The 576,716-nt window shown below is 41.5% G+C and overlaps 1 protein-coding gene and 1 pseudogene across 9 annotated transcripts; one reads left to right on the forward strand and one right to left on the reverse strand.

Annotated features, from left to right (window-relative positions):
• Nucleotides 1–8,339: 8,339 nt before the first annotated feature.
• Nucleotides 8,340–433,482, reverse strand: LOC142436717 (thyrotropin-releasing hormone-degrading ectoenzyme-like). 9 transcript variants are annotated; one of them, XM_075540201.1, is made up of 7 exons: nucleotides 152,326–152,478; nucleotides 133,272–133,419; nucleotides 131,446–131,543; nucleotides 130,888–130,995; nucleotides 100,252–100,383; nucleotides 11,619–11,773; nucleotides 8,340–8,834 (listed from the first exon to the last, which is right to left on the reverse strand). In XM_075540201.1, the coding sequence occupies exons 1-7, from the start codon at nucleotides 152,361–152,363 to the stop codon at nucleotides 8,689–8,691; spliced, it is 825 nt and encodes a 274-aa protein (XP_075396316.1). In that variant the 5' UTR covers nucleotides 152,364–152,478; the 3' UTR covers nucleotides 8,340–8,688. The 9 variants fall into 9 exon arrangements, with proteins under 9 accessions (XP_075396316.1, XP_075396315.1, XP_075396309.1 ...); XM_075540194.1 differs by lacking the exons at nucleotides 8,340–8,834; nucleotides 100,252–100,383; nucleotides 130,888–130,995; ... (1 more) ...; nucleotides 133,272–133,419; nucleotides 152,326–152,478 and adding exons at nucleotides 114,024–114,077; nucleotides 299,795–299,921; nucleotides 432,566–433,482 and having other exon boundaries at nucleotides 11,649–11,773; XM_075540196.1 differs by lacking the exons at nucleotides 8,340–8,834; nucleotides 100,252–100,383; nucleotides 130,888–130,995; ... (1 more) ...; nucleotides 133,272–133,419; nucleotides 152,326–152,478 and adding exons at nucleotides 114,024–114,111; nucleotides 299,795–299,921; nucleotides 432,566–433,482 and having other exon boundaries at nucleotides 11,649–11,773.
• A 67,472-nt stretch (nucleotides 433,483–500,954) lies between these two features.
• LOC142436713 (ribosome biogenesis protein BRX1 homolog pseudogene) lies at nucleotides 500,955–501,964 on the forward strand (annotated as a pseudogene).
• Nucleotides 501,965–576,716: the final 74,752 nt, after the last annotated feature.

Below are 576,716 nucleotides of genomic sequence, written 5' to 3' on the forward strand. Positions count from 1 at the left end.
AATAGATGAATGCTTGTTTGACCCAAAAACTGGGCACCATAGCCTCGCCACATTGATATGCAATAGGAGCCATCACAGGGAGCTCTGTAACTTGGACCTGGCCAAGTGGTGACCAGTAGCCTGGGACTTTGTAGCCTAATACGTTGCAGCGAATTGCTTACTAGTTCTCCTCTAGCTATAGTCTTTTTTTTTAACAATTTATTGGGGCCGATACAATTCTTTTCACAGTTCATACATATACATACATCAGTTGTATAAAGCACATCTGTACAGTCTTTGCCCTAATCATTTTTTTTCTCTTTTCTTCTTTTACATTTTATTAGGGACTCAAACAACTCTTACCACAATCCATACATATACATACATCAATTGTATAAAGCATATCCATACATTCCCTGCCCCAATCATTCTCAAGGCATTTGCTCTCCACTTAAGCCCCTTGCATCAGGTCCTTTTTTTTTTCTCCCCCTCCCTCCCCTTTCCCCCCTCCCTCATATGCCCTTGGTAATTTATACCTCGTTATTTTGTCATATCTTGCCCTATCCGGGGTCTCCCTTCCCCCCTTCTCTGCTGTCCCTCTCCCAGGGAAGAGGTCACATGTGGCTCCTTGTAATCAGTTCCCCCTTTCCAACCCACTCACCCTCCACTCTCCCAGCATCGTCCCTCACGCCCTTGGTCCTGAAGGTATCATCCACCCTGGATTCCCTGTACCTCCAGCCCTCATATGTACCAGTGTACAGCCTCTGTCCTATCCAGCCCTGCAAGGTAGAATTCGGATCATGGTAGTTGGGGGGAGGAAGCATCCAGGATCTGGGGGAAAGCTGTGTTCTTCATCGATACTACCTCACACCCTAATTAACCCATCTCCTCTCCTAAGCCCCTCTATGAGGGGATCTCCATTGGCCGACACTTGGGCCTTGGGTCTCCACTCTGCACTTCCCCCTTCATTTAATATAATATATATATACACACATATATACATATACACATATATACACATACATACACACACTTATATCTTTTTTTTTTGCATGATGCCTTATATCTGATCCCTTGGGCACCTCGTGATCGCACTGGCCGGTGTGCTTCTTCCATGTGGGCTTATTTGCTTCTGAGCGAGATGGCCGCTTGTTCACCTTCAAGCCTTTAAGACCCCAGACACTATCTCTTTTGATAGCTATAGTCTTTGTAACTCCTACCAATGACAGGGTGGAACTATGCCACCGAGGGAAGTAGACAGCATGCTAATAATATCAGTAAGGTGCATGGCATCCTCGAAGAGGTGAGACCATTCAAGTAAGACCTGTAGAGCCCTAATGTAGGGATTGGTCGGTTTGGTCATCCTGGGTGAGTTAACTCAGAAACAGAAAGTGGAGTTTCAAGAGCACCGAGAAAGACGAGCCAGCAGTGGAGTGTGCTCTTTGGACCCAGGATCATTACTCTGAGCACCACCTCTGTCCAGGAGACAGAGATCCCTGACACTGGATGCACCAGGAGACAATGAAAAACAGTGGCAGATAAATAGCTCATGGAAGCAGAGGCAGCAGCACCAAGACCCCAGAACAGGGAGCTGACCAGCACACAGAATGAGAAAGCTGAGTGTCTTTGGGCCAAGGCTTCCAGACAAAGCGGGGTGCCTCAACGCACTTATCAGCAGAGCTGAAAGAACTTTGTACATGGTCCCAAGCAGAGCAGAGGTCAAGGAGCTGCAGGGCAGAGGCCAAGGACCAGAAAAAGTTCTGCCTCTGGGCACCACTGGGAAGAGACTGTCCTGACTGAAGAACTATATCCCCAGTCATTTCTGATCCTGAATTGTCACCTGCTAGGTCCCCAATTAACCCCAGAAACATAAGTATTGTTTGCGAGTTCTGTGTGGCCATTGCCACTTAAGGATTATCAAACCCAGCAGAGAAGAAGAGAGTGTCATGGTAGGGATGGTTGGTGTCAGAAACTGTGAAAAGAAACGAGGGTGGAGGCATTTTGATCTCTGTCTCATAGGAATCAGCCTTGGGCTGTTTATCTTGATTTTCCTCCATTGCCTTTTGTGAAGTTACAGGGGGGGTCAAATGCCTCCACTATGCCATTTATACCCCTAAATTGACAAGTCCTTGGATGAAGGTTAGTCTGGGGAAGGAGCAGACCTTGGATGAGCTCTCATCAGCTGAGGCAATCCTAAAAGGGGCCAGACAGCTGGGACCTTTTCTATCAGTGGCTCTCTCAGCAGCTGGGGAAATCAGTCTCTTGGCCCTGAGAGGAATCTGGGTGACACACTCATCTATGACAATACCCTGAAGAACAAGCTCCCACAAAAACCTGGCTGAGAACTCTCGCCTAGAAAACAGGAGTGCATGCCTAGCTAATAATAGCCATTTACTGAAGGCCCTATGATTGGAACTGTGCCTCATTTACAGATGGAAAACTAGAGGAAGGGATTTAAGGTGGCTAAGTTAATAAGTGACAGAGACAAGATTCAAACACAAGTTTGAAGCTGGTACTGTTAGCCTTTTTTCCAGGGCTGGGTTTTAGATGAGGCAAATGAGACACTTGTGAGGCACACAAGGTAAAGAGGCCTTCCATCTCCTGTGTGACTTTCCCCATAAGTCTGAATCATGGGCCTGGTGTGTCTTATTTGCCTTCCTTGAGTCTCAGAACCTGGTCTAGTCTGATTTGCTATTTGAAGGAATAAGCCAGAATGCTCAAGTACTCTGAGTCAAGACCCATTCTCCACTGGAATTGTTCAGTGGGATTTACCAGCCTCTTCCTTCGTGTTTCACTTTTCTAGAAACCTCCATGGAGGACTAGCTCTCATGAAGAGAGCTTCAAAAAGCTCATGGCAAAATTCCATTATTTTTTCGTATCACTTTTCCACACGCTTTTGAAAGCTCCCTCCTTATCCCTTTCCACAGTCTTTCTCAAGGAAAGAGACTGTTGCTGGTTGATGTCAGATGCCCCTGAGTGTTTTCTACTCAGAATGCTCTGCACAAACTCTATCAACAAATGACGTAGAGTCAAACGTGCTGTGTGTCTTTAAGTTGATATCAGCTCATAGTGACCCTACAGGACAGAGTAGAACTGCCCCCCAAAGGTGTCCTAGGCTGAGATCGTTATGGGACCAGCTCGTCAGGTCTTTTCCCCTTTAGAGCCCATGGGTAGGTTCAAACTACCAGCCTTTTGTTTAGCCACCCAGTCCTTAGCCATTGTACCACCAGGGCTCTTTAAAACAGGGATTAGGTTGATTAATTGTATAATCTCCAGGCACATTTGAAAGCTGCTTCCCAGAACACCCTTCCCCAGATTGTTGATTAAGACGGGCATTTGGGGACTCATTTCTTTCTCATTTGTGTAAGTGCACTCTATGAGAGGGGTTTCCCTTCATAGATAGGTGATCACATACTATTTTTCCAAATTGAACCACTTTTGGTGGTATATTGGGTTAAGAGTTGGGCTGCTGCTAATGGCAAAGTTAATGGTTCAAACCCACCAGCTACTCCTTGGGAGAAAGATGAGGGTTTTCTGCTCCCGTAAAGATGTGCAGTTCTGAAAATCAGCAGAGCCAGTCTATTGTGCCATATATGAGGTCAACCCCATGGCAGTGGATTTGGTTTTGGTTTGGGTCTGTGGGGGAAGTCCTTAAGTCATTCTTTAGTCACATGGAGAAGTCCCTGGGTGGTGCAGTTGGTTAACATACTGGGCTACTAACTCATAGGTTGGAGCTTCAAGCCCAGCCAGAAGTGTCTCTGAAGAAAGGCCTGGTGCTGCATTTCAAACAACAACAACAAAATCAGTTATAGAAAAAAAACAACAGAATGTCGTTCTACTCTGGCCCAAAGGAGTCCCTATGAATCAGAGTTAACTTCATGGCAACTGGCATGGGTTTGGTCCATGGGAAAAAAGAACCCTTCATAATTGCCTCCATGCCCAATAGTTCCTTTCCTGTATCCCTAGACCACCCCAGCACCCTCAGCATCTTGCCTTATAATTGCCATGGGTCCGTCTCTCTTCCCAATGGGCCAGGCCGTGATGCAGCCGCTGCTGATACAGAGGGATTGTGCAGTCCCTGCATGATCTACAGTCCTCATGACATATATCTTGAATGAAGATTAAGTGATCCTCTCTAGAGCTTAGCTCAGGTGAATCCACTACCTCAGCTGGAACCGAAGTGGTGCCTGACCAATATCTGTTTTGAAAAGATAGAAGGGCATTCCTAATCTTTGTGGAGAAACAGAGGATTTAGTGAAATGTTTCTGCAGTTGAGGTTACAGATGATCTGTTGACATGGTCTAAAAGGTTGTAGGTGGTTTAATGTCTCTCGGTACCATCAATTTTGCATCTTGTCCTGACTTAGCAAATTGGTTGGGATTTCGGCTTACTGCCAAGGACCTTCAGAAAGAATGTGGTTGCAGGAGCAAGTTTAAGAAAGGAAGGAGCTTTGAAGCAGACCTCACTGAGTGCCAATCCAAAGCTCTGTAACCCAGCACCTCAGAGGGCTTGATCTGGGATGGACTATGGCAGCATCACCATGAGCCACTTCCTCCAGTGGCCCTGACTGAAGGCTCAGAACCTGCTTCTGATTGGCAGCTGAGAGATACTAGGACCGTCACCTGCCACATCGCCTGTATTTCTCCTGGCAGTAAAAATCCCCAAAGTACACTATGTTCGGGCAATCTTTCCAGCCTACAAGCAGTTGTTGCTTATCTCTGTCAGCTTTTTGCAGGGGAACAATCAGGTTTTGAAATTGAAAGACTTGCATGTGTGTGACTCATGAGGTTAAGAGACAACGCATAACAACTATATTACCAGGTTTCCTTCCTCTTGAAGGATAGGTAAGCAACAAAAAGACCAATTCTCTTAAAACCTCTGATCGAGAGTGGCACACAACTCCTTCCACTTTTATTCTATTGGCCAAGCCCTTCGCTGGCAGGGCAGGGAAGTTTACTCTTTCATTGGATGACTAGGAAGTGAGTGAAATTTTGTCATCTCATACAAAGGGAAAAGGGAAACATGCTCTATGATCAAATAAGTTTAAAAAAAAAGTCAAAATATTCATAGAATCTGCCGAGTGTGGCAAAAGCATGAGCACTCCCATTGTAGAAGAAACACTGCTCTCAGAAACCACAATGTGCCTGGCAAGGGAGGCTGGAAGGATTTATGCTTGCTCACTTTGGCCAAGTCATTAAGCATGGCTGATCAGTAGAAAAGGAAATCGGGTTTGGTGCGGGGATGTGTCATTGGATATGCAGGCGATTCTCCTTGAGATGTATTGGCCCACAACTTTGGACTCACATACAGCAGTGACCATGCAGATGGCATCGGACCTGGCAACATTTCATTTTTGTATATAGAAAGTTGACACAAGCATCTCCTGGTGGTGTAGTGGGTTACACATTGTGTCCCTAACCTTAAACTCAGCAGTTCGAAAACAGCAGCACTCAGTGAGGGAAAGATGAGGCTTTCTACTCCTGTCAAGAGTTACAGGCTCAGAAACCCATGGGGGCAATTCTCCCCTGTCCTACAAGGTCGCTATGCATCAGCAGTGACTCGATGGCAGGGAGATTAAGTTGATATTACCTATTTTAGAAAACGGTTCTGGTTATTCAATTAAGTAAGGCAGGTGCAGCCCTGTCACACAGGGTTTGTTTAGATAGCACAATAGTGTCCACTCACTCATTAGCTCAGTGTGTCTGGAAACCCAATGTGTATTTCCACATGGGACAAGTCAGGTTGAAGACACTGGGGATTCGTGCTTTGTTGAGCAAGCCCTGGAATTGCAAGAGTTCTAAAAAGAGATCAAAGTTCCTGTTTTTATAGCTCTCTCTCACACACACAGACACACACACACACACACGGAGAAAGTGGTGAACTTCACAGAACGTAGTGGGGACTTCACAGAAAGGGGGGTTAATAGCTGTGAACAGGGTTGGGATGGGTCTTGTTCTATCCATTTGAAAGTCTCTAGGCTAAACAGGAATGTCCTGGTGGTATAGTAGGTTCCGTGTTGGCCTGCTAACCACCAGGTCAGCAGTTCTGAATCCACCAGTTCCTCCATGGAAAAAAGATGAGGCTTTCTATTTGAGTAAAGAATTATAGTCTCAGAGACTCATTGGGGCATGTTTATTCTTCCCTATAGGGGCGCTGCCAGTCAGAATGAACTCAGTACAGTATGCAAATAACAAGCTGTGCTAATACCATTCCAGAGAGACAGTGGTGTTCCAGGGACTTTGGTTTCGCCTGGCCCCTGACCCTGAGGAAACATGAGGTCTTCAGGTCCTCTCCTGCTGCTCTTCTTTACCATCCTCCCATATCCTCCTCTGCACTCCCAAGTGGTGGGCATGATTTATAAACACAGAAATCCACTTACTCCTTTGGAAAAGTGGTTTACTTCACCCAAAAATTCGGAGAACTGTGTCGTCTCCCTTTCAAAGTAAATTATACGATGAACATACAATATTGATTGCAGGCATGTGGATTCTTAATCCTCAAGTTCCCATGAAACCCTGCTTTCCATGGCAAATCAGCCCGCCATTTCAGCACACCAGTATTGCCAGGAGAAAGGAGCCTCAGCAGCCACCACTGCTCCACAGCCTGCTTTTCTCGGTCACACGGGGATGTCAAAGTGCCCCACACCTCGTGCACTTGACTCAGTGCTTGCTTGCAGGGGTTGCATTTCGTGAGAGCTCAACAACTTCCGAGCATTGGCAAATTCCCTCAACCAAAGGTGGGCAGCAGCCTCAAAATGTCACCAGTCATTAACCACCAGCAGGGTTGCGTTATGCTCGTCAGTGCCGTCATGTGCAAGGGGAAAAACAATTCCCACAGGCTGCCCGCTGTTTGGGGAGGGAATGCCAAGTGGGGAAGCTGGGGGTCCTCACACCAGCAGCCACAGTTCCTGGCTCCAGGCCCTGCCCCAGGCTGTGCCAGGACGAAGAGCCTGGACTCTCAGAGACTCCATAGCTCGATTTCCACTCAGGTTGTGTTGTGTTGATCATTCCTTCCCTAGGCTGCCACCCATCTGTCAGTTTGTCATCATGTTGTCATTTGTCTATAGCTTTGAGTGCTGTAAGCGGTGTCACCAGCTACGATTATAACCAGAGCAAGCCACTCTGGACACGCTTCACCAGAGCATCCAAGCTAGGACACACTGGGAAGAAAGACCTGATGATGTACTACTGAAAATGAGTCCATGGAACCCTATGGATCAAAAGAGAATACCGTCCAAACAAGTACTGGAAGAGGAGCAACCTAGGTGGGAATACACTCACACTATTCAGTGGGAGGACTCCCTGGGTAGTGTTTGACTAGCACCCAGGAGGTCGGCAGTTAAATCCCACCCAGAATCCAAGAGGTGCCTAAGGAAGGTAGGCCTGAAAATCTGCTTCCAAAAGGTCACAACCTTAAAAACCCTATGGAACAGTTCTACTCTGAAATGTATGGGAGTCGCTATGAGTCAAAATGGACCGAAAAGCAGCTAATAACAACAACACTGTATAAAGAACAACACTGCAAGACCTTAGGACAAAATACAGAGCAGGCACAATAGCCTCGACTCCACAGGATAGGGCAAGTTATTTTCCTTTGTACCAGAGACCGGAACTGTACAACGGAATGACACGCTGCCTGCTCTTGTGTCATCACCACAGTCGTTGGTCCATGTTGAGCCCATTGCTGTAGCCACTGTGGACATCCATCTTATCAAGGGTCTTCTTCCCTCTTGCTGCCCCTGTCCTTTAACAAGCATTATGCCCTTTCTTAAGAACCAGTCTCTCCTGATAGCATGTCCAATGGATGTGAGATGAAGACTTGCCATCCTCACTTCTAAGGGGCATTCTGGCCGTGCTTTCTCCAAGAGGGATTTGCTTGTTCTTCTGACAGCCCAGACGACTTTCGGTATTGTTTGCACATCATTCACATGCATTGATTTTTCTTCAGTTTTCCTTACTCACTGTCCAGCTCTCACATGCAATTGACCATTGAAACTACTTACCTTGAATTCAGAGCTTAGGGTACACTACCCAAAGCCACATACCTTGTGAGCGGCTGAAACATGTCTGCTGCCAGTATCTGTCCAATTCATTTTATTGAAACATCATACTCAAAAGGTGCTTTAGGCAAACATGTTTTGTCTTTTGACTACATGTCCCAATAATATAACCAGGCTCAGACCCTCACATTGTAATGATTCAGCTATATGTCTGAGAGGAAAAAGACTGCAAACCATAAAACTGATGGGAGAATAGGTACTTACTGTCACCTGCAATGCCATTCCTTCAATAAATATTTATTGAGTGTTATTCAAATGACAACATTTTGCAAAGCTTTAAGAAGACCCAGATGTAGAGAACACAGTCCCTGCTCACAGGAGACTCACAGATACTGCATCAGGGCATTCAGATCAGGGACACCACAGATAGATGCTGAAAGAAAAATCATTAAAAAAATATAGCAACCACGCACGGAATCCAGGACAGATAAAATCCTCAGGAACAGCAATGGGAGTAGCGATACAGTGGTAGCTTTTTAATCTCCCATCATCTTGCATAGGGGTGGAGTCCAGACTGTCACTCAGGCCATAGCCAGTGAGGTCTCAATGTGGGCATGGCCTTCTCTTGAGGATTCTGGCAACTTATGTATTCTTTCCTGGGGGCGAGAGACACCCATGACTTGATATTCCTGCTGACAAGATACATGGATCTACATTGACGGCAGCGAGAGCCTTGAACGGGGAGGAGTCATGTGGAGAGCCATGCCACTTTCCACCTCCACTGGGTCCATAAGACATTCCACCGACTGCCCTGTGATCTTCCAGCACTTGGTGTCATTGCATGTGTTGCATAAGTCTGAAAAAAATTTACACACTGTTATTGGATATATGGGTTAATTTCGTACTTATGGACGTGGTCTGGACTGGGCTGGGATGTTTTCTTAATATACAATTATTCTTCTATATAAAGCTTTTTTAGGACACATGAGTGTTTATGAATGTGCTTCTCTGGTCAACTCTAACTGACTCAGATACCATGAGGGCACAGGGTGGCTGTGTAGGGAAGGGGAGGAAAAGGGAACTTATAACAATGATGGATTTAGAACACACACACACACAGCCTAGGGGCCGAATAACATTAATATGGGTAGAGGGACACAGAAGACAGTGTGTATAAAGATATTAATTTATATATAATTTAGTACGGGTGTGAGGGTTGAGGAGAGAGGGAAAAAACAGGAGCTGATATCAAAGGGGTCAAGTAGAATGATAGTGTTTAGAAAATGATGGTGGCAGCATATGTACAAACTCGCTTGATCTAATTGATTTATGGATTGTTATATTATCTGTCAGAGCCCCCATTAAAATGTGTTCTTTTTTCGATAACAACATAAACTCACTGCCATGGAGTCAATTTTGACTCAGCATAGAACACCCCTGTGGTTTCCTCGCTTGCTATTCTTTAAGGAAACAGAAAGCCTTTTCTTTCCCCTGCAGAGTGGCTGGTGGTTTCAACTATTGACTTTGAGGTTAGCAGGCACCATAGCACCATGATTCCTAAGGATGCTGGTAGAAAGGGAGAACCTTGTGGAACATAATTTAAAATTCTTTAATTATCTAGACTTACTTAACTGGAAGAGTCCCAGAGACTATGACCCTGAGTTACTCTTCAAACCTTGAATTGAAACTGTCCCCTGAAGTCATCTTTAAACTAAATAACAATTTAGCTCTTAAAGGATTGCATCCTTGAGTATTGCAGTCTTTAAAAAATCAGCACAAAACTAAATGGGCTACAGATAAGTCAAAATATATGTGAGAGGGTTGTGGCAGAGAGATTAAGTAAAAAGAAACACCTAGAATAGAAAGAACAAGAATGTTAATTCAATATGAAGAGTGTGACCAATGTCAATGAACATTGTGTCCAGAAAGGGTTGAAATGGAACAGATTTTGCTTTGTATGTTTTCACATATCAAAATTAAATATTAGTAGAAAAAGAGAGAGACTCGCATCTGTTTGAGGCAGACTACCAAATACTGGGTTATATATAATGCTAAGTATTGAAATATTATCCCATTTTCATATGCCAAGTATGGAAAGCCAAGGATGGAGTGAGGCATTCACAGGGGAGATGGCATTTGAATGATCCAGGAATATGGCTAAAGAAGATGCTCATTCCCGGGTGTTTCCACTGGGTTCGCAAACACATCAGCAAATGAATGTCAAATAACGCGTCTCACCCTCTAACTCAGAGCTGTGCAACCGAACTCTCTTCTATGATGAAAATGTTCCAGAGCAGTGATTCTCAACCTGTGGGTCGCGACCCCCATGGCGAGGGGGGTCGAACAATGCTTTCACAGGGGTCATCCGATTCATCACAGTAGCAATATTATAGTTATGAAGTAGCAACAAAAATAATTTTATAGTTGGGGGGAGCACCACATATGAGGAACTATATGAAAGTGTCACAACATTAGGAAGGTTGAGAACCACTGTTCTAAAGGCATGACATCCAACCTGGTAGCTACTACATTTTATCAGGAAAGACCAGTCCATGGAAAGGGACATCATGCTTGGTAAAACTGAAGGTCCACAAGAAAAGAGACTGACCATCAAGGAGATGGGCTGACACCATGGCTGCAACAATGGACTCCAACCTAACAACCAAGGCGAGATTTGGCACAAGATCAGGCAGTGTCCTCAAAGTAACATCCTTGATCTTCAGTCTTTTTAAAAGATCTGGTGTAGCACATTTAGCCAATGCAACGTGTCATTTGATGTCTTGGCTGATGCTTCCTTGAGCATTGATCTGGCTTAGGGTTTAAAAATTCCCCTTGGCTTCTCAATCATACAGGAGGCCCACACAGTGATCATCTTTCCTCACTACACAGAGTGTCATGCCCCACTCACATTGGTCTCCTTGCTGTTCCAGGAAGAAGCTTGGAGAACCCAATCACAAGGCCTTTTGCACTGACTGTCTCCTACCTGGAACACTTTCCCCACCGCCACATGGCCACTCCTGTGTCTTCCTGCCTTATTCAAGTACTGCACTATCAATGAGATCTTCCTTGGCTGTGATGCACTACTTGCCCCAAGTTTCCCATCCAGCGCAGTTTAGTGAGAAAAATCTCACTGCTACCTGCAGGGTGGGAGCCTCGGCACTGGCATCTCAGAAAATGGAGCATAATCAGAACAGAAATGTGACCCTACCTCTCATGCTAAAAGGCTGCTAACTGCAAGATCTAAACCACCACACAACCAGCCACTTCTCAGGAGAAAGGCTGAAAGTTACTCTCAGAAACCTACAGGGGAAGTTCTACCCTGTCTTATAGGGTCATTATGAGTCAGTATCAACTCTATGGCAGTAAATTTGCATTTAGGGGGGGCGCGTTCTAAGGAGCTCTGGGTCACATACCCTGATCAATCCAACTGGCAGCTGCATCAGCTGGCTAAGGCTTCAAAAGACTGAGTAGGTAACCCAGAGCTCAGTGCTGTTGGCAGAAACTTGTGGGGGTTCAGAAGGACTTGAGGTGATGGTGTCCTTCTCAGTGGCCTCAGATAATCTTCTCCCCGGTCTGGGCATCAGCATCTTCTTTGCAAAATGGGATGATTGCATTAGAGAACCTCTAAACTCCTACATACCTGAGCAACCAGGAAGCAATTGTGAATCCTGGAGAGGAGCAAAGACTATGCTGGTGGCTCTGCAAATCTTGGGAAGCCTGGATCCGATGCGGCTGGAACTGTCCACAGCGAGGCACCAAGAATCCCGAGAGCTGTAGTTCAGGTCTCCCCCTTGCCTGTGTACCATGGAAGATTTAATAAATGTTCTCCTCATGCTAGGATCCTTGGTGGCAAAGTGGCAAAATCCCTTCACATTGGCCTGTTAACTGCAGGGTTGGCAGTTCAAACGCACCTGCTGCATTCCTGTAGGAAGGGCAGCTTTCAACTCCCACAAAGAATTGTTGTTTCAGAAATCCACAAGGACAGTTGTATCCTGTAACTATGAGTCAGAACTGGCACAATAGCAGTGCGTGAGTGAGCTTTAAACTACGTTTGAGACTGTGGTCTAATTTGAATTCCCCTACCTGTCCATTGGGTGTCATGGGAAGAGAGTAGATAGGAGAAAAAAGGGTAGGCGGCAGTGAGGGAGGAGAGTAGAATGTACTGGAGTAACACATTCTGGCAGAAAATTTTGTGTATGTGTGTGTGTGCGTGTTCTATTGTAATTCACACAGATTATGGGTGGGGGAGGGAACTGAAAAAGTAAATATCCATGAAAAGAAATTTTTTTTTCTTTGGTGATTTTCCTTTTGTTGAGCTAAGGGATGGAGAATGTACTGCATGGGCGTGACCAGCCACTGGACTTGTGTGCTGTTAACACACCCTCCTGCCTTTGCATGCTGGGGGCCTCTCTGTAAACAGAAGTGACTTGTGACTTCTGATTTCCTGGGGCTCTAATGAGAACCCGAGAATAGAAGTTCTAAATCATGAACAAAGGAGATACAAAGGGTTAATGAGAGGACAGAAGTTTGAAGTTTCATTGGATGAAAACAGCGCCAGCATCCAACAAACATGCCAAAGGCTGAACTCTGCCCGGAAGTAATGAATGAGCACTGCCTTTAGCCCGTGTCCTCACTCTCCCCGTTTCCTGCACTCCAAGCCAGCCTCACTAAGAGTAGTCAAAGGTGACATGGTGGTCCTTTCATCTCTCTCTGACCCCTCACGCTGCCTTCACCTCTATCCAAGTTGCTTCATCCTTCCCCCTTCTCCCTGATCTTCCTCGTGGAAAGATCTAATTCATACTAACTGGTAAAAGTCAGTTAGCACACAAGAAAGAAGACATCTCCTTCCTCAGCCTATGCTGCAGAAAAGGAAACTCGGGCTTGAGCTCATTTGCCCAACTGTCAAAGGTCCCATCACGGGCAGGGCCATGATGTGAAAATTCAAGCAAGCAGCCCCAGAGCCAGAGCTCCCAACCCTCATCCACTGCAGTTCAAGTTCATGGGGTGAAGTGGTGAAAAGCTAACCAGAAACTGAGAGTCAATGTAGATGCCCAAGGCTTACTTGCCAGGGCACTCACTCACTGCCATTGAGTCAATGCTGACTCATAACAACCCTATAGGACAGGGTAGAATTCCCCTGTGAGTTACTGAGGATGTATCTCTTTATAGGAATAGAAAGCCCCATCTCTCCCTTGTGGAGTGGCTAGTGGTTTTAAACTGTTGCACAAAGCATAACCATGACACCATCAGGACTCCAAAACATGCCAGGGCAATCAATGGTTCTGTGAGATCTCTCAGGATAGAGATATACCTTGCTCATTGGCTACACACGAGAAAGCATTCACCTCCAAGCCTAGTTTGTGATCCAAGTGAGTTTTATGAGAATTAGAAGAAGTTTCAGGATTATAAAGGCACCTGCAGGGCTCTTCAGAAATGTGCATCTCCTTAGAAGCTTTCCTGAAAGTCACGAGGTTTGATCTGTGCTCCTGCCTTTTAAATCACTCCCAGAGGTGGGGCGTGCTGGTGACCCTGGTTGAACTCATTGGCTGAACTGAATTCACCTGGCCTTGTTGGGCCAATTCAGGTGCAGAACACAGCCAGGTGTACCTCCCCTTCCTGGCTGGGAACCTGAGCCTTTGAGCATGCGCAGTGTACCACTCGTTCATGGGACAAAGGCTCAGACTGCTGACCATGCGTAATGGATGCCTCAGTCCCTAAGGTAAACTACCTAGCAGTTCCAAAACCCCACTGCTTTGTAGTGTTCATGAACTTTGGCAGGAACACATCCTTACCACGAAGAATCCTGGTGGCCCAATGGCTAAGCACTTGGGCTTTAGACCGCGGTCAGTAGCAACACATGAGAAAAAGGTCTTGCCATTGTAAACATTCCACCCCACTGCCATCAAACGCAAAGGACCTCTGGTGACATAGCGGGCTACTCACAGAGCTACTAAATGCAAAGTCAACAGTTCTAACCCACCAGCTTCACTGTGGGAGAAAGATGAAGCTATCTATTCCTATAGAGACATAATATCTCAGAAACCTATAGGGAAAATTCTACCCTGCCATGGACTACTAAACGAACAACCTAATCTGACTTGGAAGAAGTCAGGCCAGAGTGCCCTTGACAGCATATATGGCAAGATTTTGCCTCCCAAATATGTTGGACATATTGTCTGGAGAAGGACATCCTGCTTGGTAAAGTGGAGGGGCAGCACAAAAGAGGAAGGCCCTCAATGAGCTGGATTGACACCGTGGCTGCATCAATGGACTCAGGCAGAGAACAAATGTGATGATGGTGCAGGACCTGGAAGTGTTTGGTTCTGTTGTGCATAGGGTCACTTTGGATCAGAAACCACTCAATGGCACCCGACAGCAACAACAGTATATAAGATCACCATGAGTTGGAATCAACTCGATAGAAAGTGGGCTTTGGGTCTGTCATGGAACCAACCCTGGCTCATAGCGACCCAATCATGGGATTCTGAGGCTGTAAATCTTCATGGGAGCAGAGGGCCTCATCTGTCTCCTGCGGAGCAGCTGGTAGGTGTGAACCCCTGACTTTGCAGTTGACAGTCCAACACTTCCCTTAAAGTACCCCCCGGGGCTCCTTTGGTAACGATGACAGACTAGGAAACCCAATAGGGACATTTCTACTCTGTCACATGAAGGCATCCTGTGCAGAATGGGCTCAACGGGAACTAACACCAAACCCACCACTTTTAACACCATCCCAACCTTACAGACTGTGCTAGGCTCTTGAAGGAATTGACTTTTTGCACTCCCACTGAGTGAGCTATGAGCATGCATGCCAACACGTAACTTCCGGTCCTGAACTAGGGATCAGCTGCACATGTAAGGATGTGCTTCTAATGTGGAAGGAAGTAAAGAGAGGGGATCTGGAAGCAGGAAAAGCCAGGAAGCAGGAGTCACTTAGGCAGACCCCTTTCAGAAACCAACTTAATTAGCATATCACAGATCCTGGCTCAGAGGTGATGTTCAAAGAAGAATTGTTGACTGAATATACAAGGGAAGGAACAGAATAAGTGAACACAGAAATGTGCTAATGACCAAATTGACTCACAGTTCCGACCCTGCTCTTCTTCTTCCAGGTTCTTCTCTAGTTACTAATGGTATTTGCTTGACCTCTCACAAGCACAAAAGGAGCCCTGGTGGCCTAGCGGTTAGGCAGTGGGCTGCTAACCACCAAACTAGCAGTTCTAAATTAGCAGGCATTCTGAAGGAGAACAACAAGCTGTCTGCTCCTTTAAAGAATTACAGTCTTGGGAATGCACAGTGGTAGCTCTACCCTGGCCCATAGGGCTGCTCTGAGTCTGACTCGACTGGACAGCAGTGAGTATGGGTTTGGTTTGGTTTTCACAGGTACCCCGATCCATTGGTGGTCTTGGTAAATTGCACACGCTGGTTCAGTGGACCTTGTGTAGGGCTTGAGAATTTGCACTTCTAACAAGCTCCTGATGTTGCTAGTCTGTGACCATATTTAGGATGGCAAGGCTCTGGACTACCCGGGTCTTCCTGGTGGCTGCTGTCACAGCACAAGTTCCCAAGAGTGCACCGCTACTCATTTCTTTGTAATGATTTGGACTGAGGTTTCCCAGCCATTTCATCAAGGTTTTTGGCTATTTGTTCCATGACACTGAAAAGTTTGGACCTGACATATGCAGCTCAGGCTGTATTATCTATCTTCTCTGCCCTCTTGGATTGGAGATGGATCACCTATGAAGCGATGAGGGTAAGAAGGGTTGGGTGTCCCCGGGTAATGTGAACAGTTAGCGCGCTCAACCACTGCTGATTAAAAGGTTTGCGGTTCAAATCCAAGGCCCCTCAGGAGAAAGGCCTGCTGATTGACTTCTGAACGACCAGCCTTTGAAAGCTCTGTGGGGTCCCGTGGTGCTGACCCACACGGCGTCACCGTGAGTTTGAATGGACTCCTCAGAAACGGGTTTAGTAAGCAGCACAAAGAGGAAACTCCTTGGTGAACTGGAGGACACGGTAGCTGAAACCATGGGCTCCAACATACTACTCCTGAGGCTGGCAAAGGACCGGGCAGTGCTGCCTTGTGTTTCAAAGAAGGTCCCTGTGATGTCAGAATGACTGGACAGCACTAACAACAACAAAGGATGTCAGGGCCCTTCACTTCCCCAGACCACTGACCAGGTTCAAAGACCCGCATGCGAGTATAGTTTCACAGTTAGACGTGTTTAGAAAAAATAATGTTTGCAAAAGTAAAATCTTGGTTTACATTTTACAGAGCATGCACAATGAGTAGAACTCTTAAGGTCCACCGGAACCTGTTTAGGGTCCCCTCCACTTGCTCACCACCGATAAGTCGATTCTGACTCATATTGATCCTACAGGAGAGGTTAAAATTTCCCCTGTGGGTATTTCAGAAACTGTAGCTCCTTATGGGAATAGAAAGCCTCCTCTTTCTCTGCAGCTGGTGGGTTCAAACTGCCAACCTTGTCTTTAGCAGCTCAGGACTGACTTGTATCTCTATGAAACCAAAATCTACCTCACTGCCAGGGAGGTGATGCTGACTCATAGTGACCCTGTGAGGCAGAGTAGATCTGTCCCTGTGAGTTTCTGAGACTGTAACTCTTTATAGGAGTAGACAGACTCTTCTTCCCACGGAGTGGCTGGTGGTTTCAAAGTGCTGACTTTGGTGTTAGCAGCCCAACATGCAAACACTATGCCACCAAAGCTCCTTTTGTACTCCTATAAGTAGATAAATATTTCTCTTATATCTGTGTTTCAACCAAAGGCATGGCTATAAAGGAAAAAAGGCCATGAGTGTCAAGAATGATTTGAAAATGTGGAGTTCTTTTGGGAAAGGATATATATATATATATATATATATATATATATATATATATATATATATATATATATATATATATATATATATATATATATATATACTTGTGTATATAAATAGAATTCTGACGGCGGCAAGAGTGGTCAGGAGTTGGACTGTTAATCTCAAGGTCAGCAGTTTGAATGACCAACCGCTCCTCTGGAGAAAGAGGAGATTTTCTACTCCTCTAAAGAATCACAGTCTCAGAAACCCACGGGGGCCATTTTACTCAGTCCCATGGGCCTGTGAGTTGGAATGGACTTGATGGCAGTGAGGGCATGTAAATATGCAAACACCCACCTCGGACTTAGGATTTGACCTGCTCCCTCAGCCCTGTGAGCATCTGCATCCGAAGCCATGGACTTGGCCTTCTGTGAAGAACCCATTAGTGCACCGCCACAAAGAGAATGAGTTTCCTCTGTGTCAGTCCATTACCCTGCCAACGTTCAGGATGGAGCCAACACCCTTGGTTTCCCAGAGAAATTGGCTCAACATCCCCCTGATGTGGTTGCATGACATAGGCCACTCATGCAATGCACTGCATGTGCTCTATTTAATGCACTATCACCAACAAGTCTACATGGGTGGTAACTCTGAAAACCTTGCCCAAACAGCTGGCTTCACCAAAGTATATGGAACCATGTGGAGTCGTCGACCAGTTCGACTCTGCACTGGCTGTACGTTGGCATTGCCAAGGGGGCTTTCTCACTGACCGTGACCTGAATCCTGCTTCCACTAAGCCTTGCTTCATTGGTCTGGGATGGGGCCAGGCCAATGGGAGGCTTGAAAGCTCCTAAGGGATTCCAAAGTATGACCAAGGGTGAACAGTACTGTTTTTGGCCATCACATCCGGGAAGGCCCTTGGGACTTTGCCACTCAAAGTATGATAGGTCAAGGAAACAGCAACATCAGCATTAGCTTCTCCCATGCTAATGCCATCGAGTTGATGCTGACTCATATAGACCCTACAGGACAGGGCAGAACTGCCCTTGTGGGTTTCCCAGACTGTCACTCTTGCCCGGAGTCTACAGCCTCATATTTCTCCCAAGGAGTGGCTGGTGGTTTAGGACTACTCTCCTTGTGGTTAACAGCCCAAGAGTACCAGGGCCTCTAGAACTGCTGGATCCTAGACCCCACCCTGAACCCACAAAATCAGAATCTGCCCCCCAGCCCGATTTCCAGGAACCTGGGTAAGTGCATGCATGTGAAAGTTTAAGAAATACTTCCTTAGAAACCATTACTTTCCAGAACAAACTCCTCCTGCCAGAGGTGCAGAAATGGAAGCCCATTAGGCCATGCTCGCCTAGAAGCAATTTGAGGTCTCAGTGCTCCTATATCCTGGCTGTCATCCAGATTTCCTTATTCTCACCTGGACTGTTGTCACTGCAGCAGGTATTGGTGAGTCCTCAGCACGAACAGCCCCAAATTCGGTCTAGAGACACAGCTCCCATTTCAGAGTAGTACAATCCACAGTTTCCTGTAGAGTTTCTGGCTTTTACTGGCTTGGGGTAGGGTCTAGTGGGAAACGCATCTTAGCAAGAGCCATTATGTATTCTGGATGTGCACAATGAGTTTGTCTTGAGGCATATTTATGTCTGATGTTGTTATGTATTCTCTTTCTATCCCATGCAACCTTATTTTTTTTGAAAATTTATATTTGCTTTTAATTACCCAGACATATAAGTGATTTATAGCTAGGTCTGATCGATTGGAATCAGATGACCACGCCTGGATTAACCATGGGTCCTGGTGACCATTAGGCACTTCTTTCCATGAATGATATTTTCACCTGAGTGAATGCATTCACGACTTTTCTTCTCTTAAGATAAATAAGCAGGTGGGTATCATTTTGCTCTGCTGGCACTTCCTTGTGCTGTTTTAAGTTCACCCAGCAATTTTTAAAAAGAGAAACATATTACAACTGTCACACACTTTATAATTCATGTGGAAAAATTTGGGGGAGAGCTAAATAGAGGTGACCCGTGGTGCAGTCTTACTTACTGCTTGTTAGAAGGTACTGAAATCTTATATACATAAACACTAGAAACCAGGAGAGAGGAAATGGTGGTTCCATGGCAGAATTCTCACTAGCCATGCAGGAAATTTGGGTTTGATTCTTGGCCAGTGCGCCTCCTGTTACAGCTACCACCTAACTGCTAGTGGAGGCTGGCATATTGCTATGATGCTGAACAGATTTTAGCGATGTTTTCTGCCTACAGACAGACTAGGAGGAAAGGCCTGGTGAACTCCTTCAAGCCATCAGCCACTGAAAACCCCCCAGCTGACAAGGGGTCAAATCTACAACCCATTGAAGGAATGGGGTAGGACCAGTGGGCATTGAGTTCTGTAGCGCATGGAGTCCGCATGAGTCAGCTGGCTGACTTGAAGGCAATTGTCCACAGCACTCTCTAGGAAGGCAGTGGTTGGAGCACATAGGCGTCCTTCATGTGGCCCCATGATCATCAGGCCTTAAGTCATGCAACCAACTCTGGGAAATGAGAGATGCCCGGGGTACCAGGAATATTTGAAAGACCTGGAGTAAATTGGTTCAGCCCAGGGGAGTTCTGGAAACCACCGAGGTAAGCTTCCTGCTGAAACCACTAACTTAGCTCCAGTGCGAGTGGATGGGTGTCTGCACATGTACCCAGCCACCATTAGTGCGTTTGTTGTTGTTGTTGTTGTTGCCGTTCACGTCCGTAGAGTCAATGCCGATTCACAGTGACCCTATATGACAGGGTAGAATTCCCCCTGTGACTTTCTGACACTGTGACTCTTTACAGGAGTAAAAAAGCCTCATCTTTCTCTTGAGGAGTGGCTGGTGGTTTTGAATGGTTGATCTTGCCATTAGTCCATTGCGTAACCAGGTGCTGTCAATTTGGTTCCAATTCATGGCCACTCTATGTACAGCAGAACAAAACAACACGCTGCCCTGCGCATTTCTCACAGCCATTCCTACATTTGAGCCACTGTGTCAACTCATCTTGTGGAGGTTTGTCCTCCTTTTGTCTTGACCAAGCATGCTGTCCAACTCCAGGGACTGGTCCCTCCTGATAACACCCAAAGTACATGAAGCCAAATGTCACCATCCTCGCTTCTAAGAATCAATCTGGCTGTAGTTCTTTCAACATGGATTTGTTTGTTCTCCTAGAAGTTCCTTGGTGTATTCAATATTCCTCACCAGGACCATATTTCAAATGCATCAATTCTTCTCATGGGACTTCCTTATGCATTTTCCAGCTTCCACATGAAAATAATCATGCCTTGGGATAGGATACTCCTGAGTTTTTAAGGTGACAAAGTCACCTTGGTTCAAAAAAAATGTTTAAAAGGCCTTTTGCAGCAAATTCACTGAAAGCAATTTATCCAGTGATTTTTTTACAGATATTTCTATGAGCGTTGGTTGTGGATGGGTCCAAGTAAGATGAAATGCTTCATCATTTAAATCTTTTCTCTGTTTATCATGTTGCTTATTGGTTCAGTGGTGAGGATTCTTGTTCTTTTAACCTCTAGTTGTAATCCATACTGAAGACTATCATCTTTGAACTTCATCAGTAAGTGCTTCAACTCCTCTTCCCTTGCAGCAAGCAAGGCTGGTCGCCTGCATATTTCAGGCTGTTCTCAAATCTTCCTGCAATCCTGAAGTCTCCAATTCAGCCATTCAAAACTCAAAACAGCTCAATGCCATGGAAGTCAAGTCAATTCTGACTCGAGCAACACTGTAGGCCAGGAAAGAACCTCCCGGAAGGTTTCCAAGGCTGTAATCTTTGTGGCAGCACATGGTCACATCTTTCTCACTCGGGATAGCTGGTGAATTCCAAGTGTTGCTCTTTCGGTTAACAGTGAAGTGCTTAAACATTGCCCTACCTGGATTCCAAGTGTGAGCTAGCAGCCACAATTTTCTTCTGAGACCAAAGGGGTTGTTAGCTGTGAATTCTTGACCAAGGGTGGTCCAGCAGACCTGCTCAGTATTCTCCCAGGTGCAAAATCCATCAAGAGGATGCATTGTCATTATTTTTAATCACATAACACACCCAGGTGTAGCAGCAACCCAGCTTTGTAATATCACCCTGGTTTTGATAAATATGTACCATTCCTTGATAACGCTTCCAAATCCTTTAATATCCTGCAGCTCAGTCCCTGATGTCTGGCTGTAACAAAAGGTGTGAAGGGAGACCATATGTCAATAAACTCTCCCCGTCTGCCACAACTCAGCGCATAATCAGCTCCACGGTAAAATGCATGGTAAGTCAGTTATGCGCTGGCGGGGAGGGCAAGGGGCCCCTTTCAGGTTTGTCTTCTGATGAAGTTGACAAAAATGACTTCTTATTTCAGCCTATTAGGAGAGTGAGAGTTGCCCCCCCTCCCTCGCCATTTTTCTTTTCCCTTTTTGTCCCTTTCCCCTTGGAGGGACAGCCTGTTCTGCTATTCTGAAAGGGTTGTCTGTTTTATGCTGCGCTCTCCACTCCATTAAATCACCTTTCCTCACATTAAATACAGGTCTTCAGGGTGGTCAGAGAGCTTTGCTGTGAGGGATAATGATATAATTAGGATGACATGCATGAAAAATCATTTTTCAGCTCAATCCCAGGCAGACCACGGGGAAGCATGAAATGGGAAGGGGGAGAGGTGTACCTCACTTTAGACAAGAGCCAGGCTTCTGAGGGGGCCAGTCTCGACCTGGAAGGCTGCTGAAGGCTTCTTTACCTCACTCACTCATTCACTCATTCATTCAACCAGCTTGCTACTTACTTATTAAATGCCAGACCTTGGGGCTCTCTCACTGAACAAAAAAGACAAAAATCCCCCTTCTGTCAAGAAGCTTCCATAAACAGAGGCATTCAAATACTTCCTAGAGAATGTGTTTAAAGTCCAATTTACACAAAAGCAGAAGAGACTGATGCGAGGGGTTTCACACACACACATGTTCATATATGACTCCCATTGCAGCGACAAAGTGTAGGACTCTTCCAGGAGACACTCTTCATTGGAGTTAAATTGCTCCCCCCAACCCCCTGAGCTCTCTCTCTCTCTCTCTTTTTTTTCTTTCTTTCTGAGAGCAATTGCCCTTGGAAGGGATTAGCTGTTATCACTCTCTAACACCTTAGTGTGAACTTATTTATTGGCTCCTTTTCCTGCCTAGATAGGAGGGGCCTCCAGGGCTGCTAAAAGCCAGAAAAATCCCAAAAAAGGCAGCAGCAAGAGAGGCAGGGGACAATTGGTGCCAGTGTTTCTCATTTGAGTGGGGGGGGGGCATTTGTTAAAGATGCAGATTACACACGCATACAGCACACACACACTTCCCTGCTGCCCCACCCAATATGGCCCTACTAAATAAGGATCCTACCCCACCATCTGTCCGGGAGCCCCTGAACTGGCCCTTCCCATGAAACAAGCCAGGGCCATTGAAAGTGACTCTTTAGGCAAAAGACCAGTGACTTAGGTTTTCCAAACCACGATAAAGCCCATTTGTTAAGCACTTGCATATTAACCAAAAGGTTGATGCTTCAAACCCACCCACAGGTTCCTAGGAAAGCAGGCCTGGTGATCTGTTTCTGAAAGGGCACAGTCTTGAAAAGGATCCCTGGTAACATATTGTCCTGCTAGCCATAAGGTCAGCAGTTCAATACTACCAGCTGCTCTGAGAGAGAAAGCTGAAGCTTTCTACTGTACAGATGTATAGTCTCAGAAACCTACCAGGGCAAGTATACTCTGCTGCCATGAGTCAGAATTGACTCAATGGCAGCAAGTGAGTGGATGGGCAGGGATTGATTGGGCACCAACTAACACTAAGAGCAACTATTTTGGGTGGCAGTGACATTCTTCTGCTTTATCTAGAATCTGAACTCTCAGCGTCATTAACAATGGAGGCAACAGACAAATAATTATAACCTACAGAAGGGTAAAGAAAAGCTAAAGAAGTTACTTCTGTTTGGGGTTTAGTTGTGTGCTTTTTTTAGCAGAAAATATGAACTATGAAGGAGCAGGGACTTGCTGGACTTAAATATGAACTGTAAGATCTCTCTCCGGGCTAGAGTTACATCTCAGTTCTTGGCTCTGCATGAGAAAGAATTCACGCCAAAGCCTGGCTCGTGATCCAAGTGAGTTTAATGAAAGTTAAAAGAAGTTTCAGGTTGTACGCGCCACCCCTAGGATTGCTCCCCACCATGCAGCCTGACAGAGACTGCTCGAGGTCATGCAAAGATCTCTCTCCTAAGTTTTCCTCCAAAAAAAGACCTGTCTCATGTTCTTTCTCAAGTTCTCTCCCCAGTTCCTGTCCCCAGTTTTTCCTTTCTCCCCCTCGCTCCTGCCTTTTCAAGGATTCCCGGGGGGAGGCATGGTGAATGACCCCAGATCGATCCCATTGGCTGAATTGCAATCACCTGGCCCAGGTGGGCTGATCCAGGTTTAACGCCCATCTGTACCCACCAGCGGGAAAACCTAGGCTTTTGTTCTATGCTTGGTTCTCCTGGGCATGCGTCAATGGACATCTCATTCCTGCCTATCTGCCTAACAAAACCTATTTTTCAACCCCAAGTCTTTCTTGCCAAAAAATAATGTCCCATAATAGGAATGGCATGAGCAGGGCTTCTGCGTTGGATCAGATCAAGAAGATAGCTTTCATGCCCTGTACTAAGATCACAAAAGAATGTAATCCAGTGCCTTGTAGACAGTCTCGTGTACACAAAAGTTTTTCTAAGAGTCTCCAGAAGGCTGTGCTACAGCCTAAATAGGCTGAATTGCAACCTAAAACAGAGAGGGACCCATTTCAAAGAGATGTGGGGACATGGCTTTCATAAAATTGAATGCATCATGTAATCCAGTGCAAGGGAAACCCAGTAACTTTGGGAAGGAACTGCATTGGCTTGGACTAAAGAGCCAGAGATAGTGCTACATAAAAAGAAAGAAGATGATTGATAAAGCAACCCAGACATTATTGTGGAAAAGGAAAAGGGACTTAGAAGACAATCAAAAGCTACAAGGAACCTCTCTTAGGGAGAAGTCTTGTGGTTTCAACTTGTGTGCTCTGGGGGATATTTGGCAGTCACGTATTAAATTATGCATTCAATTTAATCCCTTTAAGGGATTTTGTCACTGGGCCTACAGCCCAACTATCCTGACAAAAAAATCTATCTTGAAAATCACCCTGCTGTGAGGAAGCTAAAGGCAAGCACATGATACGATCACATGGAGGGAAATTGGGGAGCCAATGCAACAGCAAGAACCCAGGCCCTAGACCTATGACCCAAAGCAAACCCATCTTGCCGGGTCTCGCTGCTTGAGCTGGTTTGGCCAATGCCACGTGGAGTGGAGATGTGCTGCCCCAGCCAAACCTTCCTCAAATTACAAAATTATGAGCAAATAATACACTGAGTGGGATTGAAAGTCACTATGCAGCAATAGGTAAGTAAAACATATGGGCCTACCATTACCTATCTGTAAAGAGTCTTTGGCAATGGTTTATGGAAGACGCAGGCCCTGATTACCTCCCATAACATGTATTCTTTATCATAGCCACGGACACTCATGGAAACATTAAAGTTGTGCTTGAGAGAGGAAAAGGTGAGTTAAGAACTGAGAAAGATGGTCATGTGGCCTGGATATTGCTCAAACACTCCATTCTCCTTGGTCTCTTGGAAGAAGGAGAGGGATGAGAACCCAAAGCTGTAAACATTGTGTGGATTAGAAACGTGTTAAGTTTGGTGTGAGGGCTGAAGGCCCACGTTGGTAAAATTATTTCTGTGGGATTTTCTAGAACCAGAGCTGCTCTGAGGCCCACACTGGAGAGAATGCCATTGTCATTACCCTTGTATGCTTTATTTTGGCTGAGTCCCTCCACCACCATGTGTCAGGGCTTACTCAGTGCCCCTTCTCAGCCCTGATACACGGTGTTGCCAAAAGGGCTCAGAGATGTTAAGCAATCTGATCAAGGTCATGAGGCTTAAGGTCAGGTACAGAGCCAGACACTGAAATGCAAGAAGACTGACTCCTATGCCCAGACCTGGGACAAATCTCTCTGACAGAGCTGGGTAGATGCCCCTAAACATCCGTCTTGTGTGTGTGTATTTGTGTGTGTGTGTGTGTGTGTGTATCCACATATATATGTTTGGTTTATTTGTCATCAACATAATTAGAGTATTTCTATCCAATTAAAAAATGAATTAAGCCAAGATTGGTGGTTTACAATTTACACAAGTGCCTTTATGAACTATCATGGTTTACTTTCTTTCATTGGGAGGCAGCTCCAAGCTTCAGACCTCTTCACTCCCCAGGTGAGGTGCTACATTCAGACCAGAGTCAGAGGAAAGGATTGACCAGAAAGAGTCAGTTCACTGAATGAGGTTCCTTTTAAAAGGAAGCCAAAATTGCCCTCTAAACTCATGGCCATCAAGTCAATACTAGCTCATACTGAGGGACCCTGTTGAACAGGATCCTATGGTACAGGGTAGCTCTGTCCCTGTGACTCTCCAAGACTAACTCCATGGAAGCAGAAAGCACCAGGTTTCTGCCACAGGGCTGATGGTGGTATCAAATGACTGGCCTTTATGATGTCAGCTCAACTTGTAACTACTATGCCAAAAGGGCACTTAGTCAATCTAACAGGTCTGGCAAAATGTAGAGCCAGACATTATATACTGAAAAGGGCTCACCACCACCACCACCACCAAAGGCTGGCTTTCTGGTGGGGTCTTCTGAAGGGTAAGGGTAAGGGTAAGGGTAAGGGTAAGGGTAAGGGTAAGGGTAAGGGTAAGGGTTAGGGTTAGGGTTAGGGTTAGGGTTAGGGTTAGGGTTAGGGTTAGGGTTAGGGTTAGGGTTAGGGTTAGGGTTAGGGTTAGGGTTAGGGTTAGGGTTAGATAAAATTGATGTGTGACTTGATAGGGCCACTAGTAAGCCAGCATATATAAATGACTTACTCCCTCCCCCAACAGAATGGGTTCTTTTCTCCAAGATTTCACGAAACATGGCATGACCAGGAAAGACAACCGGTCCAAATTCCTAAAGCCACCAAAGTGGAGGCCGTCCCTCTCCTCCCCTCCCCATCCTCGTCCTCTTTATCCCACTTTGCAGGACGACTCAGGAGCGGGAGAGCTGGCTTAAGACCCATTGTGACCGCTGCCTGCCTATCAGTTCATGGGGGCAAAAGGAAGAGAAATACCACTTCTTTTAAAGTCACCCCCCAACACGTGCACTAGGGCTGGCATGTCCTCTCCACCCCCCAAGAAGGATCACTGGTCAGCAGCATTCTCTGCTTAAGGCAAGCAGCCCAAACACCTGGGGAAACCCCAAGAGTCCCTCCTTGGGTCTATGTCCCAATTTTTTCCCCAGGATTGCATAATTGGAATAAACAAACCCCCCTGTCTGAGAAACCACAAGGTCTGATTTCTTTGCTAGACTAGCTTTTCCACATGCAGCAGCCCACCTCAGACAAGTGTCAGCCACTTCTGCAGGTGCTGTTCACAGCAGAGGAAGGGGAGCCCTTCCAGAGAGAGGCCCAGAAAGCAGTCAATAGAACTGATGGTCAGCCAGCGGGCACTCCCCAGTGGAGAGAAACTCTTTTTACCACTCCACGAATAATGTGGGACCCAAACTCCCAGTAAGGCCCCGAGGGCTTAGCCAGGTATCACCAGTCTCTCTTGCAGGGCCTCCGCGGGACAACTAGGAAACCTATGCATTTATCTAAGGTCAGTGAGAATTTTCAGGCGCCTACAAGCGAATGTCTGTCTGCCTGCCTGCCTGCCTTTTTAGAGTGGCTGATGGAAGCCTGCGTTCTTTGTACCCCCAATGACCCAGAGGCCCCCGAAAACAAGAGGGAAATAAGTATTGCCTTTATTACTCAGCCCGCCTCAGACATGAAAAAGAAATGGGAAGCATTTGAAGGGAACAATCATCGTGATTTGGTAGAAGTGTCTTATTGGGTGTATCACAACACGGATGACCCTACCACGACAGAGACAAAGAAATAGCTAAAATACTAGGAATTGCCATGAGACACAACAGAGACTCAGAAAAAGAGATCATGGCCCACTCATGGAGAGACTGACCTGTGGCACCGCCAAGCCCTGAGGAAGGAAGGATCCAGGTGCCTACTACAGAAGAGACAGACATTGGAAAAAACATTGCATTGAAAACTCCAGGAGAGACGGACAAACCTCCACTAGAGAGGACGGGCCTCGTCCTCGCCTAGAAAAACCCAAGTGAGAGACAATAACGCTTGAGGAAGCTGAAGGAATGTCTCAGGGCTCTGTTTCACTGGCCCCCAGGTTCTCGTGCTAACTGTCCAAGTTGGGGGCTAGCCAGGAAATATCTTGGAGGACACAGGGGCCATCTTCTCAGGTTCAAAAAAGAGAACGGACACATGGTCAAAGGAAAGATTGGAATTACTGTCAGCCTATGATTGCTTCCAAAGTATTCACACCAGAAGGTTTGCATGGAGATTGGGGGGCTTCCCAAGCCATCAAGGTAAAAAATGTCTCTCTGCCCTATGTCCCAGTTAGCCACATGGTTTTCATGGCACTGGCTCCCGGCTCGGCTGTTGAGCCAGTGAAACTCTTTTAGCAGGAGTTGAAGTGGCCATCAGTGGAAGGACAAAACCTCCACAGTGGGCTTCCCGTTTCAATACAAAGCCACCTATATCACCTCTTGGACATTATCATTGTCCTGGACTCTGAATCGCCACCCCAGATCTAGAATGCGCCTGACATGTCCACATGGTTTGAATCAGGTTCGGGTTAACCCCTCTCGATCACTTAGTGACATGGGACACTAGACCCTGGAATACCTTTACTTTCCAGATGAGAAAACTCACTCAAAAAGACACAGGTACTGACCAACAGGAACACAACTGGTTAACAACAAAGCCACATTCCCAACCAGTGTCTGGAGCCAGAGCTCAGAGCCCCATATGCCTGTGCCCAGCTGAGCAGTCACCCTCTCCTGGACCCTCGAAAGATCTGAGCAGATCCTCCCCCACCAGGCCCCCCTCCCACGCCTAAATATGTTTTTTCATAGGATGGCACTGAATCTGCAGCTCTGGGAGAGGGACATATCTGATGGAGAATACGGAGCAGACAAAGGGGGAGGAGGGGAGAGTGGAACACATCCTGGCCCACCAGGCTTTGAGGATGATGTTCCCACTCAGAGAAGACAGTCCACACAGAAGACCACATGGCCAGCCCAAGATGAGACACGACGTCCCTCAAAGACCCATAGCCCTAGAAGGGACAACACTGGAGAGACAATGCAGGAACGGATCCCGCCACACCGAGGCATAGCACTAAGGGGGTGCAGCAGAAGAGCAAGGAGGTGGAGCAACAAGGTGCCCAGGGAATACCAAAGGAGGACTTTGGGGGCAGGACTTGGTGCCCACACAGACTGGACTGGAACACACTGCTAAGGGCCAACAAACAGTCCGTGAACTAACTACGAGCTTTCCTTTCTTGAGAAGTTGTGTTTTCTTTGATGGTCATTGGATTTTGGCTGTTTTCTTTCTTTTGGTGCTTGCTTTTGCTCTGTCTTGTGTTTGTGCATGTTATTACCTCTACTATATGTCTAAAAAGAGATGCTGGATGCACAATCTGCAGGAGAGAAAAAGGGGACCAACGCTTCGGGGGAGGGCCACGGGAAAGAGGGAGTTGGGGGGAAAGGGAGTGATGTCAAGAAACCCAGAGACAAGGGAACAACAAGTGGATGCAAATCCGTGGTGAGGGCGATGTAGGAATCCTGGTAGGGCGTGATCAAGGGTGAAGGAACCAAGAGGATTTACTGAAACCCAAATGAAGACTGAGCATGGCAGTGGGCACAAGAGGGAAATGAAAGGGAATAGCAGAGCGACCTAGGAAGCACGGGCCAGTTATAGAGGTCTAAAGAAAGGCACGCACAGATGTAAATATATTTATCTGTGAGCATGGGGAAATACACCTATGTCCATATCTTTATAGGTGTCCTATTAAGGTAGCAGATGGCCTTTGGGCCTCCACTCAAGGACTCTCTCATTGCAAGAATACCTTGTTCTATTACATTGGCATTCTATGATGCTCACCTTCCCGACACGTTCCCTGAAGTCTAAGCGGTTGCATAAGCAAATGTGGTCAAGAAAGCTGATGGTGCCCTATTATCAAAAGATATGGCGTCTGAGGTCTTAAAGGCCTGAATGGTAAACAAGCGGCCATGTAGCTCAGAAACAACAGAGCCCACATGGAATAAGCCTACCAGCCTGTGCGATCACGAGGTATCAAAGGGATCAGGCATCATCAGCACAAAAAAATCTCATTGCGAATGAGCAGGGAATGCTGGGTAGAGAGCCAAAGAGCATTTGCAGTACACTGGACATTCCCTTAAGTAGGATGGCCACGGCCATCCTAGTCATAGAAGCTAGGAAGCTTACCTTGGGACAGGATATTGCTGTGGTAGGGGGACCTATGGTTGAACCACTCCTAACCAGTCCCCCGGACCGGTGGATCTCGAATGCCAGGACTATACCACAAATCCCCAAGGTAGTGGCTGTGACCATGCCATCCCCAGTGTTACAGCCACAACCTACATACTCAGAAAATGATCTAAAGATAAGCCAAGAGCTGGCCTGCCAAAAAGACTGGGAGCATCCAGGGTGGCTGCTCCATCCTGATGGAAGAAGATTCATGCCAGAAGCTCTGGGAGAGATCTGATTCAAGGACTACATGAAGGTATGCATTTGGGATCCTCTCTAAACTGTCTCAGTTGCTTCTCAGGCACTTTTACATACCCAGGCTTGGACACTGGGTGGCAGATGTCACCCACCGTTGATTGCACTGTGCTCGGGTAAACAACCCCAGAAAGAAAAGGAGCAACCCAAACCACGAGCTCGAGGTAGTAGTCCTGGAGATTTCTGGGAGGTGGACTTTATGGATATCAAACTTAGAAAGTATGGCTACCGATATTTGCTGGTGTTCGTAGACACCTGTTCTGGATGGGTGGAAGCCTTCCCAACAAAGAAGGAAACTGCTGCCACTGTGTGTAAATTATTAGTAACTAAAATTGTCCCTAGATTTGGCCTTCCCACCACCTTGGGGTCCAACAATGGCCCAACATTTATTGTTCAAATTACTAAAGTCTTAGAAATGCTTATAAATATTAACTGGAAGCTCTTCAGGGCAAGTAGAAAAAATAAACAGAACCCTAAAGGAATTGTTCATTAAGTTGCATTTAGGACCTGGCGAGAACTGGGTTGATCCTTACTTTACCTTTTGCCCTACTTCAAGTCCGATGCACTCCCTATGTGAAAAGCATGACCCCATTTGAATTTATGTTTGGCAGACCTTCCCCAAGTCCTCCCAAGATTGAAGGAAGTAGAAATAATGGAAGTCACTAATCGTTCCCTCATCGAGTGCCTGCAGGCTGTGCAACAGGTGAGAGACAAATCATCTGCTCTGACACCTTCATTTTGGGTCTAACCAAGGGAAAGGGAACAGGCAGCCAACAACGTGCAACAAGGAAACTGGACATGGGTAAAGAAGCACCAACCTTACACCTTAGAACCTAGGTGAACTGGCCCATACCATGTGATACTGACAACACCAACTGCTGTTAAAATAGTGGGGAGGGGGCCGTGGATTCATCAGTCATAAGGTAAAAAAAAAAAGCCCTCCCTGAGCATATCCTGAAAAGATGGACACCCAGAAAGATGGAAAATCCCTCAAAATTAAGGCTTTACAGAACTTAATTGTTTTTCTCCGAGTATTGCTGACAGCACCCACTGTTTCCCCCAAGCAAAAACACACCTGTGGACTGTTATTCTAACCTCCAGCAGTCTCAGGTTTACACAGGCCCCTCAGGGCCCCTCTGGGCACAGCCTACCTAGAAGCTGCTGGAGAGAAAGTCACTCAGTTTTCTCCGGGATCCTGCCTTGAGGATGATGTTCCCACTCAGAGAAGACAGTCCACACAGAAGACCACATGGCCAGCCCAAGATGAGACACGACGTCCCTCAAAGACCCATAGCCCTAGAAGGGACAACACTGGAGACACAGTGCGCGAACGGATCCTGCCACACCGAGGCATAGCACTAAGGGGGTGCAGCAGAAGAGCAAGGAAGTGGAGCAACAAGGTCCCCAGGGAATGCCAAAGGACTTTGGGGGCAGGACTTGGTGCTGGCACAGACTGGACTGGAAAACACTGCTAAGGGCCAACAAACAGTCCGTGAACTAAATATGAGCTTTCATTTCTTGAGGAGTTGTGTTTTCTTTGATGGTCATTGGATTTTGGCTGTTTCCTTTCTTTTGGTGCTTGCTTTTGCTCTGTCTTGTGTTTGTGCATGTTATTACCTCTACTGTATGTCTAAAAAGAGATGCTGGATGAACAATCTGCAGGAGAGAAAAAGGGGACCAATGCTTCGCGGGAGGGCCAAGGGAAAGAGGGAGTTGCGGGGAAAGGGAGTGATGTCAAGAAACCCAGAGACAAGGGAACAACAAGTGGATGCAAATCCGTGGTGAGGGCGATGTAGGAATCCTGGTAGGGCGTGATCAAGGGTGAAGGAACCAAGAGGATTTACTGAAACCCAAATGAAGACTGAGCATGGCAGTGGGCACAAGAGGGAAATGAAAGGGAATAGCAGAGCGACCTAGGAAGCACGGGCCAGTTATAGAGGTCTAAAGAAAGGCACGCACAGATGTAAATATATTTATCTGTGAGCATGGGGAAATACACCTATGTCCATATCTTTATAGGTGTCCTATTAAGGTAGCAGATGGCCTTTGGGCCTCCACTCAAGGACTCTCTCATTGCAAGAATACCTTGTTCTATTACATTGGCATTCTATGATGCTCACCTTCCCGACACGTTCCCTGAAGTCTAAGCGGTTGCATAAGCAAATGTGGTCAAGAAAGCTGATGGTGCCCTGCTATCAAAAGATATGGCGTCTGAGGTCTTAAAGGACTGAAGGGTAAGAAAGCGGCCATGTAGCTCAGAAACAAAAGAGCCCACATGTAATAAGCCTACCAGCCTGTGCGATCACGAGGTATCAAAGGGATCAGGCATCATCAGCACAAAAAAATCTCATTGCGAATGAGCAGGGAATGCTGGGTAGAGAGACAAAGCCCATTTGCAGTACTCTCTACATTCCCTTAAGTAAGGTCTTGGGGAAGAGACAAGTCTACACAGGGTACGAGACAGCAATGTTGAAACACAACTTATCTCTAGCTCCTCAATGCTTCCTCTCCCCTCACTATCAAGATCCCAATTATAACTTTCAAATCTGACTAGATCAGAGAATGTACACTTGGACAGATAGGAACTAGAAACACAGGGAATTCAAGGTGGATGAGCCCTTTAGGACCAGTGTTATGAATGGGGATGCTGGGAGGATGGAGGGAGGGTTCACAGTCTACAATATCGTCCTGTGGTGGGCTTCGGGACAACACGTGCCAGTTACCTCGCTCAGCCTTCACTGGGTATCCACCGGTCACCTTGCTTGTAGACGATGGGCTCTCGCCACTATTCAACAAGTTGGGCTCCTGATGCGACGTGGTGAACTTTACTCGAGTCACCCTCGTGTTCTCCTTTTCAGGTAAACCAAATACACAGGTCCATGCCCATATGCAAGCAGTTCTTTTATTGCTGCATTTATCCGACCTCCACACCACATGTAGATCCACGTGGACACTCAGGAAGCAATTCAGCCTGCTCACAGGCTCTCTTTGACACACAGTCCCAGGGAGATGTTTTCTCCCTACTCCCAGATTTTTTTTAACTTCTGGCAAAGACATATGGTTCCAGAGTACAGGAAAGCACTGGTGGGCATCAATTTCACTGCATAGCTGTCTTCCCAGAGGTGGTCTAAACCCAGCTAAAGATCACCCCATTTTGGTGGCTCAAAGCAAGTGGGCTTACAAACTTTCATTTTCACCACTTCCCATAGTTTCCCCAGAAAACAACCGAGTAAAGGGTGGCTTTTTCTGACATCTAGATAGACAAGGAAGAAGAATTACCATGAGGGCAAGGTCAAACAAATAGCTACTCTCTATCTTAAGATGAGTTTTTCCATTGCCCCACTGCTAGGTATTCTATTTGTGACTCTGGCTCTCGTAGAGAAACAAGGGCACAGAAACTCATGTCTAAGTGACACTCATATATAAAGGTTAAGTGTTCATCAAGCAGACATCTGAAAGCAGTGTGGTCCAAACCCACAAGTCCGACATTTACCCATTAACCCGCATGTCTAACACCAATTGCAATAGCCTCCTCCAACTTTCAAAACAGACGACATGTTGCCGGCTGAAGGAGGAGAGCCGAGGCAGTGAATGTGTAAGTAGAGCCGCGTGGGCAGTGAATATATCAGCATATCTCTGCACGGCTACTCCAACAGCCCGGGCTTCCTCTGGGTAGGTCCATGTGTCTTCGATTCAGGACGTCTTGCCGGAAAGGAGCCTTGACAACTAAAGCAGGTAAGAAGCTGAGGCAGCTGCACCCTGCTCCCACGTTCAGAAATGAAAAGTCCCAACTAGAATGGCAATGCTCAAGGAGCCATTGATCCCTCCGCCCTTGATTTAACCGCACGTGTGTATCGCCCAGGTTGATACAATCCATGAACTAAATCCAAATTTGGAAACCTGGCACCCGATCAAAATTCTTTAACCCCAACATGGAATTAAGTAACATCAGGACCTTAATTCTAAAACTTATGGAATGTTCCCCGACTAAGAATGTTTGTAAGCCAACTACTCTGTGCCTTTATACGACAAATTTTAGCTATTCACTTAATTTTTGGCACTCTAATATAAAACCAGTGCTCAGAGGAAACAATCATTGCTCGCCATGAAGAAATTTCATTCTAATAGGAACCTTTCAAAGTCTGTGTTAATCGGCAAAATCAAAGCCGGACTGGCTGTGCATAAAGTCAGCACTCTTAGGCACCAGTTCACAGTCCCCAATATCGCCCTCAGGTGGGCTTCTGGTCGACCCGTGCCGGTACCTCACTCAGCCTTCATGGGGTTTCCACTGGTCACCTTGCTTTTAGACCATGGGCTCTCGCCACTATTCAACAAGTTGGGCTCCTGATGCGACGTGGTGAACTTTACTCGAGTCACCCTCGTGTTCTCCTTCTCAGGTAAACAAAATCCACAGGTATCCTTGCCCATACGCAAGCAGTCCTTTTATTGCTGCATTTCTCCGACCTCCACACCATATGTAGATCCACGTGGACACCCAGCAAGCAATTCAGCCTGCTCACAGGCTCTCTTTAACACACAGTCCCAGGGAGATGTTTTCTCCATAATCCCAGATTTTTTTTAACTTCTGGCAAAGACTTATGGTTCCAGAGTACAGGAAAGCACTGGTGGGCATCAATTTCTCTGCATAGCTGTCTTCCCAGAGGTAGTCTAAACCCAGCTAAAGATCACCCCATTTTGGTGGCTCAAAGCAAGTCGGCTTACAAATTTTCATTATTCCCACTTCCCATAGTTTCCCCAGAAAAAAACCGAGTAAAGGGTGGCTTGGTCTGACCTCTGGATAGACAAGTAAGAAGAATTACCATGAGAGCAAGGTCAAACATATAGCTACTCTCCATCTTAAGATGAGTTTTACCATTGCCCCACTGCTAGGTATCCTATTTGTGACTCTGGCTCTCATAGACAAACAGGGGCACAGAAAGTCATGTCTAAGTGAGACTCATATATAACGGTTAAGTGTTCATTAAACAGACATCCAAAAGCAGTGTGGTCCAAACCCACAAGTCCGACATTAACGCATTAACCTACATGTCTAACACAAATTGCAATGTCCTCCTCCATCTTTCAAAACAGACGACATGTTGCTGGCTGAAGGAGGAGAGCCGGGGCGGTGAATGTTTAAGCAGAGCAGCGTGGGCAGTGGATATGTCAGCATAACTCTGCACGGCTACTCAACAGCCACGAATTCCTCTGGATAGGCCCATGTGTCTCGGCATAGGGACGTATTGCAGGAAAGGAGCCTTGACAGCTAACGTAGGGATCAAGCTGAGGCTGCTGCAACCTGCTCCCAAGTTCAGAAATGAAGAGACCCAACTAGAATGGCAATGCTCAAGAAGCCGTAAATCCCTCCGCCATTCATTTTACCGCACGTGTGTATCACCCAGGTTGGCACAATCCACGAACAAAATCCACATTTGTGAACCTGGCACCCGTTTAGAATTCTTTAATCACAACATGGAATTAAGTTACATCACACCTTAATTCTAAAATTAATGGAATGTTCCCCCACTCGGAAAGTTTGTAAGCCAACTGCTCAGTGTCTGTATACGCCAAATTTTAGCTATTCACTTTATCTATGGCCCAAAATATAAAACAAGTGCTCAGAGGAAATATCATTGCTCGCCATGAAGAAATCTTCATTCCAATAGGAACCTTTCAAAGTCTGTGTCAAATGGCAAAATCAAAGCCGGACAGGCTGTGCATAAAGTCTGCACTCTTAGGCACCAGTTCACAGTCTCCAATATCGTCTTCTTGTGTGCTTCTTGTAGACCCGTGCCGAGGACATCGCTCATCCTTCACGGGGTATCCACCGATCACAAGGCTGTAGACCATGGGCTCTCGCCACTATTCAACAAGCCTGGGCTCCTGATGCGACGTGGTGAACTTTAGTCGAATCACCCTCGTTTCTCCTTTTCAGGTAAACAAAATCCACAGGTATCCATGCCCATACGCAAGCAGTCCTTTTATTGCTGCATTTCTCCGACCTCCACACCATATGTAGATCCACGTGGACACCCAGCAAGCAATTCAGCCTGCTCACAGGCTCTCTCTAACACACAGTCCCAGGGAGATGTTTTCTCCCTACTCCCAGATTTTTTTTAACTTCTGGCAAAGACTTATGGTTCCAGAGTACAGGAAAGCACTGGTGGGCATCAATTTCTCTGCATAGCTGTCTTCCCAGAGGTAGTCTAAACCCAGCTAAAGATCACCCCATTTTGGTGGCTCAAAGCAAGTCGGCTTACAAATTTTCATTATTCCCACTTCCCATAGTTTCCCCAGAAAAAAACCGAGTAAAGGGTGGCTTTGTCTGACCTCTGGATAGACAAGGAAGAAGAATTACCATGAGGGCAAGGTCAAACATATAGCTACTCTCCATCTTAAGATGAGTTTTACCATTGCCCCACTGCTAGGTATCCTATTTGTGACTCTGGCTCTCATACACAAGCAGGGGCACAGAAACTCATGTCTAAGTGATACTCATATATAACGGTTAAGTGTTCATTAAGCAGACATCCAAAAGCAGTGTGGTCCAAACCCACAAGTCCGACATTAACGCATTAACCCACATGTCTAACACAAATTGCAATGTCCTCCTCCATCTTTCAAAACAGACGACATGTTGCTGGCTGAAGGAGGAGAGCCGGGGCAGTGAATGTTTAAGCAGAGCAGCGTGGGCAGTGGATATGTCAGCATAACTCTGCACGGCTACTCAACAGCCCCGAATTCCTCTGGATAGGTCCATGTGTCTCGGCATAGGGACGTATTGCAGGAAAGGAGCCTTGACAGCTAACGTAGGGATCAAGCTGAGGCAGCTGCAACCTGCTCGCAAGTTCAGAAATGAAGAGACCCAACTAGAATGGCAATACTCAAGAAGCCGTAAATCCCTCCGCCCTTCATTTTACCGCACGTGTGTATCACCCAGGTTGGCACAATCCACGAACAAAATCCACATTTGTGAACCTGGCACCCGTTTAGAATTCTTTAATCACAACATGGAATTAAGTTACATCAGACCTGAATTCTAAAACTAATGGAATGTTCCCCCACTCGGAAAGTTTGTAAGCCAACTGCTCAGTGTCTTTATACGCCAAATTTTAGCTATTCACTTTATCTATGGCCCAAAATGTAAAACAAGTGCTCAGAGGAAATATCATTGCTCGCCATGAAGAAATCTTCATTCCAATAGGAACCTTTCAAAGTCTGTGTCAAATGGCAAAATCAAAGCCGGACAGGCCGTGCATAAAGTCTGCACTCTTAGGCACCAGTTCACAGTCTCCAATATCGTCCTCTTGTGTGCTTCTTGTAGACCCGTGCCGAGGACATCGCTCATCCTTCACGGAGTATCCACCGATCACAAGGCTGTAGACCATGGGCTCTCGCCACTATTCAACAAGCCTGGGCTCCTGATGCGACGTGGTGAACTTTAGTCGAATCACCCTCGTTTCTCCTTTTCAGGTAAACCAAATCCACAGGTATCCATGCCCATACGCAAGCAGTCCTTTTATTGCTGCATTTCTCCGACCTCCACACCATATGTAGATCCACGTGGACACCCAGCAAGCAATTCAGCCTGCTCACAGGCTCTCTTTAACACATAGTCCCAGGGAGATGTTTCTCCCTATTCCCAGATTTTTTTTTTTAACTTCTGGCAAAGAGTTATGGTTCCTGAGTACACGAAAGCTCTGGTGGGCATCAATTTCACTGCATAGCTGTCTTCCCAGAGGTGGTCTAAAGCCAGCTAAAGATAACCCCATTTTGGTGGCTCAAAGAAAGTGGGCTTACAAACTTTCATTATTCCCACTTCCCATAGTTTCCCCAGAAAACAACCGAGTAAAGGGTGGCTTGGTCTGACCTCTGGATAGACAAGAAAGAATAATTACCATGAGGGCAAGGTCTAACAAATAGCTACTCTCCATCTTAAGATGAGTTTTTCCATTGCCCCACTGCTAGGTATCCTATTTGTGACTCTGGCTCTCGTAGAGAAACAGGGGCACAGAAACTCATGTCTAAGTGAGACTCATATATAAAGGTTAAGTGTTCATCAAGCAGACATCTGAAAGCAGTGTGGTCCAAACCCACAAGTCCGACATTAACCCACATGTCCAACACCAATTGCAATGTCCTCCTCCTACTTTCAAAACAGATGACATGTTGCCGACTGAAGGAGGAGAGCCGAGGCAGTGAATGTGTAAGCAGAGCAGCATCGGCAGTGGATATGTCAGCATATCTCTGCACGGCTACTCCAACAACCCGGGCTTCCTTTGGGTAAGTACATGTGTCTTCGCCTCAGGGACGTCTTGCCAAAAAGGAACCTTGACAGCTAAAGCACGGAACAAGGTGAGGCAGCTGCACCCTGCTACCAAGTCCAGAAAAGAAGAGACCCAACTAGAATGGCAATGCTCAAGGAACCATTGATCCCTCCGCCCTTCATTTAACAACACGTGTGTATCGCCCAGGTTGGCACATCCACGAACTAAATCCACATTTGCGAACCTGGCACCCGTTCAAAATTCTTTAACCCCAACATAAAATTAAGTAACATCAGGACCTTAATTCTAACACTTATGGAATGTTGCCCCACTCGGAAAGTTTGTAAGCCAATTACTCTGTGCCTTTATACGCCAAATTTTAGCTATTCACTTTATGTATGGCCCACTAATATAAAACCAGTGCTCAGAGGAAACAATCTTTGTTCGCTATGAAGAAATCTGCATTCCAATAGGAACCTTTCAAAGTCTGTGTCCATCGGCAAAATCAAAGCCGGACAGGCCGTGCATAAAGTCAGCACTCTTAGGCACCAGTTCACAGCCCTCAATATCGCCCTCTGGTGGGCTTCTGGTCGACCCATGCCAGCTACCTCGCTCAGGCTTCACGGGGTATCCACCGGTCACCTTGCTTGTAGACCATGGGCTCTCGCCACTATTCAACAAGTCGGGCTCCTGATGCGACCTGGTGAACTTTACTCGAGTCACCCTCGTGTTCTCTTTTTCAGGTAAACCAAATCCACAGGTATCCTTGCCCATACGCAAGCAGTCCTTTTATTGCTGCATTTCTCCGACCTCCACACCATATGTAGATCCACGTGGACACCCAGGAAGCAATTCAGTCTGCTCACAGACTCTCTTTAACACACAGTCCCAGGGAGATGTTTTCTCCCTACTCCGATTTTTGTTTTAAACTTCTGGCAAAGGCTTATGGTTCCTGAGTACACGAAAGCTCTGGTGGGCATCTATTTCACTGCATAGCTCTCTTCCCAGAGGTGGTCTAAACTCAGCTAAAGATCACCCCATTTTGGTTGCTCAAAGCAAGTGGGCTTACAAACTTTCATTATTCCCACTTCCCATAGTTTCCCCAGTAAACAACCGAGTAAAGGGTGGCTTGGTCTGACCTCTGGATAGACAATGAAGAAGAATTACCATGAGGGCAAGGTCAAACATATAGCTACTCTCCATCTTAAGATGAGTTTTTCCATTGCTCCACTGCTAGGTATCCTATTTGTGACTCTGGCTCTCGTACATAAACAGGGGCACAGAAACTCATGTCTAAGTGAGACTCATATATAAAGGTTAAGTGTTCATCAAGCAGACATCTGAAAGCTGTGTGGTCCAAACCCACAAGTCCGACATTAACCCATTAACCCGCATGTCTAACACCAATTGCAATGTCCTCCTCCATCTATCAAAACAGACGACATGTTGCCGGGTGGAGGAGGAGAGCCGAGGCAGTGAATGTGTAAGCAGAGCAGCATCGGCAGTGGATATGTCAGCATATCTCTGCACAGCTACTCCAACAACCCGGGCTTCCTTTGGGTAAGTACATGTGTCTTCCGCTCAGGGAAGGCTTGCCAAAAAGGAACCTAGACAGCTAAAGCAGGGAACAAGGTGAGGCAGCTGCACCCTACACCCATGTTCAGAAATGAAGAGACCCAACTAGAATGGCAATGCTCAAGGAGCCATTGATCCCTCCGCCCCTCATTTAACCGCACGAGTGTATCGCCCAGGTTGGCATATCCACGAACTAAATCCACATTTGCGAACCTGGCACCCGTTCAAAATTCTTTAACCCCAACATGGAATTAAGTAACATCAGGACCTTAATTCTAAAACTTATGGAATGTTCCCCCACTCAGAGAGTTAGTAAGCTAACTACTCTGTGCCTTTAAACGCCAAATTTTAGCTATTCACTTTATGTATGGCCCACTAATATAAAACCAGTGCTCAGAGGAAACAATCATTGCTCGCTATGAAGAAATCTTCATTCCAATAGGACCTTTCAAAGTCTGTGTCCATCAGCAAAATAAAAGCCGGACAGGCCGTGCATAAAGTCAGCACTCTCACGCACCAGTTCACAGTCCCAAATATCGCCCACTGGTGGGCTTCTGGTCGACCCATACAGGCTACCTCACTCAGCCTTCACGGGGTGTCCACTGTTCCCTTGCTTGTAGACCATGGGCTCTCGCCACTATTCAATATGTTGGCTCCTGATGCGAAGGGGTGAACTTTACTCGAGTCACCCTTGTGTTCTCCTTTTCAGGTAAACCAAATCCACAGGTATCCGTGCCCATACGCAAGCAGTCCTGTTATTGCTGCATTTCTCCGACCTCCACACCATATGTAGATCCACGTGGACACCCAGCAAGCAATTCAGCCTGCTCACCGGCTCTCTTTAACACACAGTCCCAGGGAGATGTTTTCTCCCTAATCCCAAATTTTTTTTTTAACTTCTGGCCAAGTCTTATGGTTCCTGAGTACACGAAAACACTGGTGGGCATCTATTTCACTGCATACCTGTCTTCCCAGAGGTGGGGTAAACCCAGCTAAAGATCACCCCATTTTGGTGGCTCAAAGCAAGTGGGCTTACAAACTTTCATTATTCCCACTTCCCATAGTTTCCCCAGAAAACAACCGAGTAAAGGGTGGCTTGGTCTGACATCTGGATAGACAAGAAAGAAGAATTACCATGAGGGCAAGGTCAAACAAATAGCTACTCTCCATCTTAAGATGAGTTTTTCCATTGCCCCACTGCTAGGTATCCTATTTGTGACTCTGGCTCTCGTAGACAAACAGGGGCACACAAACTCATGTCTAAGTGAGACTCACATATAAAGGTTAAGTGTTCATCAAGCAGACATCTGAAAGCAGTGTGGTCCAAACCCCCAAATCCGACATTAACCCATTAACCCACATGTCTAACACCAATTGCAATGTCCTCCTCCATCTTTCAAATCAGACGACATGTTGCCGGCTGAAGGAGGAGAGCCGAGGCAGTGAATGTGTAAGCAGAGCAGCGTGGGCATTGAATATGTCAGTATATCTCTGCACGGCTACTCCAACAGCCTGGGCTTTCTCTGGGTAGGTCCATGTGTCTTCGGCTTAGGGACGTATTGCACGAAAGAGACTTGACAGCTAACACAGGGAACAAGGTAAGGCAGCTGCACCCTTTTCCCACGTTCAGAAAAGAAGAGACCCAACTAGAATGGCAATGCTCAAGAAGCCATTGATCCCTCCGCCCTTCATTTAACCGCACGTGTGTATTGCCCAGGTTCGCACAATCTACGAACTATATCCACATTTGCGAACCTGGCACCCGTTCAAAATTCTCTAACCCCAACATGGAATTAAGTAACATCAGGACCTTAATTCTAAAACTTATGGAATGTTCCCCCACTCAGAAAGTTTGTATGCCAACAACTCTGTGCCATTATAAGCCAAATTTTAGCTATTCACTTTATCTATGGATCAAAATATAAAACAAGTGCTCAGAGGAAACAATCATTGCTCGCCATGAAGAAATCTTCATTCCAATAGGAACCATTCAAAGTATGTGTCCATCGGCAAAATCAAAGCCGGACAGGCCGTGCATAAACTCAGCACTATTAGGCACCAGTTCACAGTCTCCAATATCGTCCTCTGGTGGGCTTCGGGTCGACCCGTGCCAGCTACCTCGCTCAGCCTTCACGGGGTATCCACCGGTCACCTTGCTTGTAGACCATGGGCTCTCGCCACTATTCAACAAGTCGGGCTCCTGATGCGACCTGGTGAACTTTACTAGAGTCACCCTCGTGTTCTCTTTTTCAGGTAAACCAAATCCACAGGTATCCTTGCCCATACACAAGCAGTCCTTTTATTGCTGCATTTCTCCGACCTCCACACCATATGTAGATCCACGTGGACACCCAGGAAGCAATTCAGCCTGCTCACAGACTCTCTTTAACACACAGTCCCAGGGAGATGTTTTCTCCCTACTCCCAGTTTTTTTTTAACTTCTGGCAAAGACATATGGTTCCAAGTACAGGAACTCACTGGTGGGCATCAATTTCACTGCATAGCTGTCTTCCCAGAGGTGGTCTAAAGCCAGCTAAAGATAACCCCATTTTGGTGGCTCAAAGAAAGTGGGCTTACAAACTTTCATTATTCCCACTTCCCATAGTTTCCCCAGAAAACAACCGAGTAAAGGGTGGCTTGGTCTGACCTCTGGATAGACAAGAAAGAAGAATTACCATGAGGGCAAGGTCTAACAAATAGCTACTCTCCATCTTAAGATGAGTTTTTCCATTGCCCCACTGCTAGGTATCCTATTTGTGACTCTGGCTCTCGTAGAGAAACAGGGGCACAGAAACTCATGTCTAAGTGACACTCATATATAAAGGTTAAGTGTTCATCAAGCAGACATCTGAAAGCAGTGTGGTCCAAACCCACAAGTCCGACATTAACCCATTAACCCGCATGTCTAACACCAATTGCAATGTCCTCTTCCATCTTTCAAAACAGGTGACATGTTGCCGGCTGAAGGAGGAGAGCCGAGGCATTGAATGTGTAAGCAGAGCAGCGTGGGCAGTGAATATGTCAGCATATCTCTGCACGGCTACTCCAACAGACCGGGCTTTCTCTGGGTATGTCCATGTGTCTTCGGCTTAGGGACGTATTGCAGGAAAGAGCCTTGACAGCTAACACAGGGAACAAGCTGAGGCATCTGGACCCTGCTCCCAAGTTCAGAAATGAAGAGACCCAACTAGAATGGCAATTCTCAAGAAGCCATTGATCCCTCAGCCCTTCATTTTACCGCACGTGTGTATCACCCAGGTTGGCACAATCCACGAACTAAATCCACATTTGCGAACGGGGCACCCGTTTAGAATTCTTTGATCACAACATGGGATTAAGTTACATCAGACCTTAATTCTAAAACTTATGGAATGTTCGCCCACTCGGAAAATTTGTAAGCCAACGGCTCTGTGTCTTTATACGCCAAATTTAAGCTATTCACTTTATCTATGGCCCAAAATATAAAACAAGTGCTCAGAGGAAATATCATTGCTCGCCATGAAGAAATCTTCATTCTAATAGGAACTTTTCAAAGTCTGTGTCCATCGGCAAAATCAAAGCCGGACAGGCCGTGTATAAAGTCAGCACTCTTAGGCACCAGTTCACAGTCTCCAATACCGCCCTCTGGTGGGCTTCTGGTCGACCCGTGCCAGCTACCCCGCTCAGCCTTCACGGGGTGTCCACCGGGCACCTTGCTTGTAGACCATGGGCTCTCGCCACTATTCAACAAGATGGGCTCCTGATGCGACGTGGTGAACGTTACTCGAGTCACCCTCGTGTTCCTTTTCACGTAATCCAAATCCACAGGTATCCGTGCCCATATGCAAGCAGTCCTTTTATTGCTGCATTTCTCCAATCTCCACTCCATATGTAGATCCACGTGGACACACAGCAAGCAATTCAGCCTGCTCACAGGCTCTCTTTAACACACAGTCCCAGGGAGATGTTTTCTCTCTACTCCGATTTTTTTTTTAACTTCTGTCAAAGACTTATGGTTCCTGAGTACACGAAAGCTCTGGTGGGCATCTATTTCACTGTATAGCTGTCTTCCCAGAGGTGGTATAAACTCAGCTAAAGATCACCCCATTTTGGTGGCTCAAAGCAAGTGGGCTTACAAACTTTCATTATTCCCACTTCCCATAGTTTCCCCAGAAAACATCCGAGTAAAGGGTGGCTTTGTCTGACCTCTGGATAGACAAGGAAGAAGAATTACCATGAGGGCAAGGTCAAACAAATAGCTACTCTCCATCTTAAGATGAGTTTTACCATTGCCCCACTGCTAGGTATCCAATTTGTGACTCTGGCTCTCGTAGAGAAACAGGGGCACAGAAACTCATGGTAAGTGAGACTCATATATAAAGGTTAAGTGTTCATCAAGCAGACATCTGAAAGCAGTGTGGTCCAAACCCACAAGTCCGACATTAACCCATTAACCCGCATGTCTAACACCAATTGCAATGTCCTCCTCCATCTTTCAAAACAGAGGACATGTTGCAGGCTGAAGGAGGAGGGCCGAGACAGTGAATGTGTAAGCAGAGCCGCGTGGACTATGGATATATCAGCAAATCTCTGCACGGCTACTCCAACAGCCTGGGCTTCCTCTGGGTAGGTCCATGTGTCTTCGTCTCAGGGACGTCTTGCCGGAAAGGAGCCTTGACAGCTTAAGCAGGTAAGAAGCTGAGGCAGCTGCACCCTGCTCCCACGTTCAGAAATGAAGAGACCCAACTAGAAAGGTAATGCTCAAGGAGCCATTGATCCCTCCCCCTTCATTTAACCGCACGTGTGTATCGCCCAGGTTGGCAATCCACGAACTAAATCCACATTTGCAAACCTGGCACCCGATCAAAATTCTTTAACCCCAACATAGAATTAAGTAACATCAGGACCTTAATTCTAAAACTTATGGAATGTCCCCGACTCAGAATGTTTGTAAGCCAACTACTCTGTGCTTTTATACGCCAAATTTTAGCTATTCACTTTATTTATAGCCCACTAATATAAAACCAGTGCTCAGAGGAAACAATCATTGCTCGCCATGAAGAAATCTTCATTCTAATAGGAACTTTTCACAATCTGTGTCCATTGGCAAAATCAAAGCCGGACAGGCCGTGTATAAAGTCAGAAGTCTTAGGCACCAGTTCAAAGTCTCCAATATCGCCCTCTGGTGGGCTTCTGGTCGACCCGTGCCAGCTACCCCGCTCAGCCTTCACGGGGTATCTACCGGTCACCTTGCTTGTAGACCATGGGCTCTCGCCACTATTCAACAAGTCGGGCTCCTGATGCGACCTGGTGAACTTTACTAGAGTCACCCTCGTGTTCTCTTTTTCAGGTAAACCAAATCCACAGGTATCCTTGCCCATACGCAAGCAGTCCTTTTATTGCTGCATTTCTCCGACCTCCACACCATATGTAGATCCACGTGGACACCCAGGAAGCAATTCAGCCTGCTCACAGACTCTCTTTAACACACAGTCCCAGGGAGATGTTTTCTCCCTACTCCCAGTTTTTTTTTAACTTCTGGCAAAGACATATGGTTCCAAGTACAGGAACTCACTGGTGGGCATCAATTTCACTGCATAGCTGTCTTCCCAGAGGTGGTCTAAAGCCAGCTAAAGATAACCCCATTTTGGTGGCTCAAAGAAAGTGGGCTTACAAACTTTCATTATTCCCACTTCCCATAGTTTCCCCAGAAAACAACCGAGTAAAGGGTGGCTTGGTCTGACCTCTGGATAGACAAGAAAGAAGAATTACCATGAGGGCAAGGTCTAACAAATAGCTACTCTCCATCTTAAGATGAGTTTTTCCATTGCCCCACTGCTAGGTATCCTATTTGTGACTCTGGCTCTCGTAGAGAAACAGGGGCACAGAAACTCATGTCTAAGTGACACTCATATATAAAGGTTAAGTGTTCATCAAGCAGACATCTGAAAGCAGTGTGGTCCAAACCCACAAGTCCGACATTAACCCATTAACCCGCATGTCTAACACCAATTGCAATGTCCTCTTCCATCTTTCAAAACAGGTGACATGTTGCCGGCTGAAGGAGGAGAGCCGAGGCATTGAATGTGTAAGCAGAGCAGCGTGGGCAGTGAATATGTCAGCATATCTCTGCACGGCTACTCCAACAGACCGGGCTTTCTCTGGGTATGTCCATGTGTCTTCGGCTTAGGGACGTATTGCAGGAAAGAGCCTTGACAGCTAACACAGGGAACAAGCTGAGGCATCTGGACCCTGCTCCCAAGTTCAGAAATGAAGAGACCCAACTAGAATGGCAATTCTCAAGAAGCCATTGATCCCTCAGCCCTTCATTTTACCGCACGTGTGTATCACCCAGGTTGGCACAATCCACGAACTAAATCCACATTTGCGAACGGGGCACCCGTTTAGAATTCTTTGATCACAACATGGGATTAAGTTACATCAGACCTTAATTCTAAAACTTATGGAATGTTCGCCCACTCGGAAAATTTGTAAGCCAACGGCTCTGTGTCTTTATACGCCAAATTTAAGCTATTCACTTTATCTATGGCCCAAAATATAAAACAAGTGCTCAGAGGAAATATCATTGCTCGCCATGAAGAAATCTTCATTCTAATAGGAACTTTTCAAAGTCTGTGTCCATCGGCAAAATCAAAGCCGGACAGGCCGTGTATAAAGTCAGCACTCTTAGGCACCAGTTCACAGTCTCCAATACCGCCCTCTGGTGGGCTTCTGGTCGACCCGTGCCAGCTACCCCGCTCAGCCTTCACGGGGTGTCCACCGGGCACCTTGCTTGTAGACCATGGGCTCTCGCCACTATTCAACAAGATGGGCTCCTGATGCGACGTGGTGAATGTTACTCGAGTCACCCTCGTGTTCCTTTTCACGTAATCCAAATCCACAGGTATCCGTGCCCATATGCAAGCAGTCCTTTTATTGCTGCATTTCTCCAATCTCCACTCCATATGTAGATCCACGTGGACACACAGCAAGCAATTCAGCCTGCTCACAGGCTCTCTTTAACACACAGTCCCAGGGAGATGTTTTCTCTCTACTCCGATTTTTTTTTTAACTTCTGTCAAAGACTTATGGTTCCTGAGTACACGAAAGCTCTGGTGGGCATCTATTTCACTGTATAGCTGTCTTCCCAGAGGTGGTATAAACTCAGCTAAAGATCACCCCATTTTGGTGGCTCAAAGCAAGTGGGCTTACAAACTTTCATTATTCCCACTTCCCATAGTTTCCCCAGAAAACATCCGAGTAAAGGGTGGCTTTGTCTGACCTCTGGATAGACAAGGAAGAAGAATTACCATGAGGGCAAGGTCAAACAAATAGCTACTCTCCATCTTAAGATGAGTTTTACCATTGCCCCACTGCTAGGTATCCAATTTGTGACTCTGGCTCTCGTAGAGAAACAGGGGCACAGAAACTCATGGTAAGTGAGACTCATATATAAAGGTTAAGTGTTCATCAAGCAGACATCTGAAAGCAGTGTGGTCCAAACCCACAAGTCCGACATTAACCCATTAACCCGCATGTCTAACACCAATTGCAATGTCCTCCTCCATCTTTCAAAACAGAGGACATGTTGCAGGCTGAAGGAGGAGGGCCGAGACAGTGAATGTGTAAGCAGAGCCGTGTGGACTATGGATATATCAGCAAATCTCTGCACGGCTACTCCAACAGCCTGGGCTTCCTCTGGGTAGGTCCATGTGTCTTCGTCTCAGGGACGTCTTGCCGGAAAGGAGCCTTGACAGCTTAAGCAGGTAAGAAGCTGAGGCAGCTGCACCCTGCTCCCACGTTCAGAAATGAAGAGACCCAACTAGAAAGGTAATGCTCAAGGAGCCATTGATCCCTCCCCCTTCATTTAACCGCACGTGTGTATCGCCCAGGTTGGCAATCCACGAACTAAATCCACATTTGCAAACCTGGCACCCGATCAAAATTCTTTAACCCCAACATAGAATTAAGTAACATCAGGACCTTAATTCTAAAACTTATGGAATGTCCCCGACTCAGAATGTTTGTAAGCCAACTACTCTGTGCTTTTATACGCCAAATTTTAGCTATTCACTTTATTTATAGCCCACTAATATAAAACCAGTGCTCAGAGGAAACAATCATTGCTCGCCATGAAGAAATCTTCATTCTAATAGGAACTTTTCACAATCTGTGTCCATTGGCAAAATCAAAGCCGGACAGGCCGTGTATAAAGTCAGAAGTCTTAGGCACCAGTTCAAAGTCTCCAATATCGCCCTCTGGTGGGCTTCTGGTCGACCCGTGCCAGCTACCCCGCTCAGCCTTCACGGGGTGTCCACAGGTCACCTAGTTTGTAGACCATGGGCTCTCGCCACTATTCAACAAGATGGGCTCCTGATGCGACTTGGTGAACTTTACTCGAGTCACTCTCGTGTTCTTTTTCACGTAAACCAAATCCACAGGTATCCGTGCCCGTATGCAAGCAGTCCTTTTATTGCTGCATTTCTCCGACCTCCACACCATATGTAGATCCACGTGGACACCCAGCAAGCAATTCAGTCTGCTCACAGGCTCTCTTTAACACACAGTCCCAGGGAGATGTTTTCTCCCTACTCCGATTTTTGTTTTAAACTTCTGGCAAAGGCTTATGGTTCCTGAGTACACGAAAGCTCTGGTGGGCATCTATTTCACTGCATAGCTCTCTTCCCAGAGGTGGTCTAAACTCAGCTAAAGATCACCCCATTTTGGTTGCTCAAAGCAAGTGGGCTTACAAACTTTCATTATTCCCACTTCCCATAGTTTCCCCAGTAAACAACCGAGTAAAGGGTGGCTTGGTCTGACCTCTGGATAGACAATGAAGAAGAATTACCATGAGGGCAAGGTCAAACATATAGCTACTCTCCATCTTAAGATGAGTTTTTCCATTGCTCCACTGCTAGGTATCCTATTTGTGACTCTGGCTCTCGTACATAAACAGGGGCACAGAAACTCATGTCTAAGTGAGACTCATATATAAAGGTTAAGTGTTCATCAAGCAGACATCTGAAAGCTGTGTGGTCCAAACCCACAAGTCCGACATTAACCCATTAACCCGCATGTCTAACACCAATTGCAATGTCCTCCTCCATCTATCAAAACAGACGACATGTTGCCGGGTGGAGGAGGAGAGCCGAGGCAGTGAATGTGTAAGCAGAGCAGCATCGGCAGTGGATATGTCAGCATATCTCTGCACAGCTACTCCAACAACCCGGGCTTCCTTTGGGTAAGTACATGTGTCTTCCGCTCAGGGAAGGCTTGCCAAAAAGGAACCTAGACAGCTAAAGCAGGGAACAAGGTGAGGCAGCTGCACCCTACACCCATGTTCAGAAATGAAGAGACCCAACTAGAATGGCAATGCTCAAGGAGCCATTGATCCCTCCGCCCCTCATTTAACCGCACGAGTGTATCGCCCAGGTTGGCATATCCACGAACTAAATCCACATTTGCGAACCTGGCACCCGTTCAAAATTCTTTAACCCCAACATGGAATTAAGTAACATCAGGACCTTAATTCTAAAACTTATGGAATGTTCCCCCACTCAGAGAGTTAGTAAGCTAACTACTCTGTGCCTTTAAACGCCAAATTTTAGCTATTCACTTTATGTATGGCCCACTAATATAAAACCAGTGCTCAGAGGAAACAATCATTGCTCGCTATGAAGAAATCTTCATTCCAATAGGACCTTTCAAAGTCTGTGTCCATCAGCAAAATAAAAGCCGGACAGGCCGTGCATAAAGTCAGCACTCTCACGCACCAGTTCACAGTCCCAAATATCGCCCACTGGTGGGCTTCTGGTCGACCCATACAGGCTACCTCACTCAGCCTTCACGGGGTGTCCACTGTTCCCTTGCTTGTAGACCATGGGCTCTCGCCACTATTCAATATGTTGGCTCCTGATGCGAAGGGGTGAACTTTACTCGAGTCACCCTTGTGTTCTCCTTTTCAGGTAAACCAAATCCACAGGTATCCGTGCCCATACGCAAGCAGTCCTGTTATTGCTGCATTTCTCCGACCTCCACACCATATGTAGATCCACGTGGACACCCAGCAAGCAATTCAGCCTGCTCACCGGCTCTCTTTAACACACAGTCCCAGGGAGATGTTTTCTCCCTAATCCCAAATTTTTTTTTTAACTTCTGGCCAAGTCTTATGGTTCCTGAGTACACGAAAACACTGGTGGGCATCTATTTCACTGCATACCTGTCTTCCCAGAGGTGGGGTAAACCCAGCTAAAGATCACCCCATTTTGGTGGCTCAAAGCAAGTGGGCTTACAAACTTTCATTATTCCCACTTCCCATAGTTTCCCCAGAAAACAACCGAGTAAAGGGTGGCTTGGTCTGACATCTGGATAGACAAGAAAGAAGAATTACCATGAGGGCAAGGTCAAACAAATAGCTACTCTCCATCTTAAGATGAGTTTTTCCATTGCCCCACTGCTAGGTATCCTATTTGTGACTCTGGCTCTCGTAGACAAACAGGGGCACACAAACTCATGTCTAAGTGAGACTCACATATAAAGGTTAAGTGTTCATCAAGCAGACATCTGAAAGCAGTGTGGTCCAAACCCCCAAATCCGACATTAACCCATTAACCCACATGTCTAACACCAATTGCAATGTCCTCCTCCATCTTTCAAATCAGACGACATGTTGCCGGCTGAAGGAGGAGAGCCGAGGCAGTGAATGTGTAAGCAGAGCAGCGTGGGCATTGAATATGTCAGTATATCTCTGCACGGCTACTCCAACAGCCTGGGCTTTCTCTGGGTAGGTCCATGTGTCTTCGGCTTAGGGACGTATTGCACGAAAGAGACTTGACAGCTAACACAGGGAACAAGGTAAGGCAGCTGCACCCTTTTCCCACGTTCAGAAAAGAAGAGACCCAACTAGAATGGCAATGCTCAAGAAGCCATTGATCCCTCCGCCCTTCATTTAACCGCATGTGTGTATTGCCCAGGTTCGCACAATCTACGAACTATATCCACATTTGCGAACCTGGCACCCGTTCAAAATTCTCTAACCCCAACATGGAATTAAGTAACATCAGGACCTTAATTCTAAAACTTATGGAATGTTCCCCCACTCAGAAAGTTTGTATGCCAACAACTCTGTGCCATTATAAGCCAAATTTTAGCTATTCACTTTATCTATGGATCAAAATATAAAACAAGTGCTCAGAGGAAACAATCATTGCTCGCCATGAAGAAATCTTCATTCCAATAGGAACCATTCAAAGTATGTGTCCATCGGCAAAATCAAAGCCGGACAGGCCGTGCATAAACTCAGCACTATTAGGCACCAGTTCACAGTCTCCAATATCGTCCTCTGGTGGGCTTCGGGTCGACCCGTGCCAGCTACCTCGCTCAGCCTTCACGGGGTATCCACCGGTCACCTTGCTTGTAGACCATGGGCTCTCGCCACTATTCAACAAGTCGGGCTCCTGATGCGACCTGGTGAACTTTACTAGAGTCACCCTCGTGTTCTCTTTTTCAGGTAAACCAAATCCACAGGTATCCTTGCCCATACACAAGCAGTCCTTTTATTGCTGCATTTCTCCGACCTCCACACCATATGTAGATCCACGTGGACACCCAGGAAGCAATTCAGCCTGCTCACAGACTCTCTTTAACACACAGTCCCAGGGAGATGTTTTCTCCCTACTCCCAGTTTTTTTTTAACTTCTGGCAAAGACATATGGTTCCAAGTACAGGAACTCACTGGTGGGCATCAATTTCACTGCATAGCTGTCTTCCCAGAGGTGGTCTAAAGCCAGCTAAAGATAACCCCATTTTGGTGGCTCAAAGAAAGTGGGCTTACAAACTTTCATTATTCCCACTTCCCATAGTTTCCCCAGAAAACAACCGAGTAAAGGGTGGCTTGGTCTGACCTCTGGATAGACAAGAAAGAAGAATTACCATGAGGGCAAGGTCTAACAAATAGCTACTCTCCATCTTAAGATGAGTTTTTCCATTGCCCCACTGCTAGGTATCCTATTTGTGACTCTGGCTCTCGTAGAGAAACAGGGGCACAGAAACTCATGTCTAAGTGACACTCATATATAAAGGTTAAGTGTTCATCAAGCAGACATCTGAAAGCAGTGTGGTCCAAACCCACAAGTCCGACATTAACCCATTAACCCGCATGTCTAACACCAATTGCAATGTCCTCTTCCATCTTTCAAAACAGGTGACATGTTGCCGGCTGAAGGAGGAGAGCCGAGGCATTGAATGTGTAAGCAGAGCAGCGTGGGCAGTGAATATGTCAGCATATCTCTGCACGGCTACTCCAACAGACCGGGCTTTCTCTGGGTATGTCCATGTGTCTTCGGCTTAGGGACGTATTGCAGGAAAGAGCCTTGACAGCTAACACAGGGAACAAGCTGAGGCATCTGGACCCTGCTCCCAAGTTCAGAAATGAAGAGACCCAACTAGAATGGCAATTCTCAAGAAGCCATTGATCCCTCAGCCCTTCATTTTACCGCACGTGTGTATCACCCAGGTTGGCACAATCCACGAACTAAATCCACATTTGCGAACGGGGCACCCGTTTAGAATTCTTTGATCACAACATGGGATTAAGTTACATCAGACCTTAATTCTAAAACTTATGGAATGTTCGCCCACTCGGAAAATTTGTAAGCCAACGGCTCTGTGTCTTTATACGCCAAATTTAAGCTATTCACTTTATCTATGGCCCAAAATATAAAACAAGTGCTCAGAGGAAATATCATTGCTCGCCATGAAGAAATCTTCATTCTAATAGGAACTTTTCAAAGTCTGTGTCCATCGGCAAAATCAAAGCCGGACAGGCCGTGTATAAAGTCAGCACTCTTAGGCACCAGTTCACAGTCTCCAATACCGCCCTCTGGTGGGCTTCTGGTCGACCCGTGCCAGCTACCCCGCTCAGCCTTCACGGGGTGTCCACCGGGCACCTTGCTTGTAGACCATGGGCTCTCGCCACTATTCAACAAGATGGGCTCCTGATGCGACGTGGTGAACGTTACTCGAGTCACCCTCGTGTTCCTTTTCACGTAATCCAAATCCACAGGTATCCGTGCCCATATGCAAGCAGTCCTTTTATTGCTGCATTTCTCCAATCTCCACTCCATATGTAGATCCACGTGGACACACAGCAAGCAATTCAGCCTGCTCACAGGCTCTCTTTAACACACAGTCCCAGGGAGATGTTTTCTCTCTACTCCGATTTTTTTTTTAACTTCTGTCAAAGACTTATGGTTCCTGAGTACACGAAAGCTCTGGTGGGCATCTATTTCACTGTATAGCTGTCTTCCCAGAGGTGGTATAAACTCAGCTAAAGATCACCCCATTTTGGTGGCTCAAAGCAAGTGGGCTTACAAACTTTCATTATTCCCACTTCCCATAGTTTCCCCAGAAAACATCCGAGTAAAGGGTGGCTTTGTCTGACCTCTGGATAGACAAGGAAGAAGAATTACCATGAGGGCAAGGTCAAACAAATAGCTACTCTCCATCTTAAGATGAGTTTTACCATTGCCCCACTGCTAGGTATCCAATTTGTGACTCTGGCTCTCGTAGAGAAACAGGGGCACAGAAACTCATGGTAAGTGAGACTCATATATAAAGGTTAAGTGTTCATCAAGCAGACATCTGAAAGCAGTGTGGTCCAAACCCACAAGTCCGACATTAACCCATTAACCCGCATGTCTAACACCAATTGCAATGTCCTCCTCCATCTTTCAAAACAGAGGACATGTTGCAGGCTGAAGGAGGAGGGCCGAGACAGTGAATGTGTAAGCAGAGCCGCGTGGACTATGGATATATCAGCAAATCTCTGCACGGCTACTCCAACAGCCTGGGCTTCCTCTGGGTAGGTCCATGTGTCTTCGTCTCAGGGACGTCTTGCCGGAAAGGAGCCTTGACAGCTTAAGCAGGTAAGAAGCTGAGGCAGCTGCACCCTGCTCCCACGTTCAGAAATGAAGAGACCCAACTAGAAAGGTAATGCTCAAGGAGCCATTGATCCCTCCCCCTTCATTTAACCGCACGTGTGTATCGCCCAGGTTGGCAATCCACGAACTAAATCCACATTTGCAAACCTGGCACCCGATCAAAATTCTTTAACCCCAACATAGAATTAAGTAACATCAGGACCTTAATTCTAAAACTTATGGAATGTCCCCGACTCAGAATGTTTGTAAGCCAACTACTCTGTGCTTTTATACGCCAAATTTTAGCTATTCACTTTATTTATAGCCCACTAATATAAAACCAGTGCTCAGAGGAAACAATCATTGCTCGCCATGAAGAAATCTTCATTCTAATAGGAACTTTTCACAATCTGTGTCCATTGGCAAAATCAAAGCCGGACAGGCCGTGTATAAAGTCAGAAGTCTTAGGCACCAGTTCAAAGTCTCCAATATCGCCCTCTGGTGGGCTTCTGGTCGACCCGTGCCAGCTACCCCGCTCAGCCTTCACGGGGTATCTACCGGTCACCTTGCTTGTAGACCATGGGCTCTCGCCACTATTCAACAAGTCGGGCTCCTGATGCGACCTGGTGAACTTTACTAGAGTCACCCTCGTGTTCTCTTTTTCAGGTAAACCAAATCCACAGGTATCCTTGCCCATACGCAAGCAGTCCTTTTATTGCTGCATTTCTCCGACCTCCACACCATATGTAGATCCACGTGGACACCCAGGAAGCAATTCAGCCTGCTCACAGACTCTCTTTAACACACAGTCCCAGGGAGATGTTTTCTCCCTACTCCCAGTTTTTTTTTAACTTCTGGCAAAGACATATGGTTCCAAGTACAGGAACTCACTGGTGGGCATCAATTTCACTGCATAGCTGTCTTCCCAGAGGTGGTCTAAAGCCAGCTAAAGATAACCCCATTTTGGTGGCTCAAAGAAAGTGGGCTTACAAACTTTCATTATTCCCACTTCCCATAGTTTCCCCAGAAAACAACCGAGTAAAGGGTGGCTTGGTCTGACCTCTGGATAGACAAGAAAGAAGAATTACCATGAGGGCAAGGTCTAACAAATAGCTACTCTCCATCTTAAGATGAGTTTTTCCATTGCCCCACTGCTAGGTATCCTATTTGTGACTCTGGCTCTCGTAGAGAAACAGGGGCACAGAAACTCATGTCTAAGTGACACTCATATATAAAGGTTAAGTGTTCATCAAGCAGACATCTGAAAGCAGTGTGGTCCAAACCCACAAGTCCGACATTAACCCATTAACCCGCATGTCTAACACCAATTGCAATGTCCTATTCCATCTTTCAAAACAGATGACATGTTGCCGGCTGAAGGAGGAGAGCCGAGGCATTGAATGTGTAAGCAGAGCAGCGTGGGCAGTGAATATGTCAGCATATCTCTGCACGGCTACTCCAACAGACCGGGCTTTCTCTGGGTATGTCCATGTGTCTTCGGCTTAGGGACGTATTGCAGGAAAGAGCCTTGACAGCTAACACAGGGAACAAGCTGAGGCATCTGGACCCTGCTCCCAAGTTCAGAAATGAAGAGACCCAACTAGAATGGCAATTCTCAAGAAGCCATTGATCCCTCAGCCCTTCATTTTACCGCACGTGTGTATCACCCAGGTTGGCACAATCCACGAACTAAATCCACATTTGCGAACGGGGCACCCGTTTAGAATTCTTTGATCACAACATGGGATTAAGTTACATCAGACCTTAATTCTAAAACTTATGGAATGTTCGCCCACTCGGAAAATTTGTAAGCCAACGGCTCTGTGTCTTTATACGCCAAATTTAAGCTATTCACTTTATCTATGGCCCAAAATATAAAACAAGTGCTCAGAGGAAATATCATTGCTCGCCATGAAGAAATCTTCATTCTAATAGGAACTTTTCAAAGTCTGTGTCCATCGGCAAAATCAAAGCCGGACAGGCCGTGTATAAAGTCAGCACTCTTAGGCACCAGTTCACAGTCTCCAATACCGCCCTCTGGTGGGCTTCTGGTCGACCCGTGCCAGCTACCCCGCTCAGCCTTCACGGGGTGTCCACCGGGCACCTTGCTTGTAGACCATGGGCTCTCGCCACTATTCAACAAGATGGGCTCCTGATGCGACGTGGTGAACGTTACTCGAGTCACCCTCGTGTTCCTTTTCACGTAATCCAAATCCACAGGTATCCGTGCCCATATGCAAGCAGTCCTTTTATTGCTGCATTTCTCCAATCTCCACTCCATATGTAGATCCACGTGGACACACAGCAAGCAATTCAGCCTGCTCACAGGCTCTCTTTAACACACAGTCCCAGGGAGATGTTTTCTCTCTACTCCGATTTTTTTTTTAACTTCTGTCAAAGACTTATGGTTCCTGAGTACACGAAAGCTCTGGTGGGCATATATTTCACTGTATAGCTGTCTTCCCAGAGGTGGTATAAACTCAGCTAAAGATCACCCCATTTTGGTGGCTCAAAGCAAGTGGGCTTACAAACTTTCATTATTCCCACTTCCCATAGTTTCCCCAGAAAACATCCGAGTAAAGGGTGGCTTTGTCTGACCTCTGGATAGACAAGGAAGAAGAATTACCATGAGGGCAAGGTCAAACAAATAGCTACTCTCCATCTTAAGATGAGTTTTACCATTGCCCCACTGCTAGGTATCCAATTTGTGACTCTGGCTCTCGTAGAGAAACAGGGGCACAGAAACTCATGGTAAGTGAGACTCATATATAAAGGTTAAGTGTTCATCAAGCAGACATCTGAAAGCAGTGTGGTCAAAACCCACAAGTCCGACATTAACCCATTAACCCGCATGTCTAACACCAATTGCAATGTCCTCCTCCATCTTTCAAAACAGAGGACATGTTGCAGGCTGAAGGAGGAGGGCCGAGACAGTGAATGTGTAAGCAGAGCCGTGTGGACTATGGATATATCAGCAAATCTCTGCACGGCTACTCCAACAGCCTGGGCTTCCTCTGGGTAGGTCCATGTGTCTTCGTCTCAGGGACGTCTTGCCGGAAAGGAGCCTTGACAGCTTAAGCAGGTAAGAAGCTGAGGCAGCTGCACCCTGCTCCCACGTTCAGAAATGAAGAGACCCAACTAGAAAGGTAATGCTCAAGGAGCCATTGATCCCTCCCCCTTCATTTAACCGCACGTGTGTATCGCCCAGGTTGGCAATCCACGAACTAAATCCACATTTGCAAACCTGGCACCCGATCAAAATTCTTTAACCCCAACATAGAATTAAGTAACATCAGGACCTTAATTCTAAAACTTATGGAATGTCCCCGACTCAGAATGTTTGTAAGCCAACTACTCTGTGCTTTTATACGCCAAATTTTAGCTATTCACTTTATTTATAGCCCACTAATATAAAACCAGTGCTCAGAGGAAACAATCATTGCTCGCCATGAAGAAATCTTCATTCTAATAGGAACTTTTCACAATCTGTGTCCATTGGCAAAATCAAAGCCGGACAGGCCGTGTATAAAGTCAGAAGTCTTAGGCACCAGTTCAAAGTCTCCAATATCGCCCTCTGGTGGGCTTCTGGTCGACCCGTGCCAGCTACCCCGCTCAGCCTTCACGGGGTGTCCACAGGTCACCTAGTTTGTAGACCATGGGCTCTCGCCACTATTCAACAAGATGGGCTCCTGATGCGACTTGGTGAACTTTACTCGAGTCACTCTCGTGTTCTTTTTCACGTAAACCAAATCCACAGGTATCCGTGCCCGTATGCAAGCAGTCCTTTTATTGCTGCATTTCTCCGACCTCCACACCATATGTAGATCCACGTGGACACCCAGCAAGCAATTCAGTCTGCTCACAGGCTCTCTTTAACACACAGTCCCAGGGAGATGTTTTCTCCCTACTCCGATTTTTGTTTTAAACTTCTGGCAAAGGCTTATGGTTCCTGAGTACACGAAAGCTCTGGTGGGCATCTATTTCACTGCATACCTCTCTTCCCAGAGGTGGTCTAAACTCAGCTAAAGATCACCCCATTTTGGTTGCTCAAAGCAAGTGGGCTTACAAACTTTCATTATTCCCACTTCCCATAGTTTCCCCAGTAAACAACCGAGTAAAGGGTGGCTTGGTCTGACCTCTGGATAGACAATGAAGAAGAATTACCATGAGGGCAAGGTCAAACATATAGCTACTCTCCATCTTAAGATGAGTTTTTCCATTGCTCCACTGCTAGGTATCCTATTTGTGACTCTGGCTCTCGTACATAAACAGGGGCACAGAAACTCATGTCTAAGTGAGACTCATATATAAAGGTTAAGTGTTCATCAAGCAGACATCTGAAAGCTGTGTGGTCCAAACCCACAAGTCCGACATTAACCCATTAACCCGCATGTCTAACACCAATTGCAATGTCCTCCTCCATCTATCAAAACAGACGACATGTTGCCGGGTGGAGGAGGAGAGCCGAGGCAGTGAATGTGTAAGCAGAGCAGCATCGGCAGTGGATATGTCAGCATATCTCTGCACAGCTACTCCAACAACCCGGGCTTCCTTTGGGTAAGTACATGTGTCTTCCGCTCAGGGAAGGCTTGCCAAAAAGGAACCTAGACAGCTAAAGCAGGGAACAAGGTGAGGCAGCTGCACCCTACACCCATGTTCAGAAATGAAGAGACCCAACTAGAATGGCAATGCTCAAGGAGCCATTGATCCCTCCGCCCCTCATTTAACCGCACGAGTGTATCGCCCAGGTTGGCATATCCACGAACTAAATCCACATTTGCGAACCTGGCACCCGTTCAAAATTCTTTAACCCCAACATGGAATTAAGTAACATCAGGACCTTAATTCTAAAACTTATGGAATGTTCCCCCACTCAGAGAGTTAGTAAGCTAACTACTCTGTGCCTTTAAACGCCAAATTTTAGCTATTCACTTTATGTATGGCCCACTAATATAAAACCAGTGCTCAGAGGAAACAATCATTGCTCGCTATGAAGAAATCTTCATTCCAATAGGACCTTTCAAAGTCTGTGTCCATCAGCAAAATAAAAGCCGGACAGGCCGTGCATAAAGTCAGCACTCTTACGCACCAGTTCACAGTCCCCAATATCGCCCACTGGTGGGCTTCTGGTCGACCCATACAGGCTACCTCACTCAGCCTTCACGGGATGTCCACTGTTCCCTTGCTTGTAGACCATGGGCTCTCGCCACTATTCAATATGTTGGCTCCTGATGCGACGGGGTGAACTTTACTCGAGTCACCCTTGTGTTCTCCTTTTCAGGTAAACCAAATCCACAGGTATCCGTGCCCATACGCAAGCAGTCCTGTTATTGCTGCATTTCTCCGACCTCCACACCATATGTAGATCCACGTGGACACCCAGCAAGCAATTCAGCCTGCTCACTGGCTCTCTTTAACACACAGTCCCAGGGAGATGTTTTCTCCATAATCCCAGATTTTTTTTTTAACTTCTGGCCAAGTCTTATGGTTCTTGAGTACACGAAAGCACTGGTGGGGATCTATTTCACTGCATAGCTGTCTTCCAAAAGGTGGTGTAAACCCAGCTAAAGATCACCCCATTTTGGTGGCTCAAAGCAAGTGGGCTTACAAACTTTCATTTTGCCCACTTCCCATAATTTCACCAGAAAACAACCGAGTAAAGGGTGGCTTGGTCTGACCTCTACATAAACAAGAAAGAAGAATTACCATGAGGGCAAGGTCAAACAAATAGCTACTCTCCATCTTAAGATGAGTTTTTCCATTGCCCCACTGCTAGGTATCCTATTTGTGACTCTGGCTCTCGTACATAAACAGGGGCACAGAAACTCATGTCTAAGTGAGACTCATATATAACGGTTAAGTGTTCATTAAGCAGACATCCGAATGCAGTGTGGTCCAAACCCACAAGTCCGACATTAACGCATTAACCCACATGTCTAACACCAATTGCAACGTCCTCCTCCATCTTTCAAAACAGACGACATGTTGCTGGCTGAAGGAGGAGAGACGAGGCAGTGAATGTGTAAGCAGAGCAGCGTGGGCCGTGGATATGTCAGCATAACTCTGCACGGCTACTCAACAGCCCCGGCTTCCTCTGGGTAGGTCCATGTGTCTCGGCTTAGGGACGTATTGCAGGAAAGGAGCCTTGACAGTTAATGCAGGGAACAAGCTGAGGCAGCTGCACTCTGCTCCCAAGTTCAGAAATGAAGAGACTCAACTAGAATGGCAATGCTCAAGAAGCCATTGATCCCTCCGCCCTTCATTTTACCGCACATGTGTATCTCCCAGGTTGGCACAATCCACGAACTAAATCCACATTTGTGAACCTGGCACCCGTTTACAATTCTTTAATCACAACATGGAATTAAGTTACATCAGACCTGAATTCTAAAACTTATGGAATATTCCCCCACACGAAAAGTTTGTAAGACAACTGCTCTGTGCCTTTATACACCAAATTTTAGCTATTCATTTTATCTATGGCCCAAAATATAAAACAAGTGCTCAGAGGAAATATCATTGCTCGCCATGAAAAAAACTTCATTCCAATAAGAACCTTTCAAAGTCTGTGTCAATCGGCAAAATAAAAGCCGGACAAGCCGTGCATTAAGTCAGAGCTCTTAGGCACCAGTTCAAAGTTTCCAATATCATCCTCTGGTGTGCTTCTTGTCGACCTGTACCGGGGACCTCGCTCAGCCTTCACGCGGTATCCACCGGTCACCTTGCTTGTAGACCATGGGCTCTCGCCACTATTCAACAAGTTGGGTTCCTGATGCGACGTGGTGAACTTTACTCGAGTCACCTTCGTGTTCTCCTTTTCAGGTAAACAAATCCACAGGTATCCGTGCCCATACGCAAGCAGTCCTTTTATTGCTGCACTTCACCGACCTCCACACCATATGTAGATCCACGTGGACACTCAGCAAGCATTTCAGCCTGCTCACTGGCTCTCTTTAACACACACTCCCAGGGAGATATTTTCTCCCTAATCCCAGATTTTTTTTTTTTTACTTCTGGCCAAGTCTTATGGTTCCTGAGTACACCAACCCACTGGTGGGCATCTATTTCACTGCATAGCTGTCTTCCCAGAAGTGGTCAAAACCCAGCTAAAGATCAACCCATTTTGGTGGCTCAAGCAAATGGGTTTACAAACTTTCATTTTTCCCCCTTCCCATAGTTTCCCCAGAAAACAACCGAGTAAAGGGTGGCTTTGTCTGACCTCTGGATAGACAAGGAAGAAGAATTACCATGAGGGCAAGGTCAAACAAATAGCTACTCTCCATCTTAAGATGAGTTTTTCCATTGCCCCACTGCTAGGTATCCTATTTGTGACTCTGGCTCTCGTAGACAAACAGGGGCACACAAACTCATGTCTAAGTGAGACTCACATATAAAGGTTAAGTGTTCATCAAGCAGACATCTGAAAGCAGTGTGGTCCAAACCCCCAAATCCGACATTAACCCATTAACCCACATGTCTAACACCAATTGCAATGTCCTCCTCCATCTTTCAATACAGATGACATGTTGCTGGCTGAAGGAGGAGAGATGAGGCAGTGAATGTGTGAGCAGAGCAGCGTGGGCAGTGGATATGTCAACATATCTCTACACGGCTACTCCAACAGCCCGGATTTCCTCTGGGTAGGTCCATGTGTCTTCGGATCTGGGACATCTTGCCGGAAAGGAGCCTTGACAGCTAAAGCAGGGAACAAGCTGAGGCAGCTGCACCATGCTCCCACTTTCAGAAATGAAGAGACCAAACTAGAATGGCAATGCTTTAGGAGCCATTGATCACTCCGCCCTTCATTTAACCGCACATGTGTATCGCCCAGGTTCGCACAATCTACGAACTAAATCCACATTTGCGAACCTGGCATCCGATCAAAATTCTTTAACCACAACATGGAATTAAGTAACATCAGGACCTTAATTCAAAGCCTTATGGAATGTTCCCCCACTCAGAAAGTTTATAAGCCAACTACTCTGTGCCATTATACGCCAAAATTTAGCTATTCACTTTATCAATGGCCCAAAATATAAAACAAGTGCTCAGAGGAAACAATCATTGCTCCCATGAAGAAATCTTCATTCCAATTGGAACCATTCAAAGTCTGTGTACATCGGCAAAATCAAAGCAGGACAGGCCGTGCATAAAGTCAGCACTCTTAGGCACCAAGTCACAGTCTCCAATATCGTCCTGTGGTGGGCTTCCTGTCGACCCGTACCGGGGACCTCGCTCAGCCTTCACGGGGTATCCACCGGTCACCTTGCTTGTAGACCATGAGCTCTCCCCACTATTCAACAAGTTGGGCTCCTGATGCGACGTGGTGAACTTTATTCGAGTGACCCTCGTGTTCTCCTTTTCAGGTAAAGCAAATCCACAGGTATACGTGCCCATATGCAAGCAGTCCTTTTATTGCTGCATTTCTCCGACGTCCACACCACATGTAGATCCACGTGGACACTCAAGAAGCAATTCAGCCTGCACACAGGCTCTCTTTAACACACAGTCCCAGGGAGATGTTTTCTCCCTACTCCCAGATTTTTTTTAACTTCTGGCAAAGACATATTGTTCCAGAGTACAGGAAAGCACTGGTGGGCATCAATTTCACTGCATAGCTGTCTTCCCAGAGGTGGTCTAAACCCAGCTAAAGATCACCCCATTTTGGTGGCTCAGAGCAAGTGGGCTTACAAACTTTCATTTTCACCACTTCCCATAGTTTCCCCAGAAAACAACCAAGTAAAGGGTGGCTTTGTCTGACCTCTCGATACACAGGAAAGAAGAATTACCACAAGGGCAAGGTCAAACAAATAGCTACTCTCCATCTTAAGATGAGTTTTTCCATTGCCCCACTGCTAGGTATCCTATTTGTGACTCTGGCTCTCGTAGAGAAACAAGGGCACAGAAACTCATGTCTAAGTGACACTCATATATAAAGGTTAAGTGTTCATCAAGCAGACATCCGAAAGCAGTGTGGTCCAAACGCACAAGTCCGACATTTACCCATTAACCCGCATGTCTAAAACCAATTGCAATGTCCTCCTCCATCTTTCAAAACCGACGACATGTTGCCGGCTGAAGGAGGAGAGCCGAGGCAGTGAATGTGTAAGCAGAGCAGCATCGGCAGTGGATATGTCAGCATATCTCTGCACGGCTACTCCAACAACCCGGGCTTCCTTTGGGTAAGTACATGTGTCTTCGCCTCAGGGACGTCTTGCCAAAAAGGAACCTTGACAGCTAAAGCACGGAACAAGGTGAGGCAGCTGCACCCTGCTACCAAGTCCAGAAAAGAAGAGACCCAACTAGAATGGCAATGCTCAAGGAACCATTGATCCCTCCGCCCTTCATTTAACCGCACGTGTGTATCGCCCAGGTTGGCACATCCACGAACTAAATCCACATTTGCGAACCTGGCACCCGTTCAAAATTCTTTAACCCCAACATAAAATTAAGTAACATCAGGACCTTAATTCTAACACTTATGGAATATTCCCCCACTCGGAAAGTTTGTAAGCCAATTACTCTGTGCCTTTATACGCCAAATTTTAGCTATTCACTTTATGTATGGCCCACTAATATAAAACCAGTGCTCAGAGGAAACAATCTTTGCTCGCTATGAAGAAATCTTCATTCCAATAGGGACCTTTCAAAGTCTGTGTCCATCGGCAAAATCAAAGCCGGACAGGCCGTGCATAAAGTCAGCACTCTTAGGCACCAGTTCACAGACCTCAATATCGCCCTCTGGTGGGCTTCTGGTCGACCCGTGCCGGCTACCTTACTCAGCCTTCACCGGGTGTCCACTGGTCACCTTGCTTGTAGACCATGGGCTCTCGCCACTATTCAACAAGTTGGGCTCCTGATGCGACGTGGTGAACTTTACTCGAGTCACCCTTGTGTTCTCCTTTTCAGGTAAACGAAATCCACAGGTATCCGTGCCCATACGCAAGCAGTCCTGTTATTGCTGCATTTCTCCGACCTCCAAACCATATGTAGATCCACGAGGACACCCAGCAAGCAATTCATCCTGCTCACCGGCTCTCTTTAACACACAGTCCCAGGGAGATGTTTTCTCCCTAATCCCAAATTTTTTTTTTAACTTCTGGCCAAGTCTTATGGTTCCTGAGTACACGAAAACACTGGTGGGCATCTATTTCACTGCATACCTGTCTTCCCAGAGGTGGGGTAAACCCAGCTAAAGATCACCCCATTTTGGTGGCTCAAAGCAAGTGGGCTTACAAACTTTCATTATTCCCACTTCCCATAGTTTCCCCAGAAAACAACCGAGTAAAGGGTGGCTTGGTCTGACCTCTGGATAGACAAGAAAGAAGAATTACCATGAGGGCAAGGTCAAACAAATAGCTACTCTCCATCTTAAGATGAGTTTTTCCATTGCCCCACTGCTAGGTATCCTATTTGTGACTCTGGCTCTCGTAGACAAACGGGGGCACACAAACTCATGTCTAAGTGAGACTCACATATAAAGGTTAAGTGTTCATCAAGCAGACATCTGAAAGCAGTGTGGTCCAAACCCCCAAATCCGACATTAACCCATTAACCCACATGTCTAACACCAATTGCAATGTCCTCCTCCATCTTTCAAATCAGACGACATGTTGCCGGCTGAAGGAGGAGAGCCGAGGCAGTGAATGTGTAAGCAGAGCAGCGTGGGCATTGAATATGTCAGTATATCTCTGCACGGCTACTCCAACAGCCTGGGCTTTCTCTGGGTAGGTCCATGTGTCTTCGGCTTAGGGACGTATTGCACGAAAGAGACTTGAGAGCTAACACAGGGAACAAGGTAAGGCAGCTGCACCCTGCTCCCACGTTCAGAAATGAAGAGACCCAACTAGAATGGCAATGCTCAAGAAGCCATTGATCCCTCCGCCCTTCATTTAACCGCACGTGTGTATTGCCCAGGTTCGCACAATCTACGAACTATATCCACATTTGAGAACCTGGCACCCGTTCAAAATTCTCTAACCCCAACATGGAATTAAGTAACATCAGGACCTTAATTCTAAAACTTATGGAATGTTCCCCCACTCAGAAAGTTTGTATGCCAACAACTCTGTGCCATTATAAGCCAAATTTTAGCTATTCACTTTATCTATGGATCAAAATATAAAACAAGTGCTCAGAGGAAACAATCATTGCTCGCCATGAAGAAATCTTCATTCCAATAGGAACCATTCAAAGTATGTGTCCATCGGCAAAATCAAAGCCGGACAGGCCGTGCATAAACTCAGCACTATTAGGCACCAGTTCACAGTCTCCAATATCGTCCTCTGGTGGGCTTCGGGTCGACCCGTGCCAGCTACCTCGCTCAGCCTTCACGGGGTATCGCGGTCACCTTGCTTGTAGACCATGGGCTCTCGCCACTATTCAACAAGTCGGGCTCCTGATGTGACCTGGTGAACTTTACTCGAGTCACCCTCGTGTTCTCTTTTTCAGGTAAACCAAATCCACAGGTATCCTTGCCCATACGCAAGCAGTCCTTTTATTGCTGCATTTCTCCGACCTCCACACCATATGTAGATCCACGTGGACACCCAGCAAGCAATTCAGCCTGCTCACAGACTCTCTTTAACACACAGTCCCAGGGAGATGTTTTCTCCCTACTCCCAGTTTTTTTTTAACTTCTGGCAAAGACATATGGTTCCAAGTACAGGAACTCACTGGTGGGCATCAATTTCACTGCATAGCTGTCTTCCCAGAGGTGGTCTAAAGCCAGCTAAAGATAACCCCATTTTGGTGGCTCAAAGAAAGTGGGCTTACAAACTTTCATTATTCCCACTTCCCATAGTTTCCCCAGAAAACAACCGAGTAAAGGGTGGCTTGGTCTGACCTCTGGATAGACAAGAAAGAAGAATTACCATGAGGGCAAGGTCTAACAAATAGCTACTCTCCATCTTAAGATGAGTTTTTCCATTGCCCCACTGCTAGGTATCCTATTTGTGACTCTGGCTCTCGTAGAGAAAAAGGGGCACAGAAACTCATGTCTAAGTGACACTCATATATAAAGGTTAAGTGTTCATCAAGCAGACATCTGAAAGCAGTGTGGTCCAAACCCACAAGTCTGACATTAACCCATTAACCCGCATGTCTAACACCAATTGCAATGTCCTCCTCCATCTTTCAAAACAGAGGACATGTTGCAGGCTGAAGGAGGAGGGCCGAGACAGTGAATGTGTAAGCAGAGCCGCGTGGGCTGTGGATATATCAGCAAATCTCTGCACGGCTACTCCAACAGCCTGGGCTTCCTCTGGGTAGGTCCATGTGCCTTCGGCTCAGGGACGTCTTGCCGGAAAGGAGCCTTGACAGCTTAAGCAGGTAAGAAGCTGAGGCAGCTGCACCCTGCTCCCACGTTCAGAAATGAAGAGACCCAACTAGAAAGGTAATGCTCAAGGAGCCATTGATCCCTCCCCCTTCATTTAACCGCACGTGTGTATCGCCCAGGTTGGCAATCCACGAACTAAATCCACATTTGCAAACCTGGCACCCGATCAAAATTCTTTAACCACAACATAGAATTAAGTAACATCAGGACCTTAATTCTAAAACTTATGGAATGTCCCCGACTCAGAATGTTTGTAAGCCAACTACTCTGTGCTTTTATACGCCAAATTTTAGCTATTCACTTTATTTATAGCCCACTAATATAAAACCAGTGCTCAGAGGAAACAATCATTGCTCGCCATGAAGAAATCTTCATTCTAATAGGAACTTTTCAAAATCTGTGTCCATTGGCAAAATCAAAGCCGGACAGGCCGTGTATAAAGTCAGAACTCTTAGGCACCAGTTCAAAGTCTCCAATATCGCCCTCTGGTGGGCTTCTGGTCGACCCGTGCCAGCTACCCCGCTCAGCCTTCACGGGGTGTCCACAGGTCACCTTGTTTGTAGACCATGGGCTCTCGCCACTATTCAACAAGATGGGCTCCTGATGCGACTTGGTGAACTTTACTCGAGTCACTCTCGTGTTCCTTTTCACGTAAACCAAATCCACAGGTATCCGTGCCCATATGCAAGCAGTCCTTTTATTGCTGCATTTCTCCGACCTCCACACCCTATGTAGATCCACGTGGACACCCAGCAAGCAATTCAGCCTGCTCACAGGCTCTCTTTAACACACAGTCCCAGGGAGATGTTTTCTCCCTACTCCGATTTTTGTTTTAAACTTCTGGCAAAGGCTTATGGTTCCTGAGTACACGAAAGCTCTGGTGGGCATCTATTTCACTGCATAGCTCTCTTCCCAGAGGTGGTCTAAACTCAGCTAAAGATCACCCCATTTTGGTTGCTCAAAGCAAGTGGGCTTACAAACTTTCATTATTCCCACTTCCCATAGTTTCCCCAGTAAACAACCGAGTAAAGGGTGGCTTGGTCTGACCTCTGGATAGACAATGAAGAAGAATTACCATGAGGGCAAGGTCAAACATATAGCTACTCTCCATCTTAAGATGAGTTTTTCAATTGCTCCACTGCTAGGTATCCTATTTGTGACTCTGGCTCTCGTTCATAAACAGGGACACAGAAACTCATGTCTAAGTGAGACTCATATATAAAGGTTAAGTGTTCATCAAGCAGACATCTGAAAGCAGTGTGGTCCAAACCCACAAGTCCGACATTAACCCATTAACCCGCATGTCTAACACCAATTGCAATGTCCTCCTCCATCTATCAAAACAGACAACATGTTGCCGGGTGGAGGAGGAGAGCCGAGGCAGTGAATGTGTAAGCAGAGCAGCATCGGCAGTGGATATGTCAGCATATCTCTGCACAGCTACTCCAATAACCCGGGCTTCCTTTGGGTAAGTACATGTGTCTTCGGCTCAGGGAAGGCTTGCCAAAAAGGAACCTAGACAGCTAAAGCAGGGAACAAGGTGAGGCAGCTGCACCCTACACCCATGTTCAGAAAAGAAGAGACCCAACTAGAATGGCAATGCTCAAGGAGCCATTGATCCCTCCCCCTTCATTTAACCGCACGTGTGTATCGCCCAGGTTGGCAATCCACGAACTAAATCCACATTTGCAAACCTGGCACCCGTTCAAAATTCTTTAACCCCAACATGGAATTAAGTAACATCAGGACCTTAATTCTAAAACTTATGGAATGTTCCCCCACTCAGAGAGTTAGTAAGCTAACTACTCTGTGCCTTTAAACGCCAAATTTTAGCTATTCACTTTATGTATGGCCCACTAATATAAAACCAGTGCTCAGAGGAAACAATCATTGCTCGCTATGAAGAAATCTTCATTCCAATAGGACCTTTCAAAGTCTGTGTCCATCAGCAAAATAAAAGCCGGACAGGCCGTGCATAAAGTCAGCACTCTCACGCACCAGTTCACAGTCCCCAATATCGCCCACTGGTGGGCTTCTGGTCGACCCATACAGGCTACCTCACTCAGCCTTCACGGGGTGTCCACTGTTCCCTTGCTTGAAGACCATGGGCTCTCGCCACTATTCAATATGTTGGCTCCTGATGCGACGGGGTGAACTTTACTCGAGTCACCCTTGTGTTCTCCTTTTCAGGTAAACCAAATCCACAGGTATCCGTGCCCATACGCAAGCAGTCCTGTTATTGCTGCATTTCTCCGACCTCCACACCATATGTAGATCCACGTGGACACCCAGCAAGCAATTCAGCCTGCTCATTGGCTCTCTTTAACACACAGTCCCAGGGAGATGTTTTCTCCATAATCCCAGATTTTTTTTTAACTTCTGGCCAAGTCTTATGGTTCCTGAGTACACGAAAGCACTGGTGGGATCTATTTCACTGCATAGCTGTCTTCCAAAAGGTGGTGTAAACCCAGCTAAAGATCACCCCATTTTGGTGGCTCAAAGCAAGTGGGCTTACAAACTTTCATTTTGCCCACTTCCCATAATTTCACCAGAAAACAACCGAGTAAAGGGTGGCTTTGTCTGACCTCTACATAGACAAGGAAGAAGAATTACCATGAGGGCAAGGTCAAACATATAGTTACTCTCCATCTTAAGATGAGTTTTTCCATTGCCCCACTGCTAGGTATCCTATTTGTGACTCTGGCTCTCGTAGAGAAAAAGGGGCACAGAAAATCATATCTAAGTGAGACTCATATATAAAGGTTAAGTGTTCATCAAGCAGACATCCGAAAGCAGTGTGGTCCAAACCCACAAGTCCGACATTAACCCATTAACCCACATGTCTAACACCAATTGCAGTGTCCTCCTCCATCTTTCAATACAGATGACATGTTGCTGTCTGAAGGAGGAGAGACGAGGCAGTGAATGTGTAAGCAGAGCAGCGTGGGCAGTGGATATGTCAGCATATCTCTACACGGCTACTCCAACAGTCTGGGCTTCCTCTGGGTAGGTCCATGTGTCTTCGGCTCAGGGACGTCTTGCCGGAAAGGAGCCTTGACAGCTAAAGCAGGGAACAAGGTGAGGCAGCTGCACCCTGCTCCCACGTTCAGAAATGAAGAGACCCAACTAGAATGGCAATGCTCATGGAGCCATTGATCACTCCGCCCTTCATTTAACCGCACGTGTGTATCGCCCAGGTTGGCACAATCCATGATCTAAATCCAAATTTGCAAACCTGGCCCCCGATCAAAATTCTTTAACACCACCATGGAATTAAGTAACATCAGGACCTTAATTCTAAAACTTATGGAATGTTCCCCCACTCAGAAAGTTTGTAAGCCAACTACTCTGTGCCATTATACGCCAAAATTTAGCTATTCACTTTATCTATGGCCCAAAATATAAAACAAGTGCTCAGAGGAAACAATTATTGCTCGCTATGAAGAAATCTTCATTCCAATAGGAACCATTCAAAGTCTGTCTCCATCGGCAAAATCAAAGCTGGACAGGCCATGCATAAACTCAGCACTCTTAGGCACCAGTTCACAGTCTCCAATATCGTCCTCTGGTGGGCTTCGGGTCGACCCGTGCGAGTTTCCTCGCTCAGCCTTCACGGGGTATCCACCGGTCACCTTGCTTGTAGACCATGGGCTCTCGCCACTATTCAACAAGTTGGGCTCCTGATGCGACGTGGTGAACTTTACTCGAGTCACCCTCGTGTTCTCCTTTTCAGGTAAAGCAAATCCACAGGTATACATGCCCATATGCAAGCAGTCCTTTTATTGCTGCATTTCTCCGACCTCCACACCACATGTAGATCCACGTGGACACTCAGGAAGCAATTCAGCCTGCTCACAGGCTCTCTTTAACACACAGTCCCAGGGAGATGTTTTCTCCATACTCCCAGATTTTTTTTAACTTCAGGCAAAGACATATCGTTCCAGAGTACATGAAAGCACTGGTGGGCATCAATTTCACTGCATAGCTGTCTTCCCAGAGGTGGTCTAAACCCAGCTAAAGATCACCCCATTTTGGTGGCTCTAAGCATGTGGGCTTACAAACTTTCATTTTTCCCACTTCCCATATTTTCCCCAGAAAACAACCGAGTAAAGGGTGGCTTTGTCTGACCTCTGGATAGACAAGGAAGAAGAATTACCATGAGGCAAGGTCAAACAAATAGCTACTCTCCATCTTAAGATGAGTTTTTCCATTGCCCCACTGCTAGGTATCCTATTTGTGACTCTGGCTCTCGTAGAGAAACAGGGGCACAGAAACTCATGTCTAAGTGAGACTCATATATAAAGGTTAAGTGTTCATCAAGCAGACATCTGAAAGCAGGGTGGTCCAAACCCCCAAGTCCGACATTAACCCATTAACCCACATGTCGAAACCAATTGCAATGTCCTCCTCCATCTTTCAAAACAGACGACATGTTGCAAGCTGAAGGCGGGGGGCCGAGACAGTGAATGTGCTAGCAGAGCCGCATGGTCTGTGGATATATCAGCATATCTCTGCACGGCTACTCCAACAACCCGGGCTTCCTTTGGGTAAGTACATGTGTCTTCGGCTCAGGGACGTCTTGCCGGAAAGGAGCCTTGTCAGCTAAAGCAGGGAACAAGCTGAGGCAGCTGCACCCTGCTCCCACGTTCAGAAATGAAGAGACCCAACTAGAATGGCAATGCTCAAGGAGCCATTGATCCCTCCGCCCTTCATTTAACTGCACGTGTGTCACCCAGGTGGGCACAATCCATGAACTAAATCCACATTTGTGAACCTGGCACCCGTTCAAAATTCTTTAACCCCAACATGGAATTAAGTAACATCAGGACCTTAATTCAAAGCCTTATGGAATGTTCCCCCACTCAGAAAGTTTGTAAGCCAACTGCTCTGTGCCTTTATACCCCTAATTTTAGCTATTCACTTTATGTATGGCCCACTAATATAAAACCAGTGCTCAGAGGAAACAATCATTGCTCGCCATGCAGAAATCTTCATTCTAATAGGAACCTTTCACAGTCTGTGTCCATCGGCAAAATCAAAGCCGGACAGGCCGTGCATAAAATCAGCACGCTTAGGCACCAGTTCAGTCTCCAATATCGTCCTCTGGTGTGCTTGTCGACCCCTACCGGGGACCTCGCTCAGCCTTCATGGGGTATCCACCGGTCACCTTGCTTGTAGACCATGGGCTCTCGCCCCTATTCAACAAGCCTGGGGTCCTGATGCACATGGTGAACTTTACTCGAGTCACCCTCGTGTTCTCCTTTTCAGGTAAACCAAATCCACAGGTATCCGTGCCCATACGCAAGCAGTCCTTTTATTGCTGCATTTCTCTGACCTCCACTCCATATGTAGATCCCCCTAGGTCACCCAGGAAGCAATTCAGCCTGCTCACATTCTCTCTTTAACACACAGTCCCTGGGAGATGTTTTCTCCCTACTCCCAGATTTTTTTTTAACTTCTGGCAAAGACTTATGGTTCCTGAGTTCACGAAAGCACTGATGCGCATCTATTTCACAGCACAGCTGTCTTCCAAGAGGTGTTCTAAACCCAGCGAAAGATAACCCCATTTTGGTGACTCAAAACAAGTGGGCTCACAATCATTCATTTTTCCCACTACCCATAGTTTCCCCAGAAAACAACCGAGTAAAGGGTGGCTTTGTCTGACCTCTGGATAGACAAGGAAGAAGAATTACCACAAGGGCAAGGTCAAACAAATAGCTACTCTCCATCTTAAAATGAGTTTTTCCATTGCCCCACTGCTAGGTATCCTATTTGTGACTCTGGCTCTCATAGAGAAACAGGGGCACAGAAACTCATGTCTAAGTGAGACTCATATATAAAGGTTAAGTGTTCATCAAGCAGACATCCGAAAGCAGTGTGGTCCAAACCCACAAGTCCGACAATAACCCATTAACCCACATGTCCAAAACCAATTGCATTATCCTCCTCCATCTTTCAAAACAGACGACATGTTGCTGGTTAAGGAGGAGATCCAAGACAGAGGATGAGTAAGCAGAGTAACGTGGGCAGTGCATATGTCAGCATATCTCTTCCCGGCTACTCCAACAACCCGGGATTCCTCTGGGTAGGTCCACGTGTCTTCGGGTCAGGGATGTCTTGCCGGAAAGGAGCCTTGACAGGTAAAGCAGGGAACAAGCTGAGGCAGCTGCATCCTGCTCCCACGTTCAGAAATGATGATACCCAGCTAGAATGGCAATGCTCAAGGAGCCATTGATCCCTCCGCCCTTGATTTAACCGCACGTGTGTATCGCCCAGGTTGGCACAATCCACGAACTAAATCCACATTTGCGAACCTGGCACCCGTTCAAAATTCTTTAACCACAACATGGAATTAAGTAACACCAGGACCTTAATTCTAAAACTTATGGAATGTTTCCCCACTCAGAAAGATTGTAAGCCAACTACTCTGTGCCATCATACGCCAAATTTTAGCTATTCACTTTATCTATGGCCCAAAATATAAAACAAGTGCTCAGAGGAAATATCATTGCTCGCCATGAAGAAATCTTCATTCCAATAGGAACCATTCAAAGTCTGTGTCCATCGGCAAAATCAAAGCCGTACACGCCGTGCATAAAGTCAGCACTCTTAGGTACCAGTTCACAGTCTCCAATATCGTCCTCTGGTGTGCTTCTTGTTGACCCGTACCGGGGACCTCGCTCAGCCTTCATGGGGTATCCACCGGTCACCTTGCTTGTAGACCATGGGCTCTCGCCACTATTCAACAAGCCTGGGGTCCTGATGCACATGGTGAACTTTACTCGAGTCACCCTCGAGTTCTCCTTTTCAGGTAAACCAAATCCACAGGTATCCGTGCCCATACGCAAGCAGTCCTTTTATTGTTGCATTTCTCCGACCTCCACTCCATATGTAGATCCCCGAGGTCACCCAGAAAGCAATTCAGCCTGCTCACAGTCTCTCTTTAACACACAGTCCCTGGGAGATGTTTTCTCCCTACTCCCAGATGTTTTTTTAACTTCTGGCAAAGGCTTATGGTTCCTGAGTTCACGAATGCACTGGTGGGCATCTATTTCACTGCATAGCTGTCTACCCAGAGGTGGTCTAAACCCAGCTAAAGATAACCGCATTTTAGTGGTTCAAAGCAAGTGGGCTTACAAACTTTCATTTTTCCCCCTTACCCTAGTTTCTCCAGAAAACAACCGAGTAAAGGGTGGCTTTGTCTGACCTCTGGATAGACAATGAAGAAGAATTACCATGAAGGCAAGGTCAAACATATAGTTACTTTCCATCTTTAGATGAGTTTTTCCATTGCCCCACTGCTAGGTATCCTATTTGTGACTCTGGCTCTCGTAGAGAAAGAGGGGCACAGAAACTCATGTCTAAGTGCGACTCATATATCAAGGTTAAGTGTTCATCAAGCAGACAACCGAAAGCAGTGTGGTCCAAACCCACAAGTCCGACAATAACCCATTAACCCACATGTCCAACACCAATTGCAATTTCCTCCTCCATCTTTCAAAACATTCGACATGTTGCTGGCTGAAGGAGGAGAGCCCAGGCAGTGAATGTGTAAGCAGAGCAGCATGGGCAGTGGATATGTCAGCATATCTCTGCATGGCTACTCCAGCAGCCCGGGTTTCCTCTTTGTAGGTCCATGTGTCTTCGGCTCTGGGACGTCTTGCCAGAAAGGAGCCTTGACAGCTAAAGCAGGGAACAAGCTGAGTCAGCTGCACCCTGCTCCCACATTCAGAAATGAAGAGACCCAACTAGAATGGCAATGATCAAGGAGCCATTGATCCCTCCACCCTTCATTTAACCGCACGTGTGTATCGCCCAGGTTGGCACAATCCACGAACTAAATTCCCATTTGCGAACCAGGCACCCGTTCAAAATTCTTTAAACCCAACATGGAATTAAGTTACATCAGACCTTAATTCTAAAACTTATGGAATGTTCCCCCACTCGGAAAGTTTGTAAGCCAACTACTCTGTGCCTTTATACACCAAATTTTAGCTATCCACTTTGTCTATGGCCCACTAATATAAAACCAGTGCTCAGAAGAAACAATCATTGCTCGCTATGAAGAAATCTTCATTCCAATAGGAACCTTTCAAAGTCTGTGTCCATCGGCAAAATCAAAGCCGGAGAGGCCGTGCATAAAGTCAGCACTCTTAGGCACCAGTTCACAGTCTCCAATATCGCCCTATGGTGGGCTTCTGGTCGACCCGTGCCAGCTACCACACTCAGCCTCCACGGGGTGTCCACCGGTCTCCTTGCTTGTAGACCATGGGCTCTCGCTAATGTTCAACAAGCCTGGGCTCCTGATGCGACGTGGTGAACTTTAGTCGAATCACCCTCTTTTTCTCCTTTTCAGGTAAACCAAATCCACAGGTATCTGGGCCCATACACTAGCAGTCCTTTTATTGCTGCACTTCTCCGACCTCCACTCCATATGAAGATCCACGTGGTCGCCCAGCAAGCAATTCAGCCTGCTCACAGACTCTCTTTAACACACAGTCCAGGGAGATGTTTTCTCCCTACTCTCAGATTTTATTTTAACTTCTGGAAAAGGCTTTTGGTTCCTGAGTACACGAAAGCACTGGTGGGCATCTAATTCACTGCACAGCAGTCTTCCCAGAGGTAGCTTAACCCAGCTAAAGATCACCCAATTTTGGTAGCTCTAAGCATGTGGGCTTACAAACTTTCATTTTTCCCACTTCCCATATTTTCCCCAGAAAACAACCGAGTAAAGGGTGGCTTTGTCTGACCTCTATATAGACAAGGAAGAAGAATTACCATGAGGGCAAAGTCAAACAAATAGCTATTCTCCATCTTAAGATGAGTTATTCCATTGCCCCACTGCTAGGTATCCTATTTGTGACTCTGGCTCTCGTAGAGAAACAGGGGCACTGAAACTCATGTCTAAGTGAGACTCATATATCAAGGTTAAGTGTTCATCAAGCAGACAACCGAAAGCAGTGTGGTCCAAACCCACAATTCCGACAATAACCCATTAAACCACATGTCGAAAGCAATTGCAATGTCCTCCTCCATCTTTCAAAACATTCGACATGTTGCTGGCTGAAGGAGGAGAGCCCAGGCAGTGAATGTGTAAGCAGAGCAGCATGGGCAGTGGATATGTCAGCATATCTCTGCATGGCTACTCCAGCAGCCCGGGTTTCCTCTTGGTAGGTCCATGTGTCTTCGGCTCAGGGACGTCTTGCCAGAAAGGAGCCTTGACAGCTAAAGCGGGGAACAAGCTGAGTCAGCTGCACCCTGCTCCCACATTCAGAAATGAAGAGACCCAACTAGAATGGCAATGATCAAGGAGCCATTGATCGCTCCGCCCTTCATTTAACCGCACGTGTGTATCGCCCAGGTTGGCACAGTCCACGAACTAAATCCACATTTGTGAACCAGGCACCCGTCCAAAATTCTTTAACCCCAACATGGAATTAAGTTATATCAGACCTTAATTCTAAAACTTATGGAATGTTCCCCCACTCGGAAAGTTTGTAAGCCAACTACTCTGTGCCTTTAAACGCCAAATTTTAGCTATCCACTTTATCCATGGCCCACTAATATAAAACCAGTGCTCAGAGGAAACAATCATTGCTCGCTATGAAGGAATCTTCATTCCAATAGGAACCTTTCAAAGTCTGTGTCAATCGGCAATATCAAAGCCGGATAGGCCGTGCATAAAGTCAGCACTCTTAGGCAACAGTTCACAGTCTCCAATAACGCCCTATGATGGGCTTCTGGTCGACCCGTGCCAGCTACCTCACTTAGCCTCCACGGGGTGTCCACCGGTCTCCTTGCTTGTAGACCATGGGCTCTCGCCAATGTTCAACAAGCCTGGGCTCCTGATGCGACGTGGTGAACTTTACTCGAGTCACCCTCGTGTTCTCCTTTTCAGGCAAACCAAATCCACAGGTATCTGGGCCCATACACAAGCAGTCCTTTTATTGCTGCAGTTCTCCGACCTCCACTCCTTATGAAGATCCACGTGGTCACCCAGCAAGCAATTCAGCCTGCCACAGGCTCTCTTTAACACACAGTCCAGGGAGATGTTTTCTCCCTACTCTCAGATTTTATTTTAACTTCTGGCAAAGGCTTTTTGTTCCTGAGTACACGAAAGCACTGGTGGGCATCTAATTCACTGCACAGCAGTCTTCCCAGAGGAAGCTTAACCCAGCTAAAGATCACCCAAATTTGGTGGCTCTAAGCATGTGGGCTTACAAACTTTCATTTTTCCCACTTCCCGTATTTTCCCCAGAAAACAACCGAGTAAAGGGTGGCTTTGTCTGACCTCTGGATAGACAAGGAAGACGAATTACCATGAGGGCAAAGTCAAACAAATAGCTACTCTCCATCTTAAGATGAGTTTTTCCATTGCCCCACTGATAGGTATCCTACTTGTGACTCTGGCTCTCATAGAGAAACAGGGGCACAGAAACTCATGTCTAAGTGAGACTCATATATAAAGGTTAAGTGTTCATCAAGCAGACATCTGAAAGCAGTGTGGTCCAAACCAACAAGTCCGACATTAACCCATTAACCCACATGTCGAAACCAATTGCAATGTCCTCCTCCATCTTTCAAAACAGACGACATGTTGCAGGCTGAAGGAGGGGGGCCGAGACAGTGAATGTGTAAGCAGAGCCGCGTGGTCTGTGGATATATCAGCATATCTCTGCACGGCTACTCCAACAACCCGGGCTTCCTTTGGGTAAGTACATGTGTCTTCGGCTCAGGGACGTCTTTCCGGAAAGGAGCCTTGAAAGCTAAAGCAGGGAACAAGCTGAGGTAGCTGCACCCTGCTCCCACGTTCAGAAAAGAAGAGACCCAACTAGAATGGCAATGCTCAAGGAACCATTGATCCCTCCGCCCTTCATTTAACTGCCCGTGTGTATCACCCAGGTTGGCACAATCCACGAACTAAATCCACATTTGTGAACCTGGCACCCGTTCAAAATTCTTTAACCCCAACATGGAATTAAGTAACATCAGGACCTTAATTCAAAGCCTTATGGAATGTTCCCCCACTCAGAAAGTTTGTAAGCCAACTGCTCTGTGCCTTTATTCCCCTAATTTTAGCTATTCACTTTATGTATGGCCCACTAATATAAAACCAGTGCTCAGAGGAAACAATCATTGCTTGCCATGAAGAAATCTTCATTCTAATAGGAACCTTTCACAGTCTGTGTCCATCGGCAAAATCAAAGCCGGACAGGCCGTGCATAAAGTCAGCACTCTTAGGCACCAGTTCACAGTCTCCAATATCGCCCTCTGGTGGGCTTCTGGTCGACCCGTGCCAGCTACCTCACTCAGCCTTCATGGGGTATCCACCGGTCACCTTGCTTGTAGACCATGGGCTCTCGCCACTATTCAACAAGTTGGGCTCCTGATGCGACATGGTGAACATTCCTCGAGTCACCCTTGTGTTCCCCTTTACAGGTAAACAAATCCACAGGTATCCGTGCCCATACGCAAGCAATCCTGTTATTGCTGCATTTCTCCGACCTCCACACCATATGTAGATCCACGTGGACACCCAGCAAGCAATTCAGCCTGCTCACAGGCTCTCTTTAACACACACTCCCAGGGAGATGTTTTCTCCCTACTCCCAGATTTTTTTTTTTACTTCTGGTCAAGTCTTATGATTCCTGAGTACACCAAAGAACTGGTGGGCATCTATTTCACTGCATACCTGTCTTCCCAGAGGTGGTCAAAACCCAGCTAAAGATCACCCCATTTTGGTGGCTCAAGCAAATGGGCTTACAAACTTTCATTTTTCCCCCTTACCCTAGTTTCCCCAGAAAACAACCGAGTAAAGGGTGGCTTTCTCTGACCTCTGGATCGAAAAGGAAGAAGAATTACCATGAGGGCAAGGTCAAACATATAGTTACTCTCCATCTTAAGATGAGTTTTTCCATTGCCCCACTGCTAGGTATCCTATTTGTGACTCTGGCTCTCGTAGAGAAACAGGGGCACAGAAACTCATGTCTAAGTGAGACTCATATATAAAGGTTAAGTGTTCATCAAGCAGACATACGAAAGCAGTGTGGTCCAAACCCCCAAGTCCGACATTAACCCATTAACCCACATGTCTAACAACAATTGCAGTGTCCTCCTCCATCTTTCAAAACCGATGACATGTTGCTGGCTGAAGGAGGAGAGACGAGGCAGTGAATGTGTAAGCAGAAGAGCGTGGGCAGTGGATATGTCAGCATATCTCTACACGGCTACTCCAACAGCCCGGGCTTCCTCTGGGTAGGTCCATGTGTCTTCGACTCAGGGACGTCTTGCCGGAAAGGAGCCTTGTCAGCTAAAGCAGGGAACAAGGTGAGGCAGCTGCACCCTGCTCCCATGTACAGAAATGAAGAGACCCAACAAGAATGGCAATGCTCAAGGAGCCATTGATCCCTCCGCCCTTGATTTAACCGCACATGTGTATCGCCCAGGTTGGCACAATCCACGAACTAAATCCACATTTGCGAACCTGGCACCCGTTCAAAATTCTTTAACCACAACATGGAATTAAGTAACACCAGGACCTTAATTCTAAAACTTATGGAATGTTTCCCCACTCAGAAAGATTGTAAGCCAACTACTCTGCGCCATCATACGCCAAATTTTAGCTATTCACTTTATCTATGGCCCAAAATATAAAACAAGTGCTCAGAGGAAATATCATTGCTCGCCATGAAGAAATCTTCATTCCAATAGGAACCATTCAAAGTCTGTGTCCATCGGCAAAATCAAAGCCGGACACGCCGTGCATAAAATCAGCACTCTTAGGTACCAGTTCACAGTCTCCAATATCGTCCTATGGTGTGCTTCTTGTTGACCCGTACCGGGGACCTCGCTCAGCCTTCATGGGGTATCCACCGGTCACCTTGCTTGTAGACCATGGGCTCTCGCCACTATTCAACAAGCCTGGGGTCCTGATGCACATGGTGAACTTTACTCGAGTCACCCTCGAGTTCTCCTTTTCAGGTAAACCAAATCCACAGGTATCCGTGCCCATACGCTAGCAGTCCTTTTATTGGTGCATTTCTCCGACCTCCACTCCATATGTAGCTCCCCGAGGTCACCCAGAAAGCAATTCAGCCTGCTCACAGTCTCTCTTTAACACACAGTCCCTGGGAGATGTTTTCTCCCTACTCCCAGATGTTTTTTTAACTTCTGGCAAAGGCTTATGGTTCCTGAGTTCACGAAAGCACTGGTGGGCATCTATTTCACTGCATAGCTGTGTACCCAGAGGTGGTCTAAACCCAGCTAAAGATAACCCCATTTTAGTGGTTCAAAGCAAGTGGGCTTACAAACTTTCATTTTTCCACCTTTCCATAGTTTCCCCAGAAAACAACCGAGTACAGGGTAGCTTTGTCTGACTTCTGGATAGACAAGGAAGTAGAATTACCATGAGGTAAGGTCAAACAAATAGCTACTCTCCATCTTAAGATGAGTTTTTCCATTGCCCCACTGCTAGGTATCCTATTTGTGACTCTGGCTCTCGTAGAGAAACAGGGACACAGAAACTCATGTCTAAGTGTGACTCATATATCAAGGTTAAGTGTTCATCAAGCAGACATCCGAAAGCAGTGTGGTCCAAACCCACAAGTCCGACAATAACCCATTAACCCACATGTCCAACACCAATTGCAATGTCCTCCTCCATCTTTCAAAACATTCGACATGTTGCTGGCTGAAGGAGGAGAGCCCAGGCAGTGAATGTGTAAGCAGAGCAGCCTAGGCAGTGGATATGTCAGCATATCTCTGCATGGCTACTCCAGCAGCCCGGGTTTCCTCTTTGTAGGTCCATGTGTCTTCGGCTCTGGGACGTCTTGCCAGAAAGGAGCCTTGACAGCTAAAGCAGGAAACAAGCTGAGTCAGCTGCACCCTGCTGCCACATTCAGAAATGAAGAGGCCCAACTAGAAGGGCAATGATCAAGGAGCCATTGATCATTCCACCCTTCATTTAACCGCATGTGTGTATCGCCCAGGTTGGCACAATCCACGAACTAAATTCACATTTGCGAACCAGGCACCCGTTCAAAATTCTTTAAACCCAACATGGAATTTAGTTACATCAGACCTTAATTCTTAAACTTATGGAATGTTCCCCCACTCGGAAAGTTTGTAAGCCAACTACTCTGTGCCTTTAAACGCCAAATTTTAGCTATCCACTTTATCTATGGCCCACTAATATAAAACCAGTGCTCAGAGGAAACAATCATTGCTCGCTATGAAGAAATCTTCATTCCAATAGGAACCTTTCAAAGTCTGTGTCAATCGGCAATATCAAAGCCGGACATGCCGTGCATAAAGTCAGCACTCTTAGGCACCAGTTCACAGTCTCCAATATCGCCCTATGGTGGGCTTCTGGTCGACCCGTGCCAGCTACCTCACTCAGCCTCCACGGGGTGTCCACCGGTCTCCTTGCTTGTAGACCATGGGCTCTCGCCAATGTTCAACAAGCCTGGGCTCCTGATGCGACGTGGTGAACTTTACTCGAGTCACCCTCGTGTTCTCCTTTTCAGGCAAACCAAATCCACAGGTATCTGGGCCCATACACAAGCAGTCCTTTTATTGCTGCAGTTCTCCGACCTCCACTCCATATGAAGATCCATGTGGTCACCCAGGAAGCAATTCAGCCTGCCACAGGCTCTCTTTAACACACAGTCCAGGGAGATGTTTTCTCCCTACTCTCAGATTTTATTTTAACTTCTGGCAAAGGCTTTTGGTTCCTGAGTACACGAAAGCACTGGTGGGCATCTAATTCACTGCACAGCAGTCTTCCCAGAGGAAGCTTAACCCAGCTAAAGATCACCCAAATTTGGTGGCTCTAAGCATGTGGGCTTACAAACTTTCACTTTTCCCACTTCCCATATTTTCCCCAGAAAACAACCGAGTAAAGGGTGGCTTTGTCTGACCTCTGGATAGACAAGGAAGAAGAATTACCATGAGGGCAAAGTCAAACAAATAGCTACTCTCCATCTTAAGATGAGTTTTTCCATTGCCCCACTGCTAGGTATCCTATTTGTGACTCTGGCTCTTGTAGAGAAACAGGGGCACAGAAACTCATGTCTAAGTGAGACTCATATATAAAGGTTAAGTGTTCATCAAGCAGACATCTGAAAGCAGTGTGGTCCAAACCCACAAGTCTGACATTAACCCATTAACCCACATGTCGAAACCAATTGCAATGTCCTCTTCCATCTTTCAAAACAGACGACATGTTGCAGGCTGAAGGAGGGGGGCCGAGACAGTGAATGTGTAAGCAGAGACACGTGGTCTGTGGATATATCAGCATATCTCTGCACGGCTACTCCAACAACCCGGGCTTCCTTTGGGTAAGTACATGTGTCTTCGGCTCAGGGACGTCTTGCCGGAAAGGAGCCTTGACAGCTAAAGCAGGGAACAAGCTGAGGCAGCTGCACCCTGCTCCCACGTTCAGAAAAGAAGAGACCCAACTAGAATGGCAATGCTCAAGGAGCCATTGATCCCTCCGCCCTTCATTTAACTGCACGTGTGTATCACCCAGGTTGGCACAATCCACGAACTAAATCCACATTTGTGAACCTGGCACCCGTTCAAAATTCTTTAACCCCAACATGGAATTAAGTAACATCAGGACCTTAATTCAAAGCCTTATGGAATGTTCCCCCACTCAGAAAGTTTGTAAGCCAACTGCTCTGTGCCTTTATACCCCTAATTTTAGCTATTCACTTTATGTATGGCCCACTAATATAAAACCAGTGCTCAGAGGAAACAATCATTGCTCGCCATGAAGAAATCTTCATTCTAATAGGAACCTTTCACAGTCTGTGTCCATCGGCAAAATCAAAGCCGGACAGGCCGTGCATAAAGTCAGCACTCTTAGGCACCAGTTCACAGTCTCCAATATCGCCCTCTGGTGGACTTCTGGTCGACCCGTGCCGGCTACCTCACTCAGCCTCCACGGGGTGTCCACCGGTCACCTTGCTTATAGACCATGGTCTCTCGCCACTATTCAACAAGTTGGGCTCCTGATGCGACATGGTGAACATTCCTCGAGTCACCCTTGTGTTCCCCTTTACAGGTAAACAAATCCACAGGTATCCGTGCCCATACGCAAGCAATCCTGTTATTGCTGCATTTCTCCGACCTCCACACCATATGTAGATCCACGTGGACACCCAGCAAGCAATTCAGCCTGCTCACAGGCTCTCTTTAACACACACTCCCAGGGAGATGTTTTCTCCCTACTCCCAGATTTTTTTTTTTTTACTTCTGGCCAAGTCTTATGATTCCTGAGTACACCAAAGAACTGGTGGGCATCTATTTCACTGCATACCTGTCTTCCCAGAGGTGGTCAAAACCCAGCTAAAGATCACCCCATTTTGGTGGCTCAAGCAAATGGGCTTACAAACTTTCATTTTTCCCCCTTACCCTAGTTTCCCCAGAAAACAACCGAGTAACAGGTGGCTTTGTCTGACCTCTGGATCGAAAAGGAAGAAGAATTACCATGAGGGCAAGGTCAAACATATAGTTACTCTCCATCTTAAGATGAGTTTTTCCATTGCCCCACTGCTAGGTATCCTATTTGTGACTCTGGCTCTCGTAGAGAAACAGGGGCACAGAAACTCATGTCTAAGTGAGACTCATATATAAAGGTTAAGTGTTCATCAAGCAGACATCCGAAAGCAGTGTGGTCCAAACCCCCAAGTCCGACATTAACCCATTAACCCACATGTCTAACAACAATTGCAGTGTCCTCCTCCATCTTTCAAAACCGATGACATGTTGCTGGCTGAAGGAGGAGAGACGAGGCAGTGAATGTGTAAGCAGAAGAGCGTGGGCAGTGGATATGTCAGCATATCTCTACACGGCTACTCCAACAGCCCGGGCTTCCTCTGGGTAGGTCCATGTGTCTTCGACTCAGGGACGTCTTGCCGGAAAGGAGCTTTGTCAGCTAAAGCAGGGAACAAGGTGAGGCAGCTGCACCCTGCTCCCATGTTCAGAAATGAAGAGACCCAACAAGAATGGCAATGCTCAAGGAGCCATTGATCCCTCCGCCCTTGATTTAACCGCACATGTGTATCGCCCAGGTTGGCACAATCCACGAACTAAATCCACATTTGCGAACCTGGCACCCGTTCAAAATTCTTTAACCACAACATGGAATTAAGTAACACCAGGACCTTAATTCTAAAACTTATGGTATGTTTCCCCACTCAGAAAGATTGTAAGCCAACTACTCTGTGCCATCATACGCCAAATTTTAGCTATTCACTTTATCTATGGCCCAAAATATAAAACAAGTGCTCAGAGGAAATATCATTGCTCGCCATGAAGAAATCTTCATTCCAATAGGAACCATTCAAAGTCTGTGTCCATCGGCAAAATCAAAGCCGTACACGCCGTACATAAAGTCAGCACTCTTAGGTACCAGTTCACAGTCTCCAATATCGTCCTCTGGTGTGCTTCTTGTTGACCCGTACCGGGGACCTCGCTCAGCCTTCATGGGGTATCCACCGGTCACCTTGCTTGTAGACCATGGGCTCTCGCCACTATTCAACAAGCCTGGGGTCCTGATGCACATGGTGAACTTTACTCCAGTCACCCTCGTGTTCTCCTTTTCAGGTAAACCAAATCCACAGGTATCCGTGCCCATACGCTAGCAGTCCTTTTATTGCTGCATTTCTCCGACCTCCACTCCATATGTAGCTCCCCGAGGTCAACCAGAAAGCAATTCAGCCTGCTCACAGTCTCTCTTTAACACACAGTCCCTGGGAGATGTTTTCTCCCTACTCCCAGATGTTTTTTTAACTTCTGGCAAAGGCTTATGGTTCCTGAGTTCACGAAAGCACTGGTGGGCATCTATTTCACTGCATAGCTGTGTACCCAGAGGTGGTCTAAACCCAGCTAAAGATAACCCCATTTTAGTGGTTCAAAGCAAGTGGGCTTACAAACTTTCATTTTTCCACCTTTCCATAGTTTCCCCAGAAAACAACCGAGTACAGGGTAGCTTTGTCTGACTTCTGGATAGACAAGGAAGTAGAATTACCATGAGGTAAGGTCAAACAAATAGCTATTCTCCATCTTAAGATGAGTTTTTCCATTGCCCCACTGCTAGGTATCCTATTTGTGACTCTGGCTCTCGTAGAGAAACAGGGACACAGAAACTCATGTCTAAGTGAGACTCATATATCAAGGTTAAGTGTTCATCAAGCAGACATCCGAAAGCAGTGTGGTCCAAACCCACAAGTCCGACAATAACCCATTAACCCACATGTCCAACACCAATTGCAATTTGCTCCTCCATCTTTCAAAACATTCGACATGTTGCTGGCTGAAGGAGGAGAGCCCAGGCAGTGAATGTGTAAGCAGAGCAGCCTAGGCAGTGGCTATGTCAGCATATCTCTGCATGGCTACTCCAGCAGCCCGGGTTTCCTCTTTGTAGGTCCATGTGTCTTCGGCTCTGGGACATCTTGCCAGAAAGGAGCCTTGACAGCTAAAGCAGGGAACAAGCTGAGTCAGCTGCACCCTGCTCCCACATTCAGAAATGAAGAGACCCAACTAGAATGGCAATGATCAAGGAGCCATTGATCACTCCACCCTTCGTTTAACCGCACGTGTGTATCGCCCAGGTTGGCACAATCCACGAACTAAATTCACATTTGCGAACCAGGCACCCGTTCAAAATTCTTTAAACCCAACATGGAATTAAGTTACATCAGACCTTAATTCTAAAACTTATGGAATGTTCCCCCACTCGGAAAGTTTGTAAGCCAACTACTCTGTGCCTTTATACACCAAATTTTAGCTATCCACTTTGTCTATGGCCCACTAATATAAAACCAGTGCTCAGAAGAAACAATCATTGCTCGCTATGAAGAAATCTTCATTCCAATAGGAACCTTTCAAAGTCTGTGTCCTTCGGCAAAATCAAAGCCGGAGAGGCCGTGCATAAAGTCAGCACTCTTAGGCAACAGTTCATTGCTACTTCATCACAACCCACAGGTTGAAAGCCGCTGCTCAAAAACTGGGTCATCTACTCTGTCTTTGCTGGGCGTTGGATTTATTTCCCATCTTCCCCTCCATCCTTTTTGATTGAATTAGTCATGGAAATACATGAAAAAATATAAGCTGGGGTCTTGTCACTAGGGTTCTGACTGTCTCCATACTCTAGCGAAGGTATTTCACTTTTGGAGACTGCTAGTACTTTCCAGGGAGCAATGTAGTTCTCCCCACCTGCACTCGTTTGGAGCCCTGGCTGCATACTGGTTACACCCTGGGCTGCTAGCCGTATGGTCGATAGTTCAAAACCACCAATGGCCCCAGGGCAGAAAGGCAGTGCTTCCTTCTCCTGCTCCCCGGAGCTAGCATGGACTTGATGGCAGTGAGGTTGGGTGTTCTGCTCTCCCCGCATGCACCCACTCTCTGTCCCTGTCCCTGTCCCTGTCACCGTCCCTGTCCCTCACACGTGCACATCTCTGGGAGCTGCAGTCATTCCGTAGATGAGGGTGCTTCAGGACGTTCACAGACACACGAAATTGAAAGACCAAAGAAATTGTCCACCAACTCTTGGAAGGCTGCTCATATGTACGAATAGCAGGTGAAAGGTGAGGGGATGGAATAAATGGTGGGTGCCCTGCAGTGGTGACACGGAGTAGCTGTCCCTGGGAAGGCACAACCATAAAGCTTAAAACATTTCTGGGTTGATGGACCAAGCTTAGAAGCTCCTGGAAAACATACAGGAGGAGACAGCCATGAGGAATAATGAGCAGGAGAGACAGGGGTGATGGCTTGTCAAGCTTTACCAGGCTTCTAAAGAGCTGGAACTGAAATAGAAGTCGCCAGCGAAGACAAACCAGAGGAAAGACAGTTTCACTATCGTTTGGTTGATTCAAATCTTGAGCTTTTAATCCAGGGGAAGGACTTGGAGCAGCAGTTCTCAACCTGTGGGTCGTGACCCCTTTGGGGGTCAAACAACCCTTTCACAGAGGTCGCTCAAGACCATCAGAAAACACATGGTTATAGGAACTGAGACACAGCTCTGTCTCCAGGCAGGTCCGCCCGCATAGACTGTTACCGATGCTACACCATGCTTCATGACAAAGTTTCATTTAATTGTTATTAGAAATAAATATTTCACAATCTATAATTACATATTGTTTTGTGATTATCACTATGCTTTAATTATATTCAATTTTTACCCATGAAAATACATCCTGCATATCAGATATTTACATTATGATTCATAACAGAAGAAAAATAAGTGATGATGTAGCAACGAAAATAATGTTGTGGTTGGAGATCACCACAACATGAGGACCTGTATTAAAGGGTCGCGGCATGAGGAAGGCTGAGAACCACTACCTCAGAGGCATTCCACTGAATTCCAACCTGGCCTCGCACTGAGCACGTTGCTTACATATTCAGTGTAAGTCCAGTGGTCTTACTTGTAGCAGAAATTTCTGACAAATCCAGACGATTTACTAACTGCCAGTACCAGTTTATGGTATGCTACAGGCGGATTCAACAGGGATCAAAAGTAGAGTAACTGCCTGTGTCGTTTTTAATTTTCTCGGGTTCCATTTGAGTAAAAGGCTTGTAAGTTACCCGGGGACCAAATGCCCCTGGTGCCTCTACTAGGGGTAGAATGTTCAGGGAGGGTTCAGGGCTGGGACAATAGTGACCTGAAGTCCAGGATCCCTTAGGGCAGGGGTCCTCAAATTGTTTACACAGGGGGCCAGTTCATTGTCTCTCCGACCGTTGGAGGGCCAGACTATGGTTTTCAAAAAACCTATGGTCAAATTCCTATGCACACTGCACGAGTCGGCTGCTAAGCAGGACAGGCAGTGGCAGCAAAAACACCCCGAGGGTGGGATAAATGGCATCGCGCCACATGTGCCCCATGGACCACAGTTTGAGGACGCCTGCCTTAGGGGTTCCTGGGTGCACTGGGGATGAAGGTCACCTACTGCTCCTCGAGAGGAGAAATGCTCTAAGTCCTGGCATCTCCGCCCACTTTCCCGGCACTCTACCGAACTGTTCCCGGTGAATCACGGTTGGAAGGGAAAGCGTACCATTCTCTGCCCACCATTCTCCTTTCTCAAAATGATACTGTGGCCAAATAGAGTTGCAAAGTGAATCTATCAGCTTTTGTTTGCCCAGCCTCTCTGTATCAACTCTATCCCAATTGCACACGATTCATGCAAGGGGGCAATTCCTGAGCATCAAGCTGCTAAGTCCCATCTAGAAAGCACAAAACAAGGAGGCGATTGACAGCTTGCTGCCTCCAGGTTAATAACCCCCACTTGAGAGCGCACCCCTGGGTTGCCCTGAATCTCATGCCTCAGCCCGAGGGAAGGGGTCAAGGACTAGTCGCCGAGGGCGACCTTTAGGTCCAACCATTTTTCTGGACAACAGGCTAGGAGGACCACTGCTTGGGATGGCCCCAAGGCCCTCCAAGACGCCTGCTGGCGGGGCTGATGCTCAAATCTCTGAAGGGAAGGGACACGTGGCAGCTAAGGGAACCTTAAGGGAAATTGGAATTTCTGGCTGGAACATCATGGCAGAGGAGCTGTGTATTAAGTAAGAGCTGTCCCCAAAAGTGCCTGAAGCAGCATAGCTGAAAGCCTAAAGGTAACAGTGACTCCACCTAGGCTTCCGAACGCCATTGGCCTAAGCCTGGGCCACGGAAAACCAGCCTGTAAGAAGGAACAAACCAAATCTGGAAGAACACTAGCCCTATAACGCCTCAAGTTTTAAATTTAGGAAGTATTTTTTTTTTGGTTTTTATTCTTTACTTTCATAGTTATCAATATATATGGCATTCAAAATATATTTTAAAAGCATAAAATTTTCAGTGTTTTTGAAATGTGACCAAATTGTCACCTTTATAATTTGGGTACCAGATACGTTTTCATTAAGAATTATGACAATTTTGTGCTTGGCGTTATAGGGCTAGAGCAGCTTGTTTGAAAAACCAGGAGAAAGGCAAAGGGAATGGAGGGGAAAAGGGAAACTTTTGGCTCCCGGGACCAGGCAGGGCTAACTCCCAGGCCTCTTCACCCAGCTCCCTAGGCAGCGCCCTTCCACATGTTTGGACTGGTGGGTGCCATCTTGGTCATGGTCACAGATCCTGTTACCTCTCGGCTACAATGGCGACTGTGTAGGATCTCTGGGAAAAGCTGAAACAGCTTTGACAAGAGTGAAGCCATTTGGGGCTGACAGAAGCCACCATGAAAAGAAAATAAGTAGCTAGGAGGTGTAAATGAACTAGCTGATATTGGGGAGGTAGGCTGTGCAGACGTCGCCCAAGGGAATGTCATGAAGGAAATGGGTGTTCAGAAGGCTTGCGAGAACGACCAGAGCAGTTTTGGTTCAACTAAGAATGGTGAACCCTAATATCCTGCTTCTCACTCGCCAAGTCCTGAGGAAGTATCCAGGTACCTACTGTACAAAACAGTGACATTGGAAAAATCAGTGCCTTGAGAAGCCCAGGAGAGGCAGACGAGCCACCACTAGAGAGAACGGGCCTAGTCCTTGCCTAGAGAAATCGAAGCTACAGACAATAATGCTCGAAGCTGAATAAAGGTGTCCAGGCTCTGTTTCACTTGGCCCCAAAGAGCCCATGCTCACTCTCCATGTAGGGAGCCAGCCAGTAAATTTCTAGGTGGACAAAGGGGTCACCTTCTTGGTTTCAGAAAAGACTACAGGTGCCTTGTCAAAAGGAAAGGCCATTACAGGGGCCCCAGGGCAGACCCAAGCACACCCATGGACAATGGCCAGAATAACAGATTTAACACAAGAGACAGTTACACACACTCTCCTTCCTGGTAATGCCTCAATGCCCCTTTCCCCTAATTGATCGTTACTTATTATGAAAAATGGCAGCCATAATTACTTTCTCATCTGCTACAACCACCTTAACACTTGAACTTGAAAAGCCAAAAGTTTTGCTCACCGCTCCAATGTCAGAGTGATATGTGTTTTATCAAGTAGCAGAAGAGACCTCCTCAAAGGAACTTCTTGATAAATCGCTAAAAGATATTCCTTCTATTTGGGCAGAGAAAAACGTGCGAGACCTTTCTGAACTTCAGGTGCCTGGGGTCGTACAACTTCTGAGCTCAGCTACACTGGTCTGTCAAGCTAACCCTATTCCCTGTATAGCAAAGGTGGGTATTTCTGTTCCCATTTGCAGACTAAAGAGGACAGGCATTTGGGTCCTCTGCAAGTCCACATGGAATGCTCCCCTGCTACCCATGCAGAAGCCGGGAACTGAGGACTTCCAACCGGTGCAGGTTCTCAGAGAGGCAAATGAGAGGATAGAAACTGGCCACCCCACGTGCCAAACCCCGAGACCCTCCTGAGTACTATTCCATCAAACTGAATTTGTTATACTGTTTTGGACTTAAAGGATGCTTTGTTCTCCATACCCGTGTCCCCTGCACATCAACCCAGTGAAGACTTACAGGGACACAAGGAGATACACCCCCAAACCACCTTGCTCCAGTATGCAGATGACCTCCTCCTGGCCTCCGAAACCCTGGAGGAATGCCAACGGGCTACCAAGGACCTGATAATAGTCCTTGGCCCATTGGGGTACAGGGTATCTGCAAGAAAGGCTCAACTGTGTGTCCATAAAGCTGTATACCTAGGCTACCAACTGGAGGAGGGAAAACGGACCTTGTCCCCCAGCCGCACTGAGGCGATCCTCAAAATCCCAGTCCCTGAGACTAAGAGGCAGTTGCAAGCGTTTCTAGGAGCTGTGGGGTACTGTCCATTGTGGAATTTGGGATTTGCAAAAACAACGAAACCCCTATATGCAAGTACTGGGGAAAGGAAAAAGAACTTAAATGGACTGAAGTAGAACAACAAGCGTTTGAATCCTTTAAAAAGTCGCTCATATGGGCAACCTCTCTTGCCCTACTAGACATAGTAAAGCCCTTCCAATTGTCTATGTGAGGCCAGAGGCACAGCAAAAGAAGTGCTAACTGAGAACTTGCGACCATGGAAGAGACCTGTGGCCTATCTTTCAAAGAAACTGGACTCTGTAGCTGCAGGATCGCTGAGCTGCATGCGAGCTGAGGTTGCCACGGCCATCCTAGTCATAGAAGCTAGGAAGCTTACACTGGGACAGGATATTGCTGTGGTAGGGGGACCTATGGTTGAACCACTCCTAACCAGTCCCCCGGACCGGTGGATCTCGAATGCCAGGACTATACCACAAATCCCCAAGGTAGTGGCTGTGACCATGCCATCCCCAGTGTTACAGCCACAACCTACATACTCAGAAAATGATCTAAAGATAAGCCAAGAGCTGGCCTGCCAAAAAGACTGGGAGCATCCAGGGTGGCTGCTCCATCCTGATGGAAGAAGATTCATGCCAGAAGCTCTGGGAGAGATCTGATTCAAGGACTACATGAAGGTATGCATTTGGGATCCTCTCTAAACTGTCTCAGTTGCTTCTCAGGCACTTTTACATACCCAGGCTTGGACACTGGTTGGCAGATGTCACCCACCGTTGATTGCACTGTGCTCGGGTAAACAACACCAGAAAGAAAAGGAGCAACCCCAACCACGAGCTCGAGGTAGTAGTCCTGGAGAATTCTGGGAGGTGGACTTTATGGATATCAAACTTAGAAAGTATGGCTACCGATATTTGCTGGTGTTCGTAGACACCTATTCTGGATGGGTGGAAGCCTTCCCAACCAAGAAGGAAACTGCTGCCACTGTGTGTAAATTATTAGTAACTAAAATCATCCCTAGATTTGGCCTTCCCACCACCTTGGGGCCAACAATGGCCCAACATTTATTGCTCAAATTACTAAAGTCTTAGCAATGCTCTTCAGGGCAAGTAGAAAAAAATAAACAGAACCCTAAAGGAATTGTTCGTTAAGTTGCATTTAGGACCTGGCGAGAACTGGGTTGATCCTTACTTTACCTTTTGCCCTACTTCAAGTCCGATGCACTCCCTATGTGAAAAGCATGACCCCATTTGAATTTATGTTTGGCAGACCTTCCCCAAATCCTCCCAAGATTGAAGGAAGTAGAAATAATGGAAGTCACTAATCGTTCCCTCATCGAGTGCCTGCAGGCTGTGCAACAGGTGAGAGACAAATCATCTGCTCTGACACCTTCATTTTGGGCCTAACCAAGGGAAAGGGAACAGGCAGCCAACAACGTGCAACCAGGAAACTGGACATGGGTAAAGAAGCACCAACCTGACACCTTAGAACCTAGGTGGACTGACCCATACCAGGTGATACTTACAACACCAACTGCTGTTAAAATAGTGGGGAGGGGGCCGTGGATTCATCAGTCATAAGTTAAAAAAAAAGCCCTCCCTGAGCATATCCTGAAAAGATGGACACCCAGAAAGACGGAAAATCCCTCAAAATTAAGGCTTTACAGAACTTAATTGTTTTTCTCCGAGTATTGCTGACAGCACCCAGTGTTTCCCCCAAGTACAAACACATCTGTGGACTGCTATTCTAACCTCCAGCAGTGAATATGTACCCTCTTATACTGGGTATGACCCCCTGTTTTCATTTTGATTTGTTTGATTTGCTAGGAAAGAATTGGCATTCTGGATCCTTTAAAGGTAAAGGGCACAATGGGATCTATACTGGAATCCCGTCCTATGGGTGCGGAATACCCTCTATAGAAAGAAGGCTCCAAACAAACCATGACTATATATGCCCGGCTCATGGACTCCCTAACTGCCAAGGGGAGGGACATTACCATTGTGCAGCTTGGGGTTGTGAAACTATCATTTTCAGGGTGGAAACTTGTTAAAGATGACCCTATTATTTTTACAAGAATGAGACTCAAGTCGGAAGGGTTTGATCCCACTACGTGTATGGTTTCCAAATGTAGCCCAATAAGAATTGGATTCAAGCATTATTGGGTTCACTGGGAAAACATGGGGAATTCAACATTATGTAAATGATAGAGATCCCGGGACAACCTTTTCTATCCAGCAAAGTAAAATATGGCAACCTGCCATCCGTACAAAGGCCCAAACCTCGGGATAAATCCTGAAGAGCCACAGCTGGTGTCATTAAGATTCCTTTGCCACACCCTCCAGACTCTCCAGTAACTTTCCCGTTTACTGCCAGCCCAACTCACAGGGCCCTTCTCATTCAGGAGCCACCTCAAGGTTCTGTGTTTGATTCTCGGGATGCTATATTCCAATTTATGAACTCAAATCCTCACCTCACAGCTGATTGTTGGCTTTGTCTGAACCCAGCTTCCCCTTACTATGTAGGCACAGGTACAAATAGCACTATTGGTACAGAGTGTAATCCAATTAGAAATGTTAGTGAAAAGGATTACACGAAGCAGCAGTCTATAGGTGATGTTAGTATGGACTCAAGTCTAAGCTCACTTTAAAAGATTTGCAAGGGCAAGGACTGTGTTTTTATTCATTTAAGTATCCCTTTAATATATCAAGATATCGAGATTTTTGCCTTCAAGCTGTTCCCATTGAACCAAATGTTGATCCTAATTTGTTATCTGCTCCAATGAGTACTTTCTTTACTTGTTCCACAGGACGAACACCCTGTCTCTTTTCCCCAGTATTCATAGCGGACCCGGGTATTTGTGTGCTAGTGCATGTTAGTCCTCAAGTGTACCTGTGTTCTGGTGAAGGAGGTGTAGGGATAACTTTGGAATTTCCGGATGAGTTCAAAGAGCCCCAGTATTGGTCCCACTGGTAACAGGGCTTGGGATTATGGGATTAGCTGCAGTCGGGTCAGTTGCTTTAATACAAGGAAACTTAAACTATCAGACTCTTAGTCAGCAAATTGCTTTAGATCTACAGGGATTAAAAAAAACCTGTCTCCCATTTAGAAAGATCCCTAGACTCCCTTGTAGCAGTTGTGTTGCAAACCCGCCGAGGGCTTGACTTGCTCTTTTGGAAACAAGGAATGCTGTGCACAGCATTGGGAGAAACTAATTCTATGCAAAGCATTCGGGAATCAATAAAGATAGATGAGCCTGGTTAGGAAAGGATTAGAACAAAGAGTCAAGAAAAGAAATGGAGGAACCAATTGGTTTGAAAAGCTACTTAATTGGTCAGCCTGGCTAACACCCTATGAACGGCCCTAGCCGGCCCCTAATCCTCCTCCTGCTAAGCCTCACATTTGGCCCAGTAATAACCAATAAGCTAGTGGCATTCCTTACACAGAAAGTACAAGCCACAAAACTCTTAGTGCTGAGCCCACTATACACTGGGCTGGCTACCGAAGATTCAATGATTTGAACTTGGCTAAGAACAGGAGAGAATATAGCAGCTCTGGGCAAAGCTTAAATAGCCTTGACAAGAGAAGTCATTTTGAGCTTTCAGAAGCCATTATGAATGGTAAATAAACTAGCTATGAACTGCCAATGAACTAGCTGATACTGGGGAGTTAGGCTGTGCAGACGTAGCCCAAGGGAACGTACAGAAGGAAATGGATGTTCAGAAGGCTTGCGAGAAGGACCAGAGCAGTTTTGGTTCAACTAAGAATGGCTAACCACAATACCTCGCTTCTGAGCTCTGCCTGCTTGCACACCTGCACATTGCAAAAGTATAAAAACCTTTGGAAAATTAGACTGGGGGGGCCGCTCAGTCTCCCGTCAAGAGAGCAGATGGTCTGGTCCCTGCGCAGGAAAAGAAACTTGTTCTGCTGAACTTTCCGGCAGTCGGGGCGGTTTGCTGTCTGGGAATGGAGTGCAGCTACAACAGACACAGGTGGTGCCATTCTGCCTGAGAGTGGAGTCACGTGGCTGGGAAAATGGAGGCCGCAGGTTGCGGCCTAGCCGAAAGCCAGCCTGGAGCCGGCCACCCAGCCAGAGTCCTGCCCAAACCAACAGGGTGGACGCAGGCGCCCCCATGCCTGCTGCTTGCCGGAGCCGCGGCACAACGCTGTGTCCCAGTCTTGGCACAACAGACTTCATTTTGAGTCCTGCACCTCCATCTTAGCTCTCAAGGCTGAACCCTAACCGACCTCCCCTCCCCTGCTCAACCCCAAATTCCTGGAACCAGCTCGTCCCAAAGCCAGAATGTTTTCTGAAGATATGGTCACTCCATCCTTCCTTGACATATAGATAAGATTAACGACCTTCTCCCTTCTGAAGCACCTGTGCGTGCAGAACCTCCCCAGCTATGATCCTCCCCAGCTGTGCCTGCCAACAGTGGGCATAAAAACGCCGCCAGGATTTTTTCCCCCCGGCGCAGCTTCAATAGCTCAATATCCTGAGTTGCTGAACCCGCCCGCAAGCTTCTCAATAAAGCCTGCTTCTAAAACTTCGTTAATTGGGTCTTTCATTCTGTTTTCACATCCAAATAGACCTTGTGTTTTGGTGCCAAAAACCCGGGATAGGTGTGTGGCTCCCCCCTTCTTTTGGGGTCCCCTAAGAGCCACCCATCTTCCCCAAATCTCCAGGACCTTTAGGCGCGGCGCTTGCCTACGTTCAAAATCAGTCTATGGCTGCCCTGATGAGTCTCTCCCTCTCACTCAGACCTTGTGAAAGAAAAGACTTGTTTTTCTCTCCCAAGTTGCCTGGCCCTAGTCCCAGCTTAACAACCACGCACATTGGCTTCCGACGGGCATTTTTGATGTCAACGTTCTACAGGACCTGGACAATTTCTGCAGGAGGACTGGTAAGGATTCTGAAGTCCCCTATGTGCAGGCTTTTTGGGACTTGACTTCCCGCCCTGACCTCTGTAGCCATTGTTCCGCCCGCCAAATACGGTTAGCTCTATCTCCTCAGCAGAAAGAACCTGCCATTCAAACCCCAGAAGAGCCAGCCAAGCTCCTCAGCGCGCCTCTCCCGCTGCCCTATCTGTCTCCCCCGCCCGCTGCGCCACCCCATCGCTCTCTCCTGTCCTCACCGCTTGCCTTTCATACCTGCTCCCACAACCCTCCAGCTGCCCTTTGTCCATTAAGAGAGGATGCAGGTGTATAGGGACTCGTTCAAGTCCACGTCCCTTTTTCCTTAAAGGACCTGTCGCAGATAGAGACCCGCCTGGGCTCTTTCTCAGCAGACCCCTCTAAGTTTATTAAAGAATTTACCTACATTTCCCAAACGTATGATTTAACCTGGCATGGCATCCAAATTATCCTTGCTTCTACCCTTACTGCCGAGGAACATACACAGACAAAAACCACGCTATCGACCCAAATGTCCCCTTGGGGGCGCATGCCATCCCAATAGAGGACCCCAGTTGGAGTTACCAGCCCGGCCGGGCGTCTGATCTTCCTTATAGAAACCTCATGCTCAGGTACCTCATTAGAGGTCTGGAAACAGTCTCCAACAAGGTTGTCAACTATGACAAACTGAGAGAAGTTACTGCTCTTTTTCTTAACCGCCTCCAGGAGGCACTCACAAAGTACACTCGTTTAGACCCAGGGTCTAAAAAGTGGGGCCTCTATTTTGGCCTCTCACTTCACCTTCCAGTCAGTCCCTGACATCAGAAAGAAAAGCTAAAGAAGGCTGAGGAGGGCCCTGAAACCCCTATACAGGATCTGGTAAAAATGGCATTTAAAGTTTTCAACGCTTGGGAGGAGCCAGCTGAGGCCACATGCCAGGTGAGGGTCCAACAGATGGTTAGCCTCCATTCCCAAGCCCTGGTAGCAGCCCTAAGGCCGGCAGGCAATCCCGTCCATCGCCACGCTCCCCAGGGGAGCCGGCACCTACCGCCAGGAGCCTGCTTCAAATGTGGCCGGGTAGGCCACTGGGCAAAAGTTTGCCCCAATCCCAAGCCTCCTACCAAGCCCTGCCCACAGTGCAAACAGCCAGGCCACTGGAAGTCGAACTGCCCGACCCTGGCTCTGCCACCGGCTCTGCAAAGCCGAGGTGCCGAGATCCTGGAAACTCCAGACACATAGCTGCAAGGTATGGAGCTGCTGGGGTTCATGGACTGAAGAGGCCCTGGCTCCTCGACTCTGGTAACCCTCGCCGAGCCCAGGGTTGTGCTCCAGGTAGCGGACTACCTTCTCCATTTCGCCCTCTCACTCAGGCCCTACTTCCCCTTCCCTGGTCTCAGTTATGGGAATAGACAGGCCCCCCTCCCACTCTGCAGATCCTGTTACTGACTTAGCCCAACAACTTTCCCGCTCCTAGCTCAGTATGCTTTTTACCTCCCACTTACACTCCAACTTACACTGATCAGGAAAACACCCAGTATTGCTCTCTTCCCCAACAAAAATGGTGGGTACACAAATAGAACTTACTCATTCTCCCAAAGTTACATGAGGAAACAATCATCACCAATATTCACAATTCTCCACACATCGGGCCAAAAGCTCTCTACACGTTTCTAACCCCATATTTCACCCCACTGGACTATGGAGTACTATCAACACAGTACATGCAAAATGCAACATCGGTGCCCTCTCCAATAGCCAGAAAGCTCAACACCCTCATAAACAGCTCCACCAGATGTAAGGGCACCTACTGGGACAGGACTGGCAGATAAACGTTACCCACATGCCAAAGCATAAGTGGTTTAAATATCTCCTCACTATGGTGAACACATTTTCAGGATGGATCAAAGCCTTTCCCACCTCCTCTGAGAGTGCAAGCATAGTCGCCACTCACCTTCTTCAAGACATCATTACTCGTTTTGGCCAGCCTGCTTCAATTCAGTCGGACAACGGTCCAGACTTCATATCTATGGTGCAGCAGGCAGTTTGCGCCTCACTGGGCATCTGCTGGAAACTCCACGCAGCCTACCACCCCCAGTCTTCTGGTAAGGTTGAACGAGCTAACGGTCTCATAAAACAACAGCTCACCAAACTCTCCCTAGAACTGCAACTTTCTTAGCCTCAACTATTACCCTTTGCTCTTATACTCGCCTTGGTGCAGCCCCTCAGGAGCCGTCCGGCCTCAGTCCTTTCAAAATACTCTACAGACAACCTTTCCTTTTCTCGCCTCTTCCTGCAACCGATTGCCCTCTGCTAGCTTTTTACCTTCCATACTTGTGCTTGCTCCACAACCTTCTTAGACAACACGCCAACTCTGCCATCCCTGAACCCTCTCTGACCTCTGCTGATCACCAAAAACCAGTGCATCCTGGAGATGCTGTGTTAATTAAATCCCTTGCACCCAAACCCTTAGCACCCCGGTGGAAAGGCCCTTACACTGTCCCTTACCACTCCCTCAGCAATCAAGGTTCTTAGACTAGATTCCTGGGTACATTTGTCCCAAGTCCAGATGGCAGTAAACTCTGGCCATGGCTCCCAGTGGTCTGCTCAGTCTACTCGTCCTATGTCTCTCTGCCTCACTCACCTCACCAAGCCAGCCAGCTAAACCTAGTATAATTTCCCCTTTTGCCTGGCGATTTTACTTGACTGAAAACTATACCAATTACGCCTGCACTAAGTGTTATGATTATTTGCTGGCCACCGCTAACTGCCCACCAACAGGGGACAGAGCACGCATATACTTAAATTTCACTGATTTTAAAACGCTTCCTATATGACCAGAAGGCAACTACCCAATGTGCAAAAAAGTGAATGCAGAAAAATGTAGGGTGTCCTTGGTCTTCCTGCCAGATACATTACCTTTCCCTTCGTCCCCAGGGATGATTCTACTACCATCAATCTAAATACACTCTCACAATCCCAGACCCCTGGGATAGCCGGTGGACGTCTCCGGTTCCAGGAGCCTAGTGCACCACTCGCCGAGAGAAATTTCTGGACGCCAAACTGTATGTATGGAGGTCGCTACTGCAGGTCCAATCCACCATCCACCATAATATTCAGATCCAAGACCTTCAACTCACTAACTAAATTTCTAAACCTTCTGAGTCTCCCTTCTCCTGGCTCACCCTGCTTCAGCAGGGACTGGCCATCGCCACTTTGCTGGACTAGGCAACCTCTCCACCTGCTTCATGTGTGCGGCCCTAGAACGCCCTCCTCTGGTAGCAGTACCAGGTCCTGCCCTGTCATTTTCATCCAACGTAAAGACCACAAAAGCCATAACCATCCCCAACGTCCCTCTGTACATCCAACCAGAAAACACTCAAGTGCCCTTTTGCTACTCCAATCCATCGACACAGACATGTAATGTCACCCAAATCCCCTCCAAACCACTAACAGGGCCAGAAAAAAATTTTCTTTTGGTGCAACCATACACTCACTATGCATATAAACATCAGTTCTACCTCTACCCGTCACTCTGGTTCCGCAGCTCCCTATATACACTCCGGCTGAGTTCCAGGACAAATACATCCAAGTATACAGTCGTCAAACTAAAAGAGCAGTTTTTCTCCTGATAGCAGTGAGAATCTCCTTCGCCTCAGCAGCAATTGCAGTAGGACTCAGCGGCGGAGCCCTTGGACACTATCATCACAGCAGACAAGTTAACCGCATGCTTCCAGCTGGCAGTCGATGCCTCTGCCAAGTCTCTAGCCTCCCTGCAAAGACAAATAACCTCTGTTGCCCAAGTTGCCTTGCAGAACCACCGCGCTTTACACCTCATCACAGCTGAAAAAGGAGGAACCTGCCTCTTCCTCCAGGAGGAAGGCTGTTATTATATCAATAAACTGGGGATTGTGGAAACTAGAGTCCAGATCCTCAACAAGCTAAACCGAGAGCTGCAAAACAACAGATTCAGAACAGATGGATCTTCCTCCTGGTGGAACTCTTCTCTGTACTCCTTCCTAGCCCTCATACTAGGACCCATAATTTTAGTTATAATTTTGCTCTTAATTGCTCCTTGTCTCATCCAGCTCCGGCAAAGTCGACTCCGCGAAATTACCCGTATAGCAGTTCACCAGCAATACCAACCTCTCCACCCTGTGCTAGGCCGCAACTGTCAGTACTCTGCCTGAAAAGCCCCTCCCCTTGCTTTTTACCCACTACCCACAGGAAGCAGTTACAGAAACGGTTACATCCCTTTTCCCTATAGGGCACAGTCTAAAATGTCCGGTCTTGGCACAACAGACTCCATTTTGAGTCCTGCACCTCCATCTTAGCTCTCAAGGCTGACCCCTAACCGACCTCCCCTCCCCTGCTCAACCCCAAATTCCTGGAACCAGCTCGTCCCAAAGCCAGAATGTTTTCTGAAGATATGGTCACTCCACGCGTCCCTGACATATAGGTAAGATTAACGACCTTCTCCCTTCTGAAGCACCTGTGTGCGCAGATCCTCCCCAGCTTTGATCCTCCCCAGTTGTGCCTGCCAGCAGTGGGTATAAAAACGCTGCCAGGATTTTTTCCCCCTGCGCGGCTTCAATAGCTCAATACCCTGAGTTGCTGAACCCGCCCGCAAGCTTCTCAATAAAGCCTGCTTCTAAAACTTCGTTAATTGCATCTTTGATTCTGTTTTCACGTCCAAATAAACCTTATACACTGAGCCTCGAGAAGGCTTTGGGAGTCAAAATCCTCCCAGCCTCCAGGCAGCAGCGTCCCAGCCCCCTCACAAATGCAGCCCGGGAAGGCAGGCGAGTTCCCGGGAAAGCAGGCACGTCATGTCCCGCACACCAGCAAGAAACGGCGCAAAGACGGACACCAGCAAGAAACGGCGCAAAGACGGACACCAGCAAGAAACGGCGCAAAGACGGACACCGTGAATTCAACCCAACAATTCTCCTGAGGGTGGTGAGGTAAAAGGATCCCAGAGGGGCCCCCAATCCGTGATACCAACATGGGAGGGCCCACTCCTGGGGCCGGCTTGCCTCATAGCTCCGAATCACACAGCACCGCTTCTTTTCGACCTCTCCGGGGACAGGTGTGCCTCGGTCCTCGGCTCCACGCGAGAAACAGCTCACGCTGAGGCCTGGTTTGGGATCCCCGTGAGTTTTATGAGCGGTTAGGGAGGCGTGGTCGATGACGTGGGTCGACCCCATTGGCTGAATTGTTGAATTGAATTCACCTGGCCTAGGTGAGCCAATGCAGGTACAGCCCCACCCAGGCATAGCTCCCCCTCCTGGCTGGAAACTTGAACTTCTGAGCATGCAGTGAGCCACTGCTTCATGAGCCGGTAGCTTGGACCTCTGAGCATGTGTAATAGGCCTGCCAGTCCCTATGCTAGCTCCCTAACAGGTTTTCCAGCCAAAGGTCTGCCTTCTGGAGCTGTTCTACAGAAAGCACTTAGTTCCTGACCCCTATGCATTCGGGGTAATGGATGCCCTCGCTTCCGTGCTTGCTTCTATGTCATTCTGGAATGGTCCTTGTTTCACAGGTCGGCGAGGTCAGGAATTCTGGGCTGGTTGGCTACCAAGCACAAAATAAATAGCCAACAGATTGAAATCTCAACCCCTATATTGGTTTATTATCGACCACACAAACTTGTCTTCTGGAACTTCCCTCCTAAATTTCTGAACCCTTGAACTCCTTGACACATGTACTTGGAAAACAAGGATTCCAAACTCTGATAACCATATCTGACTGCTCCCCCAGTCCCTCTGCACTGTCAACCAGCAAAGTCGGGCCTCTCCATTTCTCAGAAGCTGCAGATTGTTATGTGACATCACCCTGTGTTTAAATGTTAGTGATTATGCCATTTAAAAAACAAATGTGTGAGCCAACTGGGGGTAAACAAGACTCGTTTCAAACACCAGCTCTGTCTCCTCTAAGGGCCCGTGTACAACTGCGACAACACAACAGTGGGTCCTGCTGGGTCTCCATTAGCATCTGGGAGGAAGGTTATTTATTACAGGGAATCCTACCTTTGTCCCTTGGTGTTAATTGCAGACTCACTGGGTGACGGATTGTATCTGACACGCACCACGTTTGCCGCAGCAAACACCAACACTTTGTCAAACTCCGTTTGGTATTGCTCCATCCCTCCATTATTCTCCCTAATGACAAAAATAATTAACACATTCATATAAAAGCACAGGATGAGGATAGCTTTAATTTATGCATCTAGTTCAGGGTCATCCCTCTTATCAATATATGACAATCTAATGAGGCTTAATTAAAAAGTAGCAGTGAAGCAATTTAGGAAACTGAGGGATTGTCACGAGTCCTGGTTGTGACAGCATGTTTTGTGCACCATGGAAGATAACAGATTTGTCTTCTGTGGTATCTCATATCCATCATCCTCAAACTACCTGCTCTTAGGGGTAGAGAGAGCGAGCTTGTCTTTGAAAAAAGTGCCTGGGTTTGGTAGCCGCTCACAGGATGGCAGGTGTAATGTATTATGAGAAATTAACAAATTTCTGAGAAGATGGCTATTGGAAGGTCTGGCTGGAGGGCAAGGTCATGGCCCTGAAGGATTCAGGATCCAGAAGTCAAGTCAGAACTGGATGCCAGAGACTTTTTCAATCCAGCCCTCTTTGCCCCTCCCCTAAGGCCAATACATTTCTAAGGGTTATGGATTCTACTTCAGAATCTTTCTCAAACCCAGGGCCCTCTTCACCATTATTGTCTAGACCTGGTCACCTCTTGCCTTATAAATAAAAATATGGGTTTATTGTAAGTCTGGGTCTGTTAGGTTTCTCGGGTGGGAAATGTCTCGGTCCTTGGCTACACACTGGAAAGAAATTCACACCAAAGCCTGGTTGGTAATCCGAGTGGGTTTATATACATGAGAGAAGAAGGTTCCGGCGTTACACTAAACTGAACACGGGCACCCTCATGACACTGCACACTCAGCTCTGCTGAGTGGAAGGCAGAGAAGCAGCTGAAGGGAAGGGGCGGTGGTCTCCAGATTCCAGCCTTTTAAGGGCTTTCAGCTGGGAGGCGTCAAGTAAGCTCTCCTGGCTAGGGCTTAGCCCGCATTGGCTTCCAACCTCCTGTAGGGGGCCCCCTAAGCATGGAGAGGAACAACCCCTTGTCTTGCTACCTAACCGGTCTACATTCCTGCATGGCTGCATTGAGATGGAACTAGCCCCTTTAGACAGCCTGAGGGGTTCACCAGGAGACACGGGCCCCAGTGTTCCCTGTGACCACCTTAAACCTTAAACTACTGTTGGAGTTTATATTACCTGTGTGGGTCTGTGGGCATGGGACGTTTCCATGCCAGAGACCTGAAGTTACACAAATAGGCATCCAGAACAGAACTCATACAGGCTCTAATAAGATGCTCGGATGCTTCTCGCTAGGATGAGAATTTAACGAAGTGTGTGAGCAGTTCAGATCTTGTAAGGGAGAACAGGTCAGTAGGGTATCCAGAGAAGAGAGCAAAGGTCAGGGGAAAGGGAGGGGGCCACAGACATCTGTGCTCTGTGTTTGGCCACAAGACAAGAAACCGGGTCTCCTTGCAAAAGAAAGCAGAACAGCAAGTCCCTCAGAACTGCGACATTTTTAAACATGACCTATACAACACTCGGCTCTGGGAGGCGCCTTGGAAAACCATAAAAGCCCTAAATGAGGGGCAAGGAGGAAGCCCAAGTCTTTGATTTTCCCTGCTGTGCTTTCAGTGTTGAAATGTCTGTGCACGGAGCCTTTGAAATTTCAGAATCAGAGAGTGGATTCATAAGCCAAGCTCCTGCTTTATTCTTCAATGCATTTTGGCCCAGCTTCTCCTTGGTGAGACATGTAACAGAAATTCTGGACTTAGGAGCCACTTGGTCCTTGGACGCTAGGGGATTTCAGTGGAATCTGAAACAGGGCTCTAACCACCAGCTGGACTGGCCTAGGATGCCCAAGTATTCATTCTCCCAAACACCAACCTCCCGTTGCTCTTCATCTGCCTGCACCTTGTTCAGCTTTAGTTGTCCGTGGAAGCGTTTGGCACCCATCTGATGCTCCGGAACCCAGAAAGGAGGAAAGGTAAAACTGGGATTCAAATGAAACAGACTTAAGCAGGACCATAGCCAAGATGTGCCCAGGGCTCCTCGCATCATTTGTCACCTTCATTTCCCTCTTTGGACTCAGACGTGGCAAGGTTCAGAAACAAGCTTTACCAGAAAGAACAGCTGTGAACCCAGCCTGCTTCCAAGTGAGAAAAAGCCCTTTACACATGAGTTCCTGAGGTCAGCCCAGCCCTGTACGTCCCCACCCCTCCCAGAGTCCCTGGCTCTCTGGCGAAGCATTAAAGCAAGTGGAAGCAGAGATTTGCTCAGAATAAAAAAATCGTTTTTCACAATAGCACGGCACGTTCTGGATGGCAATCACGGCTGCACAAACCATATCCGTCCTCCAGCCATAATGTTGGCGCCTCAGTGACCACGCACATACATTGTGTGGCGAGACTCAGAGCCTATTCTATTTGTGGTCAATTGTTTCCTCCCTCTCCATACTTTGCACTTAGGAGACATGCTCTCTGGAGGTGGTTGAGGCTTGTCTTCTCACCAATAATCATCTCCTACACCTTCCTTTACAGTCACTAATTTGATGTGTTCACTCAAAGAAATGCCAATAATATGAGGTTTCAGAGGAGAGCTCCTAGAGCTCCCCCAGACAACAAGGAGGCCGAGTGTCACCGTCATTATCCTGAGCTGGGAGGGGGCACTAGTGTTCTGGAAGCTGGGGATCCGTCACTGCCTGCCCACCGCACAGACAGAGCAGGTGCTGGTTAAAATTGCTTCTAGACGTCCTGCCATGCTGAGTTGAAAGTCAAACCCGTAAACGCTGCCCGACTACAATAACACTGGAGTACACAGACATTTCTGCATCATTGCTGGGTGAAAATATACTGAGTGGAGTTGGATGAGATGGCAGCAAGTGTCTAAGGAGGGGATGCTGTGGGAATACCAACAAGATGACTGTCAGTCGCCGTTTCCTCCTCTCGTCTGCTTTTCCCCCCCTTTCTTTCAGGACCAAAAGACATGACAAATATGTAAGGAAACAAATTTGTTCATTTTTAGAGGAGTCTCCCACCCCACCCCACCCCACCCCACCCCACCCCACCCCACCCCCATCCAACTCTGGCCTCCTTTGAGCAAGCCAGTAGAACTTTTTTTTTTAAAAACCTGGCTTCTACTATGGCAATTTCCGGAGTTGCTATGTGGCTGTGTTTAAAAGTCACCTTTGGGATCCAGAGCACAATCCTTGTCACAAAGGCATTCTCCCAGTCCCAAATAGCAATGCGACCTCCTTTCAGAAGGTTGTTCTTGTTTCTGTAGACCCATAAAGGAGTTCAAGCTGTTGATCTTGACCGTGGTTGTCGAGTCAGCCTCTCATGGGCACCTCATGGGAAGCGGAGCAAACTCTGCCAGTCTGTGCTATCACCGGGTCTGGGAGGGGAAGCCAACCGTGGCGGGCCAGAGGTCGATGTGTGGATGGAGATGATCAGGTCTTTCGTCCTTATTCTATTTCAGTCTGGAAACATCACATTTGTGAGTGGTGATACTGAGAGGGTTGTGGGAGGGTGGATTGGAAAGAGGGAACTGATTACAAGTATCTACATGTGACCTCCTCCCTGGGGGACGGACAACAGAAAAGTGGGTGAAGGGAGACATCGGAACGGTCAAGATCCTGCCTTTTCAATTCCTCCATAGGGAGGCATGGTTGATGGTCATGGTCAACCCCAATGGCTGGATTGAATTCACCTGGCCCAGATGGGCCAATCCAGGTGTAATGCCCACCTAGGTGTACCACCCCTTCCTGGCCGGAAGTTTGAACCTGAGCATATGTAATGGATGACCCAGCCCTATGCTAAACCACCTAATAGTATTTGCAAGATGCCAAGCACCGTTCTAAGCTTTTTGTGTATAATAATTCAATTATTCCACTTAACAAGCCTATGTGTGGACACTATTTGGCCTCCTTTTACAGATGAAAAATCAGTGGCACAGGATGATAAAGTCATGAGCCTAGGACCACACAGTAAGGAAGTGGGAAGGAGAGATTTGGACCCAGGCTGCAGAGCCCATGCCTTGGGTGCCTACAGCTGCCATGTAGGACACAGAAAAGCATGGAGCAGACTCGGCGTAAGACATTAGGGAGTTGGGAGGAATGTAGCATGAATGTATGTGCTATGACTTCATGAGAGTAGCTGCTACTCAGATCCAGAAGAGAATACAAGCCTTTTGCAAAAAATATTTTTGCCAAGAGAGGGTGGAAAACTGCATCTTGTGCGAAATTCCCCCAACCTGCACATGTGCATAGCTATTTCAGAAGGTTCCAAACAATGTGTGCTGTGCGGCAAACCAAACTGAGCTCAGGGGGAGCTGGTCTGTGGGTTATGTTAGCCAGAAAGTGAGCAGTTTGAACTCACCAGCCACCACTCCAAGGGAGAAAGAGGAGGCTTTCTGCTCCCATGGACTTATAGCCTTCGAAGTGGCAGGGAGCATTTCCATGCGTCCTATGATTAGGATCTCAGAGAGTGAAGGTGGAGTTGGTTGAGACCTGTCTTCAGGGCATTTCCCAGAAGGGCTTCCTGCAGTGGCTCTGCCTTCAGGAATGTCTGATGACCTTGAGGGCAGCAAAGTCCTAAACACACTCGGGCAGTGGTTCTCAACCTTCCTAATACAGGTCCTCTTGTTGTGGTGATGCCCCCCTCCCCCAACCATTAAATGATTTTCTTGCTACTTCATCACTGTAATTTTCCTACAGTTATGAATTGGGTGAGCCCTGTGAAAGGGTCATATGACTCCCAAAGGGGTCGCAACCCACAGGTTGAGAACCACTGCACTAAGGGTTCCCCTCCCAGGCAGCCCTACCAGTGTCTGGTGTGCATAGTTCTGTGAGGTGAGAGAAATGGACTTAGTGTCTGCTTCTGGTGACAGTTGATGCAGGTGGGCTTTCTCCCTATGTCAAATCCCTCTCGAGCCATTTGTCACCACAACAGAGGGAGCCATGCACAAAAAAGCAAGAAGAGGATGCAGCACAGCAGGACAGCAAGCAGAACAATGATTGAATAAGCACAATTCATTTCAATCATGAATCGGGTGCCCTTGAGATGTGAGGAAGACCCCAGTCTAGTGACATTAGATCAGGTTTAGGGATTGAGTGAAGGGACCCCTCTTGGCTCCCCTCAGCCCCTATTTTGCTTTCCCATTGACCCTGACCCTTGCATCGTGATTGGTCCTTATTCCAGCATGATGGTTGGTTTCATAACCACGGCATATGGGAATGTGTTAGTCGATAGGTTATACAGGCACAGCCTCTGGAATGGGTAAGTGAGGAGGCGATTTGGGCTCGTTCATGCAGACCTCTAGTTGTCCTTGACATGACTGGTAGAATGGATCATGTGAAGTGATTTGAGATCGGCGTTGAGATCTGATAGGTCATGCAGACTTCTAGCTGATCCTGGCAGTACCCTATTTTAAGGAAACAGAATGTTTGGCGTTTAAGTCGTATTTGAGCTTAAATTTTGAGCAATAGGCTGTGGCTCACAGAGTCTATGTGGAGACCCTACATCCATTTTGAGGGGCCACAGATTCAGCCACCATTGAGTTCTTTCCTACTGCTGACTGGCAGTGGAAAGTTTGTCCCTCAGGCAGTATGCTTGCGTCCACTCCCCGGGCCAGACTCAACGATATATGGTAGTGTGCACATCCCAATGAAGGTCCCGCTCATGCTCTCACAGGCCCTCCTGAAACTCCATGAATTGATCTGTCTTCAGTCACAATTTTGTGACAAAGTTGTTTGTTTTCTATGTCTTATTTAAGTTTTCAGGAGCCCAGGTGGTAATGCTGGATAGTGTTGGACTATTAAGAGCAAGGTCGCTGGTTCAAAGCCACTAGTCATTCCACAGGAAAAAGATGAGGTTATTGCTTCCTGTAAAGGTAGCAAGTTCAGGATCCCTACACAGAGTCACTATGAGTCAGAGTCAGCAGGACAGAATGGGTGTCATTTTATTTAAGTCACTGTGGCTGTGGGTCCTTCCACACCATTGTGGCCTCATGCGGATGCTGTCCTTCATCCAGAACAGCAGTTTGTGCCTTTTTCTTGTGTAGAACTTAGCAAAGGAGTTCCTAATAAAATATAGTTGAATTGGGAGTCATTTTCCCCTAAAAACAAAGTAAATACATAAATAGAAACGAGACTATGGTGCTAATAACCAGTTGGAGAGTTGAGAGAGCTGAACTCTCAATCCTGATAGAAACCCATTGTGACTGAGCACCTGCTCAAGGTCATCCACAGCCTATGAGGTTGAGCCTATGTGTTGGGGAGTACTTGTGTACATAAAGTTAACAATTTATCTTTCTAAAGATTCTGTCTAAAACTTACTTTAAATAATAAGTTTTCCCCTGGGATAGGTAAAGTTCAGGGAGTTTAACACCCTAGCATCCACCCCCTCTCAGCAATCATCATGTTAGGCCAGAGGAGGCAAATCACACCCACTACCCAGGGAGAACTGCTTCCAAAAGCACATTGCCTGTGCCGGGGCAGAGGGGAGGTACCCGGACCAGAAATGCTGACAGAGTGGAACCAGAGAGCTCAGCCCCCAGCTTCCCGAGGGAGCAGCTGTGATGGTTCACTTCTGGATGAATATGTTTAAGCAAAGGCCAAGGGCATGACTTGGGCAGCACGAAAAGCAGATGTGCAGAGGTTGTTCACTGCATTCCAGAAGTTCACACACTCTCCGGAGGCTCCTTGGCTGAATGGCAGGAAGTCATTGGTGGCTTCCACCTTCAATCCCAAAAGGTCACTGCCGTCCAGTGGATTCCAACCACAGTGACCCTATATGGAGTTTTCAAGACTGTAAATCTTCATGGGAGCCAGCAGTCTCATTGTCCCCCATGGGACAGGGAGCTAGCAGCCCGTTTTGCCACCAGGGCTCCTTCCTCTCTAATTCTGGATCCAGTCCCTCCGAATATCCTGCCCTGCCCTTTTCTAGGCTTCTTAAATGCGTTCCACGCAGCTTATTTTAGTCTGGGTGCATTCGAGAAACAAATCCACAGAAAAACTTATGTATAAGAGAGTTGTGTGTAAAGGGTGAGTGCACATCAAGAAAACATGCTCGTATGTGCTTATGCACCCTCTTTGTCTTCAGCGATCATGTCGGGGTAGGCTGGTGTGCTTTTTCCATGTGGGCTTTGTTGTTTCTTAGCTAGATGGCCCCCTGTTTATCTTCCAGCCTTTAAGACCCCAGACGCTATATCCTTTGATAGCCGGGAACCATGGTGCTTAACTACTACACCACCAGGGTTCATTAGCATGTGACTTATCACCTGTCAAAATAGCAGGAGACCAGGTTTCTCCTTTGTGGCCACACCAGGTACTGACAGAACCAAGAACAGAGACACATTTATATATCTTGATTATCATTTGCATATTATATGCCAGGAATCCTTGGAAGTGTCTTGGAATTGTTCTACTCTGGTTCAAATTTCACACACCCTCCCAGTTTCCATACTTACTCTGCCAAACCCCTAGTAACTGATTTGCACCTCCTATCAACTTGGGGAAAAGACCCTATGCCAGATATAGAAGTGGACATACTTGGTACCCAGAAAACCTGTTCAGTGTTTTGAGGGCGGCTCAGCAAACAAAATGGGCACAGTGATTAAGCATTCAGCTGCTAACACAACGGTCAACTCTCTAGTGGTTCTGAAAGAGAAGGGTATGGTAGTTGACCCCCCAAAAGAGTTACAAACTTGGAAACCCTACGGGTATTTGTATAGGGTCGCTATGTGTTCCAATTGAGATGATTGTCATAGGTTGGGTTTGGTTTAACCCGTCTTACTGAGGAGACTCCTTCTTTACATGCGATCAGTTACTTTAGAGGAAAAAGACATGCCTGTCCCAGAACAATCCAAGGACTGGTAAAGGCAACACCCACAAAGACACTCCCTCTGCCTGCCTAACTCTAAAATGCTGCCCATAAAACACTCTGCCTGGTAATATGTGGGCAGCACCCTGGGGAGGTGCAGCAAATGTGTGTTGAATGTATGAGGCCATTTCATAGTTTGGCTGCACGATCAGGGTGTCTGTCATAAAGCCGATCTCTTTGACTCCACCTCTCAGCAGAGATGAACACAAGCTTCCCGTTTTTTTCTCGGCAATGTCCTTGTCAAATAAAAGTTCCTTGTAGATCAGTAACTTGCCACAGAGCAAAAGATATGGGAAGAGGCTCATCTTTCTCCTGGCTGTGAAATAGAATGGCAAGCCCCTCCCTTCAACACACACACACACACACACACACACACACACACACACGCACACACACGCGCGCACAAACACCCCTGCCTTACAACTACATTCGGTTGATTAGCAAACAAAGCTCTACAACCCAACTATGTGTTTTTCTTCTCCAGAGGAATGACGGACTTACATACCCTGCATTGTCTTTTTTTAATGGAATTGCCCCAGTTCTCCTCACCTTTCCTTAGATAGTGCAGTGAACTATTAGATGACTGCAGGTATTGAAAACTAGTACTGATTTCCAGTTTGTGTCACCTTTGGCTTTGAGCACCCTCCACTTCTCTAGTAAGCTTTCCATTGCTTTGGGGAAAATTTTCTCTTTCTGAATTTATTATGTGAGGGGGGAAGGGTAATAATTAATGTGCCTATGGAGGAGTATCCTTCATGACCTAAACTCATTAAGGGGCAGTGCCTGATGGAGCATCAGGTTGGAGGAAGGCTTATTAACAACCTGCATTATACAGATGACACAATTTTGCTGAAAATGAGAAGGACTTGATTCACTTGCTGATGAAGATGAAGGATTAAAGCCTTCAGTTTGGATTATGACTCAAGGTGGAGAAAGCCCAGACCCTCATAACTGGACCTATTGATAACATCATGATAAATGGAGGAAAGTTCGAAATTGTCAAGGATTTTGTCTTGCTTGAATCCACAATCAATTCTCATGGAAGCAGCAGAGAAGAGAACAAATGACACATTTCACTAGTCAAATCTGCTACACGAGACCTCTTTAAAGTGTTGAGAAGCAAGAGATTACTTTGAGGACTGGGGCGGGTTGACCCAGGCCATGGTATTTTCAACTGTCTCATATTTATGTGAAAGTTGAACACTGAATAAGGAAGACCAAAGAAGAATAGATATATTTGATTAATAGTGATGTAAAAGAGTAATGAATGTACCATGGACTGCCAAAAGAACAAACCCATCTAACTTGGATGAAGGATAGCCAGAATATTCCTCAGGGCAAGGATAATGTGACTTCGCTTTAACTTTGACATGTTGTCCGGAGAGATCAGTCCCTGGAGCAGGACATCGTGTTCTGGAAAGTAGAGGGGCAATGAAAAAGAGGAAGGCCTTCAACAAATGGGATTGACATAGTGGCTGCAACAATGGTCTCAAACTTAAGAACAACTGTGAGAATGGTACAGTACCTGGCAGTGTATGATTATGTTGTATGTATGGTCACAATGAATCCAAACCCTCCCTATGACACTGAACAACAACAACAACAACATGACTGAATCCTCTGGGAGGACTCTTGAATGTGAGAAAAATGGAACGAAGCCAGCGGAAGGATTGGAGGATGTCTTAAGTTCCTGTCTTAATTTCCTTAACCAAAAATTATCCAACAAGTCAGTAGCCTTAAAACACTTTTCCCACTGCTTTGGAGCTTACAGGTTCAAATTTGGGGTGCGACTCTAGGTCAGGGTCCTTCTTTGTGGATACCAGAAAGTTCCTTGGCATTCCTCGCTATCTTTCTCTCCGTACTGTGTGTTACTGGGTCTATCCTGGCCTTTAACTCAGAAGTGTTTAGGTTTAGGCTCAAGCCTATTCTCATATGGCCTCATTTTTTTTTAACATTTTATTAGGGACTCATACAACTCTTGTCACAATCCATACATATACATACATCAATTGTATAAAGCACATCTGTACATTCTTTGCCCTAATCATTTTCTTTTTTTACATTTTATTAGGGGCTCATACAACTTTTATCACAATCCATACATATTCATACATCAAATGTATAAAGCACATCCGCACATTCCCTGCCCCAATCATTCTCAAAGCATTTGCTCTCCACTTAAGCCCTTTGCATCAGGTCCTCTTTTTTTTCCCTCTCCCTCCCCCTCCCCCCTTGCTCATGTACCCTTGGTAATTTATACATTGTTATTTTGTCATATCTTGCCCTATCCCGAGTCTCCCTTCCCCCCCTACTCTGCTGTCCATCTCCCAGGGAGGAGGTCACATGTGGATCCTCGTAATCAGTTGCCCCTTTCCAACCCACTCACCCTCCACTCTCCAGAATCGCCCCTCTGACTGACCCATCTCCTCTTCTAAACCCCTCTATGAGGGGATCTCCAGTGGCCATATGGCCTCATTTATATTACAAAAGAACTCCCTTCTTTTCAAACAGGATCATGTCCACCAAGGCTCAAATTTCTCACATATTTTGAGGGGGCTACAGATCAATCCATAATGGTTCTTTTGGGTAGCTGTAACAAATGGCTACCAATCGAGTGACTTAAACAGCAGGCATCTGTTCTCTCACTTTTCTGAAGGGCAAAGGGTTAAAATTAAGGTGTGGGCAAGATTCATTCCTTCTGAGAGCGCTGAAGGAGAATCAAAGTAGCCTCTCTCTGCTTCTGGTCACTGCTGCTAATCCTTGATATTTCTTGGCTTATAGATGCACTGATCCAATCTCTGCCAGTGTCTTCACACGGGGTCTCTGTGTGCCCAGTCCTCTTCTTATAAGAACACACCAATCAGTGCATGTAGCATCCATCTGAAATCTAAACCCAGAAAGATGGAGCTCTTGAAATCCTTAACTAAGCACATCTGCCAAGACCTCCTCTCCAAGTAAGGCCATAGCCTCAGGTTCCATGTGAACATGAATGTGTGTTTGTGAATGTGATTTAATTACTACAGAGGGTACGCTTTGGCCTCATGAGGAGTGTTTCGCCAGTACCGGCTTCACAGCCCTGTAATTTCCCAGGCATTTGCCACATTTTCTTGTCTTCCCACCATTTATCCACCATTAGGCCTTTTCCCCTAAGTTAGTCAAGCATCAGTTTCCGTCACTTGTGATCATGACCCTCCCTCCCGCCCAGGTCACAAATTTAAACTGATACAGGCAGTTTCTTTAATGAGCACTATGTTATCCTGATTAGCAAGCATTGCTAAGGAGGGAGGATGAATCAGTGAGAACCCGCTTGCTTCATCTAGCTTTGGGGGCAGTCCACAGAGGATTGATCCCTGAGCCACTAACGAATTTTGCAACTGTCACAGAACAATGCAAATAAGTAAGATCCACATCTGCTGAACACCATCATGAGGTCAAACTGTGTGTAAATAAATGCCTGTTTCAAGGAGTGAGTAAATCCTAAGGTAAGGAGTGACAGGGCTTTGTTGGCATAAACCCAGCAAGGCATTATGGGTCGGATATTAATGAACTCATGCTCCTGGGCCTCACAGAGCCCCAGTTCAACTGCTTCAGCTTGTTGACAAACAAGCACTACCCTGAGAGAGCACTACCATTTCGATGAACAGGGTTGGTTGGGGATGATGCTTCCTAACTTGCATTTTAATACAAATTTGATGCTTCATCTGAGCAATGTGGAAAGAGCATTCAGATAAAAGAGAGGGACAAACATCAAGTGACCAGAGGATGAAACTTCTATCTAATCTGTGCCCACTGGAATTGCTTCGTGGGAAGGTATTTTTTGGTGGTGTTGGGTTGTTCCCCTACCTTGCTCCAAGCCTTCCTCCTCATGCCCACCCCAACCCCAGCATACATCCTACTGGGAGAATGTCTCTGAATAATGAAGTTTTAATAAATGAAGCTTTAATGAGCCTGATAGTCTGCCTAAGACCCCTTCAAACTGTAGTCTTTCATTTGTATTCTTCCATCCTTTTTGAAGAAATGAACCTGATGGCAGGTAGTATGTTTCCTTTCCAGGATGAGCTGATAGAGCCTCTCGCTGCTGCAGTGGGAGGTGAAACATTAAAAGGCCCTCTGTGGCCATGAGACATGCCCACTCTCCAAGAGACACTGGGCAGGTTTGCTGAAACTCCTCAGAATTGACTAGTGGCCCTGGTCCACCCATCTCAACCAACCCAGGCTTCATTTGCACTCCATGCCCTCTCTGAGCTCCAAATGCATGCTTCATTTGAGGATGACAAAGCCTCTATTTTCTGAGAAGATGCGCAGACATGTGAACTAATCAATGCTCCCCCTGTCCCCGGGGAGTGTGAAATTCTCCCATCATGACCCACCAGCTTCCCTGGAAATTCCTGTCTTAACTCAGGCACTTAATATCATTGGTGTCTCTGCTTCCTTCCTTCTTGCACATCCCCCAGGCATTAAATGTCATCCTTCCTCTCCCTAAAATATACTTTGAATCTATTCACTTCATGCCATCCCTACTGCCCCAAGGTGTGTCTTGCATTGACTATGAAACTAGATTCTGTATCCATTTTCCAGGGCTGTCAAAACAAAGCATCGTAAATCAGGTGGCTTTTAAGAACAGTCCACCACCTGTCTATCAGTTCGTGGTGCAGTGGTAGCTAGAGTGTTGCTGTGAAATTGGAAGCCGTGCCACCGATATGACAAACCCCAGAAGGGTCAGAAACGATGGGCAGGCTTCAGTTGAACCTCGAGCCCTGTGGTGCTCAACCTTCCTTTAATACAATTCCTCATGTTGTGGTGACCCCCAACCATAAAATCATTTTCCTTGCTACTTCATAACTGTAATTTTGCTACTGCCATGAATCGGGTGACTCCTGTTAAAAGGTCGCTGGACCCCAAAAGGGGTCACAACCCACAGATAGAGAACCACTGCTCTAGCCTAAGGCAGACTAGGAAGAAAGACCTGGTGATCTACTTCCAAATATTAACAAATGAAAGCCTTATGGGTCACAACAAAATATGGTCCTATAGAGTGCTGGAAGATGAGCCACTGACCTGCACACACAGCTACAAAAATAGACTCAAACACACCAACAAAGGCCTGCTGAACTCCAAAGCCCTAACAAACCCACTGCCCTCAAGTCCATGCAAATTCATTGCGGCCCTATAGGCCAGGGGCGAACTGTGTATTAGTCTGGGTATGCTAGAGAAAACTCGAGGGAGACTCATGTGTATGACAGAGAGTTGGTGGTTTTTAAAAATCATTTCCCTATTATTTAATCATTTTATTAGGGATTCATCCAATTCTTATCATAATCCATCCATCCATCCATCCATTATAAAGCACATTTATACATTCATTGCCCTCATCATTGTCAAAACATTTGCTCTCCACATAAGCCCCTGGCACCTGCTCCTCGTTTTTCTCCTCCCTCCCCACTCCCCCCTCCTTATGAACCCTTGATAATTTTATTGGGGGCTCATACAACTCTTATCACAGTCATTCCATCCATCCATCCATCCATCCATCCACCCATTGTGTGTCAAGTACATTTGTACATGTGTTGCCCTCATCATTCTCAAAACATTTGCTTTCTACTTGAGCCCTTGGTATCAGCTCCTCATTTCCCCACTTCCATCCTCCCCCCCCTCATAAATTCTTGATAATATATAAATTATTTTGTCATCTCTTACACATCAAACATCTCACTTCCCCCACTTTTCTGTTGTCTGTCCCCCAGGGCAGAGGTTTTATGTAGATCCTTGTAATCGGTTCACCCTTTCTACCCCACCTTCCCTCCACCCTCCTGGTATTGCCACTCTCACCACTGGTCCTGAAGGGATCATCTCTCGTGGATTCCCTGTGTTTCCAGCTCCTGTCTGTACCAGAGTACATGTTCTGGTCTAATTCTACCTTATAAATCAAGAGAGAGAGTTTTATATCAAACAGTAATTGTACATTAAGCAAACGTCCCAGCCCAGTGCAGATCAAATCCATAAGTCTGATATTAGCCCATATGTCTTATACCAATCTATACATTCCTTTTCAGACCCATAAAACATGTGCAGTGATGCTGAATGCAGGATAATCACAGGCCAATGGGTGGAAAGTCTTGTGGATCCAGTGGCATTGTAAGCATCTCAGTGCTGGCAGCGATCTCTCTGAGGCTTCTTTGGCTTCAGAGGTCTGGTCGCATCCATTTGGCTTGCCTTGTGCAATGTCTCCCAAGGAGTAGCAGAGAGAGAGAGAGAAAGGTGTCTTCCACCTCCAAGCAGGAAGTACCAGATTTCTCAGAGTTCTCAGGAGAAGGCTATGCCCACATAAAAATCTCACTGACTATCTCCAGATTGGCAGCCTAGACTCCACGCCTACACTCCTAATCCTTAACGTGAAACAAGGTTAGGTGACTACCACAGGCTCCTAATCCATAACAAGCCCATTTATTTTTTCCCTGCAAACCGACGCCAATCCAATACCCAAAGCTTTACCCAAAGGGTGGAGATCTACTTCTAAAACATGAATATAGAAAAATCGCTTTTGTTTGAAGGCTCTCAAGGAAATGCTCACCGAAAACTCCATTCCTATTATCTCACCTCCCCCAAATTAGTCTTCTTCTGGGCTTTTAGTCACACCAAGGTCTCTCCTGCCCCAAGGACTTTACATGCACTGTCATCTCTTCCAAGCCCTGAAGTGCCAAGTTCAAAGTTCCAGTTAATCTCCCTGATCCTGAATTTTAAGAACTGTGTGTGTGGGAGGGAAGGAGTTGGGCTGTTTGTTGAACTGCTGGGTTTTGGAGCCATTTGTTATGCAACCTCATTTTGTCAATGACTGGTTAATTAATGCAGCATTCATTTGCCCTTCTTCCACATACAGCACATAGCTTGTATCTTTGGGATCACTCTTCCACCATGCTCCATCTCCATGCTTCTGCTGGCATTGATCCAATCTGCCAGCTCCAGGCCTGGCTAGTCAGGGCATGACTTTCCTCTGTCCAAAGGGACTGGGTCAGTCTCAGTATGTGACTCATGCTAGGTTAATGATATCTAACCCTAAAAAATGCCCCAGAAACAATTGCCCCATTGCCAATGAGTCCATTTTGAATCATAGAAGGTCCCTGTGGGGTTTCTCAGACTGTAAATATTTATGTGAGCAGAAAGTTCCATCTTTTTCCCTATGAGGTAGCTGGTAGGGTAGCACTGCTAACCTTGCAGTTAGCAATCCAATGCTTACCTGATAGTACCACCAATGATTAGAAAGGAAAAGAGCCTCTCTCTAATAGAATTCCTGAGCTTCTAGATAAAACTACAGCTGTCACCAGGAAGCCTGCGTGAAACTCAAAAGGAAACAGCACTGAAAGGAAAAGGTTCAAACTCTGATGGTATCAACTGAGTGCCAGAACCCAGCTATTCCTGATGCTCTGTCCCCAGACCTACAAATTCCATAAACCTACCCATTAATTTCTTCTCCTGTTCCTTCCCTTCATGCCCCAAGGTACTTTGACTTAGCTTTGAAGGCACTCACAACTTCACGGGTTCTGCCTTGCACAGGTGTCTGCTTGCTTCCAGTTCAGTCCTGACATTGTCCCTATCTTTAGCCATGTTAGGCTTGAGTCCTAGAGCTTTCCTTTGCTTGTCTCCCTATTGCTCTTGTCCTATGAAGTCTGTGGCTTTATCTTTAAGTCTAAGTCCTGCCCTTTCGCTTTCGTAGAAATCTGTCTCTGTATCTTGGCTCGTGGCAGGTTGTGTCCTTCAAAGATGACTGTCCTAATGTTTCACATCGCACATTCTCTTGTTACGAGTTTGTGTTCACTTTTCCAGAAACAGGGCCCGCTTTCCCTCTTCCTTGCATCTTGGCAGGCCTTTGACTATGGCAGAAGTGTTGCTCTGTGACTTCCACCTGGTCGTATTGGGTTGTTCACCATTGGGACCCTGTCAGGATGTTGCAAGGAAGACCAGGCCAAATGAAAATGTCACATATAGGGTTCTTCTTGAGCTCCAACCAATAGAAGTATCAGTTGTGTGAGGGAGTGAGTCTTAAGAGAGCTGCAGCCTGTCCTTTGAGCTACCCCAGCTAATGCTTGATGAAGCCAAAACTAGTGTTCTCACTGTGCTCTGCCCAGATTGCAGATTTGTGAGCAAAATTGATATTATCATTACTTTAAGATGTTATTTGTGGGGATACTTTCTGTTAGCAGCAGATCATCAGAATACTGCCTAATCAGACTGCATTGCCAGTTTTACTCTCACTCTCCATATATATATACACATATATATACATACATACATATATATCTATATATCTATATACAGATATATATATGTATATGTATATATATCTCCTCCACTCTTCTGTCAGTTGGTTGTCCTATAATGGTTTGTGTATTGTTATGATGCTGGAAGCTCTGTTACCAGAATTTCAAATACCAGCAGGATTGCCCATGGTGGACAGGTTTCAGTGAAGCTTCTAGACTAAGACAGACAAGGAAGAGGGGCCTGCCAGTCCACTTCCAAAAATTACTGAAAGAAAACCTTATGGAGCACAAGAGAACACTGACTGACTAATGTGTTTTGGACACACTATCAGTGGACAATTGCTAGAGGAAGACATCATATTTGATGAAATAGAGGGACATGGAAGATCCTTATTGAGGCAGATTGACCTAATCGCTGCAACAATGGACTTCAACATTCAGGAATGTGTGACAATGGTGCAAGATCAGACAGCACTCCATTCCATTTCATATAAGGTCTCCATGGATCACAGTAGACTTGATGGCACTCTCTATATGTTTGTCTTCAGTGACTTCCCATAGGTCTGCTCTGCCTGGCAGCCTCTATTCTTCATGCTTCCAAATGGGGAGCACAACAGGTCCATAGTCACTGATATTACCCTCAATCCCCAGGTCAAGTAAGGAGGCATGAAAATAACTATGTTGTTCTCTTTGCCTTGTCTCTCTTCCTTTTCCCCTCCTCCAACAGGGCTAGAGGGGGTAAATACTTACCTTGCAGTCTAGAAGAGAATTTCTTCCACACCAAAATCTTCTCCTTCCTCAAAAGGCACATACATGCTTTTCTCCTTGTTTTGAATTAAAATGGCAGATGGGATGGTAGGAAAGAAAATGAACTAGTCTAACAGAATGGCCAAACAGATTTACCTTCCACATAAGAATGTAAATAACTCCTCAATCTTGTTATAGAGTCATGATATGATGAGCTCCATCAAAGCAGAGTAGAACACCACGGAGGTCAGACCAGAAAGACCATATTGAGTTGATTTTGTATGAGAGATTCTAGTTGCTAATTATACTTTTCATAACAGACAGATGGCAGGTATAGAAGCACAGACTTAAAATGTCTTTATCTAATTCCCTGCCTAAATATATGTTTGCAATATGGTCTTCAAAGGGAATACTTTCTTTACCTTAAATTCCATTTCTTTTTCCGCTCTTTTATGTAATTTTATTGAAGTATCATTGATGTACAATAAACCATAGTGTGTTTTGCTCTTTGAGGTTTTTAAAAAGAATCATTTTATTGGGGGCTCCTACAACTCTTATCACAATCTATACATACATCCACTGTGTACATTTGTTGCCATCATCATTCTCAAAACATTTGCTTTCTACTTGAGCCCTTGGTAGTAGCTCCTCATTTCCCCTCCTTCCCCCTCCCCCTCCCTCATGGACCCTTGATAATTTATAAATTATTATTCTGTCCTATCTTACACTGTTCGACATCTACCTTCACCCACTTTTTTGTTGTCCCTCCCTCATGGAGGAGGTTATATGTAGATCCTTGTATTCAGATCCCTCTTTCTACCCCACCTTTCCTCCATCCTCCTGTTATTGCTACTCTCAGCACTGGTCCTGAAGGGGTCATCTGTCCTGGTTTCCCTGTGTTTCCAGTTCCTATATGGACCAGTGTATATTCTCTGGTCTAGCCAGGTTTGTAAGGTAGAATTGGGATCATGATAGTGGGCGCGGTAGAATTTAGGAACGAGAGGAAAGTTATATGTTTCATCGTTGCTACACTGCATCCTGATTGGCTCATCTCCTCCCAGCGACCCTTCTGTAAGGGGTTGTCCAGTTGCCTACAGATAGATCTTGGATCCCCTAACTGTACCCCCCCTCATTCACAATGATATGATTTTTTTTGTTCTTTCATGCCTGATACCTGATCCCTTCTGCATCTTGTGATCACACAGGCTGGTGTGCTTCTTTCATGTGCACTTTATTGGTTCTGAGTTAGATGGCCACTTGTTAACCTTCTAGTCTTTACAACCCTAGACTCTTTATCTTTTGATAGCTGGCTCCATAAGCTTTCTTCACCTCATTTATTTATACACCCACCTTTTGTCTTGAGTGATTGTGTCGGGAAGGTGACCATCATGGAATACCAGTTCCTTAAATTCCATATCTATAGGCTTAAGTCTTACCCACAGGAAGCTTATTTTTATTTTATCCCTTGAACAAAATCTTGCAATAATTTTCTCTTTTTGGGTAAGTCCATCCTCAATCACATATCCTTTAACATTTACAAGAATTTATCTGTAGCCAACCCCATTTACATAGTCTCATTCATGCTATTTCCACAATAATTGTAATAACCCTATTTTTTAGAATCGGCAGAAAGCATCAGCATTAATATCCCATTGCCACTGAGTTGATTTCAACTCATGGGTACCTTATAGGACAGAATAGTATTGCCTCATGGGTTTCCAAGGCTGAAAAAAAAATCTCTTTATTGTGAGTTGGGTGAAAGTTTACAGAATACATCCGTTTTCCATTTGACAGTTCACACATATTTTGCTTCATGATATTGACTGCAATCTGCTCAACGTAATATCACTTATCGCAGTTCCTCCTTGTATCTCCTGTTTCCATTCCCCTTCTTTCCTGACCCTTCTGAACTTTATCTTTGAATAAATTATATCCTTTTGATTCAAATAGTTGATTAGTGTTACTTTTTATCTTATAGATCTACCTATTGTTTGGCTGAAGATTGAGCCAAGGGAGTGAGTTCAGTTCCAGAACTGAAGGTGCCTAAGGACAACAGTCTTGTGGGTTCCAAGAATCTCTCTCTGAGCAATACCCCTGAACTTTTAAAATAAGTTTAAACTTTGTTGCACATATTTCTCCTATTCTATCCCAAAATTCCAAAGTAAACTCATTATCATTGTGTTGAAGCTGACTCAAAGAGACCCTACAAGATAGAATAGAACTTCACCCTTTGATTTTCCAAGGCTTAAAACTTTACCAGAGCAGACAAACTCATATTTCTCACATGGAGCAACTGATAGGGTAGAACCACTTACTTTGTGGTTAGGAGCTCAATGAGGAGTCCACTCTGCCATTAGAGCTCGTTTAGAATGCTATCCAGGATTCCCTAATGCTATCCCTCTCAGATCAGTTGGTAGTGGTAATAAATGTAAATCTTAAGGGGGTCAGACTTCCACATCGTAACTCTTCCTTGGGGAAGATGGTGGGTTTGAACTGCTGATTGATTAGCCCTTAAGTGCTTAATTACTGCCTCACCAGGGTTCTCCTTAACATCAGAACAGTGGACACTTATTGGTTTATCTTTCTGGTCTCTGTTCCCTAAAAATTGCACTTCATCCACAGGGTTTTCTTCCACAACACACAGCTGCTAGTGTTTTTGGTTTGTTTTTCCACATGACTTCACCTTCCTGGTCAAAGCTGATTTGTCCAGGGCTAAACACACAATGAAAACATAGCCATATTTGCACACTACAAAATTTGAAGTGAGACAGCAAGCTATTTGTTGAGTTTTTTGAATGACAGAAGTCTAAAAGGAAGTGTTGTGATACAGGAAACAGTGAGTTTTGATGTCCAGGATTTATACTGGGGACCCAGTTGGAACTCCGAATGACTATTCAAAGTGATGGTATGAATCCTCCTCTTCCATGACCTACACATATAATAGATATAACCACTATGTCCATGATTTGACAAATGTCTTATGTGATTGAATTTGGGTTCCCCATAGGATTAGATCCTGAGACAAAGGTTTTAATTAAGCCATTTGGGGGGAGATATCAATAAGGAAATGGGAAATAGAAAAGGGAAAGAAGGCAGCCAATGAAAAGTACATTATCAAACAATTTAAAATTGTGAGCAACTGGAGGTTAATCTTACTGGAGACACTCTAGAAAATCCACTAGTTATTCTGCCCAGAATGGGAGGGAGTGTGGCTATTTGTCCAACAACTCCTATGGGTCATTGGTTAAGGGTTACTCCAGGAAGCAAGAATTAACTCCACAACCTCCTAAGCCATGCATGCTCAGGTACAGTGGTCTACAGAAACTAGAGAAAGCAAGAAGAGAGATGTGCTGGCCATTCAGAATTAGGCTAGCATGCCAAGTTGTCAGACATGTCAGGTTCTTGCACTATCATAACTTGTGAGATATACCACTGGTATTTCAAATACAAGCATAGTTACCCGTGGTGGAAAATTTTCAGAAAAGCTTACAAGCTAAATAGACTAGAAAGAATAACCTGCCAATCTACATCTGAAAAAAATAGTGGTGTTTGTGGAGCACATTGATAGCAGTGGAATATTGTTTCATATAGTGCAGGATGATGAACCCCTCAAGTTGGAAGACACTCAAAATATAATTGGGGAAGAGCTGTCTCCTCAAATAGAGTTGACCTTAGTGATATAAAGTTTTCAGGACCTATATTTGTTGATGTGGCAATGACTCAAAATGAGACGAAACAGCAGTACTGCAATAACCACTAACAAGAAGATGGGATGCATGAAATATGGATCTAGAAAAATTGGAAGGCATGAAAAAATGGAACACATAAAGATGAAACACTCTAGGTGATATTGAACTGAAATAGACTGCTATTGGCCATTATGAATGTCATAATAATATGGTTTACATACCAGAGTAACAAATTTGAAAGGAATGGATGACTTTCATGTTAAAAAAGAGAATGTTTCAACATCGATTCCAATGTTCACCATTGTTAGGTGTAGGATATATTACACCTACAAGGATGAATAATTAACAAAGTTATTATTCAAATTTACACACCAACCACTAATGCTAACAATAAAGCCATTGAGGATTTTTACCAACCTTTTCAGTCTGAAATTGATGAGACATGCAATCAAGATTACTGATGACTTGAATGCAAAAATTGGACACTAAGGAGGAGGATCACTAGTTAGAAAATATGGCCATGGGGATGGAAGCCACATGGGAGATCTCATGATAGAATTTTCCAATAAGGATGGCTTATTGATTGAACATTTATTTTTCAGTGATGTAAACAGTAACCATAGACATGGATCATGTATATTGGATAGAAATACACAGGAATTATATCAACTACATCTGTTGAAATAAACTACTATATATACTCGAGTATAACCCAAGGCAACTAATTTTACCCCCCAAAGCTGGGGTGCTTTTTCAGCATAAAAAATGTGCTGAAAAAAACTCGGATTATACTCAAGTATTTACGGTATAAAGAAGTTTAATATCATCAGTCACGAGACTGGAGACCAACTGTGGAACAAACCATCAATGGCAAATTCAACTCGAATTCAAATAAAATTAAAACAAGTCCCCAAGAGTCAAAGTATGAATTTGAGTATATCTCATCTAAATTAGAGGATATTTCAAGAAGAAAGTTGACACATTGAACACAAATCACCTGAGATGATAGGATTTCTGCAATAATATCAAGAACATCATAAATAAAGAAATTCAAAGATAATTAAAAAGATAGAAACTAAATAAAAGACAAAATGGATGTCACCTTGAATGTGGAGTAGCTGAAGCCAATGAAAGAAATGATGAAGTACGAAAAAGAGAGAGAGAGAAATATAGAAATAATTGATGAAGTAAAGACGCTGAATAAAGAAGCTGAACATAAAATTTCAAAGGGGAATTCAAAAAGATGGAATAAAGAATTATATGAAAAGGTGCAAAGACCTGGAATTAGGACAGCAAAAATGAAAAGCATGTGCATTTCACTAGCTGAAAAAATGGAAGAGAAATTCAAAATACAGAATTACACAGATAGCATCAAAAGAAGATGAAAGGGATTCACTGACCACAGGAAGCCCCGGCTCCACAGCGCTGAGTCCAGAAGACCAAGATAGCATAGGGTTCTCACTGCAGATTGCTCTGAAAGTGCTCACAGTAGTAGGCCCTGGATCAACTGGGGAAAATGTAGAACTCAAAATAAGAAGACTAACCTTAGGATATGAAAGGCACTAGTGGAATTCCCATTTGACACCTGACCTCACCTCCATGGCTCAACTTTCAGCCCCCAAATAGGAGACCTATACTGTCAACGATGTACAATTCAGAGCCCAGCATTTGTCAGGGAGTTACTCAGAAGGCAGGAAGGAATGAGAATGAAAGACCAATGGAAACGGCAAACAAAGGGAGGCAATAGGAAAAGTAGTATTGCATTGTAGGTATTGCAATCAATATCATAAAACATTGCATGAATTGTAAGGAAAATCAATTTACTCTGTAGATTTTCCCTCACATGACAATCAAGACAGTGTAAAAAGAAAATAAGTCACATGACCGAGTACACTGGTAGATCTTGCTGAAGATCAATTTCCAGTGTTAAAAGATGTCACTTTGAGGAATAAGGCACAGCTGAGCCCTAGTGGTATAGTGGTTACAAACATAATGCGTCAGAACCAACCCAGTTGGGTTGCTCAACACAAGATCAGCAGTTCTGCTCCCATACAAAGTTCCAGTATTGGAAACCCACAGGGATATCTCTCCCCTGTCCTATAGAGTTGCTAAGGGTTGGAATCAACTTGATGGCAGTGAACTGGATGTAAGCCAGGCTGACTAGAGACACAAATCAAGTGCCACTCATATATGTGCAATAAATAGTTTTCTTTCAAGAAGTCACTATAGTATTTCTATTTCAAGGAAATATCCCAGGCCAGTCCAACTCAAGTCCATAAGTCCAACACTAGCCCATAAGTTCCTTTCCAACTTACGCAGTTACATGCAATGATGTACTGCTTGTTTTATGGAAACTAGGCATGGTTTTATATTTCTCGTTCCTCTCACTGACTGTTGTCTAGTGTAGGCTGATCCACATCAGGCCCGCAGTATGGGGTCCAAGCGTCGCTGTGAGTGGCTGAGGCTGTAACTGTTGATAACAGGGACTCTGGTGGCCTCGTGGTTAGCCGTTGGCTGCCATCCGCAAGGTCAGCAGGGGAAATTGTCAGCAAATCTGCAGAGGAACGATGAGGCTGTCTACTCCCGTCGTGGTCTTGGAAACTCCCGCGAGAGTTCTGCGCTGTCCTACAGGCTGGCTGTGACTCAGCATCACCTTGAAGGCAGGGATGGGCAGTTTAAGGGAGTAGAAAGCCCCGTCTTTCTCCCTCAGAGTGGTTAGTGATTTCAAACCGCTGACACTGTGAATCACAGCCCAACGTGTAACCACTACGCCGCCAGTGTTCCTGACTCATGGATCACAAAATTCTTAACACACGGCCTTGGTGGCCCTGCCCGTTTTTTCATTACTGCCTTACAGTCTGTATTTACTTTGGTCAAAATGCTGGTGCCAGCGACCGAGCACTGAAGTGGCAGTTACGGCGAATGTATATAAGGACTCTACCCTGTGATGATCTGGAGTGGATCAGTGCATTGTGGGAAGACCAGAACAAGCAGTGCAAGGGGAGGGAGAAGACGACCTCCTTACAGGAAACATGGACAATAAGGTGGAATCTTGGTTTCAGAAGGACCACACATAAGCTTCCCGCCCTGATCATACACAGGTCCCAGTGCAAAGAGCCCTTTGTGTCCCTATCTTTCTGTTCTCACCCAAGGATCTCAGCTGATGAACAGCGATCAGTCACAAGGAAAGAGCTTATCTATTCTCTGAGATAAGAGGAGCCACTCCTGATGGAGGGGCAGGGACCACAGATAGCAACGAATTAAGGCGAGCAAAGCAGCAGACATAACGCTTACCTGCAAGTCAGGCCACCTCTCTAAAAGTTGGAGAAAAACTAAAGCTCCCCCCACTGCTCATAATGGAGAATTCCTAAGATAATATTTTGTTTTTGTTAGTCCTTGTAAACCTAAAATCTTATAAAACTAAAAAAAAAAATCAAACGCACTGCCATGGAGTCAATGCCAGCCCAGAGCCCCCTGTGGGTTTGCTGTGGGAGCAGAGAGCCCATTCTTTCTCCCCGACTTGTGGGAGAGCTCGTGGGGGAGTTCTGAAAATCTTCTGAAAGGAGGCTATTCGAATGCGGACGCCTAGACAGTGCGAACATATGCCCTGTTCACTCACCCAACCATTGATGTAAAAACACGTCCCGTGGCACTGCCCGCACAGGCCCTGTGACCTGCTCCTTGGAGCGAAGACAAGCAAGACACCCCCCGGAGCAGTTTGCTTTGTAACATGCGGGGTTGCCAGGAGGCAGAGCCCAAGGAAAGTCAGATAAATCACTGCCCTGGCACTGGGCTCACACTGGCCCTGCAGGCAGCCAGGACCACCCTCACGGCTTCCGAGGCGGGAAATCTCTGCAGGAGTAGAAAGTACGGTCTTTCTTCCTTGGAGCGGCTGGTGGTTTCCCACGGCTGACCTTGCAGGCAGCCCGGCGACAGGGTCCCACCACGCGGCCAGGGCTCCCAAAGAATCGGAACGAATGCATTCAGTGACGGTTACTGTTCATACTTCACCATTAAAAATCACATCGTCAGTATGTTAATGAAAGTTCACCCAACAGCAATAACAATCCCCATATTGATGCCCTGGGGGATTCAAAGTAAGCAGAGGGTAACTCTGAACAGTGTCAGGTATGAAATAGGCATTCTGTCATATGACTCTGATGACGTGAGTTATTGGTAATTATACCGCTATGCTCTAAATAAGGGAACTAAGGAACCTTCTTTAGAAGAACAATTCCATTGTGATCACCAGTGTCGATGACACTGGAGGCAGAAACCTTTACCCACCGCAGTCGTCCCCAAAGTGTGGCCGTTGGGGGCAACGACAACTGGTATTTCCACATGCCTCCATGTCCCGTTCCATCTACTGATCCAGGAAGTCTAGGAGTGGGGGGCGGCGCAGAATCAAGCAAGTCCTGGTAATTCTGAGATGACTTCACGTTTAAGGAACATTGGCTATGGGCATAACGTTGTTGCACATACTAATTGCAGGGAGTACTGGAGTTTGACTGTTGTTTTCTCAAACGATTTTTAAGTAAGCATATATTATTGCCACGTGATTATTTTATATACCATCACAGAATTGACTAAGACAACGTGGCAGGCTGAGGATGGAACTTGAGCTACACCACTTACGATGGTATAATCTTGGCAAATGACGTAATCCTTGTGGGCTTTTAATTTAGTAATCTGCAAAATGACATAAAATGATGAGATCTTGCACAGTCATTTCTATAAACAACTGATTGGAATAAACACTACAAAATCAAAACCTAGAGAGTAACGTTTATAAATCAAAAGAACACATGAATACATATGAGCCAAAATTCACTGCCTTCAGTCAACACATGCATGGGCCAACAATCTTTTGATGAATCTTCATCTTTTCTCTGCCAAAGCAGTTTTCAACATTAAACCCACTGCCGTTTAGTCAACCGTAGCTTCTCACAACACTATTTCGGGTTTCTGAGTCTGTCACTTTTGTGGGGGCAGGTCGCCTTACCTTTCTGCCGTGAAGTGGCCAGTAGGTTTGAAATGCCAACCTTGCAGTTGGAAACCCAATACCAGAGTCTTGGACTAGAGTCAGCATCTACTCTAGTTCTCTTTGCTTTTAAACTGTAACACCTCTTTTCCCTAATTACCCAATGGACAGGGAGCTGGTGATGCACTGGACTGCTAAGTGAAAGGTCCAGTTTCCAAAAGCACCGGGAAGCGAGGCCTAGTGCTGCCCTTGAGAAACTAAGCCACTGGAAACCTCCTGGACCACAACTCTACTCTCACACCTCTAAGGTCCTCATGAGGTGAAATAGAGTCGACTCAGTTGGATAATTACAAGCTACCAGGTACTATGCTGTTTCAGAGTACTTTTTACAAATAGAGTGAAGATACCAGTCATCAATTTCTGGGATAGGTGATCTATATTACTCTCCGTTAATTCTTTATATTTAATAGGCTTCAGGTTTTAAACTGTGCCTTTTAAAATTATTTTTAAAATAATACATTAGTACAAAATTAAAAGTCTGTGTTTTAGACAGGCATTTAATTTCTGGTTAAATTTATTATTCATCGAAAACCACATATTATCATATTGTGATTTCTATGTGGTTAATTGTACATCCCAATAGCATTCTAATTCAGAGATTTTACATTATAATGCATCTGCTGTAATAATGTTTCCCTATATTTTACCCAGCAATACTTAGGGCTATTATTTCTTGTTAATTTGCACCAACCAGTGAAAGAAACCAATTATTGTACCTTTTGTTATGCTTTTTGTACATATAAAAATGGATATCGTCTTTTCTATGCCTTTAACATTTATTTTAGAGTGAAATTTTCAGGGCTCACCAGCTCCTCTCATAGCTCATGTTTTCAAGATCTTTTTATCATTTGTATTGTTCTCCACTGTGTGCTTGGCACTCTGTCTCGTTTCTGAAATGTGGCATTCTGCTGAACTTCGTGTCCAAATCAGAGCCTAACCAGACCTGGATGTAACACAATCCATTTTCATGCATGGCATCGCCATTACAATTCCACACACTGTAACATTTGAATATTTTAACACGGATAAGAATGCTGGCTCATTCAATTTATCATCCACTGTACATCTTAAATTTTTCTCTCACATTTTCTCTCATTGCACTTTTGGGTGTCATTAGCCTCTCCTGAACTACTTTTTTTTTTTTTTGACACCATCAGTTTTCTGGAGTTTCATACCAGGGATTATACACCTGTCCCAATATATCCAGATTATGCTTCTTTGTAATGTAATGTCCACTCCACTGTCATGCAATTAATTTCAACACATAATAATCCTATAGGACAGAGTAGAACTTCCCGGTAAGACTTTCTTGTTTGTAATTGTTGTGGAAGTATATCAGCAAGTCTTTCTCCTACAGAGACCCTGACCCTGACCCTGAACCTAACCCTAACTACCCACTTCTCAGTTATTAGTAGAAAATATACCTGTATAGTATTCCTAACTTTTATGATTATGCTTTTTTACTTGTTACTTAAAAAATAGAATTAAACAAGAAAAAATAGAGCTGACTGATGTTTTGCTTCAGGTTCATTTAAAAAGAAACTATGCCATCCCCTTCATTGATTCAATTTAAGAAAGTTGAACTCAGCATCAGCAACCAGATTCTAGTATTGCTTTACTATTAAGCTGTCATCTGAAAAACACAGATTAAACCTCTGATCTTCACTCAGAGGTGGCTCAGTGGCGCCAGTGCCCTCACTGCAGGAGGTTACCTGTATATGCTGAGATCTGTCATCTGGTCGGTTGAGCAAATCTTAGTAAACACAGTTAGTTCCACTTAGCAGGTTTACTTGCCGACTTGCAAAAGCAAGCGATGCAAGAAGATATAAAAATGATGAAGGAAATGACAAAATCACCTTCATGCATTGGGTCCAAATTTAATTATTTCATTATGAATAAATGACAGAGTTATCAAAACTGAAATGAACTGACATATCAGAAGTGATGGTTTTTCACGTTCCCAACTGAGAAATCACCAGGATTATCCAGCTAAATGTCAACTCAGGTGTATTCCACCTGCAGCCCCCAACCACCTACCTCTACCACCCCCTAGTCACGCTCATGCGTCAGAGAGCAAGTCCTCTAAAGAAGGAAGGCATTTTACACCTTGTCTCTTGCTTAGTACTTGCTTTACTCATGTAGGAAAATTCTTTACTTGGAGCACTGCCTCTCTTTTTAATTTGAACTTCACTTTTTTCTTTGCTTTCCCACCTGGCACTAAGAGGTGCTCAGTACAATATTATAAAACAGTACATTAAGAACCTGTATCTTTAAATGTAGGAAATGGTAATAGACTTAATTGTTTTCATAGAAACAGTGAAAGCAATGGTACAAGCCCAATTTTTGGTTTAAGGTAAAACTATATGATAATGTGAGTATATTCATTGAAGGGTCAAAAAGTAACCAACTCACAAGTTTTTTATAAGCTTAAAATTATATCAAGAATCTTTTTAAAAAATGAAAGTTTAAACTACAACTATCAACTCTAATAAAAGGCATGTATTGATTTTAAGTAGCTCTACATTTTATTTTTATAACCTAGTAATATGTAGTTGAATTGAAGGGCATGATAAGAAATACGGAGGAAAAAACTTCATTTAACATGTTCAGGTCAAATATAATAGTTTCCAGAGACTTAGCAAAAGGATTATCACTAGGAAAATATTTTTTAAATGAAGATTTTTTTTTTAGTTCTTCAGAAGACTGATGAAGCATTTAATCACTGTCATCAATTATATGATGGATCAATTGAGAGATATAATGATAAAATATTTTCCCTCATAGCTTAGTACAAGGCTCAAAATGATTAACTTAACTTAAAGGGAAAACAGAAAAATGCTAGGGGATATGAAATATTATGACAAATTACTAAATATTGCAGTGAAATATTTCCCTCAGCAACCTTTAAAACAGGATAGTTACCCTTTGAACTGGAGCCATTTAGATACTAAATTTAAACATAAGTAACTCCTGACAAGGAAAATGCCAGTTTGTTCCATAGCAGCTTATAGAGACTCTGCTGTTCTCTGTGCTCATCTGGAACGAGACCTTGCCTCTGCTGTCCATGATGGTCATCCCTGACTCACCTATGAGGCACAGGCGTCATCTCGATAAAGTCCTCTGACTCCCTATCCTGCCCTTCCCTTCTGACATTAATAAACACAGAGGCCAATGACTGGAGTGGGGCATGCGTTTGTAGTTCAATGTATGAAAAAAAGGAGTATGAAAATCTTTACAAATATGCTTACAGAAAGTTTAAACACTAGAGTAAGAAGATAAATGGATTTTTCTTTTATGCTTAATATTTCTTTCATTAATATTCAATTTTTTCTGAAAACAATTACATTAAATTACTTTAACCACATATTATGCACTAGTGACCTGTTGGACTGTGAAATTTTCAGATAAGATACAAGTTCAAGGTCGCTGCCAGGGATCACTGAAAGAATAAAGATCTCCTTTCCATTTGTATTTTTTAATATTCATGTTTGTTGTGCTACTTTGCTTATAACATATGCAGATAAATGTTTCTGAAAGAATAACATGGTTTTATCAAGAGCCTTAATGAGATTCCCCCAATTTAATGATTTCCTTTCATGGAATGACGGCCAAGCTATCACAACTAGAAACAAGCCGGTGCTTTGCACAAGGGTAAATAAAAATGACTGCTATAAAACCATATAAATCTCATAAAACAAAAATATCAAAATGAAATCTTTATTAATAAAATATCAAAGTATAAGGCAGTTGTTGGTTCTTGACATAGTTCTACACACTCGTAAATCCAGTGTTTCCATCTCTCTAATTCTAAGGCTTTCCCAGTCCTTTGATTTACAGCCAGTCCAAACAGCATGCTAGGTAACCTGATGGGCTCAAATCATGCCCTTTTACATTCCCTTTGAAATTTGGGGACAAAGTGAAATCTCAAGGAGCAAAATCATGGCTGTTTGCTGGAAGGGGTAAATTTTCCCAAGAAAATTCTCATAATAGCCTCCTCCACCCCCAAAGAATTAGCAGGTGCATCATTCGGATGGAAAAATAATTCCTTGGGGCAAATTTCCTGGTCTTTTTTTTCACAGATGCTGTTTCCATTTTTTTTTCAGCTTCTTCCTAATAAGTCTTTGTAATTGTTCAGTGCCCTTCAAGAAAATCTATCAGAATTACTCTTTTGGGATAAAAAGTATGAATAAACAGTTGCCATAACCTTCTGGCTGATCGCTCTGTCTTGAATTTCAATGGGTTAATAGGGCCCCGCAAAAGCCACTGCCTTGACTGGACATTTTTCTTGACTGCACCTGACTGTCCTAATGAAGGAGCCTGGTGGCCTCGTAAGGTTTGCATTGAGCAGTAGTGTAAAGGCACGGGCTACTTTGAGGGAGAATGGTCTGATGAGGCTGTCTGCTTCCATAAACATCGACCGCTGGAAAACCCAGAGTCAATTCAGCCCCAGTGACCTTGTTAGTCAGAGCAGAACTGCCCCTGTAGGTTTCCAAGACTTTAACTCTTTATAGGAATAGGAAACCCCATCTCTCTTCCACCTATAAGCTTGCTAAACGTCAGAATTGACCGATGGCAGCGAGATGTGGTTGTTATCGTTTTTGTCTTCAGTCTAATGCCTTCATGAGACTAGGGTGAGTATTCAACTTAGAGAACTCCTCTATAGCACTGATGGCAGGGACATGTTGTTTTGGATGGACCCAAGTATGCATGAGCTGAAACACTAGGAACAATACTTGTTGACTTAGCTTCATTCCTGAAACATAAGGGTATAAATTAAGAAAGATAGCCTAAAACTTGAAATATATTGTTATTTTCAAGCCATTGTATTTGAAACTATGAACCAGAACAAACATCCCTTTGCTTTCTCTCTAATACTTCAGCATTGAAAATGGAATGCATCAACTGAGACTCTGAAAGCAGTTTGAAATCATCTGAGCAACACAGGACTGTTTTCAATTTACCTGTTCCTGTTGCTGGAAATCCAATCTGATATAAGTGTTGATGCCTGTTGGTGACAGTGCTTGTTACCAAAACTGCACACCAGCATTATAACCTCTCTGCGTAGTTCTCTAGACGGCATTAAAAGGAAGAAAAATGAAATGAAACAGCAGTGTTACTGTCTGAAGAGAAAGTCGGGGCAACATTAAATAAACAGTTGGTTAGTAAAGAATGAACATAAAGATAGATGCTTTTTAGATTCTGAAATTACAAACTACTTGTGAAGAGACAATTAAGCAGAGATCTATAAAAGTCAGATCTGGAATCAGTACACAGAGGAGGGTATAAGTCCATCTCACTACTTCATTAAGGCAGAGCTCACATTAAACATGGCAAGGACACCTGGGTCCTCGTGTCAAGCAATGGACCTGCTGCCCCGTAGCGATCCTCCCAGAAAACGGAAATGAAAGATCAAGCGTGAAAGAAAGATCATCTCATGCAGCTAAAACCACAATGCCACTAGTACGATTTTATTGTATAGCTCATGGAGAAACTGAAAGAATAATCAAATAATACAGTACTCGTGTTGGTAAGATGCTTGAACAAGGGATCCATTAAAATTATTTTTGGGCCATCCAAGTTTGAGATATGTTGTTGCCACTTGCTTCAAAATATATTCCTAAATGGAACAAGGAAGGTAGAAAGATGGTGTCAGCTTGAAACATCTCTATTCTGACCACTAAAATGTTATAATAACAAAAACACACTTTCTAAATATAGCTGCTTTCAAATAACACTGAAATTATGAGCACAATAACTTCCCAATTACAATGTTACTTAACTTAGCAATTCAAATACAGGACACACAGATCTAATACTATCAAAATTTGGAAGTCTACTTTTCCTATTGGACAAAAGAATGATTTATAACATTGACAATGTTTACAACCAAATGAATAAATAGTAACGTTGATGATACTTGGACTTGATATTCTATAAGAAATACTATATATCTATAAGATTTACTATAGATATGCTATAAGAACGTGAGCACATAACATTTATTTTCTACCAGTAGAATATACTTAAAGTATTATGTAGGCCCAGCCAGCCTACAGACTATTATTGTTGAACTGAAAGCCACAGAATGATCTTCAGTATAATTACATGGTATTTCAGAATCAACAATCGATTCAGCTAATGATATATTCAAAGCAATTTTTAACTTTTATTGAAAATGAAATGTCTGGCATCACACACTATTTAAAACTAAAAATTACACAAAAATGTGTGTTACTTTTACAAAAATTTCATTACAGTGTGTTTTGTTAAGGAAAAAAGAAAAGTATATGTCTTTCTCTAGTAGATATTATTTGTACCACAATGGAAACGCCACATTTCTTTGAGCGTCTGATGTAATAGTTGAGACAAAGCTAATGATAGCCATGGCACGATTGTCCCTGTCCACAAGTAACTAACCGGGGGCTTTCAATTTAGCTTAGGGTAAGAAAGAAGGACCTGTGATGGCTCTCTGACATTTAGAATGGCTTGAATAGCCAGTTTCATGACGTGGAAATATAGTTTCCAAATACGTAAGTTAGTCAGTATAGCCAATATGTCACAAGACGATTTTATAAGACAGAAACAGGCTCTTTGAAGGAGAGCAAAACAGTGAGCAAAGATAATAGACGGCACAGAAACGTATTGTCATATGCAAAGCCTCACAACTGATAGAAAATTTGGAAATCAAAAGCTTATTAACAGTCTTTAATCTGAATCTTATTTAAAGTGATGATTAAATTAGATTAGTTGGTGTTAGCAGTGCAATTTGGTTTCCCAGGCTTCAGCTCTGGAAATCTGGTCAGGCTGTTGGAACGTGTGTCATGTCCTCACGTCTATTTGGATTATCTGTTGTTTGCTCTCCTGTGTCCCCTTGGACCCAATTATGAATGGGCTTTGGCCTCAATGTTGATCTTATCCTCGTTAATTAAGGAAGTGAATTGAATTCACTCTGCCCTTTTGGATAAAAATAATGACTAAGAAGCCTTGCTGAAACTGTCTATATTCTGCTAGATTTTTGGACCCTCTCTAACCAGGGGAAGTCCTTTGTGAACACGGCGTCCTTTAACTATCGGGAAGTCGGTTGAACTTTAAGGATTTGCTCTGTATATTTGTTCTTAAATTCCGAAGCATTCATTGAAGATTAATTGACACTTTGAGGCAGGAAAAAAACGTCGCTTGTAATAAATTTCTTCGAATAATTTTCATCAGTGTGGAAAAGAAAAATCAGGACAAAAGTAATCACGCAAATTAGAAGAAAGAACGAAAATAACGTAGAGTCAATGGTGAATAGCAAATAGGAAAATAACAGCTTATCTTATGAGAGTAAGAGAATATATATGATTACATTGAAGACATTATAGTTCTCCATGCGGTCCAGCAATTTATCCAGAGGATAAAGAGCCCGGCTGGCAGCATGCCAAGGAAGAAAATCCTTTTCCTCAGATAGGTATCTGATCATCTCCAGGGGAATATTCTGAGGCAAGTAGCCGGCTCTGCACAAACAAAGAACAGAATGTTAATGATGTGTGTAACAGATACATGATAAGGCAAAAAGGAAGGTTTTACATATACAAATAACAGACTACCAGCATGATTTGTCACAGAATAAAGAAGCCATTCTTAGTGTTTAAAAACACAATGATTCACCTTTTAAATATATCAAAAGATGGCAACGTCCCTTAATACATATAGTAAGTTAAAAATTTAACGAACACACAGAAAAACTAGACGCTGTATGTTTAAAAAGGAAAGATTGTTGAATTTGGATAAAAATCAACCCTTTTTATTTTCATTCACAGAAATGGTTCAGAGGTAAAAAGTAAAAAATAATTGCTCATTGACTTGAAATTTTGGTTTCTCCACGTATTCTTGTTGCTTTTCATGTAGTTCTGTGTCATGATTGCTTTAAAAAGCAGGGTTAGATAATAGAAAGCAACTCAAGAGTTTTGAGTGCTACCTTGCAGTGTAAGCATTTCGTATCTGCTTTTAAAAATTGCACTGCTTTCTTTAACACTTATAAAAAAATCAGAGTACGATTCTAAAAGAATTCAAAAACAAAAAATTTTAAATATTATCATCTTTGGATTTCTTTGGATTTCCAAGATGATTTCATATTCCTTTGGGGACCAATGTCAGATTTCTTGGAAGATATTAAAATGTATCTCTTGAGAATTATCTAAATATATACGGTTTGTATTTAAAAAGCCAATCCTTACCCCCTGCCCCTGACCTCTCCCCACCCAAAAAAAGCCACAGTAAGTATCTCTCCTCGCTGGTGGACTGCATACACAAGTCTTACAGAACCAAGGCAGCATAAACGGCACTTCTCAAGAAGGCACACCCATTTCTCAACCATCAACCGCTGAGAGATCCAAAGGGCAGTGTTTACCCAAGGACAACATTGACAAGTGGAAATACCGGCAGGGATTGGGATACGTGGTGTTACATGGAGGGAAACGCAATCAGTGATGTGAAACAAAATGTTTGTGGGTTGCTGCATGAGAAACGGACCTTTTCAGCAAACGCTCACCCAATTCATCAATTTTAAAAATCTGAAATGAACACATAATGGTGAACTATACATTTTAAGACTTGAGAACCATGATCATAACCTATTAGATTAACAAAGGAACATTATTTAGTTTGCCACATTATTGAGTCCAAATTTGATGTGTCAAGCAAAAATTATTCTATAAATGAACATTAGCTTCCAGATACATTTATCATATTCAAGATAAAATCCAGATATGAAGACAGACTTCGTGGGGCAAGTTCATCCTCAGTAAAAGGAACTGTGAAAAGTACCCCAAATTCTTAGATAATTTCCAAATTTCCTAGAGCTAATATAGCTTATATATGGTTATATGTGTAACACTCTTCTTGCACAATTTCCATTCTACACATCCTGTCAGGAACAGCATGAAAGTTGACCATGGCAACAAAAATAAAGAGCTTTATGTCTTCCCTGGAGTCACATTTCAATCATATTTAAAATTTTCTTTCAAGAGTAACTTCCTAATGAAAATTGTATACAATTTTTATAGAAATAATTACTAGATTTTCTTTCCCAAAAGAGCCATGTCGTCCAATATTTTGTGCTTTTAAATCATTTGTCTCCCTGAGTTTTTAATTATAAACATCAATTAGTATGTTGGTCATAAAATTGCCTCCACTTAACATATGCCATGGATTATGTTATATTGGCATTGAAAAAAGTATTAAAAATCCATTATTCTATGCTGAAGAAAAATATTTCTAAAAATAAAATTGTTTAGCAATTAGATACATTATTTGGAGTTTTCAAATTCAGTTCCATATGCAAAAATTTTTATCTGCATTTCTACAGATTGTCATGAGTTTGAAAATAAGTAAAGAAGTATTCCTTTATTATAGAAAATATTATTATTGTAACTTAATAATATTAAGTTATTGATAAAAGTTATTATTCCTTGACATATCTTCCATCTAGGTCTATACACTCCTGAAAGAAATGTTCCTATCGCTATAACACTTCCTGAAAGAATTCTGCTCTCTGCTTTACACAATATCAAACTGGCAGTTTTGGTAATTTTGAGGGACTCAATTTGTATTCCTTTTCAAAGTTCTCTGAGTTTTGGAAATAAAATGAAATCTAAAATATCAAGATCAGGCCTATAGAGTGGATAGGGTACGGGCTCCCAGATGAAATTCACATAGGGCAGACCCTGATGTCATTGAAAACAAACAATAATAATATTACTGACATGGAAAAAATTATGTATTTATTTTTAAATTAAATTAATCATTTTATTGGGGGGGCTCTTCCAAATCTTTAACAATCCATTATTCATTAATATTAAGTACACTTGTACATATATTTACATCAATATTTCCAAAACAATTTCTACTTGAGGCCTTGGTATCAGCTCTCTCCTCTCCCCACCCTCCCTCATGAGAACAATTCTTTCTTCTATCATGGTTCTACTTGATTATTGTCCTCAGGGAGAGTTCACTGAAAATATGGGGACAATCCATTACAAAGTGTGGTGAAGAATTCAGATAGTACACAGCTATCTAAAAGAACTGTTTCTGGGGTCTTTTAATCTTAAAATAAGCAGCCATCTGAGAGAGGCTTGTCAATAATCAAATCCAAATCCAGAGGTGGAACAGTATGAGAGCGTACACTTTGAGCATCTACATACTTTGCTGAGGTTACGGATGACAGTGAAAGCCTAAAATGCATTTGCATGTGGATTAAACCTCTGGAGAATCCTCTCTGACCACATACTAGGGAGAGAAATAGTCTTGCTCTTCAAGACAGAGTACATTGTAGCTTATGACGGATATGGCTATCATGTCATCTCTTTGTAGACCCATTTAAAGTTGTTCCAAATTTTAATATTTTCTAATTGAAGTTTTTCTCTGGTTTATTTTGTTGTTATTTTTGTTTACTTTTTTTGTTGTTTTCTGTAAATTAAATCCAGGGTAAGCAAATCTATACAGACACAAACTGCCTCAGGAGTTTCGTAAGGACACGCTGGGAAACTTGGAGGGGAAACAAGGAGCTAACAACAATGAGCACAAGGAAGAAGGAAAGGTTTCAAAATGGACTGTGGCAATGATGTCACAGCTGTTTTTAATATGACTGAACTTTGAATTGAATAATATATAACTTACACATCAGTGAAACTGCTAACAGTAGGCTAAGGATATGAATAAACAGTTAACCAAAAATGATATCCAAATGGCTACAAAACATGAGACAAATGTTAACAATAATTACCCATCCAAGAGAAGCAAGTCAAAATAAAGACTGACAACACAGTGCAATTAAAAACGAAACAGAAAACAGCAAATGCTGCAGAAGGTGCAGTGAGACTGCAATCTCACACGCTGCCGGCCGGTCTATTCATAACAACCGTGGAAAGCAAACGGCACCACCTCAAAGAACTGGGAATATAAATTCCATCTAATACAGCAAAGTGTCTGCTGGGGAGATAAGAGCCATAATATAAACAAACATATGCACTTTCGTGGTTATCTCAATACTGTTCAAAATAACAAGAAGTTGGAAACTACTCAAATTCCCATGAGAGGAAACAGATAAAGAAACATTTGTGCAGTGGAATACTATTCATCACTAAAAACCATGATGAAAACATGAAACGTAAGACAGATGGACCTGGAGAACATTATGCTGAGCAAAGTTCATCAATCAAATAAGGACAAATAACATAGCAGACCACTTCTATAAAGATAAAAGTCAAGGGCAAGATTTGTATATCAAAGGGATCAGACCTTGGAGGTTCCCTAGGGAGAGAGGGTGGGAAGAGAAAGCTTGGAATTTCAATAATGACAGGTAATGGATTCTGTGAAAGGGAGGATGGGCGTCCATAAGAAGGAAAGAGAAATTGGGGGGCTGTGCTAAGGAGTAGTTTGAACTGTTGAATGCAGTTGATGGTATGAATTATAATTCCCTGGTTGAAGGTATGAAATATAATTCCCTGACCTAATTCACAATTGAAAACATTTCTCACACACACACACACACACACACACACACACACATATCTATTAAAAGGTACAGATACAACTGCCAGTGTTTTAATCCTGAGTTCGGAAGTTGTTAATTTTGTTATGTTATTTAAATTATTGTCTTAGTTTTTCATCTATACAATGTGGATGGAAACCGTGTCTAAAGTATTTAGTTGTCATGAGTATTAAATAACTTAATGAATATAGGAAAATTACACAAAATCAACTGGCACACATTGTTTACAGGTTGTTATAATAATGACAAGCGTTGCCATTTCAGGCATCTGTGAACATGGTAACTTTCCCCCAGTCTTACATCCATGCTTTATTTCAAATTTGAAAAAAAATTTCTTGGACATTTTAATTAACACTGAAATTGTTTTAATTGTTTTAATTGCTTCAGGAAGAGCAGGAAGCAACTGAGTCATGAAGTTACTGATATGGCTGATATCTTTCAGGAAGGAAAATGGTGTGGCAACAAAAGGTTTCCACTTCATCAGGATGGAGCTGAAAATCAACTTGGGGACTATATGACAAAGCCCAAACGTTCAACTGGAGGATCTTTTTTTTCACGCTAGCTTTAAGTGCTTACCAAGGGCATGTACACCAAAAATTCTCTACCGTAAATTGGATCTTTTTATATTGCTAAATTAATTGCTTCTCATTAGAAAAGTATTACAATCAGGCTACTGAGATAAACCAGTCTATTGGTTTGGGGTCTGCTCTGCCCTTTAAGAAAGCCTAACCATGCCTGTGGCATCCTCTAGCCTACACTGTTCCATCCTCTCTCTTCCAGATAGCTATTCGGAGACTTCCAACTTCAAGACAGCCGTTGTCTGCATCCCTTAGACTCCTTGTCTAAACAAAAATGGGAGTACACACCAGGAAAAGTTAACTAGGGCAAATTATGTAAGAGTGGGAGAAAGAAAACCTCTGATCAAAAGCGATTTTAGAAGCCATATATGTAGGAGAGCAATTCCCTTGGACAGGCAGGAAATTATACCTAAAGGCCTCTCCAAAACAGAGATCAAACAAATGCTCTGCTAAAAGGTCAATATATATGAGAAGGCAGAATTTGGAGTCAGGTAAACCAGGTTGAAATCTTTGCTCTGCTATTGATGGACAGTATGACCCCAGGCAGACAATGTACTAACCCATGGTTCAGCTCGTTGAAAGCTCAAATAAGTGACGTAAGTACTTACAAAACAGCAAGAAAGACCCTGGAGTAGATGGATTTCCATGGTGGCTTCAATGCTGAGCTCGCCATGACAGTGACTGCAAGTATAGCACAGGACCGAGCGGTGTTTCATTCTGTTGTTAGAACTGACTCAATGTACCAGCAACAATGTAAAAACATATGTAGTGTTTATTTTTTAAAACAAACACAGTACCTTTGTCTTGCTAAAGATGCCATTAAAGAGCAATAAAGATAATTATTTTAAGTGGTTCTCATGTGTAGAATTCATCACTGTAAGAAAAACATAGATTAAGCAAAGTTCTGTTTCTAAGAATGAGATCAGTCTTTAAGGCAAAAACTATAGGTCTTGATGTTAAAAAGCAATAATTCAAATAAAAAAAACAAAGAGTAGAAACATAATGTAAATGAAACAAAGCTTTGGGCCAATGGAAGGTCCATACCTTAGACTTTCTCTTTATCCCCCATTGTCTCTCTTTGATATCTCTTCTCTCTTTCCCTTTATGTTTTACTCTGGATTTTCCATACTCCTGTGATTCAGTTCACAAGTCTCTCTTCAGTTTCCTCTAATCTACATTAAACTTATTTACTGTTTCAAAACATAATTCCATTTTCATTTCCCCCTCAGTTGTTCTCCAAAACTGCTTGCATTTTGGTCATATGTTCAAATATCTTATTTCCTCAATTTATTAATATAATATTTATACCTCATACTTGACATATTCATTATCTTAATTGTATACATGACTGTTTTTATGTCTACTTCCTCTATTAGCATATACCCACACATGGAACCATATTTCTTCGTGTAAATGGTGATTTTTTTACTATAAAGTACTCTTTATAATCTGTAGAAATAATTTGTAATGAAGTATACATTTGGGTTGATCTAGAATGTATTTTGTTTACATTAAGCCTGGAATCTTGGAGCATTTTGATTAGTGAACCAAGCATTTTAAAATAAAGACTTAAGGTTTGTAATGCAATTCCAAATTTTAGGGGAAAGGTTCTTTTCTTCTTCACTCACCACCTAGATTTAGAACAGAAAAATTCTTTGTAGTCCCTTTGCGCTAAAGGGGCACTTTTTCATTTTTCTTTCTGTAAACTATCTCATTAAATTTCTCACCATTGGCTTTGCTCCCTTTCTGTCACTACATGAAACCTTGAAAATATATGTGCAAATGCTCTTCGTTGGAAAAAATGTCCTCAAGACAAAAGCTCACTTCAGTATTTCTTTTAACCTCTCTCTCTCTCTTTTTTTAAAAGTTAAGATTATGCTGTATGAAACCAGGGCCAAGTGTTCTAATACTTATATAAAAAAAACTCACTAAAGAAACCAGAAAGACATTCTATTTTTAAGAAACAGAAAAAGCAGCAACTTGCTATCAGTGTTACCAGGCAATATGCAATAGAATGACTGATGAAGTGAAGAGGTAGTCTCCAGATAATGTTCTCAGTAGGTTATCAAATAGCCAACAGCCTTCCTAAAATAAATCCTGGCAAAACCTGTAAAACTGTGGCCATTTTTTTTCATTATTTCAAAAGAAATAGTATTTGCTTTCAAAAATGTAACCTGAGCCAATAATGGCTGCTTGTTTGTTAGCTCGGAACAGAATTGTGTCTTTCTTGTGTGATACCTCAGTATTAGACCTAATTGAAGCAGAAATTCTGACTGAGATTTTAATTTGTTCAATTAACATAGGTGAACTGTTTGATACCTGATAAGTACTGCATAGCTTTGGATCTACATAAAAAGAGATAATTAAAGTGGGCCTGATGATGAAACTTTTGAATTCTATATGTATCTGGTAATCAGATATAGCTTTCAAAATTTTTATAGTATACATTGGTATATCAGGCTGATTTTAAATGGACTAATGTTTATGATGACTAAAAAGCCTATAAGATGCTAAAACAACACATTATTATTCTACAGGATAATTTGATTAAGTTAAATGTCTCATATTTTCCACTACTATCAGATTATGTATATTGTGAATATACTTATTTAGCGTTTTCTCCCAAAACTAATTTTTATAAAAGATGTTATATCACTGTTCATTTGCTTTTTCTATACTTCTTGTTTGTAGAAATATGTCAACGTTTAATTCCAGTTGACTTGCTCGTTTGTCTTTTAAGCCTCAATTCATTTCTAACTTTGTTATTTGTCCTTTTTCTAAATATTATAGAATCTCTCCATTCTCGAAACACCCTTTACTAAGTATGTGCTGTGGGAATATGCATTGGTTTATTTCCACTTCTTTTCACTGTTTGTCTTCAATATCCATTTCTTCTCTGTATATCATTTATAAAACAATCTGAGATTCAGACAGATTCAGGATTGGATTGACCTTGAAGCTCCACTGGAAATGCAGTGAAGGTACCTCCTAGCCTAAGTGAATTAGAGTCCCATAGATGATAGTAAGTCCCATAGATAGCAGGATAGTAAGTTGTGGGAATAGCATAATCTTTGTACATCGCCATGTGTACTAATTTACAAGGCAAATTTTATTCTTAATTAAAGCTATTGAATACATAAATAAGTGCAAAAGTCATTAGAATTAGGCTTTTCATTACATCTGCAAATACTAAGAATAACAAGAGTAGCCAAAGAAATAGTTGAGAACACTGCAAAGTAGAATTTTACTACAGTCAATTTATATAAGATAAAACTAGGATAGCGGTGTGTGCGTGTGTGTGTCATGTTATCACAATTCCAACTACCAGAAAGGATCATACGAAAGACTAGGTAAATAATTTCAAAACAAGTATTGCACTTATTTAAACATTTTAGTGAAATAAAAATGATTGAACATGATGCAACAAAGGAATTTTAAAATTAATATAGCTAAAACACTAGGTAACAACAAAATAATTTGACCCAAGAGGAGCAGAGAAAGCATTATAATCTCTGCCTGTATTAATCTAGTAATGAGATGAATACAAGTAAGGAGCCTTTTACCTATTTTCACTTAATAAAAGACAGTTTTATCAAATAAATGCTAAATAAGTCCAGAACATCTAGGTAGGAGAACTACAAGCTCAACCAAGTATAAAAAGAAGAAAAAAGAAGCTGTTCTTGGTATTAAATTTTGCCCAAGAAAATAGAAAAAAAAAGCATTCAAACAGTGATGAACTAAATATGGACAAGAGAAAACTTACTTCGTTCAGCAAAAAGCACAAATTAATAATTTACCAGTAAGTGGTAAAGGCATTTATCATAGAAATGCCAATAAAATCATGTCCTTTCACTATGTACATTTTCTTTACAAGAACAAAGAAGCTTTTCCTTTACACTATGTCTTAAAATCACCTCTGGCCTATTCTAACGGTCCTTCAAGGCCAAAAGCTAAGCCAAGACACTCAAGTAATAAAGAATAAGAGTCAAAAGTATATTTCATCTGGAAAATTCTTTTCAAGATTTTTTAGAGATACCAGCAGACAAGCCAGATAGACAGAAATTACTTCAATATTAATTTCTTTTACCTTAGAAGCAAGTAATTAGCTTCTCCTATCATTAAATGTAAATTTATAACCAAAGTAGAGAAGGGATGATGCAAGCAGAAATGTATTCAAGTAAAACTAATTTTAATAAATTAAAGGCTGTGCATTACATGTGTCAACTACCATGTACTATGAAACCAACATTGAGAAATATTTTTCCAATGGTCTTCTAATCTATTTTGGTAATTTAATTTTCAAATACATTTAAAAATCAATTCTTATTATCTTTAGTATTTCACATGCAAATACTGAATTGCTTTTTATACCAAAAAGTTCTTTCTTACATCATCTGAAATTTGCTACTGGAATTTCGGGCCATTTATCTTATTCTGACCCTGATGTTGACAGAACTGTGGTGACTGGTTTTCCTATGGTGACCATTCATGCATTGGAGCCAATTACTAACTCTTAGAATTCTAGCCTGCAGAGGGAATATATGTAACTGCTCTCGCTTCCCCCCGCCACCTCGGATCCTCTTTCTGCCCCTCTCGTCTTCACCTAATTTTTTCAGTCTCTTAATATTATTCACATTTTTGAACTGAGATGATTGAAAATAAAAAAATCAAACCATTATCATTGAGTCAGTTCCAATGTACTCTCTGAATATTGATAGTGACCTCCCAGATCACATAACCTCCATTTCTTAAGCCTTCATTTAATGTAAACTATACATTAATACACTGTATTTACTTATTCATACAGAATATTAATAAAAAGCGCATATGCTTTACTTACATCTGTAGCAAAAGATTACATCTCAAATCATATTTCTATTTAAAGAATGATATACTAGAGAAGTAAAAGAATATATGGATAGATATCTCTGCTGCCTAGAAGCATGAGCACAGCTTTAAATCATTAATTATTTAAATCATTAAGTTATTTGCATCTCTCCTGATTGATAAATTGAATATAATAATATCTATTTTACAGGAGTGGTAAAGATAATAGTGTAAATTCTTTAAAACAAAAGGTGCTAACAAAAATTGCTACTATTATGTATATTAATATTAATACCTTCATAAATCTGACCAAAAGTCTGTTCTCCAACTTTGTTTCTGAGAGTGACCACAGAGACTATGTTAACCAACATCAGGGGCACTCCTCCGCCCAATAAAGGGAAAAAGCTCCTGAGGCAGAGCATTTGTAGTGTGCATTTGCCCCCTACAGAGAGCAACTTGCTGTAAATTAGTGCACCTCTGGTGTTACATAGGGCTCTGTCTGGCCACAGTGAATATCTTCATAAAGGCGGTTTTGCTTAAAGCTCATTTTTTTGTGATGGCCAATTTAAGAGAACAGTGTGAAGGTCAGAAATTTTGTTTCCTGCTTGGGAAAAACGCTGCAGAACCTGGCAGATGTTGAACACAGCTTAGGACAGTGGTATGGAAAAAACAGGTGCATGGGTGTGTTTCTCATTTCTGAAAAGGTACAATGTCAACTGATGACAACCCTTGTTATGGAAAGTCCATCAGCTTCCTGCACAGAAGAAAATGTTGACAAAATTCATGCACTTGTGCTTGAGGACCAGCAAGAGACCACGGATGAGATGGAGGACTAGCTGGATTATATTGCAACTCAGTTCAGTGAATTTTAACTGAAGATTTGGGAATGGGAAAGGTTGCTAGGAAATTGGTGCCTCGGGTAATCATTGGCCAGGAAAAGGAGCAGCCAGTAGAAGCATGTCATGGCTTTAAAAGAACAGGTAGGAAACGACCAGACTTTTCTTTTTTTCTAAGGTAATTACTAGTGAGGAGACATGGTGCGATTCTTAGGAGCCTGAAAGCAAACATCAATCAAGCCAATGAAGATGCCATCTTTAATTGTACCCCCAAAACAAACAAAAAAACACTTATCAAATGAAACTAAAAGATCAAGATGATGCTCATTTGTTTGTTTTTTAGGTGAGGGGCATAGTGCATTTGGAGTTTACCCATCAGGTCAATCAAGCTTCCTACTGAGAGGGTCTGACAAGATCATGTAACAGTGTATGACAAAGAAGACCTGATTTGTGGCAGACGAGGGACTGGGATTTCCACCACAACAACGCACCTGCTCAGGCAGCTATCTCAGTGCACCCGTTTTTGGCAAAAAACAGCATGCCTCTCTTGTCGCTCCCAACTTACTCACCTGACCTACCTCCATGTGACTTCTTTTTGTTTCTATGAATGAAGAAGGACATGAAAGGGCAGCAACTTCAAGGCACAGAAGAGGTGAAGAAAAACATGAGGGAGGTGCAGTCAGCCATCCAAACAGATGAGTTTGGAAAATGTTTCCAATAATGGAATCACAGATTTGACAAATGTATTAAGTTTAATGGAGAGTACTTTAAAGATCATAAGGTTGTTTTGTAACATAATAATAATTAATAAATACATAGCTTTGAAAAAATTCCACTTTGGGGGGCTACCCCCTCATATATACGCCATGTATGGGAACATGAAGAGAACAAAACAGTCATTAACTACATTTGATAGTATAAATGTAGTTGAGACTATGGATAGAGACAGCAAAGGCGAAGAAGGATTGTTTAGATGAGGGTTCAGAATAGCAACAATGAAACACAACTTTCCTCTACTTCCTAAATGCTCCCCTCCCCTCATCAAGATCCCAATTCCACCTTACAAATCTAGCTGAACCAGAGGATGTACACTTGTACAGATAGGAAATGGAAACACAGGGAATCCAGGAAGATGATCCCTTCAGGGCCAGTGGTGTGAATGGCGATACTGGGAGGGTGAAGGGAAAGTGGGGTAGAAAGGGGGAACCAATTATAAGGATCTACATATAACTTCCTCTCTGGGGGTTGGACAACAGAAAAGTGGGTGAAGGGAGACATGTAAGATATGACAAAATTATAATAATTTATAAATTATCAGGGGTTCATGAGGGACAGAAAAGTGGTGGGGGGACGAGGGGAATGAGGAGCTGATATCAAGGGCTCAAGTGGAAAGCAAATGTTTTGAGAATGATGATGGCAACACATGTGCAAATGTGCTTGACACAATGGATGGATGGATGGATTGTGATGAGTTGTATGAGCCCCCAATAAAGTGATTAAAAAAACAGAATAGGAAGAAGTTGCAGAACTCGGAAGTTGATTGTGCCCGAGGCGGAGAGTTCAAAGAACAGGAGGAGAGCTAAGTGAACGAAAAGAGGTCCCCAGGGGTCAAAGCTGAGGGGTCAGCTTAAATGTGACAGGACCCAGGAGACCCCATTAGAGAACAAAATACTTGGGCAAAACAATCTTCATTTCCCCTCCTGAATTGACATGACATAATGTCCTTAACATCTTCATCCTAGTTCAAATACCAACTCATTTTTCTAATTCTTATAAAAAGATGCGATATTTCTCTCATAAATATCATGGCATTTTGCTTATATTGCTTTTTCTGATAGCCACTTTAATTAAAGTCAATCAGTATTTATTAAATATATACTGTATACCATTTAATGAATACTGGATACACATGAGTGAATAGTACGGGCTAATATCTCTCTAGAACATTTACAGTGGAGGTGTGGGATGTTAGTAAGCAGGGGTAGAGCAGTAGACATAGTAAATATAATATAGAATAAAATATATATATGTTATAAAGTGACAAATGCTAAGGGACAAATTGATGTATGAATCAAAATAAGGGAAATGAAGAATGAACGTGTTCGCTGTCATTTTTTACATGGAAGTCGTCTTTGAAAAGGTGGCCTTTACACAGAAGATGCGGTACAGCTAACAGAATCAGGACAATGGTTTAAATAGAACTCTACGTAGAGAAGACAGCCCGTCACAAAGGCCTGACCCTGGAGCGAACTGGATGTAGTCATCAGAAATCAGGGCGTGGTGAGAAAGGAGACCTGAGAAGGGAGTCATAAGAGGCAAAACCACAGAGGGAAGAGGGAAGTTAAGGTCACTGGCAAGTTGGGGAGATTTGGATGAGTGGAGATCAGAGGTTGGGTCTTATGAGTTCACTGTAAAGATTGGCTTTTATCCCCACTTTGGTAGGGAGTCATTGTAAAAGTTTTGACATTAGATAATGCCTTAACAGTTAAAGATGGCATCTGACTTAAGGGTAAAAAAATATATCAAGCTGACTGGTTAAAATTCAACTGTACAGGAGCAGGATTAGTTCCAGAAAGACTATTTGGGAAAATGCTGAAGAAAGAAAACAAAGACCACTGACATGCTGTCTGTCCTGACTCGCAGTGACTCTTTACAGGTTTCTGAGACTGAAAACCTCTGAGAGCAGGTAGCCTCGTCTTTTTCCCATGGAGCAAGCAATGGGCTCGAAGTGCTGCTGACCTCGAGCCCCACCAGAGCTTCTTACGACTAAGGCAAGGGGTTGGTCATTCGAACAAGATAGCAATATTGTTGGTGAGGAAAAGGGTTCAACCTCTGGAATTATTTTGAGGGGAGAGCTGACAGAATGTCCTGGCAAACAGAATGAGAGAAAGGGGGGCTGAAGAGTATTGTGAAGTATCCAGGAATTACCATAAACTGATATAATTTAAGTAAGCACTGGCTTGAGAAACAATTTATTGTTGAAGGTACTGTGGCTCTGAGTCAGACTTGATTTCACAGCACTGTTTGGTTTTGGGTTTTTGTTCACTAGGTTACAACATTCTTGAGAAAGCACTCTCTAATTTCATTTCTGTTCTATAGAACCAATACATTCTGTGCATAGAATTAATCTGTGCACTTTCCCGATTATTAACCAGGGTCTGGATGACGTAATGCTATAGATGGGGAGCCTGGTATCAATAGAACCAGCAGTTCTAAAGGACAGGCTGGCTTTTCATGTCCATTTGTGTAGAAGACATATAAGTTAGATATGTTTAATCTAATAGGTACATGAATATTTAAAAACTTTAGTTATACCACCAGAACATTGCAAGTTAAAATGTCTATTTTTTAAAATTTGTTCCTTGTGAATATTGTTCAGCTCTGATTTTTGTCATTGTAGCTGGTCTCTAAAATGTTGTAATCTTCATATAAGTGATGAAATACGTTCACATTTAAAGGATCGTCTTTAAATTTGCTTGTCATTTAGAAATCTGTTTCTCACTTCTAAGCTTACACTAAACCTTTCCAACTTAGCATCTTATGTAAATTTAATGAGCATTTTCTCACTCTCATCATCCAGGTCATTGGGTCATTGATTCTTATTTCTCTTTGTGCTTTTAGAGCAAAGAGACTGTCTCAATCCATCCTTTCCAGTCTTTCCGGTTTATGGACAGTGCTTTCCTGTTTTCATTGCACTTTTATCATTTATTCTCTTTTTAAAGCTATTATGAAAGATTACTGAGCTAACTAACCTGTTTTCACAGAACAGTTCTCATTCTTCCTCTTTCTATCCTAAGATTATGAAAATATTTAAATCAGGGTGACGTTACAATTCCGGAAGATCAATGAAACAGAAGTGGGAATAATTAGATTAATTATTAAGTAAATAACTACAGAGATGATAATCTAACATAACATCTATGTAATGAGAGGCTTGATCGTTGGCAGAAGTTAAAATTGACTAGCAACTGAGACACAAAGGAAGACGAGTGCAGAGGCACAGAAGTAAAATTTAATTGAATGTAACAACATAATACATTACAATAAAATAAAATAAATGCTGGGTACTCTAATGATATCCATACTTGTTTTATTAATTCCAATATCTATAACACCTTTATAAATATTTTTCTTGAAATACAAATGTAATTCTTAGTCCTCCTTTTTAAACTCTCCATTGGTTCCTCATGATTTTTCAAAAACAAAACAAAAATTAAATATTTCTTCAGGCACATAGCATTTGAAAGAATTTATTATTATCAGATTCTCACTACAAGAAATGTTAAAGAAATCCTTTAACAAAAAACCCACTGCCATCAAATCAATTTTAACTCAGAGTGGCCCTAAAGGATAGAATACAGCTACTCCATAAAGTTACAAGGCTGTGAAGCTATACAGAAGAAATAAAAAACAAATTCATGAAGAATATAACAAATAGAAACTATATAGATAGACATATAGGATATTTCCTATTATTAAAATATATTTTAAATAATTGAATAATAACAATATATTATTAGCTTTTAAATATATGTGTATAAAGGAAATATATGAAAAATAACAAAACTGACAAGAAGAAAGAAAGAGAATTACACTATTGTTAAGCTCCTTTGATGTGTACATAATATTACAAAACAAAAACTCACTGTTATGGAGGTGATGATGACTCACAGCGACCCCTGTGGGTTTCCAAGATGGGAACTGCTTAGGGGGGTCGAGTGCCATCTTGACCTCCTAGAGCTCCTGGTGGTTCCAAACTGCAAACCATGCAGATCCCAGCTCAACATGGAACCGTAAGATGACTTCTATATAGACGTTGACTACCAACCCGCATATTGTTGTTTAAAGTGCTTGCTTGCTGATCAAAATGTTGGAGGTTTAAAACCCCAAGCTGTTCCTCAGACAAAAGATGTGTCAGTCAGCTGCCATAAGCATCACAGCCTGGAAGACCCTATGAGGAAGCTCAATTGAATTGAAAATCAACCCAAAAGCAAGGAGGTTGGATTTTTTTCTATTAAAAAAGTTATGTTTTAAATCTTAATGAGTTTCCTCCTCAAGTTAGAGTTAACCTAATGACACGGATGGAGAACATCTTTCTGCACCTTCATTTACTGGTGGGGCTCAACTCACAATGAGAAGGAACAGCTTCAAAAGAACATGGCATATGTGAATTAAACTCTGAAAAATTAGAAGTTGTAAACAAAAGAAATGAAACACATAAAGTCCAATATCCTAGATATGTAACAGCCAAAACAGGCTAATATTGACCAATATTTTTTTGTCAGATAGTCATAGGGATTATTATTTCTAGTATGACAAATTCAAGAGAATTGATTAGTAGATAATATCAAAAGGAGTATTTCAAGATCTATCTTGAAGTATAACGCTGTCTGTGATAGGATGATATCTACCAAGGACAATGAAGCCAGCAAAATTATTATTCAAATTCATACACCAACCACATAACTCTTCAGCTTGAACTTCAACAAATATAAAATAAAGATGCACTGATAGTGATTCATGATTAAAACTCCAAAGTTGGAAATGAAAAGGAAAAATCAATTATTGGAAAATATGGCCTTAGTGATAAAGAATGCTAGAAATCATATAATAAAATATGTTTAAAAGCAATAACTTCATTATTGCAAATATCCTTGTTCAAAATATAAAAAGCCTCAGTCCATATAGACTTCACCATGAAGAATATGGAAGAATGAAAATGACCTCATCTGCGTGAAATGACAATGAAATAATGCAATAGCATCAGTCAAACCAAGACCAGGGGCTGACTGTGAAACAAACCAAAAACCTCATAGGCAATTTCAGGATGAAGCTGAGAAAACTAAATACAGGTTCATTAGCATCAGAATTCAATTTTTTGGTATATTGTACTTGAATTTAAAGATCATCTCTAGATGTTCTGCCTTGAACACGAAGAACCAAAGAAAAGATGAATATAGGATAACATCAAAGGACTATTAAAAAGACAGGAAAATAGAGAATAGCAAAATCAATGTCATAAAAGACTCAGAAGCTTGCTTTTGAGCATACAGTAGCTAAAGTAACTGGTAGAAATGAAAAAATAAGTGTGAGAAATTTTTATATATTATGTTTCTTCTAAAAGCAAAACAGCACCAGAAAAATTTCTCCATATTGGTGTGAGTGGCTTAAGAAAAGTAAAATTGAAATGGACCTGACATCTTTCATGACAAACAAGTGCATTTCAAAAGAAGAGATAATAAAAGATCTTAACCAAACACGGCAGCTTGAGAAGACAGCGGAAAACAGTTTAACAACATGTGGAAAGTCCTACAATTGGAAAGCCCCAAGGGCAGAAGAGGGTGAGCAGATGTCAAGCTGAACGAACTATGTGCTTTTTATTGCTGGAAAATATATATATGTATATATTCCATGAATTATCCTAAAGATTTTGCAATCCAGCAGTGAAAATTCAGACAGCTGACATTTTATTGGGGATGGTGTGAAATGAGAAAGGCAAAAATAAAGAAGCACATGAACCCTATCGTTTCAGATTGTGATAAAGCACGATAAAATATGATCAGGGGAGAAGGTCCCTTTAGATTGGAAAATAAAACCAAAAAAAAGATCCCTCTAACTAGGTGACATGTGAGCTCAGACTTTAATGACAGAAGGAACCAGCCATGAGAAAGCCATGGGGAAGAAGATTCCAGGCAGATGTAATGGTTGGTGCCATCACTGTGGTAGAAAAGAACTGTTTAGGAAACAAAAAAGCCAACGGGGCAACAATGCCGTAGGCCAGGCGAGCCAGGAGCATTCCACAGGAGCAAGGAAGAGGCGGGTTATAAACAGTCATTAAGAGTCACAATAAAGACTGCGATGACTGAACATTCCACTATCCAAAAGTAAGTATCATTTACCCAAGAAGATCTCTAAGAAAATAAAGTAAGAGAGTACCCTAAAGTTCTTGATCACAAAATATAAAGTTTTTAAAAACAATGTTTACTTTTAAAAATGCACGTTTTACCTTTAAAATACGTCTATTGTAAGAATCACAGGAACATGAGTATTTAGCGGGAATGAAGAATGGCAGAATGGCATAAAATATAAGTAGCAGTAATAGTTGAACATTTTTGGAGGTGTCTCCTATTTCCTGGTTTGTTCTTTCACAGTAAATAGCACAGCACCACTAAATGATCACAAGGAAGTTATGTAGACTATCGAATAAAGGGAATCCAGTTTAATGAGCCACTGAAGCATTAGCAGTGCGGCCTTACCGCTACAGAACTATGCTTCTAACCAGGAGCTCCAGGGGCAAAGTGAGTTACACGCTGGGTGGTTAACTCCAAGGTCAGCAGTTGGCACACTCCAGGTGAGAAAGATGGGGCTCTCGACCCCTGTAAAGATGTACAGACTTGGAAGCAGGGGCAGTTCTGCTCAGCGAGTTAGAGTAGACTTGACGGTAGGGAGTTTGTGCTTTGTTAATGCTTCTAATTTGTCATTCATAGGAACATTCAATGAAAAAGTGCTTTTTCCTGCAAAGAATTTTATGCTTAGGTGAAAACTAGATTCTCCCCCATGAAAGAGAAGCCCTGGATATCTGAGCAATGGCACCTCAGGTAAAGAGGCGCACATCCCCAACGTGACCAGGATGCCGGTACCAGCATCTCTCCATCACAACTTCACTGCAAAAGGCAAATATCTAAGGAAAGGATCCCGAGCTCCAGAATCGTTTGCCAGTTCATTTATTGGTACTTAGCATTTCACTTCTCACTGAAACCTTTTTGCACCCCACTCTTTAAGTTTTGATAGATTATATTTTTGGTGGATTATGATAAATTAGAATCATACTGCAGCATGATAAAATGCCTAATGTTTTCAGCTAAAGCCTGTACACAGTTGTGGTAATCAGGGCAATTATTACTTCTTACTAGAATGAGCGTATGTTTTTCGGTGTGTTTTTTTTTCCTTCAATAAATTCAGGATTCCATAAGCCCTGCAAAAGCTCGACGATTCTTTCCACTCATTGTAAGCAAGTGTATAAAATCAAAGTGAAATTAATTTTATCTTAGCTTCACTACAAAGTTGACTAATTTGCATATGAATTTCTAAACATGCCAAGGCAAAAAATATCAATCATTTGAGAACAAAGAGTCTACGGCTGAGTTAGTGAAAGACTTCCTAAGTGTCTGTGTAATGGGGAAAAGGGAATAGCAAATTGATTTCAGCAAAAGCACATTTTGACACGTACACAAAATTCAGCTGCATCTTGCAGCAATGCAATAAATCATTGCTATCACTGCATTTACCATATACACACCCCAATAATCACAGAGGATAAAGCAGAGCTGACAAGGAACAGTGGCCCGAGAAGGACTCTACACAGGATGCCGAGTGGCAGAGCCGCCTCATGACTCAAGTCAACGGAATAAGAGTTGCTTTTTCAATATACTGTGTGTTTGTTTTGTTTGTGCTGCCATCCAGGGGAAAATGACTTATCTTCTAGGAAGAATTAAGCAGTCCTCAGTGGATAATTAAAACTTAATTAGAAGGATGATACTTTAGCTCCTAATCTATGTATCTGAAATCATTCTACATTCTCAATCGTTTGCACATTATACTTACACCTGATCTTTTTTTTTCTCATACCTGGTGACATATCTCATGAACAATGACCATGGTGACATCCAGCAAATAAGAAATAGATGACATACTGGGATCCAGTAGTATTCTTTGTTCCACAAAAATACTTAGTCCCCAGTTCTCCATAGCAGCATACGGATGCTTAGGCACAGCTAAAAGATCTAGAAACAGAATAAAACAGTTCCAAAGACTTTAATAAAAATACCAGTTTCTAAACCTGTATCCTAAAATAAATTTAGAAATCCTAATTAGAAGGGAGTATTGCTCTATTTTGGTCACTCTTTTTTTATTTCCTAAATTAACCTACCTGTCATGTCTGTATGACAGCAGAAATAGAGGCTATCCCTGTAAATGATGGTCAGATCCATTCATCACAGTTGCTTTTTAAACCCAATGATATGGGTGGCTGGAAGTATTGGCACTATTACTGATCTCGTAAGTTGCAGGAACGTAGAGAAACCCAAGGCAATAGACATCCACAAAGTCAAATGCACTGGGTCTTCTAAAGAAAATACCGTATATGCTCGTGTATAAGCACAAAAAATGTGCTGAAAAACTGAGGTTCGGCTTATGCATGGGTCAGTGGTACCCCAGCGAGGTGTAACATCTCATGGGCGATTGTCGTTCCTCCACTGTTCATTTGAAGCCCCGCTGACACTGCAGGGCTTTGAATGTTTGTTTACTCACATCTAACCAATCAGAGGCGTCCTATGACGTGGATGGCTCCTATTCGCAGAAGCACCCGTAGTGATTCACTTATGTAGACAGTTGAACTGGTAAGGATGTGTCTGTGGCTGCGCTCTGTCTCTCCCCTCGGGTCTCTGTGTTAATTCACATCCTGCATTTCCCACCCTAGGCTTACACTCGAGTCAATCAGTTTTTCTGGTTTCCCAGGTAATAATTAGGTACTTCGGCTTATATTCGGGTCGGCTTATATTCTAGTATATACGGTATTTTCAATTCAGTACTGGGCATACTATGCTCTGACTTTCACTTCCATATTTCTCAAGGATAAACAAGTATTATCTATCAGTCTTAAAATGAGACTTGTCATTTTCTGATTGCTTACATTGATATCTCTTTCCAGGTTCTGTTTGAAGGAAACATGGCACTTAAGGATAGCCTGTAGAGGGTCATATGGCAGTGGACAGAGCGGCAAAGGACACCTGAGGCAGCCCAACACTTTAGCTGTTGTCCTGCCCTAAAATGAACCAGTACATGGTAGCAGTAAATCACGTAACTTCTTAAGACTGCAGACCCCTTACCTATTGCAATTGGCTTATTTGCCTTAATCATCCCTCTAACTCTCTCCAGCTTCAAAAGTCTTTGATTAGATGATTCTAAGATCTGCGTTTAATTTTAAATCACAGAAGTGTGATCAACTTTTGGGTGAAGATGGCACAATAACCTATGCTTTGATGTGCTTCCTCTGCTCCAGACATCTAGAGGTATAAATAAAAGATTAAAAGAGAAAACCAAAAACACCTCCGGACTCAAAAATAAATCTCTCCATGGATCAGAAATGGTACAGACACACAAAATGGTGATTGCTGCGAAGCCACAGGCCTGTGGGGTTCTGGCGACAGAAGCAGGCAGTAGTAGCTGGGCATTGGCTATGACAGGCTGTACCCGAGCCGAGGGAACCTAAGCCAAGCTGATGGTTGGATGGCATGAGTTGAGGTAGGGTATACATTCATGAAAATGGGCTGAAAGAAGCTGTGCCTACGGCTTTCTGGGAATGCTGAAGAGTGACAGGATAGGGGTTTGAACCCAGGCAGCTTGCCTCCAGCACCTCTACTTTTAATCACAATCCTATCGTTTTCTCGGTCTCTGGCTCCGAAGTTTCATCTCTTGATACATTTCTTGTAACTCTCTAAAATGCCACGGAAAACTTTACAAGAATGCCCACTCTAGTACTCACTGGGAGCAGGAATATGAGAAACTAAATGCCTCTGCCCAGGATAATGGACAAAGAAACTATGAAATCACCATGTACAAGAGCATTATACAACAATTGAAATGAATTATCCTACCACTATATTCTAGCCAGTACTCTCCCTAGCAACAGTGATAATTTAAAAAACACTTAAAATTATTGTTTTTTGTTTTTAATTGCAGTCAACTCAGATTCAATTCAGAGTGATTCCATGTACAAGAGAACAAAACACCTCCTGGCTCTATGCCACCTTCAGAATCGTTGGTATGTCCCAGTTCATTGCTGGGGCCACAATGCATTCTGCTAATGGTACTCATGTTCCATTTTTTTATCACACGGTACTCTTTTATGACCCATAGCTTTTTGACTGACTAAATCTTGGAATCAGACAGTCAGGTCTTCTTCTTATCCTGTCTTAGTCTGTAAGCTCCATTATAACCTGACTACCAAGAATGATGATTTAAGATTTTAATTTAAGAACTGGTTTAAATAAGAACAAAACAGACAATAGAAAAACAGTGTAATGACTCTGTCTGCCACCAATATGTGGCAAAAGGCGTTGTATATCTACAGTCATTTGTTTTCAGGGACTACTGACCTATCTTTTTGGATCCAGCCTGTTACACAGTGGAGGCACCTATGCATGCTATAGTTCTCCAAGAGCACAGAGAAGGTGGGTTTTCAATACTAAGTGAGCAAATCTCACGTTCCAAAATAGAGTTTAGATCGGTTCAAAAGACATCAATTGAAGATTCTAAATACAGAGGCTAAATAGTCGAGGGATCCGGGATAAAGAAGAAGATACACACAGGAGATTAAGCTAAAAAAAAAAGACTCATAGCACAGGCAGGTATCGTGAGGGGCAGGGAGGAACAGTTAAAAATGGTGGCAAAGAAATCGATCATTGTGATCAAAACATGTTGCTGGTGACTCATTGGTATCCACATATATAAAAGCACACAAGTCAGGCCAGGGTAATGAAGTTACATATCAACCAGAGGAGAGAATTTTAGCAAGTGCAACTGGATTCCAGATGAAGTGGTTGATGAACAGAATAAAATACAGAGGGTGTGTTAATCCAGGTAAACTAGAGAAGCAAATCCAGAGACACTCATATGTGTACAAAAGAGAACTTATATCAAAGAGCAATTGTATATTAAGGAAACATCCCAGTCCAGGCCAGATCAAGTCCATAAGTCCGATATTAGACCATGTGGCCGATACCAATCTCAGCACTGGTGTGAGTCTCCACGTGGCTCCTTCAGCTCCAGGACTCTGGCTTCATCAGTGTAGCTCCATGTGGCTTGTCAGCAGGAAGACTAAGCAGAGAGTGTCTCTTGTCTCTAGGGAGGAATACAGGAGTTCCCAGAATCTTCACGAGAAGGCCATGCCCACATGGAGGCCTCACTGGCTAGGGCCTGATAGGCTAGACTACATGCCTTTTCAAGATTATGTAACTGCCACAGACCACCACTGGTCAATTTGGCACTTGTACACAACTCTTTAGCCATATATAATTTTCAAGCAAACAATAATAAAATCATGTCTGTACCTAACAGGATAAAACTAAAGGCATACAATTTAAAAATGTGACACCCCTTTTCAACATAACATTCTACAATTGAACCAAACAAAAATATTCTATACTTATGTGAACACCATGATCCTATGAACATATTCCCCCACCTATGAAAGTTTATAAGCCAAACACTTCATGTCTTTACCCTCACCATTTTGGGTATCCAATTTTTATATTGCCCACTTATATCAACCTAGTGCTCTGAAGAGATAATCATATCCTTTGATGTGAAGAATCTTCATTCCAATGGGAACCTTGTGAAGTCCATATCCAGAAGCAAGTAAGATCAGGACAGGCCGTCCATGAAGTTAACAGCAATATGCACCAACTTAAAGGTTCAATTTCATGTGGGTCAACTCAATGCGGTCGTGGTCGCAGCTTGATAACCTCGTTTGGAGCCATAACAGAGATAAATAGCTCACTGGAGGTCAGATACACACCGGCTCTCTGCTTCCTCTCTCTCTTGACAAGACACGTGGAGCTATGCTGAGGCAGCCAGAGCCTTGGAGCTGTAGGAACCAAATGGAGACCCACGCCAGTGCTAAGATACTTCCACTGCCACTGGATCCACAAGACTTTCCACCCACTGGCCTGTGATCTTCCTGCACTCGGCATCATTGCATGTGTTGTGTGAGTCTAAAGAGAAATGTATGGGCTAGTATTGGACATATGGGCAAATATCAGACTTATGGACTTGATCTGGACTGGGATGTTTTCTTAATATACAATTACTCTTTATATAAATCTCTTTCTTATATACATATGAGTGTCTATAAATTTGTTTCTTTAGTCAACCCAGACTAATAGAGAGAGGCTTTACAAAAGGCATGGAAAACAATGTCTACAGATGGTGTGTGTGTGGAGGGTGGGGGCAGGCAATCATTTAACAAAGCATTGAAAACACTGCTTGTCGTAGGGAAAAAGCTACTGTACACAAACTTTCCTGGGGTGAGGACCAGGTAATATGGCAGGAACCAGATCAAATACAGGGATACACATGGTATACAACTAAAAAGGAGGTGGATCAAGGAAAAAATAACAATAATAATAAAAAGAAATGGGTAGCTGGGGCACAGGGTACTAATCTACCCAAGGGGAGGGTATTGCTTATATCTCCACAGGGAAAGAAGGACCACACTTCAACCCAAGCTGCAAGATGTGAATGCAACATGCCAGCATGGAGTAGGGAACCAGTGGAGAGGACTGGGGGGCCGGCCCCAATCCCAACTACTAAGTGGACACCTGCCCCTCCCCCAGAAGAATTTATTTCAAAAGACAGCATTGAATATGCAGCTCCTTGAGACGGACATATCTGGTCAGAGCACACAGAAGCAGATGAAAGGGGAGGAAGAGAGAGTGGAGCACATCCTGAGCCACCAGGCCTTGAGGACGATGACCCCAATTAGAGCAGAATGTTCACAGAGAGGACCACATGGCCAGCCCCACTATGAGACATGACGCCCCTCACTGACCCATGGCCCTACAGGGCACAACACCGGAGACACAGTGTGTGAATTGCACCCGAACTGATCCCTCCATACCGAGGCAAAACACTAAGGAGGTGTAACAGAACATCAAGGTAATGGAGTGGCGAGATCCCCAGTGAATGGTGGACTTTGGGGCCAGGGCGCGGTGCCCCAACAGACTGGACTGGAAAACACTCGTAAAGGCCAACAAATGATCCTTGAACTAACTACAAGCTTTTTTTGTTGTGTTTTGTTTGTCATTGTTTTGTTGTATATTGTTGCTTGGTTTTGCTCTGTCTTGTTTTTGTGCATGTTATTATCTCTGAAGGTCTATCTAAGATAGGCTGGATGAACAATCTGGAGGAGAAAACAATGGGACCGACAGTTCCAGGGGACATGGGAGAGGGGAAGGGGCAGGGAAGGAAGTGATGTTAACAAACCCAAGGGCAAGGGAACAACAAGTAATCCAAATTGTTGGTGAGGAGGGTGTGGGAGGCCTGGTAAGGCATGATCAAGGGTAATGTAACAAAGAGGAATTGCTGAAACCCTGATGGGGTCTGAGCATGATAGTGGGACAGGAGGAAAGTCAAGGGAAATAGAGGAAAGAGCTGGGGGTCAAAGAGCATTTATAGAGGTCTAGTTAAAAACATGTGCATATGCAAATATATTTATGTATGAGGATGGGGAAATAGATCTATATGCATATATTCACAGGTTTAGTATTATGGTAGAAGAAGGACATTGGACCTCCACTCAAGTACTCCCTCAATGCAAGAATACTTTCTTCTATTAAATTGGCATTCTATGATGCTCACCTTCCCGACACAACCGCTGAAGACAAAGAGGGTAAACAAGCAAATATGGTGAAGAAAGCTGATGGTGGCCAGCTATCAAAAGATAAAGCGTCTGGAGTCTTAAAGGCTTGAAGGTAAACAAGCAGTCATCTAGCTCAGAAGCAACAAAGCCCACATGGAAGCACAGCAGCCTGTACGATCATGAGGTGTCAAAGGGATCAGGTATAAGGCATCATCAGAACAAAAAATCTTACCATAGTGAATGAGGGGGGGGTGGAGTGCAGAGTGGAGACCCAAAACACATTTGTAGGCCACTGGACATTCCCTTGCAGAGTGGTCTCAGAGAGGAAACAAGTCAGTCAGGGTGCGATGTAGCAAGATGAAACATACAACTTTCCTCAAGTTCCTAAATGTTTCCTCCCCTGCACTATCATGATCCGAATTCTCCCTTGCAAGTCTGGCTTGACCAGAGGATGTACACTGGTACAAATAGGAACTGGAAACACAGGGAATCCAGGGTGGATGGTCCCTTCAGGACCAGTGGTGTGAGTGGTGATACTGGGAGTGTTGAGGGAGGGTGAGTTGGAAAGAGGGAACCAATTACTAGGATCTACATGTTACCTCCTCCCTGGGGGATGGACAACAGAAAAGTGTGTGAAGGGAGACATCGGACAGGGCAAGATATGACAAAAATAATAATTTATAAATTATCAAGGTTTCATGAGGGAGGGCGGGGTGGGGATGGACGGGAAAAATGAGGACCTGATGTCAGGGACTTAAGTGGAGAGCAAATGTTTTGAGAATGATGAGGGCAATGAATGTACAAATGTGTTTTACACAATTGATGTATGTATGGATTGTGATAAGATATGTATGAGCCCCTAATAAAAATATTTTTAAAAAGTTTAATCTCCCCCCCCCAAATAAAGCACTGCTTGTTCTAACAACTATAGAAAGGCATTTTAACCATCCTCTTCTCTATACCTTAAAAACTCAAGGAATCACCTGTGATAGTTTTAAAATTTAAAAATTCACCAGAGGCTATTCAAAGACATTAATAATAGAAGATCTTAATGCCCCAGGGGATGGTCCATAAGACTCTCTACCACAAAATCACATGCAGATTCTGCATGGCACCCAAAAGCTGATTTGTAAAAACAACAAACATAGATCCAGGAATGAGTTTTGGGTTTATATTAAATATTGGATCCAACTTAAGTACAATTAATTCTTACTTCATGACCCTGCCCAATGGAAGAAAACCCAGAAGTTATGGTAGCTATAGAAGAGTATGGTGAAGAAATTATATGGTGCCTGGGTGTCATATGAAAATGCTTCTTAAAGGCTTGTTTCCACAGAGGCATCCATCTAAGTGAGATGTCACTAAGAGAACATGGAAGAAGCACACCACCATCAGTGGCTGATGGATTTAAAAATCATATAATCCAAAGTCAAAGGAAGGAATGGTATCAGAGCCTAAATTGTGAGAATCAGGTTTGCAGAAGGCTGTGGATGTCAGAAGGAGTCCAAGATACATTTGTGGGATCTACATAGAAAATAAGCCTCAGGTGATTTCCTTTTATCCACATTAGAGGGACAGGTCAAAGATAAAAGAGAGGGTTTTCTGTTTGTTCATATTTTGGTTTAAGATGTGTTTTGTCATTGGAGGTGTCCCTCTTGAATATTTGTCATTATGGTCATTGTTTTTCAGTACACGGAACTTACAGGGACAGAAAGTATAATAAGGGTTTATGGGGGTAGAGTGGTAATGGGGGTGGGAGGATACAAGGAGTTCAAGAAAAAAAAGGATGCTTTGAAACTGTGGTAGCATTTGTACAATATTGCTTGATGTAACTGAACTATGGAATGATATGATATCTGTATTAATGACCAATATAATTGCCTATATAAAAGAATATAAGTATATAAAAACTTTTAAAACAATGCTCATAAGAACTTTATTTATATTGCTTTGTACTGGAAACAACCCAAGTACTCACTAACAGATGAATAAATAATAACAGGGTGATATTTCCATCCAACTAAATACTACATAACAATAAATGGAATTAACAGGATGATACTTCCATACAACTAAATACTATACAACAATAAATGGAATTAACAATCAATATGTACAAAAGTATATGTAAATCTAGACAGTTGTACTTAAAATAAAAGAATGTATGCTGCATGATTTCATTTATATACAAGTGTAGATAATGAAAACTAATATATAGCGATGAATAGAATTAAAAATAATAGGGTGGGAGGAAATTACAATGAAGCAATAGAAATTTTTTGAAGATAATCGATTCATTTTCTTAGTTATGATATGCACATGACTTTATACAATGTTAAAACATCAAATTCTACATTTTAAATATTTCAGTAACAAATATTCCTTTGCTCCATTCTCAAGAAGAAAATATTAATTCACAATATCTGAAATTAATTTAATTTAAAAATTGAATTTTAATGAGGCTGCATCAATTAAAATATGCAAGCACAATTTTTCAATGCCTTGAAAACAGAAAAATATTCAAATATTTTGGAAGCTAATTTACTTGGGAATTCTAAGAAAATTCTGGATTGTCTGCATAGTAATCTAATACCAAAAACTTAATTATCAGAAGCTGATAGGGAACGTTTATTTTAGACTAATGTGATGGTTATTTTTGTATGTCAGTTTAACTAGTCTATAGCGCCTGAGTCAACCAATAATCTTATTTTGTACAAAAGTATTTTGTAGCTGTGGTTAATACAATAATCCATTGACTTTATATCATTTTAGATTCCCAACCTTATCTGGCCTGTCACCTTGTTTCAGAAAATAAAATACTCAGCACTCCCTTGACTATTAAAAACTTTTGTACTGTAGCCCATAATCCACGATAAAGTGTAGGTATCTGTTTTTGCAGCTTCCTTGGATCATTCCAGTGTCCCCCATGGAGTGATGTTGCCTGATTTTGGAAACACTGCTTTAAAAAAAGGAGACTAGCCTTGAAAATGTAGAGAGCCTTGTTCAGTAAAGTAAAACACCTTGAGTAAAGCTGAGGATCCCAAAAGAAAAAATTCAGTCCCCAAACTGCAGCACCAATTTCTGCTTCAGATTATAGACTGCTTACTTATCCTACAAACTTGAGGTTTTCCAGTGCCTACGCATGTGCAAGGCAAATCATTTAAATACATACCATAAACCAGGATACATTTTTAAAAACACTGTTTTAGCATCAGATAACGAGAAGATAAAAATATGAAACTGTTGTTTCTCCACATATTTTCCATCTAGGTCTATACATTTCTGACGATGATGTTTCTCTTTCTAAACCTTCCCATAGGCTTGGGTGCTCTTTGTTTGTTTTCAATTTCGATACCATTTTAATATTTTTCAAATTTACATTCCATAAAATTGTATTAAAATTAAATTTGTAATTTACCAACTGCAAAGCTATTTATTTGTTTTACAAAGCCAGTTTATTCGGGGAAAATAGAAATATATTATTCCATAGGTCAATGCCATCAAACAGGATTGCACACGTTGACTTACACAATTTGTATAAAATTGTAGTTTTAGCATCCTCAGGGGACTCAAACCATGTTCCTTTTAAATGTTCTTGGAGTTTTAGGACATTCTACAGAGGGAACGGGAGTCTAAAGGAGCATAGACCGTAGAGTGGATGGATATGTTCAACAGGGTGCTCTGGAGACGCAAAATCATTGGCACTTGTAGGTGTACATATATAAAGTCAAAAGTCATTCTACTGAGTCAATTCCAACTCACAGAAACACCACAGAACAAGGTGTTTCAAACAAACACACGGTGTTTCATAGAACTGCCTTTTGGAGTTTTTGAAACTATAACTCCTTATGGGGGAAAGAAAGCCTCATCTTTCTCCCTCTGGCTGGTGGTTTTAAACAGCTGACCTTGGCATTAGCAGTTCAGTGTGTATTGATACAGATTTATAACAAGAAATGGCTCACATAATCGTAAAAGTGAGCAAGTCAATTCTGGCTCAAGTATGTGTATCAGATGCAAGCAGAAGACTTCTCTTGACTCTTTAACTAGATAGGTTGATTAACAGGAAGCTAGGAAATGAAGTAGGAAGAGCAAAGATTGATGCATGCCATGCTGATGAATCTGAGATAGGCTGAATGGATTCAAAGTCGTCAGTCTGCTGATGACTCCTGGAATGGACAGACAATAAAATAGGAGGCTGACATACCAGTTGCAGGATCCAAATTCAGCAATAGACGTGAGCTAGTTCCCACACACTGTCAATTTATAAGACAGGCCAAACTCTGAATGAAAACTCCCTTAATTGTATCAAGATTATGATCAAATTAAGGAGTCTTTTCTCCACAAACTGGTTTGATGCTTCACAGAAGATCCTCTCACAGAGTTGATTACACTATGTTAGATAGTATCATAAGAGAGTCCTGGCAAACTTAACACAAACCTATCACAGTTCACCCCTTTGTCAGCTTAGTATCTCCTTAAATAATACATCAGCATTTTTCAACCTGTGGGTTGCAACCGCTTTTGGGGGGTCTAATGACCTGTTCACAGGGGCCCCCCAATTCATAACAGTAGCAAAATTATAGTTATGAAGTAGCAACGAAAATAATTTTGTGGTTGGAGGGTCACCACAACATGAGGAACTGTATCAAATGGTCGCAGCATTAGGAAAGCTGAGAACCACTGCTATATAGTCTACAAACAAAGACAGTAATAAAGTCATACTTGCAGCTAATATTATATAACTAATATGTACAGAACCAAAAAATGCACTCACCCCATTTAAATTTTATATTTTATAACTAAACAAAATAAAACTATTTAATACACATATACAAAGAAAACATTTCCAACAAATCGCTATTTCTGTAACTGATCACATGGCTGTCGGTGGTATTAAGAACTACCATCTTCCACTACTCATTCTTTATTTCCTTTACTCTTGGCTAGTAAATTCCCTTTACTCTCAGCTGATCATGTTGTTCGTTCGCCTGATGGGGTGACCCAATCCTAATGTCAGAATCAGGTTACTACAGTCTACTCTTGACTTAAATCACAGGACAGAGTAATATTAAGGAGACAGTCTAAGGGATATCCTGGTTCTACACATACCCTGCTATACCTCCATTATGCAATGCCAACCCAATTCTCCCTTGGCAATCAGGATCAATCATCCCACTCAGAACATTAACACTCTCCTTTGGCTGTTGATCCATGAGGTATCCAAAATGGCCAGGAGGCATTCATAACTCACGGTTCAATGGAATCAATGCTTTATCTCCAGTGGAGTATTCCTCCCTAAGATTTCCAGACCATAAGAGCATATGGCTACAGGAAAAGGAAGCACAAGTATTATGAATAGGTCATTGGAAATAATAGTGAGTAATGTCACTCACATTTAAACTTTTGGTTCCTGGACTCCATGGACCCTGGCTATTGGAGAAAAAGAACCACATACTGGGTGCTGATTTAGGACATATACAGCCTCCTGGAGTACATTCCCCAGCCCAGCAACAACTCACCACTTAGCTGGCACCGTAATTGTGTCTTTAGAAATCTAGTCCATCCTCCCATCAACTCAACAGCTTCAGGACAGTGGAACATGGGGAGACCAGTGGAATCTATCGTCATGGGCCCATTGCCACAGTTCTTTGCTGTGAAATGGTCTGTGTAAGCTTCTCATGGATAAGACATTCTGTAAGTTTATGAGTGGTAGTATTGACAGAAGGATTGTGTGCAGGGAAAGCAAAGCTAAATCCAGAGTAAGTATCTATTTCAGTTGGAATAAAATACTGTCATTTCTATGAAGGAAGATCTGTAATCAACCTGTCACCAGGTTTCAAGTTGATCTCTCCAAGGAATGGTCCCATATCTTGGGCTCAGTGTTGTTCTCTGCTGTCAGCACATGAGACACTCGGCAGTGGCAGTAGCCAAATCAGCCTTGATGAGTGGGAGTCTGTGTTGCTGAGCACACACTTAACCTTCATCCTTGCCACCATGGATATTTTGTCACTTTGGGCAATGACAGGAATTGTTGAGGAAAGAGAATGACTGATTTCTACAGAACATGACATCCTATCCACTTGATTCTTAACATCCTCCTCTGCATGGGAAGGTAACCCTCTTTTGAGCATTCAAATGAGACATTCAGATAGGCCTTTTCACATACTTCTTCCCCACAACATCTTTGTCATCAATTTTCCAATCATACTCCTTTCAAGTACCTGACTCTCCAGCTAAACCATTAGCAATAGTCATGAATCAATATAAAGTTGTGCATTTGCCCATGTTTCCTTCTAAGCAAGCTCCAAGATGCACTGCTCAAAATTCTGCCCACTAGGAGGAACTCCCTTCACCAGTTCCTTCAGCAAGGTCCCAGAGAGGGGCTACACAGTGTTGCTGCTGTGCACTTTTGAAGGATGCATGCACGCCATGCAGAACCATCAGTAAATCAAGCCTGCATTTCCTGTTTCTCAGTCAGCTGATCATAAGGCACTCCACATGAAATCATAAGTTAAGATTGGGGAAAAAAATAGTATGCTGGCAGGAGTGGAGACCATAGGACTTTAGCCTACTTCTTCATGCCGTTTGTTTGTACCGTCAGATCCTGCTCTAGCCTGGTCTTGTATATACCACTTCCATTTAATGACAGAGTGCTGCCGTGCATGTCCAACTTCGTTATTCTGGACCAGGCAGCGCTCAGGGCATGCTGAAAAACTCTCAGGCTACATGGTGATTGTTGGTGTATGTTGAGGTGTTCACTCTCCACTCTCCACTGAGGCCCAGTAGCCCAGTAGGTTAAAGGCTGTTTTTCTGCGGAGCATAGCAGAGCTTACCTTGAATATTCCAGGGTAGGGGTTTTCTCTGTTACTCACCAATAAGGGTCTGCGTCTGTCAAAGACCCCAACTGTATCTGTATCTACCACTGATACCTCAAGCATTAAACGTTTGAATTATAGTGTTGGAGAAGAATATTGAAAGTACCAAGGACTTCTAAAAGCACAAACCAATCTGTCATGGAAGAGGTACAGCTAGACTGCTACTTAGAAATATGACTTCATCTCACATTCTTTGGGCGTGTTATCAGGTGAGATCTGTCCTTAGAAAAGAATAGTATGCTTAGTCTCATCCATGGGCGCAGTTGTCAGGATGGGGCAGGACTGGGCTGGGTTTTATGATGTTGTACATAGGTCACTGTGAGTCCTAACCAACTGATAGCACCTAACAACAACAGGTTATAAAATGCTAAGGGTTTTTGTTTTGTTTTGTTTTGTTTTACAATTCTTCTTCTTAGCCAAGCTCCCAGCCCTTCCTCTTACTGGTTCTCATTATCTCAACATGTGATCCATTGACCTCTGCGGTGCTCTGGGAACCAGTGTACCCAGTGGCCTGCCTCACAGGCTCAGTGCTGCTCCTCTGCACTACATAGTGGTCTCAATGCTGCTCCTGTTCTCTGTCTCATGGTCTGGGTGGCAGGACCTCTGTTGCCTCCATCGCCTCAGAGGTAGGGATCTTGCGCAAGTTCCCTACGTGGCTTGTCTTTCTAAATTGGGTCTTGATTATCTCTCTTTCTGCTCATTTACATATCCAAAGGAATTTTAAAGCCAATCAATCCCTTCTATTAGTGTTTTAGACACCCTTTTTGCATGGCTCCAACCAATCATTGGGTAAGAGTTACAAGGGCATGGATAGAAGAACCATATCAAGTAACTTCACTTCACCACAAAGTTAATTAACATACTTTGTTTGAAATAAATGCACATTTGTATGAACAAGAAGCCCAGTTGCCAAACCTTTCTGACTTACCCTTACATTGCAAAGGAGTTACATTGTTGGAATTATAGTCAATGCCACAACAGAGGTGAATGGAAAACTAGTTTTCTCTGTAAATTTGTATCCAAATTACAAGAAAAATAAATAAATTGAAAGAGATGTATGTTAGAAATAGAAAAGAATGCAAAGAGTGCGTGATATCTTTAGGAACGATTGATCATTCAACATGATTGTAGCATGAAGCTGCAGCCCTGTTTCTTACATGCTGAGTTTGAGCTGCATCTGCAACATCACCTTAGAGCTGTCTAGTCTAGTAAGCAAGAAGCTTGGTGGTGCTGCGGGCTAAGAGCTGAGGTGCTAGCTACCAGGCTAGCCATTCAGACCCAGTAGCTGATCCAAAAGAGAACGATGAAGCTACCTTCTCCTATAGTGATTTCCCAGCTTGGAAAACCAAAGGGACAGCTCTCCTCTGTCCCATAAGGTCACGCTGAGTCAGTATCAACTCATTAGCTATAGGCTTTAGTCTACTAAGAGACTGACTGCGGAAGTCCAATAGACTGAGGAAATTTGGGATGGGGAAGTAATTGAAGATATGGTTAACAGATTAAGTTGTAGGAGACTGTGAAAAGCACTTACTAGAAGACTCAACCTCATTGCCATTGAGGGAATGCTGATTCAGAGCAACCCTGCAGGACAAGGCAGAACTGGTTCTGTATGTTTCTGAGACTGTTGTTCCTCTTTATAGGAGGACATTTATATATCTGAGGAGAATAAAGATTTAGGAGACATAGAAGTGGAAAAATAGGTACAAAGTACAAAAAGGATATTGAGATTGTGCTGTCATAAAGACAGGAAGAAAACTAAGAGCACGTGACATCACGTTAGTCAAGAATAGTGAGCTATCCAGAAAGAAGGAGAGGTGAGGTGACAGTGTCAGTGAATAGCTTCAGTAAATTTATAAAATACATATAATATAAACTTAAGCAGCTAAATTTTATTAATACTTTTTAGAGAATACTAATTTTCCATGATCATCCTTCCAACTTCATTACTAACAGAATTTCAAATGAGTTATAAAATATTTTAACACATAACACAAAGTCTAATCATATACACTGGTATCATCATGTCAAAGGAAAAACAACACTGTGTTACGGGCAGTCAATAATTACGGATGACGGTTGATAGAGTTGCCAGTTGTAAGAACAGAAGGGAATATTGCATCGTTCAAGACCCAGAAATGGTGGAGGGGGAAGATGGCCGACAGGGACACCCGCATACTCTGAGAGCTCCTCCAAACAAAGCAGGATTGGCGACCAGGTAGCTGAATAGTAAGAGTCTGGTGAGTGAAATATCCCCCTGGGACAGCACCCCAGTCCTACCCCACGTATTTGTCCAGAGCAGGGGTCTAGGTGAAAGAGGACCGGACTAGTGGGACATCTCTGGCCACTAAGCTGCCGTGAGCTCACTGGCGACCGGCTTAGGCTCCATCCCCAAACCGGACGCCAGCCCAGAGCCACTTGCCTGCCCTGCCTACTCCAGCGGCCCACTCCCCACTCCCCACTCGCGGATCTCCACTGGGAGAGAAGCTTTCCTCTCCCGCAGTTCCCCTCTCCCCGCAGGGCAGCGATCTGCCCTCGGGCCCACGTCCCTCCCTCCATTCATCCAAGCTCAGGGGAGCGGACCCGCGGGTTGTCTGGCGACCCCCACGGGGGACCATCCACCCGCACCGCTGCCGCGGACCTCTCCACCTGCCCTCCGTGCGCTGGCCTCCCACCCCCGCCCGCCCCCGCCAGCCCCTGGCAGCCTAGCGCCAGCTCCACTCCTGGCAGGGACCCTGCGCTGAGCACTTCCCGCCAACAGGAGCCATAGCCCAACCCGCGCCTGTCCCGGACCCTGAGCTTCCGCGGAGCGCCGCGCCCCGCGCTGCTGAGTCTGCCCACCAAGGGCCCCCCCCTGCGCAAGGCACAAGAGTAGGTGCCCTCCCCAGGGTGCTGACGGGACCCCGGCAGCCGCGACTCTGAGCCTGAGCAGAAGAAGGGCGCCATTGCCCCCCGCGGTTTCGCGCCAAAAGGGCGGAGAGCGAACACCATTGTTCCCTGCAGTGTCCCGCAGCTGCCTGCACAGCTATCCAAAGGGCCTCCCCGCGCCCGCTCACAGCCCGGGCAGATCAAACACTCCACCTGCAGTGGAGCCTGGGTCTCGACTTTGCAGTCCCTGAGGAGCCGTCAGTGAGCTCCAGCCAGCTCTCACCACCTGGGGCCCTGTTGGGTCCCCAGTGCCAGCCCTAAGCCTGCCGCAGCCCGCCCCAGCCACCCCAGGAGACGGCACAGTGGCCTGAGCCTCCACACAATAAGGTTACTCCTGTCTCCCAGAAGCATGGGACCTATTAAAGGATCAAGGAAAAATCAACAGACCACACCACTCCCAACAAAAAAATCAGAAAAACGAGGCACTTTAACAGACCTAACGTCACTCATAGAAGAAACAGATATAGATCAGCCACAAAAGGAAATCTTCAGAACTCTGCTTGCAGTAATACAGGAGCTAAGAGAAGCAAACCAAAATAAGGATGCAACGATAGAAGGGATGAAATGCACAATAGAGGGGATGAAGTCCACAATAGAGGGGATGAATACTATCCACCAAAAGGAACTGCAGAAACTAACAGAGGAGGTAGCAGAGGCCACACAAAAGGTCACAGAAGCTATATCTAGGCTTGAGGAGGCTGAGAACCGTATCAGTGAACTCGAGGACGCTCAAACCAAACGAAGCAAGCGAGAAAAACAATCAGATAGGAAAATTAAAGAAACAGAAGACAGCCTGAGATCAATGACAGATGCTATGAAGAGGAATAATATTCGATTAATCGGTCTACCGGAACACAACATAACACACAAATCGACCGCCAAGATAGCAAAGGAATTCCTGGAAGAAAATTTCCCCAACCTAACAAAGGAGAATCCGACTCTCATACAGGAAGCAGAGAGGACGCCGGCTAAGCTAAACACCAAGAAGAACACGCCAAGGCATATAATTGTAAAATTATCCAACTTAGAGGAAAAAGAGAAAATTCTTCGAGCATCAAGAGAAAGGAAGACAGTCACATACAAAGGAGCGCAGGTAAGGGTATGCTCAGACTTATCAGCTGAAACCATGAAGAGGAGGAGAGAATGGAGCAGCATCTTCCAAATTCTGAAAGATAAAAATGCCTCCCCCAGAATCCTATACCCTGCCAAGTTATCCATTAAGATAGAGGGTAAGATAAGGGTCTTCCAGGACAAGGAAGAACTCAAAAAATATACTGCAAGTCACCCGACCCTGCAGAACATACTGGCTGACTCACTATGGCCAGAAGATCAAGCTCCAACTAGAACCTCCAGGAGACCACCATATAGCCCATCTCCATCTAGAAGCCAACATGCCAGCAACACGTACCAGGACAACACGGTCTCAGATGGAAAAGAGGACAGGATAGAAACCCTCCACTCAAACGCAGTACACTGATATGAAGGAAGATAGGCAAAGACCCAAAACACAAAACAGAATATGGCAACCATGAAGCCAGAGATTGTAATAATCACTTTGAATACAAATGGGCTCAATTCATATGTTAAAAGAAAGAGGCTGGAGGATTGGATTAGAAAACATAACCCATCAATCTGCTGCCTGCAAGAGACACACCTTAAGCAAGCAGACAAGCATATGCTGAGAATAAAGGGCTGGAAGAAAGTTTACCAAGCAAATGGTAACTCCAGGAAGGCAGGAGTGGCTATCTTAATCTCCGACAAAATGGATCTCAAGATCCAAAACATAAAAAGAGACAAAGAGGGACATTACATAATGCTCAAAGGCTCAGTAAACCAGGAAGCAATAAGCATACTGAATATTTACGCACCTAATAATGGTGCGGCAAATTTCGTCAAACAAACTATTAAAAAAATGACAGAAGAAATCACGGAAACAACAATAATAGTGGGGGACTTCAACACTCCACTATCAGAGAAAGACAGGTCACAGGGAAAGAAGCTCAGCAAAGAGGCCAGAGAGCTAAACAATGTAATTAGGCAACAGGGCCTGATAGACATCTATAGAGCCTTTCATCCAAAAGCAAAAGGTTTCACATTCTTCTCCAATCCACACGGATCTTTCTCAAGAATAGATCACATGCTGGGGCACAAGGCCAGCCTGAGTAAATTCAAACACATAGATATTATCCAGACGTCTTTCTCAGACCACCATGCCATAAAGCTGGAGATTAATAGGAGGGCACCCAGAAAAGCAAGGGTCACCAATTGGAGAATAAACAACGATCTCCTGCGACATGAATGGGTTAAGGTCCAGATCAGAGAGGATATCAGGAAATTTCTAGAAACTAATGAGAACGAGCATACAACATATCAAAACTTATGGGACACTGCAAAGGCAGTTATCAGAGGTAGCTTGATATCACTGAATGCATACATGAAAAAAGAAGAAAGGCGTATGACAGATATGTTAACACAAAACCTCCAACAACTAGAACAGAGTCAACAGAACTACCCCTCCAATAGCAAGAGAAAAGAAATAATAAAAATCAGGGCGGAGTTAAACCAGTGGGAAGACAAAAGAACAATGCAAAGGATTAACGCAACTAGAAGCTGGTTTTATGAACGAATTAATAAAATTGACACTCCCCTGGCAAAGCTTACCAAAGATAGAAAGGAACAATCATCAATAGCCAGGATAAGAGATGAATCGGGGGCAATAACAACAGACCCCAATGAGATAAAAAGGATAATCACAAAGTACTATGAAGGTTTGTATTCTAATGAATTCAGAAACCTGGAAGACATGGATAAATATTTAGAAAAACAATCTATCCCTAGATTATCTGAGACAGAGATCAAGAACCTCAACAAACCCATAGCGAAGGAAGAAATAGAGAGTGTCATCAAAAACCTACCAAGGAAAAAGGCCCCAGGGCCAGATAGCTACACAGCAGAATTTTACCAAACATTCAGGGAAGAGCTGACACCGATCCTCCACAAAGTATTCCAGAACATAGAAAAGAACGGCAAGCTCCCAAACTCATTTTACGAAGCCAGCATTACTTTGATACCCAAACAGGGAAAAGACCCCACAAGTGTAGAGAATTATAGACCAATATCTCTAATGAACATAGATGCAAAAATCCTTAACAAAATATTGGCCAATAGAATACAAAGGAACATCAAACATATCATTCACCACGACCAAGTAGGATTCATCCCAGCGATGCAGGGATGGTTTAACACCCGAAAATCCATCAATATCATACACCACATCGAGAAGAAAAAGGATAAAAACCATATGATAATATCCATAGATGCAGAAAAAGCATTTGACAACATCCAGCATCCATTCCTAATCAAAACACTCATGAAGATAGGATTGGAAGGTAAGTTCCTCAAGCTCATACAAGCTATCTATGAAAGACCAACAGCCAACATCATAGTCAATGGAGAAAAGACAAGAACAATACCACTGAAAAAGGGTACAAGACAAGGATGCCCCCTGTCCCCTCTTCTATTCAATATCGTTTTGGAGGTTCTGGCTAACAACATAAGACAGCGGAAGGACATCAAAGGGATCCAGTTGGGAGAGGAGGAGGTGAAACTATCATTATTTGCAGATGACATGATCCTATACATTGAAGACCCCCAAAACTCCACAGTTGGAATACTTACAGCAATAGAGGAATACGGAAGGGTAGCAGGATACAAGATCAATAACCAGAAGTCGGTAGGGTTTCTATACACATCGGACAGGGCCATGGAAGAGGCGATTAAGAGGGAAGTACCCTTCACAGTAGCCAAGAACAAACTGAAATACCTAGGAATATACTTAACAAAAAATACTAAAGACCTATATAAGCATAATTATAAAACCCTATTACAGGAAACCAAAAGTGACCTTCACAAATGGATGAAGCTCCCCTGCTCATGGTTAGGTAGGCTGAACATAGTAAAGATGACAGTTCTTCCTAAAGCACTCTACAAGTTCAATGCTATACCAATCCAATTACCATCAACCTTCTTCAAAGAATTGGAAAAACTGACCACCAACTTCATATGGAGAGGGAAGAAACCCAGAATTAGCAGAGAACTCCTCAAGAAGAAGGACACAATTGGAGGACTCGCCCTGCCTGATTTTAATGCCTACTACACAGCTACAGTGGTCAAAACAGCATGGTACTGGCACAATGATAGACACTCAGACCAGTGGAAAAGAATAGAAAGCCCAGGAGTAAAATCATCAGCATATAGACAACTGATCTTCGACAAGGGTCCCAAAAACGTCAAGTGGGAAGCAGATGCCCTCTTTAATAAGTGGTGCTGGAAACAATGGATATCCACATGTAGAAAGTTGAAACAAGACGTCTACCTCACCCCATGCACAAGAATACACTCAAGGTGGATCACAGATCTAGAAGTCAAACCCCAAACCATCAGGACCATTAAGGAGGGAATCGGGACTAATCTCAGAGCACTGGCCCAGGGAGCACATAGGCTCACTGCAACAGGGAAGGGGACACACACAGGTGATCTGGAAATCGACAAATGGGATCTAATAAGAATAAAACACCTGTGCACCTCGAAAGACTTTGCCAAGAGGGTGACAAGGCAACCCACAGACTGGGAGAAGATTTTTAGTAATGACACATCAGACAAAGGGCTCATTACTAAAATCTACAACACCATCATGACCTGCAAAAAGAGGAAAACAGTTAACCCCCTAAGGAAGTGGGCAAAAGAAATGAGAAGAACTTTCACTAGAGAGGAGATCAATATGGCCAATAAATATATGAGAAAGTGCTCGAAGTCCCTTGCCATAAGAGAAATGCAAATCAAAACAACCATGAGATACCACCTAACACCCCTGAGGCTAGCCCAGATCAGTAAATCAGAGAGCAACAAGTGTTGGAGGGGCTGTGGTGAAATAGGAACCCTCCTCCACTGCTGGTGGTCGTGCAGATTTGTACAGACACTGTGGAAAGCAATCTGGCGATACCTAAAGAAAATGGAAATTGATCTACCTTACGACCCAGCCATCCCTCTACTGGGCATATACCCGGTTGAAGCAGCAAATAAAACACGACCAGTCATATGCGCTCCAATGTTTATTGCGGCACAATTCACAATAGCAAAGACTTGGAAACAGCCTAAGTTTCCATCGATAGACGAGTGGATTAGCAAACTTTGGCACATACACACAATGGAGTATTATGCAGCACTGAAAAGCACCGATGAGCACATGAAACACGTTATTTCATGGGAAGAGCTGGAAGGAATTATGCTAAGCGAGGTAAGCCAGTCCCAAAGGGACAGGTACAACATGAGTCCCCTGAGGTAAGTACAATCAGCATGACAGAAATGGGGCATTAATCCACCCAAGGGGAGGGTATTGTTTATATCTCCACAGGGAAAGTGGGACCAGACTTCAACCCAGTGTCGCAAGGTGTGAATGCATTATCCCGGCGTGGAGGACGGAACCGGTGGAGAGGTCTGGGAGGCAGGCCCCAGCACCATAAATTAAGTGGATTCCTGCCCCTCCCCCGAAAAGAACTTGTTCCAAAGGACGACATTGACCCTGCAGCTATGGGAGATGGACATATTTGATCAGAGCACACGGGAGCAGATGAAGGGGCAGGAGGAGAGAGTGGAGCACAGCCTGGCCCACCAGGCCGTGATGATGATGTTCCTGAGTAGAGCAGCCAGTCCACAGAGAGAACAACATGGCTGGCCCCACTATGAGACATGATGCCCCTCAGTGACTAAGGGCGATACAGGGGACAGCACCGGAGACACAGTGTGGGAATTGCACCTGACCTGATCCCACCACACCGAGGCAAATCACTGGGGGAGTGCAGCGGAACAGCAAGGGAATGGAGGGGCAAGGTCCCCAGGGAATGCTGAAAGTGGACTTCGGGGCCAGGGCGTGGTGCCCCAACAGACTGGACTGGAAAACGCTCCTAAGGGCCAGCAAACGATCCTTGAACTAACTACAAGCTTTTCTCTTGTGAACTGTTTTATTCTGTTCTTTGTCAGTGGTTTGTTTTGGTTGTTTTGTTGTCTGGTTGTATACTGTTGCTTTGTTTTCCTCTGTCTAGTTTTCGTGCATGTTAGTGACTCCACAGGTCTGTCTGAATAGGACAGGCGGGATGAACTATCTGGAGGAAAAACAACGGGACCGACAGTTTTGGGGGGACTTGGGGTGGGGGGTAGGGGGGTAAGGAAGTGGTGTTAACAAACCCAGGGACAAGGGAAAAACATGGGACCCCAAATGGTAGAGAAGTGGGAGTGGCAGGCCTGGTGGGAAATGATCAAGGGTAAGGTTGCTTAGAGAAGAGGTATACTCTAGCCCAGGTGGCGATGAAGCATGGTAGTAGGGCAGGAGGAAAGTCAAGGGAGATGGAGGAAAGAGCTAGGAGTCAAAGGGCATTCATGGAGGTCAAGACAAAGACATGTACATGCAAATATATATAGGAGGATGGGGAAATAGATCTATGTGTCTATATTTATAGGTCAAGTATTAAGGTGGCGGAAGGACCTTGGGCCTCTACTCAAACACTCCCTCAATGCATGAATACCTTCTTTTATTAAATTGGAACTCTATGATGCTCACTCTCCCGACACAACAGCTGGAGCCAACATGGGTGAACAAGTAAATGTGGTGAAGAAAGCTGATGGTGCCCGGCTATCAAAAGAGATAGTGACTGGGGTCTTAAAGGCTTGAAGATAAACAAGCGGCCATCTAGCTCAGAAGCAACAAAGTCCACATGGAAGAACACACCAGCCTGTGTGATCGAGCGGTCCCAAAGGGATCAGTTACCAGGCATCAAAGAACAAAAAATCATATCATTGACTGCACACCTCCATGATAGGATCACTGAAGACAAATGGGTGCATAAGCAAATGTGGTGAAGAAAGCTGATGGTGCCCGGCTATCAAAAGAGATAGTGTCTGGGGTCTTAAAGGCTTGAAGGTGAACAAGCGGCCATCTCGCTCAGAAACAAATAAGCCCACATGGAAGAAGCACACCGGCCAGTGCGATCACGAGGTGCCCAAGGGACCAGATATAAGGCATCATGCAAAAAAAAAAAAGATATAAGTGTGTGTATGTATGTGTATTTATGTGTATATGTATATATGTATGTGTATATATATATTATATTAAATGAAGGGGGAAGTGCAGAGTGGAGACCCAAGGCCCAAGTGTCAGCCAATGGAGATCCCCTCATAGAGGGGCTTAGGAGAGGAGATGGGTTAATTAGGGTGTGAGGTAGTATCGATGAAGAACACAGCTTTCCCCCAGATCCTGGATGCTTCCTCCTCCCAACTACCATGATCCGAATTCTACCTTGCAGGGCTGGATAGGACAGAGGCTGTACACTGGTACATAGGAGGGTTGGAGATACAGGGAATCCAGGGTGGATGATACCTCCAGGACCAAGGGGGTGAGGGACGATGCTGGGAGAGTGGAGGGTGAGTGGGTTGGAAAGGGGGAACTGATTACAAGGAGCCACATGTGACCTCTTCCCTGGGAGAGGGACAGCAGAGAAGGGGGGAAGGGAGACCCCGAATAGGGCAAGATATGACAAAATAACGAGGTATAAATTACCAAGGGCATATGAGGGAGGGGGGAAAAGGGAGGGAGGGGGGGAAAAAAAGGAGGACCTGATGCAAGGGGCTAAGGTGAAGAGCAAATGCCTTGAGAGTGATTGGGACAGGGAGTGTATGGGTGTGCTTTGTACAATTGATGTATGTATATGTATGGATTGTGGTAAGAGTTGTTGGAGTCCCTAATAAAATGTAAAAGAAGGAAAAAAAAAAAAGAGTTGTGTAATCATTACTACAATACCTTGTAGATGATTTTTTTCCATCTGTGTTCATTGTTCTTAATTCCCCATCTCCCCCACTTCCACTCCCAAAGTCCCCTGCCAAGTCCCAGGTATGTATGTATGTGTATACACACACACACACATACATATATATGCGATATATAAATATGTATCAACTGATATGTTAGAAATATTTGTGTTCCAGAGCAGTGAAGACAATATTTAGGCAATTTCCTGCTCTGTATGATTTGGTCTTGATGTTGGTTTGTTCATTAAATGTGGCAATGATATTTGAGGTATATCATGTTATAATGATAACTTTAAAGGCAGGAATGATATTAAAACTTAAATTCTGAGCAAAAAAAAAAAAAGACCCAGAAATGGTGACATAGTCGCATTATATTTATTTAACCTTTAGGCTGAATAAACAATCAAAGAAGATGGACTTTATGAAGAAGGATGGAGGATCAGGATTGGAGGAAGGCTGACTGACAATCTTCTGGAGGCAGAGGACACAATCTTGCTTTCTGAAAGTGAGGAGGGCTTGAAGCAAAAATCTTGCGAAGATTAAGGATTAAACCTAATTCAAAGAAAGCAAACATCCTCACAAAAATAAAGCATCATGGTACACAGAGAAGCAGTGAAAGCTGTCAGGGCTTCACCTCGCTTGGAACCACAACCAATGCTCATGGAAGCAGCAGTGAAGAGCTCCAATGGCATGTTACATTGGGTAAATCTCAATGTAAAGTATTGAAACGCAAGTATGTTATTTGGATGATTAAGATGTGCATGACTCAAGGTTGGGGTACAGAGGAAGCAACTGGGGTCCTTAGGAGTGACTTTGCTTTTGGGGGCTCTTACAGCTCCTATAACATTCTATACATTGATTGTATCAAGCATATTTACACATATATTGCCATCATTTCCAAAACATTTTCTACTGGAGCCCTTTGTATAAATCCCTATTTTCCCCTCCCACCTTCATGAATCCTTGATATATTTTATATTGTTATTATTATTTTGTATCTTAAGCTGTCTATTGTTTCCCTTGACCTACATCTCTGTAATTCATTGCCTTTGGAAGGGCCTATATATCCAACCTTGTGATGTGTTCCCCCTTTCTCCCCATGCCCCTTCCCCAACCATCCCCCTACCATGATATCGCTATTCCTACTACTGTTCCTGAGGCGTTTATCTGTCATGAAAACCATGAGCTCTTATATGTACCTATGTATGTTCTCCGGTCTAGACAGATCTGTAAGGTTGAACTGGGTCATGGTAGTGTTGGGGAGGAAGCAGTCAGGAACTAGAGGAATGATGTGTGTTTCGTCACTGCTGTACTGAACCTTGGCTTAATCATCCCTTCCTTATAACCCTTCTGTGGGGGGGATATCCAATGGTCTACAGATGGGCTTTGTTTCTCCACTCCAACCCCCTTGTTCACATCGATATAGCTGTTTGTTTTGGATCTTTTGATACCTGATACCTGGTCCAGTCGACACCTCGTGATCACACAGGCTGGTGTGCTTGTCCATGTGGGCTTATTTGCTTCCCTGCTAGATGGCTGCTTGTTTAACTTCAAGCCTTTAGGACCCCAGATGCTGTATCTTTTGATAGCCAGGCACCACCCACTGTCTTCACCACATTTGCTTATGCAGCCATTTTTTCTTCGGCAACCATGTTGGAAAGGTGTTGGAAAGGTGAGTATCAAAGAATGTCAGGTTATTAGACAAGTGTCCTTGTGTTAAGGGGGCCTTGAGAAGAGGTACAAAGCCCATCTACTATCTTAAAACATAAAATATAAATATATTTACATTGGCCTCTATCTCTTTCCTCTATAAATAGCTTTGCCTCCTATTTCTTTCCTCTATTTACTTTCCCCTTCCTCCCAACCCACTATCTTGTTCACTCTCCATTCAGCTCTCCATAATTCCTTTAGGATACATTAAACCCCACCAGGCTTTATACCCCTCCCTCACCATCAATTTTAGATCTCTGTTGTTATCTTATCCCTGAGTGTATAGGCTTTCCATACCCCCTCCTCTCCCAGTCTCCCCTGGAACAGCCAGTCCTTTTCTTCTCTCCTCAGGATTGTCTGACCTGCCAATCTTATCTAGATAGACATAGGGTGAAAGAAAAAGAAACAAAAATAATAAAAATAAGTAGGTAGTTGCAGGTCTGTCTGCTGACCCCTATGTAGGTTTTCTGACCAAGTCTGATGAGGTTTCTAACACTGTCCCCCACATCAGAAGTCCGGAAACCTCAGGGACTGGGTTATTTTGTTCCCCTTGCTGCCCTGCTGCTCTCCCTATGTGTTTCACCCCACTGTGCCAGGGGCAGACGGGCACACTTTCTGCACGGTGGAGATTGTTCATCTAAGTAGAATTGGATTTCCCAGCCCCTGGTTGTGAGGGTAGAAATAAGGCCACATCCACTCTTCTAAGCCCTCAGTTTTCTCCAACCCAAACCATGGTATTTTCATTCGCCTCAGATTCATGGGAAAGTTAGACATCGAATAAGGAAGGCCGAAGAAGAATGAATACACTTGAGCTATTGGGCTGTGAAAATGATTGAAAGTATCATGGACTGTCAAGATAACACACATTTGTCTTAGAAGAAGTGAGGAGGCCAGAATGCATCTCACAGGCCAGGATGGTGAGACTTCATCTCACGTACTTTGGACACATTCTTAAGAAGGAACAGTCCCTGGAAATGGACATTTACTTGGTAAAGTGGCGGTGGCAGTGAAAAAGAGGAAGACCTTTGACTAGATGGATTGCCGCCGTGGCTGCAATAATGGGTTCAAAAATAAAAACCATGGTGAGGAAGGTGCAGGACCGGGTATTTGTCATTCTTCTGTACATCAGAACTGACTCATTTCACCCGACAATAACAGCAGATTAGGGCTGCCCCACAATCTAGAATTCAAGAGTTGGTTATTTTAAAATTCTGATACAGCCGCAGTCATTTTTGAGATTTGGGGTAGCTTCATACACTATTAAATTGACAGATACACATCTGCATGCCGTATAAAAGTATGAAAAAAGAGCACCCTTAAGTTTTGAAATTAGAGTTCTCAGCAAAATGGATTCCCAAATTCATATGCACTTTAAACAGAAGTTATCTCAAAAAGGAATTATTTATGTAAATGCAGCAAGTGGAAATAAAGGAACCAATGTTAGGTTCTTATCTTAAAACTATGTAGCATTAATTTCAAATAAAATAAAATATTTGTTGATGTCAAAATAACAAAATTACTAACAGCCAGTGGCTTTTTCATCACTTCACATTGCAGTATAAAGTATTACCTAATTCTAACTGGCATCTAGGCAATCAGAGTGCTAGTAGTATAAACAGGGATACTGGAATTCACTGTGAATTTAGAGGTTTCTAGGGAAACCTCTGAGGGTATTTGGGGTAATGAAAGCAGAGAGACAAGAAATATAAAGGAAATCAAATTTTTAAAGTACAATTATAAGAAAATAAAATGTGGTAACTTTATGTTACTTTAAGATATTCTAACCTTATCATACAGCCAATTTTCCTTTAAAGGAAAAGAATAACTCTTCTCAATTAGTCCGTGACATGCAAAACGTTTTTCTTTCTATAATCCAAGCCGATAAATTTACCATTTCGATGTAGTATCAAGTCACTCAATGTAGTGAAGAAAAATGAATGTCATGTCCCATTCAGTCTGAACTATGTATCAGTTGGGAGGTATTGATCAAAATATGAACGATGTTTTTCATTACTGAAGGTACCCGATGCTTTGTTATAAATATCTTCTTGAGAATATAAAGAATCCACCTTTTCCACTTTTCTTCACAGAACAGTTTCTAAAGGCTTTTATTCAATGATTTTCTCCCCTCAAAACCCATTACTAGTGTTCCAAATATTTCCCAGTTCAATTTACATTAGATCAAGAAATGAAAAACAGAAAGAACTAATAATGAGCCAGAGACTGAACTGAACCTTTTACCTCTCCAATCTCCAGTATCTAATGTGCATCACTAAGTTATAGTTCTAAAGTATATTATATAAAAAGGACAACATTTTATATGCCTAATGGGAAAATGCAAAGAAGAGAAAATTTTTGTACCTATCATAAAAATGTAGCTTCCTAATGGAATTGACAAGATGGAAATTTGCCAGCAGCCATTTTCCTAGCACCGCGGTTAATTGAGCATGAGCACACCATAGGTCAAAGCCACAGGTAACTGATCCTATGGCAGGGAGACTACGAAGAACAAAATAGTATTGGCCAGCTCACTTGAGATAAAGTTTATTGTGTCAACCTGGTCAATAAACACAGGTGGGGTTAATTGAAGGGCAGAGAGATAAATAGCTCAGTGAGCCTTGCCTTTCTAGTTCTGGAGTCTCTTGCTTTGTGATGGTCAGACCAGGGTGCAGCTGCCTTAGCCAATTTCCTGCTTCAGCTTGCAAGGCTCACTTCCTGCAAGACGTCCCATGAGGAAAAGCCACATGGACTTACCCTGGTGCAGCCCTGGGTGCTGGAGCACCCATGTGGAGACCCCTGCCAGTGCTGAGATGCTTACACATTCACTGATTTGGCTTTCCTCCTGCAGTCGGCATCATAGTGTGTGTTTTGTGAGATGGAGGAGGACTTTGTGGATTGGTTTTGGACCTATGGGCTAATGTTGGACTGTGGGCTTGGGCAGCAGTGGGTTGGGATGTTTTCTTGATGTGAATTTAACCTTTACATGAAACTGTCTTATACATATGAGTTTCTGTGGATTTGTTTCTCTAATGTACCCAGACTAACAGATCACTATTTGTTTATTTTTCCTTCACATCCTAATATACTACGCAAATTTTCTACTGTTATACCTGAAGTCTGTTTGAATAGTAATTAAAATGGGAACCAGTATTCTAATATAAACAACATGAACTGCTGCACTAAAATGCTTAGGTCCAAGAACAATAGAACATCTGCTCATGTTTGACTATAGCAGTTGGTATAGCCAGGCCATACATGGGGGGTGGCACCCATATAGTTTAGCCATCCTTATGGCCTGGGAAGGAAGCATTTGAAAATATTTGTCACGTTTTACCTCAAGGAGAATTATTATTGTTATTGGGAGCTCTTCCAATTAAACAACCCATCATTCAATTAGATCATTATATCAGATAGTATAACAACCCATACTCCAATTAGATTAAGCATAGTTATACAACTGCTGCCACCATCATTTTAAAAACATTTTATTTCTTCTTGAACTCTTTGATATCAACTCTTCTTTATCCCCCCTGCCCTCCCCTAGCCAGGAACCCTAACTATTTTATTATTATGATGATGATGATTATCTTGCCATATCTTACACCACCCAATGTTGCCATTTCACCTACACTTCTGCTATTCATTCCCCGTAAGTGGGGCTATCTGGTCATCATTGTACCAGTTCCCCTGTCCCTGCCTCCCCCCCCCCCCCGCCCTCTTCTAGTACCCTCGGGGAATTCTTACTCCAATTACTATTTCTGAAGTGTTTAGCTATCTTGGATTTAATGTATCAAATGATTTTAGTTATGCAAATGAACATATGCAGGTGCAACATGATTAATGAGGTAAAACTAAGACCATAAGAGTAAGGGGAGGAAATATTGGATAGTTACGTGTTTCATCAATGCTATACTGCCTCCTAGAGATTTTTGTGTGTCTACATCTCTGGGTCTCAACACATAACCCACCCACTTGCCTTGAATAGATTCTGATTCATAATGATCCTATATGATTGCGTAGAACTGCTCCACAGAGTTTTATGCATAAGGTGTTAATTGAACTAAATTTAGACAATGAATAAGGAAAACCATAGAAGAATTGATGAATCTGCATTGTGGTGCTGGAGAAGAATATTAAAAGTACCATGGAATGTTAAAAGGACTAACCAATCTGTATTAGAAATAGTAAGGCCAAAGTGTTCCTTAGAGACAAACATCTTAAAACTTCGTCTTACATACTTTGGACGTATCGTAGAGACCAGTCACTGGAGAAGGACATCAGGATTGGTAAAGGGGATGGGTGGAGAAAAGGGGGAAGGCCCTCAGTGAGAGGTACTCACATAGTGACTGCCTCAAGGGGCTCAGGAATAGGAACAATTGCCAATATGGCTCTGGACCATGCAGTGTTTCTATTGTTCACAGGGTCCTTATGAGTCAGAGGTGACTGGAGGGCTCCTAGCAATACCAACATAGGTTCCAAGACTGTAGCCCACATGCCCACTCTCCACCCACCCCAAGCTAGAACTTTACAGAAGCTGACTGCTGTATTTTCTTCCCTCGGAGCAACTGGTCAATTCACACCAGCCTTTCAGTTAACAGCCTAACACTTCAACCACTGTGCCACCAAGGTTTCTTCAGTAAATAATAGATTACTTCCCATTAAGTTTCACAATATGTATCTATTAGTACACAAATAATAAATTTTACTTATTACATATTGTGTATATTTAAATTTTATGTGTTATATATATAACACTCATACAAATCATTTCCAGATCAAATGTATGTTTGCATATGGATGTGTGTGTGTGTGAGTAAACCATTGTTTCTGAATTGATTCCAACTCAGAGAGACCTGAAGGATGCAGGAAAACTGCCCCCACAGGGTTCTCAGTGCTGTAAATCTATGCAAGCTGACTGACACATCACTCTCTCCCAGAGCAGCTAGTAAGTGTACAGCTAGAAAGTTTGAAATACCACCCTTTCTGTTGAAAGTTGAACTTTAAACCACTATGCCAGATGGGCTTCCATATAAATAAACCAAAAACCAGTATGTACACACAGAGACACATAGAGGCATATATACACTAAAGTTAACTGAATTTAAGCATATAAAATTCTATGAATCCATGATTCTAATTCACACTGGGCATAGCTGTATCTCTGTATGAGTGTGTGTGTGTGTGTGTGTTGTGTTGTGTGTGTTGTATGCCCTCAAATCAATTCCAACCCACAGAGATCCTCTGGGGCTTGCTTTCTTAGACTGTGATCTTCCAGGGTCAGAGCATCAAGCTGTCACTGCTGTGGAGACACTGGGTGAGTTCAAACCACTAACCATTTGGTTAGCAGGTCGGGGCTTTGTCATTGTGCCGCTGGGCTCTTTTCTATCAGTCTAGCGCTGTGTAACTTACAACAGATCTAAGCATTAAAGACCGGTTTTCAGGACAAGAGATCCATTTTGATAACAGCAGGTACTAATATTCTTCAAAAATAATTTCCAAGGTCTCCGAGGTGGCTACAGAAATACTTAGAAGTTTTGCTTTTGACACTTCTAAAAACTCAGCGTGTTTGGTTCCTGCCCTCCTGAACACTACCACCCCTAAATTCCCATCAATTGCTGAGCACTCAGTGTGTCCTCATATATTAATGTAATTGCTGGATCTAACACTGCCATGTGTTACTCAAAACAAATAAACTATGAAAAAATTAATGATGTGGTATGCAATTCAGAAGTAGAGTATAGAAGTATTTCAGAAAGGTGTTTGAATCTATACAGGATAATACAAAAATCATATTAAATAATCAAAAGCTGAAAATTGACCTTTGCAAAAGTATTTGTCAATATTTCAAAATATTTTATTCATAAAAATGTTTTTAAATGTTATTATAAAACACTTGAAAATTCTCAAGATTTTGAGTCATACCACATGTGTTGTGGTTATCATTATATCACAAAGATACATCATTTGTTTATTGCCTCTATTAAGGAAAATAACTCTGAGTAGTTAAAAGAAACTATTACAGTGATTAATTAGAAAATTTTGGCATTTTCCAATTCTGTGAATGGTGTAAGGCATTAAATTTCTAAATATGAGATAGCCATTAACTTTCAGATCCTAATTAAGTAGCCTCCTTTCCCTATTCTTAACTCCACACTCTCTTAAAGAGCTCTTCAAAGTGACGTGCGAAAAAACAATGTATCCACTAGATGGGTCAGAGTGCTCAGCATTGAGAATACCAAGTGTATGAATGGAAATGGCAAGTGGAAAGTTAGAAGGCAAACAAATAAAATGGGAAGAATATGTATAACTTTATATGCCCTGATTCAAGTTTGGGAGAACCTAGAAAAGTATGTGTTTAAGAGATAACTCTTTTCTCGAGTCATGAGCATCACCTGGGAATTTTTTAAAAAGTAGAATCTCCCACGGAGCTTCAGACCTACAGAATTTGAATCTGCATTTTAACAATATACTCAGCAGAATCATATGTACATTTAAGCTTCAGAAGCAAACCGTCCCAACGTGGGGGTGTCTTTCACAACTTTCATAAGGCCATCCACTAAGGTGTGAGAGTAAATTAGAAGTTGTTCTATTTATATTTATTTCTGCTTAATGTAAACGTAAATAGACTAATCGTTTCTATCATTCAACAGATGAGCTGATGTCCCTCCTTGGTTTGTTTATCAAAGAACCCAAAGCGAGAACAGGCACTCCATACTGCAGCAATGGCATGGGCCCCCTCCCTCGGGGCTCCTCCAACTTTACTTGAGGGGAGAAGGGTCTCATTCCACATCTGGCCAAGTATGATTCATAGCCATCCTCCAATCTTCTTTATCCTACCATTACACTACTGTCCATCCAGCCCCCTGTCTGCCACAAATCAGGTCTTTTTTTTGTTATACTATGTTACACAATCTTTTTAGAACCTCTAAATAGAAAGCTTGATTAACAGTCTGACCTGGTGGAATGGACTCCAAATGCACTATCTCCCTCACATCAGCAGAGCTTTTTACAGTTTTTCTTAGGGGGGGGGGCACCTCCTCATCTATTATTGTGGTAGTCTATCCCCAAATATGTTATATCTCTGAAGCATCACTATCTACAGACTTCATATCTGCATCAGGATAATCAGTCAGAACAAAGCCAGGGGCCAAATAGAGAATAGACCAACAGGTTCTCATATGTAAGTTCAAAATGAAGCTAATAAATTAAAACAAGTCCATAAAAGCCACAATAGACCTTGAGAATAGTGTACCTGAATTCAGAGATCATTTCAAGAACAGGTTTGACACATTGTGGACTAATTACATAAAACAACAGGAGTTGTGGAAAGATAGCTAAGGGAGCGCACGTGAAGAAAACAAAGAAGATTAAATAAAAATCAGGAAATAAAGAACAAACCAAAATGGAGTCACAAATAACTGCAAAACTGCACTGACCATAGAGTATACAAAGCAAAGAGATAATTGTTGTTAGGGGCCATTGAGTAGGTTGTAATCTTGTCTTCTTTCCTGTCTTTTTTAATACCTTTTGCTTTTTCATGAATGATGTTCTCGAGTCCTCCAACAGATCATCTGGACTTCGGTGACTTAAGTGTTCATCAAATCAGTCCAGATGTGCTCAAATGCTGGTGGGGTAGACGCATGGCCATATTTCCACTCTGGGGGACTTGTTTTATTTTCCATCAACTTCAAACTTAACTTACATATGAACAATTGGTGGTTCATCCCACTGTCGTTTCCTGGCTTCGTTTTAGTGCTTCTCTATCGTTTCTTCCCAGGGATGTAGTCGATTTGATTTCTATGTATTCCATCCGGAGAAGTCAGTGTGTATAGCAGACTTTTGTGTTGTTGAAAAACTGTATTTGCTATGACTAAGTCGTTGGTCTTTCAAATTCAATCATGGACTTTTCAGCTTTGTTTCTAGCCTCATGTCCCCCTTTCCCCAGCTACTGTTCCCTCTTGGCTTCCTACTTGTACATTTCAACTTTCAATAAGTACAAATGCAACTTAATGTTTGATCAAATTCAGACCGAAGACATTCGTAGAACTAGCCAGTTTTTCAGCACTAGTTTTTGTGGCAGGTGCATACATTTGAATAATAGTATTGGTTGGATTTCCTCAAAGGTGGACAGAGATAACCATATCACAGACAGCATTATACATCAGAGTAGATCGTGAAATGTGCCTTTGGACCATGAAGGCATGCCATTCCTCTTGACTATTTCATTCCCGGCATAGTAAATCACAGGCTTTTCTGATTCAAAAAAGCTAATGACAGTTCATTTCTGCTTACTAATGCCTAAGATATTAATCTTTATATATTCCCCTTTATTTTTGATTAGTTCCAATTTTCCCAAATTCATACTTTGCACATTCCGAGTTCCAAACAGTATCAGATTTTTCAGCTCTTTCTTCCCCCATAGCCCATCAACAAAGGAAGACTCCAAAGCCTACACACCATTCATGCCAGCATGGTTGACTCTCCTCCAAGAAAGTAGCTCCTCCTCAGTCACAGTTGAGTGCCCCTGACCCGAAGGGCTCATCTCCAGCACTATCTCCCACGCAGCCTTCCTCCCATTCATCAAGCCATCAAAAGCTGGTAATGTTTTGAAGCTAAGCATAAGGTTTTCAGCAGCTACTTCCCTGAAGTGGGCAGCCAATTCTTTCTTCGTTGTTCTTAGTCTGGAAGCTCTGCTGAAACCTGTTCCCTTTGGGTCATTGTGCTGACGTTTGAAACAGTGGCATAGCTTCTGAAATCATAGCAAGACACAAGCCGCCACAGTAAGACAGGCTGACTGACAAGTGGGGAAAGCAAGCAGAAGATGTGCTTAAATAAAAAGTTGAACAGAAGATGCCAAGGGTGGCTTTCAGAAACAAAGTAAAGCGTTGTAATGAAATGTGCAAAACCCTAAAACTAAATGAGGTGAACAAAGCCATCATTTCTAAAACTAATGAAGAATCATCTGATTAACTAAAGAAGAAACCCAAGCCTATTTTGCAATATGAAAAGATTCAAAGACTCTGGAAGTATCCAAAGAAGATAGTTATGCAGAGTCAGGATAGCAAAAAGAACGGGCAACTGTCAAACATTTCAGCAGGTAGCATGGGATCCCAAGATGCCAAAGCCCCTCCATGAGATCCGCTATGAGGTATCAAGCAGTTGTAAGAAGATGAGGCTGCATTTGAACACCTCCAACTTCCACTCGTCTGGTCTTCATTTGGTGTGTTGCTTGCCTGCCAAGTCTGCTTACCTTGATTCACTTGTCTCTGCAGACAGAATATGTTGATCCTGGGAGACATCCGAAGTTCCTTCCAACAAACATTATGAACGAAACCAGTTGAGGGGAGTACATTCTGATGAATGGCAACTCCATGACTGTCCAAATGGAATGGTTCTCCATAGGTCTTTTTGGTTTTGTTTTGTTTTTTAATACTTTTACTGGGTGCTCTTATGTCTCTTATCACAATCCATACATTCATCCAGTGTGTCAACCATATTTGCACACATGCCTCCATCATCATTTTTTTTTTATGTTTGAAATGAGCTTGCAGGTCATTCAAGACTCCAAGTCCACTTCAGCTTTACTTTTACTCCTTTTATCGCCACTCAGACCAATACATAGACCAATACATAGAGGGACAGGAATCTGGAGGGTACCATCATCATTTTCAAAGTATGCTCTTGAAACCTGAGACCTGATATCAGCTCCCCATTTCTTCCCCTTCCTCTCCCACTTTCCCTCCCTCACAAACCCTTTATAAGTTATAGATTATTATTCCCATAACTTACTCCATCCTCTGTTGCCCCTCACCCACTTTTCCATTATTCATCCCCCTGGGAGGGGATTCCAATAGATGCCTATGATCGAGTCTTCCTTTCTCCCCCCTAATCCTACAGGTATCTCAACTCTCATTGTTGGCCTGGGGGAGTTATCTTTCCTGGATTCCCTGTGTTGGGGGCTCTTATCTGTAGCAGTGTGCATGCTCTAGTCTAACCCAATTTGTAAGGTAGAATTGAGGTCATGAAAGTGGGGTGAAGGAAGCATCAAGAACAAGAAAGTTGTGTGTTTCATCAGTGCTATTCCCTGAGACCTCTTTGTGAGGGGATGTCCAACTGTCTACAGATGGGCATTGGGCCTCCACTCCATGGCACCCCTCCCATTCACCTTGGGTATGGTTTTATTCTGGGTCTTAGATGCCTGATACCTGATCCTATTGACACCTCCTGCTCACAGGCTGGTGTGCTTCTTCCATGTGGGTTTTGTTGCTTCTGGGCTAGATGGCCACTTGTTTATCTTCAAGCCTTTAAGACCCCAGATGCTATATCTTTTGATAGCCAGACACCATCAGCTTTCTTCACCACATTTGCTTAATCACCTGCCTTGTCTTCGGCGATCATGTCAGAAAGGTGAGCATCACAGGGTGCCTGATAGCTGGTTTTTACTTTTTTGAAAGAGAGGTACCAAACATTTATTCTGAGACATTGCTGGATGGAACCAAACCTTCAACCTTTCCATAAGTAGCTAAGAGTGTTAACCATTGGCACCACCGAGGGACTATTACCATATATACCTTAAATTTTTTTTCAGGTACTTAAAATCTAGGCTACTTTGCTTGAGAAGCTATGTCATTAATCTCGATGCATCTGTTCTTTAGCTAATGTTTATGAAAAAGATATTCATTTAAAGGTCAAATATGTCAAAAATAGGTGGGATTAGCATTTAAATGTGAAAAATCTGTGGTTAACCTCAATCTATCTTTTTATTCTTTACTATACTACATAGCCTGAAGTGAAACTTATTATTTAAAAAATCTTTTTCAAAAAAAAAATCTACCTACCCCCTCCACTATCATGATCCCAATTCTACTTTACAAATTCGGCTGGACCAGAGGATGTACACTGGCACATATAGGAACAGGGAATCCAGGACAGATGATCCCTTCAGGACCAGGGGTGAGAGTGGCGATACCAGGAAGGTGGAGGGAGGGTGGGGTGAAAAGAGGGAAGTGATTACAGGGATCTACATATGACTTCCTCCCTGGGGGATGAACAACAGAAAAGTGGGTGATGGGAGACATTGCACAGTGCAAAATATGACAAAATAATAATTTATAAATTATCAAGGGTTTATGAGGGAGGGGGAGCAGAAAGGGAAGGGAAAAATGATCAGATGCCAGGGGCTTAGATGGAGAGCAAATGTTTTGAGAATGGTAATGGCAATGAATGTACAAATGTGCCTGACACAATGGATGGATGTATGGCTTGTGATAAGAGTTGTATGAGCCTCCAATAAAATGACAAAAAAGAAAAATAATAAAGGCAGTTCGTAACATGGACAAAAGAATTGAAAATGCTGATCACATAGACATCTTCTGTTACTATATAGAAAAAAATAAACAAACAAAAATCTCCAGGTTTATTATATGGGATGCTGGCGATGAGTTCTGCACAAGCCGTCCTTGTAGAATTGTATTGTACCAGGGCTCTCAGTAGACTTCCTATAAATTCATTTGCCCATGTTCCAATGAGTTCATGCACATGTTCAGCTAGATTACTATTTTATAAATGTCGTTGCTCCTTACTAAGTGAGAGCTTGTATTCAGTAGGATGGCATATTATCTGGTGTTAATGAAAAACATCACAACCGTCTTCTCTCATACATAAATACTCTATATTAAGAAGTAGGAAATTTCAAACCTTCAAGTAAAAGGGAAAATTTGAGATTAGATGCAAACCATGCTCTGTTGGCACTCTTAAATTAAGAAAATACATAGGACACAGCTCTGGTGGCTCCACTCTAACAAAGTGACGCTTCCACTCTGTGCATAACAGCAGATGGTAAAGTGGCATTATAAGCCAGTCACTTACACTTCAAGCACAAAGGCAAAGGATCCATTTTACTTTTAGAGTTAGCTTAAATCATTGTGTTACACTTGTCTACATATATTAAAAGACAATAGTAAAAATTTTAAAGTTTGCTTATCTCCAAAGGCAAACACATATGAGATATAACAATGCTCATATTGTTTTTCTTTTCTTTATCTTTCTTTGAATTTTCTTCCAAAACTGCTTTCTTATAATTGGACTAACCCATGATAGCACACTGCATTCTCTAAAATATTTTTAAGATAATAGATATTGTTTTCTTATAATCCCATATTTAAGAATATCATCTATAATAGGCAAGGTGTAGAAAATTGTATGCTTCCTTGAAAGATAGGAAGAGAAATACCATATGATCCAACAATCTCTACAGCTGGGATGTCCTAAAATCAAAAAACAAGATATGTAAGATTAACAGATTTTTGTACACTCATTTTCACGTTATAATAGCAAAAAGATAGAAACAATGTAAATGGCCATCAATCAAAACTGGATAAGCAAATTATGGAACATATACACAATGAGTACTGGACAACACGAAGGAACAAGGATGAATCTGCAGAAGTCTTCGTAACATAGAAAGACCTGGAGTCTATGCTGATGAGTGAAATAAGTCAATCATAAAAGGTGAAATATTCTGAGACCCCTACTATTAAGTGCCATGAAAATTTTTTCACACTCAAATTGAAAATCTTTGATGATTACCCTGGATAGAAGGGAAAAGGAGGGTAAATTACTGGTGGGAAGTTATACAGGTATTCACTTGGGTGCAAAGAAAGGCAATTTACACTAAGAGGGGAGTTTTCAAAAATATTGGAGTTCAGGGAAGACATTGGGGAATCTTCAGAGTTAAAGGAAGGAGAGGTAGTGCTATTATGTCCACTTCCTGCAATAATGATATTAAAGAGATCTATAGATGGGCACATGGGCTGATGGATATGGGAGGGAAAGTGGAAGTATAGCCACAACTTTATACGGGCTTGACACAGGATACTGTCTCTCACAAGGAGACCTAATAGTCCTCTGGCTAAATGTTGGACCGCTCATCACAAGGTTGGAGGCTCAACCTCCCAGCTGCTCCATAGGATATAGAGGAAGCTGCCTGCCCTGGCGACCGTTTACAGTCTTCAATTAATATCAGTCTCATGGACTTGGAAGCTGCGTGTTTGATTATATATCTTTGCTGTAAATATATTTAGAAATGCAGTAAAGTGGACAGGGTTCTGAAATGTCTTAGACATAATCACACACCGAACACCTTGAGTCACAGGTCTAGTATCTTAGGCCCATCATCTCAAGGGGCATCAAGATCAACTGGCATGACACAGTCCTTGTGGCATACTTCGGCGATTGCTGACAATGATTTAAAAAGTTGGTATGCAGCCATGTAAGGTGCAAATATTGGTTTCCCCAGAGGAAAAAGCTTGAAGAAATTGAAATCAGTTATTCCATTAGACTAAAGGTCATGACAACATCAATCTCTACAATCATGACACAAGGAGAACTAGACTGTGCTCTGCCTCCACAGCCACCTGCTGCTAAAAGGGTCACATTAGTGGGTTCCACATAGATGGGGAGGAAAATTAAAAATCATAAAGAAGCTTAGTAGCTGACTAGAGACTGGTGGAAACTACTGCCCCCACCTGCCTCCAGACTATGGTCTTCAGTTCCCTTCAAGTCTAGAAATGAACTCAGCGCAGACTCCATTTTTTAGCTAAATCGATCTCTAAGGAAAATAGGAACGCCATGGAGGCACACACTCCTTAGAGGAATCAAGCAGTTGATGTCCAAAGGGCACCATTGAGCCAAAAACAAAGCTCACACACGTTGAGAAAGGAGGAGGAAGGATAACAGAGAGCACAGGGAGAAAGTGAGATGAGTGATGTTACACTGTCGGGATCGCAACCAATGGGATGAAACAAAATGTGTATAAAATTATTAAATGGAACATTGATTAACTCTATAAACATTTGGCCCATGCGCAACACAAAGGCTTTTTTAGACATTCTAAAGTAGTTAAACCAATTAGAAATCATTACCTAAACTTTAAATAAATTGTACTGGGATACTACTACCCTAAATTTAATGGGCCATTAGAAAATGAAAACACTTAACTTCTTAGCCTTAAAATTCTATTGAACCAATTCTTATTTTCAAAGAAATTGATTTCTTAGCATGCATCTTCATGTAAGGAAAATATTTTTATCGTGAATTTATAATGGTGTTATCAGTGCAATTATATATACCCTATTGCTAGCCCAAATAGCATCATTGTACAATTTAGAAAACATCACCTCTCCCTCCGAGCACTGTTCTGCTTGTTATCTGAAACCAGTATCAGTACACACACAAAAAAAATCTATGCTTATGAACATGATTTCTAGTGTTGCACAATGTATAACTTAACCTATTAGATTATGCCAAAACTTTGTAGAAGATAAATTTTCCAATCCATTCAGATCAAATGTTTAATGCACTCTCCACAAATAGTTGAGGTAACACTCAAAGAAGCTGGATTGTAGGAAAAAAAGCAGCAGAAGCAGAATTTGAGGATGGCTTAGTAGTAGCCTGGTTTTTTGGTTGCTGTTTTTTAAATCATTTTATTGGGGGGCTCGTACAACTCTTATCATAATCCATACATCCATCCATTGTGTCAAGCACATTTGTACATATGTTGCCATCATCATGCTCAAAACATTTGCTCTCTACTCGAGCCCTTGGTATCAGCTGCTCAATTTTCCCCTCCCTCCCTACACCCACCTCCCCCATGAACCCTTGGGATGAAGCACTTGCTAATGAAGATTAAGGACTGCAGCCTTTAGTATAGATCACTCAAAGTAAAGAAGATGAAAATCCTCATGTTTGGACCAACAGGTAACATGATAAGTGGAGAAAAGTTTAAAATTGTCTAGCATTTCATCCTGCTTGGAAGCACAATCAATGCTTATGGAAGCCCCAATATCGAGCTCAAAGGATGTGTTGCCTTGGGTAAATCTGCTGTACTCAACCTCTTTAAAGAACTGAATAAACAAAGATTCACCTGAACCTGCAACAAAGATGCACCTGAACCTGAAACAAAGATGCACCTGAACCTGCAACAAAGATGCACCTGTACTAAACCTCTTTAGAGAGAACTGAGTAAACAATAAAGTGGACCTGACTCAAGTCAGGGTATTTTCAATACCCTGACATGCACTTGAAAGTTGGACATTAGATATGGAAGACTACAGATGAATTGATTCATCTGAATTGTGAAAAGAATATTGAAAGTATCAGTAACTGTCTAAAGAACAAACTGATCTGCCTTGGAAGATGTATGACCAGAGTGCTCCACAGAGGCAAGGATGCCAAAACATTGCCTTCACATACTTAGAACATGTTGTCAGAAGAGATCAGTCCCTGGAGGAGACCATCATGTTTGGGAAGTTAGGTGGCAATGAAAATGAGGAAGGCCCTCAACAAGATGGATTGACACAATGGATCCAACAGTGTGCCCAAGCAAAGGAACACATGTGACCACGGCACAGGACTAGGCGGCATTTCCTTCCATTGTTTGTGAGTTTGCTATGGGTGGAAGCTAATTCGCTGGCACTTAACAACAATGACAACCCAGAGGTTTTGAGATAGGTTTTCAAGTCAATAAAGCACACACACATACGTACACACGTTAACTTGGGAACTACCTATTTTGATCAAACAACATGATAATCATCAAGCACATAATTGGAAACTAGTTACATTTTGCTTGAGAACAAATATAACAAAACACAAATGGACATAAGCTATAAATATAAATTTCTGACGAGAGCTATTGAATGTCAGGTAATGTGTCAAGACAGCCTTGTTATTTAGCCATGGTTCTTAGCTTTGCTGAGTAGTAGGATCAATTACAGCATTTAAAAAATATATTGATGCCTTACCCCAGGCCAGTTTAATCAGAATCTCTGAATCTAAGCATCAGTGGTTTTGAAACTTCCCCAAATGGTTCCTGATACCAACTCAGAGATTAGAAACTCTTCAATAGATGGTTTTAGGTTTAATACTCTATCCTGAAAGAGCCCAGAAGATTGGTCTTTACATTTTAGTGTCATCAGAATGCCTTGTTGTTACGTGGCATCTAATTGGTTCTGTCCCAGAGTGACCCCATGCACAACAGGGACACTACCTGCCTGGTCCTGCACCAGCCTCACAATTGCTCCTATGCTTGAGCCCATTGTTGTAGCCACCGTGTCACTCCATCTCATTGAGGGCCCTCCTCTATTTTGAGGCCCTCTCCTTTACCTAGTCCGATATCCTTCTCCAGGGACTGGTCTCTTCCGACAATATATACAACACACATAAGGAAGTCTCGCCAAGCTGGTCTCTGACCCAAACAGGCTTGGTCGACCTTTTGGCAGTCCATGGTACTTTCAATATTCTTCTTTAGCATCACAATTCAAATGTATGTACTCTTTTTCAGTCTCCCTTATTCAATGTCCGACTTTCACATGCATATGAGGCCACTGAAAATACCATGGCTTGGGTCTGGCGCACCTCAGTACTCAGAGTAATGTTCTTGATTTTCATTTCTCTAAAAAGATCTTGTCCAGCAGATTTACCCAAACGAATGTGTCTTTTTATCTCTTGATGGCTGCTTCCATGAGCACTGATGGACTGTGCTTATGAACAAGAAGAAATCTTTGGCAACTTCAAACTTTTCTCCACGTATCATGACACCACCTAGTGATCCAATTGTGAGGAGGATTCTGACCTTCTTTCCATCAACTTGCCATCCATACTAAAGGCTGCAATCCTTGATCATAAGAAACACTAGGAGGGTACAATAAAACTGTACTTCCTGGGCCTCCTCCCAAATGCATGAGTCTGTAGATGCTGAGGCTGCTGGTCTGAGCCCGACTCTTGAGCAACCAGTTACTCAAATGTCGGGGACAGCCACACTGACCTCCCACAGAGCTTTGAAGGAACGCAGCAGAATCTCAAGCCACAGCACAGAACAATTGGATCAGAATCTGAATTTTCACAAAACCCTCTGGTGATTCGTAGAGAAATTAACATTTCAGAAAGCGTGGTGTAAATTATACCCCTACTTTGGCCAAGAGGACTAGGAATGGGATGGAACAGGATCTGGAACTGCCGGTAACTTGAGCGCTAACCTTCGAAACCCTTCAGCACTAACAGTGTCGTGCAGAAATTCAAGCCTCGTGTTGCCAGGTATTCCAATATCTCAAAAAATGTGAATCTGGATGCTTATGTGAAATCTCCCAACTGTAAAATATTGGCAATTAATTCAAAGGTCTCATAACGTCTTCTAGGCTAAATAAAATATGCCCGTGGGCCATAGTTCGCCCACCGCCTTAATGTAACCCCTAACCTAAAAAAAGTCGATCGTAACTTAAGTTAGTTTGGGGGAAAATGTTGGAGATGCCTTTAGAACACTCTCTTTAAAAGCTTTAGATAAATGGTATCTTTGGTAACATAATTATTTTCCATTGGGCATAGTTTGTCTGACAAGAACTCAGCAAAGCAGCAGAAATGAATGTTAGACAGGGCAGCTTTGAAATATAAGTTATGGGAGAAAATTTATGCAGCTTTAAGGCAGGAAGCAAGAGAGGCTGCCCAATGCCTCGGGAGGGCCTTTGAGAACAGGAGATGTGAGAGCAATCCATCTCAAATGGGAAGGTTTGAGGCATTTGATTATGTTTACTAATAAATACAACCATGGGCATGGAAAATATTTTAGTCACAAGCCTTTAGGAATGAAAGAACAGCCGCCTTATGGATGTAGAATTTATACTCACTTATTAAGTAAGTATATCAGTTCCAAAGTAATATCAGTTCCATAGTATCTCTCCATCTTTATATAAAATTATTGAATTTTATCATTTCCTTTTAAGAAAAAGTAGTTTAGGGGGTGGAAAAACTACAATCGAGATATACAAATAGGCTCAAAGCACTATATTGTGAGGATCTTGGGCCGTCATCATGCCATCCCTTTTTAAAGATACCTTAGAAACTTGTAAACCATCTAGAAAATAACAAGAAGGGATCTTTCAGCAAGGTCAGTTAGGACTAGAAAGTGCACAGCAGGCAGCTAAGCCGCCGAAAAGAACCATGAAAGTCAAATGATGTGTCTGAGAAGGAGAAAGGCGAACAGGAAAGTGATGAGAACTGCTTATTACTTCCCTGGAACAGGAGTAAACAAGCAAAGTTTCCTAAACACATGGAATGAAACAGAAAAGGCTCAGGAAACTTTCCAGTCACCTCTCAGTAGGCTCTGCTTGTGACTATATCTCCTTTAAGAAATGACCCTAAAAATGTTTTTTTTTTTTTTTTTTTTAAAGAAGTGACCCTTTACTCCATAATCTCAAATGACACTCCCGGATCACAAGCCCATTTCTTAGTCTGTCATAAAAGGTGTTCACGATACAAGGACAGTTTAGCTCTAATCCTCTTAAATCAGAAAGCATTAACTCATCTCTTTCCAAAGCCCTCCAATTAGCCCAGCAATTAAGACAATAGGTCCTTGTCTGCACGCTACAGACATATCTTTAAAACGGGCAAGTGTCTGCCATTGGAGTAATGAAGTAAACCTTAAAGTTTAGCAGGATGATTTGGGGTCAACATTTGAAGAACTACTATTATCTCATAGTTGATTCTAACACCAATATGTTTTCATTATTTTTCAAGTTGAATATTCAAGACACACGCATGAGGCAAACATATACTAGATGACATTATTTCCTTTAGCAAGGAAGACGCACATCATATAGAATAGTAAATAGGAGAAGACAGATAGGCTTTGACAGTTCTACAAACATAAAGGGAGTTTCACTTGATGCTGCCATGATTAGCGGCTTCAAGTGTAAATGATCCTACAACCTCACAGGTTCCAACACTTATTTGTCCTACTGCCCCACTCTCAGGAAAAACCCTTCCTTAACGCCTCCCCTGAAAATGAAATCTTAGGTATAGATCCAGATCTAGCTATCAGTGCCCTTACCCAGAACAAAGTATAGCCATCTACTTTTATAGCCCACACCGCCCTCTGGACACTTTCAGTGCCCCCGGGGCAGTCTTCCCACTGTGGAAAATACGGATTCTAAGATAAGCATTCACTTTGGGAGTCTTTTTATAAAGGGCCAAATTGAGTGCATGATGTGTAGATTATTGTTCTGAAAATCCGAAGTCCATTGTGTTTACCTGTGCCTGTGAGAAGCCACAATACACAGTACAACACATTAAAGACACTCTATATTAAAATGCCTTCACTTTTTCAGTTATTCTATGTCAGTGGTTCTCAAACTTCCTCATGTTGTGACCCTTTCACACAGTTCCTCGTGTGGTGATGACCCCCCCAACCATAAAATTATTTTCCTTGCTACTTCGTACGTGTAATTTTGCTACTGTTATGATTCGGGCAGACCCCTGTGAAAGGGTCATTCGATCCCCATAAGGGCCATGACCCACAGGTTGAGAACGGCTGCTCTAGATGAAAATGCACTCACCTCTTATGTTTCTTTATAAGCAAGAAGAAGAAAGACAGTAACATTTAATCATGGCCTAAAATCTCTCAGGCCCTGTGCTTAACAAAATCACCAGTCTGATGGGATGTTGAAGGAGACAAGCTTTATGGTCTCTTTAATTAAAACTCTCTCTTTTCTGTGGAATATTTGAGCAATTTGATATGTAAATCCTAACCACAGTAAGTCACAGAATTAATTGTGACTTAGAATTAATTGCCTGTCAATTATAGCCTTATTATTCTACAAAAAGAAACTCCTTTACCTATGGGTTAATCTTAAATCCAAAACTACAGAAAGGATATGCAGTAGAAAAACAACAATTGTCTCATCCTGACTATGTTGACATAGTACATGATAAAAATAGAACCTAAGAGAGGAGAGAAACAGAGGAGGAAAATAGTATTTTATGTTCATACACAGAGCTTAATGCAAAATGTTTCACTTCACATATTCTTCATTTTTTATCACAAATTCAAAAATATTATTTTAATAGTTCAGTCATTAGCCACTGTTGTGTTCATACCCAGCTACCATGCTACATATCTAGTTATATGGGAAGAAATAAAATGCAGGGCTTTCTGGTTTGTGAAAGGCATTAATATGCATGAGAGTGCAGCTTGCCCCTTGTGGAGATGTAGAAGGTTCTTGTTAGCAACCTCCCAGACGTCTCCATATGTGGCTGTCTCTTCATTTGGAACTTGCCTTGGCCAGTGAATTTCCGAAGGCAAGAAAAAATATGATTGAGCATCCAGGCTTTCCTGATATCTCTTTGCCATCGCCATCAGAAGATTATGCTCCAAGAGGAGAACAAGAAACACCGAGTGGTTCCCCCACCCCACACCCCTATGCTGGGGTAGGGTGGTATGCTGGGATGGCACCATCCCAGAAACCCCAAGCATGATTTGCCAAGACAAAATCAAAAAGGGTGAAATAGATGCATCTCACAGCTCCATATTGCCCTCTTAATAGCTCTATCATCACACTTACCATATCACATCATCTTGTTCATTATTTTCTATTTTTCACTAGGATAATTTTCTATGGAACTGAAATTGCATTTTTAACCTTGGGGGCAAGTGGTTTGAGGGAGCAAAGGCTTCCTAAAAAGCAAATAAATATTGAAGAATTAAGCAACATAAAGAAATAGCAAATATTCTATTCAAACCCTTGCTTGTTATTCAAATGATTATCAAATAGCTGAAGTACATAAGTGAAAAATGTCCAGCATGATAAGAAAACATAAAGTTTGAGCTCTGCCCCGTAAGAGAGTGGAACAAAGGCTTCTTGTAGATGATGCTTGAGTAAGCTAGCATCAGGCCTTGAGTAGACAACTAACTCCATGTGTTGGAGAACCTTGTTTAATGGGTTTCAATGGCGGATTTTTTCAGAAGCACTTGAGGAAGTTTCTCTACAGATGAAGCAGGAGTAAGAGCCACTGGAGAACGTTGGAATGGGTTAAGCTAAGCAGATGGAATGCGGCAAACCAGGACACGGTGGGTGAAATGGCACAGTCTTTGTGGGAAACAAGCTATCGATTGCTATCTTAGTCTGGACTTGGAAGCCAGGAGCATGAGAGTCCAAGGCTGAAGGAATGAATGTCCATGGTTCATCACAGGGGTCAGTGTCTTCCACGGAAAGAGCTTGGATTTGATTTCAGGGGCAATGGGAAGCAAAGAAATGATGCAGAAGATCAACATGACCAGCTTTGTAGCTTTGAGGTTTGAAACAAATCTCTGATGAAAGTGGCAGGAGGAATAAAATCAGTGACTAGATGAAGAAGTGTTTTAAAATATGTGAACCTGAAGGAGTGTTATGAAGAGCTGCAACATGGAAGAATGTAAAAGGCTCCTCCTGTGTTTATTGTCCGCAGACAAGTTTTTACGTGGGCGCGCAAACAACTGATACTGAATGAATAAGAAGAGGCAAACAACGGAAAGCAATGTTTTGTTTGCTGTTGCAAAAACATGAGTCACAATCCATGAGTGGCCAGCCAACAGGCATTCATCAAAAAGGTAGAGGGAGAATCGACAGATAGTGCAGTCAGAGGAAATAAAATCCCAAGAATAAAGAAAGGATCAATAATCCAAATGCAGCACAGAGATGCAGTTAGATAGGACTGAGAAAGCAATTATTGTCTTTGGTCATTTTGCCTTTCCCAGGCAGTTTGAATAGACTACTGGGGGTGAGAGCCAGACAAACACTAGCCTGAAGAATGACGCAGTAGAGAAGAACAAGCAGCACATCCTCCTGAGGCTGCAAACCCACGTGGATGGGGTAGATTTGCCCTAATCTAATTGTCCTATTTTTATGGAGCAGAAATAGCCTTTATGCTTTTAGCACATATCACTGACGATCTTTATCAAAATGGCTCAAAGATAGAGTCATCTTCCTCAGCCTGAGTATAGAACTTCAATCACAGTAAAAAAGGCATTATGGATGAGAAGTACCTCCATAGGTCTCCTAAATGAATGTGCTTGGGACACATGCCTGAGTGGTGCGATCATTAAGCGCTCAACTACTAACCAAAGGTTGGCAGCTCAAACCAGGATTTTGAACCAGTTTGAAAAGTTTGGTCAAGGCTCACAGACACAAGGGTTGCATACATACTGTTTAACAGCCAAATACCTCTGTGCCCAATGCTTTGACCTGAACTGAAGAAAGGTGGCTTTGCCCAGCTCAGACAGGAGCCAGCCCAGACATTCAAAGTTGTGAGGTCTGAGTGGGCCATTGCGTTCCATTTCCACTCTGGTCAAAATCTGACACCTTGAGAGATTTGGTTGCTCTGCGATCTGTATACTGTCCTTATTTTCATGGGTCATGAACAGGCCATTTGAAATTAGTCTTAGTCCCTGCTTTAAACCCAGTTAGAGGCCCCTCCACAGACAAGCCGGTAAACCCCGTAGAGCAGGGCTACCCCACATGTAAAGACCCCTGAACCCAAACTGGCTGAACGGCAACCAACAATCACTTCAGAAATGACAAGATCTTTGTGGGGATGGAATGCTATCCTACACATATGTCAAAGAGTAAAAAGACACGACTGTAAAACGACCTAAAGCTTTATTTGGGCCACCCCATCACATCATTAGTATTTACAAGAATGTGTTAGGTATGTCTAACACTATATTTAACCCATGTGTATTAAAAAAACCACAAATGAAATAGAAGACATGGGGAGGATTCTCATCCAAACCCACTTCTTTTTTTAAATTTCAAGCATTGCCTCGAAAATAACTTTCCTTTCTATTGGTCACACGCATTGGCTTTACTATCTTGCTTATACCTACATGTTAGGGCTGATGTTTAACTAACACTCATGTCCTGTGTTTGCCCCACTGACAGCCAGAGGAACGAAATAGCTGCGGGTTGTCTGGAAATGAGACTGCATCTGTAACATCTGTCTTCATTCAATCAAAACCCAGTGCTACTTACATTTTACGAGTTTACCTGCAACAGGAAACCACTTTAAGAGTTTTAAGACATTCTCCTCCAGGAGGATTAACAGGAAGCTGTACTTTTCATCAAACTTTTCCAACACCTTCTGCCATTTCCCCCATCCTAGCTGTCCAGCTGGATGTCACCACCTTGCGTGCAGCAATGATGGAGTGTCTTATCCAGAGATACTCATTAGAAGAGGTTTTGCTGGAAAGTGAAAATCAGTCATTATGGGAGTAGGGGTGAGGCGAGCAAAAATGTACTGTTTGAACCAAGTTCTGCTCCTAAATCTCTTTAAGTCTAAGTTATATAAAAGTTATGTTCATTTATCATCAAACATTAGTACTTTAAATGATTGTATTCTTATATAGAAACACAAAAGAAACTTTCCAGATACACTACAACATCTTGAACATATTAGTAAATTAATAAAACAAAGAATGCTCTGATGAGCATCACAAAGCAGTGGCCATTTGTCACCAAGAACTATTGTATGTAAGTCAAAAATTTAAATCCACTGGCTTTATAGTCTGTTAGTGACTGCAGGTTGCACAGTAAGTTGGTGTTCGTATTCTGAGGACTGCCTTTCCCAGGTAATCTGAAAAGCTATTATCAAGCGGCTTTATTCCTCCTTCATCCAAACAACAAATTATCTCTTTCCACCAAAATGACGACATGCCGTAACTTCAGTTACATAGAAGTAAAGCCAGTTATTTGGGGAAAGGAGCAGTACCAATTGAGAAACTAAACAAAATAGCCGCGAAAGTCAAGGAGAAAGAAGCCCAGCATAACACAGCCCTTGTTCAATAGATACAATTTGGCCATCATTTATTTTTTTTTACTAAGTTCAGAGCCCTCTTGTAAAGTATAAATATCTAACAATAACATAGCATTTTGATGCTTCTTTATTCATTTTGAATTTTTCTCATTTCAGAGATTAGTAACAGCCATGAATATCCTCACCCCTTCACAATCACTAAGTGTATATAATTTACTGGTTTAAATAATTTCTATTAGTTCCTTGATTAAATCTGTGTCATATGTACACTTCTGTGCTTTACAGACGCCGTGAAGGCATAACATCGGAGTGCCAGTAACATGTCCTGCTTGCTCCCACTTACAAACATGAAGCAACAATCTGAGATACACTTAACCCTGCATGAGACCGCCTCCTAATGGTACAACGGCACCCAGTAGCTGTGCCAAGTAAATAGACAAAGCTGCATCTCTGGATCCTAGAGTCAGGCCGCCCAGAACGGAAACTGAATCCACCTCTTATTGCTGCTACTTTCTCTCTCTATGTCTTAGTTCCCATATTTAATAGCTATGTTGTATATGTATAGTATATATATATTAAAATTATCTTTATATATATGTACATTATATGTATGTTGTAGAGTGGTTATGAAGATTAAGTCGATACATGTGATAGCATATAATGGATGCTCCATACAGCTTAGTTGGCAGTATTAACATGACTGTAGAGAGGTAAATGTATTTCTGGCCCCTCTAAAAGGGAAAAAAAATGTTACAAAAAAAGTCAAGTCATGTCAGATATCAGCTTACTCTCAAAAACATGTATGTGAAAAGTGAATACAGTACCATCCAAGGCAGGGGTGGCAAGGCCAAAAGCAACCAGAAGAGGTAGGCTGTGAAGTACGCATGTAAGGATCCATTAGGATTTAAGCTGTGGAGATGTCCAACATCCCGTTAGTCCATACAAATTTTGAAACCACATAATGACCTAAAAGTGACAATCATAGTTGAAAGCTTGATGGATTCTGATTTCTAAGGAGTTCTTTCCAACAATCTATAATGTGAAACACTTACATGACAAGTCGTATGACTGGATTAAACCTGAAGAGTCCGGAGGGTAGGAGAATAGGGGTAGAATTACAGACCTCTTTCAACAGCCTGAAACTGTCCATGATGAATAAAGTTGAATTACCACGAGAGACACAATGGAGAAATGGGTGACAAATGAACAGGGAAGCGTCTACTTTGATGTGACATAAGAATAAGTCTACAAGGCACAATAATAATTATGGAGTGCTTATTTTCCATTAGACAGTATTTTAAGTGAGTGACTGACTCATATTAACTTATTTAACTCTCATAATAACTTTAATTATAGAAAACAAACCCAGTTCTGTTGAGAATTGCAAAGTATAACAATACAAAATTTATCACCTATTACTTAACCAAAGTTAATACATGTCTACTTTCTAGTGATTTCCCTCCTTCCTTTTTCCATCCCTGGTAATTATTAAGGAACGTTTCTTTCTGTGTAGAAACTTTTTCCTGAAATTTTATAATAGTGGTCTTATACAATATTTGTCCTTTGGTGAATGATGTCCTCCAGGTTGATGTGTGTTATGAGGTGTTTCATGGATTCATCAATCTTAGAGTTGTGTGTACGTATCACAATTGTTTATCCATTCATCCATTAAGGGGCACTTAGGTTGTTTCCATCTTTGCTACTGTGAATAACACAGTGAGTATTAGCATGCATATATCAATTCATGTCTCCGGTATATAAATCTAGTGGCAAGATTGCTAGATCATCTGATATTTCTACGTCTTTTGAAGGAAAATTCAGACCTTTTCCACAGTGCTCGCACCATTGTATAGTCTCACCACCAGGCTGTGAGGAGCTCCAATCTCCCCGTACTCTGACCAGTACTTGTTGCTTTTCGTTTTGAACTTTGCTATAATTGCTTGTGGGAGATAGATCTCATTATTTTGATTCTCAGCTCTCTAATGACTAATGGCCACATAGCACATAGCTAGCTCACTGCCGACATAACAATATCAAAAGACTAGTTTCTGCCAAAGGAAGTCATGTGTGGTAAACAGAGGGTCACTGAAACAAGGGAAACCAACACAGAAAGAATTGACACAATTGCTAATCAATGAGCTCAGATATATCAATGATCAAGAAGATGGCATAAAACCCGGAACTGCTTCAATCGTTCATGTTTACGTATCATTCTGTTATACCTTGACTCAATGGGAAATAACAGCAACTCTTATTTTAATTCCCATTTTAGAGAGGAACAAAGAGCCTAAGCAACTTCCGCAAGGATACAGCTAGGAAGTCTACAGCTATTAAGGGCTGTAGAGAGGAATTGTGCACAATCTGACTTTTATTCCCTCTACTACCTTTCTTCCTTCCAATGTCAAGTGGCTTAAGGAATTAACCAGATAAGGTTGTATACAAGCTTAATTCAGAAATATTTAAAAATAGATAATGGAGTGTGTGTTTCAGGGTAGAGTCAAGCAGATATTAATAGAGAGTTAATTTGATACTGCACAGGAAGCATATGGATAGGTTAACTACACTATAAATTCCCTTCTTGCCTGTGTAGTATCAAATAAGATATGCTTAGAGAAGTCACACAGCAAAAGAATTAGATAAATTACTATGCTCATCGATACCTCAACCTTACAGAAGGTTCATGTGTTCTAAATTATAGGCAGCAGAATGGGCTGATTGCCTTGGAATCTTTTTTTTTTTTATATTATTACTTTTAGTCAGTCATTATCTTACCATTGGGTTTAACCTCATAAGACTACAAAACCCAACAGGGGGTACGTGCTTGAATAAGTAAAACAAAGCACTGTTGTTTTCTAATAGGGTCACAAGTAATGCCGGTAAATTAGTAATTAGGAGACTACCTTTATATAAAGAAAAATTTAAAATTTTAATGGGTTTGAATTACTATAATTAAATAAAGCTCAAACCCAGCAAGATAAAAAGGATGAATGAATGACTTCCCAAGTGAAATAAACTGGTGAGTTATCAGGATTAGGACTAAATCTAGTCATCCACCAAATCTTTATTAATGACCAGGAAAAGCCTACAATATGCTAATTAAATCTATAAATGCAACTGAGCTCACATGATCTTTCCAAAGGTTAAGCTAGGACAAAAGTTAAAAAGAAACATCTTCACCTTAAGGAAAATATTTTTAATAAGTAGAAGTACTGTCATAAACTCTCACTCAAAGCACCATCAATTATCATTCAACAGAGATGCTCTTTAAATAAAGGTCAAATTCCACATAATCAAACTATGGGAACAGACACATGAAGCTGGCTTTAAGAAAGCTTCACCATTTACATTTTCTTTTAGTGTAAAAAACCTCCTGCTTATTTTTTATTGGTCAAGGGGGAAAAAGACATGAACAATGAAAAAATAAATTTTTCACCTTTATCATTTATACTTTTTTCCCCTTTCTAACTTAATGAACCAGAAACTCTCTGTTTGCAAGTAATAACATAATTATGTCCTTGGGAACTTGTTTTTTATAATGTAGCTATTTATTCTTTAGCTCTCAGGTCATTAGTTCAGAATTATATGTTTTTCTCATAACAACTGATAATAATAAATTCTTATATTACATCCCAAAAGAACTATGAAAAAATGCCTACTAGTCAATTCATTCAAAACATATACAATGCAACAGTAGAATGGGGGAGATTTTGACCAAGAAAAGAAGCTCAACATTGAGTATATTTTTATTCAGATATTTTATCCACAATATTGAATTTAGTGTATTATAAATGATTGTCCAAGAAAGCACAATAGAATTACTTGTATCATAAAGTTCATTTTTAGTATTCAAATCAAGCCTGTAACAACCTAATTTAGAAAAACGTAAGGCAATCCTTCAGTTCTGTACAGCTTTCCACCCCAGTTTCCAAAACAACCTCAAACCTCACTACCCTGAAGTCAATTCCAATCCAGAGCAACCCTAACAACAGAGTAGACTTGCCCCTGGGGGTTCTGAGGTCACAGATCTTGACAGGAGTAGAAAGGCTCCTGGTTGCCCCTAGCAGCAGTGCATTCTACGGTTGACCTTGTGCTTAGTGACCCAATAGGGAGCCTATCTTCCCACCCCGGTTTATAGAGGCTTCCTGAGTTCATGCAAGCTATCCACTTGTTGCCCACTGAAAGATGATTTCCCTCCTTTGAGGAAGACATATTATTAAATTACATCTTCAACTTATCTCCTGGGCAGACAAAAAGACAAGCATGCTGTGCTAAACCTCAAGCATTTGGAAAGTTTTATTTATTTTTTAAAGTTTGCTGACAATAGCTAAAAATTTAGGTGTTTTCATCTGAAAAATACATCGTGTCTTAAAATGCCAAGCAATAACAATGGTAGACATTCTCATCTGGAAATGACCAGCTACTGCCAAAAAAGAATCTAACTCTTTCATCCCTAAGTCTCCAGGTCCCAGTTCATGCCTAAAAGGGTGGGATTAATATGGATCACAATGATTGACATAAAATCACCCCCTCCACCCCCAGAGCGGGAGGAACAACAGAAACAGTGGGGAAGGGAAATATTGGTCATTGTAAGGTATAAAAATCCTTATAATCTATAATTTATCAAGCGGTCACAAGGGTGGGGGGTGCGAAGCAGAACTCATACCAAGGGCTCAAATAGAAAATGTTTAGAAAAGAATGATGTACAAATATGCTTGATACAATCGATGTACGGATTGTTATAAGAACTATAAGAGCCCCCAATAAAATTATCTTTAAAAAAAGACTCGACTTTAGTACAGGGTATGAATCCACATCTTTTGTTTCCTTGGCATTCCTGTAAGCATATTTAAATATATACTAGTCCTTTACATAGCATGGAGATTAATGTTCATGTTTCCACTACTCATGAGGGATTCCTGTCTAATTAAAGAGCAACATGTAAGCTCATCAAACTGAAAGCAAGTACCCCCAAAAGTGTGAAGGTGTGCTGAGATTAAGAGTAATTAGGTAGGTAGGGTTCAATATTGCTTCCTTTTGCTGTTGTTGTTGTGTTGTTTGCCTGGGTGCTAGTTCTCCCCATGGTTTCCTTAGTATGGAAATAAATAACCTATAAGGTTACTGAGTCCAAGTCCCCACCAAACAGGGTGAGTTGTAGTCAATTAAGATGGTAACTTCTAGCCACGATTCCCACTTCTGGACTTTATATGCCTGTGGTCATGGTCCCTTGTTGGAGGTCTTCTCTCTACCAGGGGGCAGTACTATAGTGGGAGTTAGACTTGGCTTTTTGTTGAAGGGGTGAATCAAGCCATGCCCTTGGTTTCCTTGAGCCCTACTCTACCTTGATGGAGAGTGTGATTTTAAAAACATCCTTTGTTTTCCTTGGATATTTAACCATAAAACACAAGAATTTTTAATTTCAGGAAAAAATTTTGTTTTTATTCTTTACTTTCATAGTTATCTATCTATCTATCTATATATATATATACATTTAATTAAAGGTTACGAAAATGTCACACTCGGCGTTATAGGGATACTGGTTCCATCATACAGTTATAACACACATAGCCTCACCTGCAAAATCAGACCTTTATTTGCTGGCTGAGCTTTGGTAGAAGCAAGAAACCTGTGGTGAGTTTTGGACATCTTTGGTTTCTGGCTCTGGACCCTGCCTGTGGCTCACTGCTGCCTGACCTTCAGATTTGGACTAAATGCCACCCACCAACCACATGAGACACGTGCTCAAAGATCTAAAAGGCTCTGTGGGCATTGCAGCAAATGGGAGGCCCCAGGGACATTAAGGAATTATTCAAAGGAGGAGGCGGAGGAAAATGGAGTAGATCAGTATCTCAGAAGAGTTGGCTATTAGGCACACCAATGATTTCCACCTCATTTGGACTAGTCTAGTGTAAATTCTTCTGAAAGAAATTATTACCACACCAGGCTATTATCAGATTCAGAATCATTGATAAACTTTCATTAAGGACTGAAAATCTAGTTCAGAAATTCCATTTCTGATATGGCAGCTTGAGCAGTTCTATGGAACCCCGAGAAAAAAAAACCCATAAAAATAATTATATATAAACCTAACCTAACTAATTACCATAAATTAGTGCTGACTCATTGTCATTTTAGTGAGTACATATATGATTGTGTGTCGAAGAGTTTACCCTCAATGATTTTTCAAAAGTAGATAGGCAGGCTTTCCTTGGGAGGAGATGATGTCGTTAGCTTGTTATGTGCAGTGAGGTTGTCCAACTTCTAATGACCCACATACAACAGTGCATTCGATGATCCGGTCCTCCCCAACCTCACACTTGCTGCTACATCTGAGTGCATTCCTTCAGCCACCGTGTCTACCATTTCCTGGGTTTTCCTTTCTCCCACTGCTCCTCCTCTGTAACCAGCACGACATCCTTCTCCAGGGACTGGTCTCTCCTGATAGCATGTGCACGGGATGTGAGACAGAGTCTTAGCATTGATTGCAAGGAGCATTCTGATTTAAGACAGAGTTATTCGCTCTTCAGAAAGACAATAGTACTTTAATATTCTTCACCACCACCATAATTGAAATATATCAATTCTTCTTCAGCCTTTCTTATTTCACATGCACATGAGGCAACCGAAAAAACCACGGCTTCAGGAAGGTACACCTTACTCCACCAGGTGACATCCTAGTTTCTCGACACTTTAAAGAGCTCTTGGGCAGCAGAGTTTCCCAATGCAATACACAATTGGATCTCCTGAGTGCTGCTTTCATGGATATTGATTGTAGATCCAAGCAATAGGAAATGTTTGACAGCTTCAATCTTTCCTCCTTTATCATAGTATTGTCTATTGCTGCCATTGTGAGGATTTGGGTATTATTTACATAGAATTAAATTCTGTACTGAAGGATCCAGTCCTTGAGCCTTATCAGCAAGTACTTCAAGTCCTCTTTTAGTTCAGCAAGCAAGGTTTTGTCATCTACATCTCAAAGGTTGTTAATAAGTGTTCCTCCGATCTAGGTGTCTCATTCTTTTTCATATCATCCAGCTTCTTGGTTGAATAGGTACAGTGATGGGATATAAATCAGAGAAGCAAAACCAATGATGCTTATTTTTGTGTATATAAAAAAAGAAATTTATATCAAGAAGGTGGCTCATACAGTTATAGAAGCAGGTAGGTCCTGTGCAGTTCAAGCTCATGGGTCAGATCTTAAGCTTAATTAATGGGGAAAGAGTTTACTTTATTCTTCCCACAACTGCTTGGCTGTTCACGTAAGACTCCATCAGGAAGGTTATTACATTATGTTATCACATCATGGGAGGATCCTGCCCCAGCCAACTTAACAGCAAACAGAAATTCTCATAGTATATAACCCTCGCGCATACTTTTCCTGATATTAAAACACATAATATATCTTTGTTCTACTCAAACAATTGTCTCTTGGTCAATTTGCAGATTATACAAAAGCGTGTTGAAGTGCTATGGAATTTCTATTCTTGGAAATATTATCCATAGATTGTTACAATCCATCCAGTTTGTTATGATGCACTATTGTATAGTCAATAAAATATAAGTTAAAATTTTTGCTGATCTCTTCATTCAATCAAATCCATCTGCTGTTAGCAATGATATCCCTAAGTCCAGGTCCTCTTTTGAATGGACTTGAATTTCTGGTAGCTCCCTCACAATGCTTTTCTACAACTGTTAATGATATTGTTCACTGATTTGTGCATTCTGCTAAATAACCTTTCTTTGGAATGGACACAAATACAGATCTCTTCCCATAACTTTTCTAAGACACTGTTTTTCAGATTTCTTGGCATAGGCCAGAGATTGATTCCAGTGCTTCTTTAGTTTGTTGAGACATTTGTTTCAATATTCCATCAATTCCTGGATCTTTGTTTTTGGCTAATGCCTTCAGTAGAACTTGGACTGTTTCCTTCAGTATCATTGAAATGGTTTAATATTGACCAGTTCTTCTTGATACATTAAATGTGTATTCCTTCCACATTTTTTATAAAACCATTTTATTGGGGGAATCCTACAACTTTTATCACAATACACACATACATCCATTGTGTCAAGTACATTTGTACATTTGTTGCCATCATCATTCTCAAAATATCTGGTTTCTGCTTCAGTCCTTGGTTTCAGCTCCTCATTTTCCCCTCCCTCCCTGCTCCCCACTCCCTCATGAACCCTTGATAATTTATAAATTATTATTATTTTGTCTTATCTTACACTGTCCAATGTCTCCCTTCACCCACTTTTCTGTTATCTGTCCCCCAGGGAGGAGGTTATATATAGATCCTTGTAATTGGTTCCCCCTTTCTACCCCACCCTCCCTCCACCGTCCCCGTATAGCCACTCTCACTACTGGTCCTGAAGGGATCATTGTCCTGGATTCCCTGTGTTTCCAGTTCCTATCAGTACCAGTGTACATCCTCTGGTCTAGCCAGGTTTGTAAGGTAGAATAGGGATCATGATAGTGGAGGGTAGGGGGGGAAGGAAGCACTTAGGAACTAAAGGAAAGTTGTATGTTTCATCCTTGCTACACTGCACCCTGACTGGCTTGCCTCCTCCCTGCAACCCTTCTATAAGGGGATGTCCAGTTGCCTACAGATGGGTCTTGGGTCCCCAAACTGCACTCCCCACATTCACAATGACTTGATTTTTTTGTTCTTTGATGCATGCCTGATAACTGTTCCCTTTGACACCTTGTGATTACACAGACTGGTATGTTTCTTCCATGTGGGCTTTGTTGCTTCTCAGCTAGATGGCCATTTGTTTACCTTCAAGTCTTTAAGACCCCAAATGCTATATTTTTTTATAGCTGGGCTCCATCAGCTTTCTTCACATTTGCTTATGCACCACTTTGTCTTTAGTGGTCACGTTGGGAAGGTGAGCATCATGAAATGCCTGTTTCATAGAACAAAGCATTCTTACATTGAGGGAGTACTTGAGCCTTCCTCATTCTTTTGATGTTTTTTCCCCCCCATAGAATATTTTAATATTAAAACTCAAGACGTGAGTTTTTTCCATTTCATAGATATGCTAAGCATATTTTTCCATTTTGTTTTCTAATTTCTTGTCTTTGCTCATTTAATTATAATACTTTGTATTCTCTTATCAATGGAGCATTGGTGGTGTAGTGATTACGCAATGGGCTGTAATCTACATGGTTGAGAGTTCAAAGTAACCAGCAGATCCAAAGGAAAAAGACTGGGCTTTCTACTCCCATAAATAGTTACAGTCTCAGAAATCCACAGGGATTGCTATGAGTCAGCATTGACTCGATGGTAGTGAGTTTGAGAGTGAGACTCTTCTATCAGGAGCCAGTCCCAGAGCCCCTTCTGACATCCACTTTGATCTTTTCTCTTTATCCTGTCTTTTTAATGAAATTTGCTTTCTTCATGTTTGATGTTGTTGATGCCATCCCACAGTTTACCAGGTCATTAGTGTTCAATGAGTCAATTCTGTATTAGAGATGGTCCCTAAATTCAGGTGGGATATACTCACAGTTGAATTTTGGCTGTCATGGACTTGTTTTCATTGTTTTTTCAATGCCAATGTGAGCTAACATATAAATACAGTTAGCACTTGTTCTCATCTTGGCTGTTCATATTAAGCTTAATCCATTATCTCTTCCCACAGATGTAGTTAATTTGATACCTGTGTATTCCATCTGGTGAGGCCTACATGAATAATAACCATTTAAGTTGCTGGACATGAAGAAATTGATGGTTTTGCAAAATTCCATCATTCAATCTGATCACCAGCTAATTGTCTATCATCAAAAGGAGGTTTTCTTTTATTACGTCAGTGAGATTATATCAGAATAGCATGGATCCTAAGCCTAATCACATTGGAGTCATGTTTTACATAACAAACAGAATAGCCAGGAGCAAAAATAGAAAGGAATGAAGCACAGATGCATTGGAAGCACACAGGAAAACCAGAGAATGCTGGCAGTTACCAGAAGTCAGAAGGGAGGCCTACAGAAGTCATCAACCAGGAACTTAATTTAGATTTTTCACCTCTGGAATAGTGAGAAAATAAATTGCTACTCTTTAAAGCTACACACTTATATTTTTTATTATGACAGCAGTAGATAACTGAGATGTAGTTCCAAGTTTCACTAATTAGCACATCTGTGGCATACTCAAAAGGATAGTCAAATATATATATGGATAAATTAAAAATCACATTTACTTTTATATTTTTTTTGATTTTCCAACAAGAGTGCAAAATCCAATGGGGAAAGAGAATAATAAAAAAATCAATCCTTAAAAAACTGAATATTCACGTGCAAAAGAATGAAGTTGGATCACTTTCTCGCGGTATACAGGCAACCCCATTAATATTGCTTCTTTTAGAATTTGTAGGTCAGTTGAAACAGGTGTATATAGTTCTTATTCAACCTTAGAGCAAGGAAAAGCTAGAAGCATTTTCAATATTTTAAAAGCTGCATTCATAGCAACTGAAGGTGATTGTGGTAATGAATGTACTGTGCTTAGAGGTTGGTCCAATGATTTCAAAGTGATGGTATTGACATGACACTGAAGCAGAGCTTCAAACAAGGCAGTGCCCTACTCAAAGATCTCAATAGACAGTGATGCTTCCTATGTGTGGTTCTCTTCTAGAAGGCCTCCCTATACCTCTTCCAAGTCTCCCACTCCAGGGCTTCCACCTGTAATGTTTCCTGTTCTGGTCACCTTGACTAGTCATGCATGCTATAAAAAGTCTGATCTTTTCCTGTTTAACTCCTACAGCAATGACAAAGCAAGTTTAAAGCCCTGGATTAAATTTTTCTGTATGTTTATGACAATTTGTAGACTGTCTGTACCAAAAATTCAAAATGAATTATATGTAGGAGCTAAAAGTATAAATCTCTTGGAAAATAAAAAAGGAGTAAATCCTAATAGTGTACTTGAATTAGGCAAAGCTTTATCACTATAGTAATAAAAGCAAAAACAACAAAATAAAAATATAGATAAAATTAGGCCTGATCAAACTTTAAAAAAATGTTATTTTTAAAGGGTGCCACCAAATAAATGAAAATATAACCCACAGGACAGAAGAACATATTTGCAAATCCTGTATCTGATAAGGAATTTGTAACTAGAGTATGCCAAAACTATTACAAGTTCTTGGTAAAAATGAAAAATAACCTAATTTTAAAACAAACCGTATTTGAATAGGTACTTCTTAAATGAGCATACAAAAAGGTTAATAATTACATGAAAATATTCTCCAAATCATGAGTCATCAGGGATATATGTAAATCACATTCCATTTCACAACTCCTCCACTGCCATCTAGGAGATTCCAACTCATGGTGACCCTAAAGGATAGGGTGAAACTTCCCTGTGGGTCCCTCGGATTGTAAATCTTTACGGAAGTAGAAAGCCTCATCTTTCCCTCATAAAGCAGCTGGTGGTTTCAAACAACTGACCCTGAGGTTAGCAGGACCCTTTCCCACTAAACAGAAGCTCTATAATAGAAAGGGTAGGTAATCAGTGTTGGCAAAGATGGGAAGAAATTTGGCTCTCATACATACACTGCTGAGGAGAACGGAAAATGTTGAAACCAATTTAGAAACATCCTCGGAGTTCTTCAAAAAACGTTCAAGATAGAGCGATCATGTTTCCCAGAAAGTCGACCTCCAGCTATAGACCAAGAGAAAGAAATGGATTTCCACACAAAATGTGTGCAGAAGTGTTGAGGCAGCATCGTTGATAGCACCAAAAAGAGTGGAAATAGCCAAAATACCTATCCCCAAAGGTATGGACAGATAAAATATGCTATGTCCACAGTGCAGAATATTATTTAGCAATAAAAAATAATCAAGTACTCATTCTTGCTACACATGGGGGAATCATAAACTTTATGTTAAATGAAAGAAGTCAGACACCAAAAATGTATGTCTATATGAAATATCTAAAATGGGAAAATCTCATAAAAAATTAAGGAACAGATAGGTAGTTGCCTGAGGTGAGGAGAAAATGCTTGGGCAAAATGGAAAATGACTTCTGCATTGGCTGAAAATATGATAAACTTTACCATGACAACATCTGCATAACTTTTCGATATACTAAAATACATTTTATCATACACTTTAAATAGATGAAATGAATGATACAGAACCTGTATCCTAATAGTGTTACATTAACATTTACATGGGCCACCAGCCTCAGAAGCAGGAAGGAGATGGGCAAGAGAGAGGGATGTGGTATCCACAGGGTCTCTTATAAATAGGACACATTGTCAAAGAGAAATCATTAGTCTATGACTTGATTGACAGGTTAGACATTACCCATATCTTTTCACAGGTGTGTCACCATGGCAGAAAACATTAGTACCACAGTATCCACGAGGATTGAATTGTACTCTCTTTCAATATTCTGCAGTTTGAGGAATAAAAAAGACTGAAAGAGCAAAATCAAGGCTGAGGGTATATGGCGAAAGATTTTCCAGTGCAAAAAACGATTATTCAAGAAAGTTTTTTATAGCCACAAAGAATGAACAGGTGAATAATGCTATTGGAAAATAAATTACTGATAGATTGTTTAGCCTTTAACTTGCTAATGTTGCCATTAGGTGACATCAAGTCAGCTCCAACCCAGAGCAACAGAATGAGGCACTGCAAGGTCCTGCGTCATCCTCACCATTGTTCCTCTGCCTGAGCGCATTGACTCCGCCACTGCGTCACGCCATCTTCTTAAAGGTCTTCCTCTTTCTAGCCACCCCTCTACTTTACTAAAAAAGATGTTCTTCTCCAGGGATGTACCTCTTCTGACAACATGGCCACAGTTTGCAAGACTTGACTTGCCATCTTTGCCTCTCAGGAGCACTCTGGCCTTACTTCTTCCAAGACTGATCTGTTTGACTGGCTTGGAGTCCATGACACTTTCAGCAGTATTCTTAAGTACCATATTTCAAATGCATCTGCTCTTCTATGGGCTTCCTTATTCATTGTCCAACTCTCACATGCATATGAGGCAATGGACAATCATGGCTTGGGTCAGTCCTCAAAGTAACATCCTTGTTGTTCAATATTCTAAAGAGGTCTGTGTAGCAGATTTGCCTTGTGTAACACATCTTTTGATTTCTTGATTGCTGCTGCCATGAGAACTGATTATGGATCAAAGTCAAATCAATCCTCGGCAACTTTGACCTTTCCCCCATTTACCATGATGTTAACAATTCATCCAGCTGTGAGGATTTTGGTCTGCCTTACATTGAATTGCAATCCGTAATGAAGGCTACAGTCCTTAATTTTTATCAGCAAGTGCTTCAATTCCTCCTCATTTTCAATCTTCCAATCATATAATCCAGCTTGTCTGGCTAGCTCATGCAATATTTTATTTTCCTAAAACGTCTTTAAAATATGTTCCTTTGGTCACTTTGGAGTCCCGAAATATCATTGTTGTTGGGATTCTGACAGCTATGCCACTTTTATTTCTACTGTCAATTGGATCATACATGGTGGAAGGTTTCAATAGAGCTTCTAGACTGAGACAGACGAGGAAGTAAGATATAATGGTCTACTCTGAAAATGTGACCAATTGAAACATATAATAAGCAGTACAGCATTGTCTGATGTTTTGTCAGAAGATACATTTCTCAGGTTGAAAAGCATTCACCATGTAACTGGGGAAGAGATGCTTCCTCACAGCTCAGCCACACATAACAAACAATAGGATGGAGGACAGCCTTGGGGCCATTCCCTGATGTGGCACAACTCAAAATAACAAAAAAATCTCTTCTAAAATCCATGAGCAATTGGAAGGTGGGAAGTAGAATGTATGAATCCGGGAAAACTAGAACTTGTCAAAAGATAAAAGAGCATTCTTAACGATCAATAGTCTAAGCTTAAATGAACTGATAATGAGTATTTTCAATCATACAGTCTCATGGTCTACTGTGCCTGGATGCAAAATTGAAGCAGAATTGTACCACAATCATGGTCAAACTGAACACGTCAAGATCTGTTTGAAGTACAGCCATGGTAGTCACAGGACAATGCTCATACACCTGCAGGCAATGAGGTAAGATACCACTACTCAAATGAATGCGCCGACCACTAATGTTAAAGGTGAAGCAGTTGGAAGTTTTTATCAAGTTCTGCCGTCTGAAATTAATCAAACATGCAATCAAGATGCATTAATAATCATTGATGGCTGGAATGAAAAAGTGGAAATAAAAAGATCAGTAAGTAGCAAACATCATGTTAGTGGTAGGAACAAGGCCAGAAATTGCATGATAGGATTTTTTCAAAATGAATGACATAAAACATTGGAAACTTCTTTTCAAATACATGAGTGATGACCATACATATGGACCACACCAGATACACATGGAATACACAAAATAAAATCAGTTCTATCTGTCACAAGAGACCATAGAAAATCTTAATACATCCGTCCAAACAAAGCCAAAGGCCTACTACAACAGAGACCACACATAGTTCACATGCAAGTTCTAGTTGAAGCTAATGAAAATCAAAATAAATCTAGATAACCAAACAGAGCCCTTAATATATCCTACCTGAATTTCATGTCCAGACACAAAATAACTCTGACATGATGAGTAATCTTGACTGATGACCAAATAAACATTGAGGACATACTACAGAAAGGAAGGAAATAATCACTAACGAGCAAAGAAAGAAAAGAACAAATGGAAGTTAAGAAAATGCCTCCATACTTGCTCCTGGCTATAGACTCGCTAAACAAACTGGAGGACATGAGCTAAACAGAGATTCCAAAGAGAAAATACAAAAGAAAAAGCAGAGTATTACAGCAAAATGTTAAAGAGCTGTATATAGAAATCAAGGGTAAAGAAACATTCATTCAGATTTTCTGAAGCAGAAAAAAATACTCAAGCCTCAAGGGGCAATATTGAAAATAATGTGGGCAAAATATTGATGGGCACACAAACCATCACAAGAAAATAGGGAAATTGTAATAGATTTTATTTTACCTGGATCCACTACCAACCCCACCAAAGAAGACTGAAAGAATCATCGACTGCCAAAAGAACCAATAAATCTGTCTTGGAAGAAGTACAGCCAGAATGCTCCTTTGAGTCAAGGATGGCTAGACTTTGTCTCATGTACTTTGTTTTTTTCAAGGTTACTCTTCTTTTTTTATCACTCTATTGGGTTCTCTTACAGCTCTAATAGCAAACCATACATCAATTGTATCAAGCATTTTGTACATATGTTGCCATCAACATTTTCAAAACATTTTCTTTCTACTTGAGCTCTTGGTATCAGCTAGTTTTCTTTCTCTTCCTCCCCCAACCTTCAACCCCGGTGAACCCTTTCATAAATTATAAATTATTATTCTTTTCATATCTTACACCATCTACTACCCATGTTTCTGTTGTTTATCCCCACCCCCGGGGGGTGTTATATGTTGATTGTTGTGATTATTCCCCTTTCTCCCCATTCTCCCCCAACCTTCCCCCTAGCCTCATGGTATTGATACTCCCATTAATGTCTCTGTGAGATTTATCTGTCCTGGATTCCATGTCTTGAAAACACTTATCTATACCAGTGAACACACTCTGGTCTAGCCAGATTAGTAGGTAGAGTTGGGGTCATGACAGTGGGAAGGGAGGAAGCATTAAAGCACTAGAGGAATGTTGTGTGTTTCCTCAGTGCTATAGGGCACCCTGGTTGACTCGTCCTAGACATGTTTTCAAGAGAGACCAGTCCCTGGAGAAGGGTATCATGCGTGGTAAAGTAGAGATGCAGCAAAACAGAGGTAGTCCCTCAGCAAGATGGACTGTCACAATGGCAGAAACAATGGGGTCAAACATAGCAGTGATGTAGGAATAGTGCAGGACCCAGAAATGTGTCCTTCTGTTGTCCAGTTCTCATTCAGTGTCCTCCCCCTCCATGGATTGGTTACAGTATACCTGCAGATGCAAAAAGCTGTGGCTGTTCAAGTTCCTGATATAAAATGGCATAGTGCTTACATATAACCCATGCACATCTTCCTGTATTCTTCAAATCATCACTAGCTTACTTATATAATATAGCATAAATACTACTACTAATAAGCATAGAACTTTAAACTCCCTCTTAGCTTTTGAGAGATTGTTTTGATCATTTATTTGTTTTTATTTTTCTGCTCCTCCTTTTTATTTCTTTTGCTTTATGTGATTGATCACTGATTTCTAGAGTTCATGGACATAAAACCCATTGGTCCACAGGGCTGACAGTACACAGGGTCTTTACAAATCAGAGCCAACTTGATTACATCCAGTAACAAGAAAAGCCCACTGCCCTAAAAAATTATTGTGAGAATAAATTATGATGATATATGTAGATTATTTATAATAGTGTTTGGAACATTGTAGTGCATCTGTTTTCTTGTGTCCTGAAAATCTTCAAGGAAAATCTTCAAGGACTATGACTACTGTTAGGTTTTGTGTCGACTTGGCTGCACCATGATTTGGCAGTAAGGCTTTTCCATGTTACCTAACATAATGTAATCAACTCTATTATGAGATCTGCAGTGAGCAGCAAAGTAGCTATGAGATGAGAGTAGATTGCAACCCCTGACTTGGGTTACAGGACCAAATGTTGTTTCCTCAGGGGTATAGTCTACTTGATATATAAATAGAAGCTATGCTAAGCACATTCATTTTTTCTGCTGAGCCTACATCTTGCATTTTATCTGTTGCTCTTGGGTTCTTTGGACTTTAGGCAAGGGTCTGCCATATTGCCTGATGATCCCAGGAGCTATGAGTGATGTGCCATTTGATCTCTTATCTGATCTACCAACTTTGGATTTACTTGCCTCTGCAAGCACAAGCCTGACCTGCTGACATCCAACAGACTGTGATTACTTCATCTTCCTACTTCCTGGTTCATCATCATCACTTGCAACGATATGAGTAATCAAAAGTCTCTAGCTTAGCATTGGGTCTGCGAACTTGAGTCAACTGGATTTTCCACTTCTACACTGTGTGAGTCATTTCCTTGATATAAATTTTTCTTTCTATATTTCTTTCTATCTATCTACCTATCATATATCTATGTCACTGGTTCTGCTTCTTTATTGAACCCTGCCTAACACAACTACTAAAATGGGTGTATTTTTCCCTAGAAATATTGAAACTTTCCTCTTCAATCTCTTTCACAGATTTTAAAGTTTACAGTTTATAAAATTATAGAGCAGTAAAACTCAAAACAGTACTCATTCTTCTGAAGATATTTTACCATTTTGCCTGTTAAAAAATGTATTAAACAGCGAGAATATATATTGCCAATCTGGCTGTTTCTTTTACCAAACTAAAATAAATTTAGTTATCACCCATAGCACTTTACCTGTACCTATAAAAACAAGTGTATCCTTAATTATTCAGGAAAGATGCACACTACATGTGACTGCTGTGTAATTGCTTTTACTTCACCCTATTAGCAAGATTCCTTAGAAACAATAGCTTTTATCCTAACCACTAGCTCAATTGATAGTGACTGTCACAAATGCTTATTGGCATGAACACTTAGTATCTTGTTTCTCCTTTACAGCGCCTCTATTATATAATGGAAATATATATTTATTGTTGATGTTATTAGTCACATCAATGAGTATGGTTGTCACAGAGCCATAGTAAAGGGAAAAATTGACAATAATAATAATAATTAGTCCATTAAATGATCTCATCAATCATATGATACAGTATCATGGCTTATTCTTTAAGTACCTTAAGATAATTACTGTCAACTGGTATTAGAAATAGAAAAATTAAACAAAATTTTCAAATTTAAAAAAGGTATTGTGCAGACTTGATAAAAATACTGATTTTCAAGTCATATTCAATCTTGTCTTGTAATAAAAAATCATTCAAGGGCTATCCATCAGTTGTCACTATGAGGAATCTAAAGTGAACATAAATTACAGAAACTCAACTGATTTGATAACTTAAAGTGTGATTTTAAACTAAATGGAGCCAACACACATACAGGCAATCTGGTTCACAAATCTTTCAAATTCTGCTATAAATAAGAACTTTAAAATATCTAAATGTACCACAGAATATTTGACAACTATGAAACAAAATTATTGGCATTAACTGTCTTAGTTACAATAGTGGTACCTTGAATATCATAAGTCAGGTAGCTGCAAAGACTAGACTTTCAGTTTCCACAGTTTAGGACACTGGCAGCTGAATTCCAGGTATGACTCTAACACAAGTTCGTTCCCGGTCTATATGAGTTTCTAATTGCTTCCAGCAAACATTGGATTCCGAGACTTTTAAATGCACCTAGCTCAGCCGGATATCTTCTTCTCCTCTTCCATATGTGTACGTGTGTGTGTCTTTCTATTTTTATTCTGCTCTGATATAACTCAAAATTGATTAGATTTAGGTCCAGCATGACTCTCGTATGATCTCTTTGATAAATAAAGCCTATTTCCAAATAGGTCATACTTATGGTTCAGAGATCAGGATTTTAATACACATTTTAGGTGGACACAATTCAATCCACAGCATTATATATTTTAAGCATATTTGATCAAGAATATATTAACTGAAGAACTCAAACAGAAAAACAAAGCTGGCCCATAGTAGCTTTTCAAACAGAAAGAGAAAGAGTTTGGCTGGCTAACAGGGCAGAAACCCTTTGGGGCCACACTTGAAAAGCACTCTTGGTCTAGACAAAAATGTTTTAACAGCTCTAAACACACTGCCATCTAGTTCATTCCGACTCAAAGCAGCTCCATACAATAGAGGGGACCTGCTCCAGGGGGGTTCCGAGGCTCGAAATCTTTAGGGGAGTAGAAAACCTGATCTTTCTCGTTCACACAGGCCGGTGGATTTGAAATGCTGACCTTTTGATTACCAAGCCAATGCAAGACCCACTATGCCAGAAAGCTCTCTTTAACCACAATAGCAGTAGCAAAATGCATATGCGATTGCCCTTTATTTTGTCAAGTATCCACAACCCACAATCAAATTTAATGTAAAACACAAGGCTAATATTGCCTTCAGTTCTCTTATAGGAATAAAGATTTTATAGTTGCTTTAAAAGTTACTATAAAAGGCCTTTTCAGTTAAGTTTTAAGGGAAGTTTTCCTTTCTTCATTTTTTGTTTCTATTTTACTTTAGTTTTAAAGTAGCTACTATTTGGAAAGAATGACTTCACACTCTGACAAAGGAAATTATGCTCTACAAAAGAATTAGTCTTTAAATAAGAATTTAACACTCTTTCACTACGTATTTATTGAATGGCTATTAGCTATTGCTATTGCTGGCTATTGGAGCAGGTATAAAAACTAAGAACAAAATGCCTCCTCGCTACAAAAATTTAGTATTAATGCAATACAAACTATAACAAATGATTCGTGGTTATTAGAGAAGTATAAACAAATTAATACTGGGAGCTGGAATTTAATAAGGGAAGATAAAGAACTTTTATAAGGGCGATTGTACTTGTTTAGTGCATATATTAGCTTTCTATGAAGAGTGTAACAAATTGTTACAAATTTCGTAGTTAAAAGCCTCACAGATTCCTTTTCCTTCAGTCTGGAGATTAAAGGAGTAATGAGGTTGGCTTTCAGTATAAATTTTGTGGGAAAGCCCTTCCTTTTTCAGCTTCTAGAGACCACCGGGTGGCTTGGTGGGCAGCAGGTCCACAGGAGAGAGATGAGGCTTTCTACTCCTGCAGAGAGTTACAATCTTGCAAACACGCGGGGCAGGTTGACCCCGTCGTCCTACAGGGTGGTGACAAGTGGAACCACTTTGGTGGCAGCGAATGAAGGTGGCCTCCTGCCTTTCTTGGTGAATAGCCCTTTTCCTCCAACTCCAAGCCAGTGGACTATGTCTTCTCACATCAAATCACTCGGATTTCTGCTTCTATCAGCACAGGCTGTGAGTTCTTCAGTGAGCAAATAAACCCATGCTTACCGTCTTCACTGGGTACCCAGTCCCTGTCAGGAATTGGACATTTGAAGACACATTAATTCTGTAAGATGGTCCTGTGGACTGGGAGAGAGACAGATGCCAGCCAGTCATCAACGCAGAATCTCTGATGTGGTTGTGTGTGTGTGTGTTTCTTTTTTATAAATCATTTTATTGGAGCTCATACAACTCTTATCACAATCCATACATACATCAATTGAGTAAAGCACATTTATACATTTGTTGCCCTCATCGTTCTCAAAATTCGCCTTCCGCTTGGGTTCCTGGAATCAGCTCCTCATTTTCCTTTTTCCCTCCCCCTCCCTTCCCACTCCCACCTCCCTCACAAACCCTTAATAACTTATAAATTATTACTCTATCCTATCCTACACTCCCCTCACCCACTATCCTGTTGCCCATCCTGCAGAAAGGAGGTTACATGTAGATCCCCGAGATTGGTTCCCCCTTTCTATAACCCCTTCCTTCCCGCTGTCGCCAAGGTATGACATTTATTCCCTAGATACACACACACACACACACACACACACACACACACGTCGTGTTTATCTTGTCTATTGGTAACTTGCCCCATCATCACATGTCCTTCTCTGACTCTCAAATCTTTACAGTGTCCCTCTGGAACTTTCAGAGATGAATTTTTCCTTAATCTTTTAAAACAGATAATCTATGGTAATCTTTTTATATCCAGGTCAACAGCAAACATTTCATTTTCAAAATAATTCTTCTCTGTTATTTAGTGTAACATATTCACTAGTCCTGAAGATTAGGATAGGGATCTCTTTGGGGTGTCTATTACTTTGCCTGAAAAAGTTCATAAACCAGTATTTTGCAAAACGTGGTATCCAGACTGCTTTGATTATAAATTGTTTAGTAGCTGTCAAAAAAGAGTTGTTTATCTCCCTTGGTACAGAAACACCACCTACCTTAAGAGTTGAGTGAGATTTTTGACCTTGAGAGAGGACTATGTCCCAAATGGAAGGGGCAGCTCAAGTCTATGTACAGAAATAAGGAAGTGAGGATTATGGTTATAGAAATGTACATGGTGTAATTCCACTATAGCAAAGGTTAGCTTCAAAGATATTCATAAAAATAAGTTTGGAAATAAGATTAGAAATAGAGTCTAAAGAACATTGATGACCACTCTAAGTAAATTTAACTTTACTTGAAAGGTCAAGAAATCAAACACATTATAGAAATAGAGTCCTCTATTTCTTAGACCTGGAGAATTGTATAGGGAATGCCAAATTCACTTGTAGATGTTGTAATATATGATAGCCCTTTCCATTTCAGGATACGAGCTGCTTCTTAACCAATTTTGAAACTCTTCCCATTTTAAGATGCACTTTTAAATTGGCAATGTTTCCACACTCTAATCTTTATTTCTAAGAACCTTAAAATTCCAACTGAAAAAGGAACTATTTCTAGAGATAAAAATTTAATATAAGAGATTGAACAGCAGTAGCTCTGGAGTATTTTAAGTAGTTGCTTAAGAATGAAAAATAATGAATCATAGCTATGAACAAGGTAAAAAATACTCTATATTAGAGAGTGTAAAACAACAAATCTATGTCATGTATTAAGGAATACATGTAGACATACATAAGTATCACCTCTGGGCCATACAAATATCTGGCATTCTGGTTTACATTTCTATATAATTAACCGGTGGGCCCCACCAGACTATAGCCCCTAGCCATCTTTTACATCTGGAATTGAACTCACTCCTATGGTAAAATAAGAATATATAGGATTAAATTTAAATAATTTTTAAAATATAGTTATTTTAAACAATCAAATTAATTCATAAACTAACTATAAAATATGTTCATATAATTATGTACCTACTTGCTGTGTTTTTAAGCAATATGTATATAATAATTTTAATATAATTTTAAATTATTTTTTTAGATTTTTAACATAATGTGTAAGAAAAGAGGATGCAAATTCAACAATGATCTAAGAAGTAAGTTTCCTTTTATTAGAAATACCAAAAGTGATTACATGGTAGAGTGTGAGAAATGTAATGGTGAATTTTCTATTTTGCAGGCGGAAAGAATGATATTTCAAAGCACTTGGAGAACAGAAAGATAAAAGATATTTAAATACTGCTGCATCTTCCTCCAAAATACAGGAATTTTTTTTCAAAAACAACTTGTGGAGACAAAGAAAAGAAATTAGCATTAGCAGAAGGACTTATGTCTTTTCATGCTATTAATCACAATTATTCCTTCAGATCTATGGACTGTACATCACAAGTTGTCAAAGTGTTAATCAACAAAAGTTTGCCTATGCTAGAACAAAATCTGAAGCAATTGTGTGTAATGTGCTTTCTCCAAATGCATTTTCAGAATTAAACAAAAATCTAGAAAAAAATTAATTTTATATCCATATATTCTGATGCATCGAATCATAACGATTTAAAGTTATTTCTAACCATTATTAGATTTTTTTATTCAGAAACTGGAATAAAAATTAGAATTTTAGATTTCATTTCTGTGGCGGGCAAAACTTCTGAAATAATTTTCAGTTCCATTATTAATATTTTGGGAAAAAATTTTAAACATAAAATGATTGCATATTGTGCAGACAACACGGATGCAAATTTTGGAGGAAAAGCAAGAAGAGGTACAAATAATATTTTTAATAAATTAAACAAAAACCTTGATCAAACTTTTTTGGTGTTGGTTGTGCAGTGCACATAATACATAATACTTTTCAAACAGAGGCTGATTTGTTGCCCGAAGATGTGGGAAATATTGTTATTAAAATATATTTTTATTTCTATATATACACTGTGCACGTTGAAATGCTTAAAGAATTTTGTGAAACTACGGAAGTCTAATATTAGAAAATACTTGGGTACAGTAAAACGCGCTGGTTAGCTCTTTGGCCAGCCATCAAAAGAATTTTGAAAATATACGATCCTTCGAAATCCTACTTTCTATCACAGAATAAATGTCCTAGAATTTTAAAAGAGTTTTTTGAAAAAGAATCTTCAAAAATTTGGCTAGAGTTTGTACACAATCAAGCAGCTCTTTTTCAAAATGCAATAAAACTTATTGAAGGTGACAAAATTTTGGTAATCGAAGTAGCAAATGAAGTAAATAATTTAAAATTTCAGTGTCATGAGCAATTAGAAAATAATTTTCTTCCATTAACTATCCATAATAGTATAAGCCAGCTAGAAGAACAAGGTACAATAAATCATGCAGAAATCATGAATCACATTAAAAAGTTCTATAGTAACTACATAGATTATTTAGAAGAGTGGACGGTACATTACAATGATATTGAACATTTTTATTGGGTTACATTAAAACAAGAACTTAATTGGAATGATTTGCAAAAACTCAATCGATCATATTACTAAAAAATTTCCAAAAAGTAATATTTCCTAAAATGATCTTTTTAATGAGGTATCATTATTTTAAGAAATATTGATGAAGTGGAGGGGGAAGATGGCCGACAGGGACACCCGCATACGCTGAGAGCTCCTCCAAACAAAGCGGGATTGGCGACCAGGTAGCTGAATAGTAAGAGTCTGGTGAGTGAAATATCCCCCTGGGACAGCACCCCAGTCCTACCCCACGTATTTGTCCGGAGCAGGGGTCTAGGTCAAAGAGGACCTGACTAGTGGGACATCTCTGGCCACTAAGCTGCCGTGAGCTCACTGGCGACCGGCTTAGGCTCCATCCCCAAACGGACGCCAGCCCAGAGCCACTTGCCTGCCCTGCCTACTCCAGCGGCCCACTCCCCACTCCCCATACGCGGATCTCCACTGGGAGAGAAGCCTTCCTCTCCCGCAGTTCCCCTCTCCCCGCAGGGCAGCGATCTGCCCTCGGGCCCACGTCCCTCCCTCCATTCATCCAAGCTCAGGGGAGCGGACCCGCGGGTTGTCTGGCGACCCCCACGGGGGACCATCCACCCGCACCGCTGCCACGGACCTCTCCACCTGCCCTCCGTGCGCTGGCCTCCCACCCCCGCCAGCCCCCGCCAGCCCCTGGCAGCCTAGCGCCAGCTCCACTCCTGGCGGGGACCCTGCGCTGAGCACTTCCCCCCAACAGGAGCCATAGCCCAACCCGCGCCTGTCCCGGACCCTGAGCTTCCGCGGAGCGCCGCGCCCCGCGCTGCTGAGTCTGCCCACCAAGGGCCCCCCCCTGCGCAAGGCACAAGAGTAGGTGCCCTCCCCAGGGTGCTGAGGGGACCCCGGCAGCCGCGACTCTGAGCCTGAGCAGAAGAAGGGCGCCATTGCCCCCTGCGGTTTCGCGCCAAGCCTCCTTTGCCGGCGCCATTACCCCCCGCGGTTTCGCGCCAAAAGGGCGGAGAGCGAACACCATTGTTCCCTGCAGTGTCCTGCAGCTGCCTGTGCAGCTATCCAAGGGGCCTCTCAGCGCCCACTCACAGCCCGGGCAGATCAAACACTCCACCTGCAGTGGAGCCTGGGTCTCGACTTTGCAGTCCCTGAGGAGCCATCAGTGAGCTCCAGCCAGCTCTCACCACCTGGGGCCCTGTTGGGTCCCCAGTGCCAGCCCTAAGCCTGCCGCAGCCCGCCCCAGCCACCCCAGGAGACGGCACAGTGGCCTGAGCCTCCACACAATAAGGTTACCCCTGTCTCCCAGAAGCATGGGGCCTATTAAAGGATCAAGGAAAAATCAACAGACCACATCACTCCCAACAAAAAAATCAGAAAAACGAGGCACTTTAACAGACCTAACGTCACTCATAGAAGAAACAGATATAGATCAGCCACAAAAGGAAATCTTCAGAACTCTGCTTGCAGTAATACAGGAGCTAAGAGAAGCAAACCAAAATAAGGATGCAACGATAGAAGGGATGAAATGCACAATAGAGGGGATGAAGTCCACAATAGAGGGGATGAATACTATCCACCAAAAGGAACTGCAGAAACTAACAGAGGAGGTAGCAGAGGCCACACAAAAGGTCACAGAAGCTATATCTAGGCTTGAGGAGGCTGAGAACCGTATCAGTGAACTCGAGGACGCTCAAACCAAACGAAGCAAGCGAGAAAAACAATCAGATAGGAAAATTAAAGAAACAGAAGACAGCCTGAGATCAATGACAGATGCTATGAAGAGGAATAATATTCGATTAATCGGTCTACCGGAACACAACATAACACACAAATCGACCGCCAAGATAGCAAAGGAATTCCTGGAAGAAAATTTCCCCAACCTAACAAAGGAGAATCCGACTCTCATACAGGAAGCAGAGAGGACGCCGGCTAAGCTAAACACCAAGAAGAACACGCCAAGGCATATAATTGTAAAATTATCCAACTTAGAGGAAAAAGAGAAAATTCTTCGAGCATCAAGAGAAAGGAAGACAGTCACATACAAAGGAGCGCAGGTAAGGGTATGCTCAGACTTATCAGCTGAAACCATGAAGAGGAGGAGAGAATGGAGCAGCATCTTCCAAATTCTGAAAGATAAAAATGCCTCCCCCAGAATCCTATACCCTGCCAAGTTATCCATTAAGATAGAGGGTAAGATAAGGGTCTTCCAGGACAAGGAAGAACTCAAAAAATATACTGCAAGTCACCCGACCCTGCAGAACATACTGGCTGACTCACTATGGCCAGAAGATCAAGCTCCAACTAGAACCTCCAGGAGACCACCATATAGCCCATCTCCATCTAGAAGCCAACATGCCAGCAACACGTACCAGGACAACACGGTCTCAGATGGAAAAGAGGACAGGATAGAAACCCTCCACTCAAACGCAGTACACTGATATGAAGGAAGATAGGCAAAGACCCAAAACACAAAACAGAATATGGCAACCATGAAGCCAGAGATTGTAATAATCACTTTGAATACAAATGGGCTCAATTCATATGTTAAAAGAAAGAGGCTGGAGGATTGGATTAGAAAACATAACCCATCAATCTGCTGCCTGCAAGAGACACACCTTAAGCAAGCAGACAAGCATATGCTGAGAATAAAGGGCTGGAAGAAAGTTTACCAAGCAAATGGTAACTCCAGGAAGGCAGGAGTGGCTATCTTAATCTCCGACAAAATGGATCTCAAGATCCAAAACATAAAAAGAGACAAAGAGGAACATTACATAATGCTCAAAGGCTCAGTAAACCAGGAAGCAATAAGCATACTGAATATTTACGCACCTAATAATGGTGCGGCAAATTTCGTCAAACAAACTATTAAAAAAATGACAGAAGAAATCACGGAAACAACAATAATAGTGGGGGACTTCAACACTCCACTATCAGAGAAAGACAGGTCACAGGGAAAGAAGCTCAGCAAAGAGGCCAGAGAGCTAAACAATGTAATTAGGCAACAGGGCCTGATAGACATCTATAGAGCCTTTCATCCAAAAGCAAAAGGTTTCACATTCTTCTCCAATCCACACGGATCTTTCTCAAGAATAGATCACATGCTGGGGCACAAGGCCAGCCTGAGTAAATTCAAACACATAGATATTATCCAGACGTCTTTCTCAGACCACCATGCCATAAAGCTGGAGATTAATAGGAGGGCACCCAGAAAAGCAAGGGTCACCAATTGGAGAATAAACAACGATCTCCTGCGACATGAATGGGTTAAGGTCCAGATCAGAGAGGATATCAGGAAATTTCTAGAAACTAATGAGAACGAGCATACAACATATCAAAACTTATGGGACACTGCAAAGGCAGTTATCAGAGGTAGCTTGATATCACTGAATGCATACATGAAAAAAGAAGAAAGGCGTATGACAGATATGTTAACACAAAACCTCCAACAACTAGAACAGAGTCAACAGAACTACCCCTCCAATAGCAAGAGAAAAGAAATAATAAAAATCAGGGCGGAGTTAAACCAGTGGGAAGACAAAAGAACAATGCAAGGGATTAACGCAACTAGAAGCTGGTTTTATGAACGAATTAATAAAATTGACACTCCCCTGGCAAAGCTTACCAAAGATAGAAAGGAACAATCATCAATAGCCAGGATAAGAGATGAATCGGGGGCAATAACAACAGACCCCAATGAGATAAAAAGGATAATCACAAAGTACTATGAAGGTTTGTATTCTAATGAATTCAGAAACCTGGAAGACATGGATAAATATTTAGAAAAACAATCTATCCCTAGATTATCTGAGACAGAGATCAAGAACCTCAACAAACCCATAGCGAAGGAAGAAATAGAGAGTGTCATCAAAAACCTACCAAGGAAAAAGGCCCCAGGGCCAGATGGCTACACAGCAGAATTTTACCAAACATTCAGGGAAGAGCTGACACCGATCCTCCACAAAGTATTCCAGAACATAGAAAAGAACGGCAAGCTCCCAAACTCATTTTACGAAGCCAGCATTACTTTGATACCCAAACAGGGAAAAGACCCCACAAGTGTAGAGAATTATAGACCAATATCTCTAATGAACATAGATGCAAAAATCCTTAACAAAATATTGGCCAATAGAATACAAAGGAACATCAAACATATCATTCACCACGACCAAGTAGGATTCATCCCAGCGATGCAGGGATGGTTTAACACCCGAAAATCCGTCAATATCATACACCACATCGAGAAGAAAAAGGATAAAAACCATATGATAATATCCATAGATGCAGAAAAAGCATTTGACAACATCCAGCATCCATTCCTAATCAAAACACTCATGAAGATAGGATTGGAAGGTAAGTTCCTCAAGCTCATACAAGCTATCTATGAAAGACCAACAGCCAACATCATAGTCAATGGAGAAAAGACAAGAACAATACCACTGAAAAAGGGTACAAGACAAGGATGCCCCCTGTCCCCTCTTCTATTCAATATCGTTTTGGAGGTTCTGGCTAACAACATAAGACAGCGGAAGGACATCAAAGGGATCCAGTTGGGAGAGGAGGAGGTGAAACTATCGTTATTTGCAGATGACATGATCCTATACATTGAAGACCCCCAAAACTCCACAGTTGGAATACTTACAGCAATAGAGGAATACGGAAGGGTAGCAGGATACAAGATCAATAAACAGAAGTCGGTAGGGTTTCTATACACATCGGACAGGGCCATGGAAGAGGCGATTAAGAGGGAAGTACCCTTCACAGTAGCCAAGAACAAACTGAAATACCTAGGAATATACTTAACAAAAAATACTAAAGACCTATATAAGCATAATTATAAAACCCTATTACAGGAAACCAAAAGTGACCTTCACAAATGGATGAAGCTCCCCTGCTCATGGTTAGGTAGGCTGAACATAGTAAAGATGACAGTTCTTCCTAAAGCACTCTACAAGTTCAATGCTATACCAATCCAATTACCATCAACCTTCTTCAAAGAATTGGAAAAACTGACCACCAACTTCATATGGAGAGGGAAGAAACCCAGAATTAGCAAAGAACTCCTCAAGAAGAAGGACACAATTGGAGGACTCGCCCTGCCTGATTTTAATGCCTACTACACAGCTACAGTGGTCAAAACAGCATGGTACTGGCACAATGATAGACACTCAGACCAGTGGAAAAGAATAGAAAGCCCAGGAGTAAAATCATCAGCATATAGACAACTGATCTTCGACAAGGGTCCCAAAAACGTCAAGTGGGAAGCAGGTGCCCTCTTTAATAAGTGGTGCTGGAAACAATGGATATCCACATGTAGAAAGTTGAAACAAGACGTCTACCTCACCCCATGCACAAGAATACACTCAAGGTGGATCACAGATCTAGAAGTCAAACCCCAAACCATCAGGACCATTAAGGAAGGAATCGGGACTAATCTCAGAGCACTGGCCCAGGGAGCACATAGGCTCACTGCAACAGGGAAGGGGACACACACAGGTGATCTGGAAATCGACAAAGGGGATCTAATAAGAATAAAACACCTGTGCACCTCGAAAGACTTTGCCAAGAGGGTGACAAGGCAACCCACAGACTGGGAGAAGATTTTTAGTAATGACACGTCAGACAAAGGGCTCATTACTAAAATCTACAACACCATCATGACCTGCAAAAAGAGGAAAACAGTTAACCCCCTAAGGAAGTGGGCAAAAGAAATGAGAAGAACTTTCACTAGAGAGGAGATCAATATGGCCAATAAATATATGAGAAAGTGCTCGAAGTCCCTTGCCATAAGAGAAATGCAAATCAAAACAACCATGAGATACCACCTAACACCCCTGAGGCTAGCCCAGATCAGTAAATCAGAGAGCAACAAGTGTTGGAGGGGCTGTGGTGAAATAGGAACCCTCCTCCACTGCTGGTGGTCGTGCAGATTTGTACAGACACTGTGGAAAGCAATCTGGCGATACCTAAAGAAAATGGAAATCGATCTACCTTACGACCCAGCCATCCCTCTACTGGGCATATACCCGGTTGAAGCAGCAAATAAAACACGACCAGTCATAGGCGCTCCAATGTTTATTGCGGCACAATTCACAATAGCAAAGACTTGGAAACAGCCTAAGTTTCCATCGATAGACGAGTGGATTAGCAAACTTTGGCACATACACACAATGGAGTATTATGCAGCACTAAAAAGCACCGATGAGCACATGAAACACGTTATTTCATGGGAAGAGCTGGAAGGAATTATGCTAAGCGAGGTAAGCCAGTCCCAAAGGGACAGGTACAACATGAGTCCCCTGAGGTAAGTACAATCAGCATGACAGAAATGGGGCATTAATCCACCCAAGGGGAGGGTATTGTTTATATCTCCACAGGGAAAGTGGGACCAGACTTCAACCCAGTGTCGCAAGGTGTGAATGCATTATCCCGGCGTGGAGGACGGAACCGGTGGAGAGGTCTGGGAGGCAGGCCCCAGCACCATAAATTAAGTGGATTCCTGCCCCTCCCCCGAAAAGAACTTGTTCCAAAGGACGACATTGACCCTGCAGCTATGGGAGATGGTCATATTTGACCAGAGCACACGGGAGCAGATGAAGGGGCAGGAGGAGAGAGTGGAGCACAGCCTGGCCCACCAGGCCGTGATGATGATGTTCCTGAGTAGAGCAGCCAGTCCACAGAGAGAACAACATGGCTGGCCCTACTATGAGACATGATGCCCCTCAGTGACTAAGGGCGATACAGGGGACAGCACCGGAGACACAGTGTGGGAATTGCACCTGACCTGATCCCACCACACCGAGGCAATGCACTGGGGGAGTGCAGCGGAACAGCAAGGGAATGGAGTGGCAAGGTCCCCAGGGAATGCTGAAAGTGGACTTTGGGGCCAGGGCGTGGTGCCCCAACAGACTGGACTGGAAAACGCTCCTAAGGGCCAGCAAAGATCCCTGAACTAACTACAAGCTTTTCTCTTGTGAACTGTTTTGTTCTGTTCTTTTTCAGTGGTTTGTTTTGGTTGTTTTGTTGTCCGGTTATATACTGTTGCTTTGTGTTCCTCTGTCTAGTTTTCGTGCATGTTAGTGACTCCACAGGTCTGTCTGAATAGGACAGGCTGGATGAACTATCTGGAGGAAAAACAACGGGACCGACAGTTCCGGGGGGACTTGGGGTGGGGGGTAGGGGGGGTAAGGAAGTGGTGTTAACAAACCCAGGGACAAGGGAAAAACATGGGACCCCAAAGGGTAGAGAAGGGGGAGTGGCAGGCCTGGTGGGAAATGATCAAGGGTAAGGTTGCTTAGAGAAGAGGTATACTCTAGCCCAGGTGGCAATGAAGCATGGTAGTAGAGCAGGAGGAAGGTCAAGGGAGATGGAGGAAAGAGCTAGGAGTCAAAGGGCATTCATGGAGGTCTAGACAAAGACATGTACATGCAAATATATATAGGAGGTTGGGGAAATAGATCTTTGTGTCTATATTTATAGGTCAAGTATTAAGGTGGCGGAAGGACCTTGGGCCTCTACTCAAACACTCCCTCTATGCATGAATACCTTCTTTTATTAAATTGGAACTCTATGATGCTCACTCTCCCGACACAACAGCTGGAGCCAACATGGGTGAACAAGTAAATGTGGTGAAGAAAGCTGATGGTGCCCGGCTATCAAAAGAGATAGTGACTGGGGTCTTAAAGGCTTGAAGATAAACAAGCGGCCATCTAGCTCAGAAGCAACAAAGTCCACATGGAAGAACACACCAGCCTGTGTGATCGAGTGGTCCCAAAGGGATCTGTTACCAGGCATCAAAGAACAAAAAATCATATCATTGACTGCACACCTCCATGATAGGATCGCTGAAGACAAATGGGTGCATAAGCAAATGTGGTGAAGAAAGCTGATGGTGCCCGGCTATCAAAAGAGATAGTGTCTGGGGTCTTAAAGGTTTGAAGGTGAACAAGCGGCCATCTCGCTCAGAAACAAATAAGCCCACATGGAAGAAGCACACCGGCCAGTGCGATCACGAGGTGCCCAAGGGACCAGGTATAAGGCATCATGCAAAAAAAAAAAAAAAGATATAAGTGTGTGTATGTATGTGTATTTATGTGTATATGTATATATGTATGTGTATATATATATTATATTAAATGAAGGGGGAAGTGCAGAGTGGAGACCCAAGGCCCAAGTGTCAGCCAATGGAGATCCCCTCATAGAGGGGCTTAGGAGAGGAGATGGGTTAATTAGGGTGTGAGGTAGTATCGATGAAGAACACAGCTTTCCCCCAGATCCTGGATGCTTCCTCCCCCCAACTACCATGATCCGAATTCTACCTTGCAGGGCTGGATAGGACAGAGGCTGTACACTGGTACATAGGAGGGTTGGAGATACAGGGAATCCAGGGTGGATGATACCTCCAGGACCAAGGGAGTGAGGGACGATGCTGGGAGAGTGGAGGGTGAGTGGGTTGGAAAGGGGGAACTGATTACAAGGAGCCACATGTGACCTCTTCCCTGGGAGAGGGACAGCAGAGAAGGGGGGAAGGGAGACCCCGAATAGGGCAAGATATGACAAAATAACGAGGTATAAATTACCAAGGGCATATGAGGGAGGGGGGAAAAGGGAGGGAGGGGGGGAAAAAAAGGAGGACCTGATGCAAGGGGCTTAGGTGAAGAGCAAATGCCTTGAGAGTGATTGGGACAGGGAGTGTATGGGTGTGCTTTGTACAATTGATGTATGTATATGTATGGATTGTGGTAAGAGTTGTTGGAGTCCCTAATAAAATGTAAAAGAAGAAAAAAAAAAAAAAGAAAATGATTAGGGCAAAATATGTACAGATGTGCTTTATACAATTGATGTATGTCTATGTATGGATTGTGATAAGTGTTGTATGAGCCCCTAATAAAATGTTTAAAAAAAAATATTGATAAGGAAAAGGTTAAATCTTGGGCATCAGCAAAAGTCACAATAGAGAACAAATGGTTAGAAATGTTTCATCATTTTGAAACAAACCATGTGCCATACAATAATGCACTAAAAATTGTGGAATGCGCGCTGTCCTTACCAGGAACTAATGCTGCGACTGAACGCATTTTTCTACGGTAAATAAAGTGTAAACATCAGAAAAATCACAATTAAGTGTTGAGACATTGAAAGTTATTTTATGTGTTAAATATAATTTAACAAATTCTTGTGAAAAATTTCATGACCTTTTAAACAACGACAGCAATCTACTAAAAATAATTCACTCAAATGAGAAATATGCGAAAGAATAAAATAATACTATACATAATTTTAATGTATTACATTTGTAAATTGTACTTACATTGAAATTTTAAAAATATATTACAATACTATTTTTGCATTCTATGAAAATTTTTGTTGCTCCATATAAACTAAATTTTTAATCAAGAACCCCCCCTCCTCCCCCCCATCAATGGTGTCCTGCTTTACTAATGTTAAAATCTGGTTACCTTACCCTAGACTCAATATAGTAGCCTAACCTTAGTCATCATTGAGTGGTCCTGGGATTGCCTTCGAGCCCTCCTTCGAGAATAATATCAGAAGGGAGTGGGCCCTACTTAGAGAGGGGGCAGATTATACAGTCTGGGTGCTCTAGATACCCTTAAGGAGAATAACCCCTGACCTACTTTCACTGACCTCCTAGTGTACTGTCATTTACCATATGTAGCAAGCAAAGTCTTGGGTTTGCATATATTTGGGGAAGACAACTTGGGAAAAATCTTTGTTTCCCACAGACTGGTGTCCTCTGACATGTCCACGGTATGTAAGAGTCTTAAATCCAGTATCGTTGCCTCTAAGGAATACTCTGGCCTTGCTTCTTCCGAGACAGATCTGTATTCCTTTCAGTGCTCTGTGGTGCTTTGAATATTCTTCCCCAGCACCGCAATTCAAATGACTTCTTCAGTCTCCCTTATTTCATACCCAACTGTCACGTAATATGGAGCAAAGGAAAATGCCACAGCTTGAGGCTGCTGGACCTTGGTCCCTAAAGAAACATCCTTGCTTTTCAACACTCTAAAGAGAGTTACCTGATCAGACACATTTTTTAATCTCTTGACTGATGTTTCCACAAGCACTGATTGTGGTTCCAAGCAAAACAAAATCCTTGACGATTGCAATCTCTTCTTCACTGATCATGATTTTACCTGGTGGTCGTTTTGAGGACCTTGGTCTTCGCAATGAGTGGTAATTGATAGTGAACGCTGTAATCCTGGATCTGTGTGTACACAGGCCTCTAAACGACTTTCCAACCATCCAGGAATCACTTCCAGCTCTCGGGTTTCTCAACCAGCCTCAACTAGCATTAAGGAGATAACAACCGTCCCCACAAAACCCAGGAGCATAATACAATGGTTGGTTGTTGAGTGCTTTCTTCAGCATCATATAATTAGACTACATTATCTATTCCCTACTCGGTGTAGAGACTGCAATAATATCCAAATCAACGCACGTACTAAGGAAGGTGTACTACCTACGTATGAAGGGGCAGTGAATTGTTCAATGTGACTTTTTTAGTCGAAGTTTCTAACTCCCACTTTTTCCTGCATGAGTCTAGAAAGAAGACGGGGGAAGATACCGATAGGATTCACATGTAATTGTGAACAGATGCACTGAAATGCTTTTTTGCTGCACATAAAATGAGCCCTCTGAGACAGAGAAGGGGAGAACCTCACCACTAGCAAGAAGCAAGAGAGCAGTGTCCTCTGGCCCCTAGACCCCTGTGGAGCGAACCTTCTGGATTCAGCAGGCAGCTGTACCATCAGAGCAGAGCAGTAGCAGTAGCAGTAGCAGCAGCAAAGCCAGAAGCCACAGCACGAGTGAGCGGTGGACTTCCTAGCCCATGGAGCATACAAAGGTTAGGGCAGGAGACTGGATTGTAGAGTGGGGGGGGGGGTCTCTGTTATTTGGGGGAGCTGGGCTTGCTGACATAATAAAGTAGAGCTGAGTCCCTTTGTGCTGAGGCTTACAGGAGTAGACTGCCTCTGGATACTTAATTCAGGGACTGGGTTGGCTGACCCACAGAACTTGAGCTGAACGTTTTTGGGTTGAGGCAGCAGCCCAGAACAAACTTTGTAACATGTCCTGATGGAAGACTTTGTGTCTTGGACATTTCTCACTTGCTTTATCACATTGCATGGTCACGTCCTTTAAAAAAAATCCTTGAATCTGTGAGTTCTATATAGCTCTTCCATGCAATGAGTACTAGAACCCAGAATACCAGTTAATATAGCACACAGGCTCAGAGCCATGGCTAGCCCATAGATTGGGTTTGAGAGCCTAGCCTGAGATTTTAGAGATTTCCTCCCCTCCTAAATAGTGAGATCTCCTCATCTGATAACTTAAATGTGTAATCTATCTCAGTATATGTGAAATTGAGCTATAAATCCGCTATATACATTTTGTCCTGGCTAGTCCCTGATTGGCTCTATGCCCTAATCTCTGGTACCCAACCAATCTGCGGGACTCTTTTCAGGACCCATTTTCTAGGGCTGAACTCTGCCCAAGAAGGCATTCGAGTGCCCTCATCTATGACAATAAATAGCCCACTGAATGAAAGAAAATTGATACTATAATGTACTTTGTCCTAGCATGGACTGCGATCCTAGCTCTGGCTAAAAAGGTCCTAAATCTATCAGACTTGCTTATGGCAACAGGTTGCACATTCCAGAGACTGTGACCATTCCCTTTCAAGATTTCCCCCGAGCTAGCTTTGTCCCCTCGTTCTGTGAGTCTCCTTGGTTGTCACTCTTTATGAGAGCCCTGTCTTTCTCCAGTGGGCAGCTGGTGGCTAGGAACTGATGGCCTGCTCGATGGCAGCCCAAATTGTAAGCACCATGCCACCAGGGGCCCTAATGGACAATTAAGTACATTCAAAAGTGGCAGTCTTTTAGACACTGTAGAATTTTACCTATTTTTGTAAGCATTTCTATGTTAGCTGGTGACATCCTCTTCAATTCACTGGGATGCTGGCATTGTGGCTTAGACAGTGGGATGCTAACCACAAGGACAGCAGTTCAAACCCACCAGCTGCTGCACCCAAGAAAGATGAGGCTTTCCATACTCTTAAATATTTACAGCCACAGAAGCCCACAGGAGTAGTTCCACTCTGTCCAGTAGGGTTGCAATGAGTTGGAATCAATCAATAGCAGTGAGTTAATTGTTTAGAAAGAAATATACATAAATATTAGCACCCCTGGTGGCATTGTGTTTACAATTCAGGTTGTGATCTATAAGGTCATCAGTTCAAAACCTTACCAGCTGCTCCACTGGGAGAAAGATAGGGCTCTCATAAAGAGTGGCAATCAGGGAGACTCACAAGGGCAATTCCAACTTGTCTTCTGGGGTGTCTCTAAGTTGGAATCCACTCAATGGCGATGAGTTTGGTTAGACAGAAATATTAAGGAGCCACTATTGGCCAGGTCCTTTATAACAGTTAAGGATCACTGGTGACACTGTGAAGTAGATAAGCTCAGCTGATCAAACCAACCAGCTGCCCATTCCTGTACAAATTGACATAGGGTGGCTAGTCCAAATTAGATAACAATAGGTTGGGTTTAGTTTTATATCAGTTATCTATCTGATTCCCTTAGCTCAGGTTAAGAACTTCCTTTTTTTAATTCCATCTTCCCAAAAAGATTTGGCCATTCTCTTTCTCTTCTTTCTCCACATGATTTGCCTTTTTGATTATTAGTACTTCTTTTATTTATTAAAAATCTGGACAGCTTCTGAACTTTATCTTTCAGAAATATTTCTCATAAGTTCATACTATCTTTCTACATATGATTAACTTGACTAACATGATTAACACATAATTAATTAAGTTGCTTAACTTCCCTGTGGCTCAGCTGTCTCATCTCTAAAATATAAGTAGCAATAGTAACCAATTTACTGTGTGCAATGAGATATTAGCCAGGTTGTAGCTCTACTAAGGTGAAACGAACGCCATCGAGTATTTCTACTGTCATCATCGGTCATCCCCATCTCTTTTCAGCATATGTATATATCCAATTCATCTATTTGCAAACAAATTCATCAGGGAGCTTTCCAAACAGACACATTAATTTCTTCAAACACTGATAGATTCTCTACTTCATTACAATCCTTTATGATTATCTTGTCAAATATTTGAGTATTTTCCACTTCTCCAGATTTATCTCATGCCTAGGTGACAGCAATGCTCGTTGGCAACAGAAACAAAAGACAAAATTCTATGATAGACTTGATCGCTGAGTTAGCACGTGATTTGAAACAAGATCTCTTGATTTTTGTCTCACTTGAAATACTGGGACATTAATGTTTCCCCATTATTGGTATAAGGATTAATGAGGCAATGTTTATAAGGTGCTTTATATGTCGCCAAAGAAAGTTGTTCATTGTCAGTCTGATTTCCCCTTAAAGGATGGAGAAATCAATTCACTAGTCTCTTTGGAACGTTAAAAAATCCACTTTACTTGGGAAAAAACAGAGCTAAAGGATAAAGGAAACACATAGAAAATGATACAGAATAAAAATGAAAGGGGGTTATGCCTCAACCATGCACAAAACGAACTCAGGATGAATTAGAGACCTAAACACTAACCCCAGAGCTATAGGGCTGGCTTGTCAGTGAGAAAATTGGGATGAACTTAAGGTCCCTATTGCAGGAATACGTATACTACTAAATATAAAAGATGCAGCACACAGAACGGAAAACAGATGTGATGATTGGGACCTATTGGGGAAAAATGCACATCAAATGACTTCATCAAAGAGTGAAATTAGAGCCAATGGAATGGGAAAAAAAATCTTTAGCGATGACAAAACAGACAAGGGAATAATTTCTAAAATCTATAAAATTCTGCATCACTTGAAGAAAGAAAATAATCCAATTTAAAGGAGGTGAAATACATGAATTGACAATTCACAAAGGTGACACATGGGAGCATGGTCACAATCACTAGTCATCCAGATGATGCAAATCAGAACAATAATACTACCTTACACCCACAATGAAAGCCCAATTTCAAAAAAAAACAAAAAACTTTACAGCAAATGCTGGGGAGGGTTGAGAGGGATTGAAACTTTTTTTTGCTTCTTGTGGGCTTGCAAATACGTATAAATAACCATTGTGAAAAGTATTATAAGTGGTACCTAAAGCAACTAGGAAGAGAAATACCAGAAGACCGCCATACCTCTACTGGGAATATACTCCAAAGAGGTAAAAGACAACACAGATGTATGCTCTCCCAGGTCCATAGCAACACCGTTTACATTTCCAAGGAAGTGGGAATATCCCAAATGCCCATCGGTAGAATAAAGAAACTCTGATACATACACACAATGGCATCCTCTGTATTCCTTAAAAATACAAACAAAAAAAATCAATGAAACACCCCGTGACAAGAAAGGACATAGAAACCTTTATGCTGAATGAAATCAATGAATTGCAAAATGTCAAATGACTTATGAGTTCCCTACTGTAAGAATAAACACCAAGACCAAGGCAGGCTTTTGGTCTTAGGTCGTATGATCTTCTAATCCTGTCTCCTAAGCAACAAGTAAGGAACCTGCCTATTGACCACGAAGTCCCCTTTATTTGTCCATCTTAATCTCCCTTTATTTGTACATCTTTATTTGTACACCGCCTTTATTTGTACATCTTAAAAAAAATCACTTGATCACGGGAGATTTTGCCTCAGCGGGGGTCAGTTTCTCAAAGTAGAGGGAGAAGGAGAATGCCAATCAGTTGCTGTCATACATTATTCTGAGGTTATGCCAAATCACCAATTCTTTTAAAAGAATGATTACTGGCATTCAAGTCAAGGCATGTTGGAGGTGGACAAGTCTGTCTCAGAGAAGGTGATTACAATTCTGTTGGTGCAAAGACTGGGTGGGACCACCTGACATTGTGAAAAATGCGTAACAATGATTATATAGAACCCCAAGGGGAGAATTTACCCAGTATTATATAACCAATGGGACACTTTCCATCTAGTTTTTCTCCAAATCTTGGAGACCCAAGTTGAATGTTATAGACAAGTAGGACTCTAGAGTCTGTTCTTTCCAGGCTCACAGCATCCTTGATGGGCCACACCAGAAGGACTCAATGGGGAAATCCACTAAGCGAACTGAGCTTTCACTTAAAATAACCTGTAGTACATTGAAGAACCTGACATCCTCCCTAGGTTGAAGGCTGGACTGCCTTAGTGTAAGAAGCAGACCACTAGCTCAAGAATTTGGAATTGCTGCTCACTGGACTTTAGTTAGGATCCCTTGCTTGTTTTGAAGGTGCTCCAGGAAGGCAGTCTGGAATCACCATGTATTTACTATTGTTGTACTTTCTTTGTTTTTTTATGATGTGTTAGTCTGGCAGGCTGGGTTCTGCTCTTGCAAATGGGTGTTATTGAAAACTTTGCCCTTTATCCAACAGTTATTGGTTGTGTCCCGTAACTCATGCTTTTAATCGGTACAAGTCAACAATTCATGTATTGCGGTATGAAAGGCAGGCCTGTACATGTAAAATTTCCTTTCTCAACAGTGCTTTATATTCTATATCAGTGGCTAAATTAATGACACTTTCAATAGAATTGCTTTATGCCCCATGTGGATGATTTATAATTGTTCTCAATTATAAAATGATATCTCTACAATGAACCAGATATATATACATATAAACCATAGTTATATGAATGTACTTGCGGTTCTCTCTTAATTCTAGCCCTAATCTAAGAACAATCCATTTTTATGACATTGCCTTACTGGATACCACCCTCAAGAAGGAATCACTGAAGATGTGGGTGCTACAGAAAAGTGTGAGGAAGAAAGCAAATGGTGCCCAGCTATCAGAAAGAACAGCATCTGAGGTCTTAAAGGCTTGTTTTAAAACAAAAAATCTAAGTGAAAGACAAACTAAATCCACATGGAAGGTGTACACCAGGCTGTGTGATCCAAGGGTTACAAATAATAATATTGAAATCCAGAGGCAGGGAGATATAAGAGCTTAAATTCTGACTACCCAGTTGCAGAAGATTATGGATGACATTCGATGCAAAAATCCATTTGCAAGGATTAAGCCTTCTATGAAAACCCGCTGACCATAGCCTTATTATCAGACACATAGAACCTAAAGTCAATTATTGTAGATGTAGTTAGGTTAAACGTAACACTTTATCATTTGATCTCCCTTTTGACCCATTTTAAGGTTGTTTCAGTTTTTAATAGTTTCTGCTTTTTTGGATCAAAATTTTTGCCTCTTTTGTCATGGTTGTTTGCATTTGTTATTGTTTGTCTTTTATTTTTATTTTGTATGATTTTCTGTATATAAAACCCAGGACAGGTAAATCTATAGAGAGAGTAACTACATTAATAATTATGTAGGGTCATGGCGGGAGGGTCAGTGGGAATGTGGGGCCTAACAACGATGAATACAAGAAAGAAGAAAATGTTCTGAATTGATTGTGGTGGTGATTACACCACTATTCTTTAATATGATTGAATTATTAAACTGTGTGACACGTGAATTATGTGGCAGTAAAACTGCTAAGAAATGACAACCTCAATGACATTGTACTTACCATATGTTGTCATTAAACCACCGAACATATTGGATCTACTTATAAATTCTGCATGCAATTGAAAGCTTTTAAACATGTTAAATATGCATTTACCTTATTATGTAAATATTCTATATAAGCAAGCATTCGCTAGTAAATATTATATATTTTTAATTTATTCATGAAAATATTTGTCATATTTTGCCACTAAAATCTAATACAAAATACTCAAGTGATATAAACGTTAAGCCATGCCTTAATAAGTGTGAGAATTAACATTTTCTCTTGAGAATCATTTTTGATTTATATCTTTATGCCCTAAAGAAAGTGAGCAATACTCTCTCCATGATAGTTGCCTTTTTAGAACAAGAGTTAATAAAGTAGGAATTATGAAGATAAACTAGAAATTTTAACTATAGCATAAGTTCTAAAGTAACATTTAAAAAATACCTAGGGACTTAGGGGAAAAAATCCTTCAAGCTTCTTGCATCTACTTCTAACATTTAGCCACTGAGAACTGGTGCACATGACTGCTAACCAAAAGAAAGGTTGGAAGTTCCTATCTACCAGCTATTCCACAGGTGGAAAAGGTGGTATCATGTTTCCCTAAAGGTTTACAGCATAGGACACCCTAGGGGACAGTTTTACTCTGTCCTGTAAGGTCGCTATCAGTTGCAATCAACTTGACAGTGAAGCCAGCTCAGATAGGTTTAAACTCACTTTATCCAAGTTGTTTGGTGAAACAGTGGCTATTAGGACCAGCTCAAATTGGCTCTATCCATTCCTTGCCCAGCAAGCCTGCACAGTTGGAACGAGCTATGTTTTAACGATGACTTTAAGATATATCCCCTATGAAAACTTCCCTACTGATCATGCAAGATGCCATTTTTCTGAACATGGGACAAGATCAATACATGCATACCAAATCATAGTGTGAAAAGTAAGTCATCCCTCTGTTCAGGAGAAACAGGTGAGTTTTCCATCTGAAAATGAGGCAGTCTACAGTCTGAAACACAACATGTTTTGAGAATCCAAAACTAGCCTGAATAAAGATGACTTTTGGTGTGTCAGTCTGGGTTGACTAGAAAAACAAATCCATAGAAACTCGTATGTGTATAAGAGTGAGTTTTATATAAAGGGTAATTAGACATTGAGAAAGTATCCCAACTCAGTTCAGTCCAAGTCCATAAGTCTGATATTAGTCCATATTGCCCAATACCAATCTATAAAATCCTTTTCAAACTCACAAAACACATGCAATGATGTCGGATGCATGATGATCACAGGCCAGTGGATAGAAAGTCTTTGAATCCAGTAGCATTGCAAGCATCTCAGCGCTGGCGGGGTCTCCACGTAGCTCCTCCATTTCCCAAGGCAGCATCAGGGTAGGTCCATTTGGCTTCTTCAATTCCCAGGGTGTATCACCATGCATCTTCTCAGTAGAGTATCTCCAAGGGAGTGAGTAGCGAGAGAAAGTCTCCCGCCTCCAAGAAGGAAACACAGGAGTTCCTAGAATTCTCAGGGGAAGGTCATGCCCACACAGAGGCCTCATTGGCTATGATCCAATTGACGGACAGACTAGACTCCACCCCTTCACTCTTAATCCTCTCAAGTCTCAAACTGACACCAGATGATATAACTACCACATTTGGGTAAGTCATTTTGTCTTAAGAGTCACCCATTTAAAATCTCATAGGGATTCATGGTGCTGCAACAGACGTGACTGTGATGCCAGGGATGTAGTTCATTCAGCCAGTCCACACCACTCCAGGAGGACCGGTCCCCATTTGTTGCTGCCTTTGAGTTGTGGAACTGGTTTTTAAATGGCATGTGCGATCAGGGGTCTCTCGAAGAGAAAAACTTGTAATCTGTCACTCGATGCGGAAATCACACATTTATTTTCTCCTTCTGCTCATTCCATCCATACTTATAAAAAATAGACAGAACTATGCTTGTAACATTTGCTTATTCATTGTATAAAACTCATTATGCTTTTGATAAAATGCTGCATTTTTTATTCCCTTGTGTTTCTTACTTCAGCAAACATGTAGCATAAAGAGAAACAAACCAACCAGAGGGCGACACGTGGTCCTTCATTTCAGCATTATGTTACACCTCTAATTCCCATGAGACATTGTGAGGGAATTATGCAATTCCTGAAAGGGTTCACAGAGCAAAATATATTGTCACAATAATTGCTGTGAGCTCAGCAGAAACAGGTAGCTTTTCGAAGATGAACATAATGTTTAGAAAACAGAAGTTGCCTGTTTATAGTATATCAATTAAAATGACTATTGTCTAATTGGCCTACCATTAACGGAATGGAATCCTATCTCTACAGTGAAAAGACGGTTAAGGATAAATCACACAGCTGATGATGGTTGTATAAAAGTGAAGAATATTGCAAATGAGGACGCTATTAAAGAAGCAATATGAAAATATCTTAAATTACAATTTAATTATTTGTCAGGTACTATTTAATATTTTTCAATAATACTTTCAAAATTTTATAACAACCTAGCTCTGTGTGCCTCTTTTATTGTTCTTATGTAAGTATTAACTGTATGAAATAATGAACTATCTTTCATTAAATAGATTTTGTATAATTAAAAGTCATTAGGGCAGTGCACTAATTGTTAGTTTACTTGAATCCCACCATTTATGTGATACATTGGAGATTTATCCTTGACTAGACTATAGACATCTCCTTGAACCCATTTTTGAGTTGGAGCCCAAGAAGGATATCCATTATCTCTTTCACCCAGACAGGCGTGGCTTGAGTCCTGATCAGGTTCTATATTTGGAAATAATTCTTGTTTTCTGGTTTTGACCTAGCTTTGATTAAATGTGTGCTGCTTAAAGAATGGGTAATCAAACAAGTAAAGAATTAAACCCCTTGGAATGCATCCAGAAAATTCTGGTATATTTTAGTTATTCAGGAAATATATCACAAGCACCACTTATTAAAGTTGAATCAAGATCAGGCCTTCAGAATTGTAGTAGAAGGGGACTTAGTATGAAGAAATCTCAACTTGTAGAAATCGCTTTCAAGATTTTCAATAACCACCATTAGGCACAGTGTGACAGTTAAGGTTTTATATCAGCTCTGCCAGGTCATGAATGTGTGTTTTGACAGTAAAATAGAAATCCTCTCTGAAGAGATGTCAAGTCTCTGGCCTGTACCCAACGTAAGTAGACACGTGGGAGAGTTTGCTTAGTTCTTGTTGGATCTGGGTCCTGATTTTGGCTCATTAATAAACAGTTCTTTGGTTTTGAGCCAGAGCTTTTCTGTAATGCCTAACAATTATGGGAGAAATCAGTACCCAGTCATCCACCTTTCCATCTTGGATTCGTCCACACCTGCAGACCAAAGTCTGCTCTTTGACCTGCTGATCGTAGGCTTTCAGATGTGTGAATCAGCAGAAGACTACAACCTGACTGTGTTAGTCTGGGTAGACTAGAGAGACAAAGCCATAGAAACTCAAATGCATATAAGAAAGAGGTTTATATACAAGAGGAATTGAACATTGAGAAAATATCCCAGCCCTGTCCGGAAAAAGTCCATAAGTTCGATATTAGCCCATATGTCCAAAACCAAGCTATAAAGTCTTCTTCTAAATCACAAAACACATGCAATGATGCCGAATGCAGGATGATCACAGGCCAGTGGGTAGAAAGTCTTTGGATCCAGGGGTGGTGTGAGCATCTCAGCGCTGGCAGGGGTCTCCACATGGGTTCTCCTGCACCAGGGCTGCATCAGAGTAGGTCCATGTGGCTTCTCCTCAGGGATGTCTCACAGGAAGTCAGCCTTGACAGCAGAGAGTCTCTCAGGGAGTGAGCCAAGAGAGAGTCTCCAAAGGAGTGAGCAGAGAGAAAGTGTGTCTCCTGCCTCCAGGGAAGAAATACAGGGGTTCCCAGAATCCTTAGGAAAAGGCCATGCACACAGAGGCCTCATTGGCTATGACCTGATTGACAAACTAGTCCCACCCCTTCACTCTTAATCCTCTCAAGTCCCAAACTGACAGCAGATAATGTACCTACCGTATATACTCGAGTATAAGCCGACCCAAATATCAGCCAAGGCACCTAATTTTACCATTAAAACCGCATTTAAAATGTGCTGGAACACTCAGTTTATACATGAGTATATACGGTACCACACTGACATCTCACCCACAGACTTGGAACTTATCCACCTCTACAGTCTCATCTGGCCATGTCTTATAAATGACCTTAACGTATACATCCAGTATAAAATCCGCCACCAATAGAGTTAGACTGGTATTTGGGGGACACAAGGTGTGCCACTGCTACACATGGTCCCTGTTGTTGTTCTTAGGGACCACTCGGACACTTCTGATTCATAGCAAACATACGGACCACAGAAACACCACCTGGTCCTGTGCCATCCCCACAATTGTTTGAGCCCTGGCTGCAGCCATGTGTCAGTCTGTTTCACTGTCTTTATATCAAGACTTATGCCTTTCTCAGAGGACTTCTCTCTCACAAACATATCCAAGTATGTGAGATGAAGTCTATCTATCCTTGCCTCTAAGGAGCATTCTGGCTGTATTTCATGCAAAACAGGTCTGTTTCTTCTTTGGCGGTCTATGGTACTTTCAAGATTCTTAGCCAACACCAGAACACACATGTTCCCCCCCCCCCAAAAAAGAAAGAAATCCTCAAACTCACCTGCCATGGAGTCAATGGCAACTCAGAGTGACCTGATAGGACAGGGCAGAGAACTCCCCTTATGAGTATCTGCGATTATAACTCTCGATGGGAACAGACAGCAGGTAACCCTTTTTCTAGCAGGTAACCTCAGAGCTTGTGGTTTAGCAGCCAATGCATAACCATGACACCCCAAGGTCTCAATCCTCCCTGTCACCTCAAGGCATAACACAGAGATTTCTAGAAAAAGGATGTCTGACCACGTACAGCTTCCCATTTTGACCAGCCCACAAGAGTGCCAAAGCCCAGTATGGTAGTTACATAATTTCATGTCACCTTGATAGAATCCTCATGAGAAGGTCACAACCAAATGAAGTGACCTTCTCATGAGGATTCTGGGAACGCCCTCTCTTCCTCTCTGCCCTCATCTTCCTGTGAACAAGCCATGTGCAGTTAAGCTGAAATCTGAGTGAGCCATCCAATGGAGACCTGCAGAGACACACTGGCACCGCATCCACAAGAGTCCTCACCCACTGGCCTGGGACCTGCCTGCACTCGGCATCACTGCAAGTAGCAATGTGAGTCTGAAGAGAAGTTTATGGACGAGTATCAGACATATGAGCTAATATTCGATTTATGGACTTGATCTGGAATGGCTAGGATGTTTTCTCGGTGTACAATTACCCTTTGATATAAAGCTCTGTCTTACACACATGTGAGTGTCTCTGGATTTGTTTCTCTGGTCCAACACACCCAGTTATTCACAAAGATCTCAGGAACTGCCCTCTCCCAACTCCTTGCTTAGCAGTTTGAAATAAATATACTTTCTCGTAAAGACGTTTGTCCAGAGATTGGATTATTGGGCATACCAGGCAGGGTTCCTCCTCTTGATTTCATTTTCTGTGGCAAAGGGTTCTCTTAGTCAAATAATCAGCAACTGCCAAACATGAAATATCCATTTTCTGCTGTATTTGGTAAACAATTAACATACACGTTGATTTGCTTGATTGAGAAATATAAATTCAAGAAAATATATAAGAAAGATTGTTACAATTGGTAGACTTTTACAGTTGGTAGATGACTCAAAAGAAATAAAATATGTTACATCCTAATATTTGTTCAAAGGAAATTATAGGAATCTGGAAATATGAAGTTTATGTATAGGATTAGTCACAGAAGAGGACATAGTTATCTAGGAAACTCAGGAAATAATTTTAATAACAATTGAAATTATATATACCAAATAGAACCTCACAGCCTAGTGACTTTATAAAATGTATAAACCCATCACAGAGTGCTGATGTAAATAAAACTGTAAAAAAATAGTAAAACTCCATACTTCTGGTACAATATTTTCTCCAGAAAACAATTTCAAACTCAAATTCATAAGTTGTATATTACTGCAGATGATATCAGTTGCTTACAAGAACCCAATATGGAAAATACACTTTTTTGTTTTACAAGAGAGTCACTGAGGTCTTGGCTTGCCTCATTCTGTACAGGGCATAAAAGAAAACTAGAGTAATCAGATAAGCCAGATATATCTGAATTACAAGAATAATAAGTGCCTGATTCTGTAATCTTCACCAATGCTAAACTCCCCCTGATTCCCATTATCTTACTATTGAAAAAATACAATTGAAACTTAAGGCTATCAAAGTTATGTCCCAGTCCCCTTGTAGTTACTACCTCACTTTTACACTTTTGTGGCAGAAACAAAAGAATTAAGAACTAAGGAATAGATTAATGAACTATAGTTGTGATTTCTATGTAAAGTTTTGAATCTGGACAATATAAAGCAGTGCTATGGTATGCTGTTTTTATTTATTTAGAAGTAATGATTCATAAATGAACATAACAGTAGGAGACACGTACATAGAGGCAGCTACACCAACTTCAGAATCAGAAGTAACTAAATTTAAATCTTTGTCCATAACCTTAATAACTGTTAGGCTTTGAACAATTCACTTGTTTCTTTAGTCTCAATTTTGTAATTACAAGTAAAAGCATATTAATACCTCCTTCATGGAGATGTTTTAACAATGAAATATTTTAACGTATGTAAAAGAACCATCAAAGAGTAGTAAATTAATATATTATGTTTTACCCCCACCTGCCACCTCAGATTATAAATAGAGTCAAATTAATGCTTCCCTAGGCTTCTATATGTTATACATATTAAAGACTTGGAAAGAAAGCAATTTTACAGCCAAGCATCGCTACTAGATTATCGTCGTGATTAACACACTCACTGACAAGATGCCTGTCCCTACTGCTTTCATAACTGCAAATTAAGTCACTTTCTTCTTGACCTTATTCAATTATCACACTCCATTCTTAATTTGAGGCTCTAGACAGAGAAAAATTTACAACAAAACTCTTAGCCTTTTAAAATTCTTCATTTTAAATGAGTTTCTAAGAATGTCTTTAACTTTTCATTGCTCTTTTTCTTACTTTGTTTCCTTGATGGCATCTTTAAGAACCCACCTTAATACAGGGCGAAAACCCATCCACACCCATTGTTGTCCTTGTAGTTAATGGGGCTACCAAGGAGTTCTAAGACATATTACCTCACCTGGAACGCCAGACCTCTAGATCCTGACTGAACTTCGGTAGAAGTAAGAAGGCCTGCCATGACTTTTGAACATTTTTGGCTTTCGAATCTGGACCCTTTATTTGTCCCACCTCTACCAGGCCTTCATAGGTCAAACTGAACAGCACCTTACCACCGACTCTCAGGCACTGGTGGTATTGGCTGGCCTGGTTTGTGGTCCTCAGAAGGGTTTGGGAAACAAGCGGAAACATGCATTTTTCTGGTCCCCACCCGCTGATTTGTGCACTCATGCTGTGGGCAAAGTGGATTACCAGGTTGCTATCTCTGTCAGAACGTGACTGGCATGAGTTCAAAGTAGCCATGTGGTGTCTTGCCAGCTGACAATTCACCTGTTCCTTAGGTCTTCTGACGCGCCATTTAGTTCAGCTTCTTCTGCTCATTGGTCTTCACACCACTTCTCTATCCTTTCTTCTGAAGCTCAGGGCTCCGGAAGCATCATCCCTAACTTCTTCAGTTAGTCTCGCCTCTCTCTGCAATACACGGTCTGGGAAGCATGTCTACCCAGTCTGACACCTTGTCAGAAATCCACTGCTGAATGGTTTCTGTGGTCAGTATCAGCAAGTTTATTTTTCTGCGAATGTATCCATTTATATAAAAGGTCAAAAGTAGGTGCATAAAATATTAATAAAACCTTTATATTATTTTCAAACAAAACTTCTCTCTCTCTACACACACACACACACACACACACACAGACACATATGTCCCCCATGGACAATCCAGCCTAATATGGTGTATATGTTCTAAAATAATACGAAGGTTTTATTCACATTTTATACACATAATGCACATATATATGTATATATAAAAGCTTTAAATCCAAAAGAGGTTCCCCAGCCTACTGCAGTTCCAGACACGGGCCTGATGCTAGCCAGAGCCCTCTTCAGATTCAAGTAGCTGCAGGTCAATGACCTAGAAGGATGAAGCGGGATTCAGGACAATCACAGGATAATCATGATGCTCATGAGTGTAATTATGTGGATCCAAGTTGAGTAGAAACATGGAAGGGTTCTCACATCTCTCAGGGTCAAGCAGCTCACATGGGGCTGCTCCTAATGGCAGGCATAGAGACCGGGCAAGCAGGAAGGTGAAAATACAGACAGGGGGAGGGGTCCCCAGTAACTCTCTTATAAAAATATCACACTTCTCAGTAGGCACCATCTGGTTTTGACCTGATTGACCAGGTGGAATCTGCCCCTATACAAGTGCAGGTAGACAGAAAACTAACTGCCACAGACTACCTCTTGTCAACCTGACACCTGGAAGCAATGCTTTAATCATACATAATAGTTAAACACAATTAATGATAAAATCATGTTTATGCCTAACAAGGTAAAACTAAACCATACACACAAAAATGCACCATCCCTATTTAAATATATTACATGAATGAACAAAACAAAAATATTCTATGCCTAATTATTGCAGGTTTGTGAACACCTACACCTTAATCCTAGTCTTATTAACATTTCCCACCCATCAAAATGTGTAAGCCAGTCACTTCATGACTTTACTTTCCCCCATTCTGATATCTAATTGCTACACTATCCATTCTATCCTGCCCTGGAGAAGACAAAGGTGTTCTTTGATGTGAAGAATCTTCACTCCAGTTGGAACCTTGTGCTTGCATCCATAAACAAAGTCAAATCTAGAGTAGACCATCCATCAAGTCAGCAAGCAATGGTCAAACATCTTCTTCTGCTCCACTCTGTCCTAGCCCTTCCATGCTAGGTCAATGGGTACCATATCAAGTCAGGGAGTTCCCCACACAAGTGCCCCTCACTTCAGACCACTGTCTCCTCCACAAGTTCTCAACAACCTCAGCCCCCTCAGGCTAGGTCCTATCATAGACTCAGGGCACACACAACTCTTAATCCGTAGGCCAGGCAGCCAGTTCTCATTTCTCCTCTAGTCCCTATGTCATTCCACGGGATTCATGTGGCCACATTTGACCTCTTCTGGCTATCCAAAGATAGGGTCTCTACCTGTCTCTCCATTGCGGCGTTTCCCCCACTTCCACTCCACAGGTGAACTCAAGAGGTCATCTAGCGAGCATCCCTGGCTGTCCACAAGCTCCCTTTAATTGTCAACCCTAAGAGAGGAGTGCTGATAGGCACTGATTTTTCCAAGCTAGGTATAGTCACAAGAAAATCACTTGCTCAATTTTTTTTTAAAAAGTCACTTTTTATTTCTTCCTCCAGTGTCCAAACTGAAGTTCTAGTTGCATGAATTTTCAAACGCAAATAGCTTGGCTCTTAAGGCCCTGAGAGGAGGTTACCTTTTCTAAGCCTTCAACCTTGGCACCAAACAAAACAAAACAAAACAAAAATCCTCTCTCTGGTCATTAATTTCAAATATTCATTTCTATCATATTATGTCAATAACTGTAAGTAAGGGGAAGTAAATATAATCCCAGGATAGTCAGATCCTAAACATAATTCTTTAAAAAATATTCTAATTCAATCCTTTCTTGTCGAAACTATTCTATTCATATGCAACATGGTGTTAGGGTCCAGAACCTGACCTGCTAAAGGTCTTTCTGTCTAAGCAGCAAAGCTTTTACCTCAATAAAGCCAAATGGTGCTATACTTTCCCAGCTTCAGTTAACATTCGTTACATTCCTTTGTTTCATTTCAGGAATCACCAAAGAGAGCAACTAAGAATTTTCCATCCCCATGCCTTTCCTAAAATGAACTGAATACAACAGTGGCCATATGTGACCTCCTCGGCGTATCCGAAGGAGAAGGAAAATCCAATTCCACCCAATTGCCATGAGGCTGAGGTCCGAAAGTCTCCACTCTTCTTCATCATTTATTTCCCTAAAGGCCCATTCCCGTGGTATGAATTTGTGTTAGGCTGGATTCTCTAGAGAATCAAAACCAATGGCAATCATATATGTATAGGAAAGAGCTTTATATCAAAAAGTAATCTGATATCAGGAAGGTATTTCAACCCAGTCCAACTTAAATGCCTGGGTTTGAAGCTAGCAAGAAACCTCTTCAAACTCACATAGCTGCAGCCAATGACAAAAAAAGTTGAAGTGGGACGTGGGAAGATTATAGATTGGTAGGTGTGGGTATGTAAATCCAGTCTGAGTGGAAATATAGCATGGCTTGACAGTTGTCGAGGTTGGGTATGGGCTACCCCTTAAGGCAGGTACAGAGCCCCAGCAGTAGGAAGACTGAGGGGCAGAAAGAGGAATCCCAATGTCTTTTTTTAAATCGTTTTATTAGGGGCTCATACAATTCTTATCACAAATCCATGCATACATCAATTGTGTAAAGCACACTTGTACATTCATTGCCCTCATCATTCTCAAAACATTTGCTCTCCACTTAAGCCCCTGGCATCAGCTCCTCATTTTTCCCCTCCTACCCCACTCCCCGCTCCCTCATGAACCCTTGATAATTTATAAATTATTATTTTCTCATATCTTGCCCTGTCTGATGTCTCCCTTCACCCACGTTTCTGTTGTTCATCCCTCAGGGAGGAGGTCACATGTAGATCCTTGTAACTCGGTCCCCCTTTCCAACCCACCCACCCTCCACGTTCCCAGTATGGCCACTCACACCACTGGTCCTGAAGGTATCATCTACCCTGGATTCCCTGTGTTTCCAGTTCCTATATGTACCAGTGTCCATCCTCTCTTTTATAAAATGTCACACCTCCCAGGAAACAGCATCAGGCTAGGACCTGACTGGCAGATTGTTTTCAATCACTACATACCATATATACTCGAGCACAAGCCAACCCGAATATTTTCCAAGGCACCTAATTTTACCCAAAAAACTGCATTAAAATGGACTGAAAAGCTTGGTTTATACTTGAGTATATATGGTAAATGCAATTTGACATAAATTCTAACTACCACACACAATATCTGTACTGATAAGCTTTTTATTTCTCATATTGAAAAATTATTCATTCTTTTTTATGCCTTTCCTTATTTCATAATACTTTTTAAATCACATCTTTTAGATTCATAATTATTTGTTTATGAAAGACCTTAAAATGCTATAATCCCATTTACATATATAAAATAACTGCCAGTTTTCTTCTTTTATTGGGAATTTTATACTACATAATTATTGTTCTTTAAGACAATTGATGTTATGCCACAGTTGATAGAATTATTTTTTTCCCCTTTGTCATTCCATCTTGTATTTAAGACTTTCCATCTGGGATCATTTTCCTCCAGTCTGAATGACATCTGTATCAATAACGTAAGCCAAATTATACTGCAATAACAAATGATTCCAAAATTCTACTGGCATACAATAAAGGTTTATTACTTTCTCAAATCTATGTTCATAGTAGAGTTACCATAGACCCATTCAATGCATTCTTTATTTTAGAATCTAGGTTGTAGAAGTAACCCCTATCTGGGACAATAGCTTTAAAATTTCTGATCAGAATTATTTTATGTCACTTCCACTCACATTGTATTGGGAAATAAAGTGATATGTTCATTCTGATGGCAGTAAGGCAAGGGTTCCCTGTTATAAAGATCCAGAAACCAACTGACATTAATATTCTCTACTGGAACATTCTTTGACATTTTCATTAGACAAGGTTTGTGGATGACAAACTCAATTATTTGTTTGTCGGGAAAATGTGTTTTATTTACTGACACTCTTGAAATGTAACTTCTCAACGTATATATTCACTAGATTTCCTTTCAGAATAGCAATGATAACATCCTACTTTCATCTCGTACCATTTTTATTATTAACAGAGATTATCACTCTTTAATTTCTGGCTGCCTCTAAGATCTTCATTTGTATTGGGTGTACTGCAGTTTCAGTAGGATATACCTAGATATGTCTCTCGCTCTAATTATAAATCTTGAATTTTTTTGGACATCTTGAACATATAGATAGGAATCTTTTTTCTATTGTGTAAAATTTGCAGCTAGCATCTTCTCAAGAATTCCCTCTGCCCCGTTGCTCTCTAGATTTTTTTCTGGAACTCCAATTACACATCTATTAGTTTCATAGACTAGAATCTCTCTTTCTGTTCTCTGTGGTGTTTAATGTCTCGTTTGTGCATTTATTCTATCATTCCTTCCTAGTATTCTAGCCTTGAAAATTACTCTAACGGCCCTTCTATACAGTTGTTCTCATTGACTTGTTGATTTTTTTTATTTTTGTCATGGACTTTCTCATTTATAAAGTTCCTTTCTCTCCCTTTCCATACTCAGTAGGACATACTTACAATGCCATTATATCAGGCTATTTTGTTCAGCATCCTTAACTTTAATTTTATATCTTTCACTCATTATTCCAAAATGGAATTCTTTTAATGTATGTTGACAGTTAATGTTTTACTTTCATGGATTACTTTACATTGTGGATTCAGTGAGTGTTCCCTGAAGAGACAGATTGATTTCTCTTTCTTTTGATCATTTGAAAATTTTTTTTTAAATTTTGCTCATTGGTGATATACCTCCAGTCTCCGTTCTCTGAGCGTGACCACTGAACTAAACCTCAGGTAATTACAAACTAGTCGATCATGTTTGGGGGATATGTAGACTAAAGGAAATGCTTCCCTTCCCTTGACCCCAGAAAACTCTGGAATTACGGGTCAATCAAAATCCATAACCAGGTGATTATATTTTGCAAAGCAATTGCCACCTTGTTATCACCTCCAGAGTTCTCACACAGGCAACACACCTCACGTGAAAGTCACATGTGTTGTCTATGAGTATTCTAGAATGTTCAGATGCACGAAACACATTGAAACCTCTCCACATTCTCTCATGGGAACTCTTCCTAATTAACTTTTGAAAATGAATAGACCATCTATCAATCCAATGAAACAGACTAGGAACTCATCCTGTGGCAAGAGTTCTCTAATGGAAACTATGTTGGCAGTCAATTCGCCTGCCATTTCAAGTGTCTGATTGTGCTTAGTTGTGCAAGAGTCATATCACGAGTTTTCCATTCATCTTCTATAAATTCTATAGCAGCAATAGCACATCTACTCTTGTTTGGTATCATTGTATCTACTATTTTAGCACATCAGTCAAAAATAAAGTATCATCCTAGACTCTGATGTTATATTTCATAATGATAAAATGATCTTTAATTAAAAAAAATTAATCCTACATTTAACCACAATCTCTGCTCTTAGTGGTGAGAGAGTGTGGTCAATTCTAATTGTTTCGCTAATTTTTCAATAGAAGTAAAACAGAATGATGTCATCACCTGTAATAGACAACATATTTTAAATTGCTAACTTGCAACCATGCCTCATCTGTCAGTTTGCCTTACCCTGGTGAATTCCATGTTGAAGTGAAAACAGAAGATAGGTGACTAGTGTTTCCTATTGCCACAGGGTCACCCATGAGGATCAGAGTTCAACTGAGTTTACAAATAGACTCAAGAACAGACCGACAAGGCAGATATAAAATGTAATCTACTTCTTAACTATTAACCATGAAAGTCTTATGAATAGCGGTAGAACATTGTCAGATATAGTTCATGCTACTCTAAATATTATTGATGAAGAGCTGCTTCCTCAAAATACAAAGGTGTGACTAGAACAAAGGTCTCAGGACCTTCATTACTTGGTGGTGACTGTGTCAGGCTGGGTCTGTAGAACGTAAAAACCAGTGTGTGTGGACACACACACGCACACACACACACAATGAGTTATAGTCCATTAATATGGCCTTTTTAGCCATGGTTCCTTGCATGATACATTATGATTCTCACCTTTATATATCTGCGTCTATGGGCCTATTACAGCGAGAATTCTCTATCATGTTTATGGACAGAAGGGGGGTGGTATTCAGATCTAACCTTAGGGTGTGGCCACACCCTTTGTTTCCTTGGGGTTATCTTTAAGACCCCATTTCAGTAACGGATGTGTCCTAGGATCTTCATTTCTTTGGGAGTATCTTTAAGACCTTTAGGAGAAGTTGTGAAAAAGGCCACACCCTTTGTTTCTTTGGGATCATCTTTGACTGTTACCTTGGTAGGGGGTGTGACTTAAGGCACTATTTTTGGAAGAGCATAAAATGCTGGTTCTAACATACATAACCCTACCTAGAAAACAAGACCTCTACCTTCTGACTCAGTCATGGCAGATACAAGAAGACCTGCTGTGACTTTTGGAAATGTTTGGCTTCTGCTCTGGATCCTGCACTTGGATTAGACCTGCCCGACCTTTGACTTTGGGACTGAGCACTACCTATCACAGTGTGAGACAGTTCCACAAAATGGTGTGCATTTGTGGGGCGTTATAGTGGTTTTCAAAACCCACGAACACAAGGGAATACACCCAAGGGAAGAACAGGAGAGAATGGAGCCGAATAGCATCATGGAAGATGGCCATCTTGGAAATTGGGGACATCATTAATCTCCAAAGAATTCTTCTAAAAGAAATTGTTACCACACACATAAATGTATATCAAGAAAATGCCTCACATACTTATAGAAGCCAGTAAAATGAATCTTTTTCAATTTCTCAGGCCAGATGTTAAGCTGGACTCTATTCTGCTGGGGCTGATGAACCAAGCAGCAGGAAAACAGCACACAAAAATCATGGCTGTTGGATCCAGATGTGGATGAATCCAAGTTCCACAGGACTGAAGGCAGATTCTAGTGGCTCTAAGGTTCAGCAGGTCATTCCCAAGCTTTGGGCTCAAGTCCAAAGAACCAGAGGTTGGTGAGACAGATGGAGGATACAAATTAATAAGGCGCAAGCTAGCTTTGCCACAGTGTCAACTTACATATTAAGTAGGCCACACCAGAAGGAAACGTCACTGGCTGTGGCTTGGGTATAGAGCCGCCTTCTGCCCACAATGGTTCCTCCCAAAACTGCTTGGCTGTTTGATTGGATATGTGAGACCACATCTAACCCTAGACCACATGTGGGAGGGCTCAACAATCTACGAGAATCCTGACCTAGCCACGCTATCACAGGTCCCAACTCAAGATGAGGGGAAACAGTTGCAAACATCCCACTTGTAATGGGAAAGTAGAAAAAATAAAGTCTAAATTTATGGAAATTGGGTTGTGAAAAAGAAAACGAGCCACAGAAAGTTCTATATCGTGAGCCTGAGGACACTGAGAAAGACTGGAGTGGTCACTTTGAACTGAAGTCACACTGTTTCTTATGCCTGGACTGAAACATACGAGAATATCAGCCCCACGTTCTTCCATTCCTCACCAAAATATATTTCAAGATCAATTTGAAGTATCAATTTGAAGTGTCGTGATAGAGCAATATCTATATGAGTATAAGTCAGGTTAATACAACTGTATTCAAATTTATGTACCACTATTAAACTCACTAATGAAGATATTGAAGAAATTTCCCAACTTCTCCAGTTTAAATTTGATTAAAAACACAAACAATTGCTTTGATAATTACTGGTATTTATAAATTATAAATTAATAGGAAGGGTAAGTAGTTGCAAAAAGAAAAAAACAACCCATTACCTGGCAATAGATATGAAGGTGGAAATTTGAATGACAGTTTTGAATTCATATACTTGCCTTTTCCAACAATGTAAAAAAATGACTGTACATATGAACCCAATCAGACAAAATCCATTGAGATCAAATTGACTACATCTGTGAGAAAAGAGTATGGAACTCTATCACTGACCACAATAAGGCCAAGCTTAAGTGAAACAAACCATTATCTGCTCATAAGCAAGTTCAGGATGACATGGAAGCAAATTTTTAAAAGTCAATTAGAATTAAAATATTATACCCTACCTGAATTTAGACACACCATCTCAGAAGCAGATTTGGCATGTGAAAAAGTAATGACTGAAGAGGAATTGTGGGGTCAAATTAAGGACATCACACATGAAGAAAGCAAAAGGTACTTAAAAATACAAGAAAAAAATGAAAGACCAAAATGGGTATCAGAAGGGATTCTGAAACAGCTCTTGAATTTAGAAAACCAAAACTAATGAAAGCAATTACGGCATAAAAGTGCTGAAGAGAAAGTCTCAAAGTAAAGCATTATTATGAAACATGAAAAGATTTAGAGTTAGCACACCAAAATGGAAGGATCTGCTCAGCATGTCTCAAGACCTGAAAGGAAAAGCAGTACTGAAGGCTCTATGTCAGTTTATTGCACTATGCTGGCTTACGTGCTTCTGCGACAGGATGATATCTATCCACACACAGGAAATCCAGGCAATACAACCATATTAAGATCTGCACACTAACTACTAATGCTAGCAATGAAATAACCAAAGAAATCTACCAATTTCTTCAGGCTGAAATAGATCAAACTGACAAAAAGATGATTTGATAATGACTGATGGTTGGGATATGAAAGTGGAAAACAAAGGAAAAACCAATTGTTGGAAAATATGACCTGGGTGAAAGAAAGGTAGAGATTACGTGATAGAGTTTTGCAAGACCAAAGACTTCTTCATTGAACATACTTTTTTCAACAACATAAATGGTGATTCTACACATGGACTTCACCAAATGGAATAGAGAAGAATCAAACAGATTATAACTCTGGGAAAGACAATGGAGAAGCTTCATAGCTTCAGCCGAAACAAGGCTAGGATTTGACTGTGGAACAGACCATCAATTGCTGATATGGAAGTTCAGGTTGAAGGTGAAGAAAACGAAAACAGTGCACCAACAAGAAAACAAAACAAGAAAACAAAATACAACCTTCAATAAGTTGTTCTTTTTAAGTACCATCAAGCCAGTTGTGACTCATAGAGACCAAATGTACAACAAAATGACCCACTGTCAGCACAGTGCCATTCTCTCCACATTTTTTCCATATTTGAGCCTATCAATATAGCCATTGTGGCAAGACATCTTGTCAAAGGGTATCCTGATATTTGCTGTACCCTACTTTGTTAAGAATGATACTTTTCTCCAGGAAATGGTGTCTCATGACGTGACCAAAATACATGAGGTGAAGTCTCATCATCCTTGCTGCCAAGAGGCATTCTGACTTGATCTTTCCCAAGACAATTCCATTTGTTCTTTTGAGAGTTCATGCTATTGTTTTTAGGTGCCATGGAGTAGTTGGCTCCAACCCATAGTGACCATCTGAACAAGAGAACGAGACACTGCACAATTCTGATTAATCCTAACAATTACTCCTATGCCTGAGCCCATTGATGCAGCCACTGTGTCACTCCATCCCACTGAGGGCCTTCCTTGTATACAGCACCCCTCCACTCTGCCGAACATGATGTACTTCTCCAACACTGGTCTCTCCTGACAACATGTCCAGTGTACGTAAGATGCAGTCTTGCCATCCTTGCCTCAAATGAACTCTCTGGCCTTACTTCTTCCAACACAGATCGGTTGTCCATTTAGTAGTCCATGGTACTCTCAATATTCTTCTCCAGCACCACAATCCAAGTGCATCTTTTCCTCTATGGTCTTTCATAATAAATGTCTGACTTTCACATACTGTCATGCAATGGAGAATACCATGGCTTGGATCGGGCAAACCCGAGTCCTCAAAGTAACATCATTTCTCTTCAGTACTCTAAAAAGATGTCTTACGCAGAAGATTTACCTAATGCGACACGTCGTTTGATCTCTTAAGTGTTGAATCCATCATATGATCCAGCTTCTTTGATTATTTGCTGAACATAATGACTGACCAAGTATGGTGCGAAGACACAACCTTGATGCACACCTTTCCTGACACCACGCAGTAGCCCTGCTCTGTTCACACAACGACCTCTTGAGTCGAAGCCCACTTGAAATCCAATGACAATCATTTAGGAAAACATCCAAATTCCAGTGGTTAAAAAGAAGGTAATCACTCTATATATTATAAAGGGACAATAAAAGGAGAAAGCTTCAATGTTTTCTCAAAGATAGGAAAGGTTGTTTTTACAGTTCCCCGTAGATGTTTTTTCAAGGTGGAAAAATTCTATTTACAATATTTTTTAAAATGTGTAACCACTGAACAATTATATATGTGACAACTAAATGTTAAGTTGAAAAATTATAATTTTATATGATTAAATGATGTAGTTGAGGTTAATTTTCTTTTTTAATAATTTTATGGAGGGCTCATACAACTCTTATCACAATCCATACATACATCCATGTGTCAAGTACATTTGTATATATGTCGCCATCATCATTCTCAAAACATTTGCTTTCTACTTGAGCCCTTGGTATCAGCTCATTTTTCTCCTCCCTCCCCACTCTCCCCTCCCCAATGAGCCTTTTACAATTTATATATAACTTCCTCCCTGGGGGACAGACAGCAGAGAAGTGGGTGAAGGGAGATGTTAGATGGTGTAAGATACGACAAAATAAGAAGTAGATATTTTAATGTCTTCTCTGGGAACACTTTCACCCTTAGCAAAGATACCCACTCATTTCCTAGTAAGACAATTCATACCTACTAGCAAACCCCCTATTTCCTGTCAAAGTTATGTGCCTGTGCACCAGGGGAAGCCTGAAGATCTTGGCCTTGCTCAAATGCTGCAGTATTACAGACTGAAGTGTGGCTGGACTTTGCTGGACTTCCACTGGGAGCTCCCCGGGAAACAGTAATCTGTTGACATTACATGGAGCACTATACAATGCCGGGGTAGTTCTAATTCTCGTAAATCAAAAGCTTTACTTGAATGCAACTGATCTCTTTTGGAGGAGGCAATCCTGCTCAAAATCCCATTTGTCACGGCACATTCCTTTAATCCTCAGCCCTGTAAACTCTGTAAATGCAGTATTTGAAATAATATAACACGTTATTTTATACACAAGTCTTCAGAGTCCCGCATCCCTGAATGATTTCCAGTAAAACAGCCAAGTTACTTACTTAAGCTGCTGCTGCTTCCTTTTTTTTTTTTTCTTACGCAGGAAAGTAAAAGTCTTATGGGCCAGTGAGCAAAGAAATGTTTGAATATTGAGGGGAGTTAATGAGACAGAGAAAGAGCTGTTTCCGTTCCTAAGGTCCACAAAGCAAAGATTCCTGCAAAGGTACTAGTGCTATGGATTAAAGAGACACTGCCATCTATTTCACTGTCCTCAGGAACTGATGCAAAACTGCCAGCGTGCTTCCAGCTGTGACCCTCAGTGTGGTCTGTTTCCTGTCCCAGGCCCAACACTCACCTTTCAGACTCATCACAAAGGACCCTAGAGGCCAGGCTTTAAATAAATCTACAGAAAACCTCATCCAAATTAGTAGAGTGTTTTCTTTTTGAATTTGTTTGTCTTGTTTTTAATTTTCCCTTCTAAGGCGCAAGCACTTGGAGAACAGATGTGAGAGAAGACTTTGGATAGAGAAAGCGAGAAATAACAGAAGCCTTCAACCAAAGCTGCCTGAATAAGGGATGACTTTGGGGAAAAGTGTAATTACAGATTAGCCCAATATTAGAGACCAAACTCGCTACTGAAGAATTAACTCAAATCACAGTTGGGAACCATTGGAGACATTTCTAACACAGAAACTCTAGTGGTAATCTCTGGAGAGATCACTTTAAATGAATATAAACAAGCAAGCAGAATACAATTTCTAAAATTCAACAAAGGAAATATTAAACATCATCTTATCCAAAAGGCCACTAACACGGACTAGTACCCTTGTGCTGTTCTCAGCGGGTGCTCTACCACACACATATATATTGCTCTCTTGGTCTCAGTTTTACATTTTTTGTAAATAATTATTTTTAAAACTAACATGTAAAGGACGGAATAAAATGACTCCTGAAAGGTCTTGGTATATGCTTTAAACACAGTGAGGATTTAATAATAAATCATTTCATTATGGTTATGCGGTTTGTTTGTTTTCTTTTGTTGAAATCTCCTGAAGTATTCATAACTTATCATAGCTAATTATATATATATTTTTATCTGAAAACTGACTATACACTGGACTCTGGTCTATGTGCTTTGTTAGTAGGTACCAGTGGTACCTTGGAGTGAAGGGAAATTAATTGCTATTAATCTTCTATCCGTAGTCATTGTAACAAGCACCAAATGACCAAGTGGAAACATTCCAGGAAAGTATGAAGGGCTCTGAGGAGGGAATCAGTCAGTTTTGTCATCTGCCTGAGTATAAGGTGAGTCACATCAGAAGCAGGAAGAAAGAATCTTTTGAGCCCTGTGGCAGAGGAGCAAAATGTATCTGAGGCTTCTGCATGGAGAAGCCTTAGTGGCACTGCATGAGACAGAGCAGTAGGCCTCCTGCCGGCCCAAGAATGAATAAAGCTACATCTCTTTGGGCAAGTGGCTGGCTTGCAGAGTGGGGTACCCTGTGGGATATATCAGTACTCCAGGAGCTTTGCAATGCTGTCCTGAGACCAGAGCAGAGACCAACAGGCCACAAGACAGAAAAGTTGAGGGCCAGAGAGAGACTTACAACTATGGGGCATGGCTAAGAAAAAAAAATATTGCAGACAAACCTTAATATTTCTGACCCTGACATGTAACCTTTTTGTTTCCCCAATAAATCCCACAACCATGGGTATTTTATTGAATTCTGTCAAGCACAGACAGGGTGCACACTATCACGGCAGAGAGTAGAGTATCTTGGGAAGGGAGACTGGGAGGTGAGACAGGTGTCAGAGCAGGGTCAACACATTTGGAAGGTGGAAGCATGTCTGACTTCCACCCACCAGAAATCAACTTTGTGTGGATGTGAAGTCAGCTTCTTTTTCCCCTTTGGGGAGTCAGGCATGGTCACCAGACCCTTTCCTCAACCCTTCATTGCTATGGATACGCCTTTTAATTTAGGCAGTCCAGCTCCTAACAAGGAAACCAAAGTTGAGTACTGACATTATAGAAGTACACAGACATACTTTTGTGTACATTGCCTAGCTCTAAAGAAAATATACTTGAGTGTCTGAGTCAACTTGATATCTTCAAATTATGCTTTCTTCTCAGAGTAGTCCACATGAGAAATACCTACTAAAGTCATCTCCCGAGAACCCCACCTTTCCACTCCATCCCCCAAGCTCTCCATGCTCTTGCAGGATATGTATTTAGGTTCCCCTCCTATTTCATTCTGCCTATCTGACTCATCTTCAGATTAAAGTCTTAACAGGTAACATGTTAGGCCTTCAGCCAAATGGTTCATGGTCCAAATACACCCAGAGACACTTCCGAAGAAAAGCTTCGTGATATATTTCTAAACTAAACTAACATTGAAAACACAATGAAGTATAGCTCTATTGTTAAATAGTTAGGGTTAACTTGAGATGAAACAGCCTCAGGTTGGTTAGCAAAGCAAACTTTCAAATTTTGGTTAGTCTTCGGGTTCAGTTTCTCTTGTTCCGGGGTCTGACTCACCCTACTCCAGTATTCCATGTAGTTCCCCGGGATTCTACTCTAAGCCCTACATAGAATTCATTTTTCCTTGAAGTCTAGTATGAATATTTAGAGTGAATTCAACTTGGAACTAAAGGTCAAAGATAGTAGGCATATTGTAATCTCTCAGCCTATTTCTTACGGGAAAAATATTCGGACTTGCTTGATAGAATTTCTTTGAAAATGAAATAATGTAGGGACACACTTAGAATGATGCTTGATACATAGCAAATGAAGCGAAGGTTTGTTGAATGAATGAATGTTGGGTAATAGATAATTCAGGTTGCTATGTCATCTTGTCTAACTGTCCTTCCAATTTTTACATCACTTAAATTATTCAAGATTCAGCTTAAACATCATCTCTTAAAGAAAAGATTCCTCCTCCTTTCTGTTTTCACAACATCTAAACCAGGTGTTCTCAACCTGTGGGCCACAACCCCTTTGGGGGATCAAAGGACCTTTTAACAGGGTCACCCAATTCATGCCAGTAGCAAAATTACAGTGATGAAGTAGCAGTGGTTGAGAAACTCTGGTCTTGAGGGTCTCACCTGATTTGTTTCATTCAAGTTTCATTCTACACTTTCTTCCACTCTACCTAGGACCCTAATGTGATCCTTTAGAAAACTGGGCAATGGTGGTTGGGCATCATCTCATTCTTCTGGCCTCAAGTTTGGAAACTAATATTTGCAAGGTTCATGGTTTCCTTAAGACTTTTGATTACACTAATTTATTTCCTCCAGATAAGAAGAGATCAATAGTAATAGTTGAACCTTAGGTGTCTACTCATGAGTTTTTAGGACTCTAGTCACTATTCAGAAAAACCAAATGTAGAAGTGTCTTTCGAGCCAGTCAGGGTGTGGTATAACACCGATGAAACATACAACTTTCCTCTAGTTCTTCAATGCTTCCTCCCCACAACTATCATGACCCCAATTCTACCTTACAAATCTGTATAGACTAGAGCATGTACATGGGTACACATAGGAGCTGGAAACACCCCTTATGACCAATAATGAGAGTAGCCATACTAGGAGGGTAGGGTGAAAGTGGGGGGAGAAAGAGGGAACTGATTACAATGATCTACATAGAACCCCCTCCCAGGGGGATGGACAACAGAAAAGTGGGTAAAGGGAGACATTGGTCAGTGTAAGACATGAAAATAATAATAATAATAATTTTTAAATTATCAAGGGTTCATGAGGGAGGGAGGGAGGGGGTGGAGGAGGAAAATGAGAAGCTGATACCAAGGGCTCAAGTAGAAAGAAAAATGTTTTGAGAATGATGATGGCAACAAATGTACAAATGTGCTTGACACAATGGATGGATGGATGGATGGATGGATGGATGGATGGATGGATGGATGGATGGATGGTGATAAAATTGTATGAGCTCCTAATAAAATGATTTTTGTTTGTAAAGAGAACAGTGTCTTCGGGAATGATGTTCTTCAAATTGAGATAGGTGTTCCCAGAGACCTTGGTACCCTGAATCCCTATACCCAGTGACTCGCTCCCTCAGGTGTTTGCCTGCTTATGTCTAAGAAGGTTTCCTAAGTTTGCCCCCTGCATATTCAACATTAATGGATAGAGTATAGACCTGAGTATAAGCCGAGGCACTTAATTCTACCACACAAAAAAACTGGGGGGCTTTCTACTGGAGTTTATATGGTATATTTTCTGCAAAGGTGAAAGCACATTCAGAAATATGCTGCCAAACCTAACAATTTGTTGGTACACTTCCTTCTCCCCCCTACAACGGTTCAGCCTGCTTATCTATCCAAGTATCTTCCATAGGACATTTTTAAAATACATCATTTATCACAATCCATCCATCCATTGTTTCAAGCACATTTGTACATGTGTAGCCCCCATCCATAGACTTCTGATGTCTGATATTTTGGAAGCAGATCATCAGGCCTCTCACTGGGTGGACTCAATTCTTTCGCCTTTTGACTAGTAGTCAAGTGCGTACCTGTTTGTGGCACCCAGGCATTCTTCCACCAGCATAGGCACCAGTTTTTTGTTTTTGTTTTTTTAAATTAATAAATCTTTTTATTGGGGCTCATAAAGCTCTTATCACAATCTGTACATACATCAATTGGGCAAAGCACCCTTATACATTCGTTGCACTCGTCATTCTCATAATTCATCTCCCACATGGGTTCCTGGAATCAGCTTGGCTTCCCTTTATTTCCCCCTCCCCCCCTCCCCACTCCCCCCTTTCCCCTTGGTCCCTTGATAGTTTATAAATAATTATTATATCTTATCTTACACTCCCCGGCATCTCCCCTCACCCACATCCCCATTGCCCATCTCCCAGAGAGGAGGTTACACATAGATCTCCGAGATCGGTTCTCCCTTTCTACAGTCCCTTCCATCCTAGTGTCGCCACGCCTACCGCGGGTGTTGAGGGGTTCGTCTGTCCTAGATTCCCTGTGTTTCCAGATCCCTATTGCACCGCTGTACATCCTCTGGTATAAAAAGGTCCACAAGGTAGAATTGGGGTCGTGATAATTGGGAGGGGAGGAAGCGTTCAGAAACTAGAGGAAGGTTTTGAGTTTTATTGTTGCTATACTGAACCCTGAGTGACTCATCTCCTCCCCCTACCCCTCTGGAAGGGATGTCCAGCTGTCTACAGACGGGCATTGGGTCCCTATCACGCACTCCCCCTCTTTCACAGTGATGTGATTCTCACCACCAAGCACACAGCCTAAGCAAATAAAAGGTGTTGAATGGACCATGTAGCAGACACCAAGGAACAAAAACAATCATTGTGTGATCACCTTCCTCACATAATCGCTGAAGATGAAAGTGTGCATAAGCAAATGTGGTGAAGAAGGCTGATGGTGCCCGGCTACTGAGAAATACAGAGTCTGGGGACGTAAAGGCTTGAAAGCAAACAAGCGGCCATCTAGCCCAGAAGCAACAAAGCCCACATGGATGCAGCACACCAACATAGGTGATCGTGAAGGGCAGAGGAGACCAGGTCTCAAGCAACAAAGGCACCAGTTTTGGTTTTTTTTTTACTGATTTTAATTAATCTGAATAGGTCATCTTATGCCTATACCACCTAATGATGATGTGGTAAGTGACTAAATCATAGGGTTAGGCAAAGCACAGGATGATGGCTGAGGAAGAGACCATCATCTTATAACACAGCCTCTCCTCTCCAAGGACAAACAGAGTTACCCGACACCTCCACCCTTATCAAGTCAGGTCAGCTCTCCAACATGAATCAACTGCCTTCTAGCATAGGAAGTAATGGTGGAAACTGCATGTTCTACTGAGAGGAAGTCAGTGGGACTATTTCATAAGAAGTAAAAGTTTGCAATAATTGAAATGAAATGATCAGTAAACAGAGAAATTTTAAAAAGCAGTAGGTATAAAATAACTCAGTCAAAAAGATAAATGTAATCAGTTTAACCTTTATTCAAACCCAATACCAGTGACTTTACCCATGAATGATACATCGGAAGGTGAAGGAATCTTTGGATTATAGAAAAAGATGTTCCCCATCTCTGGCCAATAATATCAACGATAAGCTCATTTTTCACCTCTGAATAGGCTAGCATCCTCATCTTCCATCATTCCAGTGCTCTTTGTAAATATCCAGTTCATTTTCACTGACCTATTCCTACTCTTTTAACTAAAATTGAGGAGACCTTTTAAGTCCCATGGTTTATTAAAAGGTAGAATAGGTAATGACGCATGTAGTTTTACAATTTGTGTTTTTTCAGTGACGCTGCATTTAAGGTTCAAGATTTCTTATTAATAATGTTCTTCAATGTTTTGTAAAACAATTTTAAAAACTGTTATTAGTGTGAACTCGATCATTCTTGTCACATGTTCAAACGGTCTGCAGGAGCACTGAACTGTTGAATGTGGCTTTTAGGGCCCAAGTCCATAACTCTGACCTAACTGCTTTTTTCCTGCCTGGGTCTGGGGCAGAAGGTGGAAGAAGGGACTGATAGAATTCATCTGTGAGTAATCGTGAGTAGGATTTATTGGAATACCATCCAGGTAGGATAAAAAAGCTTCTGAGGAGGGATGCGGTTGTCCACAAGAGTCCGGAACAGAGTGAATCCTGTAGACCCCAACACCCCTGTGCACTGAACCTCGTGGTTCCAGAAGATAGTTGTTACTTCAGAAGAGCACAAGGAGAACCAGGAGCCACAATGTGAAACAGAGTGATGGACGGGCAGCCCTCAGGGAAAGTAAAGCTGAATGCTTTTGTAAGACAGACTGCCTTGGGGAGTGGAGTGCCTCTGGCCACTTAATTGGAAAAGCAGGCCTTTCATCACCACAAAAGTAGAGCCAAGTGCCTTTGTGCTGAGGCTTACTAGAGTGAGGTGCCTGGGACACTCAATTCAGGGAGCTGGGCTTGCTGACCCACAGACCTTGAGCTGAGGCTTACAGGGGAGTGGCATGACCTTTGCACATTATTAGCAGTCCTGAAAAAAATTTCCAACACGTCACGATGAGAAAAGTACATCACTTGTGTTATAACTTTTTTAACTTCTTCAATAAGCCTTGTAATCATTAAAATTGTATGTGAGATTGCTGTGTAGCAACTGTAATTACTATTAGAACCTAAATGTAAAAGTAGGTAGCGTTTGAGACAACTGACTACCAATCCTTCGCTTAAAAATTTGACTTCTGTCTGTATAAGGATGGACTGAAGGTTCTGGAGCATCCCAATTTGGTTTCAACCCTTATGAGTTTTCTTTGAGCATGACCTTACGTGGCTTAATCTTGTAAAGGCATAGTTCTCATACGTTAAATGTGGATAATATCAATGTCAGGATTAGATGAGATAGTGGATGCAAAATGCTTAGTAACTACTTCATATTCGAGAGCAAATTGTATCACCCCACAATCCATGTTGCAGTCCCATCTCATGGAATTTGTGAATGTGACTCAGCTCCAAAAGAGGATTGTCTTTTGTTATGTTAATAAGATGTCAGCTAGGTCCTAATGGCAATGCTAGGAAACTAAGGCACTTTATATAGAGCAAGTTTTCAGTGAGTTTCAGCCGCGGGTGATGTATCATTTGTATAGATATGTGTTAATATCCTTGTGAGAAATTTAAAAGGTAAAAAGTGTTACAGCAGTCTGCTTTCAAAAAGGATGATCATTTCAAAAGCCAGAAATCACTTAAAAATAAAATAATAGAATTATTCCTCTGATTTTAAACCAAGTGAAACAGAGTATATAACATTAACCATAATGTAAAAGAATGAAAATATGTGAATAGGACTTTCTTAAAATACTTTATAATAATGACTTGCTAAACAACAAACTGGTGGTATAGTGATTATGTATTGGGCTTCTAGGTGCAAGGTCAGCAGTTTGAAACCACTAAGTGCTCTGAGGGAGAAAGATGAGACTTTCGACGCTAGTAAAGGTTTAGTCTCAGAACCCAGAAGGAGAGTTCTAGCCTGTCCTATAAGTCTCTATGAGTCAGAAATAATTCTACACCAGTGAGTTTGGCTTGGTTTTTATAATTAACAACGGCGTCCATATAGAACACAGGTCTAGTCAAGAATACATGGGGCTATCTATAATCACAGTCTCAATTTAATCTGACAGGTTTTGTTTTGGGGGTTTTTATTTAATCTCATTTGTACAGGACATATAATTCATGGGAAAAGATAGTGCAGTGCATTAGAATAATTTTCTAATTGAAAATCGCTTCCTTCAAGCAAAGTAATAAAATATTCTAGACAAGAAGATAGGAGAGTTGTGTGACTTGGCAGCAAAGTGTCTTAGTAGTTATAACTTCCTTGAGGAAAAAAAATCTCAAAGCGAATTGCACATAATGCACGCTGCAGCACAAATGTGAAATTTAACAAAATATATGTCATTTAAATCCAGTCTTATATGAATTCCCTTAAAATCTTCTCTATAAACTTGGTATACAGCTTAGTTAAGCAGCTTACCAATGCATGCTAAACCCTAAGGGATTTTTGCCACTATCCTCCCCAAAGTTCTATCTCTTCCAAAGTTTGGAGTCACTGCATTATCTGTCAATAGAAGCTTCCCCACCACACAGCTCGCAACTGTCTCACTGCCAACTGCGTCAATTTCCATCTCACCGTGACCTGAAGGTGTGCATGCCAAACACTGACTTAAACTGAAAATTTTACTCCCAAAGTGTAAAATATGATTTGGTTATACCGTGATATTAAATAAATTTTCAAGTTGTAGAGAATGTATTTATCCTTTCAGCAAAATAATTCTTCATACCAATAGCAGTTAATACCACTGTCTAGTTTTCTCCATTGCCATGAGAAAAAAAACTCTCCCAAATCAACAAGTGACTTTAATGTTAATAGAACATCAACTATGTGTCCTATCAGTGGATTTTCACTGTAAAAATATTTATTTCTATTAATACACAAGAAAACACACTAATCTGATTTAACTGAAGTATTCACAAATCTATATAGGTATTTAATGTACATTCACCAAAAAGTCATTTTGATACAAATAGCTTCATACCTGTCTGTCAATAATCTGGACAAAAATTAATATGACATAGAGTAAGATCCCCATTTATTAGATTAAGAAACTAAGGTCCATAGAGATTTTTGCCCAAGATTAAACAGTGAGTTAGTGGCAGTGTGGGAAATTAAATCTAGAATCATTGCACCAACTTTTTCCCTTGATAGCCTATTCATCTACATTTTAAAATAGACGACAGACAATTGAGATACCGAGGCAATAAAGAATCTAGAAATTTGTCACTCATCTGTCTTTGAGAGTTTACATTTTTCTAAAAAAAGTAGTCTTCGTAACAAGTCATCAAAATAACTACACTTTAATAAAGTATCAGAAGAAAAGAGTGGTTTTAATTAAACTTGTGCAGAAATCTTCTAAAATCTTGTGGAAGTAAGTTATGTTTGCAGTTTAAATGTCTCATCAATTACAAAGTGGGTTTCATGTGAACTTTCTGCATCCAAATTTGAGTGTTTACCAAGAGCTATAGGGTTGATCAGGATAAAAAACTCTTTCTTGGTGAAAAATGTTATTGCAACATTGACAGTTATGTTACTGTAATAAATAAATCATCTAAATATTCTGTATGGTTATAAGAAGCACAGAAATATTTTTAAATTATTAAACAAAAATAGTTAAGTTCAAGCTTGTATTATTCAGAAATTGATAACATTTGCTGTCCAAAATGGCTTATATTTTTCACAGTAAGATTTAGGAATGCTTCTCTTGTGAATTAAATGTCATGATCTAATTTTGGGGGGAAACCTTTCTAAATTATTTTGTAAAGATTTTTTTCACTATGATTTTTGGTAATGCCCAGAGGATTTGGGGGTTTTGTGTTTTGTTTTTTTCTATTAACCTGTAAATACTCGAGTGGACTAGAGAAAATGTTTTTGATAACATTAAACATATAGTATTTTAATATTCATCTGCTGACGATGGGTAGAGTAAGGGCAGTTCAACCTCCCCTCCTCTCCACATTAAACACATAAGGACTACTTTCATTCATTTTCTATATTGGGACTTAAAAAAAGATTTTTTAAATGGATTCTGTTGATTAAAATTAATGGACAATGTATTCAAATTTTAAAAGTAGTAAAAAATAATAGGGAGGAAAGTTAATTTACAATAAAACACTGGCATTTCAATAATTCATTTACCAAATCCATGTTGAGTCAGCATTTATTATAAACCAAACACTGTTGTAACAGAGACTACCATGCATGGTTAATCCAGTAAAAATCCCTCTCCCGGCAAACCTTACACATGTAATAAACTGTTGCTGTGGTGAGCTGCCACCAAGTCCGTTTCAAACAGAACCACCTTATGCACAGGACAGAACTCTACCCAGAGCTGTGCCACCCCCATTGCTGCAGCCACTGTGTCGTTTCTTCACCTCCAGGTTATTTCTCGATTCCCGGCCGCTCCCCTTCACCAAGCTGGATGCCCTTCTCCAGGGACTGCTCTCTCCTGACAGCTTCAAGTGATCTAAGATGGAATCTGGCTAGCCTTGCTTCCAAAGGCACGCTTCCCATGCTTCTTCTGAGACGGGTCTGTTTGTCCCTGAATCAGTACACGTTACTTTCAATATTCTTTGGCAGCACAATTCCAACGTGCCAGTTTCTCTTCGATCTTCCTTAATCAATTTCCAACTCTCCCCTGCATACGAAGCAACTGAAAATACCACATTTGAGGTCAGGATGACCAGAGTCCTCCCAGTAACATCCTTGCTTTTCAATAATCTAAAGAGGTCTTGTGCAGCAGATTTGCCCAATACAATGGGTCTTGATCTGCTCACGGCTGCTTCCATGATCACTGATTGCAGATCCAGGAAGGACAAATCCTTAACAGCTACAATCTTTTGCCATTTTTAGTGATGCTATCTGTTGGTCTAGCTATAAGGGTTTGGATCTTTCTTGACATTGAATCATAATCCATACTGAAAGCTACAATGCTTGATCTTGATCAACAAGTTCGCCAAGTTCTCATTTTCAGCAAGCAAGGTGTGTCATCTGCATATTGCAGGTTGTTAATAACCCTTTTTTCCAATCTTGATGCCACATTCTTCTTCATATAAGCAGTTTCTCTATTTTTTCAACATATAGCTTGAATAATTATCGTGACGTACACCTTTTCTGATTTTAAACCATACAGTAGTCCCGTGTTCAATTCACACAACTGCCTCTTGATGCATGTATACATTCCTAGTGAGCACAATGAAGTGTTCGGGAATTCCCATTTTCCTCAAAGTTATACACGGTATTCTATGATCTACACAATTGAATGCCTTGTCAAATCAATACAACACAAGTTTTATTGATACTAGAATCATTCTAGTATTCTCTGCTTTAGTTGACATAGGAAAAATTTAAAGAATTGCGGTTTTACACAATCTTTTTAAAGACCCTTCATATAAATAAAATGGCATATAATTCAGTGAAACTCAAAACCAAACTCACTGCCATTGAGTCAGTTCTGTCTCATAGTGAACCTATAGCCCAGTGTAGAACTGCCTCTGTGAGTTTCCAAAACTTTTAACAGGAGTCGAAAACCTCATATCTCTCCCACAAAACGGCTGGTGGTTTCCAACCGCTAACCTTGCAATTAGCAGTCCAATGCTTAACCACTACTCCATGTAATTCAAGAGCACAGAATAACGAATACTGCATAGAAAACCAATATAAAACTCAAAACTCACTGCCATCAAGTTGATGTCAACTCAAAACAACCGCAGGTGACAGGGAAGAACTACAGCTGCGGGTTTCTGAGACTGTAACTCTTTACAAGAGTCAAAAGCCCTGACTTTCTCCCGAGGAGCTGCTGGTGGTTTCAAACTGCTAACTTTGCAGTAAGCAGCCCAACTCAGAACTACTATGCTACCAGGGCTCCTCTGAAAAACTATATAGGACAAGGCAATAGAGTCTAAGTTTAGCTGTATTTGATAAGTAATCAGGGAAGATTGGTTATAGGAAGGTCCCTTTTAGGAAGTGTTATTTGAGTATATTACCAAAATAAATCTCTAATGAAAAAGTACTTCAGATCGAGGGAAAGAGAACAAAAAGCTTCGGAGAAGGAACTGAGACTGGTGTCATATTATGTTATAATACGGTGGCTGTGTATTTTTCTGATGCTGTAAGTTGTGCCATTAGCATTGCAGATAGCAGCAAGGTCACCAGAGACTTAAGCAGACCTTTCAAACTGTGTTAGACAGGGTTCGCTAGAAAAAAACAAAACCAGGACACTTATGATTTGAAAGCTAGATACAGCACAAAGGAATATAACAGCTAATTAGTCCGTGCAGCAGTATAGAGGGCTCAGTTCAACTCACTTCCATGGAATAGTTAATATACTGGAAGTCCTCCAACTCATGAGCACTGCTCAGTCCAAGGTTAAGGAACAGACAGCTGATCAGGCAGAAAACAGCAGGACGGGTCACCAATAGTCAGCAGCTCAGGAGCTTAGAGAAGCAGGCCCAGATGGGACATCAAACTCAAGCAGTGCAAGACACAGGATCCAACAGCCTCAAGCTCAAGCCCTGTATACACCAGCTCCGTGGTGAAGCAGGTCTTGCAGGAACTTCAAGTTCTAGCTACAAGATCCACAGGTTGGCTGTCCCACAGGTAGTGTAGCTCACAAGTTGAGAGCTAGCTAAAGCAGCCTTATGCTGGTCCAATCACCAGAGAGCAAGAGAGAGGGGCCAGGGTTTGGCGAGCCATTTATCTATTTGCCCTCCAAACAAACTGCAACTTTATTAATCCCACATGTTCTCATTGGCCATGTTGACACAATACCTAACTATCACACAAACTAAGATAAATTAGGGAAAAAGTCTGGTGAGCTAACTCCATATATTAGCCATTGAAAACACTATGGGTCACAACACAATATTTTCTGATATACTGCCAGAACTTTACCTCCCTGCATGTAGACTAGAAAACACTACATAATGGCCACAAATTATGGAATCAACCATACCAACAATAATGACTATGATGAAAGACCAGGCAAAGGAGTCAAAGACAAAAGCCAGAGGAGTGATTACAGTGCGACATCACATAATCTCACCTGGGTGAAATGGGAAGTTGAAAGTGATGTCTTCATAATCTATTACCTAGACTACTAATAAAGTTCTAGTGAATATATGTGTATGGATATTCAAGACCATGAAAATCCTCACAACTGAGTTCATTGAAAGCATCGTGATAAACGGAGAAAAGATTGGCATTGTCAAGCGTTCCATTTGACTTAAATGCACATCTATGTATGTTGACGGAGCAGCACTCAACATGCTCCGTGATGCACTGCGCTGGTACCTCTGTTGCGCGGGAGTTCTTTAGAGTGTTGAAGAACAAATAAGTCACTTTCAAGGCTAATCTGCACCTGACCCGAGCTATGGTATTTGCAATTACCTCATATGCGTATAATATTTGGACATTAAATAAGGAAGATTGGAGAACCAATGCATTTGAATTAAGGTGGCAGCAAAGAATATTGAAAATATCATGGACTACCAAATAAGCCAACAAATTTTGAAAGAAATACAGCCAGAATGCTCCTCAGAAGCAAATGGTTAGACTTCGTCTCATATACTCTGGACATGTTATTAGGCGATACCAGTGCCCGAAAGAGGGCATATGCTTGTGACAGCAGAAGATTGTCAATGCGAGGGACTGACACTGTGGTTGCAGCAATATGGACTTGTCAGTACGATGGACTTTGTATTGGACAGGGTTCTCTAGAGAGACAAACCAGATTGCTAGTAATTATATATAAATATATTTATAAAGATAGACATATAATTCAAGAAATGAACCGTTAAATTATATACAGCTATATAATACAAGAAATTAACAGTTAAATTATAAAGCAGTGAGACACTAGCAGTCCTTTAAGGTTTGAGAGCTGCCAGTTGCCAGTCCTCTTCTGTAGAGAGAGCTGGGCTACATATATCCAGGCAGCAAACAGCAAGGCCTGTCCCAAACTGTCATCAACTGTCAGTCCCCCGCTCCAGAGATGAACATTCCAATCGTGTGGGCTTAAAGGGACCTCAACTTACAGCGACACAGTCCACAGGCTAGGCATCCCACAGGTAGTGTACCCCTTTAAACTGAGGCACAGAACAACCAAAGTGAGGGTCACCGAGCCATTTATCCCTCTGCCCTTCAGTTAATCCTACTTGTGTTTATCAGCCAGGCTGGCACAATAAACTATAGCAGACTTGTCGATGCAATGGACTTGATGATGCAATTTGTCGATGCAATGGACTGATACAGTGGATGTAGCAATATGGACTTGCTATGTGATGGACTTGTCGATGCAATGAACTTGTCGATGCGATGGACTTGTCAATGCGATGGACTTGTCAATGAGAGGACTGACACAGTGGTTGCAGCAATATGGACTTGTCGATGCGATGCACTTGTCGATGCGATGCACTTCTCGATGCGATGGACTGACATTGGTTGCAGCAATACGGCTCAAACATAAGGACAAATGTGAGAACGGCACAGGCCTGAAAGTGTTTTGTTCTGTTGAGCGTAGGGTTGCTATGAAGCAGAACCGAATTGAAGGCACTTAAGAACAATAACATACAGACATTCAGATAAATATCTTTAGGTTTTTTCTCGCTCTAGAGCAGTGATTCTCAACCTGTGGGTCGTGACCCCTTTGGGAATTGAACGACCCTTTCACAGGGTTATCCGATTCATAACAGTAGCAAAATTACAGTAATGAAATAGCAATAAAATAATGTTATGGGTAGTGGGTCACCACAACATGAGGAACTGTCTGAAAGAGTCGCAGCATTAGAAAGTTGTGAACCACTGGTATAGGACATGTATCGGGACCACATCATCTGACTTCTAATTCTTTGGATGTGAACCAGAGGCCTATTGTATTGCTTGTTGCTCTTAAGACTCATCTGCTTCCAATAGATGTCAGCAGTCTGTTTGACCTGCCAATCTTAGGTTCATCAACCCTGTAGCTTCATGAGTAAAGAGAAGCCGCCATACTGACTTTTCACCCATGACTTGGGAATTCCAAGCCTCTCAACTATGTACCTAAGGTACACCTGACCCAAGCCCTGGTAATTTTAATTACCTCAAATGCACTGTTGGGCAGTGAATAAGAAGATTAAGGAAGACTTGATGCATTTGAACTATGATGCTGGCTCAGAATACTGAATGTACCATGAACTGCCAAAAGAACCAACAAATCTGTCTTGGAAAAAGTACAGCCAGCAGGCTCCTCAGAGGCAAGGATGGTGAGATTTCTCTCACATAATTTGGACATGTTTTCAGGAGAGACAAGTCCTTGGAGAAGGACATCATGCTTGGTGTAAAGTAGCAAGGCAGAAAGAAAGAGGAAGACCTTCAGCAAGAGGATTGACACAGTGGCTGCATCAATGGGCTTAAGCAGAAGACAATAGGGAGGATGGCGCAGCACCAGGCGGCGGAGCTATGAGCTGGGCCCAACTCGATGGCCCCTAACAGCTAACAGCAACACTATGAATCATTCCCTTAAGATTAAAAAAAAAGTCTCTTTCTTTATTTAGACACATATATAAATTTTACTGCTTTTGCAACTATCTACCTTAACATCTTAAAAATTTTACCAGTCTCAGTACAGATAACTAAATATCACGCCTGAGTGTGTTCACTTAAGAAAGGAGTGCACATTTATTATTTTTACTCCAAACCCTTTTCATTGTCTTCAAAAGAATTTTAGAAACACATGCATGAAAGATACATTGCATATTAAATTTGATTCTACTATATCCTGAAGGGCACAAAAAGACTAATAAATAGAAAACTTTAATATTTTTGTGAAGTTTAAAGTAATATCTTCATTATATTTCTAACACTTCACACATGACATCCACCATAAAGATTCACTTTCTAGGCTCACTATATAAAACAAAAACACAAAATACAACAGCATTATATCAGCCCAAATAAATCAACTGCCATCAAAAAATGAGGATCAGTACATTTTCTTTATTGTGATCATTTATTTGTAGGGTTTTTTAATCTTAAATTTCAAATGACTGATATGTTTGACAACATATATATAAAAGATGACACTGGGTACAGATCCTCAATTTTTATATCCTCTAGCTTTGAAAAATAGAATTCATTCTGAAACATGTTATGTTCTCTCTAAGATTGTTGCATTAAAGACATCCCTTGCCTACTCTGACCTCACTTCACCCGCACTTCGCAGGGGTAAATCCATTGCCATGTGGGGAAGAACTCTATTCTTCCTATGGCCAAGTTCTGAAGCAGGGGCGTTACATGCCTAAGCGTGAGCCTTAGTGAACTTAAACTTTTAAGAAAGATTGAACCAATAAAAATAAAAATAGACAGCACATATTATAAAGTCTCCGGGTAGCTCAAATAGTTAAAATCTTGAGTGCTAGCCAAAAGGCTGCTGGTTAGAACCCACCCAAAGCTATTTTGGAAGAGAAACCTAGCACTCTCGTTCTGAACTCTTAAATATCTTAAAAAATTTAAAAGGGTTTTTAACTCTGAAAATATGCAGTAGCCATGCACCAAAACTGTCTTGATAGCAACTAACAATAAAAATACTGTATTAGTTCGGGTAGACTAGAGAAACATATTCACAAACATGTATATGTATATAAGAGACAGGTTTCTGTACAAGAGCAATTGAACATGGAGAAAACATCCCAGCCCAGTCCAGATCAAGTCCGTAGTCTGATATAAGCCCATATGTCTGATATCAATCTATAAAGTCCTCTTCAGAATCACGAAACACATGCAATGAAGCCAAATGCAGGATGATCACAAGCCAGTGGGTAGAAAGTCTCCGGGTCCAGTGGTGTTGTAAGCATCTCAGCGCTGGCAGGGGTTTCTCTGTGGCTTCTCCAGCTTCCGAGGTCTGGTTGTGTCCATGTAACTTGTCTTCTGCAATGTCTCCCAGGGAATGGGAGAGAGAGAGGTGTCTTCCAGCTCTCCAAGGAGGAAGTACCAGATTTCCCAGAATTCTCAGGAGAAGCCCATGCCCACACAGAAGTCTCATTGGCTATCTCCAGATTGACAACCTAGACTTAACCCGTACACTCTCAATCCTTAAATTGACACCAGATTAGGTGACTACCACAAACACATATTAAAATACTTACAACCTACAAAAAGAAAATCAAAAACCAAACTCACTGCAATTGAGTCACTTCTGACTCACGGCAACTCTGTAAGACAGGGTAGCACTGCCCCTGTGAGTCTCCGGGTCTGTAACTCTTCATGGGAGTAGAAAGCCTCATCTCCCTCTCCAGGAGGGGCTGGTAGTTTTCAACTACCCAACGTGTAATCACTACACCACAGGGCTCCTTGAAACATACCATGGACACAGTAAATCTGTTAACTTGGAAACATTCCCATTTATAGATTTAAATATCTGAATGCCAGAGATCTCACAGACACTGAGTAGCAGACCTGAAATTTAAATCCAGTTCCCTGAGTCAGCAGTATAGAATCAGTCATTATGCTTTACTACCGCTCTTCTTAATTTTCAGCATTATTCAAAGTGGTGAGAAAAATGGGTTTATCGATCCTGAAGTTTCCAGATATTATTCATTCCAGGTGAGAATGTTAAATAAATTAGACAAAAGTATCAACATAAGTCTTTAGATGAATATGCAATATTGATTTTTAATATACTGTACATAAATATGTTTAATATGGTACATACAAATAAATTAATTTACCCATACATATAATTTAAACTTTTCAAAAGTTATATAGAAACAAATATAGTCATTTATCATATACAAATAATATAGCATATGATTATAATTTTGATACATATGTATACTCAATTAATGTGGGTACCATTATATATATTTATAGACAAATTGATTATCTTAATAAAAACTAAATGTACCAGTTATTTTTAATGTGACAGTTGAGTTTTATTTTTAAGCATATATAGAAATGTAGAAAGAAAATACATCCCTGATTATAACCTCTTAGTTTAAAGAAACTATAGGTTTTTGTGTTGTTGAATGAAGGAGGCAATCAAGTAGAGTCCGTGGCCAAATCCACATGCCTACCTGTTTTGTGTAAAATTTTACTGGGACGCCTATCCTCATTCACTTATAAATTATTTATGGCTGCTTTCTTGCCACCTCTACGAAGTTGAGTAGTTGTCGATGTCATGTTATGGCTCCCAAACTGTAAAATATTTATCTAGTGTCTGATCTGTTACAGTGAATGTCCTCTAATCACTATCATATTGATTTTGGAGATTTATTTCCTTGATTGAAATTTATTCTTATAAATTGTCTCAATACAGATGCCAGGAAAGGGTAAGGTAGTTTAACAGATATTAAGATGATAACCCAATTAAATCTCTTAAATGATTAAATAATTAATATAAAGTGAAACTGTGAAAGGGAAGCCTTATACACTTTATGGCTGTCATATCTACATTTGGGCCATATAGTCTTTGACAATCCCTCAAATCTCAGCAAGTAGCACTGAATGTGACCCAAGTCCATGCATAAGTATAGAAGTATAACCAAACTTCTGCTACAGCTACAGAGTGTTGGTTTCGTCCACTGGAGAAGTTTGGCTCACCAGGATTCATACCACTCACTATCTAGTTTTATTAATATTAATAAAAACTTGCAGGGTCTATCTAAATGTACTTAAGCTAAATGATCCTAAACATTATAAACCTACCAATTATTTTACAGTCAAGTGAATGTTTTTCCAGTCTGTAAAATAGAAGAAAATGCTAAACAATTTAAAAGCTAAAAAACATGCTATTCTATCTTATTGAAGAGATACTTTAGGTCATTCATGAATTATTTCTCATAAGGAGACTAAACCCATAGGAGAAAATAAAGCCAATAAAGAATAAATCTAAACTATAAACCATTAAAATTCCTCCAGTTGAAAAATGGCATTTGGAACTCACTCCTTCTTTCAAAATTAGACTCCCTAAAGCTTTAGAGATGCCCCAGGGGCATCATTTACGACTGCCATATTGGATCCGCTCTGCTTATGTATGGCAACCTCCCATGCAGGCCACCTCTCTTTTTTACACTTCAGTCTGTTTTACATTTACATGTGCTGCAGCTGCATCACAGTTCTCAAAGATCGTGAAAGAGGTTGTAAGGCTAAAACTGACGTAGTAATATATTTTCCATTTGAAAATCATAATGTTTCAATCTCAATCTCAGATACTGCAGTGGTACAGTCAATCAAGTAAAAATGTAGTTTGCAAAAATCTTATTTTATAAATATAATTCACTCCAATATGGATTTCAACTCAATCTGAAAAAAGAAACAAAAACCCCAAGTGCTTAAAATTGGATCAATACATAACATCATGTGAAACAGAGAGAAGATTGAAGTGCTCAAGAACAGAATGCTCCTCAGCAGCGAAGATGGTGAGACATCTCACATACTCTGGACATGTTACCTGGAGAGACTGGCCCCTGGAAAAGGGCTTCATGTTTGCTAAAGAAGAAGGAAGCACAAAAATATTACTACCCTCATCAAGATGGATTGACCCTGGCTTCAACATTAAGCTCAAGATAACAAAAACTGATAGGAGGATATAGCTAGGCAGTGTTTCCTTCTGCTCTCTCTATAAAGAAAGTTATGCGTCTGGGTTGTATCCTCTTACCATACTTGTTTAATATATATGCTGTGAAAATCATGAGAGCCTGGCTTATAAGGAGAAGAATGTGGCATGAGAATTGGAGGAAGGCTTATTAACCCCTGCGATAAGTAGAGGAAGGCTTCGAGCACCTGCAACATGCAGATGGCACAACCTAGATTGCTGGAAATGAGGAGGACTTGAAGTATTTGCTGTTGATGATCAAGAACTGCAGTCTATGGTATGGATTACAACTCAATGTCAAGAAGACCAAGATCCTGACAACTGAACTGACGGGTATCAACATGGTAAATGTAGAAACTGAAGTTGCCAAGGATTCCATCTTGCTTGGATCCACAATCGCTACTCATGGAAGCAACTGATGCATTGCATTTGGTAAATCTGCTGCACGAGACCTCTTTAGAGTCTTGAAAAGCGGGGTGTTACCTTGAGGACTAAAGTGTGCCTGACCCATGCAATGGTATTTTTAATTGCCTCATATGCATGTGAAAGTTGGATATGCAATAAGGAAGGCCAAAAAAGAATTGATCCATTTGAACTGTGGTGCTGGTCAAGAATATTGAAAGTACTTGGACTGCCCAAAGGAGAAATAAATATCTGTTGAGGAAGAAATATGGCCAAGAGTGGTCCTTAGAGGCAAGGAAGAAGAGACTTCATCTTACATATTTGTACATATTATCAAAAGAAACAAGTCCCTTGAGAATGACACCAAACTTGGTTAAGTGGAGGAGCATCAATATAAAAGGAAAGTCTTTAGGGAGATGGACGGACACTGTGGCTGAAACAATGGGCTCAAGGGTAGGAACTATTGTGCAGATGGCACAGGGCCGTGCGGTGTAGCATTCTGATGTGTATAGTGGTCACTATGGGTGGTCACTGACTCCATGTACCTAACAGCATACTTGCACTCTCTCTGAGTTAGTGTCAACTTAATGACTCCTAATGATGACAGCATCGATCACTATTTAGAAGACTGTACCTTTGTTATTAACTGGAAAAATATTTCAATTTATTTTTCTTGTGATAATTTCCTCATATCCATCCCAGTTTAATTTTAATATGGTTTGAGAGACAATCCCCTCTGAGATTACAAAAAATAAAAAGTAAACAAAGTATACCTCACTCAGGTGAGAGAGGGACATCTGCTTTTCGCTCCACAAGATTGGGAGTGAATATTCCATGGTTTACAACAAAGATCTTTGTTACTCTTCTTTATTGTATCAGATCAGACAGCCTAAATGCTGAAGGTAAAGGAAAGCCATGATCATGGTCATTCGAAGCCCCTAAACCGCAGAAAGGATCATCAATCAACAAGTAGTCCCTGTCTTTTTTCTGAGAAGCTCAGAACTGGATAAAGAATGCTTAAAATAACACTGGGAAAAGGGAGACAAAAAATATATTTTGACTATTTCTCTCTTAGAGAGCTTTCTGCCTTTATTGGCTTTTAGAAGGGTAACCTTAATTTACATAACGACCCCTCAGTCTCAGTTTCTTGTAATGAAGCTATTTTGAAAAACCTACTGATCTCAATATAAGCTATTTTAGCTCTCAAGTTTATAGGAATGGTCACCTTTCTTTTCAAATTGCCTGATTGGCAGTGCTTCTGTCAGCAGTACTCCCCAGCCTAGACTTTAATGAAATGTTGCGCTTGTCCTCTGAGGCTTAGGATAGCTATTTGGTTATAATTAACTCCGGATTGACCAAAGGCCAGTGAAAGAACAATTTACTCTAAGAAAAGATTATTACAACCATTATTTTGTTCCAAGTACAGCTGCTCTGTTTGGACAAAACTGAAAATACAAATGACTCATCCCACTATGTTAATTTCAAACAACCACGAGGGAATAAGGAAGCATGAAAAGATTGCGCCCCTTCACTGTAGCTATGCAGAAGTGTAAGCTACAAGGGAAAGAAGAAAGAGCATCGTTTTTCAAACTAGTTGCCACCAAATTACACTAAAAAGCAGTTCAGAGAAAGAGGCACCCAACTTCCTTTTTTCCAGATGTAATGCAGCAAACTGTGGTGGGTCTCCTCTCAAAATCCATCCAAAATAAGTTCACTCTGTCAACCTCTACTGCTAGCACTCTTGTAGAAAATTCCATTCTTTCTCAGATTAATGCAGGAGCCTCTCAGCTTCTGCCCTTGATTCTCCTCTATCCCCCAAAGCCATATTATATGAAGCAGCTAAAAACTGAAACTCACTGCTATTGAGTCTATGCTGATTCACAATGACCCTAGAAAACACAGTAGAACTGCCCCTGCGAGTTTCTGAGACTGGACCTATTTATGGGAGTAGAAAGCCCTATATTTCTCAAACCAAGTTTCTAGTGGTTTTGAACTGCTGACCTAGCAATTAGGCAGCCCAATGCGTAACAACCATGCTATCAGGGTTATTTAAGTGACCACTTAATATTAACTCAAAGCAGAGTTCAATTGCTCCTCTGCTCAAAATGAAAGTGAGCCTTTCATTAACCATGGAAGATCTTTGATTGTCAGCAACAGTTAGTTTACAAATCCTACTCTCAGGTCCATGCAGTCTGACCCGGTCCCCCGACTTTTCTCCAAGGAGTCAGACAATGTTCTCCTTCAGGCTTCTCTCAGGTGCCATTGAGTCCATGTCAATTCACAGTAATGCCATGTGACCAAGTAAAATTACCCTATAGAGCAGCGGTTCTCAACACATTTCCAATGGTCTTAGGAACCGAGACCCTTCTCTATCTGTCTCCAGGCAGGTCCGCCCACATGCAGATACACCCACATACAAGTACTGGGCATGAAGACTGTTACCCATGCTACACCATGCTTCAAGACCAAATTTCTTTTATTTGTCATTAAAAATAAATGTTTCACAATATATAATTACTACAGTGATTATCCCTATGCTTTAAATATGTTCAATTTGTTTAACAATGAAAATACATCCTGTATATAAGATATTTACATTATGATTCATAACAGTATCAAAATTACAGTTATGAAGTAGCAACAAAAATAATTTTATGGTTGGGGGTCTGTATCAAACATGAGGACCTGTATTAAAGGGTCATGGCATTAGAAAGATCGAGAACCCCTGCACTAGAATGATCTTAGCTGCAATCAAATGATCTCCAGTTTTTGCTTCTACCGAATGAATGGGTGGGTTCCGTCTGCCAACCAGTTGGTAGGGAGCTGAATAATGAACCATTTCACCATTAGGCCTTTGAGATAGCATCAATGAATATGGTCCTTTGGCCACAATCCTTACATGATGTACTAAAACTGCTGGCCTCTGCGCTGCTGGCTCGAATTCCATTTTGGAGAGAGCTCTCTACTGCACTGACAGTAGATTAGGGGGATGAAGTCTCCACTGCAGCAGAGGGGGTGAACCAAGCCAGCACCCTGTTTCCTTGGGGCTATGGTCTGCTGAAAGATTAAACACCACACCTCAAAATCATTTTCTCTATATAAGAGACACTTCAAAAGCAGGAGCAGAGAGAGAAGTCCCAGGATCACCCATCAGAAGAACAACTACCAAAGGAGTATGTTTGAAATCCCTTTCTAAAGTAGCACAAGCCAAGAGCAAAGACACTAGATACACCAGAAGATATGATGTAGACACCATGGGACTTAGCAAAGAAACCAACCCAACATCAGAGGCTGAAGCAGAGAGATCATGAGAGAGAGAGCAGACACTGAGACTGCGAGGCAGAGCAGCAGGTCAGCTTCTTGGCCGCAAGAGCCAGAGGCCAAGAGATCATGTGGCGAGAGGCTGATACTATAGAGAGAGCTGGCTATTGGCTATGAAGATGCTGCTGTGGACCAATGACCATAACTGTATTGTTTGCTGATCCTGACTTGGGATTACCTCCCAATTCCCCTAATACACAATTGTGGGTCCTATGTGTGACTTCTGCCTCAGCATGAAACGCAGCATGAACGTAGAGTGTCATGGCAGGAATGGTCCGTGTCAGCATAGGATAGAGAAGGACGGAAGGTCGAGGCATGGCTGACGTCTGCCTCATGTCAACAGGCAGGCCAGGGGTCAGGTGGGACCTCCTCCATGCCTTTTGAGCAGCTTTCTCTCCTGACCACACACCTTGTTTAAAACTACAGCCCGACCTGCCAACATTTTATTTTTCGTATATAAGTTATCACTTTCTAACATCATAAATGTTTTGTTTTCGACCTGTCTTTTCCCATTAAAAAGTATGCTCCAGGAGAACAGGAATATCTGTTTCATTAACTGCTGATTTTCCACCAGTTGGCAAAATAGTATCTAGTAAACAGCCAATAAACATATGTCAAATCCATTAATTAATGTGGTTCTAATGCCCAAGAAAAGCGAGATTCTGCATTTTCAGAAGAAAAAAGCATTTCATGCAAAACCACCCTTCTTAACAGTTCCACCCTCACACTGCTCTGATGGTAAACAAAGCTCAATGCACTTGCCCCCAGTCTTCACAGCAAACTCTACTTGGGGGCCCTAATGGCAGGGCTGTTGCAAATAGAGATACCACATCTTTAGTCTCGTTGACATCTTATTTACCGAAAAGGCACAGCTTTGGCAATTATGAGGAAAACCGTCATCATTTTCTCAAACAAGATGAACCACGAGAACTAGATGGTAGCCAGCTACCATTACTGAACATCTTGACCAAAGCTTCTGTGGAATAACTGGACCAAACGGGAGAAAAGTGTGTACCAGCGTTTCAAATGCTCATAGGCTTCACACTACCTGGAGCCCTTGAAACTGCATGAGATCAAGCTGACCAAAGCAACATGAAATATTAACTAGAAACCTCAGGGGCAAAACGTTCAAGTTCCTGGAGGGGAATGACTCGGCAAAGGAGAATGAGGAAGGTTGCAGACCTGGGGTATGTACTCACTAGCATTGAGGTCAACATGGGGAATTGGTATATACTTTCAACAACAGTAAAAGAAAAGGTTTGCTTCTTATCTTCCACATAATACAAAGGGTTAAAATGGAAGATGGGAAAACACTGAAAGATTTGTTAAGTACCTCCCTTGGGTCAGGCACGGCACTCGGCAGTGGAAATCGAGCTGCAAACAAGAAAATAAAACCATCTCTTCTTGTATCGCCTATCTTGAGGTCACATTCCTAACACCCAAAACCAAACTCTTAAAAAAACACAGAGTGAAAACCCCTAAAGTCATATATAATTGGCCCCTTCTGATCTCATCTCTTGCTACCCCTTTCCCCACTGACTTTAGTCCAACCTCACTGGCCTTGTTGCTGTTAATCAGACTAAAACATTGCACACCTCAAAGCCTTGGCAATGGATCTTCCCTCCGACTAAGACACTCTTCTCCCCGCCGTCCAAGTGCCTGCTGTGGGACAAGGGCTAGAGACCAAGATTTAATAAGGGAAATGATAACCTTAATGCTGCATGAAATGAGGGAAAGGGAGAGGAGTAAAACAAAGAAGGAAGATAAGGAGTGACCGCAAGGCTATAATATAAAAAGCGGAAGTCAGAAAACACAACTCTGAAAAACAGATTATTTTAAGTACGCATACATCTGAAGGAAGGGGGGCTTTAGGCTGAAAGAAGGGCAAGTGAAAACACCCAAGTAAGGAGCCTGCGTAGTGCTTGTAAGAAACAGTAGGCTGGCAGTGTAACCAGAACAGGTGTGCACAAGGAGGAGAGGAATCGGAGACGAGGATGGAGCGGCAGCCACACCATCCAGGGTCTTGAAACACCAAAGAATCCCTGAATGGGCACTAGGTGCCAAGGCAAGGTGTGAACTGGAGAGCAGCAGCAGCAGCTAAATCTAACATCTGTCCAACAGAATCTTAAAATTCAGGACATATCACATTCACATACCACTTAACATCAGAATCCATTTCAGTTAAAAGGTGCACAAAGACAAAGAAAGCACGGCGAGTCAGATAACAGTATGAGCTGTTACAATGGTAAATGGCTAGAAGTGATCAGATTTCCAAGATATTTATAATATAGAACCAAAAAGATGCATTATGACTTGGGTGTGTGACATGAGAGACAAAGAGTTTAAATCTAAGGTTGCTACTTTGTTTGTGTGTTTTCTAAACAATGTAGGGGTTCTCTAGCTAGCACACTTCAGTGCTTGGCTCCTAGCTGAGAAGCTAACGATTCATTTCCCCTCAGAGATACCAGCGAAGACAGGGCTAGCGATCTACTTCCAAAAGTTCACAACAACGAAAAGCAAACGGAGTCGTATTCTAGTCTACACACACACAGGACCACCGTGAGAATGAATCACCAGACAGCAGCCAGCAAGAACACCAAACAACTTTTGCAGGAATGGATCTGCCCTGTTCTGAGATAGGCAAAACTTCAGAAGGAAAAAGAAAGTGATTTACAATGTGTACCTCAAATTTGAACATGGTAATTTTCATATACGCTTTAGACACTCAAACAGATGCCAAATAGTACAAAGTAGACATCTGAAATTGAGAGCGAACTCAATTGGAAAGATCAAATTTGGGAGTTGTTAGCTATCAGCAGATAGTAATTAAAGAAGCTAGGTGAAGTCAATAAGTGACTAAAGTTGGTAGTTAAGAAAAGAGCTACGCAACTTGAGACCCGGACACTTCGAGAGAAAATGTGAAGAGAGACGGAAAGGAAAGTAAATACATAGGAAGAGAATTCCCAATGAGCAGCAGGAGGGATGGCGGGCAGGGAAGAGAAATGTGTTGTCTGAAAAGACAAGTGAAAAAAAAGTATCTTAAGGAGTTGAGAGAACAACTGTGTCAGAATCTGCTGGCAGTTCAAGATGAAAACTGGGAATTGACCACTGAAGTTCACAATGGAGAGGCATTCTTGCACTTGACAAGCACAGTTTTAGTGGCGTGTAGGGGGCAAAAGCCTGGTGTTAAGTGCATTCAAAAGACAAAGGAGAGAGAAAAATTGGAGTCAGTACAGACAGCTAACCTCTTAAAGCAGTTTGGCTATAAAAGTAAGGAGAGAAATTGTCCAGTGGCTGGAATGAGTGGGAGTGGAAGTGTGTGGGTCTGTGTGTTTAAGTGAAGAGAAACAGTTCCCCATTTTTAGTGCCAACAGAAAAGGACCCAATAAAAGGGGAAAATCAAGGATTTAGGGCAGGGACAGAACTCCGAGAGATGTCTGGGAGCAGGCGAGCGAGGCTGGGCTCGGGTGATCCTGAGAGAAGGTCCCATCACTGGCGTGGCATCATTAAAGCCATGGGAATAGGGGGGGGGGGGGAGAATACAGAGCATGAGACTTTAGCAATGATTCAAGTCAACATAGTGGAGCCAGTCCGTTCTCTCACTTCACTGCAGAGCTGTCAGGACCGGATACTGCTGCTGGAGTCTGTAAACAACGCCTTGGGGGGCTCCTTACAAACACACCCGAGCAAGTTAAGCACTTTCTGAAATTGCATGTAGTTTCAGGAGGAGAAGCACTCTTTCACAAGACTAATACTAAATTAATGAAAATATGTTTGGGCACAAACCCAACGTTGTAAAGGCCAGACACTCTTAAAAACGAACGCATAGGGGAGGGTGGTAAGCAAACTGAACATCAAACAATGCTGGCAAGCTGCACAGTCATAAAAATCAACTAGGTTTTAGGTTCCTAATGGAAGAGACCATTTATTATCATCGCTGAGGACAACGTTATCTGGTCACTACTCAATAAATACTAGTTGAATTAGTTAATTCAATTCTGTAGTGTTGCATTACATGCTCCTCTCAATGAACTCATGGTTTGCTGGTTTATAGCCGTAATAATCTCATGCAGCGTCCCCACTAAAATGCATTGTTTTCATTGATTTCTCTCATTGTCACAGTGCTATTTTTTGGCTTTGCATTTTTAGTGTAGTCTTGGAAATGTACACTATGCGGTAAATGCAAAATATCTTAACAAGGACTGCTAAATGATCATATTATAATTAATGAAGGGAAAATTGCCTTGCTGGATTGTTGTAAAATGGCTGATAAATCCTGAAGTGACTTGGATTTGGTATTGTTTTAGCATAAGGCAGTGGGGGTAGGAAACGCATAAAAATATTTGCCATTGAAATTAATGGGAACTGCCTTTCTTTTTCCTTAGAAAAATCACCCTATGAAGGACTTTGACGAAATAAATTAGCTCCATGAGGCAGGAGGCGTCTACATTTACTTGATTCCAAATGGGGAGCAAAGATAGTCATTTGCACAAAAGTATTTCCCGGTGGTACTTAGAAAACTGAAACGAGATGGACTGCCTCACCTGTTTCCCTGAGAGCCCACCGAGACAGCTTATGTTAGTTTCCACCAATAACCCACTAGATTAAATAGCTCTATTGTAAGTTTGAAGAGCTCTAGTTGAAATAAAGTGTTTTGAGGATGAAGTCAGAATTAGACTAGGCTATACAGACCTCCCAGAAATTTTATTCCCCCCGACAAAAAAAGTGTTACTTGATCAACTTAAGAAAACACACACCCCCATATACTCAAATATAAGCCGACCCGAATATCAGCTGAGGCACATAATTTTATCATAAAAACTGCATTAAAAATGTGCTGACATATTATTATATCTGCAGGTCCACCTAGATAAGATAGGCGGGACAAACAATGTAAGAAGAAAATAACGGGACCAAAGGTCCCAGAGGGAAATGAGAGTGTGAGAGGTGGGGGAAAGGAGGAGGTATTGGCCAACTCAGGGACAAGGGAACAAGGAGTGGTTCAAAACCAGTGCCAGGGAGGGGATGGGAGGACTGGTAGGGAGTGACCAAGGGCAAGGTACTGAGAGGAATTACTGAAACCAGAAAGAAGGCTGAACATGGTAGTGGGACAGGAGGAAGGCGTAAGGAAATAGAGGGAAGGAGTAGGAGGAAAAGGGCATACCCAGAAGCCTAAATACAGACATGTACATATGTAAATATATTTATGATTATGGGGGAAATAGACCTATGTGCATATATTTATAGGTTTAGTAGTAAGGTAGCAGGTGGACATTTGGCCTCCTCACGTGCATTCCCTTAATACAAGAGCACCTTGCTCAGCTAAATGGTCATTTCATGATTCCCACCTTCCCAGCATGATCGCTAAAGATAGACGTATGCATAAGCAAATGTGGTGGGAAAAGCTGATGGTGCCTGGCTATCAAAAGATACAGCATCTGGGGTCTTAAAGGCTAGAAGACAAATAAGCGGTCATCTAGCTCGGAAGCCACAAAGCCCACAGAGAAGAAGCACACAAGCCTATGTGAACACGAGGTATTGAAGGGATCAGGTAGCAGACACCAAAGAACAAAAACCATCATTGTGTGATCACCTTCCCCACATAAACGCTGAAGATGAATGTGTGCATAAGCAAGTGTGGTGAAGAAGGCTGATGGTGTCCGGCTATCGAGAGATATAGTGTCTGGGGTCTTAAAGACTTGAAAGTAAACTAGCGGCCATCTAGCCCAGAAGCAACAAAGCCCACATGGAAGCAGCACACCAACATGTGTGATCATGAAGGGCCGAGGGGACCAGGTTTCAAGCAACAAAGACAGGTGGGGAAAAAATCATATCATTGTGAAGGAGATGAGCATGTGACGGGGACCCAATGCCCATCTGAGGACAACTGGACATCCCTTGCAGAGGGGTAGTGGGGAGGAGATGAGTCACTCAGTGTTCACTGTAGCAATAATGAAACTTTCCTCTAGTTCTTAAATGCTCCCTCTTCCCAACTATCATGAGCCAAATTCTACCTTGCAGACCTGGTTAGACCAGAGGATGCACAGTGGTACAGATGGGATCTGGAAACACAGGGAATCCAGGACAGATGAACCCCTCAGGACCATTGGTGAGAGTGGCCATACCAGGAGGGATGGGGGTTAAAAACGGGGAACCGATCACAAGGATCTACATATAACTTCCTCCCTGGGGGATGGGCAACAGAAGAGTGGGTGAAGGGAGACACTGGGCAGTGTAAGATAGGATAAAATAATAATTTATAAATTATTAAGGGTTCATGAGGGAGAGGGGGGCAGGGAGGGATTGGGAGGGAAAAAAGGAAAATGAGTTGCTGATTCCAGGAACCCAAATGGAAAGCGAATTTTGAGAATGATGAGGGCAACGAATGTATAAGTGTGCTTTGCACAATTGATGTATGTATGGATTGTGATAAGAGTTATATGAGCCCCAATAAAATTATTTTTTTTAATGTGCTGAAAAACTCGGCTTATACACAAGTATATATGGTAAATGGTATTCAGTATTTGTACATTCCAATAACTAAGCAAAAGCAGAAAAAATATATACAGAGGAAGAAAAAACACACTGAAAGGATCACAAATAATCACTATAATATGCATAATCAAGTATTATAAATCTATTACCTCCAATTAAAAACAACAATACAGCCACTGATACAGGGAGAAGACCCAATCACAGAGTAAGTATGGAACTGTAACCACGCTACCGGATGAGAGACAGTAAGCGTGCCCACCTTCAAGGAGAAGGACTGTCGTTGTCATCAGTGCTGTCAGCATGAAGACATAGATACATCTGTGACAACTTGAGAAACTACACAAGCTAACCTCTCTCATTTACAAAAATTCAAAAGGTACTATATCTCATAATTTGTCTATTATAGGAAAGTAAATCGATCAACATACTATATAAAACCAAATGTATAAAGTGAAATCTATGAGCTTTCCCTAGTACACAACATGAAAACTGATCTCCCATCTACTTCTATCTCTTCTTCTCATTCAATTCCCCTCTCTTTTTCTGGACTTAAGTAAAATGAAGGCTGCTTTTAATAGGTATTTCATGTTCTGGATATATAGTACAATGAGTCACTGTTCATAGCCTGGCTAGCAGGTAATTGTACCGTACATTTGTACCGTACACGTTGGTACTTAATTACATCCCATATTGTGTAAGTCTCTAATTCACACATTCCTATAAATATCTCATTGCTTCCTCATCAAAACCACAATCTCCCTGAAGGCAGATATTCTTGTTACAAAATACCAGTTCCTCCTCTAAGATGGCACCTCTGTGCCAGGTGGGTAATGGATCTTCATAAAAGCATAAAGTGTTGAAAAGAAGTAATCGAGCATACGCTTTAGAGAACTTCTTGATATACAGATTTTGAGCAGTACCAAAAGGAAACTGAAAACTATCAGTCTATAATTAATTGAAATTTAAACAGGGTGAATAACAAAATATTCCAATAAAATTCTGACTCACTTTATCTATCACTGAATTAATTATGAAATGTCCATGAAGAAATCACACTTGAAATACTCAAATATATCTTCGGAGATAAAATTAGGAGCTATCATATGTGTACTTTTAGCTAGTTAAGTTTCCAGTTTTTCTATAAAGAACATGTATTGCCTTTAAGGAACTAAAACAACAATAACAACAAAGGAAAAAGTCTTGTATTATTCCTGAGAACAGATCATGGAGTTTGAAATTCCAGATCCAAGTGTGTAATCTGAGTACTTTACTTCATCACCAAATGCCTAGTTTTCTTCATCTGGAAAATGAGAATATAAGAGGGACTATCTCCTAAGGCCATAGTAAAACACTAAATGGGTCAAAATCTTCCATGTCCTAAGGAGTGACTCATATATAGTAAAAGTGATATAAGTATTTGTTGTTGTTATTTTTAGTATGTCTTTGGGATAGGAGGAAAGAGGACAATTTCATTCTTCAAATTTCTACAACACATCCTTTTAAGAAGCACTCCATGCCTCTGAGGGTTCTCATGAAGATAAAATATAAATAAGATAGCTTGCTGTATTGTATCAAGTAGATGATACACTTTTAATTATAATTGAACAGCTAGAAATAGAAAAGATCTGCCAATCTCATATAAATAGATTACCTACAGATAGGTTAATTATCAAATTTAGAGATTTAAAACCAAATCCTCACATGGTGAACACCAATTACATAATTCTCCTCTGGGGTCTCTCCTGGATAAACCGCATGAGGAGAAAATTCAAACCCTTGGGGGTATGTTAACAGATGAGACCACAATAGAAAAACAGACTGCTCAGTACTACAATTGAAAAAGAACTTGGGAAAGAAGGAAAAGAGAGGAGAGAAGGCATTGCAGAGTTTATAATCGAGAAATAAAAATTACTTTTAAGATTTTTAAAATTTTAATATTTATTAATAGAAATTTTTATTTTAAGGTCATTGGTCATATAATACCCTTACATGCACATTTCGCCTCCATAGCTTAAGTAAAATCAGGTCAACTAGTAGTTTATTATTGGCTCAATTGGTCTAAAATTTGACTTTCTAATGGAAAGTAGCAAGCTCCTTATTCCTCTGGGATTTGGTTGGGGAAAGCAAGTTAAGGCAGCTCTCAGCTCTCAGCTCTGCAGAAGCAGCCTTTGTCCACCAGAGATAAGTGTTATCAGAACATAAGCCTTTCTTCCCCTCCTCCTCTTAGAAAATCACTGGGAATTCCTAGAAACCCATTGTCTATAGCCATGCCCCACATCCATTGTCTCTTCAACACATCTATCAGGTATTTGTTGCCAACATCCCCTGCAACTTGTCAAAGTCACTGTGACAGGTAAGTCGCGCCTCATCTTGGCTGGGTCAGGATTCTCAATACGTTCCCAGTAATCCTCCACGATGTGATCTAACACAGCACAACAATTCCCATCTTGGGGTCTGCTTGTGAGTAGACAAGCACAGGTGAGAACATAAAGGCGGGATGCAACCTCCTGACTTAGGTCACAGCCCTCATGCAATGGGAAGGAGGTTTCTTTGGGGAATGTGTCCTACTACTCATGTACTGGTCAGTTGAGGCTGTGGGAAACTGCCTCGCTTTTTGATGGTGGGGATCCTACATCTGGCTCATCAACCCCTGGGGTTCTTTGGACTTCAACCAAAGACCCACTATCTACATTAATGACCCTCGACGTCACCAATAGTTTGCCATTTGGCCTTCTGTGCATGGATTTTATGAACTCTGCAGCCACAAGCCTGACCTCGGACCTCAAACTCATCCTCCTCTGTAGTCATTGACCTTTCTGTCTTCTTTCTTTCTGTGTAATCAGTCACTATAGTTAGGCAAGTCAGGAGAAGCCCCCAGCTTAACATCTGATCCATGCACTTGAGCTAGACTGAACTTACCCATGTCTACAATTGTATGAGGCATTGTCTTGATATCAATTTATCTCTTTATAAGTGTCCCTAGTTTTGCTTCTTTATCTGTAACACAGTCAGTAATTACCTTAACGTTGCTAAAGTTAATTCTCAGTCAGTCCGCCTGTAACATGACGTGTCAGAATTGTCTGCTCCTATTTGAGATACTCTCTAGACATTGTCTATTCCTGGTTTCCTCAGCACCTCTATTAGCAGCTTTGCAGTTGCTGGAATCCACTCAAGGGCATGTAGATGATAGCCTCAGATGACTGATCTCTGTCAGTGCTGCCTTGTCCCATTCTCTTTTCTACCTTCTTTCACCACCAGGGTGAGTGCACGAAGCTTCACATTTCATTAGATACTGACAAATGTATATCTCAAGCCAAACCACTCAGTCAACTCCAGTTTCAAATCCAACATCTGTTTAAATTTCTAGCAGATATAAAATGTCTACCTAAATGTTTAATAGATATGTCAGTCTCTAAGTGATCTCCTTCTTGGACAGACGATCTTTTGTCTCAGCAAATGGAAATTCCACCCTTCTCATTCTTCAGCCCTGGTGCCAAAGTGACTTGCTTGTGGAGCTAACCACAAAATCAGCAGTTCTAATCCATCACCCACACTGAGGAGAAAGGATGACGTTTTCTGCTCCCACAAAGGTTTACAGCCTCAGACACCCAAAGGGACAGTTACACTCTATCCTACAGAGTCACTGAATTGGAATTGACTCAGGGTCAGTGAGTTTATTGATATATTTATGGTTCTTTCCTCAAAACCTTAGAGTTGGTGCCTTGATTTCTCTCTCTTTCACACCTCATACATCTTCGTCAACAAATTCCAAATGGTTCTGCTACCAACCAGAATTGTTCTACTCCTGTCTATGCCACTGTTAACAGCCTACACTAAGTGGCCATCATTTTGGGCCTGAATTTTAACTGCTTTTCATGCCTCTGCCCTTTCCACCTACAACAAAGTTCTTTTATGTGAACCACTGCTGACATTTTCAGATGAACAGTTGGCCTCACGATGTAAAATGTTTAGCAGCACCTCTGGCTTCTAAATGTCAATATCATCTCTCCGCATTTGGGACCATTGCAAATGTCCCCAAAACCTCCGAATGTTTTGGTTTTTGGATGGGGCAACAAATTTACCCATGATTAAGAACCAATACTATATAGCATGTCTTATCCAAGCCATGGGTCACCTCAAATACACATGAAAGTTGGATAGTGAATAAAGCCACAGAAGAATCGATGCAATTGAACAATGGTGCTGGCAAACAATATGGAAAGTACCATGAGCTGCCAGAAGAACAAACAAAGTTCTCTTCTAAGAGATGGACAGCAATGATGACTGTGTCCCATTTGGGGGATCAAATAACAAAACTGTAGTAAGCAGAAACATTTGATGGTGTAAGATATGGCAATTTAATAATAATAATATATAATAAGGTTTCCTGGGGGGTAGGGAGGGCTAAGGAGGGGATAAAGGGGATCTGATATCAACAAGTTCACGGAGAACATGTTTTGAAAATGATGGTGGCAGCAACTGTACAAATATGCTTGATCTAATTGAAATATAAATTTTTATAATATCTATAAGAGCTACCAATTTTTAAAAAAATAGAATACAGCTAGAATGCTGCTCAGAAGTGTGTGAGGCAAGACTTCATCTCATGTACTTTGGACATGCTACCAGGAGAGATTAACCCATGCCAAAGGAAATTATGTTTAATAGAGGGTCAAAGAAAAGGAGGAAGACCCCCCCAACATCATGGACTGACATAGTGTCTGTAACAACGGGCTCAAAAATAATAAATGATGGCGAGGATGACATAGGAATGGGCCGTGATTCACTTTGTTGACCAGTAGAATAAAATAACGAGGGAGGTGCTCTCAGCCATCCAAACAGATGAGTTTGAAAATGTTTCCAAGAATGGAATCACAGATTTGACTAATGTATTAAGTATAATGGATAATACTTTGAAGGTTAAAAGGTTGTTTTGTAAAAAAATTTAAATGCATAGCTTAGAAAAAAAAAACCTGGGTTATTTTTGGATACCCGCTTGAATGTTGTCATCAAGTCGGTGCTGCACAGTAACCCTATGCACATCGGAACAAAGCACTCGTCTCCATCCCAGCGTCACGCCTGTCCTTCACTTTGAGCTCACTGTTGCAGTCACTGCCAATCCCTCTCTCTCATTGAGGGCCTTCCTTCTTTACATTGCTGCTCCACTTTACCAAGCATGATGGACTTCTCCAGGGACCGGTCTCTGCTGATAATAAGTTCCAAGTATGTGAGACAAGGTCTTACCATCTTTCCTCTAAAGAGCGTCTGGCCGTCCTTCACCAAGATAGACCAGTTTGCTCTTTTGGCAGTCCGTGGGACTTTCATTCTTCTTTGCCAACACCGTAGCTCAAATGCAGAGAATCTTCTTCTGCTTCCTTATCCAATATCCAACTTTCACACGCACAAAAAGTCACTGAAATACCATGGTTTCTGTCCGCTGTACCTCAGTCCTCAAAGTGACCTTCTTACTTTCCAATACTTGAAAGAAATTTTATGCAACAGATTTACATTTCTTGAGTGCTGTTTCCATGAGTGTTGATGATGAATCCCAGCAAGACGAAATGCTTGCCAACTACAATCTTTCTGTTTTTCCTGATGTTGCCTATTAGTCCAGTTTTGAGAATCTTGGTTTTCTTTACATTGAGTTGTAATCCATACTGAGGCTGAAATCCTTGATTTTTAACAACTAGAGCTTTAAGTCCTCCTGTCTTTCAGCCAGCAAGGTGTGTCATCTGTATATTGAAGGTTGTTAATAAGCCTGCCTCCCAATCCTGATGCTGAGTTCTTCACATAATCCCGTTTCTCTGATGATTTGCTGTGCAAACAAATTGAGTAAGTAGGACAAGAGGATTCAATTCTGACACACGCTTTTACTGAATTTTAAACCAAGTAGTAGTCCCTTGCTCTGTGCACACAATGTCCTCTGGATCCATGTACAGGTTTCACATGAGCATAATAGGTAGTTCCTGTTCTTCTCAAGGTAATCCATAGTTTGCAGTGATTCATACAGTGGAATCCCTTCACATAGTGAATGAAACACGCTGCACAACAGCTGGTCTTCTCTGTGTTAAGCCAAATCCATCTGATTTCAGCAATGATATCTTTTGTTCAATATCCTCTATTGAATCTGGCCTGAACCTCTGGCAGCTCCAAATCAATGAACTACTGCAACTGTTGTTTACTACTTCAGCAAAATATTGCTTGCATCTGATATCAAGGATAATTTTCTTATTCTGTTGAGTCACATTTATTTGGAATGATTATAAATATGGATTTCTTCCAGTCAGTTGACAAAGCAGCCATCTTCCAAATTTCTAGAGGAGTGCTACCAGTGGTTCATCACTTTGTTGAAACATTTCAATTGATATTCTATCGATTCCTGAAACCTTGTTTTTGGCTAATACTTTCAGGACAGCTTGGATCTATTCCTTCAGTGTCATTAGTTCTTAGTCACATGCTACATCTTGAAATGGACAAATGTTGATTAGTGTGGTTCAATGACTGTGTATTCCTTCTTTCAATGCTTTCTCCATCATTCAATATTTTGCAGATAGAATCTTTCAAGATTGAAACTGAAGGCTTGACTTTTTTAATAATGAGTTATTTCAGTTAAAGATATGCCAACTATGTTCTTTCTTTTTGGTGTTCTAACTCTAAGTCTTTGCACATTTAATCATAATAATTTATTTTGTCTTCTCAAGCTGTCCTTTGAAATTTTCTGTTCATCTCTTTGTGTCCATCATTTCTTCCATGTATTGGGCTAATTTTTCTACTACCCTAAGTCCTTTGCTCAAAAACCATTTTCCCAATGGTGTCTTCTGTGATTTCCCATTTAAAAACCTCAACACCTTATTAGACATAACCAAACACTTATTAGCAATGGTTAGGGTGACATAGGTAATTCATGAAGGCGATGTTCTAAGGCCTACTTTGGTGAGTAGAGATTGAGGCCTGAAAAACTCATGTGGCCATCTAGGGTACAATTACTGGTCTCCTTTGCTCCCCCACTGGGAGGAGAGAAGACTGATAAAAATAGAAACTCTCATGGAAACAATTAGTCTAATAGTTGTATGGGGCATGCACACATCAGCCTTCACATCCATGAAACACAAAGCACTAGGTGGCGCCTGGCTACCACTTCCACCTGCTATGGAAAGGCTTACACAGAAGGCTCGGGTAGAGCAGAGGAGAATACAGTACAGATTCCAGAATCACAAAAGAGACCGGGCTCACAGGCTGGAGAGAGACTGGTGGCACCCTGAAGTCTATGATCCTTAGTCACTCCTCAGGTCTGTAACTGGACTCACCCTTGTAGTTCACGTTTCAGTCACACATCAGACAGGTCTCAAAGAGGGATAACAGCGCTAGTGTGGTAGGCACACCTGAGTATAATCAACCAATTAAGACCCAAAGGGCAGCATTTCCCCAAGGACAAATTTCAGAGCATTCGAAAAGAAGCATGGATGGGAACGGGTAACAGAAAGGAAGTACATATGTGATGGTACATGAGATGAAACAAAATGTGTTTAATTGTTGAAAAAAACTGATGATCTGCTCTGTAAACCGTCACCCAATTCACAACAAAATCAATTTACAAAAAGAAAAAAGTAAAACAAGTAAAAATATGAGCTTCATCTACAGTGCCACACACACACACTTTCTATTCATCCTTTCTGCCTTTGCTAACCCCAAGGTCAGCAGTTCAAAATCACCAGCCACTCCATGGGAAAAAGATGAGGTTTTCCATTCCTGTAAGGAGCTCCAGTCTGGGAAACCCACAGGGGCATTCTACCCTATCCTACAAGGTCGCTGTGAGTCTGCATCAATCTTATGGCATTGAGTTGTTTTTGTTTTGTCTTTTAATCTTAGCTGATAGGCTATATATTTTACTTAATGATTTAACTTGCCTCAAATTAATAGGTTTTAAATATTAGTATAGAATGAAGTTTTGTATTTTTTATCCACAACTCTATGGCTATCAGAAAGTTAAGTGTCTACAACAGGTGAGTGACCCAACGAACACCTGCAGAGGAAATGAGAGGAGGAGGAAAGGTCGAAGAGAGGGCAGGAAGGGAAGATAGGTAAGGGAAGAGAGGATGGGTGAAATAGACTCTATAGTAAGACAGCCACAGCGAATACCCAAAACGAGTCTGCCTGGGTCATTCATAAAAACCGAGTTGATTCCAAAATATTCCTTTTTTGAAAATACAATTCACAATGTATAACAAAAGCTAAGACCTTGTCAAACTACTTCTGCTTTTACCAAACTTTATGTAGGATTTTATATAGAAAATGTACTTATAATGTCATTAACAGACATATGAAAATATCTATAGAATGCATAGAAACTGAGAGAAATTTTACAAAGCACATGGGCTGTGATATCTTCCCAAGATAACACTGACTATGCCGGGGTAAAGTCAAATCATTCCATGCCATACACCCTAAAGTATGTTAGCGAGTCACCATCACAGTGAACAGCGTCCATTTCTACAGAGAAAGCGTACATGGTTCGGCTGGGAGTGAAGCAGAGGAGCAGAAATGCTCCCTGCTGCAAGCTGACAGTTACATGGGACCCCTGAAGTTTTAAATTGAGTTCCTCTGCTAATTACCGGCCTGAAAGAGACAAAGAATGATCCACATTTTATTCTCTGCTGAACTTGCAACAAGCACTCGTGAATGGGACATTAGGGTCAAGCTGGGAAGCTCCAGTTTGTTTGACCGAGTACAGAGCATGGTGTCACCTCCCGCGCAAATAAGGTCAGGTACACCTCCCTGCCTTGGGTTCCCACCAGGGAGATGTCAGTGTAACCGGGGCTAACTGAGGACTTGAGAGAGAGGATAAAACAAAAACGCAAACAAAACAGAAAACAAAAAATCACGTTGCCTATGGATTTGAAGTTATTTATGTTTTAAAATGAATTCAAATATGTACAATCTCATTCTTTTCCATCACATGCTACACCTAGTGGTAAGAGTGTCAACTATTCTGTCTATTTTCTAAACAGCTCATTGTATGACCAGTAAAGCTACACAGCAGGCAGGTACTTTAATGAAACAGGCCTATTCTCTGGGGACAAGAACCTGTGGTTGAAACGCTAGCACTGTGATCATGAAAGCACTTTGTTCTTGCCAATGAGCAATACTTTTGATGTGGATCCTGATCAAAAATCCCCTTGGGAAGGAAAAACGTGTAGCGGTGGGGAGGGGTGAACAAAGGAGTGTTGTGATGTGAGATTTCAAAACAGATTTTCTCAGAAGAAAAAATACCTTCAGCATTCAAAATGGGTATGCATTCTACCTTTCTGGAAAGTCATAGAATGACGTTGCCAAAGCAGCCTCATTGAAGTTAAAGTAATAAAAGTAATTAATTTATTCATTCAACCAACAGTGTTGAGTATACTACTTTCGTGCATGGAAGAAACATAAGAACACTCGAGAACACAATCCCATGACCAGTGCAATTCCTTTCTCTCTTCTCTTTATTTAACTTACTATAACTCGGCATCCAACATGTGGCTGAATGAAAAAAACCGAGGGGCAGCTTACACACTGTAGCCCGGCATGTGAGAGTTAGGAAACAAGCACTAATCAATGGGCACCTCCTCATAGTGTCACAGTGAAGACTTTGGGGAATCACAGAGAATGTGTTTGACATCCCAGCTCCTTCATTTAATGGCTGTCTGCAGGAATAGGAAACTTCATGGTCTCAATTTCCTTAATATAAAAAATAATCGTGTAGCAGTGCCTACTGTACACGGTAGTTAAGAACATGAAATGTGACACTGCCAAGAACCTTTTATGCATGTTTTTAACAAAGTAGAATTATTTTGGCTATCTTTTAAAATGCTAAACCTACATCAGTTCTTAAATAATTATACACATACTTTGTGGCAAGAATCCAGAAGCACCAAACTTTATTTTACCTCTTGTGAAATCATAGCCTCTAAAAATATAACCCTTAGACTGTTCATGCGTCCTAAGCATCTTAACCAATAAACTCCACCTTCAAGGAGCCCTTCTGAAAAAATAAACAAGAAAATTCTTACCGAGTTTTGGCAAAGAATAGGGCACTTTAAAGTAGTCTTCATAAAACTCAATTAGTCTCTTTGTTATATGGAGGGCGTAGTGCCCGGATCCTCTTCTGATGGCGTCGGGTCTTGCATACAACCGCACCTAAAACATATGCAGACGCAGCACTTTAGCCTTTTGGTCTCAAGTTGTATCTATCGTGCAAATATGAACCTACACAAATTACTTCAAGGACTACAAAAATTAAACAATATCCTTTGTCCATTATATCAAGGCACTTTGTAATTGAAAGAATCAAACTACAACAATTGAAGTAACCAAGGTGAGCAAGTTACAATTTCCTCCCTTTGCAAGACGACAAAGAGAACAATTCTATACCTTGCTTCAAAATAAATATTCAAAGTGATCACTTATGTGCGCCTGTTAGAGATTTGAAGGTATGGTGGATTAATATAATGGGTCCCTAACGATGCTGAAAATAGTCAGGATACGGTGGCTCAGCAGGAGAGAAAATTCATGGGTTGTTAAAGACATATTATAACAAACTTTGAAAGTATTACTGAGCAGGGCAGAAATATAATTTATGCCCCCTTCTTTTCTTTGGAAAAAACCTGTCTTGTTCCCAATCTGCAAACCAGGGATAGAAAATTCTTGCCTGGACATCAACAATCCTCATTCTGGTGGGCACTCTGCAAGTGCTCCTGGCTCAAACCCAGCTGAACATCATTCATATTCCAGCACAATCTGGACCCTTAATATGGATTTTAAATCAAGCATTGTATATTATCTAGTCCTCAGCCAAGAAGGATCCTAAGGCAAGTAACATAAAACTGAACAAAACTAACAATTGTACAGAAAAGGCTAAAATGAGATTAGTTTCCATAAAGCTTTCATAAAGCTATCCAGCATCCTTCTTTCCAAAGGCTAAGTCTATTTTTCACAGATGTGGTCCCTAATCCTCATATCAATTGTGTGAATAAGAAATGTGTATTTTGTACAGCAGTGGAGAGCAGTGTCCTGGGAGTTGGATTTTAGTCCAACTCTGCCACTAAGAACGTGGGATGCTGGTGAGCAAATTACTTAACCTGCTTGGGTCTCAAATGTTCTCATTTATAAAATAAAGGTGTTTGCCACCAGATAGTTCTACAGTGTTTTTCAATTCTAAAACACCTATTCCCAATCCCATTTTACAGATAAAAGGATTTATTTTCTTACTGGTGATTTTCCCAAATCAGTATAAAATATTTTATTTAGTATATGTAAATGGATATTTATGTTCATAAAGACTACAAAGGAAAACTGTAGTCCATGTGTAATGGTTAGATCTTATACTAACTTGGTACTTTTGTGGAGGCAGGGGTGGAGTCAAACCTGTCAATCATGTAGTCGCCTAGTGACGCCTCCTTGGGGGCGTGGCTTTTTATAAGCGAACAGCAAGAACTTCTTTCTCAAGCCCGCCGCCTTCCCTGCTTGCCAAGATTGTGTCTGCCTCTAGCGTCAGCCCCATGTGGACTGCAGACCCTGCATGTTTCAACACCCTGCCATTTCCCACCAACCCTGGATCCACAGGACTCTGCGCCCACCTGTGATCCCCCTGCTTCCGCTAAAGGTACTGGTTCTGTTTCATCCGCCTGCCTCAGCTGGGATGCATTCTTGATGTGAAATTGTTTCTTGATATCAAGGGGTTTTTTTTTCTGATTTCAAATCCATAAACAATCTATGTCATTGGTTTTGTTTCTTTAGACACCCTAGCCTACCCCATCGCAATATAACACATGATTGTACAGGTGACTCTTTACCATCTATATTAAAAGGAGAGAGAAGGGAAAACCAAAGCAGCTGCTCTTAAGTCAATTCTGAAGCAGCGGCTCGATATGTCCCAGAGCAGACCCGCTCCATAGAAGTGTATCACGGTAATTCGTCTGGAAGTCGTTCCTCGGGACTTCCTTCAACAGAATTTCTGGGTAGGGGTGAGCCAATCGCAAACTATCTGTACAGTCAAGATATAAGTACAATCTAAAAGCCTAGAAAATCGAGGAAAACACATTTTGACTTTAGCTTGAAAGACCTATAATTCAATACCAGATTTACTGACTAACACATTTCCAACAAAAATGGCTGACAGAAATATAACCTCTTCCATCAATCAATTCCACAAATCAGTCAAGATATCTGCAATGAATTCAATAACAATTAACTACTAAAATGATGAAGCTGCTTCTCATGCAGCAACTAAGTTAGATATAAAATTGGGTCCAGTCACCACAGATTTAGTCGGCAGCGGTAGAAAGCCGACACTCTCAGGAAAGCCCATCTGAAAGAGCAGCACATGCCACTCTTGACACTCGGGGAAATGCAATCATTCTGAGTCCCTGCTGTGCCTGGCATCAACTATTCTGTATACATTCGGTATTTTAGGTGGAATTCCCAAAGATAGGCCACAAGACAAGTAGGGTGTGTGGGTGATCAGGAAAGAGGCGTGCCCAGGAGATACCTCCGAGGGAATAGGCAAAGCAGCATCCAGAAACGTGAGAATCCAAGCGAGGCTGCAATTTCAGGTGAAATCTGGAGCACAGACTGACCCACAAGGGCCTCCATGATCTGGAAAGTGTGTCCTGCGTGATTGGCTGGCTCCCATGAGCCTGGACCAGGCCTCATTGGCTGCTCACTGCTAAGGGCGGGCATAAAACCTCAGGCACTTCCTGTTCTTGAGACAGCTGGGCAAGGAGCTCCCCTGGTCAATTGCTCGTGTTTTGGGACTCTCAGGTGTGAGCAGTTAGGAGTAAAATCACTAAAACGGAGCAATAGGGACATCAAATAGGGAAGGGGATCTAGCCTATACAACAGCAACTGTCATAGAAACTAATTCACTGTCAACAGATATTTAATTAGCACGTGCTCGGTGCCATAATAATCCGAGAAGTGGTGGACTGCTCACAAAAAGGTCAGTGGTTCAAAGCCACCAGCTAACTGAGAGGTCACCACTTCAAACTCACACTTCAGGAGCAGCATGAGGCCATCTGCTTCCATTGAGGTTTACAGCCTCGGAAATTCTAAGGGACACTGCCTGCCTCTCTGTCCCGCAGGGTCACTATGAATCAGAATTACTCAATGGCAGTTGGTTTAGTTTTTTGATTATTTTTAATAGGGATGAAAAAGACTACAGGAGGAGCAGGTGTGCATGTGTGTGTGAGAGATTGAGAGAGAAATGACTCAATGGCAGTGGGTGTTTTGTTCTTTGGGGGGAATTTTGTACCATGGTCAAGGCTAAGTATTTTTTATTTAATGATGAAGAAAACATGGTCTCTAGTTAAATGAGGTACAAAGCATTAAGGTACAAAGATCAGAGATAATATAATCATCATTATTAAAAAGCTTAACATATATTCAGTAATTTAGTATTTGTATTTTTTAGTTACATTATTTTCATATCAACTTGAAGATATGAAAATGTAGGGGTGGAGTCCAGTCTGTCAATCAGGTCACAGCCTGATGATGCCTCCTGTTGGGCATGGTCTTCTCATATGAAGGATCCTGGGCTCGCGCTCGCTCTCTCTCTCTCTCTCACTCTCTCTCTCTCTCTCTCTCTCTCTCGCTCTCGCTCTCGCTCTCGCTCTCGCTCTCTCTCGCTCTCTCTTTTTCTCTTTCCCTCTGCCTTTACCCTCCTGCTGGCAAGCCACTCAGAGACCTTCCAGAGCCCTGTGATGCTTCTACCACCATTTGATCCACAAGACTTGTCACCTACCAGCCTGTGATCTTCCTGCATTTTGCATCATTGCTTGCAGCTGTGTGAGTCTGAAGAGGAATTTATGGACTAAGATCAGACTTACAGACTAGTATTGGACATAAGGACTTTATCAGGACTATACTGGGATATTTTATTTATGCAGAATTACTTCTTGATATAAAGCTCTCTCTTACACATATATGAGTGTCCTTGGAATCCACTCTGTCCAGCAAACACATTGTACAAGTAACATTTTCCTGTGATATAAATGGCAAATGTATCATGAGAAAAATATATAGCTTTCAGAAGGTTTGAAATGAAGTAACTAATAAATTCAAGTTAAAACTATAACTAGGACCACTACAAAATGACAGAGTAAGGGTCACTGATTTTAATCTTAAGCACCATCACCGATTTTGGTAAAAATGCAGCTATTTCTATCAATCAACTCCACCAGTCTGTCAAGCTATCTGCAGGACCAGACAAGAAAAGCATGATTGAGTCAATCTGGTTGTTAAGAATTGATGGAAATGATCCAATTCCAGGTGAGGAAATAAGACATAGAAGCAGTGTCTTCATTTATTCATTCCAACATGTATTGCATGCCTGCTGTGTACCAGGCACTTTACGGGAGCCTACAAATAAAACAAGACCACAGAGTGCGTAGCCCTCGAGGTCTGAAGTTTGAACTCACCAGCCGCTCCAATGGAAAAAAGATAAGTTTTTGGTTCCTGTAAAGATTTACAGCCTTGGAAACCAAAAGTGGCAATTCTGCTCTGTCCTATAAGGTCAGTGTGAGTCAGAATTGACTAGATTCATACCATGCACTTCATAGCAGTGCCTAGATGTTGATAAGTAATGGCATGGATTAAGTTGTGTATCCTCAAAAGATGGGTGAGCTTGGCTGGATCATGATTTCCTGTATTGTGATTTTATTACTCCCCCACTTCGTGATCTTCTATGTATAGCTGAAGCTGGACTAGGTCATGGTGATGAGGATTATGTTATGTTTGTTATGTCACCGAGGCAGGATTCAGTGGGAGGCAACAGCCCTAGTCAAGATAAGGCCCCTCGTCCAGTGTCAGGAGAATCCTCCGGGGAGATAAGAAGAGAGAGAGGACCCTCCCCACCACAGTGAAAGAAAAGCCAGCAGAGTGTGTCTTTTTCACCGGGATCCCTGCCCTGAGAGCCTAGATTCAGGGAAAGAGGGATGTCCATACAGATGGAAATCTCCAAGGAATGCCAAGCCCACAGATGCTGAGGGCAGACAAGGACTTTGTCTTAGAGTCAATAGAGGAAGAAAGCCTTCCCCTAGATCTGGCATTTTGAGTTCTGACTTCTAGCCCTGAAACCATGAGAAAATAAACGAACTTGTCAAAGCCATCCCGGTGCTTAAGCTGTGTTGTAGCACCACTACTCTTCACGGCATCTTAAATGACACACAGATTAACAGCAAAAGGACAATATGAACATCAAAAGGGCATCTTTTGCTTTTCCTCTCATTCCAACAGATCAACTGATTAATCTCTTGTCCAAGGCCAAGTCCTTATTCCATCCCCTTTTACTTGAACAAAGACGTCACTGCCAAAATGCCTTCCCCGTTTCCTGCATCACCAACTGATGCCTGCCTCCTGGATCATTCTCCTCGGTAGGCACATACTCTGTTTTGTCTCCTTTGTTAAAATTAAAAACCGAAAAACCCTTAACCTCTGTTCCTCCAATTATTGTCCCATATTTCCATTCCCTTTTATATCAATGATACTCAAAAGAGTTTCCTATATTATAATAAACAACATAAAATGTAATATGAACCAGCATGAAAGTGGGCATATAATATAGAGACAATTATAAATGGGGTGTTTTGAAACGTATATCCCCTGCTTTTAAGTTGCTCATGAACTACAACCAGGCTTTTTTTTTTTTTTTTTAATTTTAACAATTTATTGGGGCTCATACAATTCTTTTCACAGTTCATTAACCAGGCTTTTATACCCAGAAAACCAACACTAAATCCAATGTCACTGAGTTGATTCCAACTCCATGTTGGGTTTCCAAGGCTGTAAATCTTCAAGGGTGCAGAAAGCCTCAACTTGCCTCCATGAAGCAGTTGATGCGTTTGAAGCCCTGACACTGTGGTTGGTAGTCAGCCCAAAGCACCACCTGGGCCCCCAACAGTCTACCAGAACTAGACGCACCAAAAGTACCCTACTAATGACTTCACAATGCATGCTTGCCCTGTCAGCAGTGCTTGGGACAGGCGATCATGTGTTCCCTTTGAAACACTTTTGTTACTTGACTTCTATTCCCACTTAAGCACTCCCACGTTTGGCTGGCTCCTCCTCTTTCTTCCCTCAATGGTAGAGAGATCCGGATTGCAAGCCATAGGCTTCTTCCACAGGCTGTCTACACTTAAGATCTTGCTAATCATATATCATATCTAGTTTTCAGATATTAAAACTGAAGACTTTCCCTACAATTTCAGATTTGTAAATGCAGCTGCCAACTGATACCTCCACTCAAATATCTATCAGTCATATTAAAACCAAACCTTGATACCTTGATATCTGTCTCTCTCTCTCTCTCTCTCTCTCTCTCTCTCTCTCTCTCTCTCTCTCTCTCTCTCTCTCTCACACACACACACACACACACACACACATCCTGCTTCTCCTATAGTCTGTTTCATCCTGTTTAAAACTAATCCAAAAAACAAAGCAGCCACTGTTGAATCAATTCTGACTCATCGTGACACTGTAGGACAGAGTCAAACTACTTCCAGGATCTCCAAGACTGTGAACTGTACATGCTGACAGAAAAAAAACGCATCTCCTCTGTCCCTGGGAGTAGCAGGTCAGCTCCCACTGCAGACCTGGTGGTCTGCAGCCTGCTGCAGCAGCCACTCGGTCACCGGGGCTCCCTTACAGGTAATACCGCCCTCCACTCACGAAGGCTCTGATGCCGCAGAGTGATAACATTCCTTTGCATTTCAGAAATATCGTTTTAGGGGCCTAAACCTTAGTGAACTGAAGTACAGGGGATGGCTTCAGGCTTCAAAACTCACAAAAATGAGATAAACACTGAAAGGGGAGGCTAGGGGAGTATGGAACATCTACTCATGCATGTTACAGAATAGACTGTAAACTGAAATAAAGAATAGGAATTTAAGGCACAGATATATCAGTTAAAGATTTGAAGCAACAGGGTGGCGTGACTAGAGTTATGTTAAGCGATTACATGAACTGATCCACTGCCGTGGAGCGAACACTGACACAAAGTGAACCAGGGTGGGTTTCTGAGACAATGACTGTTTACGGGAGGAGAAAACCCAGTCTTTCTCTCCTGGAGCTGCTGGTGGTTTTGAACTGCCCACCATGGGATTCTCAAGCCAATATGTAACCACTACACCACAAGGGTTACAAATCTTAGTGTATATGTCTTATAGGGGCTAGGAATGAGTGAAACAAATAAATTGAGACTATGCCAGCAAGACAGATGAAAGAGAACAGTGATTTGATCTAGAGAGAGCAATTGAGAGGCAGAGAAAAGATGGAGCTATTCAACTGCTCTCACTCGCTTTTAAACAAGTCACTGAGATATTGCGCGTGGTGAATTTTAGGACCATTCGCATTGAAAACTAGCCACTCACACATGCACATACCTTACTCTGTTGTACTAAGTGAACCTGGATTGAACTGTGGAGGGAAGAGTTTAAAATATTGCATAACCTTGTGGTTAATCAATAACATTTTGTATAATAATTTACGTGACCGTACATAAACATTTCTATTTGCTTTCTTCTTCTAGAGTAACTAGATTCTACCTCATCATTACAAACAAACTAAATCTTCATAAACCCGTTTATCACTCAAAAGCACTGAAATATAATTTTATTACACCTGCCTATTTGCATTTTCTGACATGCCATGATAAGCGTGAAGCGCTAAAGAGGCAAATTGCTTACTTTTCCCGGAGCAGGCTTTATCTCTCCTTCTAAAAGCTTTTCCGACCACCAATGTCAACCAGGTTGCCACTGAGTCCCATGTGGAGGACAATGCACTAGGAATTTGCAGGGATGGCTTTCTCTCTGACAACTTGTGTCAGCTTAAGAGAGTCAGCAAACTTCTCTGAATCTCGGCTCCTCAGTGTCTTCCCGGAGCAACAATCTAGAATCCCCTTAAGCCTAGGGGACTGATCAGCGATATAAACCTATTGTCTTCCCCTGTGTAGTCCCCATTTACAAGCAGAATAAAAGAAAAGGTTTTTATTTCCTCAGTATAGTTTGGCTATTTTTACATCTTTCACTTCTCTTGAAAATAAACTATCTTGCTCTCGTTCTCTATCTGGTGTCCTTGAGTATTCCTCTTCTATTCCATGAACTTGAGACGGGGAAGACAGAAATAGCTGTAGTAACCAACACAAATGGAAGAGGCGTGTCCTTATGGCTCCAATCCTGTGGTGATGCATCATAAAAAGAGCTAAAGTTTAAGAACTTCAGACTTTTGATCCCTTAAAAAAAAATAAACTCACTCACTGCCACTGAGTTGACGCCGGACTCACAGTGACCTTACAGGACAGGGAAGAACTGCCCCTGTGAGTTCCTGAGACGGTAACTCTTTATAGGATGACATAGCCCCCATCTTTCTGCCAAGGAGTAGATAGTGTTTTTGAACTGCTGACCTTGCAGTTAGCAGCCCACAGTGTACCATCAGGGGTGCTACTGATCCCTTAAAGCACTTCAATGCCCCAAATCAGTGTTCTTTTGGTAGTGTCTCTCCTTAGACCCAGTGGGATTGACTGTGTAGTTTCCTGGACTCTCCATATTTTATGCAAGTTTCATTTATCTGTAGTATTTTCATTTTTTTTATTCCTGAAAAGGGGGGAGGGATGCTAACGACATCCTTTATATAAAAAAAAAAACCAACCCACAAAGAGTAGATACATTTCAGTTATCCCGAGGACTGAGAGTGACTGCCTGGAGGCTATGTTGGGAGGAATCCTAAAACTACATCTGGACCCAGCAGGGGGATCTGTGAAATTCCTGCTGTGCATTTACAGATAAAGGCCGTTGTGGTGGTGCGGGACATATGCATGATCAGGACAGACTAACCTTTCAGGGAGGTGTAAGGGAAGGCAACTCTGCATAGACTTGAATTGATCTGGCCTTTGGTGGTTGTGCGATTTAGAGAAAGGACAGCAAAGGCTGATTAAGAACGTCATCATTTATTTATGTTTATTAATTAATAGTTAATGAGCCTCTATTAACAAATGCACGGCAGCCTGAACCTGTTGAAGAGCCTTTTCTTGTTCTGTGCCTCAATTTTCAAGCTACACTACCTTTGGGACACCTAACCTGTGAACTGTGTCGCTGTACTTTGAGGTCCCTTTAAGACTTGCCTCGCCAGAGGATTGGAATGTACATCTCTGGAGCTGGGGACTGACTGTTGGTGACCTGCCTTGCTGTTGGCTACCTGTGCTGGGATAGCCCACATCGCTCTACAGAGGACTACCTGGTGGCCCTCAAGACTTGAAGGACTGCCAGTGGCTCACAACACTCTCACAGGAGTGAGTTGCACTGAGCTATTCGTACTGATTTATAATTTAACTGTTCATTTCTTGTATTATATATCTATCTGTCTGTATATAATTTAACAGTTCATTTCTTGTGTTATATATCTACCTATCTTTGTAAATATATATATATATAATTATCAGCAATCTGGTTTTGTCTCTCTAGAGAACCCTGTCTAACACAGATGGTCAGGCTGCCATGCGTGTGCTGAGTGTCCAAAGGGAAGCGAGAGAGACGGGTCTCATTTTTGCAGGAGGGCACAGTCTAGCGGGAACAAAGAACTACAAGAACTCATATTGAGAAGCAGAAAGTGGACCTCAGTTACAGGAGCTTTTCAAATATAGCCTCCCTACAGCGGTGGTGATTCAGCAAAACAGGGTAAGTGGACCAGAGGAATCAGGAGAAACACAGTTTCAGATTCTGGGACAGAGTGCTGATACCTTTCTCTGTGGTAAAGATGTAGGGAAAAGTACATACGCAATTGTAACATAATGCAAAAAAGTTCAAGTCCACACTCGCAAGTGCCCAAACAGTATCATCTCAATTTAAAACACTTCATATAGTTTATCACTTCTCTTTATAAAATTCCTAAGTAACAGATAGGGATTTAAGTAATTAATTCACGTGTTATAGATGAAGAAGATGGAGATAGGGTTTTTAATAGTCGCTGAACTTCCCAAAGCATTTCTACTAGACGGCTTTCGTTATTTGTTGTGCTCGAAAATGAACTGTATGAAACAGTGTGTCGTTACACCATACAACAAAGAACAGAATCTACACCAGAAGCACACTTGTTAAATGAAATTTTCTCTGATTTGTCATCTGTAATTTTGTATTTAAATTAAATAAACCTTCTGGCTTGCTGGAGTTATTCTCTGAGAAAATTTTACACTGCAAGAGTATGTTAGGAATTTTGGGAGACAGTAATTACTTCACACCTTTAAAATATCACTATAATAACAATAATAAGTTTACATTTCCTTTCTGCTCTAATGGAAAGCTTAGTCCCTTTAATAACTGCAAAGCGACAATGTACTGTCCCTAAATTCTCAACCAATAAAGCTGAATTAATGCACCTACGTGAATATAATTTGATTTGGGAATTCTTCACAGAAAATACTAAACCGTAACAAGGCCAGGAGAAAGACACAGGTGCTTCAGGTACTAAGCGCAGAGAAATAAATTGATACAACGACAAAAGGAGATAGTAAACAAGAAATAAAACCCAAACATTTTATAGTTTTATGTTTATCTCATTTTAGCTAAGTACAGTGAGTTAATACACACAAACCTGACAGAAACGGGACCAGTGCTAAGCTCAGGAGGCAATAAACTTAAAGAGGTGCCTGGAAGAAGGAGAGGCAGGAGGCCGGCCTGGCAGGAGCAGCCAAGGATCAGGTAACTGACCAGGGCCTGAACACCCCAGTGAAGAGTCTGGAGGCGCTGCCTGGAGAAGCTCGGAGCCAGTTCTCAGTCTAAAGCAGAGTAATGTGATTGAAAGCAACAAAGAGAGACTATGTAGGCAACAGAATTTAAGAGATCTTGAGCCAGGGAGGCTAGAGTATAGAAAATCATGCTATTAAAAGTGAAAAATGTATCCTATAGATTTTCTTCTTCTTTTTTTAAAAATCATTTTACTAGGGGTTCATACAATCCATACATCAATTGTATAAAGCACATTCGTACATTCATCACCCTCATCATTCGCAAAACATTTGTTCTCCACTTAAGCCCTTGGCATCAACTCCTTACTTTTACCACTCCCTCCCTGCTTCCCCCCTCCCTCATGAACCCTTGATGATTTATAAATTATTAGTTTGTCATATCTTACACTGTCCGATGTCTCCCTTCACCCACTTTTCTTTTGCCCATCCCCCAGGGAGGAGGTTCTATGTAGATCCCTGTAATCGGTTCCCCCTTTCCACTCCACCCTCCCTCCACCCACCCGGTATCATCACTCTCAACACTGGTCCTAAAGGGATCATATGTCCTGGATTCCCTCTGTTTCCAGTTCCTATATGTTCCAGTGTACATCCTCTGGTCTAGCCAGATTTGTAAGGTAGAATTGGGATCATGATAGTGGGGAGGCAGGGGGAAATCATTCAAGAACTAAAGGAAAGTTGTATGTTTCATTGTTGCTACAATACACCATGACTGGTTCGTCTCCTCCTCTTGATCCTTCTGTAAGGGGATATCCAGTTGCCTACCGATGGGCTTTGGGTCCCCAATCTGCACTCCTCCCTCATTCACAATGATATGATTTTGTGTTCTATGATGCCTAATAACTGATCCCTTCGGCCCCTCATGATCACACAGGCTGGTGTGCTTCTTCCATGTGGACCTTGTTGCTTCTTAGCTAGAGGGCCACTTGTTTACCTTCAAGTCTTTAAGACCCTAGACACTCTATCTTTTGATAGTCGGGCACCATCAGCTTTCTTCACATTTGCTTATGCACCTGCTTTGTCTTCAGTGGTTGTGTCGGGAAGGTGAGCATCATGGAATGCCAGTTCAATAGAACAAAATATTCTTGCATTGAGGGAGTACTTGAGTGGAGGCCCAATGTCCATCTGCTACTTTAATAGTAAACCTATAAATATATGCATAGATGTATCCTATAGATTTTAATGAGAAAACCGTCAGCAATAGGCACTATCACCTTAGTTAAAGTCTTAATTCTGAGGAGGGGACTTTCAAATCAGAGGTGAAGGGATCAGAAATAGCTCACGATGAGGAGGTGAGGCACATGGTAGGGTCTGACACACAACGATGTCAAAACTAACATGACGTCAAATCACAAAGCAGAAGTACATACCAAGCCTCCTCAAGGAGTCTCACTTGGAACCAAAACCATACACCTTTCGGGTAGATCGTTTCATAAAACATACCTTAATCATTTTAAACATCTCACAAAGACTCGCCCTGAGTCCCTAGGTGTGCAAATGGTTTGGGCTCAAATACTAACTTCAGGTTCCTGGTTTGAACCTGCCTAGAGTATCAAGATATGTTCCCATAAGCATTTGGAAAACCCTGTGAGACAGTTGTACTTTGTAACATGTGGGGTCACCAAGAGATGTTAAAGCCAGACTTATAATAAATTCCATCTTATCACTAACTGTCATAAAGACAATCCGGAGTATTGGTACTGATAAAGCTGCTCTAACGTCTGGTTCTTGTGCCTACCCCTTTTGCTTCGCACACTGCTTCTAGATACCACTTTGGGTACCTATTGTGATTCCACAGTTCCCATTGACTGGCTCTCTGTAAGTAGATCTGCTGGCCTTTCTGTCTAGTCCTTCTTAGTCTGGAAGTCCCACTGAAATGTATTTAGCATCATATCAATATCCAAAAGCCTGCACTGTGGTTGAGTGATATGAAATGAATAGACAGGTAATCTAAACTAGGTCTCCTACATGGAATGGAAATTCTACCACTGGGCTACCATTAATATTAATACAAAGAATTCCCTAGTAAAGCATTGGCTGAAAATTATGAGTTGCTACTTTTATGGCGTTAATTCTGGATCTCACAGCCTTTACTCTGCAGAATCCTGCTGCTGTTTGCTGTCGTTGTTGCGGCCACTGTTGTCAGTGGCTGTTGAGTCAGTCCCTACTCATGGAAACCCTTCGTACAACAGAACTTAGCATTGCTGAGCCCTGCACCATCCTAAAAATTGTTGTTACATTTGAGCCCATTGTTGCAGCCACTGGATCAATCCATCTTGTCAGGAGCTTTCCTCATTTCCTCTGCCCTTTTACGTTCCTAAGCATGATGTCTTCCCAAGGAACTGGTCTCTCCTGATAACATGGTTCGTAAATCAACCCAAATTCACTGTCATCAAGTCGTAGCAGACTCATCTTGACCTTATAGGACTACCCCAGTGGGCTGCCAAGAGTATAAAGTGTGACAAGAACAGAACGCCTCATCTTCGTCCTATTGAATCACTGACAGATTAGAACTAGCAACCCAATTTGTCACCCACTAGACCACAAGAGGTCCTGAACACGGGTTCACAGGCTCTCTAAAGTGTGTCCTATATTTCTCAATAGGATGTTAAGTTCTTTAAAGAGCAAGTGCATTTTTTAAATTTCTCTTTTCGCTGTCCATTGTCCAGTGCAATGCCTTGCACTCAGCATGGATTGACCACATGTTGCTAGCTCCCATAAACCGATAATAAACTTTCAAAGTCCTTGTCCACTCTGGTACTAAAATGCTGTTATCATAGATTGATTGCATCTCCAAACCGCATTTTGCTTCAGGCAAGGAAATTAGCACTGTGGCAACCTGTGCAGTCTCTTCTTGAAGATCACTTCGCATTTATTCCTAAGCGTAGTATTTGCCACTTCACTGTAGAACTTCCAAGCTGAAGTTACGTACGGGCACTTCACGACAAGACAGGCTTTATCGCAGTCACGCATTCCACAGTGGGATTTTCCTATGTGCATGGGGGAGTGAAAATAGAGAGGTGTCCAAAGATTTGAGAACAAATGGCATTATCATTTGATTCCATTTTCCCCTGAGCATTTTGAAACCTCTTATAAATGTGGTAAACTGAATGTGGCCTCCAAAGATAACTACATCCTCATCCCGGATTCCGAGACGACTCCTTAATGTGGCACAGGAGACTTTGGAAGACGTGATTAAGGATCTTGGAATAGGGAGGTTATCCTAGCTTACCTAAGTGGACCCTAGTCATGATCACAAGCACCCTAAAAGAAGGAGGCAGGCAATAAAAGAAGAGAAGGTGGTAGGTGATGGCGAAGAGAGTTACAGGCGCTACGATGGGAAAAACCTAGAAATAAGGCCCAGAGACACTCTTGTTTCCACTCTCTGAGACTCATTTAGACGTCTGATCTCCAGAACTGTTAAAATTATAATCTGTATTGCTTAAAGGCATGAATTTATGATCATTTGTACTGCAGTACAACATTTTTTATTTCCGTGTCACTAAATACAGCATTTTTTCTTTTCGGATTTTGAAAGTTGGGGCACAATTTATGCTTCTTCCTGTGCCTTACGGCTCTCAAGGTGTTGTTTCGGCACCTCCACATCATTTCACATGATCACCAGTCACACGACATACCAATGTGCATAGGCGCGCACAAGAAAGAGAACGTGCACTGGTTGAATGACAGTAAGAATGATCTGCAGTGATGTTTTTCCAAGTGTGGTCTCAGAATGTTTTGCATCAGAATTCCCCGGAATCGTTGTTTAAAACTCAGATTCCTAGGTTTCACCACACAAAAGTTTTGAGTCATCTCTCTCAGGCAAGGCCTTAAAATCTTCATTTAGCAAATTCCAAGTCAATGCGGCTCCTAGTGAGCCTCTAAGCTGGAGCAGATCTGTCCCTGTGCGTTTCTGAGGCTGTCACTCTTCATCAGTATTAAAACCCTTCTCTTCTCCCAAGTGGCAGCAGTGGTTTTGAACCGCTGACCTTGCAGTGATTACAACCCACAACATAACCATTCTTTTGTTCATTTAGCACTACAGCAAGCAAATCTCAATAAATCCTTAAAAGAAATATGTATCCGAAGCCTAACATATAAGAAAATGTGTATCTACGTATACATCTTTATTCCTTAAATCCCTTGCAACTTCTGTATCCTCAAAGCAGATATAATTAACATGCCCACTATTATTTTTTACAATGACTACTTTCCCCCCTGTGCAATAAACAATGAAGAACAGATGAAACATACCCAATGGTTGGAAAGAAGTTGTTTAGAACTGCCACCGCCCACAGACATGGCGGCGGCAGCGATTCATGTCCTCGGCTGGCTAAGGATCAGAACTGACTCCACGGCAGAGGGTGACTGGAGATAAGTATCTCCTTTGAATCACAAGGTTTTTGTTTTGGTTTGGTTGTTTTTTAATCAAGATAGAATGAACTTATAAAGTGTCCTTATTAAGATATCTATTTTATCCTTGGTCAAATATCTTCAGCAAGAGTGGCTGATAAGTATATATTTTTGTAAATCCAGGGGCTCGGTGCACAGCTGGACTCGGTTTCAATTTACTTTGTCCCATCTGTCTTTTTATTCCCTGATTTCCAACCGCCTGCTGACCTCACTTTTATGTGCACCTTTTTTCCCCTTGGGTTTGGCTGGCATCTCGAGAGAAGCAGAGCCAGCGATGCTTGTGTGAATGTGCACATAGAAAGAGGTTCACATCAAGCTATTGCTCACGCAGTTGCAGAAGTGCAAAGCCCAGTGTGATTCGAGCCTGTGCCGCTGATGTGAACTAGGGGCTGCTCCTGATTCGAGCGCCTGCAGAGACTGACCAACAGGAAATATGAAGACCACAGGCTGGTGGATGCCAATGGAATGAATCTCAACTTGGCCACAGGAATCCAAGGTCCCCAGGCAACTGATGGCTTCTGGGGTCGGCAGGTATTATAACAGGAGGTGATGAACCAGATGCAGAATCCAGATCCAGCAGAAGTGAGCTAGCTTACACATAGTGTCCATCTGTCTGAAAAGTGGGCCATGTTCAAGTGAAACTCCCTCAACTGTATCAAGGCTGTGGCCAGATAGAGGAAGCCATATGCACAGCGTGGGCTCGCAAACCAAGGCTCTCCAGCCATAAGCACCTCTTCCGATACACACGTGTGGCTCTGGTGTAAAAATTAAAATCTCTGTAGGATATTATTCAGGTAATGGTGGTTTCATTGGTTTGTAAACATAGGTTCTGGCTCTCAAACAATTTCTGAAGAGTTGTGAGGGACAAGATTGGCTCTTGCATCTCAAAAGTTGGCCAACCCCTGCTCTCCCAAAAGAAGCCCGTTCTTCCAAAATAGGTCGGCTGCTTCACACGGCAGAGCCCGCCATGGAGTTGAGCACGCTATGTTCGACCACATCATGAGAGAATCCTGACCCACCCAAGTTGGCCTGACAACCTATCACACCCACCTAAGTCAACATCTATTTCAAATGCATCCAGCTCCCCATACCACTCACCTCTCTTCTATTGAAGAGAAAGCTGCTGGCATCCATTTGCAAGTAAGTGCTGTGTTTGCTGCTACTGGGTCTTCAGGAGTTCATTCGGACTCACATTGACCCCGTGATAGCACAGAACAGCTTCAAAGGGCTTTCTTGGCTCTAATTTTTCTATAAGGAGTTCTGGGGTGGACGACTTAGAGCCGTTCAAGCCAAGAACCTTTCCATTATGAACCATGTGCTTCACAGTTGCATCCCCAGGGCTCTTGAACTATGGGGGGAAATTCCAGAATTGGCTTTTTAATTCATTCACTTACCAAAATATTTGAGAGCCTATTCTGTGTTAGTCACTCTTCCAGGCACTGAGGATACAGTGTGAACCAAATGAGGGTAACTCATGGAGAGCGCCTCGTCTTGTAGAAAAGACAAAAAAATAACACAGATGAAATATACAATGTTAAATGGCATTAATTGTGTGGTGAAGTGAAATTTCTTCATGTGGCTCTGCAGGGGCAGTGAATTATTTAATGTGGACTGTCTAGCCAAAGTCTCTAACTCTCATCAGACAACTTTATGCTGCATAGATCAGGAAAGGAGTGAGGGAAGATAGGGATAGGAATTTCCTGTGAGTAATTACTCACAGAATTCCCTGGAGTGCCTCCTGCTATGTATAAAAGGTTTCCTCTGAGCCACAGCAGGAGGGATCTCATTATTAGCAAGAGCCAGGAGTGGAATGTATCCTTGAAGCCCAAGATCCCTGCACAGTGAACCTCCGAGATCCAGAAGACATGTCTAACACTGGAGGAGTGGTAACAGCACCAGGGTCCAGAGTAATTGATTTCCCAACCCACAGAGCAATGCAGTTGAGTGCCTGGGTGCAGGAGGCGGGCTTGTGGAGTGGGCACTTAGTTGAGGAGGTTGGACTTGCTGACCCACAGGAGGGAGCTCAGTGCCTTCAGGCTGATGCTTACTAGAGTGGGGTACCTCTGGACACTTAATTCAGGCAGCTGGATTTGTTGATTCGTGGAGCTTGCGCTGAATGCCTTTGGGTTGAGGCCTATAGGGGAGCGGTAGACCCTTTTGGCATTTAGTAGCAAGACCTAAAAGAACTGTGTAACATGTCCTGATAATCAACTCAACCGTGTGCATTTCTCATTTGCATTACAAATTGTTAACTTTCTTAATAAACCATTCAATCATGAGTTTTATCCGAGTTCAGTGTAGCCATTGCAATGGATAGTAGAGCCCAGAGGCTCTAATCCAAGCCCAGATGCACTGTCATTGAGTCAACGCCAACTCATTGTAACCTCGTAGGGCAAGGTAAAACTTTCTCCCACGAAGTGGCTCAGTGTCAAACCTTATGAGTAAGAGCCCAATGCATAACCCTGACACCACCGGGATCCCTCACAGAGGTACAGTACAGAACACTCAGACAGCACGGATCTTTGATCCATGAGCTCTTTGTAATGTGTTGTAAATTCTAGCCTTTAATCTCATTTTAGAAGAAGTCCTTGATCTTGCTAATAGATAGGATTAAGAGGTATGTATTTTGAATCCCCACCTTCCTTAAAAAAAAGACAACTCACTGCCATAGAGGCAATGCCAACTCTAGTGACCCTCTTGGGTCACTGCCCCTGTGAGATTCTGAGACTGTTAGTAGGAGTAGAAATGCCCATCTTTTTTCCCGAGGAATGGCTGGTGGTTTCAAACTGCTGACATGGGGCTTGTGGCTCCAGTCATAAACACTACAACACCAGGACTCCTAACCCGCACCTTACTGGAAGGTGTGAATCAAGCTACCACTCTGTTTCCTTGTGGGTATGGTATGCTAAAAGGCAAAACAGACACCTCTATCTAAACCATTCCTCTGCATATAAGAAAGCCATCTCGGAAGGAAGAAAAAAAAAAACCACCAGGATCATCAAAAAAAGAACAAGGAAGAGGCCAAGAAACCATGAATCTGAGAGGGTGAGCAACAGACAGAAAACTTGGCAGTGGGTGAGGAGAGGTGCTGTTATGATACAAAGACTGCATCCTTAATGTTTATGATCCTAACATTTGGTAACCTGTTAACGCCCTGTGATGACTAGATTCTATGCCAACTTAATGCGTCTGAGTGAAGGGAGGGCTGGACTCCAATGCATCCATCAGGTCGCAATCTGATGATGCCTGCTTGGTGGTGTGGTCTTCAAGAGACATAGGAGAAACTTCTCTCTTGTTCTCCTTCCTGCTTGACTGGGCCCTGTGTCTCACCCCTGGGACTGGGGAGGCACTGGGAGCACCATGCATGTTAGACCCATGGGACTAACTGCACTCCCGGCCGGTGGGCTCTCAGCTCCTTGTTTCATCAGCTGGTCGCTGCTTGCTTCCTGAGGGCCTCCCGTTTGCAGCTGAGCGAAGAACTTGAGTTGAACTTAGCTAGGCCGTTTCCTTGACATAAATTTATTTCTTACTATAAAGTTCTTTCATATGTGTATGTATACACACACATACATATATGTAGTTTTGTCTCGCTAGAAAACCCAGCCAAACACAATTCCATGATAAGGCCCACTCATCATGAGTATTGTCTGAGAGTTTTGGGTGGCATCGTAATGACTTATTGAACCCAGCAGGAAAGGAGTGTGCTGTGGGAGGGACAGAAGGTATCAAAATAGGGTAAGAAAAGTGAGGGTGGAGGCAGGTCTAACCTCGGTCATGTGGCAGTCCACCTTGAACTGGTGTGGACATGGAGTGTCCCCTTCATTCTGAAAGTTGGAATTGGTCAGATTCCTACACACACGTAACTAAGAGAAGGAGTTAGGGAATGTGGAAGGTCGAGGAAAGCTTCACTGAAAAGGTGATATTTGAATAAATATCTGACATGAGCGAGAACACGAGCAAGATGGATGGTACATCTAAACGTCTGTGGAAAATCTTCATTGTATTTTAATTATTCTTTTCCACAAACTTTTGAAAGCACTTTCATATATTCCTATGGAACATGCATTTCAGCACTAGCTATTAATAAGTCCATTAAATCTTTATTTTTTTAATTCCTTAAACTTCTCTATTCAATTATTTTTAAGTATAAAACGATCCAGATTCATACAAAAGTAGAGGGAATAATGCGACAGTATTCTTATACCCTCTCCAGTATTAATACAAAATCATAGAAAAAATTATTAAATAAAATTATCAAAACGGAAAGCTATTGGGGGGGGGGGAGCTATATCTTGGTCTATACACTTCTGAAGGCAGTGTCTCCATCTCTCTAACCCTAAGGTGACAAGTGTACCATTGAGAGAACTTGTCTGCAGCCATCTTATTTTGTGCCTACTGTATCTGTTGATAAGGCCCCAGCACCTATATCTGCTCCCTTAAGCGAAAGAGCAGGGCCTCTGAGTGCCCCCACCCCACCCCCAACACTCCACCCCCCCCACACACACACACCTCTCCTCGGGATCAGTGCGATGCTGTTGGAACCATTGGAGTGGTCTCTGCAGAAAACAGTTCAGCTTTCTTCCAAACTAGCACAACTCAGCATCAAGACTGCGGATTCGTGACCACACAGGCACAGACTGGTTCCCCGTGGCAGTTCTCTTCCAGCGCGGCGGGGCCTAGGCCAGCTGCCCGTGGCTCAGCACAGAACTTGTGCCATGCTCAAAGAAGAAAGCCGTTTCTGGGTAAGTCAGACAAGACCGCATTCAAGAACATGCTTGCTCATTCCTGGGTTGGGCACGGGAACTGCAGGCTCTTTTGCACAAGGATGGATCTCCTGATCATATGTCTGGTCATGGGCTTGTGACGCCCTTTTGTGGACCTCTTGGCCTCTACTATTCTCCTACTTCATTTTGGACCTTGTAGGTTTAATGCCCTTGTTCGTTTGGTCTCTCCAGGTGGAAACTGTGAGGCTAAGATAATCATGGAGCCCAGCCTGCAGCTCACCCACCTAGATCAGGCTGCTACCAGGCTCCAAACCCATGCCCAAATAAGGAACAAAAGTGGTGGCAACTGGATCAGCTCAGCTCTACGTCTGTGTTCGGCATGAAGTAGTTCCACGAGGACGATCTTCACCGCTCAACTGCTGTGCTAACTACACAATTTCCTGTCAACGTTAAGATATATAAGTGTGTAGGCTGGAGTTTAGTTTGTCAGTCAGGTCACAGGCTGATGGTGACGCCTTGTGGCAATGGTGTTCTCATAAGGAGGCCTGGGGACCGCTCCCTCTCTCTCTGACTTCACCTTCCTGCTGACCCTGATGGCGGCCAGAGCCACTGTCAGTGGATTCACAAGGCTTTGCATCCACCCGGCCTGTGATCTTCCTGCAGTCCGCATCCCGGCATGTGGCCGCATGAGTCTACAGGACTCTGGACTCTAGGACTTATGTGCGAGAGGACTTATGGGCTGGGGTGTTTGCTTGATATATAATACTTGATATAAAGCTCTTTCTTACACATATATGAGTGTCACAGGATTGATTTCTCTAGTCAACCCAGCCTAACAAAACTTACCAAAGACTTTGCATGGTATCACTTGAGGATGGGGATGTTAGCCCGACAGAGGCTGGCAAAGGGAGAAGAGGCAATGATGGCAGGAATATGGCAGGAATGGAAACACAACGGAGCACTAGAGACATATTTCCTCACAGACCCCTCCAGCACAAAGGAAGAGGAAGATCAAATAAGAGACATTTCTGGACAAGACAGACTAGTCACACTATGCCCACAGGGACTGAGTAGGCACTCGGGCTGTGAGCGCAGAGAAGAGGCCAGCAAGAAGTCCAGGTGTGGGGTGCGGGGTGCACATGCCTAGAAAGAGGAGGTGCACTACAGAAGACCAGCCGATAGCAGAAGATGTACCAGAAACCAGGCAATGGTGGGAGGTCCACCGTAAGCAAACTCTAAGGGTCAGCCCTACATTTTGCCAGGCCATTTAAACTAACGAAGGGTCCTTCGGATTTCTTTTTCAAAGTATCGCCTTCAATAAACTCACTCTTCCTGTCAAAACCTTTTCTCTGACTCTGTTCTGACTCTTATCTCTTGCCTAAAATCTTTCTCTCAAGTGAGATAAGAACCTAGTCTGGGAAGGCTGGAGACATTGAGATTCTTCTCAGTCACACAAGCATCAAAGACATGTTTAGATGTGTATGCATGTATGAAGCTAGTAGCATGACCTTCATAATGTTGCTATTTTTTCAATTTTTTATTTTATATAAGCATTAAGTATGTAAAAGACTACACCTCCCCTTAAGGTAGCATGTCGTCTCCATCATTTTCCCTCCCTCCATATGTACCACTGTGGACAAGATAATGGTTTCTATATTCAACATCAGAGTCTTCTATATTCAGAGTTTCTGTAGTCATTTGTGCAGTATATTTTCAATTAATGCAATATTTCTCCTTCAGTTTACTCAATATTATCAAGCTCTTTTAAAAATAAATTATACCAATATACATCCTACCAGCAACAAATGAGAGTCCCTGCTTCCCCACATCTTCATTAAATGTTCTATTTTGATTTTTTTTTTTTTGTTAATCAATGAGCATAAAATGGTGTCTTAAAGCTAACTGTAACTTCTGTGCTTGTGATCATAGGGTGAGCATTCGTTCAAATAGTTCTTTCTGCCAGACTGCTCTGTTCCTTTGCCTAGTCTTCCATCCTATCACTGATCAATTTCTCACGATTTGGAGCAGTTCTTTGTATATTCTGAAGAGTAATCATTTGCCAATGTATGATTTGCAGCAGCCCTGTCCCAGGCTGTGCTAGTCTTGGACAGTATGTTGATGATCAAACAGGTTTTTTTTTTCCTTTTTTTAACTTTGGATGTACTCAAAGATCAAAAGGTCCCTTTAGGGTTTGTGCTTTCTGGGTGTTTAAAAAAAAAGTTCTTTATTTCACTGTTCTCAAGGCCAAAAGGATACGTTTCTCATATTTTCTTCTGAAAGTTTTAAAAGTTCACTTTTCAAAGTCAGGGATTTAATCCACACGGGATATATTTTTGTGAGTTGGAAAGGAAAGCTCTCATTTCGTTCTCCTTAATGTGGATAGTCATTGTCTTAGTACTAGTTATTGAGAAGTCTGACCTTGCCCATTAATTTTAATGTTCTTTTCTCATGACCATGTTCCCATATATAATAGGATCATATTATTTTTCTTTGTTAGTATGGCCATCAGTAAGTCAATAAAACATTCTGTATCACTAAAAGTAAGTAATGTAACGTAAAATTAGTGGGAGCAATGTGCGATTCTTATTTTTTTATTATTATTATAACGAGCAACCAATTGTTGATTCCAATTTATGGTAACCAGGTGTGTATCAGAGTAGGATTTTCAATGGCTAATTTTCTGAGGAAATAGATCAATGGACCTTTCTTCTGACCTTGTGCATCCCCCAGAAGTTCCGGCTATTCTTGGTATTGTAAGTGCCATCAAGCTGAGTGCCACTCACAGTCATACTATGCGTGACAGAGGAAGCAGTGCCAGACGTGCACTTCCTCATGACTGTGACACATGGTTGCAGTCACCCAAGCCGTCCATCTTCTTAAGGGTCTTCCTCGTCGTCACTGACCCTCTGCGTTACCAAGCATGACGTCCCTTTCAGACAAGTGGTCTCTCTGGCCCCTTTGATAAGAAGTGGAGCTGTCCAAAGGATTGTAAATCATATAATCCAAAATCAAATGAGGGATTAACATCTGAGCCTAAATTCAAAAGGCACGCAGAAGGCTATGGATGGCAAAGGGAGCCAAAGATTCATTTGTGGGAACTTCACAAAGCTCTGGTGAACTCCCTCTACCCACAATTGAGGGATGAGAGGAAAGTGGTTACTAAACAGCGTGCATGGGAAAGATGAGTCTAGAAGATCAAAGGCATCAATCTGATTGGAACACTTAAAACTTCTGTCACCTGATCCCCCCTCTGATGCATGCTGGATCTGATCTGGTTTTCAAGCTTTTCTGTACTGTTGTTTCGTTTCTGTTTGTTCGTATTAGGGTATATCTCAGAGGTGTCACATCATTGGAGGTTACTCTAATAAAGTTTGCTATATGGTTTTCTGTGCTTTGGTATATGAAATCCAGTTTGATGAACCTACGAGGACAGCAAGTAGATGAAGAACTTCAGGGGTAGAAGGTCAAAGGGAGATGATGTCAAGGAGTCCAGGAAGAAAGGAATGTTAGGAAACTGATTTTGGTAGCCATTGTACACTTCTGTTTGATGTGATTGAACTGTGGACTATGATACACCTATTAACTCTTAATTAATAAAGAATAAAAAGAAGTGGTGCTGTTGGGTACGTGCTGGACTGCTACCTGCTATGTAAGCAATTCAGACCCCAAAGCAACGCTGTAGGAGAAAGAGGAGCCTATCGACTGCCATAAAGGTCTACAGCCTCTGCTACCCGAAGCCTCGGGCCGTCATGGGTTGGAATGGCCTTGAAGGCAGTGGGTTGGATGTGGGTAGATCCCTCATGGTAAGTTCAAGCTACATGAGTCTAAGTGAGAATGGAAGTGCCACCCTCACTTCTGAGGAACATTATGGTCTTATTTCCTTAAAGGCATATTTGTTTGTTCTTCTGACTGTCAATGGTACATCCAATACTCTTTACCAACACCGTACTTCAAAGGCAGAGATTCTTTCGCTGCCTATATGAAGAGTCTTCTTCAATGAATTTAAAATGAATTAAAATGCCATGGCTAGACTCAGGCACACAGTGGTTCTCACAGTGATGTCTTTGCTATTTAATACTTTAAAGCGGGCATTTATACCAGATTGGTCCAATGCAGTAAACCGTTTGATTTATTGACTGCTGCTTCCATGACGATTGATTGTTGATCTCAATAAAGTGAAAGACTTAACAACTTCAACCTTTTCTCCATTTATCACAATGTTCTTCCCGCTTTTCTGTCCTTTTGCCAGACTGTGGTGACTTACATGCTGTTGCAATGCTGAATGCTATGTCACCTGTATATTACGTAAAAGCAGGATTAGCCAAGTGAACAGGTTTCAGCTGAACTTCTAGGCCAAGAACAAATTATAAAGAAATTATAGGCACTCAACTTCTGAAGGATTAGCCACTGAAAAGCTTGTGAATAGCAATGGAACTTCCCCAGTGCTGGAAGATGAACCAGTCGCGTAAGCAGATACTCAAAATACAATTGGGGGAGAGCTGCATCCTCAAAGTCGAGGCAACCATAACCATAATGCGGGTAGAGCTAGGCCTTTAAGTCCTGCATTTCTGCATGGGCATTACTTAAAATGAGAAGGGCAAAAAACCTGCTAACATCCAATAACAATTGAAATGCAAAGTGCATGAAGTATAAACCTAGGAAAAAATGGAAATCTTCAAATATTAATTGGGATACAATATTCTTTTGATCTTTTTGAAAGACTGTGCCTTGGTTCATTTTCCAGGTTCAACATAAGAATAATGAATTTTCCTGGAATTCTCATTCTTTTCAGCACTATCCATAGTTTGCTATGATCCACATCAACCAATGTCTTTGCAGTGTCAATAAAACACAAGTAAACATACTCTGATGATTTTTCTGACATCAGCAGTGTTATCCCCCCACTTGTCTTCTTCTGAATCTGGCTTGAATTTCTGGCAGGAGCCTGTTGATGCACTATTGAAAGTGTTGTTGAATAATCATAATAATTTTAACATTGTTCAATAATCTCAGTCAGTTGACCAGGAGGCTGACTTCTAAATTTCTAGGCCTAGAGCTTCCAGTGCTTTATCAGTTTGTTGAAACATTTCTATTGGCATTTCATCGATTCCCGCAGCCTTGAATAAGGAAGAGAGAAGAAAAATTGATACAATTGAAGTACAGTGCCAGTGAAGAATATGGAAAATACCATGGATTTCCAAAAGAACAAACAAATCTGTTTTGGAAAATGTACAACCAGTATGCTTCCTAGAATCGAGGGTAGCAAGACTTTTCCTCACATACTTGGGACATATTATCAGGAGAGACCATCACTGGAAAAGGAAGCCATGCTTTCTAAAGGAGAAAAGCCAGGGTAAGACGATCCTCTATGAGATGGATGATCCAGTGGCTGTGACGGCAGGCTCAACCATGAGAACAACTGTGAGACTGGTGCAGGAACGGACTGCGTTTCTCCTGTTGTACATCGAGCCCCTGTGAGTTGGAAGTGACTTGATGGCATCTAAAAACACACACGATCATGGGTTTCGCTCTCACAGACTTGGAATTTTCTTCAGTTTCAATCTGAACTTGATTATGGATAATTGATGTTTTACCGTTACTCTTGCCTTATTTAGAATTTCTCCATCATCTCTTTTCACAGAGGTAGTCAATTGGCTGTCCATGTACTCCATTTGGGAGGGTTCAAATGTATCGTCACTACTTAAAAGGGAAAAATACATATATGATTAATTGATTGATCATGCAAAATCCTGTCATGTGATCTCCAGCTTCATTTCTAATTCCTTAAGATTTCGTATGAGTTTTAAGGTCATTTTTTGCACTTATACAATGCCCTATTAGAAATTTTGCTCAACTCTCATTGAATTTATAGACTAATTTTACATCCTTGCAATATTAGATCTCAATATGTATGCCCATGGAATAGTTCTCTTTCATGACCATCTTTGTCCTACTTTAAAATGTTATCATTTCCTCCATATATTTTATTCAAGTTTATATTCCATATATACTTCCCATAGCTTTTGTATCTAGATTCACTTCTAGTTACCTGATGGCTTGCTTGCTGTCACTCGGATTGGAATTTGAAAAAGCATTTTCAATCTCTTATTACTGATATTAAATTCTTATTGATTTTTTCAAAGTGACTTTGAAACAAGTCAAGGTTCTGAAATAATTCTGATAGTTTTGCTGCGTTGTTTTTCTTTCCTTGGTTTCTTAGAAATAACCTTCGGAGAAACTGTGGAGCCTTGGCATTCCAGGCCACACTTGATGATTGGAGGTGGCCCATGGGTGCTGGCCATACCAGTAAGCGTTCACTGGGAGGCTGATCTCCACTAGCACAGAAAGCCTGATTTAACTTATCATGGTGAGCGCATGCATAAGAGTCTGCGACCCTCAGACACAAAGGGTGTTCTGGCTGACAAGAACATCAGTTCTCAGGAGCAGCATACATCCCTTGGTAATTCTCCATTGAGACCCTCCAGACCCTGCCCTGGCCTCTCTTTGCTCATACCCTTTATGGTAAAAAACAAAACCTTTGTTGCAATTATAGGAAAGCCTCCATTTCACCCCTATATTCTGTGAATTGTTTCAGCAAATTATCAAGCCTAAAGGAATAAAGGGGCAGTAGGAGCCAGCAGATTCGGAAGAAAGGGTGTCCTGTGCCCTCCCAAGCTCGTGGCTTGCAACCTGAAGGAGAAGTGGGACAGAGAGCCCAGAATCTGCAGTCAGCAAAGCTTTAGGTTGGGAAATAAAGTGAACTCCTTAACATAGCACTTGGCATCTGCCTGTTTGGTAATCTGAAGAGTTGGTCGTGTCTTCCTTTGTGAGCTCTAGCCTCACTCCAGGTGGCTACAACCAGTTTGTCTGCAGAATGCTGGTTTTCTAATCGGTGAGCTTTAACCCAGCTCCAAGTGCCTAGGATCAGAGAGAAGGCCCTGTGGGGCGCTGGCAAATGGGCTAGAGATGTGAGAAGGTAAGGACTGACAAATCGCCACATATTGGAGATTTGATTCATGCGTATCACACTGTTGAACACAATGGTGGGTTCGATCCCTCATGAAGTACACTGTGGATGTGAGCTTAGGGGCTCTGTGGCATAGTGGATTATGCACTGGTTTGCTAACTGCACGGTGAGTAGTTCAAATCACCTGAGGCTCCAAGAAAGAGGGATGAAGCCTTTGGTCCTCATAGTGATTTACACCCCTGGAAGTCCACATACGTAGTACCCCTCTCTCTTAAAGGGTTGCTATGAGTCAGAATCAACTCAATAACAGAAAGTGAGAGACAGAGAACAGGAGACAGAGAGACTGAAAGAGAAAAAAAGAGAGAGAGAATGTAAATTTAGTGGGATCCAGAGTCTTTGTGGACGTAGTATAATTGAGAAGAGATCATACTACACCAGGACACCCCAACATCCAATGTCTGGTGTCCTCGTAAGATCTGGAACCACAAAGATAGGGGGAGCATACAGTAAGGAGGGCCTTACAAACATGGAGGCAGAGGTGTGTGCTTCAAATAAAAGATGGTGTGAACCCTCCCAACTTTCCCACTGCCAGCGAGTCCATTCTAAGCCACAGGAACGCTGGTTTAGACTAGAAGTGATCCACAGGGTTTCCCAGGTTGTCATGTAAACCCTCCTGAGGAGCAGACCGCTCCTTAGAAACAGTGAATTACAATCACTGACCCGACAGCTAGCAGCCCGATGTTTAACCTACTGAGACACCAGCGCTCAAGAAATCTCAAGCACTGAAAGAAGAAAGCAGAGAACTGTATGTTTAGAGCGTTCACAAGGAGATAGCAACCTGGTAACATTTTCATTTGGGACTTTCAGCCACCAGAACTCTGAAAGGAAAAAAAAACCTATTATCTGTTGTTTTTAACCGCCTAGGTTGTGATACTTTTTAACCCCAGATCAAGAAATTACTCCAATCACAATCTTTTTCTTTTACCTCTTTGTTTTCGAACCCATTACTTCTCTCTAGAGCCACCACCCCAGTCCTGTGACCCCCATCTCTCACCTGGTCACCTATAGGAATTTCTCACAGTCATTTCACAAACTCCTCGTTAGAGAGCCAGAGGGTCTTTGTAGATACAAATTTTGGTTATGTAACTTCTACTTTTATTTGGTCCATTTGTTCTCAGGTTAAATTTTAAAAGCCTATGAGGTCTATGTGGTAAATCTCTAAGCAGTTACATATAAACGATTCACCTAACATTCAACAGTTCCCCAACCACCCTGTTGTACCCTACAACCCCTTTATAATGAACTTTGACTCAACTGTGTATTTCTAATCCTTCGTTTAGGAAACCTACTCCTCGAATCTAAATCTACGTCACTTTTAGAGAAAAGATGGCACAACTGCAGCGCGGCACCTTCCACTTACTTGGCTGTGAGCGATTTAATAATGCCAGTTGCCACAAGCAACGAGGACTACTCCCTTTTGCATCCCAGTATCTAGAACTGGCACAAAGAAGGAACTCGATTATTACTGGTCAAATGAATGTGGGAGTGCATGAATGGTGCCTAGGGGTTCAGTCTCTATGTTTCCACCCGGCTCTGTAAATTCCTGTCTTAAACTATTTACCATCATTGGTGTAAATCAATTTTCCATTCAATTTATCCAACTAAATTATGAGTCTCTAGAGGGCAGGAAATAGAATTAATATATGCTTAAATGTCCAGCATCTGGCCTACACCCTCTTGTAATAGGCAACCTCATTGTTAGGAAAGAACTGTGGGAGGGGATTAGGATTAGACGCCATATACCTAGAACGTAGAGATCTTCATTGACCTTTTACTTATCCGTGTACCTGCTAACTCTCAGGTACTGATTCAAACACTAGGGACAGAACAGTAAACAAAACCAATTAACTTTCTGCCCACATTAAGCTTATGTCATGTCATGCTTTCAACAGTGGCCTGTGAAAGTTACTGCTTCTGTTTCACGGTTTATTACTGATTTTACCCTTTATCTCATATTCTCACCATCATTCCTCTGACGATTCCTAGTATAGTTTCATCTAAATAGACCAGGGTGAGTGATCACAGATTAACATGCCAGATTGGTTTCACAGAATTCGGATTACTTCCTTTTTCTGCCTTGCTGGGTGATTTTTGTTCACAAAAAATCTCAATATATTTTTAATCTGGTCAATATGCTTTAAATAAAATTAAATTTGTATTCCATTTTTTCTAAGTCAGCAATACACTGTAAAAACCATCGCAGCTATGGACTGAAAACATAAAATAAGTCTGTCTGTGGGTTTTAGGGATAATTTTTTAGAGAGGGAGAGAGAGCATGTACAGATCTATGGGTTCCACCAAATCTTCTCGGTGATAAGTAATCTGTTTCGATTTCGAACTCATTATTCATCTGGAACAATCCCGAAAATGTGCTGTCAAACAGTATCGTTTTCTGCAAGCCTACGCAAAAATCACGGCCACCAAATCAATTCTGACTCAGAAGGACCTTCCTCACGGGGCAGAGCAGGACTCCTCACCGGGATCTGACCCTGCAGCACCTGGTAGGTTCAACCCCCCTAAAAGAACAGCGCGGCGCTTTCCTTTTTAAACGGTTTACCTTAAACTGGGTGATAGCTTACAGAGCGGACCCGTTCCTATTTTTGGTCATTTTGCTTTGTTTTCCTTGACTTGAAGTTTTATTTTTAAACATTACTATTTCTTTTTTCATTTTATTGGTGACTCTTACAACTCTTGTCACAATCCACACATAGCTTGCATCAAGAGAATTTGTACATATGTTGCCTTCATTCTTTTCTGGACATTTACTTTCTATTGAGGCCTTGGTACCAGCCCCTCTTTTTTCCCCTCCATCCCCCCATGCACCTGATAATGCCTTGATAGATTGTACATTGTTAATATATTCATATCTTACACCGCCCGCTGTGTCTCTTCTCCCACATGTTTTCTTTTGTTCTTCCACCTGGAGAGGGGTGTATGGTTATATATCGATCATTGTGATTGGTTCCCCCTTTCTCCCCTCCTCTCCCCTTCTTCCTTCTCCACTTCTGATATCATAGTTCCCACTCCTGTTCCTGAATTCCGTGTGTCGTGAGCTCCCGTCTCTTATCTCTACCTGCATGTATGTTCCGCTCTAGTCTGAATTGAGAAGCAGCACTGGGGTCATGGTAGTGGGGGGTGAGGAGGCCTCAAGGAACCAGAGGAAGATAGTGTGTCTCATCGATGCTTTACTGCACCCTGGTTGACTCAGAGTGGGTCAGTTTTACATTCCACCATGCATACATACTTGGTTTCATTTCATTGGTTACAATCAGAGCAGTATGTCATTCATCTCACTTCTTCCGTTTCCTATTTCAATTCTTCTTCCTTTTCTAACTAACCCTTCTGACCTTAGGCCTTGAGCAAATGCTGCCCTTTTGATCGGAAATGGATGGATATTCTACTGTGCTGCTGCCTCACTAGGGTTCCTGTTCTCCTGAGACATGTCTATTGTTTGACTGAAAACTCAGCTGTGCCCCTTAAGTTCTGTGTGGATGGGGCTCCTTTTATAAGACTAAGTATTATTACTGTTAAAAGGCCACTTGTAAGTGCTCCTTAAGAATCATCTATTTTTTTTAAGTCTTTGAAAAGTTCATAATACACCACCAACAAACATTTGATACAAGTGAGGTTGGTGGGAAGAACCGGGAAATGCATACAGAGAACCCAAAAGTTTATGACCACTTTCCTACCAACTCAAAACAACATTCAAATGGGTAACCTAGCAGCAAGCAAACAGCCTAACCTTAGTCCTACATAGGAAGTCCATAATTACCATTTCAGATTTTTAGGCATTAAACCCAAAGTAATTGTAACTCAAATGGAAATGATAAGCAAACACCACCAGTTCCATATTTCACCAAGATGGCTTTTTATGGCCTGATGGTACTATGCTTTAATTTCCATAGCAAGCGTAGGTGAGGGAGGCAACAATCCATATAACAGTGTCTGTACCCTGATGAACAATATGTTTTTAAACTATATTCACAATAAGTAGATAAAATGGACACAATTAAGAAAACATTAGCCAAATCTTTCCTTTCTAAAAAAATTCCAAACTTAGGATATAAGTTGTTCCAAAGCTTCTCAGTTTAGACTTAATGAGCCTTGACTACATTCTGGAGTTGAAATAATGAGCAAAACACATTGCCATGTTTGTGGTCATGATTTAGCAAGGAAGGCAGACATTAATTTTTAAAATAGCAAAACCATGAATGAACACTGAGCATTATGGTTCTGAGAGCGTACAACAGAAGAAATCTGAATGCATGTGGAATGTTCTAGAATGTTGCTTTAAGTCAATGTCTATAGGAAGAGGAAGAGGTGAGCTGATGATCAATCCAGAGAGAGCAAGTTGGAAGCCACAATTCAAGAAAGAGCAGTGAGTTCCAAACGGTGGCTGTGACAGAAGAATAACAGTTCAAGAGAAAGCTGTGGGGACAGAGGTCTGTCCCAGATATGCTTGGATACTTGGCTCTTTATTAAGTGTTAATTCTTTACTTTGAATGATTTGGAAGGATAATGACGAACTTTTCGATGACAGACTCTACTGGAGAGAATGAAAGGTGGGACAGCAGCAATGGAAAGCACTTTAAGGATGTTCCCACAGTTCCATTCAAATGAGAGATAGTAGCTTGGGCTGATGTGGTGATGGAGACAGAGAGCGATCCAGGAACGTAAGCGATATTGAAAGGGCAAAATCAATATGATTAGACAAGAAAGGAAAGATTTAACAAGAGCCTCTTTCATAATTTCTCCAACAATGTTTTCTTCCAGTGCCCTTATTTCTGGTCTGGCTGCCAGGTAGTCACATCCCTGCTGGTTAAAAGGGCGCCACTCTCTTGAAACTGGAAACCAGGCAGAGTTGCCCATGTTTTCATTAAAGAGGGAGGGTCAATGCCATTTACAATATAAAGAACTCCTGCAGTTGTAGATATTCTGTCCAGAGCTTACACTTCTGTAAGAGGCCAGAACTAATTTTGCAGACGGAATAGGATCCTATTTCACCTGTGAGACATGAGCTATTTTCATCGCTGTTGACCTCATTTCATTCTTCAGCACATTGGATTATCACAGAGAGGATGTCTACTGCCCCAGACTTCACGCCTTCCTTAATGATTTACTCTCGTTTATGAAAAGTCTATAAAACTTGTAGAAATTTTAAAAAATATTCTAAGCTTTTTCTCTGCAGCTTCCATCAGTTTAACAAACTGTGAATGACAGAAATGCAAACATATTTAAGATTTTGCTACAATTTTCCCTTCAGGCTCGCAAGCAGCTATATGTAAATGTGTGCCATGTTCTCCGCCAATTGCAGTTTCTGATTTATTTGTTCACATTCGGGCATATGCTCTGAAAACACACCTATTTTTAATCTCCTTTAGGATATTTCTGTACTGTACATTTTTCCCCTATCGAACCTATTTTCATGAGCAATCCCTGGAAGAAAGTTTAAAGGGAGAAGATCCAAACCTAGTCAACTAGAATTAGCTATGCCAATCCTCTACCCGAGTTCTGGACTCAACAAAAAAAAAAAATTTTTTTAAAGAAAACCTCGCTAGCATCAAGCCAAAGCTGACTCACTCATAGCGACATAACATAACAGACGGTGTCTGTTACTAGAGTAAGAAGCCCAGTCTTTCTTGGGCTGAGCGGCTGGAGGTTTTGAACTGCTGGCCATTCAGATCACAACCCAATGCATAACCATGACACCAAAAGACGTAAAATGGCTCCTAGATAAATGATCTTATCAAAATGTTTCACATCAGCAAAGGCTGGCTCTGGTTAAAAACATGGATCTTCATATAGATCGGCTACATAGACTTGGGGATGTCCTTTAATCTACTTACACTTTTTTTCCTCAATTGTAAAAGGCAGGTTAGAATATATATTACACTATATAAAATAATATAAAGATATAGCAAACAATATTACCTAAAATACATAACAAGATGACATATAGCATAAATAATGCGCACATGTAGTATAAACAAAGCTTAGCACAGATGTCCATCACTGTCATCGGCCTGCTGCCCTCCAAGCCTGATCACCCACTGAAGGAGCAGAGATAGTTAAGAGGGAGAGGCTTTGTCAACGATTCCTGCCTTCTGGCACATCAAAGATTCAAGATGGAGTAAGTCACAGAGCAGCTGCACATTTTAAGAACTCTGTGAATTCAACAAAAATACATGGTGAGAGGGGAAGGAAGGGAGCAGTGCCCTCCCATGTGCTGGAATATGAAGGGATAAGTTGCGTCCTGAAGAGGAGCGTGTGTGAACAACAGAAGTAGTTGTGGTGTACCACTCATGCACACCAAATGATGACAGCAGACTTACAAACAATAGCTCCATTGGTTAGTCTCACTCAGCGTTTCACATGAATATGCATATTCTAATCTGTATTTTTAAAACTTTATTTTTTAAATTATTTTATTGGGGGCCCATACAACTCTTTATCACAATTCATCCATCTATCCATTGTGTCAAACACATTTGTATATTTGTTGCCCTCATCATTCTCAAAACATTGCTTTCTACTTGAGCCCCTGGTATCAGCTCCTCATTTTTTTCCCGTAAAACTTTTTTTTAAATACTGATTTGAGCGTCACAACCCTATGAAAAACATGTGTTTGCTGTTACGATTTTACAGAGGAGCTACTTCATGCTCAATGATTTATTTATATCACATATTTAGAAAATAATAGGCAATGCCTCCATAAGCCAGGCTTTCATGTTCAGCACCCAGGTGTGCTCTTCTAGACCAAAGTAAACCCAAGACCACAAGGCTGGGCCTCTCCGCTCCAAAGCTGTATGTGCAATGAATTTCTGTCATAAATCATGATTCACAATAAGAAGTGGATGATATTTGGCCTCAGTGGAAAGTAAGCCGGGTCTGCTACACAGGACACTAGAAGGGTATTTTATCTAGAAGCCAAAAAAGACCCAAAGGAACCAAAAGACATGCCAATTACCTCTCAGGAAATCTTCTCGCTAGAAGCAAAACATAGGAAAGGAAAGCACAGCCATGTTTCAATCCACTGCTCCCAGGTATCAAATCAAGTCACTCTGACAACTGCTTTGCTGGCCACATGCCTCACTATATTGCCCTATAATGGGCCAGCCTTTCAGGAACATAAAGAACACCTGGTTGTCTAGTGTGGGTCATAGAAGAAAAGAAAGGAAAGGAAGTTTAGAAATAAAGCAAAGTATTTCTGTGATGACTGCATGAGCAAACAGATTTCTGAGATATATATATATATATATATATATATATGGTTAACACTTTTAAGAATGCAAAGATATTCATAGGAAAAATGACGGAAATGCATGCTTAGATAAATTCAACTTTATGTATGAGAAGTTACCACTACAGTATCAAATCAATAGTGGAAATGAAACAGGATTACATCACTTATGATTGCTAATATTAATGGACCAGAGGGGACTAAATTCCCTGAAGCTAGAAACATGTCAGAGGGGAAAGACATACAATTCAACTTGAAAAAGAAAAATCCATTAACCATGAAATAGGAAAACAAAAAATAAAAATCAAACTTTCCATATACCATATCCTACTAGGAAAAACCTATTAGTGAAAAAGACCTTTAACAAACAAAATGTAAAAAACAAACAAACAAATAAAATGTTTCCAGCTAAAAAATAAAAAAATTAAATGATTTCAAGTCAAGAAAATTTGCAGAAACTTCATTCTTTTATATTATTTTGGCCACGTACATGCATCAACGTGCTAACACACTTCTTTGGAGAGCATGGAACTCAAAAGAGTGCGTGTTGACCGGCATTCAGGCATATTCATCTTTTTTTGTTGTTGTTTTAGCTTAAGACAGTATCACTGCAGCCACCACAAGTTTTTATTTCCATTTTTGGAATCACTCAAATGACTTTTAATCTGAAAAGTTAGTCTCTGTCTCACCAACAGAAAAAGAGAAAGAAGTAATAGATTTTTCCTTCAATCTCGTACTTCTACTTGCCAAGACTTAATATGACTCCTAGAATAATCTTATAAAAATGTTTCACACCAAAAAGAAAAGAGATGGCCTGAATCAATTAAGAAGTTGTTCTTATAGCTAACTCCCCAAAGGAAAAGATCAAGGTCACAGTCAGGGATCAAAGTGATTAGCAGCCTCGCCAGTGGTCCAGGGTGATGCAGAAGAAGGGGGAGAAACATACACACACTGAGAATTGGACCAGGAACCAGAGGATTTCTATGGCCTTAACAGGATTAAAGAAACACAGTTCCAGATGACTGGCACATAGCAACTTTTTAAAAAGTTGAACAACTACTTAAAGTTCAAAGCTTTACTCACACGAACAATGGGGCACACGAGGTAGACAGCCTCTGCAATGCTTCCAACGAACCCTGCCTGCTGGTATTTGCCCCAGTCCAATCCCCTCTTCTCCCATATTAGCTATACCTATCAAACTGCTTCTTGGGGGTGGGGGACGGACCGATTTCCATCAGGTCAATTCCACTCCTAGTCACCTTGCCCAGGGCTTCCACGGCTGTACATTTTTATGACAGCAGAGAGCCTCAGCTTTCTCTCACTGAATAGCTGTTGCGTTTGAACCACTGGCCTTGTAGTTAGCAGCCAAGGTGTATCTAAAAACACCATCAGAGCTCCTTCAAAGAGTCTGGTGAAAATGAAGAATGTCAACTCCTAGATTCGGTTAGAAAAGCCACTGGCTCTTCGATCATTCTCCTATAGCCCCGCCCTCTTCCATCTATCTAGCTCTCACACTTGCTTTCTAGCTTGCTGGTTCTCTGGCTCTTTTCACTTGCTCATGCTCATTAAACCAGCTACCATGTTTGGGGTTGTTCTGTGGAGAGGCCACCTAGCTTCTAGCATGATGGCAATAAACAGGTCACCCATTATGACAAATGGATGCGTGGTGGCTCCATCACTGAATCTCACGGTTTCTGACTACAGGCAACCTCCAACCAATGAGGGCAGGGAACAGAGCCCTCAGTCAACACAACTCACGGTGAACACACTCTTGCCAACAATATGAGTAAATTTCCCCTTTCTAGCCTTGAAATGATTGCAGTCCCTGCAAACACCTTGATTGTCATCTTGTGTGATACCATAAGCCAGAGGATCCAGTTAAGCCATGATTATTTTGCTGACCCAGAGAAAATGTGCAATAGTAAATGTTGTGTTCAGCTACTAAGTTACACAGCAGGTACCCATCTACTTGTCATCCTGGGTGGCTCCTTTGCTGCGATGATGCGGAAGTGGTGCCACTAGTGTTTCAAACATGAGGCGGTCGTCCACCATGGACAGGCTTTTGCAGAACTTCCAAAATAAGACCGACTAGCCAGAAAGGCTTGGTAAGCTACTTCTGAAAAAATAAATCAAGGAAAATACTAAGAATGACAGTATAAGATTGCCCAATATAGTGCTGCAAGGTAAGTTCCTCGGTGGGAAAGGACTCAAAAGTGCATAATGACCACAACCATGAACTCGAGCACACTTGGAGTTGTGAAGATGGCGCAGACCCAGGCAGTGCTGCACCGTGGTGTACGAGGGCTCACCAGCAGTCAGAAGCAACTCAGCAGCAACTAGAAACAAGATGGGTGGATAATTTACTACCGAGTAGGTGATAATAATCACACTATGCTGCTTGCACAGCCTCCTAGCTACAGAAGGACATTCTACTGATTTGGGAATAGGAAGATCCTCATTCTGTTCTTAGTCTTACATAACTGTAGGACTCCAGTTTCGCTCATTTAAAGTTGGTGTCTTCCTTTATTATTGTCTCCTCCAAATCCATCTTCCACCTTTTCATTCATTCATTCATTCAATATATACTCAGTGCTTCCTCTGTGACAGGCTCTGAATTGCACACTGGACACACAACACAACACATAAGAAATATAGCTGCAGTACCTACTCGCACGCAGGTTGCCAACAAGGTGCTTGAAACAGGGGACCCAATTCTAAGCACCCACATTTTAAATGGCACCCCCTCCTGAAGGGTGAGGTGACATAAAGATGATTCTCTGGAAGAAACAATTGGGACGCATCTCACCTGGGCAGACAACCCACAAACGCATCCATCTGACCAGAGGAATTCTACTTCACAGGGTTTGCCAACTGGCTTTCATCCTGGATGCGTGCCTTCTTGACTCAGTGTTTTCATACAAGTTGCACTTGAAACACCAATTGGCAGCCCTGAGTGAAGGGTTCTACCTATCTGCCCCTAAAGACCTTTGCGAACGTCCTTCAGTGAATCCTGACCAACTGCAGAGACAGAAGAACACAAACGGCCCAGACTAGTCGGCAACTAGAGCAGATTCCTTCAGCAGTGCCTCTCCCTTTCCGCCGACACATCCCAAACCTCACCCCCTCCTCCAGCAGACTTTGAGGCTGGCTGGCATTTTCTTTTGAAAAATAAGGTTTTGCATGCTAAGTTCTTCTTATTTTAATAGAAAAATCATGGATTTTTCTATCAAATATATGAGTAAAATTGATTTTCCATCAAGATGTGCTATGCTTATTCTATAGCTTCACCCACCTAGGGAACACTTGTCACTTTGGGCAGACCAGAAAGAAGTCTCTGTGTTGTTACTTCATTCCCAGAGCAGTCCTTTGATACAGGCGGCAGGGGGAGTGCGGGAGTCTCTCTGCTCCTCCGGCTCCACTTCTCACAGGTGTGAGAATTCTGGGGGCCAAGAGACTCTGCTCACCTGGCACCCAGGCACCCCCAAAGCTCAATGACTGTCATTTCATGGCCAGCAACCCAGGCAGTAGTTTGCTGAGGTCAAATCTACTCTTTGAAAAAGTCCACTTAGAGTTTTATAAATTCTGGAAGCTTAATGGTAAATGTGCTCATTATTAAAAATTACATAAACGTACAACTAAGTTATATTTAAAACAAAGATAAAAAATATAAAAAACATTATGTACTCATTAGTCCACCATGATTTATGTCCTTAAAGTTATTGAAAAAATGTGAATTCAAAGATAATGTAGATGTGCTGGAACTACCAGATCGTATGCTTATGTGGATTATGGGCCTATGAAATCGTTAACATAAAAGGCAGGGTAATATTTCCATGAACTTTTTTTTTTAATCTTTTTATTGGGGCTCATAAGGCTCTTAGATCTGTACATACATCACATGAGCAAAGCACCCTTATACATTCGTTGCACTCGTCACTCTCATAATTCACCTTCCACTTGGGTTCCTGGAATCAGCTCGGTTTCCCTTTTTTTTCCCCCATCCCCCTCCATCCCCGATCCCACCCCTGGTCCCTTGATAGTTTATAAATAATTATTATATCTTATCTTTTTTTTATATTTAAATATTTTTTTTTATTTTTTTATTTTTGGTTTCTCTTGTTATTTTTTTACAATTTTTATTTATTTTTTTTCCAATTCTTTTTTTTTTTTAATTTTAACAATTTATTGGGGCTCATACAATTCTTTTCACAGTTCATATATATACATACATCAATTGTATAAAGCACATCTGTACAGTCTTTGCCCTAATCATTTTTTTCTCTTTTCTTCTTTTACATTTTATTAGGGACTCATACAACTCTTACCACAATCCATACATATACATACATCAATTGTATAAAGCACATCCATACATTCCCTGCCCCAATCATTCTCAAGGCATTTGCTCTCCACTTAAGCCCCTTGCATCAGGTCCTCTTTTTTTTCCCCTCCTCCCTCCCCCTTCCCCCCTCCCTCATATGCCCTTGGTAATTTATACATCGTTGTTTTGTCATATCTTGCTCTATCCGGAGTCTCCCTTCCCCCCTTCTCTGCTGTCCCTCTCCCAGGGAAGAGGTCACATGTGGATCCTTGTAATCAGTTCCCCCTTTCCAACCCACTCACCCTCCACTCTCCCAGCATCGTCCCTCACACTCTTGGTCCTGAAGGTATCATCTACCCTGGATTCCCTGTACCTCCAACCCTCATATGCACCAGTGTACAGCCTCTGTCCTATACAGCCCTGCAAGGTAGAATTCGGATCATGGTAGTTGGGGGGAGGAAGCATCCAGGATCCGGGGGAAAGCTGTGTTCTTCATCGATACTACCTCACACCCTAATTAACCCATCTCCTCTCCTAAGCCCCTCTATGAGGGGATCTCCATTGGTCGACACTTGGGCCTTGGGTCTCCACTCTGCACTTCCCCCTTCATTTAATATGATATATATATACATATATATACATGCATATATACATATACACATATATACACATACATACACACACTTATATCTTTTTTTTTTTTGCATGATGCCTTATACCTGGTCCCTTGGGCACCTCGTGATCGCACTGGCCGGTGTGCTTCTTCCACGTGGGCTTATTTGCTTCTTAGCTAGATGGCCGCTTGTTCACCTTCAAGCCTTTAAGACCCCAGACACTATCTCTTTTGATAGCCGGGCACCATCAGCTTTCTTCACCACATTTGCTTATGCACCCATTTGTCTTCAGCGATCCTATCATGGAGGTGTGCAGTCAATGATATGATTTTTTGTTCTTTGATGCCTGGTAACTGATCCCTTTGGGACCACTCGCTCACTCAGGCTGGTGTGTTCTTCCATGTGGACTTTGTTGCTTCTGAGCTAGATGGCCGCTTGTTTATCTTCAAGCCTTTAAGACCCCAGTCACTATCTCTTTTGATAGCCGGGCACCATCAGCTTTCTTCACCACATTTACTTGTTCACACACTTTGGCTCCAGCCATTGTGTCGGGAGAGTGAGCATCATAGAGTTCCAATTTAATAAAAGAAGGTATTCATGCATTGAGGGAGTGTTTGAGTAGAGGCCCTTCATATGAACAATGGTGTTCTATGTATCTTGGACTCCACATACCGTGGCATCACCACAGGAACTTGAAGATGGCCCTGGCGACCAGATGTGGCCCACAAAAATCAGTAACTGAAAAACTGATTTATTGTTTTTATGATTGTCCAAATACCAGGAGAAGAATGGGAAAATTTTAAGAAAATCTTTATGTTGGCTGTGATTATTAGTATTGTCATTAAAATTAAATAAGATTTCAAAGTCTAGCCGCTATAATGGCTGTGTTAAAAAATATGAAAAAGAAAATAAAAACCTCAATCCAGGAATCTTTTTGACATAACTATATTCCATGCCATTCAAATGAAGAAAAACAATGTGTTCAAAATTCTATACATACAACTATTTTCATCATCCTGTAATGTTAAAAAATACAATAGAACTAATTCTTCCTTCGAATTATTAACTAAATTTGAGAAAGTTTGACATAAATACTATAAAATCAGGCTTCAATAGTATCCAGTTTATTAACTGCTATTTACCTAGCTAATGAAAATAAAAATTGATTTTTCTAGTTCTTCATCTCAATCACCAAGAGTAACCATATACTCTATACTACTGCCCTCTTTAGGAAACAGAGTTCATTCAAAATCACTGATTGAACAGGAATACACTTGCATTTTCAGAAAGGGCAGGAAACTTTCTTCTTGTTTCTGTGCCTTCAAAACACTAAAATCTATAGAACACATCTAAAGACAAAAGAGTTCTGAGAAATGTTTAGCTCTGGTAGATTTAGCTTGTTTTCATTTATACCACTTTCCTCAAATATTTTCCAATCTAACAAAAAGGTTATATTCATAAGTTTAAATTTTCATTTATTTATGTAATGACACAAAGAAAGAAAAACAATCAAAATATAACAATAAAACATACTGACAATCCAGAAGAAGAATTGTTAAACTTTGGCACTGTTTTTCTAAATGAGCTCTGATTTTATTTCAAATTTTCCATATTCACAGAAACATGGGACTTTTTAAGGTATTTTCATTTTACGTAGAAGATATTTATTTATATCTTGAAAACTGATTTCGAATTGTTTCAATCCTCCTTGCTACTTAATATGTGCTGTCTTTTTGTAGCTTGCCATTTCTCTAGACTACTTGTTCCAAAAATGTTTTCAAATTTGTTTTCACATTCTACATCTATTATTCACTAGACAAAGATTTGAAAGAAGCATTGCACTTGTTTTTAGGAGATTCTATTGGAAGTGTCTTTTAAACACAAATTCATCTTTTGCTAATGAATAATATTTGTCAATAAGTACTACCTCCCAAGAACCTTCAAATCATACTTCATGGATCTAATCACATTGCTATCATAGATTCTGCCGCTCATCTAGATCATGAACTAATCTTGGGACTCTCCAATTCATTCAAACTTAACTCCTTCCAATTCATTTTGAGCTCCACTTAAAAAAAATTAATTTCTAACACAGAAAAATTGATATTATTTTTCTGCTTAAAACTCTTCAGTGCATTCTTCCTATCAAAAATGTCACAATTTTATATAGATAACATAATGTGTTAGAGGTTTGTGTGTGTGTAGGTAAAAGTGATGAAAAAACTTTCTAACTTAAGAAAGATATAGGTTCATTGACAAAAGCCAAAGGGGAAACTGGTGAAAACAGAGCGTTCCAGCTGACAGAGCCCCATGGACAATCTCCCCAGAGCACCCACCACACTACTCTTCATTCATTCAACTTGCATTCAAATCCCGTGGACGGAGCATGGCTTAGCAGGTCTAAATCCCATGCCTACCCTTTGGAGTCTAGCAAGACTGTGTTTTTGAGAGGCGACAGTTTCTACGGCAAAGACTTCCCAATATTTTCTCTTTCACTTATTTAATGTCCTAGATGATCTGTTGCATACATACTATATTCCTACTCTCCCTCATAGGTAGGTTCTGTCCAATGGTACCTAAATGGACATTGTTATATAAGAAGTATCCTTAGGAACAGATGACATGTCTTTTCCTCCTCTTTCGCCCAATGGCTGGCTGAAACACAGAAGGACTATTTGTAGGCTCAGCAGCCAGTGCACCCATCAAGTAGCTTTGGGAATGGAAATCATATGTGGTAGAGTAACAGCATTAGGTGAAGCTAGGCCTCAGACAATAGAGGAGCACCTCTACACTGTGTGTGCGTGTGTGTAAGAGAGTGAGGTCCGTTTCCAATTGACTTACTTGTGGAGTTCACATTTTTGTAGCTAAATCTAATTGGAATCAAAGTGCTAATATTGGAAGAGTATAGATGAGTACAGATGCTGGACAGGAAAACAAGCAAACCAGCAGATGTCCTCTACATGAGCCACTCATGGCTCTGAATCTGTTCACATATTCCCTCCACCCAGAATTCATTTCAGTGAGAATCATTTCAAGTTCTCTTGGTGAAAGCAATTGGCTACTAAAGTACTTTTATCCCTTCATTGGAGTGGCTAGCTCAACATATATCAATGGTCAGGACTTCCCCTGTTGTCTCATGAATCCTCATGTCCCAAGATGAGTTGCTGTATGTTTTTCACACTCCCCCATGCAAATTCCCATAAAACCAAATGTAATTTCACCATTGTGCTTACCATGCTTTAAAAAAGTGGCATATATGTATACTCACTCATGTGTGTGTGTACAACCAACTTTTCCCTGTCTCTTTTCAAAATACGCCAAGTTGCTCGACCGATCACAACTGAGTGGATCTAGTTTCAAATTTCCCCATTACCTATAACAGAAGCTCAGTGTACACTAAACACTAGTTTTATTGTCTACAATCCTAATTGAAGTGTAAACTTCTGAATGGTACCATCTTAGAATGGTTTCTCTAGAAACCAACTCTGAGAAGGAGAGGTGAATGAAGAGGTCTGTTTGCATGTCTTCTCAAAAGACAAATTGAAAAGAAGTGAGATAAATGAATTGGTCTGAAGAAGAATTTCCCTTGCAGTGCTGTTGTAAATCAAGTGTCAGGCTATCCTATGGGGTGCTCGGGAGATGGGATGCCCTTCAGAATTGTCACAGTTACGATGAGAGACATGGCTTGCTATCTTTATATCAATTAGTCAGTATCCATTACCGGCAGAGATTGTACACCCATGTCTTGTTCTTTTTTCAAGAAACAAATTCCTTGTATAGTTAAAACAATTTACTTAAAGTGAATAGATAGACAGAAATAGAGATGAATGAAAAAGGATGTATATTTTCAAGCAAAGGGGATGATATTAATTAAGAAGAAATTGAAATTATCTGAGAAAGCTAGAAGACTAGAGAGGGAAATAACTGCTATAGCCAACAGGACCATCAAAGTTGAAACAGCATATATGTCTCAGTCTGACATTCATTAAAAATGAGGCAAATGAGACCTCAAAGAGGTTAAATGACATTATTGAGGTTCATACTCAGTGTGAAATGACCTAGACAGTAGGAGTGCAAGTTGAGACTTAATGCTCAGAAAATGAGCTTAAATATAAAGAATGAAATGTCATTTGTTGGGCTAATCACAAAATAGGTAATGTTGGTCCTAAGCAGAATAGAAAATAAGATAGAAAAATAAAACTAAAAAAATTTAAGACTAAAAGCTTCACTATTTTCTTTAAACTAGTTGTTAAAATAATTAGCATAAACCAAATAAAGGTGTTTATGAGCTCCACAGGGCAAAAGTTTATAAAAATTGTTAGTTGATTGTCCTAGGCTATTGAGAGAGATGAAGAAAGTACACTCTTCCACATGCAGTTATTCAAACAAGCAGAAAGTTCAAATAAAATAATTTGTTACAATGTCCAATTCTCACAAAAGTAATCCATAGAGTTTTTCTCTCAAAATATGTAAATATATATTTTATACATGGGGAAATACATCTATGTGCATATATTTATAGGTTTAGTATCAACATAGCAGATGGACATTGGGCCTGTACTCAAGTACTCCCTCAATGCAAGAACACTTTGTTCTATTAAACTGACATTCTATGATGCTCACCTTCCTGACATGATTGGTGAAGACAAAGTGGATGCATAAGGAAATGTGGTGAAGAAAGCTGATGGTGCCTGGCTATCAAAAGATATATTGTCTGGGGTCTTTAAGGTTTGAAGGTAAACAAGTGGCCATCTAGCTCGGAAGCAACAAAGCCTACATGGAAAAAGCAGACCAGCCTGTGTGACCATGAGGTGTCAAAGGGATCAAGTATCAGGCATCAAAGAATAAAAAATCATATAATTATGAATGGGGGGGAGTGTGGCGTGGGGACCCAAAGTCCATCTGGTCCATCTGTAGGCAACTGGACATCCCTTTACAGAAGGGTCACAGGGAGGAGACAAGCAAGTCAGGGTGCAGTGTAGCAAGGATGAAATATACAACTTTCCTTTAGTTCTTGAATGATTCTCTCCTCCCTCCCCCTCCACCCACAGCATGATTTCAATTCTACCTTACAAATCCAGCTAGACCAGAGGATGTGCACTGGTACAGATAAGAGCTGGAAACACAGGGAATCCAAGACACATAAATCCCTCAGGACCAGTGGTGAGAGTGGTGATACCACGAGGGGAAGGGGAAGGTGGGGGAGAAAGGAGGAACCAATCACAATGATCTAAATATAATCTCCTCTTTGGGGAGACAGACAACAGAAAAGTGGGTGAAGGGAGATGTTGGACGGTATAAGACATGACAAAATAATAATAACTTGTAAATTATCAAGGGTTCGTGAGGGAGAGGGGTTTGGAAAGGAGGGGTGAAATGAGGAGCAGATACGAAAGGTTCAAGTAGAAAGAAAATGCTTTAAGAATGATGATGGCAACAAATGTACAAATGTGCTTGACACAATGGATGGATGTATGGATTGTGATAAGAGTTGTATGAGCCCCCAATAAAAAGATTTATAATATATATTCTCCAACTAAAGACAATCTTTTTAAACTGCTAAGAACAGATATTATTCTTGATATTTGCCAAAGGTCAAGAAGAAGTTATGCAACCTTCTTAAAAAGAGAAAACGTTTCAACATCACTTCTTCTTTTAAAAGTTTTCAGTATCTTATCTGTTGTGTCTTAAATTCCTGGGCACAGGTGAGGAGTGGGAGTGGGGCATACATTAGTAGTCTCTTTGTGTTTACATCTCATCTTTCCAAAGATAAGTTGTACATTCTGAATAATTACTTAGAATATGTCTTTCTCGTGGGGCATCAATTACATTACCAAAATAAATTACATCGGGAACATCCTCATCATCATCTGCCACTTGTTTACCACACATCACTGTGTGCAGAAGGCTGTGAGTACATGAAGGGGTGGGCTTCTAACTCAGAAGCCAGTAACATGAATACACCAGCCGCCTTACTTTCAAAGACTTACAGCCTTGAGAAAAACCCTATGGGGCAGTTCTACTCTGCGCTCCTGTGTTCCTGAGTCGGGATCAATTAGTTTTGTCATTTTGGTTTGATTTTGTTTGGTTAGGGCTTACATATATCAATTAGTAAATTCTATGTACTGAGTTTTGAACCAGAAAAAACTTATCCTCAGGTATCAACAAACTGGGCAAAGTCATATAACTTGGGGATCTAAAGGGAGAACCTACACTGTCTAACACCTAGTCTAACACTTCCCACCACACTTCAATTCTCAAACAAGCTTTTCTTTACTAACAATAATTCCACATTCTAAAGGCCAACTTAAAGAGTAAACATCTATCGCTTCACTTTCCTGGAATTCTTTAAAATATACTAGATAAGTGCTACAGAGAGAAACTATCCAACTGAGGAGGTGACACTCTATTTACATCACCGACTCACCTTTGGCATAATTTCCCAGCAAAAACACCATCATCACTGCCATCCTCAGAAAATAACAGGATTTTTGCCTGAGGAGGGATGATGAAATAAAGCCTTAAATTGGCAATAAAAGGCTCCAGCAGAAAGCTTGGCATCAAGCTAATAAATAAGTATCGCCAAGAAAGAGAGAAAGCTTTGCTTTCCAACACTCTGTGTGAAAACATAAGCAGGCACAGTGTCACTTGTTCACAAAGTCATATAAAACATATTTTGGAAATCCAATTAGTAAAAAATCCTGCAGATTGGAAATGTCTGCAAGTTACTCTATTCACTGTGTTGGTTTGAGAATTTACTGGATTTTGTTGATGTTTTCACATTTTTCAAGTTCCTACCTAAAAGGCTTATTAGTGTTGTGCTTAACCATAGTTAAGTGCATGCAGCAGGACAATGGTACACTTACCCACTCTATGACATTTCAAAGTTTGCATAGACTGGCAATAGAAAATAATAAAAGAAATCTGCATGCAACTTTCAGATATGTCTCTTATGAAAGGCATTTAAAACAATCAGGCAGATAGCCGTGAATCTAAACCAGCCAAAGACCATAAGCTGGAGCTCTTCTGACCCCAGCACTTTAGTAACAATGAAGATAAATCACAGCGTCAGTAAAGGGAGATAGAATGCATGTCAGTCTTGGCTCCATGGAAAAGACATATGAGACACACTCGGGGAAACTAAATTTACACAGTCTCCAGAATGAGCATCAAGGAGGGAAGCTGATCACACTCTATAAATACCACCAAGGTAACACCATAAATAATTAAGGAGAGGAAATATTCGTCATCTCTGAAGGAGCTCTAAAAATGAAGTTTTAGATTTACTTCTCTATTCCCACTTCTTGGCATCAAAACAGCTTTGTGTTGAGAGTTGGTTGCTCCTGCCCAGGACATATTGGGGCAGAAGAGTTGACATGTGGCTATAGTTACTCGGCCCTGCATAAGAAGAAGGACTCTCCTTTGTCCCACAGACCATACAGCTCAGACCCCCCAGCAGTGGAGGGATTAGACCTCTGCCAATCAACACTTCTGAAGCATGCCTCTAACCACCCCAGGGAGCCAGTGTCCAACCCTCCTAAACACAAGAAAAAGAAATTGGATTTGTGGCTTCTCAAAAAGTTAAAAATGAGGGGTCATAGGGAAGAGATGAGTCAGTCAGGGTGCAGTGTGGCACCAATGAAACACACAACTTTTCTCTAGTTCTTTGGTGTTTCCTTCACCCCACTATCATGACCTCAATTCTAACTTACAAATTGGATTAGACCAGAGCATGCCAACTGCTGTAGATAAAAGCCCCAAACACAGGGAATCCAGGATAGATAAACCCTCAGGGACAACAATGAGAGTGGAGATACCAGGAGGATTAGGGGATAGTGGGGGAAGAAAGGGGGAATCAATCACAATGATCAACAAGAACCCCCTCCAAGGGGGACAAATAATGGAAAAGTGGGTGAGGAATGACGGGGGACAAGGTAAGATATGGAAATAATAATACATAACTTATCAAGGGTTTGTGAGGGTGGGTGCGGAGGGGAGGTAGGGGAAGAAATGGGGAGCTGATATCAGGGGTTCAATTGGGAATAGAATGCCTTGAGAATGATGGTGGCGGCATATGTGCAAATGTGCTTGGCACACTGGATGAATGTACGGATCGTGATAAGGGATGTAAGAGTCCCCAATAAAAGTATTTTAAAAAATGCAATGACCACATAAGACAGCAATTCCACTCCTAGGCATATGTTCAAAAAATTAAAAGCAGGACACTGATACTTATATACCAATGTTCATTGTAGCATTAGTCATAATAGTAAAAACTCGAAACAACCAAAATGCCTGTCAACAAATGAATGGATAAGCAAAATGTCTGTGCATACCTATGAAATCTGCTGTCATCTACGCTGGCTCATGGGGACCCCGTGGATGTCAGAGGGGAAGTTTGTTCCATAGAGTTTTCCATGGCTGAAATTTTACAGAAATAGACTGGCAGGGTTTTCTTCTGCAGAGTTTCTTGATAATTTCAGACAGCCAGCCTTGTAATTATTAACTGACAACTATGTGTCTCACCCAAAGAAGGTACACACATACGATGGAATATTACTTACTCCATACACATAAATGAAGTTAACATACACATACTACAATAGATGAACTTAGAAAGCATTCTGCAAAGTGAAATAACCCAGAGAGAAAATGACAGGTGTTGCACAATCCCACCTAAATAAGCAATAAAGTAGGCAAATGTACAGCGTAGAATGTATATCAGTGGTCCTCAGGCTCAGAGGGGGGGGGAGGAAAGTAAGGACTTAATGTGCACTGAGCTCCAGGTGACCAACGTTTTAGAATAGCACTGCCCACAACTATCCAAAGGAAGAAACACAGTAACAGTGGGTCTACTGCATGTATGTATGTATGTATATATGTATATATATTCTATTTGCTCAAATGAGTGCTCACCATGTAATAACATGGCATTTAGCAACCTGTAAAGTATAGGTAAAACATCTAGAGATTTCATTAAAGTGCAATTCTAAGTAGGTCTGAGGGGATTAGATGTGAAAGTTGAGAACAAAGAAAAATCAGTTTAAAAATATGACTTTGGTCATAGAAAAAATGCTGAATATTGTTTGATAAAACATTTCAAGACCAATTACCTATTCATTGAAATGCCTTTTTTAAACAGAATAAACTACACACGTGGAAATGGTTGGTTAGAATACACAAGAATCAATCAACTTTATCTGTGTAAAGACAAGATGGAAAAAGTTCAATTTCATTAGACAAAACAACGTCAAGGAACAGCCATGAAAAGAGATCATCAATGGCTCATATGCAAGTTCAAGTTGAAGCTGAAAAAAGAAATCCATGAAAGCCAAAATAGAGCGTGGATTTAAAAGGCCATCTCAAAAATAGATAGGACACATTAGACCAGATGAGTTGTGGGATCATATCAAGGATACCATACATTAAAAAGGCAAAGTCAGAAAAATTTTTAAAAATTAAAAACAGAGGGGACCCGGAAATGTGCTTTGGGGCACAGAATGGTAGCTAAAGCCAATAGAGAGATGCTGAATCAAAAGAGTTACACAGAAGGTTTCAAAACCTAGAGGTTGTTATCATGAAAAATTCAAACACCTGGAAATAAACAACTAAGAAGGAAAAACATACCCAATATTTTTCAAGTTGAAAGAACTGAAAAGGAAAGGGTTCAGTCATAATATTGAAAGATTCGGCAAAACAAGAGGGAAACCCTACAAAAGATGGCTTTCCAGAATGGCTGTTACAATGGGCTCATCCATGACAATTATGGAGATGGTGCAAGACCAGATAGTGTTCTGCTACATATAGTGTTTTAATAAATCAAAGATGACCTGGCAATATCACACCAACATCATAGACCAGATACTGAACAACAAAAATATAATCAAGAACTGACAGCACTAAGAAACTAATGACACACCCATTCAGAAGTTTCAATAAATGGCTCCAACCCTGGACACACTCACACATCTGTTTAGAAGATGGCTATCTGTTTGGAAGATAGTAACCAGACTACAGCCTGAAAAGATGCCTATTTGTTCCCATTCCAAAGAAAGGTGAGCCAATTGAATACCAGGCTTTTCAAAAGTTTGTGAAAAAGAAAAGAGATTAGGAAAATGAATTTCCACTAACTTTTTAAAGCCCCCTTGTACCTACATTATCAAACAATATCTTTAATATTGAATTGTCTTAGTGTTCTCTATTTTACTTCTCTAGATTCCAATATCCATTGAAGTGGCTACACAGCAACTCAGAGACCAAATCCACGATTAAATGATTTATTAAAGAAGTTAACAAATTGTAATGCCCATAAGAGGTGCTCAGGGTAGTTGCTAACCAGGACATGTGTGTGACAAAGTCACAGGTCTGTTAATACGGCCAAATTGGCGTACCCTTTTGCTGTAACCCTCAATCCAAAGGCAGTCAGCTCAAGCTCTATGGATCAGCAACCCAGCTCTTTTAAGAACCCAGAGGTGCCCCACTGGAGAAGTCTGCCTCCTGAACAACAGCCCTAATCTCAGCTCGGAAACCCAGCCCTCCCCTCTCATGCTCTAGCTCCTGGTGTGACAGCTGCCCCTCTGCTGCGATAACTGTCATCTGGATCCAGAAGGACCCTATGCAGTCATCTCTGGTCCACTCTTGCGTCCTGCTGATAAGGACATCCCTACTCTTCCTTCTCAGGTGATACACAGCAGGATGGCACTCCCAGGAATCCTGTTTTCAATGACTCACAAGTGAATCTGATCAGTATTATCCCCACCTTCTTACCAGACCCATGCATGGAAAGGTTGTTTATGGGAGTTAGAGACTTTGGCCAGAAGAACCACATTAAATCATTCAGTGCCCCTTCGAGTATCACATGCAGTTAAAGCTTTACTGAAGATAATTCAACCATGGCTGCAGCAGTGAGTGGACAGAAAGCTGCCAAAGCTCAAGCTGCGTCCCAAAGACGATGCTGAATTAGAGACGCCATTGGGGGAGTCGGGGGATCCTGGCAAGAAGCAGAGAAGACCAGAAGCTTATTTACCTGTATTTTATTGACTACACAGAAGCATTTGACTGTGAGCATCCTAACAAATTATGGAGAACACTGCAAACAATGACCACTGCAGAACACTTCACGGAAGGCATGCAGAAGCTGTCAGAGACCACAAGGCAACTGTTAGAACAGAACAACGGAATGCTGTGAGGTTTAGAGCAGAAGGGAAATGTGTCTGGGTTGTGTCTATTCCATCTGTGTCCTGAGCAAGTAATCTGAGATTCTGGATGTTTTAAAGAATATGGCGTCAGGACTGGAAGTAGATTGACAACCTGCAATATATAAATGAGATAAACTTGCTTGCTGAAAGTGAAGAGGACTTGGAACACTTCCTAATGAAGATCAGAGTGTAGCCTTCAGCAGACTGCAAATCCATGTGAAGAAAACAATGGACCCAAGTCAACATCATGATAAACTGAGAAAAGATTCATGTTCTCAAGGCTTTCATTTTATTTGTACCGATAATCAATGTCCATCGGAGCATCAATCAAAAAATCAAATGATCTATTACATTGGGGCAATCTTTTGCAAAAAGAGTTCTTTAAAGTGCTAAAGAGCTAACTTTGAGGACTAAGGTGTGCCTGACTCAAGCCATATTCTTTTCCATTAGCTCGTGTATGTAAAAACCGAGCAATAAATAAGAATTGATGCCTATAAATCATGGTGTTGGTGAAGGATACTGAAAGAACCATGGACTTCCAGAACAAAAACAAGTTTGCCTCAGAAGAAGTACAGGCAGAATGCTCTTTAGATGCAAGGATGAAAAGGCTTTGTCTCGCGTACTCTGGACATGTGATCCAGAAGGTCCGGTCCCTGGTCAACACAGACCGATTCTCACAGAAGTCTACACAGTGGGTTCCAAGATAACAGTGTTTCAGGGTAACCCAGAACTGGACTGCGTTTCACCTGTTGTACATAGGTTGCTCTGTGCTCCATTAAATTGGCAACCCACAATACCAACAACAGATCCGGGAAAGACTTTGAGAGTCTGTTTTTCTTAGTGCTCCTAAATGATCCTGAGGCTGCCGTGTTATGGGCCACTCTTTAATAGTAAGCATCGGAGGAGTTGAGAGTTTTGTGGGAGAGACAGGCACAGAGAGATAAAACTAATCTAACGACACGGCAACAAATAATAGAATTCGCCCTAGTAATGAAAAGAGTGAGGGGTTTGGTTGCTAACTGAAAGGGCGGTAGTTTGAACCCACCCCATTGCTCCACAAAAGAACTACCAGGCCATTTGCTCTATAAAGACGACAGACAACGCTGTATGGACAGCTTTACGGGGTCCCGTGAGGTCCTTGTGGGTCACAATTGACTCAGTAGCACATAACAAGCACAGCAACAACATATTATAGGTCACTAACTAAGCCTGAGGAAGTGCAGTTTCCCAGAGAAGAAAACTCTTCATTCAGTTCTGAAAAATGATGTTATTAAAGATCTTGAAAGGACGCTCAAGAAATTCTCGTGACATTTCCATTCACAGATAGTTAATATGACTAAGTTGAGGAATAAGAGGGATTCAATTAGATCCTGATTGACGTTGGTTGGCCTGGGATTTTACAGTGACTGAACAGAAGACAGTATGGAGCAGAACAGCACGGGCTTTCAAATCAGGTAACATCTCTGAACGAATGTTTCCCATGGGGAAATGGGCACAATAAAACCTGTCTCTGGGGTTGTAGAAGGTATAACAAATGTGAGCTCTTAACATGTGTCACGCTCTCTCCCCTTTTATTGGCATCTAAAATCAATGGCAACTCCAACCTCACCATAAATGCTCTCCCCACCCTCCATCCTTTATAGTTACTTTCATTTCTGATTGCTCTAAATGTGCTTATGTCTCTAAAAAAACACTGAATTTGCAAATTTTCTGTCTTCTAGGGAAAAATGAGTTAAATGTATTATTCCACTTGCTCACTGTTATTATTCTTTAAATAATAGTTCATAAGCCTATTCCTCAAAATAAGTAAAGATGTGGTCATCGTATATCTGCCTTAAGTTTTTCAAGGGAGCTTGGATTTCAAATATTCTGCCCACTCATTAAATAATGATCACCAATTTTTGGTTTAAAAAATGGCTACCACTGACATAAAACAGAGCATAATAAATTGCCACCATGGGTCCGCGGAAGGGTTTTACTAAAAAAAATTTTTTTTAATAATCTCATTCTAATGTTTGTCTTCAATTCCTAACATATAAGGTATGATGGGGCAAACCTCCATGATTACCATATTATCCCTGTACTCAGATTGTGTATAATCTGGGGGTTGGGGGGTGAGTCTGCAAAACCGGTTGCCACAATGTTGGAATTGGTCTGCATAATACCAAACCCAAAACCAAACTCACTGCTATTGAGTCTATTCCAGCTCACAGTGACCCTACAAGGACAGGGTAGAACTGTCACTGTGCATTTCACAGACCCTAACTCTTTATGGGAGAAGGAAGCCCCTTCTTTCGCTTACAGAGTGGCTGTTGGTTTCAAACTGCTGACCTGGTAGTTAGCAACAAATGGATTACCCTTATGCCACCAGGGCACCTTCTTGTGTGCTGAAGGCAGTTATTTCTTCCAGTGACCCACAGACAACACTTGACTCTCTTATTTTGGTTTCCATCTTCTGCTTGCCAGCCAAACAAAGAAAGTCTAGGCATTCTGCTCCCCATTTCTCTCCCATTCTACATGGAACAAAGTATTGTGATCCTAGTTAGAAGTTTGTTTCATGTTGCCTCTTGCAGTGCATAAATCCAGGCAATTATGTGATGGCCTTGCTGTTCCCTTGGTGCATTCTCTTCATACTTGCAGCGTTGGCCTGGTAGTGGCGAATTCCCAGAGCATTTGGTTGCGGAAAATATCTTGATTTTCCACACTTGTTTTTAAGTGACATCTTTCTGGGTAGAGGATTCTTAGTTAGAGATCATTTTTGTTTAATAATTTATACATTTTGTTCCATTGTCTAAAATTGCTGGGGGGTATGTACACTGATTCTATGAATGCTTCTCAGTAAGTTACACTGATCTTTGTCTCTTGCTGCTTTCCGAATTCTTTTGCTTTGGTTTTGAAGAGTTTTATTAGAAGACGGCTGGGAGTTAATCTTTGTCTCTTTTGGTTGACATCCATGGATTGTGTTTGGTTGCAGTTGGTTTGGGCGGGGTGACTGGTTGTGGTTGGGTAGTTGGGCGGTTGTGGCTGTTGGTTGTTGTTGTTGGCTGTGGTGTAAATTCCACTCAGAGTGACCTGTGTACAACAGAAGGACACACTGCCTGGTCTTCCACTATCCTCACAATTGTTCTTTTCAAGGTCATTGTTGCAGTCACTGTGTCAGTTAATCTCTGTGAGGGCCTTCTGCTTTTTCACTGTGCCGACACGAGTCCGTAAGTCCCTCATTGGACTCATGCAGTCACATGCCATGATGCAGAATGCAAGAAGATCACAGGCCGGTGGGTGCAAAGTCTCGTGGTTCCAATGGCCGTGGATCCGAGAGTTCTCATAGTGACTCACCAGCAGGAAGGTGAAAGGAAAGAGAAAGAGGCGCCGGTCTCCAGGCAGCCATTTATTTCATCGCACCTCCTAAGGAGGTCATCAAGTTGCAACCTGGCTGGCAGGCTATCCTCCACCCACATCTTCTTACAGGAGCCAGGTACAAACAAAAAAAAAAAACCCTAACTATCACATTGTGCTTTTTCAGGAACCAGTCTCTACTGGTGACATGTTCAGAGTACACAAAACTAAGTCTCGCCATTCTCACATCAATAAAACACAAGTAAACTACTGGTAAGGATGTTTTCTTTCATCTAAGATCCAGCAACATCAATGTCATCCCTCCTCTGATTCCTGCTCAAAGTTCTGCTCATGTAGCTTCTCGTATTTGTTTCTCTGTTCAGTTCTAATCATCTCTATGGTTATCGCTTGAAAAATAATATCTATGTCTTTACTATTACTATAGAGTTCTGGAATGTCTATATTAGACTGATTCCTAATTAAATCAAATATTACCTTTTCTTTTGTTTCTTGTTCTTGAGGCTTGTTATTTTGTCTTTTAATTCACTCATTCTACAGTTTGTCTGTTGACCTCTACTATGGTCTCTCTCCTATTATATTACTACTTTGCCTTGTTTTCCAATTTTCTTTCTTTTTTAAGTTTCAGTTTCCTTGTTGAATCTCTCATTTTGTTCCTCCATTTTCTTTTTTAACCATTTTACTAGCATATAATTCACATATAATACAATAATTCAATCATATTTTTTAAAAGTAATACAATCATCACCACAATCAATTTCAGAACATTTACCTCGTGTATCCTTTGTCATTAGCTCGCCATTTCCCTACAACCTCCCCCACTGTGCCATGAGGAAACCATTCATCCAATTACTTACTTGATATATTTCTATCTCAGTCGAAATATTAAAAAACCTTGTTGTACTTAGTTTAGTTTAAATTTGTTCTAATTTTAAAAGGCTCAAAAGAGAGATCAAGTGGTAAGGTGATACATTTTTAACCTAATTGTATCTTTAATAATCCACTTTCCAATACACTCCTTCCATTGTTTTCTGTGACTTTTGCTTCCTCCAAACACATTTAGCACCACAGTCTGAAAATGATTGATTCTTGGCAGTAGTCTGACCTCATGGGATAAAATCTCTCTCCTCCATGCTTTTCTTTTGATTGATCCTTCTCTTGTAATTCTGCGTGCTTTACTATTTTTAGTTAAACCTTGGTCATTTTCCTATTTCTTTTTTAACTTTAAATGTCATACTCTAGTTTTCGGTGGGAACTGTCTCTGATTGACTGACCTGGTAGCACCAAGGTCAAATAACCAGGTGCCAATCAAAAGACTCGGGTCCACACTCAACAGCCTCTGCGTGGGGAAAGACCCCTGCCTTGGAAACCAGCGGGGTGCTGCACTCTGTCCACAGGTCCCTGTGTATCCGAATCAAGAGAGCAGCCATGGACTAGCTATCTTTTCCTGAAAGAAGTCATTATTCAGTGCTGATTCAGTTCCGGATGCTTGAATTCAGAAAGACAACAGGTATATATGGAAATGGCGGGAATATTTAGCTGCCTGGACTGTGATGTAAGCAACAGGGCTTGACTATCCAGGGCAAAGACTAGAGGGCTCTTTCTTTCCCTCATGGGTGCCCCTTTACCCTCCTGAGTACCCCTTTACAGGCTCTCCGATGGTGTCTCACAGTAGACCAAAAGCTGGCTCCTTCTCTCTGTGTCAGTAACGGTGTGGACTCTTCCCCCGACCCTGCTGCTTGCAGTTCCTCCCTGTCCTGCTGTCCATTTGTCTCGAACCTCAGCAAGATTCAAGTGTTCTCTCGTAGCGGCACAGCCTCCTGTTAACCCCTCTCAGGTTCAAGGCCTATGAATTCCTATCACCAAGCCACACTGCTTTAACATACCAGGTGACAGCTTATTCAGGTGAGTTTCTCTTTGATGTCCCTTCTCTGGAGGACTGCCCAATCCCAGCTCAAAATGGCTGTGAAGAAGGAGTCATACAACGTTAGTGGGAAGGTTCTCTCGGCTGCTTTGCCATCGCTGGTCCTCATCGTCCCTGCTGCTGGAGTCACCCCAACTCCCAGGTTCTTAGCTGCAGCCCAGAATTCTGGGGCTTCCATCCATGCTGTATTTATTCACTGTTCGTTGAACAGGGTCACATTAGAGTTAGCCTGCCACCAACAAGGTTGGCAGTTCAAACCCACCAGATCTCCACAGGAGAAAGTTGAGACCGTTTCTATAAAGATTGACAGCCTCAGAAAACCTACATAAGATTGAGTCAGAGCGACTCAAGGGCGGTGGGTGGGTGGTTGCACTGAGTCGGTTTCTGGGGAATGAACAGGGGCACGCGCGCACTGCTTCTTCCTCCTCATTCTCTTTGCACTCGCTCTGCTTTTATGCTTCTTAACTCAATTCAATGAACAGTTTTAATTTTCTAAAAGCCGAACTATAGATAATGGTTACATAGGTGCTGTTATCATGAAACCCCAAAAGTTATTATACTTTCAAAATTTTGCAATTTTTCACAAAAGACTTCAAAATACCAACAAAAAGGCGCTGAAATAAAATATCTCTAGATGCCAGAATCATTTCATATGTATATGTGCTCATCAGTTTATCTGGATTTCATATCTGTAGTCCAAAAAATTAATTCCTCATAAAGTAAATATAAAATGTCATTTAGGGCTGTGCAGTCTTAATGTTCCCTAAACTTTCTTGCCAGAGCACAGATGTCGTCCTCGGCAGAATATAAAGTCAACACTCTATGACTGGCAAGCTCTAAGCAACACATAGTCACAATAACAGAATCTGAGTGGGAGTGGATTTGGAAATACACAGTTCTTGTACCTGTTCTATCATGAAGAATCAGAGTGAACCTTATAACTACACCCTAAGTCATTTTTACTAAGGCAAAATTCTGGCAAGAAAGGAAAAATCTACAAATGAGCAAAGTGCCGACTGAGGCAATCAGGATGACGAATGATTTGCTGAACAACAAACGTTACAGAGATTTCTGCTCTCTGTGAGCATCGGAATGTGATTATTTTATACCAGACCCCTTGAGATACAATCCACGCTGGAGAGGCGGAGCGAACGACCTCAGTTCTCCTTCTCCTTTACAAAGATTAGAAGAAGAGAAAATAATTAGGAAAACCGTCCAGAGGCCTCTGTAAACCCAGAATTGTACCCATTCCACTGGATAAAAAAAATCAAAGGTTGACTTTAGTCTCCAAACAACTGAACCATAAAACACTATTTCTCTATGTGCATCAACACTTGTGTTTGAATTATCCAATGCAATATTTTCATTTTTTTATTTATAAAAAAACCTGTTCCTAAAGGAAAATTTTTCCAATATTGTCTATTCAAAATATGATGTAAATAAACAATGAACAAGATACATTTCATCTATACCTCAGTGCAAAATCACTGACCCTAAAAAATGGTATGAAGATATTTTTATCCCTATTTCCCATCACTTGAAGTATATTTAGGCTACATGGACAAGAGGGTCAGACATGGTTCACTAAGGACACAAACGGAGCTAATAATTAATGCTTGTGAATTTCCCCATTACCTGGGCCCTTCAATCTATATCCTTCTGCTTTTAATGCCTAGAGCAAGAATGCTTTAGTACCACACTACTGTTTTAACCTTCTTAATGTCACAAATTCCAGAGACTTTCCAAATTGCCTTGTTTCCTAAGTGGATCTGAATTATGTTCACTCTGATTCTCATTCACTGCCACTGAGTCGACTCCAACACATAATGGCATTCTAGGACAGGGTGGAGCTGTCCCTGTCCCTGGGAGTTTCTAGGACTGAAGCCTTCACGGGAATAGTAACTTTCAGCTTTCTCCTGTGGACCTGCAGCCCTTGTGGTTAGCATCCCAATGTGTAATCATCTTTGATTCATTCTCTTCTAATTCAAATTCCTATGATTTAACATTCTCTCATTCAGATAACTTTCTATCTGCTAAAACTTTCTTTCTGATAAACACAGAGCAAAACTCAACCTGGGGCTATTGATTCGGACTAACAGTGATGGAGGACAGTTGCTCCACGGGGTTTCCAAGGTGGAAAGATTTACAGAAACAGACTGCTTCGTCTTTCTCCTGTGGAGCAACTGCATGGCTTGAACTATAAGCGCCACCAATGTGCCGCCAGGTTCAGCACAGCACCAATATATTTGGTAAATATTCAGACAATCTACAGTTTCTGATGTAATTTGTATTAGGTGTATCCGTGATTCCAATAATCTTCATTCTGCTCAGAGTTCAACTAAAGTGCTTTGCTCTGAAGTAGGTGCTGAGGAAGAGATAAAAAAGGAAGGTGTGTAATTAACGGTGGTCCAAGACTACCGCATACTTACTATTTTAATGTCCTCTTTTCATGATTATGACATGCATTAATCTGGTAGCCCTGGTTATGCTGTGAGGAATGAATATTATTGAAAATTTACCCTGGTGCCAACCTCCATTGAGTATGTAGTGTCCAGTCACTTAAGAGTTCAACATGTGCAAATCAACAATTTATGTACTGTTGGTCTTAGCTAGCCTATACTTGAGTAATTTCCTTTGCTCGATGGTGTTTTTGATTCTAGTGAACAAATGAATGACACTATTAATAGATTTGTCTGATGCCCCTGTTCTGTATCATAAAATGATAACGATGTCTCTAAGGTGAACCAGTGACATGTATTAACCATAGAGACATGAATGGATCTGGAGCTTGCACTTAATGCCAGCCCGGATCTAAGAACAATTAGCTTTTATGACATGGCCCCGCTGGATGCTCATCCACATGAAGAGATCACTGAAGATAAGGAAGTAAGAGCAAAGTGTGGTAAAAACGAAAAAACTAGATAGTGTCTGGCAATCAGAAAGACTCACATCTGGAGTCTTAAAGGCTTGTCTTCAAACAAGCAGCCATGTAAGTAAGTGGCCAACGAAGTCCACATAGAAGAAGCAAACCAGGCTGTGTGATTCAAAAAAATGGTAAGCAATAAAACTCAAATCTTTCTAAAGGTGTTCCCTCCCCTCCTGTTCTCAGAGCCAAGTTCTGAACACCTGCCTGGTTTGCAGAAGGCTGTGCTGAGAGTAGAAGTCCAAATCCACTTGCAGAGCCCACGTGTGGAATAAGCTTCTCCTGAGTCCCCTCTGACCATAGTCGAGGGATATGAATAGACTTGTTATCCGACAAAGAGCATCGTAAGGTTGATTATGGTGGGTATATTTAGGTTAAAATGTAATATCTTATCATTTGATTACCCTTTTGACACATTGTCCAGTTTTTTCAGTTTGTTTTTTTTTTTAAGTGAAGAGACAATATTCATGGACAGAGCTGCCAGTGAATCCTCTCAGAGCACAGATCAGGGCTGTGAACAGCCTTATTCTCATCCAGAGTGCAATGGGAAATAGGTCAGCGCAGATGAAGCTCACTTAAAATGGTCATTTAAAACACCTTATCATTTGAGCTCCTTTGTGTTCTAGTTCTATTTTCTATCCCCTTTTCAACTGAAGTTTTTCTCTGTTTTCCTTTGTTATTGTTGTTAGCTTTGGCGGTGTTGTTTTGTATGTTTTTCTGCATATGAAATCTAGGATATACAAATCTATAGACACAGTATTAATAGTTTCTTGAGGGTACGGCTGGAGAGGCTGGGGCAAATGGGAAGCTAATGACAATGAGTACAACAAAAAAGAAAATATTTTAAAACGGTGATGAGGATTGTACAACTCCTCTTAAGATGGCTGAATTACTGAAGGGTATGATATGTGCATTATATGCCAATAAAACTGTTCAAAAAAAATTAAAAACAGATAAAGCAAATTATTTAAAGGAAAAAAAGATAATTGACGTGCTCCCCTAGAACTAGCAAAGTAAACAGAAACAAATGAGGCTGTGAAGAAAGTAAAGCCTTTGACTACGGTCATTACTTCCTTGAACCGAACATCTCCAGGAACAGATCAAGTCTTTTTACCTGCAGACCACATGGTGGGTTCAGTCTGTGACCTTTGGTTAACAGTGAGCACTTAACCACTACACCACCAGGGCTCTTTCCTGTGTGTGCTGCTGCTAGACGCTGCTGAGGCAACTCTACACCCAACAGAACAGAACACTGCCCAGTCTTGCTCCATCGTCGTGTGTTTGCTGTTTGAGCCCATTGATGCAGTCACTGTGTAAATCCACCTTGTTCGGGTCGTCCTCTTTGCCACTGACTCACTGCTTTACAAAAACGATGCCCTTTTCCGGGGACTGGTCTCTTCTGATAACATGCCCAACGTCCATGAGATGAAGGCCTAAGGAGGATTATGGCTACTCTTCTTCCAGGACAAACGTGTACGTTCTTCTGGCCGTCCATGGTACTCTCAATATTCTTCAGCAATATCAAAAGTCAAAGGCATCAATCTTCTGTCCTCATCATTCAGCTTTCACATGCATGGGACCCACCTGAAATGACCATCGCTTAGACCGCAAAGTCACGCCTTAGACCTCAAAATGAAACTTTAAAGTGGTCGTGTGCAGATTCACCAATGCAAGCAATATGTCATTAGATTTCTTGATTGTTGCTTCCATGAATATTAATTGTGTATCCAAGTAAAATGAAATCCTTGACAACTTCTCTCTTTTCTCTACTTATGATTTTTCCTGTTTGTGAGTATTTTTGTCTTTCTTTTTTATAATTTCATTTCATTATAATTAACGTACAGTTCAATAACTCAGCCACGTGAAGGTTTGTGCAGTCCTGACAACAGTCAATTTTGGAACCTTTCCTTCCTTCTCGTTCCCATTGTTGTTGACTCCCTATTCCATCCCACAGCCCCTTCCCTTGCCCCCGGCAACCATCAGTCTACTGCAGGGCGTTGTCTTCCTTTACCAGTGAACATTTTCAAGTCCTCTTCGCTCTCAGCAAGCAATGTTGCGTCATCTGCATATCAAGAGTTGTTCATGAGTCTTCCTCCAATCCTGATGGCAAGTTTTTCTTCTTAGAGTCCAGGTTCTCAACTTATGTGCTCAGCATACAGATTGAAACTTGAGGGTTGATCAAATCATTTCTGCATCCAATTTCCCATGCTGGCCATCAAGGTCACCCACATTTAACTCCGCATCCCTATCCCCTTGCATTGTTCTACACCATTTCCTTAGCTGGGGCCATGTTTCTCACCGCACTTATCTATTGAACTGCCCGTTCATCTCTCGAGCATTTCACACCTGCTCCCTTTCCCACTTACACTCGCTCAAGTCCTACCTCCTCCATAAAGTCTTGCCCAGTTTCTTCAGTCATACCAGACATTATTCTGCCCCTCAGGAAATGTGTACCTCATCAGTCTTTGAGGGCACTCTAAGAGAGCAAAATGCATGGGAAGCATCTCAGATCAGAGACATTTAGTCTATTTAGGAGCAAAGTCATGAAATGCGCTCTATTGGTGTAAAAAGTTCCCTGCGAGTTCAATGTCTTGTATTTGCACTGTCCATGCAGAGTAAAGAAATGTAACCATCCGAGCGTTTTTCATTCCTTGCGTGGGCTATACGGGCAGGTGAACTCTTTTAAGTATTTTCTTTTTTATTTTAAAAGACACTCAAAATTCTGAGGTGTGGTACTTACAACAAGGGTTTTAGAGACCAGCACTTAAAGATCAATCGGCTTCCTACTTATTAGATCGATAGCTTTGGCCAAGTCCTATAGCTTCTGTAAAGCCAAGAGGCTCTGTTGAAAGGAGCACATGATACCTCACAAAGCCATTATAAATAGTAAATGAGATAAAATACATGCGAGCTGCCTACAGAATACATGCTGCATATAAACTCCTCAAATGTTAACCTGGCTACGACAACCACAGACAAGTTTATGTAGGCAATGGTTCTCCACATACACTCCTGAGAGATGCAGTGGCAGCATCACCTGGGAACCATCTAAAAAGGCAACCCCCCAGGCCCCATCCCAGACTTTCTGAATTAAAAGCCCTGGGAGTGGAACCAAAGAATCTATGTTGGGAAAAGCCCTCCAGATAAATCTACTACACACTAAATACTGCCCCAGAAAATCACCAAGTTGTAAGAATTAGATCATATGTGTAAACCGCTTCGCTTAGTGACAAGCAAAGAGATACTAGCTAAATGGTTCCTATTATTTTTATTAAGATATATTTAATCTAAAAGTGCTTTCACTCTACTTCTGAACACATGTCCTGGCCTGTATATCAGTAACTCTCTAGTTGATTCAGTTACCTCGCTGCCTAATTACCAACCTTTGAGGCTGCTCCAAACTGCTGCTCACAAACGATATCCAATTGCCTGCCTAGGAACACCCCTGGGTCTAATTACAGCACCTGACCTCTGGCTGTAGGCGCATGACCATCAGCTAGCCCATCACAGGGGCGAGCCCCAGTGGCCTCAGAATGGTGCTCACGCAGCTCCAGGCTGGACACCTCCTCTCGTACCCTTAATGTCACCACCCTACGTACACGACATGCAGGGTTCTGGATTGCTCGGATTTGTTGAGGTTTAGATTTTATTTTGTCTTTGCTTTTATTTTTTGAGGATTAGGGGCCTGAGTTGGGGAGAGTTGCTTTTGTTTCCTTAACAGCCGAATAGTAAAACTTTTCCATAAAAACTGTGTATTGCTCAAGGCCAGACCGTTAAGCAGCTGGGGCATTTTTGGGCACTGCCTGTTACTGATTTTATTTCCTTTTCACTGCACTTGCAAGCAAGTCATTTATCTTTAAGTTAGCAAGCAAGAAATGGGAAATAAAAGAAATATGTTTTATTTAAAGCAGTGTTTGGGGTTTGGAATGATGGGGGAAATGGACATGGCCTACGCTGATTTCATTGTCATTCCACTGCACTGACAGCAAAACCATTTATCTTTTCTACAGCCCCACTTCCATCTCTCCTCTTTCCCTCCTGTTTCCCTTGTCTGTCCCCTCCACACCCTACTCCTGCCGCACCAGTGTTCTTGAATTTTGATGAGACCAAACTGGGGGAAAGCAGGACAAGTGATTCCTTTGGGTAACAAGCCCCAAGCTATCCGTCTCCTCTGTGATAAACAGATGGAATAAATAAAACATTATTTCAAGGCATAAATCAGAAGAGAACTTCCTTTTTCCATCCAAATGGAACAAATGATAATCAGAGAGACTGTTCCACTCACTCCCACTACTTATTTTCCTTTAAAATGGAGATGCAACATGCTACCAACTAGCGCTGCACCCTATGATGTAGCTGTAAAGCACAACAGAAACAACGTACAATAGCCTCAAAAACTGATGTTCTTTGATAAGTTCTATATGCTTTGTTTTAATGTAATACACTTTCTTATCATGGAATTGGTAGGTAAAGGTAGGCATTACCAACCTGTAAGGAAAAATGGGTTCAATGTTTTACTATAATTACAGTCACTCTGATTTCCCACTCTGCTTGAGTCATACCCAATATGTATTTCTAAATCAAATGGTATTTTCATAATTTTCAAAACTTGAATATCTTTATTTTTATTAATTGAAGCCTCTAAGGATTTATCTGACCTAGATGGACTCTGTCCTTGTTTTTTATTTAACCTTTAACCTCCCATAATCCCCTCTGCTGGCTTCAGCAGAGTTGACAACGGTCTCTAGTTTCCTATCAGACTTCCAATCAGTCAACTGTGAGTAGGGAAATATGGGCTAGCACCTCAAAGCCTAACAAAAGACAAGAATCTGGTGAGCTTTCCATAAATATTTTTGAAATGTGAACTTTATAAAAGAACTTTGAAACTAGTATTCATATTTTCATATATATTTCCAGTGACATAAAATTAGGATGTCAGAAATTATATATATGATATAAATATATATACATACATACATTTCTTACTGTCAGTTGATTATGACTCATATATAGATGCATATATAATTAAGGTTTTAAAATACACTAGATATTATTAAACATGTTCATACAAATTATAAGCTACATCAATAGCAAAAACTCTAGAGATTGTGCCACTTGAAAAACCGTAGTATAGCAATGCAAGCAAGTCAGAAAGAAGGACAATTTTCCTCTCTGTAAAATTACTTCATCCCACTTACAATCTCATCTTGCCTGGTTAAACTATTTCAACAAATTTATCTCTCACCCAGACCACTTATGATTCATGTGTAGTACCATTTCTCTCTAAAATATAACATGGTGACAATTTAATAAAATTTCACAAGTATCTAGGGTAAAGATTGTCTGTTTGCCTATGAAAGTCTCCAGGTCATAAAAATAAAAAGTATTCTCCTATTGTGTCTGTCCATGATTACAATGAACTAAATCACTGATAATCTAAAAGAAAATATACAAATATCTCTGTAACAACACTTTAGTGCCAGCATTTGCAAAGAAAATGAGTGGAACGTTGTTTCTGAAAAGAATATCGATCAAACTTAAATTTGACCCATTAATGTGTAATAAGTGACCCTACTTCAGAAAAGAAATTCCAAATTAGGAAATTACTTGGAACGCGTCAGTAACACTCAGCTTCTATTTTAAATCTCCTTGAGTCTGCACCCCACCCAATCAGTGACTGCCTTCACAGGAATTTAATTTTAGTAGGTGTCCATATGAGGTGATCCAAGAAGTTCATGGAAATTTTATATTATTTTTCACTTCCATTTTGTCAAAAAACTTTTTGAAGCCTCCTTATACACAGCATCACGAAAGCATACTATAATCATATCAAATTCAGAATGGAATTTGCGAGATTGGGTTGGAGTATTTCGGCTTCGAATGATATAATTCATAACCTGACATTGTTCAAACCTAGTAGAGCAGTTTATTCCTCTCTGATACCCCTGGGTAATTTACAATGTATGTCAATATGCAAAAACCAGAGTGCCTGGTGTTGATTAGGCAAAAGCCAAAACACGCACAATTACTAAAACTGGGCTGCTTGCCCTGCATACACTCCTAGCAAGAAAACTGATGAGAAAACGTGTGGGAGACAAGCAGAAAGGGAAGTCTGAGCAGAACGAATTCCCCAAACAATCTTTTGAAAGTCAAAGCTATATCTTTTATATTTCACCCTGATAGGTAATCAAATAGCTTAGGTGTTTATTTTATGTGTTACATTTTCTTTCTTTCTACTATTAATCCGATAAAAGAGAATAACTGCTAAAAGCTAGCTTCATCTTGGATTTAAGGAGCTTTAAAAGGAAAATAAATAGTGTTAACAATGGCAAGGGGGTGGAGATTGTACGATATGTCTTCATTGTGGTCTCAGCAGTTTCCCACACTGGCAATTTCATGATGGGTAGACGTTGAATTCTGAGAAGAAATATCTCTGGTAAGTGTGTTCTAATAGGTGATCAAAAAAATAATGACAATTTCCCAAAGACTAATAATTTTAGAATATCACTCGTGCACATAACCTAATTACTTTTGTTAACAGCACGAGTTAATGGTATAAGAACAATCGTTCATTCTTTCACTCACTCACTTGCCTGACCAGCACTACTTATTTTTTCAGAAACTCTCCTACCCCTGTGAGGGTCCCACCCTCAAGTTCACATCATATTCTCACTTCCTCAATAGAAGTCTTAATGTGAATTAAGGAGAAATACGGACACTGCCCCTGACTCCCTCCCCTCCGAACTCTATTCCCTCTAATTAAAATCTGTTTCTTTAAGGTCTCCACCTTCTTGCACCTCCTCTCACTGGACACATCTGGTCAGTGCACATTATGAAACATCTTTGCCTCTGTAAGCGGGGAAATGAATAAGGCTCCTCCGAAGGAGCGATCCCACCCCTCGCGTGTCAGTTTGAGATAATGGACGACTCACCGGTGGCTGTGACGCTGTACTTTAAATGCAGCTAGGGCCACCAAAGGAAACGCATTTCAGCGAGCGTTCCCACACAGAGACCCCAAAGCAGAAATCAGGTATTAGCCACTGACCACTATAACGAGGGGAACACTGTTAGCTGCGTACCTGAAGGGGACCAGGCTCCCACTGCTGAGGGATTAAGAACACTGCTCGCTAAAGTGCCAGAAGCTGAGCCCCTCACCTTGGAAGGCCCTCAAAATAAGATAAGGAAGAGCTGCCTTCTCAAGGCAGAGTCCACCATAATAATGTGGATAGAGGAAAGCTTTGGGAAACTTCATTTACAGACAGAGCATCAAAATAAGAAGGAGCTACAAATATCAATTAATAACTAGAACATAGAATGTACAGAGTGTGGGATATAAAAAAGACTTCTCCCCAGCTTTGTCTCCCCCAAAGATATGCCAGACATTAGAGGCTGTTTGCAGGCACATGGTGGGAGGTCAGATGCTTAAGAGATATCCGCCCTGAAGGCATTCAGCCATCAGACTACTGTCTGGTCCCACCACAGGTGGGGCTCACTCCCTGCTGTTAGGGACAATGGAATGCTTCCCCTGAAAGCTTGGAGTCTGCAGCTCAAGGGCAATCAAGGTTAGCCCACCATCATGAGTCTAGGATCTGCCCATCTTGTCACATGTGTACCCCCAATAACTCCCCTTCCTGTTGTGCGTATACCCCTAGATTGTCTCCCTCATTACTGTAGTACCTATAGTACAACCCTTTCCTGTGACATATGTCTTTACCTGTAATTAGGGGGCTTGCACACCCCCAAAAGATATATAAGCCTTGGTTAGTAATAAATCTTCCTCCTGCCCTCTCTGCCCGCGCTGTGCATGGACCTGGCTGTTGAGATCATGGCCATCCAGGAGGTGAGCATGCTACCAAGAAATGTGTCTGACTTCTTTATTTTACTCTCTCCCATCTCTCCCATTTCTCTATGACTTTATTATAATCTTTATATAGCTCAACAGTACAACTGTGCTTACTGAACGCATGATTATTTGTGGGGGGCTGGCTTCCCCCACAACAGAGTATGAATCTAGTAAAGTTGAAAGTCACCAAAAATGAAATGGAACACACAGAGATCAATATCCTACATATTCGTGAGCTGAATGGAATGGTTTTGATCAGTTTGAATCAGGTAGTGATTTGGCTATGGGAAGTGGGATAGTGTCAAACTCATCATCAAAGAGAATACTTGAAGCGCTCCCTTGAAGAACAATGTTGTCCGTGATAAAATATTATCTATACATCTACAGGAAGTCCTGTTAATACAACTTGTATCCAAATTTACAAACTAACACTAAAGCTACTGGTGAAGACATTGAAGAACTGTACCAATTTCTTCAGTATGAAACTGAACAAATATGCTATCAAGATGCCATCACAGTTATTGGCAATTGCAATGCAAAAGCTGGCAACAAAGAAAAAGGGGCAGTCATTGGGAACTATGACCCTGCTGACAGAAACAGTAACAGAATTTTGCAAGAACAATGACTCCTTAAGGATCTCTGTAGGCATGGTGGGCTATGCATTGAGCTTCAAACCACAAGGTCAGTGGTTCAAACACACCAGCAGCCCTGAAAGATAAAGAGGAAGTTGTCTTACTCCTATAGAGATTTAGTCTCAGAAATCCAAAGGGGCAGTTCTACTCTATCCTACAGGGTTACTATGGACTTGAGTTAACAAATTCTGCAATGCAAATACCTTGTTCAACAACATAAACTGTGACTTGTACACGTGGATCTCAACAGGTAGAGTACACAGGGATCAAAGGGACCACATTTTGAAGTTGGAGAAATGCAATATCAGCAGCCAAAGTGAAGCCATGAGCCAACTGTGGAACAGATCACCAATTGCTCACACACAAGTTCAAGTTGAAAGTAAAGAAAATGAAAACAAATTGACATCGCTAAAATACAACTTTGAGTATATCCCATCTGAATTTCAAGAATACCTGTGGAACAGATATGCTCCAAAGAAAACTAATGAGAGAAAATCTGTCATCTGTAGGTTGACATGAAGCTCATACATGAAGAAAACAAAAGGTGTTTAAAAGACAGGAAGCAAAAAGAGATCAAAATCCATATCAGAATAGACTCTAAAGCTAACTCCTGAACATATACAGCTATAGAAAACTGCAGAGAGGATAAAGTAAGAGCTTAAGGTGACCAAAATGAAGATGGAAGTTATCAAATAAAACCATAAGTACCACATGGAAGTAAAACTTTGCCAAAGATAATTCAACAATAGTCAATGCAGCATATTGACAGGTACCAGGCAGAATTTCAAGCTGGATTCAGAAGAGGACATGCAACAAGACTAACAATGACAGAAGATCCCAGAAAGATGTTTACTGGTGTTTTATTGATGGACTATGCAGAGTCATGAAGCTGTGTGCATCATAACAAACTCTGGGTAACATTGAGAATAACGGGAATTCCAAAATACTGATATCATAGTGCTTATGCAAAGCCTGTACATGGACTAAGAGGCAGCCATAGGAACATGAATGGATGTACACATTGGTTTAAAATCAAACAAGGTGTGTGTTAGGGTTGTATCCTTCACTATACTTATGCAATAGCATGCTGATCAAAAGATCTGTGAAGCTGCATGATATAAAGAAGAAATTGGCATCAAGATTGTAGGAAGGCATACTAAGAACCTGTGATATGCAGATTATACAACCTTACCTGCTGAAGGTGAGGAGGAGGAAGAATTTGCTGATTAAGATGAAGGACAGTCGCTTTTTAGTATAGGTTGCAATTCAATGCAAAGAAAACAAAAATACTCACAACTGGACCAATGGGTAACATCACAATAAACAGGGGAAAGATCAGTGTTTGCAAAAATTTTATTTTGTTGGTTTTTTCCCCCAAAAACCATTTTATTGGGGGCTAATATATTGTCATCCCATAGTTCAATCACATGGCGCAATATTGTACAACTGCTACCACAATCAGGTTCAAAACATTCGCTTCCTTCTTGAACTCTGACATCATCTCTCTCTCTTCTCCCATCACCCTCAATCATACTCCCAGAAACCCTTATTCTGCCTGCTGTCTCTATAGGTTCATCATTCCTGGATCTGATCAACAGAAAAATGTAACAAAAATTCAAGATAATTACCCCCAAAGACAAATTGCATCTAAAATAAAACCCAGTATAAAAACACAGACGCACACACAACACAGAAAATATTGAAAACCAGATCAGGCCCAACATTCATCACAGGAGCTTACCCTCAATGATAAAATACATCGAAGATAAACCCCGTAATGAAAAAAAGAAAGAAACTACAGAAAATGATGAAAACCAGATCAGGCTTAACAGAGGGGAGATCAGCTGCCAAGGTTTTCACTGCTCAAGTTAGGTTATCATTTTGATCTCCCTAGAGTCATCTTGCCATGCACTTGGTTTGGCAACCAGTTTCGTCCCATCCCTCAATTATGGATCTAGGGAATCAAGGAAGACTTATTTCCTATGTAGAACTCACAAACGTATCTTGGGCGCCCCCCATCACTCATAGCCTTCTGCAAACTAATGTCTCACAATTTAGGTTCTGATATTGTTGACCTCCTTTGGCTTCAGATGATATGGTTTATAATCCTTTGGTGGTCACTGATATTGGTGTACTTCTAAGTGGATTTAGTTGACATCTCACTTAGATGGCTGCTTATTTGGAAACAATCCTTTAAGACTTCTGATGTTATCTTTTTTCTGATAGTAAAGCACCATCTAATTTCTTCACCACACTTTGATATAGCATTCATATATCCTCGGTTCCCTATCAAGCAGGGCCATGATGTAAGCACTAATTGTTCTCTATAGGATATTGTATGAACCCAAAATCTATTTCTGGATGTATGGATTTTTATCTGCATTTGGCTCCCTTTAGAGACCGCATTGTCAATTTATGTTAGAGAGTCTTATTGATCACCTCCTTGAGGCAAAAAGATCTTCTGTTAATATTGTCATTGATTAGCCCCTGGTACCTAATTTTTTTTAAATAGAGATATCGGTCCAATGTAGACTAACTCCCTATCGCAGGACCTGAATTATTCGCTTGTACAGAATCAATCGTTTCATGGCTGGACGCTACTTATACAAACAATGGGAGTTGGCTGCCAGGGAAAACTTAAAATAATACTCACTGAGAATGTCAGTCACAGGTTTGCTAGAATAATATATATCTTCCTATAGCATATGGGGCATTGATGTGGTAAGACAATGATTGTCAGCCTACTGACTGTTCAATAATCTTGGTATAGCTGCCTTCTGTTTAGTAACCAGGAAATTTAGTGAAGTATTTCATTAGGCAAATCTGCCACACAAAACTACTCTAAGGTATCGAAGAGCAAGCAGGTCACTTTGAAGACTAAGGTGTGCCTGACCAGGCCCTGGTGTTTTCAATTTCCTCATATGCAAGTGAAAATTTGACAATGAATAAGGGAGATGGAAGAATTGATGCATTTTAATTAATATGTTGGAGAAGAATACTGAAAGTATTATGGACTGTGAGAAGAACAAATAAATATGTATTCAAAGAAGTACAGCCAAATTGTTCCTTAGATACTCTAGTGGTCTTCTACTTGACCAGAAGTGCTGTTCTATTCCATAACTCGACCAGTTCAAATCAAACTAGTCTTAAAATGATCAGTTCATATCACTAAGGTCTTCATTGGTTAATGTTTGTATCGGGCCTTTCTTCCTACTCTGTCTTAGTCTACAAGCGCTGCTAAACCTATTCACTGCGGATGACCCAGTTGGTACTTGAAAGACCAGAGGCATAGCTTCTAGGATCACTGCAACACGCAGCCATCAGAGCACAGCAAACTAACAATCGGGTGGAGGTCTAAATCAGGGTGTTTACATCGGGAATTCCAGTTCAACCCACTGCTGATAATTTCAACATCCATCTCACGTACACTGAATCAGAATCTACATTTTAATAGGGTCTAAAAGAATCACATGAATATCTTGTCCAACTATAGAGTCAGTTTCAATTTATCTGGAGAAAAAAAGGAAATTTTCAACAGGAGGTTAACCAGAAAAAATAGGTTGGAAGATTTTATTTAAATTACATCCATATACACTTCACATAACAATATTAATAAAGATGGCTTTCATCAGTAACAAGGAACAATTTGACACCCAGACTGACATTTGTTTTTAATGGTCAGCAAGAATACATTTTCTCCCTCCAAAACTAGACAATTATTTTCTTGTATGCACTGCATCCAATATTGAGCCTGTAGTCCCATAACCAAGAATCAAATATTCTGTAAATGACAAAATGCATGTTACAATAATTAGTTATATACTCGTGTATAAACCAAATTTTCAGCACATTTTTATGCAGTTTTTGTGGTAAAATTAGGTGCCTCAGTTGTTAATCAGGTCAGCTTATACTCAAGTATATACAGTAGTTAAGGCAAATAAAATGTACCATTAAAAAGAACTGGCAGTCATATTTTCAATTTCACTAAATAATCCTTCATTTCAAAGTAATTACATTTATCCTTATAGAACCTCGACATCGGAGGTTCTCAAACTGTGGGTTGCGACCCATTTGGAGGTCGAATGACCCTTTCACAGGGTTCGCCCGATTCATAAGAGTAGCAAAATTACAGTTATGAAGTAGCAACAAAAATAATGAGGAACTATATCAAAGGGCCGTGGCGTTAGGAAGGTTGAGAACCACTGCTCTAAATAGAAAGATTGACTTGACTAACAGTCTGACGTGGTGGAATGAACTCCAAATGCACTACAAGTCAATGTTTCAATCTGTTTGGGAAGTTAATGGATGTCCAGAATGAGTTTTGTCATCAATAGACATTTCACCTTTTTTTTGAAACAAGGAAAACACTCATACGCTTGAGTTTTTCCCATAGTGCTATCCTGTAAGCTGTGTTCAACATCGCAACAGTTTCTGTGTCATTTTTCCCGAGCAGGAAACAAAACTTCACAGCCACAAGCTGTTCACTTAAATCAACCATCACAAGAAATGAGGTTTGAGAGAAACTGGTTTTATGAAAAAAATCCACTGAGACCATAGAGAACCTCCCCAGGTGACACCACTGGATACACTAACTCAGAGAGAGTTGCTCAATGCTTGCCCAGTGGGGAAAACACATACTAAGAAAGCTCTGCCAGCCCAATTCTGGTTTTAGGGGGTATCCCTTTGTATATGACATGATTTGAAATCAAGAAAGGTGTGTGTCAAGAGTTGGGTCTTCTCACCTCACTTGTTCAATCTGTAAACTGAGCAAATAATTAAGGACCCTGGATTGTATGGAGAAGAATATGGCATCAGGATTGGAGAAAGGCTTATTAACACCTATGATATTCAGATGATACAACCTTGCATACTGAAAATGAAGTCCAAGGACTGCAGCCTACACTATGCATTACAACTCAGTGTCAAGGAAACAGAAATCCTCACATCTAGTCCAATAGGCAACATCATGATAAAAGAACATTGAAGTTGCCAGGGGTTTCATCTTGCTTGGATCCATAATCAACATTGAGGGCAGCTTAGTCAAGAGATCAAATGCCACATTGCATTGAGTAAATACGCAGCTCAAGTTCTATTTAAAGTGTGAAAAGCAAGGCTGCTATTTTGAAGAATAAGGTGCCCCAGCGCCATGCCATGATCTTCTTCATTTGCTTCATAGGCATGTGAATGTTGAACAATGAATAAGGAAGACTGAAGAAGAATCTGCACATTGGAATTGTGGTGCTGGGGAAGAATATTGAAGGTACCGTGGACTGCTAACTGGACAAACAAATCTGCCTTGGAAGAAGCACAGCCAGAGTGCTCTTTAGAGGCAGGGATGGTCAGACTTCGTCTCAAGTATTTTGGCTATGTTATCAGGAAAGACAAGATCCTGCCACAGGGCATCCTACTCAGTAGAGATGCATAAATAAATTAATTAAATAAAGCCCTCAATAAGATGGATTGGCACAGTGGCTGGCAACAATGGGCACACAAAGGAACGGCGGTGAGGCTGGAGCAGGACCCGGTAGTGTGTCGTTCTGTTGTACAAACCGTTGCTCTGAGTCAAACCTGGCCTCATTTCATGTAACAACATCAGGCCTCTTCTGAGACTTGCCATTCCAATGCTTTGACCATGTTTTTACCAATGCCTGTTCGCATTCTAGATCCCACTAAATTTTAAAAGTCGAGTATCTTTTACTTCATCACCAAGTTTGGACCCATCCAAAACAGTGCGAAAGGCACTACAAGTGATATAAGTAAAACATTCTTCTCTATTACTTTTTCCTCTCCAGCAAAAAAGGATTGTTGATTGCTGTACTTTTCTTATTAGCATAGTTACTCTACTCTTAAAAATACAAAATTCTGTTTACAAAAACAAAATCACCCTTGTTTTCTTTCTTCACAAAAGTTATTTGATCAACAGAAATGTTCATTTGTTTTACAGGCTTTCTTTCCTATTTTCCCCCTGAGATTTGAGTAGAAACATACAGATATATAAATCTCTCAAGATGAAGTCTAAATCTCTTTAGTGGACAGTACTTGAAATTATGTAAAAAAAATAGTTCGGAGAAAAAATGGTGACTATGTGCAAATAAAACTGGATAAACAGGCTTAAATGGAAAAAGATAACATTTAAATTGGAATTAAACCATTTTTATAACAATGTGATGTTGTGAAGTCAACATAAAAATAGGTGTGAAAATTTCTTTGTTTATTTTTTGTACCAAAGACTGGTAAAATGACTATGGGCAATGTGTGATCTGGGAAAAACAAAATCAGTGGCAGAGATGAGTCATGGGGTCTGCGGTAAATACCCTGCCGCCAGTGTGACTCGCCCACTCTGTCTATTCTCTCATCCTCTGTCAACCAGACTCCCCACCACCCTCATTTTTCTGTGTTTATGTTTTTCTGATAACTTTTTTCTTGCAGAATACCCATCATAACAAACCCAACCTCTCTCAACACCATGACGCCTTTTAGCTGCAACTCCATGTGGCTTATTTAAAATTTACGATGAAGCAATGTGATTGGCCCAGTACACTTTTTTGACCCATGTCATGCTATTAGCCATCATAGTCAATTATTTTAAAATGGTTTCCTTTGGGTCAGATTTTGACAGATAGCTCAGTTATTTATTTGTGTACCTGGGCAATAGGATGGGTTTGGGATCACCTGGAACAAACCTGTTTGTAGTTTGTATAAGCACAGCGCCTTCAGAACCGACAGCAAGTAAGTTGTTGTTTTGTTCTAGCAATTCATACAATATTCATTACAAATGGTTTTCAACCTTATTCAAACCCAACATAAAGAGTCGACAGGAGCGGTATGTGTTTTTAATGCGAAAAATTCTGCTTCTCACCAGATGACTCTAACAAGCTACTCTCTGCCCTCCTCCTCCTCTAGGCTGGAAAGCACGGCTCCATAGGCTCTAATTGATCTCGTTACATCATCTCCGATCTTTGTGTTTCAATTTCAGTATGTTCTCTTACAACTGGTGGTGACCTTCCTCACTGTAAGTACTATGCTTTCTATAGAAACATTTTTGTAACCGAATTTCTTTTTCCCTTCTCCTAGCGCATGGGGAAACACAAGTGGTAATATTTTCACAGACAAATATAATTGTAAGAATAGAACTCTGAAAATCTTCATTTATGCCATCCTTTTAAAGATTAAAAATGAAACCTGAGAAACTGACAATGGCTAATTTGTTAGGAGGCAAAGATTAGCACTAGGTCGGCAAGGGCTCCAAACAGTGCTCGTGTATTTCCAGCATCCATTGCTGATGGTACCAGCCCTGGAGAACCCAGGTCCTAGAGCTCACTTAAAGGAGTGCTAGGGACACAGGTTAATGCTCTCAGGTGGTGACCGAAACACAGAATCCATCAGCTTCTTTGCAGGAGAGATGTGGCAATCAGCTTCCATAAAGAGCACAGGATTGGAGACACAAAGGTGCAATTCTACTCTGTCCTAACGGGTCATGTGAGTCGGAATCAACTCAAGGGCAACACGTTTTTAAAACTCACTCCCAGCTTAGTGTGTGGCGATTACAGAAAATCTTGATCTACTTTTTTTTTTGAGACATACCTGATAAATTCAAGCTCAAAAGCTCATTTATAATTTATCATATGGTGATTACTGACGTTTTCAGATATCCCTTTTAATTCTAAAGTAGTGATAACAAGTCTAATACATGGTGGAAATTAGTCTATTATCTGGTGTTCATATATTTATATATAATCTGGGTAATGTGCTAGTTTCTCAATTTCATTTTTTGATATCTTACCCCGGGGACCTACTATAATAAGATAAGCAGCCAACAGTCCTTTGATGTTCCTGGAATACAGTCCCTAGGAATACCTGTTGTTTGATATCAGCATGTTACCACAACTAGGCAGAAGACAGCAACACCTAACAAAACTGTACATTATTCACAAATAATTATTTATAAATACTGCTTCCTTTGTATGCTGCATGAATATATTAATTGTGCATTTAAAAATATACCTTTGTAATGCATTCATAGTAAAAAGTGCCTTTTAGAAACAAATTTGAATATTTTTAGAACACCATGTATAGAATTTAATGAATATTCACCAGAGAAATGCTTTGTAACACTTAAAAAATAGATGTGCGTTTGCTTTCTACAAAGAACTTAAAAATTTATTCCTTTTTGGGTCCGTGTTGCCTCACACATGAGCCGAATTTCAGAAATACTTTCTGTAACTGAGGTCATGACCTAGTAACCACAACTTATCCTGTCCTCCCTGAACAGTGTTCACCAATATATGTATTTTTAAAATTTTGAATTAATTACCAAAAACTATATTGGGAAGACTTTTTTAAAGGTTTTTTTTCTGCCTTCTCTTTAAAAACAAAACCATTCCCATGTATGCCTGGAAACCACGAGGAGTCACTGACTCGTGGCTGCTGGCTGTATCTGACATTAACCCACCTCCTGCCACTGTGCTGACTTAGACTCACAGTCATCCTCCAGTCAGTTTCCAAGATTGTGTGTGTGTTTATGCGACAAGATGACCTCAGCTGTCTTTGGCTGGTGGGTTTGAACTGAGAAGCTGGAAGTTAGCAGTCCAATGCTTACCTACCGGCCCCACTTGCGCTCCTTGTACAGGACATACAGAAACACGCATCAACGATCTTCCACTGAGTTGACTCCCTCTCACGGCAAGCCTCCCTGTGTGTGCTATAGTGGAATGATGTCCCACAAGTTTATTTCAAGGGTAGATTGCTAGCCCTTTCATCGGGGGTGTTACTTGGTGGACCTTCACTGCCAACCTTGTGGTTGGCAGCCAAGATCATTAACTATTTGCTTTACCCAGGAACTCCTACAGAACAGAGCAGATGGTTCTTCTAAGTATTGTTTCTCTGCTACTTGCTGTTACCCCTGATGTTGCAGTGAGTTTTCTATTCTAATATTGAGAGAAGTACTTCTTTTACTAATGCCTCCATCGATGATGAGAAAAAGGCAGAGAATCACAGGATTCGTTTTCTTGACCCCTGATCGTTCACATTGGTGTTAAGTTGGTGGCTCCTGTTCTAACGCTGTGACAGATACTCTTCTAAGAAGTGAAAATCAAAACTTGGATAACAATATTACCTCTAGCTCTTTGCAGTTTACAGAGGATTATGCATTATCCAGTGTAATCTTTGCAATAAAGGAAAAGTAGGTAGAACAGATATTTTTATTCTCATTCTACCGAGAAATTCAAAGCTCACACAGATTAAGTAGCTGTGTAAGGCCACACAGCTATTAAAAGACCAAGAAGGATGAAATCCTTCTGATTTCAAATCCATAGCTTTTCCTAACACAATCTACACATGAGTTACACAGCTAACTCATTTTTCTTGCATATAGCATTTTAAAATACTTTTTTACTGTTCATGAGATGGAGATTTACAGCAGAAATCGGTTTTATACTCAATTCTTACACACTTTGTTGCAATTCCCCCCAAGGTACTCTCACGTACACCATTGCCTTCCTGTGTGTCCTATTTCCATTCCTCTTCATTCCCCGTCAGCTAAGCTTTGCCTTGAGTATTTCCTGTTGCTCTTAAATGGTTGATGATTCTAACAAAGGAGTTCAGTTCAAAACACACAGAAGGACTAAGGGCCATAATCACGGGGGTTCCACCTGTATCTATCCAACCATTAGAAAGCCTGATCTTTTTTTATGATTTTTAGTTTTGTTCGACATTTTTCTCCTGCTCCATCCAGGACCGAACATAATCCTTTTCAGGGTAGTTGGCAGTGGTGGTGGGCAACATCTAGTTCTTCTGCTCTCAGAATTATAGTGACTGATGTCTGCATGGTTCGTTAGTCCATTGGACTAATGGTTTCTCTTGATTTTCATCACTCTTCTTTCCTCAGGTGAGGAGACCCCAAGATTTGCACCTTAGATGGATGCTGATAGTGTTTATGACCCCAGTCACTACTCACCTTAGTAGGATGTAGAACATTGTCTTTGTCATGCCAATTGACCATGGTATCTCCCAAGACTACCTTCTTGAGAGAGCAGGTCCATTCCCTGAGGTTGTTTGGTTATGTCTAAAAAGTTTTGATAGCTTGATCCCCTGTACACTCAGCCACATTCATTTCTGTCATTGAATTCAAGGTAAAATCACATATACAAATAACCTCTGTCAAATCTCTGTATGTACATGGGCTTACTTCCCCCTCCACCTCCCATAGCTGTTCAGCCTTTGTGTCTACACAAGCATGTACTTGTAGATCTCCACGATTGCACGATGGTGTCTATAGTAGTATTTGCCTCTGGTTCCTTTTAACTCTAGAAAACCTCTTACCCTGCTTCCATTATTCTTTAATATATATATATCTTTGTAATAAAGATAAAACTCCCATCTTATGAAATTAGGATGTTTCTTACATATGCCACACAAAAGAGCCCATTTCAGTGGAATAAAGAGACGGTTTGTCAGGTCCTTGTTAGTGCTTTTACAATGGCATGTGTGTAAGCCTGTGCAAAGGAGCCCTGGTGGCACAATGGTTTCCAGCTTAGCTTCCAACGAAAATATCTGTAGCATGCAATACTCCCCGGTCCCCACAGTGGCTCCACGGAAGAAAACGCCAGATATCTGCTTCCATACAGATTGAGCCTACGAGACAGCTCTACTCTGTCACGTGGAACACACAACACCTATAAGTAGCAACAAAACTGTCGTGTAGGTACACATACACACTCAGGTATTTATAGGACAAACAAGAATGTAAGCGCCTTACCATCTTCCGAGTACCTTACTCGAGTAATGAGACTAAAGAGAACTGAGAAAAGGTGTGTAACAGGAAGTAAAAAGAGGAGAGAATAAAGCCAGAATTTTGATTAGCACTATAATTACTGTTATTGGTAACAGATACTTCATTCAGAACCATATGCTTTCCTCTGAGTTTCCCAGTGACTAACTCAAAGAAGGAAATAACAGCAGCTACATAATTCACCATCAAGGGAGGGGGGCGGTGAATATTCAAGAGAAGTAGAGCACTTCCTGTCATTGATCACTGGAAGTTACTTTTCTCCCAGAGTCCTCATGTAGTCTACCTAGTACACTATCGAGAACCAGATTATTCACAAAACCAAAAGTGAATTAAAAATAAACCATGGTTCCTTGCCAGTTCCTTATAACATCTCTCAGTAAAAATTGGTTGCACCCTGCCAAATCATGGTTTGTAGAAGCAACCTTATTAAGAACCAAATTAATACGGTCCATTACTCAGCAAACCTGATGGCCATAGATGGATGGAAGGACAGATGTGTAGACAGATATATAAAATTATCTAAGGAACTATCTAGAAGAACACCTTATGTTTTTCCATCTAAGCATTTGTGAAAGTATCATGCAGAATTATTCAAAGTTAAAAGCCCCAGACAAGATTTTCTTGGCATAAGAATGTTCTGTTTTGCATCCCTTGCAGAGGGGTAGTGGGGAGGAGACGAGTCACTCAGGGTTCAATGTAGCAACAATGAAACTCACAACCTTCCTCTAGTTCTTAAACGCTTCCTCCCCCCAACTATCATGATCCCAATTCTACCTTGCAAACCTGGTTAGACCAAAGGATGCACAGCGGTACAGATGGGAACTGGAAACACAGGAAATCCAGGACAGATTAACCCCTCAGGACCAAGGGTGAGAGAGGCGATACTAGGAGAAAAGGGGGTAGAAAGGGGGAACCAATCACAGGGATCTACATATAACCTCCTCTCTGGGCGATGGGCAACAGAAAAGTGGGTGAAGGGAGACACCAGGCAGTGTAAGATAAAATAAAACAATAATTTATATATTATTAAGGGTTCATGAAGGTGGGGGAAGCGGGGGGAGGGAAAGAGAAGGAGAAAAAGGAAAATGAGGAACTGATTCTAGGAACCCAAGCGGAAAGCAAATGTTGAGAATGATGAGGGCAATGAGTGTATAAGTGTGCTTTGCACAATTGATGTATGTGTGGATTGTGATAAGAGTTGTATGAGCCCCAATAAAATGATTTTTTTTTTAAAAAAGAATGTTCCATTTTGTTGACAAAAAGCAAATCCATCATTTTTGACAGTCTGCTGATTGTTTGGTATTATATATGAGATCATGGAAACCTCCTCCCTCAGACCTGCAGAGAGCAAAGGGGGGAGGGGGGCAAGGATGAAATGAGTGGCACTTCTCACCTGTGGACAGTTAGGCACTCTCTAAGACAGCAGAAAGCACAGTGGTTAGCGCGCCTGGCCTGTCCCTGAGTTTCGGTTATGTATCACCAGCAGCTGCTGAACATCTCCAGTTGGCTATCATTCTTGCCCTTTAATCTTCCTTGCGATTCCTGTGTTCCAGATCTATTGTGAGAATCTCACCTCCCACCGCACATTCGGGGATAAACATAGGGAGACTGTCGTATAGCCTCTTCTTGTCTTCGCGCCACCATCTGAGGCCGAGTCTTGTCTAACGTCCGTTTGGATTGCCTCTCTCAGAGCCTACTTCTAGCACCCTGGCCGAGCAGTCAACCAGCTCTCCTAAGCATTTCCTTCCTCATGCCTTTGGTTCCAATTCTGATGGAGTAATATTTCCAAAATAATAGAAACGATTATAATTAGTGAAATTTTACTATCTCCCAGACATGATTCTAACTACATATATTATCATCCCATATATTCCATCATAACTCCATGAACTAATCCTATTTTCAGAAAAGGAAACGGAGGCATAATGAGTCTAAATAGCTTGCCAAAGCTCACTCAGCTAAGACAGTGGAGTCTGAATACATAGCTTGCACCACTAAAATCTGGCTGAAGAGACACCCCGGACTGGCCCTCACAGCACAGCTGCAGTGTTGTCCTGTGGGCACAAACAGTCCCAGGGAACACCAACATCACCCAAGGTCACTATGACTTTGATGAAGGGAGAGCAAAGCCAAGTCTACTTCATAATCCTGCCTAAGCATATAAAAAAACAGATGTATCGTGTACTCCGTTAAAAAATGCCAACCACACCCTCTCCCAGCTAATATGAATAATTTCTGCTTTTTCTGAGACCAATCACAGTGTCAGATTTCTTTCAGCACTCCTACTAAATCCAATTTATAAAATTACCAAATTACAGAATTACTTCTGGTTCCTGATAACATCAAATCCATGGTGAAACTCTGGTTCCTTTGACCTACCCTGAATCACCAAATCATATCTTAACTTTTTCTAACATACTCTACAGTAAGAATAAGTCCAGGTTATTCCATTGCAGACGCATTATTTATGGGCTTTGGTTAAAGGATATTGGTGTCACTGTGCAGTACTGATTCTCCTGTTTCCCCCCTGATAAAAGTCCTATAATCACTACAAATTACCTATATGGAAAAGCTCACACTCATTAGCAGGAAAACCCCGTCCTCCTCGTTCTTGTCCATGCCTCACGTCCTTTATTTTTATTCCCCCTTTAAAATCATTTTATTTGGGGCTCTAACAATTCTTATCACAATCCATACATACAACCATCGTGTCAAGCACATTTGTTGCCATCATCATTCTCAAAACATTTGCTTTCTACTTGAGTCCTTGATATCAGCTCATTTTCTTTTTCTCCTTCCCCATCCCCCTCCCTCATGAACCTTTGATAATTTTTTTTCATGTCTTACACTCTCCAACATCTCCCTTTACCCACTTTTCTGTTGCCCATCCCCCAGGGAGGAGGTTATATGTAGATCCTTATGATTTGTCCACCCTTTCTACCCCACCTTACCCTTCCCCTCCTGATATCACTACTCTCATTATTAGACCTGAGGGGTTTATCTATTCTGAATTCCCTGTGTTTCCAGTTACCAGTGTACATCCTCTGGTCTAGCCAGATTTATAAGGTAGAATTTGGATCATGATAGGGACGGGGGGAGGAAGCATTAAGAACTAGAGGACGGGAGCCATTAGAGGGGCCCGAGGGCTCGGTCCCCCATACCAGCTACGTGGACAACTGCCATTCCCCCCAGAAGAATTTACTTTATTTCCCCATTGTCATATAGAAATATATTTATATATGTACATGCTTTTATTGAGACCTTTATAAATGCCCTTTGCCTTCTAGCTCTTTCCTCTATTTCCTTTACTTTCCACTTGTCCCACTATCATGCTCAGCCTTCATTTGGGTTTCAGTAATTCCTCTGGGTTACATTGCCTTTGATCAAGCCCTACCAGGCCGCCTACACTTTCCTTGCCATTGATTTTTGATCACTTGTTGTTCTCTTGTCCTTGGTTTGTTAACACCCACTTCCTTTCCCCCACCTCCTCCTTTCCCATGTCCCACCCCCACCCCACCGGAACCCTGGATCCTGTTGTTTTCTCCTCCGGATTGTTGATCCCACCTATCTTATCTAGATAGACCTATAGAGATAATATGCACAAAAAATAAGAACAACAAAAAACCCAATGACCAAAAAGACAAAAGCCTATAAATAGTTCAAGGTCTGTGTTTTGGTACCCCCTCTGGACTTCCTTGCTCTGCTCACCTTGCTGTTCTGTTGCACACCCTTAGTGTTTTGCCTCGGTGTGGTGGGGTCAGGTTGGGCACAATTCCCACACTGTGTCTCTAGTGTTGCCCCCCGTAGAGCTATGTGTCAGTGAGGGATGTCGTGTGTCATAGTGGGCCCGGCCATATGTTCCTCTCTGTGCATTGGCTGCTCTGAGCAGGAATATTGTCCTCGGGGCTTGGTGGGTCAGGATGTGCTCCCCATTCTTTTCCTCCCCCTCCGTTTACTCCTGTGTGCTCTGATCATATATGTCCCTCTCCCTGAGCTGTAGATCCAATAGAGAGGTCTGAAGGACCAGCCCCAATCCCAACTAGGTGGGCAGCCCTCCCTCTCCCCAGAAGAATTTCCTTCAGAGGCCAGCACTGAAGGCTCAGTTCTACCATGTGCTTTCTCCTGCTATCCTACCCCATGCCCACCTTGAGCTGTAGCTGTGCTCCTCACATCGTGCCATGCCTCCGCAAAAGCACCTGTTCTACTTTGCATGGTTCTTGCACATTCGACCTACAACTGTCTCCCTACCCTGAAGACTTCCATGCACTGATTGCTCCCATGCTTCCATTACAATGTACAGCCATTGTACAAAAGTTCACATTTAAGCAGTCACTTTCTCTGTTTGTATCTCTAGTGCCACAGAATACAAGCTACAGGAAGGCTGAGGTTATGCCTTAGCATGTTTTAAGAAAGTAGAGTTGAACACACGTGGAACTTGAAGCTAAGAAAGCAGCCTAAATTTTGCTTTACCACTTAGAAGTTGCATTGTAGGCAACTAGCTTCAGCTTTCTGAGGCTCAATTTCCTCACACTAAGGAATGACAATACCTTCTAGGATTGTTCTGAAGACCAGAGTACATAGTAGTGTGAACACTCAAGGTGTGTTTAATGAATTTAATAGGATAGGACATGTCATAACTGCACACACTTCTTTTAATGTCTGCTATACACAAATATTTTCATTAAAAATAAATGAATACATCCTACCCTGTCAGAAGTGAGTCTTGATCCTGTATGAACGATCCAAGAAAAGCATGTAGCTTGCATGTGAGAAACTTGAACGATCACTGACTTAGAAATGCACACTACACAACTAGCGCGAAGCTACTTGATGCCACGCACTCTTGCTTCGTTAATGAGCTGTGGTATGTTCGTAATAAAAGGAGACTTGCTGGCACACTGATTGAGGCATTCATTGTTGCTAACCAAAAGGTCAGGGATTCGAACAGCCAGCTGTTCTTCAGAGGAAAGAGGGGCCATCGTCTGCCATAAGGTTTCTCAAAGAATTTCCCCTAGAGCAACCCTTGCTAGTCTCGAGCAGGGGCAGAATCCTGGGAGGCAAAACGTCCCGCTCATTCTTCGAGGGTGGCAAAGGTATTCCTTGAGAATTTACTGAGAAATCTTTACCTCATTCACCCAACAGCCTGAGCTTGCCTCTTCAGGCTTCCTTTTGTTCAACAGGGAAATTCATCTGAGTCCCTGGAGGATGGCAAATCTGCCATTTGGGCATGGTGTAAAGCAAGAGTGCAGAATTTTTCAGGAATGGGTTACAGAGAGGAAAACCAAAGCCCGCATGGAAGAAGCACACCAGCCTGTGTGATCACTAGGTGTCAAAGGGATCAGGTATCAGGCATCATCAGAACAAAAAATTATATCATAATGAATACGGGGGGGTTGTGCGGGGTGGAGCCCCAAAGTCCATGTTTAGGCCACTGGACATCCCCTTACCAAAGGGTTTCAGGGAGGAGACGAGCCAGTCAGGGTGCAATGTAGCAACAATGAAACATACAACTTTCCTCTAGTTCCTAAATGCTTCCCCCACAACCCACCCCCCACTATCATGATCCCAATTCTACCTTACAAATCCGGCTAGACCAGAGGATGTACACTGGTACAGATAGGAAGTGGAAACACAGGGAATCCAGGGCGGATGATCCCTTCAGGACCAGTGGTGTGAGTGGCGATACAGGGAGGGCATTGGGAGGGTGAGTTGGAAAGGGAGAACCGATTACAAGGATGTGTACATTACCTCCTCCCTGGGGAACAGACAACAGAAAAGTGGGTGAAGGGAGACGTTGGACAAGGCAAGACATGACAAAATAATAATTTATAAATTTTCAAGGGTTCATGAGGGACAGGGGAGTAAGGAGGGAGGGGGAAAAGGAGGAACCGATACCAGGGGCTTAGGTGGAGAGCAAATGTTTTGAGAATGATGAGGACAATGAATGTACAAATGTTCTTTACACAATTGATGTATGTGTGGATTATGATAAGAGCTGTATGAGCCCCTAATAAAATGATTAAAAAAGGAAAAGAAAGTATGTAGACCTAGATGGAGAATCTGTTGAAAAGTAATACCTGCACCTTTAGATTTTTTTAAGAAAGGCCACTATTAATTTTAGCAATACTTTTTGACTTAATAATACTTCAAAAAATAGTTTATTTTGAAAATTGGTATCCCCAAGTGCCTTGTGGTCTTTCCAGGTCCCATTAATCCAGCAAAGTCATATAACAAACCCATGACTCAGAATTAAAGCCCAGAAGTCTTATCTCCATGCCAGGGTTCTGGATTTATGTGTGTATAAGGCTATTCAAAAAACATATATACCAGTGTCTTCTCAAGGAAAAAGTTCCTTGGATCTGTACATTGAGAAGCTGGGATGGAAAGTGTTCAGTGGAGCTTGGTTTTGGCCCTATCCCAGCTTTTGCGCTGGCTCGCTGGCAGAACATCCTCCGAATCTGTGAAAATTTGCAAATCAAGGCCAGGCTTCAATCTGCAGCTGGCACAACGCATTTCTGTTTGAAATGGATTTCAGTTGCAGTTTTTTCTGACTAAACTACACATCAAAGGGGGAAAAATGAATGCTTATTCGTTAAAATGACCATGGTGCCAAAGCCACACAATGCAATTAAAACCCTGCGGGCAAGGAGGCTGCATGACAACAACATGGCAGCACCAGCTCCCGTTTTCCGCCAGCGCCGAAAGCCTACTCAGAGACAGCCATGGGTAAAATGGTGCCATGCTGCCCTCCCTAACTAGAGCACCCAAGGCTGACCAGCAGGAAGGTCAGGCCCCTTGGCAGCCACAGACCCAGTCCCTGCTTCCTGCTGCCAACCGCACTCCAGCAGTTCAGCAGCTGTGCCTCCGAGAGGCCTTGGTTCGCAGATCATCTGCTCAGGTACAGGGAGGCAAAGCAGGAAGTAGTTTTCCAGCTACATGCCCTATATCCCACAGCTCTTTGCTGTTTTAAGTATTTAGGTAGCAGGAAGGCTAGGACTGTGCATAACTAGACGCTGATTAAAATGCACAAGACATCATAAATTATGGTGCAGATGGCTACCTAAACACAGCACACGCACACACACAGCACACACCACACACACACCACACACACACACACTCCATAAAAATCTAAAGTATATGTGGACTTTACAAAATCTAAACTACTCATTCCATAAAACATTACCACCTTGAGGAACTTGTGGAACACCTATAAATTTGCTTATTTTTTCCCGAGAAAATTAGTAGGAAGCAGCCAGTAGCTATCATATTGAAATACTTCCTAACAGCACCAAAGTTGAAGGTAGAAGTTTATCTTGCTCGTGTAGAATATACAAATGAAAGATCTGGAAGTTAGTTGCTGAGAATAACTTGTCACTTAAAAAATATATAAAAGTAAAATGCAGTTTTCCTTTAAATATAACTAAAGTTATTCTTTACTAAAGCTAAAAGCAAAATACCCTATATAAAACTTAAGGCTCTATCTCAATATAAATCTATCAATATGCCTGCTGTCTTCTATGTCTAGCACTACTACAATAGAAATACCACAAGTGGGTGGCCACGGCAAACAGAAATTGTGTGAAAATTCACAGGTTAAGAGGTGAGGAGTCAGCGCTGGAGGAGGGATTTTCTTTGTGTTGGTTCTGTGGACGGCCCTGTCCCTTCAGCTAGCCTCCTGGTTTCTTGCAGATCTCCACGTGGCTCAGCTTCAGTCTAGTCCCATCTCTACTAGCTTGCTTCTTTAATTGCGTCTGTATATCAAAAGAGACTGACTGAAATACCACCTACATAAAGCCCTCGTCATAAACATCGTAACAGAGACAGCCCGCCCCCAAGTGGAATTACACCTACAGGCATGGAGGTTAGGAATTACAGCATATGTTTTGGAGAGACGTCATTCAATCCATAACACCTGCCTGAGCATTTCACTTTTATCTAGGGCGCACCAAATTAATTTGGTAAACTTGCGATGAATACATCACTTATATTAACAGGTATTTGTGGTTCATTGACTGCAAACTTGCCACCAAGCTGAGCATGGGCATTCAATGCAACGTCTTTAGTAGCTTTTCAAAAAGTAGCCCCATTTCTAATCCCAATTCTCAATTCCCGTATCAGTTGCGCCACATCTGAAGAAGGAACACAACACCAAAGGGGAAAAAAATTAAGATCACAGTTACCAGGCATCTTGATCTATTAAATCTCTTGCATGTGTTTTATTCATTTGCTAGAACTCAGATATAAGTGCCACCTGCTGCTCCTTTGAGGGCCAAACACTTAAACTGCACAGAACCACACACCATGGACACATCAAGCCTCGAACTATCAGTACTGCTTAGCATTTGAAGCAGTGTGAGTTTATGCAAGTAAAATTAATTTCATATTCATACTCTTGTCTCTGCAATAAATGCTGCCATAAGTTGAAGTTTTATACGGCAAATAGTATATATGAATGCTTCATTCCCAGTGCATTTAGTTTGAGAAATAAGTGCAATTTATAAGGCAGTTGTATTCCTTTTTTTTCTCTTTTTTAAAAGGAAGGCCTGGTGTTCTAATGTTTAGCTACATGTGATAAAAAAAAAAATCAAGCACTGTGAAGGGACTGAGAACTCTATCTGGCTGTCAAACTCCCCTGTTCGCCTGTCACAATTCCATAAACGCTGACGTCCCAGTCACAGACTCTCTCACTCACGGGGGGTGCTGTACTCACAGTGTCTGTGTCACACCGGAAGAATCCCAAATTTAGGAAATCCCCAATTTTATAGAGAGCTGCACACAAACCTGCTAACCTCTCTGCACAGAATCTATTTGGATCAAGGAAAAAATCTCCCCTGTGCCTCAAAGGCAGAACTGTTCCTAGCTTCTAAAGCTGTTTGCTGGGCAAACACCCCTGAAAAGATAGTCCAGAACAACAATGGTCACAAGACGTGGAGAATTCCCATGGGAACTGTCACCCGACCCCCACACTAGCAGTTCTCAGCTACATGCTATATACTTTCTGAAATATGTTTTTTCTAAAATCTTCCACGCTTTACCTAAAAATAAAGGTTTGAACTAGCGCTGGAAGCACATTTTTTCCCCCAGTGATAAAATGGAACAAAGTTTGCTGTTGACAAAAAATAAAAAATTCCCCTTTGATGATAGAATTAATAACCTTACCACTATTATAGTTTATTTGCCTAATACCATTCTTAAAATGTTCACTTCAACATCTAATGTACATTACATTTTTTCCCAAAATAAGCATCTATATTAGTAGTCACTTCATCAGGTGTTCTATAAGGCAAATAAAATATGAAAATTCTAAGAAGCAGCCAAATGGTTTGGCCATTGGAAAGAACAGATACATTGCCTTGTTCCCTGATACAGTTGTTTGAAATTATACATATATCCTGCCAGAAATAATACAATTGTCAAGCTGAACAGCTAAGTCCAAAGTTGAATGCTTCTAATCTAATAAAATTAACCAATGGCTTACATCACAGGAGTGAAACATTCCAAGTGGATAAAACAAGAAAGGAGGGATAGAGGGAGGGAAAACACTTCTTCCTTCTCAAAATTTAAGAAGTTTAAGAAAAGTTTGTTTCAAGACCCACAAAAACGTCCTACAAATCCCTTCAGGTATGTAGGCAGTCTCCAGGTCACCCAGGTCTGACTTGGCTGCAGCCTGTACTGAAGGGCCAGCCCTGTGTTGCCTACTAAAAATGAGAGGAAATGGATTGTAGTCACAAGGGATGGTACTTTGCAATGCACATCAAAACATTATTATTAAGTATTATTGTATTGTGTTAAGGATGTTTTAATATATCCCAGGGTACTTCTTTAATGATTTTTATTCATAGAAATATTACACACACACACACACACAAAGGCAAACATTTGACCGACCTAACTATTGTAACTTACAAAAGAAAAGAAAGAAGCAGGATTGAAAATCTTTCATAAGTCAAGGCCTGCCCAGAATGACAAGAGAAGGAGGAAGGTGGGGAGCGGGTCTTTAAAATAAATTTTAAAATTTTTAAAGAGAGAGAAGGAGGAAGAAGAAAAATAATGCAGAAAAAAATACTTCACAATATTCCTGGACCCAATCTTTCTTCATTTGCTTAAAAAACGGAATGGTCACCTCATAGATTTTCAATGACGTAACCATAGAAAGTTAACAGACTGATAACCTTCTTGAGACTTTATTAAAGTTTAAGTGGGTAATAAAGCCCAAGCTGGTACATTTGCGACCTACCAGAAAATGAGTTCACCTGCTCTTGTGAGTGAAGTTACGGGAAATAGTCATAGGCCAACAAAATTACCTTTTTAACACCCACCACACTGTTACATAACAACCAAAGCATCATTTGTTGTATTCTTTATTTTTTTATTATTTTTAAAGCAATGGCTGAGTGCTCTTGGATCATAATTAATAGTAGGCTGCAGAAGTTCTGGTCATTACTTTACAGGAAATGTCTGACCTAAGGTCATCATATTTATTATGAGTTGTTCTAACCTCCTAAATATAGAAAATGAAAAAGCAATTCCTGTTATTTGCTGAACACTTGTACATAATCATAAAGTTGATGCTCTGTGAACAATATCAATGCATTTAGCTAGTAGATAAATGGACCAAAGGAATGACACTGAAGCGTCACCACACAGCATACAGGGAAATCAACGAGGGGAGGCACATTGACTGTGGTCTTTGAAGGTGGTATCTGGCTTGACTGGCTGCATGGCCCTCGAAAGGCTCCGCTTACTTTATGTATGTAGAAAATAGGAATCACAAAGCCCCCTTTAAGGGTTTCTGTCCGGCTTGTAAGATGTATTTAAAGCATCCATAAGTGCGCATGTGGCAGAAACTTAAATACTTGTTAGTATTGTCTTTCCACCTATTTGCATCTATGATAATGCTACAATCTAAAATAGAAGATTATATAATTATCCCAATTTATCAGGATATGAAACTTCCTAGGATGGAGGTACTAAGTGATTTGAAGCTCTACTCGTAAGGAGGTAAGTAATGAGTTTCCTTCTCACCCATGTGTGTGGGAAGAATTTCTATTGCCCATCAATTGACCCTTTTGTAGTCAATTTAGTGTTCTCCAGCTGTATTGCTGGCCATCTACCAAAATGTGTGGAGCAACAGTAGCACTCCAAATTGGCCAGTGTAACAGATACAACAGCACTGATGCTGATGTTATTATTATTCTCCTTTTCATACAGATCAACTGACTTCTCCCCAGCAGTAAAGCTATTTCCTTAGTTCCATTACCATGTCAGCAGTCAACAGGGTTGACTGAGAGGCAACTGAGAAAAGAAACCTCCTCCTTTCTCTGATTTTCAGCAACTGTGCTGCCCTCTAAAAATCCCATCCCATCAGCCTCTCGGGCGATAAATGAGGCCTGGGCCCTGGGGCTCATTAGCACCATCCTTTACCACCTGCCTCGAACCACTCACAAACATGGACACAGCACTCATACACCCACGCATGCCTCCATGGGTAAATTTGGACATACAGGCAGTACCAGGTAACAAAATTCCCACGTAGCGACGAATCCTACTGACCCTTTAATGCAGTGGTTCTCAACCTTCTTAATGCCACAACCCTTTAACACAGTTCTGCATGTGGTAGTGAGCCCCAAAACAAAACTATTTTCATTGCTGCTTTATAATTGTCATTTTGCTACTGTTATGAATCAGGCAACCCGTGTGAAAGGGTCATTCAACACCCACTCCCAAAGGAGTACGACCCACAGGTTGAGAACCACTGCTTTCATGTTATGTGAATTCATCCTAACTTTGAAACAATTGAACCAACCACTACATGCAATTAATTAGCCATCACAACCACTTCAACTTTCAAATCAATGAAAATAATAAGAAGAATTTCTTGCACTTGAAAAAAAAAATCCAAGATCATCAAGTCAATTCCAACTCATCAGATAGAGTAGAACTCTGCATTTGGGTTCCCAAGTCTTTGCAGGAATAAAGTCTCATCTTTCTCCAGTGGACCGATGGGGGGGTTGAGCTGCTAACGTTGTGGTGATCAGCTCAACATGTCACCCATTCTGCCACCAGGGCTCTTCTTGCACTGAAGTAAGAGGACACAAGAACTACACCACTTGTTCTGACAAACTTACAAACTTCACAGAACTTCACATATTTGATATAAATGGAATCCTGGAACAAATAAAAGGGCAGGGAAAGAAAAAAGATCCGTGGTTCCCATGGCCTGAGCATTGGGCAAAGAGACGAAGCGCAGAGGCACGAAGGCCCGTTGGGGAGTGATGAGCTTGTGCTATATCTTGATTGTGTTAGTGGATACATGATTGCTCACATTTTTCAAAATCCAGAGAACTTTCACCTTAAAAGGATAAATATGATGATATGCAAATTACATATGAATAAATCTGACTTAAAAATAAAACAGCTCACTGGAGAAAGGAAAAGAAAGTAGGGGAACCCACACTGACAGCAAATGCTATAATTTATCCTCCAATGGTGCTCCATGAAGTTAATACACAGAGTTACCACAAATCTTTAAAAGAACTTGCAACATTTTGTACCTGAATGAATTCTTGGGCTGTATGCTATTAGAGGTTGGGATCGACTGAAATTGGTATTGCCGAGGCACTGTCAAATTCCAACGCCACGTGCTGAAGGAAAGAAAGGAACTGAGCACCACAAGAACAGCAAAACTTTCTGTTAATGAGAAATTTAAACGGTTGCCTTCTTTTCTTGCCAATAAAATATTTCTTCGAGGCTGCAGGTTAAAAATACAATTGCATAAATACATAATCAATATTGGTTCACTGCCATCGAGTCAATTCTGACTCATAATGATTCCAGAAGACAGGGTCGAACCTGCCCCCTGTGGTTTCCTAACCTGTAACTCTTCACAGTAGTAGAAAGCCTCATCTTTCTCCCAAGGAGCAGCTGGTGGTTTCACACCACTGATCTTGCATTTAGCAGCCCAACTCCTAACCCACCATGCTAACAGTTGCCTTGAAGTCAGTTATGACTCATGCTGAGCCCATGTATGTCAGTAGAGCTGTTCTCTAATGAATGTCCATTGGCTGATTTTTTCCAGAAGTGAATTGTCTGGTCTCTCTTTCGAGGAGCTTCTAGGTAGACACAAACCTCCAACCTTTCTGTAAACAACTGAGCTCTCGATCATTTGGAAAACCCAGGGACCACATGATCATAATAAAAATCTACAGACTATTTTTAATCTCAACACTGCTCTACATTTATAGCCTTGCCTAGCCTATAACATGTTCATATTCATTACTTTACAGAATTCCTGTGTAATCGGACACACAATTAACACTAAAAATTGTGTTATTATTTGTATATACCACAAGCATATATAGTATATCATTCCATTGTCACTCAACTACGTTCAGGTAAGTTAATTTAACCTACAACACAGCTGACGTAAGCAAATAGCACTGAATGGACAGCTTTCCCACTGGCTTTGAATTTAGATATGAGATTTGAACTCAAGTTTTCTGACTCTTAATGGTAATAGAGCCCCCGTGGCACAATTCACCACAGAATATTTGTGTAAACAGCATATCCCATATGTGATAGGCATACATGCTACTCCAACCAATGTACGCATTTTATCCATTTTTAAAAGGATACTGGAGCGTATTGCACATGAACTAGAATAAGGTCACCTCTTTTACAGTCAGTTAATAGCTGACTTTAAGCAATGCTTCTATCTTGAAAGAAAAATAATCAAGGCAGTATGGTTTATGTAAAACAGTAGACAAATAGATCAGTAAAATAGCATTTAAATAGACCAACACAAATCTAGTCTATTGATCTTTCAAAAGTGTGCAAAGACAATCCAATAAAGAAATGACGGGCTGTATAATAAATGCACTGGATTAACAAAACAACAGCATGCCCCAAATATCTGAACACTAGCCTTACATCCTTCAAAAAACTACTTTAAAACAGAGCACTGACCAAATTGCAAAATGTAAAATTATAAAAGTTCGAGAAGAAAATGGGAAAATCTATAAGATGTACACCTGATAAAGGATTTATATCCAAAATACACAAGAATTACTAAAATTCAACAATAAGAACTCAAACGGCCCAATTACAAAATGGGTTAAAATATCTGAGAAGGCACTTCACCGGAAAGGGACACAGGGCATAAGGAAAACGCTCAGTATCAAATGTCAATTGTTGTTGGGTGTCGTGGGTCAGGCCTGATACACAGGACAACAGAACAAAGCACTGTTGTGTCCTGAATCCAGGAGATTCGCTGCACAGGGATCTCACATCCAAACAATAGGCTCAGCTCCATCCTTCCTCCTGCCTTTCAGAGGGCTCATTTTAAATGCAGCAGGATGGCATTCCAGGGAATCCTGCTCACAGTTACAGGGAATTCTCAGTCTCTTCCCTCGCCTTCATACGAGAGCCATGCAGAAAAGGGTCCTTAGAAACTTTGGGGTTTTGTTTTCTTAACATTGAGGTGTAATCCTTGTTGAAGAGGAGTCTAGCCCATAGCTTCCCAGATTGATTTGGCCTGCCACTGGCTTTTAAAAAAATTACTCAGCACCATCCTCGCAATTAAAAACTTACTTATAGAGCCCATACTCCAGCATGTCTGGATTGTTACAAAGCCCTTCAGGGACATATCACCCACTTGCTGTCAGCAAGTGAGCCTGTGTCACCTGAATCCCACAGGTGTGACTGGCTCTTCCTACCATCTTGAGGCCACAGTTGTCTTCATAAACTCCAGCTGCTCAGCTTCTTTGCACAACGCGAAGACTGGATAAGCACGAAGAAAGGACACAACCCTGACACACCCTTTCCTGGATCTGAAACCACGCAGGACCCTGTGCGTTCAAATGACCACCTTTATGTCTACATACAACCTTGGCTTGACTAAAACGGAGAGTACAAGAAAGCCCATGTTTCTAAATCACATACATTATTTATTACGATTCTAATGAATCATGGTTTAATGCCTTTGCATATTTAATAAAACACAAATAATCATCGTTCTGGTGATTTCTGCTTTCTGTAAATACCCACCTGACACTAGCAATGATACCTCAGAGTCTACAACCACATCCTCTTCTGAGTCCAGCTAGAAATTCTAGCAGCGCCCTGTCAGTGTAAAATGATCTTCAGCAAAATCTCACCTGCATGGAATATTAATGATATTGTTCAATATTTGCTGTGTTCCTTGGATTCACCATTCTTTGCAATGGCACTGACACGTATCTCTTTGCGTTCCAAATTACTTGGCACAGAGTCGTAAGTGCTTCAGCATAGTATCCGCTAGTTGACACATTTCAATTGGTACTTCCTCAATTCCCAGAGCCTTGTTTGTCACAGTGCCTTCACTGCAGCTTGCATTTCTCCCAGTAATACCACCGATTCTTGGTCACACGCTGTCTCTTGAAATAGGTCAACTAATTCCTTCGGTCCGGTGATGCCATGTGTTCCTTCGATCTTCTTTTGAGGCTCACTGCATCACTGAATAGTTCGCCCTTAATGGGTGCAGGGTGTTGGTAAGTGCCCCCATGTGAGTTCCAAATCACAGCCACCTTATTTACAAGAGAAGGCCCCACTGCCCGGTCCTTCACATCACCACACTGGTTGACTTGAGCAAATCCATCTTGCTAAAGATCTTCCTCTTTTCAACTAACTTCACCAAGTATGACGCCCTTCTCCAGGGCTGGTTTCCCCTGATTATACGTCCAAAGCATGAGAGATCAGGTCTTAACCCCTAGCTTCCAAGAAGCATTATAATGTACTTTATTGGACAAATGGGCTGGGGGTGGTGCTGGGGGGGACCTCTGACCCAGTATTTTCAATGATATCATGTGAAAGGAAATGTTGGACAGTAAATAAGGAAAACTGAGAAATGATATCTATGATTATGGTGTTGGTGAAGAATACTGAATAGCTTCTGGACTGCCAAAAAATTGAAGAAAAAAAAAGGTCTTAGCGGAAGTACAACGTGACTGATCCTTGGAGGAAAGGACTGTGAGCTGTCTCCCATACTTCGCACAGGCTGTGCAGGCACAGCAGTCCCAAGAGAAGGACATGACACTGCAGGGGAAGTTGAGGGCTGCAGATGCAATGACAGGAAAGGGGCAGGGGCTACAGCACCTGCCTCAAACAGCAGCAGTTGTGAGAAGGATGCAGAGTGGGGCAGCATTTCACTCTCGTGTACATAGGCTTGCTACGTTGGGACTGAGTCAATGGCACGCAAGAACCTAACAACATGCCTTGTAGTTGGTGACTGGATGAACTATGGAACATAAAGTCAATTTCAACATGTGGCAACTCAGAGCTCAACCCCTTCTGAGGGTTTTCACGCCTGTTACCCTTCTTTGGAGGGGCTGTTGGGTAAGTTCCAGAAACAACTCTTCCAGTTAAGAGTTTAGGATTTAACTCTTTGTGCTACACAAAAACTCCAGTCCAGCCACGAGACGGAATATTATTCAGCAATACAAAGAAATGATCTAGCAAGCTATGGAAATATATGGGTGGACCTAAAATGCATATGAACTGTATGATTCCAACTCTATGACACCCTAGAGAAGTCTAGTCTCTAGAACCAGTTTTAAAAAAAATAGTGGTTTCTAGGGACTCAAGGGGAAGAAGAAAGGAAATAGGCAAAAGGAGTGTTAGGGCAGTGAGACTATTCTGCAGGTGATTTTGCTGGCAGTCATATGACACTGTGCATTTGTCAAAATCCATAGAACTACACAGCACAGAGTAGGAGCCTTATGTAAATGAGGTACTATACTTAATAATAATGCTGCTGTATTGGTTCTCCAGTGGTAGCAATTCTAATGCACAATGCAAGTATTAATGAAAGGAAAAACTGTGTCCAAGAGACAGAAAGGGTACATGGGAGCCCTTTGTACTTCATCATTTTGCTATAAATTGAAAATGATTATAAAAATGGTATATTACAAAGATAGTTTATCATACATAAATTTCTCCATAAGATTGATTTAAAAATAAGCTGATTAAGAAAACAAAGAAAGAATGAATTGCAAAGAAGTGAATTACACTGATCAAAAGGGGTGAGAACATGAACTATGTGGCTAGACACTAAACTGAGAGGTGAGTTTCTCCATAACAAAGTCAGAAAGGGATTAATATGAAATTAGAGAAATGTTTTGTGTTACCAGAATTCAAAGAAGATGGTATCACTTAGTCCTTGTAGATGAAGTTTTTAGGTAAAAATAATAAAAATTCAGAAATATTTTAGTGAATATTTTATGCATCACTTCTATTTTAAAAAATGAGACATAACATTAAAAATTACTTGATCTACTCCCTCAATACAAGAATACTTGCTCTATTAAACTGACATTCCATGATCCTCACCTTCCCAACACAATCACAGCAGACAAAGTAGGTGCATAAGCAAATGTGGTGAAGAAAGCTGATGGTGCCCGGCTATCAAAAGATATAGGATCTAGGCAGGGGTCCTCAAACTTTTAAAACAGAGGGCCAGTTCACTGTCCCTCAGACCCGTTGGAGGGCCAGACTATAGTCTAAAAAAAACTATGAACATATTCCTATGCATACTGCACATATCTTATTTTGAAGTAAAAAAGAGGGGGGGCGGTCAAAAACACCCAGTGGGCCGGATAAATGTCCTCAGTGGACCACATGTGACCCCACGGGCCGTAGTTTGGGGATGTCTGGTCTTGGGTCTTAAAGACTAGAAGGTAAACAAGCAGCCATCTAGCTCAGAAACAACAAAGCCCACATGGAAGAAGCACACCAGCCTGTGTGATCACAAGGTGCGGAAGGGATCACGTTATCAGGCACCAAAGAACAAAAAATCATATCATTGTGTGTTTACCTTCCTGATATGATTGCTGAAGACAAAAGGGTGCAAAAGTGGTAAAGAAAGCTGATGATGCCCGCTATCAAAAGATACAGCATGTGGGGTCTTAATTTGAAGGTAAACAGCGGCCATCTAACTCAGAGGCAACAAAGGCCACATGAAAGAAGCACATCAGCCTGTGTGATCAACAGGTGTTGAAAGAATCAGATATCAGCCATCAAAGAATAAAAATAAAATTATTGTGAATGAGAGGAAGTACAGATTGGGGGCCCAAGACACATCTGTAAGCAACTGGACATCCCCTTACAGAAGGGTCGTTGGAAGGAGATGAGCCAGTCAGGGTACAGTGTAGCAACAATGAAACACACAACTTTCCTCTACTTTCTAAATGCTTCCTCCCTCCCCTCCCCCTACCCGACTATCATGATCCCAATTCTACCTTACAAATCCGGCTAGACCAGATTTGTACACTGTACACTGGTACAGATAGGAACTGGAAACACAGGGAATCCAGGACAGATGAGGGTGGAGTAGAAAGGTGGAACCACAAGTATCTACATATAACCTCCTCCCGGGGGGATGGAAAACAGAAAAGTGGGTGAAGGGAGACGTTGGACAGTGTAAGATATGAAAAAATAATAAAAATTATAAATTATCAAGGGTTCATGAGGGAGGAGGGAGCAGGAAGAGGGAACAAAAGAGGAGCTGATACCAAGGGCTCAAGTAGAAAGCAAATGTTTGAGAATGATGAGGGCAACAAATGTACAAATGTGCTTGATACAATGGATGTATGAATGGATTGTGATAACAGTTGTACGAGCCCCTAATAAAATGTTTTAAAAAATCTTTTAAAAATAATTACTTGATTAAAAAACTGCAACAGCTACTAAGATAACCTGGACAGTGGCTGCTGCTTTTTGACAATACACCCCAGTGATAGCAAAGAACTGAAGACAAAGCAGCTTCTCTATTCCAGGCATTTTAGATATGTAATCTTATTTTGCCTGACATGCATAAAAATGTGTTAGATGAAATGAAATTATTTATTTAACATAGTTAAGTAACACGGCTAATATGTAATTATAGCAGAATCAGTTCCAGAAAATGTCAAGCTTTAAAATCATCCTGTATGCCATACACAGCCACTAATCTAAACAAGTAGTTTGTCAGTTTACTGATGACATGATCTTTCTCAAATACCAATTGTCTGAAGAAATCATTGACAAATGCTGGACCACGCGCAATCTGTCCTTCCATTCACTGGCATGTGCATGGAGGAAAACGACCGTCAGCGTATTGCAGCCAGTACTAGAAGGGGGAGTGGGAATTGCCCTGCTCCGAGAGCCTAACCATATTCTTAACCAGCTTTCTCTCCACAGTGATGAAGATCTTCAGGAACGAAAGCAAAAAACAGAATTAGTAGAATCAGCCTTGATTCTGTTAATACCTTCAGATAGTTATTGTTAAATCTCAGAGTCGACACCATATAGAATTGAAAGCATGACAAAATGACTACGTAGGCGATAAAGAATCTGATTTTATTAATAAATACTCTGTTGTGGGTGTGCATACAATATGCAATCTGTAAAATTAATTCTCAACTGTTCAATTAATTACTGGGTTGAGCAGAGTAATTTAGTACTGTCCACTTACAGACTAAATGATCCCAATGTTAATTCAGTTGAGCTTGTTTAGACCTGTGCTCTCTGACAATGAACAACTAGCTCAGCTGTTTCCTATGTATCCCCACATTCTAAATATCTTTTTTTTTTAACAATTTATTAGGGGCTCATACAACTCTTATCACAGTCCATACATATACATACATCAATTGTATAAAGCACATCTGTACATTCTTTGCCCTGGTCATTTTTTTCTCCTCTTTTCTTTTTTTACATTTTATTAGGGACTCATACAACTTTTATCACAATCCATACGTATACATACATCAATTGTATAAAGCACATCCATACATTCCCTGCCCCAATCATTCTCAAAGCATTTGCTCTCCACTTAAGCCCTTTGCATCAGGTCCTCTTTTTTTTTCCCCTCTCACCCCTCTCCCCCCTCCCTCATGTGCCCTTGGTAATTTATACATCGTTATTTTGTCATTTCTAAATATCTTTTAAGTACAAAACAAACCTTAGAACCTTGCATTCTCAAATTTTCTTACAAACCACACGCAATATCTTATATAGACAAGTTTTAAATTCCGCCGCCTGTCTAAGTTCTGCTATCAGAGGCTGCAAAAATCACTTAGAAGACCACTCAGCTTCTATGTTTTGCCCCCCTATAGGAGGGGTTCCAAAAAGCTCATGGAAATTTTTTATTACTTTTCAACTCAATTTGTCCTTGAACTTTTCAAAGTCCTCATAGAGAGGCCCTTTCAAATGTAAACCTGGTGGGTCCCTCCTTTGTTTTTCTAAAAGCCTGAGAATTCCCATCTCCTGCAGGCTGAATAGGAAGTCCTTGCAGTAAACCTACAAGGGCCTCTCCACAGCACACGCAATCCCCCAAATCATCCTTTCCTTTGCGTCAATGCTTTCTTGTAGCACCTGAAGAACTCCAGGCAGCGTTCTGTCTGAGCCCTGTGCATATGCTGTCCCTCTGCCTGGAATCCTCTCACCTCAGCTATCCGAAGGCTCACACCTGCAGTTCATGAAACCTTTGTTCAAGCGTTCATTCACAGTTCATTGTGATAACCACCCTATTTTAAATGGCATTGTTTTTCTTCTCAGCACACATCACCATTGAACTTACCATGTATTTTCTGTTTTGTCAATCTTCCTCGACCAGAAGACATGTAAGGTCTGTGAAGTTTTATCTGTTTATTTCACCGCTGTGTCCCCAGTGCCAGGAGAAGTGGCTGGCACGTGCTAAGATTCAAAAGGGGGTATTTGTCAAGTGAGCATGATTGTGTGATGAATAAATGACTGACAAAAACACAGAGAAGAACGCTTGCGTTCATGTCTACAACAGCTGAAATGTAAATCTAAAATAAATAAGAAACTAGGGCAAAAGTCAGCTTTACAGTTTAGTACTAGAATTTTATCTTACATGGTTTCTGCCCTGTAAAATCACTGATTTTAAAATGGTAGTATTATGCAGATTTCTAAGAAAGGGTTACTATCCTGTGACTTATACAGGTACTATTCTTAGTCCATGATGACTTTCTGACACGAAATCAAAAACAGATAGAAAAATGAATGAGTACTGTCATTCAATGTAGTCTCAGAAAATACATAAACATGGGAGTGTCAAAATCCTCCTCATTCTTCCTGAAAAACATTAAATTAGGACATTAGATTTAGTTGTCTAATTTTGCTTTAACAGAAATACTATGACTGACTGGTTCGAGGAAACAAGAATGTATTCTCTCCTAGTTTAGAAACTAAAAGTCCAAATTCAGGGTGTCAGCCCTAGGATGAAGTTCTTACCTCCCTTCAATATCTGTAGACATGGCATCTCCGGGAGATCTCCATGTGTCTTGGCATGAATGTTTCCCTGAGCACAGGTAGCATGTTTACCAGCGTAAAGCTCAGTAGACAGAAAGGGATAGTAAAGAAGGACAAATGGAAAGAGTAAACCTAAGAAGGGTGTGGAAAGGGTGTTGTTACACTGTACACATTGCAGTCAATGTCATGCACCAAAAGGTATATGAACTATGGAAGGAAAATCCAAATTTCTCTGTAAACTGGAAGCCAAATTACAATAAAGCATCTTAGTTTTTTCTCTAAAAATAAAAGATAGTAAATTCAAAATAAATAGTACTATGGTTCTAATAAAATCTTAAACATAAAGGCTTATTGATACTCCTGTTACCAACAGAGGCCAAATTGGCTTTACATATAAATCTAAAGACTCTAAACACTGTAACTAAATTGTCCTGGGCAACTGAGGTAAGTGATAGAATTCAATAGCCTCGTCGCAAATGCCGATAGAATAGAGAGAAACTGTTTTAGCATTTCAGCACAATATTCAGCAACTATGTCCCCATAAACAAGTTGTTCAGGCCTTGAAGATTCCATTTCCTCATCTATAAAACAAGGATGCTCAAAGCAGGGACATCATGTAGTGGCTTTGCCTCTTCCTGGCACCCGTTCAGTGCTCAATAAATTACCCCCTATTATAATAATTGAATGTGCTAAGGACTGCTAACAGTCCATCAATGTCTGTTCTCTTTTGTTACTGAGCCGTAGAACCCCTCATTTTTAGCTGGACATGTGACCTTCCTAACTACAATTTACATTTCCCAACATCCCTTGAACTTCGATATGACAGAGAAGTTCTAGACAATAAGAATTAAACAGAACTGCTCTTTGTGAATTGGGGGATAGTCCTTTGGTCACAATAGGTCACTGCAGACCAAGAGGCAGGGAAAAAAGACTGGACTGTCGATGCCTCTCAATCAGAGTGTGCTTCAGAGCTTTCTAACTCAAAGGAAGCTTCAAAAAGTTCAGTCCTAAAACTTCTGTTATCTTTTGAACCTTCTTAGTGAATTGAGTAGAAGGTTACTGGGCAGATCAGTCCTCTACTCCACAAACCATGCTGCAAACTTCACAATGCATCCTGCTTCTCCCGCCTCCTCCAGACTTCCCTGTGTCCTGCTTCTCTCACCCGCTGAGCCGTGTTCTTCGCACACACTGCCCCTGAGCCCTGAGTGTCGGGTCTTCTCCCTCTCTAGTGTGACTGCTCCCCCTATGGTTCTAGCTCAACATTAAGCGTGAGAGTGAATTCATGTCCACACCTGAGGGTTACCAAGGGTCATCGGCTCATATGTTCCATCAGTCGCTATCTGACTAGTAAGCCTGGTCATACTTTTCTTTTTAGTTTTGTTCCAAAAATAAAATTACGTTATTTTCATTACATTTCCCATGAATTTCTGGAGCCCCCTTGTATGCTGTCAAAGCATATGCTCTCCTGCATCTAAAGACTCCAACGCAGCAGGTTTGGAGCTGCATCTATACGTATGAATTTGAGAGAAAAATGTCCTCAGTTTATTCTGATATATATATATGACCACCACTGTAGGGCTACTAAAACATAAGGAGGACCGAAGGCTAATCAATCATGCATTAAAAACATTGTTAAATGCAAGTTCAGACTATTCCAAAATACACCAGCAACCCCCAGAAGCAAACCAGGGTACTCTGAAAATGACAAAAGCCAGATTCGTGTACGGTAGAAGCCTGTCAGAAAAGGGAAACTCAAATCTTTTCCATTAAAATAAGACAAAAGAAAAGCTTACAGGCGTGCAGTCGATGCTGACTCCTAGCAACCCTACAGGAGAGGGCAGAGCTGCCCCTGTGAGTTTCCAAGGCTGAGACTAACTCTTTCCTCCCCAGCAACTGGTTTCAAACTGCTGACCTTGCAGTTAGCTGAGTTTCTGAGACTGTAATTTTTTACAGGAGTAGAAAGCCCTGTCTTTCTGCCACAGAGCAACTGGTGGTTTCAAGCTGCTGACCTTGCGATTAGTGGCCCAATGCATAACCACTACAGTACCAGGGCTCCTTCCGCTCAAACAAGTGACAGAAAGGTCCTAAGATTTTTCCCTGTAAAAGGAAAATACTTGTGAGACTTGGAAAAAGCAAAGCAGTAGTGTTGAGTCCCAACTCTCACGGGTTTCGCTCATAAAATGTTTACTTCTCACTTCCTTTTACTTGTATTTTCTCTTCATTTAAAATAACTATCCAATGAAAATCTGAAAACCTTTCCCTTTTAATCACTCAATTGGTTACGCCAAGCCCTTAAGTCTCTCGCGCTGTAGTCCAGATGTCCTGCCTGCAGCGCCATTTGAGTTCAAGTTTTTCTGCAGACAAAGAAGATTACCAAGGAGTAAGGTGAGTCTCGCCAAGCCCTCTGTCACCTCCAAATATAGGCTGGCTGCACACCTCCACACTTTTGCAATTTAAATTCACCAAGAGCCAACGCATTTTTCTAGACTCGGGAGGGTCCTCCCGGCACATGTGGCCATCTCTGAATACACTGCTGATTATCACAGCTGCTGGCGCTGCTGGCATCTAGTGGGCAAGGAAATGCTGATCCACAGCCGGTAACGCGCCGGACAGGCCATCACAACAGCAACCACAGAATCAGTCAGGTCAACATGAGCATGGTCCTGAGATGGAGAAACTGTGTTCCAAAGAGTGCTTAAGGGTCCCTCCCCTCGACAGCTGGAGTTAGAATGCTCAGAGAATTTCATCTCTGCCTCGGAATTAACTCCATGCAGACAGACAGAAAGGGCTTGCCCTGCTTCCCGCTGCGCCTGCCTTGCAGACCTCCTACCGCAACCCGTGGGGGAGGGCAGAAGGAGCAGAAGGGACTCTGCAGACCATCCCAGCTGGAGTCTCAGCCCCACAAGTTAGAGTCACGTGGCAATGGGAACATCACTCCAATCTCCCGGAGCTTCTGTGCCCTCCTCCATAAAATATTGTAAAATAATGTGACAGAAATTTCTTCCTAATTGTTATGAAGATGAAATGAGATAACTGATGCATAATAATCAATAAAGCAAACACTAGGTATTATTTGATTAATGAAACATAAGTATTAGCCATTATTTGGTGAATAAATGATTTATTTTTGTACAGCCCCAACAGTGCAGACAATCTCTTTTCCAGCTTTCGAACTTGCTGTACAGCCCCCCACCCCCACCCCTTCTTTCAGGACAGCCGGACAACTAGCAGGATATCACTCTGCTTTACATACGGCTACTTGTCACAGGCACCTGTGCATGACTAATGCAATCATTTACCTGCTTTATTTTTGTTGTTGAAAATAAACACGGTAAAACAGCTAACTGTATGTCAAAAAGTATTGATACTACCGTTTCCGTTCATTTGCGCATGGGTTTATTCCAAACAAAATGTATGTAAGCATGTCCTTGGATCCGTGGATGGGTACGGACAAACCCTGTCAGCAATGTCCTTGTGCTGGTCTGATCAGGGCGCCTTCATAAAGGAAAGGGAATAGAAGGTGGGGCGCTGCAAGACAGCGGCGCCCCACAGGATCTGCCGGGCCAATTAAACTCCAGACAACAAAGCCAGCTCCGAAAGTTACAGCCACTGTTTGTAAGGATCCCAGTGGGATAATCTTCATAGGTTTTCTCAAAGAAAAATGCACAATTAATTAGAGTTTACTGGGGGGGGGGGAGAAAAATGAAAACCGTATAGGTGAGAAAGGGCCAGGAAAGTTGTGCCAAGAATTTTCCCATCAAAATACACCTGCTCGGTCCTAAGAGCAGCTATTCGGGAAATCCTAGCCCATTCACCCCACAACCTCGGTCCTGGGCCTCACACTTCCCTTTGTCCTGAAAACTCACAGAACATTTGAAAGAAACCCAATTTGTATCCCTTGCGGATGCCAAAATTATCATTGACATGGTCTAAATCCAAGAGGGCAAAGGAATGCCCCTTCCTCAGGGCAGGCGAGATAGGTACAAACACTGCCTTTGGAAGTATAGATGTAGACAGAAGATATGTCAGGAAGCAATAGCTTCGCATTTTGTAAAGGTTTAATAGAGGTTTCTATGATTTTGTAGCATTACTTTTTTACGTATCCTTACATGCCACTTCCACAGTTAAAAATTACAATTCAGTGACACTGACTATATTCTTCAGGTTGCACAACCACGTTCAGCCTGCCTTTCACTGTTCCCGAAGCTTCCCATGCCACATCTCAAGGTGTGATGAGCTATTGGACCTGTCTACATAGTTCGCTGACAGAGTGAAGTGCTCGCGGCAGTTATTCCACATTAATTAAGCTACACTGAGGCCTGGACTGAAGAAGGATTCGGAAACAATTCTTTTCATGTAAAGTTGAAATGTTATCCCAGGGCGCATTCCATTTCTTCCTCCTAATCCTGACTCTCCTTCTTCCTCTGTTGTTCTTCATGAACCCCATGGCCACCAAGTCAATTCCAACCCATAGCGAGTCTATACTGCAGAACAGAGTAGCCCCTGTGGGCCTCCGAGGCTGTAAGCCTTTGGGATGGGAAGAAAGCCTACTTTTCCTGTCTTGAAGTCACTAGTGGCTGTGAGCCCCACGCTGTGATTATCAGCCCAATTCTTAGCCCACTCCAGCATCAGAGTTCCCATGGTAGGTACGTCGAAACCAGTTATTGTCACTTAGATGCCTGCTTGCAAGCTGTTTAGCACCCTGTGACAAATCAGGGACAAAACAGAAGTACCAGAACCAATGATAAGCCAATTAATTGAATGTCCTATGAAATCGTGACCCCTAAACCTTCAAATCAAAAATCAAACCCCTTGAGGTGTCTGACTCTATATAAGCAGCCTTTACGACGATTCTCCTCTTTCTCTCCTTTCTGTTCCTTTACTGCTGCTGCTATTAAAAAACAGATATACATGCATGTATCACACAACATTTGCTAATTCAACTTCTTACAAATCTCCATCTCTTTAAATACTTCGTCTCTAGTATATTACTGAGAACAAAGTGCCTTGAACCTAAGAAGATCTGATCATCCAACATATGACAGAACTTAGCTCATTTGCTCCAATAACGAGGTTGATTATCATAGGAATAATAAGCACTATGCATTTTTACAGCATTATCCACAGATGCATTATGCTGGGTATATTGTCCTCTCAATCTATGCCTCCTTCCCTTTTGCAAACTCCATCTTTAAACCTGCTCCCACAAAGCTCCCCATTTGAGCCTCCTGTGCACTTTCTCCCCTATTCCATGCACAACTCTACCCTGTTCACTCACAAGACACACACGCACTCTGGTCTGTATAGTTGCTACACATTGAGAAAGAGCCCTTACATATCAGGCACTTGGATGGGTGCTTCGCTTCCTTGGTCTCTCTTTAAGCCTCTCAGCTGCATTACAGAGTACTTATTGTTATCCTCATCTTCGTAAGAGAAGACTAAGGTTCTAGTCCTGGTTTGGGGCTGCAAATCACAAGGTCAGTCATTCAAAACTATCAGCTGTTCCAAGAGAGAAAGATGAGGCTTTCAACTCGCTAAAGATTTACAGTCTCAGAAACTGACACGGGCAGTCCTACTTTGTCCTCTAGTACCACTCTGAGTCAAAATATACTCAATGGCAGTGAGTGAGTTTCTGGTGTCTGAGACCCAATGCTGGTTCATGGTAGAATCTGAAGTCCAACCCCACTGTGCCAAAAGCCAACGCTATTTCCACGAGCCTCTCACCAATCTACACTGGAACCTCCATGGCCCCCAGAAACCCCACAGCACTGAACAGACTCACTGTATGCTCAGTTGATTATTTTACAGAGGACTCTTTCAGAGCCACATACTGAGCCTGGACATTGCATCTTCTGTTTCTTTGTCTCCACCACACACTTCTCCTATGTTCATATAAAGGCCTTTCTGGTAGAATTTTTCATTGTCTAATGAACTACTGAATAAATATGTAAATAAAACTCACTCTGGAAAAATAATCTGATTTTGAACAGTTAGTGTGTGTTTGCGCGCGTATGTGTATATATATATTATATACATATATGAAATTCTGTGAGAGACTTCGGCATTAATTCTAGGCATGTGTGGAAATAACCTAACTTTCAGCCTGACTTGGCATTTGAAAGATTTACATTTGATCAGAGACACATATTATAAGTTTTCCATATTAAAGAAAACCTGCCATACTTCTTCATTTTCTTTCACTGGCATGACAGGATTGCGCTGTGTTAAATTGGAAGTGGAGAGAGAGAGAAAGGAGTATCGCATTCTGACCGGCCCTCTACCTGAGGCTTCACAGACAAGAGTAGTAAGAAAAAGTATGAGATAAGGGAGGCAGGGGAAGCAAAAGGGAAAAAAAATAAACCTAAAGTGCAGGGACAGTAATAATTTGCCATCCTCTCAGGAAAAATGGTCTAAAATCTGTAAGTTCTCTTTGATTCCCTTTTTACCCCTTTGTCACCGAAATCAAGGCACTCATCACGTCCACATGACTTCCCTTCAAATCGTACCTGGCCCCATTCCTAAGCACTCTGGATGCCTCCTGAGAGACAGCGAGGGCATGGCACTGGGCTAGGGACCATGCGGTGAGTAGTAGCTAGTTTGTATACCATTTCTGGGACTGGGAATATTATCGCATGTAACAGCGCATATCTTCAAACTACAAAATGAATAAACCGGGATAACTATCCAATGAGAATCATTCCTGAAGAGAAAAATTATGAATAAAAAGAGAAGAATCAAAATGGGAAAAATCACAAGGCTTCAAGGAGGAAGTGAAACTGAAAATTTTCCCTCGAAGTTCTTGTGCCAGAATAATTCTTCCTTGTTAGACCATTTTTTAAGAAGTCTCTGCCTCTTTAACACAGTGTTTCCTGGAACTGTGGGGCATCATGAGCTGAAGCCAACGTGACAGTAAACAGCAGTGACAGTGTGTTCTTGTGATTTTTTTAGAAGACTAATGGAACAAACTGGAGACGTCAGAAGTAAACACAACCACCTATGAACAGCTGATGTTTGGCAAAGGCTGAACTACATTCAGTGGGGAAGAGGTCATCTCTTCATTAAATGGTGCTGGCAAAGCTGGGTTTCTATTTTCAGAATAATGAAACAGGACCCGTATCTCATATCACACAGAAAACCAAAACTCAAGACAGAGCAAAGACCTAAATGTAATACCTACACACTATCATACATAAATAAAAATGCACAAACACCAGACTATAAACTAGAAAACTTTAACCTCCTAAAGATTAAATATTTATGCTCATCAATAACTTTCCCCAAAAGAATAAAAAGAGAATCTAAGGTCGGGTACTATTTTTTGGCAATAACGTATCTGAAAAAATGGTCTGATCGCTAATGTTTTCAATAGAACACTTCAATCCAAAAGAAGCAAAAAGACAACCCATTTTAAAGTGAACAAGACATGTCACCAAACAAGACATCCAGGTGGCTAGCAAACATCAGAAGATGCTCAGGATCACTGGCCAGAAGGAAGATGCAGATTGAAACTACAATGACATATCATCTCACTCCAGTCAGAATAGCACTGATAGAAAAGGAGAACAATAACAAAAACAGCAACACAGAACAACAAATGCTGGAGCGGTTTGGGGAGACGGGGACTTTCAGACACTGTCAGTATGATGGGGCACAAATCAGCACACCCACTGTGAAAAAGGGAATCCACACTTCCCCGAAAGCCAGGACGAGAAATGCCATAAGAGTTAGCAATCTAACTCCTAGATGTAGATCCTAAATAAGAGGCATTCCATCAATAGACAAAAGCACATCCATGTTCCCTGCAGCATCAGTCACAATAACCAAAGATGGAAACAACAAAAGAGCCCACCGAGGACGAAACATAAATAAGCAGTGGCACATACATACAACGGAATATTCTGCAATGATAATGACGAATCCACTAAACACGGGTTAATCTTGAAGAGATAATGTGAGTGAAATAAGTCAAACTCCAAAGTACAAATATTGTATGAGACTGCCATGATAAAATGTCCAGAACAGATTTAGAAACATCATTTGATCATTACCAAGGAAAGAAGGGGAATCACTTACTAGACAGCAAACAGGATGATTCTGGTGAAGAAAAAGCAATATACAACATGGAGGAAGTCGGCGCAATGTGACCAAGGCAAAGGGAGACACTGAGAACATCGTAAGCAGAAAGGACAACGGTGGTAAATGCTATGGGGCTCTAGGGGCTTCATGGGTACAAGTCGGGCTGCTGCCCCAAGGTCAGCCGTAGGCTTTCTATGGGGCAATTAGATCCTGTCCAATAGGGTGCTCTGTGGCAGTTAATTTGGCTTGGGTATGTAAATGCTGTAACATATACAATTCTGGAAGAACAGTAATATTGACCAAACATCTGTGAGTGGTTACCTTCTTAACATGTATACTAGCTAAGTGTGGGAGGGCATCTGAGAGTACACATGCATGCACGTGTAGATATCATTAGGGAAATTGGGCGTATGTATACAAATAGGGGCACTTTTGGGGAAACGTCTTAGACCTATCCAAACACCTCAGAGGACTGAGCTATTGGGTTTGAATGTTAAGGACCGTCGTCTCGAGGGACATCTGGGTTAATTGGCATAACATACCTCATAAAGATAATTTTCTACATCCTCATTTGAAGAGAAGCTACTGGAGTCTGCAAAGCTTGAGACTGGCCATCACAGAAGCCTGGAGCACCAGATGGGTCACCCTGACGCAGGCTGCTGGCTGTATCCTGGGGACTCAGGCTGGGTGTCACGGGGCCTTGGGACACTGAATCCTGGACCTTTACGTCGTACGGCATGCCCCAGAGGCAGAATCAAAGAGATCCCTTGCAGGAATCCCACCTCAGACGCACCTAGAACTTGTGGACTTAAACCGGAAAATACATGTGTCCAAGGAAGCAGAAAACAGCTGTATCAATTTTGGAGAATTGTTGGCAGGTAGACAAATAAGGTCTTGCTACATCAATGCCTCATAGATTGTGCTAAGATCAAATATTGTTCTGGCAAATATGTGATGATCGTTCTGCTATATTTGGTTTTTGTTTGTTCATAGCAGGGCATACCTCAGGTGCTATGGAGTAGGGAATTAGCCTTCAGAAGAAGTGAAATAAGTTTTTCCTTTTTTTGGTAAATGAAACCCAGGAAAGTGGGGGAGGGGGATAGCAATAAAAGGGAGATAATGTCAGAGTACCCAGGAGAAATCCAATGTTTGGGAACTGATTATGGAAGCAATGGTAAAATTCTGCTTGATGAGATTAAGTGGTATGATATTTGGGTTAATTCCAAAGTAAGAATAAATTGAAAGACCACGTCAAACAAACATACATCCAGGACTGGTTTGGGCATACACTAAATCCCAGTTCCAACTTAAAAATAATTAGTTCGTACATCATGGCCATGCTCAATACTCCAATACTCGTCTCCAGGAAAGGAACATGGAGGAGACGGGTGCTATCGCAAAATGTGGTAAAGAAATTAGATGGTGCCACCTATCAGATAAAATAGCATCTGGGGTCTTAAATCTTGTCTCCAAACAAGCAGCGATCTAAGTGAGATGTCAACCAAGTCCACATGGAAGAAGCACACCACCACCAGTCACCAAAGGATTGTGAAGCATATAATCCAAATTGAAGGGAGGGCTCAGTTTCAGAGCCTAAAGCCCAAGAATCTGGTTTGCCAGACGCTACGGATGACATGGGAGCCCGAGATTCATTGGTGGAACTATGCAGGAAATAAGACTCTATCCAGAATCGAGGGACAGGAGGAAAGTGGTCACTAAACGGAGGGCATTGGTGAGTTGAGTATAGAAGGTCAAAGGCAGAAGCCTGCCTGAAAAAGTTAAAACTTGTCAACAGATTCCCCCTAGGATGCACGCTGGACCTGATCTGGTCTCCAAAATCGTATGCATTGGGGATTGTATTGTTTGGCTGGGTTTCTGACTGTGCATATTCAGGGGTATCTTGGGAGTGCAGTATCATTGCAGTCACCCTCTGGAAGCTGCAGTATATGTCTTTTTCATTTTTCAGGTTATGAAAACCAGGACAGATGAACCTATATCATCAGCAGTAGGATATGAGTTTTGTGGGGGAGGGGGCCACAGATTAGGTAAAGGGAGGCTGTTATCAAGGGGGTCCATACAGAAAAAGATTGTGTGGAAAATGACCGTGGCAGCAAATGTACAATTCTGCTAGATGTGATTGAACTGTGGCCTGGTTTGATAGGTGTATTAATCACAATTAGTTTAGAAAGAAGACGAAAACTGAAGACTCAAGGAAGCAATTAGTAGTCCAGTCCAAAGGACGCACGGCCCACATGAGCCATAATGTGCGACCAGAGAACCAGGTGGTGCCCAGCCACCACAGTTGGCGCTGACTAGGAGCACGGAAGATGACCCTGATTAAAATGATTAAAAAGTAGGGCAAATTCAAAAACAAAAATAGAAAATACCAGCTTACTGCTCTGAAAGGTATTGGAAGACACCGCAAGGCTAGTTCCCTAAGACAGTGGTTCTCAACCTGTGGGTCCCGACCCCTTTGGGGGGTCTAACGACCCTTTCACAGGGGTTGTACAATTCACGACAGTAGCAAAATTACAGCTATGGTTATAGTTATGAAGTAGCAATGAAAATAAGTTTTATGGTTGGGGTTCCCCACAACATGAGGAACTGTATTAAAGGGCCCCAGCATTAAGAAGGTTGAGAACCACTGCCCGAAGGCAATCTTCCAACTTGAAACTCAATACGGGGCTATAAAATAAATAACAGCCATGAAGAGCATGCTCTATATTGAGACTAATGGGGCAAAGAAGGATGGAACAGAAAAGCCAGATCAATGGAAAGGAGTACCCAAGGGGAAATTAGGAGATTTCAATTAATGTCACAGAACAATGTGTGTATGAATTAATGATTAGGAGATTATTTTGCTATGTTAATTTTCACTTAAATTAAAGTGTGTTAAAAATAATTCATTGCCATGTTAAAAAGGTATACAGGCATTCAATGAATTTGCCTTCACTCGGCCATGGGCTTTCAGGACTACAGACTTTAGTTTCTCCATATTATTTGACACTCTACTTAGATAAAAAATAACATTTTTTAAGTATTTATCTTTTTTCTTCTATGATGATCATTTCCTCCCACTTCAATATAAAAGTGTGTTTTTGGCTCCTCTACGTACTCAACTTTATTTTCTGAGTCTCCATTCTGCAACTTCTTCAGCATAGTCAAAAGTACACACCTTGGAGCTCAACTACCTGGGCCGGAACCTCACCCCTGCCACTTATGGACCACGTAACCAGGACCAAGTACCCTCACCACTCTCTCAGCGTCTTACTGTCCTCGTCCAGCAAACAGAGATAACGCAGGTCCTGACACAACCTGTTCACCCTCTGAGGAAAGCCTTATGATCCTTCCTCCCTTTCCTGACCCTTTCTTCTTCTCAAACACCATTCTCTGACTCGCTTTCTAACACCTCATGTTCACTCACTTCCCAGGCTTCAAGACTCTTCAGTAATCATACCGCACTCATTGACTTTCTTCTCTGTTCTTCATCATCTAGCAGTCTACTGACTTTACCTTTCTACGTGCCTTGTAAAGAAAGCCCCATGAGTGGCAGCGTGCCTATCGTGTCTTCAACTACTTCCTGATCCAATAAACATAAAATCTATATTGTCCTGCTGGTCTACACATAGTACACTCAGAGAAGACACTGGTGTCTGCTAGTCAACTGATTAAGGTTAATCAAAATTATTCCATTTCTTATCATTCAAATTCCTATATTTATGTGAACAGCTTATGAATTCTTCCCAAGCTGTTCTCTTTTTAATATGCTTAATTAAGCTAAAGTATTCCAAATATCTCAGTTCATCATTCGTTATAGTTGTTCAACTTATGTTTGTGAATAAATTAATAGCTCTCTGTGGTTTTAATATATAGGGTCAGCAATATATAATTTTATTTTAATGTCAACAGTACACATGAATAATGATTAGTTTCAAACACTGGCCAGTTCCTCCCTAAATTAAATCTAATCAGAGAACAGCAGCATCTCACAGAGCCAGTAAGTTTCCAGCCTGCCATCTGGTCTGATAAGGACATGCAGAAACATTAGTAAGTGGCAACGGCTGAGGACAGGCAGAACTGTCAGTACTTCTGATGGCTTCTTCCACACTGAATGTGCAGCTTTGTTTATCTGCTGAAATAGAAAGGCCTTCCAGGAAGATAATTCCTTGATCTTTCAGCAAATGGTTTTTCTCTTTTCTCCCCTTGGAAATTCCAGACCCAGAAATATTAAACAACCTTCCACCAAATATACTTGTAAGTCTTCCTAAAAATTAATATCCAATCCTCTAGGAATCTTTTGAACCTAGGTAATATTGAACTTTAGACTATGACTTTGCCTCATCATACACTTTATAGGATACTTACCAGAAAATTTTCTCTGTAACACAATTTGTGTCTGAGATCAGATGCAAAACTTTGGCTTTGTTTTCATGTCAGCTTTGACATGAAAGTCCACAAGGCCAATAAATCTTTTTCTTGAGCCTTAAACTAGATTAATCTAGTAGCCTTAACCAAATAGGAAAACAGATACTGGTCAGTAAGAATGGAGAAAATGAACTATTGCAAGTATGTGGGCAAAGGTGATAAGACATTGTCTATTATTCCTGTGCTTCTCCAGAAAGCTCCAGATATGATCTGAATGCCTCTCGGCACAGCCTTTTAATGGTTCCTCTCTGCTTAAAGATAAAATCCAAACTCCTTATATGACCTACAAATCCCTTTGCAATCCCGACCGTGCAGAAATAATCAACCTCATCTCTCCTCACACCCTTCTCTCTACCTGTCTCAACCCGCTGCCGTGAAGTGGAGACCAACTCCTGGCAACTGCATGTCTTGCTGAGCTCCACAGTCCACCCATCCCAGGCAGGGGTGAAAAAAGACGTGGCCAAACAATCCTTTAAAGCGAAAATCTTAAAGAACTTAAAGGTAAAAAAGAAGAAAAATAAATCTGAAATTAGGAAAATAAACGCAACTGCAAAGGAAAGAAAATCAAGTCTATGAGGAGGTACTCTGAAAAAGTGAATTTTGTTTTCAAAGCTAGGTATTTAATTTTTTTACAAAACAACCTTATCACATTCTAAGTATTCTCCATTACACTTAATACATTGGCCAAATCTGCAATTCCATTCTTGGAAACATTTTTCAAGCTCATCTGTTTGGATGGCTGACAGCACCTCCTTGATTATCTTCTTCACCTTCCTACATCAGCAAATTGCTGTCCTTTCATGTCCCTCTTCATTTGCAGAAAGAAAAAGGAGTTGCACAGAGTGAGGCCCGGTGAATAAGGGGCACGGGACAAGACAGACATGCTGTTTTGTTGCCCAAAACTGGCACATTGAGATAGCTCTGTAAGTAGGAGCATTGGCATAGTGGCAAAACCGGTCCCCTTCTGCCACAAATCAGGCCTTTTCTGTTGCACCCTGCTATGCAATCTTTTCAGACCTCTAAATAGAAAGCTTGATTAACAGTCTGATCTGGTGAAATGAACTCCCAATGCACTAGCAGTCAACATTTTCATCCATTCAGGAAGTTGACAGACATCCAGAATGAGGTTTGTCATCAACTGACATTTCATCTTTTTTTTGAAATGAGAAAACAACTCATACACTTGAGTATTTCCCATAACACTGTCCTTATGAGCTGTGCTCAACATCAGAACAGCTTCTGTGTCATTTTTCCCAAGCAGGAAACAAAATTTCACAGCCGTACACTGTTCTCTTAAATCAACCGTCACAAAAAAAAAAAAAATCCGAGGTTTGAGCTAAATTGCTTTTAAGAAAAAATTCACTGTAACCAAAGAGAGCCTTCCCAGGGGACACCACTGGGTAAACTCGCTCAGAGCGAGTTGCTCCATGCTCTCCTAGCAGGAACAATGCAGACTACACGAGCTGCCCTCTGCCCAGCGCCGTTCCAGCTTTGGTACCCCTCACATTTAGATGAGCACGCGATTGCCATTAAATCATTATTTCCTGATCTAGCCAGCATGTACCCAACAAGACACAGTCGCGCTGCCCGGATAGGGCAAGATATGACAAAATAACGAGGTATAAATTACCAAGGGCACATGAGGGAGGGGGGAAAAGGGAGGGAGGGGAAAAAAAATAGGACCTGATACAAGGGGCTTAAGTGGAGAGCAAATGCTTTGAGAATGATTGGGGCAGGGAATGTATGGATGTGCTTTATACAATTGATGTATGTATATGTATGGATGGTGATAAGAGTTGTATGGGTCCCTAATAAAATGTAAAAAGAGAAAAGAGGAGAAAAAAATGATTAGGGCAGGGACTGTACAGATGTGCTTTATAAAATTGATGTATGTATATGCATGAACTGTGATAAGAATTGTATGAGCCCCTAATAAATTGTTAAAATTTAAAAAAAATTAAAAAAGAAAATGATTAGGGCAAAGAATGTACAGATGTGTTTTATACAATTGATGTATGTATATGTATGGATTGTGATAAGAGTTGTATGAGCCCCTAATAAAATGTTTTTTAATAAAATAAAATAAAATACAAAAAAAGAAGCAGAGGGGCACATTTTCCACCCCAGAGTAATTGGTGGGTTCAAATTGCTGACCATGTTAGTATGTAGCCGAGTACCTAACAGTGGGCAACCAAGACTCTTTTTTAAAACTGATCAGGATTCAAGCGAGGAGAATAATGCAGCTTTCTACTCCCATGAAGATTTACAGTCTCGGAAACCCACAGGAGCTATCTGACTCTGTCCCAAAGAGTCGCTAGGAGTTGGACTCAACTGGATGGCAGTGAGTGAGAGGGAGGACACAAACTATTCTTTAGTCTAGATATGCCGAGACTACACTAGAAGACAAGGGAACTGATGGTCCCCTCTGTAAACACCTGAAATCCTGCTGGAAGACCCCCAGGATCATTTCCCAGTTTGTACAAGGAAGGAGAATAACCTGGTTGTGCGCTATACAATCTAGCACACGCGTTATCGCGTTATCATATCTAAACACACCATAAACATGAATGCTCTACACTAATTGAACTCTTCTGTTTTGTACGTTTGATTTTCAATTCAAGCTCTTTCCCTTAGTTTCTATTCTGCTCCTCAATATATATGCTTCTAAGCCTTAAGGCTGTTGATAAATTGTGGATTATATAACAAAACCCATTATCGTTCATCACTGAAGCCACCATCAGCCGAGGCCCGCCACCAGGGGATGGCGATTTGCGGAGGCACACTCCATTACACCGATATCCCGATGGAAACCTTGGGGCTTGATGCTTGTGTCAGCGCCTCCATTAACGAAATGTTGCCTGCTTACTCCTCCCCTGTTCTGCAAATATGTCCCTCTAGTCTACCATTCCGACAGTTCTCATCCTCTGACTCCTCTTCCTTTCTGTGCCCACTGAAAACAGCTTGTTCACCTACCCTCAAAGACAGACAGGGGTGGGCACATTCCCAGCTCCCTCAATTGCTGCTTTATGCTATTCCTCTTCTACTTCATGGAAAACCTTCTCTCTTATTGGATGGAGTTCACGGCATTCACAAATCCTTTCTGCGCCAGCCCCCTGGCCGTGCATTTCTTCAAGGAGCTGAAGTCTAGCTTACAGATTTCTTATCAATCCCTTCTCAATAATACTGTCTGTTCTAATCTGACCTCTCCATGTACACTCCAGAACTCTTATCTTCATTGCCCCAATTCACCCAATTTTCAGTAGAACTTAAAATCCCTCCAGCTTACTTAGAAATCTGCTTACCTTACCTAGAAAACTCTCTATAACAATCTTCCTACCTTATCCACTTCATCTCTCTATTTCATGAAACTACAGTTTAGTCTCATGTTGACTTATATTCTTCAATCCCACCCAATCCATTTTTCACTTATGTCCCTATAGGCTCCCACTGAAGGTTGGCTTCCCTCTTTATCGTTCTTGACATTAGGACTAATTATTTCTACAACACTAATATGTTGTACTAGAAATCTTGTCCTCTAGACAACTGGCTCTGTATGTCTTGTGAATCCCCAAGTTTGAAAATCTGCATCTCCTCTCTCTCTATTTCTGGGTTAATAAAACTTGCAAATAGGCACAAGAGTGTGCTGGGTATTTCTCTCAGAAAGATGAGTTGTTAAGCATTAGGTGACCCGTGACTGCTATCTGAAAATGTCTTATAAATACAGCTCTCCCATTATCTAAATCATTTTAACTATGCTATGCATGAATACATTTTCCTACCCCTTCAAGGATAAGGGATACTTTTGAAGTCACGTTACTGTTTACACTGATGTTCCAATCAGTCTTGATCCATCGTGACCGTGCGTACAACGAAACAACACTGCCCAGTCCTGTGCCGACCTCACAGTTGCTCGTGTGTCTACACCTACTGTTGCAGCCACTGTGTCCGTCCACCTGCCCCTCCACTCAAACAAGCATGGGGCACCTTTCCAAGAACTGAGCTCTCCTGACAGCACGTCCAAAGTATGGGACTTCTCTCCGTCCTTGCCTCTAAGGGGCATTCTGGCTGTAATTCTTCCAAAACAAATCTATCTGTTCCTTTGGAAGCTCATGGTATTTTAAATATTCCTTGACAACACCACAATTCAAATGCACAGATTCTTCTTCAGTTTTCCTTTTTCAATGTCCAATTTTCACATGCATAGAAGTCGATTAAAAATCCCAATGCTTGGTTCTGGAGCACCTTCGTCACCAGAGTATCATCTTTGCTTTTCACCAATTTAAAGAGGTCTCGTGCAGCAGAGTTACTGACCACAATGCATTTTGCTGGCTGCTTCCATAAACATCGATTGCGGAGTCGACCAACATGAAATCCTTGACAATTCGATCTTTCCTCTACTTATCAGGATGTTGCCTATTGCTCCAGTGGGAGGGTTTCGGTTGTCTTTACATCGAGTTGTGATCCAGACTGAAGGGGACAATCCATGATCTTCATCAGCAAGTGCTTCAGGTTCCCCTCCCTTTCAGCCAGCAAGGTGTGTGTCATCTGCAAGTCACAAGTCGCTAACAAGCCTTCCTCCAATGGTGATACCGCATTCTTCCTCAGCGTCTCCGTTCTTCTCCTTGGCATGCAGACTGAAAAGGTACGATGGGAGGATACAACCTTGGGGCACAACTTTCTTGATGTCAAAGCATGCAGTGTGCCCCTGTTCGTGGTCCCATGTGCTATGATCCACACAGCCAAACACTTTTGCACAGTCAACAAAACACAAGTAAACATCTTTGTGGTGTTTTCTGATTTCAGGCAAGATCCATTGACATCAGCAATGATAACCCTGGCGCTAAATCCTCTTGACAGAATTTCCAGAATTCCTGACAGAATTCCAGACAGAACTTATGGAATTCCTGGAATTTCTGGAACTCTCTGTCAATGTCCTGCTGCAACACTGTTGAATGATCTTCAACAAAATTTCACATGTAGGTGATATCAATTTTATTGCTGTATAATTTTCACATTCTGTTGGGTCTCAGTTCTTAAGAATGGGTAGAAAGATGGATTGATTCCAGTTAGTTTGCCAAGAAGCTGTCTTCCAAAATTCTCAGCATAAAGGACTAAGTGCTTCCTGTTCTTCATCAGCTTGTTGAAACATTCCAATTGGTACTCCATCAATTCCTGAAGTCTTTCAGTGCTTTCTGTGTAGCTTAAACTTCTTCCTTCAGTACCACTGGTTCTTGCTTATATACTACCTCTTGACATGATTCACTATTGACGAGTTATTTTTGGTAAAGGATTCTGCATATTATTTCCATCTTCTTTTGATGCTTCCTGTAACGTGCTGTATTTTGTCAATGGAATCTTTCAATATGACAAGTTGAGGCTTGAATTTTTCTTTAGTTATTTCAGTCTAAGATATGCTGAGGGTGTCTTTCTTTTCGGATTTCATATTTTATATTTTCTTCTCAAGTTGTCCCCTGAAAAATTCTATTTAGTTATTATACTTCTTCATTTCTTCCATTTGCTTTAGTTACTCTACAAATAGAGCAAATTTGTATGTCTCTCCAGACATCCACTTTGATTTTTTTTTCCTTCTTAGCTTTTTAATGACGTTTTGTTTCTTTATAGATTTTTCTTGATGCCATTCCACTGCTCATCTGGTCTTCTGCAATTAAGGGGGCACAGCGTCAAATCTGTTGGGATATTCTCAAAATTCAGCTGCAATATACTCAAGGTCATACTTTGACTTGGGGGGACTTCTTTCAATTTTCTTCTGCTTCAACCTAAACTTAAATATGAGCAATTGATGATCTGTTCCACAATCAGCCTCTGGCCTGGTTTAGCTGCTGATAGTCAATCAACTTTGCCATTGTCTCTTTCCACATCTATCCACAGATGTAGTCAACTTGATTTCTGTGTATTTCATCTAGAGAAGTCTACATGTCTTCAACCTTTTGTGTGTTGAAAAGAAGTTATTTTCTATTAACAAGTCTTGCAAAATTCTATCATGCGATCTCCAGTTTAGTTCTATCACCAAGACTATATTTTCCAACTACTAATCCTTCCTCTCTTTCCAACTTTTCCATTCTAATTACCATTAATTGCCATTGCATCTGGATTGCATTCTTTAATTTATTCATCACTACCTTTTGAGGTTGGTGCATAAATTTGAAAAATAGTGGTATTGGTGGGATTTGTGTGAATGTGGATCGATAGAGTCCTATCACAGACAGCACTGCACTGCACGCTATATCTTGATGTTCCTTTGGATGATGAAAGCAATGCCTTCCTTTCCTTTCGATTTTGCTGGTGGGAAATAAAATACATAATTTTCTGATTCAAAACAGCCAATATCAGACTATTTCAGCTGAACAGTGCCTAGAATATCAATCTTTTGTGCTTTTCACTTTTAATGACTTCCAATTTTCCTAGATGCATTCTTTGTACAAACCACGTTCCAAGTACTCATTTACATTCGCAACGCCTTCTTCCTGTTTTGAGTGAAATGCCCCATCAGAAAACGAAGGGCCTGCAGGCTTTACTTCATCCAGGCCTGATGGTCCCCTCTACTCTGAGAAGGCAGTTCTTCACAAGTAATAGTTTTACTTCCAATGTGAGGGGCTTATCTTCCAGCATAATCTTTTGCTTTTGATTTGCTTCTGTTACTTGGGTTTTTAGTAACTGACAATGTTTTCTGCTATCCATAGTCTTTCCAGAGGCTAATCGCTCTGAAGTGGACGACAGACTAGTCCTTCAGAGTCCATTCTCAGTCTGGATGCTCTCCTGAAACTTGTTCACACCGAGTTACCCTGCTGGTATCTGAGATGTCAGTGGCACAGCTTCCACATCACAGCCATACACAAGCCACCACAGAATGACAGACAGACAGCGAAATGGTGGCTGGAAGACAGAGTCAGCAATAGCTGGAACCATTTCTCCATTAGACATTCTATCCATCACAGAACCTGTCCTTTTCTCACCACATCCGTGAAATATACTGAGGTTTTCATAGTATGTGTGTTCTTTTTATATTCTCTAATTCCTGGACCCAGTAACCCTGGCCTTGTCATCTCACCTGTTGATAGCAATGCTGATCTCACTTGGAGCGCTAACCCTGACTCGGCACATCTCCCGCACATCCGAGGCAAGTTACTGATGATGACCCAAGGCAGGCACCCACCTCACAGATCTCTGCCTGCCAGCTCAGTGCCTATTTGGCATGACCAGCCTGTCAACAATTCTTAGAGACGATGCTCAAAAAGAACCAAACCCAAACGTATTGCCATCTGGTGAGCTCTGACAGACAGCAACCCTGCGTAGTTTCTGAGACTGGAAATCTTTAGATAGCAGTACCCTCGTGTTTCTCCTGCAGAGCAGCTGGTGGGTTTGAACTACCAGCCTTATAGTTGGCAGCAAGGTAGTGACCCACCCCACAGGACCACACAGAGTCCTTTCCTAAAAAGAAAACAAAGATGATTTATGCTTCTTGATAGTGACGTCTTCAGTGTCTAGACTTTGCTGGTTCCATTTTTCCATTTGACAGTCTCCTCAGTATTCTCTCTGGAATCTCATTTCACCTACATCTTCCTGGAAAATTCCTTAGAGGCAATAATAATGAAAGTATCTGTCCTACATATTAACTACCCCAAACAGTTAGAAGCTCCTGAAATTGGGACCTCTCTGAAAGGAACTCCCCCATTCAAACACCAAGTGGACTCTCCCTAAGTACCTACCATTTTTTATACACTACGAACAACCGAACCTACAAACCTGGGTAAGCAAAGGAGCCTGCCTCAAAGTGTGCAGACTTTGGCGCTCCAAAGAGGCCAGCCATACAGCCGATGGACAGCTGTACATCTGTGGAAAAATGCATGCTCCACGTACTTTAAGAGGATCTCGGAAGATGACTAACTCTTTCTGGGTTTGTCAGGAAGTCTCTGCTTACATTCCAAGACAGGCTGCAAGCTAACACATTTCTTACTGTTTGCTTTCTTTTTCTCTCTGCGGTCATTGTTACATGTGCAATATAATCAAAACAGAAAGGCTAATGACAGAGAGACTTTTGTAATCAAACATAGATTTTTTTTTCTATGACAACTGAAAAATAAGCCTAACCATATACTAACCTATTTCTCTTATTAAAATAAGACCTAAGTTCTGCTTCCAATGGGAAATAACACAGAATAATTCAATTTTTAAAAATGTACACATTATTTCTTCACTAAAACTGGCCATCAGAAATGTGCCTTACAGATCATTTAAAAATATAAACATATCACACGCAACCTCCTCCCTGGGGGATGGACAACAGAAACGTGGATAAAGGGAGACGTCGGACAGTGTAAGATAAGACAAAATAATAATAATTTACAAATTATCAAGGGTTCGTGAGGTAGGAGGGAGTGGAGAGGGAGGGAAACAAATAATGAGCTGATACCAAGGGCTCAAGCAGACAGCAAATGTTTTGAGAATGATGATGGCAACAAATATAAAAATGTGCTTGACACAATGGATGGATGCATGGATTGTGAAGAGTTGTACGAGCCCCCAATAAAATGATTAAAATGTGTGCATATATATATGTATATATATAAACATAAAAAAGAAATGTGCCTTACATTCGTGTGTGAATGTGCAAGTGTACACTTTCCAGGGGGTGTATTGTATACACACTACCACTGCATATTTGGTTTATGGTTTCTGTTGTAGTCAATCCAAAGTGAAAATATGTAAAATGCAAGCTTTAGGACTTGCGTTTTCTTCCTGAAGTCCTTCTTTAGAAATGTATTTCTTGAAACACCCACTCCCGTTTGCAAGGATGCAGGAAAAGATATCATGTTCTGAAAATCTCCCTTCACATGTGTACTTTCCAGACCTAGCAACCATGGATGATCAGTAGTTCAAACACAGGCAATCAATACTCTTGTTATTAATTGGGGACTTTATAAAGGTCACTTCCTCTCTTGGAGTGTGCACAGCAATATGTAAAGCCTGAAAATATGGGCAGTCATAGTTCACTGTCTGCATCGAGGAACAGAGGAAGAATGCCACCGTAAGAGAGAGAAAATGAACCAGAAACAGCATTTAGAAGGGCCTATTCTGTGAGCTAAAGTATGTCCCCAGAAAGCGATCATCAAGTCTTTTCCTCAGTATCTGTGAATGTGACCTTACTTAGAAACAGGGTCTTTGCAGATGTAATTAGTTAAAAATCCACCGCCATTCAATCAATTCTGACTGATGGTGCCCAATGGGGCAGGGTAGAGCTGCCCCCTTTGCAGTTTCAATACTTTACCTCTTGACCGCAGCAGGAAGGCACGTCGTGCTCTCAAGCAACAGCTGGTGGCTCGAACTGCTGACCATGTGGTTGACAACCCAATGTGTAGCCACTAAGCCACCAGGGCTCCTTGCAATTATTCAGATCACAACGAAGTGGGTCATAATCCATTCTAAATGAATGGTGTCCTTGAAAAAGGAGAAGCGAAGAGAAACAGAGACACACACCCAGAACTTGAAGGCAGACTGGAGTAATGTATCTTTATGAATCGGTGGAAGGACAAGGACTATTGGAAGGGAAAAAAACTAGAAGAGCCCCCCCCCCCCCGCCGCCCAAAAAAAAAAAACACAGACTTTCCCTAGAGTCTTTGAAGGGGTATAACCTGGGGAAAGTGTAATTTCAAACTTCTAGTCTCCAGAACGGTGAGAAAGCAAATTCCTATTATTTTAGGCCACTCAGTTTAATGACCACTTGCTGCAATGGCCTAGGAAACTAACACATGCTGAAATAGGAATCATAAGTTCCCACAGCGCCCCGAGCACTAAGTTCATCCTTGATGTGGACTTCAATCACTTTCTAAAATAAATTCTCTTTTTCTTTAGCTTTGATGGAGTTGTGTTAGCTACTAATAAAAAATGTGACTAATAAAATTCTGTATAATAAGTTACAATGCAACAAATGGGTTATTTGGGTAGTGTGCTTTATGTGCCCAATGGATTGGCCAGGAAGAATGAAAACCCACATTGCCTGTGAATAGTTGGTTCAAAATGCACAACAAATGCTGATAGGAAAAAAAAAAAGTGGTTTTGCTTTAAACAGGAGGCCTGGTGTGCTGTTGGGTAAGCATTACGCTCCTAACCTCAAAGTCAGCAATTCAAACCCACCAGCTGCTCAGAAGGACAAAGGTGAGGCTGTATGTTCCTGTAAAGATTTATAAAACCTATGAAACTCCACAGAAGGTTTCTATAGTCAGAACTGACTCACTGGCAGCAAATTTGGTGTTGGTAATTACTTTAAATTTTAAAGCCAATCTTTGCTTTCTCAACTTTTTATTTCCCTATCCAAATCCTATCAATTCCTCCTTTAAAATCCCTTCCATATCCACTTTGTTCTATGCATTTTAAGTTATAATGACTTTAGTAGTGATAATACTTAGTCTTACCTATGTGAACTCTCCTCGTGCCATAAAAGCTGCACCAGATTATCAAGAGTATAAATAAACACATGCAGCTTTGAAGGTACCCCAGTGGCACGGCAGTTAAGTGCTTAGCTGCTGGCCAACAGGTTGCCATTGGAAGCCACCACCTGCTCCACGGGAGAAAGGTGTGGCAGTCAATGCCCAGGACACTTACAGCAACAGCCTGTCCTGGTTTGACTTCGCTCGTGGATGCAGACTCACTAGCTCCCAACTGGAACGCAGAGTTTTCACACCAAAGAACACACTGGTCTCCTGAGAGCACTGGGTTGATCTAAGAGGGAAGTATAGAAATTGGATACCCAAAAAGGGAGGACAAAGTAATGACATGGCTGGCTTACAAACTTCCATGGGTATGGGAATATGTTCATAAGAATATTTTGATAGGAAACATTTTTTAAAAAGAATATTTTGATAGGATTATGATGTAGGTATTCACATACTGCAATTATTACGCATAGAATAGTTTTGTTTCTATGAGTGTATAGAATATTATGTTTAAAAAGCCTGGAATATTTTGAATTTTCTGAATTTTAGTTTTTTCCTTTTAAGCACAAATATGATTTTACTATTGTCCTTTTTAAAAAAATTATATTTGACTAAAGAATGGTATATATGTGCCAAGTTGAGGACTGTGATAGTTAGGTTTTCTTGTGTCCACATGGTTCTTGTAGGAACCTGGAGTTTAGTGTATTAATGAGGTCACAGCTTGAATGGAGGACCGAGATAAATGGCTCTGTGAGGCCAGCCTCTTCCTGTCTCTTTCTCCTTGAAGGCAGGCCATATACACTCTCCGTTTCATCTTCCTGTTGACAAGCCACTTCAAGTCATGCTGATGGCAGCCAGAGCCCAGAATGTGTCTACCACTATTGACCTACAAGACTTTGCACCCACCCCCACCGGCCCGTGATCTTCCTCCATTCTGCCTCACTGCATGTGGCTGCACGACTCTGAAGGGGTATTTATGGACTAGTATTGGACTTATGGTGTAGAATCAGATTTATGGACTTGATCTGTACTAGGCTGGGATGTTAGCTGGAAATATAATTACGTCTTGATATAAAGCTCTCTCTTACACTTAAAAAAATGACAGCATTGGAAATCCTAAGACAGTCTGTCTTACAAGGTTGCTCTCAGTTGGAATCAACTCAAAAGCAATGAGTTTGTATTAGCTTTCTATGTAGCTTTAAATTATTCAGTGAATAAAACAAATACTCGATTGGTCTGGTATCAAGATCCTCTATAATCTAGTTTACATCTAAACTCTTAAATGTATATATCACAAATTCATTAAAGAATTTCTGAACAGATTGATTTATAATCATCAGTGTATTATGTGCCAAATGCTGTGCTTCCGATTTCATATCCATAAAACTGAAATAAATTCATTTTTGTCAAGTCGATTCAGACTCACAGCGACCCTGTAGCATTACTCCATAGGTTTCAAAGGCTGTAAATATTGACAGAAGGAGTTGATGGGTTAGTTAGCAACCAAGACTTAAACACTGAGCCACCAGGACTCCCTTTATTTATGTAATCTCTTCTAATATTTAGAAAAACTTTTGGTAGTTTGAGAAAATTTATACAACTTCTTTGACTCTATTCTCACTGAGAGATGGAGTTTATGCCTCATCCATTGATCATGAGTCACCCTAAGCTTGAAATTAATAAAGTAATACTGACACATGGCTGCATTAGAAATGGTAATACCTTCCTAACAAGAGAGAAAAATATAGTGACAAATGCAATTCTCCATAACTATTTTATAATGCAAGGAACAAATGATGTAAATCTCTTTATACTTGTGTCTTTGGAAAATGAAATCAATAGCTAAGAAGACCAACTACCATGTGAATACCATGTGATCCCCATGCTTCAAAGACGCTCAAGTGACGGAGAGAGGCCACATGTAAACCCCTCGGCTGCCAGCCCCAGGTGAAGTCCTAATGGCATCACCCATTAGACAGTGGATGATGGGGCCGCTGGACAGCTCGGGCCCTCCAGCTATAGATTATCTTGATATCCCAACACTGACACTTCCCAGCTAAGGCCCCAGACATCATGTAGCAGAGATAAATTGCTCCGTTCCAAAAACGATCTGAGTCCCTCACACAAAGAACCTGTGTGTGCCATAAAAAGTATATTATATTGTCAAGTGGTTTGCTCTACAGCAGAATCAGCCAAAGCAAATTTGTATCCATGGAGCATTGCTGTAACAAGGGCTTTTAATTAAAACATGGCCGTAGCTTCAGACATAAGAAGACTATGAGTGGAAACTGTTGATGAGGGCTTCGAGGCTAATACGATAAATGTGGGTAGAAACATAATAAAAGACAAACTTTTTGTGTGGTCACAGAAAGTTTAGCTCTACCGTTGTCTGCAGTATGCGAAAGGAGAAGAAACCCATTCCACTCTTCTTTTCTAGCCAAGGAGCTTCCAGGAAGAGTACTGACAGTGCTACCTGGCTGATCGTCAGCAGCTCTGGTAGTGTAGCGGTGACCCACTGGGGTGCTAATCACAAGGTGAGCAGTCAAAACCACTAAGCACTCTGCAGGAGACACGTGGAGCTTTCTGCTCTTCTGAAGCGTTAAGGTCTCAGAAGCTCACGGGGCCAGTTCCACCCTGTCCGCAGCTGCTATGGGTCTTCATCACCTCGATAGCAGAGAGCCTGTCTGGACCTGGCTTATCACTCACTAGCCATGAAACACACACACACACACACACACACACACACACACACGTTAAGAACAATCTCTACAGTTTTCAAGTAAAATGTAGCTAAACCATAAACGAGCAGGACTTTCTAGGTTTTAAATTAAAATTGTGTTTCCTTCCCAGACTACAGAGGGCTTAAGATCCTTAAAGTAAAAGCAGCCTCCAAAAAAAAATATTCAAATCAAAGGGTTAGAAAACATGATCTAGTTGGGTGAGCGGGGAGAGAAGCATTAAAGAACTAGAATAAAGTTGTAGGTTTCATCGGTGCTGTACTGCACCCTGGCGGGCTCATCTCTTCCTTGTGAGCCTTTAATGCTTCCTCCCCTCCACTATCATGACTTCAATTCTACCTTACAAATCTGACTAGACCAGAACATATACACTGCTACGGATAAGAGCCCATAACACAGGGAATCCAGGGCAGGTAAACCCCTCAGAACCAATAATGAGACTAGAGATACCAGTTGAATACGGGGTGTGTAGGGGAGAAAAGGGAATTGATCACAAGAATCAACATACAATCCCATCCCAGGAGGACAACCAACAGAAAAGTGGGTAAAGGGAGACAGAGGACTATGTAATATATGAAAATAATAAACTATAATTTATCAAGGGTTCATGAGGGAGGGAGGGCGGGAAAAAATGAGGAGCTGATATCAAAGGCTCAAGTAGAAAGAAAATGCTTTGAAAATGATGATGGCAACATATGTACAAATGTGCTTGACACAATGGATGGATGGATGGATTGTGATAAGAGCTGTAAGAGCCCCAATGAAAGTACTTAATAATTTTTTTTAAGTTGGCAAATTCACATTTTCCTCTTCAAAAGCAAGACTCTTTTGTAATAGATACTGCATTGAATTTAATTCCCAAACAAACAAATAAAAAAGAAAAGCTTGATCTAAAGATAATGCTAGAGTATGACTTTATTAAGACCCTAACGGGCCTTTTCAACGTGACAACAGGCTGTTGGAGTCTTTCGATTAAGCCTCTTCCAAGCCTTGTCTTTTAAATAATAGGATAGGTAAGAATTATAAGGGTCTTGTTCTACAGACCCCGAAGGTAAAGAAAGGCTCATCTCAAAGAGATTTGTGCATGTAATTTTGTCTAATCGAGTGGATACCAGTTGATACATAAAAAACCCACCATTTTTAAAAGAATTACAACTGCTTGAATTCCCAGCAATAGAAACGAAACAATAAAACAGAAGCCTTGCTTCCCAACCCTGCACTGAAACAAACTGAGAAGGTTATTCAACACCAACCACAACCTACTGGTTGTTGTCTGCATAAGTTTTCCTGAGTTTACTGACAAATCATCAAATGGTAAACAACTTTTTTGGAGAATCAACTGAATGTTTTACAATGATCAAAGTTTTAGTACCTGAATTATATACTCATATTCTTTCATGATGTGTAAGTCAATCATAAACCTATGCTCTATCTTTCAAAATGCCACAGTTTGGATTAATAGAAATGTGGCAGTCTCTCCTGCCGACATTTATACGTCCTGCTCACAGCTAATCTTTTGCGGATAAGTAACAGTTTGATTCATTCCAACATACAACACAGTGGAATTTTAATAAAAGAAGAAAACATCTAAAGGGGAAATTATGGTCCAAATGTAAATTAAATTGCAATCAATCACATGAGGCCTATTAATTAATTCAAGAAACTCTCCTCAACAGAGGAGACCATGAGCTCTCTATTACCCCTTGTTACAAGTTCAGCTTAATTAGCAATGTGTGCCTTGAGCACTGCTCTCAGGCATTTGGATCGAATCAACAACAGCATCCAGAAAGATCAGGCAAGAAACTTAAGGAGCAGTAAGTTTATATAAATAGTGGTGGAGTGATTATGAAAAAAATAGTGAGACTGGTTATACAACTGAAGAATAAAGCCGATGTCAATGAATTGAGCAAACTGCCTTTTAAATGTAGAGAAAGGAAGATTTAGAATGAAATATAAAGGCCCCAGCAAGGAAGGTCACGTATCAGGGAGAACAACTCTCAAGGAGTCGAAAAGAGCCATAATAAAGGAATTGGCGGCAGGGGCTCAACTGAATTGGAGAACTGCCATCGGCCAGTGACGTCTGTATCCTCCTATTTTCTCCGTATTTTCATGAAAATGGCTGCTGTAATCACCGTATGCCTGTTTTATTACTGCACACTGGATGTGCAGGGGGAAACAACTTGTCTTCTGACTTGATGGTCTTCAGAGTAGAGGAAGTACACATAAGAGACAAACCCCGAGTGGCAGCTGGGCAGGGTAAGATCCTGGACCTCAAGCTTGAGCTTGAGTTGTAATAGGAGGAGGCCTATTGGTGGTTCGCTCTCTCTGAAGGGTCAGCGGAAATTCGTACAGGGGTGGATAAAATTCTTTAGGACCAGAGAGCAAATAATATACATTTAAAACACTTCCATAAGCTGTTGACCCTTTTCCTATCAAGAGGTGAGGTACACTTTCTCTTCTAATGAATCAGGGCCATCCTTAATGACCCACTTATAATTAGGAGATATTATGTATGTGATACTGAGCAACCCATAAGGATGCCGGTAAAGGCCACAGTCTCCACCTAGTTCTTTCAGAACACCCCCCTTCGGAGCCCTGAAGTACCATGTAAGAACACAGGCCTGAAGTACCATGTAAGAACTCCCCTACAGAGCCCTGAAGTACCGTGTAAGAAAACCAGCCATTCGGAGATCACCACGTGAGTTAGAAGGCCAGGCCACACTGCGTTCCAAAGAGAGTACCCACAATGAGCAGCAGGTGAGTTCCACGAGCGTGCCAGCACCAATCCCACAGACACAACAAAAGAACCTACACGGAGTCACCTCTCATCATAGAGTGCAGGCTAGCCTGCCTCTTTCCTGTCCAAAATTCCTGATCCATTAAAGGAGAGCTTCAGTACAGCAAAGTGGTTTCTATCTGCCACTAAGCTTTGGGATGGTTTGTTTTATCACAATAGTAACCAGGAAAACAATGTAAATGAAGAATTTGTATTTCTAGTTTTAAAAATGTGAATTAAAGAGAGGTTAAGTAATTAACCCATGTTACACAGAGAAACGAAATCTAAATTCTCAGATCTATTTATAACAAGAATGCTATACTTTCTCCCACAGACCTCCCCATTTCTATGACTTTTCTTTATAATATTATTTAAGTGAATACCAAATCATGTTTCTTTTATAAAGTAGATCTCTAGACTCTAACTCACAGAAATTTCTCCCTCTTCTAAACTCTCTTGGACTCATTATGTACAAGAAACTTATTCTCTACAGGTTACACTTGACAGTTAGTGAATGCTACTGTCATTAATTCACAATTAGTGAACTTGTTGATTTTCTTATTCATATTCCTCTTTTTCCTGGTCCTTATTATTGGCCTCCCTGGTGAATTATGGCCCAAGCAAGGGTTGAAAATCCAAATAGCCACTTGATTGAAAAAGGTGAAGTAGACTAGGTACAAAGATGCAGAAGTGGTCTAGATTAAGTTACACATGGAAGCAAATGTCACTTGTAAATGGGTCAGTCACAAACTTAAGAAGTATAAAAGCTTCCTGACAATGTGATTTTGTTCACTTTATTTCTAGACCCTAGAGCCTATGAAACTGCCTGACTCTCACAGAGGACATTCAATAAATAACTGTTGAAGTAATAAATGAAGACAAATACTGCCAAGCTAGAATGTAAGCCCAGTGGTACAAGATTTTCCAATTTTCCAAAAGGCCAGAAATAAATACTTTTCTATGTAATCCCTCAATTTCTAAACTTTTACAGCTAATCAGAAAAATAACATTAAGCTGTTTGGGGGTTAGGTAAACAAATCGTGTCTGCAGGCTTGAAGTCTATCTGAAGGCTGCATGTCCGATCTCTGTACCAGTGGGACCTTGGACTGCTTTTTATCTTTCCGATTACTCAGGGCAGTGCCTGTTGGGGGGGGGGGGAGGGAGGGAGTAGGTAGCTTAATAAGCAGGTACTGAGGATATGGCTGATGTCTCAAACGTGCCACCTTGAGGCGCTGCTGTCATTCAGCTGGGGTTTACAAAGACACTACTCAACTTCATCGCTCTCATCCCAAAGGAAGGAGTTTCATCTTCGGCTCTGTAATGGCCACCTGGATTTCACATGACTATCCCCCACTCAAGATTCTGAAGCTAAACTTTCACTCCTTCCAGCTGGTAAGGGTTGATAAAAGTCATTCCTATCTGTTTCCAGTAATAAAAAAAGAAAGGCAGGAGAAAGAAAACAGATTGAATTTTCAAAGGGTGACAGAAGAAGCGAGACTGGTTTTGAAATCAGATTTCCACAGTATTAAATAAGAACTCCCTATGGCAATTTTGTTTTCCGTTTTACTGATCTTGGCATTTTTAGATTATACAAACTAAAAGTTTTTTCCAATTGACCTTTGATACTCTCTGATAGTGTGCTATTTTATTTTTCTACATAAAAATTATGAAGTCAAATTTTCAAATGTTTACTAATTACTTAGATTCTTAACTCATAAAAAGTCACATCTAAATAATTAGTGTGTCTGATTTTAAACCTTTAGCAACAAGTACAGATGAGTGGGACTGAGAACAATTTTAAGATACTTTATCGCAGCGGTTCTCAACCTGTGGGGGTCAAAGGAACCTTTCACAGGGGTCGCCCAATTCATAACGGTAGCAAACTATGATTATGAAGTAGCAACGAAAATATTGTTATGGTTGGGGGGTCACCACCAGATGAGGAACTGTCGGAAGGTGAGAACCACCGCTGCAAGGGAGCATGCCCCAAGAAAGCACCTCCGGTACCTGCCCCACGTGCTAAGTGACTCAAATCAAATCAAACACCAAATTTTGAAGACAGAGAGAAAACGAGGTGTCTTGGATTTCCTTTCACGAAATGATCTAACCTGTATAGCCTTGAAATGGCCATAAGAACATCAAAAAGCATCTAAAGATTTCTATAAAATGATTATAGATGCAAAAGAAGAACATGTTCCTCTATATCCAAAATAAAATCCCTGATGGTCCACTGCTTAAACTGCTCTGCTGCAAAGCGAGACGTCAGTGGTTCGAACCCACCAACTGCCCCGTGGAAATAAAAGACGTGGCAGTCTGCTTCTGTGAAGAGTTCAGCTTTGGAAACCTCTCGGGCGGTTCTGTTCTGTCCCATAGGGTCACTGCGAGCCAAAACCTACTCGATGGCAGTGGGCTGGGAGTAGGTATGGCCAGTATCCACTGCACTTAGAACAGTAACTACGGTCACATAGACTAGGCCACTATACTTTGATAATGGCATTAATTTCCTTTGCAACCATATTTATTTTAAACCAGGTTTCCCAGAGCTTGCCCCTGTGTCCTTTTGGAGAGTGGGGTTTTTAAATGTTATTTACACTGCATTTAGGTGATAAAATTATTACTAACAAAAGTCCAACTTTGACTGAGTTCCTGCTATTAGTCTAAGTAGCCATAGTAACAGCAACAACAACAACAAGAGTTAATATCTGGAACGCTGGTATGATTTTTTTATAATAATTTACTACATTTTCATTGTCTTATCAACTCTAGCATAAACATCCAATACATGATCAAATTAACATGGCCTTAAAGAAAAAGGAACAGAACTCTTAGGAACACAGAATCCTGTAGTTCCTGGGGGGGGGGGCAAGAGGAGAGTTTAGCTGCATGGGCACTAGGTTAAACTTTCAACTGAGCTCTTTACATCTGTAGGGAGAACTGAAGGAGTGCATTGAAATGCAAATATGTACCAGGGGTATAAGAAATCAGTTATGGGTCAAGCAGAAACATCTGGTCTTTTTAAGAGTCCTGTTAATTTGAAAGCACTGACCAAAACAAACTCAGTTCCACCAAATATATTTTGGCATGGCTCAAAAACCAGCATTAGTTGGAGGTATTTATTTTACCGCAGCAAGATTTATCAGTAGTGATGTACAATTTACAGTATTGATATTTTGATATAATAAGCTTTTTTCTCAGCATATGAAGATATACCTTCTATGCCTTTCCCCATATTTGATGATAGTGGGGTTTTTAATGGTTAATCTATATTCTTTATAATATATGGGAAAATGATGGAAAGGGGTTTAAATTATCCATACCTAATGTTACGATTTATCAAGTGACTAATTTATGGGAGACCTTAACTATCATGCAACTATTGAGGCATTTCGGTATTTTATTTATATAACGTGACCTCATAAAACAGAACTTTGGTGAAGTTCCCGTCTCTGAGAGACTAGCAGTTTCTCTTGAGAGTTTCCAGGCACCATAAGCTCAGGTCTAGGGATCAGAAAACCAGAGTTCAAACTCAGCTCTTCACTGACAAGCCTGGGGATCCCAAGTGCGCTGGACTGCTGAGCCTTCGTTTTTGCCGTTGTGAGAATCACTGGGGATCTCCCATCAGTCATTTCCAGCACACCTTTAATCAAGTTGTTTGCATTTTTAAGTTTGTTATGTTTCTACTACTTTGTTATTTTTTAACTCTCACCTGTTCTAGTCATTTAAGTAATCATTTGCTTTAAACGCAATGAGTCAGGGGAAGAGCAAGAATCTTATTCTTTCATTAAAATATACCTAAGAACCTCGTACTACCAGACACTTATTTATGGTAGATTATATTCCCCGCACGTGGTCGAGTGTTGTTTAACACATTTACTCATAGGCACCTAGGAGCCCTGGTGGCATGGTACTCACTCATTGGTCTGCTAAACACTAGGTCAACGGTTCGAATCAGTGCTCTGAGGAGACAGACAGACAGGGCTTTCTACTCTGGTACACAGTTACAGTCTCATGAACTCATGAACTCACAGGAGCAGTTCTACTCTGTCTACTCTGTCCTGCAGGGTCTCTGTGAGTCAGACTTGAGTCTCTGGAAGTGAATGAGTCATGGGCACCTGATGCAATACTGTGAGAGTATGGTATCATTATGGATTTATTATTGTTATTATTCCCAAGTCAGGGGATATATATGGGCTCTACCAAGCCTTGCTGCCTGAACTCAAATCCCTGCTTTGTCGGTTCATCATGTAATCACAGTCAAGATACCTGACTTCCCGATGCTCCCCTTTTCCCATCTGTCAAACTCGGGATATCAGCTCCTATCCTACAGGGCTGCTGTGGGGTTGATAGAACTTAGATAGAGGTCATCAGGTTCAGAAATATTGGCTTAGCTAAATTAAACAACTTCACCAAACCATAAAGTTTTGGAGGAACTGGTGCAATTCGCACCTGTTCTGTTGGATTCTTAAGCACAAACTCTAAACAAGTGAAGGAAAGTTTTTTAAGGCACTAATAAGTAGAATACTGACCAATCTAAAAGGCATCAAAGGCACTCGGCTTTGAAGACTAACTAGCCGTGTTTTCTCCCCCTTCACCACTAGAGACATCTCCAGGGGCAATAACTCTAGGAAAAGCCACTGGAATGACCATGCCTTGATCCTCAAACTGCAGCTCCCGGCGGCGGGGCACTCTTGGCAGCGTGTACCATGCCAACCACCCCTCCAGCCTCTCCGGCCTTGAGCTGTACTAGGCAGGGCTGTGAACTTGACGTTCTACTTTTAGAAAACTTTACGCAGCCAAAGCCCATCTTCTGCCAAGCGTTTGCCAGGGGACGAAGAGTCAGACAGGGTGGACCTGGTAAGAGGAATTTGCCAATACCTTAACGGAGAGGCTCTGCTATGTTGGCCTTAAGCGCTCAGTCATTTTCTTTAGAGGATAACTTGTTAGCCTTTTACTGTCAATCTGGCATCGCTCAAATTACACATTCCCCTTAGAAAAGCAGCAGCACTGGGAGTGGGAATCTATTCTAAGGCCCAGCAAGCTTACCCCAGGAGAAGGTCCCAACTATGCAAGGGGGGCGGAATTCCCTGTTTGGCACTGAGTGAGTGAGTGAGTTTGCGGAGCGGACGGGCTTTGGGGACGGGCTTTGGGCTTTGGGGAGTAGAGGGTTTGGGCTGGTGACTTTACGCCGCCACCCCTTGCTTCCCAGAGGGAATGGGACCGAGTCTGGGGGGTGGGTGGCAGGCAGCCCAGAGGGTCCTGAGGGTCCCGCGCCGCGGGGCCCCGCCCCTCCCTACCTTCTCTCCCCGTGGAGCACGTAGGAGCTGCGGAAGAAGCCCAGGAGCTCGTTTTCAATGAGGGCATTGTAGACGATCTTCAGGTTGTAATTCCTCTGGGCGTCCAAGGTCCGGTTCAGCACCACCACCAAGACCTGGGTCTGTGGGTAGAGGAAAAAGCCGGCCACGGGCACGGCCCCAGCCACGCGGTCCTCGGCCACCTGCACCTTCTCGACGGCCACCCGGGAGGCGTGCAGCACGACGTAGCGGGTGGCGTTCCGGCACGCTATCTCCACGTTCACCTCGCCGGCGAAGGTGAAGTTCTCCATGAAGGCGGTGAGCATCAGATTGTAGTGCAGCGGCTTGAGGTGGCCCGACAAGCGCAACTGGGTCCAGGGGCGCCGCGGCTCGCGCTCCTCCTCCGATGGTGGCTGGGCGGACGGGGTCGCCGGCGTCGCCTGGCCGGCCGCTTCGGACGGCGCCGAGCCCTCGCCCGCGGGGTGGTTGCGCGGGGCGGCTCCCGGGAGGCTGGCGTTGCGGTCACGCGCGGGGGAGCCCGCGGGGCCGCCGTCGGCGCCGGGCGCGCCGCACTCGTCGAACCGCAAGCTGAGCAGCACGGCGAGCATGGTGACGGCGAGCAGCGCCACGAGGGACACGGCGAAGGCCAGCACAAGCCGTTTGTGCACCGTGATGTGGCGCTCCGTGGTGCGGGGTCGCACGCCCACCGAGTCCGCCCACGGGTCCGAGGGCCCCCTGCCGCCCGGCCGGGGCGCGGCGGCGGCGGCCTCCCCCATGGTGGCCTGCGAGGGTGAGCGGCTCTCCGCGGCCCCCTCCTCTGCCCTCTTCTTCTTCCTCCTCTTCTTTTTCTTCTTCTTCTTTTCCTTCTCCTCCTCCTGCTCCCCCCGCTCGCGGTCCAGGGCCATCACGCCGCCTCCTCCGCCTCCTCCCCCGCCCTCCCCAGCACCTCCCGCGGGCGGGCGCCCCGAGCCCCCTCCGGCGCGGGCATCCGGCAGCGCACGCGGGCCCGCGGCGCGACGCCGCCTGGCAGCCGGGAGCCTCCGGCCCGCGCTCTCGCAGGACGGGCGCCCGCCCGGGGCGCGGGCCGCCCCGACTGCCCCCGGGAGCCCCGCCTCCCCCCGGGCCGTGCCGCCCGGGGCGGGCTCGCGGACGCGCCCAACTTGGAAGGCGCCGCCGCCGGCCGCCGGCGCGCTACTTCCTGGGCGGGGTCCGGGCGCCCCCTGCGCGCCCGCCGCTCCCGCCGGGCCCTCCCCTGCGCCGCGCTCTCCGCGGGAGCCCGTCCGCCGGCCCCGGGCTGCGCGCCACTGCGAGGCGGACGCCGAGCGAGGGTCCCGCGGGGGGAAGTTAGGGCTCCCGCTTTCGCCCCCCACTCCGGTGTCGCCGGGGCGTTCAGTGCTCCTCCGGGTGGGCTGCGCTGGCGGCGGCGGCGGCGGCCCCGGGGCGCCCCAGACCAGCACCCCGCAGAAGGGCCCGAGAGGATGGCCAGGAGGGACCGACTGGAGCGCCGGCGCCGGAGGAAGTCCGGGAGCTTCGGAGCCCTTCCGGGAATCTGCCCTGGAGACTCCTTCTTCGCCACCCTGGACACTTTAAGCCGCGGTGGCGGCCAACGTCTCCAGCTTGCCAACCGGACAGCCAACCGCCCTCCCTGGTTTGGATGTGGCTCTGCCCTCCGCAGATGGCAAGTAAGCGCTGAGCGCCCGGCCGGGCCACCCCCTGCAGGTAGCTGGAGCTTCCGGCTGGCTTGGTATCCCCGTGGGGAGAGCTGGAGTGAGTGAGTGAGTGAGTGAGTGAGTGAGTGAGTGAGTGTGTGTGTGTGTGTGTGTGTGTGTGTGTGCGCGTGTGTGTGTGTGTGCGCGCACACAGGCTCGGGTCTATCCCCGTGGGGAGAGCTGGAGTGAGTGAGTGAGTGAGTGTGTGTGTGTGTGTGTGTGTGTGTGTGTGTGTGTGCGCGCGTGTGTGTGTGTGTGCGCGCACACAGGCTCGGGTCTATATTGCCAAAGCTACTCTAGCTGCCTTCAGGGACTGAACACCTATTACCCCCCCCCACCCCACCCGAACATCCCCCCCTCCCCTAGAAAGGCAAAGGAGGCGAGAGCGCTCGGCGGCAGGGAAGGCAGGAGAGGGGAGCGGCTGAAAGGCAGAGGCAGGCACGGGAGATTAGAGAGCTTTTCCCCGCTCTGTCACAGCAGACACCCACCGCCACAGAGGGGGTTGCTGAGCCGCCTGCAAGAACTACATTGTAAATCTTCAGCGAAACAAGCCCCGCAGCCACTCCTCTCCCGGAATCTCGAGCCCCACCGCGCTGTCCAAGGATCTGTATTGCCTTCGGCGGTGAACCCCCTGGAGGAAAAGAAGATCCTGTTGGGGAGATTTGGCCTGTCTCAGATTTCACATCAGGCTCACCAGAGGATTTGGAGAGCTGTATGTAAATTGAGATAAATTCTCCATAGACTGTCGACATATATTATACAGTATGATGTGTGCAGGTGTGCAGTACTAAAGTGTGGTTAGCAAGGAAGCATTGGAGTCCTCTGGCTGTACAAGCTAGAGAGAGAATTTCCCTCCCGTATCTTTAGAGTTGAGAAATGATAAAAACATAATACCTAAACATAACATCCAGGACCATATACTTGAGACAGAACAACAGGGTTCAGAGCCCCAATACTTCAGACTTGCTGGAGGAGTAAACAAAGCAATGCTATAATTGGTCGGCATTTTTTCCCCGCTTCACCCAGTCAAGATGACTCTTGTGCAGTTTTTCGGTGTTATCTTGAAGATTGTTACAAAAATGTGTTTGGAAATAAACTTTGTTAAGAATGGTTATAATAGGCCAATATTTATCAAGGCACGGAGCGGCGTTGGCTGGCTGTGGACACATGTCTGCACGGGGAAGTTCTGAACGGTGGTGCAGAGTTTCTATGAGTGTGCATGGGCTGTGCAGGAATAGCTCGAATTGGAAGAATATTCAGAGGACAGCCCCAATAAAATTAACATCCAGGAGGCAGGGGACTGGTGTTTAATAAAGCGAAGTGTTACTGGCTTTAGAGTCCATAAAAATAGTTTTCACAATATAAAGAGAATTCCTCTTATATGTGTCTTTCAAGTCTTCAAATCCTCAAGGCATTTAAAATGAATCGATATTTATAATTAAATATAAAGTGTACTGATTATGTTCAAAATTATTTTCCTTACAAAAAGCAACATGTAGTGCTACTGCAGAGCTGAAAAGGTACGATGACCTTAAAATATGACCAAAAGACAAGAGATCAAGTACACATCAACTTTGTCCTAACAACAATTATAGAAATGCAACCCATCGTGCTAAATCTCTTTTCCATTTTTCCCAGATGGAATACATGCCCAGTGCTATACATTCTAAATGTCCATTTAAGCTGCTTGAAAATGATGAAGAGAAAATGTTCTAGGGTGGCTTTTTAAAAGCATGTTGTATGTGGGCCGTTAGCAAAACCAAGGGAAAATGCCACATTCTGTTCAAGTTACTTTTTTCTGCTCTGTTTTTACATCGCTGTGCTCTTGCTGCCCATATGTATCTGGCTAAATGCATTGGAAGAAGCAAGGCGCAGCGTTACCTATTTTGCTTTCATAGCATCACACAGCAGGGGAACGGAATGGTGGGACCCTTCTCAGATCACCTGACCTCAGGTTTTAATCTGCCAATTCAGGTTATTGATCTGAAGTCCATGGATTCATCACACGTTGATGATCAGAAAGGTCTGGAACCATTCGCTGGGGTCTGACAGCCGCCACCTAATGAAGAAGTTTACACACTCAGTATTGCTCTGAAGTGCTAGTCGTCATGAAAAGATGGGGCACATTTCCGTTCTTTATGCCTTTTCAATGTGTTCATGTTCTTTTCAGTGCTACAACAAGGAAACTCTCAGATATTTTGAGATAAAGAATATATATGTACCAATTAGTAAAGGCTTTACTAAATGTGACTGAATTAATAAATGATTTTTTTGAAATTCAAGTAGACTGGACATGACCTCTTAATGCACTGATTCCCCAAATGTAGCCTCACTCAATAAATTGACTATCAAGGTCAAGTGTATGGATATTTCTGCCTTTCAGATCAATGTTATAAAAGCATCCTAGTGAGGTTTTGTTTGATTTTATGGTGTTGTGTTTTCTGAAAGTGTTTTAGCACCCTCACCCTCAGAAGCAGGGTCTTTGGAAAAATAGTAATATCTTCTTAGAACCTGCTATTTCTATCCTGTGTTTCTGTTAGATTGTATGTCCAACAAAAATATCAAGAAATAATACCCTGATATTTCTACCAAGGAATATTGGTGTTATGGGCCTTCTGTGTTGTGAGTCACTGGGATAAAGACACTTTTGACTGGGCCAGTTCTGGAGCCATGCATTTCCCTAGGGAAATATCGAGCTTTCCAAGTACATGATGTTTTTTCTCAGAAACACATTTATTTGTTTGAATAATATTATGATTTTTCCAGTGAAGTCAATTTTGTGGCCCTAGTTGACTTGTAAAAAGGGAAACAGTCTGAATATTTAATATTCATGAGTCCAAAGAGAAGTTATTTTTAATTAAATTTATACTTCACCTTGTCCCTGTAAATGATCAAAATGAACTGCCTTTCGTGAATGTGCTGGCTTCAGAGCAGAGACTTTATGCTTTAATTGTTTACACCTGAGCTCTTTTTGCTCTCCTTTGGAAACTGGTTTGTATGGTGAGGTGCAATTTAAGTGCCCTTGGATTCTCGGCCCCTTCAAGTGCGATTACTGCTTCTCATCCAGAAGCAGCTGTTGCTCAGGAGAAAGAGCTAGATAGAGCCCGAGTCAGCCCCAGCTGCTTACACAACCTAAGTCCAGTGACTGAATGAGCTCAGTTTTGGGGGTGACTGACTGTGGAGAAGTGGGACTAGGCAAACGCTACTAGTTCTTAACTTTTATGAAAGACTTAGAAACTGATATATTACCCTCTCTGCTTTCAATAGATTTCTCAATTATCTCCATTGAGAAATTTTTAATTTTTACCTTTTTAATGGGTAAAGAGACACTATAAAATGTTTAATAGCAAATATGATATGGATTGAATTAAAAGGTGGAAGCCCTCATCCTTGTATCGAAATGTGACCCTGTTTGGAAATGAGGTTTGTCACTTAGGAATGAGAGAGGACTCTGATTCCATCTGAGAGACGGTTTCTAAAAGAGGAGAGCAGGCGAGAGGATAAAGTCACTCGAGGAAGAGGGCCGCCATGTAAAGATGCATTTCAAAGCCCAGTCACTGAGAAGCGCCCAGAGCCTGCGGAAACTGGAAGAGGAAAGGAAAGATCTTGCTCTAGAGCTGAGGGAGCATGGTTCTTCCAATACCCTGGATTTGAACTCCTAACCTCCACAACTAACTTCAAGACAATCTCTGTTCTTTAAGCCATCTATGTAATGGAGCAGTGGAGCAGAGAGGAAGGATCAAACCTTCCCCACACTGGCAGTCAAACAGGGTCGATGCGTGTGCTGTGAGGGCTGAGGTCCTGCAGACCACACGCAATTGGGGGCCATGCTGACATGAATATGGAGAAGCTGGTTACCGCCATGTGACAACAGAAAAATGAAAACACAAATTTGTTTGAATAATATTATGATTTTTCCGTGAAGTCAATTTTGTGGCCCTAGTTGACTTGTAAAAATGGAAACAGTCTGAATATTTAATATTCATGAGTCCAAAGAGAAGTTGTTTTTAATTAAATTTATACTTCACCTGTCCCTGTAAATGATCAAAATGAACTGCCTTTCGTGAAATTGTGATGAAATTTTTATTTTGGAAAAATTCATATTATTGTCTGGTTTATTAATCTTTTCATATTGCACAACTTGTTGATTTCACATGTGGCGCCACTGCACCTGTCAGCAGTGGTGAGGGATTTCCACAAGAACAACCCTGGTGGGTAGAACGTTCCTCACCATCTTGAGGATGGAAAGAGAATTGGTTAAAATTAGCCCTAATATGGAAACATGGAAATGTCCATGATGTGAGTAGTTTGTCACTATAGATAAGGCCTTTGATTTAACTGGGAGTTGTCTGACTTCTGTTTGTTTTTAAAGACCTATGTGAATAGAAATTACATCTAAATGTCATTGTCTTTTGTTCCTCACATAAACATTGGTGAAACTATGGAATTGTCCCTTAATCCCTTAATGCATTAATATGTTTACTTGTTGTAGGCCATTGAATCAATCTCAAGTCAAGTCAAAGCAACTCCATGGAGCCAAGTAGAACACGTGGTCAGGGTCCCTAAGCTATAATCTCTGGGGAAGCAAATCTGATTGCCAGGTCTTTTGTGGAGCAGAAGGTAGGTTTGAACTTTTCAAATAACTTTCAAGCTGTCATTACCCCACCCCCACTAGCATTGCTATAGAATTATTGAAAGTCTTCTGATTATTCTTGCATCAAAACAAGGTTAAGTCTAAGCAGAAAATAGATGGGAAATGTAAGGAAAAATCTGACCAAATATCCAGGGTTTTTCCCAATCAAGCATTGAAAACTATACGCACAGAAGAGATAACTGGGATCTCTGGAAAGTTATGTTTCCACCAAGGTGGGGTGTTGGGGGGTCCTAATCAAGGAGGCCTGGTGGCACAACAATTAAATGCTTCACTGCTAACAGCAAGCTCTTTGGTTCAAACCCATCCAGTAACACCACAGAAGAAAAGACCTAGGAATCTGCTCCAGTAATGCATCCGGCCTAGCAAGCCCTATCGGGCAGTTCTGCTCTGGCTTACAGGATCACTATGAGTTGGAATCAACTCAGTAACACACACAGTTGGCTATAGTCCCCGGGTAGTGCAGTTACAGATACAGCTGCTAACCAAATCACTGACAGCGAATCCTCCAGAGGCATAGCAGAAGAAAGGCCTGTTAATGTATACTACCCCCTCCACCACCACCATCCCCCCAAAAAAACATTGATGAAGCACTGTGGAGCTCAGTTCCACTCTGACACTGGATCAATGACAACTTAAAACTTCAGTGTTTGCTCTGGGTTCTTTGTTTTATAAGCTCAGGAGGCAAACTCTATAAAAAGGCAAAGTATGTACTGTGGAAATCTTATATATTTATAAAGCTTGCAAGCATAATAGGCACCAGATTTTACACACAGAACAGAAATTGGGTCATTTTCTAGGGATACATTATGTTGAACTAGTCTGAACTAACTAGTCTACTAGCTGAAGAAAGGAAAACTATAAGATACCAACATATTTTTGTCATGAACTTAAGTTGTTCAAATACATAACTATGACAAGAATTAATTATGTAAGAATTAGGTAATGGTAAAGGTTTATCGAGGACTTTCTCAAGCTGAAAGAACATTTCAGGCCTCCAACTGCAATGTTGAAAGATTGAATGGACAAAAATTCAACAAAACAAAGTAACAAAATAATAAGGAAGGAATCGAGAGCCAAAAAAATTGATCAACCAATGTTCAGTTCACGCCAGGAGAGAACAGCTGATCAAGAACTGACAGTACTGAAAAAAGAAGTCCAAGTTACACTGAAGGCATCAGCGAAAACAAGGCTCTGGGAATTGTGCAGTTAACAGATAGCAATTGAGCTGTTTTGTCAAACAGATAATACTGTAAGCACACATTCACCTACAGCAAGAAATGGGAAAGAGAGACACCTGCTCCACTGACTGGGAAAGACTCACATCTGTGCCAGTTCCCAAGAAAGGTAATTCGGCTCACTCTGGCAACTATCCACCAATATATTAGTACAAGTAAGCTTTCACTGGAAATATTCTTAAGTGGGCATAGCAGTACATTGACAGACAACTGCCAGAGATTCAAGCTAGATTTAGAGAAAGGTGGAGAATGATGGATATTATGGCTGATGGCAGATGGAGCTTACAGAAAAGCAGAAAATACAAATAAGAAGTCAACCTGTGTTTTATTGATTACACAAAGGCATTCAACTGTGTGGATCATAACAAATTATGGATAACTTTGCGAAGAATGGAAATTCCAAAAGACTTCATATTGCTCCTATTGAGCCTGTGTGCAGACAAAGAGGCTGTACCAGAACAAGAGGATAGCGCATCGTTTAAAATCAGGACTAAGTTACTGGAAGGGCTGTATGCTTTCATCATCCTTACTCCATCTGTGTGCTCAGCCAGTAACCTGAGAAACTGAACTCAGGATTACAGGAAGGCACGTTAACAGCCTGCTATGTGCAGATCATGTACCCTAGCTGGTTAAAAGTAAAGAAGATTGAAAGCACGTACTGATGACTAACAAAGAACGCAGCCTTCAATGTGGATTTCCCTTCGGCATCAAGAAAACACAGGCCCTCGCAGCATAAGCAACACCATGATAAAGAGAGCAGTATGGGAGTGCCAACGATCTCATTTTAACTGAGTGCACCGTCAATGTCCACGGAAGCAGCAGGCAGGGAGCCAAACGACATACCGAACTGGGAATAGCTGTTGCAAAAGACCTATGAAAGGTGTTCAAAAGGCGGGTTCCTCTTTGATGACTAAGGGGAGCCTGACCACAGCCATGGTATTTTCAGTCCCTTGTGGTCAATGAATAAAGAAAACCGAAGGAAAATTGTTACCTTTGATTGCGGTCTTGGTGAAGATCATACTGTGGCCTATAAGAAGAAGCACACCGGTCCTGGAAGAAGTGCAGCCAGAAGGCTCCCTAGAGGCAAGCATGGTGAAATGTCACCTGACGCACATTGGACATGGTATCAGGAGAGACCCGATCAATGGTAACTTCGAACTTCAGTGTAAACTAGAGAGGCAGCAAGACAATGGGAAGAACCTCAGATAAAGCGGCGCCCCAGCCGCAGCACTAATGTGAAACAGAGCAATGCTGTGAGGTGGTGCGGCATTGCTGTACATGCAGTCCCTGTGTGTCAGAACCAGCTCCGCAACTAACAACACCGAGAACTTGCCACGTGCCCTATGGTTGTTGAGCGACTTTAGAATATCTCATTTATCGTGAAAATGACCCCAATAGGATCATTGCTACCATGTTCCCTATTTGAAAAAAATGAGACTGAAAGAAATTAATGTGCCTAAACTAATTTAATTAGTTGGTGACTGTCTTAGGTTTCTAAGGCTCAGATCACATCATAAACTGTGGTTAACATATTAGTACAGAAATGTTATCCCATAATTTTAGAAGCTAGAAGTCTAATTCAATGTGTAGACCAGGCCATAGCCCTTCCCCCCCACTCCAAGTCTCTAAGACAGTGGTTCTCAACCTTCCTAAGGCTGCGACCTTTTAATACAGTCCCTCACATGTGACCCCCTCCCAACCACATAATTATTTCTGTTGCTACTTCATGGCTGTAATGTTGATACTGTTACGAACCAGGCAACCCCTTTGAAAGGGCCCTTTGATCCCCAAAAAGGTCACGACCCACAGGTTGCGAACTGCTACTCTTAAGATCTTTTGTTAAGAACCATATGGTCATATGGTTTGATGCAGAAAAGGCATTTGACAACATCCACCCCTTATTCCTGATGAAAACAATCAACAAAATGGGAATTAGATGGGAAATTTCTCAACACAATTAAGGCCATAGATTATAAACCAAAGGCCACTCTCTTCATCAATGTAGGAAAGCGGCAAAGATCCCCGCCTAGTGAGTGGGAATCGGACAGAGACTCATCACTCTTATTATTCAACCTTGTGCTGGAATGATTAGCCAGAGCTATTGGACAGTCAAAGGAAATCAAAGAATGTGGATTGGCAAGGAAGAAGTCAAAGTCTCACTACTTGAAGATTATATGATTTTATACATAGAAAATCCCCCAAACATTCAGAAAATTGTTAGAAACAATCTGAGGAGACTCAGCAACGTGGCAGGATACAAGATTAACATACACATAATCTGATCCCTGTGTGCTAATGAGAGCAATACGGGAAGAATATGAGAAAAAGGAATCAAGTAAACAATACTAGTTACAATATCCACACAAACAATGAGACGTACTTAGGAATAAAGGATAAGCCTCACCAGAAAAACCTAGGACGTGTACAGCGAAACTATGCTTCTACAAGAAGCCGAAAGAGAACCACTTAAAGAATATTTATGAATACAATTGCAATTCAGATCCGGACTCCACATGCATTCTTTAACGACATGAAGAAGACACTACTAACTTCATGTGGTAAGGAAAGATACCCAGGAGGTATAAAAATAAATAATACTTAAGAAAAGCAAAGGAGGAGGCTTCGCCCTTCTGGACCTCACAACCCATTGTACAGCCACATTATCGAAAACGTCCTGGTACTGGCACAATGACACTGGTACATAGACTTGTTGAACCAAATCGAGATGCCAGAAATAAATCCTTCCACCTAAAGAAAATTTATCTTCAAAAAAGGTCCTAAAACCATCAAATGGCATTAGATAAATTAGATTTCCATTTTGTAGAAGAATGAAACAAGACCTGTCACCCCATGAACAGAAACATACTTAAGATGGATCAAAGACCTAAAAGTAAAACCCAGAGCCATAAAGTCATCGGTAAGAAATCAAGCTGAGAATAAAAATTCCATAGGACCTGGTAATCTCGCTGCTGGGTGTAAATCATAAAGAAGTAAGAGCCTTACCAGGAGCAGACATAAGCACATCCATGTTCAATGCAACACTGTAAGCTGGAACAAGAAGATGGAAAAAACCTAAGTGTAGAAGAACGGATAAAGAAACTGACACAAACACACAATAGAATAGTATGCATCACTAAAACTACCAACACCAAACCACAAATCATGTCCTGGCATATGGAACTAGAGAATATGATGATGCATGAAATTAGCCGTCACAAACGGAGAAGTGTGATATGAGACCACTCTTATAACGAGGGGGGAAACCAAGATGAGGACTTCCATGCTAAAGGGAACAGGCTTTGGAATTTGGGAGGCCATGGAGGAAAGACAAAGCAATGGGCTAGGCTGTTAACAGGTGTTTCATTAGGTGAAATGGAATAAGGCGGTCCACAAGAGGGAGAAGAGAAATCGAGTGGATGAAGGGTGAACTATTGGGACTTTGATTAGTAGTTTAAATTGTTGAATACAAAGTTAGTGATCTGAAAATTAAACACGCACCTAATTTACAATAAATATTGTTTCATGAGTTTTCAAAATTTTTTAAAAATTTAACATTTTTAAAATTGAAAAATTCACGGGTTGTCAGATGCATCCTCACATGGCTGCCCTAAGTCCGTGCTGCTCCTCTTTTACGAGAACACCAGCCACACAGGATTAGAACCCACGCTGCTCCAGGATGACCTCATGCCAACCGAGGGCGTCTGCAAGAATCCTATGTGCTAAAAAGCTACCGTCATACCTAGCAAGGGTTAGAACTGCAACATACCTTTGTGAGAGCCCTTTTCAATCAACAGCTGTGGCAATGCTCAGATTCCAAATCAGGTCATGTTGTTCTGTAACTTCTACAGGTAACCATAATGCTATCCTGTTCTCAGAAAGGTAAGCAACTGTAACAAGTCTGAGTGCATAGCTGAAACTCTTTATATAAGTTATGAAGTTGGTGAGACACTGAACTAGGAGTGTAGGGCAGAACCAGACAGCTCTGAGCTCTACTCTTACTAGCGTACAGAAGTGCTACCTGGGTGTTTGTTACGTGAAGTGAATAAATAGAGAATAGTGTAGTGTGACCCTCCGCAGAATAATTATAATTTTATAAAATAATGATTATAGAAAGCACAGCATTATCCATCCTGGATTGAGAACTAAGTAGTTGAAAGAGTTGACGATAGCTTATTTTCATACTGCAGAACAAGCAGTTTATGTGCTTTACAAATCTTAACTTGTGGATGCATTAAAAATATTCCCCTTTGACCCAAGATGGTTTGACAGATCAAATTTACACGATTTGAACGGCGCCTCACCACTTTCAAACCACAGTCAGTATCTGCATAAAAGACATACTGAGTGTAAACGCACATAAAGGTGAAACACATCCTGCTTTAGTGCCTCCACGTACTCTAATCTGTAAATGTTAATCTTTCTTACAGTAATTTATCCCATCTCTTTACATTAATAGAAAAAAATCATCACAGCCCCTTATTTGATATATAAATATAACTATACTAAGTAGAATATTAAATCTAGCTATCAGATGATCATTGTGGATAAATTGACAAAAATATGGTGAATTAGTGTAGTATTAAAATACAGCTAACATGGAAGTCATATGCCTAGGTGTGATTTTTTTAAAAGCTGATTTTGGCACACGGTGTCTTATTTTTAATATTGTAATATTAAACCCTGTTCTTGCATAGTCAGCTTCCTGGTCAAGGACATTTTAATGTCTGTGTCAGAAGCAGACTTTCTGCTAGAAAATAGTTCATGACGAACATGCAAAATAATGCTAAAAATTTAAATCACATTGTCAACTACACTAAATTCCTACCGGGATACTAGGCAAAGGAGTTGTGCTTAGATGTCAGTCCACTATGTCTGTGTGAAGGTGCAGAGGTGGAGTCCAACCTATCCCTCAGGTCACAGCCTGAGGATGCCTCATTAGGGTATGGCCTTTTGCAAGCGAGGCAGGAAGAACTCCCTCTCTTGCCCTTGACTGGCCTCCTTGCTGGGACTCTGCCTGCCACCAAGGGCAGCACCCTGTGGTTCTCCAGAGAACTGTTGGCGCCCCACCTTGCTTCCGTCGACCTTGGATCCCAGTGTTCACAGGCTGATGTCCCTGCGTCCCGCTTCACTTTTCGGTGTCATCAGTCTTGGGCTACCAGAGTCTGAAGAGGACCACGGGCGTTGGTTGGACTGGGCTGGAATGATTTCTTAATATATAATTTTATCTTGATAGAAAGTTCTTTTTATAAATATCTGAGTGTCACTGGTTTTGTTTCTCTAGACAACTCAGCCTAACACAGGAATGAATTATTGTGTTTTTTCCCTCTTCAAGTTTTAGGTCTGTGTGCAAATAGCATAGTTCCTTCCCTCGGAACTGAAGAGCAGCTTCTGGTTCACTCCATCTCTTTGCGCATAGTCAGTAAAGCTTGTGCATAGTCAGTAAAGGGAAACTCTTCCTTTCAGCTCATGATACCCTAATTCAGAACCCATCTTCAGTCTCAGGATTGGATACTAAGACTACACCAAATTTGTTTGAGACACACATTGTTTTCTGAGAACATTTCCACACACCCAGAAGGCACTTTTCAATGGCTTAAAAAGAAAGTAGGAATTTGGGAATGCAGAAATATTCTTGAAACTCGAACATTTAGACTTTTGGCTATGGGGTATTATTACAAATATTAAAAATCTCACTAAAAGGATCTTCAAAAAGTTCATAAAAAAATGGACTTGAGAAATAATGGAATTTTCCCAGGAATGTTTGAAAGGCCCCCAGCTCATATAATATGTTGTTACACTGATTGCCTTTTATATTAAGAAACTAAGTGCTGGGGACTATACAAAACGTAAAAGTGCAATGATCATCATTTATATGCCAAACAGTTGACCAGTTTATATCTGTACAAAGTCGTCCCTGCAAAAGGGATCCACAGAAAATGCAAACTGCTGACTCTTGAAAAATAACCAACTGTGTCATAAAATGAAGCATTTTTCCTCTCAACAGTTTGTGGGAGGGGAAAAGCAATGCACCTGAAGGAGACGATTTGTGAATTATTAAATAAAAGTTGACCCTTTCATAAAATTGGTTAATTCTCAGTATAGGATTTATTATGTAAGTCTTCCTTGTATATTCACTTTAGTCATTTTTCTCTTTAGTGCCACCTTGTGGGTTCGCCAGTAACAATAAATACGTAGTTTTTAGTCTCTGGGGTTTGGGGGAAGTTTTTGTCTTCTGCTGTGTTTAAGCTAGTCTTCATCGTGGTGTGGTAAACTCGGCCATTCGTGTCCTCAGACAGCCTCTGCACCAGAAGGTATGTGCCATACCTCTGCAACTGGCCCTTCTGGAGACCAGGATGATTTCTCAGAGATCGGCAATATTGGAGTCTATACAAAAATCGATGTTAATTTACAGGATAATCACCAAACTTATCTTGGATAACATAACTGGCCAGCTCGGACGTGATTTTTCCATAAGAAAAAGTGTTTTCTCAATTCAGTATCATGATGTTTCCAACAGTGTCCCATGAGAATTGATTCTAGGTAATTCGCAGCGCTGCTTAATCCTGTTGTAGAAAAGCTCTGGTATCTGATTTCGTCGCTAAGGCAGCTTACTTCTAACATGAGATTGCATTTGCATTGAGTTATCATACTCAGGTTTTTTTTTTTCAATTATGCTGCTGCTATGAGAGAAGAAGGAAAAATTCCGCACAATATATTGAATGTCTTTTTTCAGACATACAGGAAATATATATTCCCTAACACGGCGGTCCTCAACCTGTGGGTTGTGACCCCTTTGGGGGGTCAAACGGCCCTTTCACAGGGGTCGCCCAATTCATAACAGTAGCAAAATAACAGTGATGAAGTAGTAACGGAAATAATTTTGTGGTTGGGGGTCACCACAATGTGGAACTGTATGAAAGGGTCGCGGCATGAGGAAGGTTGAGGGCATAACATTTTCTACATATTATAATAATCTTTTAAATTGTCAAAGAAAAATCCATGGCTTATCCTCTTTAAAAAGTGAATGTAATCCACATGTGACCTCCTCCCTGGGAGATGGACAGCAGAGAAGGGGGGAAGGGAGACTCCGGATAGGGCAAGATATGACAAAATAACAATCTGTGGATTATCAAGGGCTCCTGAGGGAGGGGGGAGCGGGGAGGGAGGGGGAAAAAAAGAGGACCTAATGCAGAGGGCTTAAGTGGAGAGCAAATGCTTTGAAAATGATTAGGGCAAAGAATGTACCGATGTGCTTTATACAATTGATGTATGTATATGTGTGGATTGTGATAAGAGTTGTATGAGCCCCTAATAAAATGTAAAAAAAAGAAAAAAAAGACAAACGTAAAAAAAAGTGAATGTGTCTGAACTTACTGCTGTGGGTGTATGTGGACACTTTTTGAAATTGTATTTTTGGAGTCATTTAAGAGAAAGTAAAAATCATGTATAGTCTGGTTACTTGGAATGTGTAAATGCTCAGAGTTGAACTCCTCCTAACCTATTAACATTTGAAGGTTGGGCCATGTATTATTCAAAAAGTAATTTTCCCTGGATCTGCAATAAGGCCTCGGACCTGACCTATAACCGGAATGTCTTAAGCTACTGGTTATCAATGCTGGAAGCACACCAACAAAACAAGAAAATGTAAGTATTTTTCTAGGCTTGCTAAAGTCTAATTACAGAACTAGGACACAGTCCAGTCAAACACTATCAGTAAGACTGCAAACCCTTCGAATATAACTCCCTACTCACCTTTGATCTTGATCAAGTCTCACACTGTGCTTCCAGAATTAATACATTGTGTTTTCCATTTCAGGAACTTTAATTGTTCCATTTTGCCCTCATTGTTTCCCACAGATTTCATACAGGAACAAATTTAAAGATACCTTCAAATGATGTCAGTTACGTTGTTCTCGATTTATCCTGTGCTCGGAAAGTTGCTTTGAAATCCAAACCTAAAATCAAAAACCCCGGAGCTAGACTCCTATACCTTGGACCAAGAAGAGTGCTGAGCAGTTTTTCCTTCATGCTTCAACTTCAGCATTAACATTAGAAGCCTATCTTCTTTCTCGCCCTTACGACCAGCTAGGAACAGATATAAATCTCTCAGCAAATTATACCCTAAGCTTCAGAAACTGCTATGTAAGCCATCTAGAAAACCCATTGAGCAGATAGGGACTGCTGAACTGCAGTGATGAAGTTCTATTTTATTTATGGTAAATAGATACAGGAAACATATTTCATATCTTCTCTGTTACAGATTTCAAGTTGGACAGATCCTAATTGGATTACATTATAGACCAACAGACTTCTACTTTAAAGTCAAATGGCATGTATGGTCTCTGTTCAGTTCCTCTTAAAGTCTGGCTGCACAAAATATATTCCTGACATTCTTTAGCATCTTGGTTCCTTTAATCTTCCAAAGTGGAAAGTGATGAATTTTGACTTGTTCTTAAAAGCGCTAACATTCAACTAGGAAAACTCAGTAAGTGACACCTATTAATGTTCCCTTTTGTCTTCTAGACAGAAAATCAAAGCTATTTAAAGTAAAAGATACACTTAAAATCAATGTGTGCCCACAAGTTAGCATCAATGCTTACAAACCCTCTCTGTGATCATTGTGTCTTATTTGCGTATATATTACTTTATGTATCTAAATCTATGAATAAGAGAGAGGTATCATTTGATGAGAAAGGAATACATGTTTCCATAGGGTCTGAATAGAGACTCTGCTGACCTGTAGTATTATAAAATACTGCGCCACTCTTCCATTTTCAGTTTTTGCCAAGATAGCCAAATTAAACTGATGTGATAATCATCCAAATATATAATTGTAAAACCATGATTGTAGAATCATTTCTTTCTAGCTCCATGAGATTTACCTCTGGTAATTCTGTTTAATGTTCAGAATTCTATAGCAGTTCTCTTGAAATATTCTAAGCAGAAGCTATACCTTTTAGGGTATGCAAATAGTTGCTTCCCAGCAACATTATAATCTATAACCTGTATTATGACTTGAGCAGAATGAGCCCTCCGTTTTGATTGCCTATGGCTCAAAGTGTTAATGTTCTTGAACTGCCTTGTCTGTTATTAGCTAGTTGAAATTGCATTAACCATGAGAATTAATTATGGTCTGCATCTCCCCTCTCTTCAGTAGGCTTTGTCTGCACCTTCCTAGCTGAGAGGGGAGCTTCTGCTACGAAGAATGACAGACTCCCACTGCACACCTTCCCTACTGTCTGCTCCCCAACTCCAACAGTAATCCGGCCTGAGGACCTTTATATTCTGGTGTTACTTCTGAGTTCCTTAATTACTTTCCCCCAAACTGCTATGTTCTCCAGTGTTTTCTCTAGAGGGAAAAATGAAGATACATAGGCACAGGTGTAAATGTCAGACTTCATCGTTTATTTATTGAAGATCACTTAAGAGCAATCTGTAATTTCTTCCATAACCTCAAAATGGGTTTCTCTCAGCCACGTAATCTCTCAGGGAAGCGTTTGTTATGAAATGATCACCTGCTTTTGCAAAGTCCCGGGAGCTTTAAGCTGAATGCCTCTCATGTACCAGTCGCTGAACAATTGACGGCATGATGACTGAGTTGGGCAGCTGCCCGTTAGGTTAGCCATTTGACACCAGCAACCACTCCATCCAGGAAGCTGAGGCTGTCTACTGTAGCGAGTTGACGTCTCATGAACCCAGAGGACCAGTTGTATCCTACTCTACACAGGGCCACTATGACTTGGAATTGACTCGATGGTTTGGGATATAGTTAATAGGCAATAAACAGGCCAACAACCCAATAGTGATTTGACTAGAACGAGTCAGCAAACTGCGCCTCTCAAACCATATGTCGTTTTATGAGTAGGCATGTGTGGCTCTGAAGTAACAGAAAATTGTAAAGGATTTTGGATAGGGTTCAGATAATTGTGATTTCATTTGTTTGTAAAAGTATCTTTTTGGCTCTTTGATTTTTAATGGTGTGGAACAGGATTGGCTGTTCTGTCTCCACAGTTTACCAACCTCTGGACAAGAAGATCATTTCCATACCCCTTGGAGTTCAGTCCTGTACCGTCAACATCTAGAAAAATGTAGCCACTAGCCACTGTTTCTCAGAAAAGCATTACCACTTCCCTGGTACCTGTTAAGCAACTCGGAAGAAGAAGAAAATGTGCAGGGAAAAAATGTCCTGAGGAAGTCTAAAATTGTTAACAAAACCCTTCTTCCACTTTGCCTTCCCAATACACAAGATCCTGTGTGGAGTGGGGATTTTAAGTAATATTTAGAAATTACTTTTCCAACTCTCATTATAGAGTGATGTAAACCTTATGGAAAGTAGTTTGGCAAATGCTTGTCAAATTCGCCAAAGTAAACAGCTGCAGTGAGATGTTTGAGACACCTTGTATCATAAATGTTAACAGAAACCTCACTTACTAGACTGCAGGCTGTTCAGGGGTGAGGAATATGTCAAAGGGGCTTCAGGGGTTCGTAGGAAAATGGAATAAAGAGGCATGTTTATTTATGTATGCACAAAGCAAGCACTCCAGGGCATCCCAAGCCCTTAGTACATATACGTTACATGAGTGAAGTCAGTAGTGCTTATCATCAGTTCCCTTGGCCTTCTGGCTCCTTCACTGCCTTTGCTTTGCCACATCCTCTCGGGATGCGTGCCTGCTGCAGGCGCTCTTCACCTCGGACGTCTACCACCCGTCCCAAGGAACCGCCTTTGGGGGGCGATCTCATCACTAAGGTGCATCTTCTCCAACCCCGTCAGAGATTTGGCACCAGAATATTTATTGAAAGCAGTTCCACCTATTTTGGGAGGAGACAAGCTAACAGAAATGACAGCATTGTCCCTGAATGAGCCAGTAAGTCAGTAGGATCTAAATTAGTATCAGATCCTCGAAGTTTCAAATTTTGAAACCAAAGTGAATGTGTTTTCCCACATGGAGGATGTGACTAGATGTTGGAACACGTTAGGCATTACAAAATGAGCTACACTTCACACGGGACTTAAACTCTGAAATAAAGACTATAAGGTAACAGGCACCTGCGGTGCAATTTACTCCTAAACAGTACCTCAGACTTACTACAATAATTGGTAAGTCAGCTTTGTGTGCCTGTTTCATTATACCAATATGTATGTTTAAATGCCACATGTAATACATAAACAATATTTTTAATTACGTTAAATTTGGGTCAATAAAACACTCAAGTAATTTGACTACCTTTCCCCCACCCCGCCATATGCTTGAAATGAACTTGTATGTCACTGAAGACTTCAAGTTCGCTTCAATGTTCATTGTTTAGCCACTCAGACCAATGTTTATTACATCTAAAGACTGGGGAGTCTGGAGGGGTTTTGTGCGTTTATTTTCTCTAATGGAAACCTTTTTTTATTTTTAACCTGTCATCTCCTATGTATCCCCTCCCCCTTTCCCCACGCCTGTTGCTGGCCTCCTCGCGGGCATCAAGTCGTTTTTTGGTGCCCAAGCCACATTGCTCCCCTTTAGTTTTGCATATAACAATGGAGATTAAATATGTCAATTTGTAATATCGACAGCCTAAGATCTCTAGATTTGTCCATGTCTTTCTGTGCGTAAGAGTGTTACTGCTCCTTGTTGATGTATAAGATTCCATCATATGAATGTACCAGAACTTGTTTAGCCATGGCTCTGGGGTTGGGGGTTTGGTTCTTTGTTTTTGCTATTGCAGAAATCGCGGCAAGAAGCATGGGTGTACTTATGTCTGTTTGTGTTTTCCTCTTAATTTCTTCGTAGAAGTTGGAGAGAGGAGAGAGATTGCTAGGTCAGGTCATAAGGGACTTGGCTTTGCGTGTGCTGATGGCCGCACGCGTCGCGCTGGCTTCCGGCACGGCGCCCCCCTCCCACCAGCAGGGTTACAGCGTTCCTCTTGCTCTGCATCCTCTGCAGCACTTCTTAATTTCTAGTTTATTGAATTTTTTGAAAAGTGATGGTGTGCGATGGAAACTTATTGCTTTCATTTGTATTTCTCTCATTGCTAATGAGCTTAACAATTCTTCATATGGTTCTTGGCCACCTCTGGGTCATCTTTGGTAATGTTTGGGGTCATGGGATGAAGTTTGGCTCTTGTTTCATTCTCCTGCAGGTGAAGATCCAGTTTTCCAGCATGATTCGTTGAAAAGCTGTCTCTCACTCATTTAATAGGTTGTAGTTTTTATTTAAAAATGGAGGTGTCTGTATATACGTGGTTCTTCTTCTGAGGTGTCTATTATCATCCATTGGTCTTCCTGCCATTGTGCCAGTCCCAGGCTGTTAGCATGGCAATAAAGTAGGTTTGAAAGGCTGGGAGTGAAAGACCCACTTAGCTTTGTGAAAAATTTGAATAGTGTCTGTGGGTGTGTGTGTTTGTCCTAGGTTCCTTTCTCTCTCATATAAATTTGGTAATTAGTTTTTCCATTTCTTTGAAAATTTGTGATGGAATTTGGATCACAAGTGCACTGACTTTGTAAAGTATTTTGAAAATGTTGATATTTTCACAACATTTAGTCTGCCTCCCTTTTTAAATAACACTGCTGCTAATTTACTATTGTAGTTGTATGATGTCAAAATAACTTGCTAATACAGAAAGCTTAATTTAAAAATATGCTCACTGGCTTACTAACCTAGGATTCATGGACTACTTCTACTTACATTTTAATGTTACATAATTTTGCTATTGCTTTGAAACCGTTGAGCCAACCTCTCCAATAAAACAAATCGCCAGACTCACTTCCATCGAGTCAACTGCTACTCGTACCAACCCTTGAGATTCTGAACCTATAAATCTTTAAGGAAGTAGAAAACCTCATCTTTCTTCCACAGATTGGTACCTTTAACTGCTGACGCGGTTAACAACCTGACACAAAGCCAACTACACAGACCTCTAACAAATTCTTCATCACAGTCGCTTGCATTTGCTGCATGTGCCACTTGAAGGCATTGGAAAGATAGCAAGCCTTTTGTTGCATTAAATCTGTGTTTCCCGAAGTAGGTAGTACATCCCCTGGGGATGCTGGACTGCTGCAAGTGATTGGAAAAGTCAGACACCTGCGCTTTATCCTGGATTGTTTGCTATTGTGGCAGGAGTTGTTTGCTTTGGTTTTGGGGGTGCTGTTTTTGGTTTGTTTTTTCCTGAACACAGGGCAGTAGGCCAAAGAAGTTTGGGAACCTATCCTTTAAACTCACTTGCCTGGAGTCTTCTCTGACTTCTAGGACCCTGTAGAACTGAAACCAGAGGGTTGCCTAGGTTGAAAATCCTTTAAAAAAATAAAAAAGCAGGCTGCCGTATGTGCGTTAACATCACTGTATTTCTACTTAGGAGCCGAGCACTTTAGTCACTGCACTACCAGGGCTCCTATAGTAAACCCTTAGCCATCAAGTCTATTCCTACTCATGGTGACTATCCAGAGGGAGTAGAACTGCTCCTATGGGTTTCCAAGGGTGTAAATCTACACAGGAACCCAGTGCCTCACCTGCTCCTAGAGAATGACTGGCAGGTTAAAACGGCTGACTTGAGGGTAACAGCCCAATACACAACATATTAGGCCACCAGGCCTCTTCTTCTTGCGATAAAGTAAGGGTAAATTTTAAAAACCATATGCATCTGTTCTGAGTTGTCTACAAATGCTTAAAGATACAGAGTCTACCTGTAGTCGTAATGCCTTCCTCTCTGTCCCGCAGGAAAAGCAGTCCAGTGCTTGTCTGGGCTTGCCTAAAGAGTGCATCGGAGCTGACAAGAAGGCAATCTGGCAAAGTTCAGGACTCTAAGGAGGGATGCCTGAGCAGATCAGAGGACCAACAGCATCAGATGAATGATGACGTATGAGGACAAGGAACCAAGTCTCTTAGGAAGACACAAATATGCAAAGGGAGGACTTCAAATTAACTTTGTGGAGTCAAGCTGTAAGTGGAGGTAAAGATGTAATTTCATAGTTTTTAACAAATATAGATACAAACTCCAGATCACTAGCATCGAGTTAATTCTGATTCATAGCAACCCTAGATGACAGAGTAGAACTGCCCCTTGGGGTTTCTGAGCCTGACAATCTTTGCTGGAGCATACAGCTTCGTCTCCCTGGAGCTGCTGGTGGAGTGGAACTGCTGACCTTGTGCTTAGCAGCTCGACATGAAGCCTACTCTGCCACATGTAACTAAGACACACACCGAGAGATGGTGCGTGCATCCACTAAAATAACCTGGAAGCAGCAACATTGCCGAAGCAATGAGAAGAGTTAATGGCCAAATCCTGGTTTCTAAATATCTCTCCGTACTAAAGAAATCAAGATCACTGGAGGTTCCAACGGTGGGTCAAAGCAGGAATGAAGTGAGATTTTAACATCTTGGTATGCCACGGAGTCAGTGAGCTCAAAGAACGATGTGAACATGGCCAAAGAACACAGGAGCCACCTGGAAGGTAAGACAATTGATGCAGCACAATGAAGCGAGTAATGGATAATAAATTCATGAATAAAAGAGAAATCTGTTTGTCCACACTGATATATACAAATAGAAAAGGAAGTGCTTTCTTAGCTTAGAATGCCAGCTAATCAAGGTACCGGGAACTCAGCAAGAAACAACAATGATGCGAAATTTAGTGCTTTAAAGTGAGACACGACTTTACTCCGTCTTAAAGTATCTTCAGACAAAATTGTTACCAATTGCAAAAAAGAAGAAAACTTCATAGTGGAGAACCCTAATTTAAAAACACCATTTGAATCAAATGATAAAAATGAACACTTGTTCATTGTCATCAAATTGATTCCACTTGTGGGGGCCCCATGGATGCGATGGGCTCTAGGGCCTCTCAGACACAGGTTGTCCGGCCTGTTCCTCTGTGGTACTATTAGGTGGTTTTGAACCGCCAACTCTGGTTAACAGTCAGTGCAAGCCAAACCATTAAAACTCACCTAATGAGATGCAGTAAGAATGCATCCTAATTCTGGTATTCCAGGTAAAACTGCATTACCTTGACCTAACAGAATACACATCAAACAAAACTGGAGGGGGTTTCTATAATATCACTGGCCTTCACAAACGTCAGGGCCATGAACGTCAGAGAGACAGAGGAGCTACTTCAGACTGACGGAGGCTGAGAAGACATGACACCTGAGAGTAATGCGATCCTGAAGTGACCGTTGTTGCTGCAAGCACATTACTGGAATAATTGGCATATTTTGAATTTGGTCTCTGGGAGAAGGTTACTGAGTTAGTTTATTGTGCCAGCCTGGCCTATAAACACATGTGGGGTTAATTGAAGGACAGAGGGATAAATGGCTCGGTGAACCTTGCCTTTAGAGTTCTCGAGTCTCTTGCTTTCTAATGGTCAGACCAATATGTAGCTGCCTTAGCCAATTCCCTGCTTCAGCTGGCAAGGCTCACTTCCTGCAAGACATCCCCAAGAAGAAGCCACATGGATCTACCCCGATGCAGCCCTGGGTGCTGGAGCACCCGTGTAGAGACCCCTGCCAGTGCTGAGACGCTTACACATTCACTGACTCCGCTTTCCTCCTGCAGTCGGCGTCATAGTGTGTGTTCTGTGAGATGGAGGAGGACTTTGTGGATTGGTATTGGACATCTGGGTTAGTGGGTTAACGTTGGACTTGTGGACTTGGGCAGCACTGGGCTGGGATGTTCTCTTGATGTGCACTTAACCTGTATATGAAACTCTGTCTTATGCATGGTTGCTATGGCTTTGTTTCGCTGAAGCACCCAGACTAACGCGGTTACTGGGCAGATCATCATGCTGTGCTATTCATACAACGCTTCTATCAGGCTGGAATTATTGAAAATAAAAGTCTGTTTGGCAAGCCTCTCTGCTTGCTCATCAGTATTATTTTTAGGTGCCCCTGTGCTGCTAGGAACAGAACATTGGTAGAGCGGCAGTAAGGAAAGCGGGAGTAAAGTGGGGGAAAAGGTGAAGCGGTCATGTGGCAGCCATCCACCGACTAATTCACAGTCAAGTTTTTGCTTTCACTCACTTTCCTGGTGTCTTGCAAGTACATTTCCACCATAAGAAAGCCTGTGTAACCATTTTAAACACCGAAAAAGACTTATTTTGAGAGTATGTTTTCCTTCCTGTTCTTCACGAATTTATTTTTAGAGACATCGTTTATTATTCTGGAAGAGGCCACGCTAAGCAGCAAATTGCTAGACCACTCTCCCAGCCCCATGAATCACCTGCGAGCACCGACGGAGGAAGGGGTAACTTGGGGCGTTAGCGTTAGCTGCTAACTACCAAGTCGGTAGTTTAAAACCACCAGCGGTTCATAGGAGAAAGATGAGCGATTCTATTCCCACAGTTACATTCCCAGAAATCCACATGGGCAGTTCTATATTGTCCTATAGGATCGTTGTGAGTCACAATGAACTTAGTCACTGAATTATGAGACAGGGAGTTTAGTTTGGTCTTCCTAGCTTTCTTCATCCCATTCATTTACCTCACAGGCCTCTTCTTCTTTATCCGTCGTTTCCTCCTCTCTTCTCTTCACCAAAACCAAAACTCACCTGCATTGAGTTGCTGCTGACTCAGTGTCCAGACAGGACAGAGTAGAACTGAGAACTGAATTTTTGAGACCAACTCTTTATGGGAGTAGAAAGCTCCACCCTCCTCCCACAGAGACTGATGGTTTTGAACTGCTGACAATGCAATTAGCCCCCATCTCATAACCACTACACCACCAGGCCTCCTTTTCCCTTGACCAGAGATGTAAAAATGCTTCTGAGACTCATTCAAAGAGAGAGGCCCACCATCAACATTTCTTGACCTATACTCTATTCCAAACCCTCCCTTAAAGCTGTGAGAAGAAAGGAAATCAGGGTGGTAAGCATCCCCCCTCCTTTTCATTCTCTTTTGTTCGGTTTTCTAAATTTTCTCCCCTTGCAATTCAAGTCAGGGCTATAAAACAGCCTGCCACTCTGAAACACCACTTGTCAAGAATGTGAGAAATTGTTGAAAGAAAACTTTAGAAGATCTAAATTCAAATCACCTTGACTGCAATTAAAATCGCCACCATTCTTTAGTAATGACAGGTGGAGTACAAAGGAAGCAGCAATGACAGCCACAGAGCTTTCTAAGACCTGGAACAATATCCACAAATCAGGAGAAACAATAGACTCACAGTCTATCTGGTGAGATATTTTAGTTCTCGTGTTCATCTGCCTCACAGAGACTAACGGAATACACGGTTAGATAACCTGGGGCTCTCACCTGCAATCACCAACTGCCTCATCTCCATTATGGTCATGATCACCTCACATTCTCCTTAATTCCGTCTCGGTGTTAATGGCGAGAAGGAAAATGGCCATAGAAGAAGAATGGAAATCACAAATCAGGTAAGTAGTATTTGGGGCATTCTAAGAATCCCTGCCCAAGCGATCATCCCCCTGAGAACTACTTGTAACCAGACCTGTTAACCGCTTTTATTGGACATTTCCTATGATGCAGTGTTCAAACCCAGCTACTGCAAGCTTATACTGTGTGACTTCATCCAGAACAGCCCCTTGGTAAGTCACACTCTGTGCTGCTGCGAATCCTGGGTCTAGTTCTTCTAGGCCAGGATCTGCAGCCCTCCTTGGGTACTCTCTGCCACAATAAAGGGGCTGGGACATGTGGCCCCATTTAAACCAATCTCTTCTCAGCATAACCTCTCTTATATTAGATCATGGGTCTTGAAACTTGTCCCAAAGTTGTCCTTCCTGGTATTTATTTACTAACTCACTCACCATATGCTTATAAGAACTTTGTGCAAAGTACTTCTCTGGGCACCGTGAACAAAACAAAAATTTTCCCGTGTGGAGATTTCATTCTAATAGACAAAATTTTAGAATTAAAATAAATAAGTATATTATAAATGGAGCTAGACCCAGGATTTAAACTGACAGGGAAGGCCTTATATGTGAATAAACACCAGTGGTAAGTAAGGTGTGTACTTGAGGGAGTGGACAAAGCAAAAGCTTTATGACAAATTCTTCTTGCAATTGATGTAAATTTACAAAACCCAAAAAGTGACAGTGTGGAAACTATCCAAAATAATACAGGCTATCTAATGTTCAACATATGTTTCTCCCTGTCCAGAGGAAAGCATGCAGAAAATCAAAAGCACGTGGACGCAATTAGTCTGATGGACTAACAGGCCATGCAAACATCATTCTCCATGACCCTGAAACCAGAACAAGTAGAGAGCACCCAGCTAGCACTGGCAACGGCTCTAAAAGGGATCGCATTAGAAGCACCTGAGTAGAGTGGAGATGTGGAACAAAACCTGGGGTCACAGAAAGACCAGGCTTACTGGTCAGATAGAGACTAATGGAACCTCCAACACTTTCACCTTAATTACGCTTCAGGTCTGGAAACAACTCCTGCCCAGGGCTCACTATTCAGCCAAACAATAGGTCTATACAGGAACAGTAGCAGTAGAGGGGTATCCTTATCTTAGAGCAGTGGTTCTCAACTTAGCTAACTACGGGACTCTTTCATACAGGTCCTCATGTCGTGGTGACCTCCCCCCCGCACACCACCATAAAATGATTTTCGTTGCTATTTCATCACTGTAATTGTGCTACTGTGATTAATCAGGTGACTCCTGTGAAAGGGTCGTTGGATCCTCAAAGGGGTCGCCACCCACAGGTTGAGAACCGCCCAGTGAGAGCCATCAACCATCTGAGCTATAAAAGGGCAGCATTGACCCAAAGACAAGCTTCAGATGGGTTAGGAAAGACTCGAAATAGGAAACAGAGGAAGTGGATAAGTGATGTCACGTGTGGAGATTACAATCAGTGAGATGAAAATCTTTGTGAATTGTTGAAGAGAAAATTGATCAGCTCTGTAAACCTTCATCCAATTCACAACACAAAGTTGAAAAATAATAATAAGCCAAGCAAAAGCCAGCTGTGATTTGGACTAGAGTGGCAGCATTTCAAGTGGTGAAAAGTAACTGAATTTTGCTAAAGAATTTCTATTGTTGCCTGTGAGGGACCTCAAGAATAATGTCAGGATATTTGGCCTGAGCAATAAGGAGACAGAACTTAGTTACTGAAGTAGAGAAGACTGAAGGAGGACCAAGATTGAGAAAAATACAAAAATTTTGGGGTTACTCTTGTTGGTAATCAATTGATATGCGGTCTGATGGTTGCTCTTATTTGCCAGTCTGAAGAACATGGGTGAGCACAACATGAACACGGGCAGTGGAGACAGTGCGAGTGAATGAAAAATAAAAGTGGTGGGAGTAGACAAGTGGTCGAGAGAGCACAGAAACGTTTTCTTTCCGTATCGCATGGTGACATTTCTAGACGCTTAAGTAATCAACAAAAGAATTGTAACAAGACCTAACTAATGAAGATACGTGGGACAAACAAACCAAACAAATGCAAAAAAATCCTTGATTAATGTCAAATACGAAAGAAAGGGAAGAAAAGGTTATTTAAGCAAATATGGAAGACTAGTGATGAGATGGTAACTTTTCCTTCATTGTACCAGCAGCTGCATGAAGTGGAAAGACATTGAACACTTTAAGATAAGCATTATGAACTGAGTTTTAAAAATTGCACTACTCATCTTGAATGCAAAGATAGAGGAAGAGATAAGCATAAAAGAATAGGAAAAGATAACAGCAAATATGAACTCAAAGAATTTACATGGGATTGCATTACTAATAGCAGACAAAGTATGCTGGAAAACAAGAAGGGTTTACTAACTAAAAACTTTCACTAAAAAATATTTTCCATAATAGAAGATTCAAGAACATATGAAGACAAAATCTAAATTTGCGTGAAATTGGTAACATAGCCTGAAAATACATAAAGCAAGATTTGACGGAAATAAAAAGTCAAATGGACAAACTCACAGTTCACAATGTTACATATATCTTTCAGTAATTCCAAAATAAGCAGGGAAAATATCAAGACTGCATAAGATTTAAAAGCATAATCCACAAACTTAGCCAGAAAATGGAGAACTCAGCATCCGAAGAATGCATGTCGTTCATGCCTTTCAGTACACGTGGACCAATTTGCAGAATTATGCACGCGTGGGGCCGCGAACAAGTCTCCGTCAGTCAAGAGAACTGCAAAGATACGAAACAGGCAATCTCTGGATTATGACGAGTTCTGTTGCCAAATTTGTCTTGACGTCAAATGTGCATATAAGTTGAAACAGGTCTGACGTAATTATCAGTCAAGCGTCTGTCTTCGCATACAGTCTAGCGTGTGTGCATCAAAAGCCGTGGTGGCACAGGGCTCGGTGCTGCCCGGAAGACTTAGAAATCCGATTCCATCATTATTGATGGTCTTAGAAGCCTAGTTCTACAGGGTCTCCGAGTCAAACCAAATTGACAGCAAGAGACATGTTTGGAGGCTTCTTTGTATGCATCAAAGAAATACTTCCAGACACCCTAAAACATCCTTAGCCCAGAACAATAAATAATACTAATGGTTTGGTAGGAATCATGAAGTAGCACTGATTCATTACTGAAAACCATTGTATGTACTTCAAAAGGTTAATATAATACACTTTATGAGGGATAAGTCATACTATGAGTTGTATCTAAACATACATAGTACATATTAATACAGTTAACTAACTGACATTAGATTCTTGGAAAATGCCGATAACACTTATAAAATCCTAACAAGATTAATCAAGACAAAAGACAAGGCACAAATTACAAATGTTAATATTAAATTACATCAAATGATACAATGGAAAAAACATAAGTCAAAACATTTATAAGTTTAGATATAAAGAAAAGTCCTAAGAAAATAAAATTTATCAGATCTGACACTAAAAACCTTATATATTTACTTAAAAATCTTTGTAATAAAAAATTTCCCATAATAAATTCTTCCAAATAGCTCACGAAAAAATAAATCCAACCTTACACAAACTCAGAAAACAGATAAAAAGAGAATGCTTTCCAATTCACTTATGAGGTCAGCATAACTGTCATAATAAAATGACATGAATGTAATTTAAAAGGAAGATTATAGACCATTCTCTTTCATAAAAATAAATGCAAAAATCCTAAATCATATATTAGGCACTGTGGTGGTTATACAATCTTGTGTCAACTTGAGGGTATTCAGAGTGAAAGGGTGGAGTCTAGTCTGTCCATCAGGTCACAGACTGATGATGCCTCCTTGTGGGCAAGGCCTCAGGAGGATTCGGGAACTTCCTCTCCCTGCTTCTCTTTCCTGTTGGGAGCCACATGGCTGAGACCAACTAGCACCTCAAGATACATCCACCACCACTGGGTTCACAGACTTTTCACCCACTGGCCTGTGATCTTCCTGCATTCTGCATCATTGCATGTGGCTGTGTGAGTCTGAAGAAAGACATATGGATTGGTATTGGACTTATTGTTTGAAATTGGACTAAAAGATGATCTGGACTGGAATGTTTTCTTGGTATACATTACTCTTTGATACAAAACTCTTTCAGATAGATAGATAGATAGATAGATAGATAGATAGATAGATAGATAGATAGATAGATAGATAGATAGATAGTCTCTAGATTTGTTTCTCCAGTCAACCCGGCATAACACTTTAATCCAGTATTTTTGGTTTTTTAAAGCATCATGATCCTAAATGGTATATTCCAGGAATGCAGTGGCGGTTTAACATTTAAAAATCAATCAACATAAAGTATCCTATCATCAGGATAAAGAAAAACAATCAGTTTAAGAAAATAATTATAGAAAAAGCATTCCACAAAACTCTAGTACTCAGAATAAAAAAAAATTTTTAAACCCTTAACAAACTAGGAGTAGAAAGATACTTGTTAAACACACCAACACATATCCAGAAAAAGTGTGTGTGTGTGGGGGGGCAAGAATCCTACAGCAGAAATCATAATTAATGGTGATCTATAAGAATATGCCTTTCACAATTGTGAACAATAAAAGTCATCTGTCACTCCTATAGAGTACATTGCTCTGAAGGTCCTACCCAGTGCACAACCACAATAAAAATTCATTTTAAAATTAAGGATTGGTGGAAGTACAAAGGATAAACTCGATAAAGAGCGTGGCACCCCATCAGACTTGACTGGAGGCCATGCCTAGAGGTCAAAATTCAGACCTTTATCTATTTACAGGTTTTCTTTCTTTTTTAATTTTTTCTTTTTAAATTAATTTATTCTTTTGTGGGTCATTGGTTTTCTTTTTTGTTGTCATTGTTGGGTTCTCTTTTGTTGCTTTGTCTTGCTGTGCCATGTTTCTTGGTGTCTATTATTATCTCTACATATATATCTAGATAAGATAGGCTGGATGAACAGTCTGGAGGAGAAAACAATTGGACCGATGGTTCCAGGGGGACATGGGCGAGGGGGAGGTGGGGATAAGTAGGTGGTATGGACCGACCCAAGTTCTCCAAAATTAGTGGTGGTATGGACCGACCCAAGTTCTCCAAAATTAGTGGTAAGGAGGGTGTGAGAGGCCTGGTAGGGATTCAGCAATGGCAATGTAACCAAGAGAAATTACTGAAACCCAAATGAAGGCTGAGCATGATAGTGGGACAGGAGGAAAGCAAAAGGAAATAGAGGAAAGAACTAGGAGACAAAGGGTATTTATAGAGGCCCAAATACAGGCATGTACATATGTAAATATATATAAGATGATGGGGAAATATATCTACGTGCATATACTTATAGGTTTAGTATTAAGACAGCAGATGGACATTGGACCTCCACTCAAGTAATTACTCAATGCAAGAACACTTTTTTCCTATTAAATTGGGATTCCATGATGCACACCTACCCGACACAATCACTGAAGACAAATTTGTGCATAAGCAAATGTGGTGAAGAAAGCTGATGGTGCCTGGCTATCAAAAGATATAGCGTCTGGGGTCTTAAAGGCTTGAAGGTGAACAAGCGGCCATCTAGCACAGAAGCAACAAAGCCCACATGGAAGAAGTACATTAGCCTGTGTGACCATGAGGTGTCTAAGGGATCAGGTATAAGGCATCAAAGAACAAAAAATCATATCATTGTAAATGAGGGTGAATGCAGAGTGGAGACCCAAAACCCATCCATAGGCAACTGGACACCCCCTAACTGAAGGGTTGTGGGGAGGAGATGAGCCACTCGGGGTGCAGGGTAGCAATGATGAAACATACAACTTTTCCTTTAATTCTTAAATGCTTCTTCCCCCCACTATCATGATCCAAATTCTACCTTACAAATCTGGATAGACCAGAGGATGTACACTGGTACAGATAGGAACTGGAAACACAGGGAATCCAGGGCAGATGATCCCTTCAGGACCAGTGCTGAGAGTGGCGATACCGGGAGGGTGGAGGGAGGGTGGAGTGGAAATGGGCAACCAATTACAAGGATCTACATATAACCTCCTCCCTGGGGGATGGATAACAGAAAAGTGGGTGAAGGGAGACGGTGGACAGTGTAAGACATGACAAAATAATAGTAATTTATAACTTATCAAGGGTTCATGAAAGAGCAGGGAGCAGGGAGGAGGGGGAAAATGAGCTGATATTAAGGGCTCACGTAGAAAGCAAATTTTTGAGAATGATGAGGGCAACAAATGTACAAATGTGATTGACACAATGGATGGATGTATGGATTGTGATAAGGATTGTATGAGCCCCAAATAAAATGATAAAAACATTAAGGATTGGTAAAGAGGAAATGAAAGCTTCATTGGCCACATATAACATAACTATGTATGGACGAAATACAAATAAACCATGACAGTAAGGAAATTGAGCAATGTCACTAGAAACAAGTCAGAATTTAAAAATTCATTCAGATAATATTTAATAAAAATATATACATATATACCAATTATATATATTTCTGCAGCATGTTATATGACAGGTGAACTAGTTTGAGGTATGAAATGACATTTGGAGAAACACTTAAAATTGGTTAAAGTAACTAGAATGTAATTGAGCTGGAAGTTTTTATTAGAGTGACAGAAAAGAAATTATTGATAAATATGATTATAAAGATGGAAACATACTGTTTCGTGTAAGGTATCATCTTTCTTTTTAGCCATGATGTTAGCCATGGTCTTGGGTGGCACAGTATTACATCACAAAATGCACATATTGGATAGATAGGTCAAATATTAGGAAATATTTTAAAGTTGTATAATTCAGTATTTTAAGTTTAAAATGCTGATATTCTTATCTTAAAAAACATACACTATTAAGCAAATTTTTGTCAATTTTCTACATCAAATACATAAAACCAAAACATTCCTTTGAAATCTGCACTTCTATAGAAGGGTCTTTAAGAACAGCAAGGGCTCTATTTCTCAGTCTAGACTATGGTATTCTCTAGGAGCCAGGAGCCCCTGGAGACCTAGAGACCTGGTGTTGGGCTGTGAGCCCCATAGACCTGGTGTTGGGCTGCTAAAGACGAGGTTGGCAATTCAGATGCACTTCCCATCAGAAAGAGGAAGTGATCTGTTCCAGGAAAGATTTACGCCTCAAAAATCCAGATCGGCTCACAGTGAGGCCATATTGACTGGATGGTAGTGAGTTGTTTTGGGGGATTATTCTCTTATCGTCTCCATTGACCTTATAAGGTTCAGTGTATGTCTAATATACTCTTAAGAAAATAGGTGTATCCTAAATGATATTCTGCAATAAAATACCATGAAATTCTGGATGAAACATAACAAAACTACTTTAAAGTGATCCTTTACAATTCTAGCAGGGCTCTTTAAAAAAACACACACACAACAAAAATACCTCCATACAATAAAAAGAAAGAGAAGGTAGAAACCAATACAGGTACATTCTTGAGCAGACAGGTACCTGGGAATAGTGCCACTTTAAAAACAAAAGTAGGTGGTGTTTAATTACCTTGCAAAACTATAGTCAATACCTGAGTATCCAACAAACGAAGTTGGAGTGGTGAACTTTATATTGAACATATGTCTTCAATGAACAGATGAATAAGATAAAATCGTTTCCACCAGAAAAAGCAAACAATGCGGCAGCTTATTCTGGGCTAGGCTTAAGTGCTGTGTGGAGGGAATGGAGATATTTTTTTCCTTAAGAATTCATAATTAAAGCCATCGTTTTATGTATGCTTGGCACAGTGCATTGAATAATGACTCCCCAGATGCCCATATCCTAATCCCAGGAAGATATGCCTATATTACTTTACATGACAAAGAGACTTTTCAGATACGATTAACCTTAAAATTATATGGGTGCATATATGTACTTGTGAAATTACTTAATCTACAAAATATTATGTGTGTCATTTATGAGTACAGGACATGGTTCTCAACTTTTATCTCTGCAATAGAAGGGTCATGGATGGAAACAGATAAGGTGAGACTCAGACATCAAATCTTCTAATCAAATAACTTCTATTTACATACTGGTTAATTATTAAAGCTAAATAACAGAAATCAAAATAATACAAAGAATTCTGGTGAAGATAGCATTCTGTATTTTTTGACAGGATGTTTATTTCCCTGACAGATACTAAGCAACCTGGATAAAGTGCTACCAAGTAGACAGATGTAATAATTCTGAAAGAATGATCTATTTCTTAATACATGATGCAATGATTTATTGGGGATTTTGGGGGACAACTGGAGGGAGAGAGAACAAACAATAAATTCGGGAGTGGGCAAGGAGCATTAGAACGGATTGTGATCACGTGTATACAACTCTTTTTAAAATCAATTTAAATATAGGAGTGTATGATATGTGAATACTATATTAAGAAAACTGAGGGGGGGAAATGAAACCAAACTTGACTAATGGTTAACATGGGTAAAGGAGGAAGAATTGTTGCTTAGAAGTCATTGAGTTTATGTTAATGTTAGGGGAATAGTTTATGTTAATAGTTAGGGGAAGAGTTAATGTTAATGTTAGGAAAGGATATTGTGATAGTTATGCCAAACTGGCCAATGAACACCTGGGGTTAATTGAAGGGGAGAGAGATAAATGGGTCAGCGAGCCTCGCCTGTGTTGTCGCTTGCTCTCTGATAGTGGGACCAGTGTGCAGCCATAGCTAGTTCCGTGCCTCAGCTGGCAAGGCTCACTTCCTGCGAGACACCCCTGAGGAGAAGCCACATGGACCTACCCTGATGCAGCCCTGGGTGCTGGAGCAACCACGTGGAGACCCCTGCCAGCACTGAGATGCTTCCAGGCTGACTGATTTGGCTTTCCTCCTACAGTCAGCGTCATTGCATGTGTTTTGTGAGATTGAGGAGGACTTTGTAGATCAGTGTTGGACATATGGGCAAATGTCAGACTTAAGGGCTTGGACAGCACTGGGTTGGGATGCTTCCTTAATGTACATTTACCTCTTATATAAAACTCTCTTATACATATATGAGTTTCTGTGGATTTGTTTTCCCTAGTCTACCTAAACTAACTCAGATATTAATAATGAATATATAGCATGAAGAGTATAACCAATGGCACTTGATTATACACATAGAAATTGTCAAATTGGAGAATGTTTTGTAATGCATATTTTTGCCAAGGTTAAAAAAATAATTGCATGAATACTAATGAGTACAAGGAGGAAGAATATGTTTAAAATTGAATGAAGTGGTAATTCTACAACTCTTCTTGGTATGATTGGATTATTGAATTGTATGGCATGTGGATAAAGAAATTACCAATAAAACTTTTAAAAGAAGAGTCTATTTCTGAGATAAAATAGAAAAAGTAGCTTTCTTCTACTCCCTCCCTCTAAGCAAAACTAAATACCCTGCAAAACACTCAAAATCATAGGAGAACTCTGAAGGTGGAAAGAAGATTATTTGGCTAGGCATCTTAGGGCTTAAAGAATAAGGTTATAATGACTTCTTAGACTTCATTATAAGTTGCTGCTGGTGTTTAATTTTTCCTGTAGCCCAGGCTGGACATTGGAAAGCCCTGCAATGCAGAACTCTCGACAGGCATAAACAAGAAAAAGATGAAAGAGGGAGAAATGTCCTGTTGCTTTGACTTTTGAACTAAAATAACAAAGGGAGACAGTAGCCCAGCAGAGACAAGCCACACTCTGGCAGCAGCAGCTGATCTGTCAACAATAGGGTTGTCAGCAAGTGACTAAGCAATCCTGTCCACCCCTTGATTCACACTGGGTGACAGTAATGGGCGCAATTGCCAGTCACTTGCCACCCAGAGGGTTAATTCATCCCTTGCCTCACAAACATGATCTACCATCATCAGTATCCAGTGCGCTAACAGCTGTCCTTCCCTAAGCCAGCACGCCCATTCTGCCAAATGACAATCCCAGCAGAGACGGGGAAGGCCTGCCAGACCTCTGCCAAACCAGCATCAGAAAGTATCAAGTTAACATAGAAGATCTAAATAAACCTGAGCCTCTAAACATAATATCTAAAATGTCCACACTACAATCAAAGATTACTCATTATAGCAAAAACCTTTAAAAATCACAGCTCAACTGAGAAAATACTGACATTTCAGCAGGCACAAATTCTGAGAGGAATCAAATATTGAAACCATCTGACAAAGAATATAAGGTTGCCACCATAAATTAGACACAACAATAAAGGTTTGCTTTCTTCCAAATGAATGAAATGGAAGTTTTAAAAAGAAATTATAGAATTGAAAATTGAAATAAAATGGAGCCATCTAGTTAGTTTCAACCCATACCAACCCTATGTACAACAGAGCAAAGCAATGCCTGGTCCGGCCCCCACAATTGTTATGGTCAAGTACATCCTTGCAGCCACTGTAACAATCCATTTGGTCAAGGATCTCCCTCTTGTTTGCTGCCCCTCTACATTAAGAAGCATGTTCTTTTACAGGCAATGGTCTCTCCTGATCCAAAGAATGAGAGAAAGAGTCTCGCTATCCTCTCTTCCAAGGCACATGCTAGCTCTACTTCATCTGCTTATTCCGGTGGTAGATTATGGTACTCTCAGTATACTTTGATGGCACCATAATTAAAATGCCTGAATTCTTCTTCATTCTTCATTATTCAATGTCCAGTATTTGCATTTAAGGTGATTGAAAATACCATGGTGATTGAAAATACCATGGCTTGAGTCAGGAGCACCTTAATCCTCATAGTAACATCAATGATCTTCAACACATTAAAAAAAATCTTGTGAAACAAATTACCCATATAATGCCTTATTTTATTTCTTGACTACATCACAGATGAAGAAAACAAAAGGTCATTAAAAGATAAGAAAGAAAGAGTCGGCCAAAGTGGACGTCAGAAGAGACTGAAATTTGCTTTTTAACATAAATCACTTGAATGAAATAACAAAGTGAAACAGCTGAAAACATTTCAAAGAGCAGCTTAAGAAGATAAAATATTACGGTGAAATATTTGTGCAAAACCTTGAGAAAGGCAACCCAAGAGAATTCTGAAATTTTAGAACAATGTCATTAATAATAAATACAAGTAAATTTTAAGAAGATTATTCAACAATGGTTGCAGCAATGCATAGACAGGGTGTCGCCAGGAATTCAAGACAGATACAGAGAAGGACATAGAAGAGTGACTGATCATTGCTTTCATCAGCTGGCGTTTGGCTGAAAGCAGTGAACACCAGAAAGAGACTTATCTGTGTTTTATTGACTGTATGGATCATAAAGAAATAACATTTAGAACAATGGGAATTTCAAAGCACGCCATTGGGTCCATGAGGTACCGGTAAATGGAACAAGAAGCAGTTGTTTGAACAGAACAAGGAAATACTGAATGGTTTAAAATTAGAAAAATTTATATCAAGGTTGTATGCTTTCACTATATTTGTTTCATCTATATGTTGAACAAATCTTCTGAGAACTGGATATATGAAAAAGAATCCAGCATCAGGATTATAAGAAGGCTTGTTAACCTTTAATATACAAATGACACCATCTTGTTTGCTGAAAGTGAGGAAGACGTGAAACACTTGCTGATGAAGATCAAGGTTTACAGACTTCAATATGGATTATAAGTGAATGCAAAGGAAACCAAAATCCTCACCACTATACCAGTAGATAACATGATGATAAAGAAAAATGATAGATGGGTTCAGTTATAGAGTTAGAACCAGTGGAGTAGATAAGAGCTGATTAGAATTTAGTAAACCTGTAAAGCAGAGAGAAAATATTCTGCGGGGAATGGGGGGCAGGGATGGTGGTGGCACAGAACAGACCACCAGAGTCCTGTGGGACAATAACAGATCCAACATTCACATCATCAGAGTCCCAAGAGAAAAGGAGAGCAAATACAGGACTGAAAAAGTATTCAAAGAAATAATGGTTGAAAACTCTCTAACTTTGGTAAAAGATAAATGTATGACTATATATAATAAAAGAGTAAAAATATCAAATCAATAATCTAGGATATGCTTCTCACCTAAAGAATTTTTAAAAAGAGAAAAATAAATTCAAATAGTCAGAAAGAAGGATATGATAAGGAAGATAAATCAATGAAATTGAAAACAGTAAACAATAGGGAAAATCAACAATACCAAAGACTGCTTTCTTAGAAATACAAGTAAAATAGCTAATTAACATTTAGCAAGAACAATAAAGTTTAAAAGAGTGTGCTGTAGTGTATTGCTTATTATAGCTCTTCTAGCTATCATCTGTGTAACTTTCACCAAAAGACTGGGTCTCCAACCCACAACCCGGAATAACACTCGGTCTTTGGGTTTCTGAGACTTTAAATCGTAATGGGATCAGACAAGCTCATCTTGTTCCCATGGAGACACTAGTGGGTTCCAGCTGCTGATCTTGCAATTAGCAATTCACGGAGTGACTCCCTATACCACCAGGGCTCCTTCATGATGAGGTGTAGTCTCACTGCCATCAAGGCAATGTTGACTACTAGCAACTCCCTGTGGGTTTCTGAGACGGTAACTCTTCACTGGAGTTGAAAGTCTCTCCTGTGGAGTTGCTCATGGTTTTGAACTGCTGCCTATGTGGACCAGGTAGATTGCAGCCTAAAGTATAACCACTACACCACCATGGCTCCACAAATTTAAGGTGTTTGTTATCCACCCAAGGGATTGATTAGTTGTTTTGTTTGTTTTTTATTACTAAATGTTTTTATTGGGGCTCATACAGCTCTTATCACAATCCATACATATATCAATTGAGCAAAGCACCCTTATACATTCGTTGCACTCGTCATTCTCAAAATTCGCCTTCCACTTGGGTTCCTGGAATCAGCTCAGTTTCCTAACCCCCTCTCCCCACTCCCCCCTTCTCCCTGCTCTCTTAATAGTTTATAAATAATTATTTTATCTTATCTTACACTGCCCGGCGTCTCCCCTCACCCACCTTCCCATTGCCCATCTCCCAGAGAGGAGGTTACACATAGATCTCCAAGATCGGTTCTCCCTTTCTACACCCCCTTCCCTCCCGGTGTCGCCACTCCCACCGCTGGTGTTGAGGGGTTCGTCAGTCCTAGATTCCCTGTGTTTACAGATCCCTACTGCACCACTGTACATCCTCTGGTCTAACCAGGTCCGCAAGGTAGAATTGGGGTCATGATAATTGGGAGGGGAGGGAGCATTCAAGAACTAGAGAAAGGTTTTGAGTTTCATTGCTGCTACACTGAATTAGTATGTTAACAGTGTAAATAAGAAACATGAAACCATTGTGTGGGACCTTGCAAATAAGGAGGATGGGACCTTGACAAAGGGATTGGTTAGTTACACCATCCTGCTAAACTGAAAATGAACCACTCCAGAGATGCCACGTGGGTCCAACCACCATCAAGAAAGAAGAGCTAGGAGGGGAGGCTGACCTAGAAATCCCTGCACAGATCCACAGGGCTGTGACACCACAAATGGCAGAGCGACAGCAAAGAAAGGGCAGCAGCTGAGCTAGGGGACTGGCAGCAGACAGTGCAGTGAGCTTCCCAGCCGATAGAGCAAGAATGTTAAGGGGTTTCAAGGAGAAAGCTTGTTGGCAGAGTCTGGTGCCTCTGGACATTTATCGACAGAGCTAAAATAATTTCTAAACGTCATCTGCCAAAAGAAGTGGCTAAGAGATCAAGGAAAAGAGAGAGTTATGTCCGTGGACATGGCCGAAAAGATGCTGTCCTGAGCATTTCTGACCCTGAACTGTATCTGTTAACTTTACTAATAAATCCCTTCATGGTGAATGTTGCCTGTGAGTTCTGTGTGGCTTTCAAAACGAACTACTGAACATAGTAGAGAAGCATAGTGTGTCTTGGGAGAGGCGATTGGTGTCAGAATTGGTAAGAAATGTGGAGGGTAGAAGCATTCCTGAACTTTATCTTATAGACATCAGTGCTGGGCTGCTACCAATGGCAATTCTTCTCTTTCCTCTTCATGAAATTAGGGGAGGTCAGATACCACCCCCAAAACATGATGAATGAAGAGAAAGCCATAAAATACCAAGAGTATGTATGAAAAAGGGATATCACCACATATCTTGCAGTAATTAAATGGGATATATTTATATTTTTACAGGAAGTTTTATCCTCCTAAATATGAACTAATTCCCTGAAAATCACAAACTACCAAAAACTCAACCAAGACTTAATAACAACCTAAGTAGTTTTATAAACATTAAGGAAATTGAGTATGTATTTGTAAAAGTACCTAAAAGAAAGACATTAAGGCCCAGATAACTTCACTAGGCAATTTTAGCAGAGAGAAAAAGTAAAAATAATTTATTCAATATCTTCAAACCGTAGAAGAAAAGGTATTGATTCTCAATTCATTTTATGAGGATAATATTACCCTAAATTAGCAAAGACAGAACAAAAATGATATATCAATGTTTCTCATGAACTTAAATGCAAAAAAATATCCGGAAAATCTTAGCAAAACATGTTTGGCAAAAGTCAAGGAAATAAAAGCAGCATATACATTGTGAGAGCTAATGTCAACCTATTAGAGTCAAACTACCTCTGGCCAAGAAGAAAGACACCTTCAAAGTCCTTCTCCTGCCCTTTTTACTGTGAAAGCCTCGGACGCTTTTTCAAAGCAGCTTGGTGTCAAAAATTCTTTCAGTATCATCTAAAAGCCTGTTTATAACTTGTTAGAATTTTTTTGTGTTGTTTGCTGACCATATAAAATGAGCTCTCTTTTATCTGGTTCCTGATTGCTTTCTGACCTTTAGCATAATGGAGAAACATCTTTTAGCCCTTTAAAATTTGTGACAACAAAATTTGGATATGAGAAACATCTTCAAAGCTGGATTATCTGACTCACAGTGTGATCTTCCTACCATTTAGATCCCCTTTCAGAGAGTTTTGCCAGCCTGACATTTCTACAACTGAAACTGCCAGGCCCTAATGAGTTTGCTCATTTCTGAATTTCTCTAACCCTTATTACCTATATTAACATATTTATTTTAAATTAAGTCATCATTAATATGTGGTAAAAAGCACTCATTTTACATGTACATCCAGTGTATGGTGACAAATAGATTCAGTCCTGTGGAACCATCATCACAATCAAGTTATGAAACATTTTGAACATCCCAAATTGACTTGTCCCCTTTTTCCAAACCCCAGATCTAGGCAACCACTAGTTTGCTTTTCATCAATATAGATTAAGTTCGCCTCTTTCATAATTTTACTGAAGTACATAGCATGTATGTTTTGGGGTCTGACTTGTTTCACTCGGGATGAGAGTCTTGAGATTTATCTAAGCAGTTGCTTTGTTGCTGCTGCTGTTTCTGAGGCATCTTCCATGTTATGACCTGAGGTGTCCTTAGCCATTCACTTGATGAAGGATATCGGGGATGCTTGTCGTTTGGGACTATTACCAATAAAGTTGCTAAGAGCATTCATGTACAAGTCTCTATGGGCTATCTAAAGACTCCTGAGCAAACAGCTGGCCGTGGAATGGCAGAATCAAAAGGCAGACATGTGTTCCACTTAACCAAGAAAGCCAGACCCTCAAATGCATAAAGAAAAGATTCCCATCAGCAATGTGTGAGAGTTCCACTAGTTCTGCATCGTTGATAAGATCGGGGCTTTTTCGGTTGTTGTGAAATCATTAAAATGTTTACCATTCTAGTAGGTAGAATGCCATGTGGTTCTAAGGTATATGTCGCTGGTGATTACTAATGCTGAACAGATTTTTGTGCTTGTTGGCCTTCACACATCTTCTTTGATTGAAATTTTCACATTTTGGCCCATTTTCTAATTGGGTTCTTTTTCTTATTATTATGGAATTTATATATAACAGATAAAAACTCTTTGTCAGGTGTGCATACATTGTGAATATTATCTCCCAATATGTTTCTTACTTTAATACTTTTTCTTAAGAGTACAATAAATTGTCAGAAGTTTTCATTCTAACAAGATCTTAATTAGGACATAAAATGTTGATAGCTAATTCCTTTTGTTTCTTGCCTCAAGAAATCTATTCCTCTCAATGTCATAAAGATCTTAACCACTGTTTTTTGTCTAAAGGATCCTTTGTTTGATATTTTACATCAAGTCTATGATACATTCCAACTAGCTTTGGAATAAAATTTTAAAAAATAATAAAATCCAGAGCTAAATTCAATTTTTCTCAGGTAGTATTAAACTTAAGTGCTTAAGTTAGTTAGTATTAAACTTAGTTCTTAACTACTTAGTATTAAAGTATTCAGTATTAAACTTAAGTATTTCCCATCAGCATGCTCCTCTCTTCTGCCTCTTTGTAGTTCCTCTCAGCTAGATTGTTGTTGCTCCAGCAACCCCAGGATTTCTACGTCCCCCTCGTTGTTGATTTTAATTCCCTAGTTGTTCCCCTGTCTATGGAGTTGTTTCCTCACCATTTCCTTCTGCCTCCTCTGGAACCTTAGGTCCTTTGGCTTGCTTCCCATGCCTATCGTATATAGGTAGGCAACCCAACAACAATGCAGACAATACAAAAAGAAAACAATATATGAATAAAAAGAGAGAAAAAAGAGATAGAAAAAAATATATATATATAATAATAACTAGCAAAACAAATAAAAACCCTGAACAAGCATAAATAATTCCAGGGCTGCCTGCTGACCATATTGATTATATTCCCATGGGTCTTTGGGGGTTCCGGGAACTGCCCCTCCTAGCCGGAAGTCTATTTTGGGGGCTCTTCAGTGGTTTTGTGGCTTGGCTTTGCTCCCATTGTGGATCTGTTATGTTCCCTTCTTGGGTCGCCCTATTGCGGGGGTTCAGACTGGACGCACTCCCCACCATGTATCCCCAGCACTGACCTCTGTCATGGTATGCTCCAGCGAGGGGTCATCATGGTGGGAAAGTAGGAAGGTAAAAGGAAACTGGAAAGACCTAGAAAGCAGAGCTATGGATAGAGGCCTAAACATAGGTGTGCACTTATGTAAATATATCAATTCATAAAAATAGGGGTATTGGCATAGGTACATACATTTCTATGACAATACATTGAGGAAGTGGACAGATGTTGGGCCTCTGCTCAAGCCCTCCCACGATGTAAGAACACTTTGTTCCAACAACCTGGCCTTCTGTGATGATCACCCTTCTGACACGATCACTGAAGACAAATGGGTGCACAAGCAAATGTGGTGAAGAAAAAAGATATCGTGTCTGGGGTCTTAAATGCTTGAAGTTAAATAAGTGGCCACCTAGCAGAGAAGCAACAAGCCCACGTGGAAGAAGCACAACAGTCTGTGCGATCATGAGATATTGATGGGATCAGATAACAGGCACCAGAAGGCCCAAACCAAACAAACAAACAAAAATATATTTCAGAGGACCAGGGAAGTCAGAGCAGACACTCAAACTCTGTCTGTAGACAATGGGACATCCCTTCACAGAAGGGTCACAAGGAAGACACGAGTAAGCCAGGGTGAATATAGCACTGATGAAACACATAATAGTCCTTGGTTCCTTGAGGTTTCCTCACCCCCCACCTCCCCACTATCATGACCGCAGTCCTTTCTTTCACTGTGGGTTAGGCCACAGCATGTGCACAGGTACAGATACAGATCAGGACACATGGAATCCAGATCAGATAAACCCCTCAGGAACAGAAATGGGAGTAGCAATATCAGGAGGGTAGGGGGAAGGTGGGGAGAAGACAGGGAAGAAACTTCAGGGGAAGGAAGACAGTAGTGGGTATAAGAGAGACAACTGGACATCCCTTGCAGAGGAGTAGTGTGGAGGAGATTAGTCACTTAGGGTTCAGTATAGCAATAATGAAACTCACAACCTTCCTCTAGTTCTTAAACGCTTCTTCCCGTCCCCCCCCTCGCCCCCAACTCTCATGATCCCAATTCTACCTTGCAAACCTGGTTAGACCAGAGGATGCATAGCGGCACAGTTGGGATCTGGAAACACAGGGAATCTAGGACAGATGAACCCCTCAGGACCAACGGTGAGAGTGGCAATACCGGGAAGGAAGGGGGTGGTAGAAAGGGGGAACCGATCTCGGGTATCTACATATAACCTCCTCTCTGGGGGATGGGCAACAGAAAAGGAGGTGAAGGGAGACACCGGGCAGTGTAAGATAAGATAAAATAATAATTTATAAATAATTAAGGGTTCATGAGGGAGGGGGGAGCTGCGAGGGAGGGGGAGGGAAAAAAGGAAAATGAGCTGATTCCAGGAACCCAAGCAGAAGGTGAAATTTGAGAATGATGAGGAGGGCAATGAATCTATAAGGGTGCTTTACTCAATTGATGTATGTATGGATTGTGATAAGAGTTGTATGAGCCCCAATAAAATTATTAAAAATATATGAAATTAATAATGATTTATCATGTATCAAGGGGTCACAAGGTTGGGGGAGGGAGAGTAAAATGAGGAGCTGATACCAGAGACAGAGTAGAATGTAAATATTTAGAAAATAATGATGGCAACATATTTACAATTATGCTTGATACAACTGATGTAAGGATTGCTTTAAGGACCGTAAGAACCTAATAAAATGATATTTAAAATAGAAAATAAAGAAACTGATGGTCGGTCTACAGCCAGTACCTGCCTTTGTTTTGAACAATAAAATAAAATTAAAAATAAACAAGTATTTAATTTAATGTATTAGAAATTCAATATTTTACTTTTAAAACCTAAAACTTCCCATCAATGGAATAAATAAGAAAGCTGATATCTACTAATATGGACTCCAAACTTATAAGCAACATAGTTTCTTAACAAAATATCCATATTTCAGATACACCAAGGCAAGTGCCTTAAATAAAAATGTTCTGATTCTCCTGGAGTGACTAAAGGAGACCAACAATTCTACCCCCTCCCATACTCAAGAAGAGTCAGGGCAGCTACTGCTTCGTTAGTGAACCCTAAATCTTATGCCTTCACTCTACTTTCTGTTCCCTAACATTCTAACATATTTAGAATGATTTACCCTCTGAAATAAGTTGGCTTCAGGAGCCAAAAAAGGGAAATTGTATGAAGACTTAGCAAAGGTATCTTTTAAGAGCAATTCAATTGTATATAAATATGAAAAGGCATTAAATAAAAATTTCACTTTTTGATTTATAGTTTGTTTTCCATTTGTCTACATTGGTGTGGTGCTGTGGGTAAGATGTTGGACTTCTAATTTCAGTGTCGGTGATTCAAATGTACCAGCTGCTTCCAGGGAGAAGGGTGAGACTGTCCATCTCCATAAAGATTTCCAGTCTCAGAAACCCCAGACAGGGTCATTTTGAGTCATAAGGAACTCACTGGCAGTGGACTTGGTTTGGGGTATCTAAATATTCTATACCTAATATAAATGAAGTTCCAAAATATTTTCAATTCTCTGTAAGTCTGAGAAAGAGATTCTTGAAATTGCTTTGGCCCATATTCTGCACAAAGTACCATAGTTATATAAGGTGATTTAATTTTTTAAAAAGTTTATGTACTTGTAGGTTTCCCAATATAATCCCAGCATGTAATCTGAGGGCCTGCAATGTGAAAGACACTGTCACATGCAGCCAGGATTGAGAACCATTTTTTTTTTTAGTGTGGGGTGTCAAAACTTGGTCCATGGACCACGGGAAGCCCCTTGTACATTTTCAGGGGTCCACAAGGTCAAAAGTTAAAAGGCTAAAGCAGAGATGTCATTTTTTTAAAATGTTAAGACGACATTTTTATTAATGCTTAGTAAAGTTTCTGGAGTCGCAGCATGAATTAAGAAAGTGGGACAAGCTACCCCAGTTGTTGAACTTTTCACTACCACATGATTAAGACCTGCTATGTTCAATTACCTTGTATGCATGTGAAAGTTTGACAACGAATAAGGAAAACCGAAGAAGATGTGATGCATTTATTTCAATTATGGTATTGGCAAAAAATATTGAAAGTACCATGGGCAGTTGGAAGAACAAACAAATCTTTCATGGGAGAAACCCAGCCAGAAGGCTCCTTAGAAGTGTGTATGGTGAAACGATGTCTCATGTACTTTGGGCATATGACCAACCAGTCCCTGGAAAGGACTTCAAGCTTAGTCAAGTAGAAGATCAACAACAAAGAGGAAGACTGTCAAGGAGATGGACCAATGCTGCTGGTTGATGACTGCAAGGATGGACTCAAACCATGGCACTGGGCCAGTGCTGGGCATTGTTTTATTCTGTAGGACATGGGGTTGTAAGCATCAGAACCTACTCCACGGCAACTTACAACCATCGCACACCAACATGTGGTAAGAGAACACCCCCCAAAATTAAATAATGTCCATTATTTAATTAGAAAAAGATGAATGTTATTAAATATTAACTCTTAGAAACATCCCTTTACTCTTCTATGCACCAAGATGAAAGAAACACATCCAGGACTTTTACACTGTTGTATAAAATGACTTGTCTCCAAGAGAGGGATTTGTGTGATTGCTTAGGTCCTGAATGAAACTAATCACTCTAGCATGAACATAATTTTTGTTTGAATTAAAGACTGAAAAATAATTATTTCTACAGGAGCATTTGGCAGAAATTTTCTCAACAAACCAAATTAGCTGTCACTTTAAGGAAAACAATACACTAACAGTTGCCAATGATCAAATGTGAACTTGAAGTGAAAAATTAGAAATTTGCAAAGTGTGTTCCTGCCACAGTGAAACTGCTGCCTATAAAAAGGCTTAATGATTTTTCTAAAGAAATTTATACTTAGGCTAAAAAGTTTTTTATATGGTACAAAGCAGTGTAGCAACATTTGGAAACCCTACATGACTCAGAAAATCAATCATTTACAAGTGGCCATGCATAGTGTTACAAGGTCATGCGTGGGTAAAAGATCTAGTAAAAGAACAGGATGGATCAATAGCACATAATATAATAGATTACAAAAACATTGACAAACTGTAGATTTCACATTATAACTAACCTTCAAGAAACCACCACTTGTTTTCAACCTTCCTCATGCCACAACCTTCAATACAGTGCCTCAGGTTGTAGTGACCACCAACCATAAAACTATTTTCATTGTTACTCATAACTGCAATTTTGCTACTGTTATGAATCATAATGTAAATATATGATATACCGGGTATATTTTCATTGTTACAAATTGAACATAATTAAAGTATAGTGATTAATCACAAAAACAACATATATTTATATTTTGTGACATATTTCTAATTACAAATAAATGAAATTTTGTCTTGAAGCATGGTACAGCATGGGTAACAGTCTTCTTGCTGGGTGCTCGTATGTGGGCGTATCTGCCTGTGGGTGGACTCGCCTGGAGATGGATAGAGGAGCGGTGTCTCAGTTCCTAAGACCATTGGAAATATATGTTTTCCGATGGTCTTTGGCTACCCCTGCGAAAGGGTCATACTCCCAAAAGGGTCACAACCCACAGGCTGAGAACTGCTGGTTAAGGTATGTTTTTTAATGCAGTATCTGTGGAATTTTTTTTAAGTCGCTACATTGTTCACAAAAGCAGACAGATTGGGTACAGGTATCTCCTGAAAGGGCCAGATAGTGCTGAGTCTTCTCATGACCCTCAGGCTGAGAACTACTGATCTAAAAGGACTTCTAAAGTATCCTTTTCTTTTATATGTATATAACTATGTAAAAGATTAAATTTCATTTATATTCTCAATTTAAGCATATATTGCAACGATAGACAGCAGATACAAAGATGAGAATACACCTGTTTTCTCTTGAGTCACACATTTTAGAGATTTTCAAAAGGGTAAAAAAATGGCATTCTTCTCATTTAATGTCATCTTTAATTGGAGAACTATTATTTTTCAATAAAATACAAATAATTTATATTAATATAAATGAATCGTTTTTTACATTAATTAACATATTTTATAAATACATTTTAATCTCATAGTTTACATGGATAACTATAACTCACAAAGACAAAAGTACTTTGAGGCCCTCAATAACTTTTGATAATATAAAAATTTGAGAAGTGCTGATCTACATGTTTCTTTTTTAAATAATTTTATTGGATATAATTCACATGCCATACCATTAATAGAGCATATTGAGAAGGATTGTTCAATCAGCACCATGGTCAATTTCAGACATTTTCTTTTTTCTCATGCCCATTGTTGTTAGCATCCTACCCCAGCAGCCAACATCTCCTGCCATGCCCGCGGATGATTATTAATGCAGTCACTGTCAATAGAGTTACCCACTCTGGATTTCATAAAGAGAAAATCATACAAAACACAAACAGAAACAATGACAAAATGAGACAGAGGAAAAAATCTTAATAGAAAAGAAAGTATTAAAAATGGAAACAGCTTTCAAATGGATCATATAGGGATCAAATGATAAGGTATTAACTACATCTGTCATAATTGATCTTATACTACTCTCTGTGGGGAAGCAATGTTCCATTGGTGCAGTGCCATCAGAGGGAATTCAAGGAAGCCTCACTCGGCGTGGGGACCCTGTAAATGGATTTTGGGCGTCCATTCTCCTCCATAGCTTTTTAAGCCCAGGTGTTCACAATTTAAGATCTGATATGGTCCCCTCCTTTAGATTTGGATTTGATTATTTGCAATCCTTGGATCGCACAGATTAATGCGCTTCTTTCATGTGGACTTAGTTGACCCATCACTTAGATGCTTGCTTGCTTGGAGACGAGAATTTAAAACCCAAGATAGTATTCATTCGTATGCCAGGCACCATAGGGTTTCTTCCCCATACTCTGCAGTAGCGCCCTTAACCGCAGGGCTCTCCTCAAGAAGGCTAGTATTACATCATGAGACCTAGGTGTTCTTAGACTGTGACTATGCTTAAGTGTGCGTCCAAAATCCATTAATAATACAGGTCTCTGGTCACTTTGGGGCCATCATTATTTTTGATAGAGAATATGATAAATCATCTCCATGGACAGGAGGCAATCCTATTGATAGTCTCATTAGTTTAGCCAGAGGTATAGACTTTGAAAACTGTTGAGAAAAGGATATTGTTCACGTACAGGTCAGCTTTTCAGACAGCAATACATGAATTGTTGATCTGTCAAGTTCAGTGCGTAAGTGACTGGCCACTATTCACAGGAGCAGCGAGGATTGCGGATAGGGCAACACTTTCAATAACACTCACTCACCAAAGGCAAAACCATGACTGCCAGGCTAACACATGTCATAAATAAGCAGAGTGTATTCACATAGTAAATATCTGGTAGTCCCAGGCCACCCATTATTCACTGGGCACCCTCAAAGCAAGAAATTGGAAGCAAAGGCCAACAAGCACAAAGTCTACAATCTTGGAACAGCGGTCATCTGCTCCCCATTGCTCCTGCTTCCTTTTCTGAACTTCCCAAACAAGTAGAATTTAGTGTGTCAAATACAAACGTGTGTAACACTGAAAAAGTCAGTTTCCTCTTCACTCACCTCAATTCACTGGTTCTTAACTCCAATATTCTGTGTCCAACATAAAAAAAGAATTAATAATATTATGGGTTAAATTATGTTACCCTGAAATATATGTTGTAAATTTAACCTCTAAACCTGTAGATGTAAATCCTGTTTGGAGACAAGGAATCATTTGTTATGCTAATTATACTATACTCCCAGAATCAGCCATCAAGTTGATTCCGACTCAGTGAAAGCCTATAGGACAGAGTAGAACTTCCCCTTTGGGTTTAAGAGACTGCACATTTTCGCAGATGCAGACGCATTCATTTTTCTCCCGTGGAACTGTTGATGGGTTCAAACCGCTGACCCACTAAGCCACCAGAGCTCCTGAAGATGAAAATAGAAAGGAGGAAATGATCCAAAAAGAAAGCAGGAAAATATGTTTCTCTGGAGACAGAGGGGAATCAAAATCCATATCCAACTGATATTGTGCAGATAAACATGGCCTAAGGGGGAGAAAAAGTAACTCAGCATTACTGAAACTCAAATTATAGACATGCCACTTCTCTCTGCAGAGCAATATGCTACAGAGAAATGCCAATGTCCACATGAAGTCACACTTCTTGCAGCTTCTCACACGTACTTGCTTGGCAAAAAGTTTTAAAAGTTGAAAATATGCATTTTTGCAGAAGGTGTAAGAAACCTTTTTTCCACTGTTATCTAAATGTAAAATAGTTTTGTTTGGGGAGACAATATCTTTGAAACATTAGCATGTAAAATCATTGACCAAGTCACCCCACTTTAGGAATCTATATTTGAGAAATAATCAAACACACGCAGTGATATTTTCACCAGGACGCTCTTTGTCACACTGCATGTGATTAAGAGAAAGACTTTGAAAACATCTTGCGGAAAAACCATTAGGGTGTGGTTAAATACATCATGGCATTTTAGACTTTATTGTTGTGAAAAATATTTGTTTAAACTTAACCTAATATATTATATGCTTCTCCTAAAATTAAATATATATGTGCATTATCAATTTTAATCAACTTATCTGTACCTGTGTAAATTTAAATAATGACCAAAAATTTTAACAATAATTTCCTTACTAGAAGAATGCAATGTAAAAAAATGTAATTTGTAAAGTCATATGCTTCATTTACTTAATCATTTTTTTGAAATGTTGAAAGAGTAGTAAATTAAATTGTTTTAAGGTTTACAGATAGGTAAACATATCCATAGGAGTAAAAGTTTATTTTTTGCAAGGAAAAGTATATCCTGTGAATACTTGTAGGAATCAGAACATAGTGTTTTCATAGAAGAGACTTGGGAAACTTCTAGCAGCACTAGGATATCTCAGATGAAAAATTGAATAATGTGTAGCCTTCAAGGTGTGTGAGAATAGAGTGATTTAATTTTTTCCCACTAAAGTTGAGATTTGGGGAGAAAAGTAGGATCAGCGACATGAGTGGCTGATTACATATAAATACAAAGTAAGTACAAAGTTATTGCTACGATAGTTCCAGTTGATTCACATGCATGATATATTCCAAATTAAATATTTAAATATGTCTGTGATCAGTGTGTGACTGCAGGCAAGTTCTCTCAGTAATGTGTTTATCTTAGCCTCATTAGAGTACCTTAAAAAAATCCAATTGGCTAGTGGGTGGAATAGGGGGGAGGGGAAGGGAAAAAAAGTCCAATCAAAACTGACTTTTGAAGGCATCTACTGACCAGTAAAATACAAGTCATCTTAGGGGGTCATGCCGTTGTTTTCTGTTATTCCAAAGGGATAATTTTGACAGATTTTCTTGAGGTACAGAGTACCCAGTAAGTTTTGGTGATTCCTGGAACTTAATATGAAGTTTTAAGAAAACTGTACACCTAAATTAGTGAAAAAATGGCCAGAAGTAACCAGACCCACGTCCATCTTAATGGTGCCCCTGCTCGTTCTTTAGGAGTAGCAAGGGCTCTCCTTAGAGAAATTCACTGGGAAACCACATCCTAGCTGTCCCATATCCCTAACTGTGTTGAGACTCTCCTTTTGCGCTGACCTTCGAGTTCACTATGCCTGCTGTCCTTTTGCAAGGCCTGGTTGCTCCTAAGAGCATTTCCAGAGTATGAAATCTCACCATCCTGGCTTCGAAGGAGCATTCTGATTGTACTTAGGCAATATAGATTTGTTTGCTCTTTGGGCAGACAATGGTACTTTCAATATTCTTCGCCAACACCATAATTCCACACATCATTCAGTCTTCATTATCCCTTGCCCAACTTTTTGATAGATGTGAGGTGACTGGAAATACCATAACTTGGGTCAGATGTACTTTGGTGCTCAGAGTGAGAGCCTTCCTGTTCCAGACTGAAAAACAGGCTTGTGCAGCAGATTTCTCCAGTGCAACGCACTGTTTGACTCCCTGTTGCTGCTTCCAGAGCATTGAAAGTGAATATGAGCAGAATGAAATCCTGAGCACTTCATTTTTTCCCCATTTATCATGATGCTGACTTTCATCCAGTGGTGAGCATATTTGGTTTTGGTTTTTGACATTGAGTTGCAATCCACACCGCAAGCTGAGCTCCTTGGTATTGTGTCTCAGCGAATCTTTCCAGTCCTTCTTACTTTCAACAAGCGAGTGTGTTATCTTCAAATGACAGCTTGTTAATAAGACTTTCTCCCACACTGATTCTAATCTTATTGATATCCAGCTTCTCAGATTATTCAGCAGGCATGAATATGTAGGGTGAAAGGCTATAACCCGGACATGCTACTTTCCTGTTTTTAAGTTACACCGCATTCCCCTTTTCTGTTTGAATACTGCCTCTTGTCCACATACAGGTTATGCGGGGGCACAATGAAGAGTTCTGGAATTCCCATTCTTCTCAAGGCTATCCATTGTTTGTTATGAGCCACTCAGACAAATGTATCTACATAGTTAATCAACCACAAGTCAACCTCTTTTTTGATATTCTCTGTTTTCAGCCACAATGAAATTGCTCTCAGCAATAATATCTTTCATTTTGCGTCCTTTTCTCAATCCAGCTTGAATTTCTGGCAATATACTAATGCAACCATGGTTGAATTGTTTCTGCACAAGTTTACTTGTGTGCAATATTGATTATATTGTTCAATAATGTCTCCACTCTTTTGGGTCGCCTTTCTCTGGAATAGACACATATATGAATAGCTTCCAATTGGTTAGCCAAATTCCTTGGCAAGGAAGCGTGAGGGTTTCCAAGGCTTCAACAGTTTATTAAAACATGTCAGTTGGTAGTCTATCCATTCCAGGAGCCTTATTTGTCACTGATGACTTCCGGAAGCTTAGACTTCTTTCTATACCATTGGTTCTTGATCACATGCCATCTCTTGAAAGGACTGAATATCCATCAGTTATTTTTGGTGCACTAACTGTGTGTTCCTTCCATCATAATGTGTGCCTCCTGTATTGTTGTAAGACAAGGCGGGCTACTTCTTTAAAGATTTAAAGTCTCAGAAACCCAAAGAGGCAGTTATATTCTATCTATAGGATTACTGTCAGTTGGAATTTACATGATGGAAAGAAGGCTTGGGGTTTTTTTATGTTTAATATTTTGTCCATATAATCTTTTAATATTCTAACTACAGACTTTAATTGTTTGCCTTCAGTTCTATCAGATTAACATCATACATGTATATAGAACATCCTACCTAACAACACCACAATATACATTCTTCTCTAGAATACATGGAACATTCTCCAGAAAGGAGCTTAATTTAGGCCACAATGCAAGCCTTGAGAAATTCTTAAAAATAGGAAAACAACATAGCATCTTTTCAGCTCACAGTGTTATAAAATTAAAAGTAAACAATTGGAAGATTGAGGGTAGTGGGAGTAAAATACATGGAAACTGCATAACAACTTGCTTAAAAACTGGGTAATAGAAGAAATGAAAATTTAAGATTTACTGAATCAGGTGATAGTGAAAATACAACATATCAGAATGTTTTGGGATCACAACAAAAAGAGTGCTCAGAGGCAATTTAAAGCAATGAGTACCACATCGAATGAATAAAATCAACATCGTAACCCAATATCTACAACAATTAGGATAAGAACAGCAAAATAGGCCTATAATTACTGAAAGAAAAAGAAGTTTAGAACAGAAATAAATGAAACAGCAAAGCATCAATAAAACAAGCTGTTGACTGTGTCACTGGGGCTCCAAACACTCCAGAAGAGCTGCCTCAAATGGAACTTGGTCTCTCTATGAATGGATGAGAGGAGTGAAGAAAACGGAGGATGCATGGAAACAATTGAGTCCATTGTAATGATAAATCATAGACAACCTCTGTGGCCCTAAGAGGAGAAGAACTACATGGTACTGGAATACTAGAAACAACTGTTCTGAAAGAGATCTCAAAATCATAACGAGAAGCCTTACTGGTGGTGCAGAGAGTAGTGGAACCCAAGACTACGGCCCTTAGTCACCTTCCACGTCTGGAAATGAACTCACCTCCGTGGCTCAGTATTTTAGCCAAGCGGTTGTGAGGTCAATAAGGAGAACACTGACCCTAAAGAGATATGCACACCTTAAATAAGCCACCACTTGTAGTGAAAAGGGCAGCGGCAGAGTTCAAAAGGGTGAGAAAAAAAGGAATTGAAACGGGAAATATGAAAGTGGGGTAAATGATGTTACATTATTGAAATTAATGCTATGTACCAAAACATTAATAAATTCTTTGATGGAAAACTGGTGTGCTTTTATATCTGCCCAATTTATAATAAATAGTAAAGTAATAAATTAGCCTAATATAGATAATTTAATGTTGAAAGAGTCATTTTCTGTGTTTCCACTCAAATATTAAAAGGTACCTTTTAAGGAATCTGATAGATATTTTGTTTGCTTGTTTATTTTTTGAATGAATGGCAAAAAACAAAACTAAGCTATCTCTCAAGGGTAAAATAATTGTTCAAAGACTGTTTGTCTCATTCCTATTTCCCTACTTGTTTTCCAAGCACTTTTTCACTTTTATGATTAATGATTTAAGGGATATAAAATAAATTGTTTTTCAATTAAAAATCCCATTTCATTATGTTTAATATAAGCCAATGGCCTAAACACCACAGAAATATAAATATAAAGCTCCTCTTTGGTAGTTAGAAAATTTCTACCATTCTTTTTCCTCTTTAAAATTATATTGTTAGTCCTCTGTCCCCAAAGAATTTGATCTTGCTGTCATATGCCACATAACATCTACTCAGAACATCTGACACATGTACATGTACTAGTGCAGAGTGCAAAAATCCAATTGAAGAATGGTACGTAGAGAACACAACGCTTCCCACAGGTAAGACAAGGGGAATCTAATTCCTCTTGGGTACAAGGGATCGCACTGCCCGGTCAAAATATAAAACTAAAATATGTATGCCTGGCTAGGCATAATAACCATTTATATTAATGGTACGGTTTGTTCTATTTTTAAATGTACAAAGTAACAAATATGTTTCAACTCATAGGCAGCAACATGCAATATCATGTAAGAGCACAACTCTCAAGAGTTTTAGCATTATCTCTCTGCAATTTTCCTTAGAAAATATTTCCATGATGTGCTTCATGGCTCCCGAGGAAGGCAGAATCGCTGACACTGTTAGCAGCTACATACAAAGGAAAGGCAGAAATATTGATTCAGAAGTGAAGCAAGGTTACGAACAAGAGTAAAGTGGAAAATGAGTGAATGTTATCACTCACGATTTAGGCTTGTCCCACATGGCAATTAGGATACTCAGAAAAGGAAAAGAAATGCTCTACATTGTAAAAGATTGGCTCCACTGAAAGCAACAGGGCTAATGAATGTGCCGGGGGATCTATAGTAGATATGGACAAACTGCTAATAATATAATTTGAAAATGAAACATAAAGCGAATCCCTCTCGGCACACTCACGATCACCACTAAGCGCTAACATATTCCAGAGCCAGGCCCGGACTATTAGCTCGTGCAACATCGAAATCATCAGAAACCAAACCTGCCATTAAGTTGATGCAGAAGGACTAGGTAGAGATGACTTGGGAGTTTCCGTTTTGTCACTTCTGATGGGCATAGGAAGGCCCCGAGGCCTCTGGCAGAGTGGCTGGTGATTTCCAACCGTGCCCTTCTGGTTAGCAGCCCAACCACTATGCCACCAAGGCTCCTATGTAAATCATATAACCTCTTAGTTCTCAGAACACTATCTTGAATATTGTTCTTGGAAGTCTTTTATTGACCCCCTATCACATTTTCATCAGTAAAATATGTATGTAACGTTTATTTTTACTTTGCAAATAATTATGGACCCATCAAGTACAGTGAGTTTCCTTTTGAATCGGTGCAGGGCCAGTGGTGCTACCTTCCGTTGTACACAGTCGTTAGGAGTTAGAACTGATTCAACAACACCTTACAGCAACAAAATTACTTTTAGTATCTAATCCATCAAAAACATATCGAAATCATTATAATTAGAAACATAAAGTAATATTTAATTGCGAAATTGATTTCTTAATGAGATGGTGATGCCTTTTTAGCAATTCGTGTATATATTTATAGAAAATAGTTATTTTCATCTATTTTAAGAAAACAAAATGACTTCTGTAGGCGAGTCAGTTGGTCATAGAGCAGCCCCATATTTGGCAGGGTGTAATATTTATGGAAGAAGCCGGCCACATCTTTCCTCTGTGGAGTAACTTGTGGGTTCAAACAGCCAATCTTTCATTTAGTCGTTGAGCATTTAACCAGGAATGCTTACTTCTATCATTAATGAAGGGAAATTAATAGCCAAAAGAAGAGTATGTTAAGGTATGTTAAGTGACGGCTAAGAGCTGAATTTTCAAATGTATTGTTAAATATATTATTTACAATAGAATCTAAAATACATTTCTGTAAAATTTCCCATTCTAATATCAAACCTATAGAGTAGCTTCATTGACCTCCAAGTTTATGGTTACTGCAGTTTCGAGATCATGGTATAGCAAGAGGACATAATTGACAGTGGTATTCCATGAGGAAGTTGCTACGAATGGAGTTAGTAACATCATAGACTTGAACATGTGTGCATCAATGGGCCAAAAAAGGATAATAAATGTAGTAACATCAAATGATAAATAGAGCCTCATAACTGAACGTAAGGGCTTAATAAGCATGTGGAGAAATCAGAACCTTCCTCTATTACTGAGGGTGCAAAAATGGTATAGCCCCTGTGGAAAAGTCACTTGTTCTTGTCCAAGATTTTGTCTTACCAGGCCCAAATCTCCTAGGATCAAAGTGAGTAAACGGAGTTAAACCACCTCCATTGTCTCTCCAGAAAAGAAGTATCGGTCGCAGAGAAGCTGCATTCGTCATTTACGTAGCTCATGACACCAACAAAGGGGCAACAGAGAATATCAATTATGGATTAACCAACCTGTTCTCATCATTAATAAATTTCCTGAAAGGTTCGTAATTGTGTGTGCTAATATTTGCAATCCCTAGAAAGAAAATAAACTGTGAGAGAAACTACTCTGTAGTTATTACTTCTTTATCCTCTTTTAATATAAAATCCTTTGAAGTCTACAGTAAAAGCATCAGAATCTAAAGATATCAAGAGGTAAAATGTGAGAGTAAAGCCCGATAAAACTTTAATAAAAGAGGAAGGAATGACTTAGTTTGGATGTGAAATGAGTTTCCTGTGCAGACACTGTTCTAGATCCGGGTCAGCTGATATGCCGTATGCAGTTCCTTCAGAAGGCACCCAGGGATCTGAAGTAAAATTGAAAATGAAAATTAAACGAACATCATTTCCTTTAATGGATACTATTCAGATAGTACTAGTTTCATTTGTTTGTGAAAATATACTTATGGCTCTTGAATAATTTGTAAATTGCTGTGAGGAACAGGAGTGGCTTCTCCATCTCAAAAGGTTGCTGATTCCTGCTCCAGATACTTGAGACAGAGCAATGAATGATAGAGAAAACTGCCAAGCTCAGATGGAGTTTATATTCTAGGAGGGGCAGGAAAGGGAGGAGGAAGACAGAATACACATATGTATATGCATACATATTTATATACATGTACATATATGCACATGTATGTGTTTGTGATAAGGACAATGGAAAGACCACAATAAAACCAGCTAAGGAAGACTGGATATCATGGGAGTGGGCACATGGTCTCACATACATTTAAGTAGCGATACAAAAAAAGTGAGCAAGCAAACCTTATATCTCTCCAGAAAAAGCACATGATAGGTAGTGGACTAGGAAGAGTAAAGACTCTTCAGGAGCTTCGTTGGCATGTGTAAGTTCACATGACGGCAGCGAAATGAGAGCGAGCAGGAGTAGGAGGCAATGAGGTTAATGAAGTAGCAGGGACCGTCTTATCCCTTTCACCCTGAGTGATGAGTTTCACCACTGAAGGACTGTGAACAGAGGAAGGAAATAACCTTACTTCTCAAGAGGGTTATTTGTGTTTATTATACACATTGTTACAATAATATAAACAATACTTGATGATGGCTTGAAATAGAGTATAAATGATGGGGTGATGGACTTGGGTTAAGGATAGTATTTGAATGATGCAAGGTGAGAAATACAGCAGACAGAACAGGGGAAAGAAGAAGAAAGTAACAATTATAGATAAAGGTATAAATATACATATATAATGTAAATATATAAAGATATAAAAATAACTGTATCTGTCTATGTATGTATACATGTGTCAACTCAATAAATAAGCAGATGAACTTTGGGCCTCTACTTAAACCTTACCTCAGTATGAGAATGATTTATTCTAATAATGTGACAATGTGTGATACTCACCTTCCCAACACGATCGCTGAAGACAAAGCAGGTGCATAAGCAAATGTAGTGAAGAAAGCTGATGGTGCCCGGCTATCAAAAGATATAGTGCCTGGGACCTTAAAGGCTTGAAGATAAACAAGTGGCTATCTATCTGAGAAGTAACAAAGTCCACATGGAAGAAGCACACCAGCCTGTGTGATCATGAGGTGTCAATGGGAATGAGTATCAGATGTTCAAAAGCAAGCTATCAAATTGAAGGGAAGAGCATGGACAAAGTTGAGACCCAAAACCCACCTCTAAGATAATTAGATAGTACTTCATAGAAGGGCCACACGGTAGGAATGTTAAATCTAGGGAGCAGGATAACACTGATGAAACACATAACTATCCTCTAATTCTGTAACATTTCTTCCCCTTACTATTATGGTCTTTGATTTGCCTCATTAAACTTGTAGGCCTGCATATGTTCATCTGTACAATTAAGAGCGCTCCATGCATGAAAGCTAAGTAGATAACCCTTCTGTAACAGTAATGAGAGTAAAGATTCCCTGAGTGTCTGGAAGACTGGCGAGGGGGGTGGGAGGGATAATTGGGATCTGATAGTAATGATGACTGTATAACCCCACTTGAGGAGAAGGAATAACAGAATTGCTGGTCAATGGATTCACTGGATGGTGTAAGATACAGCAAATAATAATATGTAATAAAACAGGGTCTCTGGGGGTAGGGTGGGGAAGGGGGAATAAAGGGAAGCTGATATCAAAGAGTTTAAGAAGAAAGAAAATATATTGAAACTGATCGTGGTAGCATTTGTACAATTATGCTTATTTTAATTGAAATATGGATTGTTCCAATATCTGTAAGAGCTCCCAAGCTTCTTTTTTTTAAAAGGAAAATATAAAAAATTTAATCTACGCAATTTGAAGTATGGAGTTGTCATTTACTATGATGAGAAAGGCTACAGAAAGAGTAGATTTGGAGATAATTTTAGGAATTTTATTTTGGACATATTACATTTAAATACCTATGAGATTTCTAAGTGGAACTGTTGAAAAGTTAGATATGTAAGTCCTGAATTCAGAGGAGGCATCTGGGATGAAGATACACATGTGAGAATCATTAGCACGGATAGGACATATGGAGAGCCTCCAGAGAAGGTTGCAGATACAAACAGAACACGAGGAATGAGGTCTAAGTGATTAGGAGCAAAAATCAAGGACAATGACAGGGATCAGCCAGTGAGACCATAGGGAAGAAACAAAAGTAACTGGTGTCCTGGAATCCAAACGAAGAATTCCACATTGGAAGAATTTCACTATAGATTAAACTGTGCCAAATAGCACAGGATTTGGAATTGCCTGTTACAGTTATGTGAAAATCATTGGTCACCTTCTGAAAGGCCTGTGTCAGTAGAATCTTGGGGCAAAAACCTAGAGTAAAGAGAGAAATTGAAGCATTTGAAGAAAATGGCAACATGTGAGTTCATGTGCACATAGTCAGACATATTAATCTATAGTAAGGATTCTAGAATACTGAAACCAATGATTACTAAAAATACAGGGTTATGGTTTTTACTTTTACCTATTGAATCAGAATCTATGAGACTGGAGCTAGAAAATATATTTGTGGTCATTTTAATATTAATCCAAAAATGAGAAAAATCTTGTGCTTAGAGAGAATTAAAATAAATTAGTAAAACCAAAAATGTCTCCAGAACCCCATTTCACTGGTATATATCAGTGAAATATATCAACCTTTTAATGAAGACTATCACCAGTTCTACACAACTTTCCAAATTATAGGGGCAATGGGAACACTTCTCTGTTCATCTTATGATGCCAACATTCCCCTGCTAGCAAACGAGCAAAGAGTTCAAGAGAACTGAAACAGATAAACAGACCTCATGAACATAAATACAAACACTCTCAGAAATATCCATATACCAATTTCAGCAATATATAAACTGACGAATAGGAAAGTCAGGTGGAGTGCATCAGAGAATGCAAATGCAGTTCAACATTCAGAAATCAATCAATAGAAAAAATCTGATTAGCAGCCTTAAAGAAAACAGCAGATGATTCGATCAATTAGTGCAGAGCAGCCTTTTTTAAAATTCAACAGGCATTCTAGATAAAAATTCTTAATAAAATAGGAACATATAACAATTCCCTTAGCCTGATAAGAGTTATATACAAAAATCTGTAGCTAACATTGTATTTAATGATGCAAACCTAAATGCTTCATCCCAAAAGTTGGGGAAAGGATAAGAATTTCTACTTTAATCAGCCCTAGACAGAAAATATGGCAAAGAAAGGAAGGAGAAATTTTTTTTAAAAAACATAAAAACACAGCAGGAGGCATAAAACCAACCCTTTTCAGAGGTGAAATATTTTTAATGTAAAAATATCTCAAAGAATCTACAAAGGACCTGTTAGAACTGGTGTTTAGCAAAGTTACAGGCCACATGATCAATTAAAAGAATGTATTTTTATGAACTAGTAATAATGAATTGGAATAAAAAATATCAAAATTAGTTCATGTAAAATATCTAAAACAACAAAATAGGAAATAATAATTACTATAATAAACCATGTATAGAGTCTGTATTCTCAGAATTATATAATACTAATTCAATAAATCAATGAAGAGACATCTAATGTTTTAATATCAAAAGTTTCAACCAATAATCATGTCAATTCTCCAAAAATTGACCTATAGAATTAAAACAATACCAATCAAAATTCCAGAAGACTGTTTTCTGGATATGAGTAAGCTCATTATAATATATGTTTGGAAAGGGGAAGGATCCTGAAGAGTCAAAGCAAGTGTGACAAATGAGAATAAAGCAGGAGGAATTATTTCACTTAATTGTAAGACTTCCTACACAGCCAGTGTAATTAAGATGACATGTTGCAGACACAGAGAAAGATATCAAGATCAATAAAGAACCCAGAAACAGAATGCTATAAAAATGACTAATTGATTTTGACAGATGTTGGAAAATATTTAATAGTTAAATAATGGATTGAAATGAAAATGCATAAAAACAGTACTAGGATAATGGGCCATTGAATTAGAAGAAAATAGTAACATCAACAAAAAAGAAGAATCTTGCCCTAAACCTCATACACAGTGCAAAAAAACAACTCAAAATGTAGCGGAGAAGTAAATAGAAACTATAAAACTATGAAAATTTTAATAGGAAAAAAATAGGAGAAGTAGCTCATGACACAAGATGTTCTTAGAGATTACAGGCAAATAACAGGGGGGAAATGGTCCAGGCTTGAATCACGTGCATTGTTCATAGAAAAGGTGAATCACTAGGCTTAGTTCACGGGGTGAGCTACTCTTCTGACAGTAGCCACTGACGTCAGAAATGCCAGCGGCACTCCCCAATAGCAAAGACCCTGAACATACAGATGAAAGGGAACGAGGAGAGAGCATTTCTCCAAAGGAAACAGTCATTTTCCCCAGAGGTATTAAGAAGAAAAATCAATAGAAGCCTAGTGATACCTCTTCATATTTTTAAAAATGTTACATGGTGTTACAACCTATTTCAGAGATTAATAAACAGCGAAATCTTCTCCACTCCTAAATTCATATAATTTTGAGTCTCTACAATTCAACACTTTGATAACCTCTTTGCAATTTTACCATCCAGTAGCCAATTTACTTTGCTTTAATAAGACATATTACCAAAATACTGTACTTTCAAAGCCATAGATGCTCTCGCCCTCTCCCTCATTGCACCATGTTAAATAATGATATACATTTTCAATCTATCTATGGTGGATGTTAGAATATGGCAGCTGTATTTGTTTTGCACGATGTAAAGTGAATGATAACATCTCACAGGCTGATTTATTTCCTTCTTTTCTAGCCGCAATGCTCTTACGGTGCTATTTCAGCTTAAAAATATGGATATTGAAGCCCCAGCTGTTTCAACTCTGGAGACTAGTTCTTCCTAGGAACCAACACGTTACTTAAAATAGAAAGAAAAATACAAGACTACTTTGCAGGGCTACCTAAACCTAATAAACACCCAAAAAGAAAGAAAAACACATAAATTGGGTTTTTTTTAACATTGCAAGATTTCTTTTGGTAGGAACAAAATACGGGCATTCCCATGAAAATAACAAAATCAATTAAAGCAGGGATTCTTATTAGTGTTGTCCTTGTTATTCTCACAGACACAAAAAGACCTCATCCAAAGTTCAATTATATTTGTGGCATAACCAGTAGGTAAAGCAAATTATATATATCAAGCTAAATGTTTAGGATGTGAAGTAACAGACATTTCTTTTTAAAAATTGTTGTGTTTTATGGTTTTTTTAACTTTAAAAGAATATAACAGATTTTATCTCCATTAAGAAAATAATGCATGCAGAGGTTGAAGCAGTGATTTATACTGTGACATAATCTGTTTTTGACACAAAAAGTACTTGTCAAAAATGAGAGACAAAAAAGCAATATGCTAAGTGTTTTCAGGGGAGCAAGGAATAACTGGATTTATCAGTCGATAATACCTCTGACATAAATAATGATTGAAAAGTGACAGCTACATGATGTGATTTAGGTGCTCCAACCTCCTGCAACTAACGAGACCAGAAATATCCATTTTGTGTTTCGGAGTCATTTTGTTGTAACGTAATTGAACTCGTAGTCATTGCAACAAGTGCTATAGTAATTGCATTAGTAATGGGCCAGTCATATCGTGAATAACTTCCTTCATTGAATACTTGTGTTCACCGTGTAGCTGGTGCTCTGACTCAAAATGGGGTTCAATTTGGCAGTAGAGAAGCATAGATTTAATCCTTAATCTTCCATCTGTCTCGTATGAATAATTTTATTTTTCTGAATACAAAAAAGGAAAAGAAAAACCATGAGGTTAAATAATGATATGGAGTGTTAACTGGTCACGATTGACAAAAAAATGGTGGAAGATTAATTTTGGAAGATGTGATGTAGTTGAGAGTCTGCAGAAAGGCAGTGTACTTTCATAAAAACCAAAGATCAATGTCTGTTTCTTATGGCTCTAGGAAAAAACAATGTCTTCTCAAAATATTTTTCTCAGAAGACACAAACTGCTTTGAGACTTCAAAAACTCACATTTACACATTTTTAACTGTTTCACTCTGGTGCAAACTATGGATTTTCATACTCCAAGTTCATTTTTACATGATAGTGTGAACTAGGAATTCAAAGAGGTGGCTGGTGACTTCTTACTTTTATAAGACCACCCTGCCCACCCAACTACCAACAAAAAACCCCTAGTAGTTTGTTGAATTTATTATCCTAAAGATTTGATTTTATGCTAATATTCTGTCTTCATTTTAGTAAGGGATTTAAGGTACCTCTCTAATGCACTTAATGCTGCTATAGCATGAAGAACAAGTGTAGACAGATATCTGCTCATTGTTGTATAATCACGTGATTCGTTTTGCATGTTCAAAATTGGCTAGATGCTAACCAAACCCAATACCCTCTTGGAGCACAAACTCTAGTTCATTTTCCTTTCTCCCTCAGAGTTAGGAACGATGTGTCTGAGTTCTAGCCAATGTAATACAGAGAATTAAAGGATGCTACCGTCAGGGCCAATTCCCATTCTTTCTGTACCTTCCCTTATGACGGAACAATGTCTGATTGCTAGAGGAAGGAATAGCCAGGATACATGGAGGCCTAGCTGAATCCACAAATACACTTGAGGAAGTCTGCTCATATGGCGTGCTGTGGAGCAACAAGCTCTTCTTGTATTAAACAAATGTAGAGTGAGAATGTCTCTAATTCACTAGCGTAAAGTCGTGTTAGCTAATACATGCCTCACTCTAAAGGCGAGTTAATGTACTTATTAAGTTTAGCTTGGTCCTCTGGTGATCTACCTGAGAAGAGCTTGCCCTTGTTTCTGCTCCTCGTGGGCGTGAACCTCTCTGCACACACATATGGAATAGACTGGGCCCTAGCTGAGAGTCTGGTGAGGAGCCTGGATTAGAACTGAAAGCAGAGCCATCAGCTGCACCCGTCTGAAGTCATGTAAACCTGACTGAAACGGAAGATCTGTAAACAAGAAGAGAGCATCCTTGTGCTGAATCGTGACGTTTGGAGGTGGTTTGCCAAATGCAACAATGTAGCAATAGTGGGGTGATACAGAGAATCCTAATGTAGTGTGGTTAAGAGTACAGATTGTGAATGCAACCCGTTTTCTGTCCAATCTCTACCATTCACCGGTTACGTTTTATGGGAGCAAGTTATTTAAGCTATGCTTCAGTCATCTTAATCATAAAATGAGACAATAATAGAATTTATCTCAAAAATCGAATATGTCAAAGTTCCTACAACAGTAGCTAGCACACAGTTACTACGTTACTAGTGTGTTTGATAAATAAACCAATCAATGTGTTGAGAAAGCACTTCTATCAAGAACGTAACCACGTTATGAAGTTGTCTTATTCGAGCCCGAGAAATGTGTCCAAAGTGTGATTCTTGATTGTTGACAATAAGTGGCCTTGGAGAGAATGTTAAGCACAATTGCAATGTGCATAGGACTCCACAAGCAAGCTAAAATTAGTTTGGAAAATAACTAGAACTGTTATCCCTCTACCTGTAATTTTTGCTTCTTCTTCTTGAGTATAATTAAACCACATTTTTAGGTCTCCCTGGTAAAAAACATGGCCATTTCTACATTGGCTTCTTCGGCCGGTCGGTTCTTGGTGTGGGTTTGGCAAACGTGCTTCCCTGCTGGAGGAGAGCAACTCTAATTAATTTAGGGTTCTTAATGTAGGAGGGTGACTCTGGTAAGGTCAAGGCTAACAATTCTGTTTCAAATCAAATATAACCTCTGCACCAGGAAGGAAGTGTTTCATTCCTGTAATTTCTATTCTATCTTGAGAAAAATCATTCAGTAAGCAACTTCAGATCTTAATTCTCCATTACTTACTGAAAAGTTTTGTTTGCCGCTTAGGAAGCAATGTCCAAAACACTTCTCAGAAAAGATGCTTACCCAAAAGAAACTTTAGAATTATGTATGTCCACCCTGCAGCCATGCAGGCAGGGGAAGTTCTCATGATTGAAGGCCAAATGTACCCAATGCAATGATCACTTTGTAAAAAGAAAAAAACAGCAACAAAAAAGCACTTTAGAAACTGTGTATAATCTTCCAATCAGATACACTATCACCCAATTTTGTAACTATTACTTAAATATCTACCAATTGTTGAATTTTTATTAAAACTCCATATATAAACACTGTGAATTGTCTCCCCCTTGTCTCAGTTAAGAATCCTCTGTAAATTGACGCCTCTCTCAATAAAAGCTCTTTTTTTTTCATTTCAATCAGACTCTCCCAGTTTTTTCTAAGACACTGTAGTCAAAGCCAGTATAATAAAATGTTTAAGGGTTATGTTTGTTCAATTATTCCTTCAGATGAGTCAAAATCCTGTTTTTTAATTCTGGATTTAAAAACCTAGGTTTTAACAACCTAGGACTTGGGCACTGGCCCAGACACTGGATTTCACTTTTCTCATCAATGACATAGAACCAATAATAGTGCTTAGGAACCCCGATGCTATCATGGTAAAGTAGTCTGATCTCTGCTGCTAACTGAAAGCTCGGTGGTTCAGCCCACCAGAGGCTCCGTAGAAGAAAAGACCAGCTGTTCTGTTCCCATAAAGGTTACAGCCCAGGAGGGTGGCACAGTTTCACTCTCACATGACTCTGTAAGTCAGAATCATCAGTACGCAATAGTATTTAGCTCCAAAAAGTTCTTTCCAGAACTGTTAGCTGCTGTATAGAAAATATTTTCATACAGTATGTAATTTACACTTGTAATTTACTATAAATCAAAACAGATTAATTATTATTAATTGGGGCAAACAATTTTATGATCTATAAGGTCAGTTTTAGCGTACTGTAGTTTGTAACTTCAAAGTATTATTTATGCAAATTCACCAAAAGGTAACCTTCTTTGTTTGATTTAGGCAAAGTGGATTTTTTAAAAAGAGAATGTAAAACCAACAAAAAACAAAACTGTAATATTTCTCTCCTGAAATACCACAAATTTCTTCAGCTTTTATGGTCATATTTTATTGGCATATCATTATAATATAAATCATAAAAAGGATTCTTTTCATTATGTCTATGTTATCTTCTATTTTATTCTTATGTAAATGTCTCTACCTTGTATTTGTTAACAATATTTATGTTATTAATCAAAAGAGCCCTCAAGTCACATTTATTTCAATAGCCAATTAATTTTAAAAGTACTGGGTGTGGATTATTTGAACCAGTAAGCCACAGTGTTTTGATCTTTTACATGAAAATAACTGTAATGCCCCAGCTTGACTGAGAAAAGATATAAAAAGAATGATTGCTATAAATCAGAAAACATTCATGACTTGCTGGAGGTGTAACAACTGTTGATTTAAAGTTTGCATCTTTGATAACATGATGCTGCTGGGAAGATAACATCTTTTTGACAAAGCGGTGAACATAAAATTACAAGGATTTACTCAATATTTAGATATTTTCTCTGTATCACTTACAGGAAAAAATTATTGTATTCACTTACACCAAAATTGAATTATACTATACCTCATCAAGAAATTTTACAATAAATTCAGTATTTCCTTGTTACAGAGGTATACTGCAGATGTGTCACATCACAAATACAAATAACTTAAATTACCCTCAGAAATGGTCTACTATCATTATGTACAAGTAGTTTCTACTATTGCAATACAAACACAGAATCTAGCACACACCTGGGGTATTATTCATTCTCTTCTATTATCAGCTGGAAGTCAGTGATTGAAAAATTAGGTGACAAAACAGAAAAGGTATTGCATTGACTGGGGAAGAAAACACATCTCAAAAGTTAAATTTTGAAAATGTATACAAGAGAATAACGTTACCAAGCAGTATGAAATAATAATAGTGTTTTTATGTATCTAAAAGTTGCTGCATTATGTACCTATCCTTCACTGTTGACTCACAAACTAGGAAATTTTATGCTGAAGTTTTGTGTTTCTCATATATCAGTGAAGTGCACACAGAACATCATCAAGGAAGAGACATAGAATAAAATTCCAATCCTCTATTCAGAGTAAAACTAAGAGGTCAAAAGGGAAATAGAGAGCCCAGGAAAAGAAACTCAATGTTCTGACATTCTGAGAGAGAGATGAACCGTTATATAGAAAAGTGGGGTAAGAAGAAGGTGAGCGCGATGGCAGGATTAGGGATTATGTATAGGAAAACAGCAAATTGAACAGTGCAAGGTTAGCTAATCCACCCTCCAACCTAGAAAGTGATCCTCTGAAACATCTCCCTGGATAACCGTGCTGAGGCATGCTGCTCAAATACTCCTGCAAGACCACTCTGGCAAACACACATTTTGTTGCAAATAGCATCCTTGACTCCTCCATTGTTGGCTATTCAGGTTCTAAATGTTCCAGGAATGTCAGAAGGCTCCAAACAGCAGGCAGTACACTTCTGAAGGCAAAATAGAAAACAAAGTAGATAGTAGTCAAAAAGTAAATAGGTAGCTAAATAGTAATCAATGAAGCCTCGATTCAGACTCAGGTGAGTTATTTCAATCATGCCAATCACCCTAGTTTTGAGAAACTATCACACAGTAATATTGAGAATGACACAAGTAGTGATATAATATGTCTCTTCCCTTAAACGAAACTCATGTTGCTTCCTTTTTTCCTGTGAATTTCACTTAACTTATTAACAGTTTTGCTTTTTATTGAATATTTTAAAAATATTTTTTTCTCTTTACCCAAGACTTTCTTGCAATATCATTGTGCTACATACGCACTCCACTGCCCTACCCAATTGGAATATATTTTAATAATCAAATATATTTTTAATACTCAAATAAAATTATTTGAATTTTATTAAAATTAATACTCAATAATTAAAATTAATACTCAAATAAAATTATTTGAATCCCAAGCCAGGTGCTCAGGAAATTCCAAACCCCAGTTGCCTTACCTCCTAAGAACTAGATTGAGGTTGCCTACATTCCTTCTAGATAACGCTCACCCTGTAGTTTTATCCTGCGTTTCTGCCTTCATTCCTCAAGCTGTGTGTGCAAAAAAAAGTTATTGAAGGTTTCAAAAGAACAGAAAGCAGCTTTAAGTTGAACATCAGACATCATGGTTCATTAAGGGATGTTTTCAACAAATATTTAGTAGGCATCTACCGTGTGCCATCATTGTTCAAAACCATGGAGAAACGGTAGTAAACACAACAGATGAAACTCCCTGCTTTAATCAAGCTTGCAGTTTCATGAGGGAGATAGATAATAAGCAAAGTACACAAGCAAAATGTATAAATTATAGAATGATAGGTGTTATTAAAAGAGACTCTGTGGAAGAAAACAGATTTATATGAGACAGCGGGAAAGAAGATTGACTGAAGGTATTATTTTGGTAATAGAATCAAGAAAATAAGGGGGGAACCTAGATATATGCTGATAAAGTATGTCTTAGAAATAAGGAAAAAAAGACTTTGATATAGGTGTTCCCCCTTGAACTTGAGCTAGGCCTTCCCCTTGGAAGTTAGTGTTCTGGTAAGGAAGATGGTAGGACTATGGTTCTTAATACCTCCTTCCCAGAATTTCTCTCAGGTAGCAGATGAGCAACTCAGAAATTATTTTTATTTCATTAGAAAATAATGGTGGTTCTCTTTATTATAACGGAATATTATAATATTCAAAATTCTGTCTTAGAGTCTAGCTCGGTATAACTGAAAATTATTACATACATACATACACATACACAAAACCAATCTTTGTTACAACACACAAATCCAATTCCAACCTCTGGTTATAAGATCATAGCCAATTAGAGTTGTGTTAGGGCTAGGATGAGGGTGAGGGTTAGGGTTAGGGTTAGGTTAGGGATTAAAACAAGATCATAACCATCTGCCCTCACTTTGACTCTCTAGTTGTACTCCAATTGTCCACCGCCCTTGAACTCTTTAATAGAAGTGGTGCCTCCTAACTCAGAACGATTCCAGCATCTTAATTGTGAACAATGTGTTTACATTGAACCAAATTCAAAACAAAAAAAGAGTGATAAAAATAAAAACACAGAAATAATTCATCTGATGGACTAATGGATCATGTAAACATTCTAAGACAAAAACACGTAGATGGTGCATGTTTGTTGACCACTATCAACTGCTCTGAGCAGCATCACAGTAGGATGTCATGAACATGACGAGTGGAAAATGTGGAACATAATTCAAAAGCATTAAAAAGATCATATTAGATGGCATGGAAACCTGGTCATCCAAGCCAAGACATGAAAATGGAACCAAAAAGATGTCCCATCACCGGCTAAGCAGCATGACACTGCAAAGGAGGCACAAGAGGAATACATAGACCATATCCCAGGCCCTGTCAGCAAGGGCAAGTGGAAGAATAAGGATCAAGTTCTCATCTATTCTTCCAGAGGAGTAAATTTCAGAACAAGATGCTTAATGCAAGATTTAAGAATAGTGATGCCTCGTTCAAAAGCAGATACTAAAATAGATCATAAAGATAAGTTATTCGTGATTAATGAGGCCTACTAAATGAAAAACTAATAAGTGCATCTATTTTGAGGCCAAGAAAAAGCAGCATCTTTATATGTGGCTTTCAAATTCACCTCACGGACCATCTGCTAAATTCCTTGTTCAGAATAATCATACCCTAGCTGAACTCAAGTTGACTGGAAGCTGTTTGCAGGTTTCTCGGCCCCTTTTGTGTCTTGACCCTGTATTGGATGAATCCCACAGGATACTTTGTTAAAAGACTGCTAAATTCAGATCTTCTGGATGCCCCGCTGTCGCCCCAGCTGACCTCCTTGTCAGCCCTTTGTGAATCATGTGTTTGCTTTCAGCATTGTGGATAATCGGTTATGGTTGCAGAATTTCCAGATTATAGAGGAAGATGCTGCTCTGGTAGAGATAGGGAACGTTTTGTCTTAAACTTTATCCAGATTTTCCAGGGAAGGCTCAGAGCACCAACTTCATAGGAAAACCCTATTCAGTCACCAAACACGCAGCCGTATCAAGAAATCCATCACAGCTGCAAAATACAAAGCACGACAGCAAGGGAGGAGGTGCAGAAACGGAGAAAGAAAGAGCCCACGACTGAGCTGCCCATGGTCCCCTGCAGATGTGCTCAACCCCCAGCCGAGGAAAAGTCCATCAAAATCGAGTGGGTGAAATCAGAGCCCCGGGTGGGATTGAAAACCAGGAAGAAAAAGATCTACAAAAGGCAACGAAAAATGCCACAGAAGATGAGCAGTGGGGGTGCGAAAGGAGTCCAGTTGTTTTGTATTTAATTTACATTCAGAGTGTTAATATTTCCATTATCCAGAGCTGTGTAACTCATGCAATTTTAAAGAAAAAAATGAAATACCAGAATCATTTTGTATGGATTTAATGGTGTCCGTATGTTTCTAAATAAAATGGTATCACAACTCAAAAACAAACAGGTTAACCTCTTGGAAAGATCAGGTGGGATCCCCACGAAAGCTTCAGCTCTGAGTCTGAACAGGGGATATGGGATACATGATGAAATACTGAGGGGATTGGAGTGGATTATTTTAATCATAAGGTGTATGACTCATTGTATGTAAAACTATGACCATCTCTGTAAACCTTCACCTAATTCACAGTAATTTTTAATAAAAAAGTTAAAAATATTCTATTCAGAATATTCAAAAGTAACCCCAAAGCCTTACGTTCTTAGTGGTGACAACATTCCAATCATAATAAACTGGGTTCCTGGAGGTACTGTTTGCATTGTCTAGACATAAAAACAAAGCGAACAGAAAAGCATGGGTCTGGTTTGATGAGACCAAAAGAGTGAAGGGGAGAAGAGATCTCCCCGGCCACGTCTAACTCCCGTTGGGGGCTTTCCGAAGTGTTGTACAGCAGCAGCAGACTGTCATCAGCTGGAAGGTCCTCAAAAGGAATAGGGAGAGGCGTTTTTGGGTAAGGAAAAGATGGTACCCATCCCATGGTGTGCACCACCTCCACAACTTCTTCTAGGCCAGTAGGCTGAAATAGCCGCGTCATTTACATAAGAAGGAAAAGAAGGAAGTGAATAAATGCTGAAAAGAGTCACAACTCTCTGGAATATCAAAGACTCAGATTAGTGCTAGGGGACATCACATTGGTTCCAGCGCATGGAAACATTATGGACAGAAGACGGAAACACTGCCAGGGTCAGGCTGCATTCACAATCACTTCTATGAGTCATCCCAGTGATGCAGCCTCGGTGTGGTGCCAATGCAGGGTCATGAGGCCCTGGCTTCTCAAAGCAGGGTGGGTCATCATGACACGGATGGAGAAAAGGCTTACAGGAGCAAAGCTTTTGGGACTTGGACTTGCTGATGGGCTCTGACCCAAAATGAGAAGGAAGCACCGCAAACGCCATTGGTCATCATCAGAACTTGGAATGCATAGACTACGACGCTAGGAAATTCAGAAGTTGTGAAAAATGAAAGGAAACACATAAAGATTGATGGTCTAGGCTTTAGTGAGCTGAAATGGACTGGTATTAGCCATTTTGAATGAAAAAATCTTATGAATTATGATGCTGGGAATGATAGATTCAAGAGGAATGGTGTCTGATTTATTGTCAAAAAGGACATTTCACTGCTGTTTGTGATAGCATAATATCTATCCAAATGCAAGTTAATAAGTCAATATACTATATATACTTCAGTATAAGCTGACCCGAATATCAGCCGAGGCACCTAATTTTACCACAAAAATGGCATTAAAATGTGCTGAAAAACTCCACTTATACACAAATATTTATGATAATTATTATTCAAATTTATACACCAATCACTAATGCTACTGATGCAGAAATTAAAGATTTCTACCAACTCTTCATTCTGAACTTGGTTAATTATGCAATCAAGATGCATTGATTATTATTGGAAATTGGATCACAAAAGTTAGAAGCCGAGAAGAAGGAACAGTATAGAAATGATGCTAGAGATTGCATTAGAGACTTTTGCAAGACCAATGCAAATATATTTTTTTCAAAGCAAATACCATTGTTCAATATAAAAAGTGACTGTCCACATAGACTTCTCCATATGGAATATGTAGGAAACAAAATTGATTCCATCTGTAAGAAGAAACAAGGAGGAAGCTCAATATTAGCAGGTAAGCCAGACCAGGGAATGACTGTAAAACAGGACATCATTTGTTTATATGTAATTTGACTGTGAAGCAGAAATTAAACAAGTCCACCAGAGCCAAAATAGGACTTGAGTAGATCCCACCTGAGAATATCGCAAGGACAGATTTGATACATTGAACACAACATGAACGATGAGACCTGAGTTGCTGAGACAACATCAAGAACATCATTCATCATCGTGCCTATCTATCTCCTGGAGGGTTTGTGCTCTTTCATTGCACTATTCTTTACCAAGCATGGTGTTCGTTTCCAAAGACTGCTCACCCCTGATGATATAACCAAAGTATGGGAGGTGAAGCCTTGTCACTCGCACATCCAAGGAGTATTCTGACTGGACTTCCTCCAAAAGAGATCCGAGGGTTCTTATAGGACTCCATACTACGCTCAATATGCTTCACCAACACTATAATTCAAAGCCAGGAATTCTGCTCTGAGTTTTCTTCATTGCCTGATTTTCAGCTGGGTATAAATCAATGAAAATATAATGACTTTGTGAGTCAGGAGCACTTTAGTCCTCAAGGTGATTTACTTATTTCGTTTAACATGTAAAGAGGACTTCTGCAGCAGATTTGCGCAAAGCAATATTGTAGTTGACTTCTTGACTACTGCTTCCATGGGTGTTGATTGTGGAGTCAAGTAAAAACATCTTTGTCAACTTCAAAAAAATGAAAGAAAACAACATCATTCATGAAGAAAGCAAAAGATCATTAAAAGCATAGGAAAGAAGAAAAGATCAAAGTGAATGTCAGAAGAGACTCTGAAATTTGCTCTTAATCCTAGAGTAGCTAAAGCAAATGGGGGCGGGGCTTAGAAAGTCAAAGAGTTAAACAGAACATTTCAAATGGCAGATTGAGAAGACAAAGTAAAATATTATAATGAAATATACAAAATGAATAACACATTCAGCATATCTTAAATGGAAAGAACTCAAGAAAAAAATCAAGCCTCAAGATGAAATTCTAAAAGATTCTATGGCCAAAATATTGAGTGATACAGTCGCTGTACCAAAAAGAACTAGTTGACACGCAACCATTTCAAGAGGTAGCATATAAACAAGAATCAAAGTTACTAGAGAAAGAAGTTCAAGCTACACTGAGAGCCTTAACCAAAAACAAGGCTCCAGGATAGTCAATAGAATAGCAATTAAAATGTTTCAACAAGCTCACGAAGCATAGAAGCACTCACTGGTCTATGCCAGGAAATTTAGTAAACAGCTACTTGGTCAACTGACTGGAAGAGATCCATATTTGTACCCATTCCAAAGAAAGGCGACATGCTCATATTATAGAACCAGATCATTGATATAACATACAAGTAAAATTTTGCTGAATATCGTCCAACAACAGTTGCAGCAGAATATCAACAGGGAGCTTCAGGTCCAACTTGGAAGAAAGCATGTAACGAGTAATATCATTGCTGATATCAGATGAATCTTGGATGAAATGAGAGATTTCCAAAAAGATGTTTACTTGTGTTTTATTGACTATGGAAAGGCGTTCAACTATTTAGATCTCAACAAACTAAGGATAGACTTAAAAAGAATAGGAATTCCAGAGCACTTTGTCATGCGCCTGTGGAACTTGTACCTGGATCAAGGAGCTCTTTTACAAACAGATCAAGAGAATACCGCATAACTAAAAGTGAGGATAGATGTGCATTGGGGTTGTGTCCACCAGCCATATTTACTCAATTTGTATGCTAAGCAAATCATCAGAGGAGCTGGATTACAGGAAGAAGGCGGTGGCTTATTAACAATCTGTGATGTACAGATGACACCACTTTGCTTGCTGAAAGTGAGGAGCACTTGCTGATGAAGATCAAGTCAGCCTTCAGTAGGGATTACAATTCAATGTGAAGAAGACCAAACTCCTCATGATGGGACCAATAGGTAGCATCATGATAAATAAAGAAAAGGTTGTCTAGAATTTTATCTTGCTTGAATCTGCAAACAATGCTCATGGAAACAGCAATTAAGAAATCAAAGGACACGTGCATTAGGTCAATCTGCTGCACAAAACCTCTTTAAAGTGTTGCAAAGCAAGGGTGTTACTTTGTGGACTAAGGTGCGCCTGACTCATGTCATATTTTCAGTCATCTCATATAATAGTGAAAGTTTGGTGTTCAATAAGGAAGACCAAAGAATAAACATTGGATATGAATTATGATGCTGGCAAAGATTGAAAGTGGCAAAAGAACAAAGAGATTTATCATGGAAGAAGTAGAGCCAGAACTCTCCTTAGAGGCAAGGATGATTAAACTTTGTCTCAAGTACGTTAGACAAGTTGTCAGGAGAGACCAGTCCCCAGAGAACAGCCCGTCTCCTAAAGTAGAGGGCCAGTGAAAAAGAAGGCCTTGCTCAAGATGGATCAACACAGTGGCTGCAACAGCAGGTTCAAGTGTAAGAACAATTATGAGCATGGTGCAAGACCAGGCAGTGTTTTGTTCGGATTTATGTAGCAAAGAGTTGGAACTGGCGATTTTGATTTCAGGTTCTCATCCATATAGTTCAATTTTCAAAAATTGTATGTTGAGCATAGAGTTTGAAAAAGTATACGGAAATAACAAAACCCCAACCACATCTGTTCCGGTTTTAAACCACGCAGTATCCCTCTGGGCTGTCTTATCCACTGGCAATGTCCGTGCATAGAGTATTATAGACGCTGATGCAGGAGGACAGGTTTGACCCCATTTGACTCAAAATGTATCACTGGTATTACAAAATTCTATCATATGATCTCCAACATTGTTTCCATCACCACAGCCATCTTTTCCAAACTCAAAATCATCTTTTTATCCAAATTTCTAACCACTAGTAATTGACAATACATCTTGATAGCACATCTCATCAAATTGAGAATGCAGAACACGGTCAAACTCTTTAAGTCCCTCATCTTTGGCATTAGTGGCCAAAGTGTACATTTGAATAATAGTCATATTAGTTGGTCTTCCTTGAAGACGTCTGGTCATTATCCTACCTCTGCTCATCTTGTACTTCAATTACTGTTGCCACCAGTGCTGTGAAGTCAGCTCCAACTCAGAGAAGGAAATCTCACAGCCCCTGAATCCATGCCGACTTCCAGAAACTCCAGAGGACAAGAACTGCCCCCAGGAAGTTCAGGCGCCATCTTTCCCCTCAGGAGTGCTGGTGGTTTCACTCTGCTGACCTTGGGGTTAGCAGCCCCAGAGTGAAACACTGTCTTGTCCTGCAACACTTCCACAAATGTTACGTTGGAGTCCTCTGTCGCAGCCATTGTGGCAAGCTGTCTTCTGGAAAGTTACTCTTTTTTTGCTGCCTGTCTACTTGACCAAGCACAGTGTGCTTTTTCAGGAACTGGTCTCTCCTGAGAGCATATCCAAAGTATGTGAGACAATGTCTTGCCATCTTTGCTTCTAAGGAGCATTCTGGTTGTACTTCTGTCCAAGACAGGTTTGTTTGTTCTTCCGTTAGGCCGTGGTACTTGCACTATTCATCCCCAGCACCATAATTCAAATACATCACTCTTTAGCGAAGACCCTGATTTAGGCCGAGCACACGTGAGTCCTCAATATAGCATCCATGGTCCTCATTTCAAAGAACCCTGTGCAGCAGAGTGTCCAATAGAATGCCTTGTTTGAGTTCTTGACTAGTGCTGTAATGAGCATTGATTATGGGTGCAAGCAAGATACAGTCCTGGGAAATGTCAATATTTGCTCCATTTATCATGATGTGATGAGGATCTCAGTCTTTACACTGAGTTGCAGTCCATACAGAAGGCGGCAGTCACTCGTCTTCATTAACAAGAGCTTCCCATCTTCTCTTTCAGCCACCAAGGCTGTGTTATCTGCAGATTGTTAATAAACCTGATGTACTGCGGTATCGATGTTGAAATGTTCGTTTCTAATGATGAATGCCTGACACTGTGACATTGCAGCAATACTAAACCAATGACTGGATTCAAAGCGGCTAGGATCAGTGCATTTCGCCTCACAAAAGTGTAGGATGTGGCTTTGTATGCCTTCCATTTCATTTTTGATGACTTCCAATTTTCCTAGATTTGTACTTTATACATTCCAACTTCTGAATAGCAATGGATGTTTGCCAGTGTCTCTTCTCATCTTGCGTCATGTCACACCCGCAGATGAAGGTCTCAAAAGCCGCCGTCCACTACGGCGTTCACCTCTGCTCTGAGGAGATGGCTTCTCCAGCCTTATCTGGAATACCTTCTAACCTGAGGGGCCCACCTTCGGCACCAAAAGTTAAGTTAAAAAATATTGCCAAAAACATCACAGAAATCTTTACTAAACAAAAATTTCAAAATATGAAGCTATTGTTCTCTAGCTAGGTCTATAGACTTCTGAAGGTGGTTTCCATCTCTGTAATCCTTCCTGAAGAATGTGCTCTTTGATTTAGACTAAATCAAAACTTTGGGCATCCTCGGGAGCCTACAACAATATTCTGTCTAAATATTCTTTGAATTTTGTCAATATCACAATGACTGAAGGGGTGATATCAGGGTTGTAGGGCAGATGGGATAAGGTTTCCTATTAAGTTCTTGTAGGATAATTTGCTTCCCACAAAGAATGAGCAGGTGCACTGTTGTGATGGGAAAATTCCTTGACACAATTTTACTGGACCTTTCCTCACCGAATGATTGTGCTATGCCCTTATAGAAAATCTATCAAGATTAGTCCTTTGCACCCTCCAGGCATCGCCACTCTCACCACTGGTCATGAAGGGGTCATCTGTCCTGGGTTCCCTGTGTTTCCAACTCCTATCTGTACCTATGTACATCCTCTGGTCTAGCCACATTTGTAAGGTACAATTGGGATCATGATAGTGGGGGGGGAGGAAGCATTTAAGAACTAGAGGAAAGTTGTATGTTCATCTTTGCTACCCTACACACTGACTGGTCATCTCTTCCCCACAACCCTTCAGTAAGGGGGTGTCTGGTTGGCTGCCAATGGGCTTTGAGTCTCCACTCTGCACTCACCCACATTTTCAATGGTATGAGTTTTTGTTCCTTGATGCTTGATACCCGATCCCTTCGACAGCTTGTGGTCACACAGGCTGGTGTGTTTCTTCCATGTGGGCTTTGTTGCTTCTGACCTAGATGGGCACTTGTTTATCTTTGAGCCTTTAAGACCCCAGGCATTACATCTTTTGATAGCCTGGCACCATCAGCTTTCTTCACCACATTTTCTTATGCACACGTTTGTCTTCAGTGATTGTATCAAGAAGGTGGGCACCCACTGATGTGATTTTTAGTTCTTTGATGTCTAATAACTGGTCCCTTGTACACCTCATGGTCACACAGGCTAGTGTGCTTCTTCCCTGTGGGCTTTGATGCTTCTCAGCTAGATGGCCGCTTGTTTATCTTCAAGCCTTTAAGACCCCAGACGCTATGTGGTAGAAAGGGGGAGCTGATTACAAGAATCTACGTATAGCCTCCTCCCTGGGAGAGGGACAGCAGAGAAGAAGGTAGGGCAAAACATCAGACAGTGTAATAGATGACAAAATAATAATAATTTATGAATTATGAAGGGTTCGTGAGTTAAGGGGTAGTGGGGAGGAAGGGGGAAAATGAGCAGCAGACATTAAGGGCTCAAGTAGAAGGCAAGTGTTTGGAGAATGATGATGGCAACAAATGTATATATGTTCTTGACACAATGGATGTATGTCTGGATTGTGATAAGAATTGTATGAGTCCCCAATCAAATGATTAAATTTTAAAAAAGACAATAAAATGAAAAAAAGATTTGTCCTTTGAAGTCTGCCCACGCCCCCAAGTGATCAAAATCTTCTGAACTGACCTTTCTGCCTTTCCTTTAACTTGTCCTTGGAAGCGACTACTTGAGTAGACCTTGTTGGAAGTGTTCCAATGGACTGACACCAGAGTATCACTGAACTACCTTGTTGGCAGCCAGTCGCTGATGGCTGAGCCAGGTATAAACCAGTTTGTTTGGAAGGAACTCATTCGTGTCTGAACTGGAACCATAGCAGCAATACTTTTGTTTTGTTTTTTTTTCTGATTCTAGTATGTAAAATGATGTCCCCTGCTCTTCATAAGATTTTTAGTGGTTAATTTTTCAGTAGTGAAATGCCTCTTCCTTCTTCTTAGCTTCTCTTAGGCTGGAAGCTCCACTACAGCCTGTCTACCGTCAGTCACCTTTCTGGGATTTAAAATCCTGGTGACTTCGTCAAGCCCCACAGCCATACATGAGCCAGGGCCTGACAGAGCAGTGGGGGATCAATGTAGTGAAATATAAGTGTTCTGTAGGATTTTAAAATATTTCTCTTTTTTGTTTTCATGTTCTTTCTTCATTGTCAAATAAACATGTCTTATGTTTGTTTATTTTTTCCTCAAAAAATAGCAAAACTTAATCAATTAAAATTCTGCCTCGTGTGTGAATTAATTCTATGGGTATAACACAGCTCTGACTTTAAGTGTTGATGAATGTCCAAAGTCAAAAAATGACAATATCATTTCTGTTACCCATTTTCTTTTCACAGTTTATGCTAATTTCTGGTCCTAAAATAATCCCAGTGTGTTATTTTTCAATTACATTTCTATCGAGTGATGAAAACAGAATTATGATTCATAGTAACAACGTTTGACTTAAAAAGAGCTTGTGCTACAGTTGGGGGAAGACTACATATCTGTTGAACACATCACCGTATTTTCTCATTTATAAGCTTTGGCAGCTTATAAGACACAGCCAACTTTTATAAGCATATGTTGCACGGGGAAATTTTTACCACAAGTAGAGTGGAGGGAAAATGTATCTCCCAACCCTGTCAAAGCTGATGGGTTTTTCTGCTAAGGTGCCCTGAGAGCTTTTGCAATCAGCCACCCTGGGGAATGCTTGGTTTTCTGAGTGGGGAGCTCTAGACTTTATTAAAAATCAGTATATTAGCTAGTTCCACTATCTAGTGACAGTAACTGCAAATTACAATAATATTATAATTACCTAGTTACCCAGAATGAGATTCAGTTTTGATGTGTGTCTATAAACAGTATTTGCTTGAAAGTGTAAATTTTCACATTCTGGATTGGTTATGATGTGATTGATTAATTAGAAAGTATAGTATTCAGACTACATATTATGCAATATATTGGTATCAGGTACATGAATATCAGGAGGGGAAATATAAGAAAAAGAATGAAACAATTACTACAATAGCTACTTTGTTTATTATAATAGGGATAATATGGATGATAATAACATGAAATCACTATGCTAATTATATACTTAAAGGCTATGAGTAAACAAAGATGATTATTAATTGGTGTTACAGATTGACTTGTCTTTGAAAAAGATATGAAGTACCAACTGCTGGTACCTGTAATTGTGAACTTATTTGGTAATAGGGTCTTTGAAGATGTTGTCATCTGTTAACGTCTGTTAACATTTGGTCATACTGGAGTAGGTACTAATAAAATCTGCGTGAAGTCCTTATAAAAGAAGAGAAGAGATACAGAAAAACAGACAAGGGAAGAACAGTCATGTAATGATACATCTACTAGCCCAAGAATGCCTCAGGCTAACAGTTGAGAGACACAAGACAGGCTCTGTCTGCCCCCAGAGGGTTTGGAGGGAGCCTGGCCTGTCTGACATGTTGATTTGTACTTTAGTCAATAACTCCTGTTGTGATAAGCCACCTTCCTGTTAGTGTGTTGCTAGAACAGCCCTGGAAAATTAATAGTGACCCAAAACTAGAAAGGATCTCAGATAATACTTATCAAGATGTATACAGGAAATACAAGTTTATTGTTACAAATTTTACACTCTTTAGGACGTAAGGCCCTTTGCTTTATTGACATAATAATTTTAATAGGGCAGATTTCAATCACTCAAGGTTCTCTAGAAAGAAAACCATCTGCCAGCGATAAACTAGATATCCTCCTGCTAGCACATCTATAAACTATTGATATCTGCATCATATATCAGGTTGCGAAAGAATTCATTTTTCCTAAGCTCCTTAAAATGAATATTGAATTATAATATTTGAAAAACCTTGAAATTTCTAACACGACATTAGCATCTCACCCCTCTATGCTTTTAACAGTTCTCATTGTCCTTAGCATACAATTGTTCCTTCTACATCTCGTGCCATCGGGGGACTTTCCACAGCCCTTTCCCTCAGTGCAGATACGGCTGCAAAGTCTCATTTCTCTTTATCTATTTGTGAGTTTACTTCAGTCTATGGGACAGTGTAAATAGTTAAGCTAATTTTAATTAAAATTTTAAGTAGGTTTTCATAAAGCATAAAGCAAATGATTTAGTAAAGCCCAGATATATTGCATCTACTAAATTCCCTTCATCCACTTGGTAATTTGATCAAAGGAATGCAATTGAATATCTCTGGCATGATCTGTTCTTTATATGCTCATGCTGTTTATCATACAAGCTTTCATTTCTCTCTTGATGCACGTATACATTTCCCTTTAATATCTGCCTTGGAATTTTACTGAGAATTTAAATACTAATGGCCAGAGGATCTTTTCTTGCTTTCTTTCTGAACTCTTTTTAACTAGTTTATTGTTCCCATTGTTTTTTAAATGTTTTCATTACCCCAATCCCAAGAAACATTTCCCAGTGAAAACACAAACACAGTGGGTAATATTCCTGGCAACTAAAGGTGCTTTATTTAAACCAAATGTGCTTAATTGCTATGTTCGATGTATTCCTTTTTTAGCCTATTGAGTTCAAACAGCTTATTGATGTTATCATTAATCTTCGGTACCATTCTCATCTTTTCAGTTAATTACTCCCTGATGAAATCATGAGGAAATGTGTAGTTTCTGAAGCACATGCCATCTTAACTAGAAGTTGTGTTTGTTTGTTGTCCATTTTAAAGTACTTTAAATACCTTATCCCAGCCTCATAGCACATTCAATGATGCAAGCCTCAGCATATTAAAATGATGATTCTATTTGTCACTTGGCTGCATTCTCTATGACAGAAAGTCAAACAATTACTAGTAGGTCTCTGAAAGTTCACAAATTGGCAATGAGGCTTAAAGTCTATTTATAAGATAAACTGAAGTCTCTAACTGGAATTTATACTAATCAAAATAATTTCTATTTTATTAAAGTGACATTTTTATGAACTGTTTGTCAGTTAGACTAAATACACTATAGTCAAAATCAATTGTCTTTTCTACAGAGTGGCCACATAAGTAAAGACAGAGCATTTCCACACTCTTACATCTCTGAGAAGTTGAAAAGGAATGAGGAGTCTGTAAGCGGTAAAGCATCAGACTGCTGGGGAATTCAAGTCTACCAAGAGGTGCCTTGGAAGAGTCTGGTGCCCTGCTTCCAAACGGCCTCAGCCTTGAAGACCTTAGGGAGCAGATCTACTCTGGAAACATGGAAGCCGATCAAATTGCCATGGAGAACACCAAAACAGAGGGCAGGGCCAGCAAGAGACAAGATGTGTATGCCAATGCGATCTGTTGTTCCACATGCTCAACGTGGTAGACAAGTTCACCTACCACATACACTTCTGGACTCCCCTTGGCCATGCGTAACAACCGTTGTGATTTTATTGATTGATTGATTTTTCAACTCCAATTGTTGAATCATATTAAAGAGTTGTGCAGTCATAACCACAATCAACTTTGGAATAGTTCTACTTTCTTGTTCTCTTTAGTAGCTTCCCATTTCCCTCAAACTTCCCCATTAACCCTAAGAAACTGTCTCTATAGATTTACTTATCCTAGATTTCACACGCAGAAAAAAACCCCAAACTAAAAGCAAACACAAAAAGCCCAACAATGAAATAAATCAGAGAAAAATCTCAATTGAAAGGAAAGCAGAAAATATTAAAACCTAGAACAAATTTAAAATTGGTCCAACAGGAAACAAAGCATATGGTGTTAACTTTTAACCCAACTTTGCCTGTATTTCAATCTGGCTGCTGAGAAATAATCAGAGAAGCTGGGCTCTATGAAGAAGACTGGAGAAAGGCTTATTAAAATGTGCGATAGCCAGAGGACAGCACCTTCCTTGCTGCAAATGAGCAGGACTTGAAGCACTTGCTGGTGAAGATCAAGAATTGCTGGCTTAAGTATGAGTTACAACTCAATGTGAAGAAAAGCCAATAGGTAACACCATCATGATAAATAGACAAAAGATTGAAGTTATCTAGGATTCCCCCTTGCTTGGATTCGCAATCATGTTCTTAGAAGCATCGGTGAACAGATCAAAGGATACAATGCATTGGGTAAATATGCAGCACAGATCCTCTTTAAAGAGCTGAAAAGCAAGGATGCTACTTTGAGGACTAAGGTGTGCCTGATTCAAACCCTGGAATTTTCAATTGCCTCATGCTCATGTGAAGCTTGTACATGGAATATGGATGATCAAAGAAAAAGTTATGCATTTGAATTATGGGGCTGGCAAGGAATATTGAAAGTACAATGGACTGTCAAAAGAACACATAAATAAGTCTTGGAAGAAGTAAGTCAAATTGCTCCTTATAAGCAAGGATGACAGAACTTCATCTCCCATGCTGTGGACATGTTATCAGCGGGAAGCAGTGGAGGGACAGAAAAAGGGGTTTGTCTTATGTCATTTGGACGTGTTATCAAGAGAGACCAGTCTCAAAAAGGACATCAAGACTCGTAAATTAGAGGAGCAGTAAAAGAGAAAAAGATCCTTGACCAGATGGACTGACACGGTGCCCATGACAATGGGCTCATACATATGAACAATTGTGAGGATGGCCCATGGCCAGGCAGTGTTTCGTTCTGCTCTACATACCGTTGCTATGAAATGGAACAGACTTGATGATACCAACAACAGCAATACATCTACATTGATCCAATTCCAATGCAATCTGTCTGATAGGAAGGCCATTCCCATTCATGGCCAATAGCCAGAGGGAATTCCCTCGAGGCTTAATCCAGGTTGGTAACCTGACAATGTATTGGGACTTTCCCTGTCCTTCGCAGCCTTATGCAAACTGGATGCACAGAAGGTAAGCTCTAATGCCATTCCCTTCTCTCGTCTTGGCTTTCATTAGTTACAAAAATTGGATCAAGACAAGCCTTTAAGGCCCCACACATTATCCTTTGCAATAGGCGAGTGCCATCTGATGTTTCGCCACACTTTACAATAGCACCATATTTTCAGTGATCATATGACCAAGTCACAAGAACGGTTATAATTAAGTGAATGTTCAAAATGTATTCATAAGTCTATAGTTTACACAGGCCCCTGATTCATAGTAACTGTATCTTTACCATCTTAAGAGAGAAGGTCATAAATCATCCATATAGGTAACACAAGGGGTACCCCAAAATGGAAGAAAAAAAAGTCTCCACTTGGCAGAGCCTTCATAATATGCATTTTTCCCATTAGGTGAGCATGGAGTAACCTGCTCTGAGTTAGTGCATTGTGTTAATCTGGGTAGACTAGAAAAACAAATCCATGGACACACATATGTGTATAAGAAAGAGTTTTATATACAAGAGGAGTTGAACATTGAGAAAGCATCCCAACCCAGTCCAATCCAAGGCCATAAGTCTGATATTAGCCTATATGTCCGATACCAAACACATGCAATGAAGCCAAATACAGGAAGATCATAAGCCAGTGGGTAGAAAGTCTTTAGATCTAGTGGCATTGTAAGCATCTCAGTGCTGGCAGGGGTCTCTCTGTGGCTTCTCCAGCTTCTGAGATATGGTTATGTCCATGTAGCTTGCCTTCTGCAATGTCCCCTAGGAAGTAGCAGAGAGAGGTGTCTCTTGCCTCCAAGGAGGAAGTACTGGATTTCCCAGAATTCTCAGGAGAAGGCCATACCCACACAGAGGTCACATTGGCTATCTTCAGATTGACAGACTAGACTCCACCCCTAAACCCTTAAGACTCAAATTGACAGCAGATTAGGTGACTACCACATGCACCAAGTGGCATCACCTGGGAAAGTTCTCTTTGGTCACAGTGATTTTTTTCATAAAAGCAGTTTTGCTTGACTCTCGTTTTTCGTGATGGCTGATTTAAGAGAACAGTGTGTGACTGAAATTGTGTGTCCTGCTTGGGGAAAATACTGCAAAAGTTGTGATGTTGAACACAGTTTATTCAACTCAGGTGCACGAGTGGTTTTCTCATTTCAAAAAAAAAGGTGAAGTTTCCATTGATGACAAATCTTCTGGATGTCTGTCCTAAATGGACAAAAATGTCAACATAATTTGTGCACTTGTGCTCAAAGACCATGTCAGATGATTGAAGAGATGGAGAAGTTATAGGGACTATCTTGGAGCTTGGTTCAGCAAATTTTAACGGAAGATTTGGGAATGAGGTTGCTGGAAAATGTCCGCCCTCAGGTTCTGACTGAACAAGAAAAATAACACTGAGTGGAAACATGCCATGCTTTGAAATAACAGTTCTGAAGCGACCCAGACTTTTTGTAACCAAGTTTGTTACTGGTAATGAGACATGACGCTGAAAGCAAACATCAATCACACTAGTGGAAGACCCCATTGTCACTTCACCCTCCAAAAACTCAACAAGTGAAATCTGAGATCAAGATGATGCTTATTTGTTGTTGTTGTTGTTGTTGTTTTTAATGTGAGGGGAATAGTCCATTTCACCAGGTTGGACTTTTCATCAGGTCTTTCATCTAGAGATTCTGAAAAGATTGTGTAACAGTGTGTGACCAAAAAGGCCTGATTTGTGGCAGACGGGGGACCAGTTTTGCCACCATGACAATACACCTGCTCATGCAGCCATCTCAGTGTGCCAGTTTTTGACAAAAAACAGCCTGCTTCTCTTGCCCCACACACCTAACTCACCTGACCTTGCTCCATGAGATTTCTTTTTGTTTCCACGAATGAAGCGGGACATGAAAGGACAATGATTTGACGACTTAGAAGAGGTGAAGAGAAAAAAGAGGGAGAAGCTGTCAGCCATCCAAACAGATGTGTTTGTAAAATGTTTCCAAGAATGGAAATGCAGATTTGACAAGTATATTAACTGTAATGGAGAGTACTTTGAAGCTAATAAGGTTGTTTTGTTAAAAAAATTAAATATATAGCTTTGAAAAAATTCCAGACTTTTTGGGGTACCCTCTCATATAGTAATCCTATTGATCTTGTTAGGTGCCATCAAGTCAGCTCTGATTCATAGCAATTCCATGCACGACAAAGAGAAACACTGCTCAGTCCTCTGCCATCCTCCCAACTGTGGGTACTCTTGAGTTCATTGTTGCAGACACTTTGTCAATCCATCTATTTGAGGGAGTTCCTCTTATTCACTGCCCTCTACTTTATCAGCCATGATGTTGTTCTCCAGGGACTGGTCTCTCCTGACAACATGTCCAAAGTATGTAAGATCAAGTCTCACCATCCTTGCCACTAAGAAACACTCTGGCTGAACTTCTTCCAAAACAGATTTGTTTGTCCATTTAGCAGTTCATGGTACATTCTTCAAAAGTACCACAATTCTAAAGCATGGATTCTTCTTCCCTCTTCCTTATTCAATGTTCAAGTTTCACATGCCTACACGGCAATTGAAAATGCTAATCCAGCATCAGACTTACAGACTTGAGTTGGACTGGGCTGGGAGCCTTCTTGATATGAAGTTAATTGATATAAAAATTCTTTCTTGTACATATAAGAGTGTCGTTGGTCTTCTTTGTCTAAATAACCCAACTTAACACATGTGGCTATTGTAAATGGTATTATTTTCTGGATGTCATTTTTGAGTTCTCTTTGCTAGTATACAGGAATCTGATTTATTTCTGCTGGATAATTTTATACCCCTCTACTTTACCAAATTCCTCAATTGTTTCTAACAATCTTTTCTGGTTTTGTATTTATCAAATTATATCATCTGATAATAGTGAGAATTTAGCTTTTTCTTTTCCCAATTATATGTCCTTGATTTCCCCTTTTTGTCTAATGGCTCTGGCTAAGACTTCCAGCACATTGTTGAGTAAGAGTAATGATATGCAGAATCATTGTCTGGTTCCTGTTCTCAGAGAAAATGTTTTCAGTTTATCCCCCAATGACCATGATATTGGCAGTTGAATTTTTTATATAGGGCCTTTATTCTGCAGAGGAATTTCCTTTTCTGTTTTTTTCTTGGGTTTTTTAAAAATTAGAAATAGCTGTTGGATAATGTCATTTACATTTTCTCTGTTGATATGCTCATGTGGTTCTTATTCTTGTCTTGCTCATGTGGTTATTTACATTAATTACTTTTCTAATGTTCAGCCATCCTTGAACCCCTGGTATGAATTCCACTTGGTGATGGCAAGTTGTCTTTTTGATATGTTATTGGATTCTATGAGTCAGAATTTTGATGAGAATTTTTGTGTCTTTTTCTTGAGGGATATTGGTCTGCAGTTCACTTTCTTTGCGGGGTCTTTGCCTGGCTTTGGTATCGGGCATATGCTCATTGCATAGAATGAGTGTGGGGGTCTGTTGGCCCTTTCTGTATTCTGTGTCGGAATAGTGACGGATCGTCAATGAGGACTTGGTAGAATTCCCCCTGTGAAACCAGCTGTCTCGGCCTTTTCTGGTTTAGGAGCTACTTGATAACCTTCTCTGTTTCTTTTTTCTTATAGGTCTCTTCAGGTTTTCGAAACGCATCAGCATTAATTTATGTAGATGATGTATTTCTAGGTATTTGTCCACTTCCAGGATCAAACTTATTGTCTTTTGCAGTAGTGAGTTCTTCTTCTTTTAATTTCATTTGAATCTGTTGTCACGTTTTTCTTTTTCATCTCTAATTCTAGATATTTGCATCTTCTCTGTCTTTTCCTTTGTTAAATTTATCAGCAGTTTGTCGATTCTATTGATCCTTTCTAAACACCAATTTCCAGTCTTATTGAGCTTTTCCATTGTTTTTCTGTTTTTTAGTTCATTTATTTCTGGTTTATTTTGTTGGCTGAGCGTTTATGTCACTGTCCTTGTTCCAGTTGATGCATGTGTTATGTTAAGGTGTAGATTGTGGATTTTCCCTCATTTTTTTCATGTGTGTCTTGATTGCTATAATTTCCTCTCTGATAAATGCCTTCCCTGTGTTATATTGTGCTACCATTTTCATTCATTTCTCAATTTCATCTCTTATTTGATATTTGAGCCCTGGTGATGTAAGGCTTATATGTTGGGTTGCTAACCTGAAGGTAAGCAATTCAAAAATTTCAGAAACTCCTGGGGGAAAGATGAGGCTTTCTACTCCCATAAAGAATTATAGTCTGGAAACCTACAGAGACAGTTTTATTCTGTCCTGTAGGGTCACTATGAGTCAGAATTGACTCAACGGTAGTAAAGTGTTTTATTTAATTATTATTTGATCTCTTACCAGTCCTTTTTAAGTATTATGTTGTTCATTGTACTTGTGTTTAGTTTTATGTTCCTCTTCCTTACTTTGTTGATTTCCAGTTTTGTTTTTTTTAAACAATTTATTAGGGGCTCATACAACTCCTATCACAGTCCATACATATACATACATCAATTGTATAAAGCACATCTGTACATTCTTTTCCCTAATCATTTTTTCTCCTCTTTTCTTTTTTTACATTTTATTAGGGACTCATAGAACTCTTATCACAATCCATACATATACATACATCAATTGTGATTTCCAGTTTTATAGCATTGTGATCTGAGAAACAGACTGTAGGATCTCAATGTTGGTTTGTTTTTTAATTAGTAAGGCTGGCTGTGTGGTCTAGCAGGTGGTCTATTCTAGAGTACATACTGAGTGTCCTGGAGAAGAATGGATGCCATGCTGCTGTTAGTGGAGTGCTCTGGGTATGTGTAGGAGCCCAAGCTAGCTGATTGTGTTGTTTAGCTTTTCTGTTTCTTTGCTGAATTTCTGCCTTGATGATCTGTCTTTCTTTGATATTGGTATAAATTAAGTCTCCAATTAGTCAAGCCATTTATTTCTCTCTTCAACCCTATGAGGGTTTAATTGATTTATTTGAGGATCTTTCATTGGGGGCATATATTTATTATAAGGAGCCCTGGTGGTGTATTGTTTACCAGTTGGGCTGCAATCGCATGGTTGCCAGTTCAAAACTACCAGCAACTCCGAGGGAGGAAGGCTGGGCTTTCTATTCAAGTAAACAGTTACAGTTTCAGAAACCAATACTAGGGTTGTTATGAGTCAGCATGAATTTGATAGCAGTTAGTTTGATTTGACTTTGCATGTTTATTATGGTATGTCTTGTTCTTGTATTCCTTTAATCATTATATGATGTTCAATCTTATCTCAAATTATGCTATTTACTTTGAAGTCTATTTTATCAGAGATTAATATTGCCATTCCTTTTTAAAAAATCATTTTATTGGGAGCTCATACAATTCTTATCACAATCCATATCACATCCATTGTGTCAAGCACATTTGTACTCTTGTTGCCAGAATCATTTTCAAAACATTTTTTTTTCTATTTGAGCCCTTGGTATCAGCTTCTCATTTTCCCCATCTCTCTCCACCTTCCCTCCCTCATGAACCCTTGATAATTTATAAATTATTATTATTTTTCCATGTCTTACATTGGCCGATATCTCCCTTCACTCGCTTTTCTGTTGTCCATGCCCCTGGAAGTGGGTAATAGGTAGAGCATTTTGACCAGTTCCTCCTTTCTCCCCCCACCTTCCCCTTACCCTCCTGATATGGCTACTCTCAATATTGGCCCTGAGAGCTTCCAGGTCTTATCTCCACCTATGTAGATGCTCTGACCTAGCCAGATTTGTAAAGTAGAATTGGGGTCATGAGAGTGGCGGGGAGGAAACACCCTCCTGTAAGGGGATATCCAGTTCCCTACAGATGGGCTTTGGGTTTCTACTCCACATGCCCCCTCATTCACCTTGATATGATTTTTTGTTCTGGGTCTTTGGTGCCTGATAACTGATCCTGTTGACCTGTTGTGATCACGCAGGCTGGTGTGTTTCTTCCATGTGGGCTTTGCTGCTTCTCAGCTAAATGGCCGCTTGTTTATCTTCAAGTCTTTAAGATCCCAGATGCTATATCTTTTGACAGCCGGGCACCATCAGCTTTCTTCACCACATTTGCTTATGCACCTGCTTTGTCTTCAGCGATTGTGTCTGGAAGATGAGCATCATGGAGCCATTCCTGCTTTTTTATGGTTGCCAAAGTCTTGGTAAATTTTTCTTCAGTATTTTATTTGGGGCCAATTTTTGTCTTTGAGTTTTAGGTTTGTCTCTTGTAGGCACCTTATAGGTGAGCCTTGCTTTCTAATCCAGTCTGCTACCCTGTGTCTCTTGCTTGGTGCATTCAATGCATTGACATTCAGTTTCATTATTGATATATGTGTGTTTGACATTATAATTTTGCTGTGTTTGTCTTTGTTGTTGGTCCTTATTTATTGCTGTGATTTTATTGGTGTCCTGTGTTGGTCTGAATACTGCTTTCATTGTATTGTTTTCTGGGTGCTGTTACCTGTCTGATGATCTCAGGTTTGTCTGCTGTTATTGATTCTCTGTCAATAGTGATCCTCGTTTTGTAATGCTGGTCTTGTCTTTCTGAATTCCTTTAATTGTTCTTTATCTGTAAATACCTTTACTTCTCTCTCATATTTGAGGAATTATTTTGTAGGGCACAAGATTCTTGGTCAATCTTCTTTCTTCTTTCAGAACATGACACGAGTCACTTTGTTGTTTTCTCGCCTGCATATGTTTTCTGAGACATCCAAGCTTATCTTTATCATTTTTCTCTGTAGATGACTTTTTTCCCCAAGCTGCATTCATGATTCTTCTCTTTACCTTGGAATTGGATCATTTGGCTACCATATATCACAAAGCATTTCTCATTGGATTCTGTCCTGTTTGGGTTTTCTTAGATTTTAAATAGTTATTTTCTCCTGCTTTGTGATGTTAGGGAAGTTTTCTTGCATGATTTCTCTTACTATTTTCTTTGTAGATATTTTCGATTGTTTCTTCTTACTCTGGATTCCAATGAGATGTAGGATGTTACTTTTTACACACCACATTGGAGTGTTTCTTCTTACCCAATGAGATGTAGGATATTACTTTTTCCCCACCACATTCTCAGGCTTTCTTTGGATTTCATTGCTCTGCTTTTTTATTGTTTCTCTCCAAGCTGGTATTCAGAATATTTTCTTTGAGTTCACTGATTCAATTCTCCTTTTCTTCTGTCATAGAACTCAGGTCTTTTGCCATGCTGCCTGGTTCTATAACATTATTGCTTATCATCTGATAGTTACTTGGTATCGGTTGATGTAAGACTTCTCGTTTTTTAGTTCTTTCCATTGTTCTCATGAAAAAACCCCACTTCTCATGACAGCACCTCAACACATTTTGTTTGAATTCAATTTCAGATACAGTAACCCATTGTATTTAGGTGATTACCAGTGGTTAGTGACTGTTTTCTTGATTTGTAGAGTGTGCTCTGGTTGACTGCTCCCTGGCATCAAGGTGAAGCTATTAATAGTGTGTGAGCTGCTGTGTCGAGTTGGGGGAGTTGGTTTTGTCAAGTTATGGGGGAAGAGTGAAATAGGAGCTAGAGAACATTTAGTGGAAAATGGAAGGAGATGGGCAAATGGGGAAGGTAAAATGAAAGAAGAGAGAGGATAAAATTAAGTTAATAGTAATAATAATAATAATAAGGGGGATATCTTAATAGAGCAAAGGGTCTATAAAAATAAAGAAAATACATTTTAAGATAGGTCATAAGATTTAAAGGTGTCCTAGGAAAGGAGATAGAGAAGAGAGAGTCCATGAGGCAGGAGAACATTGTAAGTAAATAGTCAGACCAGAAGAAGTGCACTAATATGCATTTACATGGAGAAGGGAGCTCTGGTCGGGTCGGGGTTACAAATTGGGCTGCGATCTGAAAGGTTGGCTCTTTGAAGCCATCAACCACTGCACTATAAAAAGATGTGGATTTCTAATTCCTTAAAGAAGTACAGCTTCAGAAACCCACAGGGGACCATTCTATCTGTGTAGATTTTTTTTGTTTGTTGGGGTCATTATGAGGATTGACTCAATGACAGTGAGTTTGGTTTTTTGTTTGTATTTAGAATAAGTAGAATTAAAGAACAAGAAAGAAAATGAAGGTGGAATGGAAGAAAAAATCGAAGGAAGGGGAAAGAGGGAAGGCAAATATGATAAAAGAAGAAAGAAAAAAGTAAAATTTAACTGTGCTGAGAAGAGATTGAAAAACAAACAAATAAACACTTAGACCTGGCTTGGGTATGAGTATGGAGTTCTGTTACTATGGTGATGTGAACATGGGTGAGTCTACCCTCAGGGCAATAAGCAAAAAAGAAAAAAACAAACCCAATCTAGTTTTAAAAACCTTGTTTGATTCCTGGGGTGAGAACCAGGTAGTATGGCAGAGGCCAGACCAAATACAAGGATACATATGGTAGCCAACTAAAAAGGATGTGGGGGAAGAAAAAATAATGGGTAGGGGGAGTCAGGGCTCTAACCCACCCAGGGGGAGGGTATTGTTTATATCTCCACAGGGAAAAAGGGACTAGACTTCAACCCAATGTAAATGCAACATGCCGGCATGGACTAGGGAACCAGTGGAGAGTGCTGAGGGGCCAGCCTCAATCCCAACTATGTGGACAGCTGCCCCTCCCCCCATAAGGATTTATTTCAAAGGACAACACTGTATCTGCAGCTCCAGGAGAGACACATGTCTGATCAGAGCACATGGGAGCAGATAAAGGGAGAGGAAGAGAGAGTGGAGCACAGCCTGTCCTGCGAGCCTTGAAGAAGATGATATTCCCACTCAGAGCAGTCGCTACAGAGAAGACAACACGGTCAGTCCCACTATGAGATACGAAATCCCTCACTGACCCATAGCCCTACAGGGGACAACACTGGAAACAAAGTGTGGGAATTGCACCTGATCTGATCCCACCACACCAAGGCAAAGCACTAAGGGTGTGGAACAGAACAACAAGGGGAACAGAGCAAGGAAGTTCCCAGAGAATAGACTTTGGGGCCAGGGCTTGGTGCCCCAACAGATTCAATCAGAAAACACTCCTAAAGGCCAACAGCCCTTGAACTAGCTACAAGCTTTTCTTTCTTGTTGTTGTGCTTTGTTTTGATTTTTGCCATTGGCTTGTTGGTGTTGCTCTTGTTGTTTTGTTTTAGTTTGTTGCTTGGTTTTGCTCTGTCTTGTTTTTGTGCATGTTATTATCTCTGCAGGTCTGTCTAAATAAGATAGGCTGGATGAGCAATCTGGAGGAGAAAACAATGAAACCGACAGTTCTGGGGGGATATGGGGAGGTGGGGGGTGGGAAGGAAGTGATGTTAATAAACTCAGGGACAAGGGAACAACAAGTGGTCCAAACTGGTGGTAAGGAGGTTGTAGGAGGCCTGGCAGGGCATGATCAAGGGTAATGTATCCGAGAGGAATTACTGAAACCCTAAAGAAGGCTGAACATGATAGCAGGACAAGAAGAAAGGAAAAGGAAAAAGAGGAAAGAAGAGCTAGGAGGTCAAGGGAATTCATAGAGGTCTAAATAAAGGCAGGTACATATGTAAATATATTTATATGTGAGGATGTGGAAATAGATCTATGTGCATATATGTATAGATTTAGTATTAAGGTAGCAGATGGACATTGGGCCTCCATTCAAGTACTCCCTCAAAGCAAGAATACTTTGTTCTATTAAACTGGCATTCCATGATGCTCAACTTCCCGACACAATCACTGAAGACAACGCGGGTACATAAGCAAATGTGGTGAAGAAAGCTGATGGTGCCAGACTATCAAAAGATATAGCGTCTGGGGGTCTTAAAGGCTTGAATGTAAACAATTGGCCATCCAGCTTAGAAGTAACAAAGACCACATGGAAGAACCACACTAGCCTGTGTGATCACGAGGTACAGAAGGGATCACTTATCAGGCATCAAATAAAAAATCATATCATTGTGTGCTCACCTCCCCAGTATAATCACTGAAAACAAATGGGTGCATTAGCAAATGTGGCAAAGAAAGCTGATGGTGCCTGGCTATCAAAAGATATAGTATCTGGGGTCTTAAATGCTTGAAGATAAACAAGCGGCCATCTGGCTCAGAAGCAACAAAGTGCACATGGAAGAAGCACACCAGCCTTTGTGATCACGAAGTGTCGAAGGGATCAGGTATCAGGCATCATCAGAACAAAAAAACCTTGTTTGGGTAACTGTATCAAACTGTCTGCAGGTTTGTAAATCTTCTTAGGAAGCATGCATATCTTCACAGTTCAGAGGACACATGGGAAGAAGTAAGAGTTAACCAGGATAAAAGAAAAAATTAAATAAAACAAGTCAAAAATAGAAAAAACAAAAAGTAGAAAATAAAACCATAATTTGGGTGGGGATTCTGAATCCTTTAGTTGCTTTGGTGTGCTCCCTTGACTGCTGCATGGTGAAGAGGTGGTGGCATGTGGGGGAGGGGTGCAAAAGATGGAGGAAATAAGAAAAAAATATTAATGGGTAAAAGTATCGTTTGGGTAGTTAGGATGCCTACCCAAGCTACCCACACAGTCTGTTGTCCACACAGGGCCCACAGAGGCCAGCAAGGCAAGAGGTTTAGTGTGCAGGTTGGAACAGAGACAGGGAAAGTTCCACTTGTACAAGGGAGGGGGAGCACACATAAACAACCTGGATGCCAGTCAATGGGAAAGGTGAGTCAGTCACAATCAAAAGGTGGTGCTAAGTTCCAACTTTAAGAATTTTTGGTGCATTTAGGTGTTTAGTTGTTTTTCTGCCTTCCCAGGAGTGCAGGATTTCCCTACTAGTGGGACCTCTCTACTACTTGCTAAGGAGATCTTCCTGTGATTGTTACCTGACAGCCATATCCCCAAGAATCTTGTTTGTCATTTTAAATGATTCCTTTAAATGGCTCTCAAGAGAGGAAAATGTTTGAGCTTACAGATTTCAGAGGAAATGAAGAATAAGTTTGTTGCAGCATTTATCATGCCCATACCCATAGTAAAAGTGTTTTTGGTTTTTTTATCTTTTAGGTACCATTCATATAACTACCACACAACTTAACGACTATCCCACCATGAAAACACTGAGTATTACACCCTCTCTAGTACAAACATCGATACGATTTGAAGTTCATGACACATCTTAGATTTCTAGTGAGATCCTTGTCTACAACACCAAAGAGATAGTCAGCCTCTGGTTCTTCCCTGAGAAATCCTACTGCCCCCGGTCAAAGCTTCATTCTCAGGCTCCTAGAAATATCACCCAGTATCTTTCCCTGGGGCTTTCCTTCCAGGAACATCATGAAGAACAAAGCAGTCAGACATGCAAGCTTCCAACCTCAAGACCAAAAGAAAATTTCATTTCCATCATTCCTGTAGGAATTCAATAACTAGTCTCCCACCTCCTAATGAGAAATGGTGCCTCCTATAAGCATAAGAAAAGAAGTCCTGTAGTTGACCTCCCATATGTAATCACATTAAATGCTTAGAAGCTCTGGACATCAATATAATTGTTTTATTTACAAACCTGGTGAAAGTGGCTTTGAATAAATGTGTATCCCTTGTTTCAACCACCTTACACTTTATCCTGTTTCACGTTTTTATCTCCTAGATTTCTTCTTTCCACTGACTTTTCCCTAACTTTAAAGACCTTTGAAGAAAATTTAACTATATGCAGAAAAAATTTAAGTGAGACTTTTAACAAACCACAGATGGTTATATGTCACAGTAGTAAATATTACTAAAGCAATTCTTTGGTTAGAGTGTGATAGTATGTTGCTTATGAGGCTAAGATTGCATATTCATTCCTTATTTGAGTCAGTTAACTTTACAGAGAGGGGAAAAAAAATCTTTCCACAAAAAAGACTGTCTCTCTAACTACAGCCAATAGAGTAATTTAGCAGGATCCCTGGGAAAAAAATTCAGAGAGCATTTCCTGACAGCTGGTCAATTGCATCATTTTAGTATATGACAGACAGTATACTCATATTCTTATTCACAAGGAGGAGGTATATTTCTTTGCAGAATTTTTTGCAGAATCAGGATTTACCAATTCATCTAGCATAGGGAAATTTATTTAAGTTCAGTAGGCATGGGTTTAAGCCATTGGTTCCAAAGTAAACTGAAAATTACTTACTTGAAATCCTAATAAATAAAATAGAATAAGCTCAAGAATTAAATATGCAAAATTGAATGAGCTTACAAGAATTAAGGGCGGAGGAAGATGATTAAAATGTAGCCATGTTTGCATATGTGTACTAATGGAGAGTTATGATTAAAATTCAAACCACTGATATTTTTCCCAACCTACTTTAATGTTAAGGTGGTTTATGAGACATATGGCTAAGCTCTGGCTAATTATGGAAAGGTTAACAATTCCAGCCAGATATCAATTTAGAAGAAAGGTCTGGGAATCAGCTTCCCACAGATCACAGCCTTGGAAACCTTATGGAGCAGCTCCAGCCTATTCCCCTCGCATTGCCAGCGAGAACAGGTCTATGGCATCTGACAGCCAACACATGGAAAACATTGCACTGCACAATACTCATGCATGAATTTTTGTAACAGGAATGAACGTCATTGTTACTGGACCATAGCTGCTCATTTTTTCTTGACCTGAGTATGTGATGTAAATCTAGTGAGAATCCCACTCATACTGAGGACTCAGAATTCCTTGTTACACTTAGAAAGTTATAGCTTTCCTCTGGGTAACCTGGTGTGCCCTCATAACCAAGTCCCAAGCAACATTGATACAGTCCAATAAGAATAAAATCTATCAGGTTAAGTGGAGATCTTCAGTATGAAACGATATGATATTAAAGTATTAATATGCTTTGCTTTCCTCCAAACTGCACCGTGCGCATTGCCCCTTGGTTTCTAGACCTTAGTTGTTTTTTTCTTGTATAGCCATTACCTGATGAAATATAAGAGTCCAGTAATTTTTATTAGCTTTCCATTCCCTCATCAAAGGAATTCTTCTTATTTGCAACCATATGGTTGAATGGCCCCCTTTTATAGCCCATGGGGGATATGTGTGTGTGTGTGTGTGTGTGTGTGTGTGTGTGTGTACTTCCTAGGATGCTTGATGTAAACAGGGGAAGATGATAGTTAAAGCTACAGTTTATACTTACAATATCTGCTCAGTCTGAAATCTTAAAAACTAGAATTATTGAGTTATTTTGACTCAACAAGGAAAAAAATAATCGTTGTAAAAACAGTTGCTTGCATGAAATGACAAAAGCAGAATGGAAATGGAAACAAGAGGAGAAAAAATGTTTTTAAAAATCTGCCTTCAAGATACAGAACACAAATTTGACCCGTGACTTATTTGACCAACACACACAGAGAAGCATAAATACGTCTCAAAGTCAGAAGAGTCGAGAGAAGCTTCGCTATCCTATTATGGCGTCAGGGATACATTTCTTCCATTAGTCTGCATAGAAAAATAAATAAGCACACAGGTCTGATGTTGAGAATAGCATCATCGACATTATCCATAATTTTAGAAAATACAGTGTTGAGATAGAGTCAGGGCAGACCAGCAGCACCACGCTAGTATTGAATTCAACAAAAGCAGGTCTCACTGGAGAGCAACCATAAAAACGGTCTAATGAAAAAATCACAGCAAAGAAACCATTTTAAGATCTGTTGCTTCCTCTAGGGGAGGAGCTATCCTCTAGGCAGCACTGTGAAAACGTTGAATGCGTTGTTCTTCTTCTTACAGTTTTAGGGGCACTTACAGGCATTTGGCTGCCGTACTGGTGTCATAGGGGGTTAATCTTTGGTCCGCTAACCTTACGTTAATGTTCAAACACGCCAGCAGCTCCTCAGGAAAACATTTAGGCTGTCTGCTTCCATAAAGATGTATTTGAATTTCTAAGAACTCGTTCTGTTCTATCCGGCGGGGTAGGAGTGAGTTGGAATCCACTTGATAGCAGTGGATGATAGGCAACTGATTTAGTAGTTAAATGCTCTCCTACTAACGAAAAGGTCAGTTGTTTTTGCCCACCAGCAACCCCAGAGAGGAAAAGAACTTCCCGTCTTTCCCAGGAAAGAACACAGCCTAAGAAATCCATGGGACAGTTCTACTCTGCCATAGGAGAGGACATTCCATCCACAGCACACACAACAACAAAGACAGTCGGTTGACAAGCATGAGCCCATGCTGCTAGCCATCCTGCAGTGGGTACATGCCACACAGCATGAGTGAGGGAAACAGAAAGGGAGATAGAAACCCAGTCTGTGAAGATGTGTGTTCCAAGCTCTGTGCCACATAGTATCCGTATGTCTCTTAAGACATTAAGATCCTGAATATGTACTTCGACTTGTGGACTTCAGAGTGGTTTCTGTTATTTTAACAATAATCTATCTTAGGGCAAAGAATAGAAACCATTTTCTCACTGTGGTTATAAATAAGACTAACATATTTGTTAGGATTTTTTTTTTGTTTTTATTGTTTCCTCCATTTTGACAGTTTGTAATTTGTGTCTTTGTTTTCTCTACCTCACTTTATATTCTCTCTCGCCTCTATTTTTTCCATCCTGCGTGTTTATTACACTTTTTACAAGCCCCTCCTCAATCCCTCTATGGCTTTGATTTGTCCCTCCCAAGGGCATTTTTAAAAATCATTTTATCGTGGGCTCATACAACTCTTATCACAATCCAAAAATACATCAATCATATGAAGCATATTTGTACATTTATTACCTTCATCATTCTCAAAACATTTGCTCTCCACCTAAGTGCCTGGCATCAGCTCCTCATTTTCCCCCTCCTCACTCCTATCTCCCTCATGAACCCTTGATAATTTATAAATTATTAGTTTGTAGTATGTTACACTGTCCAGTGTCTCCCTTCACCCACTTTTCTGTACATCTGTTCCCCAGGGAGGAGGTTTTATGTAGATCCCTGTAATCATTTCCCCCTTTCTACCCCGCCCTCCCTCCACCCTCCCAATATTGCCACTTTCACCACTGGTCATGAAGGGATTATCCATCATGGATTCCCTGTGTTTCCAGTTCCTATTTGTACCTGTGTACGTCCTCTGTTCTAGCCAGATTTGTAAGGTAGAATTTGGATCATGATAGTGGGGCGGGGGTTGGGGGAAAGCATTTAGACACTAGAAGAAAATTGCATGTTTCATCGTTGCTATACTGCACCCTGACTGGCTCGTCTTTTCCCTGTGACCCTTCTGTAAAGGGATGTCCAGTTGCCTACAGATGGGCTTTGGGTCCATTCAGCACTCCCCCTCATTCAAAATGATATGATTTCTTGTTCTTTGATGCCTGATGCCTGATCCCTTCAACACCTTGTGATCACACAGGCTGGTGTGCTTCCTCCATGTGGGCTTTGTTGCTTCTGTGCTAGATGGCCACTTCTTTACCTTCAAGCCTTTAAGACCCTAGATGCTATATCTTTTGATAGCCTGGCACTATCAGCTTTCTTCACCACATTGGTTTATGCACCTGCTTTGTCTTTAGTAATTGTGTCAGGAAGGTGAGTAAGATAGTTTATTGTGCCAACCTGGCCGATAAACATAAGTGGGATTAATTGAAGGGAGGAGAGATAAGTGGCTTGGTTAGCCTCGCCTTTCTTGTCTCTCACTCTTTAATCATCGGACCAGGGTGCAGCTGCCTTGCTTGTTCTGTGCCTCAGTTTAAAGGACACACTACCTGTGAGACGCCTAGCCTGTGGACTGTGTCTCTGTAAGTTGTGTGGTCCCTTTAAGACCACACAAATGAAATTTACATCTCCAGAGCTGAGAACTGACAGTTGGTGACCTGGCTGACAGTTGGTGACCTGCCTTGCTGTTTGCTGACTGTGCTGGGAGAGCCTAGCTCGCTCTCTCTACAGAGGACTACCTGACGGCCCTCAAGACTTGAAAGACTGACAGTGTATCACCACTCTCTCATGGGAGTGAGTCGCCCTGAGCCATTTGTACTGCTTTATAATTTAACTGTTCATTTCTTGCATTATATATCAATCTGTTTATAACTTAACTGTTCATTTCTTGTACTATATATCTCTTTATAAATATATATGTATATATATATATATATATAATTATCAGCAATAGGTTTTATCTCTCTAGAGAACCCTGTCTAACACAATTGTGTCAGGAAGGTGAGCATCATGGAATGCCAGTTTAATAGAACAAAGTATTCTTGTATTGAGGGAGTACTTGAGTGGAGACCCAATGTTTATCTACTACCTTAATACTAAATCTATAAATATATGCACATGAATCTATTTCTCAATCCTCGTATATAAATATATTTACATATGTACATGCCTTTATTTAGACCTCTGTAAATGCTCTTTGCCTCCTAGTTCTTTCCTCTATTTCCTTTGACTTTCTTCTTGTCACACTATCATGCTCTGCCTTCATTTGGGTTTCAGTAATTCCTCTTGGCTACATTACCCTTGATCACAACCTACCAAACCTCTGACACCCTCCTCACCACCCATTTGGATCACTTGTTGTTCCCTTGTTCTCTTTTTCATCTTATCATTTACAAATAAATATTTTAAAATTATTTATCTGTCCACTAATTTTAATTAGGATTCACCCACATCTCTAGCCTTTGAATGTTCTCCCTATTCAGAATAGCTTTTTTCTAAATAACCTTAACTCTAAGTATTCATTCATCTAAGTAATAAGCTGCCAGCATCTGAATTTTTCATTTGTTTTCTAGTATCACTATGTGAGCACTTACATACGAAAGTACTTATTCCTTTATTGTAAATTCTATTTCTTTTCTCTCTCCTTTATCTTATACAGTGCTTTATTGTTCTGCTATAAAATTATGAGTACATTTTATACTTGCCACCCATGAATTTCATTTCAGGATTTAATATGAGACGTTGCCAAATACTTGTTTTCAAAGAGAGTCGTGAGTGTGATATAGTTGAGAGAGACTTGGGGGGATTAGGGAAGAGGGACTTACACAGAAAATTGGATAGTCACCTCTGAAGCATATTGCCTAATCTCCATCCTGAGCCTGAGTAAGAAGAGGGAAAGAAATCTGAGTGAAATAGTCAGTGGACTAGCCGGATCCTTCATCATTTTGAATGGCAATGATGCCACAGACGATAGCTGGGTAGGAGCCCAAAGAGTCCTGGCAGTGAGAAACCAACGTGGATATGTCTTACAGGAACATAGCTCCAATATTCAGCATATGATTCAGTGGAGTACATCCAATGGACCCCAGAAAATCTGTCATATGCTCCCTAAATTAAAGCCAGTCTTTGAATTATACAGAGCCATAAATGACCAAGCCAGGCTGGTTAAATGGGAGACATTTCATCTTTCCCACTTCATATCGCCTGCCAGATTTCACCATTATAAATTAAGTATAAACCCAGAAAACAGGAGGTACAAAGGACAGTAAAAGGATAGACGATGTCCTTGTCCCTAATCGAGATTTCTCCCTGATGGAGGATGAGTTAGAGGATTAAAAGACAACACCAAAAAAGACCCTCCACCACGATGGAGTCAATTCTGACACACAGTTACTCTGTGCAAAGTTTCCAAGACTTCGTAAATATGCTATTGACTCTGACTCACTTTGTAAATCATCTACTGGCCCTGCTCTCCAAACACCACCCCCAGGATTCCTCGACTTAGAGAATTGGTGGTGCTTTATCCTGTAAGGAACTCTTAGACTAGCACCTGCATGGGACTAGAAGACAACAAAAGAGTTGCAAGATCACTTACTGACGCAATGAAAAAGGCAATTCAACTGAATGTCTTTGAAGTCAATCAGAGAAAAACTTAGATCATTCATGTCTATATCTGTAGGTAAGTATTAATGCTCCAAAAATGGCCCATGCTTCAGCTACGTAGGCACACCCCAAGTGTCCTTGGTCCTGATACTGCTCCCCTAAAGATAGCCAGGTGCCACAGCATTGCCAGAGGTGCTGTGGATGATCTCTTCGTCCTCTCCCTACCAGAAGAGCATGGACCTCGCAGTGGAATTCCGGTTCAGGGTAGGTTAGTTTCGGTAGCGCCCCCTATTCCAACTCTAGAAGGATTTCCCAGAGCAATCCCTCTCAGACGAAACGTTCCCATCCAGCCTCACTAGAAGCAAAGCTACTCCCTATCCCATTCCTTAGGAACCCTTCCTCCCCACCCCACCCCAATGCAAATCAAATGATTTCTCTCACTTGGTTCTCCATCTGTCCTTGGCTCTCTGGGGACCTGTGTACGGAGGGTCTCTTCTTCTCTTGGGGCTGAATCCAGACAGTATGCTACACAGTTCATACTGCTGCAGATGCTGATTAATACAGATGGATACCAGGTAGACAAATTAATTTCTATTAAGCTACGAGGTCTATAATTTTAAGTTAGAGATAGCTCATTCTTTTAAAAAGTTGAACAAAGAACATTCTGTGTCCAACCAGATATGTCTGTAATCCTAGATTAATAATATGAACAAATGGACCGAGATCTGAGTCCAATATTCAGCATTGTCCTTGAACAGTAATGGGGACAGATGCTCTTCTTTGCCTGCTTTGACTGGAGCTTTTAAATCAACTGTGAACAAGCCTTAGTAGCCAGAGTGTCGTGGTTTCTGCAAAACTCAGTTTTGTTAACCTTGCACTGTAGAACCTGAATAATGCACCCCCTGATGCTCAGGCTCCATGACATCATCACCACGTCCATATCCCCGAAGATCAGATTGTACAGTCTGCCTTTGTTTCTGATCTAACAGCCAAATTCGTGTTCTTTCATATAGATTAATTTCACCAACAACTTTAAACTTATCAAAGGAAATTATAAGAATACTTAAATATTTAAGACCCCAGATTGCGCCATTGTAATTTGTGTTTCCATTCACTATATTGATTTTGTGAATTTTTGTTTTTTACAAAGCAGTAGCCCAAAGAGGGTGAATCATACGTTTCATAAGGCATTGTGTGGACAGAACATGCTTAAGGGTGCCGACAGTGTCTGCCAGAGAACAAGGGAGGCATCTGAGACCTTTAAAAAAAAAAGTGGTCAGAAAGCAACACGTTATCTTCATTGTGTCCAAACTAGAGTAGATTTGCATCGTACCCACTCCAGAGTTAGAGGTGCCACTCTAAGGGAGCAGGACTCACAAACCTGAAGCCTTCTTGTATTCTTCTCAGTTTACTCGTTTCCCTCCATCAACCTTGAAGGCAGATAGGTCCAAAATAAAGTATGGAGACGGATCACATACATGGAAAAGAGGTCTGTCTCGACGTGGCCCATGCAGGGGCGGGTGCAAAGAACAAAAGGAACAAATGAACAAGGGGAAGGCGTGAGTAACGCGCCCTCGTGGATCAACAGTTAAGTGTTCAGCTTCTCAGTTCACAGGGATTGGGCAATCTGCTCCTGTGAGGGTATAGCTTAGACAAGCCCGGGGGTAGGTCTACTTTGTCACACTGGTTACTCTGAGGTAACCAGAGTCCCTGGTGGCACAGATGGTTAAGCACTCAACTACTAAACAAAGCAAATGCAGAAGAAACCTGGAGATCTAGTTCCGAAAAAATCAACCCCCAAATGCTATGAATCAAGTTAATTTTGCATCATAGTGACTCCGTGCATCACTACAATGTGGAATTAACCTGATGAAAATTGAAGCAAGTTGTGTCACCTTACATGCAGGTGTTTTACCTGGCAATTCACCCGCTCCACATCAGAGGCAGAAAGAGAAATTTTTGTTTTTACTGAGCAGGTATACCAGTGAGGAGACCACAGCAGTTCAGAACAGACTGTCTTTGTGGTGTGATGGGTGGAATCAGAATACATGGAAAATACATGCCTTTGGCTTTGGAATGTACACTTTGGGGAGTCATGTATAGCAGCTTTACATTAACTCAGGATTCAAGATAACCAAGGGAAACAGCTCTTGACCATGAGCAAACAAGCAGATGAGAAAATGCTTTAAGTCTTAGGCCTGTCTCAGGATGTCTTTGTTGACCAACTAGGTGGCAGGGCCTGGTTTTTAATTACGAATAGGTGTGTTAGTCTGGGTAGACTAGAGAAACAAATTCATAGAACTCACATGCATATACAAAAGAGCTTTATATGCAAGAACAGTTGAATATTGAGAAACATCCCAGCCCAGTCCAAATCAAGTTCATAATTCCGACATTAGCCCATATATCTGATAACAATCTATAAAGTCCTCTTCAGACTCACAAAACACATGCAATGATGCCGAATGCAGGAAGATCACAGGCCAGGTGGTGGAAGGTCTTATGGATCCAGTGGTGTTGTAAGCAAAGCAGCAAGGTCAGGGGTCTCCATGTGGCTTCTCCAGCTCCAAGGGTCTGGCTGCCATCAGCCCGTCTCCATGTGGCTTGCCAAGGAGAATGTCTCACAGGGACTATCTGCAGTCTGCCTCCAGTGAGCTATTTATCTTCTTAATGCCTCCAAGTGAGGTCATCAAGCTGTTACCCGAATGACAGGCTAAACTCCAACCCTTCACTCATATCCTCTCAAATTTACAACAGATTTTGTAACTAACCACAACAGTAAATAAGAGAAGACTCTCCGCATTATCTGGCCCTTTTAGGAGATACCTGCATCTAACCTGTCTGCTTTTCGGCAATGTAGCCACTTATAAAATTCCACAGATACTGCATTAAGAAATAACACTGTAGGCCAGTGGTTCTCAGCCTGTGGGTCACAACCCCTTTGAGGGTCAAATGACCCTTTCAGAGGGATCACCTAAGACCATCAGAGAACATATTTCTGATGGTCTTAAGAACTGAGACATCGCTCCTTTATCCATCCATCTCCAGGCAGGTCGACAAATACTCCCGCATACGAGTACCTGGCATGAAGACTTACCTGTGCTACACCATGCTTCAAGATGAAACTTCATTTATTTGTAATTAGAAATAAATATTTCATAATACATAATTACATATTGTTTTTGTGATTAATTACTATGGTTTAATTATGTTCAATTTATAACAATGAAAACACATCCTGCATATCAGATATTTACATTATGCTTCATAAGATTAGCAAGATTACAGTGATGAAGTATCAACAAAAATAATGTTATGGTTGGGGTCACTACAACATGAGGAACTGTATTAAAGGGTCGCAGCCTGAGGAAGGTTGAGAAACACTGACTTCAGCTTACTACATTTTGTAAGGGAGATTTTTTCTGACTACATTAAGTAAAACAATGGGTTACAATAGTAAACAAAGAATGACTTAGTATCTGGAGGAGAGGTTCATACAGTAGAATCTTCAGATATGTAGCTTCAACATCTTCTCAAAGTTAATTAGAAATGCAATTCTCATCACCCCACTCCATACATTATTAATCAAAAGCCCTGGAGATTCCGAAATCTGTATTTCAAGAAGCCCTCAAGTGATTGACTGATTCGTGGTGAAGTTTGAAAATCATTGATTTCTGATATGGGATATCAGGGTAAAGAGATGAGAATTTCCCCCTCAAATTATCCTCTTCCTCACCACTCAGTTTAGATCACTAATGTTTTTAATATTCCTACACTCCTTACCCAGCAGCTGAAACCCAGGGAGGAGCTGGTGGGTTTGAACCGCCAACTTTGTGATTATCAGTACAATACTTAACCAATGTTCCCATAAGGCTTCCTTACCACTGAAAAGATTGGATTTTAATTTGGTTTTCTGCTTTTTGTTTTCTGTTCCTCTCCTGGTCCATGAGTGCCTATCACAGGAACGACAACTACGTCTACTTCCCAAAAGTAAGGGAGTAGGTTATACATTCTTTTTGTCACTGCTGTTGGAAGACCTCAAAGATGAGCCAAGGGAAGAAAGATCATCAACATCACAAATGATGAAATTGCCTGAGGTTCAGAAACCAGTGGGAAAAAAACCATCGAGTTAGTGTTAATGTGATAGCTAGGGAGTTGGGATATCACATGATTCCACATTTATAATTTTAAGCAAACACCTTGTCCTCAGAAATCTTTTAAGGTAATGGGCAGTGCAAAGGTAAACTAGCTCACTTTCCACCAGTCTTTTACGCAAGATAAAAGCTATAAAGTGATTCTGTGGAACAAATTATAAGTGGGGATGAGTCTTCCAGTTACCAATATGGTCCAGCACAAGGAAAAATCTAAACAGTGGTTCTCCGAGGAGACCTGCTATGTCAACTAAATCCAACAGAGAGATGAGTTCAGCAACTGGTTTTGGAGCTCCTCAAAGGCACCATCTGGATAGAAGTTCTTAAAATCAGAGGATGATCATGGGACTTATGAAGAAGACATTTTAAGAAAATTGAAAATTGCATTGGTGAGAAAAAGACCAGGAAAATTACAGCGAGATGTTTTTTTGTTTGTTTCTATCATGACCCTGTAGCTGCTCATCCTGTGAGGGTAGAAGGAGATATCCTATGAAAATTTCATTCAGAAAATTTACCCTATCTACCCGACGGCCCTGATCTTGACTGTAGAATTATTTGTTCCCCAAACTCAACATTTATAAGGAACTCAACTTTAAGTCCCCTGAGGATGCCAGAACTATTGTTTTGACTGCATGTTAATTATAGAAAGCAGATTCTTCAGGGAAAGGTTAGAGAGATAGAATCCCTCCTTCAGACATGTATAGACCTAGATGAAGGAATACCTTCATAGACCAAGAAATAGACTGAAAAACAAAACCTTCACATTGTGTTATTTTTGTTTAATAACAGTTTCTTTGATTTTGATTGTATCTTCCTATATGATGCACAAATTAATCCTCATCTGCCTGACAATAATAATCTCCAAATACCATTGCATATACCACATGTTAGTAATTGTTTTATACCCTTTTCTAGCATTAACTTACCTAATTCTCATCGAAACATCATTAATTAGGAACTAATATTGTCATCCCCATTTGGTAGATAAGGAAATTGAGGCACTGGAAAGTTAAATAGCTTGCCGAAAGCCACATAGCTAATAATTGAGATGGTCAGAATCTAACAGGTGGCCTTGACAGTTTGAGTCCTTAGCTACCATGCTACAATGCATCAAAGAGAAACTTTTCTAATGTGTGAGTTAATATTTTTATTCTTGCATTTTAAATCACATACCCTTAAGGATCATTTACTGACTCACTGTTGTCAAGATTTCCGCTTAGAAATCTATATGATTGTTCTCCACCTTTGGTTTCTACCTTTGTTCTTTTATTTCCTGGTCTCCTAGGAACGGGCTGTGTACCTCCTCTATCTAACTTGTGGCTGTCTTGAACAAGATCAAAAGTCAGTAGTTCAATGTACTTTGTAAATCTGAACAAAGTTTGGAATTTGGATTTTTTGTTTTTTAGGTTTGTTTTCATCTGTCACTATCATTATAATGACACAAAAGAAGCAAGGAGTTGTTTGTTTTGGGTTTTTTTTGTTGTTGTTAACTGTCTTCTAATCCACCAAACTCATGGTGGATCCAGGCACATCCCCTTAACGGACTACAGATCAAATGAGTGTGATCTACAGCTCAGCATCACAACAGCACCCAGCTTCCCTAACAGATAGGTAGGGACGTGAAGTATCCTTTCCCTAACAGATAGGTAGGGACGTGAAGTATCCTTTCCCTAACAGATAGGTAGGGACATGAAGTATCCTTTCCCTAACAGATAGGTAGGGACATGAAGTATCCTTTCCCTAACAGATAGGTAGGGGACATGAAGTATCCTTCCTGGGAATTGAGCCCAGACCTACCACTTGAAAGAATAGAAATCTACACTGAGCCACCACTGTCTCACAGAAATAAGGAGTAGTGGGATCATATTTGTTCAGATGCAAAGCAGCCAACTTAGTTTCAATGATCAATAATCTGCTTATAAAGAGACTGGGAGGAGATCCTCTAAGGGGAGTAGCTATTATGGGCAAATAGAAGAACCTTACAATATACTTCATACATGTAAGGGGGCTTCAAAAGTTCATGGGAAATGTAATTAAAAGATAAAATTTTTCTACAAACTTTTTGAAGTCACTTTGCGGATCATCAGTCTAGTCAGGGAGCTAGACCGGTCCTGAGAGCACTGAAATGTGTTCTTATGACCCAGCTCCAAGTCTGCATTGGAAATGATGATCCGTGGCATCAGCAAAGCATAGATCCTGAGAGAAGAGCAAAGTATGAATACTTTGGGGGGTTATTTCCTAAGCTTTGATTAAACAAAACTTAATTCTGATGAAAAATAAGTTTGGAAAAATATTTTCCATTTTGAGGAGCTCTGGTGGCCTCATGGATACGCTTTGGGCTGCTCATTGCAAAGTCAACAGTTTGAGACTACCAAGCTTTCTGTGGAAAACGGGGCTTTCTTTCCCTGTAAAGATTTATAGTCTTGGAAACTCACAGGGGCAGTTCTGCTCTATCCTGTAGTGTAGCTAGGAGTCAGAATCGACTCCATGGCAGTGCATTTCACTTGGTTTTTGGTGGTCTAGTGGTTACGCATCGGGCATAAAGGTCAGCAATACTAAATCACCTGCTGCAGGAAAAAGCAAAGGCTTTCTACCTTCATTTCTCAGGCTTTCCCTGTAGACTATTGATCTGCCTCTCAGCGTGCACCTTCTCTGCCCTGTTTTAAACACAGCTACGCAATGTAATTTAATTGCAAGTAGGACTATTCCCATTTCAAAATGCTTTTTTTCATAAAAGTTGTCCCTATTATGTTGGATAATTTTTAGAACAATTTTCAAGATCTAAAGATAAATAAGTAACAGAAATGTGGTAGATACATAATTTCGTGCCAACTTGTATGGTGAAGTCTAGCCTGTCTTTCAGGTGACAGCCTCATAGTGACTGCTTGTGGGAGTGGCCTTTTACAAAGGAGGCACCCGCGAGCCTCCCTACCCTATTTCTCTGTCTTCACCTTCCTGCTGATGCCCCGTGGAGACCTGCTCAATCCCTGTGCTGAGCCACAGGATCCATGGATCCCTGCAAACGTGACCCACCAGACTGTGATCTTCCTGCTTCTGCATCATTATGTGTGACTGCATGAGTCTGAGAGGGCCTTATGGACTGGTATCAGACTTATAGACTTTAGTTGAACTGGGCTGGGATGTTTTCTCGATGTATAATTCGTTCTTGATATAAAACTCAGTCTTACACATATATGAGTGTCACTCAATTTGTTTCTCTAGTCATCCCAGCCTAACCCAAAAACCTACTGGAATTTTCCATTTGTCTCAGTTGATATATGAGCTTGTTTTATAATTTTCAGATGTCCTAAATAACTTTCTGATGTTATTCATTAATTCTTGCATTTGTTTTGACATTGTCCTGAGCATCTCTAGTAAGTTTGTTCTCAAGTATTTTCTAATTATAAAGTATAAAGGTATACTTAAAAAATAATAACAGATGATTTTGAAAGTAGAGCAAGTACAGAGTAGAACAATGCCAGGCTAGCAACACAAGCAATAAGAGTACTGATCTTGAGTCTGTCACTGGTCTTAACCCTTAACACATAATACATCTATTAACTACCGACCTAGACTACATATTTTACATCATGGACATCTATATGAGTTGTTTATTTGTTTGTTTTTATGCAGGAAATGATATGACCAAGGCCAAATTTGTGAAGAATGCCTTAACAGTTTATAGGATTGGAGAAGAGAGAGCCTGGAAAACAAAGAAGCAGTTAGAATGTTTGCTGAACACTTAATCCAGGGAGGGTGGAGGGAAGGCGGAGTAGAAAGGAGAACAGATTACAAGGATCTACATATAACCTCCTCCCTGGGGGACGGACAATGGAGAAGTGAGTGAAGGGAGACGTTGGACAGTGTAAGATATGACAAAATAATAATAATTTATAAATTATCAAGGGTTTGTGGGGGAGGGTGGTATAGGGAGGGAGGGGAAAAATGAGGAGCTGATCCCAAGGGCTCAAGTAGAAAGCAATGGTTTGAGAATGATGATGGCAACAAATGTATAAATGCACTTGACACAATGGATGTGTGTGGATGTGTGGATTGTGAAAGAGCCCCCAGTAAAATGATTTTTTTAAATGACTATGGGGGAAAAGTGACGATGCCTAAATCTTCCTGAGCAGGTGAGTTCATTGAAACTTCCAGAGAAGCTCTGCAGCACATGGAGCAGTCACTCTTGCGCTCCTCCACTTCTTTAAATGATCCGAAAGGCAATGCGAGGCTCACATCTCCTGCAAAACTTCACATCCAACCAGAATCTAACGAACTCAGTCTGAGTTAAGCAGTGTAATAAGTATGAGAATAAATGTACAATTTTAGTGTCACATCAGATTGGTTAATGTAGATGTGTAACTATAATTTCGAGATTAAACCACTATAAAATCCATACAAAAATTTTTAAAAGTCATAATCCAAGGCACACCCTAGAGGCCTCATTTCCCACACTCAGCACACAGTCTTGGGAAGATTGATCTACCAATGTGCTGCACCCCGTCAAACATCTACTTCTTTTCATATTCCATTATCTGTGGCTGGAAGGCCATTCCACACTTTCCTTTGCAGCTCTTAACCAATTCCAGGTATGAATGAACACTAAAAACACTGTTACGTGAAATAAATCAGGCACAAAACAACAAATACAAATGTGAACTAGCCCAATTATATTTAAGAAAATAATTATAGGCAACTTTTGTAAATGAACAGTGGTGACAGTTGCATATCATAGTGAATGTAATTACTATCACTTAATTGTATACTTAAAAGTGGTTAAATGGCAAATATTTTGTTGTATTTCATGACTTCTTTTCCAAATTGTTATCATCATCACTATATTTAAAAAGAAGAAACTAGGAAGGGCATCGAAGGCCTGGTGGCATAGTGGATTACATGTTGGGCTGCGAACCACAGGGTCTGTGTTCAAAAGCACCAGCCTCCACCCCCACCCTGAGAGCAAGCCCAAAGACGAGCCGGTCTACTTCCATAAAGAGTGATAGCCCAGACACCGCAGGGACAATTCTACTCACTCTTACAGGGTTCCTCTGAGTCAGCGTCCACTTGATGGCAGTGAGTTTGCAGTTGTGAAGAAAGGGGGAAAAAAGAACCTCACTGTCATCTAGTCGATGCTGATTCAGAGCTTCCTTCCCCTGTGAGCTTCTGAGACTAAAACTCTTCACAGGAGAAGAAAGCCCCATCTTTCTCTTGCAGAGTGGCTGGTGGTTTTGACATGTGGCATGTGAAGCCAACCACCCAGTGTGTAACCACTACATAACCACAGAAATAAACATTGTTTTCTACATTTGATTCCGTTTGGTTGTATGAAAAATTCACTTCATTTTAATTGCTGTATCTTTTCCCTGCTAACTGGTAAAACTTCTGAAGGCGATGCCATTCTTCGAAATCTCTACAGAGTTATTCTCTGAACTTCAATTTATACCCTGTCAAGATGGCAGTTTGTCATCTTCAAGGGATTCAAATTGTGTTCCTTTTAAGTGTTCTTTGAGCTTGTGGAACAAAAAGAAATTTGAAGGGGTAAGAAAAAGGCTGTTGGTGTGTGAAGTTTTCCAGTTGAACCAATTCGCAGAACTCAGGTCTGAGAGAGTATAGTAGGTTGAATCATGACACTCTCATACTCTCTGTCTCTGTCTCTGTCTCTGTGTGTGTGTGTGTCTGTCTGTGTGTGTGTGTGTATGTGTACCTTAAAAAACAGTGGGAAGAAAGCTCCGCTGGGCAAAGCTTTTGTAGTACAGATTTTTCCCACTAGGCAAGCATTGAACAACTGGCTCTGAGTTAGTGCACCCAATGGCATCAGCAGGGAAGGTTCTCTCTGGTCATAGTGAATAATTTCTTAAAATCAGTTTTACTTGAACCTCATGTTTTTGTGATGTCTGATTGAAGAGAACAGTATGCAGCTGTGACATTTTGTTTCCTGCTCAAGAAAAATGCCACAGAAACTGTTATATTGTTAAACACAGCTTACAAGGACAGCATTATAGTTAAATCTCACGTGTAAAAGTGATTTTCTCATTTCAAAAAAGGTGAAATGTCAACTGATGACTAACCTCATTCTGGACATGCATCAACTTCCTGAATGTATGAAAATGTTGACTTGTAGTGCACTAGGAGTTCGTTCCACCAGGCCAGACTGTTAATCAAGCTTTCTATTTAGAAGTTCTTCAAAGATTATGTAATAGTGTGTGACCAAAAAGCCTGGTTTATGGCAGGTGGGGGACTTGTTTAGCCACCACAATGTACCAGTTCACGCATCCATCTCAGTGCGCCAGGTTTTTGGCAAAAAACAGCATGCTCCTCTTGCCCCTGCACACCTTACTCACCTGACCTCACTCTGTGAGACTTCTTTTTGTTTACAAAAATGAAGAGGATCATGAAAGGACAGCAATTTGATGATATAGAAAAGGTGTGAAGAAAAAAAATGAGGGTGATGCTGTCAGCCATCCAACAGATGAGTTTGTTAAATGTTTCCAAGAAAGGAATCGCAGATTTGATCAGCACCTATAAATGTGACCATACTTGGGGAAAGAGATGGTGAATCTTTGCAAATGTCATTAAATTAAAGATACTAAAAGTAGACCATCTTGTATTTAGATTGGAGCCTGTAATAGATCATTTTGTCAGATTGCAGATATATAAAAGTATAGGGATGATATCCAAATTCTCAATCAAGTCTCAGCCTGATGGTGCCTCCTTGTAAACGTGGCCTTCTCATAAGGCATGCCCTGGGGAACCCCCTCCCTCTGCTTTCACTCTCCTGCTTGCTGGCCAACTTGAGAGCTGCTGAAGCCCTGCCATGTTACCACTGACCTTGGATCCACATGAGCTTGCCCCCCACAGCCTGTGATCTTCCTGCATTCTGCATTCTTGCATGTGGCCCCATGAGTCTTACGAGGGACTTATAGACTAGTGTAGGACTTATGGACTTGAGTTGCAATGGGCTGAAGTTGTAAGATCTCTCCTTCTGGGCTAGAGTTACACCTCCGTCCTTGGCGCTACACGAGAAAGAATTCATGCCGAAGCCTGGCTCGTGATCCAAGTGAATTTAATGAGATTTAAAAGAAGTTTCAGGCTTTACGCGGCACCCATAAGATTCCTTTCGACCATGCAGCCTGGCAGAGACTGCTCGGGGTCACGCAAAGATCTCTCTCCCAAGTTTTCCTCCAAAAGGACTATCTCAAGTTCCTTCCCCAGTTCCTTCCCCAGTTCCTCTCTCTCTGGCTCCTGCCTTTTCAAGGATTCCAGGGCGAGGCATGGTGGACGACCCCAGATTGACCTCACTGGCTGGATTGAATTCACCTGGCCCAGGTGGGCTGATCCAAGTTAACGCCCACCAGCCCACCATGCCCACCAAGGGGAAAACCTAGGCCTTTGTTCTATGCTTGGCTCTCCTGGGCATGCGTCAATGGACATCCCATCCCTGCCTATCTGCCTAACAAAGTGTCTTGATATAAATTACTTCTTGATATAAAGTTCTTTCACCACCTGATAATAGCAATGGATGTGGAAAAAAAGCATTCAAAAACATCAAACACAGATTCCTGTTTAAGAAACTCAAGAATATAGGAAGGGAAGGAAAATTCCTCAATATAGTACAAGATAATATATAAAAAACCAACAGCCATTGTGGTGGTCAATGGAGAAAACATGAAAACAATCCCACTGAAAAAGGGGACCAGACAAGGATGCCCCTTGTACCCACTTTTATTTGACATTGTACTAAAAGTCCTAGCTAAAATAAGGCAAAGAAAAAAACATAAAAGGTATTCATCTCCAAAAGGAAGAGGTGAAACTATCGTTATTCGCAGATGATATGATTTTATATATGGAAAATCCCAAAGCTCCACAAAGAGAGTGCTGGAAATGATAGAGGAATATGGCAGAGTGGCAGGATACAAGATCAACAACCAAAAGTCTATCAGACTGCTATACAAATCTGAGAAGATCATGGAAGAGGCGATCAGAAAAGTAGTACCCTTCACAATAGCTAAGCACAAATTGAAATATCTAGGGATATAGCTGACTAAAAATAAAAAACCCAAAAGATTTGTATAAGGAAAACTACAGAATGCTATTACAAGAAACCAAGAGTGACCTCAACAAATAAAATAATATCCCATGCTCATGGATTAGAAAACTCAATATAGTAAAGATGTCAATTCTTCCCAAGGCACTATATAAGTTCAATGCTATCTGTATACACATACCATCATCTTTCTTCAAAGAATTGGAAAAACTGACCACCAATTTCATATGGAGAGGGAAGAAGCCCAGAATTAGCAGAGAACTCCTCAAGAAGAAGGACACAGTGGAAGGGCTTGCCTTACCTGACTTTAGCACATATTATACAGCCACAATTATCAAATCTGCATGGTATTGGTACAATGACAGATACACAGACCAATGATAAAGAACTGAAAACCCAGAAATAAAATTATCAGCATACAGACATGTGATCTTTGATAAGGGCCCCCAAAACAAAAATAGGAAGCAGATGCGCTCTTCAACAAGTGGTACTGGAAAAAAATTGATGTCTACCTGCAGGAAAATGAAGCAAGACCCTTACCTCATTCCATTCACAAGAATAAACTCAAGGTTGATCACAGACCTCTAGGTATAACCCTAAACTATTGGAGTCATCAGTGAGGGAATTGGTACAAACTTGAGAACTTGGGCACAGGGAATACATAGGCTATCGGAAATAGAGACGGACTCAAACACAGAAGATGCACAAATTACAAGTGCAATACGCTGAAGATAAAATACCTGTGTACATTGAGAGATTTTGCGAAGAGAGAAATAAGAGAGCTCATAGACAGGGAAAACATCTTTAGCAATGACACATCAGAAAAAGATTTTATTACTAAAATCTAGAGTGCTCTGCTACCTTCCAAAAAGAAAAAAAAAACTAATTGCCCATTGAGGATGTGGACAAAGGACCTGAACAGAATTTTCACAATGGTAGAAATCCGAATGGCCAATAAACATTTGAGAAAATGTTCCCAATTCATTAATCATAAGAGAAATGCAAATTATAACAACTATGAGATACCACCTAACACCCTCAAAGATAACTCAAATAAAAAAAAATCAGAAAGTAACAAGTGTTGGAGGGGCTTCAGTGAGATAGGAACACTCACCCACTGCTGGTGAACCTGTAGGTATGTACAGCCATTAGGGAAATTGATTTGGTGATATCTAAAACAGATGGCAATTGAACTACCTTATGACCCAGCAATCCCCCTACTGGGCATATACCCAGAAGAGGCAAGAAACAAACCACGGCCAGACATCTGTGCTCCAATGTTCATCACGGCACAGTTCACAATCAAGGAGTTGGAAACAACCCAAATGTCCATCAACAGATGAATGGAATAAAAAGCTGTGGTACACACATAAAATGGAGTACTAGGTATCGCTAAAAAACAGTGATGAACGCATGAAGCACATCGCCACATGGGGAGAATTGCAGGAAATTATGCTAAGCAAAGCAAACCAAGCACAAAAGAACAAGTGCAACATGAGTCCGCTGGGGTAAACTTAAAAATGCAAAAGGGGCATAGGGGGAAAGCTACTATATACATACATTGCTGATAACATTTCACAGTTATCACTATATCTTAATATATACATTTAATTAAATGTTATGAAAACGTCACGCTTGGCATTACAGAGTTAAAGAAAGGTCACAAGGAAGAGACGAGCCCGTCAGGGTGCAGTACAGCAACGATGAAAGATACAACTTTCCTCTAGCTCTTTAATGTTTTCTCTCTCCTCTCCCACTATCATGGTCTCAATTCTACCTAAGAAATCCAGCTAGATCAGAGCATGTACACTGGTACAGATAAGAACTGGAAACACCGGGAATCCAAGACAAATAAACCCCTCAGGACCAATAATGAGAGTAGCAATACCAGGAGGGTAGGGAAAGGTGAGGTCAGAAAGGGGGGACCGATCACAATGATCTACATATAACCCCCTCCCAGGGGGATGGACAACAGAAAAGTGGGTGAAGGGAGACAGTGGATGATGTAAGATATAAGAAAATAATAATAATTTTTAGTTTATCAAGGGTTTGTGATGTAGGGAGAGGAATATATGAGGCACTGATACCAAGGGCTCAAGTAGAAAGAAAATATTTTGGAAATGATAATGGCAACAAATGTAGAAAAGTGCTTGACACAATGGATGGATGGATTGTGATAAGAGCTGGAAGAGATGTGATAAAAATAAGATAAAATAAGAACTGGAAGAGATAAAATGATAAAAAAGCTCTTTCACATATATATATGAAAGTCTCTGGAATTGTTGCACTAGCCAACCCAGTCTAACACTGGGTCTAGCTACAATGATGGATCTCAACACAGAGGGGACGTTACGCCACAAAGAGGCAGAGAGGAAAGTCATGGGGTGATGGTTTTAGATACTGATGTGATGCAGCTATGGGCCAAGGAAGAAAGATTGCCAGCAGGCACATGAAGCCTGGAGAGATGAATGGAAAGGATTCTTCCTCAGAGCCGCCAGAAGGAGCCAGTCCCTTCAACACCCGGGTTTTTGACTTCTAGCCTCTAGGACTGTGGGAGACAATTTCCTGGCATTTGAAGCCGCTCAATGTGTGCTAAATTTGTTAGTGCAGGTCTAGAGAACTAAGGAGGAATTGTTTCAGGGTAAGATTTACAAAAACATCATGAAATTAAAGAAACTGGAGGAGCCTGTGGTTTAAGAAATGTTTGACAGCTCATGGTACAAGCATCAGAGTGATAGTATTAGCTGAGCGCTGGTAATCATATGTAGTCAGATGCTTGTCTGGCCAAATTAGCACCAGTCTCAGAAACCACAACAATAACGCTTTCCATCAATTGCTTTCAAAATCTCATGGAAATGAAATCATGACGATTGTGAAGGTAATCACATTTTCCCCCCTGGACTTTATAACCCAACATTGGTGGGTGTCTTTAGTTGAGCAGATAGGTAATATCATTTTATTACTGATGTATGAATGAAAGTAAAATACATGGCTACTGATGGAGGCTACAATTCTGCCACTGCAAAATGAGCTCCCCTGGCTGAGAATCATCTGCACATTCCCTGTTGGAGACAAAGGAAATGAACATTTAAAGACAATTTTAAAGTTTATTTTAATACTATGCAGAAGTAAATGATTATATCTGACTCTGGGTTTCTGTGAGAAAGTCCAATATTTTGTTCTAACATTTTCCCATCAAACATAGTAAAAAAAGTTGGGTTGATGTGTTCTCCAATCTGACATTTAAGCTTATGTTTTTAAATTTTTCATGTTTCTCATGTTTCTGATTCATGATATTGTGCAACGAAAGCATCTCTATTTCACTTAGTATTCTGTTGAATCTGCAGAGATCTTGCTACTTTAAATGTATATGCACCGTTCTACCAGCATAAAAATCAGCCATTAAATTGGAATGATGGAGTAGTTATTTCTGGGTGTGAAAGAGATTAACCAGGCTTACTTCCTCCCGCAGAGACTACCTAGCTGACATGCTGCACGTTGACAACCAAATAAGAGATTGACAGATGCAAAGAACGCTCATGTCCTGTCAGACATCCATTGGATTTTTCCAAATATAGTAAACGATCTTTGGCGTTTTAAGATGCAGTGCAGTAATGCTACCAATCCATTAATTACTAAAGGCACAAAGGAAGGTCCTTAACCAAGATGTGGATGGATAGCTATTTAGGAAACTAAGGGCTAGAAAGAGAGCTATTTAGTATTAATGAGGTTATAGAGTAACTTGATTCATTATGGCAAGTAGCTGAAATTGAATGGAACAAAGTTCATTACTAGATCTGATTTCCAGAGTGAGAAACAGTGAAGATGTTGTGTACAAAAATACCTCCCTCACAGCGTCACTTGTATTTATTTCCTTAAGATTTCTTATCAGTAAACGTTATCCTCTTCCTAAATGCTTTTCTTAAGGCAGTATACAGATATTTGAAAAGAAATCATTTATGAGCTGCACAATGAAACAGAAAACTATAATTATTTATTTTAATAATTCCTGTAATACAATTGTGAAAATGGTGTGAAAAGGGTTGGGGAAAGTAGAAAATCACCATTAACATCAGCCAAAGAATATGACTATGATGTAGATCTCAGATAAGCCTCTATCCTCCGACCCAATTGCCAATTCTGACATGACATCTGTCTCTCACGGCGCTCTGCTTCTCTGCTGTATTCCAGCATTCGTGAAAGTGGCCACTGAGCACTCCCAGACAGCATTTTGGTTTATTAGGGAGGTAACAAGTTACAATTCCTGATCAGGAAAGCTCCTGATACAATTCTTCAATCAGGACAGCCTTTTCTCAGCCACGGCTCCAGAGACACCACTCTCTGCTCCTGCTCCCTCAGCCTGGCCCCTAACCTGCTCTGGCAAGTGGTACCAACTCTTGAACTGTGTCAACAACAGCTCAGAGGTACCCCACTTCTCTAACCCGCCTCTTGCCAAAGGCATTCCGATATCTCACTCTGTGGGCTGGGAAGTCCACCGCACCATTTCCTTGCAGTCACTTGGCTCTGCGTCTGCTGCTGCTATTTCTGTCACTGGTCCTCACTGCTGCTCCTTGTCTCGCGTGTCATAGGTGTCTATCTCCTGGCTCCAGGAAGTTCAGCATAGAAAGGTCAGCTCCAAAGGATGCACTAACTCTTCCTTCTTGATTATAGTACGATCCTTCTTTCTAACTCTGGGGTGGCTCATTTTTATCCTGCACTGTAGGCCCTGCAGGCTGGCATAAGTTACCAACCCCCATATTACCATATCATGCGCCTATTTGCATGGTCCGACCCCTAGAAGTCATCTTATCAACAAGCTATCCAACCCTTTTGGTGTACCACAGACACCTCATAATTGCATAATCATGCTCAGTCATTTAGTACGATTAATAAAGAATATAGCTGGAAGGGCCGTGTTAAGTAATTCACTGAACTGCAACCATCTTACTTCTTTAAAAAAAAAACTGACCTTACCTTAAAATTCTTTCAATGACAAGATGCGAAAATCTCATCAAGCTCGTTGCTGTTTACTTTCCACGACCAATATCATTAAAATGAAATGCCGAGAATTCAATTCATGTAAATTTTTTTCAGTTAAATTATTTATAATAGGAAATTCACCTTTCTGAAGTGAAATAAATGCAAATTTATGTTGGTATATGGCTAGAGTGGTAAAAAGTCTTCAAGGAAATGTAAAATGTAATTGGAAAATATAGGAATGATGTTTGGGTGATGCAACAAACCAATCAGCATAAATTGTCTCGCTTCCAAAATGATCACTAATATTGATTCTATATTGTCCATAGAGTCATATTTTTCTATTTAAGACACATACTCTAAAGGAAATTAAGATCAGCAAGAACCATGGGCTCAAGCTAATCTGAATAATGTGGACATTACAACTTTACTACGTCCCCACCCCTCAGGAGAGATCTTTAATGACATACTGAACACAGAAGACACGTTATTTAGCTTCCCTAACTGGCAATCTTGTGACTTTGGCTGTTATGTTAACACTCTGAATATCATCCCCCTCATCTTTACTAAAACAAAAATTTCAAATTCACAGCCATCAAGGTGACTGTGACTCATTGAGACCCTGCATCTTTAATTAGTCAGAGTTTACATAGACCACATATTAAGTATAAGGCCTGAGACTATCGTAAGCCTTTTAAAAGTATCAGGTGAAAGAGTGTATTGAGAATTCTTGGTACATTAAAAGTATTACAGGGTGGCCTTGTTTTCCTATAAACATGAATTCAAGATCGCCTACGGAGAATTCATATCGATTCAAATGCAAAGGCTACTCAAGCCGGGCTGCTGTGACTGCTCCTAGTCAGTGGATTTCTCAGAAGCATGGAACCGACTAACATTTCTGAGTTCCTCCTACCTAGGCCTATATATGTTGTGGGTGTGCGCCATGGAGAAGTTCTGGCTCACCGCAGCTCCGTGGGTAAAGTCCTGTGACATCTTCACAGCTGCTGCTGCGTTTGAGTCCACTTTTACAGCCGTCTTCCAGAGGCCCTTCCTGTTTCTTCTGATGCTCTTCTTCAACGAGCAGGGTGCCCTTTTCCAGGGGTGGGTCCCTCCTGAGGACATGTCTGAAGAATATAAGGGAAGTTTTTGTTTGTTCTGGAATTCTATAGTCTGTTAAACATTCTTCGAAAACACCACAATTCAAAGCTGTCAGCCCTGCGCCAGCCCTGGTTCCTCATGGTCCCACTTTCCCAGGCGTACGAGGGGACTGAACAAATCCCAGCGTGAGTCAGGTGCACCTTAGTTCGCCAAGCAACATCCTTGCTCTTTGATACATTGTATGGGCTGACTTAATCCTCTAAATAATTCATAGAAATACATTTTGATAGCCACATTTTATAAATGAGACATGAGATTGAGCGGCTTGAGGAGTCCGGAACAGTTGAGTGTCCTTTGGCAGTTTCTGTCCTCCCGGAGCCTCATTCTGCACATACAAAACAAGTAGCTATCTAATCGACAGCTGGAGAAGCAAAGAGAAGTGAGGTCACACTCAGGAATCAAGCGCAGGAAGGCACTCGATAAACAACAGCTTGGGCGAAGTGAAGCAGCGAAAAGATACAACTTTTTCATGGTTCCTTCAACGCGTTCAGAGATTTAGAACAATTGGTGCTGTCAGTCGCACAGTAGAACGTACATGTAGAATTAAAAAAGGTTTTGTTCTTAAACAGGATGAGCATGCAGAAAAAAAGTGTCTGAGGGGAGAAAATAGATGTGAAATATGTCTTTCAATAACAGTCTGATTGTTTTCCTAACAGATTCTACCAGTGCATTCAACATAAGATGAGCATGTGTCCTTGGGTCTTCTGCTTGTTTGTCTTTATTGTTTTCAATGGTCCTCATAGAATAATTTTCAAATGTGTAAAAACCCCATTAAATGTAAAACACTGAATTCTTTATTAGAAAGTCATGGAAACCATATCATTAGCTTTACTTGCTATTTAGAAATTGAGTAAGGAAGCACTTTTAAATATCTAGAAAACCAAATTCATGACCTCAGAAAAGGCAATAATTGTGTAAATTAAAATGCTTTCCCCACTCCAGTCGGTACCTTAATCTTCGGGTGTAACTGCTGTTTGCAATATGAGTAACCTGAAGGAAGAATCACACATCATTTTACCTTAGTGCCAGCAAACTCTCTCCAGTTGGCAGCTATTAATTTCTAGTCAAATTATCCTGGAATAGGGTCACAGAGAACTGATGGTTTTATTTTACATTCTAGGCAGTGCTGTGTCCCCACTGAAAGCAGTACTTTGTAAAGAAACTGCAGCCAAACATGCTGCGTGTCCTCTCGGGAAATCGTAGCCAGCTCATTTCCTGTACGGACCATTCGCCTGCTCTCACTTCCCCCGAACGACAGTAAAATCATCACCGCTTTGTTTAGATATTTGTGGCAAGGAGTGAAATGTTGTATTCTTATTGTTTTGAATCACTGTGACCTCGGGTACAAAAGAAGAATGTCATCGCCAGGCCTGTGCCATCTCCACCATCATCGCTAGCTTTGAGCCAATTGGGGCAGCCACTGTGCCCGTCTATCTTGTTGAAGGTCTCCCTTTATTCAGTGACCTTCTACTTAGCATGGCATCAAGGAAGTGGTCCCTCCTACTGTCATACTCATAGGACCTGGGAAGAATTCTCGCTGAAAGTGCAACCAGAATGCTCCTGCCGAGCATACTCTGCGCTTCTTTCAGGACAGGGGTAGTCCTTATTTTGGTATGCAATATTCATTGCCAACACCAGAGTTCCTTATTTCCCTCACTCGTGGTTCCACATTCATGAGTATTTTATGCAATTGACAGTACCCTGGGTCGAGTCAGGTGGCCCTTAATCCTCAAAAAGGCATCTTGGCTCCTTATCGCTTTCAAAGGCCTTTTGCAATTGATTAACTCAATGCAATATGTTGTTTGCGTTCTTGACTGGTTCCCAATAAAATGAAATCCTTCACAGCTTCAATAGTTTCTTCATTTAGCATGTATCATGATGTTTATTGGTCCAGTTGTGAGAGCATGGGCTTTCTTTATGTTGAGGTACATCTCATACTGAAGACTGCAGTCTTTGAGCTTCATCAAGGTGTTTGAAATCCTTTCTGCTTCAGCATGTAATGTGGCATCACCTGCGTATTTCAGATTATTAATTAGTTTCCTTCCAGTCCTGATATGGCCTTCTTCTTATAGCTCAATTTCTGAAATAATTTGCTCAGTTTATAGAAAGAATAATTACAGTGAAATTACACAACCCTGACCCACACCTCTCTTAATTGCAACCATACAGTGTCATCTTGTCCCATTGGTCTGTGTCCAGGGCATACATGAGTGAGAGGTCAACATTGAGACACTGACGGAGATAGGATTGGGACAAAGAATGTGAGGTTAAGAGCGGCTTTATTAGGGCAGGGAAAGAGCTGCCGGGCTGGAAGGGAGAGCAGAGAAAGGGACAGGAGCATCTTGAGCTCCTGGGAGGTTCCAAGACCCAACGAGTTGGTTCAGGGAAATCACAGCTTGTCGGTGAGGCCGTGGGAGATATACATGCAGGGCTCGAGATAGGGAGGTAGACGTTGACAAAAAAAGAGAGATATTTTTCCTTGCAGCTGCAGGTCCTTGAGTCAAGATGCGATCCATGGGAAGTGCCTTTATTGTTTACCGACCCACCTACTCCCTGGAGTGTTGGGACAGGGGCTGCACAACCTTGGTGGAGAGACAAGCTCCTTGGAATGTTGGGGCAGAAGATGCATACTTCAATAGGTCATTTATCCTCCTGAGAGGCTGGCAATGGGGGCCTTGAATTTCTATCCTCCTGAGGAGCTGGAGGCAGCTGCCTAATCTGGACCGGGCCCAAACAATGAGCACAATTAAGTGTCTGGAATTCCTACCTTTCACAATGTTATGCATAATTCGTTATAATCCACAGTCAAATGCCTTTGCAAATGCCTTCACTGGTATTAAAATACAGGTAAGCATCTTTCTGGGATTCTCTTCTATCATGACATGATAATGATATCCCTAGCATTTCTGGCAGTATCTCCTTGTTGTATTTACTACAATCATTTTCAATTATTTTCAGCAAAATTTTACTTGTGTGTGGTATTAATGATACTGCTTGATAATTTCAACTACACAATTAAGGATCTCTTCCAGTTCCTCGGCCAGGTTGCTGTCATTGAAATGTCTTGGCAAATAATGCAGTGTTGCATCATTCAAAAAACATCTCAATTGATATTCTGTCAATTTCTGGAAAAGCTTGCTGCTCGCCATTGCTTGGGCTTCGTCCTTCAATACCATCAGTTCATGACCATATGCTACCTCCTAAAATGGCTGACTGTATGATAAATAATTTTGGTACCATCTTTGGATTTCTCTCTTCTTGTTATGCTTTCTATATCACTCAATGTTTTGTCCACAGAATCCTTAAAAATTGCAAGATGAGCCAGTCAGTTTTCAGGGTAGCAATGATGAAACATACAACTTTCCTCTACTTCTTAAATTTCTTCCTCCACCCATTATCATGATCCCAATTCTACCGTATAAATCTGGCTAGACCATAGGATGTACACTGGTACTGGAAACATAGGGAATCCAGGACAGATGATCCTTTCTGGACCAGTGGTGAGGGTGGCGATACCTGGAGGGTGGAGGGAAGGTTGGGTAGAATGGAGGAGCTGATTACAAGGATCTACATATAACCTCCTCCCTGAGGGACGGACAACAGAAAAGTGGGTGAAGGGAGACATCGGACAGTGTAAGATATGACAAAATAATAGTAATTTATAAATTATCAAGTGTTCATGAGGGAGGGGGGAGTAGGGAAGGAGGGGAGAAAATGACGAGCTGATATTAAGGGCTCAAGTAGAAAGCAAATGCTTTGAGAATGATGATGGCAAAAAATGGACAAATGTGCTTGACACAATGGATGGATGTATGGATTGTGATAAGAGTTATATGAGTCCCTAATAAAATGATTTTTTAAATTGCAACTGAAGGCTTGAATTTTTTTCTTCTTCAATTCTTTTCAGATATGTCAAGTGTGGTGTGTTCTTCTCATCTAGCTTTCCAACACTAAGTCTTTGTTCATTTTATAATACTTTTCCTTATCAGCCACCATTTGAAATCTTCTGTTTAGCTCTTTTGGTATCAGCTGGTATCAGCTCTTTTGCTTCATCATTTCTTACATTTGCTTTAGCTCTTCTATGTTTAAGAGTTCTTCTGACATTCATTTTAGCCCTTTCTTTTTAATGAAATTTTTAATTTCCTCGTGTGCAATGTCCTTGATGCCATCTGAAAATTCTTATTGCTTTTTTCACTAGTGTTCAATTAGTATCAAATCTATGCTTGAGATAGTCTCTCATTTCAGGTGGGAGCTACTCAAAGTTGTACTTTGGCTCTCATGACTTGTTTTAATTTTCTTCGGCTTTGACTCAAATTTCCATAGGAAAGTGGGTGGTCCTATCTGCCTGATGGCATTGATTTTTCCATTGTCTCTTTCCTCAGAGGAAGTCAGTTTGATTCCTGTGCGTTTCATGCAACGAGGGCCCTTTGTGTAGTTGTCAGTGTTATTAAAAAGGTCATTTTCCAATGAATAAATTATTGATTTTGTAAAAGTCTATTATATGATTTTTTGCATCAGTTCTACCATGAAATTAATATTTTCCTACTTCTAATCATTCTGTGTTTCCAGATTTTGCATTCTAATCACCAGTAAAGATCAATGCATCGCCATTGCATATTTGCCCAATTTTAAATTGTGCAAATTGTTAAACATTTTAAATTTCTTCATCTTTGGCCTTAGTAGTTGGTTTATAATTTTTATAACTGTCATAATAACTCATCTTTCTTGTAGATGAAGGAATATTATCCTAACACTGACAGCATTGTACTTCAGGATAAATTCTGAAATGTTCTTTCTGACAGTGCATGGTTGCCATCCCTCTTCAATTCGTCATGTTTGCATAGTAGTCAGCTAAAAGGGACTGGCATATGACAATTTGAATCAGACAATCACCTGACCTACTGTGCATCCAAGTGTATCTTTCATTTTTTACTATTTCCGATTTTTCTAGATTCATAGTTTGTCCATTCCACACTCTAATCACTAATGAAAGTTTGCAAATGTTTCTTCTCATCAGCAAATGTAGGTCCTGAAAGCTTGACGGCATCTATGTTTTTGTTGTTGACTCTACTTTGAAGAGGCAGTTCTTCTTTCCTATTTGGAGTGCCTTCCAACCAAAAGGACTCTTCTTTCAGCACAGTGTAAGCTATGTCAGACTGTGATTCAGAAGGTTTTCACTGGGCTAGTTTTCAGAAGTGAAGCTTCTTCCCAGTTTTGCTTAGTGTGGAAGCTCCACTGCAACCTGTCCACTATGGGCATTTGCTGGCAGGTGAAATATCAGTGGCCTGGCATCCAGGATCATAGTAACATGCAAGTCATGTTATAAGACACAAACTGACAGACAAAGGCTGGGAGTGAGATGTATAAAAAATTGAACTTAGCTAAAATTACATGTCTGGTTATATGTCTGCACCAGGAACTTAGGCTGTAACTCTTTTTCTTCGCTCTTCAGTCCGCCGTGTGCTATCGTCTGGGCGCTGTAGCATATGGAGATGCATAAGGAGCTCTGACTATACAGTGACAACAGTGCTGTGCTCCCCAACAAAAGGTCAGTGGTGGGAAGCCAGGAATTACTAAAGAGTTTTGTTAGCGAAAGGCATTTTTTCCTCAGTTCCAGATAGTTGATCCTTGTAATATGGGATATATCATGGTTGAATTAATAACGTTAGTCAACTAATAGGCAATTCTTTCACTTGACTCACAGAAAATTTAGCCAAATTCCGTTTTATCCTGTGGCCTGTGTATAATGCCAAGCAATTCTTTTTAGATTTTGCAAAAATTGTGGTGCTCATTCATGTGCACAAATTAGATTAAGTATAAGAAGCTTGTTGGAATTTAATAGCTGCAGGATGAATTTAAAGAGCACCACAGTATAATGGAAACAGCATGATGTTTGCATTCTGAAGACCTAGTATCCATGTGGCCATGCAGCAAAGTGTGTTGCTTTGTCCTGCGTTTGGATCCTGGAGCCACCAGCAGCCTGCCTTCTGGCTTGTGCCAGCCTTGGATTTATTCACTTTTGCCAGTCACAAACCTGACCTGCTGACCTTGAATCTGTCTGAATCTGCAGCCTGTGGTGCTCCTGCTGATGCTTGGTTTATCAGCTGTTGAAGCTATGTGAGTTAGGAGAAGCCTCCAACTTAACATCTGACTTGAAACTAACTTGGGCTTACCCATTTCTGCGGCTAAGTGAACCATGTGCCTGATGTAAAGTTATGCCTACATACACATGCAGAAACATCTCTAGTTTGCTTCTCTAGAGAACGTCACCTGACACATGGACTACAAAGCACCAACATATCATGATAATTTTAGCAACTTTATTGAGACATAATTTGAATACTAGTCTAAAAGTATGTATTTCCATGGTTTTTAGTATATTGACAGTTTTGAGCAACAATCTCCATAATCTAAATTTAGAACATCCTCAACTCCCTAAAAAGTAGCCCACACCAATTAGCAGTTACTCTCAATGTCCCCTACTTTTCCCACCTCCATTTGCAAACACAACCTAATTAATTTTTATTGCTATTGATTCAGCTATTCTGGATATTTTGTATAAACATAATTATATAATATGTAGTCTTTGGGATTGCTTTCTTTCCATTAGGATAATGCTTTGAAAAATCATCCATACTCTATTTTATGTCAGTGTTTAATTTCTTTTAATTGTCGAAAGAAACTTCACTGTATGGCTTACCATTACGTACATAGACTCTCAATTCAAGAACCCACCCAGTATAATATTGCTAATCATGCATTTTTTTGACCAAGTTTATTTTAGCACTCAGTGACCCTGGCTGAATGGTATAGACCACCTGGATTTTAGATTTTGTCTTTCAAGGTGGACAGCACTTTTCATAATCCACATCAGAATTATGTGATTTGAAAACCCCACTATGGGACAGGACTTTACCTTAAACATAACTCTTGCAAAGAAAGGAACGTAAACACTCCATTGGAGTTAAAGCTGAAACACCCCAGTGTGAGAAGCAGCAGAACCCTGCAGCCTGAAGTGGGACATTTGGATGCTCGTGGACGTTGGCTCAAATCTCTGGCTTTTGAGGTTTCCCATTAATTGGCAACTGAAGACTGCCATGTACTGGCCAATTTCACCCCACCTTGTCTTCTGTGACATGTGTTAGTCCTGCAGACGTGATTTTCCATTTGTGAATCAATGTGGCTGAAATTGTTGCCCTGTGTCTAGCCCTCATTTTTTCTTAAGCAGCTTTAAATTACTGAAGTTTATATCCTGTACAAGTGAACATCCCATGTATTTAAGTGTAAAAAGCATTCCCACATATGTATATTTTTCCTTTAAAGTGCTTTAAAGTTTGTGCCATTGCCTAGATAAATTATGCTATTATGAGAATTACCCAATGTCTCATGCAGGTTACTTAAATTATTTCACAGATGGTGATGATTTTGCCTCTAGAGTGGGAACTAGGGTTAGAAATGTAAACATTAGATACACAAATGGATTTTGAACTCACAATCATAAGCATTAATCAAAGGACAAATAGTTTTGATGATGTGGCCCTTTCTCAATACTTGCCTCATGAAGAGCACACTGAAGAAAGTGGTGCCATAGCAAATGGTAATGAAGAAATCAGATGGTGCCCAGCTATCAGAAAGAAAAGAGTCTTGGATCTTAAAGGCTTGTCATAAAACAAGCAGCCATTTAAATGAGGAGATGCTCTGTTCACAGTGAAGGCACACACCAGCCCATGTAATCCAAGGATTGTAAATAATGAAATTCAAGCTCAGAAGAGAAGATTGTACTAGAGCTTAACATCTGAGCACGTGGTTTGTGCAAGATGGTGGATAAAAATTAAAGATTAAAAGGTATTTTCAGAGCCTACACAGAATTAGGCCTCCATAGAATTCCCTTGGAAAATTGACCAGCTATATAAATACTCTTCTGCTCAGAGTGCATTGGAGAGTAGACTACTTCAGTACTAGTTAAGTTAAATTTGAATATATTATCATTTGTTTTCCCTTAGACTATTTTAATAGGTTCTAGTTTCTATTAACTTCTGCTTTCTCTTGAATTGAGGTTTTTCTGTGTTGCACTTTGTTGTCATTATCAATTTCTTATGTATGATTTTCTCTATATGAAATATAAGATAGGTAAATCGATAGAGACAGTAAATACATTTATAGTTCTTTAGGGTTATAGCAGAGGAAACAGGGTGGTAACACCGAGCTAACAACAAGGGACACAAGAATGATGAAAATGTTCTAAAACTGATTATGGTGATAATTGAACAATCTTTGGAAAATATATTAAACCATTAGATTGTATGGTACATGATTGATATGTTAACTAATCTGTTAAAAATACACAGTTGTACAGATACGTTGTTGTTGTTAGGTGACATCAAGTCAGTTCTGACATACTGCGACCCTCTGCGCCATTCTCACAATGGCTGCTGTGTTCTGCCCATTACTGCTGCCACTCTGTCCCCTCTGGCACGCTCCTTCTCCTGACCACCGGTCCAAGGTATGTCAGACGGTCACCCTTACCTCTAAGTAGCACTCTGGTCCCATTTCTTCCGAGACAGATTTGCTTTCCCTTTCAGCAGCCCATGGTGCTTCCAGTATTCTTTTTTGGCATCACAATTAACATGTATCAATTCTTCTTTGGTCTTCCATCTTCAGGGTCCAATTTCACATGCACAAGGCAATTCAAAATACCATGGCTTGAGTCAGCCACACCTTAGTCCTCAAAATGACATCCTTTCCAATACCCTAAAGAAGCCTTCTGCAGCGGATTTACCCAGTGCAATGCGTCCTTTGACCCCCTGACTGCTGCTTCCGTGAGCTTGATTGTGGACCTAAGCAAGACAAAATTCTTGGCAACTTCACTATTTTCTCCATTTATCATGACGTTACCTACTGGTGCGGTTGTGAGGATTTTGCTGTTCTTTGTATTGAGTTGTAATTCAGAAAGAAAATTGCATATTCGTCAGCAAGTGCCACAGATCCTCCTCACTTTCAGCAAACAAGGTTGTGTCATCTGCACATCTCAGGTTGTTAGTAAGCCTCCCTCCAAGCCTGACGCTGCACGTTTTCTCATGTAATCCAGCGTCTCTGATGATTTGCTCAGTAGACAGATCGAATACATATGGACATATGGTGATAGGATGCAACCCTGATGTCCACCTTTCCTGATTTAAACCACACAGCATGCCCTTATTCTATTTGCACAACTGCCTCTGGATCCATGTACAAGTTCTGCATAAACATAAGACGTGTTCTGGAATGCCCATTGTTCCCAAGGCTCTCCATAGTTTTTTTGTGATACACTCAATGAAACACAAGTAATCTTTTTTCTGATATTCTCTGCTTTTAGACAAGACACAACTGACATAAGCAAAGATATCCCTTGATCAATATCCTCTTCTGAATTGTTGGATCATCTTCAGCAACATTTTACTTCATGTGATATTAATGATATTATCTATAATTTGAGTATTCTGCTTGGTCACCTTGTTTTGGAGTGGATACAAATGTGGCTCTCTTCCATTCAGTTGTCCAGGTAGCTGTCTTCCATAGACCAATGAATGCTTCCAATACTGCATAAGCTTGTTTAAGCATTTCAACTGATATTCCATCATCTCCTGGATCCTTCTTTGGGGCTAATACCTTCAGTGCAACTTGGACTTCTTCCTTCAGTACTGCTGGTTCTTGCTCGTATGTTGCCTCCTGAAGCAGTTGATGATGACTAGTTCTTTTTGGTACAGGGACTCTGTATATTCTTTCTTTTGATGCCTCCTGTTTAAGACAATATTTTTTCCAAAGAATTCTTCAATATTGCAACTTGAGGCTTTAATTTTTTTCTTTAGTTCTTTCAGTTTGATATGCTGAGTGCATTATTCCTTTAGATTTTATAACCCCAGGTCTTTTCACATTGCATTATAATATTTTACTTTGTCTTCTCAAGCTGCCTTTCAAATTTTCTGTTGGGTCCTTTGGTTTTAATACTTCTTCCATGTGCCTTAGCTACACTGTGATTAAGAACAAGTCTCAGAGTCTCTTCTGACACCCACATAGACACCTTCTTCTGACACCCTCTTTCCTACCTTTTTAATGACCTTTGCTTTCTTCATGAATGATGTTCTCGATGTCTTCCCACAGCTCATCAGGTCTTCTGTCATTATTGCTCAATGCCAAACCTATAATTGATATGTGCTAAAAGTTCAGGTGGAGTGAACTCAAGATCCTATTTGGGGTGTCATGGACTCAATTTCTTCAACTTCAACCTGAACTTAAATATGAGCAATTGATGGTCTTTTCCAATAATCAGTCCCTGGCCTCATGTTAGCTGCTGATATTGAGGTTCTCTATAGTCTTTTCCCACAGATACAGTCAACTAGATTTCTGTGTGTTCCATCTAGAGAAGTCCATGTGTAGAGTCACCATTTGTGTTGTTGAAAAAAGTATATGCTATTAAGAAGCCATTGGTCATATAAGACTCTATCACCTGATCTTTAGTTTCATTTTATCACAAAACTCATATTTTCCAATTATTTCTTTTTCTTTGTTTCTAACTTTTACATTCCAATCACCAATAATTATGAATGCATCTTAGTTCCATTTCAGAATGATGTTGATAAAATTCTTCAATGTCTTTATCATTAGTTTTTGTGATCGCTGCATACATGTGAATAATAGTATTTATTGGATTTACTTGCCTGCAGATAAATATTACCCTATCACAGACAGCATTGCACTTCAAGATAGATCATAAAATATCCTTTTTGATGATGAATGAGACACTATGCCTCTTGAATCTCTCATTTCCAGCATTGTAAATTATATGATTTTCTGATTCAATAAGGCCAGTATCAGTTAATTTCAGCTCACTAATACCTAGCAAATCCATCCTTAGAAGTTCTATTTCATTTTAGACAAATTCCAGTTTTCCTAGATTCATACTTGTTACATTTCATCTTCCAATTATTCTTGGTGTTTGCAAGTGTTTCTTCTCCTTTTCAGCGGCGCCTCATCAGCAAAGGAAGGTCACAAAAGCTTTACTCCAGCTGCATCACTGTGGTCCATTCTGCTCTGAGAAGGCAGTCTTCCCCAAGTACTTCAGTTATAATGTGAGGGCCGTGCCCTCTGACCTGGGAGACTCTTTCTCTGGAACTGTCTCTGACCATGTTCTGTTGATGTTAATGGGTTTTCCGTATGTGACAGTGCTGTGCTTCAATATATAAGGTATTCAGTGGTTCACTCCACAGAAGCGGACAGCATCTTCCTTCTTGATAGTCTGTGCTTAGTCAGGAAGCTCTGCTGAACTCTGTTTATTGTAGGTGACCTTGTTGGTTTTTGAAATACCACTGAAATGGCTTCAAGAATCACAGCAACACAGAACCACAACAGTAGGACAAACTGACGGACAGGTGATGGAGAAAAATGTATATGCACATAAAATATCTTCTTGAACTTACACTCTTTGTGGTTCTAAATAAGTTAATGTTTCTGATAAGTTTTGTGTCAACTTGGCTGGAGCAAGATTCCCAGTGGTTTGGTAGTTATGATTTATCATGTGATCTAACACAGTGTAGTTAACTACATAATGGAATCTACTACGAGCAGCCAGTCTTTGAAACAAGATTAACGTGTTATGCAACATCTTTACTAAGGTCACAGATGGATGCAATGGAAAGGATGTTTCCTAGGGTGTGTGTCCTACGTCCAATATAAATGGGACATTGTGGGAAAGTTTGCTTTGCTTTCTGCTGAATCTGTCTCCTGTATCTGGCTCATCAACCTCTGGTTCTGTGGACTTGAGCCAATTTTCTGCCCTATTGCCTACTGATCCTGGGAGTATTCTGGGCCCCGTCATCTGACCTGCTGACTGTGAATTAATTTGCTTCTGCAGCCACAAGCCTGATCTACTAATCTTGGATTTGTCTGTCTCAGCAGCCACTCAGAAGACCATCATGTGGTCTTCCTACTGATCTTGGAATTACTATTCCCTGAAGCTACATGAGTCAGGAGAAACCTCTAGCCTAGCGTCTGGTTCACAGACTTGAATCCTGCTTGAACTTGGACATGCTCACGTCTATAATTGTTAGGCATTTTCTTAATATAAATACCTTTATAAGTGTCACCAGGTTTGCTTGCCTAGTGAACCCGACCTACACCAATGTTTAACAGATTAAGATTAGAAGACTTTATATTTGGGATTTCTTAATTCTTTGAAAAATCGTCCATAAGTGATTCCTTTTACAGGGATTACAAATGACTAGATATGTTTTAAATAAAGCCATATTATTTTTAAACTTTAAAAATGTCTATCCTTCAACTCTGGGACATTGGCTCCAGGTTTTCTTACTCTAATGTTCAGGGATAGTAGGCATTCAAGCAACATGAAGACTTTAATCAGGGCTTGCACAGATGCATCCGGAAAACGATAGAGTCAGAGATGAATTCAAGCAAATGTGTACTGTTCTTGAAGCCGTAATTTGGTTGAAAGTAGGTTACTTCCAGAATACAAGGTAGAAGAGCTGTTTTAACCTTAGGGGAAAGCAACTTGCTTCCATCTTACCAAGGTGAACCTAACCTATACATTTATCTTTACATAATAAATTCAGTTGCCTCCATTTTAATGTAGCCAGAGTGCATTAAACAGAAGTAAGATACACAGAGTAAAAATCTAATACATTAGATGATTCAAAGATATCTTTATTCTTTTCCAACAGCAAAAACAAATTAATTTGGTTTCTTGCTTTGGCATTTATGAATGCTAATTTAATCACACAAATTTAGACTTCCTGTGAGAGAATTTAAAACCACGTTGTGAACATCATTTTCACATAAGGTTTGTTCCTTTTTCCTGAATTAAGAGGACAAAAAATAAATAAAACTCCATGCCTCTATTAAGCCCCAGGCAAAATGAGCACAGCCCTGCCATCTCCTGTTAGGTTGATTCAGGACTCTGGGGAAGCAAGTCGCCATCTGGACGAGCGTATGCATGGTCAAAGGGAGGCCGGGAGGGTGTCCTCAAGGAGACCCCAGCTGACGGAGCAGCCACCTGTTACCGAACGAGTGTAGGCACATGAGATGGTATTCATCACAACCCATCTGCTTCTCGTCTCCGGAAAGCGGGTACAGTTGACAACAGGAGAGGACTGGCGCAGGGAGGCTAAGCAGACACGTCCAGAAGCAGACCATGGCTGGACGATAAAGAAAGCAGGTGAGAAGGACAATTCGGAAAAATCCCAAGGGGAGTGGCGGCGGATTGGGAGGAGTGGGAGAGCAGGAAAACCGTAAGAGCAGCTAACCCCAAATCAAACTCCCTGCCATCGAGGCCGTTCGGACGGGTTTCCAGCACTAAATCTACACGTCAGTAGAAACCTCATCTTACCTCCATGGAGCAGTTGGTGGTTTCAAAGTGATCACCTTGTGGCTAGCAGTCTAACCCATGCCCCAGTGGGCAGAGGGCCAGTGTCGAGGATCGGTCTCACGGCGGCAGAACGGGCTGTTCTACGGACCCATTGAACTCGAGGGCCTGGATCCCGAGATGGTGTCTGTGGCTTCAAGATAGCCAGAGAAGCGTGGAGTAATTCAACTCTGGAGTAAAGCATGAATATAAAATTCAAAGATAATTTTGTAGCCTCAATAACAAATGGTAATAATATCCAATGTTCACTAGCACTGAATAAATACTTTGCAAATGGTAACTAATTCAATCCTCTGTCATAACCCTCTGAACGAGTCCCGGTGGCATAGCGGTTACTTGTTGGGCTGCTCATCCCAAGATCAGCAGTTTGAAACTGCCAACCCCTCCTTGGGTGAAAGACAGACCTTCTACTCCTGTAAAACGTCACAGTGTCAGAGACCCACAGGAGCAGGTCTCCCCTGTCCGGTTGGGTAGCTGTGAGTCAACATTGAGCTGTGGCAGTGAGTTTGCTTTGCATTATAACTCTTTAAAATAGATATTCTTATCAATCTCCACTTGCAGAAGAGTCAGAGTAGGCTCAGTGAGTTTTAGTAACTTATTCTGAGTCGCAGAAGAAGTGGTGAGGTTGGTTCTGCGCGCCTGGTCATGACCAAGCCACTTTCCTTTCCTGCTCCCTCCCCCCTCTGAAGGCAGAAACGGGGGGGGGCCTTGGTTAGAGCACCCTGATATTTGGGTTTACACAGACTGGACAGCTTCAGTGATGAAATGTGAAATAATTAGGAAGAGGGCGACAGAAGGAACTTAGGCACAGTAACGTGCTGGCAACAGTGACAATGGTGAGACACTTCCCTTAGTGACTCACAGGCAACAGACATCGAAGAGACAAAAGTAGAATAATGTTGTTGATCCAGAGATCTCATGAGACTACTCCTAGAGATGCTTAGAAATAAATGTTGGAGAAATAAGATGTTTGAGATGGGGACAGGAAGGAACTGAGGCCTCACAGTGGTACAGGTAAATGTCAGCGTGCAGCAAAAGCAGGCGTGAATGTTAATGTGGCCTCATTGCTAGCAGACTGGGGAGGCCTGAGGCCACCTCGTGTGCTAGATACACGGGACTATGGGAGAGCAAAAGGAGAGCAACAAAGCGTCCCCTTCAATCATGTCAAGCACAGCTGCCAATACGTTTTGCTAGGGTAGTTTGTAATCTTCCAATGCCTTTTGGATCCAGGTTTAATTTTATAAATATTAACATAAATATTGAACTTTAAACATACCAGTATATTCAGGGGGCTTAGCCTTTTTGCTACGGATCATGCTCACCATGTGCCAAGTTGTCTACCTTTTTCTGCATTAGAACTGACATTTGTGAACCATGCTTGTTCTCCAGACACGGTTCGATTCAAGCCCTAAGAAGTTGGACCGTGGCCTTTTACGTGTCCCAAAGAGGTTGTTCTTCCTAGGCTTCCTGAGTAAAGTAAGATTCCAATGAGGATCAGGTGACACCAGGGGTAAAAACAGAATAACACTTTCGATCTAAGTTAATATGACTGAGTCATAGGTAATATCCCTGCTCTCCTCATCTTTTTTGGTCATCAGCTGTACCAGGCGATCCTGGGGAGAGGGGCTATAAAAGAGTCTCAAAGGACGAAGTATGAGCAGATGTCCAAGAGAACGATAAAGTAGCACGGAAAGTAAAATGTAGAGATTTATTGACGCATTTTAGCGAGCTGTAATAGAAAATGTGGAAGACCTTAGAGTACTACACTAAAAGAGAAAAGGTAAAAAGTCTTATTTTCATTCAGTTGTGTTCAGTAAATCATGTAGTTTCCATTGCTTTCAACAAGTTCAGTTCCTATAAGTTATTAGTTGTCAAGTGTAATTCATTGCATGCAAAAAAATGTTTTCCTTTACATGTGTAGAAAAATATGTCACATGTATGTAATGTTGTATTATAGTATAGCATATAATCCTATATTTTAAAGTAAAGTTATTTTATAAAAGTAATATAGTTGCTTTGTGTTTATATTTTTATCTTCATTTGAAAGGTTAACAGACTAATTCTATCAACAATCAAACAATGAAATTACATAGGGAAAAAGAATAATATGGAGAGACATCTCATGTTCTTCTAGCTTTAAAGGTAGAGGATATGATTTGAGTGGGAAAAAAATCAACTCTTTTTGTACCTGCTGCAAAAGTATAAAGAAAAAGTTGTAGAATATTATTTATCTGCTAATAGGGATTAAATTCATAATATGCATTTGGCACCTAAAATGAGCTAGGTACAGCGAAGCTACAAAGAGTAGACAATTACCTGCTATATAATTCATGAAGAAATATATATATATATATATATATATATATATATATATATATATATATATATATATATATATAACTAAAATACAAGAAAAAATAAACAAGATTCAACAGTAGGGATCAAATTGCCTATGAACAAATAAAGCACAAGACAAAATTCAACAAAAAAACAGTGCTTTATTAACACAAAGGAAGCAATAATTAATTCTAATTCAGAGTAGCATCGCTCCACAGCAGCGGCAGCATTTGACCTGAACTGTAAGGAGTGAGCAGAATGCTGATGTGCAGGGCATTGCAGAAAAGCACAGGCTGGGAGAAATGAAGAACAAATATTCCCATGCGGGAACCAGGGCAGTCCATTGATCCAAAAAGTTCCTTTAAAGAATTGTTTGATGATAACAATTTACAGTTATTTTATTAGAATAAAATATTATCTTATGTCCTTATTTTAAAAATTCTGTACATCATAACTTATTTAGTACTCCTAGAAAGAATGAATCTAAATGAAGATTCTGAGTTCAGAATCCTTTGTCTTATACTTTGTACAGCTGTTTTCCATGAATTGGAAAGGGTCAAAGTACCTCAATGTAAGAAACACAGACATTGGAAATACTATTGAAAAGAAAAGTGCATGGGTACATAAGAAATGTGATCCAGATACAAAGAGATAGATATGTATAATTGGGTAAAGTCTATGTCTTTGACTCTGAGATGCTCATCCACATTGCTGGCCAAATTCAACTCCTAATTTGACAGTAAGATGGATAATTAAAACAAAGTGAATGAGAATTGGAAGTAAAGTAATGAACTTAAGCATATACACGCTGACTTTGTGATCCTATTGGGCATCCAGATGAAAATGTTGAATAATTAATTAAAATAGATTAGAGAGTAGGAGATACTCAAATGAAGAGTTTGGGAAGCATCAAGTAAAAGTTGATATTTGTTACTGTCGCTGTTAGGTGCTATTGAGTTGGTTCTGACTCATAGCAGCCTTAACTACAACAGAAAGAAACGCCTCCCTCTTCTGCACCATCCTCACAATTGTTCTTATGTGTGTGCCCATGTTGTGGCCACTGTGTCAATCCATCTCGAGGACCTTCTTCTTTTTCACTGCCGCTCCACTTTGCCATGCAAGATGTCCTTCTCCAGGGACTGGTCTTTCCCGCTAACATGTCCAAAGTTGATAGTTCATGTAATTCCTTAGGGAGAGTGAATTCGGCTGGGTTCTCTAGAGAAGCAAAACCAATGAAGCTTGCATGCATATAGAAAGAGGTTCTTATCAAGAAGTCTCATACCATTGTAGAAGGGCATCAAGTTCAGTTCAGTTCATGAACATGGGCCAGATGTAAGCTAACCTCCAAAGCTGAAAGAGCTAATGAACAAGAAGCAAGATGATGAAACAAGAAGACCACAGACTGGTGGATGCCCAGGTGAATGAATCTGAGATCAGCCAAATGAATCCACGTTTCAAATGAATCTAATGATTGCTCCTTTGATGGGCAGGATTTTTTTAAATAGGAGGTTGATGAAGCAATGCAGGATCCAAATTCAGCAGTAAGAATAAGCTAACTTCCATCCACTGTCAACTTATACTAAGCACAGGCCACATTCTAAGTGAAACTTCCCTGAGCCATATCAAGTCTGTGACCAGATTAAGTGGTTGCACTTACAGCTACTGTCTGAAAGGTCAGCTGTTCAAAACCATAAGCCACACGGGGAGAAAGACAACGCTTTCTACTCCTGTAAAGAGTTGCACTCTCAGAAACTCCCAGGAGAAGTTCTATCTTGTTCTATAGGGTTGCTAAAAGCCTGCATCCACTCCATGGAAGTGAGTTGGGCTTTTAATTTTATTCTCCCCACAGCTGCTTAAGTGCTTTGTCAAAAATTGAATCGTGGAATTGACCACACTATGTTAGATGGCATCATGGGAGAATCCTGTCCTACTCAACTTGACATAAACCTAACTAGCACAGAGACTACATAAGAGAAAATGACTACAGACAAATCCCAGGAAGCACAGAGTGGAGGAGTTAATAGGGAAAAAGTCAGAGGCAGCAATAGCTAACGGTGACTCAGGGGTGGGTGGTGCCGTCTAACTATAAGCAAAGAGAAGAGGACATAAGCTGACTGAAAAGGGGAGAGAGTGTGTCAACTATCAAGCAGCAAAGCATAAGAAAAACTGAAATAGGCCAATTGAACTCATCAATTAAGAGGTAATTTCGTTGAGAAATCTGAGTAAAATAGTGAACAAATTCAAGAGTATGTTATTCCAAAAATATGAAAACTAGATAATTATTTATAGCAAATCCTAAAAAAATGGCTTTCATTTACCTCCTTGGAATGCACTGCTAAACCAAAAATAGTAAGTAGCTAAAATGACATCCCCTGACTTCAAACAAGAAAGACGTATCAAAAGCACTGTGGCAATGAACTTAGAAAGTGGGCTCAAAGAGATACATTCAAAAGTATATTGATTGCAGATTGGTTCATAGTTTTAATGGAAGTAAATCAGTAGAAGACTATATAAATAAACTATAGTCTGTTCAACAATAGCATATAGTTGGGAAAATTAATGAACTTGTTCAACACTTATCAACAAAGATATATCACAAAACAGTGTAGATTACAAAAAGAAATTTCAAATGATTCATATATATGAATGATTTCAAAAATGTCTTCAATGTGTTATCAATATTCATTTTTTCATAAATATAGAGTATGGTGGTAACATTTGAATAAGTACATGAATCTGAGAAAATGCAAGCCTGTAACAATCAGGACAGAAAATCAAACAGATTAAAAATACTATGTTAATCAGGGTATATTCCACAAAATCTAGGGAATGTTTCAAATGAAGAGGATTAAATACAGAGAATTAGCTCATTGATGTTAGTAATCTAAGAGAGGAAAACCAGGCTAAACCAGAGCTTAATAAATACAGAAAAGAGAAGTGGCCATTAACTGAAATAGAGGTCAAATTGGGAGCTGTTAGATAAAGGTAGGGGACAAAAGAAACCCCAGATCTCAAATATCATTGGTAAAGACACATTTATTATTTCTTAAACAGGACAACAAAGGAAACAATTCATCCCGATGAAGGAGACCATGAGTGGGAGGTCGTAATGATGCCTAAGGATTTGTAAGAAAATATGAGTGAGCATCAACTTCATGGTAGTGAGCTTGCCTGCTTAAGCAGGACATGGGAGTACAGGGCAAATGGACACAAAAGCATGATTGGCAACACATCAATACATCTGCAGGTGGGAATACAGAAGCAGCAGTAAGACCATGATTGGGAAGCATGCAAAATGCTAGACAGAATTGCTTTTGAGGGCCTCTGACCAGGACGCTCAGAGTATGACTCATGACCATGAGACTCTAGTACCCCATTACACCAAAGACACAGCTAGGAAAGCCCTTGAGGGAAGGCCTTCCCCCTGTTCCTTGGCTAGGGGAGTGTAGGAATTCACTTTCAATGTACCCTGGGAGGAGCTCTGGTAGCTTGGTGGTTATGCCTTGGACTGAGATTTTTCTCAAAACCACCAGCAATTCCTAGGGAGGAAGATAGGACTTTCTATTCTTGTAAACAGATAGTCTTTGGAACTCAAAATGGCAGTTCAACCCTTTCCCTGTATGGTCACTATGAGTCTACACCTACTGGATGGCAGTGAGTTTGATTTTGTGATAATGTACTTTGTCTCAGAGCAAAGATATATACTTTGCTAGTTAAAGGTCAGAAAGAAATTCAATGGCACCTTAATCTCCCTAGAGACTCAGATGGAGTTGGGGCTTTCACTGTAATGGTAGCCTTCTGAAACCCTAGTGCTCAAAATTTAAGCTCTATACACCTACGCTTATACCTCTCTCCATAGCGTTGTTTCCTAGATCATTCCTGTGTTTCCTTTTACCTTCCTCCTGCCCCACCATCATGCTCACCCTTCTTTTTCCTCTTAGTAATTCCTCTCAGCTAGATTGCTGTTGCTCCAAACCCTGCAGGATCTCTATGTCCTTCTCATTGCTGATTTTAATTCCCTAGTTGTTCCCCTCTCTATGGTGTGGTTTGCTCACTGCTCCCTTCCCCTGCCTCCTTCTCTCCCCCACTTAGCCCACCCAAGTCCTTCCTGAACCATCAGTCCTGTTGCTTTCTCCTCGAACTTTCTTCCCATGCCTATCTTATATATGTAGGCAAACCAACAATATCAGAGACCAAACAAAGAGAAAAAAATTGAATAAAAAGGTAAAAGGAAAAAGATAATAGTAATTAGCAAAAAAGAAACCAAAAAAATACATGATTCCAGGTCTGTCTGTTGACCTTTATGACTATTTCCCCTTTGGTCCTGGGGGAATTCCAGGATCTGCCCCTCCTAGCCTGAAGTCTATTTGAGGGGCTCCTAAACAGACTTCGGGCCTCTGCTCAAGTCCTCCCTCAATACGAGAACACTTTGTTCTAACAACCTGGCACCCTGTGATGCTCACTCTCCCAGCGCAATCACTGAAAACAAAATGCGTGCGTAAGCAAATGTGGCGAAGAAAGGAGACCCAAACCCATCTGTAGACAATGGGACATGCCCTTACAGAGGGTCACAAGGAAGGGATGCGGCAACCAGGGCGCAGTATAGCACCCATGAAACACACAATATTCCTCCGGTTCCTTGAGCCTTCCTCACCCCACACTATCATGACCCCAGTCCTTCCTTTCACTGCAGCCTAGACCAGAGTATGTGCACAAGTACAGATGAGAGGTAAAAGCTCAGAACAAAAGGAATCCAGTAACAGAAATGAGAGTAGCAATACCAGGATGGTAGAGAGAAGGCAGGGAAAGCAGGGAAGGAAGGGGGAACCAGTTGCAATGATCAACACATAGACACACACGAGGGGGACTGTGGTAGTTACATAATCTGGTGTCAAGGGGTGGAGTCTAGCCTGTCAATCAGGCAGTAGCTTGATGACCTCATTTGGAGATGCTAAGGAGATAAATAGTTCACTGGTGGCGGTGGCGGGACTCATGCTCACTCCCTGTGAGACCTTTCTGAGAAGCCGCATGGACCTACCCTGATGCAACCAGAACCCTGGGAGCTGCAGAAGCCACATGGAGACCCCTGCCAGCGCTAAGATGCTTACAATGCCACTGGATCCACAAGACTTTCTACCCACTGGCCTGTGATCTTCCTGCATTCTATGTCATTGCATGTGTTTTGTGAGTCAGAAGAGGGCATTATAGATTGGTACCAGACATATGGACTAATATTGGGATTATGGACTTGATGTGGACTGGGCTACAATGTTTCCTCACTGTTCAATTATTCTTGTATATAAAGCTCTTTCCTATATATACATGAGTGTCTATGAATTTGTTTCTCTAGTCTACCCAGACGAACACAGGAACGAACTACAGAAACCATGGGGAAAGGGAGACAGTGGTTGGTGTAAGATATAAAAATAACAATAATGTATAATTTATCAAGGGATCATGAGGGTGGGGTTGGTGAAGAGGAGCCCATACCAAGGGTTCAATAGAAAGTGAATGTTTAGAAAATAATGATGACAACATATATACAAATATACTTTATATAATTGATATATGGATTGTTATAAGAGTTGTAAGAGCCCCCCGATAGAATGATCTTTCAATTTAAAATGTTTTAATTAAAACTTTAATATGGAGCAAGTTACAAGGTAAATTTAAGGGGAGTGGCAAATGAAGAGTTCTATTTTGTACATGGTAAGTTTCAATATATGAAACATCAAATTCGAGTTGCCAAATGAAGAAATCGATGTCTGGAATTTGTCCAAGGGCTTACCATGGATAAATGTGGCCATCTCTGTGCATAGATATTAAAGTCAAGACAATGGATAGGATTACTCCTAAGATGTCTAGATGGAGAAAGTAGCCACAGGTAGAGTGCGAGAGCACCCCAAGATTGGGGAAATCTCAGAGGGCATGAGCTATCAAAGAAGTTCATGAAAAGCAGATGAGGGAGTAGGCAGAATATTAAGAACTTGTTATGAAAAAGCAAGGAAAGAAAGTACTGCAAGAAGGAGGAATTAATCAACGGAATACAACTCCCCTTGATGTGATTGAACGATTGAACTGTTCGATTGTATGATATGAGAATTGTGTGCCAATAAAAGTGTTGGGCGCGTGGGAGACTCCTAAGAGGTAAACTGAGATGGAAACAGAGATGTAACCACTGCTTTTTGTGACTTGAGCGGTCGTTTGTGTCAAAGGATTGCTGAGAAGAAAGGCCTGAATGAACAGAACAGAAAGGGATGCACAACTCAGGAGGTAGCTTTGCTTAAGAATAGGCCCCTCACCAGGTTTGCCCTCGGAGAACTTCGAGGGTCTGATGGGGCAGTTTCTCAGAGGCCTTGATGTCCTGCGTGCCAATTGCAACCTGAGGCCGGAGAACATTCTGGTGACAAGTAATGGGACGGTCAAGCCGGCTGCCTTTGGCGTGACCAGAATCTCCAGCTCCCAGATGGCCCTTACACCTGTGGCTGTTACATTCTGGTGCAGGGCTCCCGAAGTCCCTCCGCAAGCTGCATAAGCAACTCCGGTGGCCACAAGCAGTGCTGGCTGATCTCTGCAGAGATGGTTCGTCGGAAGCCTCTCTTCTGTGCACTCTGAAGCTGACCAGCTAGGCAACAATTTTTATCTGTTCGGCTTGCCCCCAGAGGAAGCCTGGCCCGAGACGTATCTCTGCCCCGGGAGCCTTTTCCCCCAAAGGGCCCTGCCCAGAGGAGTCAGTGGTGCCCGAGGTGGAGAGTTCGGAGCACAGCTGCTGCTGGAAATGCTGGTTTTTAACCCACAAAAACGAATCTCTGTCTTCCGGGCCCTGAAGGACCCTTATCTAGATAAGGGAGAAGGATTAGGCATTGGAGTGGCTGGACCGGGACGAAGACCCAGAGATGGAAGAGAACCTACCAATTCCCTTCCTCTGGACACTTGAGTGGAGAGGACCGCGCCCCCTCCTCACTGAGGAGGCATGCTGTGCCTTAGCCTCTGCGCTCATCTCTGTGGCTTGTAGCTACCCCTCCCCTCAGCTTTTGACAGAGAATATTTTCCTGCCTTAATGATACACCTCTTCCCCTCCTTTAGAGACATATTCTCCTTTCTACCTCCTCCCCCAATTTTCCTACCCCAGGGGCTCTGCACTGTCTTCCCTTCGCACCTACTTTGACACAGGAAAAAAGCAAACAAACAGGGAAGTATGGTCTCTTAAAAATGAGGGGGGGGTATGGGGGGGAGAATAGGGCTCCAGCTCCAGCTGTGATTGGAGAGGCAAGGACTGATGAAGAGAGAGTTCTGGTCACGGTTCAAAGAGAGTTAAATTGAAGATGTTGATTCCGTGCATAGTAATTATTTGGGAGCCATTTATTTAGAACGGAAGTAGCATATTCAGAACTGCGTGTTGAACTGGTTCTGGTAGAAACGAGCCTGGAGACGGCAAGCGTGCGCGCAAGAGAGGCAGTTGCCCCAAGCCCTGGCACACTCACGGAGTTCTGGCCGTTGTCAGTGAGCCATTTCTGTGAACGCAGTCTCGCCTTTGCCAAGTAGAACTCTGCAGACCTTGCAGAAGCAAAATGCCAGGCCTTTTCCTCTCCAGATGTATTCCAACCACTGCCCTTTGTTTTGTGGCCAAGCACAGGACCATTTGTGCCACCAAGAAATGGGATATTTCTAGGACAGTTTACTTTTAAAAGAAATTCACGTTCTCCGTCATGAGTAGGGACAGAGAAGCAAAAGGACTAGTTCAGGAACCGGGAACTGGAAGCGATGTTTGTACCTCATTGCATGGATAATTTTGTTCAGCGGGATCAGGACAAAGCTCTTCCTTACGATACGGCATTTAACGATGTCCTAAACGCCAACTTTTCCAAAATACTGCACCATGCCATCCCCTCTGAGATGACCCCCTACTCCCCTGGGTGCTCTCCCTCACTATTTCCTGGTGGAAATTTGGTAATCGCTCGCATAGTTCTATGACCCTAATTACACAAATGATGGGAAGTAGCTGGGATATAAGCAAAGGCTATAGAAAAGTTAATTCGTTGTCAATATTTTCAAAAGCAGAAACGTGTGGCTCCCGTGGGGCTGAGTGACTGCGTGGCAGCAAGTGGGCTGTCGGAAGGCACCCCCTCGTTCATGCCATGACATTCCCTTCTCTGATCCACATAGAGGGTGGGTATGAGTCAGAATTGACTCGATGGCCATGAGTTTGGTTTGAGACTTTAAATTTTCCTTATAAACTTTGACGTACTCTCTATTATAATCCATGTGTCTCCGAATTCTCTATCACTGGAGATGGTCCACAGAATTGGTGGGCTAGAAATTTAACAGAATTGGGTTTAACTGGGGGCAAATCGAACTTCAAAGTCTTAGGCTAAAATATTGACCGTTCTCTCCCTTTCTTTAGCCTTCATTCTTTTGATCATTTTCTGCTCTCTAAAGTTGTTTTCTAAAAACACTCATTGTAAGTGGTTGCTGCTGGATTTGGATTTCACAGACTCTTTCGGTTGTTGTTTATAGCTGTGTCTTTTGCTTTTTTTGCGTTATTTCTGTGTCACTGACTAAAATCTCCTAACCTGCTTTATGAGACCCTTCATGATGCATCTGCTGCCTACTGCTTCAGCTTCACCTCTTTCCATTACTCTCTACTTTCCTTCCCACACTGACTCCCTCCACTTTCCCACCCGCAATACATCATGCAGAGAGAGAGAGATCAATTCCAGAAACAATAAATTATTGCAACTGATAGCAGATTACTACATAACCTACATTTCCCTACATTCTGGTAGGGAAATTTTTTATTGCCGTCCTATTAAAAACTCCCTGCTAAAATTAATTTTTCTTTTAAACAAACAAACAAACAAACAAGCAAAAACTAAGTAACAAATTGTTATGGAGCTGATTATAGTTCATCGGTATCCTGCAGAAAGTTGATGAAACTATAAAGCTTTAGAGGAGCAGACAGCCTCATCTTTCTCCTGTGGGGCAGCTGGTGAGTTAGAACTGCCTACTTTGGGGTTAGTAGCTCAAAACCTCACTCATGGCACTGCAGGGGCTCCTGCTCATCAGCACCTGTACATGCAGTCCCTAGAACACTGAATTATAAACTCAGATGCAATCTACTCTTGTCTCATAACAACCCTATATGGGATTTCTGTACGTCTTTATAAAAGCAGGGAACCTCATTCCCCGCCCCCCCCCCCAGTAGCTCATAAGTCTGAATTGCCAACCTTGCAGTTATAGCTACCCGATGTCTAACCACAGCACCACCAGCCCTCTTCTTATGTGGGTATACAACAAAAGACATTGCTGTGTAGGAACGTCTTTATCTTTCTGTCTTCACTGGATAACCAGAACCTTGCAAGCAGCACAAGCAACACAAGTGGCTAAATTAAATAATATCTAAAGTTTAATCCAGGTTGATGGTTTTCACAACTGCATCTCTCCACTGTTGTACATTATACATTACTGCACATTAACTACACAACTTGGACCCTGAAAATTACGGCTCCATTTCATGTCTTTTGATTTTCTGCACTGCTTCGTCTCAAGTCAAAAGTAAATTTTCTAATTATCTCTCTCCCCACCCCCACCCCAGTAGGCACTATCCCCATTTCTGCTCTGGAAATACATTTTCTGATTCCACAATGTGATATAAACTATGATCACAAATGATACTTTTGTAGGAAGCATCATTCAAAAGGAGACTACCGTTTTCTCAGGCAGCACACCTGGATGCTAACACGCCTCTCCTGGGCCCTTACTAAATGGAGCCCGCTCGTGACAGAGTTCAAAGTCCTCAAACACTGAGCTTCCAATGAGTTGTAGACAATCTTCCCTCCTCACAGTCTCCCCCCACCCCTATCTTCTCTCTCCTTGACACACACAAGTCCACAAGCAATTCTTATTACACAAACTTGGTCGGACTTCAATTATAAGAGATGTCAGATTAATGGATTGGGGGTGACACTGTTCCTTTTCCATCCAAGGAACATAGTCAATAGGACATAAATCTCCATCCATCAATGTGCTAGCAAGCAGAGGTTTCTCGGGTCACCTAGGAATACCTTGGAACGCTGTGAGATTATTCAGTGGCACCCTTTATTCGCTTGAGACACAAACGCTACTCTACACTCAAAGCAAAACAAAAAGTCCAG

This window comes from Tenrec ecaudatus, unplaced genomic scaffold (genome assembly GCF_050624435.1).
Source record: "Tenrec ecaudatus isolate mTenEca1 unplaced genomic scaffold, mTenEca1.hap1 Scaffold_548, whole genome shotgun sequence".
Lineage (NCBI taxonomy): Eukaryota > Metazoa > Chordata > Mammalia > Afrosoricida > Tenrecidae > Tenrec > Tenrec ecaudatus.

Excerpts from the sequence above, each read along its gene's own strand:
- LOC142436717 (XM_075540200.1), bottom strand. The coding sequence starts at position 433,467 with ATGGCCCTGGACCGCGAGCGGGGGGAGCAGGAGGAGGAGAAGGAAAAG. Across the intron at positions 299,922-432,565 it reads GTGCTCCACGGGGAGAGAAG|GTGCGGTTGTATGCAAGACC; the intron begins GTAGGGAGGGGC and ends CATATGTTTTAG.